This window comes from Furipterus horrens, unplaced genomic scaffold, assembly GCF_987537825.1.
Source record: "Furipterus horrens unplaced genomic scaffold, mFurHor1.1.pri manual_scaffold_17, whole genome shotgun sequence".
NCBI lineage: Eukaryota > Metazoa > Chordata > Mammalia > Chiroptera > Furipteridae > Furipterus > Furipterus horrens.
Genome location: NW_028327187.1, coordinates 6,952,001 through 7,482,675, shown reverse-complemented (window position 1 = coordinate 7,482,675; position 530,675 = coordinate 6,952,001). Strand labels below are relative to the sequence as shown.

The 530,675-nt window shown below is 43.9% G+C and overlaps 5 protein-coding genes, 1 non-coding gene and 4 pseudogenes across 6 annotated transcripts; 6 read left to right on the top strand and 4 right to left on the bottom strand.

The window, feature by feature from the left end:
- The first annotated feature begins 6,445 nt into the window (after positions 1–6,445).
- On the top strand, positions 6,446–7,996 carry ASB12 (ankyrin repeat and SOCS box containing 12). Its single transcript, XM_090263910.1, has 2 exons — positions 6,446–7,287; positions 7,722–7,996. Exons 1-2 carry the CDS (start codon positions 6,492–6,494, stop codon positions 7,853–7,855), a joined length of 930 nt encoding a protein of 309 aa, XP_090120036.1. The 5' UTR covers positions 6,446–6,491; the 3' UTR covers positions 7,856–7,996.
- A 7,248-nt stretch (positions 7,997–15,244) lies between these two features.
- Positions 15,245–36,485, top strand: AMER1 (APC membrane recruitment protein 1). Its single transcript, XM_090264941.1, has 2 exons — positions 15,245–15,391; positions 29,014–36,485. The coding sequence occupies exon 2, from the start codon at positions 29,112–29,114 to the stop codon at positions 32,754–32,756; it is 3,645 nt and encodes a 1,214-aa protein (XP_090121067.1). The 5' UTR covers positions 15,245–15,391; positions 29,014–29,111; the 3' UTR covers positions 32,757–36,485.
- Positions 36,486–113,855: 77,370 nt separating this feature from the next.
- On the bottom strand, positions 113,856–114,637 carry LOC149990431 (elongation factor 1-alpha 1 pseudogene; annotated as a pseudogene).
- Positions 114,638–145,557: 30,920 nt separating this feature from the next.
- On the top strand, positions 145,558–360,905 carry ARHGEF9 (Cdc42 guanine nucleotide exchange factor 9). Its single transcript, XM_090263926.1, has 13 exons — positions 145,558–145,772; positions 146,181–147,772; positions 154,408–154,552; positions 160,962–161,056; positions 292,145–292,324; positions 316,533–316,724; positions 325,898–326,077; positions 332,161–332,393; positions 337,746–337,875; positions 341,843–341,974; positions 349,701–349,944; positions 351,072–351,140; positions 360,670–360,905. The coding sequence occupies exons 1-13, from the start codon at positions 145,760–145,762 to the stop codon at positions 360,849–360,851; spliced, it is 3,387 nt and encodes a 1,128-aa protein (XP_090120052.1). The 5' UTR covers positions 145,558–145,759; the 3' UTR covers positions 360,852–360,905.
- On the top strand, positions 221,912–222,037 carry LOC149990430 (small nucleolar RNA SNORA28). Its single transcript, XR_016508804.1, has one exon. It is a non-coding gene; the product is annotated as a small nucleolar RNA SNORA28 (small nucleolar RNA).
- LOC149990428 (uncharacterized) lies at positions 260,515–292,207 on the top strand. The gene is made up of 2 exons (XM_090263927.1): positions 260,515–261,334; positions 292,145–292,207. Exon 1 carries the CDS (start codon positions 260,963–260,965, stop codon positions 261,140–261,142), a length of 180 nt encoding a protein of 59 aa, XP_090120053.1. The 5' UTR covers positions 260,515–260,962; the 3' UTR covers positions 261,143–261,334; positions 292,145–292,207.
- LOC149990429 (pre-mRNA-splicing factor SPF27 pseudogene) lies at positions 287,966–288,915 on the bottom strand (annotated as a pseudogene).
- Positions 360,906–370,325: 9,420 nt separating the features above from the next.
- On the top strand, positions 370,326–517,933 carry LOC149990424 (vascular endothelial growth factor receptor kdr-like). The gene is made up of 29 exons (XM_090264466.1): positions 370,326–370,596; positions 370,920–371,050; positions 411,925–412,021; positions 419,182–419,402; positions 431,092–431,219; positions 436,456–436,615; positions 437,390–437,526; positions 437,887–438,064; positions 439,647–439,764; positions 441,934–442,106; positions 457,174–457,324; positions 460,190–460,310; positions 461,885–461,993; positions 471,374–471,667; positions 472,177–472,323; positions 472,508–472,633; positions 474,001–474,107; positions 489,521–489,656; positions 490,876–490,980; positions 491,831–491,944; positions 493,169–493,257; positions 494,402–494,609; positions 498,301–498,398; positions 499,857–499,979; positions 500,083–500,194; positions 505,336–505,435; positions 509,013–509,118; positions 511,048–511,154; positions 517,449–517,933. The coding sequence occupies exons 2-29, from the start codon at positions 370,972–370,974 to the stop codon at positions 517,648–517,650; spliced, it is 3,846 nt and encodes a 1,281-aa protein (XP_090120592.1). The 5' UTR covers positions 370,326–370,596; positions 370,920–370,971; the 3' UTR covers positions 517,651–517,933.
- LOC149990426 (U6 spliceosomal RNA) lies at positions 402,482–402,573 on the bottom strand (annotated as a pseudogene).
- On the bottom strand, positions 465,469–466,410 carry LOC149990425 (large ribosomal subunit protein uL13-like; annotated as a pseudogene).
- Positions 517,934–530,675: the final 12,742 nt, after the last annotated feature.

Here is a 530,675-nt window from a genome sequence, read left to right as displayed (position 1 = left end):
CTTCCCTACTTTTTCACCCTCACTGTTGCAGCATGAGAACAAAGTGGAAATATTGTCATAGTGGAGAATTAAGATCCTGTTGAAGGACCGGAGAGAGAGTGTGTAACGGGTAACTGAACTACAGAATGTTTAAAAGAAAAGTTTACTTTCGTGTATGTTTACTCATAGGATGTAAGCTAATGTTATTGCCAATAAAGACCCTGATGTTTGCCTGAGAAATAAATTAAAATGATCTTTAACTGTTAACATGAGTGCATGAGTGCTTGATGGTTTAGAACATATAAGTGAACAGTTTTCTTAAGTTACACTTGCCCTCCCCAACCCACACCCCAGCTAGGTTTTATAATACTCACTTAGCCAACTCCTCTTTTCATATAGTCCATAGGTAAACTTGAATCCACTACATTCTAAAATGATCAATTCCAAATTACGGGGGTCTGAATGAATAATATTTTTAGCATTCTCAACATCAGTTCAGGAGACAATTGAAAATCTTAGTGCTTTAGACCCTAGCTTATACATGGCCTGTGTGCCCATCTGAGTTTTCCTGAAACAGGCCTGTTCTTAGGTCTTCTCATGAAAACCAGTGGTTTTGTTTCTCTAGACATCATGTCAAGTTTGTGGATTTTTACATACAGTTGGCACTACTTTTATAATTTGGCTGGTATGTCACTTTGTGGTAATGTAGACTTTTCAAAAAAGTCCATTCTTATAGCAGGCCTAAAGACTCCTTGGGTAAGGGATGTGTTGTTTTTTTTTTTGTTTGTTTGTTTGTTTAAACACCAGGTTTTCCCCCTTGGGATTGACACACTTGCTGTACATTTTCCCACTGGATATGCAGCCATGGTTTATCCACTTTCACATGCTGCGGGAAGGCAGGCCTACGTTTGGGTCATGCAGTGTATTTTGTCAGCGTTTCCAGAATTCCCATTGCCAGCAGAATCCAGGTTCTCGCCCAAGATGTCTATTCAAATACTCTATGTCTGGTTTATACTAAAAAAATGAGATATCTTAGTGAAAGAGCTGTCTCTGTACGATCACATCCAGTTGTAAACACAGGCCTTTCTGAAGGCTCCCCTTATTAGCTAATTTTCTCTGTACGAAAGAGGCGCCTTTTAATTGAACTGTTGGAAGTAGGAGAGAGGAGCCAGTAGAGCTCCTTGATTTCTTACCCACATATAGCTGAGCTACAGACACAAACCGGTCTTCCTCTTTAGAGGAAAAACACTATATTAATTTGGCTGTCCTTTTTTTGTATGTAAATATGCCCTTTTGTACTTCTCTTAGTAGCTCTTTAAATTCTGTTTGTTTGTTTTTTAGGAACTAGTTTATTTGAGTCTTTTCCATTTATAAGTAGGAGCCATTTTTTAATTTGCCTTTTTTTGATAGTTGCCACATTCCTTTCATTTTAAAGCAATAAAGTGATTTTCTATTGTATCTTCTCTGATCCTTCTCTTTATACAATTTGGTCCCAGGCTTATATAGCTTAAATCATTGTATGTTTTCAGTTATAATTTGACTTCTTACTTCTGGAAAAAAGTGATTTGTACAAATCATTTTGATCTGGTTTGATGCCTTAGGTGTGAGCAGAGTGGGGAGGCTATGGGCATTTTCCTCAGGCTGAGCCTGGTGGGTTAGTGGACTGAGAAGACCTTTATACATGATCAGGACATCATCAAACTTCAGACAACTTTACTGGTACACATTCCAGTATGGAGGTCTCTGCTTCCCACTGTCCTCCACACTCTTGGGAGTGGAGGTGGTGGCAGTGGTGGTGGGGTGATGTCTTGATGGACCTTCAAGAAAGGATAAGGAAATTCAGAGAGACTAAGTTAGGGAGAAAAAAACCACCCCTGCCCAGAGGAAGGTCTGGCTTTGAGGAAGGCAGCTCAGGGGTCTAGCCATGTAGCCCATTTGAGGGGTGGGGAGGGATACACAGGGACACACTAGGATCCTGATCCCTGACCTCACCAGGCACCTGTCTATCTGTCAGTCAGTCCTTCCAGGCCTTCCCCACGGATAGCCCCCCTCCATTGGCTGGGATCACTCCCAGAATGGCATAAGTAAGATAACACGGCCCTGAGAGGAGGGTGGAGGGCAACCTAAAATTAGCCCCATAGACCTAGTTAGCCCAGGGGCTGACGTCTAGCCTTCAGGCAGTGCTACCAGTGGGAACTGAGAGTCTCTTTTGCCCCAGCCTTGGAGCAGTAGGGGCTCCCCAAGGACAAACCACCAGGGCTCAGGCTTTTCAGAGTGGTGGGAACAGTGGCAACCCTGGGAAGTGCAGCCTCAGGCAGAAGCCCGGTGAGTACCTGGAGCCTAGGATCCCACAACACTGCCATGGAGTAGTGGGCCTGCAGGCCCATGGGTTGTTCCCACTGGTTTCTGGGGGGCACTTCTGTAGGTAAGCCTGACCACAGAGAGGAAGACGGATACAATGATGACTTCTTGCTGTGTCTGTTCCAAGGGGTTGTGTCTGCCTAGGTTTTGGAGTTCAAACAGACCTACTTCTTGACATAAAGTGACCTTACACAATTAAGAGAGTGTTGAGATTTGTCTTTATGTTCTTGTGTGGTATTTGAGTCTGTGTGTGGAGGTGCAGCAGGTCTCAGGGCAGAAGTGCAGACAGAGCTCCTCAGGACATGGGAAAGGTGAGTCTAAGAAATAGTCTACTAATGCCTGGGGGACTCTTCTGGGGTCCACACAAACTAGCCACTCTCTGTTAGGAACTCTTAACATAGATCATAGACCCTCAAGAGGGCCTTAGACTTCAAAGGATGCAAAAACGCAGATGGGACCTTTTATTCCCCTAATCTCTAACTAGAAATTTACCATTTCTTTCAAGGATGAATGCAGGCAGTGAATTACAACAGTATTACTAGTTTATGTAACTTGGTCACCAGAAGAAATAACAGGCATTTCATATCATATTACAGTCATACCAGATTTTTGGAATTGTCATTTATGCTCATCATCAACATAGAAATTACTAGATCTTGTTATTTAATGTGTTAATAAGGAACATTTATTGCTATATTATATAATTTTTTTAAAAACAATAACTATTTCAATATAATTTGTTTTCTTTAAACCTAAACATTTTCTTTTATGTATTAAAAACCATTCTGAAATGGGACTAGAGATATAACCAGATTGCTACAGGGGCCAATGTCACACACACACACACACACACACACGCTTAAAACCCCTGTACTTTGAGGATCAGGAAGGGGATCCTTGTGCAAAATGGCCACATAATAAGCATTGATTAATAAACCACAACAAGGTGAGGTTAGACAAGTAGAGTAGCTAGATTTTCTTATCCTAGCTAATATGGCACAATCCACTAAATTACCCAAGCCAACTAGGGACCATGGCTTGATTTCCCTCTGGAGGCTCTTTAGATGGACCCAGCTGTAGGCTCATGGTATGACCTTGGTGAGAGCTTCAGCATTTTCCTGCACACCCCCTGCCTTCTTTGTCTCCCTGGACACAATTCCCCCCACCCCACCCCAAATATATATTAAGAAGGTGCCCTTTGCTGGCTGCCTGAACAAACGATTTGTAAAGAAATCTTCCATGAATGAAGTCTATGGGATTCAGCATGGCCCTCACAGCTGAGGATTCTAGGAGCTATGATGCAATAGAAAAACAGCATGGGGACTAGGGAAACATGAATTCTATTTCTGGCTCTGTTATTGCCTCTTTGTAAGGCACCTGGCAAATCCCTTAGCCTCTCAGGTCTCTGTTTCCTCCATCCACAAAATGGGAATGATATAGTATTACCTCTTTCATTATGGTGAAACAGGTTTGAAAATCACAGGATTATAGGTATGTTCTGGGTTCTTGCTAATGAAACAACTGACAATATCAGCCATATGACCTTCAGAAAAAGTGGCTGCTCTCCCCTGAGCCTTGGTTTTCTCATTTCTAAATTGAAGAAATTAAATTATATGACTTATTAGGTGCATTTCAGCTCTGAAGTTATAGGACTTTATGTAGGGACTAATAGTCATAGAAGACTTAAGTGATAACATCATCACATTAAAAAAAGCTACTGAGTACTACACTCAGGTGCCATTCTAAACAATGTGTATTAACTCATTTAATCTTAACAATAACCCTCTGAGTCAGGTGCTAGTATCATCCTCTTTATGCAGATGAAAAAATGGGCACAGAGAGATTAAGTGATCTGCCCTAGGTCACACAGCTACTAAATGGTGCATCTGGGATTGAAGCAGAATGCCACACCATGTTTTACCACTACCTTACCTGACCTTTCAATCAGCAGTGGGGCAAAACAGACCTATATAGAAGCAGTTACAATACAATGTGATGACTCCTATAGTGCTATAAAAGCACAGACTCTGAAGGAACTAACCCGTCAGAAGAAAATGCATGTGACAGAAGAAGGTATGATATTTATGGGGAACCATGATTTCTCTTATCGCTGAATAAGTAGAGGTATAAGTAGAGGATTGGTAGAAGGTAAGGCTGGAGATGTGGCCAAGATTTGCTCACAAAGGACCTCTGAGCCAGGCTAAGGCATCGGGGCTGTACTCTGAAAGAAAAAGAAGCGATTAAGGGACTTAAAAACAGGAAATTGGCACTGATAAGGTTTGTATTTTTAAATAATCATTTTAACCACAATGTAGAGGAAATATTGAAATGGGAAACTGGTTAGGAGACCACTACAGCAATTGAGACAAAAGATTATGGGGGCCTATATAAAGCACTGGCAATGGGATGGACCTGCGGGCAGTGGCCTATAGAGACCTTTGGGAAGTAATATCCACAGGATTTGATGACCAATTGGATGGGAGTGGGATGAAGAGTTAAAAGGACTGAGAGATGAGTCTTGAGTTATTTGGTTTGGTTGACCAGGTGGATGGTAAGAAACAGATATGGATCAAGTTTTGTGATACTGCTGTGGTGGTGGTGATGTGATACTGCTGACTTTGAAGTGCCTGAAGAAACTCAGTGAATATATACATTTTGCTAAAGAGAGAGCTGGGGGTTTGGAGTAATAGGCTTGAAATCATCAGAATAAATATAAGAGCTACAGCTCTGGGACTGAAAAGAAGAGGATCAAAGAGAGAACTAGGGAATCATAACTATTTCAGGGGCAAACAGAGGGGAGAAAAATAAGGAAAGTGGGCTGACCACGAAGCCAATGGAAAACCATGTAGGAAATGGTCAGTGGGGCCGATGTCCCAGAAAAGTCTGAGAAGGAAAGATCTGAGAAGCAGCCAGTAGATTTAAACACAAGGACAACTTTTTTAAAGAACGACCTCAGTGTCTGATTGAGGGTAGGTAGTGTCAGACTGAAGATGGGAGAGAAAGGAAGGAGAGGTGGGAAAGTAGACAGTACATGACTCTTTGGCTATGTTTGATAAAGGAGAAAGAGATGAAGAGAATGGGACAAAGGACCGTAGAAGTGTTTTGTTTTGTTTCCTAAGATGGTTGAGGGGGAGGAGCCAGTGAGGAGGTTGAAGGTGCCAAGCGAGGAAGCTCATGTTCAAAGATCTAATATATGATAGCTCTGTTCCTCTTAACAGACTCATGAGGCAGGGACTATCATTTCTGTCTTGTAGATAAGGAAACTGAGTCCAAAGAAGGGAAGAGTCCTGCCCAAAGTTACTCCGCTAGGCTCCGGCGTTGCTAAGTTGCCTCTTTAGGTCTGCCTCATTTCTAAGATCCTCTTCTTGTAATTGCACCCCAAAATAAATAAATAATAAGACCATATATGAAGTTGATGGTATGCAGGGGTCCAAAGTTGAGGGAGACCCCACCCACCCATCTCAATTTCTTTGAGGTGTGTACTTGAGGTCCCATGCTAACAAAGGGATAGTGGTAGATGGCATCTTCATGTACCTGAAAGGCTAAGAAGTAGTCTCAGAATGCTCAGAGATGGGAGCTTAACATCACAAAGGACCATTCTGTTGGCCTACAAACAGCCAGGCCAGGGCCACCTCATTAGTTCACGCATTCTGAACTGAGGAAGATGCCATCTCCCAAATCCTCAGCCATGATATTTCTGCTGGGAGTGGAGGAATACAGGGATCCTGGTCATGACATTTACACAGTGATGGAGCACAAGTAAGTAGAAATGTGGTGAGAACATTCATAGCTAAAGTCAACAGTGTGATCTTTAGGAATCCCTGAGCAGGGAGAGGAGGAGATTAGGGAGGCCTTCCCAGATGTAGGAGTTTGAAGGGCATGCAGAACAGCATATTCAAAGGCACCAAGCGGTGAAAAGGCCTGATCTGTTGTGGCAGCCATCTCTGGGGCTTGAAATAAAAATGGCGTAGGAGTGATAAGAAGGGGACCCCTGAGGGAAGAACCTGAGGTGAAGGATGGGGGTGAGGGGGTAAGGGCTGGTATCCAAGCTTTTGATGGGTGCCCCCCAGTCTATCTCCCGTTTTTGTCATCCACAGAGCTGGCATCTTCTCCTCCTCATAATGAGAAGAGTTATGCTCACTTAAGCCAACATGAGCTTCATGGACATCAGCAAAATGTTCTCCCTCCTGCAGCCGAACACGGAGGAACAGGACACTGACACAGAGGAGAAGCAGGCTCTCCGGGAAGCAGTGCACAGAAACGACTCCTACACCTTGGACCATCTTTTGCGCCAGGCGCGTTATAAACGTTTCATCAACAGTACGAGCGGCTGGGGTGTTCCCGGGACACCCTTGCGCTCGGCTGCTTCTTATGGCCACTTGGCTTGTGTGAAGGTCCTCCTGGCCCACGGCGCTGATGTCGACAGCTTGGACATCAAGGCACAGACCCCACTGTTTACCGCTGTCAGCCATGGCCACCTGGATTGCGTGTGTGCGCTCTTGGAAGCCGGCGCCTCTCCCAGTGGAAGCACCTACAACAACTGCACCCCCGTGCTCACGGCCGCGCGTGACGGCGCTGTTGCCATCTTGCGGGAGCTCCTGGGCCACGGGGCGGATCCCAACATCAAGGCGAAGCTACCGATCACGCTGTTGAACGTCATCTCCTTTTCCGGCCCCCTTTTCTTGGCTGCAGTCTATGAGCACCTGGACTGTTTCCGCCTGCTTTTGCTCTATGGGGCCGACCCTGACTACAACTGCACTGACCCGTACCTGTTAGCTCGCGTTCCACATCCCCGCAGCCTCCTCGAAACCTGCCTGCACCATAATTGTGATCCAGAGTACATCCAGCTGTTAATTGATTTCGGTGCGAACATCTACCTTCCATCTGCTCCCCTGGAGGTGAACTGGAAAGATAAAAGAGGCACCCGGTCATTGCTACGAGCCCGAGGTGAGTGTCAAGCAGGCTGGTCCTATAAGCTTCCTGGTGCGAAGTTCCTAGGTCCCAAAACATCCCCCAAGCCAGTCTTTACGGGATGAATTGCATAAAGCACCATCATCCTCATATTACTGGAGGCCCGGGAGAGATGAAGCTGCATATTCCTAATTAGGAGCAAGATCGCTAACATGAGGTAGGGGGATAGCAGTAGCCCGATATCCTGTTCTCTTCTGCCTCTGCCAATGACTGCTTTGGGGCCTTGAGCATGCCTTCTCTAGGTCTCAGGGTGTCCCTATTGGTACCATACACTGAAGTGAGAGTGGGGGGCATTTCTTAGAAGGAAGAGAACATTTAGTCCTGCAGTAGCAAGGGCAGGGTGAATGTAGCCTTGGGTGGGAGCATTACTCTGCGAATTGCTTCTCATGACCTGTTTCTCCTTGCTGTAGCCACTCCACGAACACTCCTATCGCAGGCCCGTTTAGTTATCCGCAGAGCACTGCACCGGGCCAACAAGCTACAAGCCATTGACCAGCTGGATATGCCCCCTGTATTGATTAGCTACCTCCAACACAATATGTAATCTTGCAGTCTACCCAGAAACCCATGACACCTCCAAAACCTCTTGGGGACGCAGGTAACTAGAGGGCACTATAGCTCCTCCCACTCACTTAGAGCTACTTCCTTGTATTATCCTCCACAATAAAATCATCAGCAACATAAATCCTGGTGGCTGTTGTGTGTGGTGTCTGTGTGGGGGTGTTGTTTACTGCAGGGTAGTGGTTTGGTTGGCCATGAAGGATGATGGTGGTCTGGCATTTAACAGGTATAGAAGTTCTGGCCATTGAAAGAGAAAATGTGAAAACTAACCCAATGGTCCACACCTGCTTACCAAAATCCTCTAGGGAATTTGGAGCTGTGTTGTTCTAGAAGCAAGGTCTTAAAGAATTCAGACGGGTGGAAGGGTAGCATCAGTGTGGTCAGCCCTGTTCCTCCCTCCATTTCTCTGGCTGCTGCAAGGCACCATTTCAGGGGCTTTCATCCAGTCCTCTATCATTTTGAGTCAAGTGACCAATGAACCTCCCATTCACTGACCTTGAACCACAGTCTGTATTCCCTTTAGTCCAGATTATAATCAAGATCAAACTTGGAAAACAGACTACCAAAAATTTATGAACAAATTTAATGCAGAAAAGAAACTGGTTACATAGGTGATAGGCAGATAATCTGAGCAGGACAGGAAGGTAACCAAGATATTAGTGGCATCAGGGGTCCAAGACTACCCCTAAACTAAAGGAGTGAGGGGAAAAGTATATCTAGAGTCCAGGGACAGGGTCACTTGATGGAAAGTGGGATCACAGGTCTGTCCACAGGTGCTAGAACCATAGAAAAGCAATGCTGCCCAAACCAGAAGAAAAGAAAAATTTTTTTCTCCTTTCCCTCATTCTTGCCCTTCAATCTGCCTCTCCAATGTTTCTCTCATTAGGGGAAACTAAGTCAACTAATTTGAGAGCCTGGGACACACAGCCTAAAGGGGGTCAGCCCTCTTGAAATATAAGGTAGATCAGGGGAAGGTAAGCACTGGAGGAATAGCGGGAGGAGATGGTGTGAATGGAATCAGAAATTGGGATCACATAGCAGAATTGGAAGTGTAATGATGGTGGGGAGCCATAGAATATACATAGCAGACACTGCCAGAAGTGCAGAAGGCAGAGGCTAAATACTCTGGCTTCTCCATTTTTCCTATCCTCCCACCAGTGCCTCTCACTTGTGGAACCTAGCCAGAAGATGATCGATGAGGGGTCCTGAAATCACAAGCAGGAGAAGGAAGACAACAGGACCAGCAGAGATAACTATACCAATTCACACCCAAGCACCTTCATTTTGCTAACTCTTTATCTTTCCACAATACCTTCTTTTGAAAATATATTTCATTGATTTCATTGATTATGCTGTTACAGTTGTCCCAATTTTCCCCTTTGCCCCCTCCATCCAGTACCTCCCTCCCCCCCAGCAATCTCCCCCTAGTTCACGTCCATGGGTCATGCATGTAAGTTCTTTGCTTCTCCCTTTCTTTTACTATTCCTAACGTCCCCCTGTCTATTTCCTACCTACCAGTTATGCTTCTTAATCCCTGCACCATTTCCCCATTCTCCCCTTTCCCTCTCCCAGCTGATAACCCTCCATATGATCTTCATATCTATGGTTCTGTTCCTGCTCTGGTTGTTTGCTTAGTTTGTTTTTGTTTTTAGAAACGTTTGTTGATAGTTGTAAGTTTATCTTTGACTATTCATAGTTTTGTTCTTTTTCTTAAGTAAATTCCTTTAACATTTTATATAATAATGGCTGGGTGATGATGAGCTCTTTTAGCTTTACCTAGTCTGGGAAGCACTTTTTCTGCCCTTCCATTCTAAATGATAGCTTTGCTGGATAGAGGAATCTTGGTTGTAGGTCCTTGCTTTTCATCATTTTGAATGCTTCTTTCCAGTCCTTTCTTGCCTGCAAAGTTTCTTCTGATAAATCAGCTGACAGTCTTATAGGCACTCTGCTTTTCTCTTACTGATTTTAAGATTCTATCTTTATCTTTCACCTTTGGCATTTTAATTATGATGTGTCTTGGAGTGGTTCTCTTCTGGACTTGTATGTCTATTTCCTTCATCAAATTAAGGAAATTTTCCTTTATTATTTTTTCAAATAACTTTTCAATTTCTTGCTCTTCCTTTTCTCCTTGTGGCACCCCTATGATTTGGATGTTGGAACGTTTAAAGTTGCCCCAGAGGTTCCTAAGCCTCGCCTCATTTTTTTTCCAATTCTTGTTTCTTTATTTTGTACTGGTTGGCTGTTTATTTCTTCCTTATGTTCCAATACATTGATTTGAACCCCGGTTTCCTTCCCTTCGCCATTGGTTTTGTGTGGATTTTCCTTTGTTTCATTTAGCATAGCCTTCACTTCTTCCCTTATGCGTTTGTCATACTGCCATTTTTTGAGCATCATTATCACCAGTGTTTTGAACTCTGCATCTGTTAGGTTGGCTATCTGCTCCTCGCTTAGTTCTCCCTTTGGAGCCTTGATCTGCTTCTTATGTTGGATCATACCTCTCTGTCTCCTCAACTTGACAGCTTCCTGTGCTTGCCTCTATGTCTTAGGTAGAGCTGCTGCACCTGTTACATTTTAAGGGGAGGAGCCGTAGGGATTCGTCAGTACGGGCGACCTGTTTCTATGCCTTGTGGCGCTGTACATAGGGGAGGGGTCTGAGAGGGAATAATGCCACTTCCTCAGCACTCGCCTAGTTTCCAGTCACTTCACCTGCTTCCTGTAAGCAACTGGTGCCCCTCTAGCTGCTGCTGACAATGGTTCCTAGTGGGGGTGGGTTTGTGGATATTTAGACTGTGAGGGCCTCTAAATGAACTCTCCTGGGAAACTGGCAGTTTCTTCCTCCATCCCAGCCCCCACTGGTTTTCACAGTCAGAAGCAATGAGGCTTTATTTTCCGGGCACTGGAACCGTGACATGCGCAGTCTGACCTGGGGCTAGGATCACTCCCCAGGTGTCCCTCCCAGCTTTTATAACGTGTGACTGCTCTTTCTGCTGGCCAGCTGCAGCTACCTTGCCACCACTGCCACACCATGTCCTCTCCACCCTGGCTTCCTGTCTCTGCTTCTTCCTGTCTGGATGAGTATTACTTCTTCAAATCTTTGTTTATTGGACTTCCATATAGTTAGATTATCTGGCTGTTCTGTTCTTTTTTTGTTTGTTTGTTTGTTTGTTTGTTTTGAGGTAGTTGTAATCTTTATGGTTGTGCAAGGAGGCAAAGCATGTTAACTATCCTCTATCTTGGCCGGATACCTAAATTCCATTATGCCTTCTTCTATTTCTCCTGCAAGACATCTGTGTGGGGATGTGGATGAGCAGTGTATGAGACACAAGGTGGAGGAATGAGACAAAAGAGCCCAGATAATCTGTACCTGGGAAGCACTGTAGATGTTCAGAGCTCTTTCTGGGAGCTCCCTCGACAGGCCCCACTACCACATAATCTATCACGAGGGAAGGGAGACATGGAATAGAGTCCTGAACTGACTTGCCTCTCCTATCTCTCACCTCCTCCACTCCCCTTAGCTCCTAGTGGCTGAGAGACTTTAGGAAGGAAGGCAAGAGAACTGGACATCTATCTCCATGGTCTTGCCCCACTCAGCTTCCAGACTTTCATTCTGATGCATTTTGGAGAGCAGTGCAACTCTTTATCTGCAAGGAGCAAGAGAACTGAAGGACTGGGCTGAAAGCATTGACAGGGGGCTTCAGGGCAAGCAACCCATCTCCCTTATTACAGCTGAGTTCTTCTGTCTCTTCCCCCAGCTCCCAGCCTCTTACTCAAGTCCCTTGAGGATAAGGAGTCAACCCCATCTACTATAGGTCTTCAGGAAAGTGAACCCTTCGAATGAGGCCTGGCCAGGGTGGCTTTCCCTGTGGCATCTGGGACACAGATTCTCTGGTTGCCCCATGAAAACATGTGGATACTCTGAGAACTTCAAAGGACTTGTGCTTGAGGAGGATGTAGGAGTATACCAAATTCTAGACAGAGAGGAAGTGCTGGAACTCTTAACTCCATTTCCCAGAGGAATGAGACCCTAAGTTTAGGGTCCATGTTATTGGCCATTCATTATCCAGTTGCCTGTGTTGCTGGTGGGCAGAGACAACTTCAATGCCTGGTGTCTTAGTCCCTTCTACTCTCCAGGCCTAACCATTCCCATCTAGCGAACAGGCCAGGGGTTGGAAAGGATTCTATCAAATTCTGATGATGAATCTTCTGAGGCAACCTTCACTAGGAGGGGTGAGGATGAGGCAGAGGTGATATCACTATTCCTGGAGTGTAATATCTCCCTCGGCCTTTACTCTCTTGTTGGTATTGGTCCCAGATGATAACCTAGTCTCCCCCTCAACCCCCAAGACAGTCCCCAGCTTCCAAGAAAGCCAAATCTTAACCCTTTCAGGTGAGCTAGACTCCCCTTCTCTCCCTCCTTTTCTCTATCTCTCCCTGTCTCCTCCTGACCTCTCTTCCCCTCCTTCTGACTTCCCTTCCTCCTCCCTCCCTTCCTGCCTGTAATTGCCATGATCCTGGGACAGGCTCTGCCCTTCACATGGCACCACCCATCAGTCTGCATTCTCTCCTGCAATGGAAAAATTATTCTCCTTTATTCAGAAAGGTAGCCCCCAAAGACTAAAGGCAAAGTGCGAAATGATCTATTGAACTTCAGAAACCAGAGAGAACCCCTTCAACTGCTATCTTGAGGGAAAGTATGATGGAAGAGGTGGTATTTGATTTGGCGTTGAATGGTGGTGGAAAGGGTTTTCATCAGTACAGAGGAAAGAAAAGGTATTAGCAGATGTAATGCAGAGAGCAAAAGCATAGAAGTGGGGAAAAGCAGGGAAGTTTGAATTACCAATTAAGTTTGGTTCAAGTTCAATGTATTTGAATAAGAATGAGGCCAGGGATTAGACTGGAGAAGGCCCTAAATATTCTGGTCTTTTGGACTTGAAGATTAAAGTTCTTGCAATGGGGTATGCACAGTCATCAGACTGGCTTGCTGAATGTATGAAGGATATGTTCTCTGATTTCCAAGGCAAATCTGGCAGCATTACATTTTTTTTGATGTGATATAATTGGCATATAACATTATATTCTGTCTGGTGTACAACATCATGATTCGGTGTTTGTATATATTGTTAAGTGATAACAATAAGTCTAGTTAACATCTGTCAGCATCCATAGTTCTGAATTTTTTTGTGATGGGAGCTTTTAAAATCTACACTCTTAGCAACTTTCAAATATGCAGTACAGTATTAATTATAGTCACCATGCTGTAAATTTCATCCCCATGACTTATGTATTTCATAACTGAACGTTTGTAACCTTTGACCCTCTTCATCATTTCACTGCCCCGCTCACCATGCCTCTTGGAACCACCAATCTTCCTCATACTGTCCTGGTCCTGTGTTTCCCTGGGCTCCAGATTTGGAAACTGTCTCCTCCAAATTGCCATTTGGTCTACTTCCGTGAATCAAGGGTTCTGGGTGAAATATGAACAGGTGGAAAGCGATCAGAGGCATGAGGCAGTGAGGAAGCCTACAAAAGAGGCACCGGAAAAAAGGCACCTCCAAATCAGGGCCAACAATGGAGAACCAGGCCTTTGTACAGCAATAAACCACAGCTCCAGGGAAATAGTATAGTCCAGCCAATCAAATGGGGAAACTGAGGCAAGGAAGGAGAATGCACTTGCCCAACAAAGTCCCACAACAAGCCAGCCAATGGTAGCTCCCTTATCCCTGCCATTGATGTAGACTTGGGACTAGAATAGGTCTGACATTCAAATTGCTGATTGTTGTTGGAGTTGTATAGAATGTCATGGAAGGTCATAGAACATCATGGAATACTATAGCAAGAATTGAGTTGAACTGTCAGAGCTGGAAGAGATCAAGGAGCTTGAGATGGAGTGATGGACTGGCACGGAGAGGAAGATGGACTGGTCAAAGTTATACTTCAAGTCCGTGGCAGAACCCGAGCCAGATCCCAGCCCCAAAGGCCATGTCAGTTCCTGTGCTCCCCACATGCAGAGACAGCAGTATTCCTGTTACCAGCTTAGCAGCTGGATCTTTTCAAGGCAGAAAGGACCCAGTAGAGCAATGCAAAAATGGCAGGCTTTGTGCTGTAATCCCTCCTCTTCCTCACCTCCCCCCAATCTCTGTTTTTAGACATTCACAGAGTTTTATGGCTGGGTCTTCTGGATATGCTTGAACCAGTGGTAGAACTAGATTTCTTGTTGCCTCAGCTCCCTTGGCCCTGGGGGCCACTAATGCAGCCACTAATGCCACTTCATGCCCTCACCCTAAAGACCCAAGCTCAGGCTGCACTGCCCCTACACATCCCAGACATTGCAGGGGGCAAGCCTAATACAGGCCTCCTCAGTCCACCCTCAGCCTTGAGACCTCCAGTCTGGGCTTAGACAAGATTTTTTTCCTCGGTATCTATACTTTTTAAGGACAGGGAACTGCACAAAGCTTGGTTCACCATTAAAAGTTTGAGGAGGCCTCTGTAGACCTTGGGAATCCTCTCGATTTCTGTGAAAGTTGGGGAAATTTGAGTGAGGGTCAAACTATGGAAACAGGTCTCACCAGAGGAGGAAAGTGAAAGCGGCCCTGGACCTGGGGCCCAGGCTTTTGAATTCCAGATCTGTCCCTGTCGCTGGCGCTGGCGGGCTGGGTGACCTTGGGGATGCGCCTGCCCTTCTCTAGGCAGCAGCAGACCCTTTGATAACTGGTGGAAGTTGGCACAGATGGTCCCTAAAGGCCCTGGTGTGCCCAAAAGGCAGACAAAGCTGGGGCGCGGGAGCTACAATTGGCTTCCCTGGCAGGTGAGTCCTTCCTGTGAGCGGCCTGGGGGCGCCCGCGCGCGCGCTGCGGGGCCTTCTCTATGCCTAAGCTTGGGCCCAGCAAGGTTCCAAAGGGCTCTGCAGCCACCCCGGCTCCCCAGCCAGTCCGCTCCGCCTCTCTCTGCCCGTCTCTCCCTTTGGAATAAACTGCCGGGTGGCGGCCAGGGCGCCACAGCGCGATTGCATGGCGACCACGGAAACGGGACGAATGCAAAACCGAAACCAGGGCTCCTGCGAGCCCCACCAGGGCGGGGCCGGCCCGCCCGTTCGCAGTGTCCCCTGCAGCCATCCGCCAGGTGTGGGGGCGGGAGTGGGGAGTCCCTGTGAGGGGTTCTGTACCCTCTCCGCCCCCTTCCAACGCCACTTCAGACTTATTAGCATTTAAAGAGATACGCACAGAGGAAAACAGGGGGCGGGGCGGGCACGCCTTCCCGCCCGTGGCGATTGGGCCGCATGCCTGCCAATCAGGGCGCGGACGCCCCACCCTGTGGCTGTGGAGTTGTGGGGGAGGGAGTATGGGGGAGCTGCCCAGAGCCTGGGGAAGGGGAGCCAGTGCAGGAGGTGGCTGGAGCCGTGGTGGCGGCAGCAGCAGCAGCAGCGGTGGCGGCGATACTCTCAGCCACAGCAGCCGAGGCTCCAGCCTTGGCCCGCGCCGTGCAGCACACAATAACCGGACTGGAAAACGAACCGGGTCGGGTAAGCGCTAGGGGCAACCTGGAGCCCCCGCCTGCCCACGGTCCTGTGCAATCCCGCATGCTCCGCTCAGGCCGCCTGGAGAGGAGCTCTAGGGCTGGGCCGGTGGGCCTCCGGGCCACTCTCCGATCCCCTTTGGAACCCGCCTCGAGGACTGTCTGGCGAGGGCCGGGGCAGAGTCCCCTGGGCCTGGGCCACCGAGGCTGGGGGGTGGGGGAAGAGGGCGGGCAGGCGGGCGGGCTAGCCTGGGCCCTGCCTCCGGGCTCTCGGGGAGGCGGGGATGAGGCCCGCACGTGCTGCTGCGCGGTCCCAGGAGGGGAGCCGCCAGCCAGCACCCCCAGCGGTGCATCTGTAGGCCGGAGCTCTGCAGCTTTGTTATAGCACATTAACTGGAACGGCTGTGTTACTCGGGTATTCAGCAGCCCGGCAGCCGCCCCTCCCTTCCTCTCCTCTCCCCTGCGCATCTCCTGCCTCTCCCCTCTGTGGACCAAGCCAACGCAGGGGCCTAGGTCCCACGGATTGGGGTATCTAATCCATACTGTTTGCCTCCTCCCTGGGGGAGCACAGTGGGCCTGTAAGTTCTCCACTCCCCTTCCGAAGCTCGGCCTTGAGGCTCCAACCAGCCGCGCCCCCTACTCCTGGGCCTCCGAGCTAATCTGGCGTCCGCCCCCGCAGACTGGCAGGGGTGTCTCTCTCCCTGGACCTTGGGTTACAGCTAGAGCTCAAGCTAGTCCTTGCGTTAGAACTGCAAGGCCGCTTTGTCTCGCCCCTCCCTCCCCGCGGCCCTCGCCGCGCCTCCTCTTCCCTCGGAGGACACTGGCCGCGTTTTTTCTCTCGAGCCTCCCGTTTAAAAATAGTGATAAGGACGACGCTGGGAGGGGGTTTCTGTGTCAGAGGCCGAAGGAGCCATTATTGTAGTAGGGAAAGCACCGTCTGATTGTTGTGAGAGAGCTAGAGAAGCAGACAAACCGGCCAACTTCGCAGTTACTTAAAATACCCAGCCCGCCGGGCCACTGTCATTGTCTACTGCAGACATTTCTGACACTGGTGACCGCCCGACTTTGCCTAGGCTCCCTGGCCACGAAGAGCTGTGTCCACCAGGCGGGCCACAGACCAGGTGTCCGGTATGCAGCCCGACTGGCCCCGCACAGTCACCCTCCTTTTTGGCCAGACTCTTGGTAGCCTGGGTGTCGAGCTCAAGGCCAGCTTTGTCCCGCACACAAACACCTCCCTCTGCGGCTCTGCCCTCCTGCTGCATCCGCGTGGGTATGGGCAGGGTGAAGGGCACTGCGTTGTTGGAATCCCCACCCCACACCTGGGGGTTCCAGCAGAGCCCCCATCCCCCAGTACGGCTCCCCTCATTCAGCCCTGCCTACCGCCCTGGCAATGGACTGGAGGCCTTCCTGAGGAGCAGGAGAGACAGAGCAACCCAGCAGCTTGGCAGGCCCTTCTTGGACCTTTGACCAACCTCTGACGGTGGAGAACCATTTGAGAGGAGACAGTGAGACCCAGTAAATCCGTCACTTGGGAGGAAGGCTAGCTGGTGACTTTTGTGACACCAATAAGTATTGCAGATAGCACAGTACACTCACCTCCTCCCACCTTGACTAGTGCCAACACAAGCCCCCTAACTTGGCACCTAGGTATCTGCAGCCCAGTGCTGGACCAGCCCTCTGCCCTGCCTCAAACCAGCAACCACCTGGCATATCTACCCTATGTAACTCCCCTCCCCATAGCCAAACCCACTCACTCTACGCGTCCACGTTCTCTGGGCCCTTCTCAGTGCCTTTCCTGCTTGTCTCTTGCAACCCATGATGATCTCTTCTTTCTCAGCACTCTGCCAAGCTGCCCGAGTCCCTTGGGCATTTGGGGGCTTATCATAGGAGACAAACTATAATTAAGTTTCCCTGCCACATTGTCTCCCTGATGTCACGGATGTCCGAGTTCTCTCCGAAGCCCTCAGAGGGGTCAATGAAAGCTGGAACTCAGGCACAACCCCCTCAAAGCCTAGCAATGCATGGCAGTTAAGAAATGCCCCCAGAAGGGCTTGCTGTACCTCTCCAACTTGTACTTGTCCTGGTCCATGTGAAAGTGACTACAGAAATGACACTGAAGGCTCAGGTACTTATGGACTATGCCTAATGAGGGTGGAGAAGGGGGATGGGTTGCAGCTATACAAAAAAGTTAAATCCCAATATCTCCCTTCTGCAGCCAGCTCAGTACCTGAACTGCCCAGACCCCAGACTACACGTACCTTTGGTTGCTTATTCGTGAGCCTAGAGGCAAACCGTGGAGAGATGGAAGATCTCTATATGCAGGTGGCTCATCCTGGGAAGCTTTCAGAAAGTAGAGGAATTTAGCTAGGCCAAGATTAGTGGTATGAGCAAAATTAGGAATGGGAGGGAGGTGGCTGACAGGCCGCTTGAGTGAGGTGAGTCTTTTCTGGTTGAGATTATTTTGCTCTGAGGTGGTTGATGCCCAGTGGTGGGGGCTCCCAAATGCTGGCCTGTGGAATGGGGATGTGATCATAGGGAAGGGGCCATCAAAGAATGGGAATTAGGAGCTTTTGATATATGTGTGTGTAAATATGCCACACTAATTTGGAGTTTTAGCAAGGGTTTTAGAGTGGGGTCTTGGTCGTAAGTCTAGCAGGTAAGAGACCACCTTTGGATCCGGAAGTAGAACTGGGAGGTAGGCTATCTCTAGAGAGAAGCTGTACCATGTCGGCCTCCCTTCTGCTTTGTTGGGGTTGCAGAGGGGGAAGGAGAGAGCCTGGAGCCTACTGACGAACATGGTGGAAGCTAAGGGCCCTCCAGGCCTCTGCTCATCCCCTTCCTTCCAGCTGCACAGACCTTTAGGGAGCCCCAGTTTGGACTTCTGTGCTTAGATACAGGAGTCCTGAGCCCTGGAAAGCGACAGGGACTTGCTTAAGGTTGCACAGCATTTAGGAATAGGGGGACAGGCTGCTGCTTCCTCCTGAGCAGTGGCTTTTTCCACTGTATCTCACTGTGTCCCATGGCCTTCATTCAACACACATCTCATTAGCCAAACCCTCATCTCGCCTCACCCATTCCTTAAGGGTGAAGGGGTGCAGTGTTAGCTCGGGAACCCCATCTGGGATCCCCTTCTCCCCTAACATGACTCTCTTGTGCTTCTTGATCTTGGTCTGCAGCCTGTCAGGGGCTGAAAGTTTCAGAAGGAAGGGAGGTAGCTGGAAGATGTTGGCAGTCTTGAGAATTGCCTCCTAGCATAGTGGAGCTGTGAAAAATTCCTCAAGAACTATTACATTTACACTCTTGGAAAGTGTGTGTATGGGCGGTGGCGGGGGCAGGGTGGACAGGAGGAGCAGCTCTGCTCCACTGGTCCTGGGGAATAAGGGAATGAGGAATAGCAAGCCTCACAGGTCACTGGCTTGCTTACAAAACCAAAGAGGAAGAAGGGGCTTCCAACCCCCTCACTTGCAGATAAGCTACTCGCGGCTAGAAGAGGGCATGCCCAGTGTTAGTCCATAAGCTCCCCTGTTTCTAACCCTGTCCATGCAGATAAAATAGGTGATAAAGATAAAGATCCCAGGGTGGCATTTCAGAGCCTTCCTATAGCACTGCACCCATATCGTTACCAGGAAGTTCTTTCTCAGAGCTAACATGAGTCTCTCGTGCTGTACTTAAATTGTGTGTGTGTGTGTGTGTGTGTGTGTGTGTGTGCATGCGCTCGGGGGGTGGAGCTGAGAGCAGGTGGCCACCATTGCTCTTCTCCTTAACAATCTATTGGAGATTTCATAGGTGTTAAACCATCTCTCCAACCTCTATCCTCTAAGTTAAATAATCACAGAGACCTTCATCTCCTGTCCTCGGCCTTGCTTTTCAAACCTGTGCCTGTGTAAGTGTATCTCTGGCAAGGCAGGGAGAGAAACCAGAACCACTGCAGAGGCGCAGGTGCCAGCTGAGGGAGGGTGCACTGCTCCACTGCACCTCCGCTCTGGGACTAGGGGACAAGGGGGACAATGGAGAAAATGGCTCAAGGGGTCTTGGTAGAGTTAGAGGCTGATGTGCTGGTGCTGTGGTGGTCTTTGCAACCCTTTGATCTGCATTTCTTGTTGTAGAGCCTTCATTGCTTTAATCTCCTGCAGGGTTTTTTCCCCTTTTGCCTTCCAAGCAGATACTAACCCTCCTTCTCCAGCCAGCATTCCTCAGCCTGCCCTGTTAGGGGCTGTAGCTTTTCTCAGGGGAAAGAGGGCTGCAGTGGGCCTGTTGTGGTGCCCCTCCTCTCTGGTCAAATAGAAAATATCCGCGGGCTATGCCTAGTCCATTTTGAAAGTACAATGTTAGGCAGAGTCATGAGGTGCAGGCGGGAGGAGTGTGTCTAGGCTGAAACAGGAGTGTGTCTAGGCTGAAATGCATCTCTGTCCTGCAGTGGCAGACTGGGCTGCATGAACGAGGGATCCAGGTCTCCCAAAGAAGCCTGGGACCCCCTAAGTCACATGGTAGGGGCATGACTCAGCAGGCACTAGAAATGTGGGCTGAGGACTACCCTTGTCCCAGCTTCTCGCTAAACCTGGGCAAGCAGGGCCCCTGGTCCGATATTTCATTTCTAGATGGGGAAACTGAGGCCCAGAACAAGGAACGGATTTGCCCAATTTACACAAAAGCACAAGGCTGTGAGCACATTGATCCTGATCCCCTCCCAAGCCTCAGTTTCCTTAGCTGGCCTCTCACATAGGTTATGGTTTGTCTGTGGGAGCGGATACATAGGAAAGTCAAGGGTCTGCGTTGTTCACTTGGCCTATTTTTCCCTTTGCAGGCTTCCCTCGGCTCCCTCATCACATCTGTTTCCCTGAGGTCAGCTGCGCTCTTGTTCTGCATCTGAGCTGGGCTGGGCGGTGGGGGGTGGTGCCTGCCTCCTGTCTTCGGTCTCACTCGTGCTGTGCTAGTACTGACGTAGTGGAAGCCGTACTATGCAGGCATGGCATCCATCTGAAATACATTTCTCCCTAAGGAGGCTTGGGAGCTGGAGAAGGGAGTGGCAAGTACATGACCCTAGGAGCCCCTTCTGTTCCAGGCTAGCTGGGCATGGAACGTCAGCAGCCGGAGGTGAAGGCCGGGGCACCAAGAAGAGTCCCCAGGAAAGCCCATTTCTTGGGAGAGGTGGGGTGTGGATGACCTCATTTCGCAGACTGGAGAAGCCCCTGTCTATTGGGCGCTGGGGCTAAGGAGCAGAGGAGTGAGGCTCGGAATCCTGGAGCGGGGCACGCGGGGAGAGCAAGTCTTGAAGGTCAGGCCAAGGAGTCTGGCCCAGGTCCTGTAGGCAATGGGGACTAATTTGGGAAGCAGAAGAGTGATTCGCTGAAATCAGGGCTGTAGGAAAATGAACCTGGCAAGGCTGTGCAGGACGGACAGGATGCAAGGAGAGAGGCGGGGAGGGGGGATTGTAGCTAAGAGGTTCGTGTCATCTTTAGAGCACATGTAGCAGCTCAGCAGCAGCAGCGGAGAAGGTGGCTGGAAGGGGCCCCATCACAAGGCTCCTTTACTGAACATCTGCTCTGTACCTGGTGAGCAAGTTGCCCTTGCCATTCATCATCTTGAATCCTTATCCCATCCTCCATGGTAGGTGACATTTTCTTCATTTTCCAGATAAGGCATTTGAGTGTCAGAGAGGTTAGGCCGCTCTGTTAAACCCTGCAACCTGTAAGGGGGAAAGCCGGGGCACTTTAGTCCCGGCCTGAGAGACTTCAGCCCAGCTGGGATTCCGCTGAAGCAGTGTTGTTTGAGCTCCTGTGCTGTGCCAGATGTGCTGAGTATAAGGGAAAGGAGGGGCCATCGCAGCGACACGGATGGACAGACTGCGGCTTGGCAGAGTGAATCACCTGAGGCTGAGTATGTTATCAACTCCACCGAGAGGCTGCTAGTGGAGGAGCAGGAGCAGGGGTGAGGGGGCCCCGCGGGGGACTGTGCTGCCTCTAGATTGGTGGGGTGCCCTCTTGAGAGGAGGTGCCCCTGGACAGAAAGGATGAAAGTCAGTGAGGGGTGGGGATAGGGACAGCTTGGGTGGGGCTCTGCCAGTAGCATCCACGGCACCACCGACAGGCACCAAGCTGGGCAGCCCTTCCTTCGGGCCCTGAACGGATGGTTTGGACACCTGGCCTTGTCTGTGGGCTTTAAAAATGGTTAATGAAGTTTCTGATTTTGTCGTGGGTCATTTTCTTTCAACAATACCTCCAATTCTGCATCTTTGTCCCAGTTGGCAGGTTTCTGTTGGATGCCCCCCCATTTTTGGCCCCTCAAACTTATCTCCCAAGGGAAGTGAGAGCAGAGCACCACGTTCCATGGTCTGGGAGTGGGGGTGGGTGTCACTGATGAGGACGACAGCCCCAGGCTGGGTTGGCAGCCCTTGGGTTCTGGTCAGCAGGCTTTTTGGAATGTGCTTAGATGGGGCCAAAACAGTGGCAGCCAGCGAGGACTGGAAGTACTTCAGAGAAGGTTCCGCTGGGGCTGGGGCTGTGGTGAAATGGGAGGGGGGAAGATGAAGGCCCCTGTGTGCCTGGCTCTCAGTCTTCGTCGTGTGATTGGGGACCAGCGCGGTGCAGCAGAATGGCATGGAATTGGGACTCCAGAGCCCTGGGAGCCGATGTGGCTCCGTGACTGTGCCATTGTGTGACCTTAGGCAGATCTTTTCCCAAGCCTAGGCAGTGTTCTTCTCTGTGACCAGGAGTTACCTTCCGCCACCAGGGGAATGGGGAGCACATTATAAACTAGTAAAGTACCCTCAGTTGGATGATGGATGTGTTACTTCCATTTTCTTTGACATTGGTACTTTGGGCTGAGGCTGAATGCTTGACCTTTCTGGCCTGCGCTAGAGAATCTGCCTGGTTGAAATACCTAGATAATCCAGGGCCCTTTAGCCAGTACCTGACTTGAGGCAACTTTCGGGTCCCTGAATATGAAAGTTCAGCTGAAGCAGAAACCAAGGCCTCCTGTGAGATAACAACGCAGCTGCTGTCACTTACCATTTGGGGAAACTGAGGCCCGAAGTGGTTTGGTGACTTATCCACAGAGCCCCAGAAAGCACCCTATTCAACCCTGACTGAAGTAGTTTTGCTGCTAGAAATTGTTCAGCTATAGTTTGAGTAAAATATTTTAAAAGTTATTTGCTCTGCTTTTGAGCCTCTGCTATATAACGCATTGTATCTGGTACTTGACGTACATTGGTTTTGTTCTTTGTAATAGGTTTAAGAGGTAGGCATCGCAGTGTGGCCTCATTTTTCAGTTGAAGAAACTGAAAGAACTTGATTTTGCCCAGGTGGGCAGAACTGATTGCAGTGCAGAAGTAGTTGACTGCCAGGGGTGGGGGCAGGGGGCAGTGGGGTGGCTCCCTATCCTTACCATTCCTTCCTCAGCCCGGGTTTAGTGAGAAGCCAGGGGCAGGATGGATCCAGAGTGGGCTTGTCCCCAGGAGAGCTGAGTGGAGGAGTTTGGGCCATGCCTCTGGAGCTGCCACGTAAATCCACACACTCCTTCCCTGGACTCAGCCTTCGCTGCGTTGGATGAGCTGTGACCCTAGGACGCTGGGCCAGAACATGCAAGGCTCAGGCTGCAACTGTTTCCTCCTCACCAAGAAGGGTCCCCGAGGCACATTGGCGGCTGGTCTCCTGCCTGTTGTTTGGAGAGCAGGGGGAAGGAAGAAGCTCTGCCGTAGTAGCCAGCTTTCTACTGGTTCCAGAATGGATCAGAGCTGGCCCTGGGAGCGGGGATGGCCACATCCCATGCCCTGCCGGGACAGCTGCAGCAAGTGGCCCTTGCCTGGGGCCACAAACTAGCGCTGGAGGGTTCCCTTAATGTACAGGCCCGCCTGACACTTGGAGAGCCACACAGGCTGTGAAACCTAAGGGCTGCAGGACCCTGTGTTTGGCAGGACCGCTTTCTTGGTGGGAACTGTGATGGGAGGAAGTTCCAGCCTAGGGGAGCTACAAGGTCTGTCCCTCATCCCCTTTGCCGTCTGCCACACTTCACTCTCCTGCCCAGTGAACTCTGGCCCAAAGTAAGGGCAGCATAGCCCACTGGGGCAGGGCAGCACCAGGACCCGGAGGGGTAACGAGGAAAGTAGAGAAAGGGCCTGAGTCAAAGGTGGCGAGGTGGGGCGGGCTGGGTTCGGGGCTACCAGCTGTGAGTCTTCACCGCCCGCTGCTGTGCCTCCTGTCTTTGGGGGAAGCAGACAGAGACATTGTGGGTGGCTGTGAGGAACACATGGTCCTAGGAAGGGCTGGGCAGGGAGCGGGGAGGTGGCACTGGTTCCAGGGTGGTTCTTGCCAGGAAAGATGACCCTGGGCCTTGTTGGGAAGAAAGCCTGAAGCTAGAGGGAGAGAATCTCAGTCACGGGACACCACCCGCCCTCGTTCACCCACTGCCACCACATAATCGTAGGCCATTGCAAACTCCCCTCAGGAGAGAACTTTGTATAAACCCACACACGTGTCTTCAGAATCCCCTTGCACCTGGCTCCTCCTCAGTGTGGGCCAAGACACCTGGTACCTCAGGCTCCCCACAGTACATGGCTCTCCCAAATGAGTGGCCTTTTACACAGGGTCTGCTACTCCGCAGCTAACTGGGACCTGACCAGGAAGGCAGTAATAACAACAGCACTGCCAGTCTGTCTCATTTGCACTGCGCTTTACAGTTTACAAAGGGCTCCTGGTGACTGTTGTCCCATCTGAACCCCACCCCACTGCAGTGGACCAGGTAAACGGGGACAGGTAAAAGAGCTGTTCTGATCTCCACAGAGGGCTGCTTTGCCTGTTCTGCGTCCCCGGGCATGGCGCCCGGACCCCTGTCTGTGGCCCATGGCTCCTTCCACAACGTACTGCAGATGCTTATGGCAGAGAAGAGGACAGGACAGAGAGCAGTGGGCTGGCCTCTTCCCCAGTGGAGCCAGAAGTAAGGGCAACAGCAAATGCGCCATGGCCCTGACACCAGCAGGACAGTCCACCTTCAATTAATGAGGAAATCTAGGCCCGTAAGCGTTTTCACTTGGCCCTCGCTCTTCCTTGATGCCAACTCACAGTTGCTGATGTCACCCACCCCCTCTCCTCACTAAATCACTGCCATTGCCACTCACCCCTGTGATAAGAGTCAGACTGAAAGCCTCCTCCACAAGGGATAGGTTTGCTGAGCCCAGGGGGGATGCCTTTTCCCTTTCACATTCTTTTTTTTTTTTTAGTATTTATTTATCTGTTCATTTATTTATTTATTTATTTATTTTTAGAGAGAGGGGGAAAAGAGAAAGAGAGGGAGAGAAACATCAGTGTGTGGTTGCCTCTCACTTGTGCCCCCAACTGGGGACCTGGCGTGCAACCTAGTCATGTGCCCTGACTGGGAATTGAACCAGCGACACTTGGCTCGCAGGCCGACGCTCAATCCACTGAGCCACTCACATTCCTTTGTGTATGTTCTATTGATTATGCTGTTACAGTTGCCCCAATTTCTTTCCCCTTTGTTCCCCTCCACCCAGAAACCCCCATCCCTCCAGCAGTCCCCCACCCTTAGTCCATGTCCGTGGGTTGTGTATAAAGATCTTCTCAACATCCCCCTGTCCATTCCCCACACTCCTACCTTGCTTCTTAATTCCTGCACCATTTTCCTCCCTCTCCTTCTTCCCCCTCCCAGCTGCCCTGCCCCGACATGCTCCCCATATCTATGATTCTGTTCCCACTCTGGTTGTCTGCTTAGTTTACCTTTGTTCTATTCCCTAGCTTCTGTTGTTGATAGTTGTGATACTATTTTCATTTTAATGTTCTTAGTTTTGATATCCTTTTTCTTAAGTAAGTCCCTTTGACATTTAATATAATAATGGCTTGGAGATGATGAGCTCCTTTAGCTTCACCTTGTCTGGGAAGCACTTCATCTGCCCTTCCATTCTAAATGATAGCTTTGCTGGATAGAGGAATCTTGGTTGTAAGTCCTTGCCTTTCATCACCTTGAATACTTCTTGCCAGTCCCTTCTTGCCTGCAAAGTTTCTTTTGCGAAATCAGCTGATAGTCTTATAGGCACCCCTTTGTAGGTAACTCTCTGCTTTTCTCTTGCTACTTTTAAAATTCTTTCTTTATCTTTCACCTTTGTCATTTTGATTATGATGTGTCTTGGTGGGTCCTCCCTGGGTCTTGTTTGTTTGGGACTCTGCTTCCTGGACCTGTATGTCCATTTCCTTCCTTAAATTAGGGAAGTTTTCCTTCATTACTTTTTCACATAAGCTTTCAAATTCTTGCTCTCCCTCTTCACCTTCTGGCATCTCTATGATTCAGATGTTGGCACGTTTATAGCTGTCCCAGAGGTTTCTGAGCCTCTTCCTATTTTCCTCACTTCTCGTTTCCTCTTTCTGCACTGGTTGACTGTTCCTTTTCTATGTTCTGATATGTTGATTTGTTCCCTGGTTTTCCCTCCCTCACCACTAGTTTCATATGGATTGTCTTTCATTTCAGCCAGGATAGCCTTCCTTCTTTCCCCGTCCTGTTTAATCTTTGCTGTTAGAGCTGTGAGCATCCTAATCACCACTGCCTTAAACTGTGCTTCTGTTAAGTTATCTATCTCTTCATCCGTTAGGCGTGCTATCTGCTCGTTGCTTACTTGTGCCACTGGGACCTTGATCTGCCCCCACTTCTGGGTCGTGCTTCTGTCCCCTCATCTTTCTGTGTTTGCCTCTGTGATTTGCGCAAGTACTGTTGCTCCTGTTACGCTGTAAGGGGCGGAGCCTTAGGGATTCCTCAGTAACGGGCCACCCGTTTCACCTCATGGTGGCGCTGTATGTGGGGGAGGGGTCTGAGAGGGAACAATGCCGCCTGCTCAGCAGTGGCCCCTTTTCCAGGCACTTCTCCCTCTTCCGTATGAGACTGGCACCCCTCTAGCTGCTGCCCTGGCCGTGGTTCCCAGAGTGGGTGGGTCTGCGGACGTTCTAGGACTGTGGGGGCCCTTTAAACAAGCGGACTGTGCTGAGACCGGCAGTTTCTGCCTCCGTCTCAACCCCCACTGGTTTGCACAGTCAGAAGCAATGAGGCCTGATTGTCCCCAGAGCTGGGACAGTGATTTGCAGGATCTGGTCTGGTGCTGGTAGCGCTCCCCACGTGTCCCTCCCGGCTTTTTAAAACATGTGACTGAGCTTTCCGCCTGCCTGCTGCTACCACCACTGCGACCACCGCTGCGGCCGCTGCTGCCACCATACTGCGTCATCTCTGCCCGGGCTCCGCCCCTCCTACCTGTCTGGATGAGTATTTCTTCTTTATTTCTTTGTTTGCTGGACTTCCATGCCGTTTGATTTTCTGGAACTTCTGGTTGTCTCTAGTTTTGATTAGTTGTATTCCTTCTTAGGTGTGGAGGGAGATGCAGCGTGTCTGTCTAGGCCTCCGTCTTGGCCGGAAATCTACCTTTCCCATTTTTCCTGGGATGTGATGATGAGGTATGAAGAGTGCTGGCCCTCCAACAAAGCCTCAGCAATAATGGCGGGGACTCTTTAAGGCCTGCCTCATGTTGTGCTTTCAGATTGTCGCATATGGGACTCTCTCCCAGTTAGCCTAGGAACTCCCCAAAAGCAAGGGCTAGGGGTTCCCCCTCCTTGTCCCGCCTAGCATCACTGTGCTCAATATCTGTCACTTACCAAATAACAGGAGAGATTTGTCTCATCAATTCCGCAGAGGGGAGTACAGTTTTACAAACAATGGCACTACTGCCACCCCATCTCCGGCACGCCCACACCATAAAGACAATGCTGTCAGTCATTTCAGTGATTTGGAAAGTGCAGGGAGGGTGTTCAAATACATGCTAGGGCCCCTACTCCCATCGGAGCGCAGGATCAGGATTGTGAGCAGTGTGTGTGTGTGTGTGTGTGTGACTGTGTGTTTGCCGGACTGGGGAGCCACTGTCTATTGGGGCTATGGTTTGGAGGGCTGAGCTGGAACAATGTCACGTAAAAACATGTCACACGGGAAAAGTACCCTAACTTGAGCAGATGGGAGTACAAAGCTCTGCAGAGAGGGGGTCAGATGAGGTGTTTTTTCCCTTTTATTTTCTGGATGACCAGCCATTATCTTCCTCCAAGTTTAATACGCAGTTCTGCAGAGTGCTCCTGATGGAAGCCTGGATCACACTGATGCTTCAGATATCCAGCCAAGCAAGGCTCAGGGCCCAGAATTAATGTCTGAGAAACGGGACCAGGGCTCCAGATGGGTTCCTCTAATAAGGTCAGAGGCCAGAGCATACCCCTGGTGCTGCCCTACTGTCTGCCACTGGGGGTAGGTGCATGACTTTTATCATGGCGGCAAGCAATCACGGGGCTGCTGTGCTGCCGGCTGCGGCCAGGGCACAGTGGTGCCTGCCTCTCTGTCTGGCTCCCAGCAGCGGTCCTGCCTCCATTCCCTTATCCTGGCTCCCTGTCTGCTAGTGGCGACCCTACAGAGAAGGGCCATAGTGGTGAGGGACTTTCCAGGGCAGGGTCACTGGGCTTTAGCAGGCTGCTCACTGATCTAGCCACTGACCAGCTGTAGTAACTGGCATAAATACATCAGCCCTGGTTTCAGGGGCAGGCTATGTGTAGCTAGAGGTGGATGGTAACTCTTTTTTCATTTCTTTTTATCCTATCTCTGTGGCATTTGGCCATTTGGAGGATTGTGAGCCTAGACCAGAAGGGTGTGCCTTGCACCAGGTTTATTTATTTAAAGACACGTTCAGAGCCTAGCTCTCAGGCCAGGAACATGAATCATGTGCAGTTGTGCCTTCAAGTTCTCTCTAGAGATGGGAAGCGTGATGGGGGCCAACATAATGAGGGGCGCGGAGAAGGAACTGTCTGCCTCATGGTTCTGAAGTAGAACTGGAGGGTTCCAGTGTCCAAGGGCCATGTTCACATCTCTTCCCAGCAGGGCAGTCACTGAAGTCTGACCTAGACCACCCCCACACATAAGCACGTGGGGGAGGGGTTGCTACGCCTCTCCGACTGAGGATACGAAACCCAGAGAGCTCCTTGCTCCAAGGCCACCAAGCGCTCTTAGCAGGTCCTGGATTGCAGCTCCAGAATGGGGGTTTGTGAGGCTCCTGCTCTGGGTTTCTGAAGGTCCTGTAGTTTAGGGAGCCTCTGAGGAGGAGGAGAAACTTCAGGTATTCTTTTCTTCTCCGCCCCGGGCAAGATGTCAGGGAGAGCCCGGGCAGAGGTGAACTCGAGGCCTGCACCCCGCAGAGGTCAGTGAGGCCTCCAGGGGCTGTTTCGCTAGATGCTTTTCCAAAATTCTATGACGTCAGAGCTGACCTCCATCCTGCCTTTCCTGCCTCTCCCTAACCTACCCCCTTTGACCAGCCCACCCACACCCAATAGCGCCACTGGGCCTTTCTCACATCTGCAGTTCCCCTGCCCAGTGCAAGGGGGTAGAGGGGACGGCTGCCTGTTGCTCAGTGTAGGGTTTCGCTGCCTTGGGGCCCAGAGGAGGCTGGCCCAGCGAGCCAAGCATATGGACCCCATTAAGGTTTTCCCTACATTTTCTCCTTCTCCCCCGTTCCGCTGAAGCCTGAAACCACAGACACCTGTGAAAACAAAGCCTGCCTGGCTGCTTGCTCACCAGTCCTGTCTCTGTCTTTCTCTCTCTTGTCTCCTCCAGACCCACTGTGATGCTTCCTGACTGATGACATCATAACAGTGCCCAGAAGCCAAAACGCTGCATTTCCAGCTGAACACACCTGAGTTGTCCCCGTCACCATGGAGACCCAAAAAGATGAAGCTGCTCAGGCCAGAGGAGCAGCAGCCTCTGTGGATACCCAGGACCAAGGGGCAGAGAAAGGAGCCCAGAACAAGGCAGCGGAGGTGACAGAAGGTCCAGCGTCAGAGCCACCCTCGTCTGGCCCAGGTAGGCTGAAGAAAACTGCTATGAAACTCTTTGGTGGCAAGAAGGGCATCTGTACCCTGCCTAGTTTCTTTGGAGGGGGACGGAGCAAAGGTTCTGGGAAAGGCAGCTCCAAGAAGGGTCTTAGCAAGAGCAAGACCCACGATGGCCTGAGTGGAGCAGCCCGCAGCCATGAAGGCATTGTTGGTGAAGGAAGCGGCCCCTGCTTACCTCTGCCAGAGTCACCCTGCCAGCTTCCCAGTTCCCAGAGTGCCCATGGAGCTCTGGAGACAGGCTCCAAACACAAGACGTCTGCGGTTGGGGCCGTAGACAAAGCTGGGGCTGAGAAGGCTTCCTCTGTGCCCAAGCCAAAGAAAGGCCTCAAAGGGTTTTTCAGCAGTATTCGCCGTCACCGGAAGAATAAGGTCTCTGGGGCTGAGCAAAGGGAGCCAGGGGCCAAGGGGCCTGAGGAGGCCAAAGCCAGGCCTTGTGAGCACGTGAGCTCAGTCCTCCCATCCCATGCTGAGGAAACCCTTCAAGACCCGAGAAAGGAAAGTGCCAAACCCCAAGATGTCCCTGGGCCGCAAGTTTCTTCAGCCTCAGAGCCTTCTCCAGCAGCCACTGAGAAGACAGCTCGTAAAGATCCAGAGAAACCCATGGGAGTCTGTGCGTCAGTGGTCCTGCAGCCCAAGCCTGCCCCTGAAGCCAGTGGCTCAGAAGAGCCCCAGAGCCCAGAAACAGGGGAGAAGGTGGTGGCAGGAGAGGTAAATCCACCCAGTGGCCCTGTGGGGGACCAACTGAGCCTCCTGTTTGGAGATGTCACATCCCTGAAAAGTTTTGACTCGCTGACAGGTTGTGGTGACATCATAGCAGAGCAGGACATGGACAGTATGACAGACAGCATGGCCTCTGGAGGCCAGAGGGCCAACCGAGATGGGACCAAGCGAAGTTCCTGCCTGGTCACTTACCAAGGAGGTGGGGAGGAGATGGCCTTGCCAGATGATGATGATGAAGAGGAAGAAGAGGAGGATGAGGAGGTAGAATTAGAGGAGGAAGAAGAGGAAGTCAAGGCGGAAGAAGATGACGACTTAGAATATCTGTGGGCAAGTGGTCAGATGTACCCAAGACCCAATGTGAATGCGGGCTACCAGCCCACCACGTCACCAGGCCACCAGGGCTATGTGCTCTTTGACCCAGGTCGGTCTTATCCTGGCCTAGCTCCTGGAGACCTTTTGACTCCTCAGAGTGACCAGCAAGAGTCTGCCCCCAACAGTGATGAGGGATATTATGATTCAACCACACCTGGATTTGAGGATGATTCAGGGGAGGCCCTGGGGCTCGTCCGCAGGGATTGCCTGCCCCGAGACAGCTACAGTGGAGATGCCCTCTATGAATTCTATGAGCCAGATGATAGTCTTGAGAACTCCCCACCTGGGGATGACTGCCATTATGACCTCCATGGTCGAAGCTCTGAGATATTTGACCCTTTCTTGAACCTCGAGCCCTTTACTTCCTCTCGGCCACCTGGGGCAATGGAGACAGAGGAAGAACGGCTAGTGACCATCCAGAAGCAGTTGTTGTATTGGGAGCTTCGGCGGGAGCAGCTTGAGGCCCGAGAAGCCCGGGAGGCACGTGCCCGAGAGGCTAACACCCAGGAAGCTCACTTGAGAGAGGGCCGAGGCCGAGAGGCCTACGCCAGGGAGGCTTGTGCCCGAGAGGTGTGTGCCAGGGAGGCTTGTGTGCGAGAGGCATGTGCCAGGGAGGCTTGTGCCCGAGAGGCATGTGCCAGGGAGGCTTGTGCCCGAGAGGCATGTGCCAGGGAGGCTTGTGTACGAGAGGCGTGTGCCAGGGAGGCTTGTGTACGAGAGGCGTGTGCCAGGGAGGTTTGTGTGCGAGAGGCCTGTGTAAGGGAGGCTTGTTCCCGAGAGGCCTGTATCAGGGAGGCTTGTGCCCGAGAGGCCTGTGTCAGGGAGGTTTGTGTGCGAGAGGCGTGTGTCAGGGAGGCCCAGGCCAGAGAGGCTCGTGCTCGAGAGGCCCAAATCCGAGAGGTCCAGGCCTGGCCAGTGAAGCCCATCATGGAGTATCAGAGGAGACCCCTAGGCCCGTCAGTGATGGGCCTGGTGGCGGGGACATCAGGGGCCTCTCAGACTTCACACCGAGGAACCACGTCGGCTTTCCCTGCCACTGCGAGCAGCGAGCCGGACTGGAGGGACTTCCGTCCTCTAGAGAAGCGTTTTGAGGGAACCTGCTCCAAGAAGGATCAAAGTACCTGCCTGATGCAGCTCTTCCAGAGTGATGCCATGTTTGAGCCAGACCTGCAAGAAGCAAATTTTGGAGGATCTCCCAGGAGGGCCTACCCTACTTACTCACCCCCTGAGGAGCCAGAGGAAGAGGAGGCTGAGAAGGAAGGGAATGCCACCGTGAGCTTTTCGCAAGCCCTTGTGGAGTTCACCAGCAACGGGAACCTCTTCTCCAGCATGTCCTGTAGTTCTGACTCTGACTCATCCTTCACTCAAAATCTCCCTGAGCTGCCCCCCATGGTGACCTTCGACATTGCTGATGTGGAACGGGATGGGGAAGGCAAATGTGAAGAGAATCCTGAATTCCACAATGACGAGGACCTTGCAGCCTCCTTGGAAGCTTTTGAGCTGGGCTACTACCAGAAACATGCCTTGAACAACTGCCGCAGCCGATTCTACCAAGGCCTGCCTTGGGGTGTGAGTAGTCTTCCTCGATACTTGGGACTGCCTGGCATGCACCCACGACCACCACCTGCTGCCATGGCCCTCAACAGGAGGAGCCGCTCCCTTGACACTGCAGAGACCCTGGAGCTAGAGCTGTCCGATCCCCACCTGGCCCAGGGCTACGTGGAGTCTGATGAGCTTCCGGCTCAGCAGGAAGATTCAGAGGAAGAAGAAGAGGAAGAATGGGGCCGAGACAGTCCCTTGTCCCTCTATACTGAACCTCCAGCGGCCTGTGACTGGCCTGGCTGGGCACCCTCTCCCGTCCCAGTAGGGACGGGCCCGGCCTGGATGAGTAGCCATCATCCGGATGGGCCTCCTAGCCAGTCTCTGTATGGGCCGGCAGCGTGCTGCGTACCTCCGGGGGCTATGCCAGTATTGCTGTCAGCACCAGGGCCAGAGCCAAGGGCACCTGGGGAACCCGGGCCTCAACGAGCTCGACCTTCACACCTACCCCTTCCCAGAGGCCCTTGTTATAACCTCCAGCCACAGGCCTCCCAGAGTGCGAGGGCCAGGCCGCGAGATGTGCTGCTGCCTGCCAACGAGCCCAGTTGCTCCTCCGGTTGCGGAGGTTTCGGCCCCAGCCCTGTGCTGCAGGCCAAGCCTGTGGGCATCACCCATGGCATCCCTCAGCTGCCCAGGGTCCGCCCTGAGCTCCCACAGCCTCAGCCCATTCACTATGGGGCTTCCAGCCTTGACCTGTCAAAGGAGAGGGCTGAGCAAGGTGCCTCTCTCCCCACCAGCTACTCCACTGCCGTGAAAGGGAACCTGGCTGAGTAATCATCAGTGTTGGCGTGGGGGCATTGGGGCCTGAGCATGTGAATGGGAATTGGGTTGGGCAGAGGGATTGGGGGGTGGGGGTTGCTGTTTCACTTGAAAATCTTTTGGGCCAAGGAAAGCTCCTACGAGTTTTCGCCTTCGTTTTCCCACTTCCCTCTTCTGCCATCTGTGGCCACATTCAGCTCAAGTACATCTGCCCCAGGAGGCTGCTGCTGCGCTCCAGTTTTTGCTTTCGGGGTTTCTTCTTGTGACCCACGCAGGGTTCAGGATGCTGTAATTTTGTGCCTATCCCAGTTGCCAAGTTAGTGATTATATATAGAGCATGCATCCTCGACACGGGCTGAACCCTTAGCGCCCCTGCCACCTTACCGCCCAGTGAGTGACGAACCACAGATGAACAGCCAGGTCTGCACTGCCTCCCACGTGGGGACAGGGGCTCGTCTGCTGTTAGCAATGTGAAATTATGGTACAGATCGTCCCCACCCCCACTCCATTCCGTCTTGGCGTAGCTGCCACCATTACATCAGACGACTGTAATCTATTTGTCCCAGCTAGCTGTCCTTAGAGAGGATCAAGTAGCATGTATCTCACCGCCTACTGCTGTGGACTTTGGCATCATAACCAGATGGGGGCCTTTTAGCCTGGCCTGCCATAGCTTGGGTTGAAGACACAAATGCTAATCCCCTTACTGGAGTGATCAAAGTAATCCAGTTGCAATTGCAAACAGAAGACAAAATAGGGTTCTATCACACACTGCCATAAGTCTTGAGCTCCGGAATGATAGGATTCCCCCCCTCCTTTTCCTGTCTTAAGCTTGTGACTTCCTGAGTTACAGGTGCTTTTGAATTTTGGTTCTTTTTTTCCTCCAAAGGAAATTGTCATAATCTCATCACAAAGAATACATTCTTTTAACTGAGATACAAGAAGAGAAGCAGCCTAAATTAGGCTTCGCTATAGGGGTTGGGGGTTTTGCAGGTTCCAGGGGGAAGAACAGGAAATGGAGGTCCATTTATCCGAGCCAGCAGGAGAGAGGATTTCAGATTTTGCAGAGCTCGAGGCTACCCAGCTTCTTAGAAGGGAAAATTGCTTGCCATCCCCCACAAAAACAGAAACAAAAAATTCCTCATGCCTTGTCCAGCCCTTCATTTGGATGCTGTAAAGAAGCTCCAGACTAGCACTCCCGAGAGACAGGATACCAAAGGCATCTAGGCTGCTGTTCTGGGCTCTGTAAAGAGCTTTCATTTTGCAGTTAGCCAAGCCCTTAGCATCATCAAAGGACCAGGCAGTTGTAGCCCTTATGGAATGAACGGTGCCCTCCTTTCTCCTGCATCCACACAGTCCTAATGGCAAACTAGCTTGGAAACACTGGTGGGGAAAAGTTGCTGACAGGGAGACATTGCAATAGGCTGATCTTACCAGGCTTAACCTCTCATTAATCACCAATACGGGAGGGTTCCTTTGAGATCTATTGGAAATAGCAAATGGAATATTTTTTGGCCTGGATGTGTTGACACAAACAAATAATGATCCTTGCAGAGCCCCCACGGTCACTCCTGTTCTTGCCCCCCACCCCCACCCATTTTCTTGCCTGTTAAGAGAAGAGGTCAACTGGGCTCCTGCCATTCCTGAGATACGGCAATTTGGCTCGGGAATGGATGCCATTGACCTCCCAAGTCACAGAGGTGACTTTGTGGGCAAACTGCCCCTTGCCCAGGGACATGTTTGTACTGGTCTTTGTCACCCTTTCTCAGATTGGGGTTGGTCCAGTGCCCCTCCCCCCAAAATCAGGTGCAGCTGGTAGAAGCTGTAATCCTGGGAGCATCACATCAGTTTGCGTGGCACCAATACCATCACTCAGGGGACCCAGATCCGCTCTCCAGGCTGACTTCGTCAGCATCATGAAGAAATGTGTCAGTCATGGTGCTGGAGAATGCAATAGGGTGAGGAAGGCCCTCCTCACACCAAGCACAGCATTCCAGGAGGGAAGTGCCCCAATGCCAACCTTCTGTCCTCTCACCAAAGTTGCCCTGGGAGGGTGGGGCTGAAAATCGGCCTGGCTGTTTGGCAGGAAGTAAACACTCACCAAATGCCTTTACAACGGGAAAACCCACTACTTGCCTCCTCTGTCTCTGCTTGTCCTTTCGGGCAGCTCAAGCTCCTGTCTGGGTGTGGACTGTGGCAGCCACAGCGGGTCATAGAGCCATCACCAGCCTCCAGAGCTCACTGGGCCACCAGCCTATCTGGGAAGAGAAAAAGTAGGTGGTCAGCCTTTGGCCAAGGGTTGACGAGAGGGCAGCAAGAGGCGCCACCTCTGAAGGGAGAAGTCGTAACCCTGACGTCCTTTGCTGGGCTTTGGAAGGTTGCAGACCACAGAGCAGGGCCTAGGACTGAGTAGCAGCTTATGGTTTGGACAACATTTCTGCCTGCAAGTCCTTTCGTTGTCCTGGCCAGCCCAGGGACAGGATCCTCACCGCCAGCAGTGGGGCAGTCAGGGTGCATGGCTGCAGAAGGGGACTCTACTTTAGAGTCTCACTTGGGATCCAAGAGTTCTTGGCCGAATCCCAGCTGCAGCCTAGAAGCAGTAGACCTTCCTAGGGACATGCGATAGCAGTGCAGGGTGACACTGGGACAGCCAGCCAAGCTCCAGGCCTCTTCCCAAACATGGGCCAGTGCTTGCTTGGCTGACACCAAACGTGCCTGGGATAAAGGTGTCAATGTCAAGTCCACCCCTCCTAGGCTGTGACCAGGTAAACTCCATGTCTGCACTGCGAGGTCTTAGGATATTGCTTTTGGATATGGCTTCAAGGCAAGATATGTCTTGTGGAGAGGTGGCTGCCCTCATCTCTACCCAGCAGGCTTATCTAGTGCCAGACAGCTCTGATCCTGAGAATTCCCAAGTGAGTGGTCCTTGGGGGACCAGTGCCTGGACAGAAAAGGCCACCTAGGAGGCCTCTCCCAGGGCCGCCTGTTTCTTGGTGCTTTAGCGCCTTTGAGGTAGCCCTGCTCTGGGGCCCAGATAGGGCCTGCTCTGCCCACTCGGACTCCGCTTGGGCACCAGTTCATGAGGCACCTGGGCCAAAGGCTGCAGGCAACACTAGTCTCCCTCTGTGCTGTACCAAGGAGGGAAGTAGCTTCTCACACCCAGGGTGCATTTCCCTTATCCTGCTGCCAGCGGCTTTCCCACCCTTGCCAGTGCCACCAGCCTACCTGCCCTTGGCCCCCGGGCCCAACTGCTAGAGGGAGGCATGGGGGGATTAGCAGGGAGACTTCAAGTTTACCCATGTGTCTGTTGCATCCAAGTTGTTTTTAATATATATATATATTATATATCAAAAGTCAATTATCTATTTTTGTATTGTTTGCATTTTATATTCATGGAAAACAATGTTTATCAATGGTTCTTTTCTGATATATTTTATTTTTAAGCGGTGCTGTTTACAGTTTTAAACAAAACAAAGATGACACAAAAATTGCTGCTGCTTATGCAGAGGGCTGGCATCTCACCGGCCCAGGGCCCTCACTCTTGCCCCTCCCCCAGCCCCGGTGTACCACACTGTCCGTCCCCTCCCTCCATGACAGGGACAGCAGAAGGTGCCAGGTACTTAGACAAACGCCAGGTGACTCAGGCATGTGGAACCTGGTAGACAGCGTGTCGTGTTATGCCTTTATTTCATTTTTTCCCCCTTTTGGACCCTGCCCCTTCCATGTCTGGAAGGATTCATGTCTCTCTCTCTCTCACTCTCTCGCTCTTTCTCTCTCTTTATTCTTTATGTTCTGTGCTTTTGATTTGAAGCCAGAGTGCCCATGTTGTGCTACTTGTGTTGAGATTCTCCAAAGGAACATTGTGGGGACAGGGACATTCTCCACCCATTGGGGAGTGCAGAGGGTTTCCACCATGCCCTGTCTCTCCAAGAAGTTGGGGGAGACAGATGGCAGGGATGCTTGGGCCATCAGGAATTAGCCATGTTATCGAGGAAACCCTTGCATGGGACTTACCAGGAGCTCAGTCGATTGGGACGTTCACCCAGAAGAGACATTGGGGACCTCCTTGACCCCTCATGCTGCTTTGGGGGAATTTGTCCCCCCTACCACCATTCCTATTCCCCTGCCCTGCTCCAGCTCACACATGGATGGAACTTTGGGAAACAGTGACTGTCAGGGTGATGGCTTACTGGCCTGATCCCTACTTTTTATCCTGTAGTCACTCCAAAGAAGAAAATCTACATGGCGTGTATAAGGGTTGGACTTAACTGAGAGGCAGGGCTTTAATTATTATTCCTGTTTACTATTGGTGCTTATTTTCCCTGCTGTATACGGGGTTGGGGTGGGAGGGAAGAAACCAGGAATGTATATTTAGATCATGTTAAATAAAATGACTGGGGGACAGAGGGAAGAGATTAGCAACTGCAGTACATCCCAACCCCAGGTATGAAAAGTTCTTTCTCTCCCAGTGCAGAAAGGGGAGCATGGCCCCTGGATGTGCCCTTACTTCCCCTTCTCTTCCTGAGACATCACGGAGACGCCTGGATTGTGACCTCTCCAATCCTAATTCTCACTGACATCTGGATATCTTGATGCACTTCCTGTTTGTAACAACATATGTTTCTTTTGCTGAACGCTAATAAACTGGGTTCAAGAGGGACCCCCCCCCCAGTCACTAAAGTGTGTTCTCGTGGTTTTTTCCACAGCAGCATGCCTGTGACCCATAGTTTCTGGGCTTGCCCTTAAAGGGAAATGGAGACAGCAAGGAGGTGCTCGTCCTACTGATGCGTCCATCAGAAGGGTGTGTCTAATGGTGGGACTCTCAGGCCTATGGGCACAGATGAGATGCTGTCCAGGCAGCTGCCAGCCTCACCTTGCAGCCTCACCTATTCGGCCCTGGGGCCGAGTGGGGAGCGTGTGGCTTCCGCCCCTTCCTGGAGGGCCTCTCATCGGTTAGGCGCCAGAGGTGTGCCGCAATAATAACCCAGTCACCTTGGCATCGTGTCCTGATTTCCTGGCCTGTCCCAGCCTAGGCAGCAATCACCTGCCCATTTCTACTACCCATACGAAGACCTACCTGTGCCACCGACCGGGAGAAGGTGATTGTGCTAATAATGGCTTTGGTTTCTCTAACACAGACTCTTAGCCTTGGCCCCTGACAAGCAAGGGAGTGTGACACCCAAGGGTGGGCTTTTTTTGACTTCTCTCCGGTTGCCATGCCCAAGCCAGGAGGCCTGAAATAGCAGTGGCTTGAAAGTGCTGTGGACAGAGCTGCTGCAGACAAAACCGGAGGGCTGCCAGGGCCCCTCCCCAGACCAGCAAGGAAGCTTCGTGGCCCCCAGGACCTCATGAATCAAGCAAAGCCCAGCTAAAGTATATTACAAAAGAGGAAAGAACCTCATGGGAGGGGTGTCAATCATGTACAGGAATTGAATTCTCTGCCTCAGGCTGCTGCTCATGGAAGGGAGAAGGTCAGGTTTGCTCTGAGAGGTTTTGGAGTAACACCTTCTGCGAGGTCTTATTACATCAATTAGAAATTCACGGGGGTTGTGGACTCAGGAAGGTGTGGGTTTATGCCCTAATTTTTGCCCCTTATTAATCAGGAGTTGGACAAATCCTTCCTCCTTCTGAGTCTCAGTTTCTCGATCCCTAACATATGGGTGGCATGGGCATGGATTTGACTAGACTAGCTTACATAAGCAAGTCAGGAAACTGGGCTACCCCAGACCCATGGGACTTCTTCAGCTCCCTAAGTCCAGCACTCGCCACCCTGATTCGGACTCACTTGGCCTGGGGTACAGTTCTTCTGTGAGGTGCCCCATATGACTGACCCATTGGACCTGCTGGACAGCATGAGGGGTAAGAGCCCCTCCTGTGGCACTGTGACTGATGGCTGCCCCCCTGGGGAGCCCTCTGGCATACCGGAAGGGGGCATGGGTGGAGGGAACCTCTTCTGACCTTCTGACCTGCAGGCTGGGGCTGCGCCTAGCAAGTGGGCTGCCTTTGTTCCCGGTTTCTGTGAGAGCAGAGGTAAAGCCACTGGAGAAGAGACCTTCGTGCCAGCCTTTTGGAGGGGGCTGTGGGCAAGCGGCTGGCTCCCATTGCCCCCGTCCTAACTGGGCTCAGGTCCCTACTGACTGTTCCTTCCTCCCTGCAGAATTCCTAGGCTCAGGCAGGGCTGCGTGGTTTCTGCGGGCAAGACCTAGTCAATACGAGCAAGTGGCCTGAGGGTGCCATTTGCCAGTCGGCAGTCTCCATTACCATCTACAAGTCCCCTGGAGCAGGCGGACAAAGCTGGTGGTTTTATCCCCACTTTGTAAAGTAGGAAACAAGGCACGGAGAGGGGACATGACTTGCCCATGGTAACATAGAACATGGACAGCAAATGGGCGTGAGAAAGAGGGTGGGCAGGCTGGGGTGGAAGATGGGGTGGAAGAGAAAGATTCCTGCTAATAATTCTCCAAGTGCAGAATGAATAGTGTCATTGACATGCGCCAGGCACTAGACACTTGAACTACATGAGCTTCTGTCATCCTCAACTCCATGAGGTCAACATCGTTGTTACCTGAATTTTCAGATGAGAAAACTGAGCCTCAGATTAAGACCCTTGCCGAAATTCAGAGCCCAGATCAGTGGACTCCAGATCTGCTTTCTCCATTGCACTTGAGTGAGGCTGCTGGTTAGCTGTCCATTCGGGGTGCTCGGGTGTGAATCCCAGCAATACCCTCAGCAGCAGGCCCAAAGTCAGAGCATCTTAAAGCTCTGCCTCCTTATCCTACTGGGCCCAGCCTAGCCTCCCAGCTCCAGGGCCCTTATAAGCCCAGGGAGGGACTGCATTTACCCACTTCTGCCTCCAGAATTGGATTCAGGGAACTGTTCCCAGCCAGGTGGGCCCTACCCTTCTTCCACTTAAACCTGCTAATAAGTGGCCTGGGAAAGATGATGAATAGCAGAGTGGGTCAATAGATGTGAGCACTTAAATGCCTGGAAAATGGGTCTCCTGCCACTCAGACCTTCACCCTCAATTGGAACACTGCCTCATGAAGAGTTACTTAATGGTAAATCACTTAATAGCCACAGTGGGAAATGGTCTCATTCTCTTGGCGAATAATTGCTGTCTGATGGGCTCTTGAAGGCTGCTTTCCTCTGGTCCTTCAGTTTCCCTTCTCTTTTCCACTCCGCGCCTTTGGAGGCCTGAGCACATTTTCTATGTGGTTCTCCCAGCCCATGGAGGCCGCATGAGGCTTCCTATGGGGTCCTGGGCAGCAGCCATCACCAAGAGGCCACAAATGGAATGGGTGTCAGATATGGGTGGGCAAGAAGTAGCCCTTGTTTGTTTTCTTCAGAGTAACTGACTTCTGACCCCAAGTTCCCCATCCTTACAGGAAAGCAGAAAATTCCACTTTAGTCATGACTGCCCCCACCCCACCCCTAAGAGTAGCACTGGAATCCAGGGGGTGCTTGTGTGACCCAGAAATTATGGCAAGGACAACTAATCTCTAGTCCATTACAGTCACCGCTGACATCCTTGTTTTCGAAGCCCACAGCGTGAGAGGGAACTTGAGATCCACGGGGACCTAGATTCTGCCTCCCTATGGCTACCTTCGAGCTATCTGCTCCCCATCCTGGAAGCGCTGCTGTAAGTAGTGTTTGACTTCCCTCTTCCCCAGACTCAGGAGCTCTCCCTTTCCAGGGGGGTGGGGCTGGGAGGGTTGGGGATCTCCCTTCTTTATTTCTCTCAGGCCTTTCCAAAGGCTCATTCTTCTGCTTTTTGACAAAATGTTCTCAGTGTGGATTTCAGGCTTTTCTAAAAGAGTGATAGATTTGGTGGCTTCAGCCTGCTTCTGCTTTCTACACTGTGAAATCCCTCTTGTGAGAGGTCTGTCAAGGTTCTGGTTACTTCCATGGAGCAGAAGAATGGGGGGTGGGGTGGGGAATGACATAGACAACAGATACAAACAAACATGAATATTTCCAGAAATTACACCACCACAAATATACTGCCTATTGAAAAAAAAATGAGCCCTGGCTGGTGTGGCTCAGTGGATTGAGTGCTGGCCTGCAAACCAAAAGGTTGCTGGTTCGATTCCCAGTCAGGGCACATGCCTGGGTTGAGGGCCAGGTCCCCAGTTGGGGGCACAAAAGGCAGCCACACATTTATGTTTCTGTCCCTCTCTTTCTCCTTCCCTTCCCCTCTCTCTAAAAATCAATAAATAAAAATGTTTAAATTAGCGTAAAAATTATTTCACTCTTCTAGATTTCAGGACACCAAAATCTTAGTCCCTGCATTGCCTGCAACTGATGGAAACACAAATAATTTCTCAGAGCCTCGGTTTCTTCACCTGTAAATGAAGGCATTGGAGAACATAGACCGTCAGGCTTAAGTCCTTTCTAGACTCCTCCCCTTTATGCTTAAATCACTCCTGTGCCATCTGTCCTGTTCCTGCTCACCTTCACAGGTGTAGATTCTTAGAGCAGTTTCAGTGCCCAAGATGTTCCTTCTTATACTGAGCTGGAATTGGCCCAGCTTGATCCCTGGGAGCCACACACATTTTATATGCTATCGACACTCTTTGTCCTACAACAGTCCTTTCACATCGGAAGGCAGAGATGTTCTTTGGTTCGACAAATATCAAGTGCATTTCTATTCCAAGTTCTGTTCTAGGTGCTGAGGGTGCAGCAGTGAACAAGAGAGAATGGAAACACCTGTTCTAATCAGGCCTACTTTTGGGGAGGGCAGATAATAACCAAAATAAATAAATGAAAGAGATATCATATCAGATGGTGATAGGTACCATGGGGAAAAGTTAAGTAGGGAAGAAGAGACAGAAGTGTGCAATTTAAAATAAAGTGGTCAAGGAAGGACTCACTGACCAGGCCACCCTTGAGAGAGGAGCTCAAACCCTGAGGCAAGAACAGATGACACGTCCCAGGAACAACCAGGAGTTCGGTGTGGCCAAAGTGCGGTGAGTGAGGGGACAGTAATAGCAGAGGAGGTCGCGGAGGCATTGCTGAGGTGGGGGACATTGGAAAGGGCCTTGGAGACCATCGTAAAGACCTCAGCTCTTTTCCTGAGTTAGGTGAGAGCAGAGAATGGTGGGATCGGACTCACATTACCTGGGGTTCTGTCTTTTCCGGGTTAAACAGCTTCAGGCCCTTCCAACATTTCTCCACATATCCTGGGTCTCATCGACTGCCCCAACCTCCTTACTCCATCCTGGACACACTCTAGTGTTCGTGGCCCTCTTCAGTTGTGAGTCCCAGAACCCAGGCAGAGGGGTGTGGGGCCATCGCTTTACTTGATGTTTTCCAATATCTTTTTAACTTTGGCATGTTTAGGAATAAAATAATGAACAAAGTTTAAAAAGTCATCACCACAGAACAAGTGATTCCATTAATTTTAATATGCTAAGTAGACTACTTTGGATGAATTTACTTATGCCCTTTGTCATTACTCCTGGAAACCTGTAAGAGGTTAACTGGTATTATGAGTTCTATTCTTTATTTATTTTTATTGATTTAATATTTATTGTATTTTTCCTTTTACAATTTAGTCCCCTTAAACCCTCCTCCCCCAGCAATCACCACACTGTTGTCCATGTTCATGAGTCCTTTTTCCTTTTTGCTCAACCCCTCCACACCCTAACCTTCTTCCTCACTAGCTGTCATCTGCTCTCTATGAGTCTGTCTCTGTTTTGCTTGTTGGTTCAGTTGGTTCATTAGCTTCCACATATGAGTGAGATCATATGGTATTTGTCTTTCTCTGACTGGCTTATTTCACTTAGCGCAGTGGTTCTCCACCTTCCTAATGCCGCGACCCTTTAATATAGTTCCTTATGTTGTGATGACCCCCAACCATAAAATTGCTTTTGTTGCTACGTCATAACTGTCATTTTGCTACTGTTATGAATCGTAATATAAATGTCTGATATGCAGGATATATTTTCATTGTTACAAATTAAACATAATTAAAGCATAGTGATTAATCACAAAAACAATATGTAATTATATATGTGTTTTCCAATGGTCTCAGGCGACCCCTGTGAAAGGGTCATTCGACCCCCAAAGGGGTCGCGACCCACTGGTTGAGAACCACTGACTTAGAGTGATGTTCTCCAGGTCCAACCTTATGGTTGCAAAAGGCAAGATTTTCTTCTTTTTTTATGACTGAGTAGTATTCCACTATGTAAATATCCCATAGTTGTTTTACCCACTCATCTACTGATGGACACTTGGGTTGCTTTTGTATCTTGGTGATTGTAGGAAATGGTGCAATGGTTATGAGTTTTAGAGTCAAACAGACCTGAGTCTTGTTCTTGGGTTCATGACCTACCAGCTATGTGAACTTGGATAAATGAGACCTTCTCTGAGCCTCAACATCTTCATCCGTAAAATGGGAGCTATAATCTGCAACTTGTGGGGATTAGCAATGATGTGTATAACATTTCTCTGTCAAGTGCCTGGCCCGTGTAGGACCTTCCCAGAAAGTAGACAATCTTAGCTATTATTGCTGCTTGCAACGTTGGCACACAAGCAGCCTCACTTTGGCTCCTTGGTAGGTATGGACCTTGTAGTGGGAGAGAATCCAGTCAACCTAGTCACCATCTGTGGAGGCCTCAGCAGCTAGGCAAGTAAAAACATGGGCCGCTCATAGTTCTGAGTACTGCAAGTGTTGACGGGACCCGAGGGTCCCAGAAGAGCAAGGGCTGTCAACATCCAGGCTCAAGGTCCAGTGTCCCACCCTAGATGGCAGAAATGGAGACTTGAAGGAGAATGGGTTTCTTTCACCAGAAATTGCAAGTGCCTGGAGCCAGGACACCCAGAGCAGGCTGTACCTGGAAGAGCAGGCTAAGGGCTGAGCTACATCGTCAAGATTAAAACCATCATCAAGATTAAAGCCATCATCCAGATAAGTAGCCTAAAGTGGGCATGAGAAGTCCAGGTGCAAAGGGAGGAGGAAAATGAGGAACAGTGGGACTGATTAAATGAATGGGAAGGAAATACCAGTGTCTGGTACTTGGTGCTTTTATAAGTTCACAGGTGTTTTGTGCAGCCGAGTGAACTGTATCTGCATACAGGGTGCAAACAAAGGACTCACCAAAATGCTTTCTTCACAGTCCCTACCTTGAGAGCTACTTTCAAAGCAGCCTAGCCTTAAAGCCAAGCATTTGAAGAGTATTTATAATGCTAGCCCTGAGGCTGGGCTTAGTGGGAGGCCAGTCTGGAGAGAGACTGTACTTAACTGGAAGTCTAAAAAAATGGTTTGGATTGAGGACTACAATTGTTTCTCAGGAAACTAACGGGATTTCTATAGGTCACATGGTTCATGCAATTATGCATTTTTATGACTATATATTTTTTAATGTATTATTTGAACATTTTTATGTATACCATATTTTGCTATCGAAGACAAATGCATTATCATTAAAGAGCTCGAGATAAAATTTAAAAAATGGCTTGGGGCAGGCTGTGCTGGGAGCAGCCAGAGTGTAAAACACTCACATTCCTTGAGAACCTAAATAGGTCTGTCCGAGGCCTGAGCATACTTTGTCATCTGCTAAAGGGAACCAGTGATTTATCTACTCGGCTTCCCTCTAAGCAATCCTATGCTCCAGCAGAGACCATCATATTGTAAAGTGCAGTGCATGAGAGATGTCAATGCACTTTTTCAAAATAGTAAAAGGTTATAGACATGCAAGGTGGTAGTAGCACTAAACTGCTTTGGCCTGTGCTGTCTGCCCTCTGGGAGCTCATCTCATCTCATTCACAGGTCAGGGCCCCTGTGAAAAGCCATTAGCACCTGCCAGCAGCCACATCCTACACTGGGACAGTTCGGTCATTAGACACAGTGGCTTGAGAGTTCTATTTTTGATGTTATGTGTGTTTTAGGGTTTTGAAATTTTGCCTTAGGGTTTTGAAAATTTGCCGTACTTAAGGAATTCACTTTCGTAATCACCTCAACTTCTCAATCTGAATTTATCTCTCTCGGTCTCTCTATTATTTGATCTCTCTCTCTCTCTCTCTCTCTCTCTCTCTCTCTCTCTCTCTCTCTCTCATTTTTAATACCAAGGCTGAACATGTTCCTGGCTTGAGCAGATGGCCTCATGTGGCTTCTTCCACAGCTGCTTATGTTCATGGCAGCCACTATTCAGGATAATTGGGGGCAGTGGGTGGAAACAGCCTTTGGGATCCAAGCTCCTGTCTCATGAATCAGGGAATATGTTTTCCATAGTCCACAGTGGAGCTGAGCCCCAGTGAGTCAATTTCAATAGCAGTAGGAGTGTCTGCCTACTCTCCTGGGAGTTCCATCAGAGATCTGCCTGGTCTTGGCTTGCCCATGATCATGTGACCTTGGGCACTCCCCTCACTTATCTGGGCCCCATCTTCCTCATCCATAAGGCGAGACTATTAATTCTGTCTCTTGTGAGATGGATATAAAAAGTATTTGGAAGACTGTAAAACAAGGTGCCAAAATAGTTGTCGTTTCTCTGGCATTGCCTCCGCAGCTTGCATTCTTCATAAGGGGGCTCGATCTTCAAACTGACAAACAACGACTGCCGTCATGCTTAGTCTGAGATCATGTGCTAAGTGCCATAGAGGATGTACAAATAGTGGTGGTGTACTACAGCCAGCTTATACCAGCTCTTGAGAGCTAAGTGTATGCTCCTGTCTTCCCAACTCCACGTTCAGTGACATCACAGTGGTAGATGAAATTGGCAACGGTGAGAGTAATTTCTGCCATGGAAATCAGCAACCACAGCAAATCCAGGCCTCTTTGTTTTTCAGAGATCCAGCTCTGTTTCAGCCATAAAGGAGCTGCCAATCTAGCACTGTTGTGTGTATGGTGTGTGTGTGTGTGTGTGTGTGTGTGTGTGTGTGTGTGTGTGTACACATACATTCATTCTCTGGGAAAGTGGTATGGTGGGTGAACAGGCACATAACTGCAATACATGGAAGTACTAAGTTGAACCACATGATATTGCTGTTTGTGCCAAAGCTAGCTGGGTATTGGCGATTTCATACATTTCAATGTAACAGAATGACATCTATAGCAGAGGAGAATACCTGGAATGAAAGAAGCTTTCCCAAAGCCCCTCAGATAACCTGAGGCTGAGCTGGAGTGAAGTCCCAGAACTGCCACTGGGGCTCCTTGCTTAACCCTAAAGGCTCCATCACCTCTTTATTGTCCTCCAATTTGTTGTCAACATGGACAAGGCTCTGATGTGAGAACCTCAATACTAATGGGGTAAGATAACCACAGGTCCTTTGTGTCATTGTGCCCTTTAAGTTAAAGGTTAGAATTCAGGCTGTATCTCTACACCACAGCCTCTTTGGCCCAACACACACTCTCTCTCTCCCTCCCTCCCTCTCCCTCTCCTTCTCTCTACCCTGCTCTCACCACTCTGCCTGTAACTTGCATTTTAAGAGTGCCAGAAATGAGAGCATGTCCGGAGGAGAGCAGAGGAAAACGATTCTAACAGTTGGAAATAGGATCTATGACGGAAGGTGAAAGGAATTTTGCCTTGAGAAAAGAAATTTGCCTGTCAACAGAACAATAGCCTTCATGTCATAAAAGACTGATATGCAGGTAATGTTATACTGCTTATTTCCATTTTGTGAAGCCAGAAGAAGTCAACATTTCCCTTAATGGCATTACCAGCCAATCAGGCTTCTAAATGTCTTTTACCCTTTGGCATTTTCAATATGATGTGTCTTGGTGTGGGCCTTCTTGGGTTCATCTTGGTTCAGATGCTCTGCACTTCCTGGACATATATATCTATTTCCTTCACCAGGTTAAGGACATTTTCTGTCGCTCTTTTTCAAATAGGTTTTCAATTTCTTGCTCTCTCTCTTCTTCCGGCCCCCTCATAATGTGAATGTTGGTAGGATTGAAGTTGTCCAGGAGACTCCTTACACTATCCTCACCTTTTTGGATTCTTTTATATTTATGCTGTTCTGACTGGGTGTTTTCTGCTTTCTTATCTTTAAAATTGTTGATTTGATCCTCTGCTTCATCTGCTCTGTTGTTGATTCTATGTAATGTAGTCTTTATTTCAGTTATTATATTCTTTATTTCTGACTGGTGTTTTTTTGTTTTGTTTTGTTTTCTATCTCTATTTTTATGTTTTTAATCTCTTTGTTGAAGTTCTCACTGAGTTCATCTACTCTTCCCTTATGTTTATTGAGCATCCTTATAACCAGTGTTTTGAACTTTGCATCTAGTAGTTTGCTTATATCCATTTTGTTTAGTTCTTTTTCTGGAGTTTTGATCTGTTCTTTCATTTGGGACACATTTTTTTGTCTCCTCAATTTGGCAGCCTCCCTGTGTTTGTTTCTATGTATCAGGTAGAGCTTCTATGACTCCCTCTGTTGGTAGTGTGGCCTAATGTAGTAGGTGTCCTGTAGGGCCCAGTGGCACAGCCTCCCCTAACACCCAAGCTGGGTGCTCAAGGTGTGCCGTTTGTGTGGGCTGTGTGCACCCTCTTTCCTGTTGTAGCTGAGCCTTGACTGTTGATCTGAATAACACTGCAAAAACTTTGAAAATATTAGAATCACAGCGCACAGAGGCAGGTTAGAGTTTGTGGCCTTAACCTAATGCAGTAGATTGCCTCATAATTTTTTTAATTAGCATTTACCATACAAGTTAATCAAGACACATGCTTTCATATCGTAATCTTGAAAATGTTCAGATATAATCCAAAATTAACTGATATAAGAAACAAGTAAACCTCATAACTCATTAAAAAAAGAAAACAGAGATGTCAGTACTCAGATGACATGGATATTGGAATTATCAAAATGTTTGCAACTATTCCCTGGCTGGTGTGGCTCAGTTGGTTGGGCATTATCCTGCAAAGTGAAAGGTTGGCAGTTCCATTCCCAGTTAGGGCACATGTCTGGATTGCAGGTTCGGTCCCCAGTCAGGGTATGTATGAGAGGCAATTGATCGATGTTTCTCTCCCTCTCTTCCTCCCTCTAAAAATAAATAAAATCTTTTTTAAAAAAGTTTGAAACAACCATTACAACTGTAAGGACGAACACTCCTCAAATCAATGGAAAGATAAAAAAAAAAATCAGCAGGAAAATACAGGATATAAAAGAAGAACCAAATAGAAATTGTACTCATTCCATGTGGAGTGCCTGTCTAGTCCCCTGCACCTGGTTATGTTTCACCCTTCAGCGCTTGGCTGAGACAACGCTTCCCGTAGAGTGCCTTACCTAACCCCCTTTGAGTCTACTTGACTGCATCTTCTCTCTGCTTCCCCAGCAACTGCGTTCACTTCTATAACTCCACTCTGTCAGCTATCCTGGGGTCTCTTCTGCCCCAACGACGGCAGCATTCTCTATGTACAGGGGACTGTGTGGAGACTTTTGTTTATTTATTTATTTTTAGAGAGAGGGGAAAGGAGAAAGAGAGGGAGAGAAACATCACTGTGTGGTTGCCTCTCACTTGCGCCCCAACTGGGGACCTGACATGCAACCTAGTCATGTGCCCCTGACTGGGAATCGAACCAGCGACACTTGGTTCACAGGCCGACGCTCAATCCACTGAGCCACAGCAGCCAGTGTGTGGAGACTCTTAAACAAGCAAGTTTTGCTGCTGGTAGCTGTGGCCCACTCTTTCCCCCCTTGTTGTGCTCCTCAGCCCCTGGCTTGAAGCCACATGGCTTGCAGCACAGTTCAGGTTTAAGAGACAGCGTTTTCTGACCTGAATCCCTGATGTCCAGAAAGGTGGTAAGAGCTGGATGGGTGACTTCGAAAATAACAGCATGGTTTGCATTGATTCAGAGGGGAAAGGCTTCTGATAACCCCCCTTTTTTTTCTTTCTGTGGCCAAGCAGCTGGACAGCAAACTCTAGGGCTCTGAGAGGTATGGAAAGAGTTTTCCAGCTGCTCCTTAATGTGCTGCAGGACTTTCTTTTGTTGCGGCCTTTCTTTCAGTGTGGCTCTCTCACAAGGCCTAGCCTCCACTGCAGTGTATGTCTGTATGTGCACCTGTTCCCGCTACCATGGTGACGGTGAGGCGCCGGGTATCAGTCAGGATGCAACGTTCCCGGATAGGCCCCGGCTCAGTAGGGAAGAGGGAATCGCTGCACGTAACTCACCAAGGGCAGGGGCTCGGCCTTTTGCTGAAAAACAAATGAAATTCTCTCTCTGTCTCTTTCTCTCTCTCTCTGTCCCTCTCTCTGCCCGCCCCCAAATGCACATATACACATATGCGCACACATGCACACAGGCACACACATTCTAGCACACCCTCCCCCGCCCTCAGAAAAAGGGCTGAGTAATTCATAAGATTACATACTATGGTCCTAGTTTTGTAATTTATTAACTGTGGGAACTCTCTTTCTCTCTCTGTTATTTATTTTTTATTTTCAGGAGGGGAAGCTCCCCTATGTGAATGATGAAAGGGTTTAGACAAGGTGGTTTCTAAGGTCCTTGTGAGACTTAGGGGCTACTTCTTCTTCAAGTAACAAAGTGAGGAGGTGGCGCAGAGTGGGAACGACCAAAGGAGGTATTCAGATGCAGGTATGTTGTAGAGCTGTATATCTGTATTTTTAAAAGGTCTCCTAAATAATCTGATGCATCTAGTTGTGAAATCAGACCACACTGGGGTCAAATTTTCCTTCCTCCCTTTCTTCTCTTGAGCATGCCCATCTTTGCCCAATCCCTCATCTTCAACACAGTGATATGGACCTAGAAAACTCCGTGGGCCTGTGATCCAGTGGATGGTCCAGGAACAGTGATCATGATTTCCCTCCATTTTGGGGAAGGGCCAATAAGATCACTCTCGGAGGGTGAGCAGGGCAGGGGAGAGCAATGGGGGGAAATTGGGACAAGTATAAAAGAACAACAATAAAAAAGGCAAAATATAGGCCCTGGCTGGTGTGGCTCAGTGCATTGAGCACCAGCCTGCAAAGCAAAGTGTCGCTGGTTTGATTCCCGGTCAGGGCACATGCCTGGGTTCCGGGCCAGGTCCCCAGTTGGGGGTGTCTGAGAGGCAACCACACACTGATGTTTATCTCCCTCTAAAAAAAAAAAAAAGAAAAAAGAAAAAAAAAGGCAAAATATATATGTATGCCAATGACACCCCCCCAAACAAAGAAAAGAAAAGATCACTCTTCTCTGTGTTCCTTCTACCTAGATATTAATGGCTCCTAAACGTCTAACCTAAACTTGCTCTGTCCAGTCCCCTCAGGCTCCTGACATGTCCAAAATACTACTCACCATCTCCACCGGCTTCCTACAGCTCCTGTAATTTAACGTGTGTAAAACAGAGCACGTTATTCTTCCCATCGGCAGCCCCGCCTCCCAACTAGACCAACCCTTCCTCTCCTCCTCTGCATGGCTAGTGTAGTGGCACCGCCATTACCCCAGAATTCTTGGTTTAGCTTTCATCTGCGATGGAGAGATTTCATGTCAAAATCTGATCTCTCCCATTCCCCTGTGACGTCTATGGACTGGAACCGAGCATCAGCCGCTCTCTTTTGGCAAAACTTCTCTCTCGGCTGCCCCAGTACCTCACCAGTCTGTTTCCTTGCACCTGACCTGTTTCATTTACTTGTGCCCTCTGCCCAGCCCCACAGGCATCTGGGTTTGCAACCATAATTTAGCAGTATGTTTTGACACCTTGATCTCGGCTGCTGCTATCGCCCCAGTCCATTCTCAGATTTAATCTATAATACGCTTTTAAACTATATGTAACTTACAGTGTGCCTTGAGCAGCAGATAAAGTCTATTCACTTTGTCATGACCCAGGGAAGTTGCTCCGCTTCTACTTCTTTGGCCTTATTTTCCCTTTCTTTCCATAGTCATCCTCCCAGCCACACCAACCTTTTTTTTTTTTTTTTTTTTTTATCTTCTCTCTATCTCTAGGAAGACAATCTTCACGTTAACTATTACACACTATTCTCTCCTTTGAAGCTCTTCAGATTTACTATCGATTGAACCCCTTCTCAATTGTTAAGGCCCGGCTCCTATGCCACTCTCTGGAAGTGTCCCTGAGAACACTAGCAGCTAGCTCCCCTTCTTCTGTACTGCATCCCACGTACTGCATTAATCACCCTACATTACAGCAACCACTTTACATTTCTTTTTCTCTCACTAGATTGGCATCTTTTTGAGGGCAGAGCCCTGCTTAATCCAATGTTCAAGGGGTATTCTATTGCGTGAACCTCCTCACTGATTCCTCTGTGAAGATGTCTTTTATCTTAAAACTACAAGGTGGGTCGTGGGTATGAGAAAACTAATGGTGGCCTTGAACATATCTTTATTCCTAGGGAAGGCTGGTATGTGGAAGAGGGAGGGGACATGTTTGTCTCATTTCCAGAGGGCTAACCTTGGGGCAAGTTATACAGAGGAAAATTTCAACCTCATCTAATGAGGATTTGTGTAGTCGAGCCAGCTGTCTAACAAAGGCCCCGCAGTCAAGCTGGTGTGAATAAAACCCTGTATGTACCCCTGAGGGGCTGAATGATCACTTGTCAGGGGTGCTGTAGAAGAAATGCTGAATGCCTTATTGTGGAATGAGAGGCTTTGTCAATAGCTGTGGGGCGGGGTGAAGGAAGGACATTGTTTGTGGCACAGTTCGAGGTTGCGAGGTTGCGCGTGAGATAACCTCGCAAATCCCTTCTGACTCTGCAGGTCTCCAGGTCTCCATTGACTCCCCTTTGCCCTTTCAGGATTTGTCAATAGCTGTGGGGCGAGGCGAAGGAAGGCATTGTTGGAGGGAAGGTTAGAGGTTGCGTGAGATAACCTCTCAAAGCCCTTCTGACCCTGCAGGCCTCTAGGTCTCCACTCTCCACCTTTGTCCTGGGTGGTCCGATTTCCGCCTTATAGCTCGTGATGGCTATGAGAGCAGATGGCTATCAAATTGCTTAGTCTCAACCGGATAATGCTTGCCAGTTCGTTTGTTAATCACCTTTGGTAAACATTAGGTATTGCTGGCATGTGAAATTTGCTCAGTGATGCTGTACGTTTTCTGTGGGCAGAAACCACAATTTTAAAAAATTTCATTTGAATCTTGCTTAGACATTCAACATACTTGTTGGGCACCCACTATGTTCTCGGCATTACAGACACAGAAGTCTCTTCCCTCCCAGCGTTTTCAAATCATGCCTCTGCTAAAACCCATGGTGCTCAGCATGGGGTGTGCACACACTGAACTTCTGGGGTGGGTGGGTGTGAATTGCATTGATCTCTGGCTCCAGAACCCCACATATTGCTTTGCACATGGTACATGTTTAATTAGCCTGTCGAGTAAAGGCGCCTTAAAAAGCCAATATACATCATACCGTAGGAGTTAAGATTAATTTGGGGTAAAATTAATCTGAATTGTAGAATTTGGGGGAACCAAGTGTTATATGATGTGAGTATTTGCAACAGCAGCAATTATCTACTACCATAGCATGGTCCTGCCTTAACAATTGAGGACTCTTTAGCACATTAAGTATGTGCAAATGGATGCAGATCAGATAGAAAATTCAAGGCCACTGTTGTGTTTTCTCTTAGGTGAGCTAAGAGTTTCCTTGCAATTCAGCCTTGAGAGTTCCTCTGCTCAACAAACATTTGCTCATACATTCTGAAAGTCCACTTATGTTGACACTTAGTTAACGAGGCTTCACTAGGCATGTGAGGCTAGTGTTAAGAGACTACATAGGACAGCAGGTTAAGAGCGTGGCTGAGCTACCCACACTGTTCTACAACTTGCAAGGTGTGAGACCTTGGACAAGTCACTTAACCTCTCTGTGTCTCAGTTTCCTCACCAGCACAAGGGAGATAATGATAATGATGATAGCACTATTTGCAGTTATTATAAGGATTAAATGAATTAATGTATGTGAAGTACTTAGCGTAGTGCCTGGCACAGAATAAGTTCCATGTAAGTAAGTTTGTTTGTTTCTTTGTTTATTGTTGTTGTTATATATGGTTGCTATAGCTGTGTCATCTGTTGGAGGGCCAGAGGTAGATTGTTATTATCACTCCAGAAGGGAGGAACAGTAAAACCATTCCTGGAAAATGCCAACTGCTAGCACAAGCTGCAACTGAATCCCCTCTGAGTTGCTGGGATGAAATTTACTGTGGGAACTTTCCAGGTTCCAGTTCTTGTGCTACCTTTTCTCTTTAAACCTTCCTAATGTTGTCACTCCCCCATACTTAGATGCAAAGTTTGGCAAGAACAGCTTGGCCAGGGAGTGCCAAAGGAGTGATTGATGTGGAAGAATGGGAGATTACTAGATAGGCCTCTGGTCTGCCTTAGGGGCATGGTAACCCTTCTGCTTAATCTAGGCCAAGGGGGAATGTGGGTCTGGGCTTGGTGCTGGGCCAGGTACCTTAGGTTTACTGAACAAGTGTTTTATGGGGTATCCAATCAGAAATGCTAAGGTAAATCATTCTAAGCTGAGTTATGGAGACAAAACAGGTCAAAGGAGAAATGAGAGACAGGTAGGTTGAGACTGGAGAAGAGCAGCAGGAGGAAGTTACTTTTGGAGAAGGTGATTGGAATGGAAAGCTTTAGGGGTCGCTAGGGCCTGAGGAGGGGCCTGCTCCCGCTGCTACAAGGTGTAACCTGTCTAGGAAACTTCTGGTTTCTCTACATGCCTCTGAGTATCAGTATTATGTGCCCGAGAGTCCTATAATATAAGTTTCTGGAAAAGATCATAAGGAACTATCTATCTCTCACTAGGAATTAATTTATCAACTCATTGAGCCCTATGCAAATGGAACACAGGCTAGGCTAGATTTGAAAAAGAGTGGAGAACAGAAAAATGCACTGGTAACACAGGGAGTTTTCCCAAGAAGCCAGACCTGTGAGGGATACCACAATGATATGGGGTTTTTGGACCCTGGAGTGGCTGGGGGGTGGGAGTGGGGAATGTCATGATAAGGGCAAAGGTCACAGAAAAAGGATGTTAGAAAGTACTGAATATCAATAACAAAAATAGCTAAGATTTCCTGACTGCTTCACCATGTCCTTAAAACTCACAGCTAGTCGGCCTGCGAACCAAGTGTCGCTGGTTCGATTCCCAGTCAGGGCACATAAGCAGGTTGCATGCCAGGTCCCCAGTAGGGGACACGTGAGAGGCAACCACACAGTGATGTTTCTCTCCCTCTCTTTCTCCTTTCCCCTCTCTCTACAAATAAATAAATAAATAAAATTGTAGAAAAAAGAAACCCTCACAACTACATTATGAACTAAGTATTATTAATCTTTCCATTTTATGGATGAAAATCGAGGCTTAGGATGGCAAAGCAAGTTGCCAAGGACACAATAGCTAGTGAGCTGTAGAGTCGAGACTTGAGCCCCAAACGGAATGATTCCAGGGCCCAAGCTTGTTGCTCCTACTCTGTTACCTGCCCCCTCCACTTAAATTCCTGCTGCTCATCTTTGAGTGCACCTCTGAGAATCTGCCTTCTCTTTGCAGAAATCCAGCCAGCAATGCCTCTGAGACCCTTTTCTCATTTCTTCTTGTCAACTCTGTAACGCTTCCAGGCTGCTTTTTCTAGTACTTCTAGTAGTAACAAGCTGCTATCTTGTTTTGCTTGATGTGAGCGTGTTTGTTAATGCATGCTTATGTTTGTGTGTGAGGTGTGTGTGTGTGTGTGTGTGTGTGTGAGAGAGAGAGAGAGAGAGAGAGAGAGAGAGCGAGAGAGAGAAACAGAGACAGAGAGACAAAGCAAACTAGGGGAACCTTGAGGACAAGAAACTGTGTGTTTCCCCCCAGCCTGTAATATGGCTCAGTCTGAGCTGGGCCCTAAGTGGTATCCCATGACTAGAACCCTACTCTTTCAGACAGGGTGGTCATGGATGGCCTCTCTGAAGAGGTAATGTGGCTGCAGAGGCTTAAAGGAAGTGCAAGAATGAGCCACCTGTGTGGTCTTATGCAAAATGTTGCTCCCAATAGACAAGTCTAAGAATATCCACTTGGGCTGAAAGGTCACGTTTTCATTAGATCTTATGCCCAAGCTCAGGGCTTTTGAACTCCTTCAGTTTGTTGGCGCTTACTCAGAGGTCCTGTAGGATCTCCATGCCCACTTCACCCAGGGCAGGTCTGTTCTGGATTGCTTTATGTGTTTATGCTCCGGTGCAGGTTTGGTTTCAATGTGGTGTTCTGAGCCGGGCTACACTTTCCTGGGCCTCTACCATCTCTCTGTCCATTCAGACCCTCACTGTATCTTTAGACTCTCTGTCCTCTGCTTCCAGTCCACATTCTAGATCCAGTGCCTCAAGCACCTGTCCTCAAGAAAGAGGCTGACTGCCCTGCCTGGTGTGGCTCAGTGGATTGAGTGCCAGCCTGCAAACCGAAAGGTCCCTGGTCTGATTCCCAGTTGGGACACATGCCTGGGTTGCAAGCCAGGTCCCCAGTTGGGGGTGCGCAAGAGGCAACTGGTTGATGAATCTCTCACACATTGATGTTTCTCTCCCTCTCTTTCTACCTCCCTTCCTCTCTCTCTAAAAGTAAAGAAATAAAATCTTTTTAAAAAAGAGCCTGATTTTGTCCTTACCTTGCTAAAAACATGATTTCATACTTCCTCCCCTCCTGCCAGGGTAAAAGCGAGTGGGGCTTATGAGGCCTGTTCTGATCAGACCTATCTCTCTGGCCTGGGCCTGGCTCACCAGCCATACTGACTAAGCTGTGGTTTTCCCAAGGCTCCATCCACATCTTTTAGGGCAGTGGTTCTCAACCTGTGGGTCGCGACCCCTTTGGGGGTCAAACGACACTTTCACAGGGGTCGCCTAAGACCATCAGAAAACACATATATAATGACATATTGTTTTTGTGATTAATCACTATGTTTTAATTATGGTTGAGGGTCACCACAACATGAGGAACTGTATTAAAGGGTCGCGGCATTAGGAACGTTGAGAACCACTGTGTTAGGGCTTCTGCATGCTTTTTCATCACTGTGCTCTAAAACCAGCCATTGTTCTTTGCCCTTGAAGACCCAGATGCAGTGCTGTCTTCTCTGTCAGGCATTCGTCAACCCTAGCCCCCCAAATCTTGGTCTCTCACTTATCTTGCCATGATCATACCTTGCAAAAATGCACATTAGGATACTTTTTACACTGGATTATAATTTATTTATTTCTATATCTTACTTCTTCTTTACACAAAACTCTGGAAGTCTAGGGGATATACCATATTCCCTTTGAACCCCCAAAGCCTAGCAAAGTGCCTGGAATCCTGTGGGTATGCAACTATAAGGGCCAACATTTACGTTCAAGTGCTCATTATATATCAGGCACCGTTGCAAATACTTTCAACAGACCGACATGTTTAATTTTCAAATCAGCCACATTAGGTAAGTACTGTAGTATTATCATCTCTAATTTCCAGATGAGAAAACGGAGGCACAAGGAGAGGAAGTAACCCGCCTAACAGCACACAGCCAGAAAATAAGAAAGCTAGAATCCAAACCCAGGAAGTTCAGTGTTAAGGTTAGTTTTTACCTTATTAACCTATCCTAGATAAGCCGTAGATTCGTGTGTAGATAGACTGATGGATATACTCAGATGGGTAGATAAACAGGAGGAGGATTAATGGACAGGTAAACAGGAGGATAGATAGAATCCCAAAGAGATAGTTGAGGTAACTCACTGAGGCTTAGAAATAATAAATAAATTGTTCATGCCACATGGTTTAATATGGGTTCTGCCTGGAATCAGTACGTAGGTGTTGCTACTATCGACAGAGGTCCTCAATGTTTTTCTGATGAGTAAAAAAAACCTGTTTTTAATAACCCTATGATGTCCCCCTTAGATCCCCAAAGCCTTGATAAAGGACACAGGATGTGATAGCAACAATCGGCTTGGGAGGTTTGTACAATCTTGAGGTGTGTTTTGTTAGACCTATTAGGGACCCTCTACCACCCTTTATCAATATTGGGGAGGGCCAAGAAAGAAACATGGAGGAATGGCAAGTTGATACGGAACCATTTCCTCCCTTCTCCTTCTCATAGGATAATTCCCTATTTATTTATTTATTCATTTAAAAGGTTTTATTTATTTTTTAGAGAGAGGGGAAGGGAGGGAGAAAGAGAGGGAGAGAGACATCGTGTGTCATTCCCTCTTGTGTGCCCCCAACTGCCTCCAACTGGGGACCTGTCCCGCAACCCAGGCCTGTGCCCTGACTGGGAATTGAACTTGCAACCCTTTGGTACCACAGGCCGGCACTCAATCCACTGAGCCACACCAGCCAGGGCAATAATTCCCTATTTATTGAAGATGAGTTTTATGGGAAGAAGGTCACTGCCCAGGCATCAATTTAAAACTCGACATTAAGGAGAACTAAAACAAAAACTCTGTAGGATGACAAGGATGTAAGCATCAATGTCTGGCATTCAGCACAGAGTGAAAACTTATACTGAATCAGTATCACCTGTTGTCGTTGGAATTATCGTTATCATCGCTTTAATTTTTCTCTCTTTACCATCTGCCTCTAATTGAGGGCCTGTTTTATCAAGCTATGGTGTTCTCCCTGAGGCTGGGAGATTTATTTCTGAATCGCCTCGATGGGGTAAATGGGTGAGGATTTGTCCTTCCAAACATCCTCTCTTGTTTCCAGATCCTTGCTGTCAGACCTGGATCTCAGTCACTGACTTTGGACTTGATTTATATTCTAACCTCATGTGTCCCCTCTCTGTGCCTTGGTTTCTAAAGGACTTCTTAGGGCAGTTTTAGTGACAAAATCCTGGGATTTCCAGTTCAATCTGGAAGCTGTTAAAAAATACCTCCAGCTAAACTTGTAGTAAACAGAGCTTTCTCAAAAGAGTTTCCTAAAGCCAGAAGGGCAAAACCAACAAAGTTTACTGCACTTATTTGAGCTGGAACAGAATGAAATTCAGGACTGACCTTTTGTTCAGCAAGTGGAACCTAATCAGTGCAGTGAAAAGTGCTGTGCCTGACATTTATACAGCACTTGAAGTTTTCAGGCAGCGGGGTAAGTGGATCGCCCCGCCCCGCCCTTGCTCCCGGAGCCTAAACAAGGAGAGACTGCCCCCAGGTGGCCGGAGCGTTGACTATTGGAGGAGGCACCCTCGGGCCGAACAAGATCTGGTGGTTTTAGGTAAGCGGAGTCGAAGCACCAGCAGGCTGCAAATCGAATTTGCTATCCCATTGTTTCCAACAAGGTGCCATCACAAAACTACTCCTGGGTGGAAAATCCTTGTCTTCTTTCCTCCTGGCTCCGCGGCCCTGGTTCCACAGCCTGAATGTGGATGCGTGTCTGTACACACATGCATGTGAGTTGGGGGAGGCTCGAAATGAGGCTGCAGTGGCCAGTCTGGACATCAGCGAGACTCCGTGTTTGCCCCCTTTCCCTACTTTATTCCTGTGGCGCTGGGTACAAAGGCTCAAGTGGCCCTGAGCTCAGTGCTAGTACTGGAATCCCCTTCTGCAATACCACAGCAGGGGTAGCAAGCAGCAAAGCCTTTCTGCCAGTGTGCAGGCCTGTGATTTAGGTTTGTAATGGTCAAGTCGCTCAGCGTGAACAGTTTATTCCCCTGTCCCTGTTAGGACCTAGGGCTGGGCCCAGGGCTCTGCTCTCTTCCAAACCTAACTTCACGGAACAAACCCAACTCGGGAGCTGGCTGGGATGAAATTCAAATTGGTCTTTACAGCAGCTGGCAAAATCATCAGGTGTTTGGATTCTCCAACTATAGGTTTTTCCTCCATTTGCTCTTGAGATATAATAACTGCCTTTGCTAGTCCCTGACTTCATCCTGCTTAGACCCACATCTCCTCTGTGGGGCAGCCTCTGCCTCATCCCACCCCAGTTCTGCAGATGTAGAAAATTTGGCCCAGAAAGATTACAGAATGCTTCTCAGGAGCCATTCTGTGAGCAGGGACTCCTAAGGAAAGAAACCTTCACTTCTCTGGGCACCCATGTAAATTGAGCTCTCTAATGGGCTACATTATAGTTTACATTCTCCAAGAATGAGGATATGATTACCCTTAGTTTACAGATGATGAAAGTGGGCCTTAGAGTAATTAGGTAAGTTGCTTGGGGGTTGCCCAACAGCAGCAGAGGAGCTTAATTCTGAGAGCTGTGTGAAGCCCAGGCCTCCAAGTGACCTTGCAAAACAAACAAACAAACAAACCTTAGGTTCATAGAGTAGAATCCAGAATGTTGTAGTGTGGTGCACTGCTGCGGAGGGATAGCCATGGGACATCTCTGATCACCACCCCCAGGCCGTGGAAGTGTGTGTGAAGTTGCCCCCAGAATGCTGACTCTGTAGTTACTACCCCTTTAAAAGTTTCATGCCTTTCTCAAGCTCTCTTCCTTCCTTTGCATTCCTCAAATGGCTCTCAGGAAACGCTCAGCCAACAGTCTTTAGCATTCCAGAAGAGGCTTAACAACAGTATAGACCCACTGAGACTCTCCCCTTTTCAACATGGGTAAAATGGGCCCAGAGAGATAATGATCTTCTTTATTGAGATTTATGTTCAGCTGGAATCAGGTCTGAGAAAAAAGAAAAAAACAAAACAAAACAAGAACAAAACAGGATACCAGGCCTGGGGAGGGATGCCAAAGAGACAGCTCCTTTTCCCTGTGCCTTTGAGAGTTTTTATTTGGTAGGAGGAGGAGGGTGCTGGGGGTGGAAGGATGCCAGCCAGTGTATGGGGCCGAGTTCCTAATGAAGCCCAGAGGTGTTAAGGTTTTATGTTTTAAAGAAATTGCGAAGAGGCAGAAGGCAGAAGGGTTGTATCAGTAATTGGCTCATGTGAGTGCCAGAGGTGTCTGTAGCAGGAAAGGGGCCTGCCGTGTCCTGGAGTGAGAAAGGAAGCTAGCGCCTTCTATAAAGAAACCAGACTCTTGCAGACTCCCAATGTGTATGTCTCTGACTAATGCTTAAGACCTCTTTGTGACCTTGGTAGCTGGGGTCTCCTTCCAGAGGGTTCCATGGTCGCTTAGCCTAGTCCCGGCGCTAGTAGTAATCTTTTGAATATTTGTATGTCCTCCTTCTTAAGCTATTCACATTCCCCTTCCCACCCTCACCTCCAAATCTCATTAGGAAATGAACACCTTTGTCTGTACCTCCCCCCAAGATCACCCCTTAGCGGGGTCCCTGAAATCCTGCCACATGACCCTGGGACACAGCAGGGAAGCTACAGGAAACCCTGACCTTAGAACCTCAGTCCCAGCTCATGTCTCCATCGGGAGTGTGATTATAGTTGGCTGTGAGTCAGAGGCTGATAAATAAAGACTCTCTCCACCCCCAACTGTATTCTGGGAGAACTCCAGCCTACCCCGACCAGCAGTCCCCAACAGAGACCTTCTCTTCTGCAACTGTCCACTCCTGTCTGAGAACCTTGGATCCTGTATTTTATGTGTCTTGAGCGCCCTCTAGTGACAACATTTCATCAATGCAGCCCCAGTCAGGTTAGGGCTTTATAGAAAATTACAGTTTTTCTGTGCTGTCCTGTTTTCCCCAGGTATTTTAACTAAACTCTCCCAAGCCTTAAAGTAGCAGGAGCAAGACCTCAGGAGGATGTATATATGGAGCTTGACAAGGCTTTTTATATCACCCAGTGTTTGTCTGTTGTACAGATAAGTCCTGACAGATAGTTACTGAATCAGGCCCCACCAATCCTAAGCAGGTGGACTTTTCCAGACAACTGTGCTTAGCCAATTGTCCAAGCAGTGGACAGAATGAGAGCACAGGAAACAGGAACAATGCTTTTTATCAGGAAAACTAGAAATAAAACCTCACATATATGAGCACTCCATATGTACTGAGCACTGTTCTCCTGTAGTGTCTTAGTTAATCCTCACAGAAATCCTCTGAGTTAGGTACTATTATTAGCTCCTGAGGCACAGAAAGGTTAAGTGATTTAAGCATGTTTCGTAGCTAATAAGTAGCAGAGCCAAAAATGAGAGCTAGGCACTCTGACTCCCAAGCTCAGGCTCATCTTTTGTCTCTCTGGTTTTTCTATCTTCTAGCCCACATATGATCAGTCACTAAGTTCATGAAATCCTTCTCTCTTTTTTGGAATCCTCACCTGAGGATATGTTTATTGATTTGAGAGCCAAGATCGGGAAACAGCCCAAGTGCCCATCAGAAGATGAGTGGATAAAAAAGCTGTGATACATTTACACAATGGAATACTATGCAGTCGTAAAAAAGAAGGAACTCCTACCTTTTGCAACAGCATGGATGAACCTGGAGAGTATTAAGTAAACCAGTCAATGAAAGACAAATACCATGTGATCTCACTTATATACAGAATCTAATGAACAAAATAAACAACAAAATAGAAACAGAAGCACAGATACATGGGGCAGACTGACAGCTGTTACAGGTGGAGGGAGGACTAGATGAAAGAAGGTGAAGGGAGTAGCCAAAAATATATATTCATGACCCATGGACATGGACAAAATATGGGGATTGCCTGATGGAGGGAGGAACTGTGTGGAGGTGGAAAAAGGGGATCAAAGTGGCAACATGTGTAAATAACATAAACAGTAAAATACAATGAAGTTTTTTTAAAAACTGAAACTCATACACATGGACAACAGTATGCTGCTTACCAGAGGTAAGGGTTTGGGGGTGTAGCAAAAGGGTAAATGGTCAAATATATGGTGATGGATGATTTGATTTTGGGTGGTGGGCACACAATGAAATATACAGATCATGCATTATAGAAATGTACACTTGAAACCTATGTCATCCAATTAACCAATGTCACCCCAATAAATTTAATTTAAAAATTAATAATAAAGATAAGGAAGCAGAAAACACCCAATCAGAAAAGTAAAAACAGAAAAGAATACAAAGAAATGAGGATGGTTTAAGGAGCCTCTGAAACAACTTGAAGTGTGCCAACATTTGCATCATGAGGATGCTAGAAGGAGGGAGGTAGCAAGGAATTGAAAATCTACTTTAAAAAATAATAACAGAAAACTTCCTTAACCTGGTGAAGGAAATACATACACAATTCCAGGAAGCACAGAGAGTACCAAACAAGATGAACCCAAAGATACCCCACATCAAGACACATCATAATTTAAGTGCCAAAGGGTTAAAGACAAAGAGAGAATCTTAAACACACCAAGAGAAATTTACCTGCAAGGGAGCTTCCAAAAGACTGAGCTGATTTCTCAACAGAAACTTTGCAGGACAAAAGGGACTGGCACAAAATATTCAAAGCGATGAAAAGCAAGAACCTACAACCGAGACTACTCTACCCAGCAAAGTTATCATATAGAATCAAGGACAGATAAAGAGCTTCCTAGAAACATAAAAGCTCATCATCATCAAACTGGTATTACAAGAAATGTTAAAAGAACATATAATAATACAAAAAGGATCAAAATATAAATAATTGAAAAATAAAAATTATTTTTAAGAATGGGCAGAAGACCTGAATAGACACTTCTCCAAAGAGGACAATCAGATGGCCAATAGACATAAAAAGATGCTCAACATCAGTAATCATTTGTTAAGTGCAAATTGTTTATTCCTTAGCTGAAGAAACATTTGATAAGACATTTGGAAGGAAAAGTATTCCAGGAGGTAGAATCAGCCACCTGCTTTTTATGATATTTTCTAGGCTGATTCTTTTTCTTTTTCTTTTTTTTTTTTTGCCTTTTTTATTGCTGTTCTTCTACAGTTGTCCGAATTTCCCCCCATTGCTCTCCCCTGCCCCACTCCCCACCCCCGCTCCCAAACTCAATCCCCACCCTGTTACCCTTTATACATGTTCCTTAACTAGACCCTTCCCCACCTTTCCCCCCTTACCTAAGGTGGTTCTTGGCAAAAGAGAGTCATGTTTCTCTTTATAATATCCAAATCCGCTTATGTATTTATCTGCACTTCCCACCCATTTTCTGTATTGCTCCTTTTCTCTCTTTGCCTGCTCCTAGTGTAACTGAGCCCAGGTCTGGCTGCCTGCTGCAACAAAAGCCAGACTTGTAAGGCAGGTACTGGTGAAAAGGAAAGAGGGTTACTCAAGTGCTGGCCATCTGAGAAGATGGGGGACTCTCATGCCGAAGCCCATGTTCACATCAGTGCAGGAAGAGGTTTTCATAAGGAGGGGGAGGAAAAGCAGAGCAAAGAGATCACGGGGAGGGCTGTGGGCATGCAGGCAGTGTCCTTGCTGGTCCTGATACGAATTTTCATGGGCAGCGTCTTTGAGTCGGTCAGCTGCGTTCCAGCGTCCGGGCCTCAGCGTGAGCTGGGCCTGAGGTCAGGCTGTTCCTTAGGTCCGCACAGCAACTGAAACTGCTGAACTGTGAAGTGGACTAAAGGAAACTTTCAGCGTGCAGGCTGCAGGTCCGAGAGGAAAACCAGGTTGGGCTAACAAGCTGAGCTCCGTATTTGCTAAATTTCCTAAGCTTATATGGGTAGCTTTATATAAGTTTCATGTATTCATTCCCTGTTACACTGGGAGTTTCAACTACAGGGTGGGGCAAAAGTAGGTTTACAGTTGTGAATACGCAGTTTATTCTTGCACTATTATTTATTAATTATTGTATTATTTTCCACATGAACAATTCTAAACCTACTTTGGCCCCATCCTGTATAAATCTTTTTTTTAGTTTTATTGAGATATAATTCGCATACACTATAAAAGGCCTACAGATTAGTGATTGGACGTATGTATATTGTAAAATGATTAGTTCAGTTAGCATCCATCATCTCATGCAGATAAAAGAGAGAAGAAAGAAACAAAGAAAAAAAAGAAAAGAACAGAAATTGTTCTTTCATTGTGATGAGAACACTTAGGATTTACTCTACCAACAATTTTCATATACAGTATTCCCTCACTTATCACGGGTGTTACATTCTAGACTGCCCCACACCCCCACACGATAGGTGAAAATCCACAAAGTAGGAACCTTACATTTATTTTAGTATTTATATATATTTTAAGGCTTTAGAAACCCTTCCCACACACTTATAAACCATTCCCAGTCCCTTATTAACCTTTCCCACACTTTATAAACACTACTTAGGTTCTTAAACACATTCTACACTCTTAAACCTATGTAACTTTAACAACATATGTATACAGTACCACAAAATCCAATGATATAGCAAGATAACGGTGATAAGTAATTAAATATAATATTTAAAAAAAACCCGCGATACAGTGAGGCCGCGATAAGTGAACCGCCACATAGAGAGGGACTGCTGTATATCATACAGCAGTGTTAAGTATATCATCATGCTGCACTATTGTGAGACTAGTATTTATTTATCTTGTAACGTGAAGCTTGTACCTTTTGACAACCGTTCTAGTATTTCCCTTCTTGTTCCTTACTGCCTCTGTTAATCATGATTCTGATCACTTTTTCTATGCAGTTGTTTTTTATTTGTTTGTTTTCATACTCCACATACAAGTGAGATCATCTGGTGTTTGAATTTCTACGTCTGGCTTATTTCACTTAGTGTAATGCTCAAAAGGTCCATTCATGTTACAAACGGCAGGATTTTCTTATTTTTATGGCTGAATAATATTTCACTGTGGGTGTGTGGGGAGGGTCGGGTGTATCACAACATCTTTATCCATTTGTCCATTTGATGGACACTTAGGTTGTTTCTACATCTTGGTTATTATAAATAATGCTGCTATGAACATAGGGGTGCAGATATCTTTTTGAGTCAGGGTTTTTCTTTCCTTCGAATATATTCTCAGAAGTAGAATTGCTGGGTCATATAGTAGTTCTATTTCTAATTTTGGAGCATTCTCTGTACTATTCTTCCATAGAGGCTACACAAGTCTATCATCCCACCAAAAGCGTGGAAGGGTTCCCTTTTCTCTAGTCCTCACCAGGCGTGAGGTGATAGCTCATTGTGGTTTTGATTTGCATTCCCTAATGACTAGCGATCATCTTGAGCATGTTTTTTTATGCACGTATTGAGCTTTTATATATCTTCTTTGGAAAAATATATATTTGGCTATTTTGCTCATTTTTATTTGGGTTACTTGGAGTTTCTTTCATTATTGAGTTGTATGAATTCTATGTACTTTGGATGTTAATCTGTTATCCGGTGTATTGTTTGCAAATATTTTCCACATTCTGTAGGGTGTTCTTTCACTTTGCTGATTGTTTATTTTGCTGTGCAGAAGATTTTTAGTTTAATGTAGTCCCACTTGTTTATTTATTTTTTTATTTCATAGCCTGTGCTTTAGTTTAGTTGTCATATCTCCAAGACCCATGTCAAGGCAGTTTTTAAATATGTTTTCTTAAAGCTTTATGGTTTCATGTCTTATATTTAACTCTTTAATTTGAGTTAATTTTTTTGTGAGTGTTATAAGATAGGGGTCAAGTTCTTTTCTTTTACACGTGAATATCCAGTTTCCCCCAAGTCATTTATTGAATAGACTGTCTTTTCCCCATTGCATATTCTTTGACTCTCTTGTCAAATATTAGTTGGTTACATATGCTTGTGTTTATTTCTGCGCTCTGGATTTCATTCTATTGATGTAATTGTTTGTTTTTATGCCAGTACCACACTGTTTTGATTACAATAGCTTTGTAGCATAATTTGAAATCACAAAGTGTATTGCCTTCTACTTTGTTATCCTTTCCCTGGATTGCTTTCACTACTAGGGATCTCTTATAGTTACACACAAATTTTAGAATTTTTTTCCTACTTCTGTAAAAGGTGCCATTGGAATCTTAATAGAAATTGAATCAAATCTATATATGGCTTTTGGTAATATGGACATTTTAACAATAGTAGTTCTTTCAATCCATGAACATAAATACCTTTCCATTTATTTGTATCTTCTATTGCTTTCATAAGTGTCTTATAGTTTTGAGTAGAGATCTTTCATTCCCTTGGTTAGATTTATTCCAAATGTATACATAAAATCATGTCATCTGAAAACAGAGACAGTTTTATATCTTTATTTCCCAGTCTGATGCCTTTTGTTCTTTTTGCCTGATTGCTTTGACAAGGATTTCCAGTATTATGTTGAATAGTAGTGATGAGAGTGGGCATCCTTGTCTTGTTCCTGATCTTAGGGGGAAAGATTTAACCTTTCACCACCAAATACAATAGTAAGTATGAGTTTATAAAATATTGACTTTTTATGTTGAGGTATCTTTCTTCTATATGTAATTTATTAAGAGTTTTTACCATGAATGGATGTTGAATTTTGTCACATGCTTTTTCTGCAGGTATTAAGATGACCATATTATTTTTTCTTTCATTCCATTAATATGATTGTATCACATTGATTGATTTGTATATGTTGAATCATCCTCGCATTACAGTTATAAATACCATTTGATCATGGTCAACAGTCATTTTATTAATGGGTTGTTGAATTTGGTTTGCTACTGTTTTCCCGATAACTTTTGCATCAGATGAGAATCAGTATCCCATGTGGTGACTTGAAGGATGAAAGGCAAGATGTGTGTGGTGTGTGTGCAAGGGCAGGGGAGAGAGAGAAAGAGAAGAAAGGAAGGTTATACAGCCCTCATCTAGAATACCTCAAAGGTGATACAAACATTTCTTATCTCACACAGTTTCCGTGGGTCAGGAATTTAGGAGTGACTTAACCGGGTGGTTCTGTTTGGGGGATGATCGGGAGGCTGCAGTTGGGATGTTGGCCAGGGCTGCAGTCACCTGAATCTTGACTAAAGCTGGGGGATCTAATTTCAAGAGGGTTCTCTCATAGGCCTGGCAAATTATTGTTAGTTGCAAGTTAATGTCAGCTTTTCATCCTGCCAACATTTCTATTGTACTACTTGAGTGTCCTCATGGCATGGTGCCTGGGTTTTCACAGAACAAGTGATGCCTGAGATAGCTGTGGTAGAAACGGCAATGCGTTTTATGACCTAGCCTCAGAAGTCACACACTCTGCAATATTCCATTTGTTAAATAGGAAACTTAGAGAAGACATAGATACCAAGTGGTAAGAGTTATTGGGGGCTGCCTTGGATGCTGGCTACCACACATACCTTGTCGAGTTCATGAATACTTGTGTCTTCCTGGTTCTGCCCATCTGCTCTTTGATCCACAGGGATCATGCGTAGTTGTGCGTGTTGGGCAGTGAACTGGGGCTTCTGGCCAAGAGGGAAAGACGGTGTTGAAATAAAGTCTGAGCTTCACTTATCAAGTCTTGCCCATACAGAGTTGCATTCTCCCAAAGGCTGTGCCTTTTTCTAATTCTCATTAGGACACCATCTGAGATACTGGAGCCAAATACCAGTCCCATCTGCCTGCCTCACTCTAGCAAAGTCCTTGCTTTGACTGCCGAGCTGGGCCACATCTCATCCTTACCCCACAGCTCTTACCTCAGACTGCCCAGACCCGCCATTTTTCTTCTCTCTCAACCTTCCCATGATTGGCCTTTCCTCTGGGGAAGTCTCTTATCTAGAGTCTAGTGCTTCTAAAACTGTTATTTGTGAAAAAAAAATCCCTGGGGAATCTTGTTAAAATAAAATTTTGGATCAGCAGATGGGCATTACTTAGGACCTCGTGAGAAAGGCAGCATCTGCTGAGTCATGGATCACATTTTGAGTAGAAAGAGGCTAGAACTTGCTTCTGACTTTCTACCGTTCTGTCCACTTTGGGGTAGAGAATAAAAATAACAACAGTAATGATGAAATAACAATAGCAGCTAATTTAGAATAACAGTTTACCACGTGTCAGAAAATTTTCTAACCATGTTGCAAAGACGAACTCATTTAAACCTGAGAAAAAGCTTGTGAGGTATGTCTATTTTCATCGCTTCTACTTTATATAGGAGGAACCTGAAGCATATAAAGGTGAAGTCCTTTTGTGGGAACGTAGACAGTGCCTTGTCCAAGGGCACAAAACTGGTGAATGGCAGAGCCAGGATTCGAACCCGGGTAGTCAGAGGCCAGTCCTTGTTCTCAACCGCATCTTTACACAGTCGTGGAACCACCTGTCATGTGCCTGGCACTGTGTTAAAGGGGTGTCTACACAGTCTCTCACTTAATCACTATGAACCAGGTAGCACTGCTCTCGCTTTATAAATGAGGCGCAGAAAGTTTAAGTAATGTGCCCAAGATCAGCTGCCAGCAAAGTTGCTACAGGAATGAAATTCGGGCTTGTTTGACTCCAAAGGTCATGCATCAGTTTGTTCCAGTACATCTCCCTTACCTACTTGTCAATGTGCCAGAAGTGTGAGGATTTTTAGTCACTCAAGGTCCCTTATTCACAGTGATCCTTCCCATGGGAGGACAAACAGCTTCTGCTCTCAGCTGGACGCCTCAGGCTACTTAAAGAGGCCAGCACTTTCTAAGAGTACTGGAAAGGCCCCGAGGCCCCAGGTCCCGGGCCTTGCACACAGGAGCGGGAAGAGTGGTCTGGAAAAGAGCGGTGGTTCGAGGTCAGTCGCAGACTGTGAATTCTTTCCAGTTTTCCCCTGGTCTCTCTGTCTCTTGGAGCTCCTGGGAGGGTATGGGGCTGCGGACCCACAGAGTGAAGTGCTGTCTGGGCTTCTGTGGAGACGCATTGTTGTTCGGGGGAAGTGAGTCAGAGCCCTGCCAGGCAATGTTTTCCTAGCCTGGCCAGGAAGGTGAGCTGACATCCTGTGGTGGGGACTGAAGCCCAGGGGCACTCCCTGAGCCTCTCAGCAGGCCTTTCATCTGGGGCTATTCTGAGATACCCTGAAGGCTCCTTCTACCCACCATCCCCCGCCCCCAGACTTGAGTACCCAGGCCCTCAAATCCTCCACATCTCCTTTATTCCAACCTGGAAGAGCTCTTGACTTCTTGTCTGCCTCGGCTCTGAAAGGCCAGTCTCCCTCATATACATCCCCTTCCCCCTTGCACTGAATTCATGCCCCTCCTCCCAGCTCCTTTTGTCCGTTCCCTTCTTAACTGAGGTCTGCAAATTTTCATCAGGGGGCTAAGTCTTCTTTTCACATAAAAAAATCAGATCTAAAATAATGAGCCCTCTGAGTAAGAGAACATTAAGACTTTCATTTCCTTCTATTCCCACCAAGTAGGAAACAGAAAGCCTGGGAGTTATTTCTGGTTTTCCCATGACTGAGCTGAGTGAGTTTAGGTGTACCCCTTCTCCTTTCTGGGCCTCAGTTTCGCTATCTGAAACCTGATAGGATGGAGCTAGATGGTGTCTTAGAGACCATGCTTTGCATTCCCTAAGAGAAATAAGTCACAAGTAAAATAACAGCAACAATAAAAATAACTAACATTAACTGAGCACTTACTATGTGCTAGTCACTGTTAGAAATGCCTTAGGTATATGTATATCCATTCATTGAATCCTTACTTAGAAGGATTAGTAATAAAGATTCTATTCTATGAGGTAAATATTAGTATCACCATTTTAGAGATATAAAAACTAAGGCACAGAGAAATCAATAATCAATGGAATATAGCTTGTGAAAGCAGTAAATTCCAGCATAATAATTGTATTGAAGGTCCACAGAGAAAAGATCCAGGAAGACACTGCCTCCATTCTCATCCATTTTGTTTAGTCTCAGCCTCTCCCCCCGCTCTTTCCCTCCCTCCCTCCTCCCCTCTGTCACCACTAAGCTTGGGTCTACTTCAGGTCCTCACAGCCCAAGAGCAGAACAGTTAACTGTCTTCTCTACCCTTAGGAGTCCATTAAGCCACAAAAAATTTGGAGAGAAGGGAATTGTGTGGCACGAGGTAGTTCCTCTTGTCTATCACAGTACCTGTGGTCTTCCATTAGAGCAGAGGAGCTGGGGATGCAAACCATGCAGGACTGGAAACAAAAAGGGCAGGGAAAGGGCTGTGCATATGTTGGTATTCTGGCCTTTGCCCTTCATCACATTAGGAAGAGGATGGCTTTTAGTATAACTTGTTATCTTTAAAGAGCATATGAGCATTCCGTCCAGGGGCCATTTTCTATATACTTACCTGAGCCTCAGTTTTGCTTCCTTTACTCTTTAGGGAGGCATAAAATCCAGAAGAGGGAGAAAGTACTTAGGGAAGACTAGTGCCGCAAGTACTAGATTAAGAAAGCTGCAGGGCCTAAAGCATGCAATCCTTCCAGCCCTATCTCTGTCCCCGGACGGGAAGACTTCTGGGAGCTGGGTTGACGAGGCTACTGTAGGGAATATCTGTGTTAGCTCCTATGGATGTGGACCGTTTACTCTGTTTAGGCTGCTATAACAGAATAACACAGACTTGGTGGCCTATTGATAATACACATTTATTTCTCACGGTCCTGGAGCCTGGAAGCTGAAGATCAAGGCACTAGTAGATTTGGTGTCTGTTGAGAGCCCACTTCTTGGTTCATAGATGGCCATCTTCTCTATATCCTCGCATGATGGCAGGGGATAGGGACCTCTCTGGGATCTCTATTATAAGGGCGCTAATCCCATTCATGAGGGCTCCACCCTCAAGTCCTAATCACCCCCTCAAGGCCCCACCTCTACATGGCACCGTTTTGGAGATTAGATGTTAACACATGAATTTTGGGGAACAGAGACAGGGTCTAATTCTATTCGTGGGAAAAAAAAATAAGTGTTTTCTGAGCATCTGCTCTGTGACACACTTTGGTCTTCAGGAAGGTAGATGGCACACAGACTCAGTATATACTTCAACAGTAAAATAATAAAACGCTGTGATGAGTAGTTCCGCAAAAGGTGAGCAAAGCGCTATGGCATCCCTGAAAATATAGAATATTAACGTGGAAATTCCCTACAGTAAGGCGGCTTCTCATAGGAGGTGTTATTTGAGAGAAATCCTAAAAGACGGGTAGTATTTGATAGGATAAAAGATAGAGATAGGGGCAGATAGAAAGTGTATTGGTGGAAAGACAGCTTGAATCAAGTCCTATATGTGTGTAGGCACACAGATGTTTGGAGACTAGAGTCATGCAGTGTAGTTAGAATATCTGATGAAAGTATGGGCAAGGGACAGAGAAAGGATGTGGCTGCAGAAGTATGTAAGGGCCAGATTACAAAGATCCTTGGGTGAGGATTTTTGAATGTTGAGATATTTTAAATCTAGTTTGGGGCACTTGAGGCTGGAGGAAGGTGTTAAGCAGGAGAATGAATGGATAATATAATAATATTATTAATAAGTATTTATTGAGTGATTACTATATGCCAGGACTTGTGCTAAGTGTTTTATATATATTTGGTGTTATCCCATTTCATCGCTATACTACCCTATGTGGTGGGTAGAATGAAATACTAGTCCCAGAGCAGTTAGGTAATTGTGTATACCAAAATGTGTCCAATTTAGGAACCTCCTGTGTACTCACCAACCTTAAGAATAGCCTGAGGCCAACACTGGCAAACACACAAGACCTCATCTTCATTCATCTCTTGGCATCAAGTGAGAAAGAGTCTGATAGGGTCAAGGTCTTGCTGGGATCAGGTATAGAGGGGTCCCTGCATGGTCGAGCTGAGACATCCATGCTTGCCCCAGGCTTGAGCATGTGTACTTGGCTGCCATGAATGACTCCCCTGAGGGTCAAGAAGCATGCTCTGGGGTCTCCCTTCTGCCACTCACTTGGGCACATATCCTTCACTCTCCAGGCCTCACCTTCCTCACTAGTGACCTAAAGGAGGGGGTATTCATTCTTTCAAGAAGGGTTTAGAGAGCACCAACTACGCTACAGGTCTTTCTGGGTGTTGGAGGTATAGCGGTGAATGAGGGAGCTAACTCTCCGCAGTTGTGGGGCTAACTAACATTCCAGCGGTGAGAGCCGATATACAGAGAAATGGTGATTTTAGATGATGGTGAGATCCATAAAGAAAGCAAAGCAGGGCGATGTGCTACCAAGTGACTGGGCAAAGGACGCACTACTAGCAAAGTGATCAAGGAGGGCTTCGATGAAGAGGTAGGATTTCAGCTAAGACCTCAGAGGTGAGAAAATCCAGTAGCACAGGAAGGAAAAGATGCCCCAGGTAGTGAAAACAGCAAATGCACAGGCCCTAGTCATGCATGTTTAAAGGACAGGAGGAAGGCCAGTGGGGCTGGTATGTATGTAGCTAAGTGTGTAGGAAGTGAGTACAAAATGAAGTCAAAGAAGGACAGGGGCCAGAGCACATGCGGCTTCGTAAACCACAGAAAGGAGTTTAGATTAATTCTAAATGAGATAGGAAAACATTAGAGGATTTTAAATGAAAGCATGACATAATCTAATGCAGGGTTTTAGGCATAATTCCTCCAGCCTGGTGTGGAGAATGCTTGTAGCTGTGGGCGTGAGCCCAGTGATAAGGCTATTGCAGTAACCCATGACACATGGTCACGTTCTGGAGATAGAGTCACCAGGATCCGCTGATGGCTTAGCAGTGGGGGGACAGCTAAGAAAGACCAATCAAGGGATTAAACAAACAAACAAAACAGCCTCAAGGACACAGACAACAGGATGGTGATACCAGAGGGGAGGGAGGCGGGGGAGGTAGAAGACCTAACTTTGGATGGTGAGCACACAATACAATATACAGATGATGTATGATAGAGTTGTACATCTGAAACCTATATAATTTTATTAACTAATGTCACCCCAATCAATTCAATAAAATATTTTTAAAAGTCAAAGAACATGTATAAATGACCCATGGACACGGACAACGGGGTGGGGAATGACTGTGGGAGAGGGGGTGGGCTGGGTTGAGGAAGAAATGAGGGGGAAAATGGGACAACTGTAATTGAAAAACAACTTAAAAAAAAAAAAGAATTACTCCTAGGTTTGGGATTCTTGTGTAACAAGACTGATATTTGTGTCATTTCCTGAGATGAGCTAGACTAGGTAAGGGAGCAGTATAACCCGAGTGGTTAAGAGGTGGACTCCGGCGCCAGGCCGCCTGGCTTCAAACCTCAGTGCTGTAGCTTGTCGACTCAGGCAAGTTACTTAACGTGTCTGGGCCACTGTTTCCCCATGTGTACAATGGGGGTGGGGGGAAGCAGTGATAATAGCGTTGCTATGAGGACCGCCTAAGGTAATAGAGTTAAAGCCCTCGGAGCAATGGCGGTCATAGAGTAAATGCACCACGTTACCTGTTGCAATTATTTCTAGTGTATACACTTGCAACTTGTTAAGCCTCACTCTGTGCTCTCAGCCTCACTTCATGTTTACTATCTTCTCTTCTCCTTGCCTTGGACTTTGTCTTCGCACCAGGGGAACTCAGGAGATAAGCAGAAGAGGCTCCCATAGCGCGCTCAGGCCGCAGTAGGTGAGCCATCCGGTGACTCAGGCAGGAAGGGTGACTACGCACATACATCAGCAGTCAGGGCACCTTGAGCTTTCTGGATAAGGGGAGGCTTTGGCAAACTGCTGATGTTTCGTGAAGCTGAACTCTGGAATCCCTTTATCTTCTTTCTGAACTGTTTGTCCTATTCGCTGACTTTTTCTTCAGAAGATATCGGCAAACTGCTCTTTTTATCCTTTTATCTGTACATTCTCTTCAAATGCATGTTCTGCTAAATGTTAATAGGTTCTTTTCTGGGGGTGGGGGGGGCACGAAGTGTCCTGTGATCAAATTCTTTGATAAAAGAAATTAAACATTTCAGAAGCCTCTATTCTGCTAAAGTGCACTGTATGTCTCCAGAACAGAAGATAAAGTTACGGTATTTCTTTTTTTTAAAGATTTTATTTATTTATTTTTAGAGAGAGGGGAAGGGAGGGAGAGAAGTATCAATGTGTGCTTGCCTCTCACATTCCCCCAACTGGAGACCTGGCCTGCAACCCAGGCACGTGCCCTGACTGGGAATCGAACCAGCAACCCTTTGGTTCGCAGGATGGTGCTCAATCCTCTGAGCCACCCCAGCCAGGGCAAGTTACAGTATTTCTTAATCTTATTTAAACGTGGAGCCTTCCCTCTCAGGAATATGCTGGTGTCTGAGATCAGTGTTCTAGAAGATTTGCTTTCTCAGCTCAATCCTTCAATGAAGAAAGGAAAAAAAATGTCAGGTTTTGGACTGTCAGACCTGGCTCAAATTTTGACCCGCCACTTAGAACTGCAGGGCTTAAGCAGGTTCCTTAGACTCTCTGGGCTTTGGTCTCATTTGTATAATGGAAAAATGTAATAATACCTGCTCTTCAGGAGTATTAACAGAGTTGGGATACTGTATCTGAGGGCAACTGGCATACTAAATGCGGGCCACAGGCTGGAGAAGTTGCTTTCAGACATCAGAAAGCAGGTGGGGCATATAAGTCTTTCTGTTGTTCAAGACATGGCATCGTACAGCGCAGAAGAAGGCATGATGCTGGGAGCATGAGAAATAAAATTGAAAAGCCTTAGAACACAGGTCTGTAATACAAGGCTATTACCAGTAGAGGGCGAAGACTTAGCCTCAGAACTCTAAGACCTTTTTAAGAAGATAAAACCATTTTTTTAAAAATTAAAACCCTACTAAATAAATATCCATTGTAGAAATTCTGACAAATACAGAAAAACTAACAAATAAAAAAATTTAAATCTCTCATGATTCCACCTCCTAGAGACATTGTTAATGAATATTTTATTTTCCTCCAGAATTATATGCAATATATATATTTATAGAGTTTATGTCACACTACATATGTAATTTTGGTTCTTTCTCTATTTGTTGACAATAACCACATAAGCATTTCTTCTCTCTAAGTCATCTGAGAGTATTTGTCAATATGATGTATATTTTGTAATAGGCATAATCTTAATTTGTGAACACTTTATACTTTGCCATTTCTAAATGAATGTAAGTTGCCATTGCTACTAAACTTTTACTACTTTAAATAAGGCTGAGGGGTGAAAATCTTCATGCATAAAGAGTTTCTGCATTTCAAGTAATTTCCTTAGGACCAATTCCCAGAAGTGGGATTACTGGGCTCAGGAACTGGTTGTTTGAAGGCTCATGATATATGTAGATGGAATTCTTTTCCAGAACAACTACAACAATTTTCATTTCCACCAGAAGTTTGAATGAGTCTCAGCTATACCGCACCCTGTCCAGCAACTGGAATGCAAGCTTTAAAAAGGGCTTTGCTAATTTGGTAAAAGAAAAATGCTGGCTTGCTTTAATTTGTATTTCTTTGATTACATATAAAGCTGAGTATCTTTTAATGTGTTTATTAACTGTTTATATTTCTTTAGTGATTTTTTGACTCTATCAACTGAAAGGGCTTGTTTATTGTTATGAAATGTTGATATTTTAAGGTTTTTTAAACTTTTTGACTTGTTTGTTGCAAATGGTTTTGATTTTTGGTTTCTTTTCTATTTTATCTTGAATTTAGCTGTTGAGATTTGTGACTGAGCATTTGTGTTTTTCTAAAAACACAAGGTTTGTGGCAACTCTGCATTGAGCGAGTCTACCGGTGCCATTTTTCCAACAACCCTTTGTCACTTTGTATCTCGGTGTCCCATTTTGGTAATTTATGCAATATTTCTAACCTTTTCCTTAAAATATTTGCTCTGGTGATCTGTGATCAATGATCCTTTTTTTTTTTGTGATCAATGATCTTTGATGTTACTATTGTCATCGTTTTGGGGTGCCATGAACCATGCCTGTATAAGGTGACAAACTTAATAAATAAATGTATGTTCTGACTGCTCCACTGACTGGCCATTCCCTTATCTTTCTCCCTCTCCCTGGGCCTCCCTATTCCCTGAGATGCAGCAATATTGGAACCAGGCCAATTAATAACCCCACAGTGGCCTCTAAGTGTCCAAATGAAAGGAAGGGTCACACATCTCTCACTTTAAATCCAAAACTAGAAATGATTAAGCTCAGTGGGGAGGGCATGCTGAAAGCTGAGACAAGCTGAAAGCTAGGCCTCCTGCACCAAACAATTAGGCAAGTTGTTGAATGCAAAACAAAAGTTCTTGAAGGAAATTAAAAGTGCTACTCTGGTAAACACAAGTATGATAAGAAAGCAAAACAACCCATTGGTGAGATGGAGAAAGTTGTAGTGATTTGGATAGAAGATCAAATCAGCCACAACCTTCCCTTAAAGCAGAGCCTAATCCACAGTAAGGCCCTAACTCTCTACAATTCTAGGAAGGCAGAGAGAGGGGAGGAAGCTGCAGAAGAAAAGTTGGGAGCTAGCAAAAGCCATCTTCAAAAGGTAGAAGTGCAAGGGGAAGCAGCAAGTGTGGATGTAGACACTAACAAGTTACCCAGAAGGCCTAGCTGAGATCATGAATGAAGGCAGCTACACTAAACAATAGATTTTTAATGTAGATGCAGCAGCCTTCCTTATATTGGAGGAAGATGCCATCTAGGACTTTCACAGCTGGAGAGAAGTCAACGCTTGGCTTCAAAGCTTCAATGGACAGGCTGACTCTCTTGTCAGGGGCTAATTGAGTCCAGTGCTCATTTACCATCCTGAAAATTCTAGGGCCTTTAAGAATTATGTTAAATCTACTCTGCCTGTGCCCGGCAAATGAAACAAATCCCGGATGAACATTTTAAGCCCAATGTTGAGACCTATTGCTCAGAAAAAAAAAAGTCTTCTAGAATATTACCACTCATTGACCATGCATCTAGTCATCCAAGAGCTCTGGTGCAGATGTACAGTGAGATCAGTGTTATTTTCATGCCGGCAAACACAACATGCATTCTTCAGCCCTTGGATCAAGGGATAATTTCAAATTTCAAGTCTTATTATTTAAGAAATACACTTCATAGGGCTATAGCTGCCATAGGTAATGATTCCTCTGATGGATCTTGGCAAAGTAAAATTCAAACATTCTGTAAAAGAGTCACTACTCTAGATGCCATTAAAAACATTTGTGGTTCATGGTAAGGGTTCAAAATATCAACATTGACAGGAGTTTGGAAGAAGTTGATTTCAACCCTCATGGGTGGCTTTGAGGGGTTCAATACAGGGGGATGTTGAGAATAGCATAGGAGCCCTGGCTGGTGTAGCTCAGTGGATTGAGCACCGGCCTGAGAATCGAAAGGTCACCTGTTTGATTCCCAGTCAGGGCACATGCCTGGGTTGCGGGCCAGGTCCCCAGTTGGGGGCGTGCAAGAGGCAACCACACATAGGTGTTTCTTTCCCTCTCTTTCTCTCTCCTTTCCCTTCTCTCTAAAAATAATAAATAAAATCTTCTAAAAAAGAATAATATAGGAAAGGGTGAAGCCAAAGTACTTACATGCATGACCCATAGGCATGAACTAAGGTGGGGGGATTCCTGGAGGGAAGGGGAGTACCAGGCGGAAGGGGGGTGAAGGGAAAATAATCAGGACAACTGTAACAGCATAATCAATAAAATATACTTTAAAAAGGGTTGGGGGGAGACCAGTGGAGGAAGTAACTGCAGATATGGTGGAAATAGCAAGAGACCTGGAATTAGAAATGAAACCTGAAGATGTGACTGAATTACTGCAATCTCATGATAAAACTTTAATGGACGATAAGTTGTTTCTAATGCATGAGCAAAGTGGTTTCTTGAGATGCAATCTATTCCTAGTGAAGAAGCCATGTAGATTATCGAAATGAGAATAAAGGATTTGGAAAATAACATTAACTTCATTGGTAAAGCAGGGTTTGAGAAGATGTACTCCAATTTTGAAAGAAGTTCTGTGAATGAAATGTTATCAAATAACATCATGTGCTACAGAGAAAACGTGGATAAAATGCTATCAAAGAGCATTACGTGCCACAGAGAAAACATTTGTCAAAGGAATAGTCAACGCATCAAACTTTACTGTTCTCTTATTTTAAGAAATTGCCACAGCCAACCCAATGTTTAGCAACCACTACATCACGACCCTGCACCAGCAAAAAGATTATGACTCACTAAAGGCTCAGATGGTGTTTAGCATTTTTCAGCAATGAAGTGTTTTTTAATGAAATTATGTACATTGCTGTTTGTGACATAATGCTGTTGCACATTTAATAGACTTTTCTGTGTGCATTGGGAATCCAAACATGTTGCGTAGCTCATTTTCTTGTGATATTTACTTCATTGTGGGGGTCTGGAATGGAAACTGGAAGAGCTCCAAGGTATGGCTGCAATGTGGAAAGCATTTCAAGATCTTGGAGGCATTAGATAATCAAATGCCTATTTGATACTCTTTGGTGTCGGAGCTATAATAACACTGAGAGTACGTGTGTATTGAGGGCTTGCCAGATGCCAGGCATACTGCTGAGTGACACCAATAATCTCATTTAATTCCCATCTGAGACTCATAAAAGAGGTATTATAATTATCTACGGAGTCAGAAAACATCATTTTTCTGAAGTCAGCTGGTAACAGCTGTCTCTAGATTTTGCAGTTCTAACCAGTGCGCTCTTTTTCTCTGCTATTAAGTCCTGAGGGCCTTACATGTGGTCACACAGGTTGTGTGTGCACCATTCAGCTCCAAGGAGCCCCATTCACACGGTAGTCCATGTGACTGGTACTCCCTAGAGTTGTGCCATGCACAGCCTGCATGACCATGGGCAGTTTTCCCGTGGTGCCTTTTCTTTGATTAAGGAGTATGAGAAAATATATTCGGCCCTTGAAGGTATGAGATCTGACGGTGAGGATGTGGCCAAACTCCTTCCCATAGAGAAAAGAGGTGGGTTCAACCAAATCAATGATTTTAAAAAGTGTCGCATGTGTTCCAGAGGTGGCACCAGACATGTAGAAGGTGACTCATGTGATTAGTTCTGAACAGTAAATTTATTTTATGCTTCTCTTCTAATAATGGCATATTACTGATTTTTCGTTTCTAATAATCCTATAAGGTTTCCTTTTAAAATAATTTTTGTAAGTAAAAGGGTTAGTTGATTTAAACAAAAAATATTATGTGTAGTCATATAGGTAGCACTTTGAATGTTTATTTCCTTATTGCCTGTCTCTTACAACCAGAATGTAAACTTCTTGGGAGCAAGACTTTGTCTGTCTTTATCACTACTGTATGCCCAGTTCCTAGAGCAATGCTTGGCATGTAGTAGGTGCTCAATAAATGTTGTTAAATTAATTTAAAAGAATGACTGGACTTCTGGATTCCAGTACAGCATGTAGGAGCTTGGAAGTTGTCATTCTCATCCCCACAAATAAGAAACAAGCCAAAACATTGAAAATCAACAACTCTTTTTAGATCCATTCAAGAATTGAGGTCACAGGGAAAATCACTGCTCCCAAATTTGGAGACACACAGGCAGATAGAGAGTTACATTGTACTGGAGTAGCAACCCAAGAGCAAACATCTCTAATGGAACTAGAACAGGGATAGGAAAGGTTAAACTCCAGAAGATGAATTGCTGGAGTCTCAGTGTGGACAAGGTGTAGGGCACACACTTTTGTGAGTTTTACCCGAGGAGCCATGTCAAGTTATGCCAGGGAAGATCTAAGTACAAGTTCCTCTAATTCTGTAGGCAAAGGGCAAAACAGATGTTTTTAAATACACTCAAAGCAATCTGTTCTTCATAAGCCCTGCCTTCAGGAGAAACTATTTCATTAGATTCTAACTTACTGGGTTTTACTAGAGCCTGACCTACTCGGGGAAGGGAAAGAACCAGCTCCAGTCTTATGGCCTTTTTATCTAACCTGAAAGAAGAACAAAACCGAGAAGCACTTGTAAAGGTTACCTCCCAGGATCGCAGGCTTACTAAAATACAGAGACCTGATCGTAGGATATACAATGCTCCTCCTCCCACGACATCTTCTCACCACATAAACAGGGCACATGTATAATAACAGGGAAATATAATAACATAACTGCACACCTTAGAACGTATTTTTAAAAATCTCTAGGGAAATCCAAAGCCAACAGGGGCACAATAACAAGGGTACTGGAGGGAATTTCAGCTTCTCACATTTATAGCGAGACAGACACTTAGGTAAACACAAAACCTCATACTGAAGACCTATTTACCTTGGTCCCTTTTAATAAATACATCACATGTTTGACTTTCAACAACAACAACAACAAATACAAGTCAAACTGAAAGACCGAGAACACAGTTTGAGGAAAGTGTTAGCATCTGAATCAGACTCAGATATGGCAAAGATGTTGAAACTTTCAGACCGAGAGTTTTTAAAAATCATGGTTAATATGCTGAGGGCTTTCATGAAAAGTGGAAAACGTGCAAAAATAGATATGTAATGTGAAGGAGCTAAAGACTCTAAGAAGGAATGAGAAGGAAATACTAAAAATCAAACATAATGTCACAGAAATTTAAAATAATTTTGACAGCTTCATTGATAGATTGAAAATGGCCAATGAAAGAGTCAGTGAGCTTGAAGAAACATCAGTAGAAACTTCTGAAACTAAAATGCAAGGAGAAAAAAAAGAACGAAAAGATAAAGTAACTAAAACTTGTGAGACATTTGGATAAATTGTAACATACACATAATGAGACTACCAAAAACAGAGAGAAAGAGAGAGAGAAACAGCAGAAATATTTAAAGCAAAGTGGACTGAAAATTTCACATTAGTGATAAACGGCAAACAAAAATAAAACAGGAACCTTAAAGAACACCAAACAAAATAAATACCCCCAAAACTACACCAAGAAATATATTCAAACTTCAAAAAATTAAAGCAAAAAGAGAATCTTAAAATGAACCAGAAGTGGAAGTAACTTTACCTCACCTACAGAAGATAGAGGATAAGAATTAGACTTCTCTTCAAAAACCACACTTGCAAGAAGATAGTGAAATATTTAAAGCGTGGAAAGGAAAAAAATCCCAACTTAAAATTCTGTATTCAGCAAAATTATTCTTTGAAAGCGAAGGAGTGCGTCTTGGCTGGGTAGCTCAGTTGGTTAGAGCATTGATATGCCAAGGTTGCAGGTTCAATCCCCAGTCAGGGCACATACAAGAATCAACCAATAACTATAACTATAAGTGGAACAACAAATCTCTCTCGCGTGTGCACGTGCTCTCCCTCTCTCTCAAATCAATAAAAAAATTTTTTTTTAATGAAGGAGAGCCCTGAAAGGTGTGGCTCAGTGGATTGAGTGCCAGCCTGTGGACCTAAAGTTTGTTGGCTCGATTCCCAGTTAGGGCATTTGCCTGTGTTGCGGGCCACGTCCCCAGCTAGACACAAGTGATAGATTTTTCCCTTCTTCTCTTTCTCCCTCCTTTCCCCTCTCCCTAAAAATAAATAACAAAAATCTTTAAAAAATAAAAATGAAAGAAATAAATACTTTCTTAGATAAACAAAAAATTGAGACATTTTGATGCCAATAGACATTCCTTGCAAGTAATGTTTTACAAAATTCTTCAGGAAGGAAGACAATAATATAGGTCAGAAACATATCACCATGAAGAAAGGAAAAACATTAGAGAAGGAATAAATAAAGATAAAAATAGAATCTTTTTTTTTTTTTTTTTTGGTTATCCTTAATTGACCTAACAGTGAACAATTTGTTCAAATTAATAACAGCAACAATGTATTCAGTAATTGTAGCTTATGAATAAGTAAAATGAATAACAATAATGTTATAAGGAATTGGAGAGAGGAATTAGGAATACTCTAATATAAGTTATTTGCAGGAAAAGAAGTTTTCTGTAACCGAGATCTCAAAATAAAAAGATTTCTAAAAAATAAAGATATTTAGGCCCTGACTTCTGTGGCTTAGTGGGTTGGAAATAAGGCATCATCTGCAGACCGAAAGGTTATTGGTTCAGTTCCCATTTTCTCTCACAACTCTCTCTTTCTCCCTCCCTTTCCCTCTCTCTAAAAATAAATAAAATATTTAACAAAGATGTTTTGGGGGCTAATGTTCTTTTGAAGTGCATGTATGTGGTTGTGTGTGTCTGTACCCTTAGGGAACTTAAATTTCTCTAATTGCAATAAATTTATAAAAAGCCGTCTCTTAAATAACAGGGCTGGAGCATCAGAAATAGAATTCATCATTATTCCCATACATCTGATTTTTTTTTTTTGACAGACTTAGTTTTATAAGTTTTCATCTGAATGTTGGTATTTAGACTTTCTTTTTCTGCCCTTAGGGTTTGGTTTATTATATAAGGTGTTTTTCTCCTCAAGAAGTTTGCTCTTTCATTATAAATTAACTGTTCATATTTATAGGGGTTTATTTGTGGGCCTTTTAAAACAGATTTTATTTATTTATTTTTAGAGAAAAGAAAGGGAAAGGAGAAAGAGAGGGAGAGAAACATCATTGAGTGAGAGAGTCGTTGATTTTTTGCCTCTCACTCACCCCACACTGGGGACCTAGCCCACAATCCAGACATGTGCCCTGGCCTCGAGTCAAATCAGCTTACCTTTTGGTTCGCAGGCTGGCACTCAATCCACTGAGCCACACCAGCCAGGGCTATTTAATTCTGTTCCATGTATTTGTGTCTTAATTGTGCAAATACTATACTGCTTTGGTTACTATAGCTTGGCAGTATAGTTTGAAATTAGGTAGAAAAAGAAAGGAAGAAACAAAACGAAAGAAGGAAAGAAAGAAAGAAAGAGAGAGAGAGAAAGAAAAGAGAAAGAAAGGAAGAAAGAAAGAAAGAAAGAAAGAAAGAAAGAAAGAAAGAAAGAAAGAAAGAAAGAAAGAAAGAAAGAAAGAAAGAAAGGAAGGAAGGAAGGAAGGAAGGAAGGAAGGAAGGAAGAAAAAAGGAAGGAAGGAAGGAAGGAAGGAAGGAAGAAAAAGAGAGAAAGAAAGAAAGAAAGAGGGAAAGAGGGAGGGAAGGGTGGAGGGAAGGAGGGAGGAAGGAAGGAAGGAAGGGAGAAAGAAACGGAAAAGAAAGAAAGGAAGGAAGGAAGCTAGAAAGGAAGGGAGAAAAAGGAAAAAATTAGCAAGCCCTAGACATAGCCAGACCTCCCAGGGCCTCATGTCCCCCTCCCGCTTACAGGCAGGATTGTTCTATTATAATATAGCTGGAGAACCTGCCCTCCTTTCCTTAACTCTCCTCATAAAACTATTCTGCAGCATGTCTTGATCACGTCTCCTTGCGCCTCAGAGTCAGGAAGTGCTCAATGATGTCTAGCTAGAAGCCCAACTGTTGCTCTTGGCATCATTTTTGTCTTGCCTCGCTGCTGGAAAACATGAAATTAGCAGCTCATGCTCACCCTTACCTTCCCCACTTCCTCTCAGTTGTAGTTAAGGGTCCCTTAACAGTTAGAGCTATTGTATGGGTTTGCACAGACTGTTTTGTACAGCCCCAGGGAGCGCCAGCCAGGCAGCTAGACTTCAGTATGAACGGTACCCCCTGGAGTCCAGCAACTTACTATCCCTCTGAGAGCTCTCGGAGCCAGGAATGCCCCCCAGGGAGCCCGACTGGTTTCTATAGCAAGTGAAGCCTCTGCATTCTTGTAATGTACTTCCACTGCGCTGGAAGCAGATGGGGAGGAAGTGAGACAGCCCCCACATCCCCTTCAACCCGAGCCACAGTAGTAATGGATATACCTCAACTTCCCTTTCCTCTTGCAGCCTCAACCTTCACCAGCGCTCCTCACACAGGACTAAAGAGAGCCCAGGAGAGGGACGACTTCTTTCTTCTGCTTCGTTAACTCTGTGGAACCTGTATCTTTCCATTTCATAACCAAAGTGACGTCCCTGCCAAACAGCTTTAGAATTTCTCTGCGGAAGACATGCCCTTCTGGAAGCAGGAGAGCTCATGTTTTCCTGGCTGACATTTTGGTTGTGGATAAAACAAGTGTTTAATAATGCAGCACCCTAGTTCTAGTCACTAACATTTGTAACTTCCGTCAAAGGCCTACCTTTTATCATTTCGTGGCGGTCTTTATTTTCCACGCCTCTGAGCGGCTTGCTCACTGGGATGAACTGTTCTGCTGCTTTGGCATGTCCTTCTCCCAGAATTGGAGGATGTGATGATGAAATACAGAAAGGAGCTTTAGCCAATCAAAGGGATCCTCTGGGTCCTTCTTAGCCAATCCTGATTATAGAACAGAGGGGAGAGAGGGGCCACGGATCAACGCCTCAGTACGGATACTGGAATCTCTGGGCACTGATTGGCTAATATCAGGCCCCTGTGATTGCTTCGGAAGGGAGTGACCACCTTGCAGAAAATCCTGCAGGTGAGAGCCAGCGGACTGGGGTCCCGACAACAAACTTAGGCTTACTGCATATGAGGAAATGTTTGTTTGTTTTGGTGTGTGAGTCACCCCCAGAGTTGTGAGAAAAGGAACCGCCTCAGCAGTGCTTGTGGGCACAACCCAGAGTTGCCGAGCCTGGGCCTCACGCCAAGACGTGGTGCTCAGCTACCGTTGGGTGCATCAGAAGAATCCAAAGTGGAAATGAGGTCATTTTTTCTCTGCCCAGGAGCCAGTAAACGGCTTCCCTTCCTCTTCTTACCCACCTTTATCTACCTCCTGGGTGGTTCAGAAACCAATATTTTCTTCCATTTTAGATTTAGTGATTTCCCCCCCCCCACACACTGGAGTACTAGGTAGAGCAATTAGCTCCTTTTCAGTCCTGGATTTCACTGCAGTAGATAAACTTGTCGATATGCTAGTCCAGAGGTCTGTAGGCAGGAAAACCAGGAGGCATCAAAATATAGCAGCCCTTCCTAGTCCAGAGTACCTCCCAATACACACACACACACACACACACAAAGGCACATGGCACACATGCACACACAAACTCCCGTGGGTACACACAGGTGAGGTTTAGCACAGGGTACTAGACATGAGAAACCTGGCTTAGCTAGCGGATGGCAAGAGGCCACGGCGTCATTCAGTACCTTGTTCGTTTGACTGCGGGCTCAAGACTCCTCCAACTTGCAAGCAGAGATGGCTAGGTGTTTTTTACAAATTGGCCTGAACAGTCTGGGGTGGAGGGGTGGAGCTTATGGAACTCCGGACAAAGGATGCTTTTAAAGGGCACTTTACGAGAAAGGGCAGGAGACCTTGGGCAGTCAGTGGGGACTCAGGTGGTCAAAAGGGAATAAAAACATGGCTTTATATTTTTAAGAGGAATTGCTAATTTATTTACTTATTTTTTTTTTTAGATTTGTTTTTGTATTGTTGTTCTATTACGGTTGTTCCATTTTCCCCCACACGTTGCTCTGCGCTGACCCACCCACCCCCACCCCCCTCCCACAGTCAGTCCCCACCCCATTGCCCATGTCCATGGGTAATTTATACTAGTTCCTTGACTAGACCCTTCCCCTTCTTTCCCCACTTCTCCCTCTCCTCCACTCTAATCACTGTCAGTCTGTTCCTTGTTTCCATGCCTCTGGATCTTGTACAAATCTATATTTTGATCATCTTTATCAAATTTATCTTCTTCTTTAAAAAACTGGGTGCACAGTAGTATTACAAGATGAGTACTCTTTGGAAAATAAATACTCCTTGAATATCTAATTATTTTATAATTGATTTGTTCCCTTTAATTAAGTTCTTAATGAAGGATATATGTTACACTTGGCCATAACAACCTTTTTATTAAAAAAAAAAGACTCTTTTGTGATAGTTGTAGATTCACATGTGGTTGTAAGAAATAATGCAGAGAGGTCCTGTGTACCTTTTACTCAGTGTCCATAGTGGTAACACCTTGCATAACTATAGTAAAATATCACAACCAGGATACTGATGCTGATGCAATCCACTGACCTTGTTCAGATTTCATTAATTTTACATGCACTCAAGTGTGTGTGTGGTAATTATGTTCTGTTCCATTTTACCACATGAATAGAGTTGTGTCACCATGACAGGTAAGCTACAGAACGGTCCCATAGCAAGTATCCCTCGTATGATCCTTTATAGCCACCGTCTCCACCATGTCGTTCCCCTCTCTAACTGCTAGAAAGGGTTACTCTCTATAGTTTTGTCATTTCAAGAACATTATAAAATTGGAATCAAACACAGTGTCCCTTTGGGATTGCCTTCTTCTCACTCAGTAATAGCTCCTTCTGGATTCATCCAAGTTGTCACGTGTATCAATAGTTCGTTTCTTTTTATTGCTGAGCTGTATTCCATGGTGGGGATGTTGGTTTACCTGTCGGCTATTACTGTGGGTTTAGCTGTTCACCTGTTGAAGGGCATCTGGCTTGCTTCCGTGTTTTAGCTATTACAAATAAAGCTGCTATGAACGTTCACGTACAAGTGTTTGTATGAATGTTAAAGTTTTTTATTTTTTTTCCTTTAGGACAAATGCCCAGCAGTGAAATTGTTACATCACGGCAATTACATACCTTTTTTTTCAAGAACCTGTCAAATTATTTTCAAGAAGGTCTGTACCCTTTTCATTCTCACCCAGCAACAATGATTCCCTTTCTTCGCATCCTCAGCAGGATTTGGTGTTACCACAATTTTTGACTTTTAATTTCAGTATTTTAATTTTGGTATTTTGATACACCTTCTGATAGGTGCGCGGTGAGATCTCATGGTGGTTTTAACTTCCGGTGCCCCATGACTAATGACGTTGATCATTTTTTCAAGTGCCGATTGGCCTTCTGTATATTCCCTTCAGTGAAACATTTATTTGCATCTTTTGTATGGCTTCACTTTTGCCTCCTTCCCCTACCAAATAAGTTTCTGTAAGATTTTCAAGTGTCTTCTACAGTTCTTCTGCCCCAAACTGCAATGGCATGGAAGTCATGGATAAGGAAATTTACTGGGTCTCAGCACCTGTCCATCTATCCGCAAATAAGTCCCAGTTGGCATCGGCCTGAACCAGGGGGATCTGAAGAGGTATTACCCACAGTGCTTTGGGGAGCTATGACAAGAGGGGGATGGAAACAGAGTTTATACTCAGTGCACATTAGCATATAGCAACACAGCTTCAATGTACTGCAAAAAGATCCTTATGCCCTGTCTTTAGTCCTTCCTTGAGAGCCTCCAGAGACACAGAGTTAAGTACCCAGTTAAGAAACCCAAGGCTTATATGTGTTTACTCATTGGAATATGAAAGACGGCTGCAAGATTCTTCCTGGGCAGCTCCTCAAGCTGTTATTACATTATCAGTACCAAGATTATTACAGTTATAGTGCTTGTTTCAATGAACAGCAGCTGGGTATCAGGCCTTGTGCAGAAACCTATTTTTTTTTTAAATCTATTGGTTTGTTTTTGGGTTTGTGTGCTTATTTGAATAGCCCATTTTTTATTGTATTTTTTCCATTACCATTTATCCCTCTTATACCCTCTTCCACCTTAGCCACCGTCTTCCCTTCTGCAATCACCACACTGGCGTCCATGTCTGTGGGTTCTTTTTCTTTATTCATGCACCCTTACGTTCATTGCAGTGTTATTTACAATCGCCAAGATGTGGAAGCAGCCCAAGTGTCCATCAGAAGATGAGCGGGTAAAATAGCTGTGGGACATTTACACAATGGAGTACTATGCAGCTATAAAAAAGAAAAAAAAAAACATTTTACCCTTTGTGACAACATGGATGGACCTGGAGAACATTATGCTGAGTGAAATAAACCAGGCAGAGAATAACAATTACAATATGATCTCACTTATATGTGGAGTCTAAGGAACAAACTGAACTAACAAAATAGAGACTCACAGATAGAGAGCTGGCTGGCAGCTCTGGAGGGGGTTGGGGGGGGATGGAGGGCTTGTACAAAAAAGAAGAAGAAACCTATTGAGATGAGGGCTTATCCAGTTGGCAATAGGCAAATGAATAAGCTTGGGTGTTCCTACCATTGAGGACTAAAGTGCGCCATTATTTGGGTAACGCCGATGAGGCACCTGGACATGATTGTAAATAACTAGCCTCCAGACTGTCTCTTCCTCAAAAGACAATAACCCAAGCCCCAAGTCTGAAGCACCATTTCTTCAAGGGGGCTCCTTTCCCGTTAGAAGTTCTAACTAACCATCCCCCAGGATCTTTGGACCCGGACCAGAGGGAATCAGTGTGAAGAAATAACCGCTCTTCCCTTTCCAGTGTATATTCTGTTATGTGATCAGATGAACAACATAATGTATGTGAAGTGTTTAACATGGGAGCCTGGTGCTCAGTCAGACTCGGATTGAGCCCTCCCCTTGACTTGTGTTTGAGTGAGAGGCGTTTGAGCTGATCATGGACCTTTCATATGCTACTGTCATTGCCAGGTGGCGAATGCAGGCACAGAGAAGGAAAACAAGCTGTTTGGAGACAGGAGCACAAGCAATGGTGGTGAAATGAAAATCAAAGGAGAGAAACTGGGGATCACGGAACAGTTTGTGGAGGCTCCCGGGATAATAGAGCCAGGAGAGCAAGCACACTTCTCTCATTTGCAGCCTTGGCACTCGGCATGTTCAACCTCTCTAGGGACTGAAAGGCAGTCAGAAGCAGCCTCTCCGCCTTGGTGACATTTGACCAAACGCTTGAAGGAAGAGGAACATGAGACAAGTGGAGAGGGGGGAAAGCATTCCAAACAGAGAAGAGTCACTGCAAAGGCCCTGAGGTGAGAATATATTTGGTTTATTGAGGAACAGGAAGGAGGCCAGTGTGGCTAGAGCAGATTGAACGAGGGGGAGCCCAAGAGGAGAAGAGGTCAGAGAAGGAGGTGAAACCACACTCACTAAGGCAGTGGTTTGCCATCTTGGCTGCACATTAGAATTACCTGGAGGGCTTTAAAAACCATCCTGGGAGAAGCCACAGGGTCAGGAGCCAAACGGTCTGAAACAGGGTAGACGGGAGTCAGCTAGGAGGTCTGGGGTGTAAGGGGGAAGCCATGTGGTTTGGAGAGAGAGTCCGCCACAAGGTCTGGAGTAAGAAAGAGGAGACCCGCTGGGAAGCCTGCCTGGGGTACATGGCAGCATGGCTGATGTGGCTGGAATTGCGGGGACCTGCCGAACCAAGCGCGGATTAGTGAGAGATGCCTGGAATGCTGAACTGTGACCTGGAATACGGAGCCATGGACTTCTGCTTTTCTGAAAGACAGTACCGCTGACTGGCCTGCTTTGGCAGGGGGAGGCAGGACTAAGTGTTTTAAAGGGAGTGGGACGTAACGGTAGAAACCCGCTGTTGTTCTGAATCTGTAAAACTTTTAGATAAACCCCCTTTCCTTTTCCACCCACCCCCCAAATAAAAAGCAACTATATTAAGGTCCAGATCACATGAGTAGAGAGTGATTCTGCCTAGGGTGTGGAGAGGGAAGGGAATCTGCATTTTTTATCTAAATTCCCCACCTGATTTAATGGGCAGCTGGGTTGAAAAGCACCGAGGAAGGGCCTTGCAGGCCTTTGTAAGACTTGAGTGTGAGTCATGGAGGAAGCCACCGAAAGATTTGAGCAGAGCAGTAACAAGATGTGACTTGTGTTTTGAAAGGATCCCTCTGGTTGCCGGGTGAAGATTAAACTGCAGTAAGGGGGCAGGGCTGAAGGAGGCAGGGAGACAGGAAGGTAGTGTGATGGTTCAGCAGGAAAGTGTCTGAGACCTGTGTGGCAGCTGAGTGGCTGTTGAAGATGGAGCATCTGGGACGTGACTCATAGCATGAGAAGAGTAAAGTGACTGAGGCTTTGAACCCATCCCCAAGCCTATGAGCAAATGTGGTCTGGTGAGTTTAGGAACAGAAGCCCCAAGGCCAGGGTCACAAGGTATTTGTGTTTCCGAGACAGGTAAAATTCCCCTTTGCAGCCTTTTCTCGGTACCCATCGCCTGAGGATCCATCCTAGGGCTCAAAATGATTCCAGGCAACAGGCTGCTTAGAAAACAGTCACCACCAACTTACAGCCTCAAGGACAGCAGGGAAGGTTTTTTATCTCATTCCCCTCCCCCAGGTCACAAGGGTATGTGACTGAATCACTGTAAAGAATACCTAGATAGCCCTGGCCCTGTGTTGCCCATTTGGTTGGAGCATCGTCCAATACACCAAGAGGTTGTGGCTTCAATACCTGGTCAGGGCACCTGCTGAGGTTCCGAGTCTGATCCCTAGTCCTTGTGCCTACAGTCCCTGGTCCCAGTGCATAAGATCTCTGGTCCAGGCATGTATGGGAGGCAACCAATTGATGCTTCTCTGTCGCATCGATGTTTCTCTGTCCCTTCCCCTCTCTCTAAAAAGGCAGTGCAAAAATGTCCTTGGGTGAGGATAATGAAAGAATACCCAGTCAGACCAGAGATGCAAAAGCAGCAGAGAAAGGCATGAGAGAAAGTAGAGATGGTCTGATCAGATAACAATTTTCTACAGGCTTCCAAAATCCTGTTCTTCTTAGGCTAGAGCAGGGCATGAAGGCTGGTTTTCTTTGTGTTTTCTCTCCAGCGCTGGACAGTTGGGTTAGAGCAGAGAAGGTGAGGTTAACTTCTACTTGCCATTAAAACAAAGGAAGGAGCCCTGGCTGCTGTGGCTCAGTGGATTGGGCTCTGTCCTGCAGAACCAAAAACTCGCTGGTTCGATTCCCAGTCAGGGCACATGCCTGGGTTTCTGGTCACGCCCCCACTGGAAGTGTGCAAGAGGCAACCGATCAATCTTTCCCTCTTTCCCTTCCTCTCTCTCTCTAAAAATAAATAAATAAAATCTTTAAAAAAAGAAAGGAGGAGAGAGAAAGGGGAGAGGGAGAGAGAAATACCAATGGTGAGAGAACCCACAATGCAGATAGGTGCCCTGACCAGGAATTGAACCCGCAAACTTTTGGTGTACAGGATGATGCTCCAAAGGACTGAGCCATCCAGCCATGATGGGAAAGTAATTCTTAGTATATCACTTTCATGTTTTCTACTACATTTTTTTCTCAGGCGCAAAGAACTTTATACTTGCAAGAAACCTTTGAGATTGCCTTGCTCTGCTTTATTTTATAGTGAGTAGGGCAATTGAGGCCTAGGCAAAGAAAATGATATTCCCAGAGTCATATTACCATTTAGTAACACAGCCAAGTTTTCAACTCAGTTCCCCAGACTTCCAGTCAAAGGTTCTCACCATACAAAAATGTCCCTTTAGAGCCTGAAACAATCTTCCTGCACAGCTATGAAGGGGCAACACGTGGCCTGACTGCACATGCGGCTAAGTACCGAACGTGGGGACGGAAGTAACGGGGATGGGGCTATTACCCAATTGTGGTTAAGCAAGGAGCCCAGAATGCCAAGCGTCCATCTCAGTGACAGTCAGCCTGGGAGGACAGGTAGAGGGAAAAGTTTATTTCTCAGGTAACTAGTACATTACCCGTTTTTCAGGTGCCAATCCCATAGTCTTCTTTGGCCTAAGGAGAGGACAGTGGCTCCTGGAGTCATTCCAATATTCTCAGAGGCATTTGGTGAGTATTTATTAATTGGTTCATGAGCTGGGCTGAGTTATTGGGCCCAGCCACAGGCATTCTAGTCAGCATGGCTCTCCTCCCACCGGCAAAAGAAGATAGGGCATATTTGCCCCTCCTTCACTCCCTCCAATTCTCTCTCTCAGACTAGTGAGCTCAAAATGACAAGGATTTCTTCCCACTTCTTCGGTGGACCTCTTCCTCCTGTTGGCCCTCCACCTCTATCCCCCCATCACAGACAGACTGTAGCAAGGCCCTTCTCTGTATTGCGTTGGCGGGGGGCATCATATCTTTCAAACATGGCCCTGCAGGAAGTAAGTAATAAATGAATAAAGATAAACAGCTTGGGCTTCTTCCCAGCAGAGCACACACTGTTTGGAGGCACCTGGAGATTTCTGGATAAGAGTCTGACTATGGGACAGAGGATTCTGTCCAGTACAGGCCTGGGTCACAGTTCAGCTTTCCTCGTGCAGAGGACAGACCAGAAGAGGCCCTGTGTTCCTTTTACACCAATAACACCCTTTAGTCTGCTTCCAAGAAAACTGGGAGCTGAGGGCTCTTGGAGAACCATTTGGCTGAGTCAAAGGGATTCTTCTCTCCGGGTGATCACGAGCAATGACAGGAAGAAATATGGCCAGGCTGAAAAAGAAAGGACTGCAAATAAGAATTATTAGTAAAATCGAGACTCATCCTGCAACGCTGGTCTCAGCATAATATGAACAGAATTAACATACCATAAAACTCACTCTTTTACATTGCACAATTCAGTGGGACTTAGTATATTCAAAGTTGGGCAGCCATTACCATTACCTGTTTCCAAAGCATTTTCAGCACTCCAATGAGAAACTCCATTCCTGTCTACGGCCATACCACCGTGAACGCGCCGATCTCATCTGATCTCAGAAGCTAAGCAGGGTCGGGCCTGGTTAGTGCTTGGATGGGAGAAACTCCACACCCATTTGCAGTTGTTCCCCGTTCCCTTCTTGCCCCAGCCACTGGCAACCACTAGTGTACTTTCTGTCTCTGTGGATTTTACTTTTGTGGTTATTTCGTATAAAGGTAATCATAGAATATGTGTCCTTTTGTGTCTGGCTTCCTTCACTTGGCATGGTATTTTTAACGTTCATCCCTGTAGTAGCAAGTATCAGTACTTTATTTCTTTTTATGGCTGAAAAATATTCCATTATATAGATGTCCTGCAGCTTGTTTACCCATCCATAAGTTGATAAACATTTGTTTTATTTCCACTTTTCACCTCTTATGAATGATGTTCCTATGAACCTAGGAGAGGAACTGCAGGTCATATAGTGACTCTGTTTATCATTGTAAGGAATTACCAGACTCTCTGTTGAATATTATGAGGAACTGCACATGAGACACTTCTAAGTATGGAATGTTTGGGGTTCATTTTTGTGTATTTATTTAATGAATATTTCCTAAGACTACTCTGTTGTATGTGGAGATGAAAATATATCAGTTAAATCGGGTACAAGTAAGATAAAAGCAAAGGGCGCCTCATTCTTACTGATGGGGTCAGGGAGGAAGTAGCATCTGAGTTAAGCCTTGGAGACAGCATAAGATTTCCTTAGCAGGCGCAAAGGAGTGGAATGGGGGTGGGGAGGGTTTCCCAAGTAGTGGGAACAGTAGAGCAAAAGCAGCTCGTTTGGAAATGATATGACAATTGCAGGTGGAGCACAGATCTCAGAGGATGACGGGTTTGTAAAGGAAGGCAGGGCTAGCTGATAGAAAGCCCCAAGTGCCATGCAAAGGGTTTGAGACTATTTGTTCCTAAAGCACTAAGAAGCCTTTGTAGATTGGTGCTGATATAAGTTACATTTTGAGGTGGGTGTTTTAGGAAACCCAACACCCGACTGGTGCACTGTCCCCCCAACCCCCGTGGTTACTGTGACATTGGCAAGACAATGAAACAGGAGGACAAGAGTGGTGTTAGAACATATAGCGCGTTGATTTAAATAACCAAGGCCAGAGAAGAGGTGCACAGAGACATATGTCTGCATGTGCATGGGGATGTGTCATCTCCTTTCAAGATGAAAAAGGTCTGATGATTGTCTTTCAGTGCCATCATTTCTTGATTTTACTTTTTCTCTTCCTGCTCTCACCATCACTGATTCATCACTGATTCAGGCCCCCACCACCACCACCACCAAAGTGTAAAATTAAAGGAGATATAAACAGTGGCAGAGCAGGTGGTATAATTCCAAGAACCACCGAGGAGCAGTGTTGGAAGGGATCTTCCAGATGGTCTAGAAATCTCCTCACATTACTCATGGGAAAACTGAGGCTCTGAGTTGTACTATAACTTACTCAGGGTCACCAGTGAACTAAGTACAGAGCTAGGGATTAAGACCAAATCTCTAGGTAACTACTCCATCATACCATTCAGCCTAAGTAACATCCTTGAGATGTTTAGAAACTGCATAATGTATTGTTCTTTGTATAGGAAAAAAAATACACCGATTGAAGTGAGCACACCCTTTAAGATACACCAGCCATAGGTAGGGGCTATGATGAGCTAAACACGTTCTCCCCACACCATGTCTCTGACCACTTTCCTGCTGAGTGGCATTCATTTATTCATTCACTCATTCATTCATTCAGTTACTCAGCTGTCCAGTAAGCAGGCATTTATCGAATACCCTTTGCTGAACACTGTGGTTCACAACGTGGTGGAGAGTTGTAGCAAGGACACAGACAACAAATTAGAGGCAGTAGAATTAACTATGACTCTGGCCACGCTGGTGTGGCTCAGTGGATTGAGTGCTGGGCTGTGAACCTAAGAGTCACTGGTTCGATTCCCAGTCAGGGCACATGTCTGGGTTGTGGGCCAGGTCCCCAGTTGGGGGCGTGCGAGGTGCAGCCATACATTGATGTTTCTCTCCCTCTCTTTCTTCCTCCCTTCCCCTCTCTCTAAAAATAAATAAATAAAATCTTGAAAACAATAAATATGACTGTGATAAAAGTATATTCACTTTCTATGGCTGCTGTAACAAATTACCACGAAGTTATTGACTTCAACCAGTGCAAATTTATTCTCTTACCGTCCTGGAGTTCAGAAGCTCAAAATTAGCTCTAGGGGTGAAAATGAAGGTGCTGACAGGGCTGTTCCTTCTGAAGGCCTTAGGGGAGAATGTCTTCCTTATCTCTTTTAGCTTCTGGTGGCAGTCAGCATTTGTTGGCTTGTGGCCTCGTCAGCCCGGCGTCTTCAGTGCCAGCATCTTCAAACATTTCTCTGCTTCATCTTCACAATGCTTTCTTCTTTGTGTGTGTAAAATCCCCCTCTGGATCCCTCTTATAAGGATAAATATGATTGCATGGAGGGCCCAGCTGGATGTCCAGGATCATCTCCCATCTCAAGATCCTGAATTTAATGACAGCTGCAAAGTCCCTTTGTCACACAAGGTAACACATCCATAAGTCCCAGGAATTAGGTTGAGGACATCTTTGGGAAGCCATTATTCAGCCTCCCACAAAAGGTAAAAATTTTTAGGCTGGTGGAAGGCATCAGATGCAGATAGGGGCCTGGGAGGAAGCTGGCTGGATGAGAAATGACAGCTAGGGTTAAGGTTTTTCTCTTGACAACAGCAACTGGACCATATGGAGTTCAGAAACAAGTCCAAGGCCTGTTCAGCACCATGTTCAAGTGCTCATTAGAAACTAGCCTCCTCTGTTGAATGAATATCGCCAGAGAAGTCCATATACAAGTGGACCACCATCAAGGATTAACTGGTCAGTGGTTAAAGGCCTGGGGATACAAGATGTATGCACTGCTTGACTTTCACTAGGAAAAGTGTGTAGTGGCAACTTGCTTGCAAAATGTTGGTACAATTTTCTATAGTCTCTGGGAAAATGGGAGGCAGAAGATGCTAGGTGGGGGAACTGTTGTTTGCTTATTTGCCTTATCTCCTGGATGAACAAGCATGGCCTCCTGGCTAGGTGTCGAGTGAATATTTGTTTACTTGTTGAATCCCTGTTTTTCCCTGGGAAACTTGAAACACTGGAGTAATTCTTATGGTGAGGGCTTGTTGGGAAGCAAGCAGTTGGGTAAGAACCCCTTGAGCTGTCTCTTGTGATCAAAGTTTCTGGGATTATGTTTCTCCATGTGCAGAATCTAGAAAAGCCTATCTCAGAAAAATGTAATCCTTCTGCATCTGTCTGTCTCCTTCCCCACTGCAGAGGCTTGTTACTTAGCACAAACATTATTATTATTATCATCATCATCATGGTGAGTATGAAGAAGGGGGTAAATGTAGATATGAAAATAAGTATTCTTGTAATTTGTCAAAAATGTGCCTTGTTTTGAAAGCGTCCTATCTGAGCTCATCAACACAGGCCCTTTGGAAGAGTCAAGGGGCCTGCTCTAAAGCAGGAGGCCGGACTCTTTCCCTCACAAGTATGGTCAGCCGCTGGTGATCTGACTCTGCCTTAATGGAGGGTAATGGGCCCTGTATGACAATAGGGCACTCACTGTCCTTCTTTCATTGTTGCAGGGGAAGGGAAACAAACCCCTGCAGAGCTCTGATTATGGGCAAGGCATACATCAACCCATTGAGTCTGTTCTGAAATACTGTGAAGTGGGTCTTATTGCGGTCATTTGACAGATAAAGAATAATGAGGCTCCAAGGTGATGAAGTGCCCTGGTCAAGGTTTGCCTCTCACTTTGGAGGTGGCAGGGTCCTCTCAGTCTCCCATCAGCTATTGCATACCCTGGTGACAAGATTAGGAGCAGGAGGAGGCAGTGACATGTAGGCAAGGAGTAGGTGGGGTGAGATGTCACTGGAAGCCCCAGATGTAGCTTCTGTATGCAGCTAACAGGCTATCCTGGAAGTCAGGGCCCACCTGGCAGCTCCGTGGCAACTTTATAGGATACAGTTGTTCTTTCTGTCCATTCATTTACCACAGAGGATTGCTTTTCTGCCTTCTGGCAGAAGTTCAAGGACATTTTACCAGGGGAGCGCTGCCTCATATAGCTGCCTCCATGAAACACGGATAGTTTTAGAATGCTGGAGCGATTCCTTCCTGTGTTTTTATCCCTGGTGTGTTACACAGATTTATTAGTATAATTGCCAGCTAGAGAAAGACAAATGCCATGTAATCTCACTTACATGTGGAATCTAATGAAGAAAATAAACTGAAGGACAAAATAGAAACAGAGGCATGGACACGTGGACCAGACTGACAGATGTCAGAGGGGAAGGGGAGAGGGCACTGGGTGAAAGAAGGTGTAGTAGTAGCCAAAGAACACATACGCATGACCCATGGACAGTGACAAAGTGTGGTGATGGCCATGCGGCCTGGGGTGGGGGTGTGGCTGGGTGGAGGCACGGAAAGAAGGAAAAATGGGGATATCTGTAATAGTGTCAACAACAACAAAAAAAAGTTAGAAACAAATAAATAAAAACAGGTGTGTGCTTTAAGCCCCCCCCTGGAAAATGCTAATCAGTCCCCCCCCCCGCCTACCAAGCAAGGGGTTAAGTGCAGGGTATCCCAGCCAGGAGGCCTGATCTTGAGCAGACACAGCTCTTTCGTCTTAATGCGCAACCGGTGAGAGCCCAGGAAACGCACCATCCAAGTTCCCGGGCCCATCGCTCTCCAGCCTTCTCTTTATTCAACTGCCACGAATTTGTTGGTTGGGAACGTGATTACATAGCTAATAAAAAGGGGGGTGTGTGTTGAAAAATGCACACTGAAATTAATATGACGGAAATCTGCCCTCCTGAGGGTGTCGCAATCCCCGAGATAGTTCGGGAAGTGGATTGAATGGATCTAGGAAAAAAAAAGGTTGTGTACAGCTGGTCGCACCCTCCCACCCCACCCTCCCCTGACCCCGCCAGTCCGTCAGGCTTTCCCGAGTCGCTCAGGTGGTGGTGAGTGCAGATGGCTCTCTCGCACTCCCTGCTAAGGTAAGGACCCCTTTCCCTCCGTGGTCCTGGCAATTTGTTCCCCGGAACTCAGCAATTAGGCTGATGAAATGTTTGGTTTACAAGTCAAAGCTTGGCCGACTAAACTGGGCTGCAAGACGAAGGCACGCAGCGTGGGGCGGGGGATTAGAGCACAGCAGGTTCGAGCTGTCCTCTCCAGGGCGGCTGCAACCTCGGGAGTAAGCATAGCGAGGTCGCTCCAGTCTGCCTCTCGGGAGCGCTGGAGGGAGTGCGCGTTGGCCTTCGGCCAGCCTCCTCCAGGCGGGCCGCAGAGTTCCGATCTGAACTTCAGAGTTGGGGCCCCTCCCCCCAGCCCCCACCCACCACCCCCTTCCCTTGCCTCTTCGGCTCCATCTTCCGCCAATTGTGACCCAAAGAACCCGCCGCCCCGACAGCCAGTCGCTGGCGAGGTGCATGCAGCTGCGGAGGAGCAGCGCGGTTGAATGAAGGCCTCCTGGGACCCTAGCTGGCGCCGCGCGCACCTCCGCCAGCGCTCCCAGGCGCGCCCGTAACCTACTGAGGACCACCGCAGCCCTGGGAGGCGCGGCTAAGTGCCAGGGGCGATAAGAACATCCGGCGGCTCCCTCGCTTGGTTTGGCAAGGCGGCGGCCAGCGGCGATCCGCTGCTTCAGCCGCCGAACGGCCGTCCGTGGGTTCTTCCCGCTCCACGCACGCTGCGACCGAGGCGGGACCCCCAGCAGCCCTGCCTCCCGTGGCCTTGACCGCTGCGTGGTATACAGCGTGGCCGATCGAGCGCAGCCAAAGTGCGGACTCACCCGCTTGCCAGTTTAGTCGTGAGACGGAGCGCTGCCTCTCGCCGCTGGTAAGGTAACTACTGCTGCCCGCTCCCTGTGGAACCAGTGTCTGCACTGTCAGGGGAACGGCCCAATTTTGCCACGAGCTGGGGGAGAGTGACAGAGGCAGGAGCCGCTCAGGGAGCCCGACTGGGACTACTGGGGCATGCCGGAGTAGGGAGTTGAGCGGAGGCGCCTGCTGGGCGCGACTCATGGAGCAACAGCCAGTTTGCATGAGTCACTAAGTGAGCTTATGGATTGAAGGATGTGGGGCAAAACCTTACCCCTTCCTGAACAGTTTTTCCGTGGGGATGGGATGGTGACATGGGGGAGAGAGGAGGAGGGGGAGGTGAGGAGCCAACGGTAGTGGGTAGGGAAGCTATAAGGGCAGCAGAAAGCTGTTGGCTGCCGGGAGGGTCCCAACCTCCACCTCCGGACTCCTCAACACTTACCTGCCCCGAGGATTTGAAGCTCTGCTCACTCTAAGGAGCTTTGAGACCACAGGGTAAGTGTAACTCTGTTGGGCCAACTCTCCATGCCGGGGACCAAGTAACAGCCTCTGGTGACAAACGTCACGATTTTGTGAAAAGTCAGGCCAGCCTTAAGCCACCCATGTGCAGGCAGATGAGATCTGGCCGGGTGGAGGGTAGCCTGGCAGTGAAGCACGGTCAGGGAAGGGAAGCAGGAGCAGGGGTGCTCCTCAAAGGTGTGCAAAGCCTTCAGGTGGAAAAGAATTGTGTTTGTTCTGTGTGGCCCCAGAAAGGAAAACTCAAGACGGGCAGGAATTCAGCAGGGTGGAAGCCACCAGGAGGCAGGAGTAAGCTTACTATTAAGGAAGCAGTTTCTAGGAGGAGTGCTTTTACTGTGTATCAGGCATTTTACCAAGTACTTGACACGTGTTATGCATCCCACTTAACACTTCACACGGTTTGGATCTGTTTAATGATGAAATGAAATGGTCAGGTCACCGTCTGAGTCCTTAAACAGAAAACACGTTGAAGAACCACCTGACTTCTATACCGTGGGAAATACTCAGGCCTAATGTGGGGATTCATATTATGTGACTAACGGGACTTTTCAGACCCTCGGCATTCATAATCTTAAATTAAGGGGTCAGAGATTTATTTTAAGATAAGGTAGAACCTGAGAACCTGGGGGATCTCAGGTCCAGACTCCTCACTGTACGCATACTGCGATTCCCTATGGAAGGCTCAGGCTTAGCAAAAAATTGTTATACTTCTGTAGCTTGCAACAGCGGCCTCTCTGGGTAACTACCAAGTTAGCCAGAATGCACACTTAACTCCAGTAGAATTGTTCCAGCTGGATACCTAGCGGGAAGGTTGAGATTTCGAAAGTCTAGATTGGGTCAATGTGGACAGCTGAAGACACCTTCCTTTGACAGGGGGATGTGTGTGTCTGTGTCTGTATGTGCAGGTAGGTACTCAAGGGCAGGATGTTTGAAACAGAAAAAAATATGCCCCCTTGTGAAAGGAGACAAGATATCCATCTAGGCTTCAGCTCTTTCTGATCTCAGGTTAAGATAAGGTTAGTGACAACCGCCTGTTGATCTGGTGGCATTGAAAGAGGCTTACCCAAGGAATTGAGAGACTCTGTCACCCACTCATGTTGTAACTTTAGAAAAGTCCCAGCATCTCTTCGGACCTCAAGTCCCCATCCGTAAATCCAGGGAATTTGACTTCACTGGGTTGTCTCAAAAGATCCCTTCGACTGGCAAAAATAAGCAAACTAGGCTTTGGTTTCTTGCACACGCATATGCATGGGAGTTAATAGAGTCGAAGCTCCATAACGTCTTGAGACTGGACCTCTGCAGGGGAAGTAAAATGCTGCTCCTTTCTTTCATTGGCAAAGGTGCAGCTCTGATGTCCGTTCAGCTAGGACTGGCTTTCAACGGCAGCAGTGTTTCGGAACAGCCAAGGTCTCTGAAGGGGGTAAAAACCTCAGAGCCCCCTGTGACATGGCTTGGATTTTCCTGAGGCAGCTGCATGGCTTGGTTGTCACTGCCAAGGCAACCACCCTGGCCTGTTGTGCAGAAGTACTGAGCACCTGCTGCTGTGGTACATTGTGCTGAGTACCTGCAAGTGAGGACAGAGAGGGCTAGGTGATAGAGGCTCCTGCCCTCAGGGACCTTCAAGTCTGTGGATACAAGGACAAGATGCCATATGACAGGGGAAAGGGTGCTTTGGGGATGGCGAAGATAAGGGCAAAAGTCCTGTAGGGTGGTAAAAAAAAATGCAGTGGACTAAAAGTTTGGGAGCCCTGGGTTCTAATCCCAGCTGGTCACCTAGGGCAGCTTGCCTACCTCCTGAAGCCTGTAACTTTAAGGCTTCTTGATATTAGGTGAGCATTTCTGGTTTGGGTGAGTCCTCAAGAGGCATTTGTGGTGGGCCTGGAGGGGCTCTGAGTAGGGTTGAAACTCACAGAGCAGGACAGCAGAGGCTGGGAGAGAGCCCTCCTGGACACATGAGTAACACGTGTGCCTTCGTGGAGGAAATGAGGGGCTGGGTATGCAGAAGATGGCTAATGGCTAGTGTGACTGCTGAGCCGAAAAAGGAAAATAGAGATCGAGGTTGCAATGGGAGTCTTTGAATATCAGACTTAGGCATTCTGGACTTGCTCCTGGAGGGGCAATAGCAGCCATGCCTGATCTGTGAGCAAATAAGCAGGTCACTGAGCAGAGCCTCCTGTTAATGTACAATGCCTTACCCAACCTCCCTTCTGCTCAGATAGACTAGGAATGGCAGTACGTCTACCTTGGGGAGCTTGAGCAAGTGGCCTGCTCATGGGAGAAAGTGTCTCCCAACGCCAGTGGAGAACAAAGACCACAGGACTGGGATCACCCATCCTTGAGATAGCTGCCAGTGGACCATGATGGGTCTGGCCTTTTGCTAGGAGCCAGGGCGGCTGGCTTTGCTGGCTGCCGAGGGAAGGTAGAGGGGTGGCCAGTGGGTTGTGTTTAACCCTCACTGACTGTCTGGGGCTGATGGACAGAGGACATAGTGCGGGGTCGGGAAAGGGCAGACGAAGGCAAAGTCTTTAGATCGTGTGACCTCACTTAATGATGAACCCTATTTGGAAAAATTAGTTTGGAGACCAGCAGTGGGACCAAGAGTGGACCCATGTTGCTGAGGCAGAACTGGTGATATTGCAGAAGCCCAGACGATCTCACTGCGAGCTGGAAAGAACCTTAGCCTGGGAGTCAAGAGACTTGGGTTCTATCAAGGCCCTCTCTCTCTGGACCTCAGTTTGTCACCTCTCATGTGGGAGTGGGGGAGGTTGGCCTCAGTCATTCTTCAGGCCTTTCCAGCTCGAAAGATCTATGAAAGATAATGACCTGGATCCTCCGCGGTTGAATCCATCAATTTTAGACCAAGAGGCTTTGTCCCACATTGAAGTAATAAGGCTGGGATCTAGTTCGAATGGAGGGCTTAAAAGAAAAAGGAAAACAAAACAAAACAGGAAACTTTGTATTGGGGAGTGCAACTAGGTGGAGAGGGGAAGGGACCAAAGGTAGTGTGTACAGCTGTCCCCACTTAGTGGTTTTTGCCCTTGGAAAATGATTTTCCTCCCCTGTCCTTGGTAGTGGAGGATTAGTGGGAGCGTTGTTGAGCTGAATTTTTTTTTTGTACATTTCCTTTCTCAGTCTCCTCTTTCTCTTTTCTTTCCATCTTCCACTGCCACTTCTTTCTCCGATTTCCAGTGGCCACTGCTCTGCCTTTAACACCCGGACAACTAAGTGGTTTTCCACTTCTTCCCTATAACACAAAGGGTTTCAGCATTCCTCCTTGGCTATTTTACTATCCATGTGCATGTGAGCACCTATTTCTGTAAGGCAGGTTCCTAGAAATGGGATTGCTGGGCCAAAAGGGTTACGGTTTACATTTCTGCCACCCCCTCCAACATTTTATGATGGATATCTCAAACATACAGAAAAGTTGAAAGATTTGTGTAGTGAGCACCCATAAATTCACTACGGATATTCTATCATTAACATTGATCTATATATGCTGTATCATATGTCCATCTGTTCATCTCTCTACACATTCATTAAACCCTGTTTTAATTCGTGTACATCTTATGAATGAAATATGGCATTTTGAGTGTTTGCATTTTCCGTGCTACTACAGATCCTGAGCATATGACAATATTTTTTTCAGTAACTTGGCTCTTGATATTCTTTGCCTATTTGTCTATGGCTTGTTTGCATTTTGCTGTGGATTTGTGAGAGTTCTTTATTTTGCGGTATATCTTTGTGCAGCAATGATCTTGCTGAGCTCGTGACTTTTTCCAAAACGTTATTATTGCTGACAGAAAATGCTCCCTTTCACCCCCCACCCCATCTTCTCCCTCGGGCTTTCCTTATCTCCCACCTGGGCAGTGACCAGTGATCTTTTAAAAACAAATCTGATGGTGTCAGCAATCCCACATTGCTTACAGAGTGTAGTCCAGTCCTGGCTGCTGTGGCTCAGTGGGTTGAGCACCAGCCTGAGAATCCAAAGGTCACTGGTTTGGTTTCCGGTTGGGGCACATGCCTGGGTTGCGGGCCAGGAGCAACTGGTCTCTCATGCTGTTTGTCTCCCTTTCCCCCTCCCTTCCCCTCTTTCTAAAGATAAATAAATAAAATCTTAAAAAACAAGTTTTTAAGGAACGTAGTGCAAACTCCTTAGCTTTAAGTCTAACTCTAACTGATACCCAATTGCTTTTCTATTGCTCTTCTTTCTACTCTAGCTTAAGACGCCTGAATATCAGCCACATTTGGTCACTTGCTTTTCTGCAAATGTGCGCTATTTTTTCCCCTCCTCTTTGCTTTCTCCCTCAGTTAGTTCACCTAAAATGTTCTTCCCTCCCCCTTATCTCCACACAGCCAAATTGTGTTCATCCTGTAAGGCCTGGATCAAACCCCGCCCCCTCTACAGAGCCTTCCCAGAATGGGTTTCGTCAAAAGGGTACTTCAGAGGAGTATAGGACTGAGCGAACAAACTTCCTGTCCCTGGGTTCAAGGTTCTCAGCCTGAGGGCCCAATGTGAAATTCCTCTGAAATATCTCCCCCTCACTCTCTCTCTCCCTGTGTCCCTGTTCCTCCCTGCCTCCCCTCTAAGTTCCATCATACACACATGTGAACTAGTTATCACTGTCTATGTACTTATGTGCATATGTGTATTATGTCTTCATTTCCTATTCCTGTAAGGGCCTTACGCATGAGATGCTCAGAACATGAAGAAATGGAAGAATTTAGTTTCAAAATAAGCACAGAGCCACACATGCACCTCATGGAATTTCCATATCTGCTTTTGGGTCCCTGGTTTATCTGAAGACTCCAGACTGGGGTGCAATAGGAGCAGAGGGAAGAGGGGAACAACTTGGGATGTGTTTCATGCTGACATACGTATTCCTCTGACCATGTATGTGAGAAAGAGTGTAACTTGGTGAGAGAGGCAAGGAAGGGGGTCGATGGGTGGGACCCACAGAGCTATTGCTGTGCTAGTAGGGCTTTGGGTGTTGCTGACTTGCCAAAATCACTCGGAGTGTAAAGTGGGTGAAGCTGCCTTATTACGGCACCTTGGACAAGCTGCTTCCGTACTCTGAGCTTCAGGTTCTCATGGTCAAACAATGGGAAAAGAATGATCTTCCCCCAAGAAGGAGCAAATTAGATGATGTGTAGGAACACACAGAGACCTGAGGTCCAGCCATGACGCTGGACGAGTACCTTGCTCTCTTTGTGTCTTAACGTGTTACCTGTAATACTGGATTGGGCTAGATTTGTGATTCTTCAACAAGGACATCTCGCATGGATGCTTCCAGTGGAACTCCTCGGGCTCTGAGATCGTCTTCTAGGCTAGTGCCCAAGAGGTGGTCTAGACTAGGCTAGGTCATTTCCAAGGGTCCTCCTAGTGCTGACATCCCTATGAGTCTGCTCCTCCAGGCAGCCCCACCACCAGCACTGTTTGCTGGGCCAAAGGCAGGCGCCATGCACAAACCACAACTCTTCCTTCACTGCCCCTTGTTCTTGGCCCCGGTGTCACACTTCCCTCCCAGTGCATGTGCTCTCTCCACTTTTCAGCCAGGATCTGTGGCCCGCCTCCTGGGACTGACCATTTTTTGGAGCTAGTTCTGACACACCAAGACCCTTGTTAATGCCCACGGCCTCACCTCCCTCCCTCAGTTATCCCAGTTGAAGACTGCAGGGGACGGGGCCCCTGGGTGGAGGCAGGAAGGCAGGAAGGCAGCATAGGTGGCATGAGTGTCCCCTGCAGGTTTGCTACACAGTTCCTGGAGTTTGAGTCTCAGAGCTTCCAATAACTAGCTTACACTTGCCGTCGGAAGTCGCTCCTGGCTCTCTGTGCCCATGGACAGACAGCGCCAGTCCTTGACTAGCATGTGAAGCCAGACTCGCAGCCTCTTGCCTCCGAGGCATCCTTCCACGCTAACCGCTAACCAATCGCTCCTGTTTCCGCATTCCTTTAACAGGGCAACCGGCTGCTGGGAAGCCTAATTGATGACCACACTCAAGTAAAATGTAACCAACCTCCAGAAAACCTTGTTAAGGACCACATGCAAATAAAACAACACAGTGAAGTCTGCCTTGGGAAAGACACTTTCCTTGTTTGAAACAGAAAGAACAGGAAGGGGAAAACTGTATTCGACAAGTTGAAATTCTCCCCAACTACACTTCAGTCCACATAATGGCCAGTGTTGAGCCGAGGAGAGAAACAGAGAAAGAGAGAGACTGGGTGAAGGGAAGTGGAAAATCAGAACGACAGGCACTCAGACAAGGGAAAAATGATGATGTTCTTAAATTGCTCTTTATCCTTGAGCTTTCACAGCTCCCCTCTGAATGAGAGGGAAATTATTCTTAACAGCTCATCAGGGACGGTGATCAGAGTGCCATTACCCCGGACTGGCTCTGGCCTCCCAGAAGCACGCCCTCTCCAACAAGCCATTTTTTCCTTTCTCCTCGCTGGCCCGCACCCTTTATCCTGCTTGTTGCTATGTTGCTGCTTTCGTAACCACTGTTCTGTGAGCCGGACTTGGGGTTCAGGAGGTCAGGGACTGCGCTGTTGGGAGATGCAAATGGATAAGTAAGGTTGAGCTCTCAGTCTAAGGACTTTGCAATCACTTGCAACCAGAGGTGGGATACTTTGCATCATCAGTCCCTTGTTTGTCTGGTTCTGGTGATGGGAGGTGGCTCGGATCCGGAGGTAAGGCTTAGAGTTCAGGAGAACAGTGAGCTACAGAGCTTCGGTCATGGTCACGGTCAGAGTCAGATAGTCCTGAAGCCTGGTTTTAGTCAATGGCCTCTGTCCTTTTCTCCCCAGCCCCTAATTAGTGACGGAGGCACGTGTGCCTTTCCTGCCCATCCATGCCTTTTTATCCCCAGGGAGCAGAAAAACTTGCTGACCTTTCTGGGCCTCAGGTTCCATACCTGTGCCATGAGGATAGAACCAAGGGATTTCTAACGGCCCTCGTAGCGCTTTCATTCCTACTTATAGAATTTTAATTCCCCAAGGACAGCAAATACTGGGTCAAGAGGGTGGGGTCACCCCATACACTAAAATGTTGCAGGTTCGATTCCCAGTCAGGGCACATACCTAGGTTGCAGGTTCAGTCCTTGGTGGCAGTGCATATGGGAGGCAACCAACCAATGTTTCTCTCTCTCCCTTCCCCTCTGTTTAAAATCAATAAAAAGCATATTCTGGGTGAGGGGGAGAAAAAAAGATACGTCTGGGTGGGAAGAATTCCCCAGGGTAAAGGTTTGTGTTGGGTGTTGGTAATAGAGCTGGCCCTAGGCTATGATAAGTTGGGGTACAAGCCAGAGAGCTCTGGGTGCAAGCCCAGGGACTGCAAGGCTCTGAAAGCCTCTATGTTATATAAAGGCTTAAAAATCCTCATGTATAGGCAAATTCACAAGACTCCTCTTCTCCTTCACCAAGGGTGTATGGGAGATAGCATCTGGGGTATGACCTACCCTCTCACTTCCATCTTCATTCTCCCCTCATGCTGCAGAATGATCACCTGTCTAAGAACTCTGGACAAAGTTGCCCTAGCCACTCCCTGTTTCCCAGGGAGACACATTGGGTCATGCATGTGAAACACAGAGTGATTTTTTCCCCTGGGTTTGGGTCTTCTCCTCACCACTCATATCCCCCTCTCCAAGCCTCTGGGGCTCTTTGCCTTCCTAGGCTTGCCAGGTGAGAGAGATCCCTAAATTAGTAGTGAGTCTAAGAGGAACTGGAGAGTTTTGCTGAACCTTGGTCTTGCCCCTTGGGAATGAATGGACAGTTTTCTGCACTAATATTCCCTTGTTTGTGACTTGGACTTGGGGTGCCGACCGCCTCTTGGCCAAGCTAAAATGGCTGGATGAATAGTTAGAGCCTGGCTGTATGCTATGTATCAGCTTAGAATCATAGAAAAAAAATTCCCTGTCTTTAAAAAATGTTTCTATAATTTTATGCATCAAAGTAATATATTTAAAACTAATAATACTTCTGTAGCATGCAACTTTTAGTTTATATTTTTGTTTATTTTCTATTTATTAAGCGCCTTCTGTGAGGCACTGAGTTGCACCCTGAAGATATCAGGATGAGAAAATCGGCCTTTCCCCTCCCAAGCTCATGGCCAGGGTGCTGAGGAAGCTCATCAGGCTTTGGGGAACTTACTTCCTTTCTCTCACATCTCCTACTCGCCCTCTTCCTTGTCCCTTGATGAAACAAAAATGCAGCCAGCACCTGGAGATGCCTCTCAGGTGGCTGGGCAGTTTATTTGACCTTCGGCCCGGAGGCTCCACTGCCCCAGACCAATCATGGGGCAATTTTGGAGGGGGCTGCTGGGAGCACATTGTGGGACCGGGTCCCCTAAGTGGGATGTGCAAAGATCAAATGAGGCCTCACCCTGGCAAGTGAGGGAATAAGATGAAAGTTTTTCTTCTATTTTTTTTCCCTAAGTTTTTCATTTTGATGAACTCCAACTGATTTCTTTTTCTTTTGTTAGCTGTGCTTTTGCTATCATATCCGGAAAATACTTGGCCAAATCCAATGTCATGGAGATTTTCCCCAACTGGGATTTATATTGCTCTCCCCTTTCTGCTTCCTTCAGATATAAAAGTGAAGACTGTTGATTTGATATCTTTCTTCTCTTGTAATATATGCGTTTATACCTGTACATTTCCCTCAAATCACTTTCATTGCATGCTGTAAACTTTGGTATGTTGTGTTTTTATTTTCATCTATCTCAAGGTATTTTCTAATTTCCCCCTTGACCTATTGGTTATTTAAGAGTGTGCTGTTTAATATCCAGTTTTTGTGAGTTTTCCAGTTTTCTATTGTTTTCTAGTTTTATTCTGTTGTGAGCAGGAAAAGATAGTTTTATGGTTTCAGTCTTTTAAAACTTTGAAAACACTTTTAACACTCGTTTTTGGCCTAATATATTGTCTGTCTAGGAGAGTCTTCCATGTGCAAGTGAGAAAAATATGTGTTCTGCTGTCGTTGGGTGGAGTATTCTATGTCTATTAAGTCCTATTGACTTATAGTGTTGTTCAAGTCCTCTATTTTCTCACTGATCGTCTTTCTGGTTGCTTTATCCGTTATTAACAGTGAAGTATTAAAGTCTCCAAGTATTAACGTAAAACTATTATTTCTCCCTTCAGTTCTGTTAATGATGGCTTTATATGTTTTAAGGATGTGCTATTTTGTGTGTATGTGTTTATAATTGTTATATCTTCTTGGGAAATGGACCCCTTTTAAAATATCTAATGCTCTTTGTTTCTTGTAATGTGTTTTCAGTTAAAGTCTGAAATAGCTTAGGATACCGTAACAAAATACTATAGACTAGTGACTTAAATAAGAAAAATTAATTTTCCCACAGTTCTGGAGGGTAGAAATCCAAGGATAAGATGCCATAAGAGAGAGTTTCTGGTGAAAACTCACTTCTTGTCTTGAGATGGCTCTCTTCACACTGTCTTCTATGGCCTTTTCTCTCTGCATGTGGAGAGAGAAAGGTCTCTGGTGTTTCTTCTGCTTCTTATAAAGGTACTTGTCCTCTTTGATTAAGGCCCTGCCCTATGACTTCACTCAACCATTATTACATTCTTAAATGCCCTATCTCTAAACAGTCACATTGGGGATTAGGGTTTCAATGTATGAATTCGAGTGGAACACAGTTCTATCCATAACAAAGTATACTTTACTTTGATTATATAATAACCACCCCCATCTCTGTTTTGGCTATTTGTATGGAATATCTTTTACCATTCCTTTAATTTCAATTTATTTGTGCTTTTAAATGTCAAGGGATTTTTCTTTTACACAGCACATATATGTGCCATGTTTTTAAATTCATTCTGCCAACCTTTGCCTTTGATTGGAAAGTTTAATACATTTATATTTAAATGTCATTTGTTATTTGTGTTTTTTATTATTTCTTTTGCCCCTCCTTTTCAACTACTGTCTTCCTTTGTGTTAAATTGATTTTTGCAGTAACATGTTTTGATTCCATTTTGTGTATATTGTATAGATATTTTATTTGTGGTTACCATAGGGATTATATATAACACTCTAAAGTTATAACAATCTAAAGGAATTGACACCAGCCTATCTCCCATCACACACAAAAAACCCACTCCTAGGCAACTCTGTCCCTGTTATCGATGTCACAAATTGTATCTTTATAAGTATAGCACCAATAACATATATTTTAAATGATTTTTAGGCTACTGTGTTTTAAAACCTGTAAAATGGAGTTACAATCCAAAATTATATATTTGCTCATGTATTTATCTTTACCAGGAATCTTTACATCTTTATATGACTTTGCATTACTACTGTATAGGGTCTTTTCATCAACCTAAAGGATCACCTTTAGCATTTCCTGTAGGGCAGGTCTAATTATAATGAATTACCTCAGATTTTGCTTATCTCAGAGTGTCTTAATTTCTTCCTAATTTTTGAAGGACAGTTTTGCCAGAAAAGAGTCCACAATTATCAGGATTTTTTTGTTTTTTCTTTCAGCACCTTTACTATATCAACCCATTGCCTTCTGGCGTCCAAGGTTTCTGCTGAGCAATTAGTTGATAATCATATTGAGGATACTTTTTCATGAAAAGTTGCTTCTCCCTTGCTACTTTCAAGATTCTCTCTTTGTATTGGCTTTCAACAGTCTTTTTGTTTCTCTTTCTGGGTCTATGGGTTTATGCTTTGTAGCATTTGTTGGGATTTTTGGATTTGTAGATTTACGTTTTTCATAAAATTTGAGGCATTTCCATTCATTGCTTTTTCAAATATCCTTTCTGCCCCATTTTCCTCTCTCTGACCCTTCTAGATTCCCATAATACATATGTTGGCTTGCTTGGTGCTATCTCATAAATCCATCAGCCTGCGTTCACTTTATTTGTTTTTCTTTTTGCCCCTCAGATTTCATTATTTCTATTATCATGTCTCTATGTTGGCTGATTCTTTCTTCTTCCTGCATAAATTGCTGTTGAATACCTATAGTGAACTTTTTATTTTAGTTATTGTACTTTTCAGCTCCAGGAATTCTGTTCGATTACTTTTTAATAATATTTATCTCTTTGTCAGTATTATAATTTAGTTGATATATCATTTCTTTGATTTTTTTCACTTCTTTGTTCATGTTTTCTTTTTTTTTCCCCAGCATACTTAATACAATTGTTTTAAAGTTGTTGTCTATTAAGTCTGATAGCTGGACTTCAAGTTTCTGTCATTTTGTTCCTCTGAATGAATGGTGTTTCCTGTTTCTTTGTAAGCTTTGCGATATTTTTTTGTTGAACATTGTTTTATTTCTGGAAATCAGATTTTCTTCTTTTCAGTCCTTCCTTATTTTTGTTGTTGTTGATGATTATAGTAGTCCATTTAACTTTTCCAAATTATTTTGCAAAGACCATTGCTTGTCATGTGCGCTCAATGAATTCTCTGTTCTTATAGGTCACATTCAGCTAATGTTTTGACAGAGATTTCCTTTACATGAACAACTGAAACAAACAACCCCTTCCCCCAGGAAAAAAGAGAGCTATCAACCAACTCTCCTGGTGTTTGCAGATTGACTCTCTGTTGGCATGCTTCTTCACCTCTTAGCTGGGCTTGCTCTTCGCCCAGGGATCAGATCAAAGTGAATGCTTAGGGTCTTCTGAGGACGTTTCTGAGAATGCATCTTGCCTGGGCATGTGCATGGCTTTTAAAATTTCCCCATATGCCTGGCTGATTTTCAATGCCCCAGTTTCTGAAAGAGTATGTATCATCTCTGCTTATTCTCTGGGCCTTATTAGGTTTTTTGTATGTCTCCATGCATAATCTCTTGCCCCAGATGCCTGTGTTTGTAGTTGCCTTGTACCCTTTACAGTCGGTGCCTGCTACTTTGTTGTGTGCATCCTGAGTTATACAAACCAGAGACTTGTACCTTGTATCAGGCTTTCGGGTATTTCCTAGACATATTAGAACAGATATACATAAGGTTGGCTCTGCATCTTCCAATTCAAGGGAGAGAGCTGGGAGTGGGGCTCTACCTGCTCAAGACCATAATAAGTACTGTGCTGGGGAGGGGTTGGGGCATGAGTGAATAAAATTGGTGCCAGACTTCCCCACTCTTTTGGAGATGGCTTTTTCTTGATTGTGTGTTTGCTTGGTTGCTGTAAATCTTGACTGTTTTCCTGAGGTCCAACAAAGTTGGTTCAGACAGCTCCTGGTCTTCTAAATATTTCTTTGAACAAATGAGAACTTGGTACATCCTACTTTACCGTTAGTTGACCTTACCTGTCCATTTAGCATACTTTTATTGCAGATGCGGTAGACAGTATTTCCTAACCTCTCTGAACATTTATCTAAACATCTGTGCCATTAATCATTTGAGAAGACAAGCAAAGTTTGAAAAAATTCTGTGGTCTTGGGCCTGTGTATTCTCTGGGCCTCATTGTTCTCTTCTGTAAAAACAGATGGCGGTATAATATAGAGCTTGGTGAGGTGGCCTTATACGTCCCTTTCAGCTTTGAAGATCTGCTTATATGATTCTGTTCCCCTAGCTCTGTGACCCCATCTGGCCATTCAGTATTGAGGTTCCCTCTCAACCCTCAGCCTGGGCTGAGAGGCCTGCAGACATAACAAGATCACCTTAATGGTATGTACCTGCCTTTCCAGTTTGGGAGTGGAGAGGTAAAGCTGAAGGCAGGATTAACAGAACATTCTACTCTGAAATGACTTGGCTGGATGTTTGCTGTGTGAAAGAACTAAACCTGTTTTGTTCGACTTCTATTAATCTTTTTTTTTTTTTTTTTTCTGAGACTTGGATATATTGTATCTGTGAGCCTACTGGAAATGTGGGTGTTTGTATTCATTTAAAAGAAGTCAATCAGAAACATGTCTTGCTCTCCAAAACAGAACTTTCTACAGGTCCTCAGGCAAGACATTGAGGGGTACCTGCTCTGGGGGGGTGGCCTCAGTTTTAGTAACTGTCAAATAGGGGCTATAGAATAGGGACTCCCCAAAGGCCCTTGAGCTTTGAATCGGGAGATTATCTGTGCACTGCTGTAAGCCCAGCAATAAATGGAACAAGAAAGTAAAGATGGGGGAAAGATATAAGAGCAACTGCCAAGTGATCTTTCTTTCTATGCTTCTGCTTTCCCTCTCCACAGAACTGGAAAGTTTGGGGATCTTCCTGTAGGCCTCTGGCATCATACACACACTGCTGTCCGATAGGCCATGGTGGCCAGTCCAAACAGGCACTGGACTGTTATTTACAAACACACACACCAGACTAGGAATTTTATTCTCCCTTTGTGACTTCTTATCTGTGTCCTTGAACAAATGGCTACTTTGGGGGGCTGCCGTTTCCTTATCTGTCCCTTGGACTTACTCCTTTCTCTCCTCTATCAATCTACATAGCATGTTGTAAAGAGAACATGATAAAAATGACGAAGAAATAGGCATAAAGCACTGCCTCAGAAGAAGGGAGTTCCAGGTCTGTACAAGCATCTTTTTGCTTCCACTGGCAGCCGGGTCAAGGGAGCAAGGAGCTAAAAGCTAAGTGACAGAAAGAGAACGAACGGTACTAGGGGCCAAAAGTGGAGCCAAGGCAGGGCAGTGTTTCTATCAGACTGCGAATGGCAGCTCCTGAAGAGCCCTTACATGCTGAGAATTCTAGTTCTTATTGTGCAGATGGGAAAAATGCGACCTAGAGAGAGAGGAAGGATGTGCTTAATGCCCCAGCGGGAGCCAGGGCCTCCGGGTTGCCAGGCTATTAATTTTTCTAGCACATCACAGCCCAGGCTGCTCCTCCAAAGGGAACACTGTGATGTTCTAGAAAACTCCATAGCCTGGCACCCCAAAGGAAAAATGACTAGCTCCAGGTCTTTATAACTAACAGGTTTCCTGTTTCTTTACCTACTGCCTTTGCCGCTTAGAAGCAACAGAGAGCCTTGAAGGGTGGTCGGGATTTGTACAGGAGTAAGAGGGGAAAGAGAGTACGCTAGGCTGAGGAGCATGCATGACCTGAAACGAGGTTGAGGGGCCAGAGAACCCACGAGGGCATGGATGTTGGAGGGGCCAGCTGGATCGAAGGTCTGTATCGAGGAACAGAATGAGACTGTGCCAACGTTTTTGTTCTTGAAAGGCCATCAGGAAGGAAGGGCGACTGGCTTTCCAAGGGTTAGATAGAGGGCTTGACATGGGAGATTAGTCACCTGACATTCCAGCTCTGGATTGTCTAGAGCCTGTGACTGTGGCTGGCTAAGCCAGCGGCCTGCAGTTCCAGATATATCCACCAGATGGCAATGCCGTGCTATTTTGAAATGCTGGGGACATTAACAGGTTAATTAACATTGACCGGGGGAACCAGAATTTGGAAATGTACATTGAAGAAGGAAGAGATCTGAACGGCGTAAGAGAGGAGGTTGAAAAGCTGAGCAGCGAGGGGAATAAGGATGTGAAGTCTAGGCTTAGGCTATTGCCTCAGAATGTATGTGCCTCATTTGTAAGACAGGGAAAACCCCACGGTTTCTTATGCACAGCTCTAAAAGTCCCAAACGCTCTGAAAAGCGTTGCTTAATTTCCGTTTGAGCCCCTTAATTAACTTGGTATCAATATCAGAACTGGCATGAGATTATTTAGTCATATCACGTTTAATGTGAATATTTATACATATTGCTACAGAAATATTAATGTATTTGGTTATGTAGTGCTGCTCTAGATCTTGCTGGGGGTGTTTTATAATATTTGGCACTTACATCTTCAAACAAATCTGGAAAACTTTGAATTCTAAAATCGGTCTGATTTCTATGATTTACGTTAAGGGATTGTGGACCTGTATCGCCTGCATTATAGGTTGTTTTTTTGTTTGTTTGTTTGTTTTTTTTTAATAATTAAGTGAATGATGTAAAGAACTTGCAACAGTGTTTGCTTCATAATAAAACTCAAAATACATTTATTGGTATTATAATCTTGGCAACATTATACAGGAATTTGACTGCAAATGTAAGGGATTTAGATTTTATATCTAGGGAGCTATTGAAAGCTTTTAAAGAAAGGAGAAATATGATCCCACTATCATACAAAGTTATCTTGATGGTATTATGAAGGATGTTTATTGTGGGTGGGGGTTTGGGCTCAGACTTTATAAAAATAGCAGCAGTGTAAATGAGAGACAATAAAGGCCTCAATTAGGAAAGTGTGGTAGGGATGACCTCAAAACATTTATCATATAGAATATGCAAGGTTTGGTGATGTGGGGGGTGAGAAAGGAGCAGTAAAAAAATGGCATCTCTAGTTTCAGAAACAGCGTTAATGGTACTGATTAAAGTGAATTTGGCGTCATTACCCCGCTCCCCATACAAGAGGGGAAATGAAACCTGTTTCATTCTAAGACCTGCTTAAGGGCTACATGGTAAATTCAGAAGAGAGCTTTGTCTAAAATCCAGGTCTCCCACCCCGATCCTAATCTATCTTTATGGTATGAAAGCACTTGGTATGTTGGGAACATCCTAGCGAAGTTTGAGGGTTCCTATGCTGGCTCTGTACAGGTGGTAATGACAGCCTCTAACCTCCCCATTTCATATTCCTCTGCCTATGTGCTGTACTCTCGCTCTTTCTGCCCTTCAAAAATTGTCAGTCACTTCCTGACCCTTCCTGAACAAGTGTCAAGAGTTCATTCATTGGTTCCTTCTTGTGGAGGATGCGCAGGTGCCCCTGTACTGGCTCCTCTAGACATTCCCTCACTCCCCCAGGGAATTTCTCTCTCCCTCTCCCTCCCTCTCTCTTCCTCTCTCTCTCCCCCCCCCCAACTCCTTTTCTCTCTTCCCTTAGCCTCTCCTGAGGAAAGGATCAGAATTCACCATTTTGTTCTCAGGTGAGAGCCAGGCAGGGACCCCTCTCTGAGCTATTCTGCGGTTGCCATTTCATTGTTGAGAGGAAAATCAGATCTCAGGAGGAAAGTCAGAGAAGTTCTTGACACACTTGGACTTGCTAGAAACTATATCGACGATGGCAGCATCACCAGATTTCAAAACCTTCGGGCCATCTTCCAGCTCTTTCCAGAACGACAATCAATCTTGTCCTTTAGCTCAGCAAACTTGCAAGCAGTGTGAGCTGTGTGACAGTCCAGCACAGGTGCATGTCCAGCATGGATTTGGCCTGGATGGTTCCGGATCATCACTTGAGCTGTGAAGCCAGCTGCTTCCATTGGTGGGGCATTCTTGCTGTCACTAGCCACGCTGCCATGACAAACATCTTTGACAGACATGTTCTTGACCTTGAAGCCCACGTTGTCCCCAGGAAGACCTTCACTGAAAACGTCATGGCGCATTTCAGCAGAACTTCCTTCAGTTATAACGTTGCCTGCAGCGAAGGTGGCCGTCATGCCCAGTTGGAGAACAGCAGTCCCCACTCGGCCCACAGGGACAGTACCTATACCACTAACTTTGTAGACACCCCGGAGGGGCAGGCGCAGGGGCTTGTCAGTTGGCCGGGTTGGTGTCAGGATGCAATCCAGAGCTTCGAACAGCGTGGTTCCACTAGCATTGCCATCTTTATGGGGCACTTTCCATCCCTTGAACCAAGACATGTTAGCACTTGGCTCCGGCATGTTGTCGCCATTCCAATGAGAAATTGGCACAGATGCGACTGCATCGGCGTTGTAGCTCATTTTCTTAATGTAGGCGCTGGCTTCTTTTTTATAATAAGTGTATTGGGGTGACATTGCTTAGTAAAGTTATATTGGTGTCTGACTAAGCTAAGAACCATATGACCTCACTCGTATGTGGGATATAAAACTGAAACAGACACAGACAACGGTGTGGTGGTTACCAGAGGGCAGGGGCTGAGGGGGTAGTAGAGGGTAAAGGGGGCCAAATATATGGCACAGTAAAGGCTCCCATTTATTATCCTGTTTCCCCACCTTATCTTCCAGCTCCTGAAGCTGGCAGAGCAGCGGACAACCGCATACCCTTTTCCAATCTCAGCCCTTTCTTTAGTGTTTGGTTTCATTCATGATCTCACTTAGTGTATGTCAAGGTTTCAAGTAACCGAACACTTCTGTAAACTATGTGCCAAAAACTTCACGCAGGAACCCTTAGACCCTATTTCTTTCTAGTGCGGCCATTTGTTTTGAACCATTTTATTTACGTTGCTGCTGAGGATTTCATGAAACTTTAAATGGATTAGCCATCATCTTTCCTTGCTGACAAATCTTGTAACAGAGAAAATATGAGCTTATTTGACTAATAAACCCAGGTGGAATGACAGTGATATGTTTGCATTATCTTACAGTGCTAATAACGCTAAAGACATTCCCGTTTCCTTCAAACCAACAACCTTAAGTTAGCTTTAATTTACTAAAAATTAATCCTAGATCATGTGCACTTGTAAAGCACTTGGTTTAATTTTTATTATGTTTTATTGATTCATATAAGTGCCTGTTTGTTTTTAAGCTGATTGAATAAGGCTCCTTGACAATCTAATTTTGAGTTTACAAATTAATTTTGGCCATGCCATCGAAAAATACCATTATCTATAACATACATACATGGACATACATTAAGTACAGATAAACAGAGAGATCGTATATCTTTCACTTTAAAATGTTGATAGTGTTTTAGGTGGAACAATACAGAAGTCAAAAGAAAAACTGTATCCAAATTATGTTCCTGACAGGTGGACCGGATCTTTTTGAAGCTTTTATGTATCAGTCAAAGAATGTGTTCCATGTCTCTGAGAGTTTTGAGATCCTCTCTTTTAAGGGTGCCTGTTAAGGTGGATTTATCTAAACAAAGATTCTACTAAGAAGCTAAAGAAACAGAAACAGAACAAACATTAATAGAAAGCAAATGTGCACATTAAATTTGGAAAGCCCAGAATGCAAATAGAGTGGCCTCAGAAGGTGTGAGTTTCAAGGGACAGGTATTCCTAGACGGAGGAGTGAAGGAAATGGCACTGGAGGTGGAAACAGCAGAAGATGGTGGCTGCTCCCCTCCCCCCTGGGACTGAGATGTGGGTGGGGAAAGGGGGCCTCAGAAGCCATTTTCACTTTTTCCCCCAATTGTTTACCTCTGTTTATTTAGAGTCCTCAATATGTTTGGAAGCCTCAAGGTACTAATTAAAATAGGTAGACCATTTAGTTTGTTTGATTTCAAAGCCACGGTTTTCCAATTTAGTTGTGAGGAAAGCAATTTTTGTGTCAACAGTTCCACATAATGGCCAATTCGGTCATAAATTATCCAGGGTAATAATTTGTAGCATGAGGGCCCATAATTTTCAAACGTCAGGAGTTCCAGAAGATGGCTGCTTAGCAACCATTCCCTTTGAACATGAGCTCCCAATTTTAGAAAGTGTACTCTTGACAGAGGGACAGAAGAGGAATTACTCACCAGATGGCCATTTTAAGTCCCACAAACAAAACCAGACATGTAGGTTAAGACACATATACAAACGCCAGCAACAGAGGACGCCCCAAGAAACCCGAGACTTGGTCAGTGCGGGAGGTTTGCGCCAGGGCCACTGAGGACACCAGAGAGCACAATGCACCCTTGTAGGGACCTTAATCAAATCCAGGGTGACACTGGAGGAAGAGGCAAGCCCCCTTGACCCCACTTCTCACACCACGGAATGTTAACCAAGAAAGATTTGAGGCTGTAAAAGAGATGAAACATTTATTTGGAATCAGAAAGGATTCAGAGCAAATAGGTACAGAGTCACGGTTTCTAAAGGCAAAAACAACATAATGTAATTCTTTCATGCAAAGGCAGGATTGCTGGCTAGGTTAACATGGGTTGGTTAGTTCCAGTATGCAAATGAGGGTGGTAGAAACTACAGGGAAAGAAGTTAAGTCCATATGAGTCCATGTGGCAGTTGTTATTACAGGATGTTTTTGACTCTGGGATGTTTATGACTTCTGGCTGTTCGCGGCTGGGCCTTGAACTCAGCAACAAGTATAGCAATGTAATAGCAGCTCTGAGCACTGAGGCACAAGGTGTGTGGAGGGCCCACTTCCGTAATAGTCTCCAGACTCTATTTTAAGTGACTCTTTTGCCATGTTGATTCCATTATATCAGTATTTTTTTTCTTTTAACAGCCAGATGGCTTTGGAATCTCTGTGAGGTCAAATCCTGGTTCTCCCACTTGTGAGCTGTGTGACCTTGTCACATTGAATGAACCTCTTTGCACCTCAGTTTTGTCATCTGGGAAACGGGTCATAACCACGTGATTGTTGGGAGATTTAACAGGGATTTTCTTCAGCATCGCCTAATATATTGGGGAGGAGATTCAACTGTTAGATGGTGGTTTGTCACAGATGACTATTTAGATATTTTTCAACTTCGAGATCCTGTGATCCATGCCTTTTCTGAAGATTCTGGTCCTCTGATCTCTCCACTGTCCAAATGATCAGAACACTTGGCTTAAAGCTCTGATTTTACCACTTCATCATGTACTCTTAAAATGTTATGAAGTATTATACATGCAAAAGAGTATATAAAACATCTTTGTGCAGCTTAAAGAATGTTAATTAAATAATTACACATATGTCCACCATCTTGCTTAAGAAATAACATTTTAAAGATTTTATTTATTTACTTTTAGAGAGAGGGGAAGGGAGGGAGAAAGAGAGGGAGAGAAACATCAATTGGTTGTCTCTCACACGCCCCTCAACTGGGGACCTGGCCCGCAACCCAGGCGTGTGTCCTGACTGGGAATCCAACCAGTGATGTTTCAGTTCACGGGCTGGTGCTAAATCCACTGAGCCACACCAGCCAGGGTGAAATATAGCATTATTGAAGAGGACCACAGAAGTCCCCTCTGTGTCTCTGCCTGATCACATCCTTCTCTTGCTCTCTCCGAGTTAACCATTACCTTGCATTTTGTGTTAATCATTCTCTCTCTTTTCTTTATATAATCATTATTCTTTTGTTCTGTTTTCCTTGACAATGCACAATTTCTTCCTAATCCACATTATAAATTTCAGGGTGGGACTGCCCTTCCCTCACACTGTTGCAGGAAACTACCGGTAGCGAGAAACTCAAGCTACACTCAAAGGGGCGGAGGAACAAACTTTTATTCACGCACGCGGGCCCAGAGGAGGAGCCTCCAAAGGTCTGAGCCCCGAGCTGCACATCTCACAGGCTTTTATGGCATTTTGCCAGCAAGCGTGGGAATCAGTGCTCATTGGCTGATCATTCGCGGGCCAACTGTTCAAAAAGTTTTTCTGATGCAAATACAAGCACAGTTACAGAGACAGAACATGGCGATTATTTTCCCTGCCAACACAAGCCCCTCATTGGGGCCTGAGGAAGACTATACAGCAGACATGGGAGCTTTCTCAATGGTTAAGTCTAATTCACAGGCAAGTTAGAATAAACACCCTCTTTGATCTTTGACCTGTAGTCACTGAAGGACACGCGGTTGGGAGGTAAAGACACTCTTAAACCGTGACTGCCAGACAAGGCCCAGCCTTGACTCTATTACAAGATCGTAAGCCTCACAGTGACCCAAAGAAATAGATATAATTTTCATTTCACAACGAAAGGTAAAGTCAAAATGTACCTGGAATGTGTCCACTTCTGTCTCTACCAATGTGCCTGATCAAAGCCTGGCTCAATTCGCAAGCAGGCCCAGCTTGCTTCCGCTTCGACTTTAAGGCCTTGTGGTTTCTTTTCTTTCTTTCTTTCTTTTTTTTAAGGCCTGTGGTTTCTTCTGCATCAAGGACTCTCCCTTTAGCTTAATGGCTCACTCATTTCATTCAGGTCTTTTGCAATGTCACAAGGCAGAGGTGTTTTCCCTGTTATTTCAGATAACAACTCCTATCATTCTGTCCTCTTATTCCACTTCAGTGTGCTTGCCACCACCCAGCACTTTGCATATTTGTTTCTTGTCCCCCTTCTCTTGCTAGAATATGAGCTTTGTGAGGGCTGCGTGAGAATGGGCTCCTTGTCTGACTTGTGTGCCCCTGTCTCTCAGCCTCCGAACAGCCGTGGAACCTAGTAGCTGCTCACTAAAGATATGTTGAACTGAAAAGTGGAGATCACTTGCTCCGGGTCCCGTAACTGGTAGTGGGTGAAGTCAGCATTCGAATCCAAGTCTATGAACTCTCCCGTCTGCTGTTTTGTCTTACTATGTCGAAGTCCTGCTCCTTCCTTCAAAATCTGAAGGACAGATTTCAGACTAGACTTGGAAGGGATGTGACTGTAAGAACGGTGTCGCTCAGAGAACCATGAGGAGATAGCAACCAGAAGACAAGAAGTTTATTGAGGGAATTAGCAAGCAGAGAGGAAGCCGTGCCGCGAATGGCCCAACTCCAGGGCCCTAGGGAAGGAGGGGGTTACTTTATAGGGGGAAGAAAAAAGAAACTATTGAGTTCAGCCGTTATCTCGCAGCTGTGAGTCCAGGGCTGATCAAGGCCAAACGGAGCTCGGGTTGATGTACCCCACTATCACGGGAAACTCCCAGGCAGCTGCAGGCGGGCCGGGGGAGGGGGAGGGAATGGGAACCAAGGCTGTCAGTGACCTTGCATGAGAGGAAAACAGGTAGCAGGGTCTCATACAAAAAGAGGCAAAACTGATGCTTGGGGAACCTGTGTAGGGAGAAGGGCTTCTGTTTCTCCCCGGAGAAGGAGAGAAGACCGTGGACAAAGACAGGGAAGTATAGGAGAAGGCAGCGTGCTTGCTGTCTCTGGTTTAATAGGTGCAGCAAGGTTCTCTGCCCCTAAACTTTTCCCCACGTACCTGAACTTCTATTCTCAGTGGTTTGTTTCTTTCAGGGGCTTAAACCTGAATGGATTTTGCAAAGAAGACAGGCTGTAGCGTACTGGCCTGAAAGGGAACTCGCTGACTCTGTGGTTAACTCTTTATGAGGTCCTGAGGAGCAAGTTGGAAATAATGTCCAGAGACAGAGGGGACTTAGGAGGGCTACAGATCACATCGATGGACTAACGGGATGAGGACTCCCCCCGCCCCACCCCAGGCCCTTTGATGAGAGGTGCTGTATCCCCTGGCCCCCTTCCTACTTAAAGTATGGTTTCCAGGTCAGCAGCATCTGCATCATCTGGTAACTTGTTAGCATGTAGATCCTCAGGGCCCACTTACACCTACTGAGTCATAGGCTGCATTTTAATGGCTCCTCACATTGTTTATGTGCACATTCCAATGTGAGAAGGTAGAGTTGTTTATAGTTGTAATTCTTTTCTTTTTATTGCTACCTAGTAGTCCATTGTCTGAATATACCATAATTTATATACCTAGAAGCTAGAAAGTTCTAGAGTAACACAGATGCCTGTGGGTAGGTGGCATGGTGGTGTGCTGGGCCCAATTTACTTCCTCCCAGCCTGTCTTCTTAGAATGCTGTGGCTCCTACTGTCTCCCCTAGGACACAGCCCAAGCCTAGACAGACAGACAGACCCTACTGACATTCATCAAGAGAAGAGTTAAGTAAAGGCAAACCAAAAAGCTAAGAAAGAGAAAAAAAAAAAAGGAGAAGAAGAAACAGGTTTTCAAAGTGCACCTTTTTATAGCAATGAGAATTTTTTTCCTATCTGAGGAACCACCAATGCAATACAGTATTCCCTCACTTATCATGGGTATTACGTTCTAGATCCCCGCGATTGGTGAGAATCCACGAAGTAGGAACCTTACATTTATTTTAGTATTTATATATATTTTAAGGCTTTATAAACCCTTCCCACACACTTATAAACCGTTCCCTGTCCCTTGTTAACCTTTCCCACACTTCTATAAACACTACTAATGTTCTTAAACATATTCTACACTCTTAAACCGATGTCACTTTAACAGCACACGTATACAGGACCGCAAAGTCCCGCGATAGAGCGAAAACTCCGTGATAAAGAATGAAATATAACACTTTTAAAAACCCCACGATACAGTGAGACTGCAATTAGTGAACCGTGATATAGAGCAGGACCGCTGTACCGCCTTGAGAGAATGTGAAATACAGGTTTCTGGTTCTAAAAATGTAGAAAGCACAGCAAAGGAAGTTTTCCTAAGCCCCGGTTGCCCTTACCTCCAGCTAAATAATTCCCTTCTTGTCCCAGATACCTGCTTTGCTCTGCGGTCACTTCTCTTGACTTTCCTCTCCCCCTGCCACCCAGTTCCCTGCTACATGACAATGGCCTGTGGTGAGCACCAAGGACCTCTGCTTTCCTTTTCAGACTTCCCAAGGGACTTAAGCATCCTGACCCTCAGTTCTAGTTCAGAATACACAGGGAGAGAAGTGGGCATTTGTCGGACCCTAGGTAGCTGGGAGGTTTAAACAGAAGCTTTGAACAGTGCCCAGTGCAGGGCCTGGTTATTTCCTGTTTTACCTCACTGTGAGAGGCCCGACTTCTTAGGATCCTCCACCTTTGGAGCTTTCTGGGATGGTTCACAGAGGGGAGAGGCCCCCTTTCCCCCCTCCGTGTCCCCTTATAATGACATGGCCTGATAGTGTACCCTTTGTAGGTTGGCAAGATAACAAGGCTTTAAGCTTAGAATCCATATAACCTGAACAGTGAATGTCAGGAATACTCATTTGCTCACAGAGTTTCACTCACACACCAAGGAAAGCCAGGTGCCCACACTTCAAGGGTTAAAGCATCCAGAGGCAGCTCCTTTAGTCTGGAGAGTGTTAGCAGAAAAGAATTAGAAGAAAGGTTGAAGTAGTGAATTAAGCCTATTAAGGAACGCAAGAAAATGGAGAAGCGGGCAGAAAAACAGGGCCAGAGGAGCTGAAGAGGCAAAGCAGGAACATTTGGGTTGATAACACACTGCTTTTGTGCTGCAATGTGGAAATTTGATTTGGAGAAAAGATCTCTGGTTGAAGTGGGAATGCAGACTAATAATGGAGAGAAATAATAGCAGCTCTTAGATCTGGTTATCTGAAAGAATGGCTTCTCAAGAGAAACGTCTACAGATGGACAATGTACCCCTGTAAATTTGTTCTCTTGAAGTAAGGAAGCTGGGACTGCCGCAAGGTCCTCCTGTGCATTGGGGCTGTCTGACCGCAGGACAGGAAGGTAGGGTACATCAGTCTAAGGCATGATATTAGTGAGCTTGGAGAGGGAGCGTGGGCTCCTAATGGCTCCTAATTGGCAACAAATGTTCACGGGATGGCCAGTGAAATGCTCTGTTCTTAGGCCCTTGTTCCCACACTCCAGTGTGCCTCAGACTCACTGAGAGTGCCTGTTCAACAAACAGATTTCTTTTTTTCTAAAGTAAATTTTATTGATTATGTTGTTACAATAGTTCCAATTTTTTTCCCCTTTGCTTCCCTCCACCCAGTACTCCCCTTCCCTCCAGCAATCCCTCCCCACTTAGTTCATGTCCATGGGTCGTGCATATAAGTTCTTTGGCTTCACCCTTTCCTATATTATTCTTTTAAATTAATTAATTAATTAATTAATTAATTAATTAATTAATTTTTTATAACAATTCATCCCTCTCAGACTTAAGACCCTTTATAATCTTATATAGGACAATGGGCAAAGGTCTCTTGCTCCTCTAGCTGCTTCAAGCTGGACATGGTCATCGTCCTACCTACCCTTGGGTCCAGAAATCCCTAATAAGAGTGGGGGTGTGGAGGGGAGGGTGGCCTTCCCACATGGGGAAGGATCGCGCAGACTCCCTGGACAACGATGTGCTCAGTTCAGCAGGCCGGCATCCTTGAACCAACAGATTTCTTGTTTCCCACTCCCAGAGATTCTGTTTCAGGTGCCTCTTGACTCAGGTGGTCCCTACCATACTTTGAGAAACACTGTCTTAGGGGAAAGTTTTTTTGTTTGTTTGTTTTTTAAAGATTATATTTATTTATTTTCAGAGACAGGGGAAGGGAGGGCGAAAGAGAGGTAGAGATAATCAATCGGTTGCCCCTCACATGCCCCCAACTGGGGACCTGGCCTGCAACCCAGGCATGTGTCCTGACTGGGAATCGAACTGGGGATGACCCTTTGGTTCTCAGACCAGTGTTCAGTCCACTGAGCCGCAGTAGCCTGGGCAGGGAAAGGTTTTTAATGAGCAATATTTCTTCCCTTCTCTGGGTCTCAGTGTTGGTTGGTCTCACTGTGGGTTGGCTGGAGCAGATGCTCCCTATGGTCTTTTCCAATTCTGTGAGGTTCTAGATAAGCATATGCAAATTATTCAGCATGTGTCCTATGAAGTAGAAGGCAGGGAGCATAAACACTAAGAAAAATGTCTGGGCCAACAAGTGAAAAAGGCCCCAAACAACCAGGACTATGGTTGGGTAAGGAGACGGGACAGGGTTTGATGGAGCTAGGACTTTATAGCTTCAAAAGATAAAAGTCTAATATGGTTTTTGGTAGAGAATTCCCTCATCTTTCTTTAAGCATTTTGTTTCTAATTATCTGATGTCACTTTAAAGAACTTAAGACCAAAAAAAGAAGAAGAAAAGAAGAACCTCAGACTATGTTCGTTCTTAAAATGAATTAATTAAAAATAACTTATAAGGGACTTTTGAAAAGTAATTTCAACAACTGTAACGGAAAAACAATAAATAAAAAATAAAAAATATATTTAAAAAAAGAAAAGTAATTTCACTTCTAGAACTTTATCCTAAAGTAGTCATAAATTTGAACAGATTCATTTGCAACTGTGTTCATCTTAGAATTGTAAAGAATAATTAAAAAGTCAGAAACAAATAATCAACAGCAAGAAAGGTTAAATAAATTCAGATACTATGTGTTTGAATATTATAACATTGGAATATATTTGAATATTGGAATGAAAATGTCAAGAACCATTGGAAATGAATGTTTCCTAAAAATATGATAATGAGAAAGAAAGTTTACAACTCAGTATCAAGGTTTTTTATAAGCTCAATATAAAATACATATGTTCATGAGAAGAAAATGTGGAGGACTTAAAATGTAACTTGTAATTAAAAAAAAAAAAGATAAAACTCAGGGAGGGATGGTGTTTGGCCTTAGGAGAGCTAATACGGGGAAGAAGGCACAGACACAGTCTATGTGGCTCCACCATAGAAGGGAAAGTGGCAGGAAATTAATATTTATCAAATATTTAATATACTTAACTGAAAGCTAAAGGGTGATAGATTTCAACTCCACAAAAGGACAAAAGTTCTAGCGATAAAATGGGCTTCCATAGGATTAATGAGCTCCCCATTGCTAGAGGAGTACAGGCCAACAGGATCTTTGCTTTATGGGAATGCTATAGGGAAGAGGTAAACGTGAGGTAGTGATGCCTGCAACAGTGACTAAGTATTAATAGTTGGGGGAGGAGAGGGTTGAATCAGATGATCTTCAAGGTCCTTTGAAAAAAACACTAAGAGCCAGTGAAGTTAGGCTTTAGCAAGGCTGCTTCACTCTTCTGTGCTCTCAGCCCCAGACTCCTTGTGCTTCCTGCCTAGCATATTAGGAGCCTACAGTGAGGCTTCAGGGACCTGGGAAACCCCCTTCTGCTGCCACAGGTATTGGCATTTTGCAAGCAGTCTAAGAAAAGTGGTGATTCTGAACCAAACAGTAGCATTTCTGGCATGAACCCCCTGGGAGTGAGTGGCTGTAAGCCTTGATTCAGAGGCTGCAGTTCACACCAGTCCTACAGGTGAGGCTGTTTCTGAGGGCAGAGAGCCCCTATACAGCGCCCTGAAACCTGGGGTCTTATCTACCTATTGGTATTATCTTGCTCCAGGTTTTAGAGCTGTCTGACTTCAGAAAAATCTAGGAAATCCTAAACAATTACCAGCATCCTGTCTGAGGTGTCCAAACTCTATGTTTTCCCAACTTGATGTCTTCTGGCACGTAAAAGGATGCACAATTTTAGAACATCATTGTTCTGTGTGTGTGTATGTGTGTGTGTGTGTGTGTGTGTGTGTGTGCGTGCGCATGCATGAGAGAGACAGAGAGAGAGAGAATAAAAAGCATTAGTACAGAAGTTAAACTTCTGAAATTGCCTTGAATTTAATCAAAAGGGCTGAAGCACTGAGACCTTCAACTGGAGATTGTCTGACCCTTCCATTCTGTGTGGATCACTGAAAGAGGGAGCTGTGAGGGAAGGCAGCCCTGCTACTAAGGACCTTGGCAAATTGATTTCTTTCCCTGGTCCTCAGCACCACTGTCTATAATGTCAGGGGGCTGGCTCAATGAGACCTGGTAAATGGAGATGGGCTAGTGTCTGATGAGTCATGATCATGCAGGCTAGAAATCCCTCTCCCCCCATTGGCCATCCCTCCCAATTTGCAGACGCTCACAGGGCAAGACTAGCTGGATACTGAGAGACTATTAGAAAGGCAGCAGAGGGAAATGATTAGGAGCCCAGCTCCAGCTTCAAGTGGCCCTGGATAGCAGTCTTGATTCTTTTGCCTAGGAGCTATGTGGACTTGGGCAAGTCAATTAACTTCTCAGTTTTTCCATTTGTAAAATAACAACCTAATAGCACCTGCCTCACAAGATTGTTGGGAAGGGAAACAATTGTTGGGAGTGCTCAGTAGTCTGTGCCAGAGTGAGGGCTGAACAAATAGTAGCTATTATTATTCTCATCATTATCCCATTCCTGTACCTGCTGCCCTGGGCTTTCATCCCCATCATGCTGTGGGCGGGAGCTATGTTTTTCATCAGGGGCAAGTTGGCAAATTACGGCTGTCCCAGCAAGGAGAGGCTGCCTCCTCCTTTGCCCTCCCTGGAGGTTGAGACACTTGGGGTGATGCCTTTTATCCCTATGGGCTCTGAGTTAGGGCTTGTGTTCTCTATCGGGACAGGCACATCCGCAGGGCTGGGTCTCCCACTACTCATGCCTTCGGTGGTGCGGCGCTCCCGCTGGTTTAGAGGATGTGAGCCAGGGGGTAGTGGGCTGTTTTCCTCCAGCTGGGAATTTGGCCAGGGAACAGAGGAAATCCAGGCTGGGATGGGGCCAGGTTTTTTAGCTGGTGAGCAGCAACAATAGGAGGAGAAGGCCGCAGCTGGGATGCCTGAGTTGGGAAGAATAAGGAAGGTAGACTGAGGGGAGCTCCACGAAGCCTCGGGGCCACATGTGCCCTATGTAGCCCACGCTGTAGTGTCAGCCAAATGGTTTCTGTACTAACTTCTCTCATCAGGTCTCCTGTATGTGTTTAAAAATGGTGCTTCCAGGCAGGCCAGCAAACTGGTTATGTGGAACACACATGCACGCATTGCATACTGGGAGCCAATTCAGTGCAATGGTTAGGGGCAGGACTCTGCAGCCAGACTGCCTGGGTGCGAACCCTTACTCCAACACTTAGCAGTTGTGTTCTTTTACTTCTCTTTGCTTCAGGTTCCTCATCTGGAAAATGCAGATAATAGTATTTGCCTTGTAGACTCTCTGGGAGCACTGAGTGAGTTAATAGATGAAAAGCATCAGAACAATGCCTGACATACATCATAACCCCTCTCCAAGTGTTTATCATCACCATTAAATCGACAGCAGTTAAATCAAGAATTAAGCCAATAATCAATACTTGCTGTGGGCTGTGCTGGGTACAGGACATAAAAGTGTCGTCTAATGTGTGTCAACTGCTCCCAGAGACCTCCTTTCTCGTGCTGTGCTCCAAAGGGCGTTGAACGGTGAAGCAGAACACCCAAGTCTGAGTCCTTGCTCTACCATTGTTACCGAGGACTGTTAAGTAGTAGGTTGAAATTGAGGTCCAACACTGTCCTTCTCCTGCTATGTAATACATAAAGTCCCTTACCGCCTGCCAGACAAGGACAGCCAGCCTCTTCTTGCATGCCTTCAGAACAGGCAGCTCACTCCCTGACCAGGTAACCTCTGCCGTTTTACTTGATTACTTCATGCCTCATTTTCTCATCTGTTAAAATGATGGCGTATCATACGGACATCAGAGGCTTTCTGTAAACAACAACAAAAGAATGGTTGTGAATCTGTTAAGCACCCTCAGCCCTTAAGCATGTTGTTCAGTAGGGTCAGAGAAAATCATTTTGAGGTATAGGTGGGATTGGCTACTTCTGATAAGTGGCAGAACATTCTGCCCCCCGTTTCTTATAGTATGCACGTGTTGGGGGGGGCGGTGTGTGTGCGTGTCTGTGTGAGACTGTGAACCAGTTACTGGAGCTGGTACAAGGAGCAGAAGGGGGAGCTTGCATTCTCCTTCGGGACGGGAGTAAAGGGGATTCTCCCAAGCTCAGTGGGCTGGGGAGTGGCGTGAAGAAGGGTGAGGCTGTGAGGCCAGTTTTCAACACGTGTGCTGACCGCTAGGCTGTGGCAACAGGGCGGTGAGGCACTTGGAACGAGTCTGTATCGCACTGACAGGCTCATGTACCAGGCTTGGCACACTCCCAAAGATGGCCAACTTCCTGATTGGCACGTGGGTTCCCGCCTCCGCCCAGAGGCACGCAGCCACATTGAGTCACCAAATGTCTGTGCAACCACAGTGTAGGGTCAGGTTGCCAGCTATTATGAGCTATCTGGTTGGTTTATTTCCGCCTCCGCACCTGCCAAAAGCATGGGAGGGAGGAATGAGTTAGGAAGCAGCTCTGAAGTTCACATATCTTTAGGGCTCACCCCCCAAGCACATCAGAAAGGAGCTGCAGTGGTGGCGGTATTAATTGCGTCTTGGAATACTTGGTCATGATGCTGATGTGTCTTAGGTCTAGGGATAGGAGGAGGTGCATAGCATAAGAATATTTTCATGACTCCCGCGACTCCCTCGAGACTGGGGAGTGAGCGGGAGGCGCGCGGCGGCCCGGGGCGCGAGCCTGAGTCCTGCCGGGGCCGGACGCTGACCTGTGCCCAGTCAGGGTGCAGGCGCTGCTCCGGCCTGCCCACGGCCCCCGCCCCCACCCTCGGACACCATTTTAGGTCGCGACATCCCGCAGCCTCCAGCCCCTGGGCCCTGCTTCAGATGCCTGTTGGGCTGGGAGCGCCAGGACTTGGAGACCCCGACCCTTCCTCCACGTTTACCAGGCTAGGGGCTGTGCTTTCAACAGACTGGGAGTTTCGACCATCCGCCCCATGGAATGGTGACGGTGTCCGGGCCTTCCTAGAAGCCGCCCCAGGGGGGCGACGCGGAGAAGGGGGTAGTTGACCAAGTGGGGGAGGGGCGGGGCCAAGGGCGGGTATTTACCCCAGGGGGAAAAAAAAAAAAGAATATTTTCAAACCCTTAATGTCACGGGGCAGCTAGCATGCACCCAGTCCTTTTCTGGGTGTGGTAGATTAATTAGAAAAATGTCTCACTCTGGGTCTCCAGGAGACTCCTTCCATGGATTTCTGGCTGAAGAGGGACAATTCAGCTTAGCAGGCAAGGTTCCGAGCTATAGGCAACAGAAATTGACTCCGATTTGGCTGTTCAAGGAATACATCAAGGGATATTGGGGAATTCACAGAATACCTGGGGAGGCTGGAGATCCTGACTTTGGTTTACATAGCCAAGAATGGCACCATCAAAATCATGCCGCAGGATTTGTCTGTTAAGGGCATTATTACAGCTGCCACAACGAGGCACGAGAGGCTGTGATCTGTACCACTAACACTACTAGCACTGGACACTGATACCCCATTAGCTGCCATTTTGACTCATTTTTCCATTCTTGATTCTATACCACTGCTGTTACGATCACTGCTCCCTTGCCCCCGGAGTCCAAGTCCTACTATGCTGTGCGCCTGAAACTAGTAGAAAATGATAGTGAATGTCAACTGTAATTGAAAATTAAGTGAAATTAAAAAACAAAGTCTGGGTTAGTGCATCTCACTGACTGAGCCTAGGGCATTCTGGCCCCAAGGGAGAATAGGAAAGCAAGTATCGGCTATTTTCTGTTTCTATGGTGGGAAATGGCCTCTGCCTCCCACCAAGCCTCATTAGGAAGAACATTCTCCAAATGTAAGAAGGAAGTTCGGATTTGGGTGGGCGAAAAATGACAGATGGCCTTCATGCCAACATAATCAAAGGGATGCAGTTAATTAAGGGTCAAAGCAGTAGTTTTCCAATTTGTAGATTTAACCTATTAGTGATCCATGAAATGATTTTAGTGAATTGTAACTAGCATTTTAAAAATGGAAGTGACTAAGCAGAATAGAAAATATCAGAGTGCCTCATATGTGGTAAGGCCAACTACTGATTCCTGAAACTTGTTTAGGTTCTCTTCTATTAGCTCAAACGATAATGAAATCACCAGCATCTGACTATTTTTGACTCACAAGATAATAGCAGTTTTACAGAATTCAACCTAATAGGTTGGCGTGTACAGTGTACTTCTTTCTGTGATATTTTTTTGAACTTGTGGACAATAGATTTATTTTACGCAATTGCAGTTTAAGGATACATGTGGTCTGTGATTTTCAATAAAAAGCCTGAAGCTCACCAGGCTAAGGGATGAAACTAGATAGCCTTTATGATAAACTAGCTTGCCATATTCTAGAATTTGGAAGCCCGAGAAGTTGAAGATACCTGGACACTCAATGATGTGTTTCCAGTGGCAAGTGAAATAGCAGCTTCAAGGCGTGGGAAGGCACCAGGGAGCAGGTGAGTCAGTGAGGCTTCGCTAGAGGAAAGAGAACTGGGCTGGTCTTTGGGAATGGCAGAGTCTGACTAATGGTGGAGGAGAGGCAGGGCAGGGGGTAGGGGCGCGTGCCAGTAGAGAGCATCAGCAAGCCTGAGGCAGGACTTCCAGGTAAGCATGAGCCTACAGTGGGGGGGGTGCTCTGCGGGTTGTGGTGAGGAGGGGCAAATTCGACCTGTCATTCTCCTTGGGATCAGGCCAGGATTTTCCCTTTGGCTGAGATGTGTGTGAGCATACAGTGTTGGCTAGGAAGCTTCTCAAATTCTATACTCCCTGGGCTTGGAGGACTTCTTTGAGTTTACTTAGTTCATTCCCCTGCCTCCAGGCAAGTCGACATTTCCCCCCTCGCAGACATGAAAATCTCCTGTTTTTAAAGTTCTGTAGAGAGACATTTTAAACAGTCTCTTGTAGCTGCCCGTTTCGCTGCATAATAGGTTATGGTTGGAAAGTTCTTCCTCACGTCTGCCTGTCTTGTATTATAATTCATGTCCTCATCTTAGTGCCCATAATGGACAGTACGTTTTTAAAGAATGGGATTGTGTGCTTATTATCCCTGCATGGAGCCTCCACAAATATGAATCAAATCTGTTGACATTGCTCTCAGAACAGAACCAGGGCCAGAAGGTATGTTACAGGGAACTTGTGCAAGGATTAGAAGTGACCATAGCCCTGGCTGGTGTGGCTCAGTGGGTTGAATGCTGGCCTGCAAACCAAAGGGCCACCAGTTCGATTCCCAGTCAGGAAACATGCTTGGGTTGCCAGCCATGTCCTTTGTTGGGGGTGCACAAGAGGCAATCACATATTCATATTTCTCTCCCTCTCTATCTCTCTCTCTAATAAATAAATAATCTTTAAAAAGTAAAAGAAGTGACCACAGAGGGAACTCTTGGACAGACATGAGCTCCCTGTGTTCAAGAGGGCTGAGGCAGAACATGAGTGGGATGCTCTGGTGGTCATACTTGTATGGTGGGCGTTAGTGTAAGACTCTAAAATCCTTTCGTCCTTGATTTCCTGTCAACTTCATTTACTTTGCCTCACCCCCCACCCCATAAGTCCTGTCATTCCAACTCCCTGAGGTCACCTCAGCCCCCCATCAGGGCCAAAGTGACACAGCCATCTGTGCTCAATAGATTGAGGCAGCCCTGGGAACAGATTTGGGTTCTGACAGCCTCCAAAGCCCGTGTTCACTGAGTAGGAATGCAAAATGATTCACAATTGTGTATTGCTTGCAAGTATACAAATTGTTCTTTCCAAGTCTTGTTTCACACTTACAGTATTCCCTCACTTATTGCGGGTATTACATTCCAGACCCCCCCGCGAAGTAGGAAACTTACATTTATTCTACACTCTTAAACCTACATAACTTTAACAACGTATGTATACAGTTCCGCAAAGCCCCACGGTATAGCGAAAACTCCGTGATAAAGAATTAAATATAGTATTTTTAAAAATCCCGCGATACAGGGAGGCCGTGATATAGAGAGGGACTACTGTATTACAGTTACTTCATCTGCACAAGTGAAGCTTGCGGGTACGTATGTAGGGAAGGTATCATTTTGACTATTTCCCAGATGAGATAAATGAGGTTCAGTAGGATTAAAAACTACCGCAAGAGCCAGGATTCCAAACAAGGGTTTCTGCCTCCAAGTCTAGTGCTCTTTTCCTTACACATCTCTCCCGTACCTCCTAGTATAATTGAAGGAGGTGACCAACTTGGTGATGTTCCAAATAACCGAGACTAGGGGGAAGAAATTATAGGAAGACATGTCAATTTACAAACAAACAAACAAAAAAGAAAGTCCTAGCCAAGAAGGTCGCCAATAGAAGGCTGCTTTGAGAACGAGTGAGCTCCCCAAGCCCAGAAAGTCAAGACTCGGAGATCGTTTGCTGCAAATGCTGAAGAGAAAATCCAAATCTGGAGGGGAGCTGAGAATGGATACCTTCTGAGGCGGCCATTGACGAGCCTTCTGAGTTACCTACTCTTCCTGTGACTGACCTTTTCTGAACAGAATGGGCCCTGAAATACCTGCTCAGTACTTCAAGCGAAGCCTCCACCCCTGAGCCCCAAAGACAGAGGGGATGTTTCTCTTTGTTTCTATGGCCCAGATACTTAACCTGTGCACCAATGAGCGGTAACTTTTCTGTGCCGGGTTCTCTAAGCTGAAACACCTGTTTCCTCTCAGCGGGGCTCCATGGCACTTGTCTGACACTTTCTGTTTCCCTTTCTCCTACTTATCCATCCAGACTGCCTGTGGAATGGGGCTGCGATGAAGTAGTGTTCTCCTCCCTTCTGCTGCTTCCTCTTCGCTCCCTTTGCCACAGCACGCCTTCCCCACTCCCTGTCCCAATTCTCTCTACCCCCTACTGAGGCCAACCTAGAGCTCCACACCACAACATGGCCTCGAGGTTTCCCAAAGACTAATTTCCTCCTCAGTACAGCCCCGTCTTTCTCCTGCCTCTCCATTCTGACTTTCAGGCTGCCCTAGAGTTCTCACGCCATCCACCCAGATGATTAGGTCAAGAGTTTCTTCCAACTTTACATGGGGAACCCAAGGCCACCAGGAGGTGGGATGAGCCAGTTCCTCCTTTTCCTGTAAAGGGCTAGATTGTAAATATTTCAGGCTTTGAGGGTCACTACGGTCTCTTATCATATACAGCAGTCCCTCTCTATATCATGGTTCACTTATCGCAGCCTCACTGTGTCGCGGGATTTTAAAAAATATTATATTTAATTATTTATTGCAGATTTTTCACTATACCGTGGGATTTTGTGGTACTGTATACGTATGTTAAAGTGATGTTGGTTTAAAAGTGTAGAATATGTTTTAAGAACCTAAGTAGTGTTTATAAAAGAGTGGAAAAGGTTAATAAGGGGTGAGAAAGGTTAATAAGGGACTGGGGACGGTTTATAAGTGTGTGGGAAGGGTTTCTAAAGCCTTAAAATATACATAAATACTAAAATAAATGTAAGGTTCCTACTTCGCGGATTTTCACCTATCACCGGGAAGGGGAGGGGGTCTAGAACCTAATACCCATGATAAGTGAGGGAATACTGTATTTTTCTATTTTTAAAAACCCTTTTAAAAAGTTAAAATCATTCTTAGCGTGTAGGCCTTTCAACAACAGGGCTGGGACTGGATTTGGCCAAAACTCAGTAGTTTGCTGACACCTATTGTAGAGAGTTCCAATGTCCAGCAGCCTTCACTGTTAAGAAAGCCTTCTCAACATGGAGCTTTCGTCCCTTGTCATGCAGTTTAAGGCCATTTACCGTTGGTAAACATTTTCTGTAAAAGGTTTGCTGTTCTTGTTCTTTCCCAACATGCTCATCATCTCCTGCTGCTCTTGCCCATGTTTTCAGAATTTCCCCTCTCCCCCAAGAGCAGCATGCTTGGATTCCTCCCTCACATTTCCCTCTCCCTTTCACCCACAAAATCATTTCTGAGGAAACTGAACTGTAAGTGATTAGAAAGTGAAGCCGGAGAGAGGATGTTTGGAGCCATACAGACTGTTGCCTCAGTTCCGTTAGGCTCTGAACCTGTGGGTTTTCCAGACTAAATTCCAAGCCTCCTTGCTGTTAGTTCCCTAGGATCATTCCATGACATTTTCTTTTCATGCCTCTCTCCTTTCTCAGTTAATTTATCGCCAACTGGCCTCTTAGAGAGGCATGACATCATCTTCCTCTGTGTCCCCTACCTTTTTGTCTTTTAAAATAAGCAAACCAGCATGCTTGACCATAATTCCTGTGACTCACTTGCTTGATAAAAGCTTCTGACTCAGCTTGCTGGGGCGCAGAGAACTTCCTCCCAGATACGTGGGTTATGTGTCAGCTGCCTCTTGTACACAGTTATGGTCTTAGCCTTACCTCTGAAGTCAGGATCACCCAGTCCTGCTAAGTAACTTAGTCAAACAAATTCTCATAATTTTTAAATAGGTTTTACAACTGATAAATAATCTTTGTAATCATATTTTCTTTATCTATGAAATAAGCATACAAACTCCACTGATGTTTTTGGGGACCTTGCTCCAAAGTAAGAAGACATATATATCAAGTACTTACTATGTATTAAGCACTGTGCTAGATTCCTCCCCACTTATCAACTTATAGATTCATCACAGAAGTTATTATTGTCTTCATTTTCCACATGGTGAAACCGAGGCTCAGATTTACTTGGGGTCAGTCATGTTGCTTATCAGGTGACAGAGCCGGGTATTTCCTCCTACTTTAAGTGGAATCATATAAAATTGCTGTTTTTATTGGCCAATAATAGTCTAATATTGGTCATTTCATATGGTTCATCCTAACCGAATGTAAACTTTATTAGGCTAGGAGTGATTTTCATTCTTCTTCACTGTTATGGCTCCATAGGCTTGACTACTGCTTGACCTATAGTAGGAACTCAGTACATATTTGTTGAATGAATGAAAAGGTATGTTTGTTTTTATTTTTTGAAAGTTATTTTTGTTGTATTTTTCCCCATTATCATTTAGTTCCCTTACACCCCCTACCCCAGCAATCACCACACTGTTGTGCATGTCCATGAGTCCTTTTTCCTTTTTGTTAGATCCCTCCACTCCCTCCCCACCCCTCGCTGCTGCTCTCTACCTATGAGTCTGTCCCTATTTTCCTTGCTAGTTTAGTTTGTTCATTACCTTCCACATATGAGTGAAATTGTAAAATATTTGTCTTTCTCTGACTGGCTTATTTCACTTAGCATAATGTTCTCCAGGCCCATCCATGCACACAAAAGGTAAAATTATCATTTCTTTTGAAGGCCACATAGTATTTCATTCTGTAAATGCCCCATAGTTGTCTTATCCACTCATCCACCGATGGGCACTTGGGCTGCTTCCGCATCGTGGCTATTTTAAGTAATGCTGCAGTAAACATAGAGGTACTTATATTCTTTCAAATCACTGTTTTGGGTTTCTTTGGATAAATTTCCAGAAGTAGAATTGCTGGGTCACAAGACAGTTCCGTTTTTAATTTTTTGAGATAACTGCATACTGCTTTGCACTGTGGCTGTACCAGTCTGCATTCCCATCAACAATGCAAAAGTGTTCCCCTTTCCCCACATCCTTGCCAGCACTTGTTCATTGATTTATTGATGATAGCCATTCTGACCGATGTGAGGTCATATCTCATTGTGGTTTTAATTTGCATTTTTCTGATCATTAGTGACATTGAGTGTCTTTTCATATGTCTGTTGGACATCTGTATGTACTTTCTGGACAAATGTCTATTCAGGTCCTTTGCCCATTTTTTAATTGGATTTTTTTGATGTTGAGTTTCATTAGTTCTTTATGAATTTTGTATATTAACTCCTTATCAGATGTATTGATGAATATGTTTTTCTATTCAGTGGGTTATGTTTTTATTTTGTTGATGGTTTCCTTACAAACCCACAGCCAGCATCATACTCGACAGGCAAAAACTACAAGCATTCCCCTTAAGATTGAAAACAAGATAGGGTTGTCCACTTTCACCTTTTATTCAATATAGTACTGGAAGTCCTAGCCACAGCAATCAGACAAGAAGAAATAAAAGGCATCCAAATTGGAAAGGAAGAAATAAAATTCATCATTTGCAATGACATGATACTGTACATAGAGAACCTTAAAGATTCCACCAAGAAACTAGTAGAACTGATAAATGAATTCAGTAAAGTAGTAAGTAGGGTACAAAATTAATATCCAGAAATCAGTTGCATTTTTATATGCCAATAATGAACTATCAGAAAGGGAAATTAAGAAAACAATCCTATATACAATAGGTTCAAAAAGAATAAAATACCTAGGAATAAATCTAACCAGGATATAAAAGTCTTGTACTAAGAAAATTATAAGACACTGAAGGAAAAAACTGAAAAAGATACAAATAAGTGGACGCACATACTGTGTTCATGGATAGGAAGAATTAACATCATTAAAATGGCCATACTACCCCCAGAGCAATCTATAGATTCACTGCAATTCCTACCAAGATACCAATGACGTATTTCACAGAACTAGAACAAATATTTCAAAAATTTACATGGAACCACAAAAGGCCCCCAAGAGCAACAGCGATCTTGAGAAGGAAGAACAAAGTTGGATGAATCCCACTACCTAATATCAGACAGTACTATAAGGGCCATAGTAATCTAAACAGCCTGGTACTGGCATAAAAACAGACACATAGATCAATGGAACACAACAGAGAGCCCAGAAAGAAACCCACACCTAAATGCTTAATTAGTATTTGACAGAAGCAGCAGGCACATACAATGGGCTAAAGATAGTTTATTCAATTAATGGTGTTGAGAAAATTGGAGAGTTATATACAGAAACATGAAGCTAGACCACTTTCTGCCGCACACAAGAATAAACTCAAAATGGTTTAAAGACTTAAATGTTAGACCTGCAAGCGTAAAAATCCTAGAAGAAAACATAGGCAGTAAAAATCTCAGACATTACTCATAGCACCTTCTTTTATGATGTATCTCCCCAGGCAAGGGACACAACAGAAAACAATAAATGAGCCTACATCAAACTAAAAAGGTATGCTTGTTTCTAAAGTCCACACTTTTTTCCCTATGGTGTTTCCCAAACCTGAGTCATTTTTTAACATCCAAGTTTGACCTTATCTACATACCTATGTACCTTTGAAAATGATTTAATGAGTGCTGATCATACCCTAGTGGGGTGTGTGTCGGCTTTGGACACTGTGGCCTTTAACACCCTCCTGGCTACAAGGAGGAACAGGTGTTAATATTTAGCAAAACAAAAACAGATACTAGAGTTATTAAAGGGTCTAGGATGTCAGTATTTCTCATTCTGTCTCCAGCTACCTGTTGCTGACACCAACTTCTAAGGCAAGTGCAGTTGAGGGATGGAGCTTCATCTTGCCACCCAGCCTCCAGGAGTGGAGGCTGTGCCTTGGGCACATCATGCCGAGAAGACTGGGGCACTGGTCACCTTGCTCCAGCTCTTGAGCCTGTGATTCCACACCAGGAGAGGCAAGTTGAGAGAACCCAGACTGCTCTCTTCCCTAGAGTGAAGCTGTCAGACAGAAGCTTGCCATTGTCCCCACCCTCAGCTCCAGAGCCCTGTCTTAGAGATTACACCAGGTAGAGGAAGCAGGCCATAAACAGAGAGAGCTAATCTTTTCCTAAATAAACAAATGTAATTTGCAAGGAAGCAAGGAGAAGTTAAAAGCCGAGGGTACTCTAAAAAACAGTGGAGGTCGTGGTGGAAGACATTTGTAGGAGATTCAAAATACAGGCTAAGGGTTCAGCACTATCTGTGATTTCAGGCATCCACTGCGGGTCTTGGGATGTATCCCCTGCGAATAAGGAGGGACGACTGTATTGAGAAAGAGAAGAACTCTCAAATCAATAACCTAACCTTCCACCTTAAGACACTGTAAAAAGAACAAACTGAACCTAAAACAAGCAATGGGAAAGAAATAATAAAGATCAGAGTGGAAAGTAATGAAATAAAGAATTAAAAAAGCAATAAAGAAAATCAACGAAACCAAAAGCTGGTTCTTTGAAAAGACCAACAAAATTGGCAGCCCTGTAACCAGAGTTGCTAAGATAAAAATAGAGAAGACTCAAATTACTAGAATCGGAAATAAAAGAGGGGACATTACTACCAGCCTTATAGAAATGAAAAGGGTTATAAAGCACTACTGTGAATGATTTTAAGCCAACAAAGTAGATAACTTAGGTGAAGTGGACACAGTTGTCCCATTTGGACAAATTCCTAAAGAGGGACAAACTACTGGACTATCTCAAGTAGAAATAGCCAATTGGACTAGACCTGAAATAAGTGAAGAGACTGAATTAATAATACAAAACCTACCCACAAAGAAAAGCTGAGACCCAGATGGTTTCAACACTGAACAGTATGCAACATTTTAAGAATAATTAATAACAATTATTTATAAAATATTCCAGAAAAATAAGAGAAGAGAATACTTCCCAACTCATTTTATGAGGACTGCATACACTGATATCAAAACCAGACAAACACATCACAAGGAAAGAAAACTATAGACCAGTATCTTTTAGGAATATGGATATAAAAATCCCCAACAAAGTACTAGTAAACCAAATCTAGCATCATATAAAAAGAATTATATACCTTGGCCAAATGAGATCTATCCAGGAATCCGAGTTGGTTTAACATTTGAAAATCAATTAATTTAATACAATACTATCAGTAGAATAAAATATAAATTCTCATGATCTTCTCAATAGATGCAGAAAACGCACTTGATGAAATGTAGCATCTTTTTCTGATAAAAACACTCAACAAACTAGGAATAGAAGGGAACTTCCTTAACCTGATATAGGACATCTATGAAAAACCCACAACTAACATACTCAATAAAGAGTACATGCTTTCCCCCTAAGATCAGTGACAAGACAAGGATGTCTGTTCTCACCAGTTTTATTTAACATTGCACTGGAAATTCTAGCCAGGACACTTAGGCAAGAGAATGAAATAAAATTCATCCAGATTGAGAATGAATAAAATTCTCTCTAGTCACTGATGATATGGTTTTGTATATAGAAAATCCTAAGGAATCTACTAACTAATAACGCTAATGAGTTCAGCAAGGCTTCAAGGTACAGTATCGATATACAGAAATCAGTTATATTTCTATACATTTGAAATGAAAAAAACATTGGAAATGAATTTAAGAAAACAATTCCATATACAATAGTATCAAAAAGATACTTAGGATTAAATTTAACAAAGTAAGTGCGTGGTTTATATTCTGAAAACTACAAAACATCGTTGAAAGAAACGAAGATCCACATAAGTTGAAAACATCCTATGTTGTCATGGACAGGGAGTCTTAACATTACTAAGATAACAGTTCTCCCCAAGCTGATCCACAGATTTACTGTAATCACTCGCAGAATACCAGCTGGCTTCTTTGTAGCAAGAATCAGACAGGCTGATTCTAAAATTTATGTGGAATTGCAGGGGACCTAAAATGGCCAAAACAATCTTGGAGGAGGTGTGTGGAAATAAAACAAAATAGGCGGATTTGCACGTCCTGAATTTTAGATTTACTACAAAGCAACAGTAATCAAGAGAGTGGCGCTGGCACAAGGACAGGTTAATGGAATAGAATTGACAGTCCAGAAATGAAACCATATATCTGAATTAAACTGGCTCTATGAGGACAGCTAAGGGGACCCATGTGGCCGCTAGATCACGCCTTTGTTGAGGCTGATAGGATCCCCGAGGGCATCCAGTTAAACTTCCCTGTGTCCCACAGAAGAAACTAAGGCCGAGGGCTGGGAGAGAAGGCCTGCAGGTGACCCAAGGGCAGGGACAGGGCCCAGGGCCCCTGACTCCTCATTTGTACTCCTCCTGGGACCTGCAATCACAAGGGGCCTTTGAGTCCTGTGGCATCATAAACGTAAGGAAGTGTTTGGTCTTTGTCCCTTGTTCCTGGCAGGAGAGTTCCTAAAACCCTTGGAATCTCCGGAATGACAAGAGTACCTTCTTCAGGCTAATGATAAGTGATGGATGGGGGTCTCCCAGGAAGCTTCCGGATGGGGGCGGGTCACCAGAAAGACCAAACCACGTGCGTAGAGTCAGAACTTTCAGCCCCCCGCCCCCCAGCCTCACGGAGGGGAGAGGGGTCTCAGACTGAGTTCAGTCACCCAAAACCAATGATGTAATCATTCATACCAACACAGTGAAACTTCCAGAAACCCCCATAAATAGCAGGGTTCAGAGAGCTTCCAGGTTAGTGGACACATTGAGGTGCTGCTGGGAGGAGAGTATCTACTTGTTTCTCAATATTCACATAACTAATTTGGATTGTTCACAACCTGGTCCTAGATATTGGTTCCTGTTTTAGTGGTATACATAGACATCTGAAAGCAGTGGTTTATTTTGAAACTAATCCAGGAAACCAGATCAGTTATTTCATTGCCAAACTAATTTAAACCAGGTACTTGTGAAGTCACCAGAGCTAAACCAGATTTAGTCCTGAATTTCAAGGCACCTAATCCACAACAGTTTTAAAAGCTAGATATTTAATAATACAGATACTTAAGGTTAAATCCTTTTTAAAAAAAAGATTTTATTTATTTTTAGAGAGAGGGGAAGGGAGGGAAAAAGAAAGGGAGTGAAACATGAGTGTGTGGTTGCCTCTCACTTGCGCCCCCAACTGGGGACCTGGCCCGCAACCCAGGCATGTGCCCTGACTGGGAATCAAACCAGCGACTCTTTGGTTCGCAGGCTGGTGCTCAATCCACTGAGCCACACCAGCCAGGGCTAAATCCTTTTTTGATGTATAAAACTTATATAAGGCTGTTTCTCATTTCTTCTACTATTTAGTGGAATGAGACATTCCATAGAGGTGAGTTGTCTAGAGAGCTGAAGTAAGCCCAATTCAATACTGAAGCTTTTAAAAGGTTTAAATATTTTTTATATAAAAGCCTGTTTCAATATGTATTATACATTTTCTTGCCTTTTTAAACAAAGTACATTTACCGTAAGTTACTTTCTTGATGACCTCTGTGAATGGATGTAGTTTAAGTCACTTATTTTCTTTGGACCTCAGTTTCCTCATCTGCTATGAGAGGGATTAGACTTGCTGAGCTCTAACTCTGCCATTCTATTTTTGATTTCCAGAAAGCTAAGCATGCAGCTACTTGTGTCCTGCGTGGAAGCGGCAGTATAGGAAAAGGAAACTGAAAAAATTCTTACTATATCAAGACTGTAAGACAAAACAATTAAGAAGGGAAAACCAGCCCCTTGCAACTAAAGCCTCTCAGCCTTTCTTCCCTTTGGGGCATGGGACCTTTGACGACATGTCCGAATGGTTTCCCCACTCTGTTTTCAGCCACCCTTAAGGCTGAGGTCAGCCTCTGTATGCTCTCAGGGCTTCAGAGTCCAGTACCGTGGTCCCTCTCTATATCGCGGTTCACTTATCACGGCCTCACTGTATCGTGGAATTTTTAAAAATATTATATTTAATTATTTACCACGGAGTTTTCACTCTATCGTGGGATTTTGTGGTACTATATACATATGTTGTTAAAGTTACGTAGGTTTAAGAGTGTAGAATATGTTTAAGAACATTAGTAGTGTTTATAAAAGTGTGGAAAAGGTTAACAAGGGAGTGGGAAAGGTTAATAAGGGACTGGGAACGGTTTATAAGTGTGTGGGAAGGGTCTATAAAGTCTTAAAATATATATAAATACTAAAATAAATGTAAGGTTCCTACTTCATGGATTTTCACCTATCGTGGAGGGGTCTAGAACGTAATACTCACGACAAGTGAGGGCTCACTGTAGTCTCTTCTCCTTAAGACCAGACACACAGCTGCTGAGGCTGCCACTTATTAGGGAAGCACCTCAGAGAATGTGTATCAGAGTGCTTCTGGGATTTCTGAAAATAGTCCAGGTTCATTCACCATCCACTTGGGTGACTTGGTAAGAGCTAGAATTTCTATACTGATATTTGTCGAATGTGAGACAGTATGGTAGGAATTTTTTTTTAATAAGAGAACAATTCTTGTTTTTTAAGTTCTCACCTGAGGATATATTTATTGATTTTAGAGGGAGAGGAAGAGAGAGGGAGTGAGGGGGGAGAGAGAGAGAGAGAGAAAGGGAGAGAGGGAGAGAGGGGGAGAGAGAGAGAGAGAGAAAGGGAGAGAGGGAGAGAGGGGGAGAGAGACACACGCACATCCGTGTGAGAGAGAAACATCGATCACTTGCCTCCCATATGCACCCTGAGCAGGGTTTAAACCCGTAACCTTGTTATGTGCCCTGACCAGGGATCGAACCTGCAACTTTAGGGTGTATGGGATGACGTTCCAACCGACTGAGCTACCCAACCAAGGCATGCTAGGAATTTTTTAATGCTCATACCAACCAAGGAGGGGGGCATCCTTCTCTCTTATTTTACTGATGTAGAAACTGAGGCTTGGAGAGACAGTGGCCTGCCCAAGGTCACAGTGAGGAAGTCACAGGGCTGGGTTAGAAGTCCTGTGCCTGTAAGTCTAAGATTTAAAATGAAATTTAAAAAGTAGGGGAAGGGTAGTCAGGTAACCTGTTGTTCCTCTGTGCTGAGTGAGAGCAGACGTGAGTGGTCTGAGTCAGGTGGGATGGTCAGAGGTGAGCCCCAAGGAAGACATCTATGACCACCATTATCATCTTTTTAAGGAACTCTTAAAGCACTGGTTGCCTACGGCTTATCCCTATGCGGTGGATTCCCCTGTTTATCCTTCTATAGAAAGTAAAAAATCTAGAAGTCAGTTTATCCTCTACCAGAACCATTTTGGGGAAAGTGGGCGTTATTCTCCCAGGTCTCACTGACCCCAAAGCCCATTCTTTTTCCCTTACACCACCGTGGAGTGTGTGTGAAGTGAGCAGGTAGGCAGGCAGGCAGACTTGTTCATGGGCCATCCTCTGTGCGCCTTATGATCCAGCGATTCCACTGTGTGGACTCAGGTCCCAACTTTATTCGTCTCTGTGGGGGGATCATGAACTATGAGGTCATTTTCTAGGTTTCTTCCAGGCCTGACTCTTATGCCTTCCTCCCCTAGAGTACCAAGCACACTGTTAGTTCCAGCCATATGCCAGCTATGTGACTTCTGTCAAGTTCTTAGTCTTTCTGCACCTCAGCTTCCTCAGTTGCAAATTTGAGATAATAATAGTACCAACCTCGTTGTGTGGTTGTGAAGATCCAGCTAATTAATACTGAAGAAATTGCATAGCACAACGCCTTCTACACAGCCAGCATGCTATAAATGATAGCTGCTGATAAAAATAATGTAGAACGTAATCCCAGTGTGGGTGGTGATTAAAGAACACAAGCTCTGGCATAGAGCGGCCCCAGTTCAAATCCTGGCTCTAAGCGTGACCTTGGGCATGTTCCCTGTCTACTTTGAGCCTTCTTTTTTTTTGCATTTAAAATGGGGATCACAATACTCTCTAGTCTAGTCACGAGGATTAGCGAGATGATACATATAAAAGAAGTGCTTAGCCCAGTGCTTGGTTCCAGTTATATTCTGATTAGTCATTGTCACCCTTATTGTCTTAAGCGGCACCTCATTTGACACTCACAGTACCCATATGACACAGAAAGCTGATTGCAAGATTGCTTGGTATTTAGAACTGCGTTCAATTTTAAAGAGAGCTGCGGAATGAGTGCCTATTGACCTAAGCAATTCTTGTGTCATGCGATGGCACCTCCGTAGGAATCGGGAATGACTCATCTTTTATTATCCTACTTAAGGCTCCTAAGGAGAGAAGTACAGGCAAGTAGGCATTCAATTTGACACCAGATGCCCACTGTTATGGTCCTAGCTCTGCCACTCACTGCCTGTGGGACCAGGAGCCTTTAGGCAAATGAAAAATGTTTTCCTTGCTAAATCTTACCTGTATGTGTGTAGAATACGTTCAGTGATACAAACGAGTTCACTCCCCTAATTCCCATTATGCCTGTTTGCAAATGGCGACATACATACCCACTCTAGAACAATGTAAGAGTGGTAAGCTATACATACACGCAAAATACTACTTCCAGCAGGGGTCTGCAAACTTTATTTTTGGTAAAGGAGCAGATAATAAATACTTTAGACTTTTGAGGACCATGCAGTCTCAATGGAAAATACTCATCTTCTTTTGTAGTACAAAAACAGCCACAGAAAATATATAAACAAATGAGTTTGGCTTATTTCCAATAAAACTTTACCAGAACAGATGACAGACCTTGATTTGCCAACCCCTGATTTTGATCGTCATTCTTGAGCACCAAAACTATATTCCAGTCCTGGCTGGTTTTGCTCAGTGCAGTAAGTGCTGGCCTGAGAACCAAAGAGTCACAGGTTCCATTCCCAGTCATGGCACATGGCTGGGTTGTGGGCCAGGTCCGCTGTTGGGGGCATGTGAGAGGCAACCACACACTGATGTTTCTCTCCCTCTCATTCTCCCTTCTTTCCCCTTTCTCTAAAAGTAAATAAATAAAATATTTTAAAAATAAGACTGTAAGCCAGACACATAGTAAGCACCGAGGAGAGCAAAGTCAACAAGACCCAGAATTTATCCTGAAGAAGCTTTTGGTCATATGGGTGAGTCAGGCATGTACAAAGGTGGAAACAGGTAATCAGAATACAGAGAGCTAAGTGCGTCATGGAGGCATGGATGGAGTGTTTGCTTTGTGACAAATGGCTTTAATTTTGTCTTAGGAAGACTCTTTTTGGTAAAATGAACCTTATCAAATTTGTTGATAATTTTTTCACCTCATATATCTGTTAATCTTAATTATTTTGCAAAAACTGTTATAAAAACGATGCTTAGAAGAAATGGTTTTCTTCAAAATACGTTTTTCTCGTGTTCATTCTTAAGTCCCCCCCACCCATAGGGAAATTCAGCTTTGTGGTCTTCCCTTTGGTCAGTGGATTTCCAGTTAACACCAGGGCAATGAGAGAACCAAGCACAGGAGGGACACAGAGGTCTGGCCTGCATACTGGTTAACCTGGCCCTGCTCTTTGATTGTGTAGTTGCATGCTGGGGGCAAGTCCCTTGAGCTTCATCATCTTCAGTTAGCCTGCTGCAGTGCAAAGGGCCCAGCTAGGCGGTTTCCAGCTCTGCAGCTGTGGTTGGTGCGTATATATGCCAAGTGCACCTGGCTTGCTTTTCACCTGGATTTTCTGTACCTCAGTTTTGTCCTGTGAAATGGCGGGTGGAGTGGACTAGGGGAATCTCAGAATTCTTTTTTATTTTAGTTGTATTTAGAGGCTAAGACTGGATCTTTTCAGGGCATGCTCTCCTTTGGGATATACTTGGAGCAAAATCCAAGGGGAAGGGCTATGGCCAGGTTGAAAAGTGGGGAACATCAGAGTCTTGAGTTCAGCTCCCTGGTTTGGGACAGCTTTCTGTAAGAGGGTTATCAGATATAGTGGTCATGTCCCACCAAGCCCCCTTGCCCACTCTGGCCCCCGCACTGAGAATGCGTCCAGACGCCTTTCTTTAGGATACTAATTCTGCTCTGGTGCTGCCAAAGGAAGCCAGCAGATAGGCAGGCAGGCAGGCAGACTTGTTCATGGCCCATCCTCTGTGCGCCTTATGACTCAGCGATACCACTGCATGGGCTCAAGTTTGAACTTGAGTCGTCACGGCTGTGGAAGACCTAAGCAAATAATTCAGTCTTTCTGCACCTCATTTGAAGCATCTTTAAAATGGGGATAATGATAGTATCCACCTCAAAAGGTTGTTGTGAGAATATAGTATTGTAGATAAAGAAGAACTTAGTGCAGTGCCTCGTTTATGAATGTTAGCTATTGTTATTGCCCTGAGTTGTACCGACAATCTCCTTGGAGGAACAGAACTCGCGGCTGAGGTCGGGAGTGTGGGATAGAGGTGAGGGCCCTTCATGGCCATTGCTCTTCTCCTAGCTGTAGCACTCATTGCCAGAGGACTGCGCTTCTCTTCTTGTCCTGCCACTGGCTTGATGTGTGACCTAGGTCGAGTCTCTGCTGCTTTTTGGTTCCATTTTCCCAAACTAAATGATCTTTCCCATTTCTTCCAATCTGACATTTTTTTTCCGAGTCCAACACATAAAAACAGACAGGACCCAGAGTGAAGGTGTGAACCAGGTCAAGTTGAAGTTACGAGAGCACAGAAGGAGGAACAAACAGACTCTGAGTGAGTGAGCCGACTCCTGGGAAACCCACCAAAAAGGCAGAAAGTGTCTTTGGGGCCCTGGGTTCGGCCCACTTTCCTCTTTCTTCCCTTCCTTTTCCTTTTAGCCCCTGAGTGTCAGCCTGCCTCCTTGCCTGTCTCTCTCTTAGCAATCCTTGCTCTCCAGTTGTGCAGGGCAGAGGGACAGTGAGCCCTGGATGGAGTGAGCTCATGGATCTAGTCCCTGCTGTTCCAAGAGACATTCTCGGGGAGCCCTCATTTTCTCTCTGTCCACCTCTTCCACACCTCCTCAGTCCACGGTCCCCCTCCTTGCTTCCCTCTAAGCTTCCACTGCCCTTGTCCATACCTCTCTATAAGGTCACTGATAAGGCTGTATCATAATCGTTTTTTTGTCAACCAGTCTCTCCCAGTTACCTGTGAGCTCGAGTGACTAGCTGTGTGTTTCTTGTTTCAGCTCAGCAGTATCCAGCACCTACATGGATGGTGAGTGCTGAACGGGTGACCTAGAAGGCCCTGCTTGCTGCTTCCCTGAGTGAATGGAAGAACAAATGAGAGGGGGAGACATGGGCTGGATTCCGACCTGCTGCTTCCTTGGCTTTGTGGCTTAGAGAAGACAGGTTTCTTCTCTGGATCTCCAGTGCCCCCTCTGCCTTGTGACATGAACGGATCGAAGTGATGGACTTCCGAGGTACCTTTTAGTTTTATTATTATTATTATTTTTTTTTTTTTGCTTAAAAAATTATATTGATATTTGCTCGGTTTTCAAGATCTGATAATAGCAGCTTTAAGTTATATTCCTCTCCAGTATATTTGCCTTTAAAGCAGAACCAAAGCTTTTCTTAGTATACAAAATGAATTATGATCTCCTCCCATCCAGATCCTAAAGATCTGGTGGCTCAGTAATGACAAAGTATATTCTATATATTTGCTCATGACAAGTCTGTAACGAAACCTGTTTGTGGCTTTGCCTCATCTGGCTCTTCTCTATCTATTCTCTTTCTTTTTCTGACCTCTCCCCCCTTCTCCCCCCTCTCTTTTTCTCTCTCTCCCCTTCAGCTTGAAATCACTGACCAAGCCTCCCTCTGTGCCTTGGCAGCCCCACCCCTTGCTGTGACCATGGAGACACTCAGCGGCTGCCAGACTGCCTCCCTCTCTGAGCTGGTGCCCAATGGTTACCTGGCTCAGGCCTTCCCAAGCTGCTCTGAGGTAGAGGACCTGGCTGGGGAGGTGGAACTGGAGGATTCTGAGCAGAGCGGCCAGGGTGACTTGAGCTCCAGGGAAGACAGTAGTCAAAGCAAGAAGAAAACGAAAGTCAACAAGATCTGGAATTTTGTGAGCCGCAGAAAGGGGGCCTCTGGTCATGGGAAGCGACCCCAGTCCATGATTTTACTGGGAGCCACCTCTAAGTCATCAGAGTTGAAACCCAAAGTCACGCTAATGGATCGAATGAAGTCATTCAAGAAGCTGAAGTCTTCCTCTGGGGGCTCTAAGAATACGACTCCTAAGAGCAGCAAGGCCCAGGGACCCCAGGAGCCCCCAGGTGGCCACCGCATGAGGAAGACCGAGGAGACCCCAAAGCCCTTCCGCCATTCCTATGCCGGCCATATTGAGGGCCTGGAGCCCTTCCTCGCAGACACGCCGAGGCGTGTGCACATCCCCAACAGGGTGCACCAGAAAGTGCTGGCCTTCAAAGATTCCGGCGTCCAAGTGGAGGAAGATCCCTGTGAGGAAGAGGCCCCTGAGCAGCCTGGCAGCAGAGGGGGCAGGCGGGCCAAGACCTATGTGGAAAACACCTCTGGAGACCCCGAGGCCCCACGTGTGTCAGCTGCAAGCTCCAGAATCCAGGAACCCGAGGTCAGCCTCGAGGGCTCCAGCTTGGAAGGGAACGTGGAAGCCGGCTATGAGGAAAGTCCTGGGCAGCTGCGTAGGGACAAGGCCACGCCTTTTGGTGGTGTTGTCAAGTTCTTCAGCAACATGGCCGGCGTGGCCCGCAAGTGGCGGGCATTCTCGCGGGAAGAGCCGCAGGCGGGCCGCCGCCCCCGCCGCCGCGGCCGCCAGGAGGCCTGCTGGGTGCGTGACAGCGAAGGCTTCATCATGGAGAACGCCACTCCCCGGGCCTCCTTGCAGCTCGACTTGCCCCGCAGCCCTCCCGAGGCTGCGCTGTGTGGCAGTGCCATGGAGGCGCACCAGCGCTACCTTCTCAGGCCCTCACAGGCCTCACGCAGCTTCAAAGTGAGCCCCGAGGGCGAGGAGCTGTCCGGCCAAGACCTCGAAGGCCCCTGCGCTACTGCCGCCTTCTCCTGGGCATCGACCTCCGCTGCCTTTGAATTCCAGGAGGACCCCGCACCGCAGACAGGCTACAGCTTCCACTACAGCGGTGCCTTCACCAGGGAGCCCTCCTCCTCTGAGGAGCTTGAGGAAGACACTGAGACTGTGGTCAGCTTCCTCAAGGAGGAAGACAGCGCCGGAGAGTCCCCTGAGCTGAGCACCTGTGCCAGGAGGGTCACCGTTGTAGCTGTTTTGGAGAAGCCAGAGGAGAAGCCCAGCAAGACGGAGGAGCAGGAGGCCAGCGGGGCGCCCATCGGCTCCACTCAGGCTGGGCAGCCCCGGAAGTCTGACTTGGAAATGGGGGCGGCAGACGCCAAGAGTGAAGCCAGCAAGGCCTGCACTGAAGTTTCCAGGACTCAGGTAAGGAGGGAGCTGTCTTTTTAAATCACCATTTGAAGCATTCCGGACCGCAGCAGTCACCAAAACCCTTATACCCTCCTTACAACCCCACTCCCACCAGGAATGTCCCAGAAGGAATGCTTCCGCCAGGAAGGTACATGGGACTTGACTGATCCTAAATCCCTTGGCCCTTCTTTGGCTTTAGATCCTGTAGCTGCACCTCGATTCACCTTTGAACTAAAACCGAAGCTCTGGGAGTGGCAGCACAGTGACCAGGGTCATTTAACGATGCCCAAGACAGCCATAGTCTCCTGTGGGACATTTCCCCTCTTTGCCGGCCCTGCCCCACCAACCGGAGCTGAATTCCGAAACTGGTAACAAGGACAGGCCTCTAATCTGAGTGTCAGGAGGAGCTGGATCTGCGTCCCAGCTCTGTGCCCGATTGTCTGTCAGACTCTGAGACACGTCCCCTCATCTTGCTGCACCTTGGTTTCCCTGTGGAGGAGAACAGGCTGTCCTGGTGTCTCAGGGATCTCCAGTACCTTCTGCTAACATTTGTTATTTGACCTGAAGAATGCAGGCAGGGGACAGCCCGGTAACATTTGTCACCCGGCATTCATTGAGTGGCAGGTAGCTTTATATCCATCCTCTTTGTTAGCTGCTGTCACACATATTGCTTTTATTTAATTCTTAATGTCAACCTTGTGAGGTGAGAGGGATGTTGCTTATTTTACCAGTGAGGAAACGAGTGCAGAGAAGTTGAGTGACTTATCCAAAGTCCTACGGATTGTGATAGAATGTGGATTCAAATCTCACTTTTGAGTCCAAGTCTGGTGCTTTCATCTAGCTGTCTGTAGTTTTTAGGGAGTTTGGTTATAGTGGCGACAAGCAGATGCTTACCGCAGCCCTCATTCATGCAGAAAGACAAATGTGCTAAACTGTCGTAGGAGGAATGTTGAATAAACAAACACTAGAAGGGGCTATCTGGCTTCGACACTTAACAATGTCTTCATAACAGGGTGTGCTATATAGTTTCTCCAGTCATTTTAGGGCAAAGTATTTTTAATGCTAGTTAATTAAAATAATTCTTTTTTTTTAAAGATTTTATTCCTTTGTATTTTTAGAGAGAGGGGAGGGGAAGGAAAAAGAGAGGGGAAGAAACATCAGTGTGTGGTTCCCTCTCACATGTGCCCAAATGGGGACCCGGCCCACAACCCAGGCATGTGCCCTGACTAAGAATCGAACCAGCAACCCCTTGGTTCGCAGGCTGGCACTCAATCTACTGAGCCACACCAGCCAGGGCAAAAATCTTCTTGCTGGTGGTGGTGGTGGAGTGGTCTAGCTTGATAGTTCTTGACCTGTATTGTCACCCCTCACATCCCACTTTCAGAGAACTTGACCCCGTCAGGACATAAGCAATAAGCCCACTTTTTCTGAGAAGGACATTAATATGTTTCCTAGCATTCTCTTTCTACATATATCATTGTCGGTGAGCTGTAGGGACATAATAATTGGCAAAATACTGGAAGTAAATTTCATTTCAGTGGTTTTAAGCCCAACAATCAAGAAAGCAAAGGAACGTACCTAATGATCCCATTAGCTGATAATTACAGTTGGGTACTGCGTGTCCGAGGTTGCCAGTCGCTAGGAAAAGGTTTACGGAGGAATATGTCATCTTGCTAGGGGGCTGTGTGGACTGAGCCGTGGAGATGCCTTGTGGGCGCTCTAAAAGCACAGGCAGTGGAGTCACAGAGGCTTGTGTATGAGCTGCTCTCTCCGTATCTGTGAAGCGGGACCAAACGCTGCCTACCTAGGACGGCTGCTGTGGGAAATCAAAGGAACCACAGGGTGTCAGGTGCCCAGGCGTAGCACCGTTCACGCCATACTGTGTGCCTCCGCAATGTGGTGGCTGTTACTGTTATTATTGAGATTTGGTAAGTTATTAATGACTGCGAACAACACGCAGCCAGAGGGACAATCCAAGTCAGTCCTGTAGCAGCAGTTAGTTAATGGGGTGGAAGCAGCATTGCCTGAGGTCAGGAAACTCGCCTGTAGTCTCATTTCTACCTCCTACTTGTTTTGTGACCTTGAGATGGATCCTTTGGTTCTCCGGGCCTCAGTTCCTTCATTTGAACCAGAGGCTGCACAGTTAGTTCCCGGGGATCTTTACTTCTTGCCCTCTTCTCTAGTTCTTTCCTCCCACCCAAGCCTGTTACTGTTTCCCTGAGTCCTTTGGGAAGCTCCTTGCCACCCAGTGGCTTGTTGCAGAATGGCTCTCCTTAGCAGGCTTCTTGTGCCCTCTGCTGGTTGGTGGCAGATGCTGGTTATCTTTTCCTTAGGGTATAAACACCAACCCAGACGTGAGTGCAGGGAAGAAGCAAAGTGGAGTAGGAAAGCTCAATGTCAGGGCATATTGACGTAGTTCCAGTCACTTTATTTTACAGATGATGAAGGCACAGAGTCCTGCAGAAAGGAAACAATTTCCTCTGACACACAAAAAAGTGGAATTCCATTGGTCCCCAGAGTTCAGAGTTCCAGTCTTGCCTCTGCCACAAACGCTGCTGACAAACGTCCTTCTCTTTCTGGATTTTAACACCCTTCTCTGCTAACTAAAACTCCTCATCCTTTCTTCACGCACCTGCAGGTCTGTTATAATGTTAAATTGAGATAATGGATATGAAAGCAATACGTTGTATAAGTAGCAAAGGTCACAAGATTGCAATGGATCATATGCAAAATGGAGGTGGAAAACCTGGTTCTTTTGTGTTTCCCAAGGAAACGCGTTCAGTTAGGTTCCTCCAGGTTATTTTATTTTTCAGGTTTATTCACCCAATCTTCCACAGCTAAGTGGCTCCTAAAACTCTAGCTGTTTTGGCACAGAATTGGCCATGGTCAAGCCTCTGGCTGCTCTGGTAACCCAGGAGATGGTGTAGCTTCAAAGGCATGATGTCAGTAGGCTGGGATGTGGTCTCTGAAGAGCCCGTCATTTGGGGAATTTCTCAAGCGTCAGCAGGGACTCAAAGTTCTCTGCGCCTCATTCCTTGCACTAAGAAACCGCGGAGAGTAATATTAATAATTCTAGCTAACATTTACATACTGCTTATTATGTACCCGCACGCTGTTCTCAGCATCTTCCCTGTAGGAACTTGTTTTATCACACTACCCTATGAAGTCAGGGGCTATCTTTAAAATCAGTATGATAATAATACCTACCTTACAGGGCTGTTCGAAGATGAAATGACTAACGACACTTAAGTGCTTATATAACAGTGTGTGACTAAGAGTCACTGCACAACAGAGGTTAGCTATTTGTGTTATTAAAAACAAATGCCGTAGGAAGGGACTGTACCTCAAGACTGTCATTAGTTAACACCTTCGTGAGAATTAGTAAAATAAAGGTTAAGACAGGAAGGGGAATAATAGTAAGCATTCCTTACATTTGTACAGGACATTATCCTCCACAGAATGCTTTCCCATATATAAAAACATCTCCAAAACTACTCTAATTATAATTGTCACCATTATTATTATTCTTATGACAGATGAGGGATTTGAGGCCTGATATATGACAAACAAAACATTGAAGTTGGGGTCAAAATGCTTAGTTTCAAGGTTCTAGCGCTTTCATGTTATTGAATATGTGATTTTTTAAAAAAACATTTAAAAAAATTTTTAAAGAAGACTTTATTTTTTAGAGAGAGGGGAAGGGAGGGATAAAGAGAGAAGCATCAATCTGCTGCCTCTTGCACACCCCCAACTGGGGGCCTGGCTCGCAACCGGGCATGTGTCCTGGCTGGTGTTCAATCCACTGAGCCACCCCAGCCAGGGCCGCATATGTGATTTTTCGATTACTCATTGAACCACTTTGATTCTTTGTTTCCTTCATCTGTCAACTGAAATAAGAAGTCTTTCCTGCTTCTTTCCTAGAGTAGAAAGAAAACATAGATATATTGAATACCTACTATGTGCTTTTACTTCTGTTCTCACTTCATGCCCCCAGTATGCCTGCTGTATTGATACCATAACCTACTGCCTACAAATGATACCCATAACCATACTCACGAGCAGCTAAGGCAGTGCCTGTTGTCCACGTACTGTAGCTGAAGAAGCTGGGCTTTGGCTAAGGATACAAAGTGAGTGGGTGGTAGAGGCAGGATCAGGACACAGAGATGCTGGCCCTTATGTCAGGGCCGGATCTACACTCCATTGTGGAATCATTCGAGAATTATTCAGCCCAGTCTCTTTGGTCTCTTAGCTGTTGTACATATCAAAGCTGCTGGCACAACCTATTGGCTGTGAAGGAAACTACAGTCAGGTGCACCCAGATTTCCAGCTATTCTGGCCTCGCCTCTCTGTCCTCACCCCGCATGCAATTAATCCCGGCACACACTGTGGGTTCAGCTTCTCCTTCCTAGTGGCCCCCTGGCAGACTGCAACAGAGGGGTGGGCGGAGCACTACCTCAGTGAGCAAAGCTGCCACCCTGCTGTGAGTTCTGTTGTCCAGAGCCTCAGGGACACTGGACAAAGAAGAGGAAAGTCCAAAAATGGATACTACATCAAGGTGTTTCTGGACACACCAAGTTGTGAAGTCAATGCCACAGGGGCTCCAGTTGGGGCAGCTGGGTAGTAGATTTTCTTTTTCTTTTTTTCAAGATTATTTATTTATTTATTTATAGAGAGAGGGGAAGAGAAAGAGAGGGAGGGAAACATCAATGTGTGGCTGCCTCTTGCACACTCACAACTGGGGACCCAGCCCGCAACCCAGGCATGTGCCCTGACTGGGAATTGAACCGGCAACCCTTTGGTTTCCAGGCTGGCACTCAGTCTACCTGAGGCACACCAGTCAGAACACTGCAACTTTTAAATGCTGACAGGTGTGTGGTGAATGTCAAAACAAATATCTTCCCCATTTCCGTGTCAAGGTTATGGTCTTGACAGGTGTCAAGTGCAATCGAATTTTGAAGGTGGAAAGGATTGTCTAATGTGAGATCATAATGGATTAGGATGGGCTGTAATCCAATGACTGTTATCTTTACCAGAAAAGGAAAACTTGGACACAAAGACCTATGGTCTCAGTTTCTTTTCCCTATTCAAAGATTGTTTGATCTACAAGAAGGCTTCTAGCTCTAAGAGTGTATACATCTATGAGACAGATAGGTCAGGATTAGGGAGAGTGGTAAAAGCAGGCTTGAGGCCATGTCTTAGAATCCGTACAGATTCAGTGCAGTCTCCTGTACCATCTGAAGCTCTATTTTCAGTACTTCCCAGTAAGTAACCTTTGCAGTGTATAAAAATAAACTGAGTACCCTGGCTGGTGTGGCTCAGTGGATTGAGTGCCGGCCTGCAAACCAAAGGGTTGCTGGTTCGATTCCCAGTCAGGGCACATGCCTGGGTTTGCCGGCCAGGTTCCCAGTTGGGGGTGTGTGAGAGGCAACTGGACACTGATGTTTCTCTCCCTCTCTTTCTCCCTCCCTTCCCCTCTCTCTAAAAATAAATAAATAAAATATTTAACAACAACAAAGAAGAGTGAACTGACTTTGGCAGCTGGTCTCTGCCCTTGGAAATTGAGTTACCAAGTGGGCAGAGACCCTTCTCTGTGTGATTCAAACTGTAAACTTCTCCCCACATCCAATCTTCTTAGGGATGAATGATACAGGTGAGGAAACCTGTACTGTGTTCATAGTGGCTAAGCAGGGTTAAGGAGGAAGTTGGAGGATGTAGGAGCCCAGGAACTCCTTTTATCTTGTCTGGAAATGAAGTGTGGCAGGTCTGTAGTCAGATAGACCTAACATTTAAAAGTTGTGTGACCTCTAAAAACTCATTCATCTTTTCTGAGCCTTGGTTTCCTTACTGTAAAATGGGCTACTATCTACCTTAGGAACTAGTTTTAAAGACTAAATGAGATAGCATAAATAAGTATACTTAGCAGGATATCTGATACATACCACATATTCCATAGATAATTTGGAGATGTTAGTTCCTTTTTGTCTTTCCATTTGGAGGTCAGGATTTGGGAATAGAAAGAAGGATTTTGGATGGAAACAGCTGGCTGTGTTAATATCAAAAGAGGACTTGTACTTGGTCTTAAGATGATCAGTTGGCAAGGGGCTTTTCCTCTCTGTCTCTGTTTCTGTCTCTCCCCCCTGCTCTCCCTTTCTGTCTCAATGTCTTTCACACACACACACACACACACACACACACACACACACACACACACTTTTCAAAGTACTTTATTATGAGCTTTATGTGCATTATCTCACATTCTCATCCTAGCAACTCCACAAGGTAGGTATTATCACTGTCCCTTTTATGCAGATGAGGAAACGGAGACTCAGATGATGAATTCATTTGACCCAGGCCTCACATTAAGTAAAAGTTAATGCCTGTAGCAAGTGCAGAATCCTTACTCCCCCAATCCCAATACAAACAAAACACAACAAATGCCCAGAAAGGAGAAACAAATAGATGCTGCTTTCCTTAAATCAATTGCCTGATGTCTTTTAGGCTGTTGGTGGTTGGGTCTCTGCTTGCATTTATTGATGGCATATTGTAATCCTGCCTGGATGTTGGTGGTGGAAAGCTATGCTGTTTAAGCCAAGTATGGACCTACTCCCCGTGTCCATTGACTTACTAATCCTCATTAGTTTTCTTTGCAGGCTTTCTCCCCCCCAGCTGAACCACCACCACCAACTCCACCGCTTAAAATCCGCTTGGCAAAATGTCCTTCTATGCCTGTCCCACGGACCACTCCCTTGGATCCGGATCCTGTGTGCTGGAGGAGACCCAGGCAGCTTGGTACAGGTATGCCTTTTATGCCCTGGTTTCTGTGGCAGGTGGGACATGCCAGGCAGACCTCAGGCATTCATACTGTGGTCCATATTTGCACTCCTTTGCCCTCTTCTCCCCTCTAGTGCCCCAATACTCTTCCTCGTTGGTATCTGAAAGTCCACCTTTAATGATACCTTGGTGTAGACTTTTCCCTCTCCATGTTCTTTTAAAATGCAAACCGCCTCACTTGGAGGGCCCTTTAACTTTGAGCACTTAAATATCTCATCTTCCCAAGGTGTCATTTTTACTCCAGGCCCTCTATACCTCATCCTTTCCAAGACTCATACTCTCCGGTTCCTTCTATGCTCTTTTGTTACCAAGCAAAGCAGGGCTTTGTTCCCGTGGTGCCTTGGTGTACGACCCGACCATTGATGTTGAGAAAAACAGCTCTTTATTTACAATATTCCAACCTGTGGTGGCGCTGGGAGCACTCCTGCTTGGGGCCCCGTTCTCCCATGAGACCCAGCACTGCCCTTGCTCCCCAAAAGGCTAGACGCCCAAACCAAGCCCAGTACTTCCCCCTCCTTTGTCTGCCAGCTCTGTCCTCCAGGATCTGGGGTACGTTGTCCTCAGCCTCCGTGTAACAGTCCAGAAAAGCGTGTGCCGGGTTACACTGCATCATGGTGAAGTTCGGGAAAGGCACGAGTCCTAAGAGGGAGTCATTTCCATAATGTCCGGAGTTCCAAGGGTCCAGATAGAGTCCGCGTCTGCAAGGCAGAGTCCTTGGTGGCCTCGGAGTCAGCGGGAGCGGGCACGATCCAAGCAGCAGCGAGCCTGCTCTCCTACTGGCCCGGGCCGCATGGCCGGGTCTGACTACAAACTGCACAGCTGCTTCGCCTCACATGGCTGCTACAACCTGCTGCTCCATCAGGCTTCTTCTTATGGTGGATGGGGCGCTTCCTTATGCACCCCCCCTTATTTTAAATGCTGACGCGGAGCCCCATACCTCATTGTTATGAAAAGTATCTTAAGCTGTATCATCAGCCCTTTTACTCCGGAGGCCACACTGCCTCCTTTCTGGAAAGGCTCAGCTATCTCCTTGTCATTGATATGCAAAGTATCTTAAACCGTATCATCTTCTCTTTTACTGGCCTTTTACCCCGGCAGTAGCACAGCTATTATCTAGCTACCAGCCTGCCATAGATATACAAAGTACCCTAAAAGCTGTATTATCTCCCGTCCCCCATCCCCAAAACCATGGGCTGTGGGGACTGTTGGAGAGGGCCTTCCGCTCTGTTACACTTTCTCTGCAGTGTTATTTTTAAAAGATTTTATTTGTTTTTAGAGAGAGGGGAAGGAAGGAAGACCGAGAAACATTGTTGTGTGAGAGATTGGTTGCCTCTTACATGCTCCCAACTGGGGACCTGGCCTGCAACCCAGGCATGTGCCCTGACTGGGAATCGAACCGGCGACCCTTTGGTTTGCAGGCCAGTACTCAATCCACTGAGCCACAGCAGCGAGGGCTGCACAATGTCCTTATATATACACCCTCCTTGTCTCAATGGGACGGGTCCCATACTTGTTACTCAAAAGTAAAGCTCTGTCTTCTGTTACATCTGAGAGCATCCTTGCTGTCTTGGCTGTGGGCATAACACCATACCCTAAAAGCCCCTGGGCCCTACCCCAGTCATTTTTACAGAAACAGAGTTCACATACATGCGAGCACACAAGACCTTGAGACATTTTTTTCTGAAGCTGTCTAGTTTATAAGCTCTGGTTTCACTTTCCCATGCCCCAGAGTTTCTGGCAATACAAAGGCTTCCCTAGACTTGCTAATTCTTTTCTCTTTTATTCTCCTTACTTCCCATGTGGAGGATGTGTGGGATACTTTGACTCGGAGCTTATTTCTAACACTGCAACTCCTTGCCAGCTTTCCAGGAAGTTAGGACATGAAGAAATCACATGCTTGGTTCTGTTGTAGCATCATTTTCCTCAGAAATATCCAGAAGCCAGGAAAGTGGTAAAAGGAGAGTAAAGAATTATGAAAAGAGGGAAATAATTCTTCTCTGTCAGAACTAGGAGGGTCCTTCGAGGGCCCTCTTGTTTTATGAATGGGAAAACAGTCTCAGACGGGAATGGACTTGCCCAAGATCATAACTCACTTCATAACAGAATTATGACTTAGGGCTTCAACCTCCTGACTTTCCACCATGCTAAAGAGTGGTTTTAACTCCAGTTCTAGAGCAGCCTTAAATGTTAGAATGCCAAGGCTGAGTTCCATTCAAGCTCCCCTCTCTTGGGATTGCCAGCCACATCCTCCCCTCCTGAGGAAACTGCAGGTGGCGGATGCCAACCAATCATCAAGGGAGCAGCAGGTGCTTGCCACATTCTCCAAGCCCTCTGCCTGGAAATAAGGGACTCTGACAATCCCCTGGGAGGACAGGCCAAGGTATCTTGTCACAGCTGTTTCCCTGTTCCCTCCCTCCCTTTTTGGAAGTGAGCCCGACCTCTGGCAATTCAGAGGCTTCGTAGCAGCTGCTACCACTCGACTGCCAAGTGCATGTGAGAGCCGCTGCAGCCTTCCGATGGTCAGGAGTACGTAGATGATAGCCCTCTCAGGAAAGGGCCCAGCCAAGCCAGGGTTAATCATCTCTGCCTTGGGGGCTGCCCTGGATTTATTTATAGGCCACGGGTGGGGAAATGTGCCCCGAGATTAGCACTGGTCCTGTCCTCACCTCAGCAGGCATTCTCACCTCTGGAATATAAGTGCCTCCCGTGTCCTAGAAAGGACGATGACATCAGGATCCCATTTGGGAAGCCAGTTGCCATTCAGTGCCTCTTATGTCCCGACCCTACTAGCAATGGGATCTAAGGATCCCATTTCCATTATGTGTAGTACAGTATTCCCTCACTTATCGTGGGTATTACGCTCTAGACCCACCCCCCGCAATAGGTGTGAATCTGCAAAGTAGGAACCTTACATTTATTTTAGTATTTATATATATTTTAAGGCTTCAGAAACCCTTCCCACACACTTATAAACCATCCCCAGTCCCTTATTAATCTTTCCCACTCCCTGATTAACCTTTTCCACACTTTTATAAACACTACCTGTGTTCTTAAACATATTCCACACTCTTAAACGTACATCACTTTAACAACATATGTATACAGGACCGCAAAATCCCGCAATAGAGTGAAAAACCCGTGATAAATAATTAAATATAATACTTTTTAAAGTCCCGCAATACAGTGAGGCCGCGATAAGTGAACCGCGATATAGAGAGGGACTACTGTACCTGCTTTACCTCCGTCTTGAGGAGAGCCCGAAGGAATTGCGTCTGTTTCCTGGGGCTCAGTCTCTGCCTTTCTCTCTTCCCCCACTCCTTGTAGTCCCTTTTCCTCCGCTTGTGATCTGGAGGTTCCCCAGGCAGACTTGTGGAGTGTGAATACTTGGAGTTGAGTGTAAAACTTGGAAGTCGGAGAGAACCCAGCTTCACATTTCTGTTCTGCCACCCTGGGCAAGTTGCATAACCTCCTGGGACCTCAGTTTCTCCACCTGAGGATTGAGAAGCTGTATAACATCTGACTCCCAGTATCATGGCAAGGCATGAGTGAAATAGAATCGATGGACGTCCCTGCCACAGTTCCTGACATACAGGGGCGGTCCCCGATGGTATGTTCCTTGTTCCCTCTGCCCAAAGACTTCCCCCACATGCACACTCAACATACACTGCTGTGAGGTTCAACCTGAATCTGCCCTAGGACATAAGCTACATCCTCTCACTATTGATTATTCATTTACCCACTCACTCAACGCTTACTGAGCAAAATTAGAAGGCCAGTGAAGTTTGCCTTCTTGCAGCTTGGTGTGCTGGCAAAGGCAAAAGTTTGGAAGTCAGACATCCCTGGATTTGAATCTTGGTTCTGTCACTAACTAGCTGTGTGACCTGGAATAAGTCACTTGACCCCTTTGAGACTCAGTTTTCTTATTTGTCATATTAGGGTAATGCTTTGAGCGTCATAGTCAATGCTGTAAGTCTCAGAAGGGCTAACAAACATAAAAGTGCTTTATAAGTTCTGCAGTGCTATAAAACTAGGCTGGAATAATAAAAATGGCAATAAAACTAAACCACTTAGAGGTAGGGTTGTATCTTATACCTATCCAGGTCGCTTGCATACAGACACACCTCGTTTTATTGTGCTTCATTTTATTGCACTTCACAGATGTTTCATTTTTTTACAAATTGGAAGCAAGAGCCTCGATGAGCAAAAAGATTATGACTCACTTGACTCGCTTTATTGCGATACTTGCTTTATTGCGATACTTGCTTTATTGCAGTGATCTGAGACCGAATCCACAATACCTCTGAGGTATGCCTCTAGCTGAGAGTCAATAAATATCTGTTAATGCCAGTATTACAATTCAATATTGACTTTCCAAATCAAATAGGCGGGGGATTCTTTTACTTGAAAGGCCAGAATCTCTGAAGCAGCCCCGCTGCAGGCACACTCACATATCATCGTACACGTTGGCTGAGCTCTGCTCCAACCGCTTGAAGCTTGACTGACTCGGAGGCCTGTTTCGGCACTGACATTCAGATCATTTTCCACTGAGGGGCAGCTATGGGTTGGTGTTGATCTAGAGCGGCGATTTTTGGCCTTTTTCATCTCATGGCACACAGAAACTAATTCTGAAAATTATGCGGCACACCAAAACATATAGTATCTGTTTTGTCAATCTGACAACAAAAAGTACAATTTTAATTCATTCACACTGGACAGCTGTGGCTGTGTTGGCTGTTGTCCAGGGAAGAGAGATCAGTTCACCTGTCTAAATAGTCAGGTATTTCATGTTTTAAAAATTCTGGTGACATGCCGGTTGAAAATTACTGATCTAGAGCGTTGTAGGATATAGCTAGAAGAACCTATCATGACTTGATTCAATGTCCTTGGAGCAGTTGGAAGGAATCTTAAACAAGACAATGGCTTCTGTGTAGGTAATAGTGAGAGGATGTAGCTTATGACCTAGGGAAGATTCAGGTTGAACCTCACTTATCATGGGTATTACGTTCTAGACACCCCCCCACCCCTGCAATAGGTGAGAATCTGCGAAGTAGGAACATTACATTTATTTTAGTATTTATATATATTTTAAGGCTTCAGAAACCCTTCCCACACACTTATAAACCATCCCCAGTCCCTTATTAACCTTTCCCACTCCCTTATTAACCTTCTCCACACTTTTATGAACACTACTCAGGTTCTTAAACATATTCTACACTCTTAAACCTACGTCACTTTAACAACAGACGTATACAGGACTGCAAAATCCCATGATCGAGCAAAAAATCTGCAATAAATAATTAAATATAATATTTTAAAAAATCTTGCGATACAGTGAGGCCGCGATAAGTGAACCGCGATATAGAGAGGGATACTGTAAACTGATATATCTTTACCCATTATTTGAGTATTTCTCTGGTGATAGTATCATGTTGCCACATTTGATAAGTGAGCCAGGTGTCAGAAGACCTGAATTCTGTTGCTGGGTTTTTATATGTGCTTGTGTACGGAAATGGAAGCAGTGCTATTTGGCTGTTCCGAGAATACTGATTTCACTTACTGATTGGGTCTGGTTAGATATGTCCTTAGTTCCTCCTCCTACTCTTTGATTTTTCAACACATCCACTGCCCACATTTCCTTTTAATAGGTAGGTTACAGAAAAGAATAAAAATTTAGAACTCTTTATATTTGGGGGCAAAAATCAAAGCTATTGGTGAAAACAAAGTCTTGACAATATTTGTATATTTTAAGTAACCAAACTCTTCATGCCATCTAAAACTTCAAGTACTAGAGAATTTTCCAGACCTGGAATTCTTACTTTGTAATTCCAGACAGAGCCTGAGGTTCTTTCTTTCCCAAGATATTCCCTGAGTAATATAAGAAACTCCAGGGTACTTAAGATACTGGCTTTGGATTTCTTCTTGACTAATTTCAGCCCCCTTTCTCCCCATGATTGGCCTTATACAAGCATCACCTTCCTTTCCATTCCCCCCATGCACCTCAATCCTACTGGTCCTGAAAGGTAGACCAGGATGACCATTAGCCAGGCCTCTCTAAAAGGAGCTGAGCTCTTGCCCTGGCCTGTGTGGCTCAGTTGGTTGGAGCATCATCCTGTAACTGAAAGGTTGCAAGTATGATTCCCAGTCAGGGCACATAACTGAGTTGCCGGTTCGATCCCAGGTCAGGGTGCATGTGATCACTGGTGTATGTACAAGAAGCAACCAATCAGTGCTCCTGTTTCACATCAGTGTTTTTCTTTCCCCCTTCCTCTCTCTCTAAAAGCAATGAACAAATGTCCTTGGGTGAGGATAACAAAAAAAAAAAAAAAAATGAGCTCAGGTCTGAACTCAGTCTAAGGGTATTCTCTCACCACAGGTAACTTGGACCACGGCTCCAAGATACTAGAAATCTGCAAGAACATTGGTGGATACTGGAAGCCCCAGCGAGCAGGAAACCAGAAAGTTAATGAAGTAAGGCCTCTTTCTCATTTCCTTTGGAACTAGCCAGACCTCCAGGACCACTTATTTTCTCTAAGCTTTCCTTCTTCTATACACGTTGCAAATATTGGAGCTTCCAACATATGCCATGAAAAGAGTTTTTAAAATGGGGTTTAGAGCTATTTCGTAGTGACATCAAAGTTGGGAGCATTCACCTGTTTTCCCTGAGGTTAATTTTTTTTCCATAAGATGAACCAGGATGTTTTATGGCTTCCATGCAGGCTGCTACTGTCATTGTCTGTGGCTGCTTCCTTTCCTGTGGCAGATGGGAGAGGTGTGAGCGTTTAAACCCTGGGTACTTTGGTTTTCTTGTATTACATCCTACAGGTTCATGATCATCTGCAGTGCTAACCAGCAGCGTATTTGTGGGCATTCCCTTGGAGAAGACGCTTCATAAATGCAAACATAATAGCTAGTGCTTGAGTTCAGCGTTAGCAGCTTCTTGACCTCCGTGTGTTCACAGCTATGTCTGTTGAGTATTTATGGGAACTTTTGTAAGTGTAGCTTTCTTGCTGTATCTTTGTGCATGTGCGCGTCTGCCCATGTATGCCGATAGCTGCACCTTTGCCTGTCTACATGCCTGTTAAAACACCTTGGGGGTGCATGTATGGGTGTCTGTGAGTATGACTGCAAGGTTTTTATTTTCTAGTTCAACTCTGCATGTGTGTGCGTGCCTGTGTTTGTGTGCATGTATATTTCCCATCCTTTTGTCTGAGTGCATCTTGGGTTTGCTTTTTCGTATGTGTTTGGATTTATGGGTCTATCCGATTGCATCTTTTTGCTAGAGGGTGTGTACAGATGTGTCTGTGTCTGCATGAGTTGGTCTATCTGGGAGCAAGTGCATTTGTGCATATATGGCTATAGCTCTGTGGCTAAACCCTGGTGAGCAATGGCAGCTCCCAGAGAGATCTAGCCTGGTAGCTTAGCTTTCACTACTCCCACCTTCCCACCAGAGTATTTCTGCTCAGAAATAGGCTTTTAGCCCCAGCAGTTCAGGCCTGTCTCATGACAGTCACCATCTAGAGACTCTTGGCCAGGGAGATGTGCCTTGAAGTTGATGGGTTTTTGTGTTTATTAGTTTTAGTTTGGGAACTGCAAAGTGAGGCCCAGAGGCCAAGGTCTATGGCGCTGGGCTGCCCTTCTTCTGCTTCCTACCCTTGCTCGATTGTCCTCTTGCCAGCCTCCCCACACTTGAGGTCCCTGGTCCAGACTCAGGTTGATCCATTCCTCCGAGTGAAAGGGCAACGACAGGCAGGTCTGGGCACTTATGTTATTGCAGCCAGGTCCCCATGCTGGGTCTCTGTTTACTCAGAGAGCAAAAGATCAGCATTGTCCTGATCAGTGATTTTTGTGTACTCCAAAACAGCCATTAGTCAATTGCAATAAGACCCTTTTCCTGGGGAAGCCAGCCTTTGAAAGGCCCCAAGAGTTGAAATCCAGGGAAGTGGTTCTGGAAGGATATAGTATCTATACTCAGTGGTTTTAGGGGAGTGATGGGTATCACCAAGAAAATCTTTGGGGGTTGCTCTATGGCATCCACAGGGGTTCAGATGCTTAAGCAACTATTTTACAGCCCTACTCAGCCCTTTGTTCTCCTATGATAGCATAGTAATAGTGATGGTAATGGCTTTGATCTCTTTGACATTTTACAAAATGCTTTTAAATCCAAAGTTTCACTTCACCTCATGGCAGCCCTGTCAATAAATGCAATCCCCGTTTTATACATGAAAATGCTGAGTGAGACTCAAAGAGGGACCATGACTTACGTGAAGTTACCCTGCTGATAAATGGTACAGTCAGATATTCCGTGTGAGTCCAAATTAGGATGCAGGACCTCTGCTCTATCTGTCCTATAGAACCCTGGAGAATCCAGAGTTGGGAGCAAAATGCTTTTTCAAGGGACTAATTCAAGATCAGTTAAAAAGAAGAATTTAGTGGCAGGTTGCAACATTCAAGGCTTCTCAGAGAGGGTGCAATCTGAGCTGGGCCCTGAAGGATGGCAAGGGATTAAATAGGCAGAGCAGAGGGCACTGGCCTGGAAAGATGGTAGGTGTTATGGCCAGGAGTGAATCACTCCCCTGGTCCCCTAGGACTGCTCAGTTCAAGCGTGTCTCTTATGAGTGGCACCAGGAGTCAAGGAGAGCTACTTTTGACATGTGTGCCTACCTCAGAGCTAAGAGAGCACTTTTAAACATGCAGTACCATTTAAATCCCACAGCTACCCTGGGAAGACTGTGTTATCTCCATTTTTCAGAGGAGAAAATGAAGCTGAGAGAAAAGAAAGGACTTCCCCAAGGTCAAAAAGCAAGTTGATAACAGAGTCAGGGTGGACCTTCTTGCAGCTCCAAGCCTAGTGTCCTGATGTGTCTTCTCATTTGGGGAAGATGGCAGAATATCTGCAGTAGGTCTTAAAGCATGTAAATCTGACCATATTCTGTCTTCGCCACCCCCACCAGACTGAACATCAGCTGGTGATCTCAGCCAGGAAAACACGCTATGACGGGGCTTCAGCTTACCAACTCAGAAAGCTCTGGGCGGGGGGAGGATACACTGCAGGCAAGACCAGTGCCCCGAGCCCAGCACTCTGAGGAAAAAAATATTGTTGGCTCACCTTGATGAGAGCTAATTACACCCCCATTAGCCCTTCCCCTCTCCCTTAGTCATTTACCATAGGTCTCCTAACAGCCATCCTTAATCAGGGGACATTGCTCTGGTTGGTTTGCTCTTCTGCGACACTCATGTGTCTTTATTCAAAACACCAAACAAAATTTCTCCCAGAAGCTAAAAGTCACCAGTCATGATCCCTGTTCTGAATCTTGCAAATTTAGAGGAAAGTGAAATGGTTTTCTCTAAGTCATCCAGTAGGTTTGTTTATTCTCTTATTCATTCAGAAAACAGAGACTGTGTTCTAGGAACTGAGCTGGCTTCTGGAATACAGAATTTAAACAGACATCTGGGTGAACCATAAACCAATGAGGAATCAGAGCATTGTGATACATCTCAAGAAAAAGGCTTGGACCCGTATCTATAGAATTGCTTAATCCTGTTAGAAGTCAAGGAAACAGACTTGATCCTTAATCACAAAGAATGTGATCTAAAAAAATGATTGAGAGATCTGAAACAGGTAGAAGGGCCGAGAAGGATAGGGCTGGAGACCTCTTTCCAGGCCAAGAGAGACTAAACATGTGAAGACAGGTTGGTGCCCAGAAAAAGGGAGGAGTCAGGTGGACCAGTTCAAAGCCTTTACTGAGGGAGGTTCAGGCAGGTGGCTGAGTCTGAGCAGACCGCAGCATCAAGGGGACAAGGGACAGAGGGATTTTTAAGGCGTGGAGCAGACCCTCAGGGGGATGGGTCACCCTGCTGGTCGGCTCCAGAGTCCAAGGTATAGGTGTTTGCGAAAGAGCAATGTCCCCTGATTAGGGATGGCTGTCAGGAGACCTGCGGTAAATGATTAAGGGAGAGCGGAAGGGCCCATGGGGGTGTAATTACCTCTCAGCAAGACGCTGGCTATACCTTAGTCGCCTCTGTTACTGGGGAACCTTGTAGGCAGGTGCAGGGTGCAGGGCTGGTGTCGCAGAGCCCCTTTGTTTCAGCACAGGTGGTGGCTCAGGTCCTGCGCGACTGCAGGCCACATTTCCCGAGAACACGGTGACCACTGGCCATAGTCTGTTTTGCAAGGCCTGACTCAGGTGGTAGGTTACAGGGCAGGCAACGTGGGGTCTCTGGCCCTAACAAAGACAACTTGGCAAAAATTCAAAAGATCCCTAAAGGGCAGGGGCCCCAGTGTGGTTGATAACGCTTGACATCCAACCGGAAAGTTTCAGGAAGTGCCAGAGTGAGAATCATCTTCTGAAGCTCTGAGGTCTTGGGGATTTCAAGAAGAATGTGGAGTTGGAGAAAATTTCAGCGTGGAGAGCAGCTTTCATTTCCTTGCTCGGAGGGCAGAGATAGGCTATCCAGAGACCTGAAGGATCTCGCACCATTTGCAATTTCCCAGGAGGGTAGGATCCATAGAGACTGCTCTTCCCAGCCTTACCCTGGGCTACCTGTTATGGGGGCTTCAGACGGTGGGGGACGCAGAGCTAGGAGTCACGTAAGTACCATGAAATTGTCATGCTTCCGGTCATCACTGTAGCTCACTAATAGCTTTCGAAGTAGATGAACCACACTGTCCCAGAAGCCCCTTTCCTAGAGGACCTTTCCTTGCCGAGCCACTTGCCATAAGGCTCATAAATTGGGTTCTGGAGTCAGACAGATAGAGGTTTCTAACTCCAGCCTGCCCAGAGTAAAAACCTGAGAGGTTTGGGTTTTTTTGTTGTTGTTGTTCTGCTCCTGATACCAATGAATTCTATGATTCTTTGACATCAGACAGGTTCCTACAATTTAATTCTAACCAAAAAGTACACAGCATTAGCCTCAGACTACACAGGTTTAAGAGATCAGTCCCGCAAGGCTGCCCTCACTGCAGACAAGTATCGGCTCTCTAGGTTACTCACACTTCTGGCTACAAATTTGGAGGTTCCAAGTATCCCTGGAAGGTTTGATAATTCACGAGAACAGGTCACAAAATCAGGAAAGGGCTTTACTTCCTATTACTGGCTTATTAGAAAGGATACAAGCCAGGACCAGGCAAATGGAAGAGATGTAAAGGTCAAGGCACAGGGGTAGGGATGTCGAGCTTCCTTTCCCTTTCTGGGCACACTCTCCTTTCAGCACTTCAATGTGTTCACTAACCTGGAAGCTCTCTGAACCCTGCTATTTAGGGGGGTTTTGGAAGTTTCACTGTGTTGGTATGAATGATTACATCATTGGTTTTGGGTGACTGAACTCAGTCTGAGACCCCTCTCCCCTCCGTGAGGCTGGGGGGCGGGGGGCTGAAAGTTCTGACTCTATGCACGTGGTTTGGTCTTTCTGGTGACCTGCCCCCATCCAGAAGCTTCCTGGGGGACCCCCATCCATCACTTATCATTAGCCTGAAAAAGGTACTCTTGTCATTCCGAATATTCCAAGGGTTTTAGGAACTCTCCTGCCAGGAACAAGGGACAAAGACCAAACACTTCCTTACGTTTATGATGCCACAGGACTCAAAGGCCCCTTGTGATCGCAGGTCCCAGGAGGAGTACAAATGAGGAGTCAGGGGCCCTGGGCCCTGTCCCTGCCCTTGGGTCACCTGCAGGCCTCCTCTCCCAGCCCTCGGCCTTAGTTTCTTCTGCAGGACACAGGAAAGTTTAACTGGATGCCCTCGGGGATCCTATCAGCCTCAACAAAGGCGTGATCTAGCGGCCACATGGGTCCCCTTAGCTGTCCTCATAGAGCCAGGGCCCACCATTGCCTGGTTCTTTTCCTTCTGCCCCACTTACTCCCAGGGCTGGGGCTCCTGTGAGGTGAGTGAAGCGCTTGCTTTGGGCGCAAAATTTAAAGGAGGGCCCAAAATACTTAGTAATCGGGATAAATCACATTTCAATACATTTTTAAAAATTGAAATTAGTGCAAACATCCACATTTAACAAAGCATCAAAAATTTATATAAAGACAGGATGAGTATTGTTCCTTGGGCTCCAAGATAGCTTTGCATAGCACAGCTCCACCCCCTTTCCTTCCTCCCCTCAGACACAGATACACCTCACTCAGGAACCCAAGGTGGAGCTGGGTTTCTGCATGATGGCAGCTGGGTTTGGGGCCTGCTCTCTAAGCAAAGTGACTAGTATACAATAAGAGCATCAGGATTAAGAGCTAGACAGCCTGTGCAGGAATGTTAGGTCTGCTACTTCTTACCTGTGTGACCTTGGACAAATTATTTCACCTTGTTGTATCTCAGTTTCCTCTTCTATAAAAGACGAATAATAATAGCACTTACTGCTTAGGGCTGTTATGATGGTTAAATAAATTAATATATGCAAATAACTAAGCAAGGAATCTGGCGTGTGCTGTGTGCCCAGTAGACATTTGCTCTTGTTACAGTTCGGAAGAACTTAATTTAGAACATCTTGAAGATTAGTAGTGATACTCTGGTAGGTAACCGAGGCAGATTGTTGGGACATCCTTCCTGCTGCTCTATGAAAGCTTCTGAAAGGACTTGGGTATCGTGTTTCTGGAGGCAGAGAGGCGAAGTACCTCACTACTGAAAGTTGGTTCCATTTATTATGATGCCAGTGATAAAACGGCTTTTATATTTGGGTTGAGACCCCTATTTTCTATTGACCTATCTAACTCTCCAGAAAGTGATGAACTGTTTCCTACGCTGTGGCTTCAGGCCCACTCTAGGTAGCACAGCCAATAGAATTTCATGGGATTATGGAATAATCTCCTGCTCTACAACCTCCTCATATCTATAGTGACACCATTGGAGTCCCCAGAGAAGTTCCAAATCAGTTTAAAGCTAGAAATCAGATAGCAGCAGGGTTCGAGTCAGTGCTCTTCTGTTGATTAGATAAACTATATTTATTATAACCAACAGAGGCTGGTTTGGCTCAGTGGATTGAGCGTCGGCCTGCGAGCTAAGTGTCGCTGGTTCGATCTTCCAGTCAGGGCACATCAGAGAAGGAAAACTCTGACTCCAAAAAACCTCCGCTGCCTTGCGGCATACCTCTTCAGGGGAAAGGCTAAGGGAGTAAACCCCGACAGAAAATCCGGAGCCGGAGTCCCTAAGGCGGTTTGACGTTGTAGTCAACACCGGCAACTCCTGCGGCGCACCTGAAGCCAAGCTGTATTGACTCCGTCTTTCCCTTGGACCCTTCAGCTGCGAAGAGAGGGGGGGTCTGCTGCATGGGCAACAGCAGACCCTCCATATCACCCTGCCCAGGCTCTGTAGCTTCAGCTTCACTGGAGAGGACACTCCAGCGTCATCGCAAGATGTCGATTCAACACGGGAGGAGACAGATACCGTGTCACTCCTGAGTCGGACTGCACAGCCATTCTCGGCGGTGCAGATAGACTCTTAAGAAGCTACACCATCGTCTCTCGAGATGGACGGCTGCTGAAACGAAAACGAAACTACAACCTCCTTAAAGAAGCATGCAGGTGTATTGGGGGCATTGGCCAGATGCAGAGCTCTCTGAAGTCAAAGAGTTTGCCTAGAATTGATTGCTTAGTTAATTAATTTATTATCATCTACTTGATAAGCATTAATTGAGTGCCTGCCTTGTTCCAGGTTCTGTGCTGAGCTCTGGGGTACAGGGAGTAGTCACCCCCAGTCTTGCCCTCAGCTCTTACCTTTCATAGGGAGAGACACATGATCTCCTCTAATTTGAAATCAGTCCCCCTTTGCCAGTCTGTCTTCGGGTTCCCCAAGGAAACAGCAACAACACATATTTGTATTTCTATACACAATAAAGAGAATCATTATAAAGTATTGTGGAGGCTGGCAAGTTCGATCTGCCAAGGGTCAATGGGCTGGAGACCCAGAGGAACCCAACATTCCAGTTAGAAGGCCACCAAGGAGAAGATCCAAAGTTGCAGAGACAAAGTCTGAAGTCAGTCTGCTGGGGAATTCTCTCTTACCTGTGGGAGGGTCAGTCTTCATTCTATTCAGGCCTTTAATGGATTGGATGGGGGCAACCTGCATTACAGAGAGCAATCTGCTTTCCTGTATGTATTAAAATGTTCATCTCATCAAAAAACAGTCTTTAAGAAACACCCACACAAACACACTTACAGCAGAATAAGAAGGAAATAGTCATGACAATTACAGTCCTCGTTTCTGTGACTGGTCACATGATCATAGCTGGTATTCATAACCACCTTCTTCCACTAGCCATTCAGCGTTCCCTTGTCCTCAGGTGGTTGTGGTTCTTGACGTGATGCGGTGCCTGGACCTTCATTTCTGAAGGGCAACCCTTCCTGATTGGGTTGAGGAAGTTTTCTATAGACTTTAAGCACAGGCCATGGAATAGTAAGAGATGCCTTAAGGGGTTGCCTGTACTCCAAACATACTCTTCCTTACCTTCATTGTGAAGTCACAAATTTCTCCTTGGTATTCAGGATCAGTCACCCCAGTCAGCACTGGAACTCCATTCTTGGCCTGTTCCCCATTTAGAGGCAAAGTTTAGGGGACTTATGTAGAAGTATCACCTGTGTACTGTGAACTTCCGGATGATGAGTTACATTTGAGTGGTTGGGAAGGAGGCAGAGGAGGGTTCTGTGACATTTTATGGAGAGTTCATTTTTAAGCTGGGTCCTGAAAGCATGTCTGGAAGCCCAGTGCTGACCGGAGAGGCCATGGAGCCTCCAAGGAAGGATAGAAGGCCGTTGATTGAGCACCGGCTGTGTGCTCTGACTTCACTGTGGTACTTAAAGCCCATGCTTAGTTAAACTGGGAAATCTCAGAAGGCAGAACTCCATCTCCGAATCTTGTCAGGACCCGGTGTTCTGTACTCTATCTTCTCTCCATCTTTGGCAGTCCACTTTGGGCAAAATCTCAGCCTTGATCATCCTTTCCCTACTGTAGTCCTCAAAATAATGGCCACACAAAGACATCTTTGTCTCCGTGGCCAGAACCTGTGAATGTGTTACCTTATATGGCAAAAGAGGCTTTGTAGATGTTATTAGTTTGTGGACCTTGAGATGAGGGTTGATTCTGTGTTATTTGTTTGGGCCCAATGCAATCCCAAGGTCTTTCTTTAGGAAAAACAGAGGTAACAAAGGCAGAAAGAGATGTGATGATGGATACAGGAGGGTCAGCGTCAGAGAGATTGGCAAATGCTACTCTTGCAGACTTGAACGATGAGGAAGGGGCCTTGAGACAAGAAATCCAGATGGCTTTCAGAAGCTGGAAAAGGCAAGGGAACGTATTCTCCTCTGGAGCCTCCTGAAGGAATGCGGCCCCATGTTTCCGAAGACACCACACCTGATTTGAGCTCAGGAAGACCCATGCTGGACTTCTGCCCTCCGGAGCTGTCAGGCAATAAATTGTGTTATTTGAAACCACTAGATACGTGGTAAATTGTTACAGCAGCAATAGGAAACAAACACACACATCTCAGCATTTCCCTTTGAGCCCAAGCCTTCCTCAGAGTGTGAGAAGCCCTGAACTTTGGCTTTCGTGTTTCAGCCAGCAGGCAGGCAGGAAGAGAGGCTATTTCAGAACTCTGGGACAAGCCATTATTATAACACACAGGACATTTCAGCTGTCATGCATGACTGTTGTTAACTGGTGTACCCAGAATGTCACATCTATTAGTTTCATCATGGGGATATTGTCACAGCCCCTGGTTGCAGCCACCCCAGAGACCTTATTGAGGTTGATCCTATAGTAGTAGCTTGTGTGGCCTATGTGACAGGCCTGAGGACTGCGGGCACTGAGGGTAAGGACACCAGGAGAAATCCTACTGAATGTCTTGCATGACAAATTACTCACCTCCACCTTGGTCTGAAATGACACATTCCTAGTTCTTGGGTTCCCCCAGCCCTGCCACCCAGTCTCAGAGATCCCCACTCCCCCCTGAGTGCCACTCATGGCTCTTCAGGCTCATCTTTATCCCTGCTATTTGGCCTATGACATCATTTATATTTTCTTTCCTTTTTCCTTTTTAGTTGAAAGTTTTAATTGAGATAATTGTAGATTCCACATGTAGTTGTAAGAAATAACACAGAGAGCCCTGACTGGTATGGCTCAATGGGTTGGACATCATCCCTCAAACCGAAAGGTCACTGATTCGATTCCCAGTCAGGGCACATGCCTGCGTTGTGGGCCAGGTCTCCAGTTGGGGTGTGTGAGAGGCAACCAGTCCTCTCTTCCTCCCTTTCTTCTCCTGTCTCTAAAACTAAATAGAGAAAATCTTTTTTAAAAAAGGAATAATACAGAGAGATCCTCTGTGCCCTTGACCCAGTTTTCCCAATGATAACATTTTGAAAACTAGTATAATAGCACAACCAGCATATTGACATTGATACTGTTGCAGGAAACTACTGGGAGCGAGAAACTCAAGGGGCACTCGGAAGGGAGGGGCGGAGGAACAAACTTTTATTCACGCACATGGGCCCAGAGGAGGAGCCTCCAAAGGTCTGAGCCCCGAGCGGCACATCTCGCAGGCTTTTATGGCATTTTGCCAGCAAGCGTGGGAATCAGTGCTCATTGGCTGATCGTTCACGGGCAAACTGTTCATTGGCTGATCGTTCGCGAGCCAACTGTTCAAAACTTTTTTCTGATGCACATACAAGCACAGTAACAGAGACAGAACATGGCGATTATTTTTCCTGTCAGTACAATCCGCCTTGTCAGATTTCCCCAGCTGTAACAATAGTCGTGTGTGTGTTTAATTCTGTACAAGTTTGTCACACTTGTAGGTTCATATATTCTCTATACAGTCAGGATACTAAACAGTTTTATTGCCACAAAGATACCTTCCTTTGCTTGTTTTAACCACTCCCACTTCCCTCCTGCTGTTACGCCCAACACTTGGCAACCATTAATTTGTTCCTCATTTCAAAAATTTGGCCATTTCAATAATGTTATAGAAGTGAATCCATACAGTCTGGGATGTTTTAGAATTGGTTTTTTTTTTTTTTTTTTTTTTACTCCGCATCATTCCCTTGAGATCCCGCCAGGTTGCTGCATGCGCCAGCAGTTCATTCCTTCTTGTTGCTGGGTGATGTTCCATGAAATAGTTGTACCACCTGTTTAAGGATAGAAGGGATAGTTCCAGTTTCAGGCTATTATGAATCCAGATTTTATTTACATTCAGATACAGGTTTTTATTGTGTGTGTGAACACCAGTTTTAATTTATATGGAGTAAATGTTCAGAAATGCAGCTGTTGAGTAGAATGGTATTTACATGTTCAATTTTGTAAGAAACTACCAGGCTGTTTCCCAGAGTAGCTGCGCCATTTAGTCTCCCATCACTAATGTGTGAGTGTTTTGTTTCAGGGCATGAATGATCAGTTTCTAAGCATCCTCACCAATACTGATGTTGTCACTATTGTTTATTTTAGCCATTCTGATAGACATATAGTGACATCTCATTGTGGTTTTAATTAGAATTTTACTAATGCCTGATTTTACTGAATGTCTTTCCATTTGCTTTTGACCATCTGTATTTGATCTTGAGTGCAGTGTCTGTTCATGTCTTTTGCCCATTTTCTTATTGGATTGTCTGTGTTTTGCTGCTGGGTCTGGGCATTCTGAACATACTGTATATATTAGTTTTTTGTCAGACATGAGGTTTGCCAGTATCTCTCCCAGGGTATATGTAGCTTGTGTTGTCATCCAGTTGACAAGGCTTTCACAGAGCAAAAGCTTTAAATTTGAATGAGGTCTCAATTGTTGATTTTTTTCTCATGTGATTCACATTTTTAGTGTCAAGTCTACGAACTCTTTCTGAACTTCTAGACCCTCTAGATTTTCTTCAATATTTTTCCCTAAAACATATACAAATTTACAATTTACATGTAAATCATGATCCATTTGAAGTTCATTTCTTTACATGTTATGAGGTTTTTTGGCTTTGTTTTGTTTTGTTTTTGCCTGTGGACAGCCAGTTAGCCCAGGGCCATTGGTTGGAAAGGCTATTCTTCTTGCATTGGATTGTTTTATATCTTTGTAAAAAATATCAGTTGGGCATACTTGTATAAGTCTATTTCTGGGTTCTCTACCCTGTTTCATTGATCTATGTGTCTGTCCTTGTTGATGCCATGACAAACATAACTTATATTGGCAGTCTCTTGGGAATTGGGGACTAAGTGCTGCTTTTTCTGAACAAATGGGCTTTGCCCTGTGTCAGCAGATTAATGTTCTGGCTCTGTTGTCAATTTCTGGGCCTGTTCGAGGACCCAAGGACAACTTACATCAACACTTCTGCTGTGGAGCTGCTGGGAGAAGGAGTAATAGGGACAAATAGCTGGTCGCATGTGGACACAGATGTCCACGGACACCCACAGGTACACCGTCCTAATAATAAGGACTACTATTAAAGCAAGTGCCTATTGTATGCTGTGGAATCTATGTGCATGATTACATTTCATCCTTACATCAACTCTATGAGGGAAGCCCAGTCATTTGTCTTTATTTTATAGATGAGGAAATTTAGGCTTGTAGTGGCGAAGTGACTTACCCACAGTCACATAGCTACTACGTGGTAAAATTTGGATTAAACTCACGTCTTTCTAACTTGTTCCAAAAGCCAGGTGTTTTTGAGCTGCTAACCTTCCGATGCTTTCCCTCAGTCCCATGAATAGACAGCCAAAAGGGTGGGCCTTCAGAATGATGATACAATATGATGATCAAAAGTTAACATTTGCTCTTGCTTTTTACCATCTTGGCACTGCAGTAAGCATCAGGGGTACAGATATGAATCAAACACAGCATGGTATAATTAGGGGTAGGGATGGTGGACAGACATATGAAAAAATAAGAGCAGTCAGAGAGAAGTCAAGGGAAACCATGAACTCATTTGTACAAGTTGGCACGCACAATGGCATTTGAATGAGATTTTGAGCGATGGGTGGAAGTTTTCCAGCTGTAGAAAAGGCATTGGTAGGGCAAACCTAGTGCCAAGCACTGCAGCCTGAGTAAAGGTACGGAGGAACAGAAATCCTTCATTTGTAAGACCCATGGGAAAAACAATCATGCTAGCAGGTGGCCACAATCACTTATTAACTTGGTTACCTTCTCAAAGTCATTAGACGTTGATAAAATCTGCAGTCCTGAGTCCATTTGCTGGTGTCCATTAATGAACACCTGGTTTATTGAAGCCTGGTCAGTGGGAGAAACAGCGTGCCAGCTCAATGGGCCTCCTATTATCTCCAACTCAAATCTTACCCCCACGTTATGACCTCATTCAGTTTCCTCTGCAAAGTCTCCTCTTAGTTTTGCACTCTTGTAATTGCAAGAAAGCAAAAACCATTTAGGTTTTTCTACTTCATGATGCCTGCATCTCAAAGTAGTTTGCTGATCCACATATGAGAAAATATAAGGACTTTGAAGCCTGATGGCTTGGGTTCATTAACACCTTGATCTAACACTTTTTAGCTGTCAATAGCCTGCTCTTTGACTAGCTGTTGAACCTGGATATGCCTCATTTTTTTCAGTATAAAATGGGGATAATAATACTATCCTTCTTGTAGGGTCATTTCAGGATTAAATGAGATAATATAAAGTGCTTAGAGCAGAGCTTCGGACATGTAAACATTTAGTAACATTTAGCTCTTTTTATTATAATTATTATCAATATTGTTGTCTGAGGATGTCTACCAAGTTCCATAAAGTTGATAATTATTCCTGCCAATAAAACATGTACAGCATCACCTCTTTATATTACTCACGACTTTTAAATATTCTTGTAGATAGAAGTCATTACTGTTAGACTTACATTTTTTAAAAGTTTGCTGTTTTCAGTTTTACTTGTCACTGCTTGACTTAATTATCCTTTAATTTTTAAAAAAATGATTTTTTTTTTATTTTTAGAGAGAGGAAGGGAGGGAGAAGGGGAGGGAGAGAAACACTGATGTGCGAGAGAAACATCAATCAATTGCCTCTCTCACACCTCCAGCTGGCGACCTGGCCTGCAACCCAGGCATGTTCTCTGACCTGGAATTGAACTGGTGACCTTTCAGTTCACAGGCTGGTGCTCAATCCACTGAGCCACATCAGCAGGAGCAATTATTCTTTAAAAATATATCCCAGTCATCACTGCAAGGATTCTGACCTTGGGCTAGTGGCTTTAACCTTTCTTTGCTTCAATTTCCTTTTCTGTGAAACAGGTTTGTTAATAGTACCTACCTTACAGGATTGCTATGTGTACTAAATCAATTAATTTCTGTAAAACATTTAGAACAGTGTCTTAGAACATAAGTATTTAATGACTGGGTACTTAACTACTATCACTCCTACTTGTTTTTTGAAAAAGCAAGATGTCCCAGGCACACTGTGATTTTTTTTTCCCTTCCAAATTTGGTCCCTGCAATCCTCCAAGAATTGCTGTTACCAATTAGTTGAAAGCACGGTGGTGTTCTGGTTTTGGTGCTGGCTAGGGACCCACATTAGATTATTTTGTATTAGAGTTTGTAAATTTATGAGGTCCCTGGAGGCGGCTCAAGCCATGTCTATAACATAGCCAGGGCATTTTACATGGATGTTGATTCATTTTTAATAGATAAAACATGCACATGGTACAGAGTGCAAAAGTGTACAGAAGTGTGTATAGGGAATCATAAGTTCACCCTCCTCACGCCCCTGACAGCCTTATAGTACAGTTCTGCATTGCCAGCTTCTGGAACATATGGGAGAAACTTTTCAAACTCTGGAGCTTATGTTGATGTTTCTAATCTAACTCTAACTTCCTTACCTTTCTCTAATGTTCTATTTTCTTTGTGATCTATGTATCTCTCTCCTCTTTAAGTTCCTAGAAGCATCTTTGATGGGTTTCACTATATGTATTGTCATGCCGAACCATGTGTCTAAAATGCAATATCGCCTACAGGTTTAGAACCCTTGTTTTTTCTTTGTTTTAGTTTGTTTTGTTTCATAAGATTGGAATCTGTTTATTCTTTTTGATCCTTGGAACAAGCCTACTGGAATTGGCTCCAAAGTGTATAGGATGAGACATTCTTCCTGATCACCATGATTTGAGGAAACCACTTGCTGCCAGAACAGGAAAAGAACTCTCAGCCTTCCCTCAGGGCAACACCAGGGAATGTGAAATAGTAGGGCACATGGTACCACAGGTGTGCTTACATTTTGTAGGCATTTAGTGATTGCGGCGCCACGGACCGTACATGTGGGTTGGACGCACACACGGAGCAGCAGAAGGCAATGGCCAGCCACTGCTGCATTTTCTTTTCTTATTCTTCTTTCGTTTCCCTCTTATTTTGCCTTGAAAATCCTATGATGATACTGTCCAGAATGAAATCTGAGCTGGTGCTGCCAGATAAGACTCCCAGTCTGAAAGCACTTAGTTCCCTGGGAAGAGCAGAGAACAAAGACAAATGGCATTGTTGCTAAGGACCCAACTTAGATCAGAGCCGGAAGGGTATCTAGTGACTGATGTGCAGAAGGGTGCAAGGAAAGTACAACACATACAATGCTGCACAGCATGTGTAATCGGAACATGGAATGTGCAAAACATGAACCAAGGGGAATTGGAAATTGTCAAGCAAGAAGATGGAACATCTGAATATTGCAGTGCTTTGTGGTAGCAAACTAAAATGAACTGGAATGGGACATTTCCTCAGGCGACTACAAAGTGTTCCACTTGAAACAACAAACTCAGAAGAAACAGAGTGGCTTTAATGTTGAGGCAAAGGCAAGATGTAGTGCAGACAGTTAGGGGCTACAATGCAAAGTCTGAGTGAATAATATCCATCAGACTTCTGGGAAAACCTCTTAACAACACCATCATTCAAGTCTATGCTCCAAGTACAGAGGCTGAGAAGATGAAACCAAAAGCTTTTATATAAGGATCCAGGAAGAATTTGCTCCAACAACCCCCTGCCAAAAGACATGCTGATAATTAAAGGTTACTGGAATGCAAACATAGGGAATAAAGTCAAATCAAACGTTGTCATGAAAGTTGGACTAGGGGTCCAAAATGAAGATCACCTTGTGGATTTGTGTGGAGCCAACAACTTTCCCTTCACAAACACATGCTTCAAACAACTGAACAGATGACTGTGTATGTGGACAATGCTAGATGGCCAATACAGAAATTAAACAGACTATGTAATTGGAAGCAGGAGATTGAGAAACTGTATTCTCTCTTCCAACACAAGACCAAGAGCACATTGTGACTGACCCTGAACTGTTACTATCAAACACTAGAGTGGACCTGGCTGGTGTGGCTCAGTAGATTGAGTGCCGGTCTGCGAACCAGAGGGTCGCTGGTTTGGTTCCCAGTCGGCGCACATGACTGGGTTGCAGGCCAGAACCCCAGTTGAGGGCATGAGAGGCAGTCACACATTGATGTTTGTCTCCCTCCCTCCCCGTCTCTCCAAAAATAAACAGGTAAAATCTTTAAAAAAACAAAACAAAGCACTAGCACGAAGCCAAGGAAGAACACTAAAATAAACCTAGTGCCAAAATATAATATAAATAGCATTTCTGATGGCTCCAAAGTTAATATAAGAACAGATTCACGTGGTTAAACTTAACTGACCGAGAATCAGAAGAACGGTGCACTGAAACTAGAAATATTATTAGGGAAGAATGTGAAAAGACTATACCAAAAGTAAAAAGGAAAGAAAAATTATGGTGGCTGAAGGAAGAAACACTAAGAATTGTTACAGACAGATGAGAGACAAAGGTTAGACTACTGAATGCAGGTTTTCAATGACTATCATGTAGAGATCAAAAGAACTAATACAGTAGTCGATGTAAAGAGTTAGAAGAGAGCAACAAAAAAGGGAAAATGGGTCTCTAGCAGAAGATTCAAAAGATAAAAGGGAATTCAGACCTAAACTAGGAATGTTTAACAGCCAACAAGGAAGCACATTGTCTGAACAAGGGAAACTAAAGAGAAGGTGGGAACAGTGTGCTGCAAGTCTATACAGAAGACGCAGATGAAAGGAAGAAATCCCTTTGAAAAAGATTTCCTATGAGGAAGAATCTGTAATTCTAGAAAGTGAGGTGAAAGCTACCCAGAAAGTACTGGGAAGAAACAAATCACCAAGGGTATATGGGATACTGACAGGATTATTTCAAGCCACAGAGACTGAATCTGTCCAAATCCTCACAAGAATATGTCAACAAATATGGAAAACAGAACAATCTCCTATAGCCTGGGAACACTCAATGTACGTCCCAATCTTCAAGAGAGGTGATGCCAAGGAGGGCGGTACCTACAGGATCATTGGTCTGACTTCCCACGCAAACAAAGTGTCGCTAAAGGTGAAGCAACGAAGGTTTCTCCTTGATAGGGAGCAAGAAATGCCAGATGTTCAAGCTGGATTCGGAAAAGGAAGGTGTACTCAGCACCCAACTGTGCATATTCCTTGGCTACAGGAATGTCCCAAAGAATTTCGGAAGACGGTTAGTCTATGCTTTATAGAGTGCAGTAAAGCCTTTCAGCATGGAGATCACAGAAAGCTCTGGGCTGCTCTGAAAGATACAGGCGCGCCTCAGCCCTTGATGGCCCTATGGTTACCCTGTATTGTGGACAGGGGGACAGAACAGTTTCCTATAGGTCAAGGTGTCAGACAGGGGTGCGCTTTACCTCATTATTTGTCCAGTCTGTGCACAGAGCATATCATATGAAAAACTGGGCTAGACTCAGAGGAGGGAGGAGTGAAAATTGGTAGAAGAAATATCAATAACTTAAGGTAATACAGACGGTGCCATCTTACTGGCAGGAAGATAGCAATGATTTGAAACGACTTCTGATAACAGTGAAAGCAAAAGTGCCAGAGCAGAATTGCATTTGAACATCCAGAAGGCAAAAATCATGACTACAGAAGAAATGCACGATTTTGACATAGACAATAAAGACATTGAAATTGTGAAAGATTTTGCTTCTCTTGGTTCAGTCATCAATTCGGAGAGAAGCCATAGGCAATCAAGCAAGAGAGGGCGGAGACTCAGACCGCGAACAATGGAAGAATTCAGAAAGATCATCAAGAGCAAAAATGTGTCATTAGAGACCAAGGTTGATCCTTTACACCAGCAGTTCTCAACCTATGGGTCGTGACCGCTTTGGGGGTCAAACGACCCTTTCACGGGGGTTGCCTAAGACCATCGGAAAACACATATATAATTACATATTGTTTTTGTGATTCATCACTATGCTTTAATTATGTTCCATTTGTAACAATGAAAACACATCCTGCCTATCAGATATTTACATGATGATTCATAACAGGAGCAAAATGACAGTTATGAAGTAGCAACAAAAATAATTTTATGGTTGGGGGTCACCACAACATGAGGAACTGTATTAAAGGGCCGTGGCATTAGGAAGGTTGAGAACAACTGCTTTACACCCTCATATTCCCAATTACTATGTGCTTATGCAAAAGTTGGTTGGTGAGGAAGACTGCTAGGGGAAGAATTGATGCATTTGAAACATGGTGTTGGAGGGGAGCTCTGTGGATACCCCAGACTGATAGAAAAAATAAACAAGTGAGTCCTAGAACAAATTAAGCCTGAAACATTGCTGAAGGCAAAAATGACAAAATTAAAGATATCCTACTTTAGGCAAGTCTCGAGGAGGCAGGGTTCTTTGGAAAAGACAATAATAGCTGGGCCCTGGCCTGGTAGCTCAGTTTGTTAGAATGTCAGAGTGTCATTTTGATACACCTAGGTTGAATGTTCGATATCCTATCAGCCCATATACAAGAATTAACCAATGAATGCATAAATAACTTGAACAACAAATCAATTTTTTTCCTCTCTCTTTCTCTCTCTCTCTCTCTCTCTCTCTCTCTCTCAAAATCAATCAATGAAAAAGAAAAGACAATAGCTGAGAAAAATGGGAGGCAGCACGATAAGAGGAAGACCAAATAGGAGCTGGATTGGCTCCATCAAAGAAGCCACAGGCATGAGTCTGCGGGAGCTGAGAAGGGCTGTGAGGACAGGGCACAGTGTCGACGTCACTCATTTATAGGGTTGCCAGAGTCAGAGCCAATTCAATGGCACATAACCACAATAAGATCACATGGTATCACAAATGGAGTCCCCCTACACTTACTGGAGAGTAACCATGGAAGGAAAAACACAAATATAGCAGCTCTATTTTCTCTACAACTCTTGCTCTAACTATTTCTCTAAGAACTCAGGGGTGGGGGAGACTTTGTATGAACAGGATTGGGCATTGGTTATTTGGTTGGGTATTGTATTCACTTTGGAACTGGGATCAAAATATTGTAATCACTAGTCTTTGCATTTCCAGGAGCCTTGACTCGCACTGATCTGTCTGGAGAAAGCAGGGCGAGCCTTGGGATGAGGGCATATATGAGCACATTAACTTAGTCTCTGAGCCATATTCTGTGTGTATGTGTGCATGTGTGCCTGTGTTATCATTCTTAACATACAAACCTACAAATATATAGTTTGTGGGGTTTTTTTTGAAGGTTTTACTTATTTATCTTTAGAGAGAGGAGAAGGGAGGGAGATAGAGAAGGAGAGAAACATCAATGTGTGGTTGCCTCTGTGTGAGAAGATGAAAATGTTCTGGAAATGGATAGTGGTGATGGTTCCAGAATATTATAAATGTACTAATGTTCCAATTTATAAAATTAAAAAGGTTAAAATGGTAAATTTTACGTTGCGTATATTTTAGCACAAAAAAGTGCTTCAGTGAAAACCCTTACATGTTTTTTTTTTTTTTTGTTAAGATGAAGGATTATTGAGATATAATTTACATGCCACAGAAATCACCCATTTAAAGTATATAATTTAATGGTTTTTAGTGATATATTCCTTTTTGTGTACACTGTACTAATATTTTTTCAGAGTAAATACTGAAAACTAGAATTGCTTATTTTTTAGGTTAGTCACATATAAAACTTGAACAGATCCTATCAAATCCCCTTCAAAAAGGCTATTTAGATCACCCACCCCTGCTTCCTAGCAGCATGTAAAAGTAAAAGCAAAAGCATTCCTGTTCTCTCAGCAAGATTTGATGTCATCAGAACTTTAGTTTTCTGCCACTAGGATAGGACTAAAGTGGTATTTTATGGTTGTTTTAAGTTTGCAGTTTCCTGATGACCAGTGAAACTGACATCTTGCCATGCTGGTGATGGCGGCAGATGCAAGATTGGAAGAATTGGCAGGTGTGCAGGGGAAGTCGATGAGTTGAATTTGGGGCAGGTTGGGTTTGAGACGGTCAGACCATGTCCATGTGGAGAGGCTCAGAAGGCAGCAGTGATTTGGTTTAAACTTAGGGAAAGAGGGTGGAGTCAAAAACTAAAATCTTGGAAGCCTTTGAGACTCAACGTTATTGTCCAAGGAGAATGTGAGACCCACAGGCAGAGGAAACTGAGAAGCAGTGGTCAGCAGGAGCATAAGAAGAAAACCAGGCCACAGAAGCCAAAGGAAGAGAAAGTTTCAAGAGGCAGAATGTGCTTATTGGCATCAGTGTTTGGAGGAGTTGAATAGGACGAGCCACACACCCCCGCCCCGTAAAAGACAGTTGCTTTTGGACATTAAGAGGCATTACTAACCTTAGCTCCTAAGGCAGTCCAGAGATAAGAGCATGCATAGGCTTTGCAATTAAGTAGATCTGCATCCAAATCTAGACTGTGGTGGTGATGAACTGTGTAACAACAAGCAAGTCATTCAGCCTCTCAGTACCTCTCTTTCTAAAAGCCAAATAAAGGTAATGATATCTACTGCCTAGGATTGTTTTGAGCGTTGCAGAAAACGGTGCACGTGAAAGGGATTAGCACAGTGCCTGGTATATAGGTGCCCCGTAAATGTTAATTTTTCTGTTTGTCTCTCTTCCCTCTCCTGCCAAGAGGAGAAGAGCCTGCCCATCTAAATGGTGATTGGACCCACAGGATTTAAGTAGGCAGGAAAGTGCTCTAATTCTGGAACAAATATGTGTTAAGGCCCACTCTTAGGCATTTCTTTTTAAAAAAATATTTTATTTATTTATTTTTAGAGGGAGAGCGAGGGAGAAAGAGAGGAAGGAGAAACATTGATATGCAAGAGAAACCAATAAGTTGCATCTTGCATGCCCCCAACTGGGGACCTGGCCCATAACCCAGGCATGTGCCCTGACTGGGAATCGAACTGGCAACCTTTCGGTCTGCAGGTTGGCGCTCAGTCCACTGAGCCGCACCAGCCAGGGTTCTTATGCATTTCTTAGGCAACACAGATACTAAGCGGGTATGGTTACCTTTAAGAAACACCAAGTCCAACTCAGAAGGGTGGAAAGTCAATTTCTAATTATAAGCATGTTATACATGCCACAGATGAGGTAGAAAGAGAACATTCAGGCGCATAGGGAGAGGGAAAGTTGGAGGGTCTGCCTGGCCCTAAGTTTTGCTTTCTTTCAATTAACTGTTGCTATATTTAGAGAACTACGGAATATGTTAATTGTCTGAAAGTGAGAAACAAATATGTAACTGGAAACTCTTTGGGTTGAACTAATTTAATGATGAGTCCTATTTTTAATAGAAAAATGATAAATTAGCCTGATAGGAAAATAATTGAGTAGGAAATGGGCAAAACTTTCTCTGTCTCTCCCCCTCCATACTCCCTTCCTCTCTGTCTTTTACAGAAACCATCACCTAGAGGAAATTAGCCTCTTCAGACCATAGCCCAGGTACCATTGTTCAACTCCAGGCAGAAACCCACTCTGTTGCCATGGTGGCTGGACAAAAAGCCTCCGGTCTCTGGTCTGGCAACCCAACTGTCACATATCAGGATGAACATAGTGTACTACGGGGATGGTCCAGGGAGATACTGGGAGTAAGAATTTAGAGCGGCAGGCAGGGTGGGAGGCAGAGAGGCTGGAAAACAATGGAGTTCCTTGCAGTCGTTCCAGTGGTGATTTAGGAGAACCTGGGTAAAGGCTGAGGTTGTAGTGATGGGGAACAGGGTGCAGGTTTAGGAGATGAAGCTGCAGAAAAATTGATGGCCTCCATCAAGGTAATGTGTATGGTAAAGCTATTAATCCCAAAACAAAAATTAGTTTCAAACTGTGTGTATGTGTATTTTTTATCTCAATTATCTCTCTATGTCTTCCCACCTCTCTCTTCCTCCCTTTCTCTGTCCCCTTCCTTTGTCCCCCTGCAGCATGTCCTCTTCTACCTTTTTCTCTCCCTACTTGGTGAAAAAGGTCTAGGCTTGCTAAGCCCCTTCCTGGCTTTTTCTGTACCTTCCTCCATAATTTGCCCTAGTTACCGCAGGGTTCTTTTTTTCCTTAATTTTTAAAAAAATTACCATGGGATGCTATACATTTATTTATTTTTATTTTTTAAAGATTTTATTCATTTATTTTTAGAGAGAGGGGAAAGGAGGGAGAAAGAGAGGGAGAGGAACATCCATGTGTGGTTGCCTCTTGTGCGCCCCTAACTGGGGACCCGGCCCACAACCCAGGCATGTGCCCTGACTGGGAATCAAACCCGTGACCCTTTGGTTTGCAGGCCGGCACTCAATCCACCTGAGCCACACCAGCCAGAACACTGCAGCTTTTAAATGTCGACAGGTGCATGGTGAATGTCAAAACAAATATCTTCCATATTTCCGAGTCAAGGTTATAGTCTTGACAGGTGTCAAGAGCAATTGAATTATGAAGGTGGAAAAGATTGTCTAATGTGAAGCAAGAAACATATTAGTCAGGGCCCTGCTTGTAAACCCTCTCCACTCAATTCTGTCTAATTGCCTCTTTTTTTCCTCTTCCTTCTTTGGTTCCCATTCTCCCTCTCTCCAAAGCCCTTTTTGCTAATTTAGTCTCTTTCTCCTTTTTATTTACCCTGTTTCATGGTTTCTCTTATTCCCTCATACTCATGGCCAGTCTTTCTTTTGTCCTTCCTCATGGTCAGTTGGTTACTGTGTCTGCCTGTCGGTCTGTCTCTCCCTCCTCCTTGACTTTTCCCTTCTTGCTTTATGTTTTTCTTCCAGTCCTTATTTAGCTCGCACATCCTCTTCTGAGTCTTCCGCCGAGCATCTGATTCCTACCCTGGAGTTTATTCTGGGTGTGTGTGTCTCCTGTCTGCAGTAGCCAGTTGAGATTGCCGGGCGGTGGGTTCTGGAGGGGCCTTTGCATCACTGCTGCTCATCTTCTGCCAGGCTGTCCTTGCTGCCGTCTGCACAAAGAGCCAAACCTGGTGCAAATCGTGGCCCCAGGGGAGAGGGAGTGCAGCACGCACTTACTGACCTGTCAGTGGGAAGGAAGCACGAGTCTTCTTGTCACACGGTCAGGAGATAAATCTTGCAGTAACAAGGCACATCAGCAGCACCACTGTGTCTGGGGCATGACAGTTCGTTTTTATACATTTTTATCTAATTAAAATATTTCAATAGTCTGTATAGGTCATCTTCAAACCCCTGCTTTGTTTTGAGTCACCACCTGGGGAATCCATTGTTACGGAGGCCCACACTTCTTCTCTGTCAACAGGAGGAGGGTCATTGAGGGATACATGTGCTAGTTGAATTGGGAGACACAGGATGGGGACAAAGCGAATGAGCTGGTTCACAGTTTTACAGGGAGTAGTGGGCGTGGGCCAGCGAGTGAAAGAAAGGCTTTGGGTCGGAGGATGACAGAAGGGAGATGTGGCTTGGAAATTAATGCTTTTTGCGGCAGCTTGATGTCCAGGGAAGTTCTAATAGCAGAGGAGGGTTGTTTTGTCTTGAGCCCTTATATAATAGCCTGCATAAGCTTGCTGGTGCTGCCTGACGCAAGCAGAATGCCTAAAGAGGCAGCCCGGCTCGGCCTCCCAAAGCCCTAGAGAAGCTGCCGCTTTCTAACACACATTTCTTCATCCTGATACATTCCCTTCCTCCCATCCAGCAGGCGCTACCCCCTCTGACTCAGTTTCCAGTTACCGAGCACCTACGACATGCGAGGCATTTTCTCGGAGGTAGTCATTGGTATCTGCATTCTACAGATGGAAAAAAACCAAAGCTCTGAGCAGGTTCACGTGCTCAAGGGCACACAGCTAGTAAATAAGCTAATATTCCTTTAATTGGCACGGATAACCTAGCCTGAAGAGAATAGGAGAATAGCTGTGAGTGTGCATCCCAGAAAGAGAGAGAGAGAGACTGTGTTGGGTCTGAGGATAGAGGCACAGAGGCTAAAACCCCCTTTGCTTCTCTAGAAAGGGCACAAAATGCCGTTCTCCTGTTTGGGTTTTGGTACTATGTGGTGATTTTTGTAGAGGAACTGAATAAGATACTGCTTGCTAACTAATCGTCCCAATAATTATTTCCATGTGTCCTTCTTGAAACAGGTTGAGGGATTCATATGGCTCTGCAGTGATACCAAAGTAACCATGGAGTAGAGTTGCAAGATTCCTTGTTATAAACTCCCAGGGAGCGGTCGTTCAGTCTGCTCTATGCTCAGTGGGCTCAGAAGCCTAATCATAGCCTTAATCTGAGAGGTTCATGTCAGTGGCAGGGCTGAAATCTATTCTGACTCTCCAGGTCATTATGGGAGCAGGAAGGGTTTCCCCTTGCCTCCAGATCACACCCCAATCATCTTGGACAGACGGTCTTCTGGCCTTTGACACACCCAGTGCTGCCTCCCTCACCCCTCTTGTGAGGACCCACTGAGCCCACAAACGTGCAAAGTGCTGTGGAAACTTTGAAGTGTCGTCTAGACTGAAGACATATTGTTGTTATTGTCAGCTTCAGTGTTAACTCAGGCCTTTCTATCCTAATGTGTTACTGAGTTCTCACATCACGCCTGGAGTGGCAGTACAGTGTTGTGGTTAAGGACATGAATTCTTGCGGATTTGCCCAGCTTCAAAGCTCAGCTCGGCCACTCACTAGCTCTTTGACCGCTGCAGTAGTTAACCCTTCTTCACCTCCATTTTCCCATTTGCAAAATCTGGTACCTACATCATAACGTTATGGTGAGGATTAAATGAATTAGGTGCTTAGAACATTCCTGGCACAGAGGAGGGCTATATAAACGTTATATATATTTGTTATATATAAGTGTTGTATATGCATTTGTTCATATCCAAGGCAGTGCTTTGAGACCGCCATGGTTTATGTTCCCTCTGCTGTTCTACGCAGATTAAAACAGGTTTGACATAAGGTTCAAGCTGAGATAGCACAATTCTGGGCCTGAGATGGAGGTCAAACGCGTTCTGAGTGATTCCTACAGCCTGGGGAATAGCATATATGGGGTTTTATTCATTGCCCTCCAGCAGGAACTCAGGCCGCAGCTGCCGCTCGCCCATCATGGCTCTCTATTCTGAGCCCGCTTCCTCTGTTTACGGAGACAGGTGTAAATGGGGATCAAGGAAGAGCTGGTCAGTAGTTGATCTTGGAACCTTAGCCAGGTTACTAACTTAAATGAAAGCTCCTGCTCTCTCTAATATCGTGTCGGTGGCCTAGATTTTGAAGTCAGACATAATTTCATCATTCTAGCACAACCATTTCTGTTTCCTCTTATTATGTCCAAGCTGCTGCCTCCACGGTTATGTCTTTTTATATGGCTCCAACTGATCCATTCATTTATTAAATACTTCTGAGTGCCAGCTCTCTGCCAGGACCCACGCCCGGTGCTGGTGCAACAGAGAAGGCTTGAAGACTGCCTAGGCCTTCCACTCGCTTAGAGGGGCAGATAGGCACAGAAACAAATGGCAGAAATATAAAATGGTAAGCACTATGGTAAAGTGGTATATAAAGTACCTTGCAGCCATAGGTGAGAGGCCATATAGTTTTGTCTTTCGTCTTCTTTTGACTTAACCTATACCATTTCTCCTTCTGTTGCAATACATTAAAAAAAAAAGATTTTATTTATTTATCTTTAGAGAGACGGGAAGGGAGGGAGAAAGAGAGGGAGAGAAGCATCCACGTGTGGTTGCCTCTTGTGTGCTCTCAACTGGGGACCTGGCCTGCAACCCAGGCAGGTGCCCTGACTCGGGATCAAACCAGTGACCCTTTGGTTTGCAGGCCGGTGCTCAATCCACTGAGCTGCACCAGCCAGGGCTGAAATACACTGTTGATCATTCTTATCCTTTTCAATGGCTGCCTAATATTCCACTGAGTTGATATACCATAATTTACTTAGCAAAAATAATGGGGAACAACCTCAGTGACCAATAATAGGAGTGTGGCTGTTATTGCAAATACTGAAAAGACTTGAATATGCAAAACAGTCTGATCACTGGAAAGGAAGCTTCTCATTGTATACAGTGCAGTGCTTACTAGAGGACTTTATCTAGTTCTTGGCTCCACATTTCAGGCGGATGAAGAGAGTGTAAAGGGAGTCTTGAGGAGAGCCACAGAGAACACTGGAAAATAAGATCGTAAAAGAAAGATTAAAGAAGCTGAGATGGTTTAACTTGGAGAAGAGGCTACTGTGTGGGGTCATTGAAGAATGGTCTTCAAATGCATGACTGATTGCCCTTCATCTCCAGAGGCTGCAGCAAGACAAAATGGATTAACTTTAATGTGGAGGCTTTGGGATAAATATAAAGCCCCATTTCTTGACATTGAGAGCTGTTAAACTTTAAGATGAATGAGTAAGAGGCCTTGGAACTTCCTTTGCTGATGCCCTTTTTACGTGGGATACATTTCTGCCTAACAGGAGAGTGTAAGAATACACCTGAAACTAGACAGTGGCTGAAGTGCCTCTTTAAGGTCCCTTCTCTCCTTATCAAGTCCACAGGAAATGTTTCTTTCTTGCTCTTCATCGGGTTTAATTTCTGAGATGATTCTTTAAGTACAACTTAAATATTGGAAGTTGTCGTTTTAGTTCAGTTTCTCAGTTTCTGTTTTCACAGAGAACAGTTCTCTGTAATAAATAAAACTAGCTTTTAATTCACTGAAGCGTGAGGTGTCCTTTTCTCCCTTCCCCTATGTCTTCTCCGGCCAACTGACTACAACTCCTTTAATTTTTCTTCATGGGTTGATCAGTCTGGCCTCCAGACAGCAGTGGGCAGTGAACAGAATGAGGTACATGTCCCAGTTGGGCTGGTTTAGGCAGAGAAGACTAGCTAAGGTTTGTTCTCAGGAGGGACCCAGCCCAGCAGATAGATTGGCCAATTCGAAGGCACAACGATCTTGTCCATGGCTGTTAAGTGGCAATGACACAAGCCCCAAGGTGCCCAGTGCCAGCTCAGAGCCTCAAACTGGCAGAAGCTGGCCTGCCAGCCTCCGAGGAAGGTGGATTTGTTTTCAGAGGTGAGTATATAATTTACACTTTAGAAGAAAAAGGGCATGTGCCACTAAATTCCCCTCCCCCACCGAGCTACCTGCCAGCTCTAATTTTCCATAGCTTTTAATCAGTGAAGGGATTACACAGAGAGGAGAATCGATGGAGGGGGGCATTTTTCTCTCCACACACGCATTAAGAGTCACCGTGGACTAGCTGCTTTTTTGCAAAGCTGAAAGTCTTCTTGGGCCTCTGCTAAAGATTAGCAGACTAATTTTAGTCTCAGCATTGGGATCTGAAAGATGGTTTCTCTGACAGTGATTTCTCTTGCGGCAGATGAGGACTGCCCACCTCCAACAAGATGACGTGACCTAATAGACAATACTTTTAAATTACAAAGTATATCAGATTCCATGTCATGTCGTCACCTTTGTGTATGAAGCCAACTGCTTGGACTGCATTCTCTTGGTTGCTTCCTGGCTGCACTTTCCCTTTGCTACTAGAATTTCAGTTTCCAGTAGCATAAGTTAATCCATAAGCATACATTTGCCAAGAACCTATTGTGTGCAATGCATGGAGTTAAAAGTTTAAATCAGAAAGAGAGTAGAAAGAGTGCAATTTAATCAATCACAAGGAGGGAGAGGCAGAAAAAGGCATGACCAAAGAACATCTTTTTTGGACTGTTGTCGGGAGAAGAATCATTTCTGCAGCTCTGACTTTCACAAAATAACTTTCCGGTTAATGAAAAACATTGTCCTCTAGCTCTTCAGCTTCCTGCTACCTGCTAATTACCCACACGAAAAAGAACTGAGCATCCATTAGAGAAAATTGAAGTACTTTCATCTAATTTGAAAGTATAGGAAGGTTACACTGGTGATTTCAGACTGGAATTTGTGAAATGGTGGGTTTGGGTGAGGTACTGTGCAGGGTATGGGCCTCACACTGCCTGGCCCAGGCTAGGTGGACCTTACTGGGTCTCAGCACATTAGCACAGACTTTGAGTAACAAGAGGCACTTGCTGTTTCTTTCTTCCCTAGGACCATCCGTAAGCCCTCATTTCCGCAGCACTCAGGTTTATATGTACACATCTGCTATCTCGTAAACCCTCTCCCTAGCCCAGGGAGGAAAGGAAACAGGGATTCCTCCCCTCTTTGGATGGCTAGGCAACCAATGATACAGAGAAGGGAAGGAACTGTCAAGGTTAGATACAGCAACTCCGGGTTGTGACCAAGAACGGAGTTCACGTTTTCTGACTTTATCCTTGACTTTCTCTCTAATCTTAGCATCCAAATGGATTGCAAATTCCTCTATGGTCTTATTCCCAGTGAGCTTTAGGTTCACCCTTGTGGTAGCCTCTCTATCCCGCCCCTCCCTGAGAATCTCCTCTGCCGCCCAGAACTTCAGCAGCAATTCCGTAAAAGCCAGGATCACTCTTAGATCATCTACAGTGCAATGGCAGGAAGTGGGACTTGGGGAAATGCAGCAGTTGGTCGGTCTTGAAAAATCTCCTCTTTCCCTTTGAGATGTGCGTCTTGCAGTCACTATCAGTTCTTCAGTGGAGGCACCAGGGGCATGTTGGGTGAGAGAATTTGTCATTCTGTTGATCAGTCCTTTGCATCTTAGGAAGTTTTGCATCCTTGGTCCCCTCCCACTAAATTCTAGCAGAGCCCACCAGACTTTGTGACAAGGAAAAATGCCCTCCCTCCATTTCTAAACACCCTCCCCTATGCTCTATTGAGAAACACCAGTGCCTTTCTTGGGGTGGGAACTAGGCAGAAGCTCTCTGAGGTGCTGGGGTTTGCTCTGCCTTTCTCGTACCTGAGCTCCCAAACAAAATGGGGTCTTAGGACTTGTCTCTTGGGAGACTAATTTGGGTAACATATGGCACTTTACACTCTTAGCCTGGAGATACCAACTCCCAATGTGCTTGTGATACTTAATGGAAACTGGACATCTCTTCCTTGGTGGTTCATTACTGAAAGCAGTCTATAAGCAGTCAATGAGAAACCAGCGTGGTGTAGTCTAAAAAACAGGTATTTAGTGGCCAGAAAGACCTGTGTGTCACTCCCGGCTCTACTACTTAATGAGCTGTGTAACCTGGAAAAGTTACCTTAACCTCTTTGATCCTCAAGTTCCTTCAGCTATAAAAATGGAGGTAATAGTAATACCTTGCTGGGTTGTTGTGAAGATTAAATGAGTTAATGAATGAGTGCAAAGCACAAAGCGTATATAGTAGGCCCTCAATAAGTGTAGTTTCCTTCTCCCTGTTAATTCTGAGGAGTAGGTTTGCATGGGTAGGTAGAAGGAGTAAGTAGTCACAGAAGTTAAGGTAGAGACTCTGAAGTGCTTCTGGTTGTGAGAAAAATAAAAGCTCCTGAATTTTAGGCCCGGCTTCCTCAGTCTCCTGGAAGAAGACTGAAGCTCGAAGCTCAGCTGCTACCCACAGACACCTCCAAAATTGGCTTTGACCCTGACTGGCAGTGTGATAATTACCTAAATTTAATTGGCATATTATTGGTGCCCTTTACGAGGGAGAGAAGGATGTCTTTGAAGTGGCAGTTTCAGGCCTCTTTAAAATAAATCAGCATTAACCATTTGAAGACGTAAATTATATTGAGCTTCCCCTTTGTTTGCTAAGTCTTAGACATTTCCTCTGTTTCTGTTTTCCCCAAACCATAGAAGGGCTAGTGATTCAAGCTCAGGTGGCCAGAAGCATGGTCAGCCTCTTAAAAATAGCTAACAGAGCACTTACCACATTCCAGATAACTGTTGCAAGCACTTTACATATAGAAATTCATTAGTCTTACAATGCCGTTGAAATAGATCCTATAATTATTAACATTGGCCACGTAGGAGAACAGGCATGCAGGCGGTAAGCAATTTGCCCCAGGTCATTTTACAGCTAGTAAATTGTATAGCAAGAATTTGGGCCCAGCTGCCCGACCCCAGAGTCCATGCCCCTGTCAGTCCACTCTACTATCTCTCTATTTATGTTGTCAATTAAGGAGTTAGAGCCCGAAGGGGTCTTCTTTAGTGATCACCCATATGACATCCCTTCTCGCCCGTTTTGCAGCTGATAAATCTGAGGCTCAGGTTTGGTGAATTGCGCAGAGTTGCACAGGTAGTCAATTGTAGAGCCAGACCTTCAGCTCAGGCACTTAGCTACCAGTTTCGATGTCTTTCACTCTACCACGCTACCTTTATTCAATGACCCCTAAAATAGTGTCCGATATATAATATCTACTTGATTGATAGTTGGGATGGATGGATGGATGGATGGATGGATGGATTGACAGATGCCAGAGTAGTCTGAGCCCAAGTTTCAGGGCTGCAGGACTAACTGAAACTGGTGTCTCCAACCATGTGTCCAGATGGGCTGCTCAAGGCCTTCCTCATAGAAATACTCCTAAGGCCTTCTCAGGCCCTGTACCTGAGTTACTCAGAGAAGCATCGGAAAACTTAGAGAACCGAAAAGGATAATCTATTTGGGGCAATAGGAACCTGACTGAGAAAGTTAGATATGAATCTACAAGGCAGGCATTGGTATTTCTTGTGCCCCAAAGCAGGTCAGGCCAAAATAGGCTACTCTAGATTATCTGCTTCTACATGCTTTCCAGTGCATTTTAACAGGCCTTTAGGAGATGATACCTCTCTGATCCAACCCGCTAAGGACTGAGTCAAAGACTGAGAATGTGGAGGTATTTAAATCATGAAACCACAAAATATCTAAATGGAAGGGAATTCAGAGATTGTCTGATCCTTTCCCGTACAGATAAGGCTAAATGATACTCAGAGAAGTCAACTTGCCTAAGGACATAGATCTAGTCCGAAGCGGAAACTGAACTAGAATCTAGGTCTTCTGACTCATCATACAGAAGGCTGCTTCCACTAACACGTGGTGTCCTTGGGTGTGGGATAGTATCAATAACCCGGAAGGCATGTGAGCATGCAGAGAAAATGTTAAACCTTAGAGTTCTAGGGTGATTTGTACAGATTCCCAGAGACAAGATGGCAAATCCATCTCTATTTTCTCATACGGGGTATTTTGGCCAGTTCCGGCCCCTGTAGCCTCCCATCTCAGCCACAAGTAGGATAGAAATCACTGTCCTTGCCGTGCTACAAGTTTCTACTTTGTGGGCTTGCTGGCATTCTCCTGAAAGAATGCAATTAAATGTGTTGGCGTATAATTCGCACATTAATTCACTTATAGTATCTCTTGAACGAATGTCAGTATATGTAGAAATTGCCTCCACCTCACACACCTGTATACACTGAATCTAGAAGGTTCTTGGTTCTTGGTTCTTCTTTCTTTTGCCCTCTCCTCCTCCCACTCTTACCCCCCCCCACTTCTGACCCACGCCCCCACCCTAGACAGCTTCCCATCGCATGTAGCTCTGGCGGCAAGCTCTCTTACTCTTAAAGCGCTACAGAGAAGTTGCAGCAGTCACCCAGGAAGGCTTCAGCTGGCCTTCGCAGTTCTACAGTCAGAGCTTCTCTGCAGGCTCTGGTGTTTCACGTCCTTCAATGGGGAAAGTGAGGGCCTCCCAGTTTATGAGTGTGTATGGTGGGGAGACCATTTGGGAGATTCTTTGGGGGCCTGTGGACCTGAGTTTAAATCTCACTCCGGTACTTGACATCTGTCCTGGGCCAAGTCAATTTCCCTTTCTCGGGCCTCGGTATTGTCCCATGAAACATGGGGATAATACAAGTTAAATTTAACTCGTTAACTCATATCTCATAGACTTGTGGTGTGCATGAATGAAATAATGCATGTAAAGAATTCAGCTCAGTACCTAGCATATAACTAACAGCGCCTATCAGATGATAGCACCTAATCTTTTTTAAAAAACTTTATTTATTTATTTTTAGAGAGGGAGAAAGAGAGGCAGAAAAACATCAATATGTGGTTGCCTCTCGTGTGCCCCCCAACTGGGGACCTGGCGCACAACTCAAGAATGTGCCCTGACTGGGAATCAAACCAGTGACCTTTTAGTTCACAGGTCGTCACTCAATCCACTGAGCCACACCAGCCAGGGCTGAAATTGCCTATTCTTATCATTAGCAATAAGAACAAAAAGGGCTTTTTATTCCTTCCTTGCGAGGTATTACTGCATTTGCCCCTTGACCTTTCCAGCCTCTTATGAGTTGGCTTACGTTCTCCTCAAACTCATATGTTCAATTCCAACCACCGGTATCTCAGAATGTGGCTTTTTTTTTTTTTTTTTTTGAAATAAGGTCACTGAAGATGTAATTATTGATAGTTCAGTCTTCATACTGTATTGGTTGGAGCCCTAATCCAATATGACTGGTATCTTTGTAAAAAGGGGACATGTGGACACAGACGTGAAGAAAGCCATGTAAAGATGAAGGCAGTGATCTGCAAGCCAGGGGATGTCAAAGAGCCCTCGCAAAGCGATGGGAGCTGACAAGCATGGAATAGATTCCCCGTCACTCACAGCCTCAGAAGGAAGCACCCCTGCTGAGAACTTGATTTCTGACCTTCGGCCTCCAAAGCTGTGAGACAGGACAGTTCTGCTGTTGAGGCCACTCAGTGTGTGGTGCTTTGTTGTGGCAGCCCCAGCGCACTGATCCAGTCCAACAAACGCCCCCTGAGCCCGCGTTTCGCCTCATGGTGTCGGAGGAATTCAGCTGCTTCCTCTGTTGCTGCCATCAGGCCCAGAAATACAGCAGCAGCTGCTGCTGCTGCCATTCTGCTGACAGTCCTTTTGCAGATGCACTAGAATCTGGCTTGGCACTTGCCCTCTATCCAATTGCCTGTGTGGTGCTAAGTGTAGCAGAAACTTGTCCGTGTCGGAAGAAAGGAACCAGATGACTTGAAGCCACCAAGGTGTAGCTTCATTTCAGTTACAAGTGACTATTTTTATCATCATTTTCTGCCTAGAGATGATCCCCTAGCTAGGCAATTTCCGTAACCCTTTTAGGTACAGACTGTATTCTGCCCTCCTCCCTCTTCTCCCCAAATGCAGAAGGCTATAAGATCAGGAGTTAATTTTTCTGGCTCTCTGAGGTGGGCCTGGGGAGTAGCCTGATTGCTGGAAAGAAAGGTCAGACCAACCTCTTGGCCTCCGGCAAAGGCCTATGATATGGGCGCATGTTGGTGGCTCTGGCTTAGTTGCCACTGTTTTCTCCAGAGGCTTATTCAAAATAATAATCACACACCACAGCAGGAAGGAGGCCTGCAACCCATCAAATCCAGTTGGCAAGTCTTTTGCTATCGGGCTGAATTGCATTTTTTCACCTGCTGTGTGCAAATAAAACTCACCGTGCTAGTTAGAGAAGGAGGAAAGAGAAGTAAGCACAGGATGGTAGGAAATGAAAGAGGAAGAAGGAAGGGTTGTGGAAGAATAGAACAAGGTACAACAGAACAAGAAAGAGCAACAGTTGGGGAAATCAGGCTAGAATGGCTCCAGCATCCTCGCAGCCATTGAAAAGCACTGGGGTGAGGGGCGCTGTTAAAGGCAGGAGGGAAATTGTCTGTCTTGTGCTGGACCATTGTTTACTGAGAGGAACTGGTGCGCTGATCAAATATCTATCTCACGCCAGGCCCTTTATATGCAGTACTTTTATTTTATTGATGAGGAAACTGAGGCTCCAAAAGTCAAATGCCCAAGCCTGTGCTGATTTCCCTCTCTCACACTGCCTCCCACTTGGTGCCTTAACTAGATTTGAGTTAGAAATAACAAAAGGAAGAATTGTAAGCTCCCAAGGGCAGGCATCAGATTTTCAGCTTTGTCTAAGGTGTCAATGAAAAATTAAAATACAGGAGAATAATAGATATCAGCGCTGAATTACACTATATGGGCAAGTCCCTTCTTGATGCTTTTTTTTTTTTTACAAAATAGACATTTTCCAAAAACAGCAGTAATTTGGGAGATAACATGGTAATGTCAATATACTGGGGAGCTAAGGGAGACCTGAAACGTGAAAGTTTCCCCAGGACAATGAGTATAAGCCACGGCATGCTTTAAAAAGAAGATGGTGTGGGAATTGACTGTGGGAACAGGGGGAAGAGTGGGCAGAGGAGGGCAAAGGGGGAAAAATTGGGACAGCTGTAATTGAATAATGATAAAGAAAAGAAAGAAAAAGAAGATGGTAAGTAAGTCAACTTTTAGTTAAAACAGAGTGGTTATCAAAACCTCATCAGTGAACTGACTGCTAATATATTCACAAATGTGGAAATCGGGCTTAAACAGACAACCCTTCAAGGTCCTTGGTAGCTGCCTGTTTTCTGTACTTTAACATGTTGGTGTCACTACTGGTGACTAACATTTTGACCTCTGACAGAGTCTCACTTTGGGTGAAATGGCACTGGTGCCTGTGAACAAGCCTACTTTTAAACTTCTGCATTTTGGTATTTTTATTGTGTTTGCATGTGGGCCGAATACCTTTTCCCCGGGTCATTTAGACAAAAGAAATAATGAGAAAGAGCTTGTTAAAGAGCACCCCAGTGGCTCTCTAGGTGCTGTGGTGCTTGGGCACAGCTTCCAGGTCAGCAGTAAAAAAGCAAAAGATCAAGTGAAGAAGCTGCTTGATAAAACCCTCCCCGTTTCCCCCTCTTCTCCAGACAAATATAAAGGAGCCATGGGCATGGCCTACAAGGTGGGGATGGGCTGTGGTAATGGGAGGTGGGATGGGCAGGGGAGAGCAATGGGGGGGAATGGGACAACTGTAATTGAAAAACAGTAACGTTAAAATAAAATTTAAAAAAACTAATACTAATAAGAAAAAGAAAAAAAGTGAAGAAGCTGCCCTGAAGAGAGGTGGCAAGGGCCTTTAGCCAAAATAATCCCCAAGTTCCTGGCACGGAACTTTGCATCATTTTTGTCCTTCAGTAAAAGTGATACATTTGCAGAAGCCAATTAGCCACACCCATCACGTTGTCCCCTGGGACCTCCGAGGGCCCAGGGAGGTGTGCCCAAGTAGCACCAACACTGCCTGGAAGCAGTGGCCGAGGCTGCGCACAAACCTTCTGTGGAGGATTCTAAACCTCAGCTGTCTTTTCTGGAATGATTTCCAGTGTGCCCCCCACCTCAGGGTAGAGAGCCTGGCAAAATTTTCAGGACTGAGAGGGCCCCTGACACCGTTTCACGTTCCTCAGTGCGTGGTGTGTGAACCCGGGGTATGTTAGAAATACGGAGCCCCAGAATCTCTGTTTTCAGGGGGAGCGCCTGTGTACCTCAAAGCTTGAGAAGCACTAGTTGAGTGCACTGCCAGCCCTAACACACACGCCTCTCTATCTGTCCAACCTCTTCTACCCCATCACGTGGATGAGAACACTGAGGTCGAGACAGGGAAAGGGATGTTTCCAAAAGCAGAGTCTGCCATGAGTGGCAGAATGGAGAGCAGAACTGCTGAACTTCTACAGGGGCCTTTTGTAGTTTTCATTCATCTCTGATTATAAAAAGTGTGTATAGAAGGTACAGTCTGAAATGTTTATGGGTGAAATGATATGATGGTATGTTTTCAATATGCTGTATTAGTTTTATGGAAAGCAAGTTCATGCGTGAAAGGAACAAGGAACTTGAATGAAATAAGAATGCTCATGATTGGCAAACTATTTTTAAAAGATTTTCTATATTTATTTTTAGAGAGAGGGGAAGGGAGGGAGAAAGAGAGGGAGAGAAGCATCAATGTGTGAGAGATACATCAATCAGTTGCCTCTTACATGCTCCCAAATGGGGACCTGGACCAGCAACCCAGGCATGTGCCCTGACCGGGAATTGAACTGGCAACCTTTTGGTTCACAGGCGGTGCTCAATCCACTGAGCCACACCAGCCAGGGCATAATTTGCTAACTATTGAAGCCGGGTGATGGGTACTTGGGAACTCACTATATGAGTTTTGTGTGTTTGTTTAAAAATTTCCATAATCAAAAGTTGTTGGCTTTTTTTTAAGTATAGTTGGGGAGGAGGTTCTGGTAGTATGGTAGTAGCTGAAGTGAAATTTTGGATCATTTGTGGATTTCACTTATCCATGAAGTGGGCCCTCTATGCAGAAAGGCCCAGCAGCTGCATGGGGCCCAGGCAGGAGGGAAGCTTGGTTCCAGCTCAGCCAAAGATGCTCCCTCTCTGTAGGAGCCTGAGTGTTTGGCACTTGGATGTGGACCAAGGCTGCATAATTAGCATTCCCTTGGCTCCCCCAGATGATACAGATGAGGCTCGAAGAGGAGTCTCAAGCCCTCCCTCCAAAGGAGGACCTCTCATTTCCTTAGATCTTGACACACTGAGAAGTGGTCCTGACAGGTTCCGCCAACCCACGCTGTTTGGAAAGCACATTTCTGCAAATAAAGAGACTCTGATGAGGATCGATAGGGAAATGCGCATGCTCAATGTCAATTCTATAAAAGTGAATTTGGGAAAAAGGTGAAAGCTGGCCTTTCATGTGACTTCTAAAGGTGACACTGTGTTTGCGAGATTTTACCTAGGGCTCGTGGCGGGCTGTAAGCCAAGGGCTAGGGCTGGGAGGAGGGATGAAAGTCACATGTCTCACTGCAAAGGCAAGGGGATTTGTCCCTCAGAAGGCTGGTAGACATGCCTCACCCAGTGTCTTATCTCCTTTCTGACTCTTAGGAACTATAGAATCGCTGGAGCTTCCCCTGTGTGGGGTTCTAGAATTGCCTCTCAGACCTGTTTCCATTTGTGTTCTATGGCTGTCATGGGATGGGAAAGGACTATGCTGTCAGAGTCTAAGGGTCTCTCTGTCCACATGAGGACCACTTTCTTCCCTGCCTGATCTCCTAGAGGGACCCGGTTCTCCCAGCTTAGCCCCTCTAGCTGCATCCTCCCCAAATGTCCATGTGCAGCCACATGTCTGCTTGTGGCATGTTCCTTCGGTAGGGTTCACATCTGAGTCCTGTGTTCTCCAGTCAGGACAGGCCTCACATATGATCATGACCCCTGACCTACCTGAAAGTCTTTCCAGCTCTCCTATTCCTGGAAATGATGGCTTGTTATTTCACTGGATGTGAAAGGCATTTTCAACACCGCTGTGAGGACTGGGTCTGCAAAACTGCTAGGGTCCGAGGCAGGTAGGCCCGTGAGGGATGAGTCATGTGGGGTAGAGACGGAGGCCTGGCAAGGGGCGAGGGGTCTTTAAGGCAAGCTAGAAATGGTATTCCTCACCCTTGCAGGGGTCCTGTAAGTCAACGACTCAGGAGACAGCAACTTCAGAGGTCCAGCAGCTGCAGAGCAGTCCAGCAATGGGGGCTAGGAAAGATCTACTTTTTATATTGTTTGCTCTGATTTACTATGTGTCCAACACTGAGAAAGCAGGTCTCCCTCCGTCGAAAGTATAAGTGGCTTGGTCTGTCCTCAAGCCAAACTCAAGTAGACCTGGGTTGCCAAAGATAAAGTGGTCAAGCTATAAAGAAAACATATCAAAATGACATTGGTGAGGGGGAAGCGCCGATGGCCTTGAAATGTTCCCACCCTCATATGTGCCTTCTTTCACCTCAGAGTAGCCCCCAAGTTGTGCTCTCACAACTCTGGGGCTCCCCCAAATCACTGCCTCAGTCTGTACTTCCTCTTTTATAAACATTTGTTTTGTATTTATTGTGAAAACTTGGAAACACATACAAAAGTAGAGAAAACAGTAGAATGAATCTTCATCTGCCCATTATCCAGTGTCAGCAATTACCGATCTATCTCTGCCTGCATCCATTCCCTCGCCACACTTCTCCAGATTATTTTGAAGGAAATCCTTGCCGTATCATTGACTCTAAAAGTAGTATTTGTCTCTAAATTGCAAGGATTCAAGCCATTATAACTACAATACCATTATCAAACTGAAAGATATACTTAGAATGACTTCTTAATGTTATTCAGGATTCAGTCAGTGTTCAGGTTTGCCTGGTTGCCTTATAAATGTTATTTTTCAACAATTGTATTTCCGTAAGGATCCTAATAAAGTCCATACATTAAAATTGCCTGACACGTCTCTTAACCTCCGTTAAGTTTGGGTTCGCTGTCTTTCGCTCTCCCTCTCCTTCCCCCTTTTTCATGTACTTTTTTTCCTGTACTGCTTCCAATGGTCTGGTATGTATTTTCCTAACTATATCCCTGTGGTCGACTTTAATATTTCCCTATGTTCCTTCCATTTCCTGTAATTTAGAGAGATCTAAAGGCTTGATCAGATTCAGATTTATTTTTTTGGCAAAACCACTTCGCAGACAGTGTCCCTCCATCCACAGGCACATTTTGGTCAGTGACTCTCTGTTTTTGATGTTACAGTTTCCTTTCTTTACAGGCGAGGGAAGCAGATTCAGACAAAGGTGAGGCTGACGGGAGCTGGGAAATCTTTGCCCTGTACCACGTCCCACTAGGCCCCTGGAGGAGGTATTTAATGAACAGGTCAGGAAGTCCACTGGGAAGACCTGCCTACTTTTTCTGTATCCAACTTCTTAGTCCTCCAGGGCTCTCTGGCTCCAATGCCAGCCTAGTATTCCTACTGCAGAGTTTGGAGAAACTCTGCCTGGAAAACAAAGGCAGGGTTCCCTCACTTGTTTTGGCCAATCTCAAAAAGGGTGGGATAAAGCGGCCCTTTCTGGATGGTGGGGGAAAGGATCATTTGGCTCAGAACAGTAGGGTAAGGTGTGTGTACAAACTGGTGGGACTGGATGGGTAAGGGGAGTGCCCTGCCTTCTGGGAGGAGCATCCTGGGCTAACTGCCAATGGAGTTGGGAAGAAGGAGAGGGGAGGAGGAGGGAGGGGAAAGTGTGGAGTAGAGAATTTTGGGAAGTCACCTTGAAGGAAGAGGTTGGCTTCTGATGCTGCTGCTCTTTGTACAAGGGAAGCACGGCGTTCCCAGCCTTGTTTTTTTTTAAAAATAAGGCCCTTTCTGCCTGGATATTACTTGGTGGCTTATTGGCAAGTTCAGACTCTTAATGCAAAGATTGGTTCATCTACTTATTTTTGTGCATTTTATTTTACTTATTAACTTTTCTTTATTTTTATTGTTGATGCTAGTACAAATGTCCCCATTCCCTACCCCCTTTACTCTTCTCCATCCTTCCCCCCTACCCCCTCAAGCCATCACCATGCTGTTGCCCATGTCTATGGGTCATGCATACATGTTCTTTGCATAATCCCTTCACCTTCTCTCATCCACTCCCTCCCCTCCCCTTTCCCCTCTGGTCACTGTCAGTCTGTGCCATGTATCCATGCCTCTGTTTCTATTGTGTTCCTCAGTTTATTTTGTTTATTAGCTTCCACTCACAAGTGAGATCACATGGTATTTGTCCTTCTCTGACTGGCTTCTTTTAATTACCTTATTAGTCTCCAGGTCCATTCATGCTGTCATGGAAGGTAAGAGTCCCTTCTTTTTTACTGCTGTGTATTATTCCATTGTGTAAATATGCCACAGCATTTTTATCCACTCATCTACTGATAGGTGCTTGGGCTGTTTCCAGATCTTGGTTGTTGTAAATAACACTGCAATAAACATAGGGGTGCATGTTTCAAGGACCAAAGTAGGCTGTGTATTGAGCACAAGTGAGCTGGAAAGTCCTAAGACAGACCCTAGCGGATCGTCGCCATCCCAGCCTTCCTAAGAGATCTCCCGATTTCCTTCCTCTCTGGTTTTGTTTCCCTTTGTACCAACCTTCGTCAGTAGACAGTCTTTTCTCAGAGTTAACACAGATCTTTACTGAGTAAGTATAAACCAATTTCTTCTTTTCCTTTCCTTTGTGGAGAGGGAGACCAGCTCCCAGCTATAAGTAGCTCAAGGACTTAGCACCATAGTTCAGACTTGCATTATGTCCCATGTTGATGGTTGTACCGACTTCTCTCTCTGCCCTCCCATTATCATCGTCCAGTCCCTTGGCCAGATTAATCTTCACAGAGAACAGCACTGTGTATGTTAGAGAAGCTGTAGAACGTTGTGGTCAGAGTGTGGGCTCAAGAAGCCAGAATTTCTGTCGGAACAACTATCCTGGTTTGGCTACTTTCTAGCTGTGTGACCTTAGTTTCTCTGGGCCTCAGTTTCTTTATCTATAAAAATGATATATTGTTGTGAGGATGAAATGAGTTAATTAAATGAGGATTAAGTGCTACCTACCAGGCACTTAGAACAATTTCTGACACATAGTTTAAGCTTTGCTTTATGCCATTTCATCTGCCTCAACTAACCATTCATTATTTTCCTCCATTTCTAGTTCCTCAAATTTTACCATGCTTTTAAGCCTAGCTCAAACGCTACCTCCTCTCTGAATCCTTTCCTGAGCTTCCTTATCTCAGAGAATTTTTGTTTATATAACTCTTATGACATCTCTACATACTGTCACATGTTGTCATCATTTACATGTGACACCTTAATGTGCTCCCTTAAGAGAAATTGACACACACCTGCCACTCACAGGGATGATATGATTCCTATATGGTTTGCTAAACCAGTGATTTAGTTGTGGCTGCACAGTAGAACCACCTAAGGATGTTTGACAATTACTTGATGTCTGTGTCCCGCATCTAGAGATGTTAATGTCATTGTTCTGCAGTGGGGCTTGGGCATTTGCATTTTAAAAATCTTCTTAGGTGATTCTGATGCATAGCCTTGGCTGAGAGTTCTTGGTTTAGAAGGTTTAGTAACATAATTGATCTTATGTAAGGCTCACAAAAACGTTGGTAGGTTCCAATGCAGAATATTGCTAATACTCCTGTATAAACGAGTAAACTGAGACTCAAAGAGGTTCAAACAACTAGGCCAAGATCTCAGAAACCTTAAAGGGCAGAGTGGACACATGCAGACAGTTTCTGACTCCAAGTCCGATGCTGTATCTTTCAAAATAGATTCCTAGCCTCTCCTGCCACATCGATTGCTTCTGAATTTCAGGAACTGAGTCTTCAAGTGCAGGGATGTTTCTGGAAGGGCAAAAATATATCCTCAAGGTCAGAGTTTGTGATCTGTTGTCCTCAGTCCTCTGAACATGTAGTATGGAGCCTTACCCTGAGTGGGGGGAGGTGAAGAACGAAATGCACTTAGGAGGCAAGGGAGAAGGCATGCGGTGGGCTGGGCTGGCAGAAGGGAAGGATGCTGGGGTAGACATTTTGAAGAAAGAGAGGCAGAGCTTGGCACAGTCTCCTGACTCCTAATTCAATGTTCTTTGCACCATCTCTCACTACCTTTACAAGAAAGAAAGGGCACGGAAAGGGAGGGCAGGGGAAGGGAGGAGTGAGGAGGCGAGAAAGGGTTGATACAGCGATTTCAGAATCCATGAAGATGGAAGTTCCTACGCGTCCTATGAGAAGAATCAAGCATCCCAAGGTGACTGTACCAATCCCCCTGCCAGGGACACTTTTGCCTCTTGCCCTGCTCCCCTTTCCCCTCCCCCCTCCTCACCTGCAGTTTCTTTTGTGCAATGTCAACAAGAAGCCTCACTGTGATGGGCAGGGTGGGTCGTTTTAGCCAGGTCACAGGCACTCCAGAGTCCAGTGGCCTCTCCAAAGCGACAAGATACGTTTGTTGATCAGCCTGGCCTACAACTCCTGCCTTCTGCTGCTCAGTCTTGTTCCTCTTTTGCTAAACTCCCAAGCTCAGAGACCTCTGCAGCCCCTAGAGCTCCCTTCGGGAGCCTTGAAGGAAGGGAACCTTGAAGGCACTTATTAGGTATTCACTACCCTGAGAAAATGTAAATGCCCTCAGTAAGATCACCCTTAAGTGAATCAGCAGAATGGGGAGAATGCCAGAGGCAAAGATTTTGCACCATTTTTCTAAGAAGCCTTGTCTGAGGCATCGGGCTCTTCTCCTCCCAGGCATGTACTTTCAGTCCCCAGCGTCATTTACAGATAGGAACCATCCTTTGGGGAGATTCTAGTGGACTTTTTGGCATCATACCAGGCTGTTGGTGGTGCTGTGGAAGACATTTAGGGAAACTGACCCTGTATATCACCCCTTGCATAGGGAGCTCTGTGTTCTAGCCCTGTGCATGGCCAGCTCTGATTTAATACAGGAGGGTGATGATCAATATGACCATTTTTGTTTCTAGCCTAATTCTGTTGAGCCCTCCAGGCCTAGCTGATTTGAACACTAGCATGACAGACATGTGTGTGCGTGCGCACACCCACCCACCCACACACACACACACACACACGCACGTGCGCAAACCCCACAGCCATTCTTTCATCCGTTTTATATATGAATTTCTCAACCATTGACCTACATTCTAGCCAGTGATTCTCTGAGTCAGAGCCACCAGGCCTCTGCATGGTCAGAACGGAGCGGAGGCGATAGGTCTCTACTGAAAAACAATTTCGGGTTGTGTGCCGTGAGTGTCCAGCCATGGGATGCTTGGGAACGGTGGAATGTTATGCACTGATTTCCTGCATGTAATTTTCCCAGAAGCGAAGTGACAGTACCAGGAATGGCAGAGCCCATCTCTACGTAATGAATGGAAAAGGGCATCCCTTTCCCATTTCTCTTACTCAAGAGCCGCTGTGTAGTGTGGTGCAGGGACAGAGCATATGCCACCTCTGCTCAGTCTATGCTTTTTCGCAGACACCAGTAACCAGTTACGGCCCTCTCTCCCAATAAGCCCAAATGCAGCCTTCTGTTGAAGAGTGAAAATTTAACCGAATACATTTAAAGATCTATTTGTCTTTATTGAATAATTCATGAGTCAGGCAGTATCCCATCTAGTAAATAGAAAGGTGCTCTGAGGAGCTGTACAAAATGGAAAGCTTTATAGGCAGAAATGGGGCAGGATGATAAAGTGAAAAGATTGGATTATTTCAGACAAGGTCTTGCTCCTCTGGCATTTCCCATCTGACTATTTTGTTTATTGGGCAATTAATACATTCTTCAAGAGATTTAATTGGAACTAAACGTCAGTGAGAGACATTCTCCTGCTTTTCTCCTGTCTCGCAGAGCACTCTATCCGGGGTTCTTTCACTGACTGCTGTCACTTTGTCCAGCCATTAGCTGTAGGTGTTCCCAAGCCTTCCATTCGGGATTGCTGCTCAATCCAAATGCTCTCTGTGGTCATGCTCAGCCACTCCTAGGACTTCAACTCCTAGTTGCCTAGTTTCCTAGGGCTGCCATGAAAAAAAAAAAGCATCATAATGGGGTGGCTTAAACAACAGAAATGCGTGTCACATTTCTGGAGCCCAGATGTCAGAAATAAAGGTATCAACAGGGTTGGTTCCTATTGAGGGCTTTGAGGGAGAATTGATTCTGTTTTTTTTTTTTTTTTCCTAGCTTTTGGTGGTTTGCTGGAAATTTGGGGCATTCCTTAGCTTTTGCTGCATTTCCCCAGTCTCTGCCTTCATGTTCATATGGTGTTCTCCCTGTGTATGTGTGTGTTTATGTTCCTTTTTTAAAAGGATATCAGTCATATTGTATCAGGGGCCCCAACCTACAATGGTAGGACCAAAGCTTCAATAATTACATCTACAATGACCCTGTTTCCAAATAAGTGCACATTCTTAGGCACTGGGATTTAGGCCTTCAATGTATAAATTTCAGGGTTCAGGGGGGCGAATAGAGTCCAACCCATGGTCCCCATTGTCTACTGACTTCCCCCAGAGACCGTGAGTACTACTGTGCCTACTGATGTTTATTTTAACCTGTGTACTAGCTGTCTGCTGGACTAGTCCACCTACCAGTCTCTTGGGCCTCTGCAATGCAACCGAGATGCTTTTCCTGCTGCCACCACTAGGATCTGACTCCATTTGGATCTCCCCGCGGGGGGTCTGCTGTGCTGCTAGCTTTACCATTCTTACCATTCTCCCAGGAACCTGTAGCTGTGACACGGCAGACTTCTCTGACTCCTCCCTCTTTCTTCCCCTTCCTGTGAAATCATCTCCCAGGTCTTGTAGGTTCTAGCTTTATGATACCTTTACTATGTCCTGCTCTTCTTCTCCTTGGTCCGTGTTGAAGGCCCTCCTTGCCTCTCACCTGACAGATGTAGCAGCTTCCCAGCTTCTGTGGCTGCCTCCATTTCACCTGCTGCTGTTCCATCCTCCCTGGGAAACAAGAGTCACTGCCTTCAAGCACAATTCTCCCAATGGCTCTGCTCCTGTCCCATTTCTGAGCTTTTCCTGTGTTGCTCCCGCTCTCCATAATGCCCTCCTAACTGTGTGTCCTCTCCATCGTCACGCTCGTCCCGCATACTCTCACAATATAATTGTGTTAAGGGAAGACCTGAATCTTCCTCATCACGCTATTCTGCATGTGTGGCTCACGGCAGGTGCCCAGTTAATATTGGTTGAGTGATTTGAAAACCCTTGAAGCTGACTGCCCTACACTCCCTGTGCACTGCTGTATATTGCAGCATAAAAAGCAGCCCTCTTGGGTTTTCGAAAAAAATCTTATAAATTGGGTCAGTTTATAGACTAGGCATATCATCAGCTGCAAAGTGCTCACCAGTCTCCTCAGAAAGTGCCTTCCAGTGAGCTTATAGGGAAGAGGGGGAGTGGGGGATGAGGGATTGGATGACCTCCCCCTATCCCCACAGCTGCTCAGCAATAGGATGGGGGAGGCTCAGAGAACAACAAGACCAAATATACAGGTCAAAACCTGATTTATACAGGAAAAGAGTGCATGATGACCTTCGTGGCAAGGAGGCTTATCATCTGAAAATGACAGCAGCTGAGAGCCCAGACACATTCGGCCGTGGGGGTGACACCTCCCCAGCCCATCCCCATTCTGAACTTCACTCGTATCTTCCTTTTACTGTCCTTTGAAATGAAGGCTATGCTTTTTTCTTTTTTTTTTTTTTGCTTCTAAGCTGTCACTTAGTATACAGAGGTAATCATTTTTACATCCTATGTTGCTAAATCTGGAGACAAAGCTGTTTCGTCTGTCTGCTTCGCAGCAGTGGAGCTGAAGATATCAGAAAGGGGAGCTGACTTGTGCAAGGTCACATGTCAAGCAGGGTCCCCAGAGTGGAAATCAGGAGCTGTCCTTGCTGTCTTTTCTCCTCGCGCATGTCCAACCATAGGACTGCGCCTGCCTGGAAGTGGGCATTCCGAAGGACTCCATGGGGCAGGTAGTGAGACGCCCCCCGGAAGACCCAGAGGCCTAGAAGATCCAATAGAGCTACTGCAGCAAATGTCAAGGGAAAACAATTCCCCGCAGCTCAAGGCCATGGGCTCTGGAATCTGGCAGGCAGGTGAACAAATGACCAGATGCGTGTTGCTAAGTAGACTTAGGGCCACAGAGAGAGAAATGGTTTGTTGAATGAATGAATAAGGGCTGCAGGAGTTCCTCAATTTTCAATGAGTGGATAAGAGCATGGGCCCCCGATCAGCCTTCCTGGGCTCAGATCTTGATTTCATCACAGATTAACCCGAGCCAGAGAACTCAAGCCTGTCTCCTCACTTAGGAAATGGTAGCAACTTATTCACAAATATTTATCAAACACATACTAAACCCGTCACTGTTCTAGGTGCTTGGGATACAGCAACAAACACAGCAGACAGAGAAATCCCTGACCCTGTGGAGCTGATGTGCTAGTGAGGGGAACGGTTACAAGCAGCAGTCGTCACCTGCTAGGGGTGTGGGAGCGATACATGAGAGAAGGCATGAAAAGTGCTTGGCAGGCAGCTGGTACCTAATGACTGTTTCAGGTTAACCTATGGTCTGGCAAAAGGGCGAGAGCAGATGTGTCAGAACTGGGACGGTGGTGCCTGCTGGACCTGCCATTTAGGAAGGTGGAGAAAGAGGCATTTGAGCTTGGCCTCAAAAATGGCTGGCAGGAGGAAGAGCTGAGAGGCTATCAGAGGCCAACCCGAGGTCTTTGGCCTTTGGTACAAAGTGTGAAAACATTGACAGTTTGGGAGTCAAAAGAACCACAGACAGACTGGGGAGACTTTGGGTCTTCAGCTCTTTGAGATGGGAGGTGGGTGACGGGGTTCAGTTCTGTATGACGTGGTGTGATGTGTGTGATATGGGTGTGAAACCCGAATTTCAGCAAGCCTCTCTGAGGGGAGGGATGCGGTGTTAACCCTTGGCAAGTTACATGGGAGTCCTTATCATTCTTCTCAGCTGGCGTTTCCATAGATGCTGGCTGTGAAAACCCAGGCTGCAGGGAAGCCAGCAAAGTACAGAGGCCGGAGAGGCCCAGCCACCGGGAAGGGCATCAGATGCCGGTCAAATCGATTCAGCAGCTTGAGTTCAAGTGCATTACCTCCCAACTCCTTTCTCTCTGGTTCCATAGCGCCTGTTTCCCCACTGAAAGCCAGCAAGAGCCCTAACCGGGTCTCCCAGCCCTTGTTCCACTGGGACAGAGGGGCTTTCCAGATCTTTACCCCTCTGTGAAGGATAGTAAAAGGAGAGTTCATTTGGGACCCCCCAGCCTGGGCTTATCATTTCTTGCTGTTACTACTGACAAGGCCCCCCATATGATTGTCCTTTTTCCTTCCCATGACATGATTACTAGCTTTCTTTCTATCATTTGCTTTCTGTGAAACTTAGCAGTAGAGAGTGTGTGGGCTCTGGGAACAAACTGCTTGTGTTTTGAAGGCTGCACCTGTTACTTTCCAACAGTGTGATCTTCGGAATACGGTTAATCTCTCTGGGCCTCAGGGACTTTGTCTGTAAATCAGAGATGATAAAAATGGCCTACCTTACTGGGTTGTTGTTAGGACTCAGTAACTTCCTCCAGGTAAAACTACTAGAATTGAGTCTGGCCTATAGGACATGCTATCTAAGTTATAAATTAAGATCTCGCTCTAGTCACTTACCCTTTTGGGGGGGCCCTATTTCCTAATGTGTGCAATATAATAAGGATTACCCTAATAATGATTACCCTCCATGGCTCCAGGAGTGAAGGAGCAATTGGATGAGAAAGCATTTTACTAATAGAAGTCATACAAGATGTAGTATACTGGCGGGGATTGCAGTATGCAGGGCATTTCAACACAGGTTTGGCTGTAGCTCGGTCACATTGTAGAAATGAAGGTGTGGATATGATGGGCGACCTGTATTTTGGTTGCTATTTTGGGGGCTCTCTCTCTCACACACACACCTTTCATTGGCCAGGCAATGAAGTATTTTACAGGCCATGCTACTGTCAACTATTACAACTAAACAGTTACCTATAGTTAGGCTATACATGCTTATTAATTAAGTCACAGCTGATTTTATTCAGTCTTTTTAAAGGAACCATGGATAATTTAATAATTTAAAAACCTTTAAAAAGAAAGATAACCTTGTAGTAAACTTTAATCTTATGTTGGAGTTTTGAGATTTCCATGCAAAATCAAACATGGCCATGTGAAACATCAGAGATGTAAATAATGAGTCGAGTATGGTCACAATTTCCCCATCCATAACCTGGAATTGATAATCCCTTCCACGTTTGTCTGGAAGGACCATGCTATAACTCAAATGTGGTAATGAATGCTAAAGTGAGTAAAAATGTATAAAGTAATATACATTTATGAGTTATAAGAACAATAATGCTAACTAACATGATCATGTATTGAGTATCTACTTTGGGCTAGGTGCTTTTATTTTTATTTATTTCTTGCATTTTAAGTTTCCCACATTTTTTATTAGACAAAGAAAACCCATTATTATAAACATTCAAAAATAAGTGCCTAGAATATAGAAACCAAAAGTGTCATGCTTTAAAACATTTGGACATCATGTTGAAATCTGGAAATTTTTCATACATTTTTATGAAAAGGAGGTAAAATGCCAACACAGATTTCTCTGGATTTTTTAAAGTATACAAATGTCATCACCTCTGGTAAGCATACTAATACCCTAACTTCCCATATTTTATTCCTGAATGTATATTACTTACAATACATTTAAGATCAGAATGGTAGTTCTAAGACATTTTAAATTAAGAAATCATTGGTGAAAAATGTCATGCATCTTAAGTGTGACATTCCTATTGAGTCAGGGACCTGGGATGAATTTTTAAAGAAAGTATTTAAAAAAATGAAAGTGGGAAGCTAAAGGAATAGTCAGTAAGTCCCCCATTAACTAGAAATTCAATAAGCCAAAACATTGCCTGAATATTCTCATGTATTTGAATTAATTTTCAGTTGACTTTCACCTGTGCTTAAACAAACAAACAAAAAAAGTAAAGGTCTTCATATATAAAGCATGTACAAATACTTATAAACACATGAGTGGCATATATTTAAATGACCAGGTTTAAAAAAATTATTTTTTAAATCCTCACCTGAGGACATGTTCATGGTGTTTTAGAGAGGTGGGAGGTGGGGGTGGGGAGAGACATCAGTGTGAGGGAAAAGCATCAATCAGTTGCCTCTTGCATGCACTCTGACTAAGATTTGAACCCACAGCCTTTTGTTGTACAGGACGACACTCCAACCATCTAGGCCACCCAGCCAAAGTGACATGTGTTTTTTTTTTTTTTTTTAATATTTTATTTATTTGTTTTTAGAGAGAAGGGAAGGGAGGGAGAAAGAGAAGAAGAGGTAGATCAGTGTGTGGCTGCCTCTTGTGTGCCCCCAACTGGAGACCTGGCCCACAACCCAGGCATGTGCCCTGACTGGGAATCGAACCGCTGACCCTTTGGTTCACAGGCTGGTGCTCAGTCCTCTGAGCCACAGCAGCCAGGGTGTGTGTGTGTGTTTTTTTTTTAAAGCTAATAAACTACGATTTTTATTTGGTTTAGATGGCACATTTCGACTCTGGAACACAAAAGACTTTATGTATCCTTATGTCATGGGCACCCAACAATACCCATCTAGTTTTACTTGAGGCTTTTCTAGATTTATTATTTGTTGGTGTTTTCCTTGAGGAACTACTAGAGCTTCAGGTATTCCCATTTTCTTCAAGTATTCACTAACTGAAGATAACAAAAACATTAATGATGGATAATAAATAGCCCACAGTTCTTGGTCTTGGAAATGTTAAGGAAGGGACAAAGAAGGAGGAATGTTTAGAACGTCGTCGTCGGCAGCCGTCCGTCTCGAGAGACGATGGTGTAGCTTCTTAAGAGTCTATCTGCACCGCCGAGAATGGTTGTGCAGTCCGACTCGGGAGTGACACGGTATCTGTCTCCTCCCGTGTTGAATCGACATCTTGCGATGACGCTGAAGCTACAGAGCCTGGGCAGGGTAATATGGAGGGTCTGCTGTTGCCCATGCAGTAGACCCCCCCTCTCTTCGCAGCTGAAGGGTCCAAGGGAAAGACGGAGTCAATACAGCTTGGCTTCAGGTGCGCCGCAGGAGTTGCCGGTGTTGACTACAACATCAAACCGCCTTAGGGACTCCAGCTCCGGATTTTCTGTCGGGGTTTACTCCCTTAGCCTTTCCCCTGAAGAGGTATGCCGCAAGGCAGCGGAGGTTTTTTTATAGATGGTAGTTTAACATACCAAAAAGCCATTTTTAAAAAAATGTTCACCTGAGGACATTTTTTCATTGCTCTTTAGAGAGAGACGAAGGGGGAGAGAGAGAGAGAAACATCAGTTGACCTGACCAGGATCAAACCCGCAACCTGGGCACGTGCCCCAACTGGGAATCAAACTCATGACCTTTGGTCCATGGGATGATGCTCCAACCAACTGAGCCACACCAGCCATGGCCAAAAAGCAACTTTTAAATCATCAAGAACATACTTCTGTGATTCTTTTACTTTGGCCATTAAGAAATGAGTCCTAATGCCTTTCCCTGTGGTCCTATCCACGGCCAATAGGATTTGAGGAGTATAGGAAAGAACTAGTTCTTTGCCTCATTATGGGGGTGATTAGTGGCAAAGCTAAGCTTGATGCTGCCTGAGCTTTATACCAAACCCCAAGGGAAGTGATGAGAGTCCTGTGAAGTTCTGGGGCAGACACAGTGGGGTCCAGTGGCAGCAAAGGGCTAGGTGCTTTTAATAGTGAAAGCCAACACTAATTGTAGTGTTATTCCATGCCAGATGCTAGTCTACAAACTTGACAGGAATTGATTCTGACGACACACTTAAGGGATAAGCACTAGTACCATCCTCATCCCTGTGAAGCAGAGATGACGCTGATGTACAAAAGAGGGGGAATCACTCGCTCTAGGCCATTCAGCTGGCAAGTGGCAAATCTGGGATTTGAACTCAGGTATTTTGATTATAGAATGCATGTTTGTAACCACTGTATTGTCAGGGCAGCCTTGCTCTGAGAAATCACCGGGAGACCACTGTGGGACCAGGCAGTGGGCTTATTGAGGGAAAAAGGGGTGGGGGAAGGGAGAGACAGTTCCTGGACCAACTCAAGGGTCCGTAGGAGCAAGGGGAGCAAGGGGAGCAAGGGGTATGGGGAACGGGGAACGGGGACACCCAGTCCTCCTCGTGGGCCCGTAGGAGTCCCCCCTGTACTTCCGCAGGCACCTTTTTTATACTTGTCAACCACACATTTTGGTGAGTGTGAGTTTGCTTATCAACATATTCAGTAGGTCATTTACATCTGATCACTCCTCCCACACACACACATTAGGTTAGTTAACATATCAGGCTAGGTCCATTACCATTAACCCTGGGAATGGTTTCAGTCCATCAACATATCCTTTGGGAATTGCTAAATCCATCAGCATATCTTTGGGAATGGCTAAACCCAAGGCCAGGTTGATTGGCATATACCAAAAGTCCAGGTGTGCATTCTAGCTGCCTCCATGTTCTGACATATACTACATGCTTTCAGAGTCTTTTTGGGTTTGTGTGGGGTAATATTGTTGTTCAATGACAGTTAATCCAGCCTGAAAAGTATTCTCACTGGCCAAGTAGTGAGAAGTAAAAACCTAAACCAAAACATACACAAAAACAAAAGAATGACAGATAACTAAAAATGAATGGGGTCCGTAAGAATCTGGAATCTATGAGCATACTAAACAGGGCAAATAAAATCGCCGACTCAGTAGAATTGGGCAGATATTTGCCTTGGCCAGCAACCATAGGGACAAGAGCAAACCTGTATTGTATTCAATGCTTATCGAGTTTATTAGCCCACTCACTATGGGTCAAGCGCTGTTCTAAGTAATTTATGCATATTGGCTCATTTAATCCTCACAGCTGTCCTGTGAGGTAGATATAATTATTACCATCCCCATTTTCCATGCAAGATATATGAGGCATAAGGACGTTCCATGTTACATTCAAGGTCTGCAGGCTAGTAAATGGTAGGGTGGAAATTTACAACCCCGGTACTCTGGCTCTAGAGTCCATTGTGCTCAGCCCCTCATTCAATACTGCCTAAATTCATGCACTTACATTCTTTTCTGAGGCTAAAGCCTGGGTTGATAGATATAATAAGGAACGTTGATTGAGTGCTGACTTTGTGTCAAGCACTGTGACAGGACCCATTACAAATAAATAATGTATTTAATCTACAGGATTATTGAATTCTTCGAATCAGGACTATTTTTTTTTAAATCCCCATTTGACAAGCGAAAACAGAATTAGAAAGGATTATATGAGTTACTACTTCAAACCAAACACCGAGAACTGTGCGTGGTGCATAACAAGTATCAAGAGTGGGGATCCAAGGTCATAAAACTAATAGATTTCCCAAACTTTTTTATTTCCCCCATTCGAGCCTATGGCAACAGTACCTTCTCATTGTGTTTAGCACTATAGGGCCTCTAGGTTGGCTCTCTGAAGTTCAGCCGAAGTGATCTTTGTGAAGTGTAAATCTAATCAAATGCCTTTAATGGCTTCCGTTTGGTTTTTGAATAAAGCTCAAGGAGGCCCAATGGTTATAGCTGGTGGGGAGGAAGGAGTGGTAGGAAAAAAGACTTCCGAGAGGTAGGCAGGTTGCAGATCTTGTAGGGCCTAGGAGGCCATGGTTGGGAGTTTGGATTCTGTTCTGTGGTGAGAAACCACTGCAGGGGGTCACGCTGGGCAGTGACATAGTTTACATGACTCTCTGGTTTCTGGGAGGGCAATGGTCTGCAGGGCCTGTTAGGTCTGTGTCCAGAAGAAGGGAGGAGTCGGGTGGAGCAGTTCAAAGCCTTTACTGAGGGAGGTTCAAGCAGGCTGCTGAGTCCGGAACAGATCGCAGCATCAAGGGAACAAGGGACAGAGGGGTTTTTAAGGGTGTGGAGCAGACCCTCAGGGAGGATGGGTCACCCTGCTGGTCGGCTCCAGAGTCCAGGGTTTAACTGTTTGCGAAAGAGCAGTGCCCCCTGATTAGGGATGGCTGTCAATCAGGAGACTTATGGTAAATGACTAAGGGAGAGGGGAAGGGGCAATCAGGGTGTAATTAGCTCTCAGCAGGATACCAGCTATGCCTTAGTCGTCTCTGTTACTGGGGAACCTTGTGATCGGGTGCAGAGCTGGTATCGCAGACCCCCTTTGTTTCAGCACAGATGGTGGCTCAGGTCCTCCAAGTCCCAGTCCCTTCTAACAGGGCCCAAGGGAGCTGGAAGCCCAGCGAGGGAGCTGCTGCAGGATCCAGGTGGGAAAGGGTGTTGGCTTGGACCGAGTGGTCAGAGTCTGGATATATATAGAAGGTAAAACTAACCTGCGGTTGAAGGACTGGATAGGGGTGAGAAGGAAAATGAGAAATCAAGGATTACTGCTAGGTGTTTGGGCTTATCACAGTGAATGGGGGTGCTGCTGGTTGAAGGAATGGGAACTGTGGTACAGAGGAGGGGAAACCAGTGAAAACTGAGTTCTCCTCTGGCCATGATTGAGGGGCCTGTAAGGCAAAGAAGCTGTGGGAATTCAGAGTAGGAGGAAAACATTTGCAGACAAGAGCAGGAGAGACTTTAGGAACGTGCTGTTTATGCTCTGCTGGGTTTGAAAGAACAGGCAGGACTGGGAATGTGGATTTAGTGGCGGGAGGGGGCATGGGCAGTGCTTCTCAAATGTCCCGGTTTTTGCCTTTCACGGGCACCATTTTGCTCTTTTCCTTTAAATTGAATCGCTTTTGAAAAATTTGATAACTGAACAAACAGCTTTATACTGGTATTGTACATTGTTTTTCGTTTTCGGTTTCTAAAGGCACATTTAAAATAAGCATCTATTAAAGATTTTGTTGCTTTAATAATAGTGAGTATGTGCTAGGAGCAATTCTAAGTGCTGCAAATCAATAATTCCATTTTGCTTTGGCATCAGTTGCTTATAAATCCCGTTCTAAGTGCTTTACATGTACTAACTCATTTAATCCTCATGACAAAATTATTCTGTAGGGGTATTGTATTGTCTTTTCTGTTTTACAGATGGGGAGGCCACAGCCAAGAGGGCTTAGGCGACTTGCCCAGCTTTACAGAAATAGTGAATAGCAGACCTGGACTTTGAGCTCCGGATCCATATTCTGCACCACTTAGACATAGGTGATCACCCTTAGTTGCATATGAGGATCACCTGGGAAGTTCTGTTTATTGTATACTCATGTCTAGGCCTCAGCCAGAGGGATTAAATAAGAATTTCTGGGGTGGGGCTTCAGCATCGGTGTCTTTGCAAAGCTTCTGGACAATTCTCATATACTCTCCCAGTGCCAGGGGTGAGAACATCTGACCTCTGCAATAAGGCCTCCACTGCCTATAATCACCCCTTTACTAGATACTCAGGGTAACATGAGCTTAGGCCATTTGAGGCAGGGAGAAGTGCTCTGGGAGAGACATGAAGATGTTCATTAGCGGCTCAGAGAAGGTCTGTGGCCCCCTTTAAATGCACAGAGGTGCATGAGTTCATGCGTGGGGTGGAGAGCAGGCAGTCACTCTGGGGGTGTACCGGGTAGAAGGTCAGGGAGACCGCCGAGATGAAGTTGGATCATCTGGTTCCCCATTAACATGCCATCTGATTTTTTTTCCTCCAAATTTAATTTGCTGGGAGATTATTAACTTCCAGTTGCTGAAGTGTGTTGGGGCCTGAAAGGGGGGAAGGAAGCCTAGCAACCAATCGCATGGCTTGGCAACCAATTTCCACACTTAGCTACAGCAGATGTGGGAGTCTTGTCTGCAAAATTGCCACTGCTGGAGCTGGGAAGGCAAGTCACAAACTCGCCACATGGCTAGTTGCAGGTACAAAGTAAGGGGAAACCACCCTGCCATTCGGTTGCTCGTCATTTACTTGTTTCTAGACCTCAGCTTCTCCACCTGTAAAATAGGGATATTTTGAATGGATCAAATGAAAAATCCCTTGACTTTTTTCAGCAAATACAACCTTGGATTAAGAGGGTTGGTTGGTTTATTTATTTGTTTGTTTGTTTGTTTATCTATTTATTTATACTAGAGCACTTACTATGTGCATTTGTTTCCTGTTGCTGCTGAACCAATTGCTGCGAACTCGAAATGGGTCTCACTAGCTAAAAATGAAAGTCTCAGCCACAGTGCATTCCTTTATGGAGGCTTTTGTGGAGAATTTGTTTCCTGCTTTTTTCAGCTTCCAGAGGCTGCCAGAATTTTTCAACTCATGGCTATCTTGTATCTTCAAAACTAGAGATGGCTGGTCAAGTCTTTGTTACATCACTTCACTCTGAAACGAAAACTTCTGCCTTCCTCATCACATTTAAGCACCTTTCCGATGACACTGAATCCAATGGGTACTCCAGAATAATCTCCCTATTTTTAACTACATTTTAAAAGATTTTATCTGTTTATTTTTAGAGAGAGGGGAAGGGAGGGAGAAAGAGAGGGAGAGAAACATCGCTGTGTGGTTGCCTCTCACGCGCCCCCAACTAGGGACCTGGCCCGCAACCCAGGCATGTGCCCTGACTGGGAATCGAACTGGTGACCCTTAGGTTTGCAGGTTAGTGCTCAATCCATGGAGCCACACCAGCCAGAGCTAATTTCCTTTTTTTTTTTTTTTTTTTTTTTTTTTTTCTTTATCTGGAACCATACACAGTTATTACAATATTATTGACTGTATTCCCTAGGCTGTACTTTACTTCCCATGACTATTCTGTAACAATAAATTTGTACTTTTTTTAACCTCACCTGAGGACATTTTTCTTTATTGCTTTTAGTGAGAGAGTAAGGAGTGGGGTGGAGAGAGAGAGAGAGAGAGAGAGACACACACACACACACACACAGAGAGAGAGAGAGAGAGAGAGAGAGAGAGAGAGAGAGAGAGATCTAGAAACATCTGTTGTTTCCCTCTGGTATACAACATGACCAGGGATTGAACCTGCAACCTAGCTATGTGTCTTGACTGAGAATCAAACCCACAGCCTTTCAGTGTATGGGACAACACTCCAACCAACTGAGCTACACTGGCCAGGGCCAATTTGTACTTCTTAATTTCTACACCTTTTTCACCCTGTTCCCCCTACCCCATACCCCCTGCCAAACCCCTCACATCTGGCAATTGTCAAATATTCTCTGTATCTATGAATCTGTTCTGTTAATTCATTCATTATGCTAATTTCCTTTTTTTAAAGTCATCGATTACCAACCCTAATTCTATCTACTGCCTTTAAATTCTACTTACCACATTACGTGGCAGGCAGAGTTTTAAGTGTTTTACATGTATTGACCTCATAATCCTCACAATCACCCTTCTGAAGTAGTGAGTATTACCATTTCCATTTTCCAGACAAGGAGACTGAAGTATGCAGAGGTTAAGTAGGTTGTCCAAGTTCCCACAGCTAAGAAGTGGTGGAGTTGGAATTTGAGCCCAAGCAATCAAACTCCAGAGTTCATATTCTTACCCACCCAACTGTGCTGCAGATGTCTCAACCAGATTAGGATGGAGTCTCATTTAACCATACATATGGAGTGCCTAGCACAGTGCCAGGCTCACATGTCTATCACAGTGAATCCAATAAGTAGACGTTTATTTAAAGAACAGGTATGGCCCTGGCTGGTGTGGTTGAGTGGATTGAGCACTGGCCTGCGAACCAAAGGGTCTCTGACTCGATTCCCAGTCAGGGCACATGCCTGGGTCCCCAGCTGGGGGTGCACAAGAGGCAGCTACACATTGATGTTTCTCTCCTTTTCTTTCTCCCTCATTTCCCCTCTCTCTAAAAATAAATAAATAAAATCTTTTAAAAAAAAGAACAGGTATGTACACTTCATTAGAGGCACAACAGTAAAAAGAATCATTTATGAATTAGAAATAAAATTCCTAAGGCAGGGAGAGGGACCAAGAGAAAGACTTTTTTAGTTGTTTTACAAATACAAGGTAATTATTAGGGTTATACGTAATTATATGGGTCCCCTACCATTTATCTTTAGCACTCCAAGGCCCAAAACCCTTATTATTTTATCTATTAGGTATTACATTTGGTTACTAGTAACAAAATTAAGATGCAACAGTGCCTCAAATAACACAGACATTTACTTTTTTAAAAATCCTCTGCAAAAGATCTGGAAGTAGACTTCTTAAGGCTGTATGGTAACTGCCTCATCCTTAGCATGGGGTCTTCATCCTCAAGGTCACAAAATGGCTGCTGGTACTCCGGCCATCACATCCATATTATAAACTGTGGGAAGGGCAAATGTCACCTGCTATCATTTTAGGAGCTTTCCTAGAAGATCCACCGAAGAGCGTCCAAGAACTTCTTATTTGGCATTTAGCAAAGGCTAAATGGGTAAATGGGTTGTTGGTGGGTAACTAGTAGTCTCTCTCTACCATAGCTGTTAAGACTGAGAAACAAGCCTTTTACCATAATCCATGGCTCTGCCTCCTTAGCCTATGTTCCTCCAGGGAACCCTGAGAAGGGAGTTTCTATCCCTTTTTTTGGAGAACGTAGCAGAGTTTAAGGTGGGGAGTGTCAACCACTAATGCTTATAGGGATTTGGTTGGTAAGTTCCGTGAGATTCTGCAGATTGAATGCATTTGGAAGTAGCGGAGACCGTAGCCAGCTGAAGGGCACATGCTCTCACAAGGAGGCAGCCAGAGCTCAGCTCCGTGGATTTTGGAAGAGTGGACCTATTTTGCCAGAGCTGATTTTATTCAATGGAATTTGGAAATCCAGGTTTTCCTGTGCAATATTCTGCTTTTTAAATGCTGGATCAACTTTTAAAAAAAGATCTTGTGGTGCAACCTAAATATAGAATCCAGCTCCAGCACACTAGTTCAACCTCTGGTGTAATGGGAAGAGCACTGAACTTGGACAACAGGGTTCTTGGCCCACATGTGTTGTATGACCATGTGTGAGTATCTTCCTCTCTCTGCGATATATCAGTGGCGGTAGGAAAGGAATTTCCTGAGACATGCATAGGAGGATGTAGCTGTGTGGTATAGTCTACTTCTGATTTACAATTAAGGGGGTTCCCCTCCTTACTTCCCAGTGTCCCACCTCTGTCTGTCTGACCATGGAAGAAGTCTAATCTTGCCTTCAGTAGGGCCAGGACGAAGGCCCCTGCCCAGAGTTTATGCTCCATATTAAAGTACAGTACAGTCTAGCATCCAGCTAGCGTAGCGTGTGCTTCCAGCTGTAGGCCATTGCTGTGCTTTCGTATTCAGGCTCTGTCCCAGAGACCATGGACCATGTGGCTGCTAAGGCCACGTGGCCATGGAGGGAACAGGTGCATGAACTGTGCAAGTGTGTGTTACAAGCAAGAGAGAGCTTCTTTGTTCCCCTGGGGTTCTAACTGGGAGCTTGGGTTTGGGATAGACGAGGTGCTTTCTCGAAATGACCAATCAACTTCCCAGGCTTTCCTGGGCTTCGGATGGATCCATCCTCCAGTTCGACTGACAGACCTCTGTGGTCCAGAACTTCCCCGTGCCCCGCAACAATCTGTTACTGGAAGGGGAAAGGGGGGAGTGTTAATCCCCTCCTTGGAGAAATGCTATGATCCCCTGGGGTGTGAAGCTGTAGCTTCCTGGCTAAGCAAGCAGGCTCATTTTACTATGCTCAGTGTCTTGTTCCCTTTGCTCCCCTTTTGTAACTAAAAATCCACGGTAACATCTGGACTTCAAATTCCCAATCTTTAATCTGAAGGTGTTTGACTAGAAAGTTTCTATGGAGTCTTTGATCTCTGATGCTCTCTCTATTTTTTTTCTTATATGTAATAGCCAAATGAAAGATTACTTTCTTTAAAACTGTTTAGATATTTATTTTAAATTTTACTTTTTTAAGAAACATAACCTATCATAGATTGATTTGTTATCTCTGGAATTGTCATCTGGGAAAAATATCTAGTCTCTTGTTTACCATTTGTCATCAAGACTTCCTTGCATAGAACCTACTTGCTTCATCCAATTCACTTAGAATTTTGAAGGCCACTGCAAGTCCTATAGAACTTATAGTTTTTAAATGTGTGACACCCACTAAAATGATTGGTATTGTTGTCCAGCTTGATTATTTTTGATAACTTTTCAGCAAAGGTTGAAGGAGGATGGCGGGCGGGAGTTGAAATGAGTCAAATCTAAGAGGATCCCCTCTGGGGATAGCGCAGGAGGCAAAGAGCTGATGGCAGAAGAAACAGAAAATTAATCATAAAAGAACTGCTAGTTTTTGAGCAACTATGGGTGCTTTATAGAAATCATATAATTTGATCTACCTACAAACCAATTAGAGGTATTAAATTTACCTTTTTAAAGTGTGGAGTGAGGGCTGGTCAACTTTTTCGATAAAGAACCAGATAATAATTTAGACTGTGGGACACATTAGGTCCCTGTTGCATGTTTTTCTTTTCTTTTTTGCACACCCCTTTAGAAATGTACAAAATGTACAAAAGCTGGTGGTGGGCAGGATTTGGCCCACACCTGCTAGTGCCTGGTGTAAAAGGTGAAGGGCATTTACCCTGGATTCAGCGGGGTGGAAGTCCTGGCTGCATCTGTCACTGTGTGCAACTGAACAAGTCACTTAGGCTCTTCCTACCTCAGTTTCTTCATCTGTAAAAATGGGATGATTATAGAACTTACCTCCCAGGGTTGCTGTAAGGACTCACTGAGTTATTATTTATAAAGGCTTAGACCAGTGCCTCACACATAGTGTTTGCTGAATAAATAAGAAAGCCTATAGTCTGACTTAGGAATGGGAGAGGCATGTTTGGAGAGCAAGGCATCTCGAGTGTGCTTCTGATTATACCTGAAGTGTAGATACATACTCCTTCTGTTACAGAGAGAAAGGGGGTTCTTTGACATGGTGCCTTGGTGTAAAACCCAACAACTAGTGTTGAGGAAAACAGGCCTTTATTTACAGTATTCCAACCTGGGGAGGACAGTGAGCACTTCAGCTCAGAGCCCTGTGCTCCCATGGGACCCAGCACTTCCCTTGCTCCCCAGAAGGCTAGAAGCCAAAAACATGCCCAGAAGTTCCCCATCCTTTATCTGTCAGCTGTCTCCTTCAGGATCTGGGGTACGATGTCATCAGCCTCCGTGTAACAGTCCAGGAAAACATGTGCCATGTTGCACTGGATCACACATGGTTCTCTCTCTGCCCTTTCAAAGCTGCATGGTATTCTCCCTTTCAAAGTAGCATGGAGTTCTCTTTTGCCTTCCTTACACACCACCTGGATCTCCTCTCTTCTCCCCAAATGGTTGCCGCCTATTTTTAAATCCCCAACTGCATCCTGCGACGCAGTGGGCATGGTAACCAGTTCTGACCACTCACAGAACCTCACGCAGGCCCTGTGTGCTCGTTCTGCACCACTCCATGGTCAAAACCCCTCCCATCTCCTTGGGGCCTTGGAAGAACCAAAGCCATTTGCACAACTAAGACACTAGCTACTAGCCATAGTCATGCAAAGGCATCTTAAAAGCTGTTCCCTTTCCCCATCCCCCAACCGGCAGGCTCTGGGGATTTTTGGAGACCCCCACTCTGTAACACTTCCACGTCTGTGTCTGGTGGGCCAGCTTCTCCAGGAGCTCTGCTCCCTGCCTCCGATGACACACCGAGCACACAGCGTTGTTGACCAATCCAGCCCAGGCCGAGCTGCATTGAACTAGAAACGTGATGCCGCTCGGCCTCTCTAGAGGCTGCTCAGGGAGCTATTAGGGAGCAAACCTTCCCGCTTCCTAAGAACGTGTACCACCATTGCAGCAGCTTGCCATCGGGCTAGCACCCTTCTCAACCCCTGAAAGAACCACTCTCAGCATTACCTGGCAAAGTTGACCGCTCCCTTGTTGTATTGTTAAAATGCCTGAGGCCAAATTTGTTTATTTACTTACTTATTTATTTTTCTGTTATAACCTTTCTTTATTTTATTTTTTACTCTCCCTTGGTTTCCAGGACACCACACCCTCTTGGTGTTAGTCCTACCTCACGGGACTGCTCCTTCTCAGACTCCTTTGCGATTTTATCTTCACTTCCTCAGCCTTTAAATGTTGAAAGGCTCCAGGGCTCAGTCCTTGGACTTCCTCTCCTCGATTTGTGCTCCCTTCTTCAGTGACTTGTCTAGCCTCCTGACTTTAAGTAACGTTTACACATTAATGACTCCCTCAGCACGTATGTCTAGCTGCCTACTTAACTTAACGCGTCCACTTGGGTATCTAATAGGCATTTCAAACGTAATGTCTCAAACTCGTGATATAAAACCGCACATCTGCTTCTTCCGCACTCTTCCGTGCGTCAGTTAATAGTAACTTTCACATGCTTCCTTCTAGCGGCTCAGTCCAAAACACTTAATGACTCATTTTCCCTCTCATCCCTCATCCAATTCCTTAGGAAATCCTGTTGCTTCTACCTTCCAAATTTATGTAGAATCAAGTCTCACTATTTCCCCTGCTCCCTGTCAGAGCAGCCCTGCTCTGAGAAATCTCCCAGAGCCTGCTGTGGGAACAGATAACTGGTTTATTGAGGGAACAAAGGAAGAGGGAAGGAGGTTAAGGGGAAAGGCAATTCCCTGGACTGACTCAATGGCCCGTAGGACCAAGGGAAAGGGCGGCGGAGAGGTGGGTAGCTCCCATAGGAGCAAGGGAAACCGCAGCAGAGGGGGTGGGGATAGCTCCCGGTCCTCCTGTGGGCCCGTAGTAGCAAGGGAATAGGGGAGGGTGATTCCCGGTCCTCCTCGTGGGCCTGTAGGAATCACCCCTGGCACTTCTGCAGGCACCTTTTTATACACCTTTCGGTGAGGGGGAGTTTGCTTATTGACATATTCAGTAGGTCATTTACATCCATTGCTTTCCCCCTCCCACATCAGCTTAGTTAATATATGGGGCTAAGTCCATTAGCATTTCCTCTGGGAAAGTTTCAGTCCATCAACATATCTTTTGGGAAATGCTAAGTCCAGGGCCAGGTTGATTACCAAAGTCCAAAGTCCAGGTGTCCATGATCTGACACTTCCATCCTACTCTGAACCACCATCATCTCTTATTAGAAGTGCTCTTCTCTGCAAGCAACACTCTGTGGCAGGTGATCGAATCTGCCTGCCACAATTTGCGCTTGCTACAGCAACCGAGTCTAACCTATTCCGGTGCTCTCTGCTCTGTGAGACTGGCCGTTATATGGACTTAGCGTAAAAAAAAAAAAAAAGAACTGCTCTTCTTACTGCCCTCGGTTTCCTCCCTGAACCCCCTGTGGTTCAATTCCCTACAGAGCAGCCAAAGTGAGCTTGTACAAACTGGATTCGGATCACATCACACATTATGTACTCCTCTGCTCAGAAGCCTTCGGTTACCTCCCATTTCACTAACCCTCATGATAATCCCTGGGGCCCTACATGATCAGCCTGCCCATGGCCTCCGTGACCCCGCCTGCCACCATGCTCCTGAGTGCTCACTTCACTTCTGTCAAGCTTCCCTCCTCTCCCTCCCAGCCACCAGGCGCACCCCAGCAGTAAGGCCTTGCTTGATATCCCCTTCACCCGGAATGCTTGGGCCCCACGAAGGTCTCGTTCACGTTACCGTTTTCTCAGTCAAACTGTCCCTGACCATCCTTTTAAAAATTGCACACTTGCTACCCCATCTTCCTCTTTGCTATCCCCTCCCCAGCAATGGGAGTTATAACTATAACAGTCTGACATACCATACATTTTCTTTATTTCTTTCTTTGGCATGGGTCTCTTCCTGCTAGAATATAAGCTCCATGAAAGCAAGGATTTTGACTGTTTTTATTCACCAAAATACCCCCGATTTTAGGAACAAGAAGTCCCTAGCACATAGAGGCTGGCCAATAAATATTGTTTGAATAAGTGAAAGGTCCTCCTCTCTCCCATTGCTTCCTTATATTGCCTTCCCTCTCTCCAAGAATATAAAGTAGGCCTAACCGTCCTGAGAGGACCCAGAGGCATGTTCGCAGAGGGATCACAGCCCCAAAGGAGAGAAAGAGTGGTGGGAAATAAGCAAGCGGGCCTTCGCTGGCCTGAATCTCATTGGTCTGGCTCACAGTGTTTCTTCGGGCTCTTTCAGTCTGGACTCTGGGCTTTGGGGACTGGGATCTGTTCAATGCTCTTAACACAATTGGCCCCCAAGCCGAGGCCCTCTTCTCTTCCTGGCCATTTTGTGTATTAGACCCCAAACACCTTGCTCCGTGACATGCTCAGATTCCGCACAGGAGTGAAGTGGTGGGCAGCCTGGCTGCCGGGAGAGCCTAAAGGCTATGTGGGGCCACTAGTTGCATGCGCACGCGTGCACGAATGTGTGTGTGTATGTGACTGTATAGTCTGTATCGTATGTGTACCTATTGTGTGTGGGTGTCTGCATGGTGTGCAGGGCCCTTCACCATCCTTGGAGGTCCTTATTGCAGTCCCTTCAACCTTCCCCAACCTCAACTGTGGTTAATCACCATTGTCAGAGCTAATATATGCCAGGCACTCTGCTAAATACTTGATGCGTATTTACTTGCTTAGTGTACACGGCAACGTTTTGATATACGTACTATGATCATTCCTGTTTTCCATATGAGGAAACTGAGGTCCAGAGAGATAAATTAATTAGCTCAAGTATCTCTCTGGCTTTCAGCCAATGTTGGTTTAGGCTCACATAGTCCACTCTTCTGACTGGAACCCACATTAAAAATATATCTATTCTACATCACAACTAACAGACACAATTGAAACAAACTTTCCGTGGAGTAATATTCTTACTATTTGCTTTGTAGTCAGATATTTTTGCTTCAGTTAAAAAAAAAAAGGCTGGTCATGGCACACCTAATTGATTTTACCACCCAAATGGGCCCACTTCCTCATCCGTTAAAGGCTTGCAAAGCACCTTTTGAAAATCACTGCTTTAAGGTGAGTGCCCATTTTCATGGCCATTTGCGTTTCTCAAAGACCTCTAAAATGTCTTCAGCCCCAAAGGCGGTCATTATATTCATGGAATGTGAGCCAGGAAGAGAAGCACGAGGGGAGGGAGAGTGAGACACCCATAGCATGCTTCAGAGTGCCTGGCGGAAGTCTGACCCTGCATGGCTCGCTCTACCCCTGTTAGACTCTGCTCTCCCCTTCTCTGAACTTAAGCTCTGCCACTTTTCTCCTTTCTCTGAGCATCAATTCATTCAACAAATATTTTCGAGTTCCTCAGCACTAGGTGCTCCGCCAGAGGCGATGGAAAAGCAAGATGTCGGGGAGACAAGCTCATGATCAGCAAAATGCTGTGAGCGTGCACAGAAAGGGAGATTGATTTCACCTTGGGTGGAAGCTTCATGAAAGAGGTGCTTTGGAGCCTGACCTGAAAGGACAACTAGGCCGTAGGCGAGCAGAAGGAGGGGAGAAAGCCTCAGAGGCTATTATAACAAAACCAAACCAAATAAAAACTTGTGGGCTGGAAAATGTGGATATGTAGAGAGATTGAAAAGGATTTAGAGCCACGTGGGGAGAACTGTTAATATCATGCTAAAGAGTTTGAACTTGCCCCTGTAGGCGATGAGGGGGTCATTCAAAGTGTTTCATCAGAGGAGGATCACCCTTTAGGGTTCTATCTCTCGCAGCAGTGTGAGACTGGATTGGAGGGCAGCTCAAATGGAGGTAAGTGGGCAATTAGGAGGCTGATGTGATAGTTAGTTTGGGAAAGACATACATGAGGGCCTGACCTGGGGCAGTGGTCACAGATATAGAATGGGAGGGACACACGGAAGGAATTCTATAAGCATAGAGGCAACAGGACTTGATAATTGATAATAAGTATGTGTGTAGAGAAGACCTCTCCTCCTTCCCAGTTTGCCCTCCAGCCAGGGCTTCTAGAGCAGCATGGTGAACTCTGGGAAGCCACCCATACCGGGAAGAGGAAGCGTGGGTGTGCGTGGTTCTTGCTGTGCGAAAGGTGAAGAAGGGGACACTGTTCATTGTAGGCAGGCCAGGAGGCCAGGCTGGGCGCCTCCTGTTGCCATAGCATTTCAGAAGGTCAGAGCATTTCAGAGCAGAAAAAGACCTGAGGATCTTGCTGTGAAGGAGGATGGCCTACTGTGAGGAGGGGTGGGACAAAGATGGATGCGGCTAGGAAGGGAGGAGTCTTTAGGAAAGCCCTCAGCTTTGACCTCTTAAGCTCAGCTCTTTCCCCTTCCTCTCCTTTGCCTTCTCTCTTCCTCTTTCTCCTCCGTTCCTCCTCCTCCTCGTCCACCACTGCCTCTCCTTCCTCCTTCTTCCCCCTTCTTTTATCCTTCTCTCTCTTCATCCTCTTTCCTCTCTTCTTCCTTCTCTCCCTTTCTACTCATCTTCCTCTTGATATTTTTCCTTCTCTTCTTTTTTTCCCTTCTCTCCGTGACCCTCCTCAGCACCTTCACCAAAACAAACAAATAAGTGCCAAAGCAAACAAACAAACGAGTTTTCCTTGCAGTTCAGGAGAGAGCATTTACAGCATATGGAACCTGACAGGTGACTCAAGCACTCAAGCCATCCGAACTTGGAAGGGTAGCTAGAAGGAGCCTCACCTTCCACTGAACAGATTCCTTGCTGGCTTCCTTTGTAATGCTTTTTCTCCCTGTGTGCTTCTCCGGCTGGAAGAGTCTCCTCCTGTCTTTTCAACACCACCTCTCTAGAGAATGGCTGAGGAGATACGCTCAGCAGAAGGTTTGGCAGTTTACGCACTGCGGTGAAGGTCAGTGAAAGCTGGGGCTGGAGGCCACAGCTCTTTCTTCTTCGCTCCTTTGCTCTTCCCACTGGCCTCTTGCTTCTCTCTGTGTGTTCCATGGCCCAGCAGCGTCAACACCACCTGGGAGCCCGTTAGACATGTAGGACCGCAAACGCACCCCAGACCTACTGATTCAGAATCTTCATTTTAACAAAAACATCTGTGAGCATTAACGTTTGAAAAACACCATTCTGCAAAGGCTACATCCCTCAGTGAACACAATCATTGCCAGAGCAAGCCACTTCGGGTTTGCTTGAAACTGTGCAGAGGAGTAAAGAAGCTAAAGGTCAGAGAGCTCTGGAGGTCAGGGCTCACCACTTACACGTCTGCAGCGGCCCACCAGGGGGTCTGGCTCTAAAGGAGGCAGCTGCCACTCAGCTCCAGCTGATGGTTGCAAGGTGGGAATACTAGTCTTTACATATCAGGGCCATTTGCATTTCTCAAAGATCTCTAAAATGCCTTCAGTCCCAAAGGCAGTCATTATATTCGTGGAATGTGAGCCAGGAAGAGAGACATTGGGGGAGGGGGTGGAGAGGGGGCGTTGCACCTTCTTATCCGCTCATCTATCGATGGGCACTTAGGTTGCTTACATAGCTTGGCTTATTGTAAATAACGCTGCAAATGAACATAGGGCTGCATATGTCATTTTGAATTACTGTTTTCCTTTTCTTGGGATAAATACCCAGAAGTGGAATTGCTGGGTCATATTGCAACAACTTGTATGGACCTAGACGGTATTACGCTAAGTGAAATAAGTCAGACAGAGAAAGACAAACACCATATGATCTCACTTACACGTGGAATCTAAAAAAACTGAACAAATGAAGAACTAAAACAAGGAAAGGACTCATAGACACAGCAAACAAACTAATGATGGCGAGGATGGATGAAAAAGGTGAAAGAACAAGAGGTAAAAACTTCCACTTGTAAAAGAAATAAGCCACAGAGGTGGAGTGTACAGCACAGGGAATGTAGTGAATTATACGATAATAACTTTACATGGTGACAGATGGTTACTAGGCTCAGTGTGGTGACCACATTGTAAGTTATATTGTGTACATACAGTTTAACACCCAACAAACGTAAAACACTGTGGTGGGCTGTTGGCCAGACTTCCCATTTACAGCCTCTGGTGTAGTCTGCGTCGGTTGGCTTGTTTTTAACGACAGGAACTCTTTGATCAAACCGAATGTTACCTGGATGCTTAATGTATTAAGCAGATGAAAGGAGAACCACTCTGGTTGAAGTGGGGCTCCGAGCTCCTCCCACTCAGCCTCACCCACATTCCCCAGCATGAAGAGTGGCCTCTGAGGACCCTCCCTACACTGTATAAACACATAGGTCAAAAAACATTGAGAGACTAACAATACCACTTGACAGGTGAAGAGATTGAGTGGCGTATCTAAGGTCACACAGCAAATGAGCACTCACCCGACTTCCAGTCGAGGGCTCTCCTCATCTGGCTCATTGACTTTTCTGCATGGTTCTCTAGCGCAGCCTTTCATCAATGGAGGATTTATTCTACAGTATCACTGGCAGGTGGTCTTCCAGACTCTACTTGGATGCTTTCAATGATGGGAAGCTCACCATTTCATAAGGTTGGACATTAACGTGTGAGTTTGGCTTGCCAGAGAATCTTTGAACAGATATAGATTGTTCATGAGCTTCGCAGGTTCTGAATCCACTGCCCCGATGGGGGTTAAATCTGCTCCTGTAATTGCAACTCCTTGTGCAGAGATTTCGGCTCCTGCCTTTGTACTGAAAAGAAATGGTGGATGGAAAAGTAAGCTCCTTAGACAGACAAGAAGGTGTTGGAGGCTGAGGGCATGGCATGCAAAAAAGAGAAGACGGAGGAAAAGAGGAAAGGGAAGTGCGCTAGAAAAGAGGGTGGAGGAGATGGACTTGAAGTCATTTCATTTATACCAACTCAACGGCGGTCAAGCAACCAGAGGTGGAAAGTGGCTAGTGGGTCCCTGCCACAGAGGAAAGAGCAGGCTTTCATTTGGCTGGTCCCTCCGATCAGGCTGAAGTGGCCTTGGGGAAGGCCCTTTGGCCGGCTCCGCAATGTGGTGCTTTTTGTAGCAGGCCATCGAGTAGCATCTGCATCTGTCTCCAGGCCCTGCCTACTGAGGCCGAGAAAGGACAGATTGTGGCCGCTCCCTCCCTGCTCTTCCCTGAGCTGCTGGAAGCTGCTGTCAGATACTTCTGGGGTCCACTGGGTTTCTTCACTGGCCCCAGTCTGCAAAGTCAGGGAGCTGCTGGGGAAACTTAGGGATGAGGAATTGCTTTCCTTAGGCAAATGACTGTCCTAGCTGCTGTTGCCACAGAGGAAAGGAAGCCCACAGGCCAGAAAACTTTCTTCCTCATACCAGAAACCCTGGCTGACCTTAACATCTCTTGACTATGATACAGCGGTCCCTCTCTATATCACGGTTCACTTATCACGGCCTCACTGTATCACGGGATTTTAAAAAATGTTATATTTAATTATTTATAGCGGATTTTTCGCTATCTCGTGGGATTTTGCGGTACTGTACAGTAAATACTAAAATAAATGTAAGGTTCCTACTTCACGGATTTTCACCTCTCACAGGGGGGTCTAGAATGTAATACCCACGATAAGTGAGAAATCACTGTACTTCCAAATACAGATGAAGATGTTTTCTATTCTTATTGGGGCCAAAACAATATTATCTCAATAACTCCAACATAGTGACAGGAGTTTATTTAGATCTCAGCTTCTCAGATTATTTTTTTAAAGATGTATTTATTTATTTTTAGAGAGAGAGGTAGGGAGGGAGAAAGAGAGGGAGAGAAACATCAATGTGTGGTTGCCTCTCGTGTGCCCCCAACTGGGGACCTGGCCTGCAACCCAGGCATCTGTCCTGACTGGGAATCGAACTGGTGAGCCCTTGGTTCACAGGCTGGCGCTCAATCGACTGAGCCACACCAGCCAGTCAGCTTCTCAGATTTTAATGTGCATGTGAATCATAGGATTTTGTGAAGATGCTGATACTGAGTTGGTAGGTCTTGCGTGGACTTGGGATTTTTCCTTTCTAATAAGTTCCCAGGTGATGCTGCTGCTGCTGCTGCTCTGAGGCCCAGACTTTGAGTAGGGGCTAGATGACCTTGACAATACGTCTAGCTGTCTTTTTATTCTCAAAGTCTAAGCTAGATTATATTTATTTATTTATTTGTTTATGTATTTATTTATTTCTTAAAAGATTTTATTTAGTTATTTATTTTTAGACAGAGGGAAGGGGAGGGAGAAAAAGAGGGAGAGAAGCATCAATGTGTGTGGTTGCCTCTCACACACCCCTAACTGGGGACCTGGCCCACAACCCAGGCATGTGCCCTGACTGGGAATCGAACCAGCGACACTTTGATTCGTGGGCCAGCACTCAATCTACCGAGCTACACCAGCCAGTATACTATATTTAGATATTACTGTATACTATACATGCTTTTCCTAGTACACTAACATCTTCCTTTACATGATTTTGTGTTAGCTTATGGATGACACCCATCATGTTTCTCATTTCTTCCTCTCCTTCCTTCACAACTCTAGGCTCCTTGGAAGCACATACCACCTGCCACTGCCACCCACTGTCCCTTCTTTTTCCTGTCATCTCCTGACTTTCTGGCCGTTCCTGCTTCTCCGACATCATCTCCCACCACTGTCTTATACTTCACTATGTTCTGCCATGTAGAACTTCTGCTCTTTTGCACATGTCAATTTCATTTCCATCTTTGGACCTTTGATTTTGTTTATTTCTTCCTAATTTAGAATGGCCTTCCTCCAGATCTTCATGTGGCTGGTCTCTTCTCATTACTCTGATATCAACTGAGACGTCACCTCCCAGTGAGGCCTTCCTTGACCACTTAGGTAAAACAGTGTTTTCCTTCCTCGGTTATCTTCCACTGTATCACCCTATTTATTATTTTCCTTAATCACTCATCAGTACCTAAGATTACTTTCTTTATTGTTGTTGAGGCCAATGTCTAAATCTCTCCATTATAATATAAGCCCCCTGAGGATAGAGACCTAGTCTCTCTTGTTCATTACTGTATTTTTGTACCTAGAACAGGACTTGGCACATAGTAGGTGCTTTATACACGACCCTTGGCTGACACGTTTTCTTTCTGGACATTCTTTCTCACTCAATGAAGACTTCAGCTCCTGGATCATTCCATGTCTCCATCTTTCTCACCACCTCTCTAACCTCACCTTCTCTGGAGGTGACCTGCCTACTCAACCCTGGCCTCACTTTCAATGTTTACCATGTTGCAACCCGAGTGGTCTTTTACAAATGTAAATGCAATTCTCCTTTTTCTTTAGGTTTCAGGCTCATTTTGCTTCTAATTCCTGGGACACTGTGAGCCTGTGTTCCATCCTTCTGACTTTTGCACTGGATGTTTTCTGCGCCTGGAGTACTTTCCCCTGCCTCTTTACATGGCTGGCTTATTGGAAGCCTGTAGGCCTCAAATTAAATGTCATCTCCTTGGAGAAGCCTTGTTTATCTAAATTCTCTCTTTCCTCCCGCGTAGTTACTCTTTGTCCTTTCACTTTCTTGCTTTCATAACACTTATCACCATCTGTATTAGCATATTTATTTACTTCATTTACTTGTTTATTGAATAGCGATCAGGAAATGAATGGCTTCTGTCTTGTTCATCGCTATATAATCAGCGCCTAACACATTGTGTCTTGTACATGGGCACATCTTTATTGAGTTTATAAATGAATGAATAAGAATAGGTAGTGATATATGTACTGCATATCATTTTGTTGGAACAGCACATGTTACACTGTCGATGCTAGCTTTAGGCTCTCAATAGCAGCATTAGAGTAGTTGGATACTTTTACCTTTTGTCCCTTTTTCCTATTGCATTCCACTCTGTCGAGAATCAACGGTCTGAGTTCTCATTCCAGCTCAGCCACCAACTTACTTACTTTGTAGCTTTGGGAGTCCTTTTCATTCCTGGGGGCTGTATTTTCTCCTCTGTAAAATGATAACGTTGGTGGAGATAATCTTTCAGATATTTGACAACTCTGACATCTATGGACAAGGGATTGCTTAACACTGTTAGATAAGCAACGAATAGTGTGTTCATGGTTTGATTTGGAACCGGAGACTCAGAGAAGCTGGGTACTTGCCCCAGGTTACCCCCCAGCAGTGAATTCAGCTCTTTACTCAGACCTGCCTAAAGCCACAGCCACCGCTGGAAAGAGACCAGCTTGGGCCGGTGGGGCCTCTGCTCCCAGAAACCTGACTCTGGGCTCTTTGAATTACTATGGACTCAAATAAAGAGAATGTGCTAAACTACCTAAGACTGCCTCTCTCCTCATGCTGCTCATGGCTGGAAAGAAGGCAGCCTCTGGCCCCTGCCTGCTAAGAGCTGGTGGCAGGTCAAGTATGGAATTGGCTTCTGAAAAGTCACAGGGCTTCAAGGGAAAGGTGTGGGGCACAGACACTGTGGAAACCCCTTTTCTGGATTTCCACGCTCCTATCCCGAGCGCTCACTGCTTGCCAGGCCCTGTGCTAGGTGCTTCCTTTCCATGGGGTGAAGTAATCAAATCTTTATAACAACCCTGTGAAGGAGACAGTCTTATTAGTCCTGTTTTACAGATAAGGAAACTGTCTAGATGTGGACCATTCAGTAACCTGTCCAAATGAGTAGCAAAGCCAACACTTGATTCCAAGCACTCAGGCCCCAGAGCTTATTCTCTTGCTCACCACATTACACTGCCTCTATCTGTTCACATGGCTTTACAAAAATATGCACTGAAGACATACTAGATTCACTAGCCTCTTTACCTCTGGAAAAAACACCTGTTCCTCTGCAAGAATCTCTGGGCACATACAGTAACACTGGACTGCTTGCTCTCAGATCTATTCTTCACTCTTCTCCCGCAGACTGAATTTCATAGGCTCCCTTGCTGTGTCTCACTTCTATTCAGTGGGAAATACCTGCAGGTTGGTAGGCATGAGGAAGACGAAGCCAAGGCATTTCTTCTACCTACTGCTTTAGAGAAATGTATTTTAGAAGTGGCTATATTTCCTCCATGACTCCAACTTCTGTTGAATAACTACATTCATGGCACCTGGGCCATTCGGTCACCCACCCCATCCTTTTAGCTTCAGTTTAGCACCCGTTTCTGTGTTATGGTAACATTACCTTTTCCCTTTATCCATCTAGCCCTAGGAATGATAACAATTTTCCGTGGTTGCTAAATTCTGGCTTGCCTTACCATCCCTTGTTTGGCTTCTCAGCTCTGCTAGTAGGATGTTCTGCCTGTATTAAATGTTCTCCCTTTAAAAGATCTAGGTTTCTATTTTCCTGACCAGATCAGGAATACTCGCTATCATATAAATTCATTTATGTATTCCAGAGCGTATATCACAGCCTTCACCCTATTTGTTTACTCATGTATTGTCTATCTTTCTTCCACTTCAAGTAGATTGCAAGGTCCATGAGAAACTTTGTTTTGTATCCTGAGACTCTATTACAATGTCTGGCATATAGGTGGCCAATCATATGTTTTAAAGATTTTATTTGTTTATTTTTAGAGAGAGGGGAAGGGAGGGAGAAAGAGAGGGAGAAAACCATCAATGTGAGAGTGAAACTCTTATTGGCTGCCTACCACATACTCCTAATCGGGGACCTGGCCCACAACCCAGGCATGTGCCCAGACCAGGAATCAAATGAGCGGCCTCTCATTTTGTGGGATGATGCCCAACCCACTGAGCCAAAACAGTAAGGGCTAGGCAGTCAGTACTGTTGTTCATTGGATGCATCCATTGGGGGGAAAAAAATCACGTTTTTATTGGATATATCCTATGTGCAAGATATCCTTTTGTATGAAATACCAAGCTGAGGCATTCATTGTCCCTGCTTTAACAAAACGTCATAATTCCATTTAAATGATAAGAAAAGGAAACATGTACATGTGACGAGTATATTAGTTTGCCAGGGCTGCCATAGCAAAGCACCACAGACTGGGTAGCTCAAACAGCATAAATTTATTTACTCACAATTCCAAAGGGTGAAAGTCCCAGATCAAAGTGGTTTCTACTGAGGCCTCTGTCTGTCATAGGGTCCTCCCCTCGTCTTCACATGGTCTTCCCTCTGGAACCATTATTGTCAAAGTTTCCTTTTCTTATCAGGACATAGAATGTAGTGGAGTGGGGCCTACCCTGAGGAATTTATTTTAACTTCATTACTGCTTTAAAGACCCTGTCTCCAAATACGCCTTTTTTATTTTCTAATTTAATTTCTAATTACAGTTTCCATTCAATATTATTTTGTTTTAGTTTCAGACGTACAGTGTAGTGGTTAGACAATCATATACTTTACGAAGTGTTCCCCCTGATATTTCCAGTAGCCACCTGGCGCCGTACATAGTTACTAAAATATTATTGACTCTGTTCCCTATGCCGTACTTTGCATCCTTGTGACTGTTTTGTAATTACCAATTTGTACTTCTGAATAACTTCATCTTTTTCACTCAGCCCTGCAACCCCCCTCCTTTCTGACAACTGTCAGTCTGTTCTCTGTAACTATAAGTCTGTTTCTTTTTTTTTTTTATTTTGCTCTTTAGTTTCCAGATATAAGTGAATTCACATGGCATTTGTTTTTCTTCTGTCTGACCTACTTCACTTAGAGTAATACCCTCTAGGTCTATCCATGCTATTGCAAAGGGTGAGGTTTATTTCTTTTTTTATGACCAAGTAATATTTCATTGGACACACAGTCACATGCTGTGGCATTGATGGTTTGGACTTCAACATATGAATATTAGGGGGCACAATTCAGTGTGTAACTAGTCAGTAAAAGATCATTTTCCATTGAGAAGGCTGAATGGCAGTGCAACAGGAGTTAGATGAAAGATGGTAAAACCAGTATCGTGGAGTAAAGCGTCTTAGAAGTGGTGTGCCTGGTGCCAGATCTTAAAGAGATATTAAAGTCGTGACAGTTTGAATGGACTGGTTGTCAAGGGTGGTTCATTCATGAGGCTCAATGTGAGTGAAGGCCCAGAGGTGAAAAAAATCAAGGAGACCATTGTAGAATCTGTGATTACTGAACTCTCAGAGTTGGGAGGAAGTTGAAAGGTCACGCAGGCTAAGCTTCCATTTAATTCAGGAATCCCTTGCGAAAGGACCATTCAGCTTTTGCTTGTACACCTCCCAGGACTGGGTGCTCATCAAGGCAGCTGCCTTGATTTTTGGCCAGCTACATTTGGCCAAAAAAATGGCTTGGATGAAGTGGGGACAGTTTGCTAAGAAGTAGAGGACAATAAGGTTGTGTATGTGCAATGCCAGTGATGTCTTTATACCAGTCACCTTCAGGTACTTCTTTCTGATGTCATATTTTAATTCCCTCTTGCTGAAGCTGCAACCTCTTTTTTTTTTTTGTAATCCCGTTCTTGTTTGACCTTCCCTGTGGGTTAGGAGACTCGGATTCTTGTCTTGTTTGGCTCTGATACCTTTAGCAGATGCCTTTCAATTTCTGGGTGTCGGTGTTTATGTCTGTAACAGGGGGCTAATTAACACTCCCTGTCATGTTCAACTCATGGGGTTACGGTAAGGACTGTATGGGTGCAAATATGACCAAGAAGGTCAACTCTTAAGGACATGCAAAGGTGCCAGCCTGGTTCCATTGCCCACAGTCAGGGGCATCATGAAGAGGTGGGCGGTTTCTCCGTTTGCCTGTTTTGCTGATGTTCATTTGACCCATTCTCAGCAAAATAAGCAAATGGAAAATTCATCCATCGATAAGCTACCTTTTATATTCTTGAAGGTGGGAGGGCAAATCCTGGAATAGTGTGTGTGTGTGGGATAACAAAAAGAAGCTTGGAAAGCTTCAGAGGGTAAAGCGAAGACTTGATCTTTCTCATGTGACCTTAGTTAGGCCCCTTCCTACTTTTACTCCTCCATTTATGAATCTGTAAAATGGAGATACGAACGCCTGCCTCTATAGGGTAGTTGTGAGCAATGAAGGTGGTCGTAAAGATGGAAGCCCCAAGAGAGTACCCTCTAGGACAGAAGACCCCAGGGGAGGATGCAGAGGGAGGGCTGGGGGGACGCAGGAGGGCAAGTCCTGGCGTAGCTCCACTGGGGCAGGATGTTATTGTTCCGGAGGCTGGCTCAACACCTCTGGCAACTTTGGAGAGGACTTTTCGCTGACTCGGCACGATTAGGGAGCCCCACAATAAACAGCATCTAACTCTGCACGGTGGGAGGCAGGCAGAGGTGGCAGCTGCCTTCTCCCAGGCGGACATTATTCGCCCCCTCGTCTCCTGCATCCCACCTCCCAGTTCTCAGGTCTTGCCCGGGGACAAAGGCAGTCGGTCGGGACCCCCCCCTCCCACGCCTCTTCCACGGCCAAGCACCCCCAGAGCAGCCGGGCAGAGAGGCAGAGCCTGCCGGCGGGGATGGAACAAGCTGACTGAAGGCGAGGTCCAGGGCGGTGGGGATTGGGCTGTAGGGCTGTGGAGGAGGGGAGGCGGAGGGGGCGCTGGGGCTTTCACTCGCTCCAGTCCTGCCAGCCCAGCCAGCCCCAGACAACCCGCGCCAGCCACCGGGGCCTCGGAGGAGCTGGACTTCGCAGGCACCATGCAGTGGATAAGGGGCGGATCAGGAATGGTGAGTGCACAGAACCCTGGCTTCCCCCGCTTGAGCTTTAGCCCCCTAGCCCCACCCCCAGCTCGTCCAGCAGCCGCCATGCATTGAGCCCCCTAGCCTCTCTGCCTACCGACCTCCCTGCCGTCCTTGAGACACCAGAGAGCTTGCTGTGGCCATTTTAGGAGCCCTTGCTCGCCTGCCTGCCTGCCGAAGAAAGCCCCCTCCCATCCTCCTTTGCATTCCAGCCGCCTCCCTGCAACCCCAGAGATTAGGGTGGGATGCTGGCGGGGGTCACCTGAAAGGCCAAAGAAGGGAGGGGACTGGCAGAGGGGCTCTCTGTGAGCAGTGAGGCTTGCAGGGTTGCGGGCCAGCTGGCGCGGGGTTTGGAGGGAGGGAGCAGTCACAGAGCCTGGGATTGTGGAGGACGTAGTATGGGAGAGCTGCATAGTCCTCCAAATAGACCGTGTACCCCCTTGCTCTGTCCAGTTCCAGGGCATGAGGACTAGAAAGTCACTCTCAGCGAAGCTGTCTAGGGTACTCAGGAGCCCTTCCTTGCCTGAGCTGGGGTCACTCTGTCCATACTTGGAGGCTTTGTCAAGGAAACACAAGCCGCAGAAATTCCTACGTTAGAAATGGGTCTGGACCCCATGCAGTTAAGAGAGTCCTCCACCCCCACCCCGAGGAGTGTGTGCTGGTGTGTGTGTTTAGTATTATCTTCCAACAGTTCGTTTTATGCCATGTTGCTCCCTTCCCCACCTGGAGACCTTGGAATGACTTCCCTTTCAGAGAGGAAGTGGTGGCTGCGTCTTGATGCCTCTCTGACTCAGCCAGGGGTAGCTTAAGTCGGCTCAGGGACTGGGCTGGGGGGGGGGTGCTGTGACAGGGCCCCGTGCCTTTGTCCTCAGCTGGGAGGCATGGGCGAGAGGGTCTTGGAGGGCAGATGGGTTGGGTGAGCACGCACTGATGGTTATGCCAGCCCACACATCAGTGCCACCCACAGCCCGGCCTGCTGCTGAAGGAAAGTAGCCTGAAGCATTTGGGCAAAAATCGATGTTTAACTCCTTCATCCCTCCCATTCTGGAAGGGAGGGGGATCTGGAGTGAGCTAGCACTGTATTCAGGGGAGCTGTCCTCTTTCTTCCCTCAGGGTTTCCTTAGACCTCTGTTTCAGTGATTCCTGAAGGCATACGGTTTATGTTCCTATTTGCCAGGGCTTCAAGACACTCTTCTTCACAGCCATCCCTCTTTCCCTGGGGTCCCATTGGGGCTATTCCAAATGTTCATAGACCCAGGAAAGATTAGAACAGGAAAAGACCTTCAAATCCTTATCATCCATACAGGAAAACTGAGACCCACAGAGTGGGAGACTCACTCAGGGTCACTTTCCCTCTCCACTGCTCCACAGAATCGTCAGTTCAGATGGTGCTGAGGGAGGCGGAAAGGAACAAAGAGTCATGATCTTGGGAAAGGCTTTCTTTAGGATGAACTAATACCCTGAAATGTGCTTAAAACACATGCCAGTCCTGGTATTTCTGTCAGCCAGGTCAGTGTGAGACCTCCCTCCTCTTTTAAATGTATTGTGATGTACGGGTCCAGAGCCACCCATTGACAACGGATTAAATTAATGGAGAAATTTCAAGTTTTGCCCATTGTGTGTGAGAGAGGAGAAAGTAACAGGTACCTTGTGGAGACTCTATGGTTAAAACTTGATTGATGGGGAAGTCTTATATTTTTAAGATACCGAAGTGGAGAATATATGACAAAAGTCTTTCTTTAACTATTGGCCAGGATTCAAGAGATGGGGGTGCTAAACTCTCTTCTATCCTGGAAGGCAAGAAACCTCTAGTGTTGGTCCTGCTACTGTTTGATAGGAATGCTTTGGGCCTCAGTTTTCTCACCTGTTCAGTGGGGCTGTTAATGATCACCAAGATTCCTTCCAGATCTGAGATTCCTACAAGTAAATGTTGGCTAAAATTTAATTAGTGGATCATTATGAAGAAAGTAGGAAGTGTATATCTAGCTACCATTGTATAATGTGGCTCATCGAAAGGTCTTTGCTCCTTATTCCTTCATTTGCAAACCATTTGAAGTTCAGATTGAGTTATTGGTAACAGTGAGATTTCTTTTCAGACCGTTTGACTATTATAACTGATTGCAAGTGCCACATGTATACGAAGGTCCTTCAACATAAAACATTGTTTGGGATTTTACAGGGTGAAATTTGTCTCTGTGAGTTCACTTTTGATGGTAGCTTTTTCAGTATATTTATTCATAGCGTCAGCCTGCAATGCCTATTGGCGCTAGGTTAGGCAGTGTGCCTAGGATGGAGAGAAGTCTGTTCTCAGAGTCACAGGTTTGAGGTTGAGGCCCTGACTTTTACACTTCTCAGCTCTGAAACACTTTCCAGTTGCCAAATCTCTTTCATCCTCAGTATTCTCATCCATGAAATAGAAATAAAGTACCTTATAGGCACTCTGGAGGTCATTAATTTGTCTAACAAAAATAGAGGGTATCTCCTGAGTTGGCACTGATCTAGGCGTTGGCGAGACAGCAGCGAACAAAAACAGAATGTCTCGTGGATCTTACATTCTGGAGATTTGGAGGTTTCCCTGAACAATTCTATGCAAGTGAATATACGATATGTCCAGAAGTGCTTAGAAGAAAAAGAAAAGCTGGTAAGACAATAGAGAGAGATGGCAGGTGGGATGATATGTTAGATCAACCAGAGCCTCTTGGATTAGTGGACATTTGAGCAGAGATGTGAAGGAAATGAAGGAACAAGCTCTTACACGCCTGTTTAGGAGAGAACACAGTTGTTCTAAGCATAAGACGCAGCCAGAGGGAGGAAGGGGGATGGGGAGAGGGAAGAAGGGAAGAAATGACTGGTTTGTTCAAGGAACAGCAAGGAGGCCAATGTCCTGGGGACGTTTAATATGAGTGAGAAGGGTAGTTTTGGGAAGGCTCTGATCAGGTAAGGGACATAATCTGACTTAAATTTCAACAGGAAAAGAGATTGTAGTGGGGTGAAGGAAAAAAACTCCGAGGAGACTCTGAAATTGGTCAGGTTAGACATGATGCTGGCTTGGACCTGGGTGATAATGATCTGTCTGAAAGGGCTCTGCCTTTTCTTCTGTAGCATCATTTGTGGACAGTATGTCTTGCTCCTTTCTGACCATCCATCTGATTCTCAGATGGTCTGACTGTGGGGCTAGAATGAGTGCAGTGGATGCATGCATTCAAGGGCCTTTGGCATCTGAAGTCAATGATCAAATCATCTGCTTCAGGCTCCTTGGTCTCTGGTGGGGCTGATTGTGAGTTGGGTCTCTGTGGATTACTGACGAACCACTTCCTTGCTTTCTAGGATTCTGGAGAAGAAGATTAAGTATATTATTAATACTAGATGTGGTATACTTAACATGTGGTATCTGGGATGGATCGTTTTTAGTACTCTCTCTTCTGTATGACCAAATTATTTTCAGTAATAATCAGCACTAATAGTTATTTTCTTAGTTTTTAAAAATTTTCAAATAACTAACAACAACAACAAAAAAAGGATAAACTTCAGTTTAAAACAATTCAGTAACATAATATGATCTCAAATGTGAGCTCACGGAACAAAAGTAGTACACCTTTCAGTTTGTGTTGCTTTTGCTGCTTTAGATCTTAAACACAAGTAAAACCCCAATTTGTCACATAAATGAAAGAATCGAGGGAACTTACATCCTGTTTGTTTGATTTTACAGTCACTTGCTGCCATTGTTTGCTTAGAGTCTACTATTTAAATGCTGCAATACAGCATCAAAGGGATTGCTGTATTGCAGGCTCGAACCGCACCCAGGGCTGCTTTGAACGATTCTAAACCTTTACAGAGTGAAATGAAATGCAGGAGCACATGTAAAGTCTATGTGTGTCTGGGGGCGGAGGACTACATGACTGAAAGTTCTCTGAATTCGACTCCCATGTATAATATACAATATTATCAAAGGGTAAATCATGCAAGGTGCTAATTTGAAACTTGATATGAATTATTAAAACTCAGTAGTAACAACAATTGTTTAGAACTTTGACCAATGGAATATTTTCTTCAGGGAGGAGTACAGGAGTCCCTCTCTATATTGCAGTTCACGTATTGCGGCCTCACTGTATCGCAGGGTTTTTAAAATATTATATTTAATTATTTATCACGGATTTTTCACTCTATCGCGGGATTTTGCGGTCCTGTATACGTATGGTGTTAAAGTGACGTAGGTTTAAGAGTGTAGAATAAATGTAAGGTCTCTACTTTGTGGGGGGGGGGTCTGGAATGTAATACCTGCAATAAGTGAGGGAATACTGTATTTTATTACTGACATTGTTTAAAATTGGTGGGGCATGGTCGTAATAAAAAATTACTGTGGCTTTTAGTCTTGATAGTGTGCTCCTTCTTTGCCTGCACTATGGGTTGTTCATTCCTGTTGTCCCACTCGTTGTATGTCAGCACTTTGGAGAAGAATATGGGATCTTGGATTAAATTCCATGCCACATTTCGTGTGACCTTTGTAAGTCACTATGTTTGAGTTAATGGAAATCTCTGTAGAGGCAAGGGAGAATGGCTAACTGTTAAGTTTGACAATTGATTTGATTCTGCTGTGAGTAACAGGGATCTATTTACACTGGCTTAGAACACATATGTTTTATTTTTTTCACATAAAAGAACTCAGGAGAAAGGCGTACCTGGGCTAGTAAGGCAGCTTCTTCAGAAGGTCTTTTGGGACTTTTCTGTTCCACCATTCCTAGCATTTGGGTTTCATTCTTCAAGATGTTTCATGGTCCAAGGTGGGTGTTGAAGTGACCAAACATAGATTAATATACATATTCTAGGCAGCAGGAAGGGCAGAAGAAGAGGAAAAGCACTTGACTCTTCTTTTTAAAGAAGTCTTTCTGGAAGTCCTTTTAAATAATACTTCTACTTATATCTCATTGATCAGAACTAAGTGACAGGGAGGCTCACAGCTGCAAGGGAAACTGGGAAATGTGGTCATGTCAACTGAGTGGCAATGTGCACAGCTAACAGTTAACGGGCCAGGTTTCTGATACAAAGGAGGAACGGGAAAATGGGCTATTGGGAGACAGACTACAGTCATTGTCACAGTTAGGCCACATGTTTGTCAATGTAGAAACAGAATCTTAAGGGCTTGAACTCAACTTTGGCCTGTGAGCCACATAGCCTGATAGATGAGGCCGAAAGTAAAATTTGGCCAACAGTTAAAATGCTTTTGTAAGTCTGGTGAAGGATTGATCAAGACTTGACGTACCCTAGTTTTCCTTTGTTTTCTCCAGTGATAGATTCCCGTGAGGTCAAGCGGGTGGTGATACCCTTGACAGAGACGGGGAATATGAAGAGAGGAACAGTGTTTAGGGAAGGGAAAGAGAGGAAAGATGGCAAGTAGAGTCTGAGCCATGTTGAGTCTGAAGTGCTTGGACAGCCTCATATCAGAGCTATCCAGTAGGCAGCTGGCGATCAACATCATCAACAGTTTGAGCTCAGAGGAGGGTTGGGAGGCATCGGTGACAGTTGAAATTCTCCCAGTAGATCGACTACCACATATTTTAAAATGCCTTTCAGCCTGGGGAAGTAAAGGCCAGGAGCAGAATCTGAGCCTTTTCGTTTTTGAGGTGGTCTCCTAACCTAGAGAAGACCTGATCCACTGTTTTCTACTTTCTGGAGTTTCCATGGCAACAGAATAGTTTCAGCTTTACTCTCCGCATTGCTCATGTTGCTTGTGGGCTGTCTCAGCTGTAATGCCCAAATTGGATGACCTTGGTGATAATTTAGCCCGGCTCCTTAGATCAGGCTCAGCAAACTATGGCCTTCTGGTCAAATCCAGCCCACAAGCTAGCTAAAAATGGTTTTTACATTTTTAAATGGTTGGGAAAACTTGAAAGAAGCGTATTTTGTGGCAGACATACATGAAATTATATGAAAATTTATATGAAATTCAAATTTCACTGTCTATAAATACACTTTGACTGGAACACAACCACACCCATTCTGCCTTCATGATACAAAGGCAGGGTTGAATAGTTTCGACAGAGACAACATGTCCTGTAAAACCTAAAATATTTACTATTTGGCCCTTCATAGAAAAGGTTTGCAGAGCCCTGCCTCAGAGCCATAAGGTTTTCATGGCAGGGCCTCAAGGTTGGGAGGGGGCAGGCTGGGCAGGGGCAAGCAAGAGTTTTGATCACCCACCTTTGATTTATCCAGAGCACCTGGGTGTTGCTTTAGATGTTGGGTTGCTGCTTATTATTTTGGAAGAAGGATTTTGCTTGCCTTGTATTCTCCCTACCTTCCACACAAAAAATGTTTGAATACCACCCATTTTATAGATTATAAAAACTGAGTCTCAGAGAGGGAGGATGCTTATTAACCCAAGACTACACAGCTACTCAGTAACTGGGAAAATAATCCACATAACCCAATTCCCAGTTAGGTGTGCCTTTTACAATGTTCATGAGGTAAATTTTGTAGGGGGAAAGGGAAGGGAAATGTATTTGTAATGTGCAAGTTATATGAAACGTTATCTCAGTCAGTTCTCACATTATCCTTGCCAAAATAAGTTTTAAAGTCAACATTTGTTGGTTTATAAATTCATGCAACAAATATTCACTGAGCACCTACTATATGTCAGGTACTGTTCTAGCCATTGGATATGCAGTAGAGAAGGAAAGATACATGTCCTTGCCCTCCCAGCGTTCATAGTCTAGTTGAGCTTGGAAACGGGTACAGAGTTTAAGTATCTCGCTCAGGGTTAAATTAAGGCAGCATCATATTTCAAATCCAGATGTATCTGATTAAAAAGGTGTTAACTCTTTTCACAACCCCCCATTCACTCATCAGTCTACTCACCCAGCATCCATCCATCCACCCATCCATCCATTTATTTCAATGTATTTTTTGATTACTCATAAACTGTTAGGTGCTAGCTATACAGTAAGCAGAGTCCCCTAACTTTCATCATTCTGCCTTGGTATCAGCAAGATAATGTAATGGTTATGAGCACAAACCCTGGAACCAGATTCCCTGCATTCAGATACAACTCACTACTTCTTGTTTATATGATCTTTGGCAGCCCACTTAACTCTTCAGGGTCCTCATCTTTAAAGATGAGAAGATAGCAGTGCATACCCACTTCATGGTGTTGCACAGATTCATTGAGTGAATACCTGTAAAATACCCTGAACAGTACCTGGCACTGAGTAAAAGCTATATAAATGTTCGTTATTATTTTTGCATTCTCTTGAGAGCCAGAGGCCATCTGAGCTGGTTCGGAACCATGACGTCATTTGTGAATGATCACTGACTAATCATGTTACATTTCTTAGGGTTTTTTCCCAGCTAATCTGAAAAAGAAATTTATGTCAATACTTAATAACAGCTCAGTATGCCCCCCCATGTAATAGATGCTTGACAAAAATTACTTATTTATCATGCATAGGTAATGAATGCACATAGTAAAAAATTCAAAGAGTAAGAAAGGGAATGTGGAAAAAAATTAGTGTTCTTAAATCTCTCTCCTTCTCCTGGTCCTCAGTCACAGAGTCCAGACAGTCATTGGAATCAGTTTCTTTGGTGTTTATATAAAGATATTCTAAGCTTTTACAAGCATTTACTTATGTGTACACACACACACACATTTCTTTTCTTCATATAGATAGCAACATTCTACAGTTCTGTGCTTGTCTTATTTGTCAACCAACGGTGTGTCTTGAAGATTATTCTCTATCAGTGTGTGCAGAGATGCATCCTTTTGTATGACTACATAGGATTCTATTGTGTCTCCTATGATGGCCAATTACTTTGCCTCCAGTCATTTGCCATGACAAACAGTGCTGCAGTGGATTTTAACAGGCCATTTAAAGAAAATGGATGTTTATCAAGCAGCTGCCATTTCCAGGACACTGTATCCCAGGCTGAGGTGTGGGATAATGAAAGACGAGCTGGGATTTATGGCTTCAGGAGCTCAGCAGTTCAGCAGGGGATAAGTACATGCTGTAGGAGGTTCAAAGAAGGTGATGTGGGAGTATAGGCGAGCAAAAGCACAGTGGAGGAGGGCTTCCTAAGGAAGGGTGTTTAAACTGTACCTTCAAGCCTTTCAGATGACATGATTGCCTTGGCGTGGGGAATACGCATGGTAGGTGAAGCAAGATATTTTCCAAGCAGAGGGGAACAACATGTGGCAGAGAATTGAGACCTGAATGTGCCGGTATGTTCTGGAAGTCATATACAGGTGCTTCGATGTGGCTGAAGCCAGTAGTTCTAGCAAGGTGCACTAGAGCCACATCAGGAGGGACCTTGAATGCCAGGCTCCAAAGCTTGGCCTAGTAAAAAGGGCAGTGGCGTGATGGGAGTGAGGGGTGGGAGATTTCTTCGGTGATACAGGTGGAGGGGATAAGAAGAGGGGAGAGGTGCTTTCATTGGACAGCTGGAGGCCATAAAGAGAGAGCCAGAGACAGAGGGAGACAGACAGACAGATAGACTGAGAGACAGAGAGAAATGTCCCAGAATGTCTCAGGGGATATAGTCAGGCAGGGGGAGTTCCCTGTTATTCAGCCGTTTTATTCCATTAGGTCTTCAATCGAATCCAACCCACCTGCATTGGGGACAGCAATCTGCTTTACTCAGTCTACCAAGTCAGATGTTAATGTCATCCAGAAACACCTCCACGGAAACATCCAGAATAATGTTTGACCAAGTGTCTGGGCACCCCTTGGTTTAGTGACGTTGATACATGAAATTAGCAGCTTCGGTTGTTTTCCCAGTCTTCTGTATGAGTAGCCAGGAAAATGCTGTGTGAACTGTGCTATTCTCTCCCCATATGGGGAATAATTATTATTCCTGACAGGACAGAGGGGATACACACTTGGGCGAACAGAATCCTATCTTTGTTACAGCCCTGAATTCAGGCCTCAGAAGACTAGACCTGGCTTCCCTCTTCTCCGAGTGATAAGAGATCCAACAGGAATTTCATTCACAAGGAACAATCACTCCTGCTCCAGCCCATTGCTTCCTGAATTCTCTGCTTTAGGAGAGAATAAAAAAGGCCCCCAAACAGCCCCATGTCATCCTGAGAAGAGCTTTTGCTTAGGAACCCATTGCTTTGAGAAGTTTTCTTATCGTACTGTTTTGGGTGTGAGTGCGCGCGCGCATGTGTGCATGAACATGGCTAGTCCTGCAAGTGATTAAGCTGTTCAGTAACGGGGACCAAGAAATGGGGGAAAGAAATGCATTCAGCTGGCTCTCGGAAGTCCTATTGCCACGAGGAGGTATTTTGTCGAAGGGCCTGCCTGACATACTGGGGAAGTGACATTTAAGTTGAGTCAGCTGTGTGGAGATTTGGGGAGAGATCCTGTGAATTCGGATTATAATAAAAAATAAAGGAAGCGACAGCAAGGCTTGTGGGGAGTCTGGGGGAGGGGGACGGATAGCATGTGCAAAGACCTAAGGGATAGGTAGAAGCCAGTGCAACTGGAGCACAGGAAGAGAGAGAGGAGGCAAGTGGCATGATAGGAAGGCTTAGAGAGGCAGGCAGGGACAGCTGCCACAGGACCTTCTAGGCCCAGGGAGAGTGTGCCTCAGCTATACTCAGAGGTGGCATGGTTCAGTGCTTCATAGCACAGACTGGAACCATACTGCATAGGTTCAAGGTTGTGATTTTGGGGTGTTAACTAGTCTTCCTGTGCCTCAGTTATGCCCTCTGAAAAATGGAGACAATCAGGATACTGTTTATAGTGTTATGGTGAGGATTAAGCAAGGTAATGCGCTCACAGTGCGCATGACAGTGTTGGGCAGTGGTCAGTCCTATTTATCCGAAGTATGGTTGGAAGCATTCGAAGCAGTGGAATTGCTGGGGTCTGCTCTGGGATGCAGAAGTTGACTTTGCAGACTCTATAGGGGCAAGAGATTGGGGACGGTGAACATGGATGTGGTGCCCGATGGAGAGGCTGCCGCAGAAATGAAATAGTGGAGTTGGGGGAGAGGGGGCAGATTTGACATCGATTCTGAAGATTGAATCAGTAGGAGTTGTTGCTGGATTGGTTGAGGGGTTGATTGAGGGAGGTGTAGGAAACAGAAGAAACAAGGAAGATGGTCCGTAGGTTTCCAGCTCTGCCCCTGACTGACTATTTGATTCGGGCCAAGGGATTTAACCATTGCAAGCTTCCGTTACAAGATGTATCTGTATCTGTATATCTACACCTATATCAACATCTGTCTGTCTGTCTGTCTATCTACAGAGAAGGATATACTTTATTTTATTAGAACCTCCAGCTGATTAGCTGAGGCCCCTCCACATTACAGAGGACAATCTGCTTTTCTGAAAGCCCTCTGATTTAAATGTTTATCTCATCCAAAAAACAAAAACAAAAACAAAAAAACCTTCACAGAAATATTTAGAATAACATTTGACTGAATATCTGGGCATCGTATTGCAGACAAGTTGAAACCTAAAATCAACCATCAGGCCTTATCTGTGAAACTAGAATAGTAGCAGTGCCTGGTCGTTGGTACTATTGTGAAGATGAACTGACTGATCTGATCTATGTAAAGCACATGGTACATTGTCTGTACATAGCAAGGGCTCAGTTAATGATAGCTTTTATTGTTTGAATGTAATGATAACCCCTCACATTTTTCAGTATCGGGCATTTTCAAAGCGCCATCACACACGAATTCACATAAGCCTCACGACAGCCTTCATGCTTTAAAGTGGGGAAACTAAGGCTGGGAGAGATGAAATATCTTCTCCACACGCCTATCTCCAAACAGAGCCAGCATGAGAAATAGGTCTGTAACTCCACAGTAGCTCCTCGACGTGCTTGCCTGAAGTGGATGTTTGCCTTCCTCCTTTATTCCGGAGGAGCAAGGCACCAGTAATAAGATCCTTAATGCAGTAAGGCTTGAGAACAAATAGCTAACATTTACCAAGCCAGTGTTTATTTGGTGCCAGGCACTCTTCTAAGTGTTTTACATGTGTATCGAATTTAATCTTCCCAACAATCCTACGAGGTAAGCACATTTTTTTTTTCCAGTGGAGGAAACTGCCAGGTAAGTTCTGGAAGAGAGAGAGAGAGAGACCCTTGGGCCTAGTGCTGAGAACTCAAGTGACTTTTACTCCTTCCTCCCTCGCTAGCATACGTGCCAGAGATTGTGAAAACCCAGTGAAGCTCTCTGAGTGTTTGTGTGACGCCTGCATGTGGGTGTGTACAGGGCAATGAGGCTGGGTGTAGTGCCTCTTGTGTACATAGCGGGCACTCCGTGAGTGTTTGTGGGATGGACGAGTGAGCTGCTCAAAGGAGGGGAACCCCAGGCTACCTGTAGCCACCATGCTGGGAGCTGGTTCCAGAAAGGGCAGAGACATTTGCAGTACACGGCACCTTTGGCCCAGGCAAGATGTCCCTGAACCAGTCAGGCAGTGAAGTGAGGGGATTGGCTAAAGTGGGAAGCTTCAGAAGTCCTTCCTAGGAAAATTACTTAACTCCTCTGGATATCACTGTTCTTATAGGCAAAAATGGGCCCATTCATATTTCTCTCTCTCTCTCTCTCTCTCTCTCTCTCTCTCTCTCTCTCTCTCTCTCTCTCTCTCCCCCCCCCCATACACCCACACCACATATTTATTTATTCATTCACTTAGTAACATTTACTGAGTATCTGCTATGTACCAGGCACTGTTCTAGGCACTGGTGAACAGTGAACAAATCAGACAGAAGTCCTCTTCATGGAACAGATTTTCTAGTAAGGAAGATACATGGTAAGCAGATAAGAAAATACACTATATAGTATGTCCGTTCTAAGGGCTAAGGAGAAAAAGTACAGCAGGGGAGAAGGATAAGAAGTATGTGTAGGGTGGTTAAAACTTTAGGTTCCTATTTCCTGCTACACTTCCCTCACAAGGCTGCTATGAGGTTGCAATGCAATCGAAGTCCCCAGTATTTAGGAAGGTGTAACGTTTTCTATTTAAATATCAGGTGTGGTTATTTGGGGGTGGGGAGCGTTTCCTCTTGGTCCTCGCTTGCTTTTCCCTTCTCCATCATCAGTACAGCAAGACTTGTGGTCTGGAGGAAAGGAAAGTTGGCCTCTAGGCCTAGCCCTGGCACGACAGTTTCTTAAAATCCCAAATGTCTAGGACTTTGTACCTCTAAAGCGTTTTCCCCAGAACGGGATCTTGTGGCTCTTAATCCATTGTTCTTTCTCGTTCTCCTGTGAAGCAATGAGAGCCAGGGTAGGTCAGTTTCCTTCTGAGAAGTAAAGCGTTCCCTTCTGTAAACTCAGAATGATTGCACCTCGCCGCTTGACAGCCTTGTTGGGCTGCTGTCAGGTGCAAATCAGAAAATGGGGACAAAAGGGCTTTCTATGTCATAAAATGGGTCTGGAAGGGCTGGTTGCTGGGATATGGAGAATTGGCACTGCTGCTTCAGCAAATTGTGTTGTCCTTTGTGAATTGGTTGTATTTGCGGAGGGGGGACAGTGAGCCTCTGGGTGCCGCTTCCTTTCCTTTCTGAGCAGCTGCAAAGGATGGTGGGATTATCACTTAGCCTCAGCACCTCCTCAAAATAGGAACAGTTACACAGAAACACTTGGCACCTCATAATAGAGTGGCAACCAGTGGTGTGCGGCCCCTTTCGGCAACTCTGCTTTAAAGAGGTGGGAACCGGGACCCATCTCCTCTGACACCGAATTCACAAATGACTCATGGCCTCTAAAGACTTCTTCTTGCCCCTCGGATATGATCTCATTTGGAATGCTGGAGGTGGGCGACAGGAGCCTTGAACACACAGGATCTTTGTTTAGGTTCCAGCACCCTTCTTTCACTACCGTAACAATTCTTCACATCCTAACCAAAATGTGTGTTACATAGAACACTTTCAAAACCATTATGTGATCATCTCTTTGGTAGGTAGTATTTGTTTTTTCTAATTACACATGAGGAAACTGAGGCTCAGAGAATATATGATTTGCCTAAAGTAAGGGGCATAAATAGTACTCAAACCCTTAAATAATAGTAATTGTTAGCATTTACTGAACATTACTATGTGCCAGGCATGGCTCTTAAGTGATTTCTATGTATTCACTCATTAAACCCTCGCCAACAACCTCATGATTCTTCCTGTTCTGCAGTTGAGGAAACTAGGGTACTAAGAGCCCAGGGCTTTCTCAAAGTGAAGGGCAGATGGAGTACCAGGGCATTATCCCATTCACTTCATTTTCAAGATGAGAAAAATGAGGCTCAAAGACATTACGTAACTTGCTCAAATAACCAGAAATTGGCATAACTAAGATTAAACCTCAGCAGGCTGGCCCTAGAGCCTGTGTTCTCAACCATCAAGCTATATGGCTCCTAAGTGTGGGGGTCTTCCTAGCTTCATTCATAGAGGCAGAGCAAGGGAGCATGGACGGAAGGAATGACTTATAAAGATCACAGAGCATGTTTAACCTTTTTAAAAATTTAATATTTGAATGCATAATATGTTCACATAGTTAAAGAACCAAACTACAAAAATATGTACAGTGGATATTCTCTGCACCCCCCTCCCGCCCCCGTCCACCCATTATAGGTAGGTCACCAACTCTGTAGCTTTGGATGTATTCTTCCAGAGTTTTTTTATGCATCTGCGAGGCCTGTCCACAAAGTATCCAGACATGAACTATGAGAAATACAGACATTTGCTGAAGAAGAAACAAGACACACAAGAAACATTGTACACAGGACAGTGACACCTCAGCCCCCCTCAAGGTAGGCACCTTGGGACCTCACACAGTTCTCCCAGTTGCCATCAGCTGCCCCGTTGTATTTTCCTTAACCTTATTGATGTTCTGAAATCTCTTCCCTTTCAAAGGTGATTTTAGTTTTGGGAAAAGCCAGAAGTCTCAGGGCACCAAATCTGGGGTGTAGGGGGACTGAGTCACCTGGGTGAGTTGATGTTTCACCAAAAACACCCCTCTGCACAAGACATGATGCATGAGCGAGCCCGTTGTTGTGATGAAGCTTCTAATCAGCAGTTGCCCATGGCTGTAGCCTTCTGAATCATCCAAATAGTTTCTGTGGAAGACTGTTCAAGCTTAACGCAAAACTTAATGCAGATTTGTTGCTCTGCTTGCTCCGTCATTTTGCATGTGACAGCCATACAGTACACATGCTCACTCAAGTGCATCTACCAGCCCCACTGACTAGTACAGTGAAGTCATCATTGTTCACACATGTGCATTACAGTCCACTCTCCTTGGCTGCCTGGTTACATTGATGTCACATAGACTCTCATATTAACAATGGCTGGACTTTTTCTGGACAGATCTTGTATACAAGTAGATACAAACATATTTTCTTATTTCTCTTATTTTTTACCCCCTCAAGCACACATTTTACATACTATTCTGCGTATTTCTTTTTTTATATATAGTGTATTTTTGAGCTATCTCCCTAGGAGTTTGCAGGGAGCTCCAACAGTCTCATCTGGGCCTTCACAACTCTCTACAAGCCTCCATCCATCTGCGTGTCCTGTGCATGTCTCTTCTTTACCAGTCTTTGGTGGCATCTCACCTTCTCTACATCTTCACTACCAGCTTTATTTCTAGACTGCCTTGGGCTTCTATAGAAAACACAATTCTTAAGTAAATTCTGTAGTCTCCCTGTGACATATAATCCAGCATCTGACGAACTGCGCAGCTGAACTAACCCCCTTCCCTCCTATTGCAGTTTTATCTTATTCCTTTTATCTGCTTATCTACCTACCAAGCTCCCTGCTTATCTATGTAATGTTTGTGGAGCACCTATTATAAGCAAATCTCCATGCTTAATTTGGTGACGGATGCTTAGCGTACTGCCTGTCCAGCTGTTTACACTTTAAATGAAGCCTGTGAATAAATAAACCTGGATATGGGGGTCAGAGTGAGCAGCTGGTTGAGTGAGTCATGAGGCCCAAGGATGGAACTCTTCCAGTCATTTAGGCTCCAAAACTACACAATGGGTCTGATACTGAGGGAAGCATTCACTGCCCATGCCAGTCTTGAATTGATGCGTGATTGGGTTTGGTTGCCCCAGAAAGAACGGGAACCTGATAGGAAAGCATTGTACTTGCTCTGAAAGGCCTTTTAGATCCTCGCTGCTCTTTTCCAACCCGTCCTTTCTACCTTGAGTTAGGAGCAGGTTGTGCGGTGTACTTGAAATAGAACTGAACTAAGTGTCTTTTCATAAGTAAAAGAAAAGCAGAAAAGAAAGGAAGTGAAATGAAAAGGCAAAGGAAAAGGAAGAGGAGGAGAAGGGAAAAGAAAAGAAATAGGCTTGAAATAGAGCCATGCCAAAAGAACAGGAGGAAACTTCTGTTCTTGGGTATTTATTCAGATGTGTATTCAGCCTTTGGCCACAGGAGGGCGGTATAGGCAGAGTTTCTTGAAGGAAGGGCTCCTGGGTGATGGTTTAGAGTAGTCTCCGTGCCAACAGGAACAGAAAACCAAAGGGGTCCTGAAATTCTCAGCCTGTGACTTGGAACTTTTAGTCCCTTTGGGAAGTGTTCTGACTAATAAAGGCCCTTGTGGGCGGAGGGGCCAAGGTTGTAGCAGAGACTATTTTGTATGACACATTTCCTCTGCATCCTACATTGAGAGTGAGCAGGGCTATGCCTGCGTCTTCGATCATTCATTTGTCATCGAGTTATTCAGTCATCCAAACCTATTTATTGAATGCCAAGCACTGTTCTTGGTGCGGGATATGCAGCAATGAGCAAAGCAGTCCCTGCCTTCCCAGGCCTTACGATTTATAACGGGAGACGGCACACCAATGAGTAAATAATTATATAACCTTTTGGGCAGTGGTAGGGCTAGAGAGAAAAGCGGGATAACAGGAGATGGACGGATGTGTGATTACAGTTTTGGAGATGGTGGTCGGGGAAAGATTCCTTTTGCGGAGATGATAGAGCTGAACTTGTAGATAGCTGGGAGGAAAGTATGCGGGCAGAGTGAAACTCTTACTCTTATATTTGATATCCCCCCCCAAAACCCCACCCCCTACAACCACATATGCAACCTTATTCTTTAGCTTAAACTTATTACCCATTACACTTTCCTCCTGATACCCCATTTGGGACCAGCTCCATTTCTGCCATCCCTTTGGCAAGGCTGGTGAAGATTTAAAACAATCGATGATTCATTTTAAGCTGCAAAGGAAAACACGTCATAGCTTCTTTTAAAAAAAGATTTTACTTTCTTATTTTCAGAGAGAGGAGAAGGGAGGGAGAAAGAGATGGAGAGAAACATTAATGTGTGGTTGCCTCTCACACACCCCCAACTGGGGACCTGGCCTGCAACCCAGGCATGTGCTCTTACCGGGAATTGAACCGGCGACCCTTTGGTTCACAGGCCGACGCTCAATCCACTGAGCCACACCAGCCAGGGCTGACTCTTAACTAGAGTCGACATGAATGAATGTGCAAAAGCATCTAGTTCCATCAGTAGCCAAGACAATGAACAGACAGGACTCAATAACTGCAGACTGCAACGATTAGAGATTACCATGTAGCTGGGAGGGTGGATGGCAGGGGTGGGGGTGAGCACAAAATGTAGAACTTTCCTTGGATATGGTTTCTGGCAGAAGTGGGACTTTGGAAGCTATCTGAACCATGAAAGACAAGGGACAACCAGGCATTGACTTTTCTCTGAGAGAAGGCAAAGAGTTAAGACCTATGTATCTTGCATCTGGTAGGAAGTCACTAGAACTCAGGTCAGGACATTGAAACAGTTTATTCCTGTGACCAAAGTGACATCATGTCAAATGCTGGTGGAAGATGGAAACATGTGTTACCTAGTGGCATTTATATAACACACAGTGTTTAAGGGCATAGGTTTAAGAGCCAGACTGTTTGGGTTTGTTTGCACCTGGGCTCCATCACTGACTAGCCATATCTCCCTGGGCAAGTCATTAAGCACTGTACCTCAGTTTCCTCATCTGTACTCTAAGGACAATAATAGTATCTACCTTATAGGGTTGTTGTGAGGATTAAAAGGGTTAATATGTGTAGAGGGCCTAGAACAGTGCCGGCACCAAGTAAGCACTTGATAAATGTTTACTATTATTATTATTACCTAATGAGAGGCCTTTGGGTCCTGAGAAATATGCCGGGTACTTATGCTAATTTCAGTGTGAATTTCAGAGCATTTATATTCTAGACCATTTCATGGAGTGACTAGCTCCTCAGCAGTGACGTCTGACTCAGCAGTGACGTCTGATTGAAGAACTTTCTACCAACTGAGATTGTCCTAAACGTGGGTGTACTTAGGAGAGAGGAACCTCCCACTCGTTATGCATGATGAAGCTAAGACTGGAAAATTAGTTGGTGGGGATGTTGCAGAGGGGATTAAAGGATGTAATTGGCCTTTTGCTATACCAAGAGATTCTCTGATTTCTTTTTTTCTTTTTTTTTAAAGGTTTTATTTTTATTTATTTCTAGAGAGAGGGGAATGGAGGGAGAAAGAGAAGAAAAGGAACATCACTGTGTGGTTGCTTCTTGCGCACCCCCAACTGGGGACCTGGCCCACAACCCAGGCATGTGCCTTGACTGGGAATTGAACCAGCGACCTTTCAGTTTGCAGGCCGATGTTCAATCCACTGAGCCATGCCAGATGGGGCTCTGATTTCTTGATACTTGTTAGCAGAAGGGCTGACTCTGAGGTGGAGGTCCTGCTACTTGACATGTGGGGGACTCATCTAATATTTTTGAAATTGTGAGCTTAGTTGAATGGTCACTTCACTCCAAAGGCTAACCACACATGGACAGGGCTGGTATCAAATGTCACATTCTAGAGTCTGAAATCTCTCAAAATTCCTTTGAAACTCAAGAGACAGGGTTTTGGTTTCTGCACTGCGAGAAATTGGCTATGTTGTCTTGAGCAAGTTTCTTCCATTCTCTGGGCCTACGTTTCCTAACCCAGAACTCGAAGGTTTAGAATAGACTTTTCTCTGAGGTATCATCAGGTTTTGCCAATTGTGTTGGAAAGATATGATTCTCTGGGTGAAACAAGTGGATGAAGGATGCATTCATGCAACGAGCAAATGCTTACGGAGCACCTGCTAAGTGCCAGGCACACTGCTGCGTACGGGGGAGAAAGCAGTGAACAGGCATGGTCTCTGCCCCATTGGTGCCACTGCCCACTGTCTGATACACACAAACAAAACTAGCGTTACAATACAGGTTAATGAGTTTGCCAAGGGGGGTAAGCTCGAGGTCCTCACGGGAGAAGAACATAGTCCAGATGATTTTCAATGGAAAAATCTCAGGGGAAGCCTTGTGGAGGAGGTGGGCTTTGAGTTTGGGACTGCGACAGGCTAGCAACAGTGACATAGGCCCTGAGGAGGGAGAACCTGGTGGGTTCTGAGAACTACGGTAAGTTCTTTTGAGCTGAAGAATAGAGAATGAGAGGGCACTGGTGAGAACTGAGGATAGAAAGGTCAAAGGGCCCCAGACTGGCAAGGCATTGTATGTTATGCTACAGAATTTGCCTGAAAGGTCATGGAGAGCCATGGAAGGCCTCTGAGCAGAGGAGTTCTACCAGTCACAGTTCAGCTGCAGAAGTGAAATTGCTCTAGTTATTTTCAGCAGAAGGAGTTTTAATACAAAAAAAAATCAGGTGCTTCCCAAATTGGTAGAAGGCCTGGTGGGGCAAGCTCTCAACTGGGCCTCCAGGAATTACTCCCAGGGTACCAGCAGAGGAGCTGTTCTCTCTGCAACAAGCAGGAAGGTGAGGAATGATGAGCTTTGGGAACACTTCACCGTATCTGTGATCTAGGAATCAGGAACCTGCCAGCGCCTTCACTATGGAATCTGCCACTGTCTAAACTATCATCATACCTTCCAGATCCTCAGTGACAAAGGTATATAAACTATTCTCTGCTGACCCAAATGCACAAAGCCCGTGACCAGGCACTGGGCCTATGGAAAGGTAACATGCCTGCAGAAAAGCTCAAAACCTCTGCCATTGTTCGTGCTAACAGAAGTGGCAGAAATAAGGTTTCTGCATCAGCTCCTTCTAAATATTGTGCACGTGCATATGATAGAAATGAATCATGTCCAGAACGCTGGATGTAAAAGAGTCTGAGAAATGACAGGTGGTGGTTGTAGTGTTTTTTAAAATATTTTTAAAGCTTTCAGCACTGTAGGAAGGAGTGCTAGAAGGAGGGGGACATGAATCCTGAGCCACTGATCTGGAAGTGGGGAGAGAGACCAAGTAATGAATGGAAATAGATCAGAGATTATGAGGAATTGAGTATGGTCAGCAGGGAGAGAAAGGAAGGACACGTGAGAGAGATATTTAAAGTGGAAGCGAATCGTCAGGACTTGGAGACTGGTTGATGAGCATCAAGATGAGGGAGAGGCAAGATGTATGGATAGCTTCTTTGTTTTTGGCTAGCTGGCAAGTTCTGTGTCCTAAGAGATCGAAAACTCAGGGAAAAGAGGAAGCTAGATGGGATGGGAGAAGATTAAGTCAGTTTTGGACTATGTGTGAGGTTTGTGTGAAATATTCAGGAGATATCCAGAAGGCAGTTGGAGATTCATCTCTGGAGTTCAAGAGAAGAGAGCTACCCAGAGGTCATTGTCACAGTTGTAAGGTCCATGCAGGCAAGGGTCTACGTCTGTTTTGTTCCTCACTGGTTTCCAGTTGCTTTGTTGAAAGGAGAAGCATCAGTGTGTAATGCAGGTGGTACTTTAAGTCTTGGGGCTGCAGAGGCCTGTCACGGAATGAGAAGAGAAGGGGGACAGAGCTTAGAAGAACCCTGAGAAGTCATCGCCTTAATGACTGGATGAAGAAGAACCCCGGCAGGAACTGCAGACAGTATAACCAGACAGGTCAGGAGGTCTGTGTGCCCAGGGCAAAAGGAGAAATTGAGGAAAGAGGAAGCAGGAGTGGAGTCAAGTGGGAGAGAAGTCATGGAAGACAGATGGAAAATTGGCCATGAGAGTTAGTTGGTTACTTGTTTATATTTGCAAGAAGTTTCCATTTCCTGTGGGATGGTGGGGGTGAAAGTCAGGTGGCTGTGGTTGAAGGGTCAGCGGAGGCAGGATAAGATTGTACTTTTACAGGCAAGGAGAAAGATTCTAGTTTATATTTTAGTACCATCCTGATCACCAACATTGGTCTCAACATAATCTAGAAGAGTGCCTTTCAAATTATTTTGATCATTATCTGCTATAAGAAATGCCTTTTACATCACAAACTAGCACATCTGCATGTATGTAAAAGTAAAACAAAAGCTTTATTTAAAACCACAACTATATAGATATTTCATGTAAATGAAAGCATACGGCAACCTTTTGTGCCTGGCTTCTTTCACTTAAAATATTTTCCAAGTTCCCTTATGTTGTAGCACATAACAGGGCATTATTCCTTTTTATGGCTGAAGAATATTCCATCGTTTGGGTATCATACGTGTTTATCCAATCATCAGTTGACTGGCATTTGGGTTGTTTCCACCTTTTGTCTGTTGTGAACAATGCTCTTGTGAACGTTCCTGTGCAAATTTTTGTGTGGACATGCTTTCATTTACTCCTGGCAGTAGAATTGTTGCATCAAATAGTAACTATGTTTCACGTTTTGAGAAACTGCCAGACTGTTTTCCAAAGTGGCTTCGCTATTATTTAACATCTTCACTAGCAGTGCTACAAAGGTTCCAATTTTTCCACATCTACCCCAATACTTGTTATTATCTAGGTTTTGATTATAGCCATTCTGGTGGCTACAGAGTTGTATCTCACTATGAATAATGCTGTAGTAAATATCCTGCATTTGCATTTTTACACTTATTTGCATTTTTTTGGTAGCTAAGATGTGGAGCACCTTTTCATGTGATTTTTGCCTATTTCTTTGGAGAAATCTTATTCAGCTCCTTTGCCAATTTTTTAACTGGTTAGCTTGGTTTTTATAATTGAGTTGTAATAGCTCTTTATTATATCCTAGACTTCTAGACAGAAGTCCCTTATCAGATATAGAATTTGCAAATATTTTCTAACATTCTGTGGGTTCTTTTTTCATATGTATATATACTTTATTGATTGATTGATTGATTGATTGTGTTTTATTGATTATGCTGTTACAGTTGTCCCAATTTCTTTTCCCTTTGCTCCCCTCCACTCAGCAATGCCCCTCCGTTCAGCAGTCCCCACCTTGGTCCATGTCCATGGGTCATGCATATAAGCTCTTCTCTATATTTCCCTGTCCATTCTGCACCCTCCTACTATGTTTCTTTTGTTAAAAAATATTTTATTTATTTATTTATAGAAAGAGGGGAAGGGAGGAAGAAAGAGAGGGAGAGATACATCAATGTGTGGTTGCCTGTCGTGCGCCCCCCAACTGGGGACCCGGCCTGCAACCCAGGCATGGGCCCTGAGTGGGAATCAAACCAGCAACACTTGGGTTCACAGGCAGGGCCTCAATCCACTGAGCCACACCAGCCAGGGCTCTACTATGCTTTTTAATTCCTGCAGTATTTCCCTCCCTCTCCCTCCTTCCTCCTCCCAGCTGACATTTCTGCACATGCTCCCCATACCTATGATTCTGTTTCTGCTCTGGTTGTCTGCTTAGTTTTCCTTTGTTTCCATTCCCTAGCTTCTGTTGTTGATAGTTGTGATACTGTTTTCATTTTAATATCCATAGTTTTGATCTTCTTTTTCTTAAATAAGTTTCTTTAACAATTCATATAATAATGGCTCGGTGATGATGAACTCCTTTAGTTTTACCTTGTCTGGGAAGCGCTTCATCTGCCCTTCCATTCTAAATGATAGCTTTGCTGGAGAGAGTAATCCTGGTTGTAGGTCCTTGCTTTTCATCACTTTGAATATTTCTTGCCAGCCCCTTATTGCCTGCAAAGTTTCATCTGAGAAATCAGCTGAGAGTCTCATAGGCACCCCTTTGTAGGTAGCTCTCTGCTTTTCTCTTGCTGCTTTTAAGATTCTCTCTTTATCCTTAACCTTTGGCATTTTGATTATAATGTGTCTTGGTGTGATCCACCCTGGGTCTAGTTTGTTTGGGACTCTCTGTGCTTCCTGTACCCATATGTCCATTTCCTTCCCCAAATTAGGGAAGTTTTCCTTCATTATTTTTTCCCATAATTTTTCAATTTCTTGCTCATCCTCGTCACCTTCTGGCACCTCTGTGATTTGGATGTTGGCTCGTTTAAAGCTGTCCCAGAGGTTTCTAAGCCTCTCCTCATTTTCTCAATTCTTATTTCCTCCTTCTGTACTCATTGACTGTTTATTTCTCCCTTATGTTCCAATTTGTTGGTTTGAACCCTGGTTTCCTTTCTTTCATCACTTGTTTCATGTGGATTTTCCTTCATTTCACCCAGGTTAGCCTTCATTCTTACACCATCCTCTTTCATCTTTTCTGAGAAGTCTGTGAGCATCTTTATCACCAGTGCCTTAAAGTGTGCCTCCGTTAGATTTGTTGTCTCATCTGTTAGGTTCCTTATCTGCTCGTTACTTAGTTGTGTCACTGGGACCTTGATCTGCTCCACCTTCTGGGCTGTACTTCTCTGTCTCCTCATCTTGACAGCTCTCTGTGTTTGCCTCTGTGGTTTGGGTATGGCTGTCACACCTTTTATGTTATAGGGGGCCTTAGGTATTCATTACTCCTGGCGACTTGTTTCACTGCGTTTTTGCCCTGTATGTGGGGGAAGGGTCTGAGAGGGAACAGTGCCAGTTGCTGCCACTTCTCCAGGCACTTCTCCCCCTTCCCATACTAAGCAAGCTGCCTCCTTTTTGAGACTGGTAGCTTCTTTGTCTGCCCCAGCCCCCACTGGCTTTCACAGTCCGAAGCAATGTGGCTCTATTTTCCCTGGCATTGGAACCACAAGCTACTCGGTCTGTTCTGGGGCTGGGATCCATCTGGTTTGGGGTTGGGATCGCTTCTCGGATTTAAGCTGTATGGCTGTTTTTCGCTATGGCTACAATCACTGTATGGCTAGCCACGCCACCAGCCATGCCGGCCAGCTACACCCCGCCAAGCACCACCTCCGCAGCCGCTGCTCTGCTCCTCTTTCTTCCTGTCCCAGCTCCACCCCTCCTACTTTTCTGGCTGATTATTTCTTGTTTATTTCTTTGCTGAACTTCCCTGTAGTTTTTTTTTTAAAATTTATTTGAAGTGGTTGTAAATTCCTACTTAGTTGTTAGGAGACGCAGCGTGTGTATTTATGCCTCCATCTTGGCCAGAAGTACCTTTTATCATATTCTTGATAGTGTCCTTTGAAGTACAAAAGTTTTTAATGTTGATGAAGTCCAGCTTATCTATTTTTTATAATATTTAAAAAATCAGTACCCAAGCATATGTTTTTTAAAATTGATTTTAGAGAGAGGAAGGGGGAGAGACAGATGGACAGACAGACATTAATGTGAGAAAGGTTGATCGGTTGCCTCTTGTATATGCCCTGATGAGGGATAGAACCCACAACCTAAGTATGTGCCCTGACTGGGAATCAGACCCAGGACGATGCTTGAACCAGCTGAGCCACCTGGCCAGGGCTATCTATTCTTTCTTTTGTTGCTTGTGTTTTTCATGTCATAATTTTTTTAAAAAAATAATTTTTTGTTTGTTTATTTTATTTTGAGAGAGAGGGGAAAGGAGAAAGAGAGGGAGACAAACATGACTGTGTGTTTGCCTCTCACACGCCCCCAACTGGGGACCTGACGAGCAACCTAGTCATGTGCCCTGACTGGGAATCGAACCAGCGACACTTGGCTCGCAGGCTGACACTGAGCCACAGCAGCCAGTACTCAGGTCATATCTAAGAACCCATTACCAAATCCAGGGTCACAAAGATTTATATCTCTTTCCCCCATTTTGTTAAACTTAGACGGAACAGTTATTAGTTATTCTTTAATATAGTCAAATATTCAGTCTGTTCAAGTTTCCAATTGTCTCGTAAGTGTCAAAAATGTGTGTGTGTGTGCATGTACGCGCATGCACAAGTTTTACCTGAGTCAGTTCATCTCTCTTTTTTCTTCCTATTTATTTGCTTAGGAATCGTGTTGTTGGTCCTTTAATGTTTACAATCTGTGTCCCTGTATTGCAGCTTAACATCTTTTCTTGTCCTTCATGTATTCTATAAATTGGTAGTTGGATCTAGAAGCTTGATATGATTTGGGGATTTTTGTTGTTTTATCATGGATCATGCACAGCTGGTGTTATGAGCCCAAATTTTTAAAGTAGGGACTTGTTTGGGTTTTATTCTATCTTTTAGAGCCGGCAGCCAGTTTGTTTATGACCTGCATTTACTCAGAACTTCCAGTCATCTAGTTAAGATGGGTGACAATTCTCATTCCTCTTAGAGTCTTTAGTAGGAGTTCCAGGACTTAATTTGCTCTGTCCCTGGCTAATCCATTTTTTTGCCCACTCTACCAATATATCTGTTCACTTTTACAGTCCCACAATGTTAAGAGTAAGATGAGCACTTGGACATATTCCTGTATAAGGGAATCCTGTATTTTTGAGGGCCCAGGAGCCTGCTGAAATTGTACATGTTCCTTTTCCTACCATTAGTAGGAGAGGAAATCTGACCTGTAAGAGTAGAGGTATCAGAGAAAGCCAAAAAGAATAGGATTTTGGGTAATTTGTAGAGTACTTTGTGTGTTGACTTTATAAAGCTAATTATCAATGTGAGTTGCTGGTGAATACTTTGGGGCCAAAGGCACCTTTGCTTCTTCCCCGGCCCAGGCTCCAAACAAAGTGGCTGTCAACGTGTCCCTCCTCCCGTACCTATTCCTTTAAAAAAATTTCCTGTCCCTCCTCCTCGGCCTTTTTCCTTCCTTTCCCCAGCCCGTCTCTCCATCTTATCCACTATCTCGTCTCCCTCCTTTCCACCTTTCTTTCTCTCTTCCCTGCTCCCCACGGTTTACCTCTTGTTCCCTCCTCCGTCCCCCCTGCCACGCAGTCTCCCTTCTACCCTCTCTCTCTTGCCCAGTCCTTTCCAGCCCTTCCTCCCTCTGCCCCTACATCCCAGCTCAATCCCCCTCAACAAGCTCTCCGCCCCCACAACAGAACCGGCGCTGGTGGCTCCTGCTAGTCAGAAGGAAGCGACCCTGCTTGGGGAGCCTTGGGCCCTCCAATTGGCTGCCTCCTCCGGCACGCCAGCCCAAGTCCCGCCCCTCAGAGAGTAAACGCGCTTCTGCGGCGCCTGCTATTGGCTGTCGGGCCTGTCAGCGGCTGGGGTTGCGCCTCACGCAGGCGCCGGCAGTCGCTTGGTGAATAAAAACGCAGCCTACGGGCTGGGGGCTGGGGAGAGGAGAGGGAGAGAGCCAGCGAGGCAGGGCTGGAACGAGTGTCTGGCAACCGGTATCCCCGCGAAAAGAGCGAGCGAGCGTAGGAAAGCAAGCGAACCTCGAGGCAGTAGGGGAGACCGAGACTGACTGGTAGCCAGGCAGGCGGACGGACGCACGCCGGGACAGACAGACTGAACAGGCGCTGGAGAACCTCGCACTGGTTCCTCCCGCCTTTCCCTTTGAAAGCCAGGATTTTGCCTTTTCCGTGGCGCCCGAGAGAGAATGCTGGACTCTGCCGACTTCCGCGCAAGCTAAGATTTCTCAGTTAGGGAAGAAAAATCAGCCCAGTCCTGAGAACGGGGGAAGCAAGCTCCCCTGTCCCCATCCCCCTTCCCCTCCCCTGTACCAAACTCGGGCACCAAACCCAGCCCTTCCCTAACTACCCGACTTCCTCCTCTTCTTTCTAGAATGGTGGCTGTATGGACAGTCTGACAGAACAGAGACTGACATCTCCCAATCTGCCGGCCCCCCACCTGGAACACTACAGTGTTCTGCATTGCACCATGACCCTGGATGTGCAAACTGTAGTCGTTTTTGCCGTGATTGTAGTCCTCCTGCTTGTCAATGTCATACTCATGTTTTTCCTGGGAACCCGCTGAATGGAGTCCAGCCACCTGAGCTGTTGCTAACTCTCGATTTGATTTCATCCAGAGAACCACCGAAGAAAAAAAAAAATCAAGAGAGACAGTCAGAGACAGGGAAAGAGAGGGAGAAAAAAAGCAAGCTTTCTTACTCAGGGGGGAAAACGTTTTGAGCTTCAACATGGCCTCGCTGTGATATGTATGACGTTGGTATATTATCTCTCCCTAAATCTTTTGTCATGTCTTGTCTTTTAAGTATGCCTGAGTGTAGTTGCTTATTGCTTGAGTAAAATTGTTGCTAAAGAAATGCTTTCTATTTAAGTGTGCATGTGTGTGTGCGTTCTCCATTTCTATGGCGTTCAGGGAGCAAGCTCCGCGTCCTTAAACAGTGGCTCTGCTGTCGTGGTGTCTTGTCAACTCATTTTTTTTGAAAACTACCTTTAAATTCCATGAGGGAATTTTAGTCAAATTTTCTCTCTTGCTATCAGGACTGTATTTGGGTTTGTTTGGGGGCACGGGGGCATGTGGGAAGAGCATGCTGGATTTTTGGCATCTTTGGAAACAGTCTTGCACTGGATGTTTAGAAGAAGAAAAAAATTGATGGAATGAATTTAGGGAAAAATGATTCTGTAGTTTCTAATGAGAAGGGAGAATTTGAGAAGTGATGTGGTGGGGTGTGTTGAGCTGGCAGTTGGTGACTCTGTCCTTCAAATCTCAGTTTGCTGTCCAGGGTTCACAGTTTCCAATTTGGAAAGAAGCCACCTTTAAAACATTTCTTAAAACATTGGATATCGTTTTCTTAGGAATTATGGAATGGGGTGTAAAAGCATTCTCTGATCTTCATAAATTGGCAAGAGAAGACGATGATGAGCTGTTATCGGGTTCCTTTCCCCAAAGTCTACCCCTGGATTTGAATTTGGGTTTTTTTTTTTCTGTGTGTACTCCAAAAAATAAATAAATAAATAAATCCAGCTCTTGACCCACCTTGGGAATAATATTATTTGGATATGCCTCTTTGGGGTAATCTCGTTTGCAATGAACTACATTTTAAATAGAACTTGCTGGTGCTAATGAGAAAGTGGTGGATTTTGTTTGCCTCCTTGTTTGTTCTTGAAGATCAGAGGTCTCTAATTGAAAGATTTCCATAACAAATTGAAAGTATGTATCTTGCTAAGTAGACTTTTGAGCAGCCCCCATGCACCGACCCCCCAATCTTGATGCAATGGGGTATAAGCTGGGGAAACGGTGAGCTGGAAGCAACATTCCAATTTGACATATTTGCATGTCTGCATCAGATGGTAGTGGTGGTGTTTGCTGTTACTGCTATTGTTATTATCTTTATATTTCTGTTTCCGCTGAGAGAGCTCTTGGCAAAGCCGGGGGGGGGGGGGAATGTCTCTGACGCCAACGTACATACTTGTTTTCCTCCCTTCCCCCACCCACTGATGTAGGCAGGTCTTCCTCATTCCGTTGCTTACCTGACTTGAAATAGTGCCATTTCTGGCTCATGTAGCAATGAATCAGGGCGCATACACATCCACACACATGTTCCCCTATACTCATGTGGGCGGCTGCTCATGCGTAATGTGCAAATCTGCTGGCATTGTGGTCTCAAGTTGCATGCCCTGTTGTTTAATCTCTTGGGAACTAATTATGAAAGCAGACGGACTGTGAAGGGGGCGCCGGAAATTGTCCTGACTTCAGGACCCGGAGAGTATTATTTAATGGAGTCAGAAGAGATTTTGAGTCTTGAGGTGTGCTCTCATTGGCTCCGCGTGGGTGAGAAGCTGATTTTTAAATTCCGATTGGTACCATGGTGTAAGCATGATCTGGGAAGTTTGCTGGCATTGGTACTTATGGACTCTTTCGTCCCTTTGTGGGGGGCCCCCTAGGTTGAACTAAGAACTTGTTTTCTTTGCGAAGACAGTCTAGTGAGACCCTCCCTCCCACTACCTTAAGCTCCAGTGGTGTGATCTAAAGTAAGCTTATGTTTTGACTGGGCACTGTGTTTTCAGACAGAACTGAAGAGTGAGGAAAGGCTCTAGTCTGAACATGAAAGGCCTGCATTCTCTCTGTTCAGTGGCTGTTCGACCTTGGGCAATATTTCCCCTTCTCAGTGGGTTGGGGTTTCCTGGAACATTGGTATTTGGGGATAGTTAGACTAAGTGACCTCCAGGTTCTTGCATTCTGTGATTCTTGGGCGCTCATAGGCACTTGAAATCAGAGGGGGATGAACTGTAAAGACAGGTGAAAAGGAAAATGAAAATGTTGATCAGGGAGTGATGGGAGGTGGAGGGAAGAACTATCTGGTTGCTGGTATCTAGAGAAATTTGTTTCACCTAAGAGATTTTTTCACCTAGCTCTGTAAGATTTTTTTACCCGCTGCAACAATGGAAAGCTTTTTGCTTTTTCTCCCCACTAACGGGAGAAGGGTTCTCTAAAGCTGATCTTTGAGCCAAGTTTATGACAAAGTTGTGTCATGAAATGCCACAGCCTTCACGACTGGGTGCCTGACAGGCCCTTGGCAGAAAGCCTTTGGGAATGTGTGTGTGTAGGTTGTGTGACAGTGTGTTTGTGGATGTGTATGCACACCCTTCTGTGGGGGTGGGGTGGGGGGGTGGGTGTACACTCAGTGTGGATGGGGGCTGGTTGTGCTCGGAATGAGGAAAAACAGAAGGGCATGCATTAAGTTCCACAGTTCTGAATGGCCTCCTTGTGCCGGGGACAGTAAGGATTTGACTGAGGCTATGACGGATGGGTGTTCCCCCTACTAGCCTTCCCAACGACCCCCCACAGCCCTTCAGGCGAAAGGGGTAGCTTGAGTGAGCCCTGCCATCAGTAATTTAGCTGGTGAAATGGATAAGCATTTTTCAAATTAAATGATCTCTAGGCAAATAAGGGAATGTTGCTAGCCAGATGGCAGGCCACCCTAGAGCAGCTAAAAGGGAGCTTGCGGAGTAGAGAACCGAAGTTGGCAGTGTGACTTTTTTACTTCTGCGAATCCTAAAGGTTTGGCATTTCTCCTGCAGACGTGTGAGGGTATGCAGAAAGAGGAGAGTGGGAGAAAATGAAACATGCAGGCAGAGGAGCGGAATCCTCTGCATTTTTTACTGTTTTTTCTTTTCTCTTCCCTCTCCTGCCTCTTAATTCTCCCCCTTGTCTCTTTGCTCCCTCCAGATACAGCCTTCTCCCCCGCCCGCCCCACCCCTGTCAGTACGTAGGTAAGAAAGAAAAGAGGACTTGTTCTCTCTGATTTGTGCCAACTTTTTTCAACAAAGTTCCTCTTTTTTTTTTTTTTTCCACCCTCTGGGTAGACGATACCTTTTGGTACTAGGAGGGGCCAAATTGCAGCTCAGAAATTTTGGCTTCCAGCTCCCTACCAGGAGATTCAAGAACATACCCTCCGCTGGTATCCTAGCAACGCTTGCATCCTTCGGCTCCTACTGAGCTCCAGATCCCACCCTCGAAATGTGCAGGCGCTAAGGCCTCTGGAGAAGGGGGCCTCGAGCCCAGCAGGACTTGAAGACGTGCTTTCGGGGAGAGGACAAAGAAAAGTAAGATCCGCGTTGCCTGCACATGTCTAGAAAAACACATACACAGAAGCCATACCGAGCCTAGCCTGCTCCCAGCTTTAGTGCAAGGAGGTCTGCGGGCCCTAAAAGTGTTTTCTTCTCACGCCGACTTCTGGCTGAAGCACGGGGTGGCGGGTGAAGGAAACAAACTGGGAGTGCTTGTCCCCATTGAGACAGCCTCTCTTTGTCAGAACCTGTAACATCTGCTTGTGAAGTGTGCCCCAATCTTGTCTGTGGCTTAGGAAACCCAGCCCACTGCAGTGTGGAATTTGGCGGTGGGGGGAGGGGGGTACGGGGGCTTGTTTCTATGTTGTTGGCCTCTGAGTCGTTTGCGACTGTGAAGGCTCGGCACGTTGAAATTGAGAAGGCCAGTTTAATTGTGGGGCTGATTCTCTTATCCACTTGCGTGCACGTGCGTGTGTGTGCGCGCGCGCGCGCGCGCGTGTGTGTGTGTGTGTGTGTGTGTGTGTGTGATTAAGCGGCTAGGGAGCTGAGGGATCCCAGGGAGCGTGAGGTGCCCTTCTGCCCTGGGGTGAAGCCTGGATTGAGACTGCTTGGCTGTGACTGGATGGCACACTCTCACAGTCGTAGAGATGGTGCCAAATCATGTCATGCTCCTAGCCTTTGTCTGCCATCTTGGCCTCTGCTCCTCTTGGCCTGTGCTGTGCTTGCTCTGGACAGGGACGTGGTTGGGAATTGAGCCTATTCTCCCAAAATAACTGCCTCCTCAGAAGACCTCCCACAGAGCATCTGGATCCAGCCCCAGTGGCTTTGCCCCAAGAAGTGGGATGGAAACGGAGAATCTTAGACACTCTAGCTCTTATTTCTAGCTCTGCAACTCATTCTAGGCCAACTGAGTCTCTTGCTTTCCAAGAATCCTTGATCAAAGCTCAGTTCTTCTGATACCTGCAGTGTCTCCTGCCACTAGGTGGGTCTACCTCTGAACAGTATTTAGTTCATTGTGCTCGCCCTGGCACAAAAAGGACAAAGTGGAAAATCTAGGAAGGGGAAGGGCCTAGAGGAGAGAAAAGACCCGGGAAGCGTTCCAATAATGGCAGTGCTAAGACCGTAATCTCTTGTCAGCGCATGGGCCTGTGGGGTTCACGAAGTGACTTCACGTCTTAATTTTCAGTGTCACGTCAGCCTTGTGAAGTGGGTAGGGATGAGCGTTATTCCTGGTTTTTCAGATGAGGAAGGTAAAGGTCAGAGAGACTGGTGGGCCGGGAGTGGGTCTGCTTTGCAAACAGAGAGGGGGCGAAGTCAGAGTTGATCATTCCCAGCTAGTGAGAGGCTAAATGGAGTCACGTGGCGAGGTATGCAAGGTCCCTTGAAGTCATGCTAGTTTCCTCAGCTACTTGCTTGCATTTTTAATTTTTTTATGCCTTTCATTTATATAGCAATTTTGCACAGAATTCTTTATTTAAGAAAATGCTGGGTTTTTTATTTTTTATCTTGAATATGCATCAGAGTTCTCTTTAGTCTTATGAAAACTCACTGTTTGGAAACTCACTGTTTGAGATGTTTAAGGGGAAAGGCAGTGTGAATTGGTGGAGCCTAAAATATAGACTGTTTTGAAGGAAACTGCAGTTTTCATAAAACTGTCCTGCCTTTTCAAACACTTTTATTTTTCCATATTTCTTTAAAAATGTGCTGCCCAGAACTGATTGTGCTACTCCAGGTGCCACTTGATCAAGAACAAGTACAAAGGGACTTTGATCTGCCTGTGAATTATCTAATAAGGCAGCCTTCCACTGGTTCTTAACCCTCACTGAATGTTCACATCGATTGGGGAGCTTTTAAATACCCATGTCAGTTCCCCGCTCTGTGACATTCTGACTTATTTGGAGTAATTGTCATGGGATAGATCCCCAGCACCTTTTTTCTTTAAGTCTTAAATTTAAGGATCCACGAGGTGACTCAAATGTGCTGCCAGGGTCAAAAGCCACTGTATGAGCCTTCTGGCCTGTAGGCTCAAGCACTTTCCTGCCTAGTCTAGTCCTCTACTTTCTTGTGAAATTGGCCTTTTGATCCAAACTTGTTAAACATTATTTCATTTCGTTGGTCCCTTATTCTAGTTTTTCTTTCCCCCCCTATGGGTTTTTATTTTTAAATTTATTTTTAGAGAGAGGCAAAAGGAGGGAGAAAGAGTAGGAGAGAAACGTCAATGTGTGAGAGATGCATCGATTGGTTGCCTCTCGCGCACCCCCAACTGGGAACTTGGCCTGCAACCCAGGCATGTGGCCTGCCTGGGAATTGAACTGTCAACCTTTCAGTTCCCAGGCCAGTGCTCAATCCACTGAGCCACAGCAGCCTGGGCTCCTATGGGGTTTTAAATTTTTCTCCATACCATGCAGCAAATTAGCAGTCCCTTCTAGCATTGCGTCAGTGAAACTTTTATTTTATTCAATTGGTCTATTCTAGCTTTTTTTTTTTGAGGGGGGACTTAATTACTTTTTCTTCATGCCACGGCACAGATTAGCACTCCTCTAGCGTTGCATCAATCTAAAACTGAGTAAGTATCCTCCATATTGTTGATCCAAAGAAACTTTCAGTATGATGAGGTTAATTCTCATTCCCCTGACATCACACCAGATCCCCCTTTTTGAGTTGGAGCCCATTCATTTTTTTTTTTTATATAACTGGTCAGTCAGTGCAGAACCCATTGGGACTCTACCATAATCTATCCTAAGAATGTGTGAATGAGGGTAATGTGGCATAATAGACCTGTAAGCTTCGTAGGCATCAAGATGTATCCTGTGTTCATAGCAATCATGTACCAAGCCAGTGACCAAGGAGTATGAGTCACCTGGCATCTTACTCCTGGTAAATCCTGTTGTAGCCTGCAGGATTCCCTGTTTTCTTTCAGTGCCCACAAACTGCGGGTTTCCTAACTGGGTCCAGAACTGCCTGAGGGTCACTGTTATCACTGTAGATTCTGTGTACCGCTTTCTTTTCTTTTCTTTTGTCAATTTAATCTTCATTGTATTTTTTCCCATTACCATTCTTTCCCATCTTTGGGGAATATAGCTTTAAAACAGAATATATTTGGTTTTCAAAGAGTTCAGGAAACTCTTCGTGCCTGTGTCTGTGGTTGGCTGAATTGTTCAAATTAACGCCGCGGTTCTCAGTCCTGGCTGCCAGTGCAATCACCGGGGATTTAACAAGACTAACAACAATTCCTAGAATCTCTGAGGGAGATCTAATTGAGTTGGTCGTGGTGAGTCCCTGGCATCAATATTTTTTAAAAGCTTCCTGAGGAGGCAGGGATGTTTAGCCAGGGAGGAGAATGAGCGTGCTATGCTATGTTCAAAGGAAATGCCAGCTCAGCCTGAATCTGGCTTATCGCACCCGTGAGCAAGCAGGCTTCACAGATGGCGAAATTTTATTCTAGGATTGTGGGGGCCTTGAAAAATTTGAGGGACTTGTGCCCACTCTAAAAAGGAGGGTTCAGCCCTGGAGAGGGAATTGTTGGAGAACCTACTCAGACTTCAAATTGTCAGCTGTGAGGCACTTTGAACCCCTCAGGAAAAAAGTCAGTTCCTATGCATTTGCTACACTAGTGACAAAGAGTGTTTGCTGGGTGACTTTGGGTAAATGACTTCGTTCCAGTGACATTTGGTTTCCTCATCTGTAAAATAAGGTTAGATGCGTTAGAAGCCTTCAAAGAGTTCTTCGAGCTCTAACGATCTGTGCTTACTTTGTGATTAATACTAATGATGAAAATAGTTAAGAATATTATTCTCCAAAGCCAGCAGGTAATCTAAAGATTCCTTTTAGCAGGTTTGGAATGCATAGGGTGATGTTGGGGGTAATAAAATTTCCTTCCTAATTATATTTGGCTTAGGTTTCTTCTCGAACAACTGAAGTATAGGTTGTATTCATTGAGCAGACACTGGCTGCCAGCAGGGAAGGGAGTCCTACCGTGAACTGAGTGGCCAGAGGATGCCAGTTTGGAACTTAGGCATGTTGCATGGGTAACTGCAACTTGCTTCTTGTAGTAAGATACCAGCCTCATAGGTCTGGGAAAGCCTTGAAGGCAAGGAGCTGGCTGCTTTGATAGTCCAGAGCCCCTTCCCACAATATTTTAAGTAGCCGTTCGTTTAGTTAATACTACATCAACAAATCAAACTCCCTAGTTGTTTCATTGGCTCTTCCCCCCAAACTGGCGTTAATCGAGGAAACTGAGGCATGGAGAGATTAAGCGATTTACTTGAAGTCACACAGTCAGGAAGTAGTAGTTCCTGGCCTAGAACCCAGGCCTCTTGAGACCACACCCTGCCATTCCTCCCGTGTAGCGCGCATAGTGGACTCAGTGGTCAGAGTGTGGTCATGACTTTCTGCAAATTGAAGGGGTTCTGCTGACATAGAGCAGAACTCAGGAGGAAGCTTGGAAGAAAGGAATAAAGGGGCGACCTGGAGGAAAAGGAAAGGTTAAGGAAGGGATGTGTATAATAAGGTCAGTTGTTTCTTGCCCTTAACATTCTTCTGTGCTACTTTCAGGCCCCTGGGAGGAGTTTGGTATTTGATTTTTGAGCATTAAGGTCAAGTGTTGGTAGCAGAGAAGAGGGAAAGTTGTGTCAATATGGCAGAGGGACTGCATATGGAAGGCAAACCTTCAGGAGGAGAAAAAAAAATGGAAACGGCCTTGGGGATGGATCCCTGGGAGCAAACTGTGGCTGCCAGAACTTGATCAAGGCTCCTCCCCACTAGGCCTCAGTTTCCATATCACTAAAATGAAAGCTGTGCATTCAATAGAAGAAAGATGTTCTTAAATGAAATTTGAGCCAGAAGCTAGTGTAATAAAACTGAAAAAAGCAGGACTTGTTCAGTTGAGATGAGCCTGGGGCCGAGGTGGAGGACAGAGTCCGGAGTTCCAGGCAGCCAGCTTGCCAGTGGGGACCTTAGTCATGAGGGGAATTGGAAGTAAGAGAGTGGGCTTTCGCTGAAGTGGTCAGGCTCGCAGAGAATCAGTCCCACAGGGGCAGAGATTAGAGGGCTTTGGACATCTGCAGCATGCCTTTCCCCTTCCTGTCTTCCAAGTGAGGACACTAAGACGGTGAAGGGAAAGTGACTTGTCCAGGGCTCAGTGGCAGGCCTGGGATCCTGACTCCTCAAATCGGGACCTTGCCTCCCAGACCTCAGCTACCGCGTGCTGGCTCTGGGCTTCCCTTGGCTGGACCAGAGACTTTACTCGTCTCAGGTTTGGTTGGAGAAAGCAAGCTGATGGAGAGGCTGGGGAAACAGGAGTGTTATGTAAGCTCCTGGAGGGGGGCAGGCCTGACAGCAGCCCCGGAGGTGCCAGGCATGGAGATGGGAGTGGGGAATGCAATCTCCTGCAGACTGTACTTGTTCTCCTGGGGCAGGGAGGCCTGCATGCAGCCAGGGTGCTGAAAGGCCGCCCACCCCGGGGGCACAGAGGAGGCCAGAGCTGACCACCCATAGGCAGCCCTGGGAATGGTTGTGGCAGCTCCGATCCCTGCCTGCCTGCCTCCATTAGAGGAGGGGAATGAATGCACCTCCATGCCCATCTGGCTGCGGGAAGGCCGTGCTAAGAGCCCACCCCCCCGCCCCCTCAAAGCGCGGTGCCTAAAGGCAGCAGCTACTTTTAGCTGTACCTCCCACAGCCGCTCCTCCGCCCACTCCCTCCTTCCTCCTCTCTCTTCGTGAACCCTGCTGGCTGGCAGGAGGTCTGGGCAGTGGGTGCTTTGGCACTGGGAACAAGGCATGGCTCTCATGGGCCTGGCATGATGCGAGGGCGCCGAACAAACGCAAAATGATGGGACTGCTTTGTGCATAGGGCCCAAAGGGAGCTGAGGGACTGACTCCTTTCCTTTGGACCTTGCCATGGCTGAGGTGTTTCCCTTGAGAATCCAGGCTGAAGTGCACAGGAGGGCTCTGGAGGATTTAGTGGACTGCAGACTGTATTTGTTCTTGGAGGCGGGGAGGCCTGGATGCGGCCTTGCGCTGCATATCTAATGTGCACAGACCATTTCTCTACTTGAATTTAGAGAGAAGCAACTGCAGCTAGCGGATGCTCCCTCGATTCGTGGCTCTTCCTTGACTGTTCATGCTCCCCCTTGCACATTGTCTTACACTTTGCACTGGATTGTGCATTGCCTGCCTTGGTCTTCTCTGTGGCCCTGTAAAGTAGGTAAGGCAGGGATTATCTTCATTTTACAGATGGCAAAAATGGGGCTCAAAAACTTGCTGTCGTACAGCGTTCGATCATGGCACTGCAACTGCCATCGAAGGTCATTCCGGACAGCTATATATTCTAGAAGAGGGGCGTTACAGCTGTCCTGAATCTAATTACCTCATTGTGAAAGCTGGGAAACTTGGCACTGACAGAGAAAGGACTCTCCCATGAAAACACAGTGTGTTTGTGGGAGTATTGGAGCTAGAACATTGCCTTGCTAGCAGCATGTGAGTTTCTGGACCTGTGAGACTTATAAGCTGCTCTTATCTTTCAGAGATGGCGAAGGAAACCTGTATCTTGTGATGAAAGCCAAAGGGTTACTGAACTAGTCCTTTGCCTTTTCTTTTCTTTTTTTTTTTTTTTTAGCTCTGTGACCTTGGGCAAGTCATTTAGACTCTCTGAGTTGGTTTTCTTCTCTGTTAATTGGAGCTGATAACCTATGAGGGCTCTCGGGGGCAAAAGTCTCTGGGTGAGTGCTACAGTTGAGGTGCCTGATGCTTGGTAGGCTCTGTCAAGGTTTTGTTAATGAAAGACATACACACGAATAAAGAAGGGCTGCAAGTATGAACTTAGTCGATGGATGACCTTGAACAAATCCCACTGTCTCTGTGCCTCATTTCTCTCCAGCACATCATGGAGGATTCTTCTACTTCCCTCCCTCGGGAGCTTAGAAACTCTGTAACCTGGCCCGTGTCTATTGTTCTTTGTGGATAGCTGGGATTTTTTTTATAAGAAGCTTTCTTTTATTTACCCCCCAGCTCTATCCCCCCACCTGGCCACACACATGATGCTATGAATAGCAGACTAGCTTTCTCCTTCCCTATCTCCTGCAAAACTAAAAGAGAAATTTGGAAGAAAGCCAAAGTTAATTGTGTCTTTATTTAGTGCCTTCTCAAGTCCATAAAGCCAGAACCACCTAGGCACTTGGCAATTAAAAACCAATTTTTTGGCCCCCAGGTCCTTGGCTAGGATTTGTGATGAACGTTACTGGGTTTTCATGATATGATTAAGAGTTGTGTTAGAAATAGCAGGCTCTTAACAAGTGACCTACTTAGAACAAACACACTCTTCACCTTTCTCTGCATCATTTTGTTTGGAAAATTCTCATTGCTCCCAGGGCAGGGTGAGAAGATAAGAACTATTATATAGTGTTACCACCACATTGCTTCTTACTACCACATTGGTCTTTCTCCCGTAACTCTAGGAAGTGCATAAGGCCAGGATTATTCTCCCCATTTTATGGCTAAGGAAATTAAAACTTAGAGGATTGCTTTGATTTACTGAGATCAGTGCTGACTCTTAAAAGCAGTTACGTATAAGGAAGAGCATGATCTATAGGGATAGCAGTTGTCAACCCACCCATACCAAGCGGCCTTGGGCAAGGAGATTGTTTCAAAGATGTAGATCTATGTAGATCTTGTTACAAAGGGTAGTCAACATAGAGAAAACTAGGCGGGGCCACTATATAACTTTGGTGAGGTTGGCATTGAACCACTAACTGGCAATTCATGTACATCTATTTGACCCATGATAAGTCCCCCCAGATATCTTACCATTCAGGGATGCATGAGAGGCCCTGCCAAATGCAGAAGAGCGATCTTAGATTATCTGGTCCTTCATGCCCTGTTCAGAGGTTTTCTCTTTATGAATTTCTCTGGCCATGTTCTTAAAGACTAGGAGTTGAGCCTAAAAGCTGCCTTGTTACCTCACTACTTCCCACAATCATCCCAGCAGATGGGGAATAACAGTTTGGATGAATCCCATCTCATTTTTCCTGTGCTTTGGTGAAGATTGTTTGTCTTTGAGGCTTTATCCCTTTTATGAGTTTGGAATGGCAGGTTTAGGGAGTCACCCAGTGGCTTGCCCAGGGCTAGAGGGGGCTGAGCTAGGCTGAGACATCTGTTGGTGCTAATCCACACGCCTATATCTGTGCACTGTCTTTTTGTGGTGGTGGTGGTGCGAGGGACCAGAGTTCATCCATGATACGTACTTAAACTATGAGAAAGTCTATAGATGAGAATGAGAAAGAAGCTTATATAAGATCATTGGATCCACTCTGTTATGGTACTGTTAGGGAAACTGAGGCCTAGGGAGAAGGAAACATTTGCTCAAAGTCTCAGAGTTAGTACACAACGCTTGTTCTGTCTCTCTTTTCAGCTCCTAGTTGCTAGACTTCCTAGTTGTGAGGCCCCAGTGGAGTAGTGGCTAGGCCTCCTGGGAAAAGTCACATTCAGAAAGTGACACAGGTGAACATTGAACCCAAGTCCGTTGCCTTGGGTGTCTTAGAGGAACGCTGTTAGGGAAAAATTGTAGGAGAGGAAAATTGGTCCAGTCTTGCTGTCTAGCTGTGTCTTCCACCTGTACCCATAACATGCACATACTATAGGTCACATGTGATGCACACTTCTACACAGACACTCGTGCGGTATATTTGGGATACACATGGGACACGTGTGGGGTTCACTTTTACATTACACACTTGGAGCATACACATTTAGTTACTTGAGGGGCACACTCACACTTAATGCATACTATGCATAGGCAGTGCGCATACTCACAGACACATGAAGTATGCTTATGCAAATGTGTGTGTGTGTGTGTGGACACATAGATGCACAAAAAGCACAATGGCACACCCACAGGGCACATACACATAGCATACATACATGTGGGGCCCACTGAGATACACACTCAGATCTGCTCCTATCCCCAGGACACACACTCCTAAGGACTTACATGGACCAAAAACCCTGTCCCCACGAGACACATTGGAACACACCTAGGGGACACACTGATGCAGAACACATTTTACCCCTAGGGCTGACCAGCTGTCCCAGTCTTCCAAGCGGGCAGAGCAGTGCACTGGCCCCATGTGGTGGACCTCTATCAGTTTTCTCTAGCTCCCCCTTCCTTTATCTTTGAAATCAGGACCCAGAAAGTGAACTCAGGCATAAAATGGGTACTCAAGGTGGAGGGTGTTATAGCAGGCTCCACAAGGCAAGTAAAACTTAGAGTCCAGTCTTCAGGCGTCGAGTTAACAGGCAGATGGGGAACAGAGGAGAAGATAAATCGACACTGATCAATGTAGAAAGCCTGAGCCTGCTTCTCCATCCCCCCAACCACTTACAAACTGTTATGCAATGACATGATCGGAAAGTAATATCCCAGAAAACCTAAAGGAACTGAATATTAAACTTCATTTTTCTTGGGAATCAATGAACAGTTTGGGCCTGAGCAACTCTGTCTAAATTTTGGGCGAGAGGCAAAGTAGTAGGACGCATAAAGGGGGCAGAGCCCCAGACTCTTCTGGGTCAGGGGTGGGTGGAGAGAACAGCCACAGCGTTAATGACCACAGCCCCGCCCCTGGGCGGCAGAGCGGCTTGGGCCATCTGGCCCCACTAATGAGGGCCTGCTATGTTTAGTCTTTCTGAAGCAGGAAACCAGGTCGGGGTGTCCTGGGGAGGCCTTTCTGGCCCTTGCTCCCAAAGGCTGGCGCTGGAGGGAGGAGGCCCTAGGCTAGGCCGAGGTGCATGGTGGGCAGCAGCGAAATGGGTGGCCGGAGGGTGGCAGATCTGCCCTGGAGCAGTAGCCTCAGAGCCCCAGAAGGTTACCTAAGTTGACTGTGACAGCCTCATGCCAATTGCTCAGCTGGGGACTGGAAGCCAATTCTAGTGGCTACTCTACTGTGTACTTAGGGTGTGACTCACTCAAGGCCTCCTCTATCTGATTCTTGTTTGGTCTGTAGGCAAAACAGCCAGTAGTGTCTCCAGATGCTGGCAAGGCTCACATGGGCTAAGGGTTGAGAAACTTCTTTGGAGGTGTACTTGCTCTTTACCTACAAAGCTGTATCTCCCCTACCTACTGAGCTGCTCTCGGGGTCCACTGACAACTGGACCAGAACCCTATCAGAGCAGCCATCCAAGGAAAAGGCCAGAGCAGGGGCTAGGGGAAGCCGATGTCCCGGGGTCAGGTTGGTCAAAGTTTTTCTGAGGTCACCCCACCCTTAGAGATGTTTTTCAATGCCAAGTCCATCCTTTCCCGGAAAACGGGTTTGCAGCGTCTCCATGGTCATCTAGGTCTGAGTCCTGGGAAACCTTGATAGTGCAGGAAAGGAAGGGTTATCAGGAACAGCGACTTCTTTCTCCAAGTCCTGCCCCCTGCCTGAGGAAGCAGCTTGGAGTGCCAGCTCTGACCCGAGAGAGTTCCTTACTCTTAAGTTTTGTGCTCAGGGCCATTTTAGCTGCTATGTTGAATGGGGCGGGCCAGTAACTAGACCGTGTAGCTCACGATCAGATTTTTCCTCACCCCATGGATTATAGTAGAGTTCTTCTGAGCCTCAGTTTTCTGGTCTAAAAAATGCACTTAACTGTAAAGTGTCAGGATGGGTGGGTATAAGAATTCATGACTGAAGGATGTGAAAAGTGCCTTGTAGAATGTTGGAACGATTTTACTGCTATTTAACTTGTTAAGAGTTCATCCAGGTTGTTGGAGGTAACCCAGGAGCTGGTCTTCATTTTCTTCCTCCACTCCTTCTCTGCCGTTTTTTTAAGCCAGCATTGTCCCCATTTTACACATGGGGACACTGAGGCTCCGAGAGGGAAGAAACAGCCTGAAGCTACAGGATTAGGTGGTGGTGGATTCAGGACTGGGAGGCATGCCTCCAGACTCTGCTGTGTTCTTTCTGTGGCCCCAAGCTACCACAGCACGGATTCCATTGCTAAAGGAAGCTGCCGGTAGCAGCCTAAGTTAGTACGTATATGGAAAAAGTTAGCTTTGTCTCCCCCACACGGCAGGGAATGGGGGTTCTCGGGGCCTCACCTTGCACAGCAGTGTGCTGCTTGCCCACGAGAGGCCTGCCGAGCGGCCCTTCGTCCTTACCACAGCAGCTCCCATCCCACTCGGCTCCTACATCCTGGAAGCAGTGAAGCGATGGAGAAGGTGCTAGCTAAGCTGCTATGAGAGGGAACTGTGCTGCCTGTTTAAGCCACTGCAGGAGGGACCCTGAAGGCACTTGAGTCACCTTGGCCGCTCCCACCTCCTCACAGCTTCCTGGGCACCGAAGCCTTGTGTGGCTGACATGCCCCAGGGGTTAGGCCGAAAGGTACCTGAGGAAATACTGGAGGGCATTGGTCAATGGAGTCTTTTTTCAACTCTTGAAGGATAAGAGAGTGGAAATGTGAGAGCCAGGCTGGGGGAGTCCCTTGAGATCACCTGGGCTGACTCTTACCTGACCTTAAGGTGGACATGAAAACCCAGCGGGGCTGCCTTTTTCTGCTTTAGTGTGTTCTTCCTTCTATACCATGGACTCTTCAAGCTGGGCCAGGTTTCCTCGAGCCTTTCTAGCTTAGTTTTGTGTATTTTCATCCAGCCCGGGAGATAGAGTGGTAAGAGGCAGGAGATGGGCCTCGGGCACTAGGCTTTGGGGGAGAAGGCTTCCTGTGTCATTCTTCATCTTCCTGCTGCTAATACCATATTTGCCTCTAGCCTGCTGATTGGCTATGGGAGTCTAGCCCAGGCTCTTGCTATTTTCCCCTGTGCTGCTAAAACCTGTAGAATGACTCCAGTACTGGCCTTTTGGGGTTAATAAGGTAAGCAAGGTTGGCATCGGGGAAACTGGAAGGTAAAAGGAGAGATACCTTCTGTCTAAGTTTGAGGGCCCAGAGAGTTATATAGGGAGGGGTGAGCCACCGAAGCCCTGCCAAGAAGCCACCACACAGTTTCCTCAGCTCCCTGTAGCCTAGGCACCTCATTTTTAAATATTTTATTTTTGAATAGGAAATACATTCACATGCTTCAAAATTCAAAGGGCACAAGAGGGGGTGTGCAGTGAAAAGACTTCCTCCAGCCCCTCGGCTTCCTCTGCAGAAGCCACCAGTGAGTCCCTTTAGAGAACTGTTCTATGGATTACATAAGTCTACAGGCATACCTCAGAGCATGGGGTTTCTTTAGTTTCCTAGTGCATATAAAAGTTATGTCTATACTATACTGTAGTCTGTTAAGTGTGCGGTAAGCATTATGTCTTAAAAACAATGTACATACCTTCATTAAAAATCACTTTATGGCTAAAAAAAATGCTAACCACCAGTCTGAGCCTTCAGCAAATTACAGGCTTGGTGATCTTGCCTCGACATCGATGGCTGCTGACTGATCAGGGGGGTCGTTATTGAAGGCTGAGGTGGCTGTGTTAATTCTTAAAACAAGACGGCAATGAAGTTTGCCGTATCTACTGACACTTCTTTTCGTGATTTCTCTTCAGTGTGCTATGTCGTTGGATAGCATTGTACGTACAGTAGAACTTTTAAAATTGGACTCGATCCTCTCTAACTCTGCTGCTGCTTAACTAGGCTTATGTAATATTCTAAATCCTTTCCTATCATTTCAACAGTCTTTACACCATCTTTACCAGGAGTAGATTCCATCTCAAAAAAGAAAACCCTTCAAACTGTAAAAAAGTATAAAAATCAATATCTGCTAAGCATAGTAGACTGAAGCACAATAAAATGAGGTATGCCTGTACAGTATATGAACATAGGCCTTTTTTAAAAAAGGTTTTATTTATTTACTTTTTTAGAGAGAGGAGAAGGGAGGGAGAGAAACATCAATGTGGGAGAGATTCAGTGATTGGCTGCCTCTCGCACGCTCCCTGAAATGGGACCTGGCCCACAACCCAGGCATGTGCCCTGGCTGGGAATTGAACCTGCAACCCTTTGGTTTGTGGGCTGGCGCTCAATCCGCTGAGCAACACCAGTCAGGCCATCTTTTTTATATGGTAATATACTATACACACTGTTCTATATCTAGCCATTCCTTGAAGGTTCTTCGACCCTATGGGGGTATCGGGATGTGCCATGCAGAACAGAGGTTAAGAGCAAGGATTCTAGAATAAAAATACCTGGGTTTGGGTTCTGGCCTTGTGTGACCTTCAGCAATTACTTTACCTCTCTGAATCTTGGTTCCCTTGTTTTTAAAATGGTGACTAAATAAATTAGTATACATAAAAACTTAGATTTGTCTCTGACAAGTAAGTACTCAGTAAATGTTAACTATTTTTTTACTATTACGGAAAAACAACCCCCTTAGACTGTGAGTCAGAATATTGGAGTTCTCTTCCGGGCTTTGCTCCGGGGATAGCTGAGTGGCTTCTCCTGTCCGGACTTGTTTCCTCATCTTTAAAACGTAAGGTCTCTTCCCTGCTCTGCTTATCTCCCAGAGTTGCTGGGACAATCCAATGAGCTCATGAATTTGAAATGAATGTGGAAGCAACTTAGAAACTATCATGTGCCACACACTGAAGCGGTGCTCCTTCAGCTTTGCATAGACACTACTTTGGATAACTTGAACCCAGTGACCATAACTGGGTAGAGAAGGCAGGGAAATCCAAAGGCCATTTTCGTACTGAAGTTCTATTGTGAGTGGAGGTATCCCTTCGGCAAAAATTTGAAATAATCAAGATTTGTCTTCCAACCTTTCGTGCCTCATCCCATCCATCTCTTTACTTCTTTGTTTCCATGTCTTTTCCTACTCCCCTCTGTCTTTTGTCCAAACCTGTTTTTAGAAACAAGGCAGCAGCATCTGGCAAAAATGACTCCAGCCTTCCATCTGAGATAACCTGGTCCAGCCAGCTCAAAGAGGAGCTGCATCTGCCCAGGTTTACACTGCAAGTCAGTAACCAAGGCAGTCCTGGAGCCCATTTCTTCCCATCCCACTTTTTCCCACTAGCATTTGCATTTTAGTGCAAATTGGACTTTGAGATTCCTTAGTCCAAGGCATTGGTAGTGAAGGAGATTCTGGAAGTGTCTCTGCTTATCCTTCATGCTGAGGTTTTCTTACCCCTGAATTTCCAGAGTCAGACTTGTTGGAGGCGTTGAGGTGACGGAGAGGCCGTGGCCGGTTGTAGTACTGTAGGGTTGACCTCTGGAAAGTGGGGGGAAGAAGGAGCACCAGAAAGTGTCTGAAACAGCGCCCTTCAAAGTGAAGTAGAGGGAGAAAATATTGGAAGTGTTTTAAATTGTTAAACTCATCATTATTTATATTTTGTGGAGTTTTTTTTTTTTTTATAAAACATACTACATGAGTAGCATTTAGATACTGGAGTAGGTGTTCATTTTTAAAACCATTTGACAATTTTTAATGAGAACTATTTGACAACCATCCTTCTAAAAGACTGTAGGCCTGGTTTCTGATCTCGGCTCTGCTGCTGACTAGCTTGACACATCAGGCAACTTCTCCTCACCAGAGCCTCAGTTTTCTTGTCTGTAAGATGTTACATTGACCTAGGCTTGCTAGCTTTTGGCTGTGCCTGATCCTAACCTTCTCTGAGAATGAGAATGCGCTATCTTTCAGGCTCTTGAGCCTGAGTCAGAGTCCAGAAGGGTAGGTTCCAGTCCCCGCAAATTTCCTGGATGCTCTGTTCTTCAGCCAGCTGCCCTGGGTCCTTTCCCCTCCCTTTCCCCGCTTCCCCCACCTTCTGCAGCTAGTCCAGACAGGCAGGCAGGCACTCTCTTACATAAGCCTCGCTGACCAACCTGAAGTTCTTCCGTTACAAGCACAACCATTTTTCCTGCAGACATAGACCTGATGCCATTCCTCTGGGGCTCTGAGGGTGGGTCTCATCTTTCTTGTCTCCCTTCTGGCAGCCGAGGTTTAGATGTAGCATCCGTCTGTCTCTCTGAGTCTTTGGTGATATAACCTGAAGGGACGCAAGATTAGCCGGTTTGAATCCCTTGGGGCCTGATCCAGTGGCTGCTCATTGAACAGCCCTTGTCCACCATTTAGCATGTCAGTTGAGAACCCAGGTCTGTGTTTGATTTTGTCGGGAGAAACATGGCCCACCTCTGAACAGGCAACTCTGCAGACGGGCACCAGAGGCACTGCTGATAAGTGCCTTGGCCAGTCTTTTCTCTCACAATGAGCCAACAACAGGCAAGAGGGAAATCAATAAGCCATTGGAAACTGCCTTCCACTTTCTGATTAAATACAGATTTCCTCTTTGGGCTGTGAGGACTCCCCAGGAGACAATTACAATCTCTTCGGGAATGCATACCAAGGCTCCCGCCTTTGCCAGCCTGTGCCCTAGGTGGGCATGCTCAGTATGCTTCAAGGTAGTTTCAGTTGATCGAAACGTTTGTCTTTCGAGGTCACAGTGCCCCTCGCTTAGTGCTGTTCCTGTTCTCACCACCAGATGGCCACACTTAAAGACGACTTGGAGAACTATTAGCTCCAACCTATCTTCTTCTCTGCTCCTCCCCCCACCTACGGCCCTCCTTCCCCTACGAGATTTTAACACGACATCTGTCAAATGGATAAAAAAAAAATGACTTTCCCTTCTTCTCTCTGCCTTGCCCACCCACCCTCTAGCTGTGGTGTTGATGACTACAGAACTATGTATGTGGGAGGCACGGAGGACAGATTCTTCGTGTAGTTTTAGCCCCCTCCTCCTACCCTCCTGTAAACCTAGAGGAGCCCCAGCCTCGGCCCTCCCCAGGAGACTTCAAGCTGGCCTTCAAGTATCAGTCCAGGAGTAGTTAAGGCTCCAGGGGTTGGTCCCAGTAGAACCACATGAAGAAATTCAAGAACTCAGGTATAGGACCCAAGACGGGGTCGCCCCAGGGATTTTGGGCTCTTTGAGCTCCCTGTCTGTTCCCTAGGCTTCTGGCCATCTCTCACAGTGTGAAGGCAACAGGAAATCCCAACGGTCATGCCTGGATCTTAGTACCCGCAGCAAGCAAGTCCTGTAAGAAGGGCACAGTGTCCGGGGTAGGAACGATTGGAGGTAGGTCCTAAGCTGGCGCAAGAGACAGGCAGAGGTCAGGGTAACCTCCAGCTTGGGATGGAGTGCTTCTGAGTCAATTCACGGAAAGAAGATTGCTGAGTCGTGTTTTGTTTTTACTCATTGTTTATCATTTAGAATATTGGAGGCTCACTTGGCTAGATTGAACATGGCCATAGCAAATTGCTTCTAAATTGTTGCATAGACAGACACTGCGAGGACTTTCGTTAGGGCCATTGAGGGCCTTGGTGTTGAACGTCAGGGTGGGGGCAGGAGTGGGGATGCCCCAGGGCAGTTTCACATAGCCTCTCAAGGCAGACTGGGAAAACCCTCCTGATTTTATTAAAGTGGAAAATGGGTGGCATGATGGAACACTGAAGCAAGCCGATGCCCAATGACTCACAAATCCCACGTTCATACTAGGAAAAGGATGATTATGTCATGAAAAGTGATGATATTTGCGTGCTTCCTTTCCATATATATATTGTCATTGTCACTTGAATGCGTTGATTATTCTGCTCAGAAATGAAATTATTTAGTTATGGGCCCTAGCAACACCCACATTAAAACTGAAACCATCCAGGTATGAACTGTGAAAGCACAGGGAAAAGGAAAAGCAATTCTTGTGATTTTTGTTCTTTGTATTCAGAGTGGGGTTTGTCTTACCTGGCATCTCTTCTCTTTTCCCTGATGACCATCAAGCACCTGTGCAGCTCTTCCACAAAAACCAGCCCAGCCCAGGAGCCATCTGGCCATAAACCCTCCCAACTATAGTTTGGCAGGTCGGCCACCTGGTACATGTTACGTAAACAATTTCCACGGCCCCATACAGTCTGCTGCAATCTTACAGAGATGTTAACTCTGCTGCTGTTACCTGCCTCAGGGCTTGCCTGGTTTTAGAGCTCAGGTTGTAGAGCTTCAGACAGATGTTAAAAACAATGCTGTTTGTTTTGGATTAAGCGACACTTAAAATGTCTGTTGTTCATGAGTGGACATTCTGATTGCTTGGAGAATAACACTCTGGTTGACAACTTGAAGAACTCCAAGTAGTTGTCTTATTTTCTTCTTATCCTAGATAGACATTCATGAAAGAGGCAAAAGGAGAGAGAATACAAGCCAGGGTCACCAGGGAAGGAATTAAGGATCATAATGTGTGTGTGGTGGGCAGGGTGTCAAGATCACACAGCTGGGAAGAAGCAGCGTAGTAGCTCTAGTGTCCCTACACTTAAGTGGCTGAGGGCGTGGCTTTATCAGACGCACAGAAGTAAGAGTGCATCTGCCTGAAGAAGACTGAGTTTGGCCAGAATGGCAGGTCCCTGCCAGGCCCAAGACAAGAGATGGGTCCATAGGTGGGCTAGATGAAGGAGAGCTCTGGACGGTTGACAGCAGGGAGCTATTGAAGCTTCTTGAGCATCGGTAGTGGCAACAGCGAAGCAGTTTAGAGAAACGCGTAACTAAGGAGTGACTTGAGGAGGAGAGAGACACATGGGCAGCAGGAAGGCCAGCAAGGACACAACGGGAGGTGATAAGGGCCAGGCCTAGGATGGGGCATTGGAGATGAAAACAAAGGGTCGTATCTGAGAGAGAGAGAGACATGTGGAAAAAGGCCGCAACAGGTTCAGAAGACTCACCAGAAATGGGAAGAATTAGAAGGGGGAGTGGGGGCATATACTGAGCTTTGCATGTATTTTATTGGAGGTGGTAGCACGCTGTGCAGTGAAATGTGGAGCAGGCAGTTAGAAGCATGAGACTGGAGGTGAGTGACAGCAGATGTCATGAAAAAGATTATTTCTCTGAGGAGCTACAAGGAGAGAACAAAGAAGAGCCAAGGTCCCTGGTGACTTTGGAACGGGGTTACTCAAGGTCTAAAATTGAAAGCCCATTCCTCAGTTTTCCCGGCCAGTCTCACTGGCCTGTGCTCCCATGGGTCCCTAGCAATGCCTCAGTGAGCTCGATTCAGGGAGGGACTAGTCCGCTCCAAGTTCTCATCTTCCTGAGCAGAGAGAACAGTAGAAACGTCCCGTGGAACATGTAGGAGGGTGGGAAGAGATAAGCTGCACCGATGAAATTCCTGTCTTTGCAGAGCTGAAGTGTGAGCCCCAATAGAAAGCCAGAACTGGAAGGTACTCCAGAGGTCATCTGTGTGGTTCAAGTCTATAGCTTGACTGATAAAACCTCGACAGGTGAAGACCTGTCTAAGATCATTCAGTGAATTGCTTGCAGAGATTCTTCCAATAGCCAGCCTTTGCTGTACGCTATGGGGCCTCCTAGGAGTTGTTTTAACAGCTGGGTTACACCTTTCCAGAAATGGGGGGGGGTTGTTGTCCTTGAACATTGTGGGCAAGATAGAGTCTGTTTACAAGGCTGTATTCAAAAGACATCTTGTTTATTCAGGGAACAGCATAAAATTCCTGCCTATTTTAGATATGCTTAAAGGGAACGAAGGAATGGATTTTGCCTTTGACCATGCCTACCTGCTGAGGGGAGGGTACCTTCTAAGGGGATGGGGACAGCCACCAACTGGGGAAAAAAATAAAACCTAGAAAGAGGCAAAACCTCCTCGTGTTCCACTTTGTCCTGCAAAGCTGCTCATGTCAGTCGGCACCTTTGCTATTCTTCATAACGTAGTTTTTTTCTTTTCTAACCTTTCCACCTTCTGCTTTTTGCCATTAAAACTCTTCATATTTCTGGCAGCCGCCCAGGCTAATTAAATAAGCATTTGGGGGTGGTACCGTTCAGCTAGAGGGCAAAAGTAAGCAGAGGAAGGTAAGTGGTATGGCTCTGGAAAGCTGAGGAGAGGCTGTCATCTCAGTTGGCGATTTTTTCCTTGTCGGCAAGGCCTGCCATTGCGAATGCTCCTTACATGACCCCAGATCATTCATTTCAGGCACACCGACCACTGAGAAAGGCGTCGGAGATAGGCGGGGAGCCAAACCTGCGGGCTGGCACGGGGACCCCTGGAGAGACTGAAGCCTCAGGAGAGGCAAAGGGGAATGAAGCCTGGCTAGGAAGGGGCAGTGGTTGGCTAGCGTGGGCCCTGAGCCAGCAGCATTGGTGCCACTGTGTCACCGGCGAAGCCGTTTGAAATGCCCTTGTCAAGCCCCACCTCAGACCTACTGAAGAGGGCCTGGCCATCTGCTTTAACGAGCCCTCAAGGAGGTTGAGAACTGCTGCTCGAGGTCATTCTCAGCTCTCCCTGGAAAGAGAAACCAGCTGCCTTCTTGACAGGCAGTGTGGCAGATTGGCAAAGGCCACGCTACAGAGAAAGTCCTCCTGGAGAGTCAAATCTGCTCCACCGCCTACCAGGTGGGCGACTGCCAGCGACTTTGTTAACCTCACAGGTCACCCTCAGTAAAAATGGGGGTGCGAATGCTTTACATTAGAGAGTGACAGAAATTGAGATCGTAAAAGAATGCCCGTTACCCGGTGCCGGGCTTGTTTTCAGCAAATACGGTTCTCTTTCTCCCTTCTTCCCTTTCTTTCTCCCTGTTTTACTTCCTTTCTCCCTTCTCCGTCTTTTCTTCCCCTTGAAAGAGCCCACTGGCCACTCCAGATTAGCGAGACTCATGCCTTGATGATCAGAAACCAGCCTTAGAGGTCAAATGCCCAGGTTAAAAGCTAGGGCACCTGGGTCTGATAACAATGTATGTGTTTGTAGGATCAATGGGATAAGATATGTGCAATGAGGATTGTCTGGAGGGATCTCAGTAAAAAGGAATAGGCTCTCATTCCTTCTTTATGAATTATATTATGACTCCTCTCACGCCCCATCTTCTTATTCATATCCACATTATTCACAGTGTCCTTGGTGTGGGAGTGCAGATCACTGTGTGTCTGAGCAAGAGCCAACCTATATTTGGTGCTGCACCTGAAATGTCCTGGGGATTGGGGATTATTTTGTTAGAAGTAACATCAGGGCTGTACCAAGGCCGAGAGCCATTTGGGTACTTTGCTGGAGTAACTCAGTAGTACCTCCTGGCTGTGTGTCGGGCTTGTAGGATGAAAGGGGGCAATAAATGGGAAGTTAGGGCTTTGGGTGAGGGGAGGGGTATGAATCAGTTTTAAAAATGAAGGATTTAACCCGTGGCATAGCTGCTCCTAAATGGTCTTTTCTTGGCTTTCCTCTCTTACAACTCTGTAGCATTTGATAATTTGATCAGCTCCTGCTGCTTGAAACTCTTGTCCTTGGCTTTTGTGAGATTGTGCTCCTTGGTGTTCTCATTATGTGCTGACAGCTCTATTTTGTTTGGTTTTTCTGGATCCTCCTCTTGTCCTCACCTCCCATTGTTGCTGTTTGCCTAGGTTTCTGGCCTTCTTTCTAAGCACTTTCTTCCAGGGAACACTTCCTTGGCTTCCATAATTTCTTCTGGGCCATGGACCCCCTGAACCTATCTAACTATCTCCTCTAACCTCTCTTGATCTTGAAATCTGCCTGCTGTCCTGCTAGCCCCCTGCATTCAACACATTAAAGACAATATTTGTCGCCTTTCTCCTCCTCTCAAACCAGCATTTTCTCATAACTTAACCTCACGCTTTAATGCTTTAATGATCACGTTTAGGATTGAACCCTGCACGCCCTGCACACACACCAAATCAGTTGTGACCTCCTCATTCTCCTCAAACCAGATTTAAGACCCTTCAAGCAGACTCCAGCCCTTGTTTTCAGCCATGCTTCCACTCTCAACTGCCCTTCTCCAGCCCTTTTCAAACTTCAGTACCTTTGCCATCAAATCTCGCATAGTCCTCACCTCTGAGACTTTATTTAATCTTATTCCTCTGCTTCAGATGCCCTTACTGTTCCCTTCTACATCTGTTACAACATTACTCATTCTTTTTTTTTTTTAAGTATACTTTATTGAGTATGCTGTTACAGTTGTCCCAAGTTTTGCCTCTTTGCCCCCTTCCACCCAGTACCCCCCTTCCCTCCAGCCATCCCATTCCCCGCTTAGTTCATGTCCATGGGTTGTGTGTTTACGTTCTTTTTTTTTTTAATTTTTGATTTACTTATTGTTTTTCTACTACAGTTGTCCCACTTTTCCCCCCATTGACCCCCCATGTGTGTAAGTTCTTTGGCTTCTCCATTTCCTTTACTATTCTTAACATCCCCCCTCTATTTTGTACCTACCAATTTGTACTTCTTAATCCCTGTACTTTTCCCTTTCTTCCCCTTCCCCCTCCCAGCTGATATAATGCTCTAAATGATCTCCATACCTATGATTCTGCTCCTGTTCTAGTTGTTTGCTTAGTTTGTTTTTCTTTTATATTCAGTTGTTGATAGTTGTGAATTGTTGCCTTTTTAATGTTCATGGTTTTGATCTTCTTAAATAAGTAACTTTAACATTTCCTATAATAATGGCTTGGTGGTGATGAACTCCTTTAGCTTTACCTTGTCTGGGAAGCACTTTGTCTCCCCTTCCATTCTAAATGATAGCTTTGCTGGATAGAGTAGTCCTGGTTGCAAGTTGCCTTTATCACATTGAATACTTCTTGCCAGTTCCTTCTTGCCTGTGAAGTTCCTTTTGAGAAATCAGCTGAGAGTCTTATAGGCACCCCTTTGTAGGGAACTCTCTGCTTTTCCCTTGCTGCTTTTAACATTCTCTCTTTATCTTTCACCTTTGGCATTTTAATGGTGATGGGTCTTGGTGTGGTCCTCTTTGGGTCCAACTTATTTGGGATTCTCTGTGCTTCCTGGACTTGTATGTCTGTTTCCTTCAACAAATTAGGGAAGTTTGCTTTAATTATTTTTTCAAGTAAATTTTCAATTTCTTACTCTTCCTCTTCTCCTTCTGGCACTCCTATAATTCGGATGTTGGCACATTTGAAGATGTTTCAGATGTTCCTAAGCCTCTCCTCATTTTTTTTTTTTTGGAATTCTTGTTTCTTCTTTTTGTTCTGGTTGATTGTTTATCTCTTCCTTATGTTCCAAATCATTGGTTGAATCCCTGTTTCCTTCCCTTCTCTGTTGGTTTCCTGTGGATTATTCTTTATTTTACTTAGTGTAACCTTCATTTCTCCATTTTTTTTCCGCTGTACTCAAGGAGTTCTCTGAACATCCTTATTACCAGTGTTTTGAACTCTTCATCTACTAGGTTGGCTCTCTCTGTTTTGTTTAATTCTTTTTCTGGGGTTTTGTTCTGTTCTTTCATTCGGGCCATATTTCTTTGTCTCCTCAATTTGGCAGCCTCCCTGTGTTTGTTTTTGTGTATTAGGTAGAGCTGCTTTTACTCCCTGTATGTAGCAAAGGCACCTGTAAATTGTGTGGGGCAGAGCCTTAGGTTATTGCCAGGGTGGGGAAACCCACTTCACCCCTTTGTGGCTATGTGGTGAGGGCCTGGAGAGGGGACAATGCCACCACTTGGCTTCTGGCAGTTTGCCCGGCACCAGTTACCCCATTTCCAGTCACTTCACCCCCTTCTCATGTGCAACTGGCACCGTTCGCCTTTCCAGCTGCTGTCCTGGTGGTGAATCCTAGAGTGGGTGGTGTCGCATACGTTTGTGCTACTGGCAGAAATCTGGCAGTTTCTTCCACTGCCCCAATTCCCACTGGTTTTTATATCCAGAGGTAAAGAGGGTCTGTCTTCCCAGTGCTGGAACCCTGGGCTGTGTGATCTGGTCTGGGGCTGGGATCACTGGGATAGCTTCCTCCCAAGGTATCACTCCCGTCTTTTCCACCGCCTGCTGCTGCCACCGCCTTTCCATACCAGGTCACCTCTCTGCCTATCTCCACGACTCTGTCCCTCCTGGATGAATGTGGCTTTAAATCCTTAGTTGCCGAACTTCCATACAGCTTGATTTTCTGACAGTTCTGGGTGTTACTAGTTTTGAGATCTGGTTGTAATTCTCTCTGTGGTTGCACAAGGAGGTGAAGCATGTCTATCTATGCCTCCATCTTAACCGGAAGTCCACAATACTACTCATTCTGTGTGTGTGTGTGTGTGTGTGTGTGTAGAACTATCTCTTTATTTGAAAAATATATAAACCCAAAGTTTCCAACTTTTTGCACATGTTGAAAATTTTAACAAAGATCTCTTTAATACAAAATATGGTCCAAGTGACTCAAAAATTAATTCTATGATACAATATTCTAAGTTCATATTATTTTGAAAGTCTGAACATTTTTTTTAATGGCAAAAAAAATACCGAGTTGAAATTTCGTAGTTTGCTAATGTACAAAGAGAATATAACAGTCCACTTTTTATGGTTTCTAAACCCCACTGGTGATTTCTGTCAGATGATGTTGTCCTTCACAGACCAGTCTGAACCCAACCTGCCTTCCTTTCTATCCACCGGATTAATCAGTCTTTTCAGAAGTCTTGTCGGATGTTTTCTTTGTTGGCCTCTCCATGCTGCTGCTTTATCTGAAAGATTTCATTTTCTAATTGCACAGTAGTCCTTTCACTCTCATAATCTGTAGTGACCAGGGATACCCAATTTGACCCCATTTCTCTTAACTTAGATCCAGCTGTGAGTTGCATGTTCTTTCGCTGCCAGTTTAAATCTTCAATATGTTTCCTTAGCTTCTGGAGCTCTTTCTGTGCATACTCAATCATATGAACTAGATTTTCATTATATACTTTCCAGGCATTGCATCCATGCTGCGACATTAGTTCCAGATTCTCAATTTGAACCGCTTGGTGCTCTAACTGGGCCATAGAATTGTTTGCACCCTCTTGCCATGCAGCGATGTCGTTCTTCGGACCTGAAGAAGGGGCTGGAAGTTCATATTGTTTCATGTTGAGCAATTCAGCTGATTGTCGGGCAGCCAGTCTTTCAAACGCATTTCTCATTATGTCGGTCTCAAAAGCAGAATAATCCGGCGCTGTCAGGTAGCTCAGGCAGTTCTTAGTAGGTCGGTACCTGTGAGTTTCTTTTTGTGTCAGTGTTGCCGCCAGGCGCTCCATGACCTTGGTCAAAATACAGCAGTGCACCCACCCACCCCCAGCCACCAGGCCCGTGACTGCCGTGCTTCATCTCGCCTGCATCTTCCTACTTAATCTTTAAAGCCTACCTTCAGTGCCCACCTCAACACTGTTTTAGAGCCCAGTAGCCACATGATTCTTCCTTACACCGAAGTCTCGTACTAGGCTGGCATGTATCAGACACTATAGTAGGCACTAGACATCCAGTACTCAGTTCGCCCTGCCTATAACTCTGCCTGTGAGGCAGGTACTGTACTTTTTTGTATCCTAATTATAAGCTAACCGTTTCATTTTGGCTTGTTTCTCTGGCTTCTTCTCTGTTCCTCACCTCCCATTGTCACGGCTGGTTTCTAACGTAGCGCAGCCCAGAATCGAAGCTAGGTTTGCTTGCCCTTAACCACTGTTGCATACTGCTTGAAGGGCATTCACTGTTGGCGCTTGAAGGGCCTTTGATCATCAGGTAAGGACTATGGCTGAATCACAGTGAGCAGATCCCTACACCCAGTGGGAGCTCACTGATTGAGTGTTGGATGATAAATGGATGAGCAGAGAAAAGTGCTAGATGTGAAAAAAAAATGGTAGCAAATTAAAACTCCTGTTCACAAAAGGGAGATTTGAAACCAATTTCCAGCCTCAACGTAGTTTACTTTATTTTTTTTAGATTTTATTTATTTATTTTTAGAGAGAGGGGAAGGGAGGGAGAAAGAGAGGGAGAGAAACATCCATGTGTGAAAGAAACAGTGATTGGTTGTCTCTCCCATGCCTCCAACTGGGGAGTGGGCCCACAACTCAGGCATGTGCCCTGACTGGGAATCGAACCTGCTTTACAGGATGACACCCGACTAACTGAGCCACACCGGTCAGAGCTAGTTTATTTTTGAAAGTACTCAGGGGACAGATGATGTTTTATTGAGTTGTACACTTGAGACCTATATGATTTTGTGAGTCAATGTCACCCCAATAAACTCAATAAAAAAAATGAAATAAAAGAACTCCAAGGATGGGGGAGGAGCATTACCTACTTCCTACTTGTATTTGTGACTAGAGAGCAATCGCCTCATTCTTATACCTACTTAGTCCTGCTGACCTTTCTGGGCCCTCAAATCAAAGAGCCCAGCTATGCCCTGGACAAGGCCAATCCAGTACCCAGTGGCCACAAACCAACTGGCAAGCCTGTTGTCAAGGCCTACTTATGTCAGTGCTACTTGGTACTATACAGCACTTCAAAGATCATTTGCTTTCAGGTCTCATTTTATAAATCAGGTATACTATAGCATATGTGACTTGCCTACACTCACCAGATGGCTAACTTCTAGGACCTTTTCTCACCCCAGCATAACACCGTAGATAGAGAAGGTGGAAAAGGAACACCTGGGAGGCTCCAAGCATGGAGTCCCTAAGGAGAAAGCCCCAGTGAAGAAAGTGCAGGCAGTGGGATCAGCCAGACCTGGGTGTAGGGGTCCTCAAACAGCACCACAGGTAGCGCCCAGAGCAGGGGTTTGTAATTGATGCCAATACATTCTTTTGACCCTTGATAAAAAGCCAAGGATATAGCTTTAAACCACAAACCCTCACAGTGCTCTGAGTTGGTGTCGTACGGGCTCATTGAGCTCTAGCAACACCCAGTTGGGACCCACCTTTGGCAGCAGAGGGGAGACTTCTCTGTGATCATTTATTTTGTTGCGGCCAGTGACCAACAATGCTCCACTGAGGCAAGAGCAAGAAGAAATTGCCTTTTAGTGTAATTGGAAGGAAGCAAGTTCAACATAAAAATCATTCCCCTTACAGGCAGGAGCACTTTTGAAGGTGGCTGTTGAACTCTCTTTACTTGGGCAACTTAAGAGTAGGAGCCATATGGTTTATGATATGATGGATGGAGTTCTATGCATTCAGTATAGCTGATTAGTAGTCATTGGTAGTCCGGTATGATGGGCTGTAAGTCTCCATAAGTTACTTCTTGTGCGATTGGCCAAAGGACCAGACCATGCTGTGAACCTGTTTCCTCGTCTGTAAATACGGGTAACAGTAAGGCCCAGCTGATTCGGTACAGATCAAGGGATGCAGGAGATGGGAAAACACTTTGTAAATAGTAAAGCATGGGGTACTTGTAAGGTGGTGTTATAAAATGTCCTGTTGGAAACCTCTTTTACATCCATGCTGAGGAACTCCCCTTATGTATTTCCTTCTCTGGAAGGCACAATGGCTAGAACCCTGAGCAATAAAGGATGCACCAGGCAGGGGCTGACCCATGTGTGACATGTTAGGCATTGACCTTAGGGTTGGAAGGCAGACCTGCGTTCCATATCCTGTCTCTGTTGCCTGTCAGCTGTTCGGTGGTGGGTCCTGTGGAGCCGTGTTGCCTCGGGGAATCAGTCTTTCCTCAAAGCACACTGATGGAAAAGCTGACTTCTAGAGGACATGCTCAGCAATTCAATGCTGGAGAGAGAGTACGTGAGTCCTTTGCCTGACACGCCATATGTTCTCTACTCTGGAATCTGTTTCTGCAAATGCCAGGAAGACTCGTGGCCTGTACTGGCAGGAACCAATTTGGGAACGGAGAGAACAAATACTACAGTGGTCAGGATGGTAGTCGGAAAGAGGCAGACTATTTTCCTACCCCATCCTCATCACTGTGTCGCGAACGTGAATGTGTGTGTGTGTGTGTGTGTGTGTGTGTGTTCATGTGGCAGAGGGATAAATGTCTGCCTGCTGCTATGCGGAGCCCAGTCCTGGTGGCCACAAAGGTTAACGACCAGGGTTCGGGCCTATGCAGAAGCACAGCCTTGCCGGATGACCCTCAGCTCACCCCTTAACTTCCCCATGGCTCAGCTTTGCCATGTATCCAATACAGAAATCAACCCACAGCTCCCTATGTATCTTACAGGGTGGTTGTACAAATCACTGAGTGAACCCGTGCCAAGGCTGAGTTTCTTGCAAGCCAGGCATCAGAGAAAGCTGTGTTCTTTCCAATCCATGGCCTCTCTGGATGGCATCATGTGTGGGTGAGAACAGGAGGCTGCAGGACTGGGGTCCATTGTGTGTGAGAAATGCCATCATCTGTAACCTCTGGGGGCGGGGTCCAGTGGTGTTAAAAATGTACCACCAACTCTCAAATCGGTCAGTTGCAATGGAGAGGAGGGAAGGGAGAGGAGCACAGAGAGTTCAGAGCAGATTTGCTCAGGCCTCATTTTAGCCACTGATTTCAGCCTCTCTACCTGTCCCAGACCTTCAGCTGCCTTGAAGCACCAAGGAGAGAGATGGACTGGTGTTTTTTTTCATCGCTGGGGGTGGAGGTCATGAGTAGGGCCAAAAGCATCAGGCCTGTATAGTCCACATTCACATTCTGGCTCATTCCACTCACTGGCTAATGTCAAGTTGACAGTATTGTTTGCCTTGTAGCCCCGTGGCTGTTGCGCTTCCAGTGCCATCTCTCCCCCCTTCCCCTATCCTTCGCCACCAGTATGTGACTTTTTCCATAACGCACTAGAGCTCTGCGGGTGGGGGAAGGGGCACGTAAGGTAGCCAGTCGTGTGGACTGAAAACATTCTCATTTTGTCTCCTAAGCTGATCACTGGAGATTCCATCGTTAGTGCTGAGGCAGTATGGGATCACGTCACCATGGCCAACCGGGAGTTGGCATTTAAGGCTGGCGACGTCATCAAAGTCTTGGATGCTTCCAACAAGGATTGGTGGTGGGGCCAGATCGACGATGAGGAGGGATGGTTTCCTGCCAGCTTTGTGAGGGTGAGTGCCAGCCTTCCCTGTCCTTTCCTGTCTCTTTGGCTGCCTGCCCTTGGCTTCCCCCTCACCTGTTCTCCTGCTCATTTGTCTCCTGGTGGCTCCTCTCACATCTCTCATGGTTTACTCCATTTTTTTTTTTTTTTGGTCTCCTACCCAAGACCGCGACTTCCTTTAATTTTTTCCCCTCTTAATTTTGAGCCCTTTCCTTTCTGTCTTGTTTATTTTAACCATCCCCACCTCCTGTCTCCTGCCTCCTACTTGCTGTGACTTTATACCAACCATTTCCCTTTTGTCCTTGGCGGGTTTTGAAGACCCTTCTAACTCTATTGCTGTGAATGTCACCTTTCTTATCTCTCTTATTTTCTGCTTTCTTTCTTGTCCTGTCTCCTCTTTTTTAATTCTTTCTTTTTATAGATCTCTCCCCTCCTCACTCCTGTTCTTCCTTTCTCTACTGTAGGGAGGTGTGAACACCTGTTTGTTGTGTGAGGATTGTTTGCAGCTATTAATGTAAGCGTGTGGGCTCCCTACCCTCCCAGGGGCTACAGTTTACAGATTAGAAACCTTACTTTTTGCAAGAGACTCAAGTGGCTGGGATCTAAGGCATCCTGTGGGCGGGAAGCCAGCAGCCTAATAGGGCTTGTGAGGTCTTGGCCCATTTTGCATTGTACCATGAAGAAGCTGGCCCTTAACAGAAGGCTGTTGGGAGGGGCCTCCATGACAATTTCTGCTTCCTCTGGGTCACCAATTAGTAAAATGCTATGAGGGAAGAGCATTGGCTTGGTGTCCCAGCTTTTGGCCATCCTTAGAGTTTTAAGAGCTGGAATCAGCTCTTTGGCAGTTGCGAGCTCTGATTTTCCCCATCCACAGAATGGTCTTGGCAATTCTATGATTCCAGGGGATGTCACAGTTAATGACATAACGCACATTAAAAAGAATAACAACCTTGTGGCAATCCAAGTACCAACACCATGTCAAGGTGTCTTTTCACTGTCTGTACCACAGCCTATCATCTCTTGTTAGCTTCTGCTGTAAAATAAGGCTGAAGGCCTCACCCAAACCAAAGATTAGCCTGGCTTTGGTCTTTGGCCCTCGAAGGATGAAAGGCCTCGAGATGAGAATGAGGGCAGGTGACGTGAGGGAAGGAGCAAGGTGTTTGGAATTAGAGAACTGCCATGCAGCCTCATTTGTATTACCTCCTGCCTCTGTGGCTATTGGTAAGACTTTTCACTTCTCTGAGCCTTAATGACCTCATCTGAGCAATCGGAATAGCAGACTTTTCCCAAGGATTAAGTGAAGTCACATATGTGCATAAAGTGTCTAGTGCAGCACTTGGTACGTAGTAGGTATTTGGCAAATGTTAATTTGCTTTATCATCATCGTTATCCTCATCATTATCACCAGCACCACCACCTTATTAGATCCAAAAAGGTCTATGAATCAAGGCTGGCCATGGTGGTCAAAAGAGGTCTCCTTCCTTGGAGGGCCCAAACCCAGGAAGCACTGTTAATGGGTTGGAATGATTTAGGTGAGGGCACTGGTCAGAAGCAGAGAGGTGGACAAGATGACATCTTATCCCCTCTGTCCTGAGAATCTCCTAATGAACTCTCCAGTCCTTTTTCCATTTATGTATGTGGCATCTTTCGTCCGAGTCTCCAAACGCCATCTGTTTCCCAGCTCAGCTTTGCTAGTTGATGAATTGGTCCCTGGGGTAGTCAGAAAGGGCACATCAATAACCATGGGCCTTTGGAACTAGCACGAGGCCCTCTACACAGACAGCTTGTGTGTCTTGGACTGCCAGTCCCCTCTCTTTAAAAGAAGGATTAAACTGCACCCAGCAACAATGTCACCCAAATCCAAATGTATTTCACTCGCAGTGAAATGTCATTTTTATAATAAGCAGTAAATCAAGGGACGGGACAAAATGATTGAGCAAGGCAGAATGGCTCGGAGAGGCAAATGGCAGAGCAGGCTTTAGAATACAGATGAGCTGGCATCGATGCTCCTATGTCCAAGGCCAGGAGGAGCGTCCCTGCAGGCACGCAGCCGCAGCAGCCACTTGGGTGGGCTGATGCTGACGCTTAAGAAGACCACAGGCTGGCCCAGGCATGCATGCTAATGATATGGAGTCTAGCCTATTGGCTGTCAGCTGCGCAATGAAAGTAGTCACTTCAGTAGATTAAAAAACAAACACTAAAACCTAGGCTCCAGGCTGGTTAAGTCAGAATCTGATATTGAGAACCATTGGTCTAGACAAGCACAGCCCAATAAGGATATATTGTGAGGCAAATGCAGGGCATGCAAGATGATTACGTTTTTTCTACTAGCCACACTATGAAAAGTACAAAAAAAAAAAGATAGAAATGAAATTAATTCTAGTATATTTTACTTAACCCAATATATCCAAAGTATTATCATACACTATCATATATTGTCACTATAGAATTATTAATGGTATGTTACTAAGTCTTTGAAATCGGGTGTGTATGCCACGCTTACAGCACATCTCAGTTCACACTGGGCACATTTTAGGTGTTCCTTAGCCACGGGTGCCTAGTTGCTGCTGTATCAGACCGTGTAAATCTAGACTAAGGACCGTAATAATTGATCAGGATCATGAGTGGCAGAGCCTGAATCATAACTTAGAGCTCGGATATCCTGTCTACACCAGTGTTTATTCCATGAGAAAGTAAACAAGCCACATTCCCTCCGATTGCATTCGGAATGAGGATTTGATTATTATAAAAAGCTTTCACTGGTTTTAATAATAGTCCAATGGTCTTCAGGTTTCTAAAGGGAAGTACCATGGAACCTAGGGGCCAGCTGTAATGATGTTGCCCATAAAAGGAAATGGCGGTAAGCTGCTGCTGCAGGAATTATGTGAATATTGGCTCCAAGGGTATACACCTTACTGTTCTCATGAATGGGTATTTATGTGTAGGTTCACGTTTCTAGTAAGACTGGGTGATACTCAAGGGATTAAATGGTGGAGGTTATGGAAGCTCTTTTCTAGTAAATATTTTAAAATAAAATCACTATCTCCAGTCCTCTCCATCAGTGATTTTCAACCCTTTTCATCTCATGGCACACATAAACTAATTACTAAAATTCTGTGGTACACCAAAAAATATGTTATATATTTTTTTGCAGATCTGACAAAAAATAAGTATAATTTTATTCATTCCCACCAGATGGCTAATGTTGTGTTGGCTGCTGCCATTCTTTATTTGACAGTCTAAGGGAAAAGAGGTCGGTTTCCCTGGTGTTGGCTCTTCCAAACATTTAGTATATGATCATGGTGTTTTATTTTTCTCCTTTTTTTCTGAAGCATTCTCTAGAATCTACTGAAGCTCTGTCATACCTAGGTGGGCATTGACATAAGGCACGGTGAACTGTTGAGTACTCATTAGTACTGATGCAGTTGGTGGTCATGTGGGCGATTTCCTGCATTGCTATCATGTTATAGGCTGTTTGCTTGGTTTACCCAGACTGACCCTGACCTGAGATTCAGAAGCTCCTGGAGAACTCCGTCGCTAGGTTATTTGGCATATGGCATGAAAGTGTGGTAGAAAAGACTTTGCCCCTAAGTCCTTACCGATTGCACACCTTTGTAGACGATCAGGCAGAATGAGACACTGATGTACCAAAGCATCTGCATTCCCCACCTGGAGGTCTCAGTGCTGTGTGAATACCTCAGTCTTAGGACATTATTCAAAGGCACTTAGAGAGCTGGTGTCCAAGCTAGCCCTGCTCGATGTTAATCAGCATAAATACAATGTAGAATCTGAGAAACTCAGATGATTGCCTCAGTTCTGCTATTAGATGTGCAGCTTGAGCAGCTTCCTGTGCATTTTTGAAGCTCAGGATTCCTCCTTGTAGAATGGCAATAGATGAGTCTTAATGAAAAATTCTATGTGATGTGCTGGATACCTCTAAATAGGAAGCGTGATACCATTTTGCCTATTGTACAGGATAGTTCTGGGTAAATGCGTCCTCTACCCAGTCAAATATTTGTCTTCCCGTTGTTCAGAATTTCATTCAGTAGGTGTGTACATGTATTCATGTATGTTCTCGCGTTCTGTACTGGGCACATGGCTTCACAAGAGCAATGTGGGAGTTGATGTACCCTCCCAGCAATCAGTCAGGTTAAGTGAGCTACAGCTTACTGAACATCAGCCCCCTTGTCTAGTTGTCCACATCTTCAGCTGCTTTCCTGGGCTGGTTTCCCTCCCTGGAAGCTGAGAGAAAACTGCTGGGATATGACTGTGTGTCTAAGTAGCAAATCTCACTCCTGCGGTGGGGCCTCCTTTTGAATCCTAGGCCCTGACTCCAAATGATTCAGGCACTTTTCCTTCATCACTCTGTCAAAAGGGGCCTTTGTTCTGACTTCGGGCTGTGGCCTGCAGAGGGCTTGCTGCCCACTTTGGGAGCAAGCTGTGTGCAGAACACATGGGATCTCATTATTGTCAGTGGTAGGCAAGGTCTGCATGACAAGGCGTGGATTTGCTCAGAAAGTCAAGAGCCTGCTCAGATCCCATCAGCATATACGTTCTTTGTTTCATCAAATTCTAGATTTCCCTGATTTCAGGCCTGCCTGGAAGCAGAGGGATGAAAGGATGAGCTAATCAGGCCATTACCATCATTCCTTGCAGTTGTACAGATCAGATGTCACAGAAAATAAATCAGTCCTGTTCATAGGCAGGCCAACTGTTCCAAAGTGTGACTTGGCTTTTAATTATAGAGTTGTCTTCTTGGCTGCACTTGTGGTATGCTTTCACCTGTCTGAAACCCGAGACTCACAGTAGGTTGAGACTTGGAAAGACCCCTTTGGGCCCGGAATGACCTAATTAGATGTTCACAGGGGCCAGACAGCTAATGTATGTGAGTCTGAGACTGGGGTAAGTGGGGGCCTGTGTCTAACTGGGACATCTCTGCCCCATCTGAAGGAAGAAAAAGGTTTGGATGGTTCTCATCACTGAGGTTGGGTATAGGAAAGAGGGAAGTCCAGTGGGTTGACATTTTCCAGTATTTTTAGGAAAAGCCAGGACTGGAAGTTTCTGTAAAAATCTCCATATTTAAAAACTGCTGACAAGGAATTCACATTTTTAAAAACAAACACTGTGAGGGACAAACACAACACATCTTTAGGGGCTAAACTGTCTCCCCAGGTCCCAACTGGTGACCACCAGTCAGCCTGCCTTCCTCATTGTATAAGTCCTGAGTAAATATAGGCCCAAACAATGAAAATGACTTGCTTATTTGTGTAGGGAAGAGTGACAAAACCAGGACTTGTACCCAGGCCTGTGAATATTACTTAAGACAGTTGATTTAAAGTCTTTGCCTAGTAACTATAATGTCTGCACTTCCTTGGTTATGGTGTCTGTTTTGTTTTGATTTTCCTGTGAATGGGACATAGTTTTCTGTTTCTTTATGTGCCTTGTAATTTTTTTTTTTTTTTGGAAACTGGGCATTTTGAATATTATAGTGTGGCAACTCTGGAAATCAGATTCTGTCCCCTTCCAGTGTTTGCTGGTGTTGGTTGTTGGCAGCCGCCATTGTTCATTTGCTTAGTGACTGTTCTGTTTTAGCAAAGAGTGTGTTCCTTGTCGTCTGTGATCACTGAAGTCTCATTGTCCAGCCAATGACCCAACAAAAATTTCTTTAAATACCTGAAACCAAGAAGAAGAAGAAAAAGAAGAAGAAAAATGATTCTTCTGGTCTCTGTGGCTTGGCTCTGAGCCAGGGCACTCCCTCAACACTACTCAAGGTTGCCCACAACTCTGCCTTAGTCTTCTTTTCCTACTCTTCTGCTCATATGTCACCCACCGATCCTCCAGAGGAACAAACTTACACCCCTCTCAGGCTTTTTCTGAGTATGCATCTGGCCTAGGGCATGTGCGCTGCACCTCAGCTTCTTCGGTATGCATGGTAGCCTTTCTGGATCATTATTCTTTGAGGAAATTTCTTCTTCTGTCTCTTCCCTCCTGTGCTAATTGGGTTTGTTGGCTGCTTGCCCTTTCTATCATCCCTTTACCCTGCTTGGGCATGGAAAATGTATGTCCATAAATCTTTCAACAGAGGCAGTCGCAGCCTCAAAGGCACTTTGGCCTAAGTGGGTAGGGGTACAGAGCAAAGGCCAGCCTCTGTGCTTGTACCTCAGTGCCAAACAGGTCAAAACACACCGGCCACTGTATTTTAAGAACAAAGTCATTAGCCCCCCCGCTGCCAGCAAGCTGCATGCGGAATGTGGGCCACCCTCGTCTCAGCTGCTGGGGAATATGGAGTGGTTGGCAGATGAGTGAGACTCCTCAACGTTCTATTACCAAGTTTTAGCCTCCCTGTTCCACATCAGGCAGTCTCCTGGTTGCTGCAAGGTTTGGATTTGATTCCAGAACTCCGGAAAAGTTGGTTCTTTCAGTTGTGTTAGCTAAGGGTTGTTTCAGTGCAAGGACTGCCCCTTTGTACATCCTATTCTAAGACTCTTCGTGATGTCACCCCTGCCCTCCCAACCTTAATCCTGCACTTTCTGTGCTATGGAACAGGCAGGAAAGGGTACGCTTTGCCTGCTAACAAGATGGTTAGCACTTGAATACCTCCCTCCCTTTCCAAGCTGGTGGCAGCAGTATTTTGCTTTCTTGAGATGAGTTCAGATATGCCAGCCCTTGTTTGTCCACTAAAGCTTCGAGAAGACATAAGCTTCGAGCCTTAAGCATCTATGCAGAAGTCTTGTTTGTGGCCCTAGACGTGGCTCATTACAGTATCTGTCAGTCGAGGCTGACATTAGCAGGGAGGGCTTTTGTCCATGGATTACTCAGATTGTTCTCCTCTGTACCACAATTTCAAATGGCATTAGCGCTCATTTGCATTCACACGACACATCTTAATGGCTTCTCACCGCACACAGGCTCTGGGATGACATTATCTAGTACACTTTTTGGCTGATTGGAGGGGATTTTTTTTTCTTTTAATATGGAACAATCTCCAGCTCAGAGAGAACCTTAAATATGGCTGTTGTCTGACCCAGGATTTCCTCCATATTCAAGTAGGTGATCCTGTAGGTCTCTCTTAGAATGCCCAAACTGAAAGCAACCTTGAGGGTAACAGAGTTTATCCCCTCAACCTCCAGGCAGAGCTGTAACTAAATCTCCCTGGACTTCCGAGAACCTGGCTGGCGTCTGTCAGCAAAACCTAAACTACTTTCTTAGCAAAGCTTCTGGCCCTTATGCTGTAGTCTAAGCCAATTTCTTAAAACATGTTGCTTTGTTTTGCATTAGCAACATGGTATTTCAGCGGTGGCACCAGTAGAAGACACTGACTTGTTCTCTTGGGGTGGAGCATTCCTTCCAAGGCCCTGGTGTTAATTCAGGGCACGAATCAGGGACTTGGTTGGCTTCCTGAGTTGAAGACTATGCTCTGGGGCCTGGAGCCTGAAGTTCTTAGTGTAGGCAGTCCCTGGGTTATTTTAGAAATCAGCTTAGGCTTCCCTCGTACCATGTCTACACTGCCTTGGAGGCCTTCATGACTTGAGGAGGGAAAGACCATGACTGATAGAGTGTTTGGAGATGAGGTCTGTTTCTGAGGCTCCTTGGAAAGTACACAATTCTGAAAAGTCATGATAATTGTGTATATATATATATATTTTTTCTTTTTCCATCAGTATTAATATTGTTATGAATCACAGTAAACCTCTTACATTTTTCTCTCATGGCTTCTTATTAGTTGTGCTATTAATATCTCCTTGTCAGTATTTACTAAACCCCGAACAAACAACTGTCTAGCACTTAGCAACAGCTACCTCCTTGCGCTGGGTAGAAAGGGCTGAGAGTATCTGGCATCTTGAGAGTCCTCCTTATAGGCACCTTGTTCTGCTTGTTAGACGGTCACCAGAGAAACCATATTCAGTAGCCTGTGGATCTCCTTTGTGGGCTCAGAAGCAAGTCGGATCTGAAGAACCTTGATTTGGGATGCCTTGCATTGAATGAGAGGATTGGCGTTTCTTGCTTTAGCTTTGGTTACAGAGCGGACTTGATCTTTGAAGTAAACGCATGGTAGTCATTTCTGGATGACATGAAGGCTGGTTGCCTAACTCTGGGATATGAGCCACGAGGCAAAGGATCTGAGGGCTCAGGCCTCATGTGCACTATTCCTTTTAGAGATCCAGCCAGCAAGGGAATCTTAATACCTTCCGGTCTACATACACATAAGTACCTTTGTCTTTTTCGGAGACATTTCCTATTTTACCAGATGATAGGGGTAGAGAAAAAGTAGGCCAGGGCCTTAAGCAGAAAACCAGACCCCACCAATGAGGATGGTGCTCCCTGAGCACAGTGGGCTGCACTGATCCATTGGCGTGTCGATCCTTAGGGGTCCTAACTGTCCCCTTCTTTCCTTGGCTAGGATTGGAACTCAGATTCAGTGAGATCTTAGTCACAAGCTGACTTTTGCTGGATCTTTTGCCTTAGAGGAGCCAAAGGGTAAGTGGGTGATCCTAAGAGGGCAGGAGAGGGCAGGGATAGGGAGCTCTGAGCAGGAATTATTCCAGCCTTTTGAGGTTGAGTGACCCTTCTCTATTGGAAATGCCCCATATAGGCATATCAAAGGTCAGTTTGTTTGTACTGAGCAGGTGGCATTCTCTGTGGAGGAACAGGGAATGACGGGGCTCCTGGGGATGGAGGAATGAGACATCTGTCATATTTATCACACATGAAGAGGACACTGAATGTAGCAAACCCATTCATTTGGGAAGTCACAGACTTGGATTGAAGGGCCAGCTCTGCTGTTGACTATCTGGGGGATGTCAAGCAGGGACCCTTCTGGGCCTCGCTGTCTCTACTGACCACTGTCTCTTTATCACCAGACCCTCCATAGTTCTAGAAAGCTCCATTAAAGAAGTATTTCCCCAGGCTGGAATCCCATTCTCTTATTACTTTTACTAGCTAAACAGATATCATAATGCAGAAACCTGTTTTGTTATGATATTTCTTTTCATTACTTAGGGAGTTTGTTTAAACCTTTATGGATTACTTGACATGTTCTATCTCACGAAGGCCTCTCATCACTAGCCCTTCTCATCCCCATTGCAGATAGACGGATGAGGGTCCTGAGTCCCCCAAATGGGACGACCTATCTAGGGCCGCATAGCAACTTAGAATTGCAGAGCAGAGCCAAATATCTAATTTAGCCCTTGTGGTTGTTAGCTCAGTGTTGGTTCCATCACATCATATTGCCTACTAGGGGTTTTTACTCTTTCTGAAGATGCTTGGAAATAGGAAAAAATAAATAAAAAGCATAGATAGTTACTTTCCCTGTAATTTCACTTGTACTAATACTATATCTTGGGGCCATTTTATCTGCCCCCATGGATCACAAAACAGAAGCCTTCAGCATTGGTATATCATTAGCATGTTGTTTGTATTAATGCTCTAGGAGTCTTTCTCTGTGACTTTTCATGAGCTTTCGCTTAAGCAAGGACATTCTGGCCCCAATTTGTGTTTGACTGCACTTGGTTTAATTGAACACAGCCAAAAGACCTGGATTTTTTTTTTTTTTTTTTTATCCTTCTTAAAATGTTCTGTGGGCAATGGTTGTTGATTCACACAGCTAAGGAATTTTAGGGCTTGGGAAGATTTTAGAAGTCATCTAGTTCAGACTCCTTTGATGTTTGAGCCCCTCCAGAATATTCTGGTCCCCCGAGTGGCCATCATATCTCTGCTTTTACAACCCTGCTACCAGGTGGCTCCCTACCTTTTGAGAGCTTGTGGCTCAGGCTGTATTCAGCTCAGGACAGTTCTGAGAGTTTGTCCTTCTGTTCAACCAAAATCTGTCTTTCTGGAGCTTCTACTCATGAGAATGGTGTACATGGCTAAGAGCAGTAGCTGCGGATAGCCTTCTTGGATTAGAATCACAGCCTTCCCATTTATTAGCAACATAGCCACAGGCATGTCACTTGTACTTGCTATACTTTCAGTGACCTCATATGTCATTTGATGTGATAATAGTACCTACCTGGCTAAGTTGTGGTGAGAACTAAACAGAAATATGAAAGAAAAGTACTGGTAGTGGGTTCTGACTAATAATACTGATGATACTAGCAACCAATTTGCAGTGTTAAGAGTATAAGAAGGATCCTTATCCACCCTCTCTCCCAGGAATACACTGACCTGCTACTCTGTCCACAGTCCTTCAGCAATCTGAAGCCGGACAGGAAGTCTGCTAAAGCCTCTCTTGTTCTCCTGCCTCTGCATTAGCTTCTTGCTGCTTCTACGTGTATCTGGCTAGGCTGAGGCTGTTGGCACACCGAAGGCTTCTGTTCCACCCCATTCAGCTACTTTTATGAAGATGTGAGCTACATGAAGGCCTGGGCATGCCAAGTGTTTATTAAGCCTCTTCTCTGATCCTGACAGCCTCTCAAAACTAATAAGAATGGTGTTGCAGCTAGTGAGCCTGATGAGTATGTGATTGGACAGCGCACTTTCCTGGCCGCTCTGGCTTCTACCAGCAGGTATAATGAAGTTGCTGGGGCTGTGCATCAGCAGTTAACTCTCATTTACGGACAAATAGATGGTGGAACGCTGTGCTATACACAGGAGCACACAAAAGAATTGGAAAACATTCTTTGTAAGGTGTATCGGGGAAAAGAGACATAATAATAGATCTACAAATCCTGCCCATTGGTCCAGATTTTTAGTTATTTTTATAATCCGATTAAGGTACTGAGGTTATTGACTTTGCTACTCAGTGGGGCTTGGCCACGGGGGCCGTGTATCGAATGGACTTATGCCCACGTTCAGTTACACAGTAGGTAATCGTAGCTTACTCTTAAGGGCACATTTGAGACAGGGCCAGCAGTAGCCCTGAAATTGCCGTATGGTCAGATAATCATGAATCAGGGCCAGGTCCTGTAAGTTCACCTTCCCGTGTGGGTTGGCATAGGCCAAGAGCATGGAATGGCTGAAGACCCTCCCAAATGCGCATGTTGGAGGAAAGTCCAACTCGGTGAGTAGAGTACAGTGTCAATAGGCGGCCGACAGAGGGTGGCATTGTTGCCATGGCATGTGGTTGATATTAGTGGGTCCAGCCTCAAGTTGTCTCAGTAAGCAGGTGGCCAGGAATCTGTAGGCCGGCAGTATACAGTGAACCAATAATGGTTTCCTCATCTGTAGAAACAAAGGCTAATTATAAATTCGTTCATCCAAGAGATGATCATCAAGTGGCTCCTGAAGAGGTACAGAAGCACTTTAGACTTGGAGCCCATCCTACAAAGACTGACAGTAAGTATAAGAACCTCTACCGAAGGGGAATTACTTGCCTAAGCTCTGTGACCTTAGTCAAATTCTTTCTCTTGACCAGGTCTCAGTTATCACCCCTAAAAGATGGAGGGATTGGGTCAATTGAACTCCAAGCACCTTTCTAGCTTCTAGCTCATACTCTGTATTTTTTTTCAATTAAGGTAAAATACACATAATATGAATTTTATCATTTCAGCCATTTTAAAATGTACAACTCAATGCATTTATGATATTGTACAACAAACACCTCTATCTAGTTACAGAACTACTTCATCACCCCTAAAAGGAACCTGTACCTATTAGTAGTCTTCCCTTATTCCTTCCTCACCCTAGCCCCTGAACTCCATCATGCTTTGTACACAGGTCAGCAGGTGGAAGATAGAGGATAATTAGGGAAAGGATTTGGTTCAGTAGCTGAGGTCAGGAAGAGGCATGTGTATGATTTGAGTAGTCACAGAAGAATACCTCAGCCTGGGTAGGAGCTACCAGGGAGTAGAAAGATAAGACCTACTATAAGAGAACCCTAAACAAGGAATAGGCCAGATTTGGGTCACAGAAAAGGTAGAGTTCTGCAGGAACAGATATTGAGTGATAGATACCCTGCTGGCAAACTAATAAATGGCATGGTCTAGATAAGATAACAGATCTGACAGCAAAGCCAGTATTTTGCCAGGTTGTCACCATGATGTAGTCTTTCTGAATGTTTATCAAATAGTGTGAGCTTTCTGGGACTGAGGTCAGCTTAATTTAAGCATTCTGCCTTAGTGTAACTTTCATCATGAAATCAGAGAGGGCAGGACATATGTCGATAGGTTAACTAGAAGTATCCTCATTCTTTTAGTCCGAATAGAAAGAATATCAAAGGAAATGTAGACAAAAATCAATTTTGAAAGGTCAGGCAGAGTCTTTATAGCTATACATCTGCACATTATTTGTTTGTTACCCGCCCTACAAAGAGCATAGGGCCCTGCACACAGGAGTTATGGAATAATTCCTGGGTAATTTGATTTAATTTTACTCAATTACTGCTTTTGTGACTACTTCACTAATATAAACCTAGAATCTCAATGTCTAAGTAGGAGATACGCCCATGGAAACAAATAAAAGGAGAAGACTTAGGAGGGTTACAGTGGGGAAAAGAGTTGTTCTCAGAGGCATCTATGTTTTGGGGGGAGGTAACGATTCTATTAAGTATAGACTTTAGAAATGTGTTTCAATTACAGTTTACATTCACTATTATTCTTATATTAGTTTCACATGTACAGCAAAGTGGTTAAGAAATCATGTACTAGAAAAGATACTTGATGTGATTTTGGTCTTTTTAAATTGGTTAAGGCTTGTTCTGTGGCTGAACATTTGGTGTACTCTGAGTAATGTTCCGTGAACATTTGAGGAGAATGTGTATTCTGAGGCTGTCGACTGGAATGTTCTGCTGATGCCCGTTAGATACATGTGGTGTAAAGTGTATTTCGGGCCTAGTACTTCCTTATTGATCTTCTGTCTGGGAGACCTATAAGTCATTGAAAATGGGATATTGAAGTTTGCTAGTATTATTTCACTGCCTTTTCTCCTTACACGAAAATCTTATAGTTGTAACAGTCTCTCTTTTTTTTTTAATTTTTGATTTATTTATTGTTTTTCTTTTAAGCTAATAACAACTTAAATTCATCCACATAAAAAAGGCTCAACACTTTATCCCCATAAATGTTTTGTGTTTTTGATGTCATACTTTTATATCTTTATATATTGTGTATCCATTAACTAAACATTGTAGCTAGAGTTGTTTTCATTATCATGCTGTTTAGCCTTTGTACTGGATTTCATTGACTATATATTTACTTTTACCAGTTAGTTTTATACTTTTATATGATTGCATGTTGTTGGCAAACATCCTTTCTTTTCTGCTTGAATAACCCCCTTTAGCATTTCTCATTAAACGGATCTAGTGGTGATGAATTCCTTCATCTTTTGTTTGTCTTGGGATGTCTTCATCCCTCCTTCAGTTGTATTTGATAATGTTGCCAGCTGAAGTATTCTTGCTTGGCAGTATTTTTCCCCCAGTAATTTGAATATATCATTCTACTTTCCTGGTCTGCAAGTTTTCTGCTGAGAAATTCAGCGATGGACTTATTGGAGTATTCTTGTATGTGACAAGCTTCTTTTTCTTCGCTGCTTTGAAGATTCTCTGTCTTTGAGTTTTGACTTTTTAATTATGATGTGTGTCAGTGAAATCTTCTTTGAGGTGAACTTGATTGGGGACCTTTGACCTTTATGTGTCTGAATATCCATATCTTTCTTCATATTTGGGAAGTTTTCAGCAATTATTTCTTTATAGAAGCTTTCTGCCAGAAGCATTTGATTTCTTTTTTTCCCTCATCTTGAGCACTTTTATTGTCAATGTTTTAATATATGCCAATCTAGTGGCTATAAATGTTATCTCATTATGATATTACTTTATATATTTTCATGTTTGTAAACAAACTGATCATATTTTTATATGTTTGTAAACCATTTATAAGTCCTTATCAGTGAAATATGTCTCAATTTTTCCTGTTTTTTTCCGAAAGGGTTGTTGACTCTTTTGCATTGTTTTTAAATGCCTTCTTTAAACATTTTGGAGACTAATCATTTGTGCAAACATCTTCCATATATGGCTTGTCTTTTCACTTAATTTATGATATATTTTTTTTTGGAGAAAAGTTCTTAGGTAAAGTGGTCAAATTTATTAATTTCTTTCTTGTTTGTGTTTTTTGTTTAGGAAGTCTTCTCTACTCTGAGGCCATAAAGTCATTGTTTTAAATTGTTTTTTTGAAAGTTATTACAGTTCTGCTTTTAATAAGCATTTAATCCCTTGGGAATTTATTATATATTGTGTGAGGAAGTGATTTGGTTTTATTTTCTTCCATTTATTGAACACACCTTTACTTTCTCAGTAATTTGCAATGCTAGATCATTCTTGAATCAGGTCATATATATTTGAGTGTCTGGTGCTTCCTAGTTTGTTCTATTGGCTTACCTTCATGACTATAATTTCATTATATCTTTTTAAGTCACCCCACTGTTGATTTTTTTAGGCATGCCTTGGCTTTTTTTGTTCCTCTACTTATTTGTATACATTTTATAATGAGCTTCTTAAGTTTTCCAAAATCCATTGAGATTTGGTTTGGATAGTTTTAGTAACTAGAGCAAGTTAAGGAGAACTTACATTTTTACAATATTGAGACTACCCCAAAACATGGTTTCATTTTAGTCATAATATCTTTCAAAATGCTTAATTATTTTCTTTGTAAAGTTATATCTATATTTTTTAGATTTACTTCTAGTAATTATATATGATTTTATGATTATAACTGACACCTCTGTAAAAATAATCTTTTTTTCCTACATTATATTTGCTGGTTGATTTACGGAAATGCAGTTGAGTTTTATGTATTGATTGGGCATTTGTCAGCTTTTCCAAAGGTATCTAATTTTCTTGACTGGGAAGGAAACGCTATCATCTATGGAAGGTTCCCTGCACCCCACTCCACCCCCATTCTGGCCTGATCTCATGCTTTAGGAAGCCCTGTTACAGCCAAAGGACATCAACATCTCTAGCACAGACTATGTTTCTCTTTGAAGGGGGGCTGTCTAGAGTCTGGCTGTCAGGGAAGTAGCGTTTGGTATATGAGAGGTTTGTGGAAATTATGCGGGCAATTACAGTTGTGCCTCCAAAATCCCTTTCCTGGCTGGAAAGAACAGTTTTCCTTAGCTGCTGTGTTGCCTCATAGCTCTAGGAACAGATTGTGCCAACTTAGAGGATAATAATAACAGCTAATACTTACTTGACTCTGCCAGGAACTGTTCTAAGGCTTTTACCTTATTTAATCATCACAGTAGACCCATGAGTTACATTTATATTATTCTCTGTATTTTTTTTTTTTTGAGGAAGAGAAACATCCATGTGTGGTTGCCTCTCGTGCGCCCCCAACTGGGGACCCGGCCTGCACCCGAGGCCTGTGCCCTGACTGGGAATTGAACAAGCGACCCTTTGGTTCACAGGCTGGCGCTCAGTCCACTGAGCCACACCAGCCAGGGCTATTCTCTCTATTTTATAGACGAGGAAGTGGGGGATCAGAGGGGTCAAGTAACATATTCCACATTCCTCAGCAAGGCAGTTACAGAGCCAGGATTGGAACCCAAGTTCCTAAGTCTATACCCTTTGACACTGTCATAGATTGCCTCTCCTAATTTTGGCCCAAGAGTCTCGGGACCTTGCTTCACTTGGGACTGGCCCCTGTTCATTGTGAGGCATCCCCCTGACTGGCCCTGTAGTTCTCATGCAGGATGTGGGAACAGCAGGGCTGCTTTGAAGCCTAAGTACATTTGTGGGAAGGCACTGTTCTTGAACTAGGCTTTCAGGGAAACCAGAGACAATAGAATAATAATGGAAAAGAGTAGGGTGGAGGGCAGACTTTAGAATGATAGACAAGTAGGATATGTTGGAATGACTGGAAAAAGTGACCCAGCTGATGTCATGAGTCCGCATTGGGGACGAGTGGAACTCGGTGGGCCAGGCCAGTTCTAACATGTTGATAGACGGCCATGAAGGCTGAGAAGGGTACCCAGACAGGTTTTATCTTACCTTTTCCTTTCCTTTGTTTTCTTCTTCTTTTATTTTTTCATCTGCTGTGCAACCCAAATCTTCATTGCTTTGGTTGACGCTCGTTATTGTTCATTGTGTCTACGCTGAAAAGAGAAAAGCTGTTCGCTATCAACCTTCTTATAATGATATTTCATGTAATTAGTGACAGTTATTAAATCGCTTTCCCTAGAGAGACGAAAGAATGAATGCTATCTGTGCCTGACTGTACATGCCATGCCGGCTGGCGTGGTGCCAGGCAGGGATGCTAAATGCTCTTTCGCATGCACACTCAGGGATCTCTCAGCGTGCCTCCTTCTGGAAGCTGGGACTGCAGCTCCAGAACCGAGGCGGGGGTGTGTCTGCAAGACGCAAGAGCTGTGCCTGCAGCACACCGGGCTTCCTGCAGCTGCCCACATCCACCTTTGCGGCCCTGCTTTGCCATGGCTTCCCTGTAGCAGCAGAGAAGGGCATTTTAGCAACCTTGGTCATAGGAGAGTTCATTTCCTCTATCCCCTGCTCCTTTCTGTGGGTTTTCCCCCTTTTGCAGTGTTTGCGGAGTTTTTTGGTTGGTGTCTTCATAAAACAGATGTCAGTTCTAGGGCTCTGCTCATTACTGGAGTTACCGGAAAAAGGAAAGTACTGCCTTGGGAGATAGTGTTCTCATCGCTGACTGTGTTCAAGGAGATGGGCCGGGCAGTCACTGGCAGAGGATGCTGTCAGGGGAGTTTATGTATTGATTAGGGGCCAGGGGGGTGGTGTGAACTGGCTGCCTTCCCATTTCCTGGATCACGTTGATTTGATATGTCTGATATTTTGTTATTCAACGTGGCAGGCAGTAACCCTTCACTTTCTCAGAGGATAGCTCCCTTTTCATTTCTCTCTGGCTGTCTAGACGTGGCCTTTGAAAATATCGAGGTGACATTTAGACAACATTCCTTACATATTCTCTTCTCAGAAACATCACACCGCTAGAACCAGGGGCAGGCTGGCTTTGTGTTATACTACGTGAGCCTTTATTGAATCCTACACAGGTGCTATAGCATCGTACAGGGACCCGAGAGAGCTACTGAATATATGTTATGGCCCCTCTCCTTTAAGAGCTAATTACTAACCCATTTGGGGAGAGGGACTCTAAAGATGCCCAAGAGTGTGTGTATCAAGGGATGAGTAAGAGTCAGTCTAACATATGGAACAATGAAGAGTCCTCTGAGTGTGCATGTAAATTTATAAACACACGGGAAAAGATCAGCAAGGATTACACACAAAATCCTTAACCAGGGTTTGCTGAGGAAAGGTGGAAAATAACTAGGATGGGAGTTGGTTTCTTAGTTTGAAACACACCTCCATCGGGAGGAGAAAGAGAGGCCATGGGACATTTTTGAGGGCACAGAGTTTTGAACCCACATTTTTCATAGAACGGAGACAGGAGCATAGGTACAATCCACAAATGAAAATCAGTTCCATGTGCAGTATTGCCATGAGTATACACTCATTTTAAATAAAAATTTTTTACAATTTTGTTATCCAGTTTTAATATTTCATTGTGTCCTTTTTCATTCCCCTCTTTTATCTGTCATGATCTTATATTTTTATGGCAAAATCACCTTACTGCCAATTTAGCTATACAGCCACATTTCTTGCAGTGAGACATGCCTGCAGTGGGACATCTACAGCGAAGGTGCTTGAGGTGTAAATGCCAGACACGGCAGCCACAAAATCTGTCTCATTGCCGGGTATTTCCACGACTCCACTCGTCCCCATTCCCTCCTCGCCCCTGGCAACCACTAATCTGCTTTCTGCCTGTAAGGCTTTGTCTATTTTGGACATTTCACGTAAATTGCATGCAATATGCGTGGCCTTTAGTGCGTCCGGCATTCTTTATTTATTTAGTGTACTGATGTTTAGGTTCCTTAGCATGTCATCGTTTTGTATTGCTAAGTTGTATTCAATTGTGTATGTTATATAGACCACATTTTGGTTTCTCCCACTTATTAGTTGAATATTTAGATTGTTTTCACTTTGGGGTTTATTAGGAATAATGATGCTAAGAACAATTGTATACAAGTTTTTGTGTGAGCATATGTCTTCAATTCTCTTGAATATATAGCTAGGAGTAGAATTGCTGGGTTATATAGTAACTACATGTCTGATGTTTTGAGGAACTGTCAGAATGTTTTCCATGGTGGCTTTTCCACTTTACTTTCCTACCAACAGTGTATGTATGAGGTGTTTCAGTTTCTCGACAGTATCATCAACAGGTGTTATTGTTCTTTATTTAAAAAAAAATTTTTTTCTTGGCCTCACTTTGATATTTTAATCTTTTAAAAAAAATTTTATTTACAGTTGTCCCACTTTTTCCCCCATTGTTCTCCCCCCACCCTGTTCTTTATTTTTTATTGTAGCTATCCTAATGTGTGTCTTGAAGTGGTATCTCATTGTGATTTTGATTTTGATTTCCCTGATGGCCAGTGGGGTAGAGAATCTTTTCATGTGTTTATTGGTCATTTATATATCTTCTTTAGGTAAAGGTCTATTCAGATACTTTCTCCAATTTCAAGGTCAGTTTTTAAATACCTTTTCTATCATTGACTTTTATATATTCTGGATACTAGATCCTTATTAGATACAGATACATAAATATTTGCTCTTATTTTGTGGGTTGTTTCACTTTCCCAGTGGGGTCATTTACACATAACATTTTGATGAAGTCTAACTTATTTTTCTTTTGGTTGCTTGTGCTTTAAGGTGTCACATGTAAGAAACAGTTGCGTAATCCAAGGTCACAAAAATTTGCTTCTGTGCTTTCTTCAAAGAGTTTTATAATTTTAGCTCTTAGATTTAAGTCTTTGATCTATTTTGAATTAATTTTTATATATAGTGTGATGTATGGGTCCAAGTTCCTTTTTTCTTGCATGTGGATATACAGTTGTCCTGGCACCATTTGTCGAAAAGACTATACTCTCCCCTTTGAATTGTCTTGATACCTTTGAAAACTGTCAACTCAGCATAAATGTGGGGCATATTTCTGGACTGTCATGTATTTCATTGATCTTTATATCCATTCTTGTGCCAGTACTACACTCCCTTGGTTGCTAAAGGTTTTTAGTAAAATTTGAAATTAGTAAATGTGAGTCCCCCAACTTTGCTCTTCTTTTTCCAAATCATTTTGGTTATTCTAGCTCTCTTGAAGTTTCATATGAAGTTTAGAATCAGCTTGTAAATTTCAGCAAAGAAGCAAGCTGCGTGTTTTGGTAGGTATTGTGTTGAATCCGAACCAGTTTGTGGAGTATTGCAATTTAACAATATTAAATGTTTCAATCCATGAACATGAGATATGTTTCTATTTAGTTAGGTCTTCTTTACTTTCTTTGAAAAATGTTTGTCAGTTTTCAGTGTGGAAGCCTTGTATATCTTTTGTTAAATACATTTCTAAGATTGCTTATCCTGATGCTACTTAAATGGAATTGTTTTCTTTTCTACAAAATTAATTAAGCTTATTGGGATTATATCAAACTAAAAAGCCTCTTCACAGCAAAAGAAACAATCAACAAAACAAAAAGTCAGCCAAACTAATGAGAGAAGATATTTGCAAACAGCAGCTCCAATAAGGGGTTAACATTCAAAATATATTTTAAAAGTCCTACAACTCAACTAAACAAACAATCCAGTTAAAACCTGGGCAGAGGACCTGAACAAAAACTTCTCCCAAGAAGACATACAAATGACCAAGAGATAAATGAAAAGATGTTCAACTTCACTAGGCTTTTGGAAAATGCAAATCAAAACAACAAGGGGATTGTTTTCATAATTTCATTTTCATATTGATCATTAGTAATGTCCAGAAATGCTTTTTGTATTGCTCCTGTATCTGGCAACATTGCTGAACTGGTTTATTAATTGTAACAGGGTTTTTGTGTGGGTATCTGTGTAGATTCCTTAGGATTTTATATATATAATCATGTCATATATGAATTGTTTTTCTTTCTAATCTGAATACCCTTTTCCCACCAATTGCTCTGGCCAGAACTGTTAGTGTGATTGTTGCATGGAAGTGATGTTTGTTCATGATTGTAAGATGAAAACATTTAGTCTTTTATCATTAAGTATGGTATTAACTATGGGTTTTTCATAAGTTCCCATCATCAGTTTGAGAAATTTCTATACTATTCCTTATTTCTTGAGTGTTTTTTAATCTTAGAAGGATAATAGATGTTGTCAAATGCTTTTTCTGTGTCTATTGAGATGATGATATGTTTTTTAAATCCCTATTTTATTAGTATGGTATATTACATTGACTGAGTTTCATATATTGATGCAACCTTGCATTCCTGGGATTAATCCCATCTGGTAAGGTGGATATTTTTTTTATATATTACTAGATTTGGTTTGCAAGTATTTGTTGAGAATTTCTGCATTTCTTCTATTTCTTCTTTTTTTTTTTTAGAAGAGTTTGTGAAACATTGATGTTAATTATTCTTTAAATGTTTGATAGAACCCATTAGTGATGCCATCTGGTCCTGTTTTTCTCCCCACCCATGTGATAAGTTTTTGATTACTAATGCAATCTCTTTATTTGCCATAGGTCTATTCAGATTTTCTTCCTGAGCCAGTTTCTGTCTTAATAGGATTTTTCCCGTTTCATCAGATTTATTGGCAAATACTCATTCAGAGTGTTCCCTTTAATCCCTTTTATTTCTGTCAGATTGGTAGTAACTTTTCCTTTTTTCTTCCTGATTTTAATAATTTGAGTTCTACTTTTTATATTTTAACTTTCTATAAAACAAATGTAATCAACTGTGTAATTTTAGAAACAAAAAAAAAAGGAAGAAACATACAGAATAAAAAGGCATATCAGAATTGGGATCTGGGTGTGTTGTTAATTCTCTGTCAGTCATTTCTCCTCAGTGGGCCACAGTATCTTATCAGGAAATCGAGATATTTGTTCATAATTGTTTAAGTCGTTGAAAGCCTCTGGGCTATATTATTTCCATGTTTAAACATGAGATCATAGATTGGAGTATGTGAGGACAGACAGTAGACCAGTGTGGAAGGAGTCCAGTGTTCCTGAAGGGCATAGGAGAAGATAAGAAAGGAAATGCAGATTTAAGCCAGGTTGTGGTAATGTTTGAATTCCAGGGTAAGAGATTTGGATTTAGCAATGGGCAGCTATTGAGAGTAGCCAAAGTGCCAGTCAGGGAAATTGGTGTTGGGGAGGAGTTGGAGCTGGGGGTCACCCAGGGAAATCACTTAGGGAATAAGGGCCATGGCAATAGAAATGGAAGAGGAAGAGACAAGGATCAGAGATCATCTCTGCTTTGGAAAGTACTCCCTGAAACTGAGGGAGGAGGGAGCAGTTGGTTTTCTTGCCCACTCCCGTGATTCTCACAGTTAGTGATTACACACAAAATACGTCCAAACTAGGCAGTTGTTAAATTGAATCGCACTAACCAAGCCTTGCTTAGAGCTCAGTGACGACTCACGAAAGTGCTGGGAGAGGGCTTCCAGGAAAGCCTTCCTACTTGTCAGGTTCTGGTCATTGTCTGTCTTCTTTCTTGTCATCCAGGAGCCCGTGTGTGCCAATTGCAGTGTCAATGTACGCCACTTGTGAACAGCTATATAGGCATACATTAGCTTGCACCGTTTGCTGGTGAGGAGGCTGGTGTGCTACTCAGGGCTGCTATTGCACCCGGGAAGATGAACTCATGGGCTGACCTGTGTCAGTGCACTTTGACGTGTCAGCAAACAAGGGGCTTCATCTGCACGCGACAGGGAAACTCTCAAGAGGAGGGGGCTGAGAGTTTATACCAGAAAGTCATGGTCTCACACCCAGGAGGTCTTTTGTGGGCCCCTGGGCCTGGAGGCACAATAATTGGGCCTTACATGATACCTTTTTCTGGGCTAAAAAAACACATCTTTCCCCCTCAAATGTCAGCTCCACAGTGGGCAGAGATTTTTGTCTGTTTTGTTGCTGCTGTATCTCCAGTATTTGGTGCATACTAAGCATCTCACAGAAATCTAATGAATGAATGAATCTACCAGTAATTCTTTTGGATTTTGGTAGCGTATTAACCCAAGTAGTGTACTTATGGGGTTGTTGCACTGTAGTAGATACAGGTGTTGTCTTCTTAGATGCTCCACATGAAGGGCCCTTCCATCCATGCCTTTAGTTCCCGCCAGAAGGGGCCCCTCCCCCAAATGCTGTGCAAGGAAGATATCTGAACCCACCTAGTTGCAGTTGCCTTCCTGCCCTTTCATTGTTATTGGAAGTATGATTTCAACCTAAATTTGGTTCTGTCTTGACCTGACTTTCCACCCCACCCATGCACATCACTATTGCGTGCTCCTTCCCACTGGAACTGTTTCAAGGAGTCATCTCGTTTCAGCCATCTGAAAGCCAACATTTTGTTTTCAGTTGACGGTCTTAAACTCCTGAGAAAAAAAGAAAGAGCCCTTATCGCTTAAACACCTGCTTATCGCACCCTTTTCCTAGCAGGGATTAGCTTGCTTTATGAGAAGCTGGGAAAAGCTAATAGATTGTTAGAAGACGGAGGTTTTATTGTTACAAATAGACAGCGTCACGTACATGACGTGTTTGCTTCATATGCCTTAAAATCACCTTTTTGAACTGGTCTGTTCCTTGATTAATCATTCCTCACCGTTGCCTGTTGATTGTATTAATTGGCAGCTGTTTGCGTATGGAAGACACAAAGGCCACCTTTGCAAGCTGGAAAGAGATTTACAATAGATCATTTGCAGACAGGGTGATAGCTTCTGGGTAGTGATACATTTATGCAAATTTGGCTTCATATGCAAAATGCATCGAAATGAATTGAGCTCTACTTTGCTTAGGCCTGTGGCAAATAAGTAGACTGTATGCTTGTGACATCTCTAGGTTCACCGGGTGGTCCCCAACCTCTGTGAAGCAAAGGGGAAGGAGAATTCAGAGTTGGAAAGTAACTACTGCCCCTCCCTGTAGCTTCATCCTCAAACCTCTGTCCCCTAAGACCACCCACCAACCTGTTTTCCTGGTGGCAGAAATAGGAATATATTGAAATTGCTTGATCTTTAGCTTCCCGAGGCAGGAATGTGTAAAAATATGGGGGCTGTGGGTGGGAAAGATGGATTGCTGAATAACACTGTAGAGACAACTGGCAAGTTCTTCAGCTAATTCCCCTGGCAGACTTTACCACTCTTTTTAGGATACCGCCCTTCCTTTTCTTCATGTCCCTCTGGTTCTCCTCCTTCCTAGGGCTGGGGTGAGATGAGCCATTTCTCTGAGTTAACTCATCCCAGATCAAGAGACATCTTACCTAGCCTCCCCTACAGAGGCGTTTTTCAGCATCCCTTTGCCTTCATGATTTGGAATGGATAGTCTCAAACTCTACCAACTGTACCCAATTTTGATGAGTCTAATATTTCTCAGCTTACCTTGTCCAAATCTCTTCTCTGTTTCTTTCCTGTCTCTCTTAGAGCCAGAGGCAAAAGGTGCCGGCACAGTAGTTAAGACCATAGGCTCTGGAGTCAGGGTGCCTGGCTCCTATCCCAGATCCTCTGCGTCCTACCTTTGTGACTTGGGATGAATTCCTTTACTTGTCTGAGGCTCAGTCTCCTGTGAAATGGTAGTAGTAACGGTACCTGCCTAGCGGAAGCGAATAATACACTTCATTGAAAATTCTTAGCATAGTGTCTGGTATATAGTAAGTGCTCAATAAACAGCTGTTGGTATTATGTGCTCTGGGGCCATTCTGACACCTCCACTCCAACTTTGAGGAAGTACAGCTTTTTGCATATCTAAGAAATTTTACAGTCAAGTTTTAGTGATTCCTTGTGCATCCTTTGATGGAAATCAACACCAAAGGTCCTGTTTTTAGATGCCCAATCTAGTATCTTTGATCTCCATGTGCATAGATGTTGTGTTTAACAATAGTGCAGCCATGGCACTTAATATGTATAGCTTAATCCTTTTTTTTTTTTTTTTTTTGATCCAGCTATGCTCCCTCAATCTGCCTCTGCATGAATGAGTTCTGTGTGCCATAAGTCTTCTCTCCTCTTAAATCATCTTAGCGAAGAAGCCTCTGAAGATAATTTAGTCCTACCCTTCCCCATCCTTCATTTTGCAGATGGACCACCAGAGGCCTAGAGAGAATTAGACTCATTCCTAGGGACAACAAGTCACCCTGGAGCCAGTACTGCCATTCAGTTTACAGGGGCCTCTGGTTGAAGGCTCTCTGAATACCTGACGAATTTCATTTATCCTTTTTCTGCTTGGCTGAAAGCTAATCCATTCTGTCTTCTCCCACAGCTCTGGGTGAACCAGGAGGATGGGGTAGAGGAAGGGCCCAGTGACGTGCAGAATGGGCACCTGGACCCCAACTCAGACTGCCTCTGTCTGGGCCGGCCACTACAGAACCGGGACCAGATGCGGGCCAACGTCATCAATGAGATCATGAGCACTGAGCGCCATTATATCAAGCACCTCAAGGACATTTGTGAGGTAGGCCCCACTATGGTAGTGCATGTGGGGGTACTTAGGGTGGAGTAGGGCGCGCTTCCATGAAGAACCAACACCACCCTGAGCCCTACCTGTCACAGTCCCTAGATGTTGGAAAGACCATCCTGAGGGGCCTCCTGGATTCTATGCATGAGAAACTGCTCCCTTGGGGCTTTCCCGTTTCTCTCTCAATGTCTGTTTCCCTCTCATTTATCTCTCTGTCTGTTTGAATGTCTCACTTTTATGTTTGTACTCTCTCTCTCTCTCTCTCCCCCTCCCTTTACCTCTACACCACGTGCCTTCCTTCCTCCCCTGAATCTCTACCCCTGTCCTCTTGGCTTCTGATCTGGTCATTCCCACCCACCACATGCAAGGCTCAGATGTCGTTCTTTAAAGCAAAACACCGCTCCCTCCAAGCCAGTGCTTCGCAAACTTGAATGTGCGCCAGTCTCTAGGGGAGCTTCTGAAACATGCAGATCCCAGCCCCCTCCCACCCTCCAAAGTTTTACATTCTCAGTCTGGGCATCTCTGTGTTTAACAAGCGTCCCTGGTGACACTTATACTGCTGGTCTGCTGCCCACACTTGGAGAACACTTGTTTCGATTTGAGAAGAAAGCTTAGGGGGAGGGATCTGTAAGAATCGAAGGCTGGGTGCACAAGTCTCAGACCCTCCAATGTGCCTCTTTGCCCTCACCAGGGGCTGTTGTTCTGCTCCCCCAAACCCCATCCCTTCTACGTCTCTGACCTACACGTGGATGACAGCCACATGTCCTCGTTTCCTTGAGCTCAGCAGGAACAAGTTAGGGTTTTCAAAGGACATTTTACTTAAACAGTATTGGAGGCCCCCCCCCCACTCTCTCTCTCTCTCTCTCTCTCTCTCTCTCTCTCTCTCTCTCTGGCATTCTGCTTGTCCCAGGGAAAACTCTGCTTTGAATATTTTTATCTCTTCCTTCCAGATGAGGGAGTCATGCCCTACTTTCTGGCCCCCAGCTCTGTTGAGTGGGCCCAGAGCCCAGTCTGTAGTCAATAGTGTAACTGACATTTTTCGAAGTTCTTGTGTATTGAGAGCAGCACTGCCCAATCAAACTTACTGCGATGATGAAAATGTGCTATTGAGATCTTCACTCGCCGGTACAGTAGCCACTAGTCAGTTATATGTGGCTATTGAGCACTTGAGATGTAGCTAGTGGGACTGAGAAATGGGATTTTAAATTTTAATTTAGATAACCGTATGTGACTAATGGCAGCCACATTGCACAGTGAACCTCTGGAAAGATCAAGGCCAAGGACTGTGGGGCTTCAGTTTTTCTTCACCTCAACACATTTTCTCACCTTCCCAGAAGGGTAAAGGTTATCTTCCCCTCTTCGTGAGGCAGTAAGGTGGGGTGGAAGGGAAAAGGGCTCTGGGGACATGGAATGCTGGCTTTCACATGCTGACCTAGTCACTGATGGACTTTGTGGCCTTGAAGGTTCCCCTTAACTCCTCTGACCTTTTTGATTTTCTGATTTGTCCACCGGGCTTCATTCTACCAACCTCTCAGTTCATTGATGCAATTAAGTAAACATATTGTGAGTATTTAGGAAAAGGTTGTCTTCCTTTTCTTCCCCTCCCCTTTTATTTACTCACCCATCCACCCGTGTCTCTCTTTTGTATTTTTCTCTTCCTCCTACATTTGCACAAATGGCTCATATGGCTGATTCTTTTTTAACTACCCTCAAGGAGTTTTGTCCTAGACTACCATTTGTCTGAATCACCTGGGAGCTTGTTAGAAATGCAGGATCTTTAGCTCCACTCCAGACCTACTGAGTCTGAATCTACATTTTAACAAGGTTCCCATCTGACTTGCAATGCATATTAAAATCTGAGTAGCGCTGTCGTAAAGTGACAGCTATGTGATAATATCATAGGGGTTGTAATACAATTAAGTACAGTCTGTCCTTTACCTGGCAGTTGAGAGATACTGTCAGGATCCTACACAGGTCATGTCACTCCTCTGCTCAGAACCCTCCAGTGGCTCACCGTTTCTCCCTGACTGAAAGCCAAAAGTTGTCATTGTGACTTACATATCCCTGCGTGATCAACCACCCCTTACCTGTGTGACTTCGTCTCCTGCTCCTTTCCTACGTGTTCCAGCTGTTCCAGTCACACTGGTCCCTCGCTGTTCCTTACAAGTGCCTGGAGCAGTCCTCCCCCAGACGTCTGCATGGCTCTGTTCCTCAACTCCTTCGAGTCTTTACTCAGATATCACCTTCTCCTTGAGACCTTTGCTGACCATTCTGTTTAAAATTGTAACCTTGCCCTCTGTCTCCCCCTTTCCTACATTGTTTACTCATTGCACTTACTGCTACCTAACATATATATTTTGCTTATATGTTTTATTTATGGTCCATCTCCCCTACTCAAATGTAAATTCCATGCTGGATGGGGGGGGGTGGTTTGCTGGTTGATTTACTCAGGTATCCTCAACACCTAGCACAGTCCCTGGCACATGGTAGTTGCCCAATAAATATTGTCGAAAGTCACAATCAAACATAAGTGCTTTAGGAAAGTGCATTCACATTTTATGCCATTCAAGTTTTTTAGAAAGGGCAAATGTTGTTGTTGTTATTCTCATTTTCTACATCTGAGATGCAAAATTATTTTCCCAGGGTTTTCAGGCACTGACCCAGTAGGAGGCCTTTAGTCTTAGAAGGACTTCTGTTCCAAACTCCCAATCATATGGGCTTCTTGCTCCAGGGCATGGAGTATGGACAGCAATGGAAGTATTTGTTTCCGGAAGAGGGTTGGCTCAACCTAGCTAACCCATGCAAAGCTTTTGTTGGTCATTGACTGGCATTGTATTTCTTAATTATCCTTGGTACTAAAATTAAGAGTTTAAGTGGGAAATATTTCTTTGTCCTAGCCTGCAACCACAGATGTCAAAGGAAGTTCTTAAGATGTCTAAAAATATTTTAAGTTACAGTGTATATTCGATATTATTTTGTATGAGTTTCAGGTGTGCAGCATAGTGGTTAGACCATCATATACTTTACAAAGTGATCCCCCTGATATTTCCAGTAGGCACCTGACGCCATACATAGCCATCACAGTAGTATTGACTCTATTCCCTGTGCTGTGCTTCACATCCCCATGACTCTTCCGTAACTGCCAATTTGTACTTCTGAATCCCGTCACCTCGTTCACCCAGTCCCCTACACCCCTCTCCCCTCTGGCAGCTATCAGTCTGTTCTCTATGTCTGCAAGTCTGTTTCCATTTTGTTTGTTCATTTATATTGCTCATTAGATTCCACCTGCGAGTGAAATCATATGGTGTCTGTCTTTCTCTAACTGGCTCATTTCACTTATCGTAATACCCTCTAGGTCCATCCCTGCTGTCGCAAACGGAAGGTTTAACCAGAGCAAAAGGAGGGTACAGAAAGCTGTGTCTATCTGGACTTGAAGACAGTATTTTAGCCCAGGGTGTGTTACCTCTAAACCAAAAGCTGTGAGGAGAAACATGATTTATCAGAGAGAACATCAGACTCAGAGTTGGGAGTCCGGGTTCAGGTCTCAACTTAGTCACTGACAGGCAGAGGAGCGTCAGGTGACTCTTTTTCCATCCTGGGCCTTGTTCCCCGGCGCTACAGTGAGGGGATTGGAAGAGCTGCTCTGTAAATGCTGTCTGGACTTCACTTTCCCTGATTCTGTGTGATCACAGAAAGCTCCGGTAGTGATCCAGGTTCCTTGGGCATTTCCTGCCATTTCCTCCTTGGTAGCCATGGAGGCACCTCTTATTCAGGCATGAGTATGTTAATATCTACACTTTCTATAGGCTAAGGGAGATCTCTACATACTTTCCACTCTTGTGCTATTGAGGGAGAAATGAGGGACACTGTATTCAGTGTAGTAAAAAGTCACTATTAAGAGAATTCTCTCTCTCTCTCTCTCTCTCTCTCTCTCTCTCTCTCTCTCTCTCTCTCTCTCTCTCTCTCTCTCCTGGGAGCAGAAAATGCTTTACAAACATTTCAGTTACAATGCCCTCATTTTACAAATGTGAGAGTAAGAAATTAAGTCAGTCATTCAGTGAGGCCCATAAGAGAAAAGATCTTTTTTTAATGGGTTCTCTGCAAAAGACAATGTTCTTCTTTGTAAATCCAGACAGTGGGATAAAAGAGCGTTGGCTTAGTTCTAGATCACCTTGGTGATATTGCCTGTTGTAAGCTTACAACTCTTATCAGGGAAATTGAGGTGCAAGGCAAGCAAAGCTAAAGATACCTTATGAATTTGCCTCATCTACCTATCTTGAGGAAGATAATATCACAATATCAGCCATTCCATACCTGTGAAATAAATTCTGTGCTCAAATTCCTCCAGAGAAGCTGCAGTAGCTTTCCTCACTCATTCACATTACTGTCACATACCCTTCCCCCTCAAGAAAAATTCTTCCTAAGACCTAATTAAGTTTATCACGCTGTAGCTTCAAGGCATTTTCCATTTGATATGTTTAAGCCTGGGGTTTTCAAACTTACTAACCATTTGGGTTTTCCTTTCTGTGAATTGCCTATCTTGATGCTTTCCGATTGTCTTTACCTCTTGGTGATAATGCGTTGTGTCAAATGATAATATTTGTGTAGCATCCTAAAGCAAAGAGATTTATGGCTCATCAGCCCAAAGTGGCAAGCCCAGGGGTTTCTGGCTGCCCTAGACCCTACCTCTCTGTACAGCCTGGACACTTCAGGTCCTGTTCCTATCCTTTACCCATATTCCTGTAGTTTCTCATATTTTTCTTGCTGATTTAAAGGAGTTTGTTATATATTCCAGATATTAATCTGTTGTCACTTTTCCATGTGGCAAATCTCTTTCTCCCTGACATGCTCTAGGTTTTTGAAATGGTTTTATTCAATTTGAAGGAAGAACTTGGTGACCCAGGATGGCAAAGAAGAAAAGACAGCCACCAGTTTAAACATTCTGCTTCTGGTTTACCTTTTGTCATCATTAGCATGAGAAGAGCTAGTCCTTTTCTAGGTATTCAACATATGTTTATTGAGCAGCACCTGCATGCCAGGTACTGAGTTAAACTCTAGGGATATAGCTGTGAACAACATGTTTATCAGGTCTCCTGTCAGGCCTCAGGCTTCCAGGCAAAACAATATATGAAATCTCTAGAAAGTCAGAACTACATGGAGCCCTGGAAGTATTTTTTGGTAGATGTGATCTATAGAAATTTGATATATAGGCATGGAAACACTGAGGTCCAGCCTTCAGAGGGCCTATCCCTAATGTGTTTTCCAAACCCAGATGATCCAGAGTCTTTTTGTTCATCTGTTTTTCCCTGAGATTTTTGGGACCTTCCCTGGAGATCATGGCTGTGATTTGTATTCCACATCAAGATACTAATTTTAGCTCAGTGCACTAGATCTACGCTTCCACATCAATCCTTGTGGGTGTTAGAACAGAGTGAAATAAATAGGCGAACTTCCTTGAGTGTATTTATTTCTTTAGTATTATTATGTATAGGCTTCTGGTGTCCAGCTTAGTGGTTGAACAATCACATGCTTTACCTACTGTGCCCTCGCTATTTCCAGTACCCCATCTGGTACCATACATTGAGTTATCACGATGCTATTGACTATATTTCCTGCTTCCTTGATTATTAACCATGGAAATGCCAGGGCTAATGCATGCCGATTATGACTGATTTGAAAACTCCCACAGTACTCCTAGCCCTGCCTTGCTACCCGTGCCTATTGTACTTCTAGGAGGCAGGATGACGCCCTCAGAAACTGCCTCCATTGAATCAGTTCACACCTACTGCCTATCACCCTATTCTCTCTTCCTATTCAGATGGGGTTAGACAGTGTTCAAGCATCTTGACAATAAGGGCCGCAGACCCCTTCTGCTCCCTTTGCCCTGTGATAGGCCTCCTACTGCCCCCAGCTCCACCCAAGTCTTCTCTCCTCCAGGACAAACAAGCTTGGATCCTTACACTATTCTTCATGGTCTTGCTTTTCAGGTCCCTCTCTACCCTGTTAACGCACCTCTGGCTCTGTGTTCCGGTCTCCGAGTCCCTCTGAAAAGACAGCTCAGAATTACCTTCTGCTCTCCTCTCCTTCAGTGGTGGGATTAGCTTCCCGTTACTTCTCTCATTCCACCCTCTCAATCCGTTTCTTCGTGATTTCTCTGTTTTCACCAGATTTTATTGTTTTCCCCCTTGAGCCTCAATATCTCTAACTTTAGTTTTGTTTTTCCCTAATGTCCAACGGAATCCACTTTTTTGCAGTCACATTCCACAGCCAGCTTATCTTACACTAACATAGCCTCAAAAACGAGTGACTGAGAGGAAACAAATACTGATTGGTCCCCTAAGCCCCGCCTGTGGTCAGCGTTGCTGCGGAAAATTTGATAGTTACCAAATCATCCAGTGTAAGGGGATGAAAAATAAAAGTCACACCTCAGAGTACTAGTCGCCTCTCCCAGCCTTCTCCCCAGAGAAGCCTAGGCAGCGGTGTGTTGTTAGGGTAAGGGTTACATTTTGGGGTTCTCTGACTACTCCCAAATTCTTAGGTCTCACCTCTTATTTCCTTGAGAAGGGCGGTTTCCATTAGTTGACCTCCCTTCAGCAAGTCATGTATCTTAAACAACAGGGCTGGAGACTTTGAGAGGACTTTGGATTGCCCCCCTTTCCTTGATAATATTGTGCTGAAAGCAGCATTCTGATACTGTATTTGTATTCTCTGACAAAGTCTTCTCCCCTTTTTTTTTTACATAAAGATAACTTTAAAATTGGCATTAGAGAAAGTTTGAAAATAGGGATAAAATCAGCTAGAATCCACCCAATTATAAGAAGACTATTTGCACTTCTGCATAATGCCTTCAAATCTATATATAATGTATATGTGCTTACAGACTTCTAATCAGAGTGACATACCATTTTGTGTCCTGCTTCTTAATGTTATATCATTAACACTTCTCTGTTTCTAGGTCATCTTCCTAATCATTATTTTTAATGGCTATATAGAATTCCATGAAGCTAAATGGACCAGAATGTATTTATAATCTAGCATTCATTTTAAAGAGGAACAGGTGACAAAGCATAGGGTCCTACCATCCTATGGGCAGTTACATTTCACCTAAAACATCGCTTCCTCTTTACTTGCTCCAACACACATGATGTCATAGAAAGACAATGATGTCCTTGACAATGGCAATGAGTAGCACATTGGGGGAATTCAAAGGCTTCACTGACATCTCTATCTCTTGTTTCTTTTCCAGAACCTACTTTTTTGCTCTTCTTTTTGTTATTCATTTCTGCTATATTCCATACTGACATTGAGATCTAGTATTCTTGCTGCACTTTGGGGCGTTAATGATAATTGTTCCTTCCCTGAGACCTTTCCAATGGAAACAGTGAACAAAACTATTCAGTCCTTCCTGAGCTGGCTTCTGAGGATAAATGAGCCGCCCATAATGGCTTCTTCTGTTTCCCCATGTGCTCGCTCACTTGTACCTTCTACTTACCCTGACGTGGCATGCCTGTGATGTGACATTCTTACTGGTGTGGGTTTCAGCTGTGCTCACAGGCCTACCTTAGGGAGAATTGAGAGCAGGGATGAGGAAGTCCCTGGCCCTGCCTAAGGTCAAAATGGAAAAGTTCCCACCAGATGATATGCTCCTGGCTCTCCGCACTGCACTGTAGATAAGATACTGCCAAATTCAATAGGGCGAGAAAGGGAGAGAAGGGAGACAGAAAGAGGCAAGTGAACCTGGGACTTCAGATATTTGGCAGGGAGGGGCCTATAGGCGTTTATCACCATTCTTCCTGTTAGTCAAGGAAAGCTTTCTGGGGGGGGGTACAGAATAGGAGGAGCTGCCTCGGTAAAGGTAGTGGAGCTAAAAGAGCGTTTGGGGGAATAGGTGGCATCTTCTTCTGGTCAGGAATTGGATGTGAATGAGTTCAGATCATCCTGAACATGTCAGTCAATGAGAGCAGCAGCTGTGAGTTGAATAAATGGAAACACAGGCACAGACTATTAATTTGCAGACTATTGAAAGACACTTAATAAGTAATAGCTGAATTGGAGTGCGAGAAGAGATAAGGGAAGTGAGATTCTGGTAATGGGCTGGTAAAGGGTACTGTGGCCAGGGATGAGGCTGTTCTGGCAGTGTGCCTAGATGACGTCATTGGAAGCTGTGTCCGGGGAAACAAAGTGGAGGTAGAGACAGGGTTGGACATGGTAAGTCAGTCGCTACAATGTTCTTCATTACGGGCTCAGCACTTAAGAAAGGTGTTCTGAAAATTGCATTTTAGCTTTTAGATGAAAGCAAGTGACCGTAGTTCATTCACACCAAGGACATTTGCAGGTACTGATGATTTCTAATGGGGACAGTGGCCATTGGTTAAAAATCTACATCAGTAAGTTCAAAATGGAAAACTGTTTTTTTGTTTGTTTGTTTTGTTTTTTTGTTTTTTTGCCCATGATTTACAGTGTGCCCTGAAGTTCGTTGTGTTATCTTAGTGCTCCCTTATTAGACTAAACATCTCTTCTGCTGATTGTTGTCTTTCATCAATGGCTAGTTCTATGGAACCATCTCTTTATTCACAAACGCGTTGTGAATACTTACTCTGCCTGGACACTTGTGAGCTTGTTGGCTGAGCTCATCAAAACCATACCTGCTGGCCATCTACCTTAGGTCACTAAGATACTGCTTTAAGGAATGGTTTGATTTTGTCACCTCCTGTTCCCCTTTGGGAAGTCTCTCTGTTGGGGCCCCTGTAGCCACGTTGTTGTGACTGTTATAAGGATCTTTTAATTTGTCCTATAAGAAAAACTTTAGAGATCTGAATAGATCCAGCTAAACCAACAATTACTAAAATGAATGAAAACGTTTGTGCTTAACCAGCTTCTGAGAGAGGGCTCTAGGACTCCTGGGGCCTTTGTCCCACAGAATGGTGAGCAAAGCTCTGTACTCTGGGGTCTTTGCACTCTGAAGGCCTTTGTTTGAGATTCAACTTTTCTAATTACTCACTGACAGGGTAGTTTCCGTCTCTAAAGTTCAATTCCATTCTATGAAAAATGCAAACGATTATTCCCTGTCTACTTCATGGGACTGAAATGAGGCTTCAAGTGCCTAGGAAGTGGTAAAGCCTTGGAGGAGTCAGGGACATCCTCAGCCTGGGCTTTTTCTTTGTCTGCAGGGCTATCTGAAGCAATGCCGAAAGAGAAGGGACATGTTCAGCGACGAGCAACTGAAGGTCATCTTTGGGAACATTGAGGACATCTACAGGTTTCAGATGGGCTTTGTGAGAGACCTGGAGAAACAGTACAACAATGATGACCCCCACCTCAGCGAGATAGGACCCTGCTTCCTGGAGCACGTAAGCATCTTCCCTTGGGGGGAGGGGTTCAGAGAACTTAAGAAGCAACTGAAGGAGTGTCTGAGCTGCCTGGTCCTGCTCAGCTATTTGTTCTGTGGTAGGGGAGGGATTTGTGTCTGACTCTGATGTTGGCAACTTTGCCAGGGTAGGAGATACTATGATTTGGACTAAGATTCTCTTTCTTTACATTTCTTTCCCTTCGCCCTCTCCTACCAGTAGGATTTTTCTTCTGCTTTTTTATTTTCTTTTCCCATTGGGTTCAGTTACTAGGGGACCCAGTGTTTTGGGAAGGACTCTGAAATTATTCATTGCGCAGAGAATCTGAGAAACAGGAGTACCCATAGCATGAAAATAGGTCTCTGTGAGGCACGTAGGGGACAGCAGTAGGACAGGAGAAGTGACATGTGTAGGAAGAGAGGCCACGTGACTTAGGGGGAGGAGCACTAGGAAACACAAAAGCAAGGATTTAAGTTCTCAGACTGTAATGACTGTCTTGGTAACTTCAGGTAAAGTCCCTTACCTTCTTTGGGCCTCCTTATCTGCAGTGTGAGGATCTTTCACTCTGTGCACCTGCGGTTCTCTCCATCTTTTGAGTCTCATTCACAGGTGATCTAGATGTTTTGACAACTCATTTCCCCGTTTTTTATAAAGTATTTATTTTTAAAGAGATAATATGTGCCCATGATACAGATTTCAAGTGGCACATAAAAAGTGCAGCTGAAAGCGTCTTCTTGCAAATTGTCCTGCTTTGCTTATGGATTTAGCAATTTGCTGGAAGGACTCACAGGATTCAACATGTAGTTATACTCGTGGTTATGATTGATTACAGCTAAAGGATGCAAAGCAAAATCAGTAAAAGGAAGAGGCCCGGGGGGGGGGGAGTCTGGATGAAAACAGGCTCAAGTTTCGAGTCCTCGCCCAGTGGAGTCACTCAGGATGCGCTTAGTTCCCATTGCAATGAGTGGTGACAATACGTATGAAATATTGTCTACCAGGGGAGCTCAGTGGGGACTCAGTGCCCAAGGATTTTATGGCGGCCTGGTCACGTTGGTTCCCTCTGCCTAGCATGTACCCTAATTCTAGACTCCAAGAAGGAAAGGGGGCATTCACTATAAGCCACATTGTTTACATGAGCAGTTTAGGCACAGTAAGCCACTCTTGTCAGGGGATGGTGAGAACCCTCTTCAGATCCAGGTTTCAAGATGCTAGTTAAGGGTCAACATTTCAGGCAGATCTTTCTAAGGACAGCAGTCTCAGGCCCGATAGGTTAACTTTTTCTGCACAATATTTAAACTGGTTCAGCCATTTCAGAAACCACATGGGAAGTATGTATCAAAGTTGAGCGTGTGCATGACCTAGTGATTCCATTTCTGAATATGTAGCCCAGAGAAGTTCTCGCGAGATCCCTGAGGGAGCATTTACAAGGCTGCGCACTGTGTAACGGTGTTATGTGTGCCAGAGTGCACTTAGAAGCAATCTAGGTATTTATCACCACGTGATGGATAAGAAACAGGTAGGGGATGCTTACTGTGTGGTACTATGTGGCAAGAATCAAGAGAGTAGATGTATGAACTTTACAGCAATGTGTGTAGGTATCATAAACATAGTGTCGAGTTGGGTAAGTGGAATATAGGATAATGGTTCTCAGTTGAAGCACCGCCTGTGCATTGTAGGGTGTTTTAACAGCATTTCTTGTCTCTACCTACTGGATGCCGGTAGCAAATCCCACTGCCCTGGTTGTGATCACCAAAAATGTCTTCAGGCATTTTCAAATGTTACCTGGGGGTCAAAAGAACCACTGAACCATTGAAATGAGATATGCTTTTACCCTTTAACCTGTTAAAATGGTGAATTTGGATTTAGTAACTTTCATGTTAAATGATAGTTGCAAGTTGCATTGCTGGGATAAACTCTACCTCATTATGGCGTATTATCCTTTTTTATGTGGTAGTTTGCCTTGAAAAAACTTGGATTGTTTACCCTTTTATTATTCAGTTCTAGGGGTTCATTTTAATCAGCTCTTTAAGGTATAATTACACACAATAAGATTCACCAACTTTAAGTGTATAATTACACGAGTTTTAGCAGCTGTATATAGTTGTATACTTATCATCATGATCAAGATATAGCACATTAATATCACTTCATTAAGTTCTCTCAGTTTCTCTCTGTAGCCAATCTCTGTTCCCACCCTTGGCCGTTCGCAAGCACTAATCTGCTTTCTGTTACCCTAGAATGTTATTTAATGGAATCGTATAGTAGTAATCATCTGTGTTTAGCTTTTTTCACTGAACATAATGCCTTTGATATTCATCCATGCTGTTGAATATAGCAGTAGTTGGTTCTTTTTATTGCTTAGTAATATTCCATTGTGTGGATATACTACCCATTCACCAGTTTATTCCAGGACATCTGAGTTGTTTACTAGGTCGTTTACATCTGTGGAATTACTAGGTTGCATGGTAAGTGTCTGTTTACCTTTATAAGATACTGACAAACTATTTTCCCAAGTTACTATGCCACTTTGCGTTCTCACTTCTAATACATAAAACTTCCAGTTGCTCCACTTTGTTACCAGCACATGGTATTATTAATATTTTTTATCGTAGCCATTTTGATACGCGTTTAGTGCTATTTCATTGTCATTTTAACTTACATTCCCTTAATGGGTAATGATGTTCAGCATTTTTTCATGCACTTACTTTCCATTTGTATAAAATCTTCACTGAAGTGTTTGTTCATGTATTTTGCCTATATTTAAGAAGAGTATTTGTTTTCTTACTGTTTAGTTTCATGAGTTCTTTATTTATTCTGTTTGTAAGTCTTTGGCTAGTTACATGATTTGCAAATGTTTTCTTCCACTATGTTTCTTAGTCTTTCATTTACTTAACAGTGTCTTTGAGAAGCATAAACTTTTAATTTTGTTTAAATCCAATTTATAACTATTTTCCTTTTATGATTCATGTCTTTGGGGTTTTATATAAGAAATCTTTGCCTAATCCAAAGTCACAAAGATTTGTGCTATTTTCTTATAAAAGTTGTGTAGCTGTATTTCTTATATAGGTAATTTTTATAAATGGCAGCAAATAAAGGTCAAAGTTAGTCTGTTTTCATATGGATATCCAGTTGTTCCGACATCATTTGTTGAAAAACTATTAATTCCCCCATTGAATTACCTGGGCACCTTTGTCAAAAATCAAGATCTCATATGTGTGGGGGTTTATTTTTAGCGACATTAGTCTGTTCCAGTGATCTATGTGACTATTCATATACTCATATCACACTGTGTTGTTGTGGGGGTGGTTTCATTGAGATATAATTGGCATATAACATATTAGTTTCAGGCATACAAGACAGTAATTTCATATTCTATATACATTGTGAAACAGTCACCACAATAAGTCTAGTTAACATCTATCACCATTGTTTCTTATACATTTTTTTTCTCACACTGTCTTGACTAACGTAGCTTCACAGTAAGTCTTGACGGTAGGTAGCATGTGTCCTCCAAATTCATGCTTTTTCAAAAACAGTTTTGGCTATTTTAGATAATTTGGAAGCCATAATGAAAATTTTTATCTTCTTTGTATTGGATCTAGATAAGATGATGGATGTTAACTAAACCTCTTGTGGTAATCGTTTCACAATATACGTGAGTCAAACCGTGATGCTGTATGCCTTACACTTATATAGTGACGTATGCCAGTGATTTCTCACAAAACCGGAAACAACAGCAACAAAAAAGAATCGGTTTGCCCAGTTATACCAAAAAGCAAAAACGAACGAATGAAAAACCCTGTCAGTATTTTGCATAGTATTGTATTAAATCGGTAGATCAATCTGGGAAAATTGACATGTTTTCATCCCATGAACATCTATCCATTTCTCTGTTTAGCTTTTCTGTATTTTCTCCAAGCATTGTTTCTAGTCTTCATTGCGCGGGTCTTGACCTTATTTTTAAAAATTGATTTCTAAGTATTCCACTTTTGTTGCTATTGTAAATGGCATTTTTATTTGCATTTCCTAGAGTTTGTTGCCATGACAAAGAAATGCAATTGGTTTTTGTATATTGACCCTGAGTCCTGACACATTACTGAATTCACTAATTTGTTCTAGTATTTTTTTGTAGATTCCTTAGGATTGTATATATACACAATCATGTCATTTCTGAATAAAGACAGTTTTACTTCTCCAATATGTATATCTTCTATTTTCTTTTTTTTTTTTTTTAAGATTTTGTTTGTTTATTTCTTTTCAGAGAGAGGGGAAAGGAAAGAAAGAGAGGGAGAGAAATGTCAATGTGTGGTTGCCTCACGTGCGCCCCCACCTGGGGACCTGGCCTGCAACCCAGGCATGGGCCCTGACTGGGAATCGAACCGGCGACCCTTTGGTTCGCAGGTCGGTGCTCAATCCACTGAGCCACACCAGCCAGGGCTGTACGCCTTCTATTTTCTTTTTTATTTTCTTATTGTACTGACCAGAACCTCCACTGTAGTGTTAACCAGGCATGGAGAGAGCAGGCATCTTGTATTTGGTCCTTGAGCTTAGGGGCAAGCATTCAGCATTTCACCATTGAGAATGATATTAGCTTAGGTTTTTTCATGGTTGTCCTTTATCACATTGGGAGAGTTTCTTTCTATTCCTAGTTTGCTGGTGGATTTTATCATCATGAATGTGTTTTCTCAAATGCTTATTATGTATATTTTTAAATACTCATATTATTTTTCTTCCTTAGTCTGTGAATATGGTGAAATGAATTGGGATAAATCCCTCATGGTGTATCATCCTTTTAATGTACTAATTTTGCCTGCTTAAAAAAATGTTTTTCTTTTTCTTATGCTTGTCTTTTTATATTAAGTTCCATAATACAAGTTCTTTTTTAGAGAGGGGGAAGGGAGGGAAAAAGAGCAGGAGAGAAACATCAATTGGTTGCCTCTCCTATGCACCTGACTGAGGACAGAACCTACAACCTAGGCATGTGCCCAGGTTGGAAATTGAACTGTTGACTTTTTGTTTTGTGGGATGACACCCTACCAACTGAGCCACACCAGCCAGGACTGGGTATAAGTTTTTTTAAACTAGATATATGTCTTTCTAATTTCTTTTCATCTGTGTGACTTGCCTATTTAGTATTTTTTTTAAATAATACTTTAAAAAGTTTATGTGTAATAACTCCATCTTGATGTTTTTATCTATTAATTTGTATTGCCTGTCATTTCTCTTAGGTTTTGTTAATGCATCAGGTAGTCTTTGTATAAGTATTGAGCAGTGTATAAAAATTTGTAGACATTATTAAAACTTAGAAATAATTTCAAACTTAAAGAAAAGTAAGAACAGTACAAAGAACACCCATATATACTATTTACCCAGATTCACCTATTGCTAACATAATATTTCACTGGTTTTACTTTATAATTTGAATATGCTTTCCCTCTCTCTCCTTCCTCTCTCCTCTTCCCCCCTCTATGTGCATATTTATACATACATACATACATGCATACACACACACTCGTATATTTTTCCTCAGCCATTTGTTTAACTGGCACCCATCATGGCCTCTTTACTCCAAGGAGTATTTCCTAAGGGGTATTCTGTGGAGACAGCTTGAGTCTCTAGATGATGGGATTCCTTCAAAGAGAAATAATTATATATTTCCAGCTTTTCTAGCTTTTTTCAGTGGTGAGATTCATCTAAAAACTTTAGTCTGCTATTGCCAGAAATAGACCCTCTTGCCTGTCTCTTTTTATGATCCAGTGCCAGAGTTTTATTGCCATAGTGTGTTTTTGTATTGTGAGGGCCAGTCTTCCTTCATTATCCTCTTTTTATAGAATTTCCTTACTGTTACTACTTATTTATTTTCCTATATCATGTTTTACAATCAGTTTTTTTTTTTTTTTTTAGTTTCCAAAGAATCCCTTTATTTTTTTATTATTAACTTCTGAATCAGTTTAGGAAAGGTTGCTATTGTTAGCACATTAATATCCCCTATGTAACAACAGGTTCTGTTTTTCCATTTCTCCAAAAGTTCTTTTGGAGTCCTCAGCAGCCTTTCACTTTCTCTTCATTTTTTCTTCTGCTCACAGCAAGATGGATTCTGGATATACTCCGAATATTGTAACAACCATCTGGACGCCTGCATGGAGCTCTCCAAACTGATGAAGGACAGCCGCTATCAGCACTTCTTTGAGGCTTGTCGCCTCTTGCAGCAAATGATCGACATTGCTATTGATGGTTTCCTTTTGACTCCAGTCCAGAAGATCTGCAAGTATCCCTTACAGCTGGCTGAGCTCCTCAAGTATACCGCCCAAGACCATAGGTGAGGGATGAAGGGAGGCAGGAGGGAAGGAGACAGCCTGCTCTACTTGTTGGTCCTTATGGAGAATGTATGTTCGTTTGCCTTTTCTGAGTTACTCTTAGCTCATTATGTGCACAATGGGATGATGGCATATTCTTGCTTACCTCACAAGGCTATTGCGTGTGTATGAAGTAAGGAAAGGCTTCTGAGAGTTGCTTATAAAGTTGTAAATCAGGATGTACACACAATCGTTAATACACCATCATTATTGGACAACTTTGACCCTACTTTCAGGGAGCTTATAGCTTGGCCCTTAGTCCTGAGATTAGCCAAGTGAATCGACCCGGATGGAATAATAGTGCAGCTGTTTATTCTACTCTTCTTGATAGATTCAGATGTCATGGTAAGAGCCTGCCCAACTATACTGACCTTAGATTTCGTCTGCAAGGCAAAATCCTTGGTTTTCTTTAGTCTTTCCTACCCTGCCCTGCCTCATTCTAACTATACCTTCCCCTTAGACCCAGACCATACTGGTGGAAAATAGACTTGAGACTTCCCCAGAAGATTTTTTCCCCAAAGGTTTCTCAGTATTTTCAAGAAAATCAACCCAAAATGGACCAAGGAGCTTATCTCTTTCATAATTGAAATGACACCCCCTACCCCGCTACCAGTAAGTTACATGCTGGGAGTCATCTCCACCAATGGGGATGGTCTAAAATGAACCATCCCCCACTCTTGCAAATGTTTTACTTCCTGACCTAGAGTACCCAGCCTGTTTCTAGACTCCCTTCCATTGGTATTAAATCCCTGACCTTAGACTTGTTGGCCCAGCACTCTGCTTTCTTCTGATTGAGCACTCCAAGAAGAAAGAAGGCCCTTGCCCAATTTTCTTTAGCTTCTGGCCTGATTCTTACTAGGCCTCCTTCCTATTTTTATTTGGCTCCATTGCCTGGGTCCCTTGGACCTGACTTCTAGACCTAGTTGCATAAGGCCATGGGTGTTAGCCAGTTAGTTTTGTTTATGTCAGACTGCTAGGTCAGTTCCTGGGTTCTTTTTTTTTTTTTTTTTTAATATTTTATTTATTTATTTATTTTTTAGAGAGAGAGGAAGAGGGGGAAAAAGAAAGGGAGAGAAACATCAATGTGAGAAATGTCTATTGGCTGCCTTCCATATGTACCCCGACTGGGGACCAAACCTATAATCCAGCAGTGTGCCCTGACAGGGAACCCAACCAACATTTCTTCGTGGCATGACTCCCAACCAACTGAGCCACACTGGTCACGGTCCTGGGTTCATTTTTAAGTTGATGTTGTTGTTTTTGAGCAAGTGGGTCATGTGCTTCAGTGGTTCTGGAGCCCTGGACAGATTTCAGATATGAATCTAAATGCAGTGACACTGGACTCTCCCTTTGTGTGAGTCACAACACCAATGGTAATTCTACCTCCCATGCTCTGTTGGATATGAGGGAGGCAGGTAGAGAAGGACCTAGCAAAGGGAGATTCTGCTGTCTGCTCTCTGAGTCAGTTTGCTAGCTGGGGGATGGTAGGAGTGCCCATTAGATATGAAATTTGGAGGTGACTAAATCTCATTTGAAAAGATTTAATACAACCCATGGTCAGAACTGAGCCCTATGTTTTCTCAGGATCCAGTTTCTTGTGAGTGCTAATAGGACCTTGAGGAACCCCTAAAATTAAGATATTTTAAAATATATTATAAAAATGGAAAATATTTATGTCACCTAAAATGGAAAGATCTTTAACAGTAGGTCTTCTAGTCATATTTTCTCCTTCTATGGCTGGAAAGACTTAGGCCCAGACAGGAAAAACGACAAAGAGCAAGTCCGTGGCGGAACAGAGAGACAAATTGTGGACAGTGGTCTGGGAACATGGCTTTTAATAGAGCCCTCCAGGTAATTTTCATGCCCAAGAAGGTTTGTGAGCTATCATATTAGCCAGTCCGTGAGGCATCTTCCAGTTCTACTAGCCCACGATCTCATCAGCCTAAGTGACCTCCATAGTTACACATCATGGTGCCAAGTGACCAGAAGCAGCCACTATTGGACCTAAATCTCAATGGAGCAGCCTTCAGACCAATAGTTTTAAAAGTGGGTATTCATGGGGTGGTTCTTATATGTTTTTATATCACATACAGCTAGTTCCTCTCCTACCTACTCCTAAGTGTCCGTTCCATGGAACCTAGCAGGAGACTCTAAAAATCATACTCAGTGACTGATAACCAACTAAGTAAACTATATGTTGTGTAATTGTTTTCAAGAGCCCAGAAAAATCATTTTCAAAGCACAGCAAAAAGCTATGTTAATTTCTTAGGTCAAAGCAGCCCAGGGCCTTAACTGGGTTTAGTGGGAACCAGTAAGATAGGCTACCTGCCTGGGATTTGCCATTTCTGTGCCCCATCTGCCTGTGACTGGAACCCCTGCCTCAAGGCCTTCTTGCCCTCTGGGTCCCTGGTCTGCTGCCCTTCCACCCCCTGGAATCAGGGGTGCCGAGAGAATGGCCCAGGCAGCAGCAGGCTGCCTTAACCCCTGTTCCTTCGGCATGATCTGTTGGGCCCAGCACTATCCCTGGGTCACGGGCTACCCCTTTCAGCATGTTTCAGGAAGCCGCATCCAGATGACAGCTCCTGTGACACATGTCAGAGTAGGTTGGATTTGAAGGCAATTAGAAACTGCTACCAGCTTAAAGGCTTAGTGAGATGGGTGTTCAGATAGGTAGGCCTGAAATGCAGGCAGTCAGAGTGGCCTCCAAGGTAGAAGATTAGAGGGATGGAGAGTGATAAGTGGAGAACAATACCACCTTTCTCCCAGAAGGGTGACATGTCCCCACCGCACCACCCACCCTTCCTTAAGCTGACAAGAATGAAGGCTGTGTACAAGAGGGAAATTGGCTGACAGATCTGGAAGAATACGATCTTGCTTCAGTCAATCTTGTTGTTAGGGGTCTGGGTCCGGATCTCATCTGGACACCTAGCGGTGCTGAGTAGGGGTCAGGCTGGGCCACAGCTATTCATGTCTCTCAGCCACGTGTAAAGCTAGCGGGGCAGGTTCAAGATGGGGACATTTCCTCTGTAACCATTGTGAGAAAGGCAGCTAGCTCAAAAGGCCAAAGGTGGACTCATATGGCACAGTGGCGATGACAAATTCATGGCTGAGTCACGAAGGAGGTAATAAGCATTCTCAAGTAACGGAGAACTTTCTGCAGCGACATATAGATTCTATATCTGTGCTGTCTAGTTATGTGGCCACTGGTCATACGTGGCTGTTGAGTACTGAGAAGTGCAATTGGGGAAGAAAAAATTTTAATGTATTAATTTAAATTAAATGTGGCTAGTGGCTACCATATTGGACAACATAGCTGTATGCTTTCCCCACAGAATGTGGCTTAATACATTTTCCTGATGTGCTCAAATCGGAGAGAGGAATGGCGTGGGAGACAGAAATTGGGCCAAAGAACAGGGGTACTTATTTGCGGCAGCAGCTTCTGTACCGCAGCCACTGCTTCTGACATCACCCTCTCCTGCTCTCATGGCAGGCTCCGATGGCATTGCCAGGGATAAACTCTGACAATGTTACAGAGCCCAATAGATCTTGCATAGGCTGGAGGATCTATTATAAAAAGATGAAAGGTAATGTGAACGTAAAGAGTTGCAGTTGTGTCTAAGAAATCAACAGTTCAACTACAGACTCAGAGAGACGCAGCCTCCAGACAGCATATTTTAAGGAGAGTTAGGAAGCATTAGTCAGCCATAAGCTCAATGTGAGTCAGCCGTGGGATCCAGAAGAAAAACTGATAATAGCTAACAATCATAAAGGCTCAGGATAAAGGAGTACATTTTTTAACAGAGTCGTCTTGAGACAAAAGAAACTGGTGAGCAGGTATAATAAGCCTCACGTAACTGGAGGTGAGAAAACGCAGTACTGTTTGAAGATGGTGGCCTGGCAGGCGTGCAGAAAACAACCTGGAGTTAAGGAGTAAAATAGTTTAACATGGATGGTTAAATCCTCAACACATTCTACTGTAATTCTCGTCATGTTATGGGAAACTGAGTCACTGAGAAGGTGAATGACACTTGCTAAAGACCACACCACTAGTCAGTGGCAAAACTAGGGTTGAGCCCAAGGAGTCTGGCTTCAGACTGTTCTAACCACTATGCAGCATCCTATCCCTATACGATGCAAGAGGGAAGGTGTTCATGTTATTTCACAGTGGCCTGGGGCAGGGTTCCCTAGAAACAGGTGATAGGAGAGGTGGTAAAATTGTCCAGACCCAGCCATGTGTGAGGCTCCTTTTCTTGGTCCCTGGCTGGTTTACCAGATAGAACACAAAAATAATGGTGTAGAAAAGATTGGGCCCTGGCTGCTGTGGCTCAGTGGATTGAGTGTCAGCCTGTGAGCCAAGTGTCACTGGTTCGATCCCCAGTCAGGGCACATGACTAGGTTGCAGGTCAGGTCCCCAGCTGGGGGCATGAGTGAGAGGCAACCACACAGTGATGTTTCTCTCCCTCTCTCTCTCCTTTCCCCTCTCTCTAAAAATAAATAAACAAATAAATAATTTTAAAAAAGAAGAGATAGGAATCTATTTTTATTTCGTGAAAAAGAAGTCTGCAGGGAGGCAGCCTACAGCTGCCATGGTGGCTCCACGGTTATCAAAGACTTGAGCTATATCCTACCCCTAGGATTATTGACCTTGTTCTTCTAGTCCAGCAGTTCTCAACCTGTGGGTCGTGACCCCTTTGGGGGTCGAACGACCGTTTCACAGGGATCGCCTAAGACCATCGGAAAACGTATACATAATTACATATTGTTTTTGCGATTAATCACTATGCTTTCATTATGTTCCATTTATAACAATGAAAATACATCCTGCCTATCAGATATTTACATTATGATCATAACAGTAGCAAAATGACAGTTATGAAGTAGCAACAAAAGTAATTTTATGGTTGGGGGTCACCACAACATGAGGAACTTGCATTAAAGGGTCGCGGCATTAGGAAGGTTGAGAACCACTGCTCTAGTCCAAGGTGGCTGGAGAACTTCAGCCCTCGCATCTACATTCCAGGCATCATCAATTGACCAAAGAAGGGTGTGCTGTTTTCCTTAATAAAAGGTTTCTCAAAAGTTCTGCTTAACATGTATTTACAGATCACTGGACGTATTTTAGTCACATACTCACCGTTTACTATGAAAAAGGATAGGCAATGTAGTCTCGTACTCTGTGTGGCGTGGTATCTACCTGAAAACCAGGGCTCTCTTGTGCTAAGGAGGAAAAGCAGAATGGATGTTAGGTTTGGCATCTAATACATTGGTTCTCTGGCACATTGAGTCATTCAACTTGTACTTTTGTGTCTTCACAGTGACTACAGGTATGTGGCAGCCGCCTTGGCTGTCATGAGAAATGTGACTCAGCAGATCAATGAACGCAAGCGGCGTTTGGAGAACATTGACAAGATTGCCCAGTGGCAGGCCTCTGTCCTAGACTGGGAGGTAGGATCTTTACCAACAGGGGTATTGGGGAGTCTGAATAGGTTGGCTGGAACTTCACATAGCCTTGGATGGGTGAAGAGGAATTAGATTTGAAGAACAGCAAACATTTAAATTAGAGCCAAGGCAAAACGTCCTGCTGAAGAGAGGCATTGTGTCCTGGAACAGCTATCTAAGAAGGTTGGAGAGATAGGCTCATCTCTTCCAGTGTTGCCAGGCAACAACAGGGTTGATTTAGTAGCCTTTCAAATCTCTTTTGAGCCCTGGAACCTCACCACCGCCAGATGCACCCTTGGCTTAGGTGTGCTAAGTGCCAACTCACTCCCAAATGCAGACTGCAAAGCTGGGTCTCTGGTGCAGGCCAGCCAGCACACTTCTTTTCCTCTTGCTGGGCTCAGCCCAGCCTGATACACCTGCTAGGTCTGCCCAGGCCTGCGCGCTTCAGGCCACGAGCAGCCTTTCTGCCAAATGGACAGACCAAATTCTGCTTCGTTTTCATTTTTTGTATTTTTGGTCATCTGCTTATAAAAATAATCCCTGACAGCCCCATTCCGCTGCACATAGACCCAACCTCTAAGGAATAATTAATACCTTAGGGCAGCTTAGGGAAGCAGTAGGGGAAGGACATGTTCCCAAAGGACTACAGATTCTGGGGAATTTTAATTTCTAATTTCTCTGATGCCGATACTTGGTTGAGCTGTCACTTGGCCACCTTTGCACTCATTAGATCCACCTGAAAGGAAGGGAGAAGGAATTTATTACTGGCAGCTTCTTTTTAATCACTTTTTTTTTCCTGGAGATTTTTGACCAGGAACCTGTTCCACGTTACTAGCAGATGATTTAATCCAAAGAAGTTGGGAGAAAACCCAAAAGCCCAACGTGATGGAGGCAGCGAGAGCAGCTATTTTGAAAGCTAAGGAGGCCTACTCCTGGGATCAGGAGAGCCAACGTGGAGTGGATGGATATGCTGTTCCTCTGCCCTCTTGTCAGTAGGCAGAATTGAAATTAAACTGCATGAAAAGTATGGCATTTCCTGAGGTCACAACCCCACATCAGACAGTCGGCCTGTAATCAGAATGGGGTGCTGGGCATTAGGATCTTGAGATGAGTGAGATGTGGTCTTGCCTATTCAGAGCAGACAAATATGCTCCAGGCAGAGGGAACCGTGTAAGCAAAATTCTGGAGCAATGGAAGACAGCAGAAGGCCCATGAGCAGGGGGTCAGTGGGAAGGATTGCACTTTTGGGGACAAGGCAAAAAATAAAATAAAAACTTGTGGTGCAGGTAGGGCAGAAAAGGCAGGGGGCGAGAGCTCTGGGTTCTGAGAGGGCTCTTTCCTTCATGTGGACTGATGTATGCTTTCAAGCAACCAGATAAGGTGGGCCAAAGAGGAGTCATGGTGTTATTCCCATTGTCCAAATGAGGAAACAGGTTGAGAGTGCTTAACCTGTTGTACTTCCCATGGCCACAGAGGAAATTGGTAGCAGCAGTGGGTCCTGAACCCAAGCCTTCTGAGAAAATTTGCGAGGCAGCTGGTCGCTCCATTAAGGGATCATCATTCTGTTGTGGTTTGGTAGTTAGAACGTGGACTTTGAAGGGAGTCTGGCCTGGATTCGGCCACTTTGGGACGATTACTTCCCATTTCGCTGACCTTGGCTTTGGGAGTAATAACAGTACATTCCTGTTGTCTTGTTGTGCGGGCGAATAGGAATGTGCGTGTAGCACAGAATATAGGCCACACAGTACAGTAATAGCAAGATAATAACTTTCACTTACACAGAGCTTATAGTGCGAGGTGTACTTTCCTAAGCACTTTATACATGTTAATTTATGTAATTGTCACAAGAGCCAAATGAGGTTGGTACTGCTGTTATTCCTCATTTTAAAAATGAGGAAACTGAGGCACAGAGAGGCTATGTGACTTGCCCGACATCAACTGTCCACCAGCTTGGTGAGCATGGCGGGTGCGTTTTTCCAAGTTATTGTTTGCTTGTTTGTAGAGTTACACGGGACAAGCAGTACTTAGAATAGAATTGAGCTACTCGTGGCTGGTACAGTGGGTGGACCAGACGACCGTGAGCAGTCCTAGTCCTGGTGTTATCATTCTCATTTTAGCAAGTGTTGCATCTAAAAATAATGCTGGCCATCTTTGTATGGCACTGGCCCCCTTCTAGAGCTTTCTTTCACTTCACACATATTCAAAACATATGGTAGCACATTTTCCTGGCATACCTCAGGGTGGGGCATGGCAGACTGGTTCCAACGTCACCTTTCCGTTCCTCCAACAAGAGAGGCCCATACAGTCCCATCCTTCTGAGCACTTCCTCTCCCAGTCTTGGGCCTCCTGAGGTTCTGTGCTAGTATGTGGGCCCCTCAAGGCGTGTTGAACTAAGTTCCAAGATATCTCTAGGGTGGAGTCTGGAGTCACAGTAGTATCTCTGAGCTTTCTTTCTGAGGTTGTATTATTAGAAAATATTCCCACTGAGCTTTTCTTTTCCTTTTTGTCCCGTAGACTGGGGAAAAAAAAAAAAAAAAAACCGGTGTGCCCGAGAGCATCATTTCCAGCTACCCTTCTCTTTGGCTTGAAGCCCTGCCTAGGCTGTTTGCCTCTGATATTTTCTAGGGTGATACAGCAGCCCCCATTTCTAATCTTGACTTCAAGCTTTTGGGTGTAAGGCTCAGATCTTAGTGTTAGCATGTCAGGGCTATGAACTTAGATATCATCCTCAGACATGTCATTTAGGAGCTTGAAAAACTTGAGTTCCAGAAAGAGGAAGGGACTGACCCCCCGCCCCCCAGTAATTTTTGGTCCAGGGACAGCATCATGTAGTGATAAGATTGAGCACATTCTCTGGAGCCTCAGAATTAAGGTTTGGTTGTGGATCTGTAGCTAACTAGCTAGATGACCTTGGCTGATCACTTGACCTCTGTATGTCAGACTATAAAATGAGAGCAAGGATATCTATCTACCAAGGCAATCGTGAGGGTCAGAAGAAATAGAATTAAAGTATGTAACACAACATCTGACTGCCATAGCTGCTCAGTAAGTATTAATTCTCCACGACATTTTGTCCCCATCTTCACATAGGCCCAGGAGCATACACCTGTGCCCATGGCTTTGCCGTGGTTTGCCTTGTGTTCCAGGAGATCTGAGCACACCTGTACTAGTCTTCTCCACTGGAGATGTAAGGTCCTTGGGAATAGGTGCCACGTCTAATTTGGCATCTGACAGACACCCCCCACATACCTCTGACCTAGCAGAGTTCCTATAAAGAAGGAGCCCTTAGAAACTGTAGAACTGAATGAGTTGGGAATCATGTGTCTTAGTGTTTTTTGTGTGGCTGACTCTACATAGCAAGGAGGAGAAGTGGTTTCTGGCCCTGTGTATAATAAACCAAGGGAGCATGTGGTCGTGAAGTTTCCTATTTAATCAATAGATTTTAACGAACTGAGAAGAGAACAAAAAAACTACTTTTAAGGGGGGTGAGCGGATTCTCTTTCCTTCTATCATCATCTCCTTGCTTTCTCTGTCCCTTTTTTTGCATCTGGAAAGCAGACAGACTTCTAACACCTGCTCAGGCTTACTCTTCAGGTACAGGAAAGAGTCTTAAAGACTGGAGCCAGGAAGATATACTGGGGCAGAGAGAGAGATTCATAGAGAAAAAGAGGGAGAATGAGAGAATGAGCGCCAATGGCAGCTGGTGGCCCCAAGGCCAGAGGGCAACTGACTATAGTGTCCCTGGATGGTCCTGGGGCTCTTTTGTCCCCGGGGTGAACAAGAGTATGTGTCTTCCCAGCTCAGAACCTTTCAAGGATTCCCAGGAGCCAGTCCTCCCTTCATACCTCCTTTCCCACCAGTCCTTTGTGTTCTCTTCCTGCCTCAGACAGTGCCCAGCCCTAGGAGCATCCAGGCAGGTGACGGGTCCATCTCTCCTAACTGGCTGCCTCTCACTGTCACATGTCCTTCCCAGGGCGAGGACATCCTGGACAGGAGCTCGGAGCTGATCTACACTGGGGAGATGGCCTGGATCTACCAGCCCTATGGCCGCAACCAGCAGCGGGTCTTCTTCCTGTTTGACCACCAGATGGTTCTCTGCAAGAAGGTAACCCTGCCCTTTTCTTCCCTGAGGGATATGGGCACTTCAGGGGGCACCAGCCTCTCCTTCTTCATCATCCCAGCTTTCAAGAAAATGGGCTACAACTGGTGGGTAAAAAACAGAAGATTGGCAGCAGTTTCATATCGGGATCACTGGTATGGCATGAATATCATGGACAGAGCTGGCTTATGGGCAGTGAAGCTCTGAAGTTGGTATGTTTTTGTTTTAATATCAATTTTTTTTTTTTTTACCATTTGCCCTCCTGCCCCCGCATGGTGATCCTTCTCACTGTCTTCCACCCAGAAATACTTACATGTTTCTATCCCAGTTGGTGCACAGTGCCTTCGCTGGGCACTTCCCCTAATTTCTCCTTTAATGGCTCCGGCCACCTGGCCTCTCACTGCCGCAGAAACCAACAAGGAGTCTCCTGCTTTTTCCTGACAGGCATGTACCTCTGTGGTGCAAGAATTTCCCCTGTGTCCTTACCTGTTTTCTGCACAAGTTGTATCACTTCCCTGTAACTCTTGACTGCGCTCTTCCCCACCCTCCATTCTCTGTCACCCATTTGAGGAGAGACCGTCCTTTTGGCATTGAGCCCTGGCTGACTCAGTGTGGGTGTTGGTTTCATGGACTGTTATCCTTGGCAGGTGGGAAGATGGTGTATGTTCTCAGACTGATACCGCCTGATGCTGAACTGCTCCCCTTACGTCCTATCTCTGCATAAGGGAGTTCGGACCACTTTAGGTTCAAGAGAGTGGCTGGGAAGAATTGGGGAGCAGGAAAAGGAAAAGAGGAGGGAAAAAAAAACAAAGAATGCTTAGAGTGACTCTCCAAACTGTTTTCCTCCCCTTGGTCTTACTCCGTCCTCCAGCCCCTTTGTGTTCATCCTCACTCAGTAGTAAATGTGTCTAAAGGCGAATGGTGAGTCGTGAAACACCTAGTTCGATGTTGTCGTTTTTTTCTAGCCTGAGACATGAATCACACATTTGTCTTTAAATGTCCTGCATTCGATCTTTGTCCATTTGCCTTTGACAGTGGATTGAGAGAACGAATTGAGTTTTGAACCAGAGTGCCTTAGTGTTGGGGATAAGCTTTGAATGGCAGCTCTGGAACCAGTAGCTGGTTAGTTAATGGGTACAATAACTACCTTGATCTGGAGCCGACCCTGGAAGAGAGAACTTAATAATTCTAGACCTTGGCCAAACCCCCAGGCCTCTTCTTGGCTCCCCCCAGCTCTTCCTAGGACTTCTGTCGAATCAAGAGGCAAGACTTATGAGGGTTGAGTCTTAAGAATCATTGCAAAAGCTTCCCCATTTATGCAAAATGTCCTCATTTTGTACATTATGATGCAAAAACGTTCCCATTTTCTACATTGGAAATTGGGGTTGCCTGAGCCACATAGAACAGCTTTAAAAAATGATAGCTTCAGCCCTGGCTGCTGTGGCTCAGTGGATTGAGCATTGGCCTGCGACCCAAGTGTCTCTGGTTCAATTCCCAGTCAGGGCACATGACTAGGTTGCACGTCAGGTCCCCAGTTGGGGGCATGAGTGAGAGGCAACCACACAGTGATGTTTCTCTCCCTCTATTCTCCTTTCCCCTCTCTCTAAAAATAAATAAGTAAATAAACAAACAAATAATTTTTTTTAAATGATAGCTTGATTTAGAGTGTGTATATATACACACATCATATGTATTTATGTATACTTATTAATTATAGTAGGTGTGAAGATACCAGTGGCTTCTAATTATGTGATCTCTTATTTAAATTTTGCTGTCCTCTGTCTTTTCTTGTGAAGAATCTAGATAAAACTCTGTTCTCTTTCTTCTTGTCCTCTATGCTGTCCCTGCTCCGCTTTATCTCATTGCCCTGCTGTTTCAGTTATGCATTTGTACTTTTTTCTTTCTGAGATGATTATACTGGAAATTATTCTGCTGCTTCAGGGAATTTTTCCCTTTTTTTGTGTGTGTTCTCTTTCACTTTTTACTGGACATGGGAGGAGAGCCCCTTTCTCCTCCACTCGGTCATTGCATCCACTAACGTTCCCTGAGCCCTGCAGGTGCGCCAGTCAGCCTTTTTCCTGTGTCTTCTGTCCTCAGTGGTGCCAGTCTGGGCGCGCTCTGTTGTCTTCCACGTCATAGCTACTCAGCATTTACGTTGTTTTCACTGTATTCTGGGAGGGTCAGAATTAAGCAGAGTATAATGATGGTAGAGAAAGGACTTCTTCTGTTCAAGGAACTTTCTGTACTTGGGCCATTTCTTCTTGCGCTAATTGGCTAGACTTGGGGGATGAGCCATTGGGAACAATTAGAAATGCAAAAATCACAGCAGAGATGGGGATAGAGCAGAAAGAAGGTAAGGATTTGAAACCGGAGCACCTGGGTTCTAGATCCTACTGTCCCTTTCTAATTTGTCTAAAATTGGGCAGCTCTTTCATTTTAAATATTTATTTTCCCTCAGTGTCAAGTCAGGTTGACGATAGAATTGATCTCAGGAGCCTTTTAGAAGAACCACCCGAGTTAGTGGGAAGCAGTTAAATATAGTTTTAAGGGCATGGATTCCAGGGCCAAACAAGAGGGCACCAATTTCCTTCTTCCCATGAGCTGCTTGACCTTGAACAAATTCTCTGTGCCTATTATTTATTCCTTTATTTGCAAAATGAGACTCATAATCTTGTCTACATGCAAGGGAAGTTTAGAAGGTTAAGGGAAACAGTGTAGTTGCAGTACCTGGAACATAGTAAGTGCTTAGTAAATACTAGCCACTGATACTATTACTGTATATTTAGTGTTTCTGATCATTCGACAGATTTCCATTGGGAGGCAGTATACAGAAGGTTATAGATTCTAGAGTCACATAGCCTAGACCTGAAGCCTAGCTCTGCCATTTAGTAGGTTTCTTAACTGCTCTGTGCCTATAGTTTCTCATAAAATGGGGTTATAACAGTACCTTCCTTATAGAATTGTTGTGAAGATTACTTAAGTTACTAAATACAAAGCACTTAGCTATTGAGGAATGCAAGAAGAAAATGTGATACACACAATGGAATAGTGTTGAGCCTTAAAGTAGAAGGAGCTCTTGCCATTTGCAACCAGATCGGTATACATCAATAAAAGAAGACAGAGAAAGATGAATACCATATGATCTCACCCATATGTGGAATTTAAAACGGTTGAACTCAGGAAGAAAGAAAGTGGAGTGGTTGTTAGCAAGGGCTGGTGGGGGTGGCGATATTGGTCAAAACACGAACACTTCCTGTCATGCAGGATGAATAGGTCCCGGAGAGCTGGTGTGCCCATACGGTGACTACAGTTACCCATACTTTGTTGTATTCTTAAAATTTGCTAAGAATGTAGATCTTACATTTTCTCATCCCAAAAAGGTGCTGGATATGTGAGTTGGCTTGATTGTGGTCATTATTTCACAGTGTATATGTATATCAAAACATCACATTGCATACTTTAAGTATATATCACAGTAAAGCTGGAGAAAAGTGCAAAGCATTTAGCATAGCAGTTGGCACGTAATTTATGCTGTGAAGTGTTCGCTGTTGCATTGCTGTATTATTTTGTTTTTAATAAGTATGCATGCTGGAATAAAATAATAAGGATAAATGCAGCCGCAGCCCCATGTGCCTTCCCCAGGATCTGGAGAGAAAACCAGAGTGACCCGGGATAGGGGCTAGTCACCTGGGCCCCCTCTAGAGGTAAGGAGGATCTTGTTGACAAGCAAGTGAAGCAGGCTGCAATCCTGAACAGTTGCGTCCCTCAGGCTGCAGCATCTGTCATGTGTACAGAATGTCCCGTGGTATCTTACTAAAACCCCATGGAAATCCAGTGAGTCCAGATTCAAAGAACTCCCAGCTGTTTCAATTATGTAACGTCAGGGATGGGGGCAGAGTTCTTGCTGGAGGCCTGACAAGGGCCAGGGTCCCTGTCTGCAGACCTCCTGGGTGCTCCTGGAGAAGTCCTAGCTTCCTTAGTATCTTCCATCTCAGATGAGTGAAAGGGAAAAGGAGGGAGGCTACTATTACGAACAACCCCATTTAGGTAGGGAACTTGGTGGCAACCCATATAGCATCTCTGCTGAGCACCCATTCTCCACATCCCAATGAAAGCCCTCCATCCGCCATTAACAAGTGGCACGGGGGCGGCCTGGTCCCAACAGGACCATAGGCAACCAGGGCTCAGAGAGGTTTGTCTCGTTGCTGTGAGCAGAAACTGAGCAGCAAAGCTTTGATGCTTTGTCAGTTCTGCTTCCCTGGACAGCCCCTGAGTGAGGCAAGACCAAGGAAGGCACTGTGCTTGGCATAGCTTAAATGCATAGACAAAACCCTGGCTGGTGTGGCTCAGTGGATTGAGCCTCAGCCTGTGAACCAAAGGGTCACCAGTTCGATTCCCAGTTGGGGCACATGCTTGGGTTGCGGGCCAGGTCCCCAGTTGGGGGCGCATGAGAGACAACCACACATGGATGTTTCTCTCCCTCTCTCTGTCTCTTTACCTTCTCTCTTAAAAAAAACCCATAAATTAAATGCACAGATAAAACTAAAAGCTGGGAGACAGAACAAATGCAGCTCTCCAGTGTGGCAACCAAGTGTCAATTGTATAAGGGTGCATAGTCTGCTAGCATTCAAAAAAAGAGAAACCAAGGTGAGGAGCTAGGGGGTGCAGTCAGGCAAGGCTTCTTTAGCGAGGAAGAACATGTGAATTTGACCTTGAAGGCTAGAAGTACTGAAATAGGAGGCATCATTGGGGCAAGGAGGACGTATTAGTGTGAGCCCATGGATAGGTCTATGATTTTGGTAAGTGGGTGGTAAACCACCCACCGCCGCCACCCCTATTTCAGCCCTGAAAGGATGTGTGGAATTTCCAGGGATAGTGGGGTAGCTACATAAATTTTTAAATGTTCAGAATTAACTTTGCTTTGATTTATTTTCAGTCAATATTTCACTTACTTGGAAAGTTTACATGAACTAAAGTAGGCGTTGAGATTTTTAGGGTTCTCCAAATGCGTTTACACAGTGGTCTGGGAGCAAGACAGCTTGGCACCCTATTTATGAGACGCTTGCCTCGTGCTCTGGTAAACTGCATGTTTAGATAGGGAGGTATACAATCATTTTACAAGGTAAGGATGATTCTCCTCGTTTCCTAAGTGAGGCAATTGAGGCTCAGAGAGGTTAAGTGACTTGCCCAAGACCCCACAGGTAGTAGGGTAAGCAGCGAGGACTCAAACTCAGAGCTTTGGGCTCTCACATGCTCATTCTGCTGTTTCATGCTGCTCTGTGGCCTTAACTACTCTTTCCGATTGGATTTTCCAAACAGTGGCTCATTCTTAGTCATTTCTGCCACATCATTACACTTTGCTTTATGACTAATCCTATGCCTGAAAACTCATATTCAACCCTCTGGGGAGTCAGAAAGAACAGGCACAGGGAGAATTTTAATGACGCATCTCTGTAGCCCTGTTCCCTTGCCGCAGAAGCAGAACTGCGTCTAGTTGCTTGTTATCCTTAAATACAAAAAAAAAGAACCCAACCACAATAGGAGTTCAGTTGGCACTTTTAATTTAGCTTCAAGATCATGTACATCCTTTCCATTTTGGGAAACAGGTAAAGGTTTTGAAGGTTGACAGTGATTATGACGCACCGGCTCAGAGGAGAAGGAAGCTGCAGGCGGAAGTGGGGAGGAGAGGAAGGTTGAGGCTGCGTGTGTTCTAGCATGGTGGGCACTCACCTGTGTGGTCCAGACCCGGGTGCCTCAGTCTATGTGTATTTATGTTATGTACCGTACGGCAGGTTTCAAGCCTTTATGAGCTCAAACTAGGTTATGTGGATTCATTGTGCGCTTGTCCTGCTTTTGTCGTTAGATTAGCCTGACAGAGCCCACTTTTAATCCATATTTCTCACAAAGCGTTTCTGAGGATGTGGAAGTCAGCCCTTGGGAGCCACCCTATTCTCTTGGCCAGACTCAGCCTGTCTGCCATGAGCCTGGTGAAAGGGATTGAGGCAGTGAAATAGGCTTGGAGCCACATTGGGCCGCTCTGTACAGCTGACCTCTTCCTGTTCTGTGAACTTGATGCCAGGGGCACCCAACAGATCAGAGCCCATCTGTTCTCACGGCCTATTTATGTGAATGATCATTATTGGAGGAAAAAGAACAATGTGATGGTTATTTTTTGCAAAGCAATTCAACAACATCTGTAGTTTGCAGCCCGAGGCTTCAAGGTTGACAGGACTGCGTTGGGAATCCTTAAGGACAGCCTTCCCTGGCCCTCCAGAAAGCCCAGTTTACCACACAGTGTGAAGAGTTAGAACCGGGAATGTGGCCATCTAAAAGTCCAAGTCCAAGCAGACAGGAGGGAGAATTGGCCAGAAGGGCCCCTGCCACTAACAGAGGACATCTGTCAGAACAGGGCTCACTGTGGTCCTCTTTGGCTAGACTCAGCCACACCATATGTCCCAGCATTAGCTGTGCTCTCAGGGGAAGCCAAGGACAGTGCTGAGAAGAAAGGCAACTCTGTGGGACCCCCATCAGACCTTACATTCCATAGGCCCACAGGTCATTTCGTCTGTCTCTCTGTTTCTCTTTTTTTAACTTATGAAATATTTAACATTCAAAAAGATAATGAAAATAATATAATGTGCACCCAAGGACTTACTATCCAATTAAAAAATATTTTTTATAAATGGCCTTCCTCTCTTTCTCTGCTTCTTCCATTCCTTCCTTGGCTCTCCCCTTTCTCCTCTTTGTATTGCCTTGAATTTCTCATGTATTACTGTTGTATTTTGTATAGCTTTTGGACATATGTATGTATCCTTAAACATTATGTGTCGATTTTTTGTTTTGAAACCTTATATAAGCAGAATAGATATCAATGAGACGAACCATGTAGAAATGAAATCAAAGGAATGATGAGCATAGGATTTGAAATGGAGGTTGTTGCCTTGGCATCGTAGATTTTGGATTGGGTGGTGGGCTTCCTAAAACTTACTCCATTATTAAAAGTAATTAAGTAACTAAATACATAGAAAGAAGAACATCATTCATGGACTGATGATGAATTTCTCATGGACTGAGTGTTTGGATTAATCCAGTTCTGTGCACTGACGAGCGAGACAACAATAACAAGCAGCCAGCTCGTATAGTGCCTCCGAAAGGCTTGCACATATTTTGGAATAGGAGAAGTCTTTGCTGGCAGTGCCTGTGTGGCTTACTGCTTCCTCCTTCCCATCGGCAGTCTTGGAGCCATCTAACAAGGATTGATGCTGGGGCCTGAGACAGAGCCTTTGGGTGTAGTACAGACACTTTCTCTAAGAGCATCTCGTTAACCTACCTGTCAAGGTCATACTGCTAAACTTATTTATTTTAAATATTTTACGTATTTATTTTCTAGAGAGACAAGGAAGGGAGGGAGAAAGAGAGGGAGAGAGACATCGATGTGTAAGAGATCCATTGACCAGTTGCCCCTTGAATGCCCCCAACTGGGGACCCAGCCCACTACCCAGGCATGTGCCCTGACCAGGAATCAAACCAGCGACCTTTTGGTTTGCAGGCTGGTGCTCAATCCACTGAGTCACGGCAGCTGGGGCACCTGCCCAAATGTGGACCAGACCAACCCTCATTGGTACTCCCAGACAGCGGCAGTGCTAGCATCCTGCTGGGCCTGTGTGCCAACTCTCCTGGCACCCACTCTCTCCATACCTTTAACAAAAGCCTTCTCCCCCTTCTCACCTAGGACCTGATTCGGAGAGACATCCTGTACTACAAAGGCCGCATTGACATGGATAAATATGAGGTGGTTGACATCGACGACGGCAGAGATGATGACTTTAACGTCAGCATGAAGAATGCCTTTAAGCTCCACAACAAGGAGACGGAGGAGGTGCATCTGTTCTTTGCCAAGAAGCTGGAGGAGAAGATACGCTGGCTCAGGGCTTTCAGGGAAGAGAGAAAAATGGTACAGGAAGATGAAAAAATTGGTAAGTGACCTGAGAAAAGAGAGAAGAATATGGTTATAAAGTACACAGAGGATCTGAAGTAGTTTTTCTTTTTCTAGAGGCAGAAGAAAGATTTCCATTGCAAACTGACTTAATCCACTTTGTTGGTTCCCGATTGTTAGGTGCTTTCTGGTGGATACCGGTAGTTTCCCTCAGTCAGGGTTTAGAGCGTTACAGGTCAGCTTCCTGTACAGTCGCCTCGTGAGATAAAACTGTTACAGTGACAGCAAGCCTAAGACTCGATTCTCTCAAACATTCAAACATGTATTAGCAAGCCAACACAAAAGCACTCATATGGCCTATTCTGTAATTTCCATGCAGTCTCAGTTCTGTTCTCAAATCCATGGCAGCATCTTATGTGAAAAGGTTAGTCAAGGCAGATTTGGTAATCTTCTAGTGACAGGATTCAGCTAACTTTCTAGTCAGGCTGGTGACCCACTCCTCTGATGAGGATCAACACATAGCACCGATTTTCAGTCTTAAGCTTTAGGCTTCCTTTTGGAAGGGTACTGGCTGCAGGACTTACTGGATTCTTATACCCAGTTCTGGTGAGGGCTAAGATGCCTGTAAGACATTTCTACTCACTGCACATACTGAATAACGTTCACTTTACCAATTCGTACTTTTTAAAAAAGATTTTATTTATTTTTTAGAGAGAGGGCAAGGCAGGGAGAATGAGAAGGAGAGAAACATCAGTAGCCTGCCTCTTGCACACCCACAACCGGGACCCAGCCTGCAACCCAGGCATGTGCCCTGACCGGGAATCGAACCTGCGACCTTTCAGTTTGCAGGCTGGTGCTCAGTCTACTCAGCCACACCAGTCAGGGCCCAATTTGTACTTCTTCATCCCCTTAACACCATGTTTTATTGAACCAGTCTCCATTTAACAGCCTCTTCATTCATATTCTTTTTTTTTTTTTGCTCCTTTATACTGTGAAATGCATCTTTGTAGTCAAATTTTTGTCCAAGTTTCTGACTCCTTTCCTTTTTCGCTTTTCAAGACTTTTGATATATCGTGCCAGAATTACACTTCCATAAATGTACTAATTTGTACATTTAAGAAATGGTTATGCTTCTCTTAACACAATCATTCATTTTGCTGTTTACAGGCTTTGAAATTTCTGAAAACCAGAAGAGACAGGCTGCAATGACTGTGAGAAAGGTCTCTAAGCAAAAAGGTAAAGCCTCTTTCTGCCAACGCATCCTCCACACCACCCCTGCCCCGACTCACTCTCTCTGAGACGCTGGGAAGCCGTAGGCTATGTGCCTGCATATTCCTAGGCTCATTTCTCTGCTGAGGTTCCTTGGGCTGGTGGGGAGTGTCCGGGTTCTCAGGTGTCCGCAGTTCCATGTGGCACGTGGTGTTAAAGGCTTCAGGTTGAGGACTGACCAGTGCAAGGTAGTTATGTCCAAAGGTGGCTCATTGGGTACAGGGGAAAAGGGAAGCTCCTTTTCTTTTTCTTTTTACTTAAATAAATGAGAGAGGAAAACTAAACTTTACAGTATTCCCTCACTTATCGTGGGTATTCCGTTCTGGACCCCCTACGAAGTAGGAACCTTACATTTATTCTACACTCTAAAACCTACATCACTTTAACAACACACGTATACAGTACCGCAAACTCCCACGGTAGAGCAAAAAATCCGCGATAAATAATAAATATAATATTTTTTAAAATCCTGCAATACAGTGAGGCCGTGATAAGTGAACTGCGATATAGAGGGGCCTGCTGTACTAACAATTTAGAGACTGGTGGACAATAGAAAAATGTGTAGAATTTATTAATAACTATAAATATATTAGGGAAATGTGTACAACTTTCATTGATTTGAGGACATTTGGCATATCAAGAATTCCAAATGGGAATGAAGAAGATTCAGATATTCATTCTGTTTCTTTCTCTGCGAACCATACACTAAAGAATTTACAAAAGAAAAATGCCTGGAAAATCAATTTGAATAGGAAATGAAGCCCCATTTTCTCATTTTCATGACCCACAGCAAATTAAAATGCTTAGGTGAACGAAGGAAAGGAACTGCCCTCCGTTTATCTGCAGACCTGTTGAGTCCCAGTCATTTCACATAAGTTGTTTCATTTTATCTTTAGGGCACCCCTGAAAAGGCAGGCATAATTAGCGCCATTTTCTAGATGAGAAAACTGAGGATCTTCTGGGTGAAGTGACTCTGAACTATAGTCAGCTTGACCATAAGTCCCCCCCCCCTCCACCTCAGGGTTCTGCTGATTCTCCATTTCAAGAGAGAACAGTTCACTTTTGTTTTTCTCACCTCAATTACTAACAAAAGCTATTATTACTGATAGCCACTGTCATTATCACCAGGGGTGGGCAATCTCAGTGAGACCCCACTTTTCCCAGGCCCTTCCTTCCCGCTTTCTCAGTGAGCTCTGGTTCAGAAGGAGTCACCATACGAAACGATCAGATTCAAGTTGCCTAGAATTCCAGCAGTCACATAAAGCGCCCTTAATTATTCCCCATGACACTCTTTTTCATTGAGGAGGCTACATGCCTGTGCATATCTGATTTCCAATTAAGCAGCCTACCTAGCTGGAGCCCCTCTAACGAGACAAGACCATCCTTGTAACTGCTTATTGCTTCTTGCCCCTGGGAGGCCCTCATTAGCTCTTTTCCTCATCATGCAAATGTGATTCTCTTTAGATCCGAAATTAAAGGCAACCACTCCTAACCTCTTGGGGGGTGAAAACATGAGGGCTAGTGTTAGAAAAGCAATCTGGAGTTCCTGTATGAATAGGAGAATTCTGTGAGAAAATATGCCCGTTCTTTAGACAGACATATGAGCAGAAAAGAGCCGCAGGCAGGTGGAGAGACCTCAGGCCACAAAGGAGCTACTATCCTAGGGGCCTGCCTCTGTCTCCAGGAAGCTGTCACTTCCTGAGCATCTTTCACTCTGATTGCCTTCACTGTCCTCACCACACTGACCTTTGTGATGGAACGGTGCCCCTTTACGTCAGCCCAGGTCCCCTCATGCTTATCTGCCACTGCCTCGTCTTTTCACTGAAACCCTTCAAGCTTGAGAAAACTCCCCAAAGCGCCTCGAAAACAGTTGGCTTCATCATACCAAGGCTTCGTGTCTCGTCTCCAGCCTGTACCTTTCAACCCTCTCCTGTCTGCCAATATCTAAATGCTGGTTCTCCCGAACGGCTTTCCACCTTTAATAGCAATCTTAAAACTTCAAAGAAACTCATCTATTTTCAGACCTCGAACAATTCCTATGAATCTCTTCCCTTACTTCTTTTTCTAATCTTCAAGACTCTCCTAGTCCAGGGCTATGGTGACCAATGTACAGCATTCCCTCACTTATCACAGGTATTACATTCTAGACCCCACTCGCAAAGTAGGAACCTTACATTTATTCTACACTCTGAAGCCTACGTAACTAATGACATATGTATGTTGTTAAATATTATATTTAATACCCGTGATAAATGAAGGAATACTATAATATTTTTTAAAATCCCACGATACAGTGAGGCCATGAGAAGTGAACCGCGATACACAGAGGGACTACTGTATTTTGAGACTCAAAGGCACTACACACGAGGAAGTAGTTGTCAAACTTAGTAATTTAATAGTTATATCCTATACACGGGAAGTGCAGGAAGGGAGGTCTCTCAGATACCAATGAAAGTTAGCTCCTTTAACCATTCCAGTGACCCCTTCCTGAAAGTGATGGGGAAGCACGGCTGTTTAGATTTCTCGAACGCAATGTAACTGGATAGGTCATTATTCTCAGGTCCCTTTCTAAGCCTATCTGTAATGCCATGGGACCTTACCAACTCAGTCTACAGCTCTAGAGAGGACAAAGCCTAGCTCCAAGGAAGGCCTTTTCATTTTACATTTGTCTCTCATACTGCCTCGGTTTTAAGAATTGACCTATAACTTCTCGAGAGTTTTATGCTAATTCCTGATCCATCAAACGATTTCAGTCTGTTTTCATGAAACTCCCTAGGTCTGTGAGCATAGCCCTCATCTCCAGACGTTTTAGGGCCAGTCCCAAATCCGATCAGCACACTAGAATTACTAACATAATCTTGAAAAAGAAGAGTGAAATTGGAGTAATCAGCCTACCCTGCCTTCAGCACTAACTATACAGCTACAGTAACTAAGACAGGGTTGGCAGAGGGATAGGCATATTGGCTCAGTGGAACAGAATTGAGAACCCAGAAGTAAGTCTGTACAAATTTACACAGCTGATTTTTGACAGAAGTGCTGGAGCAGTTCACTGGAGGAAGGATAGCCTTTTCAATAAATAAGGCTGAAACAACTGGATGTGCAGAGGGCAAACATTTTTTACATGAATGTAACACTAAACTTATGCCCTAAAAACATTAACTCAAAATGGGTAATGGACTCAAATTCGAAACTACGAAATTTTAAAATTAATAGGAGAGACTTTTTAGGACCTAGTGCTAGGCAGAGATGTTCTTAGGCTTGACAACAACATCTTGAACCACAAGATGAAAAACTTATAAACTAGACCTCATCAAAATAGAAAATTTTGCTCTGTGGCAGACCACGTGAAGTGGATGAAAAGACAAGTTGCAGGCTAGGAAAAATATTTGCAAACCATATATCTGATAAAATACTAGTATTTAGAGTATATAAAGAAGTCTCAAAACTCAACAGTAAAAAAAAAAAAAAAAACCCGCTTACTTGGATCAGAAAACAGGCAAAAGGGAAACACATATTTCACTGAATAGGATATATGGATGGCAGTTAAATACGTGAGATGATGTGCCATATAATTATTAGAGAAATGCAAATTAAAACCACAATGAGATATTATTATATGCCTATTAGAAAGGCTAAACTAAAAAGAATAACACCACCAAATGCTGGCAAGGATGCGGAAAACTTGAGTTGTTTATACCTTCCTGGTGAGAAAATAAAATCATACAGCCACAGAGGAAAGTAGCTTGGCACTTTCTTAAGGCATGAAATACACAATTACCATATCACCCAGCAGTTACACTCTTGGACATTCATCCCTGAGAAATTAAAACTTACTTGCACATAAAAACCTCTAAATAAATGTTCATAGCAGCTTTGTTCATTGGGTGAGAATTAAGCAAACTGTGGTACATTCATACCATGGATATTTCTCATCACTACAAAGGAGCCAGATATTGGTACAAGCAACAAATTGGGTGACTCTCAAAGGAATTATGCTGAGTGAGAAAATAAAATTGCTAAGGGTTGCATATTGTATGACTCCATTTATATAATGTTTTAATATAACTTATAAATGGGAAGTAGAATAGTGGTTGCCAGGGGATAACAAGGGGATGGGGACAGAAGTGAGCATGGTTACAAAAGAGTAACAAGAGTGATCCTTGTGGTAGAAATGTTCTCTCTTGACTGTGTCCTGTAACAATGGTAGTATCCTGGCTATATTAATTTTACTATAGTTTTGCAAACTGTTATCATCAGAGGCACTGAAGAAAGGGCACAAAGCATATTTCAGTACTTTCTCTACAACTGCATGTGAATTTGCAATGACCTCAAAATAAACAGTTTAATTAAATATTTAAAATGAACATTCCCAAAGCTCCCTACCTAATATCTCCATAATGTTTGTTCGCATCCAGTACCCTCATATTTCTAACACCACCTTTGAAAACTCACTGTTAGAGGACGTCATAAGAATGGCAGAATATTTTTCTGCTGTCCTTCCCCTAAAGAACACTGATTTTGACAATCACCCACAGATGAGAGTGATTTTTTTCAAGTCTGGGAGTCCAGCAGAGAAGTTCTAGATCACCCTTGGAGAAAAATAAAATCTATTAGATACATAGAAGAAGTCACTCATTAAAGACAAAAAGAAGTGACTAGTTCTTTAAATGCAAAGACAGCAATGCCAGCCTACAAGGAATATGAAAATCAAAGAAATGTTACATCACCAAAGAAATACAGTATTTTGTAGAAACTGACCCCCAAAGACACAGAGATCTGCAGTTTACCCAATAAACAATTCAAAAGAGTTGTTTTCAAGAAATGTTGAAGGGAGTACTTTAAGAAGTAGAAGAAGAGAAAGTACATGTCAATAATTGCCTTCAATGTAAAGAGATTAAATTCTCCAATTAAAAGACCTAGGGTAGCGGAATGGATAAGAAAACATGACCCACATATATGCTGTCTACAAGAGACCTACTTCAGAACAAAAGATACACATAGGCTGAAAGTGAAGGGATGCAAAAAATATTCCATGCAAAAGGAAAGAAGAAAAAGCATGGGTAGCAATACTTATATCTGACAAAATAGACTTCAAAACCAATGCCACATAACAAGACATAAAGAAGGTCATTACGTATAATACTGAAGGGATCAATCCAACAAAAAGATATAGCACTTGTAAGCATATTGCACCCATATGGGAGCACCTAAATATATGAAGGAAATCTCAGTGGACATTAAGGGTGAGATCAACAGAAATATAGTCATAGTGGGGAATTTTGACACTTCACTGACATCAATGGTTAGATCTTCCAGACAAAAAAAAATCAACAAGGCAACAGTGACCTTAAATGACACACTAGATTGGATGAATTTAATTGATATTTACAGAACATTTCATCTTAGAGTTGCAGAATATACATTCTTCTAAGTCGTCGTCGTCGGCGGCAGCCGTCCGTCTCGAGAGACGATGGTGTAGCTTCTTAAGAGTCTATCTGCACCGCCGAGAATGGCTGTGCAGTCCGACTCGGGAGTGACATGGTATCTGTCTCCTCCCGTGTTGAATCGACATCTTGCGATGACGCTGCAGTGTCCTCTCCAGTGAAGCTGAAGCTACAGAGCCTGGGCAGGGTGATATGGAGGGTCTGCTGTTGCCCATGCAGCAGACCCCCCCTCTCTTCGCAGCTGAAGGGTCCAAGGGAAAGACGGAGTCAATACAGCTTGGCTTCAGGTGCGCCGCAGGAGTTGCCGGTGTTGACTACAACGTCAAACCGCCTTAGGGACTCCGGCTCCGGATTTTCTGTCGGGGTTTACTCCCTTAGCCTTTCCCCTGAAGAGGTATGCCACAAGGCAGCGGAGGTTTTTTGGAGTCAGAGTTTTCCTTCTCTGATTCTTCTAAGTACGCATGGAATATTCTCAAAGATAAACTACATGTTGTGGCACAAAATAAATATCAATAAATTTAAGAAGACTGCAATCATACCAAGCATCTTCTCTGACCACAATAGTATGAAACTAGAAATCAAGTACAATAAAAAACTCAAAGACACTCAAATGAATGGAGGCCTCATAATATGTTGTTAAACAGTGAATGGGTGAACAATGAGATCAAGGAAGAAGTCAAAGGGATTTGGGGACAAATGAAAATGAACACACAACAACCCAAAACCTATGGGACACAGTGAAAGCAGTACTGAGAGAGAAGTTTATAGCATTACAGGCCTACCCCAAGAAGCAAGAAAATTCAAAATAAAATCTAACCATGCACATAAAAGAACCAGAAAAAGAACAAGAAACAAAGCCCAAAGTAGAAGGAAGGGAATAATAAAGATTAGAGAAAATTAAATGACATAGAGACTAAAAAACAATAGAAAAGATCAATGAATCAAAGAACTTGTTCTTTGAAAACATGAACAAGATTCACAAACCATTAACCAGACTAATCAAGAAAATGAGAGAAAGGACCCAGGTAAATAAAATCAGAAGTGAAAAAGGAGAAGTAACAACTGACACCACAGAAATAAAAATGATTATAAGAAAATACTATGGACAGCCATATCCCAACAAATTGGACAATCTGGATGAAATGGGTAAATTATTAGAAACATACAATCTTCCAAAACTGAGTCAGGAAGAATCCAAAAATCTGAATGAACCAATTATAGCTAATGAAATTGAAGCAGTAATTTAAAAAACTACCAACAAACACAAGTCCTGGGCCAGATGGCTTCATAGGTGAATTTTACCAAACATTCATAGAAGAATTGTCACCTATTTTCAAACTATTCCAAAAAATTCAAGAGGAGGGAAGGTATCTAAGCTCATTTTATGAAGTCAGCATTATCCTAATTCCAAAATTAGGTAAAGATATTATAAAAGAAGAAAGGCCAATATATCTGATGAACATTGATGCTTAAATACTCAACAAAATATTTGCATATTATATCCAGCAATATATTAAAATGATCATACCATGATCAAGTGGGATTTATTCCAGGGATACAAGGTTGGTGTAATACCCACAAATCAATAATTGTGATATACTACATAAACAAAATGAAAGATAACAATCACATGATCATATCAATAGATGTAGAAAAAGCATTTGGTAAAACCCAGCACCCATTTATGATAAAAACTCTCAGCAAAGTCAGAATAGAGGGAGCATACCTCAATATCATAAAGGCCGTATATGACAAACCCACAGCCAACATCATACTCAATGTGCAAAAATCTAAAAGCTTTCCCCTTAAGATCAGAAACAAGACAGGGCTCTGCTTTCACCAACTCTTATTCAACATAGTACCGCAAGTCCTAGCTACGGCAGTCAGACAAGAAGAAACAAAAGGCATCCAAATTGGAAAGGAGGATGTAAAACTGTCATTATTCTCATATTATGTGATATTGTACACAGAAAACCCTTAAGAGTCCACCAGAAAACTACTAGATCTAATACATGAATCTGCTGAATAGCAGGATACAAAATTAATATTCAGAAATCAGTGGCATTTTTATACACCAATAATGAACTACCAGAAAGAGAAATTAAGATAACAATCCCATTTACTATTGCAAACAAACAAACAAACAAAATAAGTTACCTAGGAATAAGTTTAACCAATGAGGTAAAGTCCTGTACTTGGAAAATTATTGTACTAAAGAAAGACATGGAGAAAGATACAATTAAATGGAAGAATATACTGTGTTCATGGATAGGAAAAATCAGCATCCTTAAAATGTCCATACTACCCAAAGCAATCTACATATTTGACACAATTCCTATTAAAATACCAGTGGCATATTTCTCAAATCTAGAACAAATATCCAAAAAATTTATATGAAACCACCGAAGACCTCAAATAGCATCAGCGATCTTGAGAAAGAAAGGAGCAAACTAAGAGGTATCACACTACCTGATGTTAAACTATACTACAAGACCTTATTAATCAAAACAGCGTGGTACTGGCAGCAAAACACATATATAGGTCAATGGAACAGAACAGGGAGTCCAGAAATAAACTCACACCTTTGTGATCAATGAATGTTTGACAAAGGATACAAGAGCTTATAATGGCATAAAGACAGTCTCTTCAAGTCATCAAACAAAGGCAAAGAAAGAAGATATAATGTTGAAGTTTCACACTGGCCAGCAGATGAGGAAGGTATGTGGAGCAGCAGAGAGAATTCTCAGTCTATTCTGTTCCGAATATAGGTTAAGATTAAACTTTAATATTAGACACCCCCCCTCCCCAGTTCCCAGAATTGTCCATTCACGTGGATTTTGCTTTGATGGTTGCAAACTTTCCTAATGGAAGTTGACACCCTGGCTGGTGTGGCTCAGTGGATTGAGCGCTGGCCTGTGAACCAAAGGGTTCCTGGTTCAATTCCCAGTCGGGGCACATGCCTGGGTTGTGGGCCGGGTCCCCAGTTGGGGGCACGTGAGAGGCAACCATTTGATGTTTCTCTTGCTCTCTTTCTCCCTCCCTTCCCCTCTCTCTAAAAATAAGTAAATAGAATCTTAAAAAAAAAAAAAAGAAAGTTGACAAATCATTGAATCATTCCCTTTGAAAGGTCATAAATATATTCCAAGTCTTTCTTGTGTTCCATGAATCATATTTTCTGGTGTTGTGTTTGCGTTCTCTCTCAGCTACCAATATCACTTCCCTATTAAATGCAGTTTCATTACTCAACATGGCATATAGAACGCTAGATCACTTGTACCTTAACTTTTAGAAAAAATATTTCCCTCCCCCAGAGATCTACCCTGAAGTCACTAGTTTGTTTGTTTTTTTTAAGATTTTATTTATTTATTTTTAGAGACAGGGGAAGAGAGGGAGGGAAACATCTATGTGAGAAAGTAACGTTGATGGGCTGCTTCTCATACACACCCTGACAAGAGACCGAACCCACAGCCTAGGCATGTGCCCTGACCGGGAATCAAACCAGCAACCTTTCACCCTGTGGGATGATGCCCAACCCAGTGAGCCACACCAGTCAGGGCTGAAGTCACTAGTTTTTAACCAGGCTCTTCTGACTCTCCCAGGGCGAGTGGAGGAGGGAAAAATGTTGTTGGACATTAAATGGATATTGTTGGGTTATTTGCAGCACCAGGCCCTGAATAATGGATTATGATCTCTTGGAAAGAGCTCTGAACTGCAAAGTCAAAGAATGTGGGTTCTAGCCCTTGCTTCGTGGCCTTGGGTAGGACATTTCCCTCCAGGTCTCAGTGTCCTCATCTGTAAACTGACTGATGGCAACACCCCAAGTTTCTCAGTGGTGCTGCGTAGATGGGAAAGCGTACGTTGTTGCAGTAGTCGGCACACCATTCCAGAATCTGATAAGGAAGAGATGTCTTCCTTTGGTGGGATTTTAGTTCCAGTTCACCCTCTGAAATAAACTGCTTTGAATTGTCTCCCCATAGTGGTCACTGGGTAGTTTGAGAAGCCCCTTTCTACCTAACTTATACCCTTTCCCTTTTCTCTTTCATCTCCTCTAGGTGTCAACTCTGCCCGCTCGGTTCCTCCTTCCTACCCACCACCGCAGGACCCATTAAACCAGGGCCAGTACCTCGTCCCTGATGGCATCGCTCAGTCGCAGGTCTTTGAGTTCGCCGAACCCAAGCGCAGCCAGTCACCATTCTGGCAAAACTTCAGCAGGTTAACCCCCTTCAAAAAATAATACCTACAGGGAGGCAGATAATTTTAAAATAAAGTAAATAAAATTATATTTATAGATGGACCTTTTTTCGGAGAAGCACTGTTGAAATTTATATATATATATATATATATATACATATATATATACACACACACATACATATATATATATATGGACATGTACACACACAGAGACCCTTGAGTGTACACACACACATACATACATACATACACACACACACACACACACACACACACACATACACAGAAGGACCAAAAACGTTTTCTGTTGTTTTTGGGAAGTGAAATCTAGTTGGTAGGAAGAGGTACCAATGACTTCCAAACATGTGATCCCTTCTTAAAAGTTTTTTTGTTGTTCTTTCTCTGTCCCCTTCCCCTTTGCTTTCAGAAATTGACAATTCTATTTGTTCCTTTTCTTGTTGAGATAATCTTTTTGCTCTCTTGTGATTCATTGACTCGTCATTATTGCCATAGATGTGTTTGTATTGGTTTTCTTTTCTCCTGATGATATTGATACTGATAACTTTTGCATTTAATTTAATGTGGTGGGGTTTGGGAGTTTGGAATTTGTTTCCCTTTTACTTTTTACTAGGTAAAGGGAGGGTCTCCTTTCTCCTCTCTATCAGCTGACCATCTATCTGCGAATGTTCCTGCAGCCCCGCAGTTGCCCCCAACAGCCTTTTCCCTGCATCTTCTGTTCTCAGTCGTGCGAGTCTCGACGTGCTCTGTTGTGCCCTGTGACATAACTGCTCGATATTTCTATTGCTTTCACTGTGTTTTAGGTGTTGTACAGGGATCGAAACCAAACAGAAGTAAGGGAGTGTCAGTATAATGATGCTGGAGAGGACATCTGTTCAGGGAACATTCTGCATTTGGGCTGTTTCTTCTCCTAGCACTGGAGTTTCCCATGATGCAGCACTGCTGAGTCATGATACTTTTGTATCTGGCATTTAGTTTGGCAAATTATTCTCTTCTTCAAGACACTTTGGTTATGGTTTTCCTTCTAAGCCTGTCCCTCTCCTAATCTAAAAGATCTCCACTGGAAGCAAACAGGCAGCGCCTCTGCCTCCTGTTGGAGGAATTCAACTGCCTCCCGTACCAAGTAGGTTTAAGACAGGGCTCCCCCCCTGCAGTCGGTTCGAAAGCCTGGTCGTCCCTGTTTCCATTTGCAGATTGTTTAGGCAGCGTTGATAGTCTACGAAGGGGTAAAGACAGAGTCTCTGCCTGACCAAGATCATCAACTGCCTTTAAATGATCTACCTGCACAAGATCCAAGGCTGACAGTAACCTCTTACAGGAAAGAACAGGGTTGGCTACGGAAAGAGAAAGCCTTGTCCCAAGATATGTACCTGCAGTTCCTACCATTCAAGTTATTTGAGACTTCCCCCATTGTTAGCAGATTGCATGGACAATCTTCCATGGCCCTTTCCTTCCCCTCTTCCTATCTTTCTTCTTTCTCCTGCTCTACTGGCACAGGAAGATCGCTGGTATTGGCATACTTAAAGCACTTCTGGCACTTGGAGAAGGCCCTGTTTCCAACATTCTCCCATCTCAGGACATTTGAAGCAAGTAAGCGAGGATCCCAGGGAGACTTTTCCCTATGGAGAAAGGATCCGAAACAGCAATTCTATACTTAGGCTCATTTTTGGCGGAATTTACACTTGAGTAAAACTAACTTGTCCCACAAAGAGTTTCCGGTGGGTGCAGGAGTACTTGTTTCTCCTCCTCACATGGCCCACTGAGCGGATAGACCTTGAACAGCAAGAAGAATGGAGTACAAAGGAGTGAGGATTGGCCTTGCTATGGAGAACCACCCTAGTGAGGAATCTGGAGATTGTGAGCTTGTTCGGGACCCCATGGTGGAAGACTTCAACATGAAAGGAACTCAGCTTACTGAGCGCCCGTCATGGCTGCATGGGGCCCTCATCGTAGCTGGCTTCATGGCTGTTCTGTGTCTCCTGACCCAGGCCATGCCCTGCCCAGCCTGGGAAGTTTTTCTCTGTGGGAATCAAGTTACAAGCTATCTCAGCTTCCATTCCACCACAGCCGAATCAGACTTATGGAGTGAGCCAAGGATAAGTTTGAGCTGGGCAGGGGGTCAGGGCTCGGGACTGGCCACCACTGTTCAGCACGTGATCTAGCTACTTAAGTCCCCTTGGCAGAGAACCTGGTAGCGTGCCTAAGATAAAAAGACCTTCCTGGCAAGCAGAATGCATTTCAGTGGCTGGGCAGGCCTCCCTTGAACTTACATTCTTTGCTACTTGCCACTCCTCCTCACTGGGCTTGGCCTTGTCACATTTCACCAGGGTCTTAGAGCCCACCAGGAGGCGATGCTTAGGTTCCTGGACCTACAACATCTCTAGGCCAAGCTCCTTGTCCCTGTGCTCCTTTGGGCCTGTGCCCAGAGCTACAGGATCAGGGATAGCACCTCTGAGCACCCACCTCTCATCCATCCATCTCTCATCCACCCAACCCACTGGCCTCAGCAGACGCCAATAACTTACGAAGACAACAAGACGTCAGTTCTTCCTTGGTTGTAGTGTTCCCCCAGCTTATGGCAGCAAATCAGATCAGTGGCCAGCAGCCCCACCGGGAGCCCCGTTATCTGGGCTCAAGGTCCAAGCCTATTCTGTGTCTGACAGCAGTGCTATCTGCAAGAACTCTGTAAATCTTTGTTTCTGCATGGCCCTGAGCTCCCCTTTCCTCACCTCAATGAGGCCTGGATTCGCTCTTCCAAAGGCTTTGCTGATGTTTTCTATGGGCCCTGCTCTGGGACGGTCCTAACAAAGAAACCCAACCCCTCTTTCTCTCTCCCTCTCCCCTTCTCTCTCTGTGTATATCTGTAATGGATTTATAAGGACAGCAACAAGAGAGTTCTAACAATTCTAGTGTAAAGCCAAATAGTGATCTTTTAGTGCTCTTGGGATGGGGTGGGCTGGGGTGGATGGATGGGCAACAGCGATTTTGATTACCCCTGCTGCTCTGCATTTGCCAAGTTATTTTGTTTCTTCTCTCTGACTGTTTGACCCTGTCAAACAAGTGTCACAGTTGTGTGTTTAAAAAAATGTTTAACAACAAAAATATGATGTTGTAATGACACAAAGCCTTATGACAATATTTATGGAGTTCAATAAAAGAAGTGAAAAGACACCTCCGGGCGTAGCTCTCGTCCTGTTTGTGTGTGTGTGTGTGTGTGTGTGTGTGTGTGTGTTTTACCAATTGCAAAATAAAGGGAATTTACCTGGTGGGGGGCAGCTGACCCCAACCAGGCACTCCACGGACTGTGACATGCCATGTTCTTTCTGGAAGACTTGGTCACAAGAATCAAATCTGATCCTGTAACTAGGGACACTTCAAGTGTCTTGATGGATGAGACTGTCCTTCAGGTCACCTGGCTCTTGGACCAGACTTGAAGGCCCATGCCTTGCCTTGCTCCTTTTCCTTGCGGCTGCAAATTCAGGATCTGCCCTGGGCACCCCTGGGAGCATGGAGCCAGCCAGAGACCACATCAGTTAGGAATCTCCTAGCCCCAGTTCTTTTCTAATGCTTCGGCCCTGTCTGCTCAGAGGCAGACACTTCCCTTATTCTGGAGTGAGCTTCCAGTTTCTTTCATTATGGTGTCACCTGAGTGCCCACAGACTCCGAAGGGGTATCTTATGCTGCCCATCGCAGATACCAGAGTGGGTCTGTCTGTTCTGGCACCGCCAGACTCTGATAAAGCACTTACTTACTAAAAGGGTCCAGATCATTGTTTTAACCTACAGAATTGGGAGCAAGAGCAGGTACTGTGCCTCTGGGTTAGGTTTGTAAGCCCTGTAGGTTTAGGCTTTTGGCTTGGGGTGCACCCCTTCCACAGGATTGGGAGAAATTGATAATTAAACCCTCTCCTTCAGTCACCTTTTACCCTTTCTTCATTTCTTGGCTCTCTCCTCATTTAACCTCGTTCTTTACTGCCCCTGCCCCTTCCCTTTCCCTTTCCCTTTCCCATGGGCTCTGCCATCTCTGTGCACCAAACTCAAAAGGCTCAGTTCTCAGCAGCCCGCTTCCCCGGCTACTAGACTTGAATCACAGCTACCTCGTGCAGAGAGAGAGAGGACTGTACCTGGTCTTAGTGATCCCTCATTACCTTCTGAGGATCCTACAGCAGAGAGGGGAGACAAAGGTGGGGTCCTTACACACCTGGATGCAGCTGGGTCTTTCCTGAGGTGCCGAAAATCTAGCACACCTCATCAGCAGAACTGTTTCTGAAAGCCCCCGTATGGTCCACATAAATTCATATTCTTTAGCACCATCAAGAATGCCTGTACTACTTACAAAATTTTTTACTAAGAGCATTTGCCCACTTCTTCCCCTCAGTTTTATTCACTGATGAGAGTGCTGCTATATTCATTGATGGATATGCCACTTGCCTCTCTAATTGCTAACTTTCCAATTAGCTTTGTGTAATTACTAAGTTTCTCCGTTTGGCTGGGAGCGGAGAGAGTAGTGGATTTAAAGTATAATTTCTGGAAGACCTTCAAAAGTGGAGGGCCACATTTTGAAGGGCATTGTGTCGGGGATGATGGCTTCTTGCTCTACTTCCCTCAGGATTTTCAGGGGGTGGGGCGGGGCTCAGGGGTCAGGAGAGATGTCTTCGTGCTGTGCCCAGATGGCCCAAATTAGAAGGGAGAGAAGATACTCATTCCAGCTTCCAGGAAAGGCCTCTTCCGAAACAAGTCATCCCTGACCTATCTCTGTCCTGGGAAAGGCTCCCACCAGGTCTGATGCAGGAGACTTATGGCTTGTCTAAATACAACAATTCCTCCGATTTTCAATGACCTTACATCTAAGGGTCTCTCTTTTATTTTATTTTCATTTTATTTAAAAAATAGTTATCATTTAGATATTATTTTGTGTAGTTTCTAAAAATCACAGAGCTTGAGTGAACATTGTATAATCATTGATATTTAAGTTTAAGGACACTTTGATATTAAATGGAATCTTAGGTATTTTATCAGGCTCTTGTAATCTTTTTTTTAAATTGTTAGCGGTTTTTTTTTAAATTAATTTGTTTATTTACTTATTTATTTGTAGAGAGAGGGGAAAGGAGAAAGAGAGGGAGAGAAACATCACTGTGTGGTTGCCTCTCACTGGCGCCCCCAACTGGGGACCTGACGTGCAACCTAGTCATGGGCCCTGACTGGGAATCGAACCAGCGACACTTGGCTCGCAGGCCGACGCTCAATCCACTGAGCCACAGCAGCCAGTGTTCTTGTAATCTTTATGACAACCATCTGACAACGGGTTGTTCACTGCATTTCACGCTGGAGCAGCCAGGGGCTTGTTTACCGCAGCCAGTCAAGGTCACCTAGCTTGTGAGTACTCTCCACCCCCGTTCAAACTGATCTCAGAGCTGCTTACCTCACAGTGCACTTGGGGGTGGTGCAGGTTGGGGCAGGGTGGGGGGGGGGACGTTGAAGAAAGAATCTAGAATGAGCATGATACGAATGAGTGTCACTCCCTATATGCTCCGTGAGGGCTCTGCTTGTTCAAGTTTTCTAATCTAGGCCTCCAACAGCTGACGAAAGCCATGTGTCCTTTTGTCGCTGATACCAAAAGCAAGTGTGAGGAGGACCATGGTCTCTTTGGCAGGCTCTGGCCGACTTCAGTGTTTCAGTAATGGAGGCCACCATCGTGTCACGTGGCCCACTCAGCTTTTGGACCCTTTGCGATTTCCTTCTTTAGCTTGATCTGCTCAGCCCTGGCTCCCAGAAGCTTCTGTCCTGACCAGGATATAGGGCTGAGGAGGTAGATCTTTACCTGCCAGGCCCCAGATAACAATATGAGACTTCCCAGCACTTCCTGAAGCCCTACTACCTGCAGGAGAACAGTTCAGGCGGGCCACAGGTTGCTGAGACTAGCTGAGTTTGCAATGTGGTTGAAGAGGGATGCTTGGAGGTAAAATTCATGTCCCCTAGAAGTACACTATTCTGGTTTCATCTCTCCCGTTTCTGTCTTGAGTTGTGGCCTTGTCCAGTAGGCCATGAGTATCATATGGACCCTTTTTATTGTCCCTGGGGGAGAGTAAAAGAGGGATGGCACATGGGCATAGAGTGGCCCTGTGTTCTTCAGAAGCCTCTATTCCTTCTACTTAGCTCTCCAATAGACCACTTACGACATTTTGCTAGACAGGGCTACATCTGTCTTCACAACAGCCACGACTCTCTATAGTTCTGCTGCCAAGCAGATGAATGAGATTCAACACACGTATCCTGAGTATGTAGTCTCAACCAGGCCTTGTGGTAGGTACACTAGGGATACTAAGATGACTAAAATAAAATCTCTATTCATAATCACTCAGAGTTTAGTGGAAACATATAAGCATGTGCCACGACAGGGATGGATGGGGGCCTGGAGCCACTCAGTGAATGGAGTGGTTAATTCTGACTGAGGAAAAATCTCTGTAACCAGTCAGGATAAGTTCAGTTGTGCTGTAGTAATAGGTATTCCCGAAATCTCAATGGTCTTAACTGCAGGAGTTTATTTCTTGCTCATGCAAATCCTACCGTGGGTCCAGGTGACTCTCCAGTGTCCAGTGCAGCTATTCTCCATGTGATAGTGCACAATCTGGGCTGCTTTTGCCTTACTACATTTCCTTCTCAATACGTATTTCCATAATTGCCACAGCTGGAGAGAGACTCCTAGAATGTTTCTCACTTACAGCTAAACTCTCTAGCCCTGCTTCCAGTCATAGATCAAAATGCCAGAACTGATCGCATGGCCTCACCCACCTTCAAGGGAGCAGAAAACTATAAAAGTCCTATCAGCTCAGAAGAGTAGAACTAGATATGGATGAACATTAAAAAACTCTACCAAAGAAGGAAAAGTTTGAACTAGGCTTCAAAAGATGGTCAAGTCTACCATGTTGTGAAGGTTAAAGCAACGGAGAAGTGAGGGTGACCAGTCCACCCAAAATACCACCCTCCCTTGTGACACCAATTGCAATTCTAAATCAAGATCATCATCAGACTTGACAGTTCACTAGAAAGACTTGCAGAACTCACTCTTGTTATACTCACAGCTGTGGATTATGAAGCCTAAAAGATACAGTTTAAAATCAGCCAAGGAAATAAGCAGAGGGAAGAGTCCAAGAAAGTACTAAATGTGGAGCTTCAGTGGTCCTCTCCCTGTGAAATCAGGGCAGTGCTACTTTTTCAGCATCGATATGGGACAACATGCATGGAGTATTGCCAATCAGTATAGCTCAGCCAAACTCCTAGAGATTTTATTGGGGCTCCACCACTGCCCCTGTGGCTGATCTGTCTCCATTCCCCTCAGAGAGTGGCCTGGTGCCAGATAAACCACAGCCCCCACCCTAAATCACATTGTTGGTGTGGCCAAAACCTTACCCTAAATCACTCCTATCAAATATGACATTCCAAGGGCTTACAGATTACCTCCCAGAAGCTGAGAGCAAAGGTCAGATGTCTCTAAGTACAAGTATTTTTTTTTTCTACACACATGTAGAATAGGCATGGGGCGGAGGGTGGGAAGAGAAATAGCATGGAGCAAATAGCATGGCTAAAATCCTGAGAGATTAGGTCAGATTAAGTAAAAAGCTCTGTATGTCATTTTGTCCTCATGTATTTATTAATCCAACAAACACGTACTTGCGTGCCTAATACTTCCACAATCTGGGACATAGAGGTAAACAAATTAGATACCGCTCCTTCTTGTGCGGTGCTTATGGAGTGGTAAATCACGTTCAAGTGCAAATTCCTCTCTAGGTATGTATTCTCGGGATGACAGAAGTGAGCTTCCAAGCTCTGGTGGCAAGCCAACCACAAGTAAAGCTTCAGCCAGACCCCTCCTAAATGCCCAGCCCCTTGGTCACTGGATTCCATGCCCTCTGTTTCCTGTTTACCACTACCCAAGGCAGCCCACACTCATTTCCAGCCCCGTACCAATAGGCATATACTTTCCTCATGTCCTGTACTAAACAGCAGGCTCACCTCCCAATCCTTTTTGTTATTAAGAAATAGTAGCTCGCATTGATGGAGCGCCTGCTAATGTGCTGAGCTCTGTGATAAGTTCCTGACCATAATCCTAAGGGTGGGTGTGAATATTGTCCCCATTTTACCGATGAGGAGGGTAAGGATCAGGGTCACAGAGTTAATGAATGAGCTGTGCTTGAAACTCAGACCTGCGCTGTGTCAGGTTCTTATGACATTGTGCCATCCATTTCTATAGCGACATGGCACCAGACCAGACACCCAGAAACTACTGAATGTATTAGAGCCGATGATAATATTGATGAGGATGCGTGCTAACTTATCGCAGCAGAGGCTGTTGGTGTTCCATCTTCTTCCCCTTATCATTTCTGTGGACACCAAGCCGACTTTCAGTACCCAGCACCTTTGTTGGAGGGCTGCCCTCGGGCTGCCAGAACCCACTTTACCCAGAACAGCAGGCCAGAGGTGCCTGGGAATTACTGCCCTCGCCGCCCTGGGAGCAGGTCTTAAACAATGAGCGATGGGGGAAGGGTATAGGAGTCCCGGTTCCCTTGCCCCCCAGGTGTGGTAATTCAAAAGTATGCAAGCTGCTGGAGGGCGAGCACCGGATGGTGTCTGGGATGCAGAGCATGGGCGTGCATACTGAGACCAGCGGTGGCTACTCAGGTGGGCTGAGCCTGACTCACAGGAATGTCAGCTATGGCGTGGACTTGCAGCCCAGCTTGGCCTCCGGTGGGGGCTGCGGCTCCTTCATTAGCACCTGCACCAGCTCCTCCAAGAGGGAGGTTGTGAGGAAGATTGGGACCGCGATGGGTGTCTGCGTTATCTGGTGTTGTCCTGTGCAAACGGGCAACTACGACGGTTCCCCCTGTCCTCCAAGCACGAGGGAAAGGAGCTGTGCAGGGGAGCAGGGGCACAGGGGACCCGCCTGAGGCTCAGCCCCAGTCCGCAGCTCATCTTTGGGTGGGGGTGGGGTGTTTACTGCCTGGGGGACCGCCTGTTACCCATGCCCCCAACTAAAAGCCAAACCAAGTGTTCCCCCCACCCCACCCCCGAAATAAAGTCTCAGCTGACTGTGCCAAAAACAAGACACCCTTTACCACATGCCTCTTGCTACTTGCCAGTTACTTCCCGAGAATCTGTATCCCCATAACCCCTCCAGCTGTCTCAGTGCTATTCTTTCTGTCTGTTGCTACTCAGCTGCCGAGGGCAGACTGTGGTACCCATTTGCCCCCCAGCCCTCACCTTCCGAGCACACAGTAACCTCCTGCCTCAGAAGGCCTGAAGCCAGCTCCAGGACCGTTCTCCTTGGGGAGCGCTCGCGCTGACGTCTACGCTTCCTCTCCTCGCAAGAAGAACCCCCCACATCCTTCCCGGATACCGTCCCAAACTCAGGCCAAGAAGAAATCAGCCTGGGGGAGGGAACTGGTGGGCTCCTGAACGGAGGAAAGGGAAATGCAGCTCTGGCAGGTGCTCCCTCCCAACTGCACTGAGGCGCCTAGCCCCAGGGCCGTCGGTCGCTTAGGGGCGCTCTCCTGGATAGCTGCGCTTAGCCCCCTCCGGGCTCTTTCACGCACTCCTCCAGGCTCCCTTTCCTGGTTCCTCCCCCCTTCCCATCCTCTCCCCCTGTTGTCCCGAACTTCCTCTCTCCAGAGACAAACTTTGCCGCCTCCTCTGAACACAGTGGCAGCGAGTTGCGAGCGCCTAAGAGAAGCTAAGCGGTACCTGTGCCGGCGCCGATTCCCTCAGTTGCAGGTTCGGTGTAGGGGTGCCCTGAACCCCGACACCTTACCTGCCACCAAAGGTTATCGGGGAATCGTGGGCCTGGGAGGAGATAGGGTGTTAGGCAGAGATCGAGAGTCCCTGCTCTTCTCCTGGAATAGCTCGGTATCTCCGAGGCCCTAGGAGGGGTCTCAGGGGAAGAGGGCGGCCCTGGGCTGAGAGAGTAGCGACGGAGTGGACCGGGGAGAGGCGGTAGGGTCTGAATTCAAAGGTGAGAAGTCAGAAGACTCAGTGTAGATCCTTTACCTTAAACCCTTGACCCCCCTCCCCCCTGCCTTTTTCATCGGACCGAGCAGCGCGAGGACTCAGGAGGAAGCGAGAGCGCGGCACTACACTCTGTGCCCCACGATGTTTGCGCCCCGCCACGGCCATGGTGCCCTGGCTGTTCTGGCTTCCCGCTTCCTGATCACCCTGCTCGGGACTCCAGGTAAGCGATGGGGCGCTTCACGGCAGAGCGCTGTGTGCGGTCCTGGTGCTCCAACCTTGCAGCTCACCCGGGAGGAGTCAGGTCTGGGGTGCCACAAACACAATGAGACATCTTCACTGGCCTGTGGCCTGCCGAGCGGACCTCTAAGCTCAGACCCGCAGCCAACTATGGCTGGAAGCTACCGTGGTCAGCGACGGGCCAGCGAAGAGAAACAGGCCGGGGTGCACGGGACTCAGAGCCCCCAGGGCGAGGGTGGCCAAGCCTGTGACAAGGAATTTTTGCATATAATAGTTGGTAGTGGTTAGCTGACTTTCTTAACCGAGAACACACTCGCTGCAAAAGACCTAGAAAATTGCCGCCCTGAGAGTGATATCTTCATTTCTTCTAGGCCAGGGAGCATTGCTTGTCCCCTCTGTTGTACCACCACAACTCCCGCGGGTAGGCACCACCTTTCTGCAGAGCCTCTAAGCAGAGTGCAAACTGTATCCCCAGGATTAAGTCCCGGCATTTTGAGGAACTGAGCAATAGAAGGGAAAAAGACACGTTTATAGTCTTTCTCTGACTTTGAAGGGTACCACGAGAAAAGGAGGGGACAAAGGATTCGATTTGGTTTCCCTTTTAGATGTAGTTTTTCAAATGTGTTGTGGTTTATAACGGTGGAAGATTTGTCTGTCTGTACCCAATATTAAATATATATATATATGTATATATATATATATATATATATATATTTTATTGATTTTTTTTTTTTTAGATAGAGGGGAGGGAGAAAAAGAGGGAAGGAAACATCGATGTGAGAAAAACATTGATCAGTTGCCTCTCGCAGGCGCACCGACCGGGGATTGAACCGACAACCCAGGCATGTGCCCTCACCGGAGACCCTTGGACAATTCGCTTTGCAGACTGACGCCCAACCAACTGACCCCCACCAGTCAGGGCAGTCCCCAATATTTTTTAAGCTACATATTTTAAAACCCAGTAGAACAGCAAAGCAAAAACCAAGGGAGGCCCAACTAAACAGAGCACTCATTCCCTGGGTCAGCCTTAGCACTCTTTCTTGAAAAGGAAAGGCAGGTGAGGCGACCCTTCAGTAGATGGCGCCTGCTTCTTCTGGTAGTGATCGCCTTTCCAGCCTGTAAACCCTAGGGGTTCATCAACCTTTTGGCAGACGGCCAAAAGCTGGGGGGAAAACGCTAGCAGGACTGGAAGCAGCAGCTGTCGCTGCTTTTGCTGGAGTGTGGAGGTGGCTTGCTTTGCTACCTTTAGAGCTCTTGAGATTAATGTATTCAGAAAATCTCAGAGCCCAACTTTCCACCCACGATCCCCCAGCCAATTCCCAGTGTGGACTAAATGTGGGCAGGGCAGTGGGCACTGGGCACAACTGGAAAATCTTAATGGCTTATCTTTTAGTTGCCGCCTTCATTTTCCTCCATCGCCCATTTTTCCGTTCTTGGAATTTCAATACCCTTTCTTGTCCTTTCCAGCCTTTGTGTTCAATCTAACCTTTACATCACCAGTAAGAATCCGGAGTTGTACTGTACGTTCTTGGTCAAATTATTTAAACTCTTTGGACCTCTAAAGGTCTATTGAGATCATTGATTCCAATACAATGGTAGTGATAATATATCATGTGTTGGTCATTTAACAATTATTGTGAAATGTCTGTGCTAGCGTGCAAAGAGAGGCGGGTATCTGGTCTTCGGTCTTGGCCATATTCAGAAATGCACTCTCCTAATCTGAGCCTCAGTTCTTCAATTGTAAATGAGAGGAACAAACATGTGTTTGGCTTCCATCTTCTTTGTCAAGGTGAAAGACAGTACCAGATCAGAAAAAAAAAAAAAAAAAAACAACCAAATATTGGTAGGAAGGAGATGACATTTGCAATAAATTACAGATGGAAAGCGAGCCCCTTACTGCTGGAACTGGGTGTAAGTCTCCCAGCTAGAAGAATAGCTTCGCTGGGCGCTGAGAAAACATGTGGATGCAAACTATTGAAACTAAATCACTAAAAGTAGTCACTAAGTAGTCAGAGATGTCACATATTTAGAGATGGCTGGTTATAGTCCTGTATTTCAAACAGAAGAAAAGTATTACAAGACTTGTGTTCCTGGCTGCTCTTTGCACGAATCTAGAATTAATTATTTGCAAGTTTAGTTCCCAAGCTTTTAGCGGGGAGGAATCCATACTCATTAGGCCTGGTGCTGGTTCACTGAAGATAGGACTTGGCAGAATAATACAGTTTCTGTCTGCAATAGGATTTCTGGAATGGGAAAAAATGGGGGGAATGCTGGAGAAATGGAATACTAGGGTCTCCGAAGGAATTGAGTAAAGTGTCTTCCTGTAAGAGAAATATGGAGATTAAACTTAGGGGATTTGTAAATGTTTGGAATGGCCTTGAAAATGCTGGGTAAAGAGAACTCATAAAATATATTTTTAGAATGGATATGTGTCTGGAGGACAATTTCTAAAGGAGGAAAAACACTAGGCTTTGGCTTCATTCTAGTCAATAATTTTGTGCTTGTGTAGAGGACAATATTGGCGGCATAATGAGCAAACATTCAAACAAAAAGAAGGAAGATAGAGACAATTACAGAACTGGGATTCAAAAGGGCAATAAGAATTGTAATGACCATAAATGTAAGCTCGTAACTTTGGGTGCTCCTTCCCCCAAAACAAGAAGGGGAAATAAAACCTTTAAGAAAAGAATTAGCTGGACATCGCTTATAGACACATTTGTGGAAAAGAATAAAGATAAGGATTTATTTTTATTTTTATTTTTTATTGTTTATTCTATTACAGTTGTTCCTGCCTTTCTTCCTTTCCCCACCTTCACCCAGCCTGGCCCTCCCTCCTCCTCAAGTCAATCTCCATATTGTTGCTTGAGTCCATGGGTTATGCATAAATATTCTTTTGGATTTTTGCAACTATATTATAGTGTTGACATATTAAACTTACAGGCAAGTAAAACACATGTTTTGATCATAGATCATCTTAACAGAAACAGTACTCAGACCCAGAAAGGCCCAGAAAAGTTCCACTCTCTCCTTCACTGGTCAGGTTATACCCGGTATATTACAGCCTGACTTTAGGCCCCACATTTTCACAGGGGACACCAACAGGCTGCAATGTTTTCATAAGCCACTAAATAGGATGGAAAGGGTTCTTGAACTTGTTTCAGGTAAGGAACCAAAACCTTAAGGACATTTAGCTAGGAGAAGGAAAGGCTCTTTGAGATAGTGTGGGAAGGGGGGTATAAAAGCTGTCTTCCAGGCTTTCAAGGGACATTTACATACAAGAACATTCCTACCATTTCAGCTGCTGCATATGAAAGGGGCTAACTTAGGGGCAGAGAGTCCGCTGTCACTGGGAATATTCAAAAAGGAGTAAAAATTAGAAAGAATACAGTTTCCCCTCCTCCCTGTAGTAGTCCTGTGAATATTTAAAGGCGTCTCACTGTTCCGGGCTAAACTAGTCCAGGTCCTTCCCTACTTTTTTACATAACAGGGTTCTAGAGCCCTTCTCTGTGCCAATGATCCTTTTGTGGACATAATACAGGGGTGGACAAAAGTAGATTTACAGTTTTAATACAAATAAATAATAATAAATACTAATACAAGAATAAACTCTGTTTCTTGTACTCACAACTGAAAACCTACTCTTGTTCACCCCTGTATATTTATGGCTTAATTAAACTAGGGACAAGAGGCTCTAGCCAGGAAAAAAAGAACAAAATATCTTTATTATCTGGTGAAATTATCAGTCCATGCTAAAATGATTGGCAGAAAACAGATCTTGGAGAAGCTCTGTGAGGTCTCAGATAGATTTCCTATCTGTTATTCAAGGATTTTGTGACCCCAGGAAATAACATTTGCTGCATATACATAGCATTGAAGTTTACTAAGAATCTAAGGCAGAAGAGAAATAGCTAAGTAAAACTATCTGAAACCTGATCATAGTGATTTTTATGAGCAAAAACTTGTCTTGCCTACAAGGGAAGGATTCCACCAGGTACCCCTCTCTTTGCTATTTTTAATAGGCCAATGTGGAAGTTAGCTGGTCCCCCAAGGTGGATGTTATCTTCGAGGGGCTACCCTGAACCATATGAATCATGGTGGCTCACACACTGATCTCCAAGTGGGGATCTTTTGAAAAATCAACTATTTTCTACCAGTGAATCTAATGGGCCTCTTACCAAAAGGAAAAAACAGCTGGAATCTTTTATGATTAAGCTGAAATTAAGTTCTTGGACTTCCTTCCTTTCATTTAGGGCTACAAAAAGGACAGGACACCGAGTCTCTGAAGGATAGGTGGAGTGGGAGAAGAGGTTTGGTGATGCGTTCAAGGTTCATTATCTCTTCCCGGTATTCGGTAGCCCCAGGCTCTTTGTTTTATTAGAGTCTTAACCAGCTTTGTATAGAGGTTCCCTCCATTTCTAGCAGGTTTCCTGCCCTCCTCCCTCTCTGCCTTCCTGTAAAATTGAGCTATACAGATGGCCCAGCGCACACAGTTCTTGGCACTGGGCACACCTGGGATGCAAAGCCAGCTCTTTGGGTTAGGCCTGGCTTTTTACGTGACTAGGTCAGACCGTTGAACTGTGCGCTGCTGGCCTCTAGGGTTCCAGGGATGGGAATGAGATGGAGGCCAGGTCAGTCAAGGTTTGATCCCTCTTCCTGCACCCCCTTTAACCAGAGCAGCTCTGCCCCTATTTATTTTATATATTGAGTTTTGAGTAGAGCTTAATTTGAAATGATGACCCAACTTTTAAATTTAAACACAAAATAAATGGAAGCACACCGTGCTAGATGATCTCAAGGGCTTTGCAATGTCTGAGACATGACTCTCAGACAACATTTCCGGAGAATTTGAAGTGTCCAAGGAGCAGGAAATCTTAGGATGTTAACCCTGCCTTTCCCTTTTCTAAGTGGATAATATAATCTATCTGAGGGATCTGTACTCAACTCTTTCAAATAGTAAGGTTCTAATTGATTGACTTGGTATTTAAAGGGCCACCAATGTTCCTGCGACAATCTAGGAGTGAAACATTTGTTCTGGAATCCTGAGATCAAATATTTGGATTTCTTGTCCTACCTGTAGAATCATATGGTTGTGGATGGTCAGACCTTCAAGGCTATTCTTAGGGTGACCATACATTCCAGTTTGCCCAAGAGAGCCCAGTGTCACCTGTTGTCATAGACTGTTAGTGGTTTCTCAGGTTTGGTGATAAATTATATGGTCAGCCCAATTTTAAGTTTGCTTGTACTAACCCTTTGGGTTACAGTTAGGAAACTGGAGGCCCAGAGAGGAGCAGAGACTTGTCCAAAGTCACGCAGAAACTTATTGGTATATCCGGAAGTCTGGCTGGAATTATACACGTGATATTTAGTGTGGTAGCATTGATCTGGTAAAATACTTCCTTTTAATTTGTTTTAAAGAATATCCCAACAGGCATTCACACCTCTAGTTCTCAATACTGCTCCATGTATTCCTCAGGCTCAGTCTTAGCTTATGTGGTTTCCCAGCTGTATTTTTCCAAAGATCACTTGAACAAAGACAGGCACAGATCTATCTGTCTTCTGCTTTCAGGATTTCTCAGATGATTACATAGCGGGGAATTTCTTGATGCTAGCAGCACGGGTGCGTCTGGGTCCCTGTGCAATGGAGACCGCATTTCCTCACTTCTGTGTGGTGGCCCAGCTCCCCGTTTGGTGAAATGAGCCATTTCATATCAGCCTTATGAAACAATAGCCTCTCTTATATTACCTTCTTGCCAAGTGGTTGTCCAGTTTCTGCTTGTACACCACTAGCTTAGGACATAAATTACTCCATCTTAAGAAAACCCTGACTTTTAGAAGATATTCCTTATGTTCAATTTAGACCTTATCTTTCTGGGGCTACTACCTATAATCCTAAAATCTAAGCCCCAACTTTGGATCATGCAGAACATAATTGGCTTCACCTTCCCCATAATATTCCCATAGAGATCTGAATATGAAAGAAAGTTAACATTTATTAAGGGTTTATCATATGCCAGGTACTGTTTTAAACACTTACCTTATTTTTTTATTAAATTTATTGGGGTGACGTTGGCTAATAAGACGATATAAATTTTAAGAGTACATTTCTATGATACATCATCTGTATATTGCATTGTGTGTTTACCACCAAATGTCAAATCTTCTTCCATCGCCATATATTTGACCCCCTTTCACGTTTTACTACCCCCCTACCCCCTTCCCTCTGGTAGCTACCACACTGTTGTCTGTGTCTATGATTGTTTGTTCATTTGTTGCTTTCAGTTTTATATCCCACATATGAGTGAAATCTTATGTTTCTTGACTTTTTCTGTCTGACATATTTAGCTTACCATGATATTCTCAAAGTCCATCAATGTTGTTGCAAATGGTAGCATTTTACCTTTTTCATGGCTGAGTAGTATTCCATGGTGTGTGTGTGTGTGTGTGTGTGTGTGTGTGTGTGTGTGTGTGTTGTGTGTGTATACCACATCTTCTTTACCAGATCCTCTATTGGAGGGCACTTCAGTTGTTTCCATGTCTTGGCCACATGCTGCAATGAACATAGGGGTACATATATCTTTGCAGATAAATTAAGAACTTTACCTTATTAGCTCATTTAATCCTCACAACAATTTCTTAGGAAAGTATTCTTATTCTTGTTGTTATATGTCAAGAAACTGAGACACAAAGGAGCGCAGTGACTTGCCCAAGACACACAGCTTGTAAGTGGCAGGCATAGTTTGAACTAAAGCAGCCTAGTTAAGCTATGTTCTTAACCATGTTCTAAGTTACATTCTTAACTACCAAGCAGCACTGTTGGAATCGTGTCTCTTGGTCCTCCTCATCACGTTGCAACTGTTTATCACCTTGCTTTTTCTTTTTCTAATAAATTGAGCTTAGGCTGGATCCCCCCTCCTCCTTCCCCAATAATGAACAATAAAGCCTCTTACAGGGGAAGGAGACTCTCAAAGCTGTGGCTGGGCCACCGTCAAGGTGGATAGAGGAAAGGGTCAACAAGTGGAGAAGTGTCTTACCTCTGAGAGGTGAACTTGTGGCTCTTTGTTATTCCCATGGCTCTTGCCAGCCTCAGGACAGTCACTGGCCATAGACAGATCCAAATTTGGCCCCAGTCTGTCTGGCACCTCTGGATGGGAAGGAAATCCATGCATGTTAAGTCTATTTTGAGATCCTACCCACTTTAGCTTTGCTTCTCCAGATAGGTTTCCTTAGATCTTCCTGTGTTCTTTCATAACTGTGGGAAAGACACTGCCAAGGAAGTAAATGAGGATGTTTGCCCACGATCAGAGATTGTTTAGGAAAAAGGGTCAAGGTGGTTTGACCCTTGTACTCTCTGACCAATTTTATCTTCTTCTCTCTTCCTGTCTCATAATCCCCTCCAGTGCTTCTTAGTTTCCTTCTGTTTCCACTCTTTTCCTGCAAAAAATTTCAGGCCCCCTTCATCCCGGCTGCATTAGTGGTTCTGGGATCCAGATAAGCTGATTGTGGGCCTAGCTTTGCCACGTGCTCGTTTTGTGGTGTGGAAGTGTCTGCTGCCTTCTCTGAGCCTTGGTCTCGTCATCTTTAAAGTGGGAGAATTGGACTAGAGACGACCTTGGGAGTGTTCTGCTGCTTTGAGGCATCGAGTTTCCCTCTATTTCACTCCCGTGTCTCTGTATATGTTAGTGCTCTTTTGTTCCCCTTCCCTTCCCTTCCCCTGAATGTCCAGTGTCGTAATAAGAAAGCACCATCCCCTTTGGGGTCTGATTTGAGGAGGTATCCAGTCTTCATGGGCGGAAACAATTTCAGATAGACACAGAAAGAGTTGTGATAGTTTATTTTATTAGGAGATAAAATCACTTATTGAATCAGGAATGCTAGATTGTAAGAATGCAAAATGGCAGAAACTAAAAGCAGTAGTATTATTATGAGTAGATGTAAGATTTTTAAGCAGGCTTCAAATATGAAAAAGAAATTCTCAGTTACAAAAATGATGGAGACATTTATGAGAAATGGATTTAACAATATGTGGGGTTCTTTCCATATGTTAGGGATGAGGTAGTGGGTGTATTTATTTCTTGTTTTCCTAAAGTATAGAAATATAATGATGAAATGGCTGGAAATGGAGGATCATAATGTGATGGATTTGTCTGGGTCAACTTTATTCTCCACAACTTCCAGTTCACCATAGGGGACGACAGGAGTCCAGCTATTGGCTTCCCTAGGCTATAAGACAGAACAGGTGGCAATCAAAACGTCACCCTTCTTTTTTTGGCTTTTTAAACTCAATTTTATCTGAGGTAAATATGATGACAAAACACCCATGTATAAAATATATAGTTTGAGAAGTTTTGACAAATGTGGATACTGACCTAGCCACCCACCACCACAATGAAGACATAAATGTCTCGCATCATCCCCGAAAGTGTCTTTGTCGCCTTTTGTAGTCAGTTTTCCTCTTTCACCCCCAGCCCACTGATCTGTGTTCTCTCTCTATAGCATAGTTTTTCCTGTTCCAGAATTTCATGCAAATGGAATCATACAATATGTATTCTTTTGTGTCTGGCTTCTTTTGCTGAGGAGTTTTTGTTCTTTTTTTTTTTTTTTCTTTTTATACATGTTTATTTTTATTATTGTGGTAAAGAAGAAACACATAGCAAAATTTACCATCGTAACCATTTTTAAGTGTATAGCACATTAGTGTTAATTATATGTACCTTGTGCAACAGATCTCTAGAATTTTTTCATCTTGCAAAACTGAAACAATTCTGTTTCCTTCCCCTCCCTGCCCCCAGTAGCCGTATTCTACTTTGTGTTTCTCTGAGTTTGACTACATTAGATACTTTATATAAGTGGAATGACTCAGTATTTGGTTTTCTGTGACTGGCTTATTTCAGTTAGCATAATGGTTTATCCATGTTATGGCTATGACCAAATTTTTTCTATTTACGATTATTATTTTTAATGAATATGATCACTTTATTAATTAAAATCATTTTAAAAGGGGCCACATTAAGTTTAAGAAAACCAACTTTAAAGTTGCCTAGTAAGTTCTGCAGATTTTTGTCTCTGTTTCCCATGCTCTAGAACGCTAAAATAATGTCACACTTGATGGCAGTGAGCAAGAGTTGTTTGTTAAAGTACTCCACTTGTAAAACATGACCTAAGCTTGTCCTTTTTTTAGTTTCTTTTTATTGTTGGCACTGTTACAGATGTCCCGTTCCCCCCCTTTCCCCACCTCTACCCAGCCCCACACTCCCTTCCCTGTGGCTGTCCCCACGCTGTCATCTGTGTCTAGGGGTCATGCATATATGTTCTGCGGCTGATCCTTCCCCTTCTGTCATCCAGTCCTCCCTTTCCTCTCCCCTCTGACAGGTGACTGAATTTTTAAAAATTGAAGTGTAATTGGCATACAATATTCTATTTGTTTCAGGTGTACATCATAGTGTCTTGATATATGTATATGTTCTGAAATGGTCATGACAATAATTCTAGTTATCACTTATCATCATAGGAAGTTATTACAATAGTATAATATTATTGAATGTGGTCCTATGCTGTACATTATTTCCTCATGATTATTTATTGTATAACAGGAGCTTTATACCTCTTAATCTCTTTTATTTCATGCCCTCAACCCGTCCCCTTCTGGTAAACACTCGTTTGTTTCTTGTATCTATAAATATGTTTCTGTTGCATTACTGGTTTTCTTTTAATATTTTACATATAAGTGAAATAATATGGTATTTTCAAGAAACATAGTAGGTTCTTTTTTAAAAATAATGATTGTATTTTTTCCGTTATCATTTAGTCCCCCCAGCAATCACCACACTGTTGTCCATGCCCACGAGTCCTTTTTGCTTTCTGCTCAGTCCCTCCACCCCCTTGCTCCCGCCCCGTAGCTGTCAGCCTGCTGTCCATCCATGAGTCTGTCCCCGTTTTCCTTGTTAGTTCAGTTTGTTCATTAGATTCCACATATGAGTGAGATCACGAGGTGTTTGTCTTTCTCTGACTGGCGTATTTCACTTAGCCTAATATTCTCCAGGTCCATCCACACTGTTACAAAGGGTAAAAGTTTCTTCTTTTTTATGGCCGAGTAGTGTTCCATTGTGTAAATGTCCCATAGTTGTTTTATCCACTCAACTACTGATGGAGATTTGGGATGTTTCCATATCTTGGTGATTGTACATAATGCTGCAGTGAACATAGGGTGCTTATGTTCCTGTGAATTAATGTTTTGGGTTCCTTCAGATATATTGCCAGAAGTGGGATTGCTGAGTCAAAAGGCAGTTCCATTTTTAGTTTTTTGAGGTAATTCCATATTGTTTTCCATAGTGGCTGCACTAGTCTGCATTCCCACCAACAGTGCACTAGGGTTCCCGTTTCTCCACATCCTCGCCGGCACTTGTTGCTTGTTGATTTGTTGATGATGGCCATTCTGACAGGTGTAAAGTGGTATCTCTTTGTGGTTTTAATTTGCATCTCTGATGGCTAGTGATGTTGAGCATCCTTTCATGTTCCTATGGGCCCTCTGTATGTCCTCCTTGGGCAAGCGTCTGTTCAGGTCCTTTGCCCATTTTTTAATTGAATTTTTTGGTTTTCTGGTGGTGAGTTTTATAAGTTCTTTATAAATTTTGGATGTTAACTACTTATCAGATGTATCAGGGAATACGTTCTCCTATTCTGTGGGTTGTCTTTTTATTTTGTTGATGGTCTCCTTTGCTGTGCAAGAAAGGTAGGTTCTTGATAAATACGGCTAATGATTAAAATCAATCAGACCTTTGCTTGTATAGATGGGAAATCGTGACTCAGAGTGAGGAGGCAACTTGTTCAGCTGGAACCGGAAGGATGTGCGCCCCTGACTTCTGGTTCCTGACACTGTATGAAGGTGCATGTGTAATTCAGGAACTAAATGATCTTTTATTGAGAAATTCTGTCCTTGTAAATCAGGTTACATTGTTTAATTTTCACATGACTTTGGGGACATAAGAACTGTAATAGGACCTAGAGAAAAGGAGGGTCTTCATTCCTGAGTCCCTTCTACAAGGGTAGGGGAATCACCCTCCTTTTAGTTTCAGAGGTAGTAATGGAGGATGTGGCATTTTAGGTGGCATGCTTGCTAATCAGAACTTTCATTAACTTCATGCTCAGCATACTGTCATGTGACCTACGTCCCATTAGGTTAATTGCCTGAGAACCCAGGATATTAAGCTCCTCAGTCTTTATGAGACAGGATAGAGGGTAGTAAGAAGCTAGGAAAATTCCTTGGCAGGTAGAATGGGGAAACTGAGACAGCTGAGCACAATGGCCAAGCAATTTACAGCCAGGTGCAGATGGTCACCTGGGCAGAAGGCCTCCCAGTGCCCAGCAGGAGGCAAAGCTGGGAAAATAAGAACCTCAGCCCCAGGGAAACCTCACCTTCCCCTGCCTTTCCTCCCTGGAGATGACACCTAGGCCTCAGATGTATTTCAGCTCCAGGCCCAAAAAAGCAGCAAAACCAGGTAGGTGACACCAGAACCAACTACAAAGACTAAAGACCCTGCCCTGCCACTGACCAGTCAGTGGAGACCATGACCCTGAAAGGGCACACCTGGAGAACTGATGAATATTCTACTGAATGCTCCCCCCACCCCTCAAGACCTCCCTTAGGGTTCCCACCTGCAAGAAACAAATAAAAGCCTCAAGACAAAGGACCCAGCATGCAAGTGCTCTCCCTCTGGGGAACAGCTGGTGCTATTTCCTTTCCTTTCTTCTCCCCACACCCCTCATTTCTTTCTTCACAGGCACGTGGCTCCTAAACTCTTAAGGCAACGGGCATCTGGCAGCTTGTCCCAGGCTAATCCCCAAAGTCCCCTTTTCTCTGACTTCTTAGTGGGCTAAAGCAAGCCAAAGCTCTCCTGTTGCTTCTATGCTAAGCTCTTCCTTGTTTCACTGTCCCCAGCTTTAATAAAGGTATCCTCAGAGTCACCTGGACTCGTGTTGTGTAATCTTGCCTACACGAAGTCAACAGCCCACGCACTACAGCTGGCCGGCCCTAGGCAGACCCGCTCGGGGCCAGGCGCCTGTCAGGTATGAGAAGAACCTGTTGCAGGTTTGATTCTTTTTCTCACTTGCCCTTGCCTAAACCCTCTGGATGGGACGGCCTACCTACAATAAATACTGCCATTAGCAGGCCACGTTGTGCCTGGGCACCAAGCCTGGGGCTGAAGAAGGCATGTTTACATCAATTAGCCTGATCACAGAAAGCCTTGGGAGAGCCATTACATTGCTTTGTCACTGTCAATGCCAACTTGGGCCCTGTGCTCTCCCCTGCCACCAGACTCCGGAAACTGTTAGCGTTTCCTCTGATGGAGAGCAGTCTGACCCAGGGATAACGACGTGCCAGAAAGAAGCAACATGTTTTAATGTAGAATGGTACGCAGAAGAAAAATGTTCCCAATTGTTCAAGACAGGAGGTACAAAAAAAAAAAAAAAAAAAAAAAAAAAAAAACCACACAAAAAAACCAACAAATTTGATGCAGCTTCTGCTATTAAACCCAGAGGTTTCAGTTCAATATAAACAGTGATGTCATGTTCCGAACGCTGAAGTGTGATTCAAATAAACGGTGAGTCAAATGCTGAGGGAGAGAGCCAGTCTTTAAAAAAAAAGAAATCATCGTGTGCTTTTTTACAAAAGCCATTTTTTATTGTTTTCCGGGTCTGCAAGGCAGAGTCCTTGGTGGCCTCGGAGTCAGCGGGAGCGGGCACGATCCAAGCAGCAGCGGGCCTGCTCTCCTACTGGCCCGGGCCGCATGGCCGGGTCTGACTACAAACTGCACAGCTGCTTCTCCTCACGTGGCTGCTGCAACCTGCCGCTCCATCATGGCTACTGCAGTTTGCTCCTCCCTCATGCTCCTCGATTCTCAAGGCTGCCTGCCCTTCCTTTTACACCCCGAAAGTCATGTAAACCTTTTGCCCTGGGGCAATAGCACAGCTATTATCCAGCTATCAGCTTGAACAGATATGCCAAGTATCTTAAATGCTGTATTATCTCCTTTCCCATCCCGCAAACCATGGACCGTGGGGACTTCGGGTATCCCCCACCCCACCCCTCTGTTTCAGTATTAGTATTTTAAAATTCTCTCTACTATGAGTCCCTGGAGACAAAGAAAAGCAGATGACTTATTTTCACACAATGACCCTAGCTTTTCAGTTGGATATGTCTGGGGCTTTTGTTGATGGGGCCATTCTTGACAATCTCTTAAGTGCTTGTTTTACCATCAAGCCTTATTTTGAATTTCAAAGTGGGTACTTCAGTTCCTTTGGTTTCTCCAAATACAGGCCCAGTGGCCAGATAGGAGGCTAGAAAAGGTTGAGAGACTGTGGGCCTTTGGTGGGTATGGGAGAACGTAAGGAGGAGGAAAGGCACTGCCCTTTTTCTGGAGGAGCAAACAACTTAAGTTTGGGCTCACGTCTATGAAGTGAAGCAGGTTTCTGAAATCAGAAATCAGTACACAAGAGAACTTTTATAACGTTTAATGGTTATGTAGAGTTCTGGAAGCCTGGAGTCCAATTAACATGAGGTTGTTAATTATAGCACTTACAGAAATCACTGATTTCTGAACCATTGAAGGCTTTGATATATTTTTAAAAGATTTTATTTACGTATATTTAGAGAGAGGGGAAGTGAAGGAGAAAGAGACGCACACCCCCAATGGGTGACCTGGCGTGCAACCCAGGCCTGTGCCCTGACAGGAAATTGAACCAGCAACCCTTTGGTTTGCAGGCCTGTGCTCAATCCACTGAGCCACACCAGCCAGGGCAGGCCTCGATATTTTTTGAAGGGAAAGTTGGGCGGGGTGGGGAGATGGGCAAAAACAGCTTTTTATATTTTTTTCTCTCTAGACCTTTCCAATCGCTATAGACAAAGCTTTTTCTCCAGTTTTGTGCAGTGTATAAAGGCCATTTTCTTCCTCGAGTCACCGAGGCTTTGGAATTGGGTATGCAGGCAAAGTTCTGGAGCCAGCAAGGTGCAGTGCAAAGGACAATGGCTTAGGAGTAGGGACACTGGTTTCCAGGCCTGGCTATGCTGCCCACTCGCTTGTGACTTACAACACAGAGAGAGGAGGTGACTAGTGCCCATAAGGATACTCTAGTATTCAGGTGGTGAACTTGGTTGTTCCCAAGCTCAGTCTGGGGTGTTTCATTCTAAGAAATGAGATGCATTATACCGAGGATTCTCTGCTTTGTAGTCCATCCTCCTTGTAACTTTGGCAGATGTTACCTGTTTTGGTTCTGTAAGACAGCACTGCCTGAGTCATTAAAACTTTTCTTGAAGTTTAGCACACATACAGAAAAGTGTACACACAGATTGTAAGTGAACAGTTTGATGAATTTTTACAAATTGAATGCACCTGTGTAATCAGCATCCAAATCAAACAAAACATTAATGCACTCTAGAAATGGCTCTTCTAAGCCCCTTAACACAACCTTCCCAAATGTAATTATTATCCTGTCTTCTAATAGCATAGATTAATTTTGCTGAGTTTTGTGCTTTATATAAATTGAATTACAATCAGTATGTATTCCTTAGTGTTTTCTTCTTAAAGAATCATCCCAATTGTTGTAGGTAACCATAGACCATTCCTTGTCATTGCTATTGTATAATATTTCATTGTACAAACACACCACAACCTGAAATATATCTATATTTGCAAACTATTAATTTAGGCAAAACCTTTTTGCTTCATACCACTAGAGGTTACAAAATTTCAACCACACACTAATCGTTAAAGATCATTTGATTGAAAAACAAAACTAGAAGTAAAATTGGTTGTCATTGGAGTCTTAGAATCTGTTGATGTTGCTTTGGTATTTTCAAACGAAACCTTTTAAAAGAGCAAACCTCACCTTCATCCTCCCCCAAATCCAAGTCCTAAAGGTGAAGCTTTGCCTGTACAAGCGTCCCCATTTGAGAACCACACACCTGAAGGATCTGGTTCTTGACTTCAGAGATAGGGAAATGAAGAGAACAAGCTCAAGTCACTTGTCAGTCTTAGCAAAACTCCAAGTTACCTGGCTCAGGGTTTGTTTGTTCATCAACGGCCCACTCCCATATTTTGTCTTAGCCGGGGGATAAGGATGAACCTGGCAGGTCATCTGGCGCAGGCAATTTGTGTCTGTTGATGCAAAGTTACTTTATTTGGTGTTTCCATCTTTCTGTACACAGAAGAGAAACAGAGAGAGAACAGTTACCCATTGTTTAGCACTTCATCATTTGCAAAGCACTCCTCCTCATAACAATTCTACAAGGAATGTGATTAGAACTCTGCCGCCATTCGACACTCAAGAGTTTGAGTGCTCTGTTTGCCCAGGATGGCAGAGCTGAGAGGTACCAGTACCAGGGCTGAAAGGATGATCGTATGAGGATGGGACTCAAGAATTAAGAGGGGATCATATCTGCCTCTCAAGACTTCACGAGGATAGGCAATGATTGCTCAGACTCATTACTTAAAGGTGCGATGCAAATCATGTTTCCGATTGGCTCCTATTCTTGCCTTCTCTGCTTGCATACGACATGCATATTAAACACCTGGAATTGCAACTCTCATCATGCCGCTTCTTGTATCAAGAACTACAAAGAATTCCTCATCGCCTTCATGACCAAGCCCAAATGCCTTGGCACCTCTCTGCTCGGACACTCCCATGATCTGCGATCTTACCCCAACATCACCTCCCCAACAGGTAGAAAATCAAGCAGGGGAGAGCTCGCTCTAAGTGCCACCTTTGTTGCATCTCAATTACCCATCGGGCTTCTCCCGTAGCAGGCTGCCTTTCCGCCCCGGGCAAAGGTGGGACACAGTGACTTCTGAAACATTGATTTTGGTGAGGCGGTCTGTTTGGCCATATCCTGGTGACCTTAGACAAGTTATTCAGCCACCCTGGTCTTCAGTATCTTGAGTTTTTACAGAGGAAAGAAACAATTCTAGCACGTGGTGACAATAGTCCTTTCTTCCTTCAAAATGCCCTCTTAGTGCCAAGACAGGGTAGACAGAGGGGACTGGGACATGAAAAACATTTTGACCTAGTGGGCTTCCCTCCAGAATCACAGCAGTCAGCGTATGAAGTATTTTGATTTACTTAGAAAACCACTGGCAGCCTTCGTTGTTATTATTGACTTTAGGGGTGTGATGGTATAGGAGTGAAAAGGCTGGTTGTGTTTGGGTTGGCTATTGTTCTCTGTTAAATGGTAGGAAAAGAAGGAGAAACCCAGCTTTGCCATCATGACCAGTGGAGCCTATTCTTTGTCACCGCAGAGAAGGAAATGATGTTCTGGCTAAGTCGCTTCCATTATGTCTCATAATAATGCCTACAAAATAGGATTTCAGCAGCCAGAGGCTTTGCTCAGCCGGGCCCCTCTTGTGCCAAGCCTGAGCAGAAGTGTACTCTAAAGTAGCTCTTGTAGGAGGAGAGTCTGCTTGCCCAACCTATCAGATTAGCAGCAACTATTCCAGCAGGTGCCAAAGAAGCTGCTTTCCTGTCTGGCAAGAGGTCGACATTTGATACCCAGAGAATTGCAAAATAAGAGGGTGTCAGGGCTCAGAGGGACTTTAAGGGTCCTGTTAGGAACCCCTATTTTCAATTTCAGAACAGGAGATTGGTCAGAGCTTTCTGAGTCTTACATTCTTCAGGCTAAAGAACTGGAGTCCTTGGGACTTCAACTGTTTCTCATATGACATGGTTTGGTGTCCGTCCAGCATCTGTGGAGATATCTGTATCTATGTCTATAACTATATCTATATCTATATATACACACACAGGATGGGGCAAAGGGAGGTTTACAGTCGTGAGTACACGAAAAGCAGAGTTTATTCTAGTATTATTATTATTAATAATTGCATTATTTTCCATACAAACAACTGTAAACCTACTTTTGCTCCACCCGGGATGTGTGTGTGTGTGTGTGTGTACTAATGACCTGAGATATTACCCGGTGTGTGTGTGTGTATGTGTATGTGTGTACTAATGACCTGAGATATTACCCAGTGTGTGTGTGTGTGTGTGTGTGTGTGTACACTAATGACCTGAGATATTACCCGGTGTGTGTGTGTGTATGTGTGTGTACTAATGAGCTGAGATATTTCTGGTCACCTCACAGAGTCCCCAGAGCAGTGACTCTGTTGCCCGGCACTCTGAAGGGCTTTTCTACGAAGGTAAGGAAACAGTGGACAGTGTTCTTATCAATTTCCACTGAGACCAGAAACGGAAATGGGTTGAAGCCACACGTCAGGAGAGCTTCATGATTATGAAAGGATGCACTTGGGACATGGGTCATCAAGAGGTCTCTTGGCTTTCTTTAAATATCCTCAGGAAAATCATTCAAAGCCACACAGGATACAAAGTTAGAATAGCTTGGATAATTTTCAGGGAAGAGGAGATCACCTTGTAGCTAGCTGGTGAAGGATCACTAAACTTTTATAACTTCTGGAAAGTGCATTTTTTCACTATCCCTTTGCTCATGTAATATAGACATTTGCCTTTCTCTGCTTCCCATCATGATGCCCTTCAGTCCCCTCCACTTTTTAAATCATGGGGCCGAGAAAACACAGGCATCTGCCCGGAGGTAGCATATTCCCTCTAGAGACTTCAGCCCAAGAACAGACAAGAAGAGAGATTATATTTTCCTAAACCCGTTACCTGATTCTCTTTGCCTTTTTGCCCACTTTAATTTGTCCTATTGATTCCAGCCGATCAGGTACCGTTATGGCAAGGAAAATCTGAGTTTGTTCAGGGACCATCCAGTCCCTTCTCCTTTTGCGCATAGCGGAACCAAGTGTCAGCAAACCTTTGTAACAAGCCTCAGGGCACGCTAACGGCAGAATCAGTTACAACTCTGCTTTTCTGCTTTATCGTCCTACTAACTACACTTTGCGGCCTATGGAATACGAATTCTCGAGGAAGAAAAGTTTCCACTAAAAATCGCTTCTCCTCCTATGACCAGTGCTTGAAATTTAACTAGGAGGGCTTGACTCTTGGCTTAAGGCTTGGATCCCATGGTGCCAGGAAAAAAATTTTTTTTCTATTAGTACTTTCTGGCATTTCAGTGTGAATAGGTTTCTCAGCTCTTTTCCTGAAATCCCTTTTACAGGCCCGGAGAAAGAAATTACGTGGGTATTATGTACCCAGGGATAAAAATACAGTGGCAAAGTAACTGGGGAGATGGGCATGGTTCCACATGTTTTTTTTCTGGACTACAAACAACAGTTGTCTCTGCTCATAAATCCACGGCAAAGGATACTGTCGCCACCTGCCTACTCTCATTATCATATGAGGATAAGGTCTCTTCAATGGCACCGATGGCACAAGGAAACTTTTTTCTTCAAGATGCCAGCATTCAGCTGAAAGTACTTGCTCACTCAGTTCTGTTGAGTGTCTGTTGAGTCTATAGCAGGTGGGACCCTTGCTGGAGAAACCGCTGGCTGGGAGTACTCCACCCTGCCGTATTTGAGCTTGGGGCTGCCAAGTTCAATGTCTTAAATTAAGTTTTCCCGATGTAGCATGGGGCCAAATGCCTTCCGAGGGACCGGGAGAAAATACTAGGCAAGTGTGGCCTGGACTTAGTCCCATTCATGCCAGCCAGGACTAGGTAGGTCCTTGCTGGGCCCTGCTACGTGCAAAATGACAACTACACATATGGCCACCTCCTCCACATCTATGCTCCCTGAGGCTGTCGGGCAGATCAAAGAACCCGCTGTGTGCCATGAGCCACGGGGTGACCATGGTTGAGGGGCAGAAATAGGAGTCAAGAAACTTATCAAAATCAACGGAAAATACAAGATCTCAGGATGGTGGGAAAACTCCCCAGATCATGAAGATGATTTTCTGAATTCATTTACTCACCGTTATTACCTCTGCTCTCTGCCGATTTCCTGCCTCTTTCTTTTTTTTTTTCTTTTTAAATAAGACCATTTTTAAAATAATTTATTTATTTATTTTTAGAGAGAGGGGAAAGGAGAAAGAGAGGGAGGGAAACATCACTGTGTGGTTGCCTCTCACTTGCGCCCCCAACTGGGGACCTGACGTGCAACCTAGTCATGTGCCCTGACTGGGAATCGAACCAGCGACACTTGGTTTGCAGGCCAACGCTCAATCCACTGAGCCACAGCAACGGGGGTCTCTTGCCTCTTTCTCACATCTCGTAACAATACCGGCATATAGCTTCTGACCCCTTCCACATCTAAGGATCATCACCTAAGGAACTGACTAAAAATTACCAGCAGCCTCTAGTGTATTGAAGCGAGAGGGCCGGGAAATGAGAAAAAAAAAATCTGGAAATGATATCTTATGAGTAATGGTTGAGGGACCTTGGCGTGCTTATCCTGGAGAAGATTTGGAGGAGAATTGGCCTCACATTCTTATGACAGCTCTCAGCTGGACACAGCTATTTAGTGGAACTAGGTTGTGTAGAGAGAGGGAAAAAAACCCTTGGAGATTAGAGGATTCTTATCCAACTTTTGCTACAAATCTTCTGTATGTATTTGAACAAATTGCTTCTCTTTTCTGCTTAGTTCTCTTATTTAGATCAGGAAAGCAGAACTGGGACACAGATTGCAACTCAATTTAACAAAGAAGTTCCCACAAGCAAAGTTGTCTAAAGGGTTTCCTTAGGAGGTACTGGGTCCCCCGTTAGGACTGCTTTTGTATTTATTGGCTTTTTGTATTTCACCTTCCGGGAACTTTCTGTTCATATTTTTTGTCTACTTTATTACTGGGATTTTTAACCTTTTCTTCCCTGTAGGAGCTTTTTAGATATTTATCTTTCATTAGTTATACTATAAATATTTCCTACCAGTCTGTTGCTTATCTTTTAACTTTGATCTTTTGTTGTGTTGCAGCTTTAAATTTTCCATTATTTTCCCTTGCAACTCTTATGTTTTGTTTTGCTTTAAAATGACTTCTTTCCCCCAAGAGTTTACAAATATGCTGATACCTTTATATTGTTCTAACACTTTCATGGTTTTCTTTCTCTCTTTTGTATAATTAAAGCTTTACAATATCTTTAATTTATATTTCTGCATGGTTTTAGGTAGTGATCCAACTTATTTTTCTCCAAGTAATTGCCAGTTCTTTGACGTGTCACATATTAAATATGTCATATATACACACACTCTTTTTTGTTCCATCGATTTGTCTATTCTTATATCAATGGCACCCTGGCTGTAAATATATGTGTTGATACATTGTGGAACAAGTATCTGTTGTAAGTCATTTTTTTAATGTCTTGATTTTTATGCACATTTTTTTGTAGGTGATCTTTAGAATCAGTTTGTCAATTTCCATGAAAATATTTTTTTTGAAATTAGAGTGGAATTGCACTTATTTTATGCATAACCGAGGAAGAATGAGTATATTTTCAATAATTTTATATGTAACAAATAATCTATCTTTATACCAGTATTTTGTTTTCAGCAAGTTTCACTTTTTAAATAAATTTTACATATATTCACAGAATTTTATTATTAGATATTAAATACTTCTTGTAACTATTATGGAAAGTACCCCCCCCATCACATTTTCTGTCTGGTTATTGCTGGTATACAGAAAAGCTTTTGTCTTGTTTGTATCAGTCTTATATCTGGTCAGTTTATTGGCTTCTAGTAGCTTTTGGTGGACTTGAATGTAGGTTAATAATTATTATCTAGAAGTAATGGAAGTATTATTTCTTTGTTTCTATTATTTTTACTTTGCATATTATTCAAGGTTCAGTTGCAGATAATAGAAACCACCCCAGATATGCTAAGCAGAAAGCTATTTCATACAGTGAACCAAATAATTCCAAAGTTTAAAATCTGGCAGATTAAAATCTAGGTTTGGCCTCAAGGAACAACTTCTCAAATAACTGCCAAAGAAACTGCTACTTTTCTGCCAGGATCAGTAAAGTTGAAATTAGGAAATGGCTGCCTCAACTGCTGGCTGCAAAATCCCTCTACTTTAGCTGGGACTGGGGACCAGGAATCCACCCTCAAGATTGTTGTTTCCAGATACACAATGTAGCAATGGATTCCTTGCATAACGGCTTCATTCTCACTATTTAGCTCGGCTACAAAATCAAATCGTGTACTGGTGCGACTCACTGGTGGAACCTAAACCCCTTAAAACCGTGCCTGGGAAGGGCCTTGGGAATGTAGGTTTTCCCTTTCCAGCACACACAGTACACGCAGGCACGCTAGAAGAAAGTTGGGACTGAGGTTGCTGGCCTGCAGAATAAGCCAGGCTCCTCTTTTTTTTTTTTTTTTTTTTTTTTTTGTCACTGGTTTTCTTGCCTTGACTAGGACCTGCAGTACAATGTTTTACCCTTCTCCTTTTTCTGCCTTTAAGAGAACACTGCCAATGTTTCACGAGGTTTGCTCTAGATTTCTACCAGCTTCCTTTGATTAGTATAAGAAATGTCTTCCTATCCAATTTGCTTGAAATAGTCTTATTTTCTTTTTTAGATATTCCGAATGGGTGTGGAATACTATGAGTGTTTTCTAGCATCTGTCGGGATGATCATATAGGTCTTATACCTTTACTCGAATAATAGGACAAATTACATTTAGTGTATTTCTTTTTTTTAAGTATATTTTATTGATTATATTGTTACAATAGTTCCAGTATTTTCCCCTTTGCTACCCTCCACCCAGCACCCCCCCTTACCCCAGCAATCCCCCCCAAATCCATTCCCATGGTTCGTACATACAAGCTCTCCCGCTTCACTCTTTCATATATTCTTCTTCTTTTTTAATAAATGAATGATTAATTAATCACTTAGTGTATTTCTTAGTATTAAGCTATTGTATCATTCATGACACAAACTAGAACAAATTTATATCAGGTTCTCATCTATTATTTTAATCCACAGCTTGGTTCAATTTGCTAATGTTTTGATTTAGCAGTTTTTCATTTCTGTACATGGGTGTAATTGGCATATAGCTTTTGGGGGGCTGTCCACGTCTACTTTTGATTTAGGGTAATAGCAGTCTCAGCATGAGATGACAAGATGTTCATCTTTCCAACTCTCTGAACATAGTCTATGTAGGACTTAGTCTACAAGTCTGAACAACATCTACATAGAACTTATTTTTACATGTGATTATACAGTTCTGAACCGTTCCCTCGTTGTTTTATTCCATGTACCTTGCTTTTCTTCTCCCTTAGGTAATTTGCAAATGTCATGAATGTAGGACCTGGCCTCATAATTTGTCTACCTTTCCATTGAGTAGAACCGAGGCACACAGCAGACTCGCAACTGAAAACTAGGGGAATGATTTCCCTGAAAACATTTCTTGGCAAAGATATAGGAGTAATGATATCTCAGACACTTTACCAACCAAAAAAGTGGGAAGAAGCAGATAACTTAGAGAGAGAGAGAGAGAGAGAGAGAGAGAGAGAGAGAGAGAGAGAGAGACAAGATGAGGAGAATGGAGAATACAGGGAAAAATAAGTCTTAGAGAATGGCTTTTATTAACCTTGATTTACCTTAATGTTTTTATGTGTGACCTTCATTTACCTTCATGTTTAATGTGTATTTATTTATATTGCTGACAAACAGCCCAGATCCAGGATTCAGAGCTGGTCTGGTCCTGATGTGGGATGGCACGCATCATCTCCATGGATCGGAGACGGCCTGTCTAGCGCTAAGGGCAATGGCAGGATAAATTCAAAAGAGCACAGGGCTGAACCAGGGGCTGGAGTCCATACACTCCTTTCTACCCAGGACTTTTGTAGGCCCACGCCCTGAGCCCACCCACCCATTCACTCTTTCTCTTCTATCCACCAACTGCTACCAAAATCAAATCTTTCCAGTGCCCATAATGATGCAAGGAGAATTCAAGATAAGGAGAACCATTCCAGGATGCATAGCTATGGTAGGCATAGGGTGCATTTCTCTTTCAGAAGCACCGGGTCACCCATATTTTTGCATTCCACAGTCCACAAAGATCTTAGCTAGGCACTTTAGCTCCTTAAACTATAGGCACCTTTGTAGTTTTGTTTCAAGCAGCTCTCTGTCTTAAAGTTTATAAAGGGCTTTCGTATCTATTATTTAGTTTAATCTTCAGAAGGATTGTGAGAAGTAGGTATTATTACAGATGAGGAAACTGAAGTTTTAGGGAGGTCAAAGGCTTTCACAGGGTCACACATAGCTAATAAACAAGATACTGTCATTTTATACACAGTTGTAAAGACCCATTGAAAGGCTATAATGGAAAAACTCATTGTACAGTATAGACTATTACACATGTGTAAGGGATATTATTATCATCATTATTGTTAATGCACATATCAGTCAGATATTTGGAATGAGAGACTTTGGCGTGCCTAGTCCTGGGCTGGAGATGAGAGTAGAGAATAATGGATATGCAAGAGCAAGAGGAGACATACTCACTGCCTTCTGGGAACTGGGAGGTCTTGCTGGAACAAACAGAAGTGTATTGTAATAAAAGAAACAAGTCAGAAGGCAACCTAAGGAGAATAATTCATTGTTCACTGTGTGGTTGTGAATAAATGCAATGTAAGAGCATCAGGAAGGACATGAGAGATAGTCACAGTTGTTAGTGACCCACAACATGCATCCAGTGGGCCTGGAACTTTGTCTACATTGAATGGTGAGTGGAATTCGGATACGTTGAAAAGAGCAAGAAAAGATACTCATGCGAATAAAGAACATACGTGAAGGTGGAAAGGCAAGAAGGAGCCTGATGATGGGAGATGAGGCTTCCTGACTGACTGGCAAGGACATACTGTTGAGTTGCATAAGTTCTGTATATATGTTGGAAATGGACCCATTATCAGATGTATCCTCGGTAAATTTGTTCTCCCATTTCGTGGCTTCCCTTTTCATTTAGTTGATTGTTTCTTTTCCTGGGCAGAAGCTTTTCAGTCTGATGTGGTCCCACTTGTTTAGTTTTCCCTTTGTTTCCCTTGCCCTAGGAAACACATTGGCAAAAATACTGCTACAGTAGATGTCTGACATTGTACTGCTTAGGTTTCCTTCTAGGATTTTGATGGTTTTGCATATTACATTTAAGTCTTTTATTCATTTTTATTGATTTGGGTATGTTGAACCATCCTTGCATCCCATGGATAAATCTCAGCTGATCACGGCGTATGATCTTCCTAATGTACCGTTGAATTCAGTTTGCTAGTATTTTGTTGGAAAGTTTTGCATCTCTATTCCTTAGGAATATTGACATGTAGCTTTCATTCTTGTGGTGTTCTTTTCTGGCTTGGATATCAGGGTAATGTTGGCTTCATAAAATAAGTTTAAGGGTGTTCCCTTTTCTCCAATTTTTTGAAGCAGTTTGAGAAAGGTTGGCATCAATTCTTCTTTAAATTTTAGGTAAAATTTACAAATGAAAGAAAGCATCTGATCCTGGGACTTTCTGTGTTAAGTACCTCCTCAAATTCCAACCTACTAATACCATCACATTTGGCATTAGGATTTTAACATATGAATTGGGGGGTGCACACAAACATTCAGACAGCAGCAACACTTAAATATGTGCATTTGAGGAAGGAAGATGGGGAGATAATGGGCGAATTCTATTCTGAAGTGAAGTTTCCTCTGGATGATGTATACAGTTTCTTCAAGTAGATTATGAACTCCTTGGGGGCCCACTTCACCTCTGATGAATCCGTATTCACAGAGCCCAACAGGAACCAATGAGCCTGGCTTCTAGCTTTATCTCTGTCATGGCTTACATGTGTGGCCTTAGGGGAGCTCCTTCGTCTCTGGCACCACAGAAATCTAGAGAGCATGTAAACACTTGCTCAGAGTCACACAGTGACTCCATCTGAGGATAACTAGAGATCAAGTTCATGACCCTTCTTACCTCATTGTGTTGCCTCTCTACCTGGTGGATCTATTTCCAGGGCCAAAAAAGCCCATATTGGGAAGACTCAAACAAGTTATGGGGAGCAGACAGAGCGGGGAAAAATGACAATGTAAAATTTCACAGTAGTGGTCCTATTGAAGGTAAGAGCAGGAATTTGGAGTTGCCTCTCTTACTTGCACCTAACATATCTCCTCTTAAGTCCTTTTATAAAATTCTGGTCTCACAACAATTGATACTGGCTAAGCTCCTGTGATGTGGAATGCCAGGATGGCAGTCTTTATTTTAACAAACCACTTTATTTCTATTTTTTGAAGGAGAAATTCATGGTGCTTTAATCCAGTCATTTTTGGTATTTTTAAAAAACCACACCCCCTTTCCTTTATTGTCTTCTTTTTAATTTAATTTAATTTTTCCATCCCCCACCCTCCTCTATTTTGGCAACCATCAACTTCTTCTCTATAGCTATGAGTTGGCTTCTGTTTTGTCTTCAACAAAAGTTGCTATTGTTCTAGGAGCCTGTTCCTGTTAACAGATGCTTCTCAAGCTTCTTCTTCCAGATGCCCACCTCGAATGCTCTAATAATGCAAACCACACAAAATTCCACTCAGACTGTACTTTAAGCAATAAAGTACATTGACTGATTTGTAGTTCTAGAACGTTTTCATAGGTAGAATGGTCTTCAGTGCTGGTTAGTTTGCTTCTTTTGTTTAATAATGTAATTGAAGATACAGTATCTTCTGTCTTGCCCCATTATCTATTGAAGTGTAAACTCCATCCTTAGACTGGCTCCCCCTCATGGACCAAGATGGCTCTCAAGACCTCTTAAAGTAACTTTTTTTTTCACCCATGATCAAGAAAAGAAAGTACTTCTGTCTTAGCATTCCAAGAAAAATTCCTGAAATTCATCTTGAGGGGGACCAGCTTAGAGGATATATATTTACGCCAAATGATACCAGTGGCCAGAGAAATGCGGATGGGCGAATTGCCTTAAATATAGTTCAGGGCTTACTTCTAAAGCTTGGGAGGTAGGGTTGAGGTCATTTTCCCTTGAAAAGGTCTTCAGCTGCTTTGGAGAGAAAAGAAAATGCCAGAAGGGGAATCTGGGTCTGTTAGTAAGGCAGGAGAGAGCAATCGATACTGGGAAGACAATCAACAAGTGTTCACTATGCAATGCGATGAAGGTTTTGAAGCAGGCTTCTGGCACAGATCTGTCTTTGGAAGGACCAAGCAATAGTCTACCTTGAGTTGAGCTTCAAATAGTTTTCCTTGAAATGAACTAGGGAAATGAGATCCCATCACCCACACATTAAACACACATTCCAAATGGTTTCTTAAGTGGGCATTGGTTTATATCTTTTCAGTTTTGATGTTTTAGAATCAGATAGCTGTAAGATTAAGTAGGGGGTAAACAAGTCCACTTATCCTGGGAGCTTGAGTGAAAGTGGTAATGGTATGTAAAAGGGTGCAACCCTTTGACCTTGACTTCCTCCATGCAAATGATTTCCATGACTTTTGTATCAATGATTATTCTTAGGTATTGTTAACTTATAAAATTATAATACCTTCAACGAGTCCAAAAGGATGGGTCTTTTCCTGTCTGTGTCCATCCTGATTTGGGTCTCTCTTTTTTTCTTCTCTTTTGTAAAACTGTAGCATGGTCTTGTTAAAGTTGGAAGGCAACCAGGTACATAGGAAAATGCATCGCACTAAACCCAGGCTCTATTCTGTTGTTAACTGTGTATATAACATTAATCGGTGTATTCCCTGAGTGTCTGCATCTGTAAAATAAATGGCTTGGAGAAGATGTTCTCTAAAAAATCTTCCTGGCTTTACCATTCTAAGTATATTGCAAGAAAATATATACTATTGTTAATAAATAACTTACAGAAATCTTCACAGCTAATTTTAAAAAATCTGTTATAGTTCTCAGTGCAAATGAAAGTCCTTTCCTTCCAGGATGTAAATGTTTAAAATTCAGCTTGTAATTAGTTCTCACTTATCTGTGATCATAGTCGAGGAGAATGTAAGATCATGCAAATGCACAGATAATCTGTCCACCTTACTAGGGACAATAATTGCCATTTCCATCCCTTAACCTATTATCAGAGATATGAACACAAAGAAAAATACCTTGGATTTGAGTTTTATCTTTGATTTCCCTTGCTGATTTTCTCTGGAGGAGATATTGATGAACAGGGATGTGATTCAGAAAGGCAGCAAGCCAGAGCGGGAAGACTCAAAGCTCACTGATCCCACCTGCATAATGGAGCCACGAGTAGTGAGTTGACTGTATCTGGAAACCAGTGAGATTTGGAAGGGAGCAGAAGGAGAGAAAAACAATCATGCTTCAGTTTCAGAATTTCTGGGTGTCTCTCGTTGCGAGGATAATTGCTTCAGCTGCCAGAATCCAAACTAGTATGGCTGGTGCTAGACTGAGAGGGGTTGCGGACGAGTAGCTGTTCATTCCCTGGATTTGGGCAGTGATGGGCTCCCTTACTCTCAAATCATGGATTATTTTAGAGTCCCAACAGCTGTGTAAGTGGAATCTTTTAGCCTCATGTGAAGTAATGAAAAACTAAATATATCTTATCTTGTAGGAGGAAGTAAACAAAGGGCTTTAAATATTTCATTGCTCTTAAGCTCTGGAGTGATGTGATTTAAAAAAGCATATTTGTTTATTCCAAAAAAATATTTATTTAGTGTCTAGAATGTGCCAGGAATTGTTCCAGGGCCTGGAGTTACAGCAGTGAACAGTAAAATCTCTGTCCTCATAGATCGAATATTTTAGCATGGGGAGACAGATAATAAGAAAACATATGAATTAAAGAGTATATTAGAAGACGATCAGTGCTACAGAGAAAAATATAGTAGGGAAATAAAATTAGAAGCCCTGCTAGGCAGTGCCTGATTTGTAGTTTTAAATAGAGTGGGGAACGCCGTGCACTGGCACCGAAGTGCTAAGTTTAACCTACTCGTTGCCTCCCTTGATGAGAATATCTTCCCTTTTGGGGCATTAGTTGTTTCATCTATAATACGAGGAGAAATGAACTAAAGAAGAATTGCAGATACTCCCACAATTTTTACCTTCAGTTTTTAAGAATGTAGGGTTGAAAAGATGTAAAGGACCTGGACTCAGAAAATTATAAGACACTGAAGAAAGAAATTGAAGAAGATACAAATAAGTGGAAGCATATACAGTGTTCATGGATAGGAACAATTAATGTCATTAAAATGTCCATATGACCCAAGACCCAAAGCCATCTATAGATTCAATGCAGTGGTGCAGTCTATTTGAACACCTAAGCTGGGTGCTCCAGGAATGTCCCTTGTGTGGCTTATGCCAGCACTTCTGTTTTAATGTAGTCTTGATTGCTATCGGCCTCTTCGTGCATGGGGCTGGCCCTCAGGCTGGTTGACTATGAGGATCAACCCTAATCAGTGTAAGAGCTGCTGTGTAGGTGCTGATCACACAAAGTGGAATTCACCTCAGTGGTGTTCAGTGACTGCTGAGATCTCCCTTTGGATATGCTGCTGTTGAATCTAGTTGGTTTCTGCTCTGATGTTGTCTGAAACTGATCCCTGGGTTTGTTGGTTCTGAGCTTTTGGGGAGGGACTCTGGTGCAGATCAATGTCAGACGCTTCCTGTGACTGACCCTGGGCAACCTGTTTGAAGCTGCAAAGCAGTCCACATTGTTTGGCTGCCTCTGCTGGGTCTGAGTGTTTGTGGGAAGGACCAAGCTGCGCACCAAACCTAGCTTCCACGGCACTGAGCCTGGGGACAGGTCAGCAAGAGGTCCAAGGCAATCCAAGATTGACCTTTGCCCATCTGCCTGTCAGCTGCCTGTTAGGTTCCATCACTGAAAGAGCCTCTGGTGGTACTGAGGTTGCATGAGGTAGGTTCTCAGTGAATCACCAGGTAGAGGCAATTGGTGCCCGCCAGATTGATACAGGTTCAAACTTGGTGCCAATGCTTGGGTCTGAAGTTGCTCAGCAAATGTCCCAGGGTACACCAAGTCTAGATGCCAATCACTGGGTGCCCTCAGACCTTTGTGGTGGGGTAGGGTCTCAGGGAGTCACCTGGGTGAAGCCATCAGACTTTATCAGGCCCAAACAGACGAAGATTTAGTTGTATGAGTGCAGGGTTCTGAAGCAGTCCAATGTGTGAGAACAAAAATGGCCCCAGTCGTACAGCCAAACAACTCAGGGTGTTCAGTATGTCCCAGATTCTGTAGGGAGCCTGAGTGCAGCATGGTGAGGACACCAGGAGTTGAGAGGTTGGGGTTAGTGGATCTCCCGTGAGGGAAAGATGTCGGTCAGGCTTGGGGATATGTGGGAGTAGTGACCCCCTCCGTAGAGCCACACAACTCAGCTCATCCCAGATTCTGCCCAGACCTCCTCAAGGACCTGAGCTCAGAAGGGCACGCCCCCAGGAGTCAGGAGGGTGGGGCTAGCAGATGCCCTGTGTCTGTGGGGGGTGCCAGTCAGGTTCATGAGGAATGTGGGTGGAATGTTATTTTCCTCAAAGCCCCACAACTCACTGACCCCCACTGAGTTTGCCTGGACTTCTACACCTCTGTCTAGGCAACAGACTCCTCAGCAGGGCACAAGCTCTGTAGGGTGGAGCCCAGAATGTGGGGCTTGCCTTCTCCCAGGCTGATGCCATAAGGAGAGGAGTGCTCCACCCAAGAAGGATGTGGGAGAGGGACTCAGCACAGGGGTCCCGATGGCTGTCCCTTCAGCTCTCTCCCCAGAGCCACAAACCCCAGTCTCTCCATGCATGACTCTAGTCCACTTCGCACTCTCTCTGCCAGAAGCCAGTGTGAGCGGCTGTGAGTGAGATTTTGTGTGTTGGCCCTTTAAGAGGCCACCTGTGTGTAGCAGGCTCTGATTTCTCCCTGGTGGACAGAATCCCTGCTGACTTTCACAGCCAGATGTTATGTGGACACCACTTCCTGGCTCGGATGCTCTGGGCTGCGGAGCCCAGTGCTCCTCCGCGGCGAGCTTTGCAGCTGAGCTGTTCCTCCAGAGCGTCAGTTGCCACCCGTGAAAGCAAGGCCAGCCCTTTCCCCCCTCTGCCCTTTTGACCAGTCTTGATGTGGCTTCTTCTGTGCATCCTTGGTTATGAGACTTCTGTTCAGCTAGTGTTCAGTTGGTTATTCAGGCTGATTGTTCTATAATTTAGTTGTATGTAGTTCCAGTTTGGTCCTGGGAGGAGGTTAGTGCACCTTCTACCTACTCCACCACCATCTTGGATCCTTTGAAACTTACATGTTATTAACCAGTTTTACCTGAATTTAAAAAAAAAAAATTCTGTCAGTAGATGAGGGAAGTCTTCATCTAGAACTATCTGTTCAAAGACAGGGTAAGATCCAGAAGTTGTATATAGAACACTGTAAGTATATTATCAGTGTATTATTAGCAAAAGAAAGTACAGTAGAGTACAGGTTTGCTCTAACAAAGAAGCCTATATAATTGGGGCCCAAAATAAGAGAGTCACAGAAAAATCTGAATGCAAGCCGTCTAGTGCTCTGCTGTATCATTTCATGGAAGGGCCCAGGTTCCTTCTCTTTTAGTGCTCCACTATCTCTAGAGTGCTGTCCTTGTCCCCGTGGCTCACCACCACATGTGTATTTCAACTACATGAAAGAGGAAACCTAGGCAATTAAAAAGCACACCCTTACCCTTTATGGTATAACCAGGAACAACTTAAACCCATCAGTGTTTTTTTTTTAAGTACATTTTATTGATTATGCTGTTACAGTTGTCCCAATTTCTTTCCCCTTTGCTCCCCTCCACCCAGTACCTCCCTTCCCTCCAGCAATCCCACCCCTCTTAGTTCATGTCCACGGGTTGTGCATATACATTCTTTGGCTCCACCCTTTCCTATATTATTCTTGACTTCCCCCTGTCTATTTTATACCTACCAATTACGCTTCTTAGTCCCTGCACCATTTCCCTATTTCTCCGTTTCCCCCCTCCCAGCTGATAACCCTCCAAATGAACACCATACCTATGATTCTGTTCCTGTTCTCATTGTTTGCTTAGTCTGTTTTGTTTTGTTTTGTTTTTTAGGTTCTGTTGTTGATAGTTGTGTTTGTTGTCATTCTAGTGTTCATAGTTTTGATCCTCTTTTTCTTAAATAAGTCCCTTTGACATTTTGTATAAAAAGGGCTTGGTGATGATGAACTCCTTTAGCTTTACCTTGTCTGGGAAGCACTTCATCTGCCCTCCCATTCTAAATGATAGCCTTGCTGGATAGAGTAATCTTGGTTGTAGGTCCTTGCTTTTCATCACCTTGAATACTTCTTGCCAGTCCCTTCTTGCCTGCAAAGTTTCTTCTGAGAAATCAGCTGAGAGTCTTATAGGCACCCCTTTGTAGGTAACTCTCTGCTTTTCTCTTGCTGCTTTTAAGAGTCTCTCTTTATCTTTCACCGTTGGCATTTTAATTATGATGTGTCTTGGTGTACTCTTTGGGAATCTCTTTGCTTCCTGGACTTCTATGTCTACTTCCTTTGCCATATTTGGGAAGTTTTCCTTCATCATCATCATCATCATTATAAATATTTTAAAATATGGAATGCTTCATGGATTTGCATGGGCCATGCTAATCTTCTCTGTATCATTCCTATTTTAGTATATGTGCTGCTGAAGCAAGCACTCCTTCATTATTTTTTGACATAAATTTTCAATTTCTTGCTCTTCCTCTTCTCCTTCTGGCACGCCTATGATTCCGATGTTGGCATGTTTAAAGTTGTCCCAGAGATTCCTAAGCCTCACCTCATATATTTGAATTCTTGTTTGTTCATTCTGTTCTGGTTGACTATTTATGTCTTCCTTATGTTCCAAATCATTGATCTGAACCCTGGTTTTCTTCCCTTCATCATTGGTTTTGTGTGGATTTTCCTTCGTTTCATTTAGCATAGCCTTCACTTCTTCCCTTATGCATTTGCCATACTTAAGCATATCTGTCAAGCCTGCGAGCATCTTTATCACCAGTGTTTTGAACTCTACATCTGTTAGGTTGGCTATCTCCTCGTTGCTTGGTTCTCCCACTGCAACCTTGATCTGCTCCCTCTTTGGGGCCATACTTCTCCGTCTCCTCAAATTGACAGGCTCCTATGTTTGTTTGCCTCTGGGTCTTAGGGAGAGCTGTCACATCTGTTACATTGTAAGGAGAAGAACATTAGATATTCATCACCATATTGTGGTGCTGTATGTGGAGGAAGGATGAGGGAACAATGCTGCTTGCTGAGCACGTGCCCCTTTTCCAGGCACTTCTCCCACTTCCATATGACACTGGTGCCCCACTAAGCTGTTGCCCTGGTTGTGGTTCTCAGAGTGGGTGGGTCTGCGGGCATTCTAGAAACTTGGGGGCCTCTAAACAAATGGACACTGCTGAGAGACTGGCAGTTTTTTCCTCCGCCCCAAACCCCACTGGTCTGCACAGTCAGAAGCAATGAGGCTTGATTTTCCCGGCGCTGGAATCATAAGCTACATAGTCTGGTCTGTGTCCCTCTCTATTTTTTTAAATGTGTGACTGTTTTCCACCTACTGGCCACAGCCCCTGTTGCCTCTGCCACCACTACATCATGTCCTCTCTGCCCTGGCTCTGCCCCTCCTACCTGTCCAAATGAGTATTTCTTCTTTATATCTTTGTTGGACTTAATGCAGCTCGATTTTCTGGAACTTCTGGTTGTCTCTAGTTTTGAGGTGGTTGTATTCCTTCTTAGTTGTGGAGGGAGATGCAGCGTGTCTGTCTAGGCCTCCATCTTGGCCAGAAGTCTAAAGCCATCAGTTTTGTTTGCATTCGATTAGACATATAACTCCTCTTAGCTGTAAGGGAAGTGAGGATGTATAGTGTTTGTTCTGGGCAGCCATGTACCCAGCTAGAAACTCCAGTACTGTTGTAGAGCATTTTTATCACAGGAGAAATTGTTTACTGTGTCATATAGGCCTACTATAGGCCAAGCCACTGATTGTAAATCCCTAAGCATGTATCTATGAGGGCTTTGTTTCTGGCACTCACCAGAGAAACTGGTCTCCCCTTTGATTTACCAATTCAATCAGATTAAAAAAAAATAGTCAGCACACTTTCAGCTGAATAGTCCACTTCTGCTTCTTTGCCTTATTTCTAACCTTATGACTCCCTTACTCAAGCCATCAGGAATCTGCCAGACAAGCAAACATTGGCCTTTCCTATGCTCTGGATACCTAAAATTCTACTTTAAAAAAATCTGTCACATTGCACAATCTACAAGTGTTGTTTGGGTCTGTCTTGATTTATAGTTGACTGCAAATGTTCCCAGCTCTGGGGCTGTTTTCAATTTCAAATCCCTCCTGGAAAGCACACCACACAAACCATGTGTCTTCCCTTCTCTTTAATCATTCTTTCTCCTGCCCCCATCTGCCCCATTCATCAATCAGGCCGATCCAGCCAGGACTCAGGGCCTTGATAAGGCTGTCTTTGTGTTTCATGTTTCATCTTCCTCTGGAAACTGCCCTAGGAAACCAAGTGCTCCTTGTTGGTGAAGACAATGGGGTTGAGTAATGAAATGCTGTCAGAAAAGGCAAGACCACCGGAGAAATGGCCTTGAATTCTTCAGACCCCCAGGGCAACTGTCCTTGCTCCGTAGTACCACCTTCTCTGAGAAGCAGTCTTCCTCCAGGGTATGACAGCCACCAGAATTCCAGGGAAGATGGGTACATTTATATTCTCCATTTCTTGAGCTTTTAACACCATGGGATGTCAGAGTGAAAAGGGCATTTTAGAAATCACAAAGCCTAGCTGATGTAGGCAGTTTCCCTCTTTTTTATGGATAAACTATGACTGAAAAGCACAAGTGACATGTTGTAGATCATACAGCCAGTCAGGAGCAGGATCTGGCCTAGAAGGTAGGCGTCCTGACCTAAAGGTTAATGTGGATTGAGTGTTGCTAAGCATCAGACACTTTTCTAAGCACTTAATACATATAAATCCACACAATAGCCGCAGGAGGTGAATGCTATTCATTGCCATGTCCATTTTACAGATAAGAAAACTGAGATCTAGATTGGTTGAGTAATTTGTTCACAGTCACAGAACTAATAAGTGGGAGAGCGAGACTGCAAACTGAGGGCGTTGGTCCCAAACCCCATACTCTTAAGCACTCTGCTTTCCTGCTACTCGGAGTCTGGAAGGGCCTGGAAGATTATTGAGCCCAGCCATGCCTGACAGATGATTCCTTTGCTCAGCCTGCCTCTGATTATTCATTGCAGCGAACACCAAACCCAGTACACTTGCCTCAATAACATGCTTGTCTCTTTGTAATCAGAGAGGGTTTTCTGACTGTCAGTACTTTAGGGATGATTGATTTCCTCTTCCAGAGGGAGCTTGGAGCAAGATCTGTAGCCAGAATTAGCAAAGGGAGATTTGAAGGGGCAGACGAGCCCTTGTAGGCCAGTTCTTCCAACCAAACCATCTTGTCTTATGTGCCAACCATCTGGACTGGCCTGGAAGATACAGAAAAGGGTAGACTTTCTCTGGAAATGGCAACACATGGGTCCTGCTGATCCCAGAAAAGTTCCCACCCACAGGCCATCTGTGGAGGAGCAGCTACAGATTCTGTGAGGTGGAACCACAGTGAATTGTATACTCCAGCCTCACTGTTGCTGATCTGAATCTTCGCGCCGGCTTTGTGCTTTGCTTGGTGGCATTTGCAGTGCTAACCGCTCTCCGTGAAGGGGTGGGTCTTCACCGCAATCGTGTCCCAGGTGGGGACCCACACGCAGTTAGTTTTAGTCTATACTGCCCTTTGGAAGCATACTTTAAGAACATAAAAGAGACACTTCCAGTTACCTACGCTCTTCAAAAATTGCAGAAATGCATAGGTCATGGATGGCACAAGCTTCTTTGGAATACAGGGAAAGAAAGGGAAGCAGAAAACTTAAAGAAACAGACACATCCTGCAGAGGGGGAAAGGAAGAAGGAGATTACTTTTGTGATCTCTGGAGAGCCATTGTTAAGAAGGCTTCCCTCCACTCCCTAGCTTCCTGCATGGTGTTTCCCCTTCATCAGCAAGCGGCACTCCCAGAGAGCCTTTCCAGCCTTTATGCAAAGTCAGGAAAGAATCTGCCCGACCTTGGCCTGTGATTAACAAGAGGGAACGTTTTGATCCAAGTCGCTCCTTCAGAAGGATACACTCTGCCGCTGCTGATGTATGGACAATTCAGGCCTGGCTTTTCCTCTTCACGGATGTGCACATAAATGGTTCCAAATGAGTTTGCCTCGGCAACAGCAGCAGCTAGAGCAGCGGTTCTCAACGTGTGGGTCGCGACCCCTTTGGGGATTGAACGACCCTTTCACAGGGGTCGCCTAAGACCATCGGAAAACACATACATAATTACATATTGTTTTTGTGATTCATCGCTATGCTTTCATTATGTTCCATTTGTAACAATGAAAATACATCCTGCCTATCAGATATTTACATTACGATCATAACAGTAGCAAAATGACAGTTATGAAGTAGCAACGAAAATAATTTTATGGTTGGGGGTCCCCACAACATGAGGAACTGTATTAAAGGGTCGCTGCGTTAGGAAGGTTGAGAACCACTGTGCTAGAGAGTTTGGGGTCTGGTTTGGCAGAGCCTCAGAAAGAACACGCTTGGATGTTGGAGCCAGATGAAAATGACTTTTGGGAGAGGTCGCTGTGTATGGGGTGTGGGAAAGAACTTGGTTTGGGGTTTCTTTGTTGCCTCGATTCTTTAAGCTCTAAGCCCCAGGGATCTGGGAGGGGGGGGGTTAGAAAGACTTCAATCTCACTCTTCTTCCAGACCTATTCTTCTCCGAGCGTCCAAGCAGGTTAAGAATTGTCAGAGGAAGCGCTGACACTGAGCTACGATGCACTGGTTTAGCCCTTTCAGTTGGCTACTGGTTAGGACATTATACCACGGCAGTCAGGAGCACAAGCTTTGTGTGTGTGTATTCTTACGTGACTTAACCTCTTTTTATTTATGTTATCATGGTGGAAGCTGAGGATAACAGAAGTACTTACTGATACTTGTAATCTGCCTTCATGAAAGTTAGCCACACTTGAAGGCTATTCCCTATTGTTGGTCTTCCAGCGAGCAAAGGACTAAGATCTTTTCTGTGTGGGTCCTATGTCAATACTTCAAATTTATGTCAAAGTTCTTCTCTTCCAAGCTACTGGACTCTGGCTACTTACCTTTCCTCTTTAAAAAATACTTTTTAAAAAGATTTTCAATTTACAGTTGGCATACAATATATTAGTTTCAGGTCTATACCCCAGTGATTAGACATTTATATAACTCACAAGTGATTATCCCAATAAATCTCATACCGATCTGACACCATACATAGTTATGACAATATTATCGACTCTATTCCCTATATTCCCTATGCTGTATTGTGTATCCCCGTAACTATTTGTAACAACCAATTTGTACTCCTTAACCCTTTCACCTTTTTACCCCGCCTCCCCCCAGTTCTCCTCCCATCTGGAAACCATCATTCTATTCTCTGTGTCTATGACTCTTTATATTCTGCATATTTGTTTATTTTGGGTTTTTTTCTTTATTCCACATATAAGTGAAATAATCTGGTATTTTTCGTTCTCTAACTTATTTCACTCAACATAATACCCTCTAGGTGCATCCATGTTGTTGCAGATGGCAAGATTTCTTTCTTTTTTATGACTGAGTCATGTTACATTGTATATATGCACTAGTTCTTCTTTATCCGCTCATCTGTTGACGGATACTTGTGTTGCTTCCATATCTTGGCTATTGCAAATAATGTTGCAGTGGGCATAGGGGTGTATATAGATCTTTGATTTAGTGTTTTGGGTTTCTTCAGATAAATACCCAGAAGTGGAATTGCTGGGGACTTTTTTTGTGTCTTATTATAGCCTTTGTTTTAAGTCCATTTTGTCTTGCATGGGCATTTCTACCAGAGTTTTCTTTTTTTTTCTTGTTTTCATTTTCATGAAATATCTTTTTCTATCCCCTTACTTTAGGTTGTTGTGTGTCTTTCAATCCAAAGTGAGTCTCTTGTGGATAGCACATGCAGTGTGTTGTTTTATTATCCATTTGGCCACCATATATTTTTTGACTGGAGCATTTAATCCATTTACATTTCAAGTATTTGTTGATAGCTATGCATTTATTGCTATTTTATTATTCATATTTTTATCTATTTCTTCTTCTTAAAGAAAACCCTTTAACATTTCTTGTAATACTGGTTTGGTGATAATGAACTCTTTAGCTTTTTCTTGTCAGGGAAGCTCTATCTGTCCTTTAATTCTAAATGACTTTTGCTACTGACTTTTTTCTAAAGCTGTTTCTTCTTTTTAATCCAGGAAAGATCAATGAAAGAGCTTCTTTGGTTTTCCCTTCTTTAACCCCCTTTTCCACATTTTTGAGGGGTTTTTTACTTCTGAAGCATACTTTCTGTACAAACCCAAGTTCCCTCACCTCTTGCTTTGAAGGAGCAGTGAGGTGTATATGTTCCCAGTTTGAGGTCTCCTCAGTTCAGCCATCAGCACATCTACACCTCAGGTACATTTTGGTTATTCTGTTACTATCCAGACTGAACTGTTGCTCTTGGTAACAACTGCAGAATTCGGAGGGAGAAGGATCACGCAGTCCTCAAATGCACCTGTGCTCTCCCCGTCTTTCTCTTGTAATTTTTGGGTCTATCCCAAAGTCTCTTCACTTGGCATTCACATTGGATTTGGAAATATTTTGTTAGACAAGACAACTCCAAGCCCCTTTTCTCTCTGCTTCCTGAGGAATGCCTCTCCATAACTTCCAAAGAAAACAAACTCTTAACCAATAGGGCAACAGTCCAGGAAATGTGAGCAAGCTCAAGATGAATGGAGGAGCGGTACAACCAGCAGAAGGGGAGGTGCAAAGTGAATGGCGTTTGGGGATCTTGATCGCTAACATTAGAGAGGTGTGCACACTTCTTCTCCCTTTTCTTCCTTCTTGTCTACACTGGGTACTTGGAGTGGCTAAAGCATGTGCTTACGACCTAGCAGAAAGTGAACCTGACCAAAGCCAGATAGTTCACTTTTTGAATTCAGTTTGTCCCATGTGGTTTCTGTAACTTGTGTGCCTTTTAGGTGAGGCGACTTCTGGGTCTTGGTCTTTCTCAAGCAAAATGGAGCTAATAACATATCCTTCACGGAGATGCTAGGAGTAGTTTATGACTATGTGTATGTAACCTGCTTGGCAGAATGGAAAGTACTAAGTCTAATGTAAGACTCTTGAACTCATTCCTTGGAGCTCAGAGACAGCAGTTGTGCGAATGTTTTGCAGGTATCTATGTGTGTGTTCGCATGCACTTGTATGATGATTCCTTCCTGCATATAAAACTCTATTCCAGGTATACCTGGCTCATTTGATTCAACTTCTTCCACCAGGAAAGGCCAATTTCCCAAGAAAGTGGGAGTTGGGGAATGTAAATAGTTTTAATGAAGAATCCTGGCTTCTGAAAACGAATTTTCACAAACCAACACCAACAGCTGATTGTTGTGCTGGGCTACCAATCTATGATGAATGCAAGTGTTCATTGAGCTCATGGATACTTCTCCTTGTCTCCACATACACAATTTTCTATTCCCAGGTCAAACCCAGGTTCATAAAACAGTTTATTAGTCTTCAGTAATGATGTTAATTGTGGAAGTTAAAAACACCAAGGCAGCAAATTAAGGGTAATGCTGCTTTGTAATAATAATAATGACCAATGGGTAATTGATATGTTTTCAATGTAGCAACTTATTTAAACCTCAGCTCAAATCTATGTAATTAGTTCCGTGATACATATGAGGCAATTGTGGCTGAGTTAAGTAAATTCCCCATGGTTATATAGATAATGAATGGTAGAACTCGCTTACAAACTCAGATTGTTTGCTTCCATATTCTGTGCTTTTAACCTCTGCACTACATATGATGAATGGAAATGTTTCAGATCACATAACTTATTCATTCAACAAACATTTATGGAATTGATTACTGGCTCATCTGGGTTCCCATAGCTCTTTTACACATGTTTTGTAGCAGTTAACATATTCAATGCAATCATTTGTTGATGTCTATTTTTCGTACTGGACTGTGAGATCTTTGAAAGCAAAGGCCACATTTGAAGCTTCTGTTTCACTCATACTGTCACTAAACCTGGAAAACGACATGTCCCTTGGGTTGGTCATGGGGGTAACTCTGCTACGTGCTCTGGAGTGGGGGTACACAGGTGAATAAACACAGTTCCCACCATCAGGGAGCTCCCAATCTCTGTGATGGCCAGACATAGGAAGAATGGCATGCACCATAAGGTAGAGTGAAATGAGACCTATAATTAGGGTATCACAGTATGTTCCTGGAACCTCAGAGAAAGGATCAATTAATTCTCACTGAAACAGGAATAAAATATTTTGGGTAGTATTGCTGTGAGTTGTAATGTAATATAACACCGTCACTCAGTACAGCTTAGCTTTAGTTCTATCTTAGTCACTTGCTTGGGTATTTGAGCACTTGGCCATTAGCCTTGAACTTGAGAGATAGATGAGCTATACTTCATAGATGAAAACAGCACAACTTAAAAGAAAGAGTGCACACCTTGGAGTCAGGCAGACCCAGGGTTGAATCCCAGCTCTACCACTTCTAGGCTGTCTAACTATGAACCTCCGTTGTATTTTCTATGACCTCTGTTTTCTGAATTACTGTAAGAGGTATAATACTAGTACATTATTATGTACTAGTTTTGATGATCCAGTGAGTTAAAGCAATTAAAACTGTTAACATATTTGGTAGGTACTCAATAAATAGTAGTTTCCTTTCACTTTAAATAAATGACAATAAATATTTTCACTTGATAGCTTATTTACTTATTTTGAATAGGCAGTTTATTATCATGGTATATAATTGAAAGTATGCATAAGGGTATTGTACAGGTCAGCTGCAGCCTCAATAATGCGGCCTAAAAAACTAGCTCCAAACTCAGCAACAGCATCACATATATCAAACAGAATGTGCAAATAACACAACTCAGAAAGAAGACAAATATCTCTAAAAAGGTACAAAAATTTGAATAGACACGTCTTTAAAAAAAGTTATATAAATGGCCAAAAGTATATGAAAGAATGCACTATATTATAAATCTTCAAGGAAATGCAAATTAAAACCACAATATGATATTTCTACATACCGATTAACTTTATTAAACTTTAAAAAAATCAGTGGGGTGAGCAATTGACTTTTTAAAAAAATTATTTATTTGTTTTATTTATTTATTTATTTGTTTGTTTGTTTATTTATTTATTTTTAGAGAGAGGGGAAAGGAGAAAGAAAGGGAGAGAAACATCACTGTGTGGTTGCCTCTCACTCGCGCCCCCAACTGGGGACCTGACGTGCAACCTAGTCATGTGCCCTGACTGGGAATCGAACCAGTGACACTCGGCTTGCAGGCCGACCCTCAATAGCAATTGACTCTTAAAAATTCTTATTAGGTAGTACTGGCGAGTAATTGTAAACAATGATTCAACATTATCACAGGTGTATACAGTGGAAAGCTCCATTATGTCCACTATTTTCTCTCCTCCACTTTGCTTCCTCAGAGGCAACCACCTACACCTAATTTTTGTGTGTATTTCCAGTTCTATGTATACATAAATAAATACCTACATTTTCTTCTTTTATACCAATGGTTGTATACTATACATACTATTTTGTATGTTGCTTTCTATTTGATTGACTTTGGAGGCTGCTCTATATTATCACATAAAGTGCTTCCTTTTTCCTGATTTATTGCTGAGTATGCCATCATATGTATGTACCATAATTTAATCAGTCCCTTATCTATAGACATTTGGATGTTTCTGATAGTTTGCTATTACAGAGAATGCAGCAGTTGGCTTCACATACATATCAACGTATTCATGTGGAATGATATTTGGATACCTCTGATGACTAACTGAAAAATTCTAATAGCAATAAATTTTATCTTGGTTCAGGTCTTGCCGGTAAAGAGACCATGATGAAGCCGGAACTGAGCATCCTGGGAGATCAAGTGGTGATCCAGGCTGGCGGAACATTTGACATAACCTGCAGGTAACAAAATCAAGGCCCTTGAACTTTTCCCAATTAAAAGACCCATGGTAGGGAGCTTAGAAGTGTTGGGTTTTTGAACACACTCCAAGTTTTAAATTAATTTACAACAATAGAGATCAGGTTCTGGAAGGTCAGGTTTCTTAATAGTGGTTTTCACAGAGTGTTTTTCTCTGTGGGGAGCAGGCTAGCTTTTCAGCTGAACACAGGTATCTCTGTCTTTGGTTCCCTTATCTATATTATTATTTTTTTCACACATTTCAGGGAACTAATTTGACTCTTGAAGGCCTTAATATGCCAAAATGTGCATTAAGTCTCTAACAATGTCAATAGCACACAGTATGTGACCCTGTAGACTATCCTGTGTCACGGTTACATTGTTTGGAACTCTTGAAGTGCTACCTATTTCCTTGATTTCTACCATGTCACATTTCTTGTAGGCTCACATGTATGTGGCCAGATGAACAATTTCATGTTTCAAAAATATCTAGAAAACTGGAAGCGGGTACTTCTTCTCTTTTCCTGTATGTTCTTCGTTTTGGTGAATTACTGGAGGATGACGATTCTAACAGAAAGAGAAGTTTAGTTTGAAAAATGCAACAAAATATGAGGTGTGGGAAAGAAACCCAGTTAGAGATGATGTGGAAATGATTCATAGAAACTGAATGGGAGTTAAAAACCATATAAATAGATGAAGATAATAAGGGAGAGTATATTGAGTGAGGAGATAAAAGAGGATCTAGGTCATACAGGTCATAATCTTTAGGGGTCCCTGTGCTTCAAGATTGCCTGGGCAGGAAGGGGACTTGGGAAAGTGCATGGAGAATGAGCAGGGAGGAGAAACAAGGGAGAACTATAATAAGGGAGAGCAAGCTTCCAAGAAAGAAGGAGTGGTCAAATTCAAGGGCAGATATAAGCGTAGGTGCTCAATAAATGTGTATGAATGTAATTGAACTGAAAGTATAGTAAAACGTTCCCTCCGTTTTTAAGAGCCAATGCACCAATATGTCGGTAAAGGTTCTATTATAATATATGCAAGAGGAAGCCCAAGTTAACAGTGGCTTTTGGAAAGAAAGTTTAATTATCTTATGCCACAAAGTCCAAAGGGTGGCTCTCTGGGGGATGGCATGTCAGTCCCATGAAATCATTAGAAACTCATACTCCTCAGTATGTATTGTAGATCCACCTTCATTAACTAATGGCTTTCACCATGTGGTCCAAAATGGTTACTGAAACTCCATTCGCAGTGTCTGCATTCCAGCTAGTTAGAAGAGAGAGAGAGAGAGAGAGAGAGAGAGAGGTAAAGAAAGACATGCCTTCTCTCTCTGTAAGAACATCTTCCTAAAAGCTCTATACACCACTTGTACTTGATCATTTTGACCAAACCTAGTCACATGACCACACTCAGCTGTGAGAGAGGCTGGGAAATACAGTGGTTTTTTTACAGGAGGCTATATGTCCAACTAAAACAAGTGAATATTTTATTACTATGAAAGAAAGGGAGAACAGATAGTCATGCTCAGTGAATTATACTAGATAAAGTGTGGTGATAGCATAGCTGGAGGCGAGAGTCCTTCCATCCCAAGTCTTGTAGATTCCTGTACACCCCCTGCAAGGGGTGCCCCACTTTTCCCCTATTCTCCTGCCTATCTGAGTTTCCAACAGTACATGTGGGGTTTGACCAGGGAATTGGAGCTAGACATTTGGTTTTTGAAGGCTGTCTCTTTCCTCACCTCTTTGCCTGCTTAGCAGCTTCTCTGGGTGGCAACTTCTCTGGGTTTAAAACATGATTGAGGGGTCAGCCTCAAGTGCATTATCAGCCCCTGCTCACACAGGATCATTTTACCCCAGTGACCCTGAATGCCATCTGACCTATTAGCCATCGTATGAAACCTGCCATCAATTGCCTACATGTGTCCCAGTCTGTCATGTTCTAATAGATCATACTTATTCCCAGGGCTTCTTTCCAGGATGTTTAGTGTCATAAAACCCAGCTCCAATTCCCCGTAAGTTGTAGACACTTAACCCCAGGTGATGCATTTGAGTCAGGCTTGGCTCTGGTGGGGAAGCTGGTTGGATTTTAGGGGAAATTTGCTTCAGTGCTAAGAGTATCCCAGAGAAAGTTCATCTGGAAGGCAGTCTAGTAGTGTCTCAGTTAGAAATGGAGGAATGAGAGAAGGAAATATGGCTTGTGAAATCACAAATAACTCCTCAGAAGGTTGTGGAAACATGAGGAACTCCTCCAAATCCTTTTTTTAAAAATGGGTAAGTTGAGGACTGAAAAGATGACAATATCTGGCAAAAGACACACAAGTGAGCAATGGCAGTGCTGCTACATTACTTTTAGTTTCCACTACACTAAAATAAATTTGGGCTATTTATTCTCTTGTACTCAAATTACCATAGATGTCTTCCCCCCCCCCACTGGTTTATATATAAACTCCCTCACTTATTCATTGTATAGAAATATTTTGTTCACCCAGGCAAGTAATAATTACTGCCCTGAGTATCAAATACAGATAAATTTGCAATACAAACAAATAATTTATTGGGTGTCTGCTGTACTAGGCACATTCCAGCTGGAGGTGGAAAGGACCATATATAGACAACTGGGTAAATCATACTCTGCTTTCTAGGGGCTCACCTCACAGCTGAACAAGAAAGACAAGCATTCTCAAAAGGAAAGTCAAAAGTACCCAGAGCTCTTGATTGGAAATTTCAGGACATGTTTGGAATGAAGGACATTTAGGAAAAGGAAACAGCATCAACAAAGGCTTAAAAGTTAGACTCTATATCTTTCAAAGCAGTTATAGCCCCACATTGACCCCATAGAATAGGAAAAAAGGGGATTGTATCCCTTATATATTCAACAAATATTTATTTAACACCTATTGTGTACCAGGCACTAGACTAGGTGCAGAAGATATGATAGCGAACAAAATGGGTAGAGATTCTCGCCCTCTTGGAGATAACACTCTAGTGGGTGAGACAGATAATAAACAAGATAAATAAGAAAGTTGTATAATCTATTGGAAGATGGTAAATGCTCTGGAGAAGGTATCAGGGTGATGGGACATAGAGTAAGTCAGAGGTGTTTCTTCTGAAAGGTTGGTCAGGATAGAAGTATCATTTGCACAGAGACCTGAAGGAAGGAGTCATACAGGTATGTGGATGAAGAATGTTCCAGACAGGGGGAATAAAAAATATAAAAAACTTGAGGTAAGGGCAAATTTGACCCAGTCAATAAACAGCAAGAAGTTTGTGTGGCCAGAATAAAATAAGCAATGGAGAGGAAGATAAGAAAACAGGGTGGAGAGGTAGCAGAATTTTATGCATCTCAGTGAGGATTTTGAATTTATTCTGAATGTCATGGGAAGCCACTGGACGAATTTAAGCAGAGGAATGATGTGGCCTTATATATATTTTAAGTCTCCCTCTGGATGCTGCGAAGGATATGGAGTAAGGGAGACAAGAGTCAAACGCTAGTACAGCATTCCAGGTGAGAGATGATGGGGCTCGGACCAGGGTGCCAACAGTGGAGGGAATGAGAAGTGGCCAGGTTCTGAATCCATTTGGAAGGTAGAGGACACAAGATATCCTAATGGATTGGAAGTGGAGTGTGCGAGAACAATATGATTCCAAGATGATTCCCACGACAGATAAAATTGATAACCATAACTATGAATTGTTGGGTGCTTACTCTGTGAGGCTTTGCTCTAAGCACTTTACATGGATTGACTCAATAAATCGGTGAGGGAGGTTCTATCAGCCCCACTTTACAGATGAGGATACCGAGGCCTGAAGAGGAGAAGGAACTTGTTCAGTGTCCAGTGCTAGAACCAAGTCCTCCTGATGCCCGAGCCGGTGGGTTTTTCATTGTGTGAACAGGCATGCAACTCTGTATTTTCTAAGTCTTGACAAGGTCTGTGGAGCGGGCTGAGCTCATGCTTCCCTGCCTAGTTCCAACAGGGACTGACCGTACATCCTTGCGTTCAGCTGGGCCTTTGTAATGCTTCCTGGTGCAAGTTACCCAAGTTCCCAGGCCTTAAGCTGTGGGCCTGTGGTGCTCTGGCAGGCAAATTCAGCATCTTGTGGAAGGTGCGTGGGGGAAATAAATCAACTTGTAAGGAAGCTCAAGACTCTGGCATGTGATTCTCCCCCAGAATGTTATCAGGAATAGGAGGCCTAGTCATTCCAAGTATCCAGCTTGCTCAGGCCCAGGCATGAAAATCTACTCTTGGAATCTCTGGAACTCAGCTTCTATTCCTGGAATATTTTCAGAAGTGTCTTCTCAAGCTCAACCAAATATCCAGATATGGGAACGAAAAAATGGGTCTAAATCAGAAGTATGCTGTGTGAACGAACATAAACAGCTGCTCCTCCTTGACCTCTACTGCTCCCCCTTTATCCCAGGCCTTCACCTTTGCTCTTTTGCCCTGGCCTTCTGACTGCAAAGATCCTCACACCCTACCGACCGCCTACCCACCATGCTAGAGGGTATTATGGTTAGTGAAATAAATAGGACAGAGGGAGAAAAGTATTGTATGATTTCACTTATTCGTGGAATCTAAGAAGACAAAACAAATGAAACAGAACAGCAACAGACCCATAGATACAGAGAAAACACTGACAGTTGTCAGAGGGTTTAGGGGGATGGGTAAAAAAAAAGTGAAGGAGAATAATAGATACAAATCTCCAGTTATCAAAACAATTAATGGGATATAACGTATGACGTAAGAAAAATAGTCAATATTATTGAAATAACTTAGATGGTGACTAGACTTGCTGTGGTGATCACATCAGATGTTGAATCACTATGTCATACACCTGAAACTAACATAATGTATATCAACTATACTTCAATTAAAAAAAGAAACCATTTCGGCTACCCCTGAGCCCTAGATACTGTCCGCTTGCTTACTTGCTTTTGTGTGGTATCAGAGCAAACAATATGGAATAATCCTGAAGACTTCACAGGCCTGGTTAGGTGCGGACTGGGACTTTCCCCAGAGCCATTAAAGCTACTACATACTTAAGGCTGAAAATCAGAAGAGCAGTATCATTCGCTGGCTGTCAGGGGCAGGTCTGAGACTCTAGTCAGGGGAGGCAAGCAAAGGTTAGGAAATGAAAACTCCAAGATGAGTTTCTCAGGGCATACAAGGCCCAACAAAAACAACAGAATTTCAGATGGCAGATGAAAATGGTGCACTCAGTGGCTACCTTATCACTATAACCAGTCACTTAGGGGTAAAAGAAATAAAAAAAAGGAAAAGCAACAACTGGGTGGCTTGAACATCAAAAATGTATTCATTTGTTTGTAGCTCTAGAATTTCAAGATAAAGCTATCAACATGGTTTGTTTCTCATGAGACCTGTCTCTTGGGCTTGCAGCTAGGTGCCTCCTCACTGTGCCCTCGCGTGGTCTTTTCTCTGTGTGGGCATGTCCCCGGTATCCATCCATGTGTACTGATCTCTCCTTATAAGGACACCAATCAGACTGGATGGGGGCCCACTCCAATGGCTTCATTCATTTAATTATCTATTTCTATATCCAGATATAGCCATATTCTGAGGTACTGGGGTTAGTGCTTTGAACATATGAATTTGTGGGGGACACAATTCAGTCTATAACATGACACACTTTCTCTTAGGCTGTCTGGTTTTGAGGCCACACAGTTCATTTAAAGATCTCAGAACGAGGCTGGACACACTCTAATGAGATTAGAGTTCACATAGGAACGGAGCCTCCAGTGGTAGGCAGTGGACAGCCAGTGGTGGACTCTGTGACTTGGATTCATTTTCTTCCCACGTACAGAGACGAAACCTTGTTCTAATCTCAGGGTGCCAGGGGCAGCGGGGGAGGGACTTGGATGGGGCGGAACCTGCACTGTTGTTCTCTGGTTCCCGGTCTTACTGTCTATGCCCCCTCCTTTTATCTTTTGAACAGTCTTAACCACAATCATAGTAATATGTTATCTTTTCAAAAATGGTTGGAAATACATTGTTCTTGAAGAATGTCCTCAAGGTGAGCAATGGCTGCCCACGCCACTTCATGGTGAATTTGTGGGCCATGATACATAGTGGTCTAACAAACGTGTGAATGCTGGAGATGATATAGGATATGGGGAAGGGTATCTGTCGTTGACACGGGACCAGGAGTCAAATCTGGCTGCATCCCACTCCTAATTTCCACTGTCTTCCACATTCATTGAAGGCTTGCATTTGCAAAACTGTTTCATATAAGGTCTCTAAATGAGTCTTTACAGCATCCTGTAAAATGAAAGATCACAGCCCCTGCTTTGCAAATGAGAATCCTGAGACCTAGAAAGCTTAATTAACTGACCGAGGTCACATAAGTGAGCAATGGTCAACACTGAGACTTGATATAGTTTCTTTTGCCATTCCTGCATTTTTTCCCATTATTATGCCACAGATTCTTCTTCTTATATATAAGTGGGAGAAGAAAATAAATGGCGAGATGAGAATATAGTCCTGTCCTTTTGTTTGCATATGGAAGAAATGCAGTGAATTTAAACTTAACTTTGTGCCTGATTCTGTCCCACAAAGTACAGAGAGAGGCAATCCAGCCACATGTTGTTTCAGAACTCATTTGCCGAAAAAACCTTTTAAATCCAGTGAGGCAATAGGGTATCATTCAAAAATCAAAATCAAAACTTAGACTGGAACCTAGGACATATGACTAGTTTGGGTCCTGCCAGCAATTGTCTGGCCAAAGCCCTTTACCTCCTTGAGTCTTGGAGTTTCTCATTCTCCAAGTCCAAACCGTGAATCCAGAAAGGACCTCAGAAATCACGTAACTCGGTGTTTCCCTCTGCCTTTCGATGTAAAATGTCAGACACTGCAAAGCTCGTGCGTTGATTGAGAGAGCTGGGCTGGGGTTATAGATTGAGCAGAGGAGGAAATATAGGTGAGGACAGACAGGGAGAAACACAAAAACATAACTCGTGGTTTCAGATGCTCCTCTACCCATGGTCAGGTGTCCCCGCACTCTGTGCCCATTTTTTTCATGGGAACTAAGCTATTTGTTGTAACTCTTCCTTCAGAACCCACGTTGGGAGCTGGAGCAACAATTACTTCTTCACTGCCCTTTCCATGCCTGATTCAGCATATTTGTGTGTGTGTGTGTGTGTGTTGTGTTTTCAGGGGACTGGCTGCCATGACCTGGACGTGGGGCCTCGGGTCTACAGGAAGTCGGGCCCGCACCTCGGAGCACTCCTGCCCCGATAACCCCCTTGTTACTTGCAACCGGCTCACCGTCTTCCACACAGAAGCTGGTGACACTGGCTATTTCACATGTAGCTACAAGGACGTGGCTGATACCCAGGATCCTAAGGACACGGCCAGTGTGTACGTGTATGTCAAAGGTGAGTGAGTGCCCCTGGCTTTGGGACTGAAGGGTCTGGCATTGTTTTTCTGGATGTGTAGTTACATAAATCCCTAGGCCCGTTGGGAATACATTGGAGGGCTTTTTGCGGAGGACAGTAGAGCATGAACACATCTTGGGCTTTTATTTTATTTTATTTTATTCTATTTTTAACTCTATTGACTTATTTTTTATTTTTTTATTTTTTAAATCTATTTTATTGATTATGTTGTTACAATAGTTCCAATTTTTACCCCTTTGCTCCCCTCTTCCCAGCAACCCCCCTCCCCCAGCAATCCCACACCCCCACCCAGTCCATACATACATGTTCTATGGTTTCACCCTTTCCTATATTATTCTTTATAAAAATAATTAATTAACTAATTTAATTATTTTAACAATAAAAATAACATTCCCCCCTCTCAGACTTAAGACCCTTTATAATCTTATAAAGGACAATGGGCAAAGCTCTCGAGCTCCTCTAGCTGCTTCAAGCTGGACATGGTTGTCATCCTACCTACCCTTGGGTCCAGAAATCTCTAACAAGAGTGGGACACCTTGTGCTTTTAAATTTTTCTAATGACACCTAGTTGTACCTTCATACCCACATGCTTTACAAAGGTGAAGTTCTTGATTTCTGACTCCATGACATAAGAAAAATAATATGATTAGTTCCCAACTTGAGTAGTTACCAGTGTTATGTGAAAGGAAGGGGCTGTGGAGAGGCAGATTCCCCTGACAAGCTACAGGCAAGCTTGGCTTGATCTCCCTTTACGTCCAGTTGACCAGTAAGGCTCTTACCATTTGAATCTCCTTTCTAGAACTTCTGTGGCTGTGGGCTATGGTGCTGGGGCCTGGATTATTGCTCCTTTTGGATTATAATTTCTTCTTTGAGAACACAGAGAGTGCCTTTCAAAAGCCTGTTTTCTTTGCTCTTCTTATATACCCATTCTCTCTCTGAGCCATGTCTTTACATCCTTATACATTAACTGGCAACCAAAATCTCTATAGAGCAGCAAACTTGGCCCTGAAGAAGATCTAAATTTCAACCCACAGTTTTCTTGGGCTTCCAAAGATTACAGGTTAACAAAGTCTAAGGGACCATAGTAAGGAATAGGATGAGGTAGACGCAGCTTTAGGCTAGGAGACATGGTATCTAGTCCTGACCCCATTGCTTTGTAGCACAAGTCACTAATCTCTCTGATTCTCAGTCTCCTCGTCTATAAAATGAAGGCTTTTCATAAGGATTAGAGATGATGTGTATAAAACCTTTTAGTACAATGCCTTACAGTTAGTAGGCATTGTGTAAAATATATGAAAACATTTTGTAAACTGTATGTTTACAAAGGGTGGATTATTGTCAATGTGTTATCCCTGATGGAACAACATTCACTACTCTATGATGAATGCCAGGGGAAGGCATCGTAAAAGTGGTGAAAAGGCCATGGTACAATAAGTACATTTCATCGGCTAGAGAAGTTCATGGCTCAGGGTGTGTACCAGATTGTCAGGAGACCAGGATGTTGACAAGGAGATAGGCCGAAACAGAAACGATGGGATTAAATTCGGGAGGCTCTAGAATACTCCAGTAAGGAATTTGGGCCTCATACTGTACCTGCCAACTCTTAATCCACGCTTCAAGCTAGGAAGAAGATTGAAGTCTTATTGTTGGCCCATGAACCTCACTCAGATTTGGAATAAAGTATGAAGATCCTGATATTTGATTCAAATCATAAAGATGAGGGCTCTTCTCAGAAACATTGATCTCCCTGAACTTCCCTTTGGTGGGACTTCCAGGAGAAAAGCTTATGTTCCCATTCTACCAACCCTTACCCTCCAGACATCAAGCTGCTGCCCCAATAGGAAACATTGTGAGAATAATAAGCCTTGGTGTAAGCAAGACCTTTCCAGGCCTGGCTTGCACTCTTGAGAGCTGGCATCTTAAAATAAAGAATTCCTGGGAGTGAGGCTTTCGGGTTTGAAATTTTAAATATTTTCCACATTTAATTATAGTTGGTATACAATATAATAGGAGTTATATCAGTTTCAAATGTACAATATGCTGATTTGACATTTTCATACCTAACGATTACACCAATAATTCTAGCAATCGTCTGTCGCTGTGCAAAATTATCACAGTATATTAACTATAATCCCCTTTCTCTTTTTTTCTATCCTCTTACCCTCTGCCTTCTGCTAACCATCACTTTGGTCTGTTTTTTTTTTTTTTCTCTCTTTTTTATTGAATTTATTGGGGTGACCCTAGTTAACAAAATTATACAGGTTTCAGGTGCACAATTCTACCACACATCATTTGTACACTGTGTTGTGTATTTACCACCAGAAGTCAAGTCTTTGTCCGTTCTGTGAGTCTGTTTTTGTTTTGTTTTGTTTTTAGATTTTGCCTATAAATAAAACCATACAGTATTTGTCTTTCTCTGCCTGACTTATTCATTTAACACAATACCTTCTAGGTCCATCCATGTTGTTGCATATGGAAAGATTTTATTCATTGTATTCCTTTGCATATCACATCTTCTCTATTCATTTATCTATCAATGGACACCAAGGTTGCTTCCATATATTGGTTATTAGAAATAATGCTACAATGAACATAAGGGTGCATATAACTTTTCAAATTAGTGTTCTCATTTTCTTTGGATATATACCAAAGAAAAGTAGAATTGCTGGAGTGTATGGTATATCTCTTTTTAGTTTTTACAAGAATCTCCATACTGCTTTCCACAGTGGCTGCACCAGTCTGCATTCCCACCAACAGGGCACTAGGGCTCCCTTTTCTCCGCATCCTCGCCAGCACTTGTTATTTGAGGTTTTTTATTTATAATGTATTTTATTGATTATATTGTTATAATAGTTCCAATTTTCTCCCCTTTACTCCCCTCCACCCAGCATCTCTCTCCCCCAGCAATCCCCCCCCCAAGTCCATACCCCTGGTTCGTAAAAAATAACTATCCCTCCCTCTCAGATATTAAGACCCTTTGTAATCTTGTAAAGGACAATGGGTGAAGGTCTCGAGTTTTTGATGATGGCCATCCTGACAGGTGTGAGGTGGTATCTCATTGTGGTTTTGATTACATTTTCCTGATGATTATGATGTTGAGAACCTTTTCATATGTATGACGTCTTTGGAGAAGTGTCTTTTCATGTCTTCTGCTCATTTTTCAATTGCATTTTTTATTGAGCTGTATGAGTTTCTTACATATTTTATATCAACCCCTTATTGAAGCTATCACTCGTGAATGTATTCTGCTATTCATTAGACTGTCTTTTTGTTTTCTTGAATATTTTCTTCACTATGCAGAAGCTTTTTAGTTTGGTAAAGCCCCATTTGTTTATTTTTGCTTTTGTTTCCCTTGCTCAAGAGGACGTATCCAAATGATATTACTCAGACCAGTGTAAAGTTCTTTACTTCCTATGTTTTCTTCTGACAATTTTGTAGTTTAAGGCCTTACATTTAAATCTCTAACCCATTTTGTTTTTATTTTTGTATTTGGTATAAGAGAGTGGTCTAATGTAATATTTTCATATATCTGTCCAGTTTTCCGAGTACTACCTATTGAAGAGATTATTGTTATTCCATAGTATATTTTTACCTCCTTTGTCATAAATTTGTTGACCACATAAACAAGGATTTCTTTCTGGGCTCTCTATTCTGTCCCATTTATTTAGGTGTCTGTTTTTGTGTCAGTATCATACCATTTTGATTACTATAGTTTTGCAGTATAGTTTGAGATGAGAGCGTGTGGCACCACCAACTTTGTACTTCTTTATAAAGTTTGCTTTGGGTATCTGGGGTCTTTTGTGGTTCTATATAATTTTTAAAATTAAAAAAAATAGGTTTAGTTATTCTAGTTCTAAGAAGAAAGACATTGGTATTTTGATAGGAATTGCATTGATTCTGTAGTTTGCTTTCAATTGCATGATCATTTTAACGAAATTCATCCTTGAATCCATGAGCATGGTATATTCTTTCATTTATTTGTTTCCTCTTCAGTGTCTTTCCTTTTTAAAATTTTTATTGAATTTATTGAGTTGACATTGGTTAATGAAATTTATAAATTTCAGCTGTACAGTTCTATAATATATCATTTGTATATTGCATTGGGTGTTCATCATCCAAAGTCAAGTCTCCTTCAATTTATTTTTTTAGTGTCTTATAGTTTTCAGAGTACAGGTCTTTCACATCCTTGATTAAATTTATTCCTATGTATTTTATGCTTTTCGATGCAATTGTAAATGGGATTATTTCTTAATTCCTTCTTCTGATTGTTTGTTATCAGTGTATAGAAATGCAATGAATTACTACATATTAATTTTTGTATCCTGTACTTTACTGAATTCTTACATTGATTTTATTAACTTTTTGGTTGATTCTTTAGAGTTATCTATATCTAGTGTCATGACTCCTGAAAATAGTGACAATTTTACTTGTTTCTTTTCTATTTGGATGCCTTTTATTTCTTTTTTTCTTGCCTGATTTCTGTGGCTAGGACTCCCAGGACTATATTGAGTAATAGAGGTGAGAGTGGGCATTCTTGTCTTGTTCCTCATGTTAGAGAAAAAGATTTCAGCCTTTCACCATTGAGCGTGATGTTAGGTGTAGGCTTGTCACAAATAAGCTTTATGAAGTTGAGGTACATTCCTTCTATATGTGCCTTGTTGGAAGTTTTTTTCAGCATAAATGGATGGTAGATTTTGTCAAACGTGTTTTTTGCCTCTATTGAGATAGTATGATTTTTACCCTTGGTTTTTCAATGTCATGAATCACATTAATTGTTTTTCTCATGTTGAAACAATCTTGCGTCTCATATAAATCCCACTTGATCATGGTGTATAATAATTCTAATGTTCTGTTGAATTCAGTTTTCTCATATTTTGTTAATAATTTTAGCATCTATGCTCATTAGGGATATTGGCCTGTAATTCTTATTTATTTATTTATTAGCAGTGTTTTTGTTGGGTTTTGGTGTATCAGTGTAATGCTGGTCTCATAGAATGACTTTGAAAACATTTCTTCTTCTTCCTTCTCAAGATTGCAGTGGCTATTCCGGGTTTCATGTGGTTCCATATACATTTTTGGAATATTTGTTCTAGTTCTGTGAAACATGACATTGGTATCTTGATAGGAATTGCACTGAATCTATAAATTGCTTTGGGACATATGGACGTTTTAATGATGTTAATTCTTCCTATCCATGAACATGGTATACGCTTCCACCTATTTGTATCTTTTTCAATTACTTTCTTCAGTGTCTTTATGATATTTCAAGTATAGGTCTTTTACATCCTTGGTTAAATTTGTTCTTAGGTATTTTATTTTTTTATGCAATTGTAAATGGGGTTGTTTTTTTAGTTTTTCTTTCTGGTAGTTCATTATTGGTGTATAAAATGCAACTGATTTCTGGGTATTTATTTTATATCCTGCTACTTTTCTGAATTCATTTATCAATTTTAGTAGTTTTGGTGGAATCTTTAGGGTTCTCTATATACAGTATCATGGCACCTGCAAATGGTGACAGTTTTATTTTCCTTTATAATTTGGATGCCTTTTATTTCTTCTTGTTGTCTAATTGCTGTGGCTAAGACTTGCAGTACTATGTTGAATAAGAGAGGTGAAAGCAGACGTCCCTGTCTTGTTCCTGATCTTAAGGGAAACACTTTTATTAGTTTTTGCATGTTGAAAATGTTGTTGGCCGTGCATTTGTTATATGTGGCCATTATTATGTTGACATATGCTCCCTCTATTCCCACTTGGCTAAATGTTTTTATCATAAATAAGGCTGAATTTTATCAAAAGCTCTTTTGCATCTATAGATACGATCATGTAATTTTTATTGTTCATTTTGTTTATGTGGTGCATCACATTTATCTGCAAATATTGTTCCAACCATGCATCCCCGGAATAAATCCCCCTTGATCATGGTGTATTAACTTTTTAAAGTAATACTGGATCTGGTTTGCTAATATTTGTTGGGAATTTAACATCTATATTCATGCTACCTAATAACAAAATACACTACAAGAACATAGTAAAAAACAAAACAAAAGAAAGCAAAACAGAATGATACTGGCATAAGCACTGATATACAAATCAATGGAAAAGAATAGAGAGTCCACAAATAAACCCATGAACTTCCAGTCAAGCTGGAGGCATAGTTAGACTGCTTTGCCTCCTCACAAAACACCAGTTCGAAAGAATATATGCACCACTATGTTCATAGCAGTGCTATTCACAATAGCCAAGACGTGAAAAGGGCCCAAGTGCTTGATTCCATGCAAATCTCATTAGCTTTCTCCCAGCTACATTTTTTTCTGCACTTCGACTGTTTCTTAGCTTTTCCTCTGTATTCTGATAAAGATCTTGGAAAGAGGTCACATGTGTATACTTTTCCCACACCTTTTCCTCTTCTCTAGATTTGGCTTTTGGCCCTGAATCCCCAGGCATTGTAAACCTGTGGTCCACACCCTCTTTTCCATTAGGAAACTAGTCTCTTTAATAGCACAATAGCTGGAGCAACAGGGATAGGACAGGTCCCCGTTGACTCAGGATGGGAGTGTCTTTTCCTCACCAGCCCCCAGTCCAGCTCTGGACTGGCTCTGGACTTGTCCTGGCTCAACTCAAGGATCTTAAGATACAGAAAGGAAAGGAGACTGTTAGGGACTAGCTGCATAATTTCGCTCCCTTCCAGCTTTCTTGGTGCTGGAACATGTTAAGAATGGGAGTGAGGATGCTAACAGGAACTGTTCTAGATGGTTTTTACTGAAAAACAGCTTGGCTTAGGGCCCAAGTTTGCAGCCAGTGACTTCAAGAACTACCATACGTGAAGGGCTGTTAGGGCCCATAGAGGTGCGTTCATCATCCCCACCTCAAAAAAGATTTAGAGAAAATGAAGACTTGTTCAAGGTCACATAGGTAGTTAATGGCAGAGGACCCAGCGTTCATGACTCCTAGAGTCAAGATGCTTTTTGGAGCTAGTGTGTTGTATGTACTTGGGGTCTGTCAAACCACTTGTTGGGGAGAAGTTTGGGGGTTTTAAGAGGGCTGAACTCAATGTCCTGAACCAGAGCATACCTGCTCTTATTTGTTTTACCTGTGTGCTTACGTATGTATGGGATGCATATAAGATTTCAGTTTCTCTTGACTCTTAAGTTTATGAACTTAAAAGCCTGATGACTTGGATTCAGATTGTGTCTTAGTAACTATGTGGTTTCTCATCACTTAGTTAAACTCTTTGTGCTTCAGTTTACCCATTTATAAAATGAGGATTGTAATCAACCTCACAGGGCTTGTAAGAATTGAACAAATTAATACATACACAGTGCTTATATTAGAGATGAGGACATAAAAGTGCTCAGTAACGTTAGCCATCAGTACTACTTCATGTGCAGGATGGACTTCACTGCTCTAGGGAAAAAGTGTAAAAACCATTGCTTTGCGCCCATTTTTTTCTCTTCGGCATTCTCTGCCCGTATCTCAGCTTTTTTCCAAGGCCATCTGTAGCTTGCACCTGCATATGGTGTCAGGGTTTGAGTAGTGTGGATTCTGTCATTGGGTGAAGACTCTGGAAAAGCAGATTTGCAGATAGATTTATAATAACCTAGTTTTCCCCTTTCTGAACATTACTTTTCCAATCTCTAACGAAGAGGGCTGAACTAGCTGTACTAGTTGGTTCCTGTGGGATCTTCCAGCTCCCAATCCAGCTACTCCTTGTGAATGTCTCTTATGTGGTTTCTAAATCCTTTTAACCACCGGGTTCTCGCCTTAGGAACACCCCAAATTTCCCTGTTTTTTTGGAAAGACCAAAGTCTCTGCTGGCAACTGGGAGGGAAGGACACCTCCCTATCTGAAGGGCTCAAGACCTCCAAGATATTGCATTCATAGTTATAAACAAGTTGGTCTTGGGTCATGTTCACCTCCCTGGACTACGTTGTTCCGTCTCCCTTTCCTTGCCTTAGTTATACTTTGGGTGTTGGAATGCCACTGTGTCCACTGCTGTCAGCATTCTTGGGGTCATTGGGATTGAATTAGGTTTCATCTTAAGGATGTCAGCCTCAATGGGACACAAGAGAAACCTGGAGGCCGAGAGCCTCTGTGACTTTTGACCTGAGCCCTTCTGTCTTTCACTGTATCCTCCACCACTTCTCACTTACCTATCTCCAAGCACTGATTAGTGACATAAGTCACTAGGAAAATTTATCAAGTAAAAGCACCCTCTAAAAATGAACCCTCAGTCACCCAATTCTAGCCCTGCTGGAAACTTGGAAAGGAATTTCAGTGCATTTACTTTTGCACTGAGGTCTTGGAGATAAGGCTGTCAGATTTGATGAGGAAAACTTAGGAGTATGTTTCCCGATATTTGGGGTCATCTGTGTTGATCCATTTGCATGCATTTTCATATTATATCCTCTAAGTCTTAAAAACCAAGATTTATCTCATGGCTTATAGCATGTTTTAGGCCTGCCAGTTCCACACGTCTGCTCATGTTGTGCTCCCATGCTGGAAAGTCACCAGGCATTCTCCCCATCTCTGCCTGAAAAGCCATATCCACCTTTCAAAGGACCATCTTTAATTTCACCTCTATCACCTATAATCCTGGAACACAGGAACTGAAGGGAACCTCACATTCTTTCATTTATTATATGTTTGTTCACATCTTACAATGTGCCAGGTTCTATGATAGATGCTGGGCACACACACATGAATTAAGATATGCGTTTTGCTCTTATGTAATAGACAGTCTGAGAGGGAGCAGAAAACGTAAAATATTTCCAATAGTTATTTTAACCGCTTTTTCTAATATAGCCATAGTTCTTAACCATTTTGGAGTCCATATCATGATTAGTTGCATAAGTAACTTAAAACCCTAAATAATAGTGACTTAAACAAAACATAAATATGTAGGCATAATCTTGAGCTGCTATAGCAGCTTCATGATCAATATAGATCTGTTGTGCTACCTCAGAATCCAATATGGCTGCTCGACTGCCAACCCTTATATCTGTATTCTGTCCATCAGGGAGGGAGAAGGGAGGGGAAGAATTAAAAGAGACTTCTAATTATATTTAATTGGAAATTAAATTAGAATCTGGTCACAGGGTCACATCTAGCTGCAAGGAAGTCAGAGAAAAGAAGTTTTTATTCTGGGTGGCCTATAATTAACACAAAACCATTATTTTATAATAAAAATGAAGAGGGGAATATATATTGAAGTAAAAAGCTAACAATTCTAATCGCAGGTCACAGAAAACTTTGGGAGGCTGATAAAATTCTGAACAATCCCCCCCCCCTCCAAAAGCATCCCCATTCACACAAGACTATGCATATAATTTCAGGGAGTTCATAGGTGCTGAATATACAACAGTGAACATGACGCATGAGATTCTCGATGTAATAGAACTGATAGACTAGTATAATAAACAAGGAAATATGTCCTATGGTATCAGGTAGTCATAAGTGCTATAAAGAAAAATGAATCAGGATAATGGGGCAGAGATTGTGACAAGGGAGTCAAGGAAGGCTTCTATTACAAGGTGATCATTGGGCAAAGACCTGGATAAAGTGATAAGCATCATGTGGATATATGGGGGAAAAAAGCATTCAAAACGGGAAGCAGAAAGTTCTGAAGTCCCTGAAGTGGGAGTAGGCAAGGGAATCAGCAAGAAGGCAGATGTACCTGGAAGTAGCTTATGTGAGAAATGATAGGAGATGAGAGCAAAGAGATGATGGGGGGGTGGGGACACAAGAGAATATAAGGCCTTTGAATTCTGGATGCAATAGATACCATTGAAAGGTTTCTGAAGGAGAATGACATGATCATGCTGGCTGCTGTGTGGGAAATAGACTTTAGGGAGAAAAGAGTGGAAGCAGGAAAACAATTAGGAAAAAACAATTCCATAAATCCAGGGGTGAGTGGATGGTGAATGGACCACGGGGGGAAGTAGGATGGCAGGGTTAAGCATACATTTTGTGATATCTTTTAATGCTCATAATTTTAAAGTATATGATTCCTTAAAATATAAGGCTCTTTTTCATCTCATTTGTTCCTTTTGGCAACCTCATTGGGAACTCAGGGAAAGCATTATTATCTTAAGTTTTAAAAAAGAAGCAAAGGACCGTGACTTGTCCCAGACCTCAGAGTTAGGAAAGCTGGTCCATCCAGTGTAGTTTACTTAGTGCTAAGTATATTCCTTGGACTGTTTGTTATCTCTTTCTAATATGAGATCCTGAGTCATCGTGTCCTTGTTTCTTTAATTTTAGTTTTGAAATAATGTCATGCTTACTGAAAATTTTCAACATTGGTACAAATAGTTTCTATACACTCTTTACAAGCTTCTCCCAATGTCAGCATTTTCCATAATCAGAGTAAGATTATAAAACTCAATAAATTAACACAGGTTCAATGCTACTTGTATAGCTATTCAAATTTCACCAACTGTCTTATTAATGTCCTTTATCTGGTCCAGGATCCCACATTGGATTTGGTTGTCAGGCCCCCTTCTTTTCCTGTACTCTGTGGCAGCTTCTCACTCTTTCCTAGTTTTTTTCTGACCTTGACATTTTTGAAGCACACAGGCCAGTTGTTTCACAGAGTGTTTCTTAATTTGGCTTTTCTGATATTGCCTCACGGTTAAATTCAGTTGATACATCTTTGTCAAGAATATCAGGAAGTGAGGTTGTCTTATTAAGAGTCTTGTGGTGTCTGTTCTATTACTGATCATACTAAGTTTGATTACTTGGTTAAGGTTTGTTTACCAGCCTTTTCCACTGTAAAGTTACTCTTTTCCTTTTGTAATTAATGAGTAAGTAGACTTTTTTTTTTTACTGACAAGTAAATTGAAGCATGAAGATGTGTCGTAACCTACCCAAGGGTACACAGGTGGAAAGTGATGGAGGGCCTCCTCTCTAAATCTTGTAATTATTCTCCTCTTCCCTTATATTCGTAGTGCCTCTTTCAAGATGCCAAACCTGCCTCTTAAAGGCTTTGCCGTGATGGATTTGGTTTCATTCTGTCCCTCTTAGCTTGTTGCAGTTAGGAAAAAACAGCAAGCTTTGTGGCAGCATTTCCCTGATTTGGGGGTTGACCTAGTTAGCCCCTGGAATGGTTGTGAAGGGAGCTCCCTTCCTCTGGCTCCAGGATCACCATCTGATAAAGGGTATGGAACCTTCAGAACCCTGGTTACCTTCCCCTCTCTTTCCACCATCTGTTCTTCTTTACCTTATTGTTTAGTGACTCACTACGTTGGAAAGGCTTATTGGTAGAGAATAAGTGATCTTGATACTGAATTCTGGAAACACTCATCAGGTAAAGAGAGATTCTTCTGTTTGTATGGTAATGGTGTGGGTGATCATCCTAAACCTTTTGATGCCTGCCATTGAGAGAATTAAAAAAACCAAAACACTCTGGATGTTTCCACACAAATTTGAAAAAGTCCTTGTGTTCTTTCCTGGCTCTTGGGAAAAAATATTGTGGCTTGGAGTTAGGAGACCTGGGTTCTAAGTCCTGACCATATCCCTCGTTGAGTTCTTTTTCTCTTCTGAACTTTAATTTCTCCTTGTATAAAATGACAGAACTAAATATAGTGATCTCCAAGAGCCATATAGAAACTATGGATTCTTGTCCTGAGGAAAATACCAACCCTGGTCTGACTTCTTACTTTACTCCCTGCAGATGACAACCAGACCTTTGTGGAGACCTACGACGAGATGCCACTGGTGATCACTGTGTTTACTGAAACCCAACAGGTGCTTGTGCCATGCCGAGTCACTTCTCCTGATGTCAGTGTCAAGCTTAAGTTGGTAAGTTGCATTATTGGGGTTTCAGATAGAGGGCTTGTTGGTATCTAGAGTGTGAAATATAAAGAGAGTAGGGGACAGTATTTCAGTCTCATTTCTGGTACTTGCTCCAGCTGTGTCATGTGTGCCTCTTTGGAGCAGCATATAGAAGCGGACACACCCCCATTTCACCTCGGGCCAATATCACCAAGAGAGGTTTGTAAAACCAAAGGGGGAGAGGTGATGGATACTTAGATGTCCTGTAAGACCCACGTGGACTGTATGTAAATGCTGTCCAAGTCCACGGCTCTTGGGCCAAAGTGCTTGCTTTTCTTAAATAGAGAGGAAAATGCTGGACAGCTTTCAGAGAAATTTACATGGAGCAGGGAGGGAAGAGAAACCCACCCATTTAGCTGGACTACTTAAATCAATCTTGGTAATGAATGGAGCCACAAAGCCCGCAGCCTCTATAGTTGCGTAACGCCACTAGGAATTTTTAAATGATTCACGTATATCACCTCCTTGGAGCGGCACACATAACTACTCTGTAAAGTGAAGTGGATGAGAGCTGGTTTGAGTATTTCCATTTTACATATGAGGGATCTTAGGCTTAGAGAAAAGGAATACTGCAACTTGCTTTTTGGTCTGTAGTTCATAAGGGTCATAGTCAAAAGTGAAAATCAGATGTTCTGATTTCCTGCCTAGTGCCCCGGCTATTATCCTTGTGCTATTCTTCAGGGTGACAGGTTGCCTCTGCTCCCCTCCTGGATGCACGTGTTCCTCTGCTCCCCAGCCCTTTCTGACTTTCACGTTAGGGAAAAGCTGTGAACCGCCCTCAGCGGCAGGCAAAGATCATCTCACTTTGCTTAGGTTAAAGGGAATGTCAGCGTTTCTTCAGTGCCTTCTGCCAGTACAGCTGCGAAAGCTGAGAGATGGATCAACTCGGAGATTGTGCCCGGTAGCAGCAGCTGATGTGGCAAAGGAAGGTGCAAAAACCCCACGGGCAGAAGAATTTACTCTCTAAAAAGGTTCACAACCCCTTGGAGTGGATTAGCTACCCCCTAAGGACCGCACGATCGCCCTCTCTGCAGGTTTCTCTGCCCCTTCCACTGAGCCACCAGCTCGCCAGAGGCGGATTTAACAACAGGCGCCCTGGATGTGTGCCCTGGGCCCCGACTTCTGAACGGCCTCGCAAGTTTACAACTCGTACGTAATTAAAATTGCACATGTGAACCCAAACTGGCTGTCATTAGAGAAAAGTGTAAAGTTGGGGTTTTGCGGGGCCCTTCAGAAGTCGGACCCCAGGGTGCACGCCCGGTGCACCCGCCCTTAAATCCGCCTCTGCCAGCTCTCACTCTTCTCTGGGATGTTCTTTTGGCCCTTTCTAAAGGGAAAAGGAAGGTGCTCCTAGTCTTTGGGACTTGGTCCAGAAAGAAGCAGTGGTGTGGGGGAATGGGTGGAGCAGGGAGGATGCAGTCTGCCGTAGAGTTTATGTGCTTGGCTGGCCACCTCATCCTTCCTCTACCTAGTAGCAGCGAGGGAGTCCTGGCCCACCCACCAAGGCCTCTCTGGTGGGGCCTGGAGCCGCTGTGTCTCTTTCCTCTGCTAAAAGGAAGCACTACGTGGGGAAGGAACTGACCTGCCTAATTTCAAACATCCTTTTCTAAAATTAAACCCCAGTAGGCAGCCAGTTTACCTCCAGATGATGTGTCGGGGTATGAGAGTAACCGAGATGTGCTTTTTCCCAAGGCCTTAGCCTCTTTAATTAGAATAGGCAACCTTCTGGTGTCCAGAAACCTTTCCCTTCCAGAAAAAGATAATTCAAAGACACCAACCCATAGTATCTCCCTTTCTTTTCTAATCACCAACATTTCCCACAGTTCACGACGGCTTCTTTATGATCTCACTGTATTCTGTAACAAAAATTCAACTTATTGCTGACCTTGAAGGAGCTATAAGCTGAAGAACCTGCCTCAACCCTTAGACATCACTTTCAGCTCGAAGCTTGGCTACTGCGATCTGACGTGGATTAAAGGTGGGGGGGGTGCCTCCACCTTGGCTGGTGTGGCCCAGTCAGTTGGAGCGGTGTCCCATACACCAAAAGGTCGCAGGTTTGACTCCTGGGCAAGGCATTTATCTAGGTTGCTGGTTTGGTTCCTGGTTGGGGCACGTACGGGAGGCAGCCAATCAATGTTTCTCTTTCGTGTTGATGTTTCTCTCTTTCTCAAAGCAATGAAAAACATGTCCTTGGATGAGGATTACAAAGACGTGCCCATGAAGAACAATATAAGAGGGGTTTTTGTCACACTGTGAATAGCTCTTGAGTTGGTCCCTAGAATCAGGCCAGTTTCCTTACATCCACAGAAAGAGCGGTTCTGGACTAAGAATGGGGGAACCTGAAGTGTAGGTTTGGATAATGATCCTTAACCAGTTAGGAGACTGAATGTGGATTGTGCCCTGTAAAAGCGGTCGGTTGTGTAAGTGAAAGTACTGTATGATGATTATTATTATATTCTCGTCTGCATATTCCCTACTTCCCTATCTGCACTCGCGAGACCCACGTAGATGTTTGCAGTCCCCTTCTTATGCTTCCTTCTCATCACTGGATTTCAGTGACTCTCAGCAACAGGCAGAGGAGAGAGAAGAGTGCTCCTACTCCGAAAGCGTAGCTTCAGCAGAAGTGAGCTTTAGTTAGTACCTCACCAACAGTATATTCAAGGGCGTTCACCCCCTGGTAATAGGAACTAAAGCCAACTTCATGAAGGAGGAAAGCAGAACTCATCCTGAGGTCACATTTAATATAATTTGCTTCAACCCAACACATTTACTGAGTCTACGCTGTGCCAAGCACTGCCCAAACATAGTAATAGCAAATTACCCCAACAAATTACCGCCAAGCGAGTGTGGCTGAAAACTACAGAAATGTATTCTCTCATAGGTCTGGAAGCCAGAAGTCTGAAATCAAAGTGTTGGCAGGGCCGTGCTCCCACTGAAGGCTCTGGGAGAGAATCCCTCCTTGCCTCCAGTGTCTGGTGCATCCACATATTCCTGGGCTTATGGGTGCATAACACTGATTTCTCCCTTTGTCTTTACATGGCCTTCTCACTACTGCCCCTATGTGTGTCTTCTCTTCTGTCTTTTATAAGGGTGCATGCCATTGAACTTAGGCCCTAGCCAAATCCAGGATATTCTCATCTCAACATCCTTAAGTAAATTATGCCTGCAAAGATTCCTTTTACAAATAACCTTCACAAGTTTGGGTAGATATATCTTTTTTTTGGGGGGGGGTGTTCACTGTTCAACCCACTACAAGTCATTATCAGTGCCATGTACTTTGCTGAGAACTTTATTTGCATTATCCAAGTGGTGGTACCTGTGTGTGTGTGTTTTGGAAAAGACTTCATACCGTTCTTAATAGTTTTTGTTTGTTTGATTTAAATGCATAGGTAAAATAGAAAGTGTATTTCAAAATGAAGAGTATGGCTAAGCCTCAGGGACATGTGTTCGTTAACATATTAGAGCTGGCTTAGGTAAAAATGCCCTTCGCCATTATTACTCGCTCACCACTCCCAATTAGTCATTAACCCCCACCTCCTCCTTTCCATCCTCAACTGTTCTCTTTTGTTGGGCTAAAAATGTCCTGCTTCTTAAACTGTCCTTATATCACAGAGCTTCCAGAATCTTCATAGTTCTTATCCTCCTTCTCTGAGCATGCTTCAATTTGTAAAGATTTTCATTAAAATATAGCATCCATTCTCATACACTAGTGGATATAAACTGTCCTATTCTTGCTGTGATGAACTTTGGCAAAAAGATACCAAGTGCCTGTAAAATGTTTGTATGCTTTGCCCCAATAATTATGCATCTAAGGATCTTGTCCAGTGAATAAGCAAAGACTTAAACATAAAGACATTCATTCCCGCATTATTTTAAATAATAAAAATAAAAATTATTGTAACATAAATATCTAACAATAAAATAATGCTTAAATAAAGACTAGAATAACCAATATTATACTGACATTAAAATTGTTATGAAGAGTTTTTAATAATATGAGAATATTGAATGTTATAATGTAAAAAATAACAAGATAAATTGTACTTACTTTATAAATACAGCTATGTAACAATGTATACATACATACACAGAAAGCAGACTCTAAGTAAATATGTTTCATTGGCCCTGTGGCTATTTCTAGGTTATAGGCTATTATTATTTTTTCTTTGTTTTCTCCAATATTTTTGAAAAATGTTCACAATTGGTATGTATGACTTTTACAGCAACCAAAAAAACAATTTTAATAATCCAGTTCTGTTTACAAATACACTAGCTGAGAATAAGCACTCAGCCTGTGCTGTTTGCAGCTGGGTTCCTAGTGCCTAGCACAGAGTGGATACTATTAAATATTAAATGTTTGATTGAATGAATGAAAGTACCAGCTACGAATGAATGAGCCAACCGCAGGGACAGAGTGTCAGTAAATATCAGGGACCCTGATGAACAGATGTGGAACCTGGGAACCTGACAGCTGTGGTTCTCCCACATGACCTAAAAGAAGGCGCAACAGGTCTTAGCTTAGCCTCTTTGGGTCTGAACATCTCCAACAGAAAAGATCCCAGCCTTGCTATTTACAGCAGTCCCTCTCTCTATCGTGGTTTACTTAGCGTGGCCTCACTGTATCGCGGGATTTTTAAAAATATTATATTTAATTATTTATCGCGGATTTTTCGCTCTATCGTGGGATTTTGCGGTACTGTATACGTATGTTGTTAAACTTACGTAGGTTTAAGAGTGTAGAGTAAATGTAAGGTTCCTACTTCGCGGGGGGTGGTCTGGAACATAATATCCACGATAAGTGAGGGGATACTGTAATCCAATAATAAGCAACTAGTTGAACAAGGTATCCCCTATGAACTTCATCTGTAAAATGAGAGTAACAATAAAGTCTACTTCATAGGGTTGTTATAAAGATTAAATGAGCTAATACAGTGTCTGGCGCATAGTCACTGTTGTGTGAGTGTTTACTAGTGTGATTATTATTTGTTGAGTATCTGCTCTGAGCTCAGAAAAGTGCTAATCTCTGAGAAGAGAACAAAGGCTAACCAGCCCAGACTCAATTCGGAGGAAACTTGGGTGGGAGAGTGGAAGGACAGGCCACTCCTCTGCGTGACTTCAGAGCAGATGGTTTGGGCATGCTACTGAGAACTAATGAGAACTTCACGTTTATGTCTTCCTGTGTCCTCCTGCCCTTGCTGCACAGTTATACCCTCCCCAATTCACCTATGTAAGCCAAAAGTGGGACCCCCGGCAAGGCTTCACTGTGACCCGGCCCTCCTACCACTTCTACAGCAGCATTCTCCAGTGCATTGCCGAAGTTAACGGGAAGACACACAAGTCCTTCTATCTCCCACAGCGCCTGGGTATGTGATCTTATGCTCTGAGGTTAGGAAATGGGATCCTGCTGCTTCTGGGAATCACTTCCTATTTGTATAAACCTTACTTCAGCTGCAGTCACTTCAATATTAATTAATCACTAGGGATTCTAAGATTTTATTTTTAAGAACTGTATGTATCTCACTAGAAAAACCTGAGACTAACTTTTGCTACATTACCATCTTGGACTGTTTTCAGTTGCCTGATCAGTTGACCCATAAAATCAATGGTTTATCAGTGTCTAGCAATAAATACTCAGCTTTTATAAGGTTATTCTTGCAAAATTGTGAAATGCTGGTTGCATATTGTGGCTAAATAATAGATATCTTGGAGCTTTATATTACTGCTGCCCTTATATAGAATTGAAGGCAGACTTCTAAGTCAGGGAAGACACTTTACTCAGGGAATTCAGAAATGTGGCAGTTATCCACAGAAGGGCTTAATGGCTTTAGATCAGTAGGAGGAAAAGTTTCCTGGTGCAGAGGTTATTAAGCTGGGTATATAATTTCCTAAGCAGGATTGTAGAATCCTTTCCACTAAAAAAACCTCAAGAACTAGAAAGTTAACCCTTACCATCACCAACCGTGTTGATACAGTTTATATAAAATCTTATCTGGCTATTTCTGAATCATAGAATCTTCTGAGTCTACATTTTCCATCTAACAAAAGGAATGAGAGATTGAGGATAGTAGGGAGTATCCCATAATCCAAAATTTTTGTCTCTTGCCTTCTTTGTCAGTATCATGCCATCTCTTTTCCAGAAACCAAGAAGAAAAATATCTCCATTAGATACAACCAGCAGAGACTTCTAGTGGGAGACAACCTTTTCCTGCAATGTGTTGCAGAGACCACATTCAATGGACGAGTCTATCTGAACTGGATATTCAATCGACAGAATGTAAGGACACTGTCCCTGCTCCAAATCTTCACAAATCTGCCCACATCCTCTCTCCCTGTCATTCCCACTCCATTGCTACTTTGGGTCAAGAACTAGGCAAAATGGTGCTGAGTAGATCAACAAAGTTGAATACTAAACTGGCATTTAAGGAAGCCAGTCTTGTGGGTGACCTGCATTTCACTTGGCAACATATCCTGGCTCATTAGCGACCTACGTAACATAACAAGAGTGTGGGAAGAAGTGCCAGCTCTTCATCGGGATTTTCTTTGGCTTCCTGTCGAGCTGTGACAAGTTCGGTTCTCAGGAGTGCCCAGTAATCTCAATTGAAATTATTTGCTTTCTTTCCTTCCCACCCCACAGTCCAGGACAACGTCCCGGCGTTGGGAAATTAAAAAACAATTGGATCACGGATCCCCGGTGTACAAGGGCTATAGTAACTTGACCATCTGGAATGTGACTATGGAAGACAAAGGCACGTACATTTGCAGGGAAGGTAACAGCACGGCCCTGCAAGCCAGCGTCACCATCGTAGTGTACAGTACGTAAGACTTTCCTTTCTCACTCTCCTCGGACAACTGGCCCGCCTACTCTCCTCCCGCTATGTATATATATAAATCTCTCAGATGCATTTTCGTTTGCTTTCCTAGTATTATGGTCTCTAAGGCCTCCCCTCCCAATGCTTTGGTGTTTACATCAGAAAAGCTATTGTCAGACAGTTCCTTTTCTATTCTTTCTCTCTGACCTGGGAATTGTATGCTGGGGAGCACTGTGATTGAACTTACATACTTTCACGTCCTGTTGACTAGTTGCAGTTGTCTATTTTAGAAACTTAGGGTTAAGCAGCTCAGCGGTGTTTTGGCCCAGGTAAAGACTAGGTTCTTGAACCTTCAGTCTTCCTTGCCCATTTTCAGTGTTATCTTGGACAACTTGCTGCACCTCGCTCGGCTTCATTTTTCTCATCATCATAATACCATGTTTGAGGGTGATTCTACCTTGTTTTTCTGACACCAATGTCACCTTAGATTTCCTAGTGGAAAGCATTAATTGAGCTTCAGTTTAACATGATTACCCTGTGAAGCCCTTTTCTTACAAGGACACGTATACATACGCATACATATGCTTATACGTGCTCTTGCAAACACATTAATACCCATATCCATCCTAGCACAGTTATATAAACATATTTAACGTTTGCATGTATCCATGAAGACCCTAAGGCACAAATACTAATAACTATCTGCACACAGGTAATACTTAAAAATATAAACACTCACTCTCTGGGTTTATTCTGCAGTAAGAAATTTAACACTTATGGTCAGTCCAACCCTGGTTTATAAGGTAACTTCCTTTAGTCCTTCCAGCCTCTGGGCTCCACAGAGCCACTGGCATCAGCTGCCTTGCCTTCAGTTTCAAGCAAGACGAAACCTGACTAAAGATAGCTTAAGCAATAAGGACAATTATTTCATACAATCAAGAACCCCGAGGTTTACAGTTCACTGCTAACAGACTTCGTGGGTCATCAGTGTCCTCTAGAAACCAGGTTCCTTCCTCTGTTTTGCATTCTTTGTATCTTCAAAGTGCCCCTCGTGCTTCCTCACTCCCAGATCCCATGTACTAATGATAGTGCCTGAGAGGCAGGAAAATATGAACACCCCACAACTTGTGTGTCTTTTTGAGTTTAAAAGTCTTTCCCAGAAGTCCCCTAGCTAATTTCTCCTTTGGTTTTATTGTTCATAGTCACATTACCTGCCAATGTCTAAAAAATCTCCTGGCAAGGAATAAGACCAATGTGACTGGCATACTTATGTGGTTCTTAGCTCACGGGCAGTACTGCCTCTTGAGGGTATTGGGAGTGCATGAGGGCAGTTTTTTCTTTGTCAAAACGGCTGTGGGTTACTCCTGGCATTGATTGGACAGAGCAAGAACTATCTTTTCTAAAAAAAAAAAAAAAATGACAACAGCATCTTCCTCCAGTCCACACTGAGAAACACCAGTTTATGATAGTCAAAATTGACCCCTCTGGTGCTGTGGAAAGGAGGTGACCGCGAACGGGAAGGGTGAACATAATTGGGATGCAGTTATACCTTCTTCTTCTGACTCCGTCCCGGTTCTGCTTTCAGAGAAACCATTCCTCAATGTGAGCTACAAGAGAAGCTGCGTTTATGAAGTGACAGCTGGACAAGGTGTGCTCAAAATGGGAGTAAGGGTGGATGCTTTCCCTCGCCCCAATGTGACCTGGTACGTACGAAAGCCTGGCTATTTCCATTTCCCTGAGTCTCTTACAGTAGTCCGTCTATTTCGCGGTTCACTTATTGTGGCCTCACGATATCGCAGGGTTTTTTTAAATATTCTATTTCATTATTTATCGTGGGCTTTTCACTATATCACAGGATTTTGCAGTACTGTACAGTAAATACTAAAATAAATGTAAGGTTCCTACTTCGCGGATTCTCACCTATCACGGGGGGGGGGGGCGCGTCTAGAACGTAATGCCCCCAATAAGTGAGGGATGACTGTATTTCCCACACTTCAGAGCTGTTCTTTCCATGCGTCCTTACTGAGGCCAGTCATACAGCAGGCCAAAGAAAGAAAAAGAAAAAGAAACATACTGTAACCCCAACCCCACTTTCAGGGCAGTCACAGCTCCGGAACTAGGGCTTTATCTCCTCCTTTGCAGGTTTCTTTGCTTGTTTCCCCTCTCCTTTATTGATCTCTCACGTATTTGAGGGGGGCAATGAGTTTTGTACTCTGAAAAGAGAGGAGGTGATAAGGCTGGGAAGTTAGCCAAGGCCATTGTAGAATTCCACAATCTCAGATTTGGAAGGAGTTTCGAAGGTGATTTCACCCAGTCTAATAAAGGTCCTTGAAGGGTGAGAAGTAATACAATAGAAAGAATATGGGTTTTTGAGCCAGACAAACCTCTGTTCCAATTCCAGGCCATCAAGTTACTAAGCAAGTTACTTAAATTCTCGAAGATTGTTTCTTTATCTGTAAATGCTGGGTGGCAATGTCCTATGTTACAGAATTGTTTTGAGGAATAAAGAATCAATGTTTTTTTTTAAATCTCTATATCTTATTAAAGTAGAGAACTATCTAAGGCTCTGGAGTCAGGAGTGATAGATTTGAAGCTAGACTTTCGGAAGATTAATGTGGCATTCTGTGTGTCATAGGGTTTGGAATGGAGAAAAACAGGGGAAAGAGCTACCAGTTTATGGGGTTAAAGCCATAGTTCCCGTGAGGCCAGTATATGGGCCTGCGTAACCTGGAGGCAGTGGGAATACACGGAGTAGATTTGGGCTACACTGCCGAGGTACAATCCCCAGGATGTAGTGTCCAATTAGATGTGTGAACACAAGCCCAAGGATCAGAAGTGCTTCGCAGTTTTCAGCTTGGGCGGAATGTGAGACTAGTGATGCTATTAACAGTCAAGCTACATATTGAAGCTGGAAACTCGGGAGCCATCAACTGGGAGTGGATGAATACACCCAGGCAGTGTGCACAGAGAGAAACGAGCCCAAAGGCAGAACCCAGCGGAACATGTACATTGGTGGGGTTAAGCCTTTATTATGCTGTTACTGATATTTACACACCACCCTATATGTATTTAGCTCATTAGCAACTCCAAACTTCCTTATCCAATGCCCCCTCTCTCTTTCTTTCAACTGTCTGTGGAAGGATTTTAAGTGTTTGCTTGGTAGGGAACACCTCTCTGAGGGGGAAGGAAATGGAAGAAGAGTTACTGAAGAAGAGAGAAACAATGATTAGAACAATGTCCCAGAAGCTAGGGAGGGAGACCTGATCTCTGAAGTCAAACACTCCAGAAGATCTTAGTTATGACTGCTGAGAGAAGACCACTTGCTTTCATAAATGGGGCAATGCTGGTAAAATCAGAGAACATGATTTGGAATGAGTGTCAGGGAGGAAAATCTAAGTTTCAAGGGTTAACGCTTTGAATGCCATGTATAATTTGAAATTTGGATCAACACGAGAAAAAATTATATCAATATATAACCTGAGGTACAAAAGAAAAAAAGAGAACAAAACATAAAATATGAATTATTCTATTGTTGTTTACATTTATAGCCATTGAAAAAAAGAGTCGCTGGGAACGATGCTGGCACTTTTGGGAAAATTTGTCAGCGTCGCTCCCAGCGACGTTGGCACCCAAAGGGTTAAGGAACAGAGGGAAAGTGAGGAAGTGGAAGCATGTGTGAGGCCATTTTCCAAAAGTTTTGACTGTTAAGGAAAGAGGAAGAGACAGACCCACTTTTTTGACTACCAGTGTGGCTGTACAAAGGTGCTCCAGCCTGGGAATTTCACGGAGATGATCACGCTGCCCTGCCTCCTGCTGATCATGAGGAAGCATAACCGGCACCATGCTAACCGCTCTCTCCCCACCCCTCACAGGTACAAAGACGGAAGACCACTCCCCACAAACCACACCTTTCAGCCTGACCCTCTGAAGTACAAACTCACAATCCTGGAAGTGAGCGTGAAGCACGCTGGCAACTACACGTTCGCTCTGAGCAACACCAAGCATGGACTGTACAAAAACCTCACCATACAACTGATTGTCAATGGTGAGTTGTTGGCCTCTGGAGTGTATGCAACAATTCCAGGCCCCTGTCTCTATCATGTTAGAAACAACGTTCAAAGCAGGAACACAATAGGGACTGCCTCTCTACGCAAGGACAGGCGTCTTGAAGGTGCTGTGTGGTCACCAGGTGTTTGCAGATTAGCTCCCTATGTTGATAGAACTTTCAGATCTCTGATGAACTCATTTCCTATCATTTTTCTGTTACCAGAGACCCTTAAAATTGATCTATTCATATTGAGAAATGTGCTTTGAGGAGGGAAGAGCCGAAACTCCATCTTAGTACCTGCTACTATACATAAAAGGGACTGGAAGGAGGATCACATTGTCCCCCATGACTTATGCTCGATCCACTCCTGATTTCCCTTGAAGGTAGAACAAAATGATATAATCAGGCATCCTGAGCACCACCACTACGGTCTGCATGATAATATCCTTACTGCAATTTTATCTAGTGGCTTGAAAGCCAATGGGACTTAGCTAGTTTGTCCCTTTGCCCAAACCAATGCTCTATTTTAGTTTCTCTGTCTCTGCATTGTCTTCCAGCAGAAGACCTGCCTGCTATTATGAGCAACCTAGCTTACCTTTAACCTACATGTTGGGCTTCTGGTAAGGAGAAGGGAAGTCTGTGAGAAATAAGAGCCATTACTCGATAGACTGGTCCTTTGTTTTCTTTTTTATAGCCTTGTTTCATCAGTGAGAAGAAAGCAGAGAAGCCAGATGGGTCCCTATGTGGCTCTAGGACTATAACTCCCCATCCTTTTTTTTTTTTTTTTTTTTTTTCTCAACACCGAAGCTTTGTAAAGGAACAGGGGTTGAGGGAGGGAAGGAAGCTTCCTGGATTCTTATTCAGCATTTTTGTTTTATACGCATCATAGAGGATCTATGTTATTTGTCCATCTTTGCTTACTATGAATGTTTCCTTGATTTCTCTGGGCTTCCCAATATCAAAAGGAGCAGCCTCATTTGAAAAACTAAAAATAGGTACCACCACTGTCCCCATCACTACCGTAATTGCCATGATTAGAGAATTTCCAGTCTGGACATTGGGGTAAGCACTTGGTGCCTTTTTGCCATCTCTGCTAGTCTCTCAAGTCAGACTTATCACTTGTCACCGTGGCAGTCAAGTGGCCCATAATGAAGGAAAGCTGACCATTAGAACCTATTCTCAAACCCAGATTCTCTGACTCAACCCCTTATTGGCAATGTGACCATAGCAATTCACTTTGCCCTTATGATCCTGTTTCATCATCTTTAAAATAAGCCTCATGAGATCCACCTCACAAGGCGGTCAATGAAGTCTCATCCTTTGCTACCTGATTTTCCCTATCTTCTATCAGAGTCTTCTGCTAACACTGTTGAATATCACTACTTAAACAGCATGTCATAGACACCCTAGTTCTTAAGAAATAGTTTTGACATCAAATGTCCAGACACAGACCATCATCTATTCTAACTAGTCAAATAAATGTCAAACTAAAACAAAGTGCAAAATTCAACATCCTCACCCACCACTATCACTTTCTCTGCATGATAAACCTACTCATCGGCTCAGGGTTTCACCAGTAAGATATCTGAAGAGGAAGGAAAGATGGCAACAAAACCCAGTAACACCTTCTCTCTCTGTTCTATGGGTTCTCTGGTCAAATGCTGTGTAGTTTGTGATTTCTCAAGATCATGTTGTCTGTTTTTTTCTTCTCCTTGTTTTTTTCTCTTATGCTTCCAACTGATGCCTTAGTGATACCACCTTATTAGTTAAACTCAATTCAGAGTTTTTCAGGGCAAAAAAACGAAGATCTCTGCTCATGGCAGATAGGAAACTAAGGGGGCTAGCCACCAGCTGTGATCTCTTTCCCCATGTCTTTACAGAATGACCTGCTGAAGGTCTGTTTTCTCCCCTTATCACAGCACACACTTGCCTATCATAGTCCACTGATGTCCAAAGAAATAGTTGATCTGCAGGCATGGAGGGATGGGGGGTATAAGCCTGAAGTCTCTGCATTGTCTGTCTACATGATCCCTTCCTTACCTGAAAAGAAATCTGGACACTACTTTTTGCTCCTAAAAGAATCAGATAATGAGTCTTATTTAAGCACCCATACAGACAGGGATGCATAGCCCTGCACTAGGGCTATGGGATACATGATTAAGGAATAACTATGGTTTCTCTTTTTAACCTGCATTTGAAAGGGAACCCAAAAAAACTGGAATTATTTTCTGTAGGACGGGCCCTTGTAGTACAGGCTTCCCCCGCTAGGTCAATGTTCTAAGAACCCATCTGTATCAGTGCACCAGCTGGTATTGTTGTGAAAGGTTGTGTTCGGCTTCAGTGAATTTTTTTGAAGACTCTTTCAATGTGTTTGCCCATTCCATGATGGGTGATTTATGAGCATACCTGCCCACACCATGCTCGTTCAGTTTTGGACCAAAAATGACATGGCCCCGTGCCCCACCCTCCTTAGTCACCCAATATTTCCCTGAGTGGCTTTCTCCCCCACTGCATGAGAAATGTCCTCAAAAGGAAGCTTTTTGCCAAAGTGGAAGAGGTGGGAAAAAAATGACAGAATCACTAAAAGGTATCAAAATTGACAAGTTCAAAAACTGTTCTGAGCAGTGGGACAAACATTTTGATAGGTGTATTGCACCAGATGGAGAGTACTTGGAAGGTGACGGAAGTTTAAACATGTGAGAATAAATACACAGTTTTTAAATAAATAAATTCTGGGTTTTTGGGGGCCCCCCTTGTATACTCTAGTAGAGTAAATGAAAAGCAGCATAGCAATACAGCCTAGCAGGAGTAACCCATCATCCCAAAAGGGAAAAAATAACTCCAAATAAAAATGTAGGAAATAGGGGTCAAGAGAGAACAAATGACCCACTGAGGGTCACCCAGCTAGTTCAAAGCACAAGATGATTTAATTCCACACCATTATCTTTTTCATTCTAAACATAGGGGAGTGAGGTTTAGAGTGAGAAAGTGACTTATCCAAAGTATCATGTAGTATGTTAGAAAGCAGCCAGAACTTGGATGTGAAATCCTCTCTGTTAGTGAAGTTACAGGTTAAGCTGTTGTTTTAGAGATTCAAAATAACAATGACTAGACAATGTGGTGATCCTTTTACAGTGTATACAAATACCCAATCACTGTGTTGTATGCCTGAAACTCATGTAACGTTGCATGTCAGTTATACCTCAGTAAAAGCTAACAAAATTAATACAACAAAGTAAATATAATAATTTCTTAAATATGTGAAGATCCATAAAATTAAAAAAACAACAGCCATGACTTAAACAAGATAATATATAACCACCGTGGTCAGTGATCCAGGATCCCTGTTCTGAAAGTGTTTTTCTCATCTGTGTGGTCTGAGATTGCTCTGTACCACCAAGGAAGGAAAAAGAACTCAAGCTCTACTATTTAAGGACATGACAGGGAATTTGCACACATGCCAGAACTTGGTCACATAATCACCCTAGCTGTTAAAGAAGATAAAAACCATGGTCTTTGAATAAGCCACCACGTTCTGTTTTAAAATCTGGTCCTATGGTTGAAAGGGAAAAGAAAGAAAGAAAAAAAACAAGAAGCGTCTGCCATATATACTGTGGCACAAATATAGTTCAGAGACAAAGCCCTGAACTTTGTCCTTATGCTTTTGTCCTTTGCTGCAGTTCTTTGATTAATGCTTATATCATCTCAGACCTGGACAGGATTGTGTTCATATTCTTTGCTTCAATATTTCATGTCACAGTAACAAAGAACAGGTAGTATTTGTTGAATCACTTGACCAGGCCTGTCATGCTGAGTTCAGCTATGCAGGGGGACCAGAGTACAGTGCAGAGCTGGGGCTTTTGGAACGTGTCTCCTGGGCAAGCTTTTGTCCAGGAATCAGACAAGAGAATGATGGGTTGTGTGGCTACATTGCAGCAGGGAAACACTCCTATCTCCCCTGCTGGCCCAGCCTGTGCTACCTGAGGAAAGGGAAAAAGTGCCTTCCCCCATCCTACAGGTTTGAGGTACCATCCCGAACAGGAGACTGTTTGGGTACCCAGCCCCGCCCCCAGTCTGAGCTCAGTTTCATGGGGGGAAGAGAGAGTGGCTCAGGGCTAAGACATTCCGAACGTGAATCCCTTAGAGGCTGTTGTCTGGGAACAGGATGGAGTGCTTATTCCCCTCCTGCAGACCGGGCTGGCACCTCCCCCAGCGGGAAACTCTTTTGACCCGTTCCTGAGCCCAGTAGTCCCACCTGGCTGACTTTGTTTCTGCAGAGGAGATGACTGGCCGCACCCAACCTGAAACTGTAGCAAACCCCTCCTGTGGGAACTAGAGCTGGAGATTCTGGCAGCGGCTGAGTGCTTTGGTTCTGTGATAGGAGCCACTTTTCCATTAGTTCTGTCCCCCTGACACTGCTTGTCTTACCCTACTGAGTTCACAACCTATGATAGGATCTGTAGGTCACGGCCAGCCTGGGCCTACTGTACAACCTTTCTTTGGAAGACTCTGGAAGAAGACCAGACAATCTCAGGCGAAGGAACAATAGCTGACAGGTGGAGGCAAACCTCAGGGAGCCTTAGACATTTTACATATCTGCCCCAGCTCTAAGCTGGAGGAAGCTCACCCTTATATATGGAGTGACCCCCCCCCCACCAGACCCAGGCCCAATAGATCCAGCCACAAACAGGAAGAGTGTGGTAACTGCAGTCAGGTAGCCCAAGGTCAGTTACATGCACCATCTGAAATTACTTGTTCCTGAATTGTGCCCAAGTGGACCTACACTAACACAACCAGAGGTGGGCTGTAGGCCACACCAGAGGTCAACCCAACTAGCAACACAAGAGGCACATCCAAAGGGGCTTCTAACAGCAACCAGACCCTGCTGGGAACAACTCTGCTTTAGGGCACAGCCTCTGTACAGGGACTGATGGTTTATCCTTATAGTCAGCCAACCTGAATGGTTAATTCCACCCACAACAGGGCCAACAGCATTCAAGATCCAACTACAAAAAGAGGGTACACATAACCTGCAAGAAACATTCCTGGAACACTGAGCTCAGGTGATCTGGAAGATTGTGCCATTGAGCCCAACAAGACACCTATATCATAAAGCCATCAAAACAAGTTTGGCAGTCATAACAGATTCACCTAATACACAGAGACAAAATGAGGAGAACAAAGAAATATTCCCCGAATGAAAAAACAAGAGGGATATCCAGAAAAAGAATTAAATGAAATAGAAGCAACCAAAATATCAGATGCAGAATTCAAACTCATGGTTATAAGGATGCTGAAGAACCTGAGGGGAAGAATAGATGATCTCAGTGAGAACTTAATCAAAGTATAGTAAACATTAAAAAGGACATAGAAACCATAAAAAAGAACCAGTCAGAAATGAAAATACAAAATATCTGGAATGAAGAATACACTAGAAGGAGTCAACAGCAGGTTAGATGAAATAGAGGATCAAATCAGTGAATTACACCCAAGAAGAGCATAAAAATGAAAAATAATTTAAAAACAAACAAACAGGAAAGTCTAAGGGACCTTTGGGACAATATCAAGTGTAACAACATCCTCACCTTATCATAGGGGTACCAGAAGGAGAAGAGAGTGAGCAAGGGATCGAGAACCTGTTCAAAAAAATAATGACTGAAAACTTTCCTAACTTGGTGAAAGGACAGATCTCACAAATTCAGGAAGCACAGAGTCACAGTCAAGATGAACTCAAAGAAGCTGACACCAAGACACACCACAATTGAAACGGCTAATGTTAAAGATGAAGAAAGAGTCTTAAAAGCAACAAGAGAAAAGCAGTTAGTTACCTACAAAGTAGCTCCCATAAGGCTGTCAGCTGATTTTACAACAGAAACTTCAGGCCAGATGGGATTGGCATGAAATATTCAAAGTGATCAAAAGTGAGGAACTATAACCAAGACTACTTTTTCCAGCAAGGCTACCATATAAATTTGAAGGCAAAATAAAGAGTTTCCCAGACAAAGCAAAGCTAAAACTGTTCATTACCACCAAACCAATATTGTAAGAAATGTTAAAGGATATTCTTTAAGAAGAAAGGAAAAAGAAATTCAGAGAGAGAGGAACATCAGTATAAAGAATAAAATGACAATAAATAATTAGTGCCTATCAATAATAACCTTAAATGTAAACAGATTAAATGTTTCAATCAAAATAATTAGGGTAGCAGAATGGATTAAAAAAAAAAAAAACATGACCCCACATATACGCTGTGTACAGGAGACACATATCAGAACAAAAGATATACACAGACTAAAGTGAAGAAATAAAAAATAATATTCTATTCAAATGGAAATTAAGAAAAAGCTGGGTTAGCCATACTTATATCTGACAAAATAGACTTCAAAACTAAGGCCATAACAAGACACAAAGAAATTCACAACATAATACTGAAGGAATCGATCTAACAAGGGGATATAATTCTTATAAACATATATGCACCCATAGGAGCACCTAAATGTACGAAGACAATCTTAGTGGACTTTAAGGGAGAGATGAACAACAATACAGTCATTGTAGGGAATTTAACGCATTGTCATCAATGGACAGATCTTCCAGTAAAAGAAATCAACAAGGCTACAGTAACCTTAAATGACATACTGGATTGATATTTACAAAACATTTCATCCCAAAGCAGCAGAATATATCTTCTTCTCAAGTGCACATGGAACATTCTCAAAGATAGATTACAATTCAGGACACAGTAAGTTAACAGATTCAAGAAGATTGAAATCATATCAAGCATCTTCTTGGACCCCAATGGTATGAGACTAAAAATCAACTAAAAAGAAAAAGAAAAAAGAAAACCTGAAAAATGTTCTAAGACATGAAGGCTAAATAGCACACTATTAAAACAATGAATGGACTAACAATGAGATAAAAGAAGAAATAAAAAAATTTACCTGGAAACAATTGAAAATGAACACACAACAATCCAAAATGTGTGAAACACAGAGAAAGCAGTCCTGAGAGAGAACTTTATAGCATTACAGGCCTACCTCAAGAAGCAAGAAAAATCGCAAATAAACAAGCCAACCCTATGCCTAAGAGAACTAGAAAAAGAATGAGAAAAGCCCAGAGTAAGTAGAAGGAAGGAAATAATAAAGACCAGAGAGGAAATAAATGACAGGAAATAAAAAAAACACTATAAAAGATCAATGAAAGCAAGAGCTGATTTTTTTTTGAAAGAAACAGACTCATTAAAAAAAAAAAAAAGAAAGAAAGAAAAGAAAAAAACCAGAGAGGACCCAAATAAATAAAATCAGAAATGAAAGTGAAGAAGTAGTAAGTTACACCAAAAGAATACAGAGGATTGTAAGAAAATACTATCAACAAGTATATGCCAACAAATTGGACAACCTGGGTAAAATGGATAAATTCCTAGAAATATACAACCTTCCAAAATGAATCAGGAAAAAAAAAAACCTGAATAGATCATTACAACTAATAAAATAGAAGCAGTGATCGAAAAGCTCCCGGCAAACAAAATCCTGGACCAGATGACTTCACAGATGAATTTTACCAAACATTCAAAGAAGAATTAATACCTATCCTTCTCAAATAATTTCAAAAAATTCAAGAACAGGGAAGATTTCCAAGCTCTTTTTACAGGGCAGCATTATCCTAATAATAAAACCAGATAAAAGACATTACAAAGAAAGAAAAGTATTAACCAATATCCCTGGTGAACATAAATGCTAAAAACCTCAACAAAATATTAGCAAAGCAGACCCAGCAATACATTAAAAACATCATACACCACGATCAAGTGAAATTTATTCCAGGGATGCAAGGTTGGTACAGTATCTGCAAATCAATAAACATGATATATCACATAAACAAAATGAAGGATAAAAATCACATGATTATATCAATAGATGCAGAAAAAGCATTTGATGAAATCCAGCAGTCATTTATGATAAAAAGAACCTCAGAAAAGTGTGAATGAGTCCATATATGAAAAATATACAACCAGCATCATGCTCAATGGGCATACTACTCAGCCATAAAAAGAGGAAATATTGCTACTTGTGACAACATGAATGAACCTTAAGTATATTGTGCTAGTGAAATAAGTCAGTTATAAGTGGAATATAAAAAAACAAAGTGAATAAACAAAACTAAGAAAATACTGTACATCAACTTAAAACAAAACAACAACAAAATGACCAGAGAAAAATAAACACAAAATAAAACTAAATTCATCACTGGGTCAGTTGGGTCAGTCCTCTTTCCCCCTCCTTCTCCTTATGAGTTATTTAGAACAGATTGGCATCTAAGTCAAGGTCAAACAGGCTAGATGTTTCACTGTCTGTTCCCATCTCTTAGTTAGTGTCGGAATGTTCTGTGGGTCATGGGAAGTCTGAAGAGGTAGGTGGGTCCAGGAAGGCCTCTGGAATTAGCAGTTTAGCTTTCCAAAGTTCTTTCTGTTCCTTCCAGTGTCCTTCCTTAGATAGAGAGATACAAGAAGCTGTCATGCACGTCCTGGTGGGATGGTTCCTTTGGGCTCAAATGGAGCCAAAGGAGCCAGTCAGCCAAGGGAATGAATGAGTTAGAAAAGCATCGTGGGAAGGCCTGAGCCAAAATGGCTTATTCTAAACAAGTAATCATCTATTTTCTCCTTGAACATAACACAGAATCCATGTGTACTTGTGACCCGGAGCCTTCCCTCTCAGGTAGACCTTAGGGATCCCCTGCTAAGTATTGCATGATGAAAAATTCACAGAGGCTATTTCTATAGCCCTGGAAGGAGGTAGACAAGATGAAGAATCAGGGGAATAAGACATAAGGATTTTGCAAAGAATCCTAACTTCTATGTGTCTTGGTTATTTTTTAAATCTCCGCGCATGCCCCCCTCATCCCTTGGGAGATAGAAAGGCAGCAGAAATAACAGGACTCTTCTTTCTGTCACTCAAAAAAATTATTCTCTTTATGACTGAGTAATTTTGCCTTGCATATATATAACATATGGTCTTTATCCTGTCATCTATTTTTTTAAATTATATAACACGTTCATATGTTTTAATTCTCCCCATCAAATAATGATATTTCTTTAGAAACATACTGATTTAGCAAAATGATTTTTAACTATTTGAAAATGCTGAGCAAAATACGCAACATTTTTATGACACTTTAAATTCATATTTTATTTTATTTTTAAAATTTTTGATTTATTTATTGTTTTTCTATTAACAGTTGTCCTACTTTCATGTTTTATTTTAAATGTTATTTTTCCATTACAGTTTACATTCACTATTATTTTGTATTAGTTTCTGAGGTGCAGCATAGTGGTTACACAATCATACACTTTACAAAGGGATCCCTGGACATTTCCACTCGTTTATTAAAGGGCACTGGTTGGCTTCCATGTCTTGGCTATTGTAACTAATGCTGCAATGAACACAGGGGTGCACATGTGTTCTCAAATTTGTGTTTTAGATGTCTTTGATATATATGCAGATGTGGAATTGTTGTGTCATAAAGTAGTTCTATTTTCAAGTTTTCTGAGGAAATTCCATACTGGTTTCCACAGTGGCTGCCCCAGTCTGCATTCCCACCAACAGTGCACTAGGGTTCCCGTTTCTCCACATCCTCGCCAGCACTTGTTGTTTGTTGATTTGTTGATGACGACCATTCTGGCAGATGTGAGATGATACCTCATTCTGGTTTTAATTTGCATCTCTCTGATGATTAGTTGAGCATTTTTTCATGTATCTATTGGCCATCTATATGTCCTCTTTAGAGAAATGTTTATTCAGGTTCTGGCTTTGGAGTTAGACAACTCTGAGTCCAAATTCTACCTCCGCCACTAGCTGCTGTATGGCCTTTGTCAATCCATTGATCTCTCTGAGCTTGTTTTCCTTGTCTTAAATGTGGATAACACTGACTGCCTAGTGGGATTTTAAGGATTAAACAAGATGATAAATGTAAAACTTTATCACAGAACTTCGGCACATAGTAGTGGCACCAGAAATCTCTTGGGTCTGTGAGAATGGAAGCATGGCAAAATACATGGAGCTTCATCCAGTTTTGAAATCTGACAGAACGATGCTTCGCTAGTTCCAAGTGTAAGAAAGGTGTCGCTCAGAGAGCCATGAGGACATAGCAAGCAGAAGAAAATAAGTTTGTTGAGGGAAATTAGCAAGCGGGGACGAAGCCATGCCGCGAATGGCCCAACTCCGGGGCCCTAGGGAAGGAGGGGGTTACTTTATAGGGGGAAGAAAGAAGAAACTATTGAGTTCAGCCGTTATCTCGCAGCTGTGAGTCTGAGGCTCATTGAGGCCAAACGGAGCTCGGGTTGATGTACCCCACTATCACGGGAAACTCCCAGGCAGCTGCAGGCGGGCCGGGGGAGGGGGGGATGGCGTGGGAACCAAGGCTGTCACCTGGTTGTGTGACTTTGCGTATATTTTTGAGTGCTAGCTTTCCTTTTCTTTGAAATAAAACAATACATATTTCTTAGGATTCCTATGAGGATTGAATGAGTTATTGCATTATGATGCCTGGTATAGAGTCAGCCTTAAATAAGCAGCTGCCTCTTTTATTATGGACCAAGTATCTAGTACATTACAGGTGGGCATCCCACAATGGTAGTAGCTTCGCTTCTCTCTTCAGAAAGCAGTCCTGGTCAGTCAGGTAGTGCAAGTGGTCTGCCATTTGACCCCTGCTCGCTCTTAATCTTTTTCAGATCTAAATATAAAGCTCTTCAAATACACTTTTTTTAAACAACTGTCCCCATCCACCCCTGCGGTACACATACTAACACACAATTAGCTGACTTCTTTATTGGAATCATGGTGTTCAGGCTTGCATAAAAAATTGCTGTTGGAATCTTTCCCATGGTTCTTTGCATCCTCAAATTACATGTATTATATTCTAGGCTCACTCAATAATGTTACTCTTTGAAACTGACTAAAGAAAGTGGGTGGGCTCTCTCCAAGTTCTCTGCTCTGTGGAACCTTGAAACAACTTGCCCCAACTTAGTTATGTTTAATTCCAAAAACAACTCCAGCCTGGATTAGTTTAAGCAATCACTGATGGCTTTCTGGGCTACCAAGTTCCCACCGTGATGGTGGTTAGCTTACCCAACCATATTTGAAGGATATAAATGTGACATCTATTTGGCATAATTATGTAGGAACTAGCCTTCTGAGTAATTTGGGGCCTTCTTGACATGTTTGTGATTCAGGGGGTGATTAAACAATGGTGGGAAATGAGACAGTTGTCACTCCCATGTGGCTGTGAATGCATTTAAAACAATGGATCCCATGGCACTGAAAAGAGTAGGTGTTTGGTCTTGACCTTCCACTGTCTGCCTGGAGCTCTAGAAGCCATTCTCAGGAAAGCCAGGAACTCCCAGCAATAAAGGGACCTTTGTGCCAATATTCTTACAGAAGCAGTGTCTTATTCACTACCTGGCATAGTATGTAACATCCAAGAGGCACTCAAGAAATAGTTATTGAATGGGTTAAGAATCTTGTAGACTCAAACAGCCACAGAAATCAGTGCAGAAAGAGAAACAGTAACGACGTAGATTCAATCCACCCTCAGTCTGGCAGATGAGTCACTGAAGTCCAAGAGGGGAAGAGACTGACTCAAGGTCACAGTGACCTAAACATACCTGCCCTGTTCCAAGACAGATGCGCCTGCAAATCCAAATGTGCTTATAGTAGAGGGACTTCGAATTATGATTGGGAGGAGATATCCTTTGTCTTAGAATTTTCAATCAATGCTTATATGAATGTAGATGTCCCAGAGTCTTAAAAGGTGACCCTAGAGCCACCAGACTTAATTATCCATCTTTACACTTTTTGTCCACCTTGATTTTTGTTTTTACTTCATCCATCCATTCATTCCCTCATTCTCATGTGTATGTTTTTCCTTCACCAAACAGCAACCAAAAGTAAATAGTCTTTAATTACTTCCACGATCCCTTTGAAAGGGAGCAGGTCCAGTATCCCATCCAGCATTGTAAGACAAAGACTCCAACCATGTTTTTGACATGTCAGTCATATGTCTCTTCGTTCCCAAGTCCTTAATACTGGAGCCAAGAATGCACTCGATGAAGAAAAAAAAAAAAAAAAGAAAGCTCTGAGATCATGGAAAATGAGGACAATACATGTTGATCCTAAAATTCATTTACGAGAGGAAATCCGGTGACTGTCCTTATTTTACTTGCTTCAAACAAAGGAAAGGGAGTAGGACAAGGAAACTGTGTGAAGGGGAGGTGGGTCTTGTCTCTCCATGGAGCCAGGAATAGACCTTTCTATTGCTGGAGGCAGTCATTGTGAAGGCCAAACTTTCAAGGGCAGTACGGCTCTCAGCCAGAGACACACATTTACATGAGCGGTTCCTTTCCTAGAATTCGGGTGTTTCAGCGGCTGAGAGCTAGCTTTCCGGAGCTCCCACTCTTACCGAGAGATACTTGTTGAGCTTAGAGGAGTTGAAAACCATTTTAGAGTTCGATGTGACAGTCCCAAGAAGCAGAAAAGGAAAGGTGTTGCTGATCGTTGGCTAGAAGAACTAAAGTTAGTCAGTCCTGGGAGGGGAGAAGTAGGAGGGAGGGGGAGAAGTAGGAGGGAGTGGGAGAGAAAATCGCAGGCAGATTGCCAAGTGAGAATCGGCAGGCAACAGTTTGTATTTACAGTACCCAGAAAAAGCAGCATTACTTAAGGATGAAAGAAGCCTGGTTAGTCAGCCCTCCATCCCATCATGTTGAAAAAATTTTTGTTGTGAATGTAATAAAGGCCTGTCAGTTAACTTACATTTTCTGTGAAGAAATACAACTCAGGTCAATTTTTTTTTTTTTTTTTTTTTTAGTGTGAGATATATATTTAATCTTGGAAGTCTGCATGATATCTATATATTTAAAAATAGAACCTCTGTCTTAAAATCCAAGTAACAATTTTATCACCCCTTCGGTATCTTTTTTTATGCTTTACAGTTGTTCCAATTATTTCCTCCTTTTCCCCCCTCTGCCCATCCCACCCCCCTTCCATAGCACACCCCCACCCCATTGTCCACATCCATGGGTCTTTCATATATGTTCCTGACTAATCCCTTCACCTTCTTTCAAATATTCCCCCATCCCTCCTCCCCTCTTACAGCTGTCAGTCTGTTGCATGATTCTATGCCTCTGGTTCTGTTTTGCTCATTAGTTAATTTTGTTCATTAGATTTGTCTTAAGTGAGATCATATGGTACTTGTCTTTCACTGCCTGGCTTATTTCACTTAGCATGATAGTCTCCAGTTCCATTCATCAAAAGGTAGGAATTTCTTCTCTTCTGCATAGGATTCCATTGTGTAGATGTACCAGTGTTTTTAATCAGGTCAGTTTTAAACAGGAGTGCTCAAATACCTAAACCACACCCCCATTTTTATCAAGATTTGAGGGTCAATAGCATGAGAGGCAGCAACATGGGAGAGTGGAATTGTGCTCTGTCACAGCACATAGGACTCGGGCCTCACCCTTTCAAACCTGAGTTTATTGAGCACTTACAATGCACCTAGCACTGACTGTACTAGGCTCTGCAGGCACAGTGCGGAGCAACACTGGTTAGAGCTTCAGCTGTTACTGAGCTTCTGCTCCTGAAGTGATTGGCAGAATGTGGGGCTAAGGGAGAGTGAGACGTCAGGTCTGACGCATGCGTTTCTGTAAAACAGGGCCAAAAGCAGTCCATTGCTAGTGGGCTGTTCTGAAGTTAAATGGGATACTATCTACAAAAAGCACTTCAAAACAGTGCCTGAGGCTTGGTAAACGCTCTATATAAGTTTGATATTATTATCACCATCATCATCATTATTATTGGAAATGTTGAGTGTGTGATATTTATGGGGCACTAGAGCTGTAAACTGTTATAAGAGAGATCTTTGGAGCTAGACTACCAGAGTTCATAGCCCAGCTTGTTTGCTTGCTAGCTATGTGACTTTCTGAAAGCTCCTTCACATTTTAACTTCTTCGTTTGTAAACAGGGATACTCATAGTATTAACCTCAGAGGGTGAGGATTAAATGGGTTCATTTGCATAAAACACTTAGAACAACGTTTTGCACCTAGCTCAATTAACTATTATTAGTATTAGTAGCATTGATGTTATTGGTACAGCAGTCCCTCTCTATATCGCGGTTCATTTATCGCGGCCTCACTGTATCGTAGGATTTTTAAAAATATTATGTTTAATTATTGATTGCGGATTTTTCGCTCAATCGCGGGAGTTTTCGGTGCTGTATACGTATGTCATTAAAGTGACGTGGGTTTAAGAGTGTAGAATAAATGTAAGGTTCCTACTGCGCTGGGGGGGGGGTCTAGAACGGAATACCCGCAATAAGTGGGGGAATACTGTAATATCAATCAATTAGAGAATTGGAGCAAGCAGTTGGATATATAGGTAGGGAACTCAGAAATTAAATTCCTGCAGATCAGGTAGAAGCCTGTTATCGTTGTTAGTTTTCTTAAACCCAAATGCAAACAATAAATGTTACTGAAAATAGAGAAAAGCTTCCCATTAGTTGTTGTAATTAAGTTCAACATGTAACTCTTGGGCACTGACCTTGTGCCAGGGTGCGGAGGTGAACCTAATGTCAGTCTTGCCATTAGTAAGCTTCTAATTCAAAAGCCTATTTTGCAATACACATCTTCTGTCATTTGGGGCCTTGGATTTACTTCTCTTCAACAAGGCTCTATTGTGCCCACTAGAGGTGACATATTTAAAATAATCACAAGTCGGGCACAGGCATTTACCAATCAGATCATGCTTTAGAGCAGGCATGGAGTGTTAGAGGTCTCTCTTGGGTCAGATATTAACTCTTGAGTTGCTGGGTCATGGGGGAGGAGTCTATTCATGGGGAGGGACCAGGCTGGTGGTCGTGAGGATAGGGTATTTAGGAAGCTGGGAGCAGCAGCTATTTAAAAACTGATGTAGAAATATTTCAGCATTCTAACCATTGGGATTCCTTTACTGGTAATGCAGCGAAAATATTAGCCTAATGTGGGGCCTTAATCTCTGCCATCTTCTTTTCTTGTCCAGAAAAACCTAAGATCTATGAAAAGGATACAGATCTGAAGAACATCCAGCCAATACTCCTTGGCAGTCAGAACATCCTTCGCTGTACAGCAAGTGGCCTGCCTGTGCCCTCCTTCATGTGGGCCTGGGAACCCTGCAGCCAGAAAGATGAGCTGTAAGTGGCCCGCAGGCCAAAGGACTCTACCTGGTCTAGACTCTCGGGTTAACTGAGCTACACGAGGGACTGACAGGCTTACGATCTTACCGGGAGATTTTTCTCTTCCATAGGATATGACAGGTGATGTCTGTGGTCTTGGAACAGGGCCTGGGAAGATAAAAGAAGAGTTAGTACTCCAAGAGCTGCCAAGCCCCAGGTTTTGTACAGTTCCTTCCCAAGTCAGAGCCTCAAATCAGATGTAGAAGCAACTACTACGGTTCACAGGCCTGGGAAATTTAGATTTAGATTGTGATTGAAGATTTAAGTGGGAGAGGGACAAGAGGGCAGGTTTCTAAATATTTGTCATTGCATGGGAAAGGTCAGTAATGAGCTTGACAAGTGGACATATCTCATCTACATGAAAACTGCTTCCATGGTAAGCCTGATTAGAATAGTCACCCCACAATGGGAAAATCTGTCAGCAAATCGCATTTTTAGATCATAGAACACTCATTTAGCCTCCTGTGATCCTAGTATAGAAGGTAGGACAGAGATTTCTCTTGCCCAGTAACAAATGGAGATAGAGAGGCTCAGGGAGAAAAAGAACTCACTTGACACAACACAGAAGTTAAGAGAGACGTCACAATGAGAGCCAGGCATCCTGACTCTTACCCCTTCAGAGCGCCCATTTATTTGAAGCCCTACTATGTGCCTGGAACATATTGGATACTTTGATTTTTGCTTTGTGGCGATAAGCTTTATTTCAAAGTGTCTGCTTCAGTCTCCTCTAGGACAGTGAGTCACATGTGGCCCCTATAAGCATTAGAAAAAATAAAAGGAAAATTCAGAGAAGTGAACTGAATGCCCCCAAGTCCCAAAGTAGGCAGCATTTAAAAAAAAACGTCATCAATGCTTACCCACCTTCTACCACAAAACTTCCCTACAGGCTTGACACAGGTGACAGATTATCTGCTTTGTCATAACTCTGAAAGGGTGAGGTGGACAGTTCCCTCAGGTTTCTCTTCTTTCCGAAAGATGACATATTAGCCGATCAGGGACGTTCATCTTATTAACTCACTATTGCATTGTGCTGAAGGTTGAGTTTCAAGCACATGGTAATGAATGGGGGGGAGGTGTTACTATCCCCAGGGGATAAACTCTGAATGGGAATGTCTAGGAAAGCCAATTTGGAAGGCCCAGAGTTTTAGGATGTGGCCTTTGTTGGGAGGAAAATGTAGGAGCTCTAGTTATCAGACCAGGACCTAGATCTTCAAATAGAAGGGGCTGGCAGTCAGTGTCTCACAGGTACTTTCCAGCCAGCTCCACTCAGCTGCTTCCTGCTACACTCAGGTCTGTCGGAAGCATACTTTATCTCTTCTCAGTAGGCACCAGGATGAGATTCTTGAGCGTGTATGCGTCCGTGTGTGTGCGTGCATGTGAGTAAGAGTGGTCCTATATACTTACGTACTTCGCTACTGCCCTCCCTCCTTTCCTTACTCTGACATTCTATAATTCCCAAATCACTTACATTGTTCTCGCTCCGCTAGGATGCAGTAAAGCCAGTTATATTTTTTCACCTTTTGATTTGGAAGAAAAAGAGAGTGTGTAATGAATACTTTTCCTGGGGAAATGCCTTTTCCAAATGCTGCTCCTAACAAAGCTTCTATTAAATAAACAATTATCGATCCCTCCTTTATTCTAGAAGACAAAGTAGTCCATATATCTCACATCTATATGAAAATCAAATGATGCAAATATTAGGCGTATCACGAGCTTGTTTAGAGAGTCAAATCTTGATTGTACATGAAGGACAAAGAAGGGCAGGACCTACTTTGGATAAAAAAGACGTATTTTGGCAAAGAAAAGTGCTTTATAAGGAAGAAATACTTAAACTCAGACTTAAAGAACAAGGAGCCAGCCATACAAACAGAAATATAATGCAAACCACCAGTCTAAGCCATATATGTAACATTGAATTTTCTGGTAGCCACATTATCCAAGCTAGAAAAAGTCAAATTAATTTTAATATTTCACCCTACATAGCCAAAATATTATCATTTCATAAGCAATCAATATCAAATATTAGTGAGATATTTTCAGCCTTTTTACATATTCTCTTTGAGGCATTCTGTACTTATAGAATATCTCAATTTGGAATAGCCACATTTCAAGTGCTTATTAGAATGTCCAAATAAGTCCACAGTATAGGTAATATTAATTCCACTTACCAGCTGGGGAAACTGAGTCTCAGAAAAAAGGAAGAGAGTTGTCAGAAGCCACACCAACTAGCATTGCTTGGGTTGAACTGCAGTTTTGCCGAGTACAAGTCTAGTACCTATGATTCCCTCTTGTAATCTCCTTTCCTGGATATCTTGGCAGGTCAAACAAATCCCCAGAACTGCTCATGAGCCTCTCCTCTTTGGGTAAGGTTCAGAGTTAAAAAAGTTTATTCGGGAGGAGATACCAGTGAAGGAGAATCTTTTAGGGTTTGTATTCCATATCCGCCCAGAGGAACGGGAATAGCTTCATAAGAATAACACTTAGTCTTATGCTCATGGATCCCCAGGCACGCAGGCCTCCTTGCTCCTCTATTATGTCAGGCATGCACCTAGCTCAGGGCCTTTGCGTTTTCTCTTCCCTCTGTTCTTGTCTTCTGCCAAAATCTTTATGGCTTACATTTGACTTCTTTTAGGAGTGTTCGAATGTCATCTCTTCTGAGAGACCTTCCCTGACTATTTTGTCTTCTAAATCATGTGACTTCTTACCCCGAACTCTCTCGGTGACATATCTTCCTAGGCTAGAAGATACTCTATCTGCAATACTTGTTATGCTTCATCCCCTTTCTAGTGACAAGACTGTAAATGTGGTCTCATTCTTTCTCAGGTGTATGGAACGAGGCAAGCGGATTGATCTTTCCAACAAGACCCTGAAAAATGATCTCCCTACAGGCAACAGGATCCTGTCCATTGAGGAGGTGGTAGTGACAGATGGAGAAAAAACAAAGGTAAACCTCTGGGAATCGCTGTCGTAAAGTGAACTTACAAGCTGTATATGAGTGGGGTTTCTATTCAGACACTTGGTGTTAACATTCCAGGAATGCCTGAGATCTATACACCTGTTCTTGTGCCGGTACCAGGCTATTTTGATTACAATGGCTTGGTAGTATAATTTGATATCTGGTATTGTGATCCCTCCAAAATTTGATTGGTTCAAAATCACAGTTCTTTTTAAATTATTTTTTTAATTTTAATTTACTGATTTTAGAGAGAAAGAAACATCAATTTGTTGTTCCATTTATTTATGCAATTTATGCATTCATTGGTTGCTTCCTCCCTGGCTGGTTTGGCTCAGTGGATTGAGCGTCGGCCTGCGAGCTAAGTGTCGCTGGTTCGATCTTCCAGTCAGGGCACATCAGAGAAGGAAAACTCTGACTCCAAAAAACCTCCGCTGCCTTGCGGCATACCTCCTCAGGGGAAAGGCTAAGGGAGTAAACCCCGACAGAAAATCCGGAGCCGGAGTCCCTAAGGCGGTTCGACGTTGTAGTCAACACCGGCAACTCCTGCGGCGCACCTGAAGCCAAGCTGTATTGACTCCGTCTTTCCCTTGGACCCTTCAGCTGCGAAGAGAGGGGGGGTCTGCTGCATGGGCAACAGCAGACCCTCCATATCACCCTGCCCAGGCTCTGTAGCTTCAGCTTCACTGGAGAGGACACTCCAGCGTCATCGCAAGATGTCGATTCAACACGGGAGGAGACAGATACCGTGTCACTCCCGAGTCGGACTGCACAGCCATTCTCGGCGGTGCAGATAGACTCTTAAGAAGCTACACCATCGTCTCTCGAGACGGACGGCTGCCGACGACGACGGTTGCTTCTTGTATGTGCCTTGACCAGGGATCGAACCCACAATCTTGGCATAGTGGGACGACGCTCTTAACTAACTGAACTATCCAGCCAGAGCTAAAATTACAAAGTTTTATGTCTTGCCCATGCTATATATCCAATTGCACATCAGCAGGAGGGCTTTTTTTTATTGTAGTCATTTAGGGATGCTGGCTGGCAAGATTAGCCATAGTCTCAAGCATTACTCCTTGTTATTCCAGAGAGAAAGAACTATGGAGGTTTTCTCCATAACAATTAAGTGGTCTAGTTTAGAACAGACCAATGTCATTTGCATTCTCAAATCCTTGGCCAGAAATAAATCACATGACCCCATTCAATCACAAGAGATCTAGAAAGAAAAATCTACTATGTGCCTGAAGGGGACAAGAATAAAACAATATCTGGTGAATAGCATTAATAACTACTATACAGCATTCCCTCACTTATCATGGGTATTATGTTCTAGACCCACCCCCACGAAGTAGGAGCCTTACATTTATTCTACACTCTTAAATCTATGTAACTTTAACAACATACGTATACAGTACTGCAAAATCCTGCGGTATAGCAAAACATGCGCGATAAATAATTAAATATAATATTTTTTTAAATCCCGCGATACAGTGAGGCCCGATAAGTGAACCGCGATATAGTGTACCTTGTTAACTGTGACTAATGCATCACTTCTCTCATTTTAGACTCTGAGCACCCTGAAGATTCTGGCCAGCAACATTTCTGGTATATACTACTGCATAGCTATAAACAAGGTTGGCGTTGATGAGAGAAGCATGCAGTTCTATGTCTCAGGTAAATTCTGAAGTGGGGAGGATAAAGCAGGCTGAGGCAGGTCTTCTAAGGTGTGATTAGAGATGCAGGGAAAATGTACCTTTGCTCAGCCAGCTAAACTCCAAGCCTGCAAAGTTGACTGATAATCTATACCTGAAAGCTCATTATTTGAGGTTAAGGCAAAATTATGCTGAAATGCCAATATCCTGGAAAGTGTTAAACATTAACACTTTAGCAAGAATCTGATTGTTATAACTTCCTTTTGTTTTGTTTAATTATAGTATTCTCAGCTTCCTTGCACCATGATCTAATTGCTTTTTTTCAAGATCTGCTTAAAATGAAGTTGTAATCATTAATCCAGGTGATAGATGATGAGAATAAAATCTCAGGAGTTGATTTCCATATTAGTGTATAACTCAAGTAATTTATTATAATTTTATTTTATTTATTTTAAAATTAATTTTACTGGGGTGTCATTTGTTAACCAGATGATAGGCCCTCTCTCCAGCTTTCTAGCTCATTTGAGCAGTACTCTCTGTGTCTTTGTTTTTGTTGAATACTTAGATCCTAAAATATTACTCCCGAAAATAACCTTACCCATCCTTCCCCCATATAGACCTCATCAAGATGAACTTCTTAGCACTGTTTGGTGCAGCAAGCCACAGTGTAATGTTCACACAGAAAACACACATCCACACAGAAAGACAGTAGTTTCTTCATAGTTCCTGTCGTGGGAACTCAGGCCTGCCTAACGTATGGGAATTATTACAGAGGATACATGTAGCTAAGAATGAAACATTGGACATAGTCATTTAGACTTTCAGAAAACCCTCTGTGTAGAAACTCTTGAGAATGACCCACCCTAGAGACAATGGAAAAGGAATGAAGCCACAATGGAAGTGCAAGAATGATTTATGTAAGTGAACAAAAGAAGGCCTGCTCTGGGATTTGTTCTAAGACTGGTCTTGATCTAAAAAGAGGATTCGCAGTGATAGGTTCCAAGCTCTTAGATAATATTAAGCATTTTCAGATAGTGCAAAGCTGAGCCAACAGGGGGACACTTGAGGGTGATTTCTGAAGGCAATGGGCCTAGGAACTAGGGACAGCACTTAGCCCAGAGAATGGGTGAGGCAAACCAAGGGCACTTTATGTCCAAACCCTCTTGGCTTCTGTCTCCATCTCCTTCAAGTCCTGTGCAAAATAATAATAATAATAACAATGACGATGACGACGACAAGGCAGACTTTGTGCCTGTAGCTTTAGTAGAAAGAAAGTTCTGGAAGGCAGAAGACAACATTATGTCTCATACTAGGCCTAGGGTCCATGAGTGGACAAATGTCCCCCCACCACACACGAGAGTGGTGGCAGGAAGGTCAGTCTTTTCTTTTCCACTTCTTTTTTCCTGATCAGCAACTTCTCTCTTTCCTGAGTTGTGTTATAGCTTCATGGGAAACAGCTGGAGTGAGCTAGGAAGGTTCAAGGAGGGATGTCCCAACAGAATAGCATGAGCTCCCAGTTTAGGAAAGGCTGAAAAGGACTAGGCTTCTGCCTCCTGAAGAAACAGAATGACTGCTTCCAATCCCGGGCAGCAAAGTGTTCTCCCAGACGCACATAATTCCTGAACCTTTATTGGATGCCCAGAAAAAGAGACTGTTTCGTGTCTTATCTCTTATCGTCAGAAAAATAGAGGCACAGAGGGGAATAAACAAATGTACAGACTTTGGCCAGTCCTAACTGGCAAGTGTCAAACACGAGAAGTGGTCCCCAAGGGAGATAGGATTATTCAAACAAACTCCACCACCAATTAATTATGCATCAAATATACTGAGTTTAACTATAATTTCTTTGCTGTAATTTCAGCTCCCCCCTACACACACACACACACACACACACACACCTGCATTGTGTTCTCTGTGGAAACAGCCTGGTGATTCACTTATCAAGCAACCTTTGCTAGATTATACATTGTTATGTGTCCCAATAAGCCTGATTTCCCCTAACCTGCACAAAGAAAAAAGCTAAAGGACTTTGTTTATGCATCAGCCATCTTCATTACCAATGAATGCCCCATCTAGTTTATTCTGGTGAGAGAGGGGGAATATGGTGATGTTAGGGTATAAGACAACTCCAGCCCAAAGGAGAATTAGGATGAGCCCCAACAGAACAGAGGGTCTTTACTATTGTCTCGTTTCTGCTTAGCAAAAAGGATGGACCTTCCTGAGCAGATGGTAAGAAAAAAGTTAATGGGTCATATTCAAACCTCTCTGCCTGAATATATGTGGAATTAAGTAGAATCAAACCCCTTCTAGTATGTGTTGCTCAGAATACAAATAGGATAATCCACAAGAATTCTCTGCCTGAGCCTAACAGTGAATGTGGCATATCAGCTACTCATCTTTTCCAGATAAAATTAAACTGAGTATTAAAAACGTGGGCACCCAAAAGATGAAGAGTGTAGTATGAACTGCAAATGGAGTCTCTAAACTCTTTTTTACCATAATAGCATGACTGGGACTTCTCTCATTTGTAACTAAAGCCCCATAAGGATTCTGATTTTCAAGCAAAATAGTGCTTTGTGAATGGCATCACTTCTGCCCTAACTAAGGGATATACATACATTGAATATTGAATAACTAAAAAAATAAGTACGATTAAAATCACATGTCTAATATTGTATTTTTATTCATTGGACTTGTTTGTAATTTTTTTACAGCCCCAGATTGTAGGTTGAAGTCTGTCCTTTTAAGGAAGAAATAGCTCATTTAAAAAGATTTGTCTGTTACAAGCTGATAATTTGAGCTCAGCTGACCTTTGCTCCCTGCCATGGTTTATATCTTGAGTTGCAGCAATGCTAAAACAAACACAAGGAAGTTGGAATTGAGATTTTTATACCCAAAGCCCCTTGGCTGTCTCTGGCAAACTTCCAAAAGCTTTGATGTATATGACTTCATTTCTTTCCCATTTGTCACAAAAATCAATGGCATTGTGGTTTCCAGATAAAAGTTTTTCCTTTAAAAATAATGTATTTGTTTCTGATTACAGTGTACAGGGAAGGCACAAGGGCAATGCCTGTGATTTTGTGGCTGTGCATCCCAGCCTGTGCATCTGCAAATACACTTATAAAATACGAGGTTCATCCTGTCCCCAGGCGTCACCTCACATCCTAAAAGCTGCAGAGTATAGTTTCTGACCATATGGGAAGTTTAAGCGTGTGTTTTCCAGCTGAGTTATAAATATTAAGACTGAACTAGCTGTTCCAACTCTTGAGTTTCTAAAACTCTCATGAGTACATCACAGGGAAATTATGGTGTACAGCTCTTAGAGTCATTTCAATGTTTTAAAATGCCTTTCTTAAACAGCAGTGACTAAGGCCCCTTCTGTGTTCCCAGCATTCTAAGGCTCAGGGCGCCCTGGGGGTCCTCCACATCCTAGGGCAGTGATGGAGGAAGGAAAGGCCAAGCCAAGCATAAGGAACTAACAGTCAATTTTACTGGGCTCAGACCAGGAGTCCATAAGTCTTGAGGACCTCTGTGTATTTGTCAGTTTTCTTCTCCACATTCTTTTCAGCCTCCTTCCATAGCCTCATGAGCAGCTTTTTTTTCTTTTTTTTCCCCTGGTAATGGATTTTGGCCTTCTCCTTCCTCTCCTCTAGAGTGGCTGTGACTGGCTGGTACTTCCAGCCAACCTCATGAGCCAAGCACCCTAGGTAGGCAAACTTCCATGTAAGCTTCAGACACACAACCTTGAGGGCAGCACAAACCACTATTTGCTTTCTTTCTTTTTTAATTTTTAATTTAAAAAAAAAACTATTGATTTTTGAGAGAGAGAAGGAGGAGAGAAAGAGATATATCAGTTTTTTATTGCACCCACTTATGCATTAATTGGTTGGTTCTTTTATTTTTTATTGATTTGAGAGATGGGGGGAGAGGGAGAAGAGAGAGGAGAAATTTGTCATTCCAGTTACTGATGCACTCATGGGTTGATTCTTGTATGTGTCCTGACCTGGGATTGAACCTGCAACCTTGGCATATCGGGACAATGCTCTTAACCAACTGAGCTACCCAACCAGGGCCCATTTGCTTTTTCTTGTCATAGGGCAGCAGGATCCCATCAAACACCTGACACCCTAAAAGCTGCGGTCTAATGCAGCCTGGTCTCGCTCAGTCTCTAGGGCAGAATGCTTCACACGATCCACCAAAAGGAGGTGGCCAGGGGCTGCTAAATGGTAAGGGTGGCCGGGATGGGTTGGTGTTCATCCACTGGTGGAGAAAGACCAGTACTTCAACTTGTTTCTGTAGAAATGGACAGAAATGTTGTTGCCCTCAGAGCGTCCAACCACCACCTTCCAGCCCAGCAGCACCTGTTTGGCCACAATGGCCTCCAGACAGCCCAGAAGATGGCCTCGGCCATTGAGCACCAGGGCCTGCCCCTGCCCCATCTTCAGCAGTTGCCTGAGAAAGGTCGAATAGTTTTTTGACATTCACGGGATGCTCTGTGCTTCTTATATGCTTCAGATGGAGAATTTTCTGGACAGCTTTTGGCTTTTCCAGAAGCAGAATGCATGGGAAGGTATTCCTAAAGAATGAAGGGCCAAAGTAATGGGGTGCAGAAAAGCTTTTGTTAATTGTTCCTTCTCAGTGTCCTTGAATCACACGTTGCCAGGATGCTAAAGTTTCCTGATAGGCCGCCTAGTCAAACCTTCCCCCCTCTTCTCCTAATGCTTTAGTTGTAACCATACCTTTTCCACCGAGAAGTCATTCCGCTTCAGCTTGAGTGTTCCTCGTGATAGAGAACCATTTCCCTACTTCCCGAGGTGGCCCGTTTCCTCTTGTGGCGTCTCTATTAGAAATGTTGTCCTCGTGCTAAATTTGCTTCCACCCACATTCCTAATCCCACTGAAGCTGCAGCAAAGTCTGTCTGCTTCCTCTTCCTAGTGACAGACCTTCAAACATCTGAAGACAAAAATATCCAGATTCTTGAGGCTGAATCCCTGCATCTGGTTCCCATAAGCCGTGCTTTCTCATATGAGAAAGTAAGCGTTTTCCTTTCGTGAGTCATTGGAGACATCTATGTTAGGCTGGGGCGGGGAAAGAAGGCGGTGACACATCCTCTGAGATGTCAGGCCGCACACCCATAGACCCACACAGCCATATAGGGGAGGGGGAAGAAAGGAAAGCAGGCAGGGGGCTCAAATGCAGCCAGCAAACCTGGCCGTGACTTCCCGGTAAGTTCACTAGTCCGGTCAATTTCAGTCATGCCGATACCAGAACGACCTTCTTGCCTCTCCTCTAAAAAAGGCTCTCAATATCAATGCCTTCACTTAGGCTATTATAACAAAATACCACAGACTGGATGGCTTAAACAATAGGAATTTATTTCTTCTAGTTCTTGAGCCAAAGGAAATCTGAGATCAATGTGCTGGCCAATTCGATTCCTTGGTGAGGGCTCTCTTTCTGGCCTGCAGGCATCTGCCTTCTCATTGTGTCTCCACATGGAAGAAGGTGAGAAAGCTCTGGTCTCTCTTCCTCTTAAAAGGATACTAATCCCATCATAAGGACTTCACTTTCGTGGCCTGATATAAACTTCAAATTACCTCTGAAAGGTCCCACTTCCAAATAGCATCGCATTGAGTTTTAGGACCTCGACATAGGCACTTGGGGGAGCGGTGCACAAAAATTCAGTCCATAATAATAAATAGCTCATCCATGCCAGTACTGAGTTCTTTGTTAAACAGGACATTACTAGTTTCAGGAGCTATAGCTGAATCCAGGGCTTTGTCTTTACCTGTCAAGATTTCAGACATACGTGAGAACTTTTGTAGGGGAGCATGACTCAGCCTGGCACGAAACAAGGCTGCTTACCTTTCCGAGACCCTCTGACATTCTGGTGCCTGACTTTATAATAGCTTTAAGGCTAGTAAGCTTAGCTATATTCAACTCATCTCCCAAAAGTCAGTCTTTAGGATCCCGTCATTATATTCTTGTCGACTCTATCACAGAAAAGGTTATCATTAATCATAACATCTTAAAACATTTGTCAATAATTGTTGAGTGTTCACAAAGTGCTTTATAGTAGCCAAGAAGGGATTCCTGACCCGAATCAGTTTTATAACTGAAAGAATCAGTTTGGGCAGGGACCATCAAAAGGGCTTCAAAAAGCAGGGAACACTGATTGATGAACAGGTATTATTCACAAAAATACAGAGGTTGGGAATAGCATTTCAAGGGAAGAAGGTGGCGTGAGCAAAAGTTAGGCAGAGCGGAATGAACCCATTAAGATTTGTTCGTTCTACCAATATTCATTGACAAGCACTGTGCTAGGTGTTAGGGCCATTGCCCTGAGTGACACTTGTGTGGTCCTTGTCCTCATAGAGCGGTGGTTCTCCACCTTCCTAACGCAGCGACCCTTTAACACAGTTCCTCATGTTGTGGGGACCCCCAACCATAAAGTTATTTTCGTTGCTACTTCATAACTGTCATTCTGCTCCTGTTATGAATCGTCATGTAAATATCTGATAGGCAGGATGTATTTTCACTGTTACAAATTGAACATAATTAAGGCATAGTGATGAATCACAAAAACAATAGGTAATTATATATGTGTTTTCCGATGGTCTTAGGCGACCCCCGTGAAAGGGTCGTTCGACCCCCAAAGGGGTCGCAGATTGAGAACCGCTGTCATAGAGCTTACATCGCAACGATGGAAAGAAACAGTAAACAAACGAACAAATACATAAACATTTGCTACTTGTGATAAGTGCATGAAAGGGAGAGTAGTAAGGTAGAATGAGGAAGCCTGCTTTAGAGTGGGTGGGCAGAGGAGACCTGTCTGAGGAGGTAAAGTTTGCCTTGGCATTGAACGGTTACCTCAAGCCAATGTGATCTCTGTGGAGCGCGTGTAGAAACTGGGTGTGTAAAACCCGATTTGTGGCGAAGCTGGGTGACGTAGTTAGTTGGTGGGCAAGAATGGGGCCTTAGAGGAGCCTACTAGGAATAAGTGAGGGAGGAATATTGACTATTTGGGAGCAGTGGGGAGTCACCGAGAGCTTCAGATAGTGGTTTTGGTCACAAAGTTACGGTTCGGACGGTGAGTGAGGTAGCTGGTGGAGATAGTTTGGAGTATGGAGAGAATGGAGGACAGCAACCCAGTTAGATAAGCGTTTCACTGTTCAGGCATGAGGTCATGACTGCCCAGACTAGGATAGCTGCATAGAGGGGACTGAGAGGAAGGGTGAAGGGAAAGCTGTGGCAAAGGAACAATGGGTAGGACTTGGCAACTGATGGCAGATGGGCTGTAGAAGGTGAGGGGAGCAGAAGAATCAAAGATGATAGTGAAGTTTTAAGTCTTCGTCGATAGGAAAACGATGCCTTCCACCACAGAACAATTTAAAGGAAGAGGTGGTCTGAGGGGAATAAAATCAAAGAAGTATTTTTGGTTATTAAATTGTTGACGCACTAATGGGATCCCCAAGTAGAAATGTCCAGCAGACAAATGGCAATGTGGCCTAAGAGTGGCCACAGAGAACAAAAATAGCTCCACGTTTGGCCCGTGCTTGTGGGAATACAAAAATTCAGTGGAGGAGGGGGCAGTGATTCCACATTCAGCAGTCACTTACACATGCCTGAATGTGCCTTTGGCCTCCACAGCCTGCTGCTGGTGTTCAAAGCCATGAAGGTTCGCTGCTGCGTGGGTTAGATAGCAGGGATCTAGAATTTGAAATCTGTCAGTTCAACCATTCAGCCAACCATATTCTTCCATCTGGAACATCACTGCTCTGGTTGATCGATCAAGACGTAGACTTTATTGAATTCATTGGGGTTACATGGTTAATTAAATAGGTTTCAAGTGGACAATTCTATAATACAACATCTGCATATTGTATTGTATGTTCACCCCTCATAGACTAGTCTGTTTCCATCAGCATTTATCCCCTCTTGACCCTCTTCTACCTGTCCCATCCTCCCAAAATTTTTTTTTTAAATACTGATCCTATTCTGATGCAAGAGATACTAGGTAAAAGGCATTAAGAAATTATTTGTTTTCATAAAAACATTTTGTGAACCTTAATAAAAATGTAAGTGTACTAAACTTGGTAGAATTTATCAAGGTAAATGTCGGTAGAGAAAACATTGAGAAAATCTTGGGGTGCTGGAAGCAAGTAGCTGCAAGAAACAATAATACAATGGTACGACAAGTAGAATATTTTAATCATTTAATTCTAATTTCAAAGCTTTGACCGGCTCTCCACTGGCTCCCCCTCCCCTGCTGACATAAACACAAAACCAATGTATGAAAACCTTGAGGCCCGGATCAGGACCGCTGGTTGTTCTTACCCAACAGCTAATCTCCCCAGACTCTCTGTAGCCATTGCCATTTAAAATGAAGTGTGTGCAAAGCTGTGTGTGTGTGTGTGTGTGTGTGTGTGTGTGATGTTCAGAAGTGAAACTTGATGTATCTCTTTGGGGTAAGGACATTGGTATGGTAGCCAAGTATTTATTTATAATTTATATCAATTCTATTTGCAAAAAGAATTAAAAGTGTTCCTGCATGTTCTGTTTCAAGTGAAAATCTGGGTATTCAGAGTTGCATTTTGCCAAAGGCCTCTCTTTCTTTCCAAATCCCATCTGTGGTAAACTATTCAGTGTTAGTATCTGGCTTAGAGCTGTTGTGCTTCCTTTTTTGTTTTTCTGGGGAATTTGCATTTAAGTGCTATTTTCCTGTAGACATCATGTTTTAATTCAACCAAAAAGCATCCGTAGTGTAGATTCCAAAACAAGAACTCACCTGTGGAGAGGCAGCATGAAATGGCAAAAATGCAAACTCGAAGCAGTAGGCCTGGTGTCTCAGTCTTGTTCCTGCCATTTATTGGGTGTGTGTTCTTTCTTAATCTGTGAAGTGAGGTTGGTGATATTATTTGTCTCAGGTTTGTTTTAAAAATTAACATGACAGAACTGCTGTGAAGGTTTGTAAGTTGGACAATAAATACATTAGTCACTTATAATCACAGACTCTCAGACTCTGTAATACTCTGGTGATAATATTGTGTGGGGATTATTTGGCCCAATCAACATCGTATCAGTCAAAACACTTAATTGCCTACCTTCTTCATAACAGGAGATTTATATGAAAATATTTTTAAAGCTCTGCCCACACCTACTTGGGAACTAATTCAGAGCTATGTGTCGCTAAAAGAGGCCTCTGCCACTGTTAGCATTTAGAAAGAAACTCAGGAAATGACATCAAAAACAATGTAGTTGGGTCTTTGCTACTAGACACTTGTCCTTGATGAAGTGTGTTTTGTCTCTACAACTTGGTTTTCAGGAAAAAGAACGAAACATGTTGTTCTATGGCTCTTTCTTGGGCCTAGTCATATTCACAGTGACATTTCTTCACCCTCACAGATGTGGCTGGCTTCATGGAGACAGAACCCCTGGTCTCGGTGATCGAGGGCTATGATGCTCAGCTCACGTGCAAGGCAGCTAAATTTATCTACACACACCTCGCTTGGTTCAACCCCCTTGGACAGAAGATTCCTGTTATGTACACGGAAAGCTTAAAAACTAACTACTCCATCTCGCTGACGCTGGTGATTAAGAATGCGACCCAGAAAGATAAAGGGCGGTACAGGTGCAAGGCATGGACCCAGAGGAATATCACCAAGATGCTGCAACACAATACTCAGCTCTTCATTAGAGGTACAATTGGAGAGATTTCCCTAAAACTTCTTAGCATTTGAGACAACTGCTGGGTGGGCTATGGAACCAGACTAGGGCTCTTGCTTCTATATTGCTTATAGGCTGGGCCAGTCAGTCTTTTGTTTCCTGAAGCCTCCTAGATACATTTCAAAATAAGGATCTGAATGAATTGCATACTCTGTGTCAAACAAATGATAGAGAACTTGGGAAATGGAACTTTTTGGTCCTTCCAATACCGAAACTCTTCAGCAGCCACTTTTATTTCTTCAGCTGACTAAAGATGACCTTACTAAATGTGAGGATTACAGAGTAACTTGAAGAGTACCAATGCAAACCACCAAACACTTAACCTATACAGTATATTTTTATCCCCATCTATTTTCCCTTCTCCCAAATATGGTAACGCTTAACCATTCAAATCTCTAATTAAATATGAGGGGTGAGACAGAGATTAAATGACATATTTATGGTACTGAAAATCTTGTCTTCTTCTACCCTGGTTTCTACAGAAAGAGTTGCTCCATCCATTATTGAGAATCTTACCAATATTGAGGTCAACATCAGTGGCAAGATTTTGCTGGATTGCAAAGTGAATGGAACGCCATGGCCTAACATCCACTGGTTGAAGAACGGAGTTCCTATTCACCCTGCTTCAGGTAAGTCTGAAGATCTTGTGGAGTTGTTTCCAATCAAGACAGCCTGAGCTGATGCAACTCCTTAGAGATCAATTGGCTGAAACTGTTCTGAGATTGACATATAAGTAGGGGGCTTCACATACTCTAAGACTGGGCTTCAATGCAAACACCTCAGATAATAATTGGGGGGGCATTGTTGATGCAGGAATCTTCTTTGACAACAACTACCTTATTATTGAACGAGCCAAAAAAGAAGATGAGGGCTTATATCAGTGCAAAGCGACCAATGAGTTGGGGGAAGTCAGCACCACAGCTTTTATCACTGTGGAAGGTAAGTTGGAAAATTTCTGTCTATATTGATAATCAGTAATGGAGCTCAAAAAAGAAAGGAAACGCATTTGGTGGTGGGGACACAGTGTGGAATGGCCATGAAGAAGGCAAGCATGAGTATACACTTAATATATCCTCTTTCAGCAGGAAGGTATGTGGAATAGTATGATTTGGAAAACCTGAATTCAGAACCCCAAACTTGTTGCAAACTCGATGGGATTTTGCATAAGTCATTTAGCCATTTTGGGTCTCAGATTTATCATTTCTGAAATGAGAATAACACCAGCTGTACGCTGCCTTTCAGAGGTGATATGAATGAAGACCAAGATATGGGCATGCTTTACAAAATATAAAATATCAAATAAGATCACTTCCCTTTGGTTAGTTGGCAACTATTGGATGGCATTTGGAAATATGAACATAGAAAGTTAGACTTTTGATCATCTTTCATTGTAAATATGAAGCCCAAAGAAAGTCAGACACTTGTTGAAGGTTATAGCAAGGTATTTTGACTCCAATGTCCTATGCTATTATGATGAGTATTTAATGATTAAGGACAAAGTTGTATCTGTTGAAAGACATGCTAAGGGTTGGAATAACCATCTCAGCATTCCTAAAGTCTTTTTCACATTCAGCAGACCAGGCCAACCATATAAACTGATAGGATATTCTGGTCTCCCAGTGGTCTGAGATAATCCAGCGTCTGAACTATAAAAGCAGAAAATTGGTAATAATAAGATAGCTAACATAAGTTATATGCCATATATGGTGCTATTTTCACTTCTCACTATCTCATTTAGTACTCTGGATAACCTATGTAGTAGGTATTTTATTGTCCCCATTTTTAGATGGAGAAACTGGGGCACAGAGAGGTTAATAACTTGCCCAAGGTCATGCAGCTGGTAAGTGGTAGAGGCAGGATTTGAACTCAGGCAATCCAATGTCATACCTCACACCTATTTTCCCTTTTGTTCTTGAGAGTCAGCTGATTAGGTAGAACATAACTTTAAATGTCTCATTTCGGCTTTCTGCCTCAGGTTGTATTTATATACACATATACACACGTGTGTGTATGTATATGTATGTATGTGTGTGTATGTATTCAGCTCATTCTTTTGAGTCATCTAGTACAATTATCAGGGATGTTTTTCTCTAAGTCTCAGAAGTCAATCACCACATTCCATAAAAATTTCACAAGTACACACACATACACACACAGACACACACACAATTTTGGCACTTGGTGACATTTGTCTTTTATAAATGAAATGTGCTTTTAAAAAGGCAGTAATTTTCTCTTTCTTTCTCTCAGTCTCTGCAGTGACCTTATTCTTATTTTAATAAATTCTGTGTTCAATGTCTTTACAGGCTCTGAAGACAAATCCAATATTGAAGTCATCATTCTTGTTTGTACTGGCCTTGCAGCTACCCTTTTCTGGCTTCTTCTAACCCTGGTCATTCGTAAACTCCGAAAGGTAAGGGAGAAAACGTACTTGGAAGCCTTAGGGCTGGCTCATGTGCAGTTTAGATAGTTTTAAGGCTGAATCTGGTACATGTTTTGTCTCAGATAAATCTCTTGGTAGATGGTACTATCTATCTAATCAACAAAGACTGTGTGCAAGCAGAGTGTGTGTGTGTGTGTGTGTGTGTGTGTGTGTGTGTGTGTATGAGAGAGAGAGGGAGGGGGGAGAGAGAAGGAGAGAGAAAGAGGTATTAGGGGCTAAATTGTAATGACATTTTTACTTCTTGCCTCTTAAAACATTGGGAACTGGTGTAACAACACATCTATCCACTCAGGTTCTATCTCAATATTTTTAAGTTTTATTTTTCAATTACAGTTTACATTTAGTGTTATATTAATTTCAGGTGTACAGCACAGTGGTTAGAAAACTGTATACTTTACAAAGTGATCTTCCTGATATTTCCAGTACCCACCTAGCATGTTGCATAGTTATTACAGTATTATTGACTATTCCCTAGGCTGTACTTACATCCCTAGGACTATTTTGTAGCTACCAATTTGTGCTTCTCAATCCCTTCACCTTTTCTCACCCAGTCCCCCAACCCACATCTCATCTGGCAACCACCAGTTTGCACTCTGTGTCTATGATTCTATTTCACTTTTGTTTCTTCATTTATTTTGTTCTTTAGATTCTACATGTAAGTGAAAACATATGGCATTTGTCTTTCCCTCTCTTACTTATGTCACTTGGTATAATACCTTCTAGGTCCATCCATGCTGTCATAAACGATAAGATTTCATTTTTTATGGCCAAGTAATATTCCATTATATAGATGTACCACCACTTTTTAATCCCCTCATCTATTGATGGGCCCATCTCTAATTCTAAGTTAATACACCTAATGCTGTCAAGGATAATTCTTAGAAGATAATAATGTATTAGCTGGGTTGATGTTTAATATTCATATCTATGGCTACATACATTTTATATCAATTAATGTGATATATTTTTGTAGAACATGGATTTAGCATTTAACGGCCACAACTAAAACCTTATTAAGAGATAAATTGGCTTTTATTTACTTTCGCTTCTAAGGTTACTTATTTTAAAAAACCATTTTTTATGTATTACAAACTCCATTTTGTACAAGTTAAACTATTAAGAGAGAAATTAAAGTGTCAATTTAGGCAGAATCTACTTTCACTGAGTACCGATGCAGGTAGTTGGCAAGGAAACAAGATGAAGCCTGACTTACAAAATGTGTCAAGAAGTCTAGCAGGCCAAGCTAATGGGCAGCTGCCGTAGATATTCCAGGGGTGTCATAGAGCTCCAAGGTTTCCTGCTAGTTAAGCCATTAGGGACATATCTCAAACCTAAACGAGGCAGCTGTCACTCATCCGTTAGTTTCTTCTGACTCCAGGGACTCAGATTTCTTTTCTCAAATGACTCTGACTGTCTTACACTATTTCACAGATTTCCCTTAGGGGTGGCTACAGAGTTGGCCAATCTTACTGGTTTACCTTTCCTTGCTAACATTGAACACAAGAACCAGACCTTTGGATTTAAAGGGTTTCAATGTTACCACTAAAAGGAAACAGGTGGGACAAAAATTAATGCAGGGATGGGAGAGGAGGTTGACAGAAGTTCCTGGACCTTATTAAAAGTTCTCCTAGATATTAGCTTTAGTCTGGGATCCCTTAGTCCACATATCTTTCTGCTTCTCTTCTTTATTAATAGAGGTAAAACTTAACAAATCTTCTCCCCTCCCTAGAACATCCCTTCTCTTTCCACAACATCTTGACATAAGGATGGAGATAGAGGTTGGAAATCAAGGCTATATCTTAGACTCAAGTCAGGCATTTTAATCTTAGGACTCTAAATGGATGACTTCCCATTTGGTCTCCATGGGCTTGAAGATAGTTCCCTACTCTTCCCTGACCCCCTTAATCGCAAGTTCAGGCCCTGGTCAATTCTGGGACAAGAGCAGAAGCAGATTTAATGGTGGGTACACCGGGCGTGCGCCCTGGGCCCCGACTTCTGAAGGTCCCCGCAAAACCCCAACTTGACACTTTTTTCTAATGACACCAAGTTTGATTTCATTACTACGCTGCATACAATATGGTTAACATATATTTTAATTTTCTCTCTCTCTCTCTCTCTCTCTTTTTAGGAGCCCAATATTTTCTTCTGCACCCAGGGCCTCAACCGACATTAATCCGCCTCTGTGCGAGAGGCATAATCCCCCAGCATGCACATATTTCTTCCCTGCTCCTAACTTACTGTGTGACTTTCAGGAATTCTTTACCTCTCTGATCATTTCTTTCTCTATCTCTAAAGTGAGGAGATTGGACTAGAGTAGTGTTTCAAATATAATTTTTATGCAAGGGCCATTAATGAGAAGTACATTTTCTGCCATGATCCAGCATAACTGAATCAAAAGTTATATTAAAAATTTCTTATACTGCACATAATACACAAGTTTTCTACTCTATTTCTTTTTAAAAAATGTTTGCTGGGAACTTGTATATTTTTCAACCAATTGATAAGACATAACTTTGAAAGCACTAGACTAGAAGGTTTCTAACAGACTTCTCAACTAGTTATCAATTCACACGATTCCATTTTTCTTTTATTCTTTGAATTATTTTATTTTATTTTTAATTAAAAAGTTTAACTTTATTTTTATTGTTGATACTATTATAAATATCCCCACCCCACCCACCCTGTTTGCCTGCCTCTACCCATCCCCTGCATCCCCTTCCCTCTGGCCATCACCGCACTGTTGTCTGTGTCTATGAGTCATGCATACATGTTCTTTGGCTGATTGATTCTTCACCTTTCATTCAGTCCCCTCCTGACAGCTGTCAGTCTGTTCCATGTGTCTATGCCTCTGTTTCTCTATAGTCTTTCTTTCTTTCTTTCTTTCTTTGTTTCTTTCTTTCTTTCAACTCACAATATTTTTTACTTACATAAATAAAAATTAATTTTTAATATCTTTTGTTGATTATGTGATTACAGTTGACCCAATTTTTTCCCTTTGCGGCCCTCCATGTGGTAGCCCTGTTCCCTCCAGCAGTCCCTCCATGGGTCATACATATAAAGTTCTTTGGCTTCTCCATTTACCTTACTATTCTTAACATCCCCCTGTCTATTTTGTACCTACCAACTATGCTTCTTAGTCCCTGTAATTTTTCCTCCATTAATCCACTTCCTCTTCCCCACTGATAACCCTCCAAATGATCTCCATACCTAGGGTTCTGTTCCTGTTCTAGTTGTTTGCTTAGTTTGTTTTTGCTTTTTTTCTATTCAGTTGTTGATAGCTGTGAGTTTGTTGTCATTCTACTGTTCATAGTTTTGATTTTCTTCTTTTTCTTAAATGTGTCTCTTTAACGTTTCATATAATAAGGACTTGGTGATGATGCACTCCCTTAGCTTTACCTTTTCTGAGAAGAACTTCATCTGCCCTTCCATTCTAAATGACAGCTTTGCTGGATAGAGGAATCTGGGTTGTAGGTCCTTGCTTTTCATTACTCTGAATACTTCTTGCCTGCCAAAGTTTCTTTTGAGAAATCAGCTGATAGTCTTATAGACACCCCTTCATAGGTAACTCTCTGCTTTTCTCTTGCTGTTTTTAAGATTCTCTCTTTATCTTGAACCTTTGGAATTTTAATGATGATGTGTCTTGGTGTGGTCCTCCTTGGGTCCAACCTGTTTAAGACTGACTGTGCTTCCTGGACTTGTATGCCTATTTCCTTTACCAAATTAGGGAAGTTTGCTTTCATTATTTTTTCAACTAATTTCTCAATTTCTTGATCTTCCTATTCTCCTTCTGGCACCCTTATGATTCAGATGTTGGTATGTTCAAAGTTGTCCCAGAGGTTCCTAATCCTTGTTTTTTTCAATACCTGTTTCTTTTTTCTGTTCTGGGTGAATGTTTCTTTCTTTCTTTTGTTCCAAATTGTTGATTTGAATCCCAGCTTCCTTCCCATAACTGTTCGTTCCCTGTATATTTGTCTTTATTTCACTTTGTGTAACATTCACTTCTGCCTTTATTTTGTGGCTGTAGTTGTCAGACCTCCATTGGTTCTGGCTGATGATTGTTCTATATTTTAGTTGTAATTCTGATGTGGTTGTGCAAAGAGGCGAACCATGTCTGCCTATGCTGCCATCTTGACCTGTCTCTGAAACTGCTATATCAAAAATGAAACATATTTTTATATATTGATTTTGTATCCTACAACTTTACTGTATTCACTTTTTATTTCTAAGAGTGTTTTGGTGGAATCTTTAGTGTTTTCTATAATATAAAATCGTATCATCCACAAATATTGATAGTTTTACTTTTTTCCTTTTTGGGTGATTTCTAAAACTTTGTTTTGCCTAATTGCTATAGTTAGAATTTCCAGTACTATGTTGAATAAGTGTAACTAGAGTAAGCATCCTTTGTTTCACTTTTACGGGAAAAGTGTTCAGTTTTGCACCATTGAGTATGAGTTAGTTGTCACATATTGTCTTTATTATGCTAAGGCACTTCCTTTCTATACACATTTTATTGAGAATATTTATTATAAGTAGATGTTGACTCTTGCCGAATGCTTTTGTTGCACCTGTTGAAAAAAATCATAAAATTTTCATTCTCTGTTTTGCTAATGTTGACTGATTTGTGGATGTTGAACCATTCTTGCATCCCTGGAGTAAAACCCATTGAACATGGCCCTGACTGGTATGGCTCAGTGGGTTGGGCATCATTTCACAAACCAAAAGGTCACTTGTTCGAGTCCTGGTCAGGGCACGTGCCTGGGTCACAGGCCAGGTCCCTGGTTGGGGCTGTGCAAGAGGCAACCAATCAATGTTTCTCTCACACATCAATGTTCTCTCCCTCTCTTTCTCCCTCCCGCTATCTAAAAATATAAATCAATAAAATCTTTATAAGAACCCTTTGAACATGGTGTATGATCTTTTTAATGTATTGTTGAATTCAGTTTGCTAATATCTTGTTGAGGATTTATATATATATATATATATATATATATATATATATATATATATATATGTTCATCAGAGATATTAGCCTGTTATTTGTGTGTGTATGCATGTGTGTGCAGTCCTTGTCTGGGTTTGGTATCAGGGTAATGTTTGCTTTGTGATCTTAAACGAATATTTTCTCCTCTTTATGTTTTAAAAGCATTGAAAAGAATAGGTATTAAGTATTCTTTGAATGCTTGGTAGAATTCATTGGTGAAGGCATGTGTTCCTGGGGTCTTTTTGGAGGGGTTGATTTTTATTAGTTTCAATTTCTTTAATAGTGTTTTATCAAATCAAATTGTTTCTTTCTTCATGATTCAGTCTAGGAAGGTTGTATGATTCTAAAAATAAATTTTTTTCTACGTTGTGCAATCTTGCAGTGTATAGCCCTTTATAGTATTCTCTTATGATCGTTTGCACTTCTGAGATATTCATTGTGACTTTTCCTTTTTTGTTTATGATGTTATTTATTTGAACCTTTCTTTCTTAAGTTTAGCTAAAGATTGTCAATTTTCTTTATCTTTTTGAAGAACCAGCTGTTATTTTCATTAGTCTTTTTTATTGTCTTTTTAGTAATTTTATTTATTTTGGCTCTGGTTTTTATTATTTCCTTTTTTCTTCTGACAGTAGGCTTTGTTTTTTTTATTTTTTTTTTCAGTTCTGTAAAGTGTAAGTTCAGATTGTTTATGTAAAATTTTTATTGTTTCTTGAGTTAGGTTCATACTATTACAAACTTCCCTTTTGGTAAGTCTTCTGCTGCATTCCAAAGACTTTGGTATGTCCTAGTATTTCATTGCTCTCAATTTCTTATTTTAGGTCTGTTAATAATTGCTTTATATATATTTTGTGCTCATTTGTAGGGTGTATATATATTAATAAATGTTACGTCTTCCTCATGATTGTCTCTTTATCATTATATAATGTCCATCTTTGCCTGTTGTTACCTTTTGTGGCTTCAAGTTTATTTTGTCTGATATAAGTCTGGCGACTCCCATTTTCTTTTGGATAACATTTATTTGGAGTATCACCTTCCACCCTTCACTTTGAGCCTATGTTTGGCATTGGACCTGAGATGCATCTCCTTGAAGGCAGCATGTAGTTTTGTCTTGTTTCCTAATCCATCCATATATTCTGTGCCTTTTGGTTGGTGAGTTCAGTCCACTTACATTTAGGGTGTTTATTAATATATGAGGAGTTATTACTTACCATTGTGTCTTTTGTTTTCTGATTGCTTTATAACGGTTGCTTTCTTTTTCTTTCTGTCTGCTATTTTAGTTTGGTTGTTTTCTTTGAAGTTATTCACATTTTTTCTTTTTTTAATGTATCCTATCTATGCTCTAGTTTTTGGTTTGTGGTCACCATGAGGCTTATATAAAGTCTCATAGACAAAATAGTTCTTTCTGAAAGCATCTTATTTTCTTTTGCCTATATAAGGTTCATTCATTTTCGCCTTTCCTTCTGTGTTTTTGTTGTCAGAAATTATCCTTTTTTTATGATGGGTGTTCATTGCCAAATTGGAGAAGCAATAGTTATATATAATGCTTTGCCCCTTTAGTCCTAATGGTATAGTTAAGTGTTAAACACTCTATTCTGTAGTAGAGTTCACAGTTTTCTGATTCTGCTTCTTCAGCACTTTACTGAGGATATTGGGTCATTTTGCCTTTTTGTTTCGGGTAGAAGAGCTTCTTTCAACATTTCCTGTAATGCAGGTCTTGCGGTGAATGCCCTCAGCTTTTGCTTGTGGGGAAAACTGTACTTTTTCCTTCACACCTGAAGGATAACTGTCAGGTAGATTATTTTAGCTGGCAATTTTTAACTTCCAGTGTCCTGAATACATCATCCCACTCTCTCCTGGCCTGTGGAGATTTGGCTGAGAAATCTTGATGATAACCTGATGGGGTTTACTTTGTAAGTTACTGTCTACTCCCCCTCCCCCTGATTCCTTTAGAATTCTTTCTTAATCATTGACTTTTGACAATTTTAATATAATATGTCCTGGAGAAGGTCTTTTTACATTGAAATAATTGTTTTATTAACTTATTGTACTTCTGTGTCCAGCTCCTTCTCCAGGTATGGGATACCCAGAGCTCATTGAACTGCTTTTCTGACTTTTCTTGTATCTTGCTGAGTTTCTTGATGAGCGGTATTTTGAAAGCTCTGTCACAATTTTCTTGACTTTAATTTTGGTTTCTGGAGTATTGTCATTTTTGCGATACTGTATTACCATGATTATTTGTGGCGCTTGACGAGCTGATACACTGCTAGCACGGGTGAGATAGCAATAACCTTTCTTATTTTGGCATGGCTTTCAGTTCAACAATTCAACAGGTTGGCAGAGGTCTTTCCTTTGTTTTCCAGTAGGTGGCAATGCAGTGTAAGTTTTTGGTTTCTCCTCCATGAGCTGCCTAGTTTATGTCTGAAGTCCAGCATTTAACCACTTTTATTGTCTTTGCCAGAGGCGTTCTAGGTGCCATCTTTATTGCTACCTGTGCCCCCAGGTCTTCGGTGCCTTCCTGCTGCTAGTGTCATTGCAGTCGAGGGTTTTGCTGCAGTTACGTGGGTCCCTGATAAGGTCACAGTGATGGCGTGTGCCCTTACTCTGTCTGGAGTTCTTGTGTCCAGGACAGTGTTGTTGTGTCTTGCAGATGAAGCAGGTGGGGGGGGGCAGGCTTGCAAGACCTACTACTGCTAGTGGCCTGTACCCTGTGACTGCTAGCACCATCATGGCTGACAGGCCAGTGGCACGTGTGCCATCTCTGCTGCTGCTAAAGCTCTCCAGAGTTGTCGCACGACCACATCTGGGAGGGAAGCCATATGCAGAGGCACACCAGTGCTGCTGCTGCCTTTCTGTTTCTTTTACAGGGCCCTTGTAGAGGAGCTCTAGTTGTGGGCCTTATGTGCACATCATCTACCATGCTTTCTAGGGCTGCAGGCTCCGGCCCCATGACCGGGGAACTGGGTAGTGGCTATTATACCTGCTATTCCCTCCGTTTTGCTTCCCCGATGCCTTCCAGTCCACACACCTTGAGATGTACAAATGAAGGTTTTCAGTGGCCCTAGCGGCAGATTAAGGAGAGAGGCAAGGAGAACATCTCGCTCTACCATGATGCTGAAATCACTCCTGATAGTAGCGCATTTTTATTTTTATTTCTTATTAGCTGTTTTCATCAGTATTTCTTCCCCCTATATCTTCTTCCCAGTGGTGCATTTTCATTCTTTTGCATATGGCTGTTTAGTTTTCCAAACACAATTTATTGAAGAGACTGTACTTTCTCCATTGTTTATTCTTAGCTTCTCTGTTATAAATCGAGAGACCATATATGCGTGGGTTAATTTCTGGGATCTCCATTCTGTTCCATTGGTCTATGGGACTGTTTTTATTTCAATACCATTTTTATTACTATATCTTTGTAATATAGTTTGAAGTCACCAGTGTCATGCCTCCAGCTTTGTTCTTCTTTCTTAAGGTTGTTTTGTCCACACAGGGTATTTTGTAGTTGCGTATCAAGTTTAGAATTGTTTGATCTATTTTTTTTTTTGAAAAATGAAATTGCCAATTTGAAAGTGATTGCATTGAATATGCGCATTGCTTTAACACGGCATCTTAACAATATTAAATTTTGTAATCCATAAATATAGAATGTCTTTTTGTTTGTTTGTTTGCTGGACTTCCATGCAGTTCGATTTTCTGGAACTTTTGGTTGTGTCTAGTTTTGTGGTAGTTGTGTTCCTTCTTAGTTGTGGAGGGAGACGGAGCGTAACAGTCTAGGCCTCCATCTTGGCCGGAAGTCCCTTAGAATGTCTTTTCATGTTCTTTTATTCTTTAGTCTCCTTCATTCATGTCACAGTTTTCAGTGCATAGGGCTTCCATCTCCATCATTAGTTATTCCTAGGTGTTTAATTCTTATTGATGGGGTTATAAATGGAATGTTTTATTAATTTCTCTTTCTTAGTTATCAGTGCATAAAAGTGCAACACATGTTTGCCTATTGATTTGGTATAACTACAAGTTAAGTGAACTCATTGATTAGTTCCCACAGGTTTCTTTTTTTTTTTTGGTGAAGTGTTTAGTATTTTCTGTATTTCATATCGTGTCATCTGTGTTCATCAGGCATATTGGTCTATAATTTTCTGTGGTTTTTGTTGTTTTTTTTTTTGTGTGTGTGTGTGTGTGTGGTCTCCTTGTCTGATCTTGGTATCAGGATAATATTAGCCTCACAAAATGAGTTTGGAAGTGTCCTTGTCTGGTTTTTCAAAGACTTTGAGAAAGGTTGGAATGAATTATATTTTAAGAGTTTGGTGTCATTGACCAGTACTGCCAATGTGGAGTGAGGCAGAGGGAGAACACAAAGGTTATGTCCACCGGACTGCATTCTATGAGAGTATCACAGCTGGCCTCGAGACGAGCGTCGAACCAGAAGCTTGTCTTCCAGGCCGAGGATCCAGGATAAGCATGTAGGCCTCTTTCACAGACAGACTTGGGTTGTGTTTCAATCCGCTGTCTCTGCAGTGCGTGCAGGTAGTAGGCAGCCAAACACTGCCGCTCCACTTGTCGCGGTCTGGTTGGATGGAGGACAGCAAGCCCTGCTGGCCACCACAGCCTAGTGATCAAAGGGCCTCCCGTGGGTGACAGCTACAAAAATCAGGATGCCAGATGTTAAAAACTGGGGCACTAAGTATATGTATAAATTTGCCTCCTGGAGCTACTGCTGTTCTGGAGCATGGCTAAGAGACACCACAAAGATAGTTCCTGTTCTTTGAGCTTTCTGGGAAGGATAACAGTCAAACATAAGTTGTGTGCTAATAAGAATCCTGCCCTTCGTGCCACAGCTTTGAGATGCTAATAGGCCTGTTTCACAGAAAGCCTGGGCTCCTTCTGCTATTGTCTCTTGCTGCGTCTGGGGCAGGTAGCCAACCTGTTAAGAATCCTTTCTTCATTGGTTACAGTTCTGTGTGACCCGTGAGTGTAAACCCCACTAGCCACCAGACCCAGGCCAGCTAGAGGTGTTATCTGGCAGCAGTCTCAAAAATCAGGGTGCCAAAGGAGGCTACCAACTCCTTTCTGGGAGATACTGGTGATCCGGAGTGAGGCAGAGGAAAAGCACAAACATGGTGTCCCCCAGGCTTCATCCCTTGAAAGTGTTTCAGCAGGCCCCTGTGTGTATGTAAATTAAAGGTATGTCCCTTAGGTACATTTTTTTTAAGGTAAGCTTTATTCACACAATGTCAGGGTGTTTTGTAATCAGCTGCCTTTGTACTGGGCCACGAGATGGGTGAGCCTGGGTATTGAAGCTACTTAAGAACTGTTTCTCAGTTTGATAGAGCCTTATGGGTCTCATGTACATTACCCTGGTTGGTTTTCAAAGCAAGCTGTTTTGGGGTATTGCCTCTCAGGTGTAGGTCTAAATAGTTGCGATGGCCAATGTGGGGTTTCAACTATTAGCTTCTTAGGGAGCAGCTCTGGGTTTTGAGTTCCGTTCCAGTTGTGGGTCACTGTGCTAGGAGTGGGGTTTATGGTCAGCTTTTGTGTAATCCTCTGCTACCCACGTCAGTGTGTGTTTCTTCTCATTCTCCTGATGAGTAAGAGTTACTTGGCTGGGTTTTAATTAATTAATTAACTAATCATCTGGAGGAAATTGGCTTATATGAAGCTCATAGTGGGAGGTGAGTACAGGATTTTCCTGGATTGACAACTTGTACTGGAAACTCTGGAATGTTCTATTATGTCTGTTGGTTCCATTTAGTCTAATGTATGGTTCAAGTCTAACTTTTTGTTATTGATTTTCTGTTTGATTAGGGGGTATTTGTTGAAATAGGGGATTTATATCTTAAGCAACATGGTGTAGTTGTCTATGTGTCCCTTCAGGACTGTTAGTATTTGCTTAATATATCAGGTGTTCTGATTTTGGTTGTGTAGATGTTTATGATTTGTTTAATCTTCTTTTTTTATTGTTTTTCTATTAGTTTTCCCATTTCCCCCCTTTGCTTGATTGTTTAATCTTCTTGATGGAATAACCCTGTTATCATTATATAATAATGTTCTTTTGCTCTTGTTGAGGCAAGATAGTAAGAAGCTAGGAAAATTCCTTGCCAAGTACAATCGCTGAACAAACTGGCTGAGCAATTTACAGCCAGATACAGAAAGTTGCCTCCCTAGAGATGACATGAGGCTTCAGCTGTATTTCAGCTTCAGGTCCACAATAGCAGCAAAACCAGGTGGGTGACACCAGAACCAGCTACAATGACTAAAGACCCCCTGCCCTGTCACTGACCCATCAGTAGAGACCATGACCCTGAAAGGGCACACCTGGAGAACTGATGAATATTCTGCTGAAACCCTCCCCTGAGATGTCCCCTAAGATTTCCACCTGCAATAGATAAAAGTGTCAAGACAGAACCCAGTGTTCCAGCTCTCCCTCTGAGGGGGCAGCCCAGGCCATTCCTTTTCCCTTCTTCCCTCACTTCCTCCCCCACAGTCACATGTCTCTAAACTCTAAGGGGCCCCGAGACTTGAAGCCAAGGGAGCAGGGGGCAGTGGCAGTTCATCCCAGGCTAACCCCCTGAACCTGTGTCTCCAAGGCCCCCTTTTCTCTGACTTCCCAGCGAGCTAAAGCTACCCAGCCTGGACTCTCCAGTTTCTTCTGCTATTCTAAGCCCTTTCTTGGTTTACTGTCCCCAGCTTTTATAAACATACCCTCATAGTCACCCGGACTGGTGCTGAGAACTCTTTCCTTCACAAAGTCAAGAACCTACCCATTACCAGATAGCTTTAGGCAGATCCACTCAGGGCCAGGTCCCCGTGTCCAGTAACATTGTTATTATTTTTGGCTTACACTATTTTGTCTGCTATAATGTAGCCACCCTCAATTTTTAAAGTTTCCAGTTGCATGAAATACGTGTTTCCATTTATTCACTTGAACAAGTGTATCCTTAAAGCTGCAGTTAAGTCTCTTGTAGGTAGCATTATAGTTACATCTAATTTTTAAAATCCATCCAGCCACTCTATGTGTTTTTTTTTTGTTTTTGTTTTTTAAGACTGGCTGATTTTTAAATTTTTTTAAATTAAGTTTACATTCACTATTACTTTGTATTTGTGTCAGGGGTACAGCATAGTGGTTAGATCATTATATATTGGACTTCACAAAGTGATACCCTGATATTTCCAGTACCAGTTGTAAATTCAATCCATTTGCATTTAGAGTAATAATTTATATGTAAGGACTTACTAATGCCATTTATTAATTGCTTTCTGGTTATTTTGTAGTTCAATTGTTTCTTTTCCCCTCTCTTCCTGCCTTCCTTTGTGAATTGGTGATTTTCCATGGTTGTATGCTCTGATTCCTTTCTCTTTATTTTTTGTCTGTCTACTATGCATTTTGACTTTGTAAATTACCACGAGGCTTCCTTGAAACATCAGATGGATGTAACAGTCCATTATTAACTGATAGCCACTTAACTTCAATTGCACACAAAACTCTCCTTTGATTCCTTTCTTTTAATGTGTTGGGCATCACAATTTAGCTCTTATTCTGTGGTGTATTTGTTAACACATTATAGTAGCTTTGTTATTTTTAATATTCCTGTTCTTTAACACTTATGCTATAGTTAACTGATTAACAGAATGAGTTTTCTAAAACTTTCTGTATATTTACCTTTACCAGTTTGTTGTATATTTTTGTATGTTTTCATGAACTAATTAGTATCTTTTTATTTCATCTCAAAGAGCTCCTTTTAACTTTTTTTGCAAGGCTTTTATTTTTCTGGGAAAGTCTTTATTTCTTCTTCATTTCTGAAGGTTAACATTTCAGGTAGAGTGTTCTTGGCTGGCAAAGTTTTCCTCTAGCACTTTAAATATATCACTTTCCTCTCTTCTGGCTTGTAGGGTTTCTGATGAGAAATCCACAGATAGCCTAATGGAGCTCCTTTGAATATTAGAATAATTTTATTTCTGACTGCTTTTAGGATTCTCTCTCTATTTTTAGCAGTTTCATTATAATGTATCGAAACAGATTAGTTTGAATTGAGACAATGGGATAATCTATTACCTTCTTGAACTTGGATGTTTAAGTCTCTCCCCAAGTTTGTGAAGTCCTCAGTTATTAATTTTTAAACTAAACTATCTGTTCCTTTTTGCCCCTCTTCTTCTGGAACTCTAATAATGCTAATATTTGTTTAGACTTTCTCCTACCTCTCTCTAATCCTCCTTGGATATGTTTACTGATTTTAGAGAGAAAGGAAAGTAGAGGGAGGGGAGAGAGAAAGAACATCACTGTGAGAGAAAAACATTGACGGGTTACTTGTTGTATGTGCCCTGACCGAGGATTGAACCTGCAACCTAGATATGGGCCATGATGAGGACTGAACCCTCAAACTCTAGGTGTATGCAATGATGCTCCAACCAATTGTGTCACCTGGCCAGGGCTGTTCTCTCTTTTTTATTCTTTTTCTTTGTGTTGCTGATTTTCTCTGAAGACTGGATTATTTCAAAGGTTCTATGATTTAGATCATTGATTCTATCTTCCATTTGGTTTATTCTGATAATGATGCTTTCTATTGAATTTTTACAATTTCATTAATTCCTCAAATCCAGAGTTTTTTCTTACGATTGGTTCTCTTTTTATGATTTTGCTCTCTTTGTTAAATTTCTTGTTTTGTTTATGCATTCTTTTCCTGATTTTGTTGAAATGTCTTTTGTGTTTTCTTGTAGCTCACTGAGTTACGTCAAAGAAGCTCATTTAAATTTTTTATTGCTTCAGTCACAGAATTCTGTGTCTTTGAGGTCATTTACTGGAAGATTATTGAGATTTTTAAATGATATCCTGTTTCCTTAAATTTTTATGTTCCATTGAATACAAAACATTCGAAGTAGCAGTCACGTCCACCAGTCTTTCCTTGTTACCTTCGGTTAGGAGATACTGTTCCTTGGTCCTGCTGATATCTGGGGCTTTCTCTGGCCGTATACAAAATATACCTGTCTCATGCTTCTTTTTCCCTCATATGACAGAATTGTTAAGCTTGTATGTTTTAATGTTACGATCTACCAGTCTGGTTTCTGGGAAACTCTCCTTTTTCCTGAAGATGGTGCTACAGCTCGTTTGTGCTTTCTTCTTTGTCCACAGCCCCTAGCCTGTTTTCTGCACACATTTCCCATCTCCTGGAGCTTGCGTTTGTCACTGCATTTGGGAACATGCATAAGGGGCTGGCTATGGCATGGGAGGAGGTGTGGGTTTAAAGCTAGGGCATTGGAGGTGTCTACAGGGCAGGTGGGTGGATTCCCAGTGGCCCTTGGGTGGAGGATTCCTGCCAGAGTCATTTTCTGCTCATAGTTACAAAGTTTAATCCATTTACACTGCATTTGATTACTGAGATCAAAGGGCTTAATTCTGCCATTTCACTAATTTTTTCTCTCTGTTTTAAACCTTTCCTTGTTTTTCAAGTTCTCCTTTATAACCTTCATTTGTAATTAATTGTTTTTAATGCCTCAAGTGTTATGGTCAATCCCTGTGCCTACGGATGCTTTGGGATAAAGCTGTCTGAGAAGCTAACCCTTTCCTGGTTATGCTCCAGTTTGTATTAAAACCAAGAAGAGCTTTTGTACTGGTCTTTGAGGGAGCTGCCAGAGATGTTGAGACCTACAACCACAATATTTTTAGAACAGGGTCCATACTGTTCCCTCTGACACTAATAACAATGGGCACTAGGAGTACTTACTACCATGTTCCTGGCTGCTGCCAATATGGGATGTAAAGGATGAGAGGTAGGCAATTTTAAATGTCACAGAGCTCTATTACCACAAAGCTGGTGATTCTTATTTACCCAAGTCCTTTCCCCCATTGTTGTAAGTTTTTACTAGGTTTGGAGCTATCCAAAAGTTAATTTTGGGGGAGGGAGAGAAGGGGGAGATAAGTAAGGGAAGGGTTTAATAAAGGAACTAGTATAAATGACCCACGGACATGGACAACGGGGAGGGATATGACTGTGGGAGAAGGGGTGGGCTGGGTGGAGGGGAGCAATGGGGGAAAAATAGGACACCTGTAATAGAAAAACAATTTTATAAAAGGTTATTTCTGACCAGTTTTTCCCCCTCATTAGCTGATTTGAGGGGGCATAAACCCAGAGTTGGCAACTTTGCCATTTTGGGTGCTGTCCTTTATTTATTATTGATATTTAATAGTTCTTTATAATATGGGTATTAATTTGCCATGTTTGTTGTAACTATTTTTCTAGTCTGTATGTGTTTTAATTTTTTCATGGGGTGTTCTTTATTATATTTATGCTTATGATGTGTTTTCGACTTTGTGAATTAACTTAAAATAGAAAATAGGAAAATCTAGAGACCTTATTCATCTTCAGAAGATCAAGAAAACACATTAACATGCTTTTCTTTTTTCTTTTTGCAGCCCAGTGTGTCAGATATCAAAACTGGCTACCTTTCCATAATCATGGATCCTGAAGAGATGCCCCTTGATCAACAGTGTGACAGGCTTCCTTATGATGGCACTAAATGGGAATTCCCTAGGGAACGGTTGCAGTTAGGTGAGAAGAAATCCCTATTATATCATCCTTCCACTTTTCTTTCACCAGACTGTTACAAAATCACTGAGTAAAAGGTCCGAGAAAAAAACAGTGACTTGAAACCCAGGATGCAATTAAACCTTAATCAAGTGGAATTTGTTTCAAAGATGATACTGATGGGAACAGAAGCCATAAATTAGGGGAGCAGAATGGCATTGCACACGTAGCATAGCACTAGGAAGCTTTACAAGTACTAATCAAGTGACCTTATGCAAGACATGCCACCGGACTTTTCAGAGATTTATTTCATTCTTTAAAAAGAAAATATGAATAATTGTGGGTGTGCTGTTTATATTCTGTTGCTACTCTGAGGGTGTACTGAGGTAACATTTGGGAATGTATTTTACAAATTTTAAACACTTCCCAAATGGAAGGTATTGGCTAACAATGTAGTCTCTTCGAAAGATGTTGATTGGACAGGTCAGGTCCTTTAAATAAAGAAAATACAATGAGTGCCCACGGAGATATATGGAGTATTCCAGTAACTTCTATGCTTCCAAGTGAAGTAGATGACCAGATGTCTTCACTTAAACCTTATTAACAAGTGTGTGCTAACCCCTTCACCTGAAGAAGTGGTTTGGGCCTACAGAGCACCATACCTCTGCTCCAACCCACAGGGTTCTTTCTCTCACTTGCTGGCATGGCATAGTCCTTTATTTGCTCATTTCACACATATTTATTGGTCATCTACAATATATTAAACATCTTTCCAGGTGATGGGGATGTAGCAATGAGCAAGACAGACCTCATGGAGGTTATATCCTTTTGGGGGAATTACTAATAAATACTCCAGCATAATGTTATCTAGTCATAAAGTTATGAAGGCTACCTAATAAGGCAAGTTGAAAAAATACAGAATAAAAACATTGTTGTTTGTTTTCAATTTTTTAAAATTTTTATTTTATTTTTTTGACTTAATGTTTATTGCATTTTTCCATTACCATTTAGTCCCCTTGCACATCCCTTCCCCCAGCAATCACCACACTGTTGCCCATGGCCAACAGTCCTTTTTCCTTTTTGCTCAGTCCCTCCATTGTTGCTTTGCATGGGGTGGTCTAGAAAGGCCTCCCAGAGAATTCTGACTCAGCACTTACGGTGCCCATTACAAGCAGCCAGCTTTTCATCTCGCTCTGGGGTCTTTCAGTGGCTGCTGTTCATTTTTTGCTTCTCGTTTCCTCAGGCAAAACCCTTGGTCATGGTGCCTTCGGTAAAGTGGTAGAAGCTTGTGCCTTTGGCATCGACAGAGCTTCAACCTGCAAAACGGTAGCAGTGAAAATGCTGAAAGGTAATGTTTATCTGCCTTGGAAGCAATTGAAGAGCATCTGTAAGGATGCTCGGGGATCAGGTGGCAACTGGACTGTAAAAGATACCAAGTTAAAGGAGTGGAGGGAGGTAACAACAACTGACTTCCGCCCTCATTTGATCAGGGTTTCCTAAGAAACCTCAGCCATGGACATGAGTCAAGCAGCATGGAACCTTGTGTGTCAGACTAATTGTTCTTCTTTTGTGTTCAACCACATAAATACTAGAGTAAAGACTGGAGGTTTGCAGTTTTGGATATAAGGCCAATACGAGTTGCAGTGGTATCTGGCCACCAGAATTCCTATATGGTTTTCCATTGCATAGTAGAAGGGGATAGTACAGAATATGCTTGGATAGAATTCCAACTGGATTCTGCACCGGTCATGCTGCATGAACCTATAGTGTGGTTCCAATCTTGAATAGATAAACCTGTGTATGTTTAAGCATCCCAATACCATCTAGTCCATGCCCCTGCCTCCACACAGAAGAAGACTTAAGCCTAGCTTGGCCATTTCACCAGTCACCTCTTCCACGATCGTAATACAGAAAAAGATGATCACAAAAGAAGTAGCTATCTAAGGAAGTGCTTTTCAAAATGAAAAGGTGGAGTAGTTAAGGACGTTAGGACACAAATCTCAGCATGCAGGTGGACCGGTGCATGTGAACATATTACTCTTCCATTTATACTATTGTTTGGAAAGCACAAAAACTAATCGTTGTGTTATGGACATTTCTGCCAGTATTCTTTAGCATGAAACAGGATCGTCTATGCTCCTGCAGCCTCTCCCAGGAGAAACGGTTCTTTCGTGCATTACTGTGTTTATTTCAAGCAGATTGTGCAACTTCCAGTGAGTTTAAGGCTTTGATGTCAGAACTGAAGATCCTCATTCACATTGGGCACCACCTCAATGTGGTTAACTTGCTGGGTGCCTGCACCAAACCTGGAGGTGAGTCTTCCTGTCCAGAACTGCCCTCTAGTGGTCAGAGCTCTCAGAGGCAAGTGGGGCCCTATTTAAACATCTTGATGTACTGCCTCGGAGCTTCTTCTAACGTAGAGATTCCTTGCAATGCACAGAACCTCCAGAGCCCATGCTCTTTGACCCCTGTTCCAGGAAATACTGTGCAATATATAAACGGATTGGATGTATCTCTAAAATTCTTGGCAGCTGCGACATCCTGTGGAATCTTGGACACGTTAGTGGCAGAGAAAACATTTGGGGGCCAAGGAAGTATGCCAACAAATTCAGGGAAGGGGTCTCCATAGCCTCCTTCAGTTACCCATCTTAGCTTTCACCCTCTTAGGTTAGCACCACAGCCTGAGCAGGCGTTGCACCCACTTAGTCGATGGCAATTCTACAGCCCCTGTCTGTGTCTTTACAGACTTCACGTCATTCTCTCAACTACACCAAAAGCGCTCTAGTTGTTTCTCTATTATGGTGCTATTGAAAAGTTGTCTCTTTCATTTAACTTCATTTTCAGCAACATTTTCTGAGCCCCTTCTGATCTTATGTGAGGCGCTAGGTAAGGAGCTCGGAGGGTGTACTGGGAGCATGGTGCGGGAAAACTACACAAATAAATAAAAGAGGCCTTCAGGCCACATATGATTAGTGGTGCCCACCAGCACAGAGAAAAGGTAAGCTATGGGAAACCTGTGGAGAGCCTTAAGCCATGGAGTAACACGATGAAAACAGAGAGATGCATTTCAGCAGGATAGTAGCGGGGGGATAGTGCAACAGTGTGGAGGGTGGAGACAGGAGCCCCAGTTAGTTAGTAAATAGATGACATCTTCAGCTAGTTGGGTACTGCTTTGCCCTCGTCATTGTGACTGTTCTCTGCATGTGGCTAGGGGCCCTGTCGTCCTCATTCCTGGATCCTTCATGTTAGCCAGCCCAGGGAACATCACAGTAAAGGTGCATTGTGGTTTATTGGCCTTACCTTCCCCCTTCTGCCAAGTCTTCCCTCACCCAACTCTCAGCCAGCCAGCTAGCTGTTCCTGGGATAATCACCACTGTATTCAGCCAAGTAGTCAGTCAACTGGTTCATAGCTAGAGAAATCCTGTGAGGTTTTAGGAGATCTCTGGTCAACACGTTACCAGGACAAGGCTAGCCCAGGAGTTGGCTAGCCTTCTCATCATTGCTGGAAAGATGATTGTGGACATTATTTTTGGCAGGTCCTTTGATGGTCATTGTAGAATTCTGCAGATATGGGAATCTGGCTGACTTTCTGAGAGGGAAAAGAGGCGATTTTATTGCTTCCAAGGTAGGTTTCCCCAACTGAACTGCACACTCTGTCTTCATTTTTGAATACTTCCTGCAGATGTTCACATGATAAAAGAGGGGGGGCATGAAAGCAGAGGCCAAAAAACTACTGATCAGGGAAGGTAGCATATGCATTTCTACATCCAATACAGCCTTGAACTCAATAACCTCTAAAGTTTTTCTTAGACAGAAAACTCAGCATGCTCCTGGCATGGGCTGAAATGATGTCGTTGGTTAGTGTCTCCCTCAGTTTACAATATGAGATCCACAGTAGTTAGCTAGCCCAGTTCCCATCATGCCTTTATTCTTCCACGGCCATCAACTTGAGCTTTGTGACCTGAGGCTGTGGGAAAAAGAAAATTTCAAAAATCACATTTATCGGCGTGACATTGATTAATAAGATTGTGTAGGTTTCAAGTGTATGATTCTAAGGCCCTTTCATCTGGATAACTTCCAGCCCAGAGCATATGTCACTGACATCTCAATATTCCCCCTCTTCTCACTTTCCTGCTCTCTGTAGATGGACACGATGCCACTGCCCTTATCTCTCTGGGGAAAGGTAGATGCCTCTGTTTTTCAAAGTACTGCGAAGCACTGTGTCAGTCACTGCTTTTTTTAGAAAAATACCTGATTTCTTAAATGAATTCAGAAAAGAGGCTCCAGAACCCAGGGTGTGATCTGACTTGGTTTTCTAAACCTAGCTAGCCATTTGGTAACTCAACCCCCAAGTTCTTCCTCTACTCTAATCTTAGCAAAGAAAGGGAGTAATGGTAGTTAAAAAGAGAGGACGTCTTCGTTTTATGACAAAGGCTCAATTCTAAGCACAGAGCTCGGACACCCTTTGGAGTACCACATGTCACCAGTTATCCTGGCCCTGTGAAGGCCTGCGGACTCATGGGGCAAGGAAACCCCTTCGACAGTCAGATCTGGGACGTTTCCTCTCACCAGAAGTGAGTTTACTGACATCAGGGCGTAGCGAACAGATCCCCAGACTAAGAGTCAGCACTCTCAGCTTCCTTCCAGCCTGTCTTGAGCAGTTCCCTTACACCTCTCTAGGCCTCAGTCTCCCCAACAGAAACATGAGGTAGGATGGATCGATAATGCTTAAGTCTCTTCCAGCTCTGAAGATCTATTTAAACTCTCAGGTCCCGCTCAGTGTGGATAGAAAGGTGAAGACTTTTCATGATTCTGACTACAAGTCCTCCCAGCTGGTGAAGCAGCGTCTGGAGAGCGTGGCTAGCACAGGAAGTTCCGCCAGCTCTGGATTCATTGAGGACAAGAGCTATAGTGACTCTGATGAGGAGGAAGAAAGTAACCGCCACCTTCTGGGGGGCACAATGAGCCACCGAGTAGGTATGTGGGGTTGTCATCTGGCCAACACTGAAGGCTACTGGAGGTTTGAGGATAGGGGTTGCACTGGGGGAGTGAGGCCACTGCCCAGCAGGGTTACACCAGGGTTGAGGGATGTCATCCCGAAAACCATGCCTCTTCCTCTGTAACTGTTGCCATGCATCTCGGAGGACACTTGCTTCTAAGCTCAGTTGCACTTCCGTTAGCAAACAGAAGGAGTTGCCAATGACAACCTCCCACATTGGTCTAGACCTTTACAGTTTGCAAAGCACTTTCCTGTGAAATGAATAGGGATGCTTATCTCCACTGGACGGAGAAGGAAACTGACACTCAGTGCAGGGATAATGTAAAATAGACTTCACAGATCCCGCCTGATAGTCACAATATTTAACAGGTATGTAAGGTATTCAGAAATGGCTATGAATGTGAAAATATTTTACAAGTATTGAAATATTGAACAAATACTGGCACAGATAGCAACCAATCAGAATAAATGCCTGCTGTAGCCCTGGACCAGGGTCTTGGGGTTTGTGAATCATGGTAAAGCCTGGGTGGGGATGGGCTAAGTGTAGTGGAGAGGGCACTTGCAGAGCTTGTCAGAGTAACTAGTTGCCAAGCAGTATGGGAATATTTCAAGGATAAGCAACTATAATAGCTGTACCAATGTGTACCACCTCTATATGGATCTGGCTCCGCTAAATAGGAGAAGGAAGAGTTGAATGCAGTCTGCCTACTTCTTTCCATGTTACCTCCCACCCTGGTGTTTTTAAAGTCTTATTATTTTTTATATTTTATTTTATTTTTTTAGCGAGAGGGGAAGGAAGGGAGAAAAAGAGGGAGAGAAATATCAATGTGTGAGAGATACATCGATCAGTTGCCACTTGCATGCCCTCATTTGGGGACGAGGCCTGAAACCCTGGCATGCACCCTGACCAGGAATCGAACCGGCAACCCTTTGGTTCCCAGGCTGACACTCAATCCACTAAGCCACACTAGCCAGGGCCCACCCCTGGTTTTGACTGACAGGTTCGAGCATTGACTTTGCGTTGTGTTTGTATTATTCTGTATGAGCTTTCTGCCTGACACTGACATGCACTGGTGCCCCTGATCTTTCTGCCTCTGTTCCTCTGTTGTCCTTTTGGTCACAAATAAACTATGTATGATGTCTCTCTGGCTTTGATGCATGATGGGACATCAGCTGGTCTGAGAATGAGAAGATTGGGGTTTTATTATTGGCTCTCACTGACATAGTTTGTGACCTTGGACAAGTCATACCTCTTCTCTAGGCTTCATTTTTTCTACTTGTAAAATGACAGTGGAAACTTGGACTAGAATCTTGGTAATGGCCTTTGTAATCCTAATATGTTACTGGTAGAGCATTAGGAAGGACACAGAAATTTCTGAACTTTGCACCTATTGACAGATATTAGGGGAAGTGATCTAGGAAAGAGTGTGCTATGTAGTGACCATACATTGTAATAACAAAAGTTCAGGGCTACTGTCACTATGAATCATGGGAATTTCCTGAAAATTCCCAACCTTTGGCATACGATAGACATTTTACAGATTCTCTCTTATGTCCAGAACTGGCAGGAAAATCTGGAAAATAATGTGTTCAATTCTGGGGTCTGGGGAGTAGTCAAGGTATGAACTATTGAATCCCTTTAGACATCCTGGTATACTCTGTTGATTCACAAGAATCTATGGCCATCACTTAGAAATACACTGGAGGTGGACTTCTGGCCAAGATGGAGGCTTAGACTGACACACTCCATCTCCCTCCACAACTAAGAAGGAATACGACATCCTCAAAAGCAAAAATAACCAGAAATTCCAGAAAATAAAACTGCATGGAAGTCCAGCGTATGAAGTTATAAACCAGTGGTGCTCGTCTGGACGGGTAGGAGGGGCGGAGCCGGGACGGAAAGGTCGGGCTGTGCTGTCCACGGTAGCAGCGGGGATAGCGGCGGGACTGCGAGAAATGCCAGGGGAGCAGTCCCGGCAGCCGTCAAGACCCGTCAGCTCGCGATTCTAATGCTGGGGAAGGCAGACCCCCACTGCCTCGGACTGCGAGGCCCAGAGGGTGTGGGGACAGAGGAGGCAGCTCTCAGTCTCTCAGCGGAGAATGAATGGCAGGAATCCATCTTGGACCCCCACCCCCACACAAAGTGCCACAGCGTGATGAGAAGGGTCGTCAGGTTGTGACGAGTGCTCAGGGCGCTGCACCAGATAGCGTAGGAGCTGTGACAGCCCCGCCCAAAAAGGAAAGATAAACAAAAACGGTCAGAATGACAGGAATAATTGAAATACTAGTCATGAAGCTAACCGAAAAGCAGATAAAGGAATTAACCAATGAACAAATAGAAAAACTTTCTGAGGCTCAGTTCAGAGCTATAGTCATAAGGCAGCTTACAGAATTAACAGAAGATATTGAACACGACAGGGAGGGACTGAAGGCTAGCCCTGCTGAAATGAACGAAAACACATATGAGACAAGTGGTGAGGAAAGGAAAACCAGGGATCAAATCAACAAATCGGAACATAGGGAAGGAACAAACAGTCAACCAGTGCAGAAAGAGGAAACGAAAAGTGAAAGTGAGGACAATGAGGAGAGGCTCAGAAACTTATCAGACAGCTATAAGCAGGCCAACATCTGAATCATAGGGTTGCCAGAAGGTGAAGAAGAAGAACTAGAAATGGAAAAATTATGTGAAAAAATAATGAAGCAGAACTTCCCAAACTTGGGGAAGGAAATAGACTTACATGTCCAGGAAGCACAGAGAGTTCCAGGAAAACTGGACCCAGAGAGAACCACTCCAAGACACATTATAATCAAAATGTCAAAAATTAAAGATAAAGAGAGAATCTTAAAAGCAGCAAGAGAGAAGAAAAGAATTACTTACAAAGCGGTCCTAATTAGACTGTCAGCGGATTTCTGAAAAGAGACTTTACAGGCAAGAAGGGACTGGCAAGAAATATTCAAAGTAATGACAATCAAAAACCTACAGCCATGATTACTCTATCCAGTGAAACTGTCATTCAGAATAGAAGGGCAGAGGAAGTGCTTCCAGGAAAACTGAAGAAGTTCATCAGATCCAAATCACTGTTATATGAGATGTTAAAGGGACTGGTTTAGAAGAAGAAGGATCAAAACTATGAACATTAAAAGGAAAATTCACAACAACCAACAATAGAAGCTAGGGAATTGAAACAAAGGCAAACTAAGTAGGCAACAAGGGTGGAAAAAGAATTATAGGTGTGGGGAACATTATGTGGGGAGGGGGAAGGGGGAAAGGGAGGGAGATGGTACAGGAATTAAGAAGCATAGTAGGAGGGAATGGAATAGACAGGAAGAGGTTGAGAAGAACTATATGCACAACCAATGGACATGGACTAAATGGGGGGGGGCAACTGGAGGGAGAGGGTCACTGGGTGGAGGGGAGCAGTGGGAAAAGAAATTGGGACAACTCTAACAGCATAATCAATAAAACATTTAAAAAAATACACTGGAGGTCATGGTAGAGTAAGGTCTGCCAAGTTCCTATTGTCAAAAGCCTTTGCCTCCATTTTGCAAGTTTTTATGGAAAGCAGGTGTTTCTTCCTCTGTAGCTCTTCCCTGTTGCTGCCACTACAGAATTGTGGGCAAGTTTTCAACTACCAGCCTTTTTCTCCATCCTTCTTTTTGTTTCTCTAGATTCAAAGAACCTCTATAAGCACACCCTCACCTTGGAGGACCTCATCTGCTATAGCTTCCAAGTGGCCAAGGGCATGGAGTTCCTGGCTTCCAGAAAAGTGAGTATTCATTCTCCCTTTTTGTTCATTTATACTGTTTGGGGGGGTAGGAGAAGTAGATGTCCATAATACCAGTATCCATAGTAGCTTTTTTAATAGTCCACTCTTATACTTTGTCTTTTCTTTTTTGAATTGTCCTTTGAGAAATGCACACTCGTTCATTTCCCTCTACCTACCTGCCATTGTGTGGGGCTTATTTTTCAGACCCTAATAATAGGAGATGGCTAGAGTATTTAAAGCCAGCAGTGCAGGTTATTACATATCAAAATAAGCTTTTTCAAAAAATATCTGTTGATTGCATCCTACGTCCTCTATGCTAACTGTTAGAGGTACAAACATGAAAGATACAAATTCTCTTTCTTAAGAATCCACTGATGTAGACAGATTCTAAATCCAGTATTCCCTCACTTATTGTGGGTATTACATTCTAGACCCCACCCCCCACGAAATAGGAACTTTATATTTATTCTACACTCTTAAACCTACGTCACTTTAACAACATACGTAGAGAGTACCTCAAAATCCCGCGATAGAGCAAAAAATCCACAATAAAGAATTAAATATAATATTTTTACAAATCCCGTGATACAGTGAGGCCACTATAAGTGAACCGTGATATAGCAAGGGACTGCTGTATAAGAAAACAATCTAGGTCCTATGAGAGAAGTCTGAAATAAGCACTTTGTGACTATATGGAAGGAAGTCTAAAGAATCTGTGGTCTTCTCAGCAGACGTATTTAAGCAATATTATGAAGACTTGAAAACAAAGAGAGTTTCCAAAGACTGACGTAGGGTGCATGAAGGTGTGTGGATGAGGAATATAATATAGCTGAACAGAGAGCTTGACATTGATTATAAAAGGCTTTGAACATCATACAAAGAAATTTGAGTTTTGATGGTTTCTAACTGTCACAAAATTAAAATGTTTTCATTAGGAACATGCTCTGGTCTGTGCTTAAGGAATGGGACTTTGGGGACCAAAGTGGACCAGTTAGTAGTTCTGGGGGCTAGGCTGTAGGCAGAGATAACAATTGGGAAACTATTACAATGGTCCAAAGGAGGGACAAAAAGGGTCTGTGTGACCCAGGGTACTAGCCGTGGAATGCGGTAGATAGAGTACATTTACACTCCAAGGTAATATCCCAGTGTCCAAAGGACAAAACATATTAGTGCTAGCCGAGTAGGAGGGACCATTCCATTGTAATGGAGATTCTGCCCACTAGGTCATGTTTCAGAACAGATCGCCTCATCAGTCTCTCGGTAAACGTTTGCGTAAACACGTGTCTCGGGCCGAACACTTCTGAGATACTTCCCTGTTCTAAATTTTCATTCCTCTCCCCTCCACACTGAGTAGCACACTCAGTACCACACTCCATATCCTTTCTCCTGGCGGAGAACCTGTAAGCCTGCACCTAGGGCCTGGCCACCCTCTGAGCCACCTTTGTCCTCTTTCTTCAGTGCATTCATCGGGACTTGGCTGCTCGGAACATCCTTCTAGCCGATAATAACATTGTGAAGATCTGTGACTTCGGTCTGGCCAGAGACATCTACAAAGACCCTGACTACGTTTGGAAAGGAGATGTAAGTTCAAGGTTCACTGGAATAATGTCCCGGGCCCAGGCTCTTGGCATCTGTTGGTGCTGGGGACGTTAGTTTACGGCTCTCTCCCATTGTGGTTTTCTAGGCAAGACTCCCACTTAAGTGGATGGCACCTGAAGCCATTTTCGACAAGGTTTATACTACCCAGAGTGATGTGTGGTCATTCGGCGTCTTGCTGTGGGAAATATTCTCTCTGGGTAAGTGTATCTTGTTATTGCCACCCCCTCATCATTCCCAGTCAACATTGGCTACAATGTCAGGACTTAAACGACCTCAGATTGTGGATGCAGTGGAGTCAGGCAGAAAACTCTGGTGACAGAGAACCAACAAAAATGGTCTCATTCATCTACTGATTGATCGAATTTATTCAAGAACTATTTATGGAGAGCCTGTTATATGCCAGGCATTCTAAGTGCTGGAGATACAGCGGTAAAGAGATAATAATCCCTGGCACCATGGAGCTGGCACTCTAGTCAAGACAAGGAGAATTGTAGATGATGTTAGGTCGTATGGAGAAAAATTTAGAAGAGATTTAGGGAGTATCGGTATGGAACAGAATGTGGGTCACTTTTTAAATTGGGTGGTTAAAGACAGCCTCATAGAAAGTGAAATGCTTTAGTAAAGGCCTGAAGAGTGAAGAAATGAGCCAGACAGCTATCTGGGAGAAGAGAATCCCAGGCAAGGGAAATAGCAAATGGAGTGTGCCCCGTGAGTTTGAGGATCAGACAGGAGACCACTGTGGCTGGCGTGGATGAGTGAGCATAGGAGTAGTTGGAGGTAAGGTGACAGAGGGAAGGAGGTACAATACATCAGACAGGGCTTTGTTGACACAGAGAGATTAAGTAACTCTTTAAAGACTTTTAAAAGGGTCAGGATTTGAACTCAGGCCGTCTGACTCCCAAGCCCCATTTTTAACCACCACGCATACTGCCAATCTTACCCAAGCCATAGCGCAGTGTCCGTGTTTCTAAGTCCTATGGGGTCCTGAAGAAAGTGGCACAGGAAAGCTTGAAACCAGTCTTCTAGACTGCCAGTTCCACATCCCTGGTACCTGGAAGAAAAACTTTATACACATACCAGGCAGCCTAGAGATGGCGCAGTAAAAGGCTTTTTAAAAAGAAAACAATGCTTTGACATGTACTAGGTCTGCATCTCACATCAGATTCTCCTCCTTCCATGACCCTGAATCAAAGGCCTGTGAGTGGTGCTGAAGGGGTGTTATTAAAATCAGCCAGGCATGCCTGTTTGGGAGCCAGGTATACCTCACTCACAATATTTTATTAAGCATCTGTGACACTGAACATAGAGGAGGATTCAAAGGTTGATGGTTCACTGAGATCTAACGTGATTGGAAGATCCTTGCCTTTGTCCACCGAGGCTGCTTTGGCCCCCATCTAGAATGTCTGGACTCTCTGTCTAGTCTCTTGAGATGAAAGGTGTTTAAGAGGCGGAAAGAGATGTTTGAGCAAAGGGGAGGTGACGCCGTTCGGTTTTTATCCAAGTCACGTGTGCAATCAAATGATAAAGCAGTAGATTACAACAGTGTCAATAAGAAATACTGATATATCAGACAGCTTGAATGTCAGAATAGGCTTCTCTCTACTGGGTCTTCGCTCAGAAAGGAATGTCTGTCCGCAGCCCATCTTACCCATACAGCCTTTTGAGGAGAGGCTTCCTGGGAAGGAGATAAGGCAGCTGCTAGCACTCCTTTCTCCAGTGCTTCCCAGGATTTAGAAGCACTAACACCACGCTACCCAGTGTGCTCTGGGCAGCAAGGTGTCTGAACAAACAACACTTTCAGAGAGACGAACGTGAACATTCCCTCTTTTCACCTTTTTCGATAGACATGTGTCACGTGGATCACAAATTCTCTTGCCTCAATAAACTATTTCAATATGCCATTGCTCCTGCTGCCCCCCCTCTTATTCCCCTCTTTTTCTTCCTTTCCCTTTTCTCTCATTTTCGAAATTAATTTCAAGCAGGATCTGAATTTCATAACCCTTGATATCCATTGATCACATCTTTTGTTTTTCTTGGTTATTTTTCTTGTAGCTGGAATTCATAAGCTTTCACAGCTATTTCTATGAGCAGACCCTTGAGGTAGCTGAAGGCCTAGCTACTAGAGAAATAGAATGTTATCAAATCACACCTCACTATTGAATAAGAACCCATAGAATAACAGCAATTTTTCTTTAAGAAGTTTAGCATTTGTAGAAAGTACATAAGAAATAGATAGAAATGCTCTGTACATTGCAAGGTTATGAACCAAGTAAAGATATTATTATCCCATGTAATGGTTGCAACTCCCTGTTAGCTGAAATAGACATTATTATCCAAAATGAATAGACGAGAAAGCTGAGCCTCAGCGAAGTACCGGTGCATATGAAGCCACACAAAAACTAATAGGCACAACCGGGACTCAAACCCTAAATATGATATTAGAGTCAATGTCCTCTCCTATAAAGAAGACTTTCCTTGGAATAAACACTGAAGTCATTGAGAAATGGAGGCAGGTAGGTAGTTGGAGTTCTTGCACCATCCCAGAATTTAAACTCTTTATCCAAAATCATGTAGTTTATCCTTCTGCCTTTAGCTCATCCTCCTTTTAATGTGCTTTTCTGTAAAGGAGGTTGCCCAATCTGTGCACGTGCTCTTCCAGAAACTGTTCAGGATCTGGGAAACCCAACAATGAGGACCCAAACTCAGGACTCTTTAAAATCCTTCACACTTTTTAATGAACCTTAACTCTCAGGTCTCAGTGGGTCAGTAATTCAGTGACAGAAGTTGTGTTAAAAAATGCTATCTGATTTCAGGCAGAGGCTGTGCTCCAATTTAAATTCATAATCAAGATGCTCATATAAAAGACACCACATATGCATGTACATCTTAGCATCCCATTAAGATGAAAACGGAGCACTAAGTATCCAATTACATTCTACAGATCGGGGCAATTTACAAGAATAATCCTGAAGGTATCAGCTCCCAATTTCTTGTTCCACTAGTTTGCATCCCTTTATTGGGCCTCAATCCGCAATATATGAAATTGAGTTTCGGAGCTAGATGGGCTCCAAGGTCCTCTGCAGACAGAATAACCTGTGATTACAAGTCCAGGATACAATTCTAATTAGCTATTGGTGCCCCATGTGGTCATACCCTTCTCTAGGCCCTGCAAAGCAAGGGAGCCACATTAAATGTTGTACAAAGTTCCTTCTGGATACATCATTCCCATTCCGTGGAACTGTGGAAATGGTTCTTTTGTTTCTGGAGTGGATCGCATCACCTTTAACCAGATAAAGCCTTCCAACATTTGGATCCTCCTATCAATGCCCTATCAGTTTCAAGCTTGAACTCTGGCTTTGTGGCTATGCTTTGTGATGTTAATTCTGAAGAGAAGAGCAATGGCTCTTTGTAGTCCAAAGCACAATTCTTTGGCTGTGGTATTTCAGTCTTACTGATGTGGACAAAGGCAGGAGGTTCCAACAAGCTGCGCGCCCGGGGGCAAGCCTGAGAAAGGGCACTCTTTGTGAGGCTAGAGCACAGGGAAGCAACTCCCAAACCAGATGCACATATTTTTTTCCTTATATGTCAAATTCAACAGCAAATACATATTAAATGCCTACTATATGCTGGACACTAATCTTTGAGCTCTTAGCTCTTACCTATCAGTGATTAAAACTGACAAAAATGCCTACTTTTAAAGGACCTTGTATTTTACCAGGAAGGACATATTAATTCAGTAATCAATATAATATTGAACTAGGAGGAGGGAGTGTGAGCGGGGAATACTATTCCAGGGAGTGGCAAAGGAGGTTTCTCAGATAGGGTGACATTTGAGCAGCAGTTAGAAGAAAGAGAGGTCACTGGCCAATTGGCCATCTGGGATGAGACCATTCCAGGCATAGGGAGCAGAGAGTCTGAAGGCCCAGAGGGTAAAGCGTGTTTGATGTGCTCAGAAGAACAGTGAGATGGCCATTGTAGCTGGAAGGCACTGCAAAGTGCACAGTGTAGATGATGGGGACAGATGGGTAGCACAAAGCCATTTCATGTGGTGCCTTATAGGACAGGGTAAGAACTTCGGATGGTGATGAAACAGAGATACACTGCCAAAGAATTGTATACATGGAGAAAGATGACATATGACATTCAAGCCAGACCTGAGCTTGAATCTCACTATCACTTCTCATTAACTGTAGCATTTCAGCAGGCCATTACTCCAATCTGGGTTTCAACATCCTCATCTCAAAAACGGGGTTAATGATTTCTATATCACAAGGTTTTTATGTTAAAGTACTATCTGAACTCTATAAAGTGTTGTATATATGTTGGTGTATTCTCCAGAGTTGAAATTCCAGTCTCCTGAACCATAGATTTTTGAATTCAGCTGGTAACAACCCAAGATGAGTGGCTAAAATTGTATCTATTGCCTGAATAAAAACAGACGAAAGCCAAACACTTGACTGTTTCATGAAAGAAACACCCTTTTTTCTTACTGTGTGTGTGTGTGTGTGTGTGCAGATTCCAATTTGAATGTTCATTGTGCTAACTATATGTGCTTCTGTTTATTTAAGTGGTATGATCCATAATGGATGGAATTTTATTGTAAAACTCATACTTGACTCAAGAGGAGAGTGGGAGAAGGCTCACAAGATTGAGTGTTCACATAGGTCCTGAGGTTGGAACCAGGTGGAGGGGAGGGAACAGGGGCCAGTATATAAGGGTTGAAGGACTTGCTCCTTCACAATAGCATCCTAGAAGGTTCAATAATACATCTCTGCCAATTCTTGTGAAGCCTGGAGTGGTGAATGAGCCAAAACCCTAAACTGGTAAGAAATTCCTTAAAGTAGAGAAAGAATTTTGAAACAGAAAAATACTGAGTTTGAAGGGATTTGTGGTTTCATTTCAAGGGAAATCTGTGACCAGCTACCAGGTGCAAGATGGTGTCCTAAGTTACCAAAAACAACAATTTTCACGCCATTTATTGAAACATCTAACACAATAAACTACATAGGTGTTAAACTTAGAAACCTTGGTCTTAAGAGAAGATTAAAGTTGGAGGTATCATGCTGCCTGACCTGAAACTATACTACAAAACTATAATACTCAAAACTGTATAATATTGAAACAAAAACAGACACATAGATCAATGGAACAGGATACAAAGCTCATAAATAAATCTTTGCTCTTATCATCAACTAACTGATGACAGAAGCAATAAAAATAAACACTGTAGTCATGATATGTTCTGAATAACATAGTAAGTCTATAATTATATACTTTATGGTGTGATCACCAGATATACCTAGTAATGAATCTTATGTGCTTTTTCTTAATGTCTCAGGTGCCTCACCATACCCTGGAGTGCAAATAGATGAAGAATTCTGCTGTCAGCTTAAGGAGGGAACACGAATGAGAGCTCCTGAATATTCTACTCCTGAAATGTAAGTTCCTTTTCAGGCTAAGGGTCGTCAGACTAAATTACTTTGGATGAGAAGGTCAAAGTAAACATCACAGATTATATAAAATAATATATGAAATCTCATTCAATGCCAACATACTTCTTTTGCTTTTCTCAAATATACAGGCACACCTTGAAGATAGTGCAGGTTTAGTCCAGGTGCTCACAATAAAGCTAATACTGCAGTACTGCAAGTCACACAAAATTTTAGGTTTCTCATCGCATATACCAAATTGGAGCCAATTTTTTTGCATCTTTTAATAAATCAATAAATGAATCTAGAGAGTGATGTCAGAGGAATGGCAGCGGGAGAGATCCCCTTATTATCTCCCCATAAAGTTTCAACCATTTGAACTGCTATAATTCAGCAAAAGATGGTTTTCTCAGTGCACAAACACATCTGAGAGATCTGTGCATTGAATATCAGAAGGTGCGCAAGTGGGGGTGAACAAGGGAGGTGGGAAGGGACAAGAGCTGTGAGGCTTAGCCCAGACAGGAGAGCCATCAGGTGAGACTGGCACTGCCTTCAGCTTAGAGAAGAAAAGAGAGTCAGTGGGCAACCCTGCAGGGCTGTGCAGTACAAGCGGCAGCTGAGCCCTCCCAGAGCTAGCAGCGGGCCCCGGAAGAAGGTGTAGCGGTGAGTGTCAGTGTGCAAAGAACACCATCTGCAAACCTAAGAGCTGGTAATACAGAAACACTTTTTCCCTGAGCAACGGGCACACTTGTGACTAATCCCAGGGTTGGGTGGAGACACAGAGGGGAGGCCACAGAGGTCTACTTGCCACCATTACTGAGAAAGCAAAGCAACCAAGGAAGCAGCCAACTTACCCCAGCTCTCCCCACCCCGACCCATCAAAGCTGCGCTGCCAGCAGCATCTGGCCGCAGGACATAGCCCTGGGATTTCACAGATTTAAAAAGCCATCGCCCACCGCCTTCCCCATTGGGGCTGGCCTCCTGAGACTGAGGTGACCTGAACACATGAGGCAAGCCCATCTTCCCAGGGAACACAAGCCATTTTCCACCACTGAGCAGAGATCTGAAAAGCCAGAGCAGTGCAAGAGAGCTAAAATTTTGTGACTCAGCACCACCTCTTGGAAAGCAATAGAAAGACTTCTTATCAATCTAATAGCGAGGCCAGTCATACATAGATGCTTAGAAAGAGAAGGAATCCATCAAACACCAAGAAAAATCAAGGTTTGAGGCAGCTCAGAAATAAAATCTCCAGAAAATAACCTTAAAGACATGAAAATATGTGAAAAAAATGACAGAGAATTTAAGATTGCAGTTCTGAAAAAAAACTAAATGAGATGCAAGGAAAACTGGATAGGCAGTTTAATGAACTCAGAAACAAAATCAATGAACAAAATGAGTACTTTTACAAAAATATTGAAACTTAAAAAAAAAACATAAAAATTCTGGACATGAAAACCTCAATAAAAGAGATAGAGAATGTACTAGTGAGCATACGAAGCAGAGCTGACCAGATGGAGGAAAGAATTAGTGATATCGAAGACAGAAATCTAGAAATGATGCAGAAAGAAGAAAAGAGAGACTGGAACATAAGAAAATATTAAAGAACTCTATAAGAACTATCTGATGCCATCAGAAAGAGCAATATAAGAATAATGGGCATACCAGAAGAAGAAGAGAGGTGGAAGGGAACAGAGAACCTGTTCAAACAAATAGTTGATGAGGACTTCCCAGACCTATGGACAGAGCCAGATCCTCAAATCCAAAAAGCAAACAGAACACCTAGTTACCACAATCCAAAGAGGCCTTCTCCAAAACACATTGCATTAAAACTGTCAAAAATTAATGACAAAGATAAAATTCTCAAGAACAGCCATGGAACAGAAGACAGTGATCTACAAAGGAAAGCTCATTAGGTTATCATAGGACTTCTCAGCAGAAACTCTAAGAGCTAGAAGAGAGTGGAACCAAATATCCAAACTATTGAAAGAGAGAAATTATAAGCCAAAAATAATATGTGTATGTGTGTGTGTCTGTGTGTGTGTATCTGTATACATATAGTGAAGTTACTCTTTATATATGAAGGAGAAATAAAGTTTCCCAGACATGCAGCAGCTGAGGGAATTTACAACCGGAAGACCTCCATTGCAGGAAATACTCAAGGGCGTTATCCTACCTGAAACAAAGAACTGAAGGTCACAACCCTAGTAGTGAGATCATCCAAAAGTCACAGCATAAGTAATGATAATTTGTGACAACAAAAACATAAAAGGGAAGGCAGTAGATGTCTGAGTTTGCAAAGGAGGATGAAGATCAGATTGATTCAAAGAAAAAGGGCTACTCTATATATGAAACTTTCTTTTTCATAAACCTAATGGTAAACACACATAACACACACACACACACCCCTAATGGTAAACATACAACACACACGTAATGGTAAACACACACAACACATACACCTAATGGTAAACATACAACACACACAACACACACATGTAATGGTAAACACACAACACATACACACACCTAATGGTAAACATACAACACGCACACACACACACCCAAAACTGAAATATAGCTTTACAAAAAGAGGAAACAGAGGGAAATAAGTACAGAATACCACCAAACAAGAACAACAAACATTATTTCACTCATATGTGGAATATAAGGCTGAAAGCGATGAATGAACAAACAAACAAAAACACATAGACACAGACAACAGCATAGTGGTTACCAGAGGGAAGTGAGGGTGGGTGTTTGTAACTGGTAAAGGGGGTAAAATATCTGGTGACAGAAGATGATTTGACTTAGAGAGGTGGGCACACCATGTAGTACACAGATCGTGTGTCATAGAATTGTACGCTTGAATCTTATAATCTTATTAACCAATGTCACTCAAACAAATGTAATAAGAACTAAAAGTAAATGAATTTACATGAGTACTACAGGTGCTAAAAGCAGATTTGAAGATCTATTTTTTCACAGAAATTTATAGATAAGTTAATGACTATCATTTCTTTTTAATAAAATCAAGTTTAGCATGAAACCACATGTACTACTTAGTTGATGGCTCATTCGCCAAAGTCATTGGAAAGTACAGGCTGGGATCCCAGTGTTAAAAATGATGGCATCTTACACCATTTTCCAAAGATGTGTAAAGATATTTGAAGATCAAACTCCAATTCTATAAGCTAGATCACGAGGGGAGCCCAACGTCTAAGAATATTTGAAGCCAGTTGGCTTCATGACAAGGGCAGCAGCCTCCCCACTCACATCACTGTCAAGGGAGTTTGGCAACAAACCTAAATGCTTTTTTTTAAGTTAAGGCTTTCTAAATACTTGGTTTACAAGTGGACTAATTAGGGCTGATTCTGTGCATGCATTTATGCATAGAGACATGAAACGAATGGGAATGAAGGTGGCATAAGGGTCCTGGAGAGATAGGGAGCCGGCAGGCTTTTCAGAGAATATGGCTTGGAGGTCATTGTGAGGCTATGATCTCAGGAGTCCTCCATAGGAAAAGTTAGAGAAGCAATGGGAACAAGAGAATAAAAAGTTTCTTGGTATTTTTTTTTCCAACCTTCAGCTACCAGACTATGCTTGACTGCTGGCACAGTGAGTACACCCTGAGACCTAACTTCTCTGACCTTGTTGGGCGTCTTGGAGATCTCCTTCAGGCCAATGTTCAGCAGGTATCCATTGCTTCTTTTATTCTATCATTTCAGTGTCATCTTAATGTTGTCTGCTAAGTCACGGTTCTTGGAGCTGTGAGCACCACAATGTTGGACTATGCTCATATTCAGTCCTCAGGGAGCTAGTCATCTAGTGTATGGGAGTTCAAGGGAGATAATTACAACGTTATAGGAGAAGTGAAATAAAACAGGGAGAATAATAGACTCCTGAAGAAAGTACGTGCGATTAGAGACAATATCATTTCTTCATTAAAATACTTACTGAGAGATCCAAGATGGCGGAAGGGTACGTGGAAGCTACACTAATCTCCCAGGACTGATCTGAAATTACAACTAAATTGTAGAGAAAGGATCCTGACTAACCAACTGAACAGTAGCTGGAGAGAAGTCTTATAACCGAGAACAGACAGATGAAACCACTTCAGCACAGCATGACTGGTAGGGAGTGCAGAGGAGGCATGAGAGAACTGGCTAGGCTCCCATGGGTGGCAGCTGAAGGTCCAGAGGGATATTTCAGTAGATGGGGGGTTCCCCTGAGAAGTGATGGGTCTAAACCCCAAGCTGGGCACCATAGCCCGCAGCACCAGAGCCAGAAAAGAACCCAGATAACATCCAGCAGTGAAAAGCAGCAGGGTTTCTGTCTGCCAGGGAGAGACAGCTGGAGACTCAGAGAGCCTCTTAAATGACCAACACATAAAATTTCATTTGCAGCCACCTACCCTGGGAGGGCAGAGTGGTCTAGAGATGGTTGGGGAGAGTCTGGGGCTGGTGGCTCTGGGGAGACAACTGAAGGAACAGCCACCTGGATCCCTGTGCTGAATCATTCCCCATACTGCAGGAGCCATCTTCCTCGGGCAGAGCATGCCTATTTTTTGTATTAACACCTTATTGCATGTATAGTTGGCAAATATTGTTTCCCATTCAATAGGTTGTTTTTCTTTGCTCTGTGCATACCCAGGGGCTAGTGAATACTCAGGCTGATGCCATATAGAGAGGAGTGCTTGACCCAGGAAAGATGGTGTCTTTGGGCAGTATGGGAAAGGTACTCAGCACAGGGACTTTGGTGGCTGTTCCTCCAGTCCTCTCCCCAAAGCTACACAATCCAGTCTCTCCCTGTATTATCCCAGTTTGCTCTGAGCTGAGATTTTGTGTGCTGGCTCTATACAAGGACACCTGGCTTTCTCACAACTTTCTATGTCATCCTAGCGGTCAGAATCTGCTGGTTTTCACAGTGGGATGCTATGTGGACTCCTCTTCCCAGCACTGGTGCTGTAGGTTGGGGAGCCTGACATGGAGTTGAGACTGTTCACTCATCAGGGGGAAGTTTTGCAGCTGAGATATCCCTCTAGCTTATCAACTACCACAAGTGGTTACAGCACCATTCTTTTTTGCATCTCTGCCCTTCCTACCAGTCTCAAGGTAGCTTCTTCTATATATCCTTAGTTATAAGACTTCTGCTCAGCTAGTCTTTTGTTGTTTATACAGGTTGCTTGTTCTGTAATTAGTTGTAATTCAGATTTGGTCTTTGGAAAAGGTGAGTGGAATTTCCACTTAGATGCTGCCATCTTGAATCCCTTCATTGTCTCTTCAGAAAGGACTTTCTGCCACTGCTCACTTCCTTCATCCCTTGTAAGATTGTTTATGTAAGAGGCGAAAGGATAGGGGAAATTAAGAGGGAAGAAGGAAAAATTCTTTATAAAACATGTTTTATTAAAAATGCTGAATCCACAAGTTTTTAAATACAACCTTATTAATCAGATTACATGGAACAAAAGATGTGGCTCTTAGGTTGTAGAGCAAACTTCTCAACTGTCCAATGAAGGCCAGCCGCTGTTCTTATAGCCAGACGTAGGCAGGAAAGCCTGTCACAAATACAAATTAGCATATTTGTACCTTGGGAATGATGGACATGTCTGTTTTCACATGCAGGATGGCAAAGACTACATACCTCTCAATAACACTGGTGGAACTCCCACATTCATGACCCTGGATCCTGTACAAGAGACCATAAGCAATAATATCACCATGGACGCCAGGTGAGATCTAGTAGCTTCTGCTTCTTTGAGATAAGGGTTTAAAAAACTATTAACAAGGATAGAATCAGTAATTGTTTTAAAGGGGGGGTGTCAATAAATGATGCTCCTCTTTTCCCGGAGTTCTGAACAAACTAAAACACAAATGATAGGGCACATTTCAGGACTTCATTCCAGCTTTCTTGTTGCTATGAGCTAGATTAGAGAATTGGCTTACAGGTTCAACCAGATGGACTTGTTAACACTCTCCTGCATTAGATTTACCCTAAAATTTAAGGGTTCCCCATCAGGAAGGACATACTTTTGGCAACCAAGAAAGTCCTAAGGAGAGGAAGGACTTCAGAAAAGCATGGCAGTTACTTCTCCTCGACAATCTGATAACTAACTTTCCCTCTCACAGTGAGGAGGGGTTTTAAGAGATTGGGGAGGAGCATGCCTCTTATAGCATGTCTGCCACATGGAAATGAGAGGCGTTAAAAAAAGTGTTCCTGCCAACAGAGGATGTTGAATGGTAAATGGAGAGGGCCTACAGACAACTGAGGATAAAACTAAGCACAATTTCACTCACCTCAAGTGAACAATGAACATGTTAAACACCTTTGTGTTCAGCATTATCTTTAGGCACTGAGGTGGTATAAAATAAGACCACTCAAAATAACTTGACAATCTACTAGCAAATATAAGACATGCATGATTGTGAGCAAGTCTAGGGACTTCAGTCAAGGGGGCATAAATAAGTGGTGTGGATTAAGTCTGGTAATTGTGCAGAGAACAGAGAAATCAACATAGGGTTATGGCATCAAGCGGGGTCTCCATTTACAGTTGTGTAGTTTGTGTAAGACACAGGAGCTCAGCTCAGGGAGCAAACGGGGATCGAACCCAGCTCATGTTCTACGTGACAATCCCTATGCCCCAAAACAGCTCTGTATGCCTGGAGGACGGGACATCCTCCAGGTAAATGGTAAATGGTTAATTTACCATTCAATTAAGGATCAGAGGGAGGATTCTGTCAAGAGAGGGTACCTTTTACTAATCTACACAAAATAGAAGCTGGTCGCGGCATTAGTAGAAGATTCTCAGAGGAGCTGAGGCTTACCGTGGGCCCACCAAGGGTGAGCAGCATTTATGTACCAGTTCCCAATCCCATCATACAGTCATCGGCTGGAAAATGTGTATGATCCCAGTGGCATATTGGGATGAACCTAGGTGTACTGCAGCTCCATTCCTTACCACATAAATATTTTTTTAAAAGCTCTAGCTCTCAAAGTTTTCCATATTTTATACATCACCTGGTTCATTCAAGTCTAGCTTAGTTGGCACTTGGTTGGTTGGCATTTTGCTCCTAACACTATAAACATTGAATGGCAGCTATAAGTCACAGTGTGTTTCAGAAAATAGACAGAGTCATCCCAGCTGGAGTGTTAGGAGATCAAGCACACAGTCCCTTAAATTGTACTTATCTCTTAAGAATGGAGAGCAAGTCCAAAGCTACAAGGGGTGGAATTTTCCAGCCTGTCTGGAGAAACTGAGAACTGAGCTCTGATCCATGAGGCCTTGTCCAGTAGTTTATTCAACATCGCCTGTTATTGTTCAAACACTGGCTGAGCCTATCAGTTATAGCCATATCATTTACTGATGAGGAGGAAAGGGATGCCTTTTCCACCTGGAGATTTTTCTTCAGGAGGGCTACATGAAAATCTCGGAGAGGATCCAATTTCATTTTATCAAGGTTGCCCAGTCAGTTCTCCAGACGGTTCACCAAGTCAGTAAAACTGCTTCAAACCGGTTTCGCTCTAGAACCAACAAGGTCACTGACATCACAAATTTACATTCTGCTTTCTGGGAGGCATTTTTTAAAATCTGCATCTACAGGATGTCACCTATGATGATGTAGGAAAACCCACCCTCTGTCTCCCTACAAAGACCAACTATTAGACAACTGTCCACAAGAACAGCTCTGGAGAAATACGGAGTCCACTGAAAAAAAGTCAGCAACCCAATGAAACAACAACACAAAACTGGAGAATAACCTTACAAAAAGGGAAGCAAATCAGCTTCATTTTACCTGCGTCATCCCATCTCCGAAGCCAGTATTGCTCAGTGCCAAGACAGAACTTCTCACCTAGCAAAAGTTCCCCTCGCTGAGAAAGGGAAAATTACCCAACTCCCCAGCATTTCGTGGCCTAATACAAAGAGCGAGCTTCACTTTTACCCCATCCAGAGACTCTTCACAAAGCTGGGATGTAGAGATGGCTAGGAATAAGGAAGAAAAATAGGCTATCAATATCGGCGATGCAGTGGGAGTGGCTATGGTTCCCAGTCTCAGTAGCTTTAACCACTGAAGAAATCAATGGCCAACAGAGTTGCTGTGGACCCCTTGTGGATTTCAGTGGTTTGTACCCCATATACGTATTCATATTTGCAGGATAGCAGTTGCCAGAATACCTCTCAGGTCCTTTCACCCCAGCTTCTACGCCTCACCAGAGAAAGGATCCCCTTAGCAGTCATCCTAGGCCTCTAACACTGCGTGATTGTAAGATCTCTGCCTGTACATCTATAAACCTGTAGGTGTACCCACTAATGTGTACACGCTTGGGGATACGCTCCTCCCCAGCTTTGCACCAGCATGCCACTGACCTTATGCTGTCCATCAATCTAAATTGATGTGTGCCTCGGGGAGACCATGCAGTGGCAGGAGGGGATGTGCATAGCCAGGGACTCTGCAGTTATTTGATTGCTTTGATCAGTTCTTGTCTCCTGTCACTGGCTGGCACCAAGGGCTCGCGTGTAGCTAGCTGCTCCAGTTGTATACCTGTATGCCTTAAGCCTGACTCTCAAAACTGGCCTCTATTGCTGCACACTTATGATGTGACCCAGCAGCTGTGGTAGAGCGTGACAACTGCCAGCCATCACAATAGATGATGCTGAGCATCTTTTCATACGTCTATTGGCCATCTGTATGTCTTCCTTGGAAAAGTGTCTATTCAGGTCTCTTGCCCATTTTTTAATTGGCTTGCTTGTGTTTTGGTTTTAAGTTGTCTGAGGTCTTTATAAAGTTTGGCTATTAACCTCGTATCAGATGTATCATAGGCGAATCACATCCTATAGGTTGCATTTTTGTTTTGTTGATAGTTTCTTTTGCTGTGCAAAAATATCTGATTTTGATGTTTTCCCATTTTTTTATATTTCCCTTCCACCGCAGCCCCTACACCCCCACCAGAGAAAATATTGCTAAGGGAAATGTCAGAGAGTTTACTTGCCTACATTTTCTTCTAGGAGTTTTATGGTTTTGAGTCTTATATTTTAGTCTTAAATTGATTTTGAGTTTATTCTTGCATATACCATAGGAAGGTGGTCTAGTTTCATTTTTTGCATGTATCTGCCTAACTTTTCAAATGCTCTTTATGGAGTAAACTGTTTTACCCTATTATATATTTTTGCTTTATTTGTCAAATATTCACTTATGATATAGGCGTGGACTTATTTCTGGGCTCTCTTTTCTGTTGCATGGATCTATGTCTGTTTTTATGCCAGTACCAGGCTGCTTTGATTGCTATGTTCTTGTAGTATAGTTTGATATTATGTAGGTGATACCTACAACTTGGTTCCTCTTTCTTGAAATTGCTGAAGTTATTTGAGGTCAGTAGAAGTTAAGTATATATTTTTGAATTCTTTGTTCCAGTTCTTTGAAATACATCTGTCAATTTTGACAGAAATTGAGTTGAATCTGTATAGATTGCTTTGGGTACTATGGACATTTTAATGATGTTAGTTATTCCTATAGAGGAGCACAGTATATGTTTCCATTTATTTGCATCTTCTTCAATTTCTTTCTTTAGTATCTTTTTTTTTTTTTTTTTTTTTTTTTTTTTAGTGCAGGTCTTTTACCTCTTTGGAGAGCTTTCATTCCTCCTTTCAAATATGAAGAGAATGAATAGTGAAGAGAAGAAACTGGCCTAGGATTACACAATATTTCTTTCTATAACAGAAAGCATGATACCTCAAAGCTTTAAGTTAAACTATATGTAGTTGCCATTGTTTTAAAATATGCTTTATTGATTATACTGTTACAGTTGTCCCAATTTCCCTTCCCTCTGCTCCCCTCCACCCGGTGGCCCCCCTCCCTCCAGTTGTCCCCCCCTTTTAGTCCATGTCCATTGGTTGTGCATATAGTTCTTCTCGACATCTTCCTGTCTATTCCATTTCCTCCTACTATGCTTCTTAATTCATGTACCATCTCCCTCCGTCTCCCCCTTCCCCCTCCCTGCTGACCTCCCCCCAACATGCTCCCCATACCTATAGTTCCTTTTCCACTCTCGTTGCCTATTTAGTTTGCCTTAGTTTCAATTCCCTAGCTTCTGTTGTTGGTTCTTGTGATGCAGTTTTCATTTTAGATTTCATAGTTTTGATCCTCCTTCTTCTAAACCATTCCCTTTAGCATCTCATATAACAGTGGTTTGGATCTGATGAAATCCTTCAGTTTTGTTTTGTCCTGGAAACATTTTCTCTGCCCTTCTATTCTGAATGACAGTTTCGCTGGATAGAGTATTCGTGGTTGTAGGTTTTTGCTTTTCATTACTTTGAATATTTCTTGCCAGTCCCTTCTTGCCTGCAGGGTGTCCCTTGAGAAAGCAGCTGATAGTCTAATTGGGACCCCTTTGTACATAATTCTCTTCTCTCTTGCTGCTTTTAAGGTTCTCTCGTTACCTTTAATTTTTGACATTTTGATGATAATGTGCCTTGGTGTGGTTCTCCCTGGGTCCAGTTTATTTGGAAATCTCTGTGCTTCCTAGACCTGTAAGTTTATTTCCTTCCCCAAGTTAGGGAAGTTATTTTTTCACATAATTTTTCAATTTCTAGTTCTTCTTCTTCACCCTCTAGCAATCCTATAATTCATATATTCGATCTTTTACAGCTGTCCCAGAGGTTTCTGAGCCTCTCCTCACTTTCCTTACTGTCTGTTTCCTCTTTCTGCACTGGTTGACTGTTTGTTCCTTCTCTATGTTCCGGTTTGTTGATTTGATCTCTGGATTTTATTTCCTCACCACTTGTCTCATATGTGTTTTCGTTTGTTTCAGTATGAGTGGCTTTCTTTCCTTCCCTGTCCTGTTCCAAATCTTTTGTTAATTCTGTAAGCCACCTTATAACTATAGCTCTGAACTGAGCCTCTGAACGGTTTATTTGTTTGTCTGTCAGGTTCTTCATCTGCTGCCTGGTGAGCTGCATCACTGGGATTTCAATCGTTGTCTGCTTCATTTTGACAGTTTGTGTTTTGCTTCGCTTCCTGGGCGGGCTGTGAGGGGTGGAGCCCCATGTACTCATCACTACGTGGCGACCGGCGGCAATCCCGACCTTTTTCACCATGTTGTGGCACTTTGTGTGGGGGCAGGGGTCCAAGATGGATTCCTGCCGTTATTCTCCGCTGGGAGACCCGGATCCATCCTCCTGCCCTCTGGGCCTCACCGTCCAATGCATTGGGGGGGGGGTCTGCCTTTCCCTGCGTTGGGGTTGCGAGCTGCCGGGGCTCGACTGTAGCCAGGATTGATCCCCCTGCCGCTCTCCCCACTGCTACTGCAAACAGCACCGCCCGACCTTTCCATTCCAGTTCCGATTTTGCCCCTCCTACCCTTCCAGGCGAGCACTGCTGGTTTATAACTTCGTATGTTGGGCTTCCATGTAGTTTTATTTTCTGGAATTTCTGGTTATCTTTTGTTCTGAGGTAGATGTATTCCTTTCTAGTTGTAGAGGGAGACCTAGCGTGTCAGTCAGTCTAAGCCTCCATCTTGGCCGCAAGTCCTATGTAGTTGCCATTTTTATAGGCCAAAAATAATCGAAGAAAATATTAGAACCAGAAAGAGCTTAAAGGTCCTCTAATCCACTCTCTTTCCTCATATTCATCTTACAGGTGAAGAAATTGAAGCCCATGTCATCACTCTTCCAAAGTTACACAGCTCTGTAGAGTTTCCTGGGCCTTGAGGCAGCGTTAACAGTGAACACATGCCACATTGTAGATATTTTTAATGGCTTTCCCCAGTCAGATTAAAAACTGCCTGCCAGAAGGGACCACAGTTTTTATTTCTTGAGTTTCCCCATTTGCCTAGCACAGGGTCACCATAATTTATGTCAACCTGCACTGACCTTTGGCTTCCCCAAAGGGACAAAGTCAATCTTTTCAAAAGAAGTCTCAGTCTTCCTACATGTCTACCAACATCTGGCATCTCTCTGTCCAAAATACGCCCTCTTATCTCCAAAATTAGCAGTTCTAGGTTAAGCATGTTTCTTTTTCTCTTTGACCAGCCTGAGTACTGTCATCAAGAACAAGGAGTCCCGTCAGATGGAGAGTGAGATGGAGCTTGTCACATATCATTCAGCCCTTGAAGTTGAAGAGGAAGACCAGATGAAAGAGACTTCCCTCCTGCCACTGGATCCTACTCTCGAATGCCACAGTCCACCACCCGACTATAACTCTGTGGTCCACTACAGCACTCTGCCCATGTAACCTAATACCAGTGCCCTTTGCCACCCCTTTCAAATTATTCCCTTTTTGCCTCAGAAATCAACCCATTCTGTTCATTCAGGTCATGCTAACAGAATTATTAATTTGGGCCTAGAGAGTGAAAAAAGAACACCTTGGTAGGGAATCTCCATTACTCACATCTTTTGGGGGCACAACTGGCTGAAGCCAGGCCCCCATGCCTGATAGAGAGAAAACGTGATGTTCAGTTCCATTTCTCTGTCTATTAAACACCAATGACCCTACCTGGGTGTGCTTAGACTCACAACAGCATATTCAGTAATTCCATATGTCTCCCCACCAACTTTTCACAGTATACTTTCATGGGGGTCATTAGAAGGAACAATTTCTATTGACCCCTCAAAGACTGACAGAGCCTCCAATCAGGAACTGTGACCCTATCATATTCAGATCTTGGCAATCACCCTCCAAACAGGGCTTGGTGGACTTTTATCTGGATATCTTTTCTTAAGAAATTAAAGAAGCCATTTTTCAGACCTGAAATTTACTAGGGTTTGCCAGTGAAAGGGAATTGGCAGCTATTTGCCTGTAATGCCACCCATGAGGTATCTCTAACACTGCATAGCCTCTTCTAGTTTTAAGCAATTTCTAAGAGTTCCAATGGGAGCTAAGAATGTCCAGTATATTTGGGATGCTCTCCCTATGAACTACCGGTTTTATCACCTTTCTGTTGTTTCCATGCTGGAAAACGTTCAGTCAGACTCATGTGAATTTCAGGAATAGCATGACTTGACACACACACACACACAGATCGACATGTGTGTCTATGTGGACTCAGACAAAAGCAGTGAGGGAAGGGTTTGTGCCTAGTGCCCTTCCAGATTGTCCTGTACTTCTTTGCTTCTAGAAATCCCCTGCCGCTGCCTCTCTGCCAAAGGAAGAAAGTGTAGTTCCCTTCCTGGTGGTCAGGGGTGACTAATAAATAATGACCCTTTCTGTAATCTCTTTAAAAAGCAAATAGGCATTTGAATCATGTCTGACGAGGCAGGGACACCCAACTTCACCCTAGGCTCATCCTTGGATTATATGGTGTGACTTCTCCGTGGATTTTAAAGGTAGTGAGCTGCCTCCTCTAATTCGTGCTCATAGCACCAGGGAAAAGAAGAATAAGCAACATTCTACAGAAATGAGGACCTCAAAGATGCTCTGGTTTGTTACTACTTCCCATTTTGTGAGTGGGGACCAGAAAAAGGAAGGGGCTTGGATACATGTCTCCTGACTACTGGCCCAGTGCTGTTTCCATTGTTTGGATCATGTAGACATGTATGCATACACATAAACAGCTGCTAATGTAAATGATGATGCAACTGGAATAGATCTCAAGAGTAGGTTGTTTTTTTTTTTTTTGTCTGCCTCATGGAAACAGAAGCCTGGACTTCTGCTCCAGCTGCGCCTATCTTCTACACTGGCCCAAAGAAACCCAGGACTCTCAAACCCAATTTTCATTTGTGACTCAAGAACATGAGTGATGTAAAAGGCAATTAGAGGCAAGTTAGTCTGTTACCTGTCCATTTAAGAAGTTTGTAAAGAGGCCTGAGTCCTAGAAAAAACCCAAGTTTTGGGGTACTCAAAACCAAGAGGTAAATGCAAAGCTTCTTACCTCCCCCATATCTTAGCTAATTGACAATACTAGACCTTGACAATACATTTGCTGCTTGGCTCAGAAAAAGTAGTGTCACATGTGTGATGCAAGAAAGGATAGGGGACAACCAGCCACCAACTACTACTAGGGCGGTCCTCTTCCTCCAGATTTTTCCAGGAGGTGCTTGTTTTGCAGCTGTACTCCGAGGAAATTATATGGATCAGCTTTGTTACTGGCCTAGGAAGACCCTATAAGTTGAATTGAGGAAGCTGCCACTGGAATGTTCAGTGAAGGGCCAAACCTGATCCCTCCCTCTTTCCTGTCTCTGCTGAAAAATGATGGCTTTAGAGATAGCAAGAAATTGATCACCATTTGGCCACCTACATGATATGAAATCCCAGTTGGTCTTCATGGTTATTAGTTTTGCCAAGGACAAGCCTTGGCAAACAAACTGTAGTGAGATTCCCGGGAACAGAGTCAATGATTCTCTTATATTTCTGATTTAGCTTAACTGGGGGAAAGAGCCTCTAAAATGTTTTTTTAAAAAAAACTCTTCAGTAATGCACATGGCTCTGCTACCCACTGTTTTAGTGAAGAAGAGTTCCTTTGATAACTTATTCAGCAAGAGAAGTCACCTTTGGCAGGACATTTTTGTGTTGCACCTGCTTTATAAAAAGCTTTTTCTGAAGGAGACACTGACCAGGACTTCATGTAGATATAAAGCCAATATAAACATCTTCAGAAAGTTCCAAGGACCCCCTGACAACAGGTGTCAGAAACTATAATTTATGAAGAAATGACCACATTCTTATCCATGAGAATTCATGATGGGATGCTTAGACCAGCAAACAATAGTAACACTTCAGAGTGTTAAACTGCTAAACAAAAAGTTATTTTGAAGCTCCATATTTTGAATTGATATCATTCATAATTTATCTTGTTAGTTGAATTATGTTCCAGACTGGTTTTCGTTGTGTGAAAAGCCATTTCAGAGTGGGCGGGCTTGGCCAAATTACTTATGGCCATTTCTTCCATGCCTTTACTACTACTCTCAACTTCTGAAGACCTCTTTTGTCTCTGTCACCCATTTTCCATTGGACCTCATATTGGGCCACAGCCAGGGAAGATAAGCAGTAAGAGGGGGCTCCTCACCTCTCTTTACCTCTTGAAGGAGGTAAACCCTCCATCAAGAATGTCACTTCTCACCTGAAGGGTGTACAGATATCCCTGCCCTCAACCAACCATGGCGAACAGATTCAGCAAGCCAACCAACATTCCATTATCTTATGAAAGATCCTTGTCCACAGTGAATACATTATCCAAATATTACTATTTTTTGTTGATAATTTACTAATCTATTGTTTTAAACTTAACTATTCTTCCTCTTATTGGAGTATATATTCATGTAGCTATATACACATATATACACAAATAATGTTTCTAAATTGTTATCCCATGCCAAAAGTTGTATTTTATAATGGCACCTTTTCTTCAGGCTGAACCACCTCTCATACAGAGTGAACAATGGTTTCCAATAATAGTTTCAAATGTCAGATACCTCATTCCTCTCTGGGAATTATCAGACCTTATCTTTCTATATTGAACTCCTTCCAGTGTTCCAGGTTGGGCAAATGTTCCATCAGACTCTGGGTAATTCTTGCTCTGCTGATAGCTAGCTCCCTTTCACCCAAGAGAATGAGAAGGGGAGGGGAAGAATGGATTATTGACTCAGGGACCCATCCAATTACTTGTGAGGTTGGGAAATGGAGCTTAAATTGTTAAGGGAGTCCAACTAACCAAGTTTCTCAGGGATTCTTGCATGGTCCCCAGGGGTGTTTCTAGCTACTTGTCTTTGTCTAATTTTGTTGGTAAAGTCTTTAAGATCTTGCACCTAATGCAATGAGCTTTTCTTTGGCACATTTGCTGGACTTTTTAACTTATTATTTTCAGACCATGGGAACAACAAGACCCACAGGGCTTGGAGACACTTTTGACTCTCCAGATGAAAATTCTGAGGCTTCTCCTTCCTTAGGAGAATAAATACACAGCTTGTTGAGCACTGCTTTCATTAATTCATTTGCCTCTTTGGACTCCTATGTATCCGTGAGTCCTTAGCAGCAGCCTAGAAGCAGACTCGTTAGGGAATCACTTCCAGGAATTGGCAAAAGTGATTTTGCGTGGCTTGGAAGGGTACTTTGGCTAATGTGTCCCCATGTGCTCTGCAGTTCTACAACACTACCCCCGCCCCCCGCAAAGAGTCCATATGACACTAATATATTCTCATGTAAAAAGTAGTTGATAACAGAGATAGGAGTGGATTGCATACAGAGTGCTAATACCACCCCGGTATGTTCCCCAGCAGCCAGACCGCCTTTTTTCTGAAGTCTCTTCACTCCCCATCAACAATGAGATTCCTCTTAGAGATCAATTCTTACCTTCGTTCTACCTCTCTAATCTCGTCCTTTGGCAAGCAGATAAAGGGAGTGATGACACTCACCACAGGAGCATCACTGTTGGTCCTGCCGCCAAGCAGTCCGATGCAGGACGTAAGTCCTTTGAAGCATGGAACTCCTCATTTGTCTCAAAAACGTTCATTCTCTTATTCTTCCTCTCTGCCTATTAGGTAAAAAGCCCATCAAATTCTGGGGTCATCCTACCCTGCTGGTATTCCCACCTACCAACAGGATGCCATTCTTACATGAGACGACTATTCCCCTTAGGTTAAAAAAAAAAAAAAAAGCCATTGGCTCAAGAGATAGGGTAAGGGAAGAAGTGCCCTTTAACCCCTACCTTGGAATAGCAAATTTTCAGTTTACCCCACAGAGAGAAAAATAGGAAGATTTATGATAAGGCCATGCTGATGAGGTTGGGTGAGGGCCCAGCCTGAGCAATGGATGAGTCAGGATAATGCGATTCAGTGCTCAACGAAGTTACAGCTTTAACAAAAAAATTCCACTATGTAAGAAGCAGCCCTCTACTCCCATAGCTCACATTTCCTTTGTACACTTTGTTCTTTCATGACTGCAAACATGCCAGGAAAACCCCAAACTCAAGTAAATCCCTTATAACAAAGCTTTCCTTAGCCAGATGGAGAATGTACCCAAGAGAATAAATCTGCCCTTTCTGTAAGTTGTATCTTATTATTATGTAATCAAATAATATTGTATTTTTATTTTAAATATAGAAGTATATATATACACACATATATATACAATCCAGAAATATTGTCTTCCTGGTATTATTTGGTAGTATCTCTCCCTCATCTATCATTTCTACTTGGGATGGTTTTGTAAAGGCGGATTTTACCCTATGTGGAGTAAACAAACTTCCAGAAGACCACAGGTTTCCATTATTTCACAAGTGTGAAAAGGCAAGGACATCCAGCTTAGAAAAAAGAAAGTAAAACTGATTATTTGCAGAAGACATGATATCATACATAGAAAAACCTAAAGGCACAAAGAATAACTAGATCTAAAAAATGAATTCGGCAAAGTAGTGCATTTGTATACACCAGTAATGAGCTATTTGGAACATAAATTAGGGCACCTAGGAATAAGTTTAACCAGGAAGGTAAAAGATCTGTACTTGGAAAATTATACAATGTTGAAATAAATCAAGAAAGATACAAGTGGAAGCATATACGGCGTGCACACATTTGAATTAACGTCATTAAAGTGTCCATACTACCCAAAACAATCTATAGATTCATTGCAATTCTTATTAAATTGCCAATGGTGCCCTAGCTGCTGTGGCTCAGTGGATTGAACGTCAGCCTGTGAGCCAAGTGTCGCTGGTTCGATTCCCAGTCAGGGCGCATGACTAGGTTGCACGTCAGGTCCCCAGTTGGGGGAACCAGTGAGAGGCAACCACACACTGATGTTTCTCTTTCTCCTTTCCCCTCTCTCTAAAAATAAATAAATAAATAAATTATTTTTAAAAAAATTGCCAATGGCATATTTCACAGATCTATAACAAATACTCCAAAAACTTATATGAAAACACAAAAGACCCCAAAGAGCCTCAGCAATCTTAAGTACAAAAAGGAAAGTTGAAGGCATGACACTACCTGATATCAAACTGTACCAAAAGGCCACTGTAATCAAAACGGTCTGGTACTGGCATAAGAACAGACAGATAGATCAATGGAATGGAACAAAGAGCACAGAAATAAACCCACACCTTTATGGTCAATTAATATTTGATAAAGGAGGCAGGAGTAGACAATAGACAGTCTCTTCAAGAAATGGTGTTAGGAAAATTGAACAGGTACATGCAAAAAAAGTTAAACAAAAACTAGACCACACACACATGATACACAAGAATAAACTCAAAATGAATAAAAGACTTAAATGTAAGTCACAACGATATAAAAGTGTTAGAAGAAAATTTAGATGGTAGAATCTCAAATATCTCTTGTAACTGTTTTTTGCTGATATAGCTCCTTGGGCAAAGGAAACAAAAGAAATTAAAAATAGGACTTCATCAAACTTAAAAGCTTTTGCACAGCAAAGGAAACCATCAACAAAATAAAAAGGGAACCCACTGAATGGAAGAACATATTTGGCTATGATACATCTGATAAGGATTAATTTCCAAAATATGTAAAGAAGTTAAACAACACCAGGGAGACAAATAGCACAATTTAAAAATGGGCAAAGGACGTCAATAAGCACTTCTCCATAGAGGAGATACAGATGGCCCATAGACACATGAAAAAAATGCTCAACATCACTAGCCATCAGAGAGATGCACATCAAAACCACATTAAGATAGCACCTCACACCTGTCAGAATGGCTACCATCAATAAATAAACAACTGCTGGCTAGTATGTGGAGAAAAGAATCCTAGTGCACTGTTGGTGGGAATGCAGACTGGTGCAGCCACTGTGGAAAGTGGTATGGAGTTTCCTCAAAAAATTAACAATGGGACTGCCTTTTGACCCAGCAATCCCACTGCTGGGAAAATGTCCTAAGAATCTCAAAACACCAATTTGAAAGACTATATGCACCCCTATGTTCATAGCACTGTTATTTACAGTAGCCAAGATCTGTAAACAGCCCAGGTGCCCATCAGTAGAAGAGTGGGTAAGAAAGTGGTGGTACATTTACACAATGGAATACTGTGCAGCCATGAAAAGAAGAAAACCTTATCTTTTGCTACAGCACGGATGGACCTGGAGAGCATTATGGTAAGTGAAATAAGCCAGGCAATGAAAGACAAATGCCATATGATCTCACTTATATGTGGAAACTAATAAACAAAATAAACCGATGAGCCAAATAGAAACAGAGGCACGGATACATGGAACAGATTAACCATTGTCAGAGAGGAGGGAGGCAGAGGGGACTGAATGACAGAAAGTAAAGGGATTAGCCAAAGAACATATATGCATGACCCATCATGCATAGACACAGACAACAGTGTGGCAATCGTCAGAAAGAACGGGAGGTGTAATAGATGGGTGCAGGCGGGCAAAGCAGGGGAAAATGGGACATCTGTAATAGTGTCAACAATAATAAAAAAAGCACTCTTCAATTTCTTGCATTATTGATGTCTGTCCCCATTGCTAGTGTCTGTCCCCATTGCTAGACCATAAGCAGACACAAGGCCAGATGTGTTTGTCTTATTGCTCTCTTTTACTCTTTGCATTGTGCACTCTCCCTAGTCTTCTCCATTTCTCTGTTGTGTGTATTGGAAGATGTATCTGTATTTTATATATTCATATATGTTTTGAACCCAGAGGACAAAAAGAGACACCTGCTAAAAAGAGCTTCTGGTGGCTAAGTGGGCTCAAATTTCAAAAACAGCCTAGCATCTACTTCTGCACAGAGGCCTCTCACACAAATTGCACTTCACAGAGAAGCCTCTGTGCTCAACTGCTTGCGTCTGCACTAACCTACCTGCCTTTGTGTTGAACTGCCTGCCTGAACTGTTTACACCAACTGAACTAGCCCTTATAATGGTTTCCTGGAATCCTATTTCAACAAATAGTATTGAAACTTTCCCCATCCAATTGGAGCTGCACAGCTCTGGCAATCAGGGTGGCTCTATTCTGACCAATCAGGACAATGGCCTTGGACAAATCAAACTGAGGATTTGGAGTCCTCATTTGCATGAGGAAGGACCAATCAGGAACCAGGGGTGGGACTTCTGTCCATATAAGTCAGCTCCCCTCTGGCTAGGAGAGCACACTTTCCCTTGGCTGAGCTGAAACACTGAAGATGTCTCACCAGAGCACAGTAAAGCAGAGCGAAGCAGACCACCAAAGAGCAGAGCAGACCAAAGCAGACTGGTTGGTGCAGAGCAAAGCTGTCTCTAGCTGGAGAGGGGCCTGGCCCCAGGCCTGTTCTACAGTCTTGCTGTTTTCACAGCTGTGCTGTATCACAACTGATCTATTCCACCGCAGCGGTGTTTTCGCAGCTGCACCCCAGATGGGGGAGTCCTGTTGACATTTGCACTGGTGCCAACAACCATAGGTTGACAAGGTATATATATATAACTCAAATATATATCTTGAGCTCTTGTGCTTTGGGCCCCTTACTTACGTTAAAGATCTGTATTTCCACCTGTTTGCAGAACACCTCTCTGGGCTGCTGGCCTTGACTCAAAATAGTTGGAAGCAAACGTTATCTTAACCTCCAAACTTGGTTTTCTTCTTCTATATTCTACTGAGTTAACCACTTTGGCAACCAACTAATCGCCCAATCCAGAAAATCTTGCAGTTATTTTTTAGTCTTTCTAGTCTCTAGTTTAATGAATGCAAATATCCTGCTGTTTCTATTTCGAAAATGTCTCTTCAATGAGTTCCTTCTCTTCCATTTCCACTGCCACTGATAGAATGCAAGCTTTACAAGGGTAAGGATCTTGGTTTGATTATTGATTTGCCTAGTTTCTAGGTATATCTAACTTTTAGAACAGTGTCTGATGTCTAATAGGCCATTAATAAATGTTTGTTATCTTTGTTAAATAAATGAATGAATGAATGTTTTAGTTTAGGCTTTTATCATATGTCTGGGATAGTAGTAGAAAATTCTAGGGAAATCTTAAGAAGAAAATATCTTATTGCTTGTTTCCCTAATTGTCAGAGTGATTAAGAGAAAACACAGTCCTGAACATATCATGTAAATGCTCAAAACTTGGATACAATATTGTTTTATTAATAAAATTTAAGTTCTATAGTGTACAATTTAAAGAATAGGACCTGGCTAAGGATTTTTAGCCACAATGTCTCAATGCCTGCCTGTTAGCCACACCCCATCATCCATTTAGCCACTTTTAATATCAAGCATTCACTTTGACAGAAAGATGCATATACCCATTTGTAAGGTTCAGGTTCACATAGAGCTAGCCTATTTGTGTTTCACCAAATGTACTTCAGTTCAGAACAAAATCAATAACCACAAAGAATATAAAGATATACGTGTATTATAAAATAGAATTTTAAAAAGAAGAGGTAAATGGAAACCATCAGTTGACAAATAATAAATATATGCTATTTTAATGGCACCCAGAGCAAAAAAAAATTACATTTGCATTTCCATTTTTAGTTTTTATTTTTAATGTATTTTTATTTTTATACATTTACCATAGTCTGGGGAAGGGATTCCTTCAAGAAGAAATCAGATTTATACATAGTCTTCTACAACCTAAGCTTCCGTTATTTAAAACTTCTATAGCATCTCTCTTTGAAAAGTTTTACCTCTCCAGAAATTGGCAGAGAAAAATTAAGCAGATGAGTTACTGCTGGGTCCAGCTCTTACCCCCTACCCAAGACTTATAAGGCTCAGCGTGGAAAGACATCAATAACAATATTTTTCTTGACCAAGTGATAAAGTTTACCTTTAGCTATGCTCCATGTTTGGGCTAACAACATAGTATTCATTTGATCTTCCTAAATTTCTCAGTCTTATGAAATGAAGTTTGAAAGCTAAGAAAACACAGTTTTGCCTTAGAGCCTTTTCTTCCTTAAGAAAAGTTGTAAATTCATTTCAACAGGCACTGAGTATGAACTCTATGTAAGGCACAATATTAAATGTTGTGGAAGAAATAAAGATTTTAAAAAATTAGCCTTTTCCTTGAGTGAGGGAAAACAAAGGGTAAATAGGCACACAAATAAGGATGATTAAAGGTAGACTGCATAGAGTCCAATAGATGTCCAAAAATATTTTAGGGTAAGCCTTCCTCACCCCTTTTGTAGTTTGCCAACAAAAGTAAAGTACATAGGCATAAATTTAACCAAGAAGATAAAAGACCTGTACTGTGAAAACTATAAAACACTGAAGAAAGAAATTGAGCTACATACAGAGAAGTGGAAGCACATACCATGTTCATGGGTTGTAATAATTGACATCATTAAAATGTCCATACTACCCAAAATTATCTATAGATTCAACGCAATTACATATAGTTTTAAATAAAATTTTCCATAGTTCCAGAGAAGAAGACTATCTTGAGATAATGAGATTTATGAAGTTTAGATAAAGCTGGAATCTACTTTTAGTTATTGTGTAGGCCATTGTGGAATGATTTTCTATCCAGCTTCATTTATAGGTCAACCCTCACTTTCCTTTTCCTTCTCTACCATTTCTTTATCTGTTTTCGAATGCCATTTTATTGTATATAATTTTATAAGCCATCTTGAATTTTTTGTTAGAAAAAAAGATGACATGATATAAATATTTTTAAATATTATAAAGGAATTTACTAAAAATAGATTGGTAACTACAGAGGCTACTTAAGCGCTTTAAGTTGACAGGCTTTAGATTTTATTTAATTTAATTTATATTTATATCATAATAATATTGATAGCTATTATTTCTTTAGTAGTTACTAATTAATACTCACTATATAAGAATTGTTTTATTAATTTTACATGAGTTAACTGATTATACTTTCATGAAAACCTTGTTATTATATTCTTTTTCTAGATGAGTACACTGAAACACTAACATTTATCATTGGCTCAAGGTGATACCTTGTTGAGGAGTAACTCTGGGATGCAAACCTTAAAAGCCTAGTGCCAGAATCCATACTTTTAATTATTAATGTACAGTTCTTATCTGAAGTTATTGTTAATATTTATTTATACAATGCTGTCTTTACTTGCTTTATTTTATTTTAAATCAGAAAATACCGTGGAATGGCTCAAATCGCTTGCAGTTGTTTTAAGTCTATGTGAAGTTCTATGGTATGATCTTAATGCCACCCATTAAATTAACAATTCCACTGCTAGGATTATACCCGAAAAGTCCTAAAACTCTAATTCAAAAGAACCTATGCACCCCTATGTTCATAGCAGCACTATTTACAATAGCGAAGTGCTGGAAACAGCCTAAGTGCCCATCTGCAGATGAGTGGATCAAAAAACTGTGGTACATTTACACAATGGAATACTATGCAGCAGAAAGAAAGAAGGAACTCCTGCCATTTGTGAAAACATTGATGGAACTAGAGAGAATTGTGCTTAGTGAAATAAGCCAGGCAAAGAAAGAAAAATACCATATGGTATCACCTAATACAGGAAACAAAAGAGCAACACAAACAAAGGAACTAAATAGAACAAGGAGCAGAATAACAGTCAATAGGGAGGACGAGGGAGGGAGAGAAGGGAGATAAGTAAGGGAAGGGTCTAGTCAAGGAATGTGTATAAATGACTCATGGACATGGACAACGGGGAGGGATATGACTGTGGGAGAAGGGATGGGCTGGGAGGGGGGAGCAATGGGGGAAAAATGGGACAACTGTAATTGAAAAACCAAAACATAAAATTTAAAACAAATCTGTAAAGACTGAATGATACATATTATGTAAAATTTTTATAATTATACTGACAAATTTATTTTAGGTGGTTTCCTTTAGAAACCAATCATTTGACTAATTACCCTGTCTTGAAAGTACAAAATTAATTTTTCTAAGCCACAGAAGTATAGACTCAAAGTCTGGATCAACTTCGATTTGATTTAATACTGCTTGCTTTGACACGTGTTCATCAGTATTATCAATTTCCCAGAAGAGTGGATTTTCCTTGTTAGTTGAGGAATTGAAACAGACATTCCTAATATTTTGTGACAACCAATAAGTTGAAATTGTATTTTTCATAAAAGTCCCAAATATTATGTTAGATGTGTCTGATCTGTATGACTGACATAACAGTTGTAGATATAAGGAAGACTGTGTTGTTAAAGGTTTCCTGCTCTAGCTAACAGTATGCTGGGATTTTTTATTGTCGTAAAAAAAAAAAAAAAGCCACATAAAATGTACCATCTTAATTTAACCATTTTAAGTGTACAGTTCATTAGTATGCTAATATCTGTTAAAACTTAATAAATTTATCTATGATTTTTAAATGCTGAGGCTGGGGAAAAAAAACAGTTGCCTTCTGATGATGATTTTTGCCTTAAATACGTAACTTTTTCAGAACTAGATTAACTAGGCTTGGTTTAGAATTGCACTGCCCACATTTCAAGGGTCTCCCCCTGGAGCTGTCGAAACTTCCATGAGAAACTGCTCACGTCATTCAGAACTGAAAAGCTGCTGGGGAAACTTTCTCCAGCCAGGAAATCTATGGAGTCTCTCCTGTCTTCTTCAGAGAGTTTTCAGCAGTGAGATTCCTATGTGGTAACTCACAGGGAGGTGGCATCCATGGCAGACAAAGGACTTGATGAACCTAGTGAAAGACTTCTCAGTTTTGAAGACTCACAAAAAACACTGACGCCCATCCCAATACAGTATGTCTGATAACTGTTTGTAGGGTTAGGTTCCAAATACTTTCTTCCATTTTTATCCTCAGACTTCCATCATTGAACTTTGCTAGACTTTTAAGTTTTATTGAAGTTAAGACCACATGCTTCTTTCCATACCTGTATTTCTTGGTTTTCAACAGTTTTTTTTCAAGATATCAATTCTTCTACCATTTAAGATGTGTAATATGATAAGATTTAGTACATTCCTGGAGTTGTGCATCCACCACCACTATAAATTTAGAACATTTTCATTACACTTAAAATATACTTTTTCCCTTAGCCATTACCCCACACCCAAGTGTTTCCATACCCCACTTCAGCCCTTTGCAAACATTCTACATTTTCTCTGTATAAATTTACCTACTCTTGACACTTCATATACAAGTAGTCATACAATATGTGGTCCTTTGTTTCAGACCTCTTTCATTTAGCATGCTTTCAAGACACATCTGTATCACATCATATATGAGTACTTCATTTACTTTAATGCTGAAGTCATAAAATGGAATATTATGACTATATCACACTTTATCCATTTATCATTTGATATACATTTGGGTTGTTTCACCTTTTGGCTATAATGTTGCTGCAAACACTGGTGTACCAATTTTTGTGGAAATAAATATTTAAAAATTTATATTTTGATTTATAGATGGTGTTTTCA

What these genes read in the sequence shown, in the direction of transcription:
- ASB12 (XM_090263910.1), top strand. Translation starts at nt 6,492, where the DNA reads ATGAGCTTCATGGACATCAGCAAAATGTTCTCCCTCCTGCAGCCGAAC. An exon ending in GTCATTGCTACGAGCCCGAG is followed by an intron (nt 7,288 to 7,721) that starts GTGAGTGTCAAG and finishes TCCTTGCTGTAG; the next exon opens with CCACTCCACGAACACTCCTA.
- AMER1 (XM_090264941.1), top strand. Translation starts at nt 29,112, where the DNA reads ATGGAGACCCAAAAAGATGAAGCTGCTCAGGCCAGAGGAGCAGCAGCC.
- ARHGEF9 (XM_090263926.1), top strand. An exon ending in TATACCGCCCAAGACCATAG is followed by an intron (nt 332,394 to 337,745) that starts GTGAGGGATGAA and finishes GTGTCTTCACAG; the next exon opens with TGACTACAGGTATGTGGCAG. An exon ending in CCTCTGTCCTAGACTGGGAG is followed by an intron (nt 337,876 to 341,842) that starts GTAGGATCTTTA and finishes TGTCCTTCCCAG; the next exon opens with GGCGAGGACATCCTGGACAG.
- LOC149990428 (XM_090263927.1), top strand. Translation starts at nt 260,963, where the DNA reads ATGGACAGTCTGACAGAACAGAGACTGACATCTCCCAATCTGCCGGCC.
- LOC149990424 (XM_090264466.1), top strand. Translation starts at nt 370,972, where the DNA reads ATGTTTGCGCCCCGCCACGGCCATGGTGCCCTGGCTGTTCTGGCTTCC. An exon ending in CTATCTCCCACAGCGCCTGG is followed by an intron (nt 436,616 to 437,389) that starts GTATGTGATCTT and finishes TCTCTTTTCCAG; the next exon opens with AAACCAAGAAGAAAAATATC. An exon ending in TGCCTGCACCAAACCTGGAG is followed by an intron (nt 491,945 to 493,168) that starts GTGAGTCTTCCT and finishes TATTTTTGGCAG; the next exon opens with GTCCTTTGATGGTCATTGTA.